Genomic DNA, 576716 nt, shown 5'->3' on the forward strand with positions numbered 1-576716 from the left:
ATAATTATATCACTATGGGCCCACTTTTGCCACCCTTACTCATGCTGAGTAACACCTTACACCATGAGCAATCCCATTGTCTTTAATGGGATTTGTCATAGAGTAAGGCCCAGATCCTCAAAGGTATTGGGAACGAGGCACCTAAATACCACTGGGGAACTGGGCTCAAGCTATTATTCAACAGGGTAATGGCAACAGAACTGGGGCCTATGGTAATAGAGGTTGACTTATAAGAAAGCTTCCAGGTCAGTACATCCTTTACATATGCTGTTCCTATGTAAGGGACTGGAAACTGAGGGTCTCCTAACAGATTTTTTTCCACTGGATCATTCCCTAAAATATACAGAGTTTGTATCACCTAGGAATCATCAGGAGGTTTGAAACCCTTCTCCCCCAATATTGGTGGATTCCTGGATCTGTGGGTGCTCACTGCTGGCTCATGTTAGTCATGTCCAGCTCCTGGACCAGTGTTACTAGGGCCATTCCAGCTGGTTGCTTCCCATAAAACACCCCTTTGGAAAGGGATGTGGGGAGTGGGGGGGTTTCACAACAAGAAGGGAAACAAAAGGGTAACTTTTCAGAGGGTCAGAATTAACATACCTACAAAATGTGAAAGATTAAGGGAGACAGACATCCTTAGCCATAAACTCATACCCCCGTGGAGCACACATGGAGGGGCTTCTACACGGGAAGCAGAATGATGTCCTCAAAATAGTACTTTTATTTCCATGGCTCTTCAGGTTTCTCACTTGGTCCCTAGTTAGAGATACTCTGTTTTAAGGCAAATATATTGCACTGGGGAAAAGAAAGTGGGCCAGGTATCCTCTGTTGTGCTGAATATTAACACAGCTGAGTCCACATAGAGCAAGGTTGGAGGAGGGAAGTGAAAGAAGTGGCCACCTCTCTGTTCTGCCCCAAATCCTGGACAGCCTGGGGCCAAAATGACTCTGGAAATATATTAAAGCAACCTAGAGACCACTGCACCAGGTAAGGATCCAAAGGGGCCCATAACTTTTTGTTCAGAGTTACGAACATTTCAGAGTTACAAGCAACCTCCATTCCCGAGGTGTCCATAACTCTGAGGTTTTGCTGTAACGGTAAAGGAACATAAGAACATAAGAATGGCCCTACTGGGTCAGACCAAAGGTCCATCTAGTCCAGTATCCTGTCTTCCGACAGTGACCAATGCCAGGTGCCCCAGAGGGAATGAGCAGAACAGGTAATCATCAAGTGATCCATCCCTGTTGCTCATTCCCAGCTTCTGGCAGAAAGAGGCTAGGGACACCATCCCTGCCCATCCTGGCTAATAGCCATTGATGGACCTGTCCTCCATGAACGTAATAGTTCTTTTTTAAACCTTGCTATGGTCTTGGCCTTCACAACATCCTATGTCAAGGAGTTCCAAGGGTTGACTGTGTGTTGTATGGAAAAAATAGTTCCTTTTGTTTGTTTTAAACCTGCCACCTATTAATTTCATTTGGTGACCCCCTAGTTCTTATGTTATGAAAAGGAGTAAATAACACTTCCTTATTTACTTTCTCCACACCAGTCATGATTTTATAGACCTCTATCATATCCCCCCGTTAGTCGTCTCTTTTCCAAGCTGAAAAGTCCCAGTCTTATTAATCTCTCCTCATACGGCTGCCGTTCCATGCCCCTAATAATTTTTGTTGCCCTTTTCTGAACCTTTTCCAAGTCGAATGTGTCTTTTTTGAGATGGGGCAACCACATCTGTATGCAGTATTCAAGGAAAGCAAGATTATAGCATTGTACCTCTGCTTGTAACCTCATTTAAAATGTAAAAGCATCAAAACTCCTACAAAACAGATCTTCACATTTTAAAATCTGGATGAGCAAAATACCATGAGTTGTCCCATTGAAGTTAATAGGAATACACCTGCGACTAGCTACAAACAGGTATATGAAAGGTGTTTATAATCTGGCCCTATAAAAAGCAAAATAAGGACCCAGTCCTATAAATGCTAATGCATATCCTTGACATTATCAAGTAGTCTCACTGAAGTCAATTGAACTATTCATAACAGGAAAGTTAAGTATATACATAAGTGTTACAAGAATCGGGACCTAATATGTCCTGGCTTCAGAATATAGACTTTCTTCACATCACAAGATCAGAGTTATATGTATTTTCACAGCTATGTCCAAACAGTTATGGGGATATGAATTATGGCCAAATTACTTGGGCTTTGGCTTGATTTTATTTTTCACCGTTACATTAAATGTATTGCGTTCATTCTGTTAGAAACACTGATGTTTTTGTGAGGGAAAACACCAAGATTTTTTTTTTTAAATAATAGAATTTATTTAAAAATGACTCATAGCATTTATGCAAAGCAATTTCATTTCCTTTGGAGAGAGAGAGAATACAGGAAAATATGATGTGGGGGAGGCTATAGCTTGAAGCCCTTAGCATATAAACAACACAGGAGGGTAATGAAGCACTTGTTCAGAGCTCCTTCTATGTACAAAGTGAGTCCCAACCTTTTCCAAAGCATTGATTGCTTTGCTTTGGCTTTGGGTGACACCTTGGGCCTGACTTTCAGCAGTACTGAGCACTTGCCGTTCCCATTAGCTTCCTTCAGAGTTGCAGGTGCTCAGCACTTCTAAGAATCAAGCTCCAGCAATAAAACTTTGAAAATTGGGTTGTTTTCTGAAAATTGGAGCACAACTCTCCTAGTTACCCAAAGGGCCCTGTGCAAATATCTATGCAGTGGAATGAGGAGCATGCCCACACCCTATTAAGGAGGAAGCTAATGAACCCTCCTGGGCTCAGCCAGCAGTAACCAGAAACAACTTTGGGGCTTGCTCTGCTTGGAGGGAGGAAGCCTTAAAAAGGGAAAGCCTGCCCCAAGAAGGGGCAGCAACTAGGGGGAGACAGCTGTGCCTTGGACAGCTGGTTACAGGATTAGATCAGCAAAGAGGGAGATAATGGTGGACCCTGCTGCCCCTGAGACCGATTGAAGTCAGTACAGAATGAGTGTTACAAAAAGGAGGTGTCTAAGAATGGACTTTCACCCTGACCAGGGCACTAAAAAGCCTACAGACTAGCTGGGCCCCAAAGCCGAGCACTTTATTTTCCTTTCTTTCTTTACTTGATCCTCCCTCTCCTCTGGGAGGGGGAAAGAACCTTGTTTGTTTGGAGAGACTCTGGTATACCTAGAGCTGGAGAAGCCCTCTGTGAGTGTCAGAGAAGGGAAGCAGCTGAGCCCCCACACCACCTTGGTCTGGTGGGGACTCAGAGAACTCCTACCCAACAAAAAGTGGTGAAGAATGTGGGTAGCATATACCTGACACAAGTGTGAAAGAAAAGAAAAACAGTCAAACAAAAAAGTCACAGAGGGAGATGGAGCTCAGTAGTTCTGAGCACAATGGAACCTGAGCAGAGGTGTAAATGGTGAGCTGAGATGCACAATCAGCAAGCGGTTGCTACACAGAACCAAGTCCAAGTGATGCAACAGCTGCTGAGGGAGCTGATGAGCCAGGAGCAGGAGCTCTACCAGGAAATGGTACAAAAGATAGTGCCATCCTATGCTCCCCAGGAGTCCCAGCAGGACAAGCTTCCTCTGAAGTGGGTCCCTCACCAAAACTTGGGAAGCTAACAAAGATGGGACTGGACTATGATTCTAAGTTTTTTTAAATTACCTTTGAGAGGGTAGCACTAGCATTCTTGTGGTCCCATGGGCTTGAGTTTTGGGCTCCATACTTGATGGGTCTGGAACAGGTGGCCTCCTGTAACCTGGACTTGGAGCAGGCTAAGGACTACAAACAAAAATCCACCATTTTGGACTCCTTGGACATTTCTGAGGAAACTCTCCACCAAAGTTTCAGATTCAAAATCTATCTCACAGGGACCAGACCCTGGTTAGTAGGGCACCATTTGAAGGAACACTGTTGGAAGTGGATCCATGTGAAAGAACGGTCTGGCCCAGGTGGCCAAGCTGATTGTGACTGAATGATTTAGAAGGATATTACCACAAAAGGCAGACGGTGGATATTACTGCACTGCCTGGGTATCTTGTCAGATGCATTGTGATTAATCTAGAGCTTTCTAGAGGCTGAAGGGTCACTAGATTCAGGATTCCCCAGGGCCTCAACGCCATGCAGGCCAGATCTGAAAGAGTGGATGACCTCAAACTGGTAACAATCATTCTGAGGGGTCCAGCTCTGTGGTTCCAGGACAATCAGACTAGGTGCTAGATTGTGATAAATGCAGGTGGGATAAGTGGGGCTGTCAGGCTTGGAAACAACGCTGCCAGTGGGACAACCAGGCAGCACAAGCAACCGAATTAGGACCTGCAGAACTGGGTCCGGACATTACTTAAGAGCCAAGTTCATCCCCAGGTAGGAAAGTTGCCATCAATGCCATCCTGGTGATTTGCTACTTCGGATGACAGACAGGACATATGAAGAAAGAATGCACAATGGGAGACGGCAAATACACAGAGGATTGGACTGCAGAAACTCATGACAGGAAAATGGCTCCCACACAACCAAGTTGACGGTGCCAGTGAGAGGCAAAAGGAAGAGAGTTCAAGGACCCGTTTACCCTGGCTGTAGTCAGATAGGGTCCATACCTCCTTAGTAGGAGACAAGGATGCTCCTTAAAGGTCAATTCACCTACAATGCATAAATGGTTATATGAAAACAGACCTCAGGCAACATTTGCAATTGACCATGGAGACACAAACCAACACAATAACTGTAGCTCCGGTTGAAAAATTGGCCTACCCCTTAATCATAGGCCAGGACTGGCTGTTTGTTTTTTTTGACAAGACAGTAACAAACAGGCCCGCCCAGTGAATGGGGTCCAGGCCCACCATTGCAGAATGAACCCCAAAGCCTGGTTTTGGAGACCCTGAGGAGAGAACATCATGAGCAACATGATCATCCTCCCCCACAGGGAAGGAAGAGATAATCAGCCTAGACCTGGAGGCTCTCCTACAGAGTGGGAGTATTGTGCAGAGACAGAGGAGCGCCTTCACTGAGTATTGTGTATGACCAATAGGCCTCTGTAAATGGGAAAGTAATGGAGCCTTGGCAAGTCAAGCAGTATCCATGCTTCATGCTCGAGGAAGGGAACCTGTGCTAAATTGAAAGAGATCCACAAACCAGGGCTGCAAAGACAACTGCTGGTGCAGTGCAAGTATCGCCGGGACAGTGTTGCAGCTCTCACGTGACAACCTTGGACTGGACACCTGGGAAGAGAAGACACTGTCACAGGTACTAGCCTGATTCTATTGGCTGAGCATGCATCTGGAGGTGAGAGAATACTATTCCTCCTACCCACCATGCCAGCTGTCTGGTGACAAAGGGACTCCCAAGGCCCTGTTGGTCCCTCTGCCATGAATTGAGACACCCTTTGAAAGAATGGGGTTAAACATCATCGGGCCCCTGGAAAGACCACATATGGGTACCAGTATATATTACTAATTGTCAACTATGCAATCACGTACCTGGAGACTCTTCCACATCTCTCAGCAAAAGCCACAGCAATAGCATCAGAGCTCCTAAAGCTCTTCTCACATGTGGAATTTTCCAAAGAAATACTACTGGATCAATAGACTTACTTCATTTCCAGGTGATGCACAAGTTATGCACACTTCTGAAGGTCAAGTCCCTGAAAACCTTGGTGTACGTCACACAGCCAGCCAGGCTAGTGGAGTGATTTAATAAAACACTAAAGGGAATGTTTTTTTTTAGTGATGACCACCAGCACTGGGATCAGCTACTCCTTCTGCTCCTGTTTGTCATAGAGGATGTAGGCCTCTATGGGGTTCCCTCCCTTTGAGATTACTTTACGGCTGCCAAATATGGGGAATTTTGGACGTGCTGCAAAAAGCCTGAGAGGAACAAGATGTAGGTGTCTTAAGTGTGACCCAGCACATCTTACAATTAAGGGAATGACTCAGGGACATAGGGGTGTTCACAAGAGAAAACTTAATAAAGGCCTAACATACTTGGGAGCAAAATTATAATCATGGGGCATGACTATGGACCTTTCACCTGGATGAGCATGTCCTTTTACTGAATTCTTTGGATGAGTCAAATTAATGGCTCGGTGGCAGAGTCCATAAGAAGTCGTTAGGAAAGTAGGGCTGGTGGACTACAACATAAAAGTCTAGGCAGAAGGGAAGAAACCAAAATTTACCATGTGAATCTTCTTAAACCTTGGCAGACATGAGAAGCTCTGCTGAACTCCCTTTCCTACGGTGCTTGAATTAGGACCCAAGTACCCACAGGGACTTACCCCTGTACAGAAGAAGCAACTCCTCCAATTGACTGAGGACTTTGCTACTGTATTTTCCCCCTGCCCATGAAAAACACAGTTAACCCAACACCACAAAGCAATCCCCTGGCCCAACAGATAGGGAAAACCTTTGGCCCTTACCCTGGAGGATGTGGGACACAGTCCGAGAAGAAGTCTGAGCAATGATGGAGATGGGGAAGGCGGTAAATAAGGATTCCAGAAGTGAATGGAGGAGCCCATAGTTATGCTTCCCAAACCAGACGGTCTGGTTTTGCATTGATTTCAGGAAATATAATGCCATCTTGAAATTCAGTCCCTATTCAATGCCCAGGGATCGGCAAAGTACCTGATCTGACAAAGGGTTATTGATTTGACAAAGGGTTACTGGAAAATACCTTTACTCCCATCCTTACAAGAGAACTGCTTTCGCAACCCCCTTCAGCATTTCCAATGTCAGACCATGTCATTTGGACTCCATGGAGCTGCAGCAACACCCAAGCAGCTTATGAATAAGATCCTCAGTCCTCATCAGTCTGCTGCTGCATACACAGATAACACCATTTACAGCCCTACTTTGGGAGACCACCTGCAGCACTTAAGAGCACTTCAAGATGCAGGCCTCCCAGCCACAGCCTGTGAAATGTAGACTAGCCATGAAAGAGGTAGCCTGTTTAGGATATTGTGTAGGGGCAGCCTACTGAAACCTGTAACTGATAGGTACAAGCCCTAGCAGCATGCCCGATTCCCCAGAAGAAAAGGCAAGTGAGGCAGTTACTAGGCCTGACAGGGTATTACTGGAAGTTTATCCCTCGTTTTCCCTCCTTTACACCACCTCCACTCCCACTCTCGACACACACACACCTTTACAGACCTCATAAAAGGTAATAACTCAAAGATCTGATGGGATGGGAACTGCAAAGAAGTTTGTAATGACCTGAAAGCAGGACGGCCGGCGACCTATGCTCTTCAGCCTCAACTTTTTCTGCGAATTCATACTACATGCATCCAACGAAGTGGGTATTCACCCACGAAAGCTCATGCTCCAAAACGTCTGTTAGTCTATAAAGTGCCACAGGACTCTTTGCTGCTTTTAGAGATCCAGACTAACATGGCTACCCCTCTGATACTACACAAAGACTCTGCAGACTTTGTTCTTGGCATCTGGCTCTCACAGGACTTTGAGGAGCAAGAACATCTGATTCTACACCTGAGCAGGAAGCTATTCCTTAGAGAAAAGGCCTACTCGATTATTGAAAAGGAGGCACTAGTGGTTAAGTAAGCTGTGGATTCCCTCTGGTGTCACCTGCTGGGCAACCCCTTTTCCCTGATCAAGGATCATGCTCCTCTACTCTGGCTTCATACTATGAAAGACTCAAACCCATGTATTTTGTGGTGGTACTTCATGCTTGACCCCTATAGCTTCAGTGTGCAACACTGGGCAGGAAAGGACCAAGCTAACACTGTTTTTCCCCCTTCCCCAGGAAATCTGAGATGGAGGTGATCCCACCCCAAGACTGTCTTTCCAATTTGAGGGGCTGGGTGTGTGAGGGTGAATGCCCTCATCCTATTAAGGAGGAGGCTAAGGAACTCTCCTGGGCCTAACCAGCACTAACCAGATACAACTGCAGGGCTTGCTCCGCCTGTAGGGAGAGAGCTTTAAAAAAAAGGGAAAGCCTGGCCCAAGGGGTGGTAACCAGTGCCGGCTCCAGGCACGTCTGCGGGAGGTCCACCGGAGCCGCGGGACCGGTGACTGCCAGAGCGCCCCCCGCGGCGTGCCGCCGTGCTTGGGGCGGCGAAATTCCTAGAGTCGCCCCTGGTGGTAACAAGGGGAAGACTGCTGTGCCTCAAACCGCTGGTTACAGGATTAGACCAGCGAAGACCAAGACTGCCTGGGCCAGGAACAGAACTGGTCTTACAGAAAGGGGAGGTATCTAAGGACAGACTCTAACCCTGATCAGGACACTAAAAAGCCTACAGACAAGCTGAGTCCTAAAGGGGTGACTGAGTGGCTGCCCAAAACACTGAGCATTTGTTTTCTTTCTTTCTTTACTTGATCCTCCCTGTCCTCAGGGAGGGGGAAAGTACCTGGCTTGTTTGGAGAGACTCTGGTATACCCTGACCGGGGAAGGACACCATGTGTGCCAGAGAAGGGAAGCAACCCAAACTGTGCTCTGGTTGAGACGTAGATCCTCCCCCTGACAAGTGGTCTCCAAAAGTATTCTATGTCCACTGTTCATATCCTCTTCTCTGCCCACCCCTCATCTTCACTCTTGTTTGCAGTGTCCAGTATAGTTGAGACTAAATCCTTTATACTGGTTTTGTGCTGTTCCTCTCCACCAAATGCAGCTTGCAGTGGGCAGACACAATTCTCAGTGGACCCGTTATAGCCATGTTATACTTCGCACAAGAACTGAAACGTTGGCGTGGAAAAGTTGGTTTTGAATCTACCTGGAACCTCCTCTATTCAGGGACTAACTGATGGCCTGTTGGCCCCCAGTGTAAGTTAAAGCAGCCCTGAAACTGCTCTGTATAGACTCTGCTGCTGAAACAATAACTTAGGATAAGGTCCAAATGAACCATGTTAGCAGCTAGGATTAGCTGGGACTCCAGCACTTTACCCTTGCTCTCTCCTTTCTGGCCATTCCCCACACCTGTGTGCTAAAAGCGATATTGAGTAGAGCCACTAAACTGGTTCTATTCTACCAAGAAAATCCCCTTGTGCTGCAGTATTCCCTAGTGACATGATTCACCTTCTTTACTGCCATAAAGTTCCCACTGTTGGAACAGTATAACAAAGCTGAATGGTAATGGACCATAGGTCCCAATGACATCAATGAGAATTTCACCTGCTCCTACCAGTGCTGAATTGTAACTCACCAGAATACAAAAGGAGTACACACACTTACACCCATTTTCTGATCAATTTACACCGTTTCTGTCCCTGCTCTTAGGCCCTCAAAACCAGAAGTGCAGGAGGTTGACTGGACATCTGATACATTGGGGTTTATATTTTGTATGGTTGATTTACATTTAGTCTCAATAGATTAGCTTTGATGGGACCAAAACTACATTGGTATCAAGAGTTTCACTGGTATAACTTTACTTAAAAAAACAAACACCAAAAAAAAACCCCCAAACAAGGACTCATTAAAATAGGAAGACTTTTGCTAATCTGTCTCTGTTAGTAATAATGATTTTGCACCATATATCTAGATGCTGAATATGACTCGCATTACATTTAGGCCGTAATGTTTCAGAATTTGTTGGTGTGTGTGCTTTTTTTTTTTGCCATTTCAGTATCGTGTTTTAATGTGCATGGAGATGATCTCTATGCAGCTTCTGTTCACAACATCATAATCCCTTTACTATGAGAATTCTCAGTGACAGCACATGGAGGATTTATCTAAATCTGCAACAGGAATTGAAAATATAACTAGCATAACAGCCTCTGTAATCTAAAAATAAGTCAAAAGAACAAGAAGACTGGTCACTTGAAAAAATATGAATTACAATGTAAAATAAATATCACCACCAAAGGGATTAGCGTATCTAAACAGACACTCCAGGAAGCAATGTATTTGCGTGATTTTCACATTTGTGCGGGATAAGGTACCAGACCAAAACATTGACACAATTTAACCACCAGAAAAATGCAATTAATCATGTATACTTTCAGGGCCTTATAGTCTGATTATAGACAGTTTGTTTCATAAGAGTAAAATAAGGCTATAGGCCACGGCCAGGGCATTAACTGAATATTATTGACACTGACCTTGCATCACTGACAGGGAGTCAGAAAACTGTTTTTGCATATCTGTATATCTATATCTATATAAACCATTTTATAATTTAAAATATTGACACTGGTTAAGCATTTTATGTTTCAAACATAGCAGTAGGCTATTTACAAAGTTCTATGCTGTGCCAGAGCAAGCAACCCAACACTGGAATCCCAGCTTTAAAAGAGTGGGTTTTACTGCGCAGCTAATAGACAGTGTGTGGTAGTAGAGGAATGTGTCACAGTAATGCAGAGAGCTGTAATGATGTCAACTTGTTATTTACTTTCCAAAGCTGAATGACTGAGCAAGGCGAAAGGAGAATCAATCAACCACGATGTGACTCTACAGGCGGAAAAAACACAGCACTCTCACCAGTAAGAGGTTGGGGGAAGGGAAGCACATGTAACCAGGGCAATGTTGCATCATTTACTTGCATTGGTTTTTATATTGCTCCCTTCTTTTCTCGATTGAATGTAATATCTCAGTATCAAGCTGTACAAATCCAGAGAAAAATAAGAAGGGCATGTTCAAGGCAAAAGAACAACATTTTTGGGGGTGTTGAATTTCAACTGGTATATAATAAAATCCATTCTGCTGATTCACAATTATGGAGACTGTGTAAGTCCATATTTAATGTGCTCTAATAATGTTATAGAAACATTAGTTTTACATCTCTCATGTTTTATAATAAGATATATAAGAATTTATTTTTGCTGATGTACTCTTTTGATTGCTGAGCTCCCAGCTATTTTCAATTTTGAAAAACACCCATTGTCTTTTGATCAGATTGTTATGTTTCAGATTATTGAGAATTAGGCTCTTGCTGTCTGGCATATTATAGAGGAAAACACTTAAAAATTGGAATAGGTAGAAAAACAGAAGGTGGTTCTGGAGTATTTTTCCAATTGGCTTAACACATGAATGGTTTGATGTTCAATAACTATACATTATTACCAGATCTACTTCCTGGGAGGGTTGTGGAAATGTAAATTAGATTTATTTTAAATTGACTTTTTCAAAACTGATTTTTGTGAATATTTTCAGATTTGAAATCCAAAGACACTTTCAGCAGTCTGAAACTTGCAAAATAATAACAGTATACACTAATACATAATTTAATACAATTAATGTAAACTAAGCTATCTCCAGACCGTAATGGGAATATAGTATATACTCATATCTATGTACACACTATCACAGACAAACTGTATGTGTTTGTATGTGGGGAGGAGGGGAGGGAGAGCAGTGTTCACGCATCTTTGACATTTTTATGCTGAGTCCACAGGGTTAATATTTCGTTTTTCTAGTAGATGGGGGAGGGTTGATTAAAAAAATCCCTGGGATTCAAAATAATGACAAAAATAAGCCTTAAGTGATTAAACAAGTTACCTTAGGTACTTGGAAGAAAAAACAAAGCATTTTTTGGGTAGGCGTGCTTTTGCTGTTTGAAGTTTTCTGGGGGAGTGTGGGGACTGATTTTGGAGGAAGGGAGAGGTATTGAAGAGAGGGTTTGTGTGTGTCTACCTTCCCCTAGTTCAGGTCAATGTGGCTGGTTGGTCCCCCCCCCTCCAGTCCAGGTCACTGACTATCTCTGTGTGTCTTTCTCTCAGTCCTCCTGCTGCTGCTGCTTGTCTCTTGGAAGCCTTAGACACACACTCACACCAAACACATTAACTCTGCTAATGAAGTAGTGAGCAGCAGCACCTCCTGACCGCCATTCCGCACCAAAAACTTTCCATTTTCCTCTTCCCACTCTCTGGGACTTCCTTTTGATTCTGCTGTGTGGAGGAGGAGGAGGAGTGTGTGTGTGGTGGTGGGATTTACAGTCTCCTTTAACGCTTGCTGGGACCTAGGAAAAGAAGAGTTACACCATGTACTGCAAGTGAAAAAGTCTCTGTGTGTGTTTCTTGCAGAAGTTGAGGCTTTTCTCTGCTGCTTCCAGAAGTGAAAGCTGTGCCTTTAATACACGTTGAGTGAGGTGAGTTTGGAGGACTGATTATTCATCATTTGGACCTTTTTGTGTGCGGCTGTGATATGCAGTTTAGTGATTAAAACGGCTTGCCTTTGCCATATTTTTCAGTGCACGGAATCAATTTCCTCATGTTCCCCTCTTCTTATATTTGTTTCTTTTGTATCTGATTCTGCTGGATTTATGACTGTGTTTTTAGGATTTCCCACATTTTTGCTATGTGTGTTTCTCTCAAGTGTGTCATGATTTTGTGTGTGTATGTGTTTTACCCTAAAGTGACTGGAAAGGCTAGAAAGTCTTGCCTCGTTGGAAGGTTTATTATGAATGTTAATTCTGCTGGAGTTTCTAAACCCTGGTTAAGGCAGAGAGTAGTAACACAATGTGGTGGCTTTAGAAATGTTCCTCTGAATGAGGGAAAGGAGACTTGTTTGTTTGGAGATTTGTTTTTTAATTTGTGCAGGGGAAGGGTTAGTGAGTTTGGAGAGGAGTTTTTTTAAATGATAACTTAGCCTTAAGATACTCACATTTCCCCTTAGTATTTCACTAGCAAAATAAAAGGTATTCACACTGTAGAGAGTGTGGAGTTTGCACAACCCAGGGTGGGGGAGGGGAATCCCATTCATCTAGTGTTTGAATCAGCAAGCACAGGAGTTGATCACTCTCTGGTAAATCGAAGTTTAGCTCCAAGTAGGTAAACAAGTTAATTTTTGTTTATGATTTGTAATACTGTCATTAACTGAAAAGCAATCCTTTAACAAAGTGATGGACCAGTGCTGGTGTTATGGGAAAAATATTCAGTGTGACTTGTATTACAAGCAGAGTACTACTGCAGTGTTTGCAAGAAAATAAAATTGCAGACCTGTTGCATATATATTGAGGCAAAAATAATACGTGCTTGATCATTTATCATTAACACATTAGGACAACAGGACACTTCTTCAAAGTTAGTGTGCCCAGCATAGATACTTAGCAGCACAGGCTAGTGGGCATGTTCCTCCCAACTATAATCCTTTTATGATTCTGTTCCCTGTTTTGTGTTGCTGTTTTAATCGCAGCAGTTTATTTTGTTTTAAATGGGTGTGAGGTCAAGCAGTATTGCAGTATGTCATGCTAATGACCCTTGGCCTATTTAATTACATGTTGTTCAATTCTCAAATAGGCTTATTGCACACAAAACCACACCCTAAAAGTTAGATTTATAGTAGATACAATTTTTTCACAAAGTCTGGCCTCTTCATGTTGTCTTAAAAGATTTTTCACTTTCCTGCATGAGGATTTTGTATTATTGGTATGTTTACCCCCTCTATGTACAATTCACATTTAAAGTAGGAGGCAGGGGGAAAAGCAATCTATTTTGTAGGGCCACCTGAAATGAAAAGAAACGGGTTAGCATATTACACAAGAAGGCTTGTAATGTCACATCTTTCTCCTTGACCCATTTATTAGTGAACCTTTAACTGAGACTGCTCACACAGCATGTACAAGATTAACTGCAGTAAACCTTGCTTACCACATAACAGCACATGGTGGATTTAGGCCTCTTGGTTGGCCTAGAACTATATGGACAATGTGTTACCAAACCTGGAGACATCTCACAGTTTTCAAATTAAATAACTCCTTTTTCTGTGATATCAAACAGGATGGGAGCAAGAGCACCATTTCAGATTTCTTAATTTTCTTTTTCCTTTTTTTTTTTTTTGGGTAAATGACAGTTAATAATTGCAACATCACAAATACAGTCATATTCAAATAGGGAACCTTTCCCCTGTAGATCTGGCAGTGGGGGTGGGGTGGACAGAGAAATAGACTCTCACATATTAAAAACGTATTAAACCTTTCTTGGGCTACATGCAGTAATAGTAAAACTGGCAGATATTTAAACAGCTACTGCATCTCAATATAAGTGTTTCAGAGAGCTAAAGAACAAACAGGCCATTTTTTAAGATTAAAAAGTCTGTCTTAGTACTAAAGAGGCTAATAATTATACATGCATATAAACATTGGCAGCTGCATAATAGTCCAAGTGCCTTAGAAGAAGAAATCTCTGGCAGTAAGTTGTCTTCTGTATCTGCCTCCCCCCCCCCAAGTTACTTATGTATCCTACATTTATCATAATGATATTGGGACTTCACCTTCTTGCTCTTCCATTGCATGGATCATAAATCCCTCTGAAGCCTTTTATAAGGCTAGCTTTTTATACCCTTAGTTTTGAGGATGGGAGGGAGAAGAACTTTTCTCTCTTTCAGAGCCCTGAGATGTCCTCTCTGCCAGTTTTTCCTGTTTTCCATTCTCCCACTTATTTATAAATGAGTTTTTCCCCATCTCTGTAGTTACAGGGCCAGAACCAGACCTATCCTTCAAAGGGTCATAATATGGCCTGCCTCTTTGGAAGAGCGGTGGCTCCTTAGGCTGCAGCAATTCTCAAAGGCCAACATCCTTGAAACTGAACAGGACTGGATGAGACATCCTTTGGAGTTAAATAGTATTGTTCTTTAATGGTACAGTTTGGTCAGCAGTGAGGTATGCAGGAATACTCAGCAGTATTCTGAGCTCTGGCCATCTGGAGAGCCAGGCACCAGACTGGGAAAATTGACCCTGCAATTCTGTATGGTAGTGCTTGGTCCCTGGGACAGTGCACTTTTAATATTTTCTGTTATTTCCTACTGTTTTCAAATCAGGTGATAGAATTTACACTGTGGATGATTGTGCATGTATGTATGTATGTATGTTTGGCCCCAAGTGAACACATACTAAGAGTTAGTTTCCACCTTGAAGAGTTTATAGTCAAAATAGACAAGACAGACAAAGGGTGGACAAGAAAACAGAGACACAGAGAGAGGTGAAGTAACTTGCCCAAGGTCATAGAGGTCAGTGGCAGAGTCAGAAGAGAATCCAGCTGGAGCTCCTGACTCTCTGTGCAGTGCTCTATCCATTGTAAAACCATTGTCTCTACATCTCTTTGTGGGTGTGATGTTGAACTGTGGCACTCTGTGATGGTTTTATGATAAATAAGTCCATTCAGTCTGGGGAAGGAGTAGATTTCCCTGCATCTCTGCTGTGCATTTTGCCTGCCTTGAGTTTTCATTATTATTATTTTAATTTGTAGTACTATTTTAATACTAGCTGGTTATACTCCAGCCAACCTTGTAAAATCACAAAGAATTTTTAACTCTCATGAGCAGGCTCATTTTTTTTTCATTACTTCCATCTTGCCTCATGATGAAAATTATTTTGTAAACTGTTTTTCAGGTGCTAAATTAAACTTCAGTCTCCTCCCGCCCGCTTCCCCTCCCCCACCACAACTATTTTTAGTTAGAAGGAAATAGCTGACCTCTTTGCAGCAAGAACACAGAGCCCTTGGGTACCATTTATAGGTTTTTACCAAATGGCCTACTTGGACAAGTTTGTTGAAATTAAACAAAAACACTAGAACTACAGCCCAGCCTAGGAATAACAGCCTCTTCTGAATATACGTAATTTTAACTTGAGTAAATCTGAGAGAAATATCTGAAGGTGAAAATGTGGCTTTGGGGCATTCTTCTCCCCTTCAGTAGATGAGTCAGCATTGTAGGGTATTTGTGGCAATCTGAAAGTTAATATTGTGGGATTTCATTTAAATTTGATTTATGTAATTTATATACAGTGTTAAGAATGCTAGGAGTCCCACTTGCACTGTACTTATGTGGAAGTAAAGAAGGATATCTGTTTTCACAGGAAAGGATAATATTTCCCTTCACCTTCTCTCACATCAAACAGAATGTACCCTAACAGAGATTTCAGAGTTGTACCTATTAAAACATGGTCGTTACACAGCTGTGTGAAACCTGATTTTGCAAACTGTTTGTGTTGGCTCTTATAGTTTCAGGTCTAAACTTATATGTAGGCTTGGAAGGATTAGATTTTTGTTGGTAAATGTAGATTTCACTGTACACACACAGAGATGAAAAAATATTTCCACAGATGATGGCAGAAATTTACAGATAAGTGGTTTTTACTTTTCCTGAGAACTTAGTAGAGTTTACTCAACTTTGTATGTTTTGACATCGTAATGTTGCCAATTTGTGTTTTAATGGCTATGAAACCTCATCTTTTTGAATCTCAGTGCCTACTGTCATTAAATAATTGTCTAACTCCCCAGTGAGTTATGACAACAGTAAAAATTTAAATTTATAAACATCTAAAAAAATTAAAAATAAACTATCTATATACAAAATTATTAGGGCTGTTAAACGATTAAAAACATTTACCATGATTAATCACACGATTTAAAAAAAATCTCATTATTTTACTGTTAATAATAGAATACCATTTATTTAAATGGTTTTGGATGTTTTCTACATTTTCAAATATATTGATTTCAGTTACACACACAATACAAAGTGTACAGTGCTCACTTTATAACTATTTCAATTACAAATATTTGCACTGTAAAAAAGGAACAAAAGAAATAGTATTTCAATTTACCTAATACACATAGTGTAGTGCAATCTCCTTATAATGAAATTTGAACTTACAAATGTAGAATTATGTAAAATTAATAACTGCATTCAAAAATAAAACAATGTAAAACTTTAGAACCTACAAGTCCACTCAGTCCTACTTCAGCCAGTTGTTCAGACAAACAAGTTCGGTTACAATTTGCAGGAGATAATGCTGCCCATGTCTTGTTTTCAATATCACCTGGAAGTGAGAACAGGCATTCGCATGACACTGTTGTAACCGGCATTGCAAGATATTTATGTGCTAGATCTGAAAGCATTCTCCACACCTGGTCCCTCTCGGATTTTGGAAGGAACTTCAGATTCTTAAACCGTGGGTCTACTGCTGTATCTATCCTTAGAAATCTCACATTGGTACCTTCTTTGCATTTTGTCAAATCTGCCGTGAAAGTGTTCTTAAAACGAACGTGCTGGGTCATCATCCAAGACTGCTATAACATGAAATATATGGCAGAATGCAGGTAAAACAGAACAGGAGACATAACAATTCTCCTCCAAGGAGTTCAGTCACACATTTAATTAATGCATTATTTTTTTAATGAGGATCATCAGCGTGGAAGCATTTCCCCTGGAATGGCGGCCGAAGCATGAAGGGACATGTGAATGTTTAGCATATCTGGCACGTAAATACAGTAACTCCTCACTTAACGTTGTAGTTATGTTCCTGAAAAATGCGACTTTATGTGAAACGATGTTAAGCGGATCCAATTTCCCCATAAGAATTAATGTAATTGGGGGGGGGGTTAGGTTCCAGGGCAGCTTCCCCGACTCTGTAAGCACCAGGGGCAGGGGGTTCAACCTTCAGCTCACCCACTCCACTCCTTCCTCTAAGCCCCCACCCTTGACCCACTTCTTCTCCCCCCCACCTCCTCCCCCTTTACTTCGCTTGCTGTGTCCTGGCTCCTCCCCTCTCTTTCCCCTCCCTTCTAAACGCCGCAAGCCAGCTGATTGCCGCCGGCCGGAGAGGGAATGGAGGTGCGCCGTGTCCTCGCTCCTCCCCCCTCCCTTCTGCCCGGGGCAATCAGCTGGCTTGCGGCATTTGGGAGGCAGGGGAAGGAGGGAGAGCCTGTGTGCCAAGTCCTCCCTCCTCCCCCCCTCTCCTGTCCAAAATGCCGCAAGCCAGCTGATTGCCGCCAGCAGGAGGGAGGGGGAGCCTGTACGCCGAGTCCTCACTCCTCCCCTCTCCCTTCTGCCTCCAAAATGCGGCAAATCAGCTGATTGCCATGGGCAGGAGGCGGAGGGAGGAGGGGGAAGGCGCTGACCCGCAGAGTCTGCTGGCGGGCGGGAGGCGCTGGGGGCAGGGGGACTGTAGGGAGGCTGCCAGCTATGGAGAAAGCAGGCAGCCAAACAACGTAAGAGTGGAGCATTGCACAACTTTAAATGAGTATGCTCCCTAATTGATCAGCAACGTAACAACGAAACAACGTTAAGCAGGATGACTTTAAGTGAGGAGTTACTATACCTTGCAACGCCGGCTACAAAAGTGCCATGCACATGCCTGTTCTCGCTTTCAGGCAACACTGTAAATAAGAAGCAGTCAGCAGTATCTCCCGTAAATGTAAACAACTTGTTTGTCTTAGCAATTGGCTGAACAAGAAGTAGGACTGAGTAGACTTGTAGACTCTAAAATTTTACATTGTTTTGTTTTTGAGCGCAGTTATGTAACAAAAAAAATCTATAGTTGTAAGTTACACTTTCACGATAAAGAGATTGCACTACAATACTTGTAGGAGGTGAATTGAAAAATACTGTTTCTTTTGTTTATCATTTTTACAGTGCAAATATTTGTAATAAAAATAATAATATAAAGTGAGCACTGTACACTTTGTATTCTGTGTTGTAATAGAAATCAATATATTTGAAAAGTAGAAAAACATCCAAAATATTTAATAAATTTCAGTTGGTATTCTACTGTTTAACAGTGTGATTAATCACGATTAATTTTTTTAATCACAGTTCATTTTTTTTGAGTTAATCATGTGAGTTAACTGCGATTAATTGACAACCCTAAAAATTATAATCTAATTATGCTATGCCTCCATATATGTAAGACAGCCCAGAGATCATTTTGTCCCTCATATTACTTTTCACTCATGTATCTGCTTTGTCCTTGGTTTCAGTGATGTCATGGCCTTAATAAATATTGCATTGCATTAGTATTTGGTGATCCAGCAAATGAAGGCAAGATAGAGGAATATACGGCTGTGGGTACCTTACTTTCCCACCCCAGTTCCCTTGTTCAGATTAATTATGTTGCTAAAATAACACAGGCTGAGTAAGAGATTTGGTTTTAGGTGCATGATAGACTCAGATTATTTTTATTTTCTGTTGACTTTGCACAGGTCTCAATAGAAGGGTGCATCACAATGTCAGTATTGGAAGTAGAGCAGGTCCAGTAATGTGGTTAAACAATCAATATGTCTGGTTTGTCCTATTTAAATTGAGACTGGGATGTAAGTATTTAGAATTTCTTAATAATGGCTAAGTTGTGTGCAGTTCTTAGGACATAATGCAATCTTATTTCAAACAAGTATGGCATTCATGTAATTTAAAATGTGTGTATCTAGGAAAGTATAATGGAAGAGTAGTTATTTTAATGCCTTTCGAAGGTGCATTGAATAAATATATATTCACTTGGGTGTTGAAGCTAACTACTGTAATGTATTATCTAAAAGTACAAGGTGCACTAGATGTGTTAATTGATAAGACCTATGGCCTGTTTATGAATAGATTAGTAGTACTAATACTTTACAATACTTAGTTGTGTAATTGTCAAAATCCTTAAGCCTCATCAGGTTATGAGTTTTACTATGTTAATATGTGGTTACCTTTTTCATCTTCCATTGGAGAGTAGAATTATGTGGTTGGTTTGTTTTTGTTTTTTGAAGCAGAATTCTTTACTAATAGCCAGAGCAATATTAATCTAAATTAGATTTCATTTTCTGACCTACATTTCTTTCTCTGGCTCCTGGTTTTAGTTGTAATGTACCTTGTATCTTTTCTTCACATCCTACAAGGCTTCAAATATGTTTTGTAACATATAATTTTACACACAGAAATTTCTTCTGTTGGAAAATATGGTAACATTGAACTTTGAATTCTGTCTTTTTAGTGAAGCACGATTTCCCCCACTGGCAGATACATTATTAATTCAATGAAACTCAAGCATTTAAATAACATTTGAAAATACCGTTTAAAGTTTTCTTTAGGAAAACAAACAGGAAGAGGGTTTGTTTTTAATGGGGGATTCTCTTTGTCATACTGCAGAATAACAAATTTTTTTAAAGCTCATTTTTGGAACTCAGCAAACTGCACTGGACGCTTAACTTTGGCTTCTGCTGTATTTTTCAATGCAGTATTATCAACTATTCATTAATCCTAGACCAGAGAAGAGGCACTCTGGAGAGAAGTCTGTGTAGTTCAATAGGAAAAGCCAACCATTTACAACTTAATACTTCAAAAATGAATAGTCATGAGGTATGATAGCACTGATGAAAGGACACTATCATGTTATCATGATTAGCACATGTGCAATTTTTATTACATAAATTTTATGCTTGAAAAAGTGCACTGAGTTTATACTGATTTCAACATATTTCAGTCACCTACAGCAGAATGATTCAAAAAGTCCTGCCAAAAGTACTAACCTTTATAGTGTACAAGTGAAATGTACACACACACAGGTGGTTTTTGTTTTTTGTAACATTAAGTAAAATCATGGACTCGGTGGAAGCCAGTATGAATTAAAGGTTTGATTAAAAACAAATTTCAGCAGTTATAATTTGGTTTACAGGTGTACACCAGTTGGTTTCAATCCAATTCTAGTGGACAGAGCATGCACAGGACCCCTCCCTCCCATCATGATTAACGTTCTTGCTGGCAGTCTCAATAGAGGCCAAGATCTGAATAGGTACAGACGCTGAATTATCCTCTCAATGATGGATGAAGCTCACTGGCAAGGGTAGGGTGGAGAAGCCTAGCTCAGACGGTGCCTATGCTGTATCCACATTGTAGAGATTAGTTTCCAAGGATATCTATCTGGTACCGAACAAAAATCACTTAACCCCTTCTGCCCCCGCCCATGTGCACACATGAAATAGACCAATAAGAAAGCCCTTTGTTGGTTAAACTGCTAGAAACATGGGCCTATTCAATCACACCAAATTCTTTGTGATTTTCACAACTGGTTGACTTTATATGCTTCCAAGTTTGCTCATCTTTCTTTTTCTTCTTCTTTTAGATTAAGGTGTTTTTTAAAAACCTTCTTTTTTTTGTGAATATTTACCAGGCACCGTAACAGAGCTGCATTTTTTTTGTGTTGAATTTCTAATGAAATAACAATTTAAAAAAAAAAAAGGAAAAGTGTTCCAAATAACCTTTATGAGACAGTAGGTAGGGCACTCACTTTCACAATTTGATAATTTATAGTGGACTTTAAATGACTTAATTTGTCTCACAGAAGCGCTAGGAGGATTAGTTAATGTTTGTAAAGCGTTTTTTAAGATTGAAAACAAAAAATGTTAATTGTTACTACCAGTTTATTAAAAACGTAAAATTTTATATGCAAACACACTCCACATCCTCCCTTGTCAAGTTGTAAACTATTTTAGAAAGATGTCAAAAATAAATAGAAATGGTTTTATCTCCTTTATGGGGTTTTGAATAGCTCCTGTTGCTTTATTTTGTTAAACTCCATCAAGATGACATCTTAACTCTTTCCTTGGCTAAGAGACAGCCTTCCTTCTGCTAGGACATGAGAGTTGGCACTCCATCATGATCCAACGGAGGTCGTAAAGGGGAGAATCCAGTTTAGCAGGCTTCATCTCTGCTCCACAGTCTTTTTTCTGCCACTTCCCCAAGGTGTGACTGATACCAAATGAAGGAGAACCCAATATATAACGTGTGAATTTGTGTTCCAATCCTGCAAACCCTTATCAACCAGGTAGTTCTGTTGTATGCAAGTGATCCCATTGTAGTGATGGCCCCAGGCCGCAAAAACTTGTGTGTATTTTTCACGCTGTTGATGTGAATAGTTCCATTGGCTTCATACATGGAAATCTTTGCAGGTTCAAGGCCCATGTGGCCAAGGGTTTGTGGTACAGGCTCTCGGTTGATTATCTAACACTTTTTTCTATTTATTTATTAACTAGCTAAAGACTCCTGATTTCTTGCTTTAATTCTATAAACCCTCTATTCCTAATGTTTCATTTCAGTTTTCAGCTATTGCTTGAAAAACGTATCTCTTCTAGATATGTATATATCACAACCTCTTCTGGTCTCAGGTAGTAGACTTCCCTGGAAATGTATGATTATATATACACTTTATGATTTTCCTTTCTTACTTTGTAAATGAAAAGAAAAACTAAAAGTAGAAATCTTAGCCAGGTCTCCATTTTTGTATATCTGTCCTTTCTTTTCCCATATAGATGTTCTTGCAGGTGTATTTACATACAGTGTATTGCATTATGGAGTCATGGTAAGTAACTAAACTATATGTAAGGCTGTAGAAGTGTCTGTGCCAACCCCACTGTCTCTTCTTCCCCTGTCTCTAACAAAAACAGCTCCTTTTGTCCTGAAAATTCACATCCTTTATCATGAGCTAGAGAAGACTTTTATTTTGACTGTTAGAGGTTAATCAGGCAAGCTGTTTTCTGAGTTATGGGACATAGCAAATTAGGTGGTTTTGCCCCACCCCCCCTTGCATAAGCTCCCTTTCATGAAGGGAGCATGAAGTTCATATATAATCTACATTAACTGTTTTGCAGGCTGTTCTTATTTATTTGAGTGCCAACAATGTACTTTGAGATTTATATAGTAGACAACACAAGATCTGTGCTCCACTGTATTTAAAGTTTATACAAACAGCAAGTTTGCCATTACTGACCTTGTACAGGCTTAATATTTTGCATTAAATGTCAATTGAGAACATTCAGGGATAAAAATCTTCCTTAAGAGAATTAAATTTGTTTAAACAAAAAACTAGAATGCAAAAGTTACTAAAAATATTTTTTGCTAAGATCAGACCATCCACCTTAATTCTTCTGCCACTAACTCATGTCCAACCAATGCCAATAGGCTGAGAAAGAAACTCCTATAGCCACTCAGAATACATCACTACTCTTGCAGTCATTGTCAAGATCCTACCATCACTGTCCTCCTGCACTTTACATGCTGTATGATCTATACACTGTTCTGCGAACCATGACCTAATATAGAAGTAGCTACACTCTCCTAGTGCACCGTCTGGTGCCAGCCATATTGTTTAGGGTTATGAGTATTCTATACTATATATAGGCCACATATCAACCATCCCATTTGCATGCAGTAATATATAAATCCTGCACATCTTGCTTCTGTAGGAAGTAAAAAAACTACATTTTTCTCTCAGATACATTTCACTATAAGTCTGATCAGCCTCAACCTCATCACTTTGTACAAGCTACTATACTAAGTCTCCCTTATTCACCCACCCAATATAATCAACATATAGAATATAATCAACACAGAGCAACTGTAATATTAAACTATGGACCCAATTCTGTAATTGATTCAGCATGGGTGAAACTCCACGGAAATCAGGGAGACTCCACGTGGACACAGAAGTCTGATTCTGCAGTGCCCTTTTCAGGATGTAGCTTTTTCCTAATCACTCTGCCATAGAAGACGCAGTTCTTGGTGATAAATGCTGAGATCTCACCAATTCCACATGCAGGAGAGAAGAAGGTCAGAGAGTCTATGGGCTATATGGAGTTTTCATTTGAAGGATATAATTTACTAACTTTCCTGGAATAGTTACTCAACCAATATCACTGTTTGGTAGGCTGTGTGCAGTGATACAAAGAGAGAGTTAAAGTTGTTTGTCTAATCTTAACAGTGAATTTTCTGACTTTAAAACATTTATTTTGGTAATCTGAATGTTCTTCTGATAGTTGTACTAGATGGATGTATAATTATTTACGTCTGTAACTCTGTCTTAATAAATGTTTTTGTCCATGAATATATGTATAATTGCTTACTTGTTCTCCTATTCTTTGGAATCCCAGGTCAATGGTGTCTTTTTTCCAGTATAACACACTTAACTGTATAAGAATATGTGCTCTGTGACCTAAAACACCTCTTCTATATTGGTACCTTCTTTTATCCTTCTCACTTCTGCTCAAATGTATTGCATATTAGGCTGAAGTCATTGACCCTTTCAGCTTTTTTGGAAGCATTGCACTGACAAAACTTAACCGTTTCTCATTAGAACCAGAACTTAACCTGCAATAATCCGTGGATGCTTTTTGGGTGGTGACCTACTGCATTCATGAGGTCAGCAAAGTGAAAATACAATGGTTGTCTGAAGGCTAACTTGATTTTGATTAGATCTGTTTTTTTAGCTTGTAAACTACTGTCTGTAAACCACATGATGATCCTCCCTTCAAGTCTGTGAGGTTTTTTATTTTTAGTTTAGTTTTGTTTTTTAAGTTCTTCAATGTTCTTTTGCTGCTTTTTCTTTTGGATTTTCTGGCCATCACACAGTTTAACCAGTTGTTCAAGTATTGTTTCATTGCCATGTTCTATTCTTGTATCAACTTCTTGGAATACAGGTTATGTTTTCCTTGCTTTGTAGGCCAATGTAAATAACAGTAACAATAATACCTATTATCTAATTATATCATAAGCTCCTCGAGGACCTTGTCTGCTGTGCGCACACATAGCACTGTGTAAGTCATAAACTCTGGTTTTACGTAGTGCAATTTATACCAAAACTTACATGACATCAGTATTATTAAATTTTGTAGATTTTCACAGAAATACCCTTTCTCTTTCGTGGGATGGTTTTCTGTCTGCATAGTTGAAACAGAGCCTATTAACACAATCCTTCTGACTGACCTGTATCAAGGTGTACAGAAAATAATGTAGAGATGATCATTTGGAATCCTTTATCTTGTGCTTATCAGGAGGACACTCACTTCACCAGCCTACTCAAGTGATCCTCTTTTGCCTCTGTACCAGCCCTAATATCTTGTTAGGTTGAAACCTTCTAAACTGGAGAGAGTCCAGAGGACAGCAAAAAACATGATCAAAGGTTTAGAAAACCTGACCTACGAGGAAAGGTTAAAAAAACTGGCCATGTTGAGTCTTGAGAAAAGAAAACTGAGGGGAGACCTGATAACAGTCTTCAAATATGTTAAGTGCTGTTATACCAAGGACGGTGATCAATTGTTCCCCATGCCCACTGAAGGCAGGATAAGAAATAGTTGGCTTAATCTGCAGCAAGGGAGATTTAGGTTGGATATTATGAAAAATATTCTAATTATAAGGGTAGCTGTGTATTGAAATAAGTTACCAAGAGAAGCTGTGGTACCCCGTTATTAGAGGTTTTTAGCATCAGGTTGGAAAAACACCTGTCAGGGATAGTCTAGATATATATGGTCCTGCCTCTGCTAGGGTGGACTGGGGGGTGGGTGGAGGTTGGGAGGGGGGAAATGGACTAGATGACCTCTCAAGGTCCCTTCCAATCCTACATTTCTATGATTCTGTGCTGTAGCCATCTTATTTCCATAACCCCATGGGCCTGCATCTTGAAATTTTTAGGGTTTTTTGTTTTTTTTTTAAAAAGTTTTTGAAGTCCCCGTTCTTCCCTGCATGTTAAGTGTTACACTATTTAATGTTAATGGGAGTTACCCAGGGGATATGCATATGCGCTATGTATGTGAGAAACAGGCCCCTGGTGTTTATGCATTCCAATCAGCAATGCTCCTGGTCTCTTTGAGGCCCCAAATATTTTCCTTTTGACTATCAATCTTGTAGATTTCGGGCATTTGGGCACCACTCCAATACAAATAAATAATAATCTGGTAATCACTTAGACTAAAATGTAATAAACCATATCTCTTTCTGCCTGTACACATGACAAAAAGGTTAAATTCACATGGAAAATAGAATACCATAGAGTTATTAGCAATGCTCTAGCTAGGTTACCTTTTTCAGGAATTGCCTATAAAAGGAGATAGCCACATTTGATTCTTTTCTTCATACCAGATTATTCCTGAAAGAAAGCCACGTGGCCAAAATATTGTTGCTAACTAGATTTTCTCTTTTCAGCATGATAACCATTTAGTTCAAATAGCTGATGCCAACTCGTTCTTAATGTACTGTTCGTGTACATGTGTACTTTTTTTTTGTTTGCTTTGGGTGTGTTTTTAATCTATTATGCAGTCTTTTCATCAGATTAATATATTTTCAAGCACTTGGACTTAAGAATGCTGATGTCCTATGTAGAATCAAATGAATAAAGCTGTAGTGGCCTATTTATTTTATTCTGCAGCCTGGGAGGAATTTTCTGCATGCAGCACTAAAAGAGCGTGAATTCTTTCAGGGTCTGTATAATGTAATGAACGGAGCTTCTGTATATTATTTATTATAAGCATTTTATACCCACCTGTTTCCTTGTCTGATGTCACTTACTCAGATCTTTTAAAGCTATGGGCTATGTATGCTGTTATTGGTATTAAACTTTCTCAATGAAATAGTAACACCACTTTGTTGCTACAGCAACTTGTTCTGTCACCCTGAAAGGACATACCTCAATTTGCTAGTATTTCTGCTTTCTAGAAGGAATTTGTTGTCCTCCAGAAATATTAACATAAAATTATGCACAAGAATTTGGACAATCCCATTGGGCTCACAGCTGTTCCCTTAATTCTTAAGACTTCTACATGTGATGTGAAATGTAATTCAGGCCTTACTGTTTCTCTAAAGGAAGTTAATTGCTTGGAACTTGCCACGTTGTTATGACTTCCATTTAACCAGCAGTTAGAGGCATTTGACCAAGTTCTCAAAAGTATGTGGTTGTATCAGCCAGACCACCAGCAACTTGGATAAACACATGGTGGTATTTGTCTTCATTTCATCTCTAGGAACAGAGTATTACTCTGTCATGTAGTGACCTGAATCTAAAGACAGAGCTTGGAGTCAAAGGTTATTTTGTGCTGCTGTCAGACAGGATCAGGTTTTTCCCCTTAGCCTAAATGTAATTAAAGGGTAAGGTTACCTGCACCTCATTATTGCTGTTCTTTTATGACAATAGGACAGTTTGTGCATTGACCGGATATGTTGCTAATAATTTGTGTCCCTAGCACGTGTATTTATCATGACCTGAAAGCTTAAAACCTGAAGGCCAAAATTTTCAGGTGTAGGTGTCTAAGTGGCCTGGTTATTTTCAGAAGTGCTGAGCACTCACAACGCCAGTCGAAATGAATGAGTGCTGGGCGCTCAGCCCCTTTCAGAATAACTCTTTGTTAGGAGCCCAATATCAGGCAAATACATTTGAAAACTAGCCAGATAAGTTCAGTTCCGTGTTGCTTTGGCCAGTTAAATAAAGTCAGAAAACAAAAGCAAACCAAAAACAAAAGGGAAAACAAAAGCAACCCCCCCGCCCCATGATAATCAGTGAAAGGTATGGTTACAAAAATTGTAAAATTGGATGCAAAATTTGCTCCTAGCCATGCAAGCTGCTCTCCACATGCTGTCCAATTATGTGTAGGTGAAGAGGACCACTAGTGGATCAGCTTGAAGCAATCAGGCTCTTTGCTGAAAACAAGCAATATGACCGTGTTAATGTGTGCAGTGATTTTGTTTGGTATTGTTTGCTGAAGCTGCAGTAAGGTGTATTACTGTTGTGGTGTTCCTTTGGTTTACTAGTTGTTACAATGATTTTCTTAATGAGGATCTTGAAATGTTTTGCATTTGTTAGTATTTGTATTCTTGTAGTGCCTAGGAACCTTTTTGTAATTAAAAACAAACAAAATAAAATACACATGAAAGTGACTGGATGCAAGAACATATTTTGTGTATGCCAGAATTAAACACATTTGAATGATAAGAATGTGCAGTTCTGAAGTATTAAAGGCAGGGGCGGCTCCAGGCCCCAGCACTCCAAGCGCGTGCTTGGGGCGGCATGCCGCGGGGGGCGCTCTGCCGGTTGCCGGGAGGGCGGCAGGTGGCTCCGGTGGACCTTCCGCAGGCGTCCCTGCGGAGGTCCCGCTGGTCCCGCGCGGCTTCGGTGGAGCCGCAGGACCAGCGACTGGCAGAGCGCCTCCCGCGGCATGCCGCCCTGCTTGGGGCGGCGAAATGTCTAGAGCCGCCCCTGATTAAAGGGTCCGGGAAATTACAAAAAACTTGGGGCATTGCAAGTTGGCTATATAAATTAATGTTCTGTCCAAAAAAACTCAAACAGTACTTTGGTTAGGAATTTCCTGGGCTGTTGTCTTGAAAGAAAACATTGGTTCAGTGAATGCTAGTAAAGAGAATGCTAGTAAAGAGAATTAAATAGAGGAAAAGAGAATGTGATGAATGGTTGCTGTGGGGAGAGGACTTTATTCTGTACCTTCTGTCATATAAGACTTGAGCTTGGGCTCTCTCCTTATTTCTTTATTCCTTTTGTTTATGAAAGTATGTGTATGAGACTGGACTGTTTACATGTATGTCAGAAATCTCAATTCACAGCTTACATTGCTCTAACTTAATTGTACCATGTTTAAAATGTTAAATATTGAAATTTCTTTCTAGCAATAAGAGTCAGCAGACCAAAATGTAACACATTTACATACTAGAGCTAAAAGCCAGGGTTTTGACTTAATTGTATAAAAATAAACATACTAATTCATTAAAATATAATTTATGTTACGGTAGCAGCTAGGTGTCATAGCCATGCATCAGAACTCCAATACGCTAGGTACTGTACGAACACAAAACAAAAAGATGGTCTCTGCTCTAATCAGCTTGCAACCTACAGTAAAGAGAGAGGGCATTTTAGCACCTAAAATTATTATTATTTTTACCCAAACCATTTTAATGTACATTTAATAGCTATGCACTTTTCAGTCCCATGTTTCTTCATGCCATTCCTCCCCCCGGCCCCGAACCACTCCCGCCTCCACACACCCAGACCAACAAGAGTAGAAAGTTACACACTGCAAATTCTGTACAATTGTCCCAACCGCTGTTAGGCAAACTCCTGTTTTATGAGATCTTTCCACCACAAAGTAACCCCAAACTAAACGAATACAGTTCTGTTTCCCCTTATAAGATAGACAGATTTTTGTCAGTCGTTTGTGTTGTTGCTTAAGACAGGGGTTTCACAGCACTCTAACCTGAACACATGGCAATGGCAAGCTTTATTCTCAGCCAGTGTGCTTCCTGTGAAGAGTAATGTTTCGTGAGATGTTAATATTTCCCACATCAGGCTAGTATGAACTAAATTGCAAAGGTTTCTGATACTGAAGATCGTGTACTGTTTTATGTAATATATCTTCAAAGCAGTGAGGGATAATGATAATGCAATGGTGTTTTGTAGGAAATGCCAGCTTTTGGCTATGTTAATTCTTCTCAGAGTGTGTTCTGTCAACTGCAGTCTGACAGAGTACAGAGTTTTGTACCTAAATAGTGTCTTACGTATCTCTAGGCCTTTCCCACTAGCTTGAAGGGCCTGTTACCGTTTTTTACTATGGCCACATACTGGAGTGACCATTTTAAGGATTTAATTGCTATGTGATCTTTTTTTAAAAGAGGAAATTGGTTCTATCAGTGTTAGTAAACTGCTACAAATAATTTGTGGAGTGACACATCTTTATAATACAACTCTGCTCTAAACTAAAATTAAACAGATGACAGATTTGTTAATGTCCACGGAAGGTTATCTCAGGACACAGGTGCTTGCATTTAGAATTGATCATAAATTGTCAGCTTGATGTGGCTAGGAAGCAAAGTGAACTCAGCATGAAAAACATACCTATTAATGAAGTTGAGAACATTGACAGTTGCTCTGATACAGTTACTGTTGTATCTGAGGGAAGGTAAATAGGATGCTGTGTGCTATCGAGAATGGCTGTGCTTAGATCAGGTGTCTGCAACCTTTCAGAAGTGGTGTGCCAAGTCTTCATTTATTCAGTCTGATTTAAGGTTTCTTGTGCCAGTAATACATTTTAATGTTTTTAGAAGGTCTCTTTCTATAAGTCTATAATATATAACTAAACTATTGTTGTATGTAAAGTAAATAAGGTTTTTAAAATGTTTAAGAAGCTTCATTTAAAATTAAATTAAAATGCAGAGCCTCCCGCCTCCCCAGACCGGTGGCCAGGACCCAGGCAGTGTGAGTGCCACTTAAAATCAGCTCGCGTGCCGAACCCCTGGCTTAGATCAAAGGATGGACACATTTCTCTTCACCATTCTAAAATGGCTGATTTTCCACCTTTTAATTTATAAATATTAACCAAAAACAAACCAGCCGCCAAAAACCCAAACAACAAACAAAACCACCACATATTCATTGCATATATCATTCTATGTTTTTAAGTATGAAAGCAGAGCACTGTTAGTTGTACACTGATGAATGCATTTGAGTTAAATATTAGAAAGTCTGTTTGACAAAGCTTCTGTCTTGATTTCCCTCTCCTCCCCCCAAAAAAGTATGTATTTGCTATACTTTATCTGTTTTAGATTATTATAAGAATGTATCTTATTATAGGAATACACCAGATACTTTAGGGCAGCATCCTGTAAACACTTATGGATATTCTTATCTTTATGCACAAGCGTAGTCCAATGGAATTCAATAATATTACCCAGGCACGTGAAGTTAAACGTGTTTTCAGGATTGGGGCTTTAATTGCTAACTATAATCTTTCACAGTTTAGTGGATGGGGCCTTTACATAGGATATAGATATTTTATAATAACATCAACATAATTGTATCTCTCTCAGATACTATTAAATAGGAAAAATCAGTTATTAAAAGCTTTAAATGGGGATAGGGAAAAATTGCTGCTGGACCTTCAGTACCATTGACTTTAGTCGGGAATAAATTGCATGTTTTATCATGACATACGCCTCTTAATCTTTCTAGAAAAGAAGCTTGCGTGAAGGATAAATTTGGCTGTAGTCTGCAATGTCTGTCTGTGTGTGGAGGAGGGGAGCTCACCAAGTGCTCCTTTTGTGTAAATGGGTTATGGAAATACCACATGGGAGAAAGTAGCTTTGTCAGTTGTGCACAAGAAAGACCAGTATAAAATTATACTTAAAGTATGAAATTATTCATCAGTTCATCCCTGTCCCTCCCTCTTTCCTTGAATTCCAATTTCCACTAACATACATTCCACAGCTAATAGCAAGAAACAGGCACTGCAAACACTGCAGTCAGGGTAGCATTTAAGTGTCTTTAGCTCAGACAGTCTGTCTTCAGAATAGAAGCAAAATACCGATGTCTTTAAGGACTGATATTGGGGGCCTACGCACAGGGCATATAAAAAAGACAGTAATACAAATAACATAACTCAAATGAATCTTTAAATAGATCGGCTTGCTTTCATTTTTAGACCCCATCTACGCTACAAAATATACTATTACCAAATTGTTCTTAAAATGCTTCAGATCCTTTGCCACATGTGGCTGGAACATGATGATTTTTTGAAAACTGTTCTCAAAACAGATCTGTCTAGTCTTGACATGTTTTCCAAAACCTTTCAACAGAATTATGCCATGTACGTATGTGTGGCAAAACTGTCTTAAGTGAAACCGTTTAAACACCCCCCCACCAAAAAAACCCCCACAACTATTTGATACACAGCACATTTTGTAGGTTCGATAGGGACTTTATGCCACCCAGCCTTTAAAAATAGATATTTGTGTACATGCACATCTTCTATAATATGGAGCAAGCATATTTTAGGGCAGAAGTGGTATGTCTGCCTGAGTGGTATGTCATGCCTTTGTTTGTATGTGGAGTGTGGAGGAGAAACTTTTGTGAGTATGTTTACTGTGGCCAAATCAGTCAGTCTGGGGATGTTTTGGGAAGCCAGTGAAAAGGTTAATAGCAACAGTAATAGGCATCAAGGCCAAACTTCGGCTTCACCACCACACGGCTGTCGAAATATTGTCAAATTGCTTCCTGTCACTGAGGCAAGAAACCAGGTGTGTGTGTTCTGGGGGAGGGGAAAGAAAAGAGGAGGGGTTGTTAAGCTATTACACTTCCTAAGTGATTTTTAAAGTTTACTGAATGGTTGGGACATCACTTTGTGACCTCCTCTTCTACAGTTCGTAAGCAAAGGTTATCCCTGGTTCACTGCTATTGTTTGATGCAATTAGGTTTTATTGACTAAGACCACCTTAATAGGTTTCATTTATGTACCTTAAGTTTATTGCAATTAAGCTCTCTAAATGCCTAGAAGGCTGCTGCAATAACAAAGGTTCCATTAATCAGGGGTTCCCCCAGAACTTTTCCCCATGGTACACATTGTCTGTCCCTGCGGAGTCATCCTCAGGGCAGCGCCTCACCCACCAAGTCCGGGCCATGCTCAGCCTCCGTCTTGCAGCCTGGCCCATCCAGGTAAAGTGACACTCCTCATCCCTCAGAGGGGATGAGGGTTGCTGGAAGTAGGGTGAGGCTGGGCAGGGCTTTGGTGCAGGAATCCTGACCCCTAAGCAGCAGCGAGGAGGACCTGTTGTTCCCGCAACCCCGCCGTCACAATGGAGGGGCCAAACCTAAGTGGGCAGCGGGGTGGCCAGCACTGCTCCTTCTTGCCACTGCCAGTGGTATGCACCTTGAGTAACATGCACACAGCTGGAGATACCATCACAGTTAGAGGCTGAAAGGAATGTGAACTTTGTAACAATACTTTTTGTGTTTATTAGAAAAAGAAAAAAAGGGTTTAAAGGAATAGCAGCAAACTCAGAGTCACCATGCAGCTAAAAATGTGTTTACAAGTAATAGCTAAGATTACTATAAGAGAGTAGGAATAGACATAGTTCTCTTTGTTCTGTGGATTTCATGGACTCATAGACTTTAAGGTCAGAGGAGACCATCTAGTCTGGCCTCCTGCACATTGCCCACCCTCTCCTGTAATAGACCCCTAACCTCTGGCTGAGTTGCTGAAGTTCTCAAATCATGATTTAAAGACTTCAAGTTACAAAGAATCCACCATTTACTCTAGAACAGTGGTTCTCAAAGCTGGTCCACCACTTGTTCAGGGAAAGCCCCTGGCAGGCCGGGCCGGTTTGTTTACCTGCTGCGTCTGCAGGTTTGGCCGCTTACGGCTCCCACTGGCCGCGGTTCACCGCTCCAGGCCAATGGGAGCCGCAGGAAGCGGTGCGGGCCGAGGGATGTGCTGGTTGCCCTTCCTGCAGCTCCCATTGGCCTGGAGCAGCGAACCGCAGCCAGTGGGAGCTGCGATTGGCTGAACCTGTGGACGCGGCAGGTAAACAAACAGGCTTTGCCCGCCAGCGGCTTTCCCTGAACAAGTGGCAGACCGGCTTTGAGAACCACTGCTCTAGTACAAACCAGCAAGTGACCTTGCCTACATTGCAGAGGATGGCAACCTCCCTCCCGCAGGGTCTCTACCAATCTGACTGGGGGTTGGGGGGAATTCCTTTCCAATTCTAAATATGGCAATCATTTAGATCCTGAGTTTGTGGGCAAAAACCACCAGCTAGACACCTGGGTAAGAATTCTCTGTAGTAACGCAGAGCCCTCCCCCTCTAGTGTCCCATCTTTGGCAGTTGGAGATATTTGCTAATAGCAGACCTGTGTGTACAGTCAGAGTCACTGTTTTCCTTGGTGCCTCCACCTCCCCTCTCCGTTTGACTGTTTCACAGAGCAACAGGGAGGCACTTAATTGTTGTGTGCTCTGGTGCTGCGTCATTGTCATCGTTCTTACTGCTGCCTGTTTGGGGCCTTGTTTCAAAACTTGTGATCATATGCCAGGCTGTCATGAAGATCGGTCTCTCTGAGGTCCACTGATATCTGGTCTATGTATCTAGTCTTTGGTCTCCCCCTGCGGTCATTTTCCATCCACAATCATTGCAAGAGCCATCCTATCGGTAGAGTGCTCTGGTCTCCGCTGCATATGCCCATACCAATGTAGTCTAGCCTCCCTCAGCTTGTCTTCAAGTGGCGCAGCTCACATTTGGCCCCTTGAAACCTGGTTTGGTTTCCTAATATGAAGTATTCAACCATTTGACCATCTCAGCATCTTCAGTTCTGTGGCGGAGAGCATACTGGTTTCCTTTCCTATGGCTGGCCAAGTTTCTGTTCTGTACATTAGGATGGGTTGAATTACAGTTTTATACTCACTATCTTTTAACTTTATTGGCATCTTTGTGTCTCAGAGAACAGGGGTCAGCTGCCACCATTTGCACCACACAGCTTTAGTACGATGCCATCAGCAGCAGCCATTAATCCTAGGTATTTAAATTCTTTCACTCTATTAACCTTTCCATCTATGACGTTTTTTATGGTGAGTCCTCCTCCCTCAGTTATCAGAGCCTTGGTCTTACCAACTTTCACTCCAAATCCAGCCTGCTCAAAACTATGTTGCCACTGTTCCAAGTTGGCTTGCTGGGTCTCACAATCCTCTGCACATATCACTAAGTCATCAGCAAACAGCATGTTCCAAGGTGGCTCCCTTTGTATGTTCTCACTTATCACATCCATGACAATTGCAAACAAGAAGAGGAACAATGCTGGCTCCTGATGCAGGCCAATGTTTACTAGACATTCTTCATTGTAACCTGTCACAGGATGGGATCCCTCTCCCCATGCATTTCATTTTGCTGTAGATGGTCTTCTCTCCTTCATGTCATCCTAGTCAGTTATATAGCTCATCACAGGTCATACAGCAAAAATGTCCATATTTGGAGAGAAATCTGTACTGGGGGTGAGGGAGAAAAATATGGCATCCAGTTGAAATAACCGGTTGGAATTGTGCTGAGTTATAAAGCATGAGTTCATTTTTATTTTTAGCATTCTTTAAAACGTGAACCAAAGGTCATAAATAGGACTGAATGAGACACTATCAGCAACTGTGTTCTCTACAACTTGTCAGTTCCTATCCATTTGATTAGCACCTAGTCATTTTACCTAACCTCTATATAGTTAACTGGCTGAAGGAGCTCATAAATAGTCCAAGATGTACTGTTGAGATCCTAATACTTTACCTTTCAGTGAGGAATTGGATATAAAACACTATATTGTTTCCAGCGTGAAATGTCCCAAACGGTTACAGAAATGGAAACCTGAAGTTCCTAGATATGCTATATGACAGGTCAGATGACAAAGGGTTCTAGTGTGGCCCTTTTTATTTAACAGCTCTTATCTTTGGCTGTTGGTACTTAAGACGATTAAAAGGATGAGAGAAACTAGAAATTGAAGTTTTCTCCATGTGCACCAGACATGCATGGGATAGACAGCTGCAGGGTGACCTTTGCTGAATGGTTTCAATCTTCACCAGTAGAAGCCCGGGTTTCTAGGGTGAGGGCTAATGGTAGGTCAGTCCAGAAACCTCCCTAGGGCAAAGATGCCAATCAATTTTTAGATTGTGCTGGAGTTGGCATGTAAATGTGTTTTGTTCTTTATTGTTTTGGGTGTTTTTATGTGGACTGCAGTCTGGTAGAGACTAGACTCACTGACTTAAGTGCAGATGACTAGTCAGAGAAGGGGAATGAGTTGATTTCCTTCGCAATATGCTTTGAAACTAATTGTGAAATACACATAGATGAGACAGTAACACGCACAATCAGCAAACTGACTGTCTCTTAAGCCTGTCTCCCTTCCCCCTCCTCCACCACACCATTTTAAACGGATTATCATCTGTTCATAAACTCTGAGTGCCATGGATGTTTAAGTGGAACTCTTTACAAAAGAATAGGGAATTTCACTTAAAAAACCCATGGCACAATTATGGCCCCTGATTTTGGAACTGCTTTTTACACAGTAGATGTTTTTGCCTTTATCAAAAGTAGGAAAGAAATCCACGAAGCAGCTTCCCCAATACACACATAACAAATTAAATTTACTTAAAGTTATCTCTCTCAACATAAATGCATCACATTCTTTTTTTTTTATTATTTAGGAAAACAATTAGATTTATGGATGCTCTGCACACAGAAAAATATTGTTTTGCATACAACTTCATCTGATTTCATAAGGCAGTACATTGCAAGGAATAACATATATTTTTTTAAAAAAATTGTCTTCAGCACCCTGAAGTGATCTTCCTTTCTAGAAATTCAGGCCAAACTCAGGTGCAATGTAAAAAACAAAAAAAGCTTTTTTTCTTTTTTTTAAAGCTGATATTAATAGCACTTCAACAATTGTCACTTCCATTTTAGATGCATGAAAGCATTTTTAAATACATGAGAATTAGCTTATATAATAGATGGGGATGTTAATTAGCTTATATAATTCAGGATATGAAACAGCTTAAAGTTGCAAGCTTTAGAAAGCCCTATGTTTGCAATGTGATCTAGTGTACTTGCAATAGTGTATCATTACAGAAAAGTCGTACAACTCCAAATGTTTCAAAAATAATCCATTATAGGCTGAAATGAAATGTCTTCCAAGTTACCTTTATTTACTGTTTCAGATGACTAAAAAAATTAGCACTATCAATCATTAGCACTTCTTACTTCATTTACTTTATGCAAAACTTATATTGGGAATTTTTCCTATATTATTAAAACCGTGTAGAAGGCCATACTTTCATATTGAGGTTTTGGTGACCTATACAAATCATTAAAGGATTTTCTTAGCTCATAGCTCATGATAAAAATACAGACTTATATTGTATTCTTTGATTTTGTTTGTTCCGTTTACATGGCCTCAGAAGCATTAGAAAATACATTTGTACAACCAAAGTGCCTATATCTCATGAGCCTGATGAATATATACAGCCTTTCCAAGTACTAATTGAGGTATGATTCCCATATAATATGGGGCTTTAGCCCCAAAACGTCTGTTAATTATAGTGTAGGTTGCACTGTTGACTGCCTCACAGATCAAGTTGAAAGTGTACCTATTGCCGTGTAATTGTTTTCTGGAATTAAGAAAACAGGAGTTCCTTTTGGATTGGAAATTCTGTGGACCTGTGTCTGCTGCTTTTAGCATTGGGATGAAACAGTAAAGGCACTTTCTAATTTCTATACTTGGCAGTAAATTCAAAGTTTTTACAGACACAAAAAACCTTGTACCTCATGACAATTGCTACTACTTTAGTGATAATACTGCTAATGTAAAGAACAGTTCTGTGATGGCCCAGTTGGAACAGTACACACCGTATCCTAGTGTTAGCCCTTAAACTCACTAATGCAGATCTATACTGGTCAGCGATGGGTTCTGGTTTTTTCACTCTGTTAGCTTGTGCTTAAGACATGGTATATTTATCTGTACTGTTGACTGAGAGTCAGACAGCATGAAGTGGTTTAACTAGAGTTGCATTCTTACTGTAAATCTTTTCCAGTAAGTAGGAGTCTTTTATGAGCAGTGATTATTCCTTTTTTTAGGAGTTGATATAGGGAGAAAACATGACTCTTTAACCAGGACCAGGGGGTAAAGTAGGATGACCCAGACAGCAAGTGTGAAAAATCAGGACGGGGTGTGGGGTAATAGGCGCCTATATAAGACAAAACCCCAAATATCGGGACTGTCCCTATAAAATTGGGACATCTGGTCACCCTAGGGGAAAGATTTGTCAGGAGAGGATACAGTGCTCAATTTAGCAACTAGAGTGGAACAGCTATTTCCTTTCCATTTGCAGTATAAGGAGAAAGGTGGATTGATTTTAAATCAGTGATTTTAAATAGCTGATTTTAATCATGATTTAAATCAGCAAGCAGACAACCTAGATTTAATTAATCAATTTTAAGATTGTTATGTATTTGTAGTTTTTAGTTATTTTCCTAAGAAAGGTTGATTCTCCCTGGTTGATAACTTTTTAAAACATGTTGTTTGGCAACTAGATATTACATTTGGTGCTTGCTTTTGCTAACCAGGAAGATAAATTATATCTATACACATTTAAGCAGTTATCTAAAATGGTGAATGAGGCATTTATGTATCAAATTAATTTTTACTTGTGATTTGTATCAAGCTATTTGCATGGAAATTCAAATTCAGTTAAAAGATACAAAACATATTTATATTTTTTTAATTAAATAAAACAATCTTTAAATATCCTGGATATATAAGTAAAACAAGTTTATCAAGTTAATCAAATATGTTTTTTGCATTTAAAACTAACATATTTTAAAGGAAGTGTTATCTGTAGTTGGTGAATTGAACTGATTGTTTCTGTTCACTAGGTACTTCAGGATTTTAGAACTAGTAGATCTCATCCTCATGTCTCATTTTAATTTATAGAATGGAAGAAGAAAACAAGCTTTTCTGCTTTTTCAAATTCCAGTTGGTTCCTTAACTTTGAATGAAATAGTCATTGAACTGAACTATCTGAATGAACTGAAATGAAGAAAATATTCTCTCTACACTTTCAGAACAGGCTACTGCTGTCAAAAGCTAGTTTAGCAGTTCAGCAAACTCTGATACAGGTTCTCAGCCTGTTCAGTGGTCTGACTTTGTTTAAATCTTCAGCAGAAAACATATACTGCTTAATATTATTTTTTGTGTTTTAATTTAAATGATTTCAATAGATTATAATAACCTTGGTTAAGGTTTAAGATTAGTAATTTAAAATTTAATTTTAAATATCTGACTTTTAAATGTTTATATTTAAAAAAATTGATTTTTATCCATTGATACAGAGCAGTGCCTTATGTAAAATATTTTCCAGGCTTTAAGGCAAGTGGCAAAGATTGCAAGTGAATACAGAAAATGACAAACATGGCACAACTGTTCTTGAGACAAAGATCATAATTAGTTTGGGGAATGGAACAAACCCTTTGGATACAAATGGATGTTGGGGGTCAAAATTGTCCCCTCTGTTGGTGTTCTTCCTTCGATCCCACACCCAGAGTGTAACCGGTGCCTACTTCAAGTATACCTGATAGCTACACTGTGCTCTCAGATTTAATTGTCTGTGTTTGGGAATGCAACTTCCTTAACTGGAAAAGCAATTTCTTTAGGATCCTTTCCCAAGTATACTCTCACTGCAGGTACTTTCCTCTTGCTAGGCATCGTAGAGAAGCACAGTGCTTTCAGTTGATGACGCTGCACACAGGTTTGTCTGAAATCTCATCCATATCCACAGATTAAGTGACTAAAACTCTCAAACTTTCTTTCGCCTGCTTCTCTTCTTCTCTCCCCCTCTTTCTTTCCACTTTCCCTGAAGAATTATTAACAGGTGCTAAGGGCATAAGTGTTGCATGCCACTGAAATCTCAGAGTAGAAATAAAAGATCAAAGAATTAAAAAAAAAAAACAACCCCACCCCCAAATTTGGGGCTACTTGTTGTAAAGGAATAGCATTGACTGTCTCTAGTCTGAGTTTGGAGGTGAAAAAATAACCATAATTGTTACAATCACATCAACCTATTTGTGATTTTTTCCATCTGTTTTCCATGTCCTACCACTAAAGAAAAGACATTAACAGAATGAGGCAGACCCATGAGACTATTTTATGAAATGTTAAGCACAACTGCCAGGGTTGCTGCACTGAGGGAGGGACATAGACACTCCTCTCATCTACGTAAGGCCTGGTCTACACTTGTAAATTAGGTCAGTGTTACTATGTCACTCAGGGGTGTGAAAAATCCAACCCCCTAGACGATGCCGTTAAACCGACCTAACCCACAGTATGTTGACAGGAGAATTCTCCCACTGAGCTCACAACTGCCTCTCGGGGAGGTGGATTACCTGTGCCGAGAGGAGAACCGCTCCCGTCGGCGTAGGAAGTGTCTTCACTGAAGCACTAGAGCTGCGCAGCTGCAGCCTTTTAAGTGTAGACAAGCCCAAAGGTTATTTTCCCCTCTTCCTTCACCTCTCACCATTATTCATCCCATCCCCCTATCTCATGCTCTTTAAGCTGCAGATTTCAAAAAGATAACATTTTTCTTTCTCCCCATATCGAGATCTTGATCTCATCTGTGTTGACATTTTAGCTTTGAGAGGGAAAATGCAGTCTGTAAAGTTTCCATTAGTCTATAAGGTATTTAATAAGCGTTGAAAACATGCACTCGGTTTCTTGGCTGAGCTAAGCAGAGCAAGCCATTCATATGGTTTTGTCCTCACTCAAAGCAGAAAAGGTTCTTTAGAACAAATAGAGAACTTGGCTGTTATAACGTCCCCTTTCCTTCCCCTCCCATTCTCCACCCTTTTCCAGAAAATGAAATGTTTATGAATAAGGGCCAAGTTCCTAATAAGGCAAGTGAAAACATAGCTATAATTTGTAGTTGAGAATACTGTGTGCAGTGTATGTGGCCACACATTCCTTTGGCAAGATGTTATTTGAGCTCCCCTTTAGCATATAATTATTATATCATTGCTTATAAAGAGAATTTTTTGTCAACCACTAAACTGCAGAGTTAACTCCAGATTTTAATGGATCATTTCTGAAGATCTTAGGAGAATCAACCCTTGCAATTTAATTTCTTTTGATTTAGGGTAGCAAGTCTCACTATAGCAGCAGTGTAGGTATAAATAGGTAAAAATATAATACGCAGAATGTGTGTACATGTGTAAGTGCGTATAGTAGGTGTAGAGATATAAATGAAATCTGTCTTGACATGCACGCATGATAACATTTTTCCTGCTTGTTTACAAAATGAAAGAATTTTCTTACCAGAGACAGATTTTCTGTTTAAAGCAGTCTCCCCAATTCTCTTTGAAGTGTTAAATCCTCCTAGGGTTTCATTTTTTGGCACAAGAGGAGTGGCTGTTTAAGCAGCCAACAACATAAGCTTGCACAGGAGCATTCCTGTTTTATTTTTGTTTCTAGGTCTGTTTCCTGTGTTTGGGGGGGGGGGGGGAAGGAGGAATGAGAACACAGCTGCTCCCAAAGTTCAAGATGAAGCTACTTTTTTCACTGTTTTTTTTTTTTTAAAGCTTTGATCCTACTTTCTTACTGGAAGATTTGGTAAATGGACTTTAGTCTAATCTTCTATTGCTCTTTTATGGGCATGTTGCAAAAAATGTCCAGAATATGTGCAACACAAACAAACAAAACCCTCACATGCACAAAATGCCAACATGATCTTTTCTAGAATGAAATGGATATTTGACATAACATCAATCTGGTAGGGTGACTGGTCAATATTTGTTTTTACATCTGATTTTTCTCCTCCTCCTTTGTAGTTTTTGTGTTTGCCAACACACAAGATGAATGAGTTATTCTGAACCCCAAAGTTGAATCCATTTGAAGCTTTATTTCTCTGATAAGTTGTATACAGTAGAGAAGGAAGATCAAATATTCATACTGGATTAGGTGGTTATTGCAGTAGCAATCATTATAGTTAAGATTGAAATACAACAACATATGCACCCTTTCCCTTTTTTCCAGTTACTCATAAACTTTTGGGGCTGAAATTGCCCATGCATACATAATCCATAACCAGAAATGACTTTTTAAATTGTGTGCTGCTTTTTATTTCTTCAGTTTTAAAAAACATTTTTGAAACAAACCCTTATCCCATATGTTCAATCAGGATTTTACTCTCTCACTCTCACACCTGAAGTGGTTTTGATCAAATTTGCCTCATCTTGCAGCTCACAGTCAGATATAAAGAACAAGCAAAGAGGGGAGCAAATGGGTTCAGAAGTTTTGAGTGTTTAAAATATTTTCCTTGCATATATGATAGGATTTTCTATTAGGAATCTTTGCCCTGGTCTACACTATGAGTTTAGGTCGAATTTAGCGGTGTTAGATCGAATTAACCCTGCACCCGTCCACACGACAAAGCCATTTTTGTCGACTTAAAGGGCTCTTAAAATCGATTTCTGTACTCCTCCCCGATGAGGGGATTAGCGCAGTAATCGACCTTGCTGGGTCGAATTTGGGGTAGTATGGATGCAATTTGACGGTATTGGCCTCCGGGAGCTATCTCAGAGTGCTCCATTGTGACCGCTCTGGACAGCACTCTCAACTCAGATGCACTGGCCAAGTAGACAGGAAAAGCCCCGCAAACTTTTGAATTTCATTTCCTGTTTGGCCACCGTGGCAAGCTGATCAGCACAGATGACCATGGAGTCCCAGAATCGCAAAAGAGCTCCAGCATGGACTGAACGGGAGGTACTGGATCTGATCGCTGTATGGGGAGATGAATCTGGGCTATCAGAACTCCATTCTAAAAAACAAAATGATTAAGCGCAGCCAGACACCAGGGCGGTTAGAAGAGCGCAGCTGGGTGCGCTGCACATCAGAGAAACGTTGAAAACCAGTTTCATGACTGGCCAGGCTACAGTGTTAAAGTTCTGTTTGTTTCTGTTTGATGAAAACCAGCCCCCTTGGTTCACTCTACTTCCCTGTAAGGCAACCGCCCTCCCATCCCCACTTTGATTTCTGCTTGCAGAGGCAATAAAGTCATTGTTTCAAATTCATGCATTCTTTATCAATTCATCACACAAATGGGGGGATAACTGCCAAGGTAGCCTGGCAGTTATCAAGGCAGGACTGAACCTCCATTTGATGAAACTTAAAGAAGGAAATGATCTGGAGTCGCTCCCATTTATGTCCAGGCGCCCCTGACTGACCTCACCAAGGCTGGCCAGGAGCACCCATGTCTGCCCAGGTGCCCCCGACCGACCTCACTGAGGCTGGCCAGAGGAACCAGGAGACAGCAGCAGACGGTACAATGCGGCTGCTAACCATCTTTGCTAACTTGCAAAGGCAAGGAGCTGCTGCTGTGCAGCACTGCAGTACCGTGTCTGCCACCAGCACCCAGGAGATGTACAGTGACAGTGAGCTGAGCGGGCTCCATGCTTGGGTATGGCATCTGCATGGTAACCCAGGAAAAAAGGCGAGAAACAATTTTTTGCCGTTGCTTTCATGGAAGGGCGGGGGGCCTGACGATATGTACCCAGAACCACCCACAACAATGTTTTTGCCCCATCAGGCATTGGGAGCTCAACCCAGAATTCCAATGGGCGGCAGAGACTGCGGGAACTGTGGGATAGCTACCCACAGTGCTGCGCGCTGATAGTTGACGCTAACCTTGGTACTGTGGATGCACTCTGCTGACTTAATGGTCTTAAGTGGGGACTCACACAATCGACTGTATCAAATCGATTTCTAAAAAATCGACATATTAAATTGACCTAATTTCGAAGTGTAGACATACCCTTTGCTCATATAGACTTTAAAACATCGGGGCAAGTGGGACAGACATACACAATAGACTTGTTGATCTTCTCTGCTTAGGCATGGGTTTGAAAGTTGGGATGGAGGAAGTGTGCACTATGTAGATTTTTAGGATGTATAAAATAAGAGGCAGAGAGAATGGTGCTGCCCTCTCCAAGAGGCACTTAGCTTAGGAAAATGAGTGCGTAGCTGGAAGCCCGGAACTCCTGGTGTTAATCCTACCTGATAGGATAATGGAGTCCCTTAGCTCTGTTCCTAATTGTGCTACGCTTTGCTAATTTTTATGCATATAAAAACACTTAATGAATTTAATATAGCAGGCCTTACGTTTCTTCTATGAAGTAGATGAATATAGTTATCCAGTTTTACATATAGGGAAACTGATACAGTCTCCTACTGTTAAATATGTAACTTGGGATGCTGTCAAGTCTAATTTTGCCTATAATTTAGGTTTTGCATAAACAAGCATTTACAAAACCAAAGACCAATCAAAATGTTTCCATGGTCTTTCAAAATTCCACTAAATACGGATTCTTTAAACAAGGATTTGCCAACAGTATTTGTAACCCAAATATTGCAGAATTGTGTTTATACATGAGAGCCTAAAAGTGAAATTCACTAAAAACTGATATAAACAGAAGTGAAACTCAGAAGCTTATGATTATCTGTTATGATAAATAGCATGTACAGTGGATTTGACTGTTAAAATCCTTTAATAATCCAAACTCTTGTGTGTTACACAGTAAGAATGTTTTTTTAAATATTATTTTAACCTGACAGTATTTGTCAATAACAACAAATAGTTAATAAGCCCAATTCAGTGCAAGTTATGTCTTATTAAAGAGACCACAGTAGGCTCTTTTGTGAAATGAAGTGGGTAGATACATAGAGATTTGTATGTAGGTTACGTAGAGAACCAGACAGGTGGTGTCCGTAACAGGGCCACCCAGAGGATTCCGGGGGCCTGGGGTCTTCGGCAGCGGGGGGCCCTTCCGTTCCGGGACCCGCCGCCGAAGTGCCCCGAAGACCCGCGGCGGGCCCCCCCGCCTCCGAATTACCGCCGAAACGGGACCCGCCGCCGAAGCGCAGCCCGGTCTTCGGCGGTAATTCGGCAGAGGGGGGCTCCGCCGCGGGTCTTCGGGGCACTTCGGCGGCGGGTCCTGCTCCATCTTCGGCGGTAATTCGCCAGCGGGGGGTCCTTCTGCCCCGGAGCGGAAGGACCCGCCGCCGGCGAAGACCGGGAGCAGAAGAAGCTTCTGCGCCCGGCCCTGCAAGAGTTTTCCGGGCCCCCCGGAGCGAGTGAAGGACCCCGCTCCAGGGGCCCCGAAAAACTCTGGTGGGGGCCCCTGTGGGGCCCGGGGCCTGGGGCAAATTGCCCCTCTTGCCCCCCCCTCTGGGCGGCCCTGGTCCATAAGGATTACAGTAGATAATACAAGGGGGAGCTGAAAAAGCAAGTCAAGGAAAAGAAGTTTGCAGGAGAGTAAAAGCGTATTGGAAGGATGCCCAAGGAGGCATGTAATGCTTCTACTTAGCTCTTAAAAATACATCCTCTTATTTATAATGATGTGAAAATATCACCAGTTCATTACATCTAGATGTATTTGTCATCCTCAACTGGAGATTAGAAAATAGCATTAAACTTGTTTCTCTAATACTGAAGTTTGAGAAAAGTTGTGTTGCCACTGATTTTTTTTTTTTTTTAAAGTTTGACTATCCATACCTTAGCAATTGGCCTTCCATTATTTTGGAGGTTTTTTTTTAAACCCCTCCCCCCAACTTAGTAAGAAGTGAATATTTAGTTTTAATGAACTGTGAGGTAATTTCCACCTTTTTGATGGATGAGATGATTTTCTACCAAGGAAGAGGCCATATCATCATATAAGTAACCTAAGTTCCAGGAGTTACATAAGGCAATGTTCTTTCACCATTGAAATATATATAATTATAGTTAAGGCTAAGTTTTTGTCATGGATATTTTTAGTAAAAGTCAGGGACAGGTCGTGGGCAATGAACAAAATTTCACGGAAGCCCACGTGACCTGTCCCTGACTTTTACCAAAAATATCCCTGACAAAAGAGGTAGGTGGGTTCAGCACTCACTGCTGCTGGGGCTCCCTGATCCCCCACTGCTGTGGTGTGTAGGAGCTCCAAGGCTGACCCCCGTCCATGGGGCTGGGCTGCAGTGGGGTCCCCTCACCCCTGGGGCAGCTGGGAGCTCCCAGGTCCCCCTGCCCACGGGCTGAGCAGCTGCGGGGTCTGCTGGCTACCCAACAGCGTTTGGGCAGCTGCAGGGAGTCCCCCACCCTCTGTGGCGGCTGGGCAGCTGCAGGGTCCCCCCACCAGGATGGGGGCGGAGCTAGCTGGGAGCTCCAGCCCTGGGGCAGAAAATGTCGTGGAAGTCATGGATTTCGTGACCTCTGTGACATAATCGTAGCCTTAATTGTAATATTTTAAAAAGTGATTCCGGCCCCAAATCATCAACAATACTGTAAGTACTACATATTCATCATGCACTGACAATTTTTTAAGTTAATTGCCGTGGGTAAATAATAAAGGTAACAACATATGGATAGATACTTCTCAAAGCTTATGTTTACACTTACACTTACACTTACTGTATAATTAAAAAAATTAAACATGAATTAAAAGGACAAGGTAGAAGAATAAGAAATGTATATATACTATCAATATGTAGATCTGTTTTTATACACACCCACAACTTAGCTAATTATTCCTCATTTGAATTTTCTCAAGGAAGTCAGAATACTTGCCATACCATGTTATACCAATTAATTTTCATGTGTAAACTTGTCAGCAGATGTCCCAAGGATCTCGGGTCTGCTTCCACCCCCATGGTGTGGTGGGGTGTGGTATTTCAAAACTTGGCTACTGTGCACCTGGGAATGGTGAATCAGCTTTAATTAGATCTTTCTTTTGATGCTCAAGCCTTCCAGAGTCCCAGTGAATGCATGAGGGGGCTGAGGCAGAAGTTACACCCCTTAATACTGCCGTATGCGTATGTACATATTCACAGAGTTTTAGTACTTGTAAATGTGGAAGTCAGTATTTATATAAGCACACAGATAACAGAATAGTGTGAGTCCTGTTACCCCCTTGAGAATTCTTAACAATAAGGTGAATAAGTCTAGAGGAACTTATGAGATGTTGACGGTGATTTGAATTACATTTGGCTGATATGTATCTAAAGAACGAGAGAGGTCCAAATTCAGCTTTGGTGCTAGCTGATGCAACCCTACTGGCTACCATATGAGCTGCACCTGTTTAAACTTGAACTAAATTTGATAAGGGGTCAGAATCCTGTTCACTGGTACATGCCTTTGTAGCGAGTTCTAGTTGTAATAAATGATTGAAATAAGGCCCCACCTCTTTTGCTTAGTAGTAGATTTAAAAAAAACAACAACCCCAGAACAACATGAAATCCACCACAATCTGTCTTCCTGAGATCTCTCTCTGATATGAATAAATTAGAAAATTACCCATGTATAGTTAATACATGGCTTTGTGTATGAAAAATGTTTGGGACTGAACTTAACTGCATTTTGTGATAAGTGCTATGCATACTACATCACTATGTACAGTAAATGCTCATTAGTTATTATAGGTGGAACATATAGTGACGCCTATAGTTATGGTTGCACAAGTATTTCCATTCCATGTTCAGTTGCATGTCCTTTTGGAATGAACTTCGGCGGGATTGTTCTCAGTCCTGGAGCAAAGTTTTTTGTGGACACTGAGGAAAAATGATAAATCTATCTTTGAAAATGAAGAGTATGATGTAGTAAGGATTGAGTATAATTTGCACCATTACTTAAAATTAGAAAAACTTAAAAAAAAAAAAACCCAAAAACAATCTAGTGCCCCAGTCATAAGCACCCTGAACTTGAAATAGTTTCTAGGTCATAGTTTTGCCTTTTGCTGGTTTAGTGACAATCCAGTTATAATTTGAAGTTATCTAGAGAGGTTTAAAACCATGCGTTACTCGTGCAGTGATATATTTTTCAATACAATCTACTACTAATGTTGTATCAGTTATGTTAACACCACAGTTGTGTTTGCTAGGAGAGTTTGTAGGAAGTTCTGCCTGGTTTTCTATCATCCGTGAAGGGGTATAGAGAAGGAACCAGGGTTCAGAAAGAATGTTTTCCCCTCCCCTTCTTAGCAGAAGGTGCATAGAAAAAGTGGTGGGGTCTCATGATGCTGTACAATACATGGCATCTGAACTCTTTTACTTGTTCGTCACTGTGTCCCATCAGTTGGGGTTGATGGCTCTTGTTCTTGCTATCAGATTGCATGGCTAATCAGGCAGCTGCTGCAGGCCAGTTGTACTGATGAGGCTGCCTGAAGACTAGCTCTATTGTGGGCCCTGATTCCTGATACTACCTGCATCATGGCTCATACTGTTTTATTGTGTAGCCTATCAGCTCTCGTCTTACCTAGCGTCCACCTTAGTATGTTCGTTTCAGCAGTGTGAAGTAGTTGTTCTCTCTTCCTCAGAGGATGGAGGATGGAGATGGAGGATGGAGATGGATGGCAGGAGATGGATCACTTGATCATTGCCTGATAGGTTCACTCCCTCTGGGGCACCTGGCATTGGCCACTGTCGGTAGACAGGATACTGGGCTAGATGGACCTTTGGTCTGACCCGGTACGGCCGTTCTTATGTTCTCTTTGGCAGCATTCCAACCCGACCTGTATGTCATAGCTGGCCTAATCATGAACTTACCCACTTTACTCTTTAGTTTACTTGGCATATCTTATCACAGAGAATTCCCATCAACTCCCTCCATTTACACCAAGAAGTCTTCATGCAGCTCCCAGCATCTGCATCCACATTCCCATACAGCTCAATATTGGACTGAGGTATTAAAGTCTGTACAACAATTTAAACTCTGTGCCATTAAGTTTTATGGGCTTTTCATTGACCCTCTCAATGAAGCATTACATATATTCCATTTCTTGTCAGCTGATTCATAAGCCATTTTCTTCTAAGGCAGAAGAAACTTCTCCATAGTTCTAGGTCCATTTTCTATTTTGTATTTATCTTCACGGTGTAACATAATGTCATTGGCGAAAAGTATTGTCTATGTAGCCACTCCCCTAATCTCTTGTATCAAGGTGTCCATTACAATTACAAATAGGAATGAGCTTACGGCTGATCATTTGATGAAGACCTGTCCTTACAGTGAATGACTACCTGTATCCATAGCTGCTTTTCGTTACTGTTGTGCTACCCTTGTACATGTCCATCATAGTCTGAACATATGAATCTGGCAATTGCATCACCATAAAAATTCTCTAGGGACTGTGTCATAAACCTTCTTTAAATCCATAAACACGGTACAGTTCCTTGCATTTCTCACTGTACTTCTCCTGCAATATTTGGCCTGGAAACACTGCATCCATTGTTGACTTTGCTGGCATAAAACCAAATTGGTTGTCACTTACTTGGATGCTCCAGTCCTTTCCAAAGTCTTTTCTCGATAATTCTTTTCAGCCATTTCATTGTGTGACTCATTAACTCGATGGGTTGGTAATTAGTGCATTCTTTTAGATCTCCTTTATGCTCTTCCTCCACTCATCAGACATTTTTCCAGTACGGAAAAATAAGTTGAATAACTTTGTCATCACCACTCCCTAATAGCCTAATGGGTGAAATTCCTCAATTGATATACTGTTTGGCACCATTGCTTTCCCTTGTTTCATCATCTTTAGCACTGTCTGAATCTCCAGCATGGTGGTAGGTTTTGCGAGGTTGTTGCTTGCACGTATTTCCTTCAGTAGTTTCTTTGCATCTCTTCATTAAGCAGTTTCTTATAAAACCACTGCCACCTCTTAATTTCATCATCTTCCACCACTACTCTTCCATTTTCATCTGTTACACATTTCACAACTCTGAAATCCTCTGTGCTTCTTTGCCTAGTCTTGGTTAATCTATATAGTCCCTTCCCCCCTTTCTTCTTTAGTAATCCTGAATGTAAGGCTTTAAAAGTCTGAACTTTAGCTTCCACAACTGTTCTTTTCACAGTTTCTCTCTCCCAGCTTGTATTCCTCATAACTTTCTACTTTTCATACTTTCTGCCATTGCTTACACTTTCACTGCCTCCTGCATATCGTTGGAACACCACCACGTCTCCTTCCCATGAAATTCCCCTCCTTTCTTTTGGCCACAGGCAGCATATGAAGTTTCTGTAGTATAGTGGATATTTTCTCTCAAACCACATTGATATCATTGTGTTTGGTTTGTTCACTGTCCAACCTTCATTGGACCTCATCCTTAAATCCCAGACTTCTCTACTCACATCTTTTCTCCTCACACTAGACTTTTCACCCAGGAGTCTATTGCAAGCAATCTGCTGCTCTGCTTTCTACTCTCCCAGGATCACTTTACAGTCCCTCATGTTTCTTTTGGGCAGGAAATAGTTCATCTGGGACTTGTTGGCCTTGCTCTTGTATATAACTAAGTGTTCCTCCATCTCTACAAAGTATGAACTGACAAGAAGCAGGACTGAACTGTGGCTAACTCTAAGATATCTTCATTGACTTAATTTCTGGTTTCCAAAGTGTTGTCCTCCATGACAATTATTGTAGTCCTCACCATGTTCTCCCATTGAGATCTGCTGTGATAATCAAGTACTCAGCTTGTGGTACTTCACACATCACTTGGTCCAGTGCTACATGGAATTCCCTCTCCTTCCTCCTCAGTCATACAATCAGCCTGCAGCGCATATCCTCATAAAACGTTAAATATTTGTTCTCCGCTCAGTGCTATTCTAGCTTTCATCTGCCAGTCACTCTTCATTTAGATGTGCACTACCTTATCTTGTAATATTCCTGCCCCATTCTTTCTTGCTACTGAGCAATGATACATTATCTTATAACCCTTCCTGTTGTTCATGGAATCAGAATTCTACTGCTGTCAAGCAAGGCATTACACAAGATGGGGTTCTTGTAGTTCAACTTAACTTTTTCTAGCGGTGTTTAGAACTTTTATATTCTTAGTTCTAGTTATTTGTGTTACTCTATCTCCTCTTCTTTCTTTTCTGGCCCACTGGTTTTTCTCATCCCACTGTTGTCTTGTCTCTTTATTCTGTAGATTTTTTGATGGAGGGACTGTCATTTATTATATTTTTACAGCACCTAGCACAATGAGATCTCAGTCTGGTAGGCCTCTGGATACTACTGCAGTTTAAATATTTAAAAATAATACTTGTGTTCTCAAAGTGAACTGGTGAAGTCTGTTCAGGTACTGATTTAAGTGAAAAATGCCCCATTTTCTCTATCCTTTGTCTTCATCCAATTGCTACCGTCTTTCAGAACCTTAGATCAGTTTACTGAATCTGACATATTTTTATATATATTTTTTTCAAACTTAGTGAAGCAGACTAGAAAATGTTTATATAAAGCCCTTTTCAGTGCATGGAATAAAACACAGGTAGTGTATTTACTGTGTAGAGTCAGCATAGGGCATCTCAGTTGACACATTCAGATTACTTTTCATTTGCATTGGCCTTGTGATGGGTTCCCCCCAGGGTTCCACCTGGAACTGGGGTACCACTGAGTCCCCTGACCCACCAGCTATGGCTCTCTTTACACTGTGCTGCTGTGACCAGCCTGCATTTTCACCAGCACACATACAGGTAGGGGCACCCAGCTGCAGTTACATGTAGACGCTGTGACCAGCCGCTGCATGGGAAGGCTCCAGCTAAGGAACTTCCCAGCTACTCATGCATGCACCTTCCTCTGGAGTGTAAACCCAAATTATACCATCTTGAACTGTACAGCGTAAGCTCATGAAATTCGTTCCCTCCCTCAGGCTATGGCTACACTTAAACTTCAAAGCGCTGCCGTGGCAGCGCTTTGAAGCGCTAAGTGTAGTCAAAGCGCCAGCGCTGGGAGAAAACTCTCCCAGCGCTGTCCGTACTCCACCTCCCTGTGGGGAATAACGGACAGCGCTGGGAGCGCGGCTCCCAGCGCTGGGGCTTTGACTACACTGGCGCTTTGTAGCGCCGCAATTTGCAGCGCTGCAGAGGGTGTGTTTTCACACCCTGCTGCAGCGCTGCAAATTTGTAAGTGTAGCCAAGCCCTCAGTGTGGAGAAGAAATATACAACAGCTTTCTGCCCCAAGTTATGACTCTTACACACACTCATTTTAGATAAAGCAAAAACAAGTTTATTAACTCGAAAAGATTGATTTTAAGTGATTATAAGAGATAACAAATAGATCAAAGCAGATTACCTGGCAAATAAACAAAACACGCAAACTAAGCTTGATGTACTACATAGATCCGATATGAATAGTAAATCCCCACCCTAAGTGGGGATACAAGCAGGCTGCAGATTCTTAAGGGGAAAGCTGCACTAGCTTACAGCTTGGAATCCCCAGGTGTTCCATTCACAGGTTAAAAGTCCCTTTAGCCTGGGTCCAGCAGTTCCGCCAGTTCAGTCTTTGTTCCTCAGGTGTTTCCAGGAGTCACTATGGGTTGGGAAGTCAGTGAAGAACCACGATGATGTCACTTCCCTGCCTTAAATTGCTTTTTCATATGGCGAGAACCCTTTCTTTCAAAGCTTGGTTCTCACGCCAGTCAGTGGAAAAACACAGATATTCCAAAATGGAGTCCAGCACCAGGTGACCTGGTCACATGTCCCTGTAGTGTCACAGTCGCCATCACTCGGAGGCTGTTTGTAGTGTCCTCAGGAAGGCTCCCAGGCAGAAAAAAAAGATTCTTCTAAAGCAGGGGCGGGCTAAGATCGGGTTTCCGAAATTGTATGGAGTGCTGGTTAGGGAAGCTGTGCCTCCCAAACAGCCGGATGTGGCCCAGTCCCTGCCCCCATCTGACCCCCCCCCTGCTTCTCGCCCCCTGACAGCTCCCCCAGGACTCCTGCCCCATCCAACCATCCCTGTTCTCTGTCCCCTGACAGCCCCTCGCCCCGGACCCCAGCCCTATCCATCCCTCCCTCTCTGTCTTCTGACTGCCCCCAGACCCTTCGCCTTATCCAACCCCTCCTCTCATTCCTGACTGCCCCCCTGGAACCCCTACCCCATCTAACCACCCCTTCTCCCTGACCGCCCCCTGCCGCCCTATCCAACCCCCCCCTCCTTCTTGACTGCCCCCCTGGGACCCCTGCCCACATTCATCCCCCCTGTTCTCCACCCTCTGACTGCCCTGACCCCATCCACACCCCTGCCCCCTGACCACCACTCCGAACTCCCCTGCCCTCTATCCAACCCTCCTGCTCCCTGCACCCTTACTGCGCTGCCTGGAGCACCCGCGGCTGGCGGCGCTACATCCGCGCCACCCAGAGTACCAAGACAGGTGGTCGTGCTGCCAGGTTGGAGGCAGCCATGCCACTGAGCAGCACAGAGCACCAGGTCATGCCAGGCTCTGCAGTTGTGCTACCTGGAAAGAGCTCGCAGCCCCGCCGCCCAGAGCATTGCGCCGGCAGTGCACTGAGCTGAGGCTGCAGGGGAGGGGGCACTGCAGGGGAGGGGCTGGGGGCTAGCCTCCCAGGCTAGGAGCTCAGGGGCCAAGCAGGAGGGGTCCCGTGGACCGGGTGTGGCCTGCGTAGTTTGCCCACCTCTTTTCTAAAGCCTATTGTTTTCTCCTAATGGCCCATTAACCTGAATGGGCCCTTCCCAGCCAACCATCTGGAGAGCCTTTTGTCTAGTGGGCATTCCTCATATGTAATCACATTTGTAATACAGATATATAGTCAATACTCCTAACTTCAGATACAAAAGTGATACATGCATACAAATAGGATAATCATATTCAGTAAATCATAATCTTTTCAATGATATCTCGTATAACCTATCTTACATAAAACACATCAGAATTATGTCATAATCATATCATAATATTACTGTGAAGTATATAGGGTGCAGTGCCACAGGCCTGTATTGGCTTTGTTAGCTATACCTACCTATACCTATTCCTGCTGTAGGAAAATTTCAGACTGAAGTTCTGGCTGAAACGTCCTCTCTCCTATATAAATTCTGATTCTTTTTACTGTGTTCAACTCATCCTTCCACTGTGCTTCTCAAGCTAGAAACTGTAGTCATCCTTGGTCTTGTGGTCTTTTCCCTTGTATGGTTTACCTAAAGCCGTATACTCTATAAATATCCAAGGGTCGAGAATACTGCAGACTGTTGCTTTGATATCTGGAAAGTTGTATGATTTCACCCTCTTCCCAAAAACCCTCTTTGACATTTATTGACTTTCTGGCCATCTCAGAATCCAATTGAAAATTCCAGCTCCTCTAGCTACTTTCTAGGAAGAGCTATTCAGAAATTGAATTTTTTGTTTCACTAGAAATGAAAATGATTCAACATGTTGGAATTTCCGACTGAACAGAAATTTCAATTTGAAATCAGTGTTTCATTTTCATAATGTCAAATTGTTTAATTTCGAGTTAACACTTTGATTCATTTTATTTTGCCTTGTGGTATCTGATATTTTAATATAATGTAAATAGTCAAAATGATGAATTAGAATGATAAAGTTGAAAGAACCTTTTGTCAGCAAAATGAGATGTGAAATTCAGATTTGTTTAGATGAGGAATTGGATGAGGAAAGTCTAAACCAGGGTTTCTCAAACAGGGGTCACTGCATGTGTAGGGAAAGCCCCTGGCGGGCCGGGCCAGTTTGTTTACCTGTCCCATCCGCAGGTCAAGCCGATTGCAGCTCCCACTGGCTGCGGATTGCTGCTCCAGGCCAATGGGAGAAGCTGGAACGAAACTGGAGCCTGTCTGCAGGGTCAACCCTGTGCATCTTGCAGGCATTCTCAAAGGCCGTCAGGAAGCTATCCATATCCTCCCACTTCTTATGCTGCGCCAGGAAGCACTTATCAAAGCTCCTTGCAGTTTTGGGTTCCCCCTCACTCACTGCAGCCAGGGTTTCAGCAGCTCCCATTGGCTCGGAGCAGTGATCTGTGGCCAGTGGGAGCCGCGATCGGCTGGACCTGCGGATGGGGCAGGTAAACAAACCGGCCCGGCCCGCCAGAGGCTTTCCCTACACAAGCGGCGATCCCTATTTGAGAAACCCTGGTTTAGACTTTCCTCATCCAATTTCATTGAAATTGACATGTTCCCCATTAAATGTTTTGATTTCAATTAAACTGCATTTTTTGGTGGAAAATAGTTCTGTCAAAAGATTTTTTTAACCGATCTATTAGGTATTTTGCTAGTAAAATACCTAGAACTCTCATTCAAATGGACATTGAGAAACTACTTTGTTTTATTTTTATTATGTTAAGAACAAAAATCAAATTTTCCTGGCAATGGAAACTACAGTAGATCATTCCTCTCTATCTTTCCCTAAAACCTACCAGTTCATATTCGGAGCTCAGATACTACGGAGGCCCTTGGATACTATGTTGATGAGTGCCACATGTAATGAGCATTATCTATGATACTCTTATACTCGGCATTTCAGAATGTGTTACAGAAAGGCATTGCATAAAAAATAAATTGTAGTATGCACTTAGCTTTCACAGAACTGTGGATGTTATTGCTCTGGGCAATACTTAAAACGTAGGTTCTAATTTTGCTCAGAGTCCCAGGCCCACTATTATCTGTGTACGCAGAACTGAACAATGAACCGTTTTAATTCTGGAGGTGGCTTAATGGATGTCTACATGCAGTTTGGGCATTTGGAATCACTGGCAAAATTGTTCCTGCTTGCTCTCAAATTTGTCCACTTCTGTTACTGATCTGATATGTAACAACTACATTATTTTTATTTAAACATGACATAATATGACAATGAGAGCTTGCTCTAAGTTTGTCAGCTACAGTCTGTTTTGTCCTCTGCAGTCCAAAATAGAGGATGACCTTTGATGTCCACAGCACACCCCACATCATCGTACCAAAATGATATTTATTGCGTCACATCGTGACATGTTTAGGAATTCATTAGATACAGTCATTAGGTACTCTGATCTGTCTGCTTCTGCTAGAAGGTAGCATTACTAAGGCACAGCTTGTATTGAACACTGGCATTATTATTATTATTTAAACATTATGTAACTTGAACAAAACCACAACCAGAGCCTGCTGCTAACAGATTCCTGTAGCTCTCTGAAGTTCAGAACCCCACCTTCCAAAATGGAGGATGACCTTTGGTTTCTGAAGCAAGACCCACAGTAATATCTGCTCCACATAGGATTAAAGGCTTAACAGAATGACAGCACCTTCAGCCGTGCAGTATCTTCCTGGTGTCTGGCTTGTGATTTTTGAATTTCTAGGCTTGGCATTACTGAGAGATGGACTTATATGTGCTTGAGTGTTTTTTAATAAATCTGGGGCTAAATTAATTGTACATGATTTTTTCCCCCATATCTTCTTGACTTAAAACTTGGAAAGCTGCTCTGTTAATTATCAAAGAATCAATTAAACTCTTCTGCACTCGCCAAATTGCATTTCATTCTATATTTTGCCTCTCTTTACGGAGTCTCTGGGGTTAGTATCTGTAAAGTCACTGGGTCAGTGGGTAGGGGTGCTATCTGCTTCCGAATACACACGAGATTAACTCTGGATTCACTTTTCCCTCTTCCTTTATTGGTGCTTTGGGGGAAGGGCTTCTGTCAGGGATGTGTAAGAAAGAGAGGCATTCCTTTGGATGGGCAGGATTCAGTAATCAAATAGTGAGGTCTATCTGGTTTAACACCCAGGATTTGTGGAGTTGCATTTTAGTGTGTGTGAGAGGTGGGGTGTGTGTTTGTTACCGGGTGTACGGTTATATAAATTTTCTCTAGCCTAACAGACCTAATAACTTTTGCTTTGATGGTTCTACCATCTTACAGTCACCTTTGGCAGGTGTTTTGTGACTTTAATGTGACCGACTCTGTTTTATTTTTAACAATGAGGCATTTCCTCCCCCCCCCCCCCCACAATTGAAGTAGGGTTTCAACCTAGCAAACTCTTCAGTAATGTAGATAAACTCTCTCTCTATTATATGAGTTTATTCTTTATAAGAATAGGGTGAAGACTTTAAAAAATGACTAGTAATATTGGTGCTTATGAAATACCGTATAGGAGCCTAGAGAGACAAGATGGGGGAGGTGATACCTTTAATTGGACCAACTTCTGTTGGTGAGAGAGACATGGTTCTGAGCTTACACAGGAGCTTGCCGCTCTGTAAGACCAACAAAAGTTGGTCCAATAAAAGATATTACCTCACTCACCTTGTCTCTCTAATATCCTGTGACCAACACCTTCAACAACACTGTGTATTACAGGAGCGTGACATTTTTCTTGAAAATCAACATGCTTTAAAGTCTCACATTTGACACCCAAAAATCACTAGGGAGTTTTGAAAATTTTGGCTGTTGCATCTAACCAGACTAAATTCCTTTCAACTAGTGGACTTTATAAACGCTGTAGACCATTGGCAAAGCTTATAAAGTCCATTGGGATCCAATGAAGCTGTCAGGAGTGATTTGGTGTCTGTTTCAGAATGTCTATCACCTGGCCCTGTTAGCCGTATGCACTAGACCGCAAGTAGGATTATTCAATAAAACAAACATGAAGTTTCTAGTCCAAGCTGGCTTTATAACATTTTTTGATGGACCAACTTTTCCTAATGAAATATGTTGTCTAATTAACTTTCAGATTTAAAAAGGAAAAAAAAAATCTCTGTGGCTAGAGACTACACATGCAAAATTTCAGGAAGAAAGAAAATATATTTTTAGTGATGGTGAAAATCTGTCTTACAATGGAAAGGAAGTGACGTTCTTAATTACGGACAATAGTACATAGGCTACGTCTACGCTGCTCCACAGTTTGGACTACGGGGGCGCGAGTAGCACTGCACACCAAAGTAACTCCCCCATGTGGATGCTGCAGGGTCAAATGAAAAGGTTCCTAGTTTGCAATAACATAGTTCTCTTCAAACAGGACCACATTAACGCAAACTAGGACCCTTTTATTTTGAGCCTGCAGCATCCATGTGGAGGAGTGACAATGCAGCACTTTGGTGCGCACTATTATTCACACCCGTGTAGTCCACTGCAAGGCAGTGTAGGTAAGCCCTTCGTGTGTGTGGCTAAAGCAGCTTTTATACTGAAAGCCCTTTACAAACATGAACTAATTAGTATAATTTACAATGGTGGAGCTATTACTATTGCCCCAGAATGTATATGTGCATGTGTGTATCTGTGTGAGAGATGCTCGTGTTCATAGTACTAAATAATAATATGGTCAAATTGATTTTGCTTGCAAAATTAGCGAGACCAGTGTTTCATCAGTCATGCTTATGGGAGTTAGTAGCTGTACTTTCTGTGGCCCTTATCCAACAAACTCTAATGCATCCTATTGAACTGAATGAGACCAGTAGTGTGTAAACATGTGCAGGGTCAGGGACTGTGCTGGCAGAGGGTATGTTGTAACTTCCACAAAGCCTCTGGCCCGGTTATCAAGAAATTCACAAATTTGATTCTAGAGTGAGCAGAACCACATAGATGACCTCAAAGAAGTTACAGACTTCACCAATATAACCTACAGAGCTTTTAACGGTACTAAGTCCCACGTTTCAGCCTTCACTGAAGTTATAAACTGTACAGTTTCTTATCTTATGGTATCACAGTTGTTACAATCTAAAGGGGCTTTGATATTTCCCTAAGAATTAAGAGTTAAACAAATTAACAAAAATCTATACTGTTTAGAACACAGGGTGAATCAGTAAAATCCCCAGCTCCTCTGCTTGCTTGACTCTCAGCATTACCCTATGAATCTAGAACAATGGCCCTCTTAGGAGCTAAACTTGACCTCCCAGTTTCAAAGGAGAGATGGAGGGAAAATGCCCCCTTCAACATTTCAATGGAGGAATCTGTTTTTCATCAAAAATAGTACAGTACTTTGTTTTAACCATCTTCTATATCCATATATACTGGTATCTGTATCATTTTACTTAAGTAGACAGGACCAAAATCTCCAACAGCCAGCTCCCGCCCCCTGCTGGAGGCTAGTTGCCCATCTTGGGCTCTGGTTATGTATTGTTGATTTCTCTTTCATTTCCTCCTCCATTTTCCTTGTATGCTTATTATTTGTTTGTGTAACTGTAATGACTAGAAGCTGCAACAGAGTTCTGCACCTATGGAGGCTCTTGCTAAACCTGATGATGTCCGCTAAAGTCATTAATATGACTTCATAATCAGGTTCTTTCCAGAATTTTCAGTATGTAGCTAGGGCAAGGGGTTGTTAGATTTTTAAGTTAAGCAGACCAGAACACCTGGAGAAGTGTTCTCTTGAAGAGTATAGTTAGAGCCCTGTGCACATACAAAATTTGTATCCACATCTGGTCCACAGATATAAAGTGGATATCTGCAGATTTGCAGGACTCTAGATACAAAATTTGTATCCGCAGCTGATCCACGATACATAAAAATGGTCTGTGGATATAAAGTGGATATCTGTGGATTTGCAGGACTCTAGATACAAAATTTGTATTCGCATCCGATCCACGATCTGCAAAAATTGTCCATGGTTATAAAGCGGATATCTGCAGATTTGCAGGGCTCTAAGTATAGTAATTTTTCTAACAATGTTTTTTTGTTTTGTTTTAAATCTCCCTTTCAATTAGAGTGAGATGTCATTAGATCAGGGCAGTGTCCCTTCAACGACACTGGAGCTCTGTGCCTATTTTAATAAGATCAAAGTGTAGACTTACTCTAATGGCTGTCTCAAAGGTTTATTTCCTGCAGTAAAGTTTTCTGCATGATGTAGGTAGAATAGTTTTACAGGTCTGGAGCAGCATATACAAAGCACACATACAAAGCTTTTTTCTTTTGCATTCTGCTGCAATGGCAGTCACTTCTTAGTTAAGGTTGCAACTCAATTTCCATTTCTAGCCTAATTTGGGTTCCTTGTCTAAAATCAAAATGCACTATCAATTTCTTAATTGGTAGGACAGATGTTAGTCCAAGCAACGTTATCTGCAAAATTTTGAAGTAAATCCAAGAAGAGATTCTTGAATTAAGTCACCCTCACATTAGAGATGATAAACGCCATCCCACAGTTCTTCTATTTTTGTCAATGTGTAGTAAAAATAAAAAATATAAACTGAGAAAGGAGTCCCCTAGAAGAGACCTCTTGACCAGGACCGTAATTTAATTGATTAAAGTCTGATTTTAAGAGTGTGTAAATTTTAATGTAGTCATATTGCCAAGGAATGTCAGCTGCTGTGATCTTAGCCTAGCTCAGTGTTTCTCAAACTGGGGTCACCGCTTGTGCAGGGAAAGCCCCTGGTGGGCCAGGCCGATTTGTTTACCTGCCTTGTCTGCAGGTCCAGCTGATCGCAGCTCCCACTGGCTGCGGTTTGCTGCTCCAGGCCAATGGGAGCTGCTGGAAGCGGCGCGGGCCGAGGGACTTACTGGCCGCCACTTCCAGCAGCCCCCATTGGCCTGCAGCGGCGAACTGCGGCCAATGGAAGCCGCGATCGGCCTGACCTGCAGACGGGGCAGGTAAACAAACCGGCCTGGCCCGCCAGGGGCTTTCCCTACACAAACGGTGACCCCCAGTTTGAGAAACACTGGCCTAGCTAGTCAAAGAGTGGTCTGGATGACATTTTCTTTTTAAATAGAAATCAACTTAACCCTTGAACTTCCAGAGATAGAGCTCAAAGGATAATCCGATCATTGGATAGATGTGTCAATGGAATAAATACTTCCCTCCCATCCCCAGTCAAAAAGCTCACAAAAGGGTTCTCCCCTTCTGCAACCCTGGGAGATGCACAGAAGAACTAAAATGCCTCCTCTCTCATAGTCCCTTCCTCATGTCAACTGGAAAGGATCCCTGGCTCTGACTAACCTCAGATCTGTGGAGAGGTGAGCCTAAGATCTGAGGCTGGGGACAACAGGAAGGCTGGGATGATTGGTGGACCATCTCCCATCCCGTTCCATGGATCCACTGAGATCTGCAGGAGGGAAGAACCCCAAGCAAACTGTAAGGAGATCATTGATTCCCCCTCAAAGCCTTAGGTAGCTTGTTGTGGTATCAGTCCCCCAAAAGCCTTTAGGATCATTTAGTCCCCTCTCCTCTTCAGGCCATTGGGAGGCTACTTAGGGGCCATCCTAACCCCTGAAATAATCACTAGGCTTTTTTATCCTCACCAAACCTCCCTATTCTGGCCATAGTGGATTGATTGTAGTTCTCAAACTCCCCTGCTATACCCACTCTCGTGGGTAAAAAGTCTCCTCATAGTAGTGCTTTGTGGTGGTACCCAGGTGATGGGAAGTCTCTCTTCACAATCCCCCCGCATGTGAAGTCTCCCTGCAGGGACTCTCCCACATGCTGCAGTTGTGTTTGCCTCTTCCTATCCTGCACAGAAGAAATATTGATGGGAGAGATGCAACTTGCCCTCACACAGGAAAAGCCCAATTCTTTTTCCATTGAAACCAATGGAAAGACTGGGTTGCATGTCTGGTATCTCCTACCAACTAATAATGAAGTTTCAGGTGCATTAGTCGTATTGTTTTTATCACTTTGTGAGTGTGATGTAAGCCAGTGGTTCTCAAACTAGGGCTGCTGCTTGTTCAGGGAAAGCCCCTGGTGGGTTGGGCTGGTTTGTTTACCTGCTGCGTCCGCAGGTTTGGCCGATTGCAGTTCCGAGTGGCCACAGTTTGCCACTCCAGGCCAATGGGAGCTGCAGGAAGCGGCGTGGGCCGAGGGACTTACTGGCCACTGCTTCCCACAGCCCCCATTGGACTGGAGCGGTGAACCACGGCCACTGGGAGCTGCGATTGGCTGAACCTGAGGACGGGGCAGGTAAACAAACTGGCCCGACCTGCCAGGGGCTTTCTCTAAAGAAGCGGCGGTCCTAGTTTGAGAACCACTGATGTAAGCTATTGTGGCTATTGGAGTATTGGGTTGGATGGATCATCAAGTGCTTCTTGTAAGGAAGTTTTTATATTCCTACAGAATGTATTGTGAATGCTTTAGGGTTTTTGTTTTGTTTTTGTTTTGCTGGAGGGAGTGGGAGGACAATCTCATGCTTTTGCATAAAATTTTTGAGCAGCTGTTATTACTCATCTTATTGTTCTAAGTACATACTTTATAGCAAGTGATGCTATTTTATTTCTTATGAGTTACTTTAAAATTGCTATCCATCAGTGTTTTGTGGTTTCTTTAGTATAAACTAGGTTGAACCCAGTAACTCTGTAAGAAACAGTTGCAAAGTTATTTTCTTTTGTTTTCCCTCTGTTCTATATTTACTTTGACCTTCTATTTACGGACCACTTTAGAAGTTTTCTAGAAACAAAAAACCTTAGAATAGATTTTAACTCCAATGTGTCTCTTCTTTTCATCAAACATATGATTCACAATTCAGGGTTTATGGATCAACCACCTTCCTATTTCTCCTGACTCTAATGCTACAGTCTTCTCTTTTTCATCCCAGAGAAGATTGGAGCAAAACTAAAAGTAGATTTAAAAAAAAAAAAAAGACAAGTCTTTGCCACATGAATATTTAAACATATTTCTAAAGACTTTCATTTGCAGTGTTTCTCTTTTTTTTAATTAAAGTGGAAAAACGTGTATTAGGATAGCTACATTATTTTCAGAAAATCATGATGTAGATTGTCTCCAGAAAAAACACAGTCCTTCAGCTGCGTATGTGATTTAACTTAATCTTACCATGTTATGATTGTGCTGGAAATAATTTCCAGCTTGATGTAGAAGAAACTGGATTGAGAATTGAATTAAAAGATAGCCCTCTGATAAAAAATTCCATGCCAAATTGCTCTGATTGTGGTGAATGTGTTGAGTGTAGGGTTTTTGTTTGTTGTTTCATTCTTTTGGGATTGATTAAGTATTGTAATAAGCAGAGGCCTAATGCTTCAAATTCTCCAGCTGAGATAGTAGGGGAGCAAAGCAAGGAATGAAAGTCAGGTTAGCAGTTCATTAACTCGTATGCAACACATACATTTTCTAGTATACAGAATAATGCTGTGGCTTTTTTTTTCGCTTTCTTAAATATTTTGATAAGTTAAAGTTGATTTTCTAATGATTCCCTCCTATTAATCACTGCTGGGTTTAGTTAGGTAGGTGATACCACATTAATAAGATGAAGCAGTGGAATTACGGAAAGAGAAGGGGAGATATTTTATTTTCGATGATATTAATGAAGTGATATTTTTATCCAGGGAATGAGTCTGTAAAGCTACACCCTGGAATGATTTGATATCAAGGGGAATTTTGCCACTGACTTAATGGGAACAGGATTTGGTCTGTAGTGAGCAAGACAGGAAAGACATGTGCATGTGCACTTGATATTGAGATCGTTTACTACGCTATGTGATGTGCTCGCCTGAGTGTCTAGCTTTTCCTTAGGTTTTATCTGAAATACTACTTCTCTATTTGGTTTATAAATCTACTTTATAAATCTTTGTCTCCTTCATACGCTATATTAATTGCAAAACCTTTTTGAACTCTTTCCCCTGATATCCAACTTTTGCATAATTATTAAGAGCTATAGTTCAGATGATCAGACTTGTATTACTTGGTTCTTGCATCCTGAATTGTGGGTGGTGTCTGATGACCTAATGAGCTAATAATTAGTATTCATGCCAATCAGAGACTACATATATTCTATGCAACTGTTCATATTTTAAATAAAATAAACATTTTGTTGAATATGCACCATATTTATGTAAGGCCTGGTCTAACCTACAAAGTTTTTGCTGCCATAGCTATGTCAGCCGGGGGGGATGTGTGATATTCCCTTCCCCCCTCCCGCTCCTCTCCCCCCTCCACATACTCCTAGCAGACATAGCTATGCTGGCAGGACATGTGTGGACACAATTAAGCTGAAAAAACAGCGCTTTTATCAGCATAGCCAATGTAGTATGGGGAGATGAACTCCTTCTGCTGGCATATGCAGATCTTTATTAGGGAGCTCTATCAGCTTAGCTATGCCAACACAGGCTACGTAGTTTTGACATGGCCTAAGTGGTTGGTAACCTCCCTGCTTCATTGATTTGTTGTACTCCTAAAGTACATTCAGACATAGAGGAGCAGATTTTCCTTTGTGTCCATGAATGGAGACTGGCTGCAACTCCTCTGCTGATGTCCAAGCTGCCCACCCTGCAGATCCTGTGGGAAGGGTTTTGTGAAGGGGAGTGGCTGGAGCAGGATGGGTTCAGACAGTGGATGGTCCCTCGGTGGCCACTGCCAGTTGATACAGCTTAGAGCAGTGTCGGTGCTCTCCTCTAAATTTTTGCCCAGTGCTGGGCAGAGAATTAGGATGCTGTAGCCAGCTCCATGATAGTTTGCCTGCCCTACTCCCTACTCTCTACACATCCAGAGGAGAGCAGATGCAGCAAGGAATCTCACTCAGAAATTCACAGTATTTGTAAACATTAATGAACGAATTCTCACAACACCTCTTTAAGTAGAAGAGTATTATCCTCCTTTCAAGTGTGAAGAAACTGAGACACAGGGAAGTTAAGTTGTTCATCCAGGGTCACAAAGAAAGTTTGTGTTGGCAGCAGATGCTCCATGTGCTGACTGTTTTATTTAAGGTGTTATTTGGACTTAGGTTTTCCAGCGCTCTACAGAATACACTATCATTGTTTTTGTTAGAAAAGTCCTGAAAGGCAATGCAAATATTATCAGTTCTCAAAGATTCAGTTTATCAGAAGGCCACATTTCAACATGTTAAGCTATTTGAAAGTAGTGATAAAGTGGTGACACAAACCAGTAAAATGGAGGACTTTCAAAGCAGAGACACTCTGTCCCTGACTTTTCCTATTGAGCATTGATATGAGTTGTTGCTGAAACCCAAGGTTTATCATCAACCCTAATTCTTCGGGATTTATTTGTCAGATTTATCTCCATCAACTATATCTGTGTGCCATCTCGTTCCTTGGTTTCACATATCTGTTCTTCACTGATTTGTTTCCTATCTGCCTATTCCATCGTTTCATTTTTGGGAAAACTATTTTGTTTGTTCTTATGTTTAAATGGAAGATGTTCCTTTGGATTCAAACCTAGATCCTTTATTACTCTTTAACATCTTTCCTTTGGTAAACTGATTAAGTTTTTTGCAGGTTTGAGGAACATGCATATGGTGGGAATCATACAGATTATTAAATACCCCATGATTAAGAATCTAAAAATGGCCATACAAATGGCAGAGGCTTAGGGACACCTGGAATTTGCGGTTGCATCCCTGGCCATCTTGGCTAATGGCTATTGATGGATCTGTCCTCCATTAATTTATGTAATTTTTTGTTAACCCTGTTATACTTTTGGCCTTCACAACGTCCCCTGGCAATGAGTTCCACAGGCTGATTGTGTGTTGTGTGAAGAAGTACTTCCTTTTTTCTGTTTTAAACCGGCTGCCTATTAATTTTATTGGGTGACTCCTTGTTCTTGTATTATGTAAAGGAGTAATAACACTTCCCTGTTCACTTCACACCATTCATGATTTTACAGATCTTGATCATATCCTCCCCCCCACCCCGTCATCTCTTTTCCAAGCTAAAAAGTCCCAATCTTTTAAATCTCTCCTCATATGGAAGGTGTTCCATACCTCTAATCACTTTTGTTGTCCTTCTCTGTACCTTTTCCATTTCTAATATATCTTTTTTGAGATGGGGTGACCAGAACTGCACACAGTATTTAAGGTGTGGGCATACCATGGATTTATGTAGTGGCATAGCTATATTTATTGTGTTGTAATCTCTCTCTTTCCTAATGGTTCCTAATATTGTTAGTTTTTTTGACTGCTGTTGCACATTAAGCAGATGTTTTCACAATGACTCTATGGTCTCTTTCTTGAGTGGTAACAACTAATTTAGATCCCATCATTTTGTATGTATAGTTGGGATTATGTTTTCCAACATGCATTACTATTTATTTATCAACATTGAATTTAATCTGCCATTTTGTTGCCCAGTCACCCAGTTTTGTGAAATCCCTTCATAACTCTTCACAGTCAGCTATGGACTTAGCTTTCATCAGTAATTTTGTATCATCTTCAAACTTTGCCACTGCACTGTTTACTCCTGTTTTTCATCATTATACATTGAACCGAACTGGTCCCAGGATAGCTCCTTGGCGGACCCCCACTATTTACCACTCTTCATTGTGAAACTGACCATTTATTCCTATTCTTTGTTTCCTAGCTTTTAACCAGTTACTGATCTATGAGAGGACCTTCCCTATTATCCCTTGACTGTTACTTTACTTAAGAGCCTCTGATGAGGGACCTTGTCAATGGCTTTCTTAAAGTCTGAGTACACTGTATGTGCTGGATTACCCTTATCCACATGCTTGTTGACCCCTCAAAGAATTATGATAGATTGGTGATGCACAATTTCTCTTTACAAAAGCTGTGTTGACTCTTCCCCAACAAATCATGTTCACTTGTGTGTCTGATAATTCTGTTCTTTATCATAGTTTCAACCAGTTAGCTTGGTACCGAAGTTAGGCCTACCAACTTGTAGTTGCCGGTTCGTATCTGGATCCTTTTTTAAAAATTGGCATCCAACTAGCTGTCCTCCAGTCATCTGGTACACAAGCTGATTTAAGTGATAGATTATATCTCACAGTTAGTAGTTCTCCGATTTCATATTTGAGTTCCTTCAGAACTCTTGGATAAATACCATGTGGTCCTGGTGACTTATTACTGTTTAATTTATCAATTTGCTCAAAAACCTCCTCTACTGACTCCTCAAATTGGGACAGTTCCTCAGATTTGTCACTTAAAAAGAATGGCTCAGGTGTGAGAAGCTCCTTCACATTCTCCACAGTGAAGGCCACTTTAGAAAATTCATTTAGCTTCTCCTCAGTGGCCTAGTCTTCCTTGAGTGCTCCTCTAACACCTTGATCATCCAGTGGCCCCACTTATTGTTTGGCAGGCTTCCTGCTTCTGATGTGCTTTAAATTTTTTTAAATTTTATTCTACTTCTAGTATCTTACTCTGGCAGAATTATCCTGTTCTGATCTGTGTTGAGTGTGGGAAGCTCTGTCATTGCATCATGGTATGTTGCAGATGTGGGGTGAGGGTTAGCTTCATTTTATGTTTAAAATGTGGATTATATCTGAACTTTTTAATACGAGTCCAACTACCTCTCACTCTTAATTAGGAGAGTATCTGAAAGAAACACTGGGAGGAACTCCCTTAAGTACTTGAGGCGTTCCAACATGGCCATTTGAAAGAGGGTGAGCAGGAGATTCTTCCAGATGAGATAAAATTAAAGCCCTGTTTATGCAAGCAGTGTTTTATTTTTCAATTATCTTTCAATATAGCCACTTAGTGATCTTGATTCTTGTATTATGCAATAGGCTATATCATTCATATTTGTATTTTACACATTTTAACTGTATAAAATACAAATATGTATTTTGATGCTATTGAAAAGCAATCAGCTTGCCAATAACACGTCGTTTTGAAGCGTTAGACTCTTGAAGAGAGATCTGTTTTAATTAATGGATTATTTACAATAAGTAATAGAAATAGTAGAGAGGTGATTTGAATAGGCAAATCGTTTTCCATATTATCTGATCTCTGAAGCCTGGTTTGTACTACATGGTTGGCTAGACTTAAGCTAGCTTATGTCAAGCTACCAGTGGAAATGTCTTCACTTAAATTTGGCTCCCACTGACATAAGTCCCTTTCTACGTTGACTTAATAATACCACCTCCCTGAGCGGCATAGAGTCCCGGTCAATGTAATTAGGTGTAGTGTGAGTGTAGACACTGTGTTGCTTACATCAACTGTTACTGGCTTTCAGAAGCTATCCCACCAAGCTCCACAACTGTATTGTTGAGCCAAATGCTTCTGGTGAGGACTTGCATCGCTGACACAAGGAGCCAGGTGTGCATGCACACAAGCGATTTAATAACTGTGGTGGCTGTATGCCGACATAAATTAAGCTGATATAATTTTGTAGTGTAGAAATGGTCTTGAATGTCTTATTGTTCCATCGACTGTATCTACACCAGGGGTCAGCAACCTTTCAGAAGTGGTGTGCTGAGTCTTCATTTATTCACTCTAATTTAAGGTTTTGCATGCCATACATTTTAACATTTTTAGAAGGTCTCTTTCTATAAATCTATAATATATAACTAAGCTATTGTTGTATGTAAAGTAAATAAGGTTTTTAAAATGTTTAAGAAGCTTCATTTAAAATTAAATTAAAATGCAGAGCCCCCTGGACGGGTGGCCAGGACCCGGGCAGTGTGAGTGCCACTGAAAATGAGCTTGCGTGCCGTCTTCGGCATGTGTGCCATAGGCTGCCTACCCCTGATCTACACTAACATATTCCTTAAAGTGTTTCACTATTGTTACTATTGGTGCAACTCTTCTTAGAGTAAGAAACTTTATGGGAGAAATGGCCATTGTAAATAAGTTATTGACCTGACTACAGATACCACCAAACATGAAACCTGTTCCATCATCTTTGGAAGTAAATCTTTGAGAATAAAGCTTTTATAATAAATAATAATAATAATTGGAGATATACCAATCTCTTAGAGCTGGAAGGGACCTTGAAAGGTCATCGAGTCCAGCCCCCTGCCTTCACTAGCAGGACCAATTTTTGCCCCAGATCCCTATGTGGCCCCCTCAAGGATTGAACTCACAATCCTGGGTTTAGCAGGCCAATGCTCAAACCACTGAGCCATCCCTCCCCCCATATAATGGAAGTATACTACTTCCAGTATAGAATTTGGCTTTGATTATGTAACTGAAACTGGTGCAGTCAGAATACATGAACCTATAGCCTAAGATTAAACAGTGAGGCTATTTCATTGGCAAAATATTTCAGTAATGTCTACTTAGAATTCATAATTCTGAACAAAATTTAGAATATTGAGTTGCAAGAATTATTCCTCAACAAAAAACAGGAAATCAAGAGGACAGACTCTAACAATTTGGAAATTTAGAAACAAACAGGCGTGTGTTTCAGGACTAACAGTAGGCTGGCATAACTAAATGGCGCATGCTGACATTAGTAGATGTAGATTCCAAGGCCAGAAGGGACCACTGTGATCATCCTGTATAACGCAGGGCATAAAATGTCCCCAAAATAATTCGTAGACCATATCTTTTAGGGGAAAAAAAATCCAGTATTGATTTAAAAATTGCCAATAGTGGAGAATCCACTATGACCCTTGGTAAATTGTTCTAGTGGTTAATTACCTCACTGTCAAAAATTCACACCTTATTTTCAGTTTGCAGTTGTATAGCTTCAATTTCTAGCCATTGGATTGTGTTATACCTTTCTCTGCTGGATTGAAGAGCCCATCGTCAAATATCTGTTGCTCATAGAAGTACTTACAGACTATGATCAGGTCACCCATTAGCCTCCTCTTTCTTTAATTATTCTCAAGGATCTTCTCTGAACACTCTCCAATTTATCATCATCCTTCTTGAATTATGGGCCCCAGAACTGGACACAGTATTCCAGCAGCGGTCGCATCACTGCCAAACACAGAGGTAAAATAACCCGTTTACTCCTACTAGAGATTTCCCCTGTTTATGCATCTCAGAATCACATTAACTGTTTTGGACACAGAGTGTGGGCTCATATTCTGCTCCATCTTTATTAGAACGCCACCTCTGCCAGCGACCCCACCCACCCTTTTGCCACAATAATAGATATCTGATGTGGGGAATGGAAGTCAATGTGCATGTCTTGCTCCTCGCTAACACAGCAGTTTTTTGCAGATGCTGGGAGCACTAGATGCTATCCTCTCTTACTCCTTCTGAGTTGTAGTGTCATCCCTGACAAGGCTTCCTCTCTCTCATAGTGGTAGCTGTTCAGCTGCCTGCCCCAGCTGCTACCAGGAGGGAGATCTGAGGGCTAGTCTACACTGGCAATGCTAATGCGCTGCTGCGACAGCACTTTAACGTGGCTTGTGTAGTCACGGTGGAGCGCTGGGAGAGCTCTCTAAAGAACTCACCTCCATGAGGGGTGTAGCTACTGTCTACACTGGTGCTTTCCAGCACTGAAACTTGCTGCGCTCAGGGGGTGTTTTTTCACACCCCTGAGTGAGAAAGTTACAGTGCTGTAAAGTGCCAGTGTAGACACGCCCTAAGATGTTATAGCAGGGCTGGGGGTTGTTCATGGTTTGTGAATGGAGCCTTCTTCCCAAAATAAACAAACAGTGCCATATGGGGGCACTTACTGGCCATGGGCGCCGACTTATATGGGCTCCTGGGGCTTTAGCCCCAGGAATATTTACAGTCAGGGGCTCTGCTCCACCAATAGTTGGAGCTAGGTTTCGCCCCTTTTAAATCCCAGCCGCGGCCGGGAATCAGAGGGCTCTGCACTGCCCGCAGCCGCGGCAAGCCCAGAGCCCTTTAAATCCCAGCCGCGGCCGGGAATCAGAGGGCTCTGCACTGCCCGCAGCCGCGGCAAGCCCAGAGCCCTTTAAATCCCAGCCGCGGCCGGGAATCAGAGGGCTCTGGGCTGCCTGTAAGCGCGGGGAGCCCAGAGCCCTTTAAATCCCAGCCGCGGCCAGGAGTCAGAGGGCTCTGGGCTGCCTGCAAGAGCGGGGAGCCCAGAGCCCTTTAAATCCCAGCCGCCGCCGGGAATCAGAGGGCTCTGGGCTGCCTGCAAGAGCGGGGAGCCCAGAGCCCTTTAAATCCCAGCCGCCGCCGGGAATCAGAGGGCTCTGGGCTGCCTGCAAGAGCGGGAGCCCAGAGCCCTTTAAATCCCAGCCGCTGGGAATCAGAGGGCTCTGGGCAGCCCAGAGCCCTTTAAATCCCAGCCGCGGCTGGGAGTCAGAGGGCTCTGCGCTGCCTGCAAGAGCGGGGAGCCCAGAGCCTTTTAAATCCCAGCCGCGGCTGGGAATCAGAGGGCTCTGCGCTGCCTGCAAGAGCGGGGAGCCCAGAGCCTTTTAAATCCCAGCCGCGGCCGGGAATCAGTGGGCTCTGGGCTGCCTGCAAGCGCGGGGAGCCCAGAGCCCTTTAAATCCCAGCCGCGGCCGGGAGTCAGAGGGCTCTGGGCTCCCCGCTCTTGCAGGGGCAGGGAGCCCAGAGGCCTTTGAATCCCAGCGGGGGAGGGGGCTGGGATTTAAAGGGCTCAGGGCTCCCCGCGGCTGCCAGCAGCCCAGAACCCTTTGAATCCCAGCCCCTGGCCGCTGATTGCCCCCTCCCCAGACCCTTGCCCCAACTGCTCCCCAGGACCCCCACCCCTTATCTAAGCACCACTGGTCCTTATCCCCCGATTACCCCCTCCTGAGACCCCTGCCCCTAACTGCCCCTTGGGATCACAGCCCCTATTTAAGCCTCCCTTCTCCTTGTCCCCAACTGCCCCCTCCTGAGACCCCACCCACCCGCCCCCCCGCACCCCTCTACCTGTCCCCTGATAAACCTTCTGGACTCCCATGCCTATCCAATTGCTGCCTGTCCCCTGACTGCCCCTCCAAACCTCTGCCCCATCCAACCCCCCCTGCTCCTTGTCCCTTGCCCCCCGGAACTCCCTACCCCTTCTCCAACCCCCAAACCGCTTACTGTGCCACTCAGACCAGCGTATCTGCTCTGTGCAGCTCCAGACAGTTGCTGCCATGCTCCCCCATGGAGCCCACAGCCCTCTCCCACCCCCAGCACCTGCCTTCCAGATTTGAACACCTCAAAATTCACGAGTGCTCAAGCTCGGTTTGGGCAGCTTTTACTTCATTTCTCCCAAATCAGTTTCCCCTGCGAGGTGCCAACTGAAGGTGTTGGAGAACAGAGAGATCGGGTGGCCTCCTAATGCCTGGAAAAGAGACAAAGGCCGGAGGAGGGAGTGTTAGTGCCTGTGCGGACTTCTGGGAAGTGCACGGTGTGGAAGGGGATGCTGTGATGCTTTGGAACAACTCCATACAAAGTCAGTCAGGACTCTGGGGGAGCCTCCTCTCTCGGAGCAAACTGTCTCCAGGGCAAGAAGTTTACACCTTCCTGGGTCTGACCTCGGAGCATTCAGCATGCCCTTCCACATCATGCACTTTCCACAGTGAGTCTGCCCAGGCTGGTCCTGGGGCAACCAGAGGTCCCTGCACCCCAACTCTGCAGTCAGATGTGACTCTCAGCCAGACAGTAAAACAGAAGATTTATTAGATGACGGGAACACAGTTTAAACAGAGCTTGTAGGTACAGAAAACAGAACCCCTCTGTCAGGTCCATCTTGGGGGGTGGGGAGCCCAGAACCAAATTCTGGGTCTCTCCCCATTTCCCCAGCCAGCTCCAAACTGACACTCCCTCCTCTGGCCTCTGTGTCTCTTCCGGACAAGGAGGCCACCTGATCTTTGTCCCCAACACCTTCAGTTGGCATCTTGCAGGGGAAACTGAGGCACCCACACAGTATTCAGAGAAAATATTAAGGACATTCCTACTTCATCACAACAGGTGCAACAAAATATAATACTGTATATTGAAGTAGGCAAGTGCTGCTTCTGACTTTCCACTTTTAATTGACCTTTGTAATCTTGTGGCACTGATGCATTGTAGCTTCATTTTATATCGGCTTACAGGGCGGGAGCCAGGGCCGGCTCCAGACCCCAGCGCGCCAAGCAGGCGCATGGGGCGGCATTGTCCTGGCAGGGCGGCATTTGGCTCCGGCGGACCTTCCGCAGTCATGTCTGCAGGAGGTCCACAGGAGCCCCGGGAGGAGCGGACCTGCCGCAGGCATGACTGCGACGGGTGCGCTGGTCCCGTGGCTCGGACAGAGCTCCCACCGGAGCCGCGGGACCACAGGACCGTCTGCAGGCACTTCTGCCCTGGCCGCGGGACCGGGGAAGGGCGGCGCAAGCGGCGCGGCGCGCCACCCTGCTTGGGGCGGTGGAATTTCTAGAGCCGCCCCTGGCGGGAGCGGGGGGCACCACCATTTTGGGCCCCACCAAAAATTATACAAACCTGCCGCCTATGTTACTGGCCATGACCTTCCTACGTTCACTTTGTTTTGTTTTGTTTTTTGTTTCTTTCCTGGCAAACTGTAAATCAGAAAGAGAGAGAGAGAGTTTCAATAAAGGGAAATATTTTTGTTGGTCCCTTGAGTGGGCACTGAAGACAGGTTTCCCCGTCTATTGAGCAAGTTACCAAAAGTCCCTGAAACAAGAACTGGCAAGTATGTTTGCAAGCACTAAATTAGAGCTTTAAAATTATGGGAATTAAATTGGCAGACACACTATGTTACTTGGACGTTATGGATTTTTATGAGGAAAATGTAACTGATATATATGTGTACTGTATATTTAGGGTGCTCTAGATGTGATATTATTAATCCATTCCTATTTATTTGAAAGTTTAGTGACTATTTTTGGTCAAGACTCTCAAATTGTACTAGTTCGTAATAAGTTTCATACTTTATAGATAGTTAACACATGTAGAGGGGGAACTAGTTTTATAGCTCCCTGCTATGCACTGACTCCAGCCCAGCCGTAAATCAGAGCAGCCTAAAGATTACTCTAAATATGCCACTAGTATATTTTCTCTAAATAATCCTATGCTACAGAAAGATCAGTGACAGAGCAGATCTCTGCCCTACCTCCAATACACGCCTCCTTTGTCTGACATGCCCTGTAGAGGAGTGGGGGCCGGGGACAGTTGGTACAGGAGCTAGTCCACCAATTTTACACCATCTGAGAGTCCCTGATTTTATGCCAGCTGCCCCCCACAATCAGGGGAGTTCTCAGCTGGCCAGTTATAGCAAGGACATGCCCCTCTTTTATTGCTTGAGTGGTAACAAAGGGTGACATCACAGTTGAGATTTTGGCATGAAGTATCTGCACTAGAAATACCTGAAATTGCTGCAGGAAATTAATGATGTATATCTGTTCTAGGCTCCTCCAGTACTGAAATAGTATAACAAGTTGATCCAGCAAGAGCTGCTAATGAGGGAGAATCAGTGAAAAAGCCCATGTATGCGTTTTGTGTTCCACTTTCCAAATGTCCCTGAGCTTCTGGCATATACAATTTATTGCCAAAACGATTGATATCTAGAAATGCTCCACTTAAAGTCATGGGACAAAAATAGACTTCTGCATCAAGCCTGGAACAAGGATTAGAGGGAACAAAGGGTCAAATAGATATGAGGGCTTGGGTTTTTTTTTTTCTTTTCTTTTTTTAAGTCCACCAGTCAAGAAAATTGCTTTTATACCGGTTTCATTTCCAGCTGCTCTTTTTAATCTCGTGTCTATAGGAAGACTAAAAATAGCAATGTCACTGTAATATTTCTGTTCCTATGAGAGCACACAAGGCCTGAGTTAGTCCTGATCTGCACACAATTATTCTATCAGTGTAACTATTTCAGTTAGGGACGTGATTTTTTTTTTAATGGTATACTTACATTGGTACAGCACTTAGTGTGAACAGTTGTATTGGTACAGCTGATTCTCGTTCTCACATGACACTAAGTTTTAACAGTATAAGCACATTTTATACTGGTACAACTGCATCCACAAAAGATGGGTTTGCTGCTTTAACTATATTGGTATATGTTTAAAGCAGCACAACCTTTGTGTGCGGACAAGGCCTTAGTGATCAAACTCTCACCTCCTTCCTTGAGATATTGGCTTTACTGATAACAAGCATAGCACTTCAGCCTAATCTTCCTTCCATACAGGACCAACCTCCACCTAGCTCTATAGTTTTAGAGACCCAACGCCCAATAACTAATTAGCTGCAACTGTGGCTGTGTCTACACAGCGCACCTTAAAATGGTGCGACGGTGCCGCTGCAGCCACGCTATTGTAAGTTGCACTGAGTCACACTTCAGCAGCTTTGTGCAGGGGTCTAGCACCTGCTGAGAGAGTGGGTCAACACAAGAGCCCCCTTTCTGTAACCGTGACCTCCGTTACTCCTGGCCACGGCAGGAAAAGATGGAAGCTCATGTTGATGTAGCAGTGTAGTAGATCTACAGTAGAACAGTTTGACTGATGAGGCCTGGATTATATACTGCTTGTAAACTTTGTGCAACTCTGACCATCAAAAAGAATCAGAAATGTTCACTCTCTACCCGCTCAGTGAAATGTTACCCAAAATCTTTTTCTGCATGGAGAAGTCCAAATGCAGTTTCAAAAATAATGTAATTGGAGGGGGATGGTAGTCAGGTGTTTCTCATTCTTTCATTCAAATAAAATGACACAGACTTACCCTGAGCTGGTAAAAAAACCATGAACAAGGGCAGAATGACTGATGGTTAAAAGGCACATGTTCTGAACAGAACTGTTTGACAAATGGTGTAAATATGTTCTGGGGGAAAAAATCAGAGGAAAATGGAGAACAAAACGTTTTTAGGGAGATTTTTATTTTTCAGCTAATGGAATGGAGTCAGAATGGAAACTGTCACTTTGAAATGTTTGTGTTTTCGTTCCGTTTTTAGCCCCTCCTACCCCCCCCCACTTTCTTCCTCTTTTTATCAATGGGGGGGGGGGGAGAAACAGAGGAGGGAGCCAAAAAGTCAAAATCTGAAATTAAATTTTCTATTTGAATCAAAACAAAATGAAACATTTTCAAACTAAACCAAAATATTCTTTTCACTGAAAAACGTCAAAGGAATTTCTCTTGAACAATTTCCTTTCCTTTGGCATGCCATTTTTCATTGGAAATGGTTTTTTTACCAGCTCAGATATTTGAAATGTGTGTGAATCTCCTGCTTGAAGGGATCCAGCCACCTTTTTGGAATATAGTTTTTCGGCCCTGCCTCTCCTCTTCTCTTTTCTTCATCTCATCCTTGGCCTCACAGAGCTTAGCTGAAAAAGAGAAATACAGTCAGAGGGATATAGACTGTTTCCCGCAGATCCAGGGCACTGTGTATGCGGTGGTGTCGCCATGAAAGAATCATCAAGGTTTTTCCTTCCCTAGAGTCCCCTCCTATTGTGGTTACCCAGGGAGGGTATGATCCAGGTCCAGGACAGGCAAGGCCTTCCTGTTGAGAAATGAGCTCAACAAACTGCAAAAATCCATCACAGAACTAGTCAGATCTCTGAGCTTTGGCTCCTTGTGTTCCTTTTTACTATTGTGTGAGCCATTCCGTTTTGAATAGAAGTAACGCATTGTGGAAGAAAACTAGAAGGGTGAAGATGAGACTTACTGACTGTCTGAGCCCCTATCACTCTAGGATCTGACTCAGTGTCCATGACTGATGGTATTTGATTTCTTTCCAGTGTCTATGCAGAGGAGAAGCCATTAATAATCAGTGCATGTGTCATTTCAGAGAGAAGAAAATCTTTTATTTTTTTTAACTCTAAATATTGAGCATTTGAAATTTTTAAGCTTTAAAGGTGGTAGTTTGACATTATGATGGGTTCCTGCCCTGTGATTTGTAGCCATTTCAGGAGGCATGGTGTAGTTGTTTGGTTTGTTTTATTTTATGTTCAGTATCCAGCAAATCTAAATTATCGTTACCATTGTAATTTGCCATGAAGGCAGAGAGGCCCTGATGTAAATAACAAATAGTTCTGGAAAGAAGTTGCGAATTAAGGACTGGCAATTCCAGGTCTGATTTGTTTTGAGTTAGGTGGTTGTGGTACCTAAGATCAGACCATTCCCTGAAGTCTTGTCCAGGTATATTTAATTTAACCACAAACTAAGGGCTTGCCCCTGCAAATACCACAGCATGTAAGTCAGTTGCTCAGGTAAGCAGTTCCACTGACATAGGACTGCCAAAGTGAATAAAGTTACTCTCTTGCTGAAGTGTTTGTGGATTCAGGCTTGAATGCAGTAGCTATATATTAAGAAATCTGTGAAGAGAGACATGAGCTCTCAGCATAAAGACTTCTTAAAATTATGCATTAAACTTTCTTTCTTTTTATATCCAGATTTCCATCTGGAGAAAAATGGCATAGGCACACTATTTGAAGCAATAAAAATTCTTCAGAGTATTCCCTTCCAAAAGCCTTTTAAAAGTCACTCTCATCATACAGAATGAGACACTTCTGGTGTCTAGACAAATGTTGTGAGGCCTCAACTGCTCTGTTTAGTCAAACATGTGCTACAACTACAAGAGTATATTAGATAAAACTTACATAGATTAAAATTTATTTGAAAATAATTGCCTTTGGGACCAATAACACCTTAGATTATTAAAATGAAATTAGATTTTTAAAAAAGCTTTAGTTCTTCCACACTGATGTTTTATGCTTTTTATTTAGACAATGAAAATGGATAGATTTGTTAGTGCATGAGAACTAGAGAGTAAAACTAAACAAATAATGCTTTGTTTGGGTGGAAAACACTTCAGCAAATATTTAGTTCCAAACAGATTGTTCACATTAGGATATATATATATATAAAAGCAGCAAAGAGTCTTGTGGCACCTTATAGACTAACAGACGTTTTGGAGCATGAGCTTTCGTGGGTGAACACCCACTTCGTCGGATGCATGTAGTGGCATATATATTTTAAATCATGGAAGCATTTCAGTTGATCTCTCTACAAATTTTGTGTCTAAATTGACCTGACAGTATCCATTAAAAATATCTGATATTCTATTCAATGTAAGCTTCCCTGCACGGGTCCCACTGCTGTACCTCATCCATTGGCTTGGAAGGATTAGATTTTTATCAATAAATGGTGATTTCACCATACACTCATAAACCAATGAAAAAATATTTCCATGCATAATAATTGAAATGTACAGATAGGCAAAGTAAGAAAAGTAAGAAAAATGTTGCATGAGAACATATTAGAGTTTGAGTTTAAGATATTTGCTTTATATATTTTGATGAGATGTTACAACTTGTGTTTTAAGATTCATAAAGCTTTAACTTTTTGAATATCAATGTTACTTGAAATAATTGTTTTTCTTCCCACCCCCGTAATTTCCTGCAACTGTGAAAAATTTAAATCAGTAAAAAAAAGAAAAATGCTTAAAAATAAACACCTATTTGTTAAAATGTTAAAAAAGAATTGAATTCTTCCAAATCTAGTCATCCATGACCAGCAAGACCTATCTATAAGGGTGAGGTATGCTGTTTTGTTCCAGTCTTTGGCCAGGCTGACTGCCATTTGGTGGTAGTGATGATTCCTGTAATGTGAATACGTCCACTAGGATCCCATCGGTGTTCTAATAAAGATATATTGTATTACCTATATTTTATTATCCACTGCTGTTACTCAGTATCTGAATGGCCATATTTTTATTTTGTACATAGATTTACTGTGTGTGGAAGTTTGGCATGGCCAGTTTTGGGGAAATCTTGAATGTGGTCCAGGGCCGCCCAGAGGATTTAGGGGGGCTGGGGTCTTCCGCCGCCGAATTGCCGCCAAAGAGCCGGCACTTCGGCGGCAGGTCCCGGGGCGGAAGGACCCCCCGCCGCTGGTCTTCAGGGCACTTCGGCGGTGGGTCCTGGAGCGGAAGGACCCCCCCGCTGCCGAATTGCCGCCGAAGCCCCGGAGCGGAAGAAGCTCGGGGGCCTGGGCCCCACGAGAGTTTTCTGGGCCCCCCCGGAGTGAGTGAAGGACCCTGCTCCAGGGCCCCCGAAAAAGCCCCTATGAGAGATCTGGGGCCTGGGGCAAATTGCCCCACTTGCCTCCAACTCTGGGCGGCCCTGTTTTGGTCATGGAATTATGTAAGCTTACACGTTGATGCAAAATCCAAGACAGTAAACCAGAGATCGGCAACCTTTGGCCCACCAGGGTAAGCCCCCTGGTGGGCCAGGCCGGTTTGTTTATCTTCCGCGTCCACAGGTTCGGCCGATCATGGCTCCCACTGGCCGTGGTTCACCACTCCAGGCCAATGGGGGCATCGGGAAGCAGCATGGGCTGAGGGATGTGCTGGCCACTGCTTCCTGCCACCCCCCTTGGCCTGGAGCGGAGAACTGCAGCCAGTGGGAGCTGCGATCTGCCGAACCTGCGGACATGGCAGGTAAACAAATCAGCCCGGTCCGCCTGGGGGCTTACCCTGGTGGGCCACGTGCCAAAGGTTGCCAATCCCTGCAGTAAACTAAAGGGAATGATTGTGGTTTTGCACTTTTTTTGAACATCTAAACAAATTTCAATTTACAGTTAGTTATCTAGGTTTTGCTATATGAGCCAAAAATATCACTGAAACTTGTATCCCCAGCAAAACAGATAAAATCTAGCTGTAATGCTATTCAAACAGCCTTAGTCTAGGTTTCTTTTCTCCTTTTTGTATTTTGTTCTTTGTAACTAGATTGTCAGTTATCACTTACTGAGACAGCCTTATATATCCCCATACACTTTATTTCTTACACATGTGGACACATTGTCTTACTAACAAAATATATTCCATCACAAGATGCCCTTGTGCATTTGTTGGACAGAGTATATCTTTTTCTTTTCTGCTTATGGCTTTAGAAATGTTATAATATATTTGGAGTCCAAAAAAGACCTAAATTTAAAATTTAAAGAGGTGAAGTGAGGGTTAGACAGTGAGGATGGGTAAGGCATGCTCACTACATGTATAGGTTTCAGAGTAGCAGCCATGTTAGTCTGTATCCACAAAAAGAACAGGAGTACTTGTGGCAAATAAATACATAAATCTGTTAGTCTGTAAGGTGCCACAAGTACTCCTGTTCAAATTACGACATGTATAGTTATTGATGTGGAAACTATGCAGGTGTGGTGTCCATTTTTTAAATGATCTCCAGTCCCTCATCCAAAAAAATTAAGTGAATTTAGTGCTGAGAGAGAGAGGATAACTTGGTACCTTTGGAAAACTAATCCAGAGCTCAACTGTAGCAAGGCAGTGGCAATGAAAGTTTCCTCACCCTGTCTCACAATCGTGTATCAGCCCTGAGTTGTGGGTGTAGTTTACTGCAAATACCTTTTAATCTTGTCCTTCTTGATACCACTGCCAACAAAATGTCAATTGTGAAACATCTGCCTGTTCATTTTTGCTCCAAACACTCCACATTTGGTTAGTGTATAGGGCCTGATTTTTAAGTTTGTGAATGGACAAAATGCATGCCTAGCTTGCATGTCTGTTGGCTCGTGTGTACATGCAACTAGGAATTTTAATGCAACCAGCTGGTGGTGCATGTGCTAATAAGCGTGCATTTGCATTCAGGCAAAATATATTCCTAAAGTCTTCTTGAAAATCAGATTACCTCTGCATGAAAGTTTCAGATTTATAGACACAAAATCTAGTTCTATTTTATAATGATACCTGTGTAATCTGCAGTGTAAAAAGCTTTTCTCTCTCACTCCAACCTAGATCACAAGTGCAAAAGTCAATGGAATAATTTTGCCTTGACTGTCAAAGTAATCATTTGTGTAAGTGTTTAGTCTCACCATACTTATTTACAGTTTTACTTCAGATGAGCATTCAAACTGTCCGAGATCTAGTTTGTTTTTGTACAAACACTTGCCAGAAACTAATTTAAATTGTACCTAGAACTTGTCTGCAATTTCAGTTAATGTAATCGTTGACAAGGGAAAATATCAATGAAGGTACAAGGGCCAAACTGTAGCTCTGAGAGGATGATTATGCAGGTATTGGAGAACCATCTTGAGTTCCTGAGTAATGGGTGGAAATATTATGACAACATAAGGCAAAATGCTGCATCAGTGTCTGGACTCTTCTGGAAGTTGGCACTTGCTTCATCTGCATAGAAGGTGTAGTGTGTACTTTTCTCTCAATACTGCTCTAACATTGCTAGCTGAAGGGTAAAGCTAGAGCAGGGGTTCTAAGACTTTTGTACTGGTGACCCTTTTCCCCCACATACTAAGCCTCTGAGTGCAACCCCCCTTATACGTTAAAAACACTCTTTTATATATTTAACACCATTATAAATGCTTGAGGCAAAGCAGGGTTTGGGGTGGAGGCTGACAGCTCATGACCCCCCATGTAATAACCTCGCGACCCCTTGAGGGGTCCCAACCCCCAGTTTGAGAACCCCTGAGCTAGAGCCATGCTCATATCTTGCCCAGACATGCTGCTTCTGTTTTATGCAGCATTGCTAACATGCTGGCTTTTCCCACCTCTGTCTCTAGCAGTGTATGCAGCCGCATCATGTTTGCCTCATGCCTTACTAGTATTCCTCCCACTCGTGGAGGGAGAATCGTAACAGAGCTCGACAGCAGATTTAAAGGATGTGTATACAATAGTTTGTGTAAAAAAAAAAATCATGATTTTTATTTTCTTAGTGGAAGTAGCTGTGTCATGTTTGGCTTTAATGCTTGCATGATTTAAATACGAGTCCCTTCACTAGCTCAGAAGAAAATGATGGCTCCATATATTGCTTAGAAGAAAAAATATTTCTGGATTGTGATATCAGGAATACAAAACAGACATAAAATTTTGAGGGAATTAAGAGCTATGACATATTGAGGGAAATTTAGATTATGTTCAGTTTTAAACCATGGTCCAAATTCTCCCACTGATATAATATGTTTTGTAAACTAGAATATTTTGGCAATAGATGCATAATGTATTTAGAATTGCACTATCCTATGTTACATTTTTCAGTTCCAGAGGAGCCATAAACAAAGCTGTTTTGCTTGACTATCAGTCATCTACTCTATCCATCATGATTATCTTTTGTACTCTGCAAGTTTACAGTCATTCACTGTGAAGTCTGACTTTTGGTGGGACCTATTATTTTAGTTTCAACAAGATGCTTAAAAAAGGAGATATCCAAACAGTCCATGGAAACCCAAATGGTTAGTTTAAAAATGTGATTCTTGAAACAAATTGTACAGGAATGTTAAACAGTGCCTTTGTTACAGACAGATAGTGGAGCAAGAAGCTATATCTGGAAACATTTCTGAGGTGAATATTTCCTGCTCTGACTACCCTGAACAAATATGTGGAAGAGGTGGCCTAAAGCTAGTTCAAGTTTCTATCATTTGAAGGAATATGCATAGGATCAGGAGTCAGAAAATCCCGATTTCTAATCCCACTCTCTCATTATGTGACCTTGATCATGTCACGCTAATCGTAGTTTCAGTTTCTCCATCTGTAAAATGGGGATAGTATTACATCTCCAGCTACCTCACAGGAATGTTGTGTGAATTATTTAATGATGATAAAACACTTTGAATGTGAAAAATGCTATGTAAATGTTCCAATTCCTTTAAACTCTGTTTCAATACAAGAAGTTGCAATGCGATCATTTAGTGATCCAGGTGCAGTGCCACATTCCTTCTGCTCTGAATTGTTTTGCTATTCTATGCAAGATGTCTCCCTCCCTCTATTCCTCAGTTAACAGGAGAAATACATTCTCTTCACATATAACTCAGGAAGGAATTAAGTTAGTATATAGATGTCTTATGGCCCTTTCTGTTCTTCTCCCATCTTCCCCTCCCAGCATCTCTATGAGAAAGTGAACTTTCAGGGACTGCAGTGGATCCACTAAGACCCCAAGTTAAAAGGGGAAAGTGTGGAAAGGAAATGAGATATGAAATTCTTTCAAAGCACTTCAGTGTAGACACTACCTATGCCAATGGGCGAGATTCTCCCGTCCGTGTAGGTAATCCACCTCCCTCAGTGGTGGTATCTAGGTCGATGGAAGAATTCTTCCATCAATTTAGTGCTGTCTACTCTGGGGGTTATGTTGGCTGAACTACGCCACTTAAGGGTGTGGATTTTTCACATTACTGAGCAACATAGCTGGGTCAACCTAACTTTTTAACATAGACCTGGACTTATTCTTGGTATTGAAGTAAGTCATTAGAAGGTAGGCAGGAAGTGGTGTGTGTGGAGCAGTGGAGAATGAAAAAGGGCAGCATTGCCATTAGCTTGTCTGGTCGTTGAAAAACCACAGCAGCTTATATACTTCTTGGTTTGTTTACAGCACATTTTTGACATAGCTGCTTCCTGTTTAAGTGTACAACAGGAAGAAACGTGGTTCCTAAATTAGTAGGTTAAGGTCACAAGGAAAGCAGCTGGTAATGGATGGTGTAAAGCTTTCTAGACTTTATACAGTACAGGGTTTAAAGAGACAACACCTTTCAACCTTAAATTAGTGATCCTGATTAAAAAGAAGTTAAATCCTTAAATTAGTACTTTCTAACATCGGGAACACATTACGTTCATTTTGTTCAATAACATTTTGTTCATTGTCCTTTTATTGGACTAAGGGAGGACTCTGTCTTTTATGTGTGATGTTTGGCAACTACCATTATATGGCCTGGATCCTGATTGGGGCCTCATGGGCATTACAGTAATATAAATAATTATATTTATAATGTCTAGTGGAGAGCGTGAGTTAAGAGACCTGGCTTCTATTCCCAGCTTTGCCAATTAAGTGCTGTTTCATCTGACACAAATTATTTGAAAAAGTCCAATTTTAAAAAGAGGCCAGCGATTTTGGATGGCTTTTGTTTTTTTCCTCAATTCGACATGACTTGAACCTGATTTTTTTTCAGAGATGCACAATACCTAAGACTCTTGCTGAAGTCAATTTGAGATGTAGATACTGAGCACTTTAGAAAATTAGGCAAAGGTGTGTCATGTTTATCACCCAAAATCAGTAGCCTTTTTTGAACTTTTTGGCCAGAGATGTTAATTTGGCTTTAGTTTCCCAACTGTAAAATGGATGTTATTGTTACCTCTTTTGTAATATACACTTCTACCCCGATATAATGCTGCACTTGGGAGCCAAAAAAGGATGAAAAATGCTATATAAGTATTTATTAAATGGTTGGCACGCCCTTTGTGGCAGATCTTTTTCTCCCTTGTTTAACTAACATATCACATAGAGTAAAGCAGAACAAAACTGCACCAGTAATTTGTGTTTCATGTTGTGGATTTTGTTTCCAATATGTAAGGAATCAGATTGTCTTTAATACTTTTGGATGGTTGGAAATGTAATTCTGGGACTGCCCTGCATGAAGTGTTGCTGTGATGAGTGGTTACTGAAACTAGCAGGTGTCTAGTGCTTCCTCTTCTCTCTCACTGCCCCTCCCCCCACTTCCTCCATGAACTGTGAAGTTCATAGATCAAAGAAATGTTAAATGCATTGGCTGCAGGCAAGTATAAATATATAAGTTGTGTTTAAAGGTCTGCTGAGAAATTCTAGGGTTTGTTTGTTTACATGGGAAAGATACCAGTACAAGAGAGAGTGAATTTAAATTGCTCTATTTATACCAATATAACTCCCCACATGGACAGTCTTACTCCATCCAATAGGAGTGCCTGTTAATGCTTTAGCTGAGGGATTGGCAATCTTTGGCACGCGGCACGCCAGGGTAAGCACCCTGGTGAGCCGGGCTGCTTTGTTTACCTGCCGCGTCCGCAGGTTTGGCCGATTGCAGCTCCCACTGGCCGCAGTTCGCTGCTCCAGGCCAATGGGGGCTGCGGGAAGCCGTGGCCAGCACATCTCTCGGCCCGTGCCGCTTCCCACAGCTCCCATTGGTCTGGGACGGCAAACCGCGGCCAGTGGGAGCCGCGATCAGCCGAACCTGCGGACACGGCAGGTAAACAAACCAGCCCGGCCCGCCAAAGGTTGCTGATCCCTGCTTTAGCTTATGTCTCTTTAGAAGAGTTTAAACTAACCTGAAAAAAGCCACTCTTATTCCAGACTGTCAAGTGTCTTCACAACATCAGTAGCTAGGGTTGCCAGTTTTGGCTGGACATATTACTGGAGGTTTCATCACATGACATAAACTTTTATTAAAGATTAATCTTTACTTCCTGGAGACCCCAGGACAATCCTGGAAGGTTGGCAACCCTATCAGTATCCTACAAAATGTGTGATTCTACTAAGTCGTCAGAAACTAGCGAAAAAAATGGAATCATAGTATTAAGATCCTGGGGGCTTACAGCACCAATTTCTGACGTGTGCTGAGCAGCTGGTAATGCTGAGTTCAGTGGTGGTTGCAAGCGCTCAGCACCGCTTAGGACTTGTCTATACAGTGGGGTAATGCACTCAACAGAGGTGTGATTTCTAAAGTACACTCCTGTGGTCTGCATTAGTAAGTCCAGGTGGACCCTTCTGCAGAGCTTCAACATAGTGCTGTTTGAAACTGTACTATGTTAAAGCGCACTAGGAAAACTTTAGTGCCAACAAGCGGGGTCTGCACGGGTTAATTATTGTGCAACACATTAGTGCGCTTTAGAGATCACTCCCCCACAGCATGCGTCACCCCACTGTGTGGGACAAGACCGTAGCATTTTCAGGACTGGGCCTCAAATCCTTACTTGCAGGTTCAGGCCCTTGACTTTGAGGTAGCAGGAGGACACAGAATATTTGGGACATATTTTAATCACTTATACTCTCCACCCGTTACAGCTAAGCTAAATCAGAGAAGAAAGAGACAATACAAGCTTGTGATACTGCCATATATATTTGAGACAAAAAGCTAAACATCATATATTATGGACGCTGTTGAATCATTAAAGCCATCTTTTCTCACTTTTATCTTTCGGATGATTTTGGTCATCCTGATAGGTCTAAACTTCACTTTCTTCTCCTGTGGAGTCATGGAGCTCAAGTGAAAAAGATATTATGTAATTATACGTCACTGCCAGTATTTAACATATAGCTCACCACTAACTAACTGCACAAAGAAATAAGTGATCTGAAGGCACTATGTACATTGGTGATGCTGTATGTACATTGGGGGAGGGTTGCAGTTATATCAAGCATTAAATATATGCGTTGAACTCCTGTCTTGTTCAGATATATGTAAACTTTAATGATTTATAATTGAATATTTAAATATAAAAGTGACTAACCATCAGTGGACTGTTTTCGTTATTTAAGATAGCTTCACTGTTTTGGGGCTGGTTTTACCATTGAAAGAATGTGTAGGTGCAATGGAAGTCCACCTTCAGCATATCTCTTAATGTTGAAGCAGTTGTTTGTACATGTGAGCAAAGTGCAGTGTTACTAAAGGGCAGTTCATTGATGAAGTAGCAGAACATGAAAGATGCGTGCTTACCCTACTGAATCAATTTTATTAGACTGAGGTTGAGAGTTTCAAAGCTAACGAGGGGATTTAGCCACATTTCATAATTCCCACTACTTGCAATGGGAGTTGTATGGCTAAAACCTCTATCTGGCTTTGAAAATCTCTTCTTGAAGTCACTTAGATTTTTGGCTGGCATTTTTCCCCATTGCTCAACATTCTGAATATCATAATACTTTGTATTATATAGTATAGGAGCAAAGGATCGACAAACCCACTCGCTTGGAGTGAGTCGGAATTTGGAGCACAGTTAAAAATTCGACCTTGTGAGGAGAGGGACGCTTATGCTTAAGGATGAATTTCATCCCTGGTGCATAAAGCAAAATTGGTGTGCGGAGTCTATTTAAAAATAATATTTGTTTAAAAATAATTCTTTGTTCCAAATACAGCAGAAAATAATTAAATGCTCCAACAACAAACTCTACATAGCAATAATAAAAGACCTGTTTGCGTATCAAACATTATCTTACAGATTTATAGTCTTGCTGCAATCCTGTCTTCTGCTCCCTCAGCACACAAGTTATATCAGATTAGACTCAGGGAGCCAATTGCAGAGGTGATGTTGGAAGGTCCTGTTAGTTTAAGGGAATCCTAAGAGATTCTAAATTGTTTTAATTTACACCAATTTAGACTCCTCCGTTAGATTCATCTCTGCCTTTGACCTACAGCCTAAAATACACAGGTCTTGGAATTGCACCCTGAAGCTAATTGGAAGCTCATGCAGTGTGTGGAGCACATGTGTAATGTATTCCCTGAAGAAGTACTGATTACACTAGGCAAGAAGGCAAGCTGCGTTCTGCATCAGCTGAAATTTTGGTGGTTAGGTGAGGAAAGTGTGGATAGATGACAATTAAGAGGAAGAAGCAAAAACGTGGGGAACAAATTGACAGGCGTGGTGGAGGAGCAGCGAGGACAGAGGGGGTAATGTGTAAAATGCGAGCCATGGGAAATAGAGGTAGAAAAGCAGATTTGTGGGGGAGGCTGGTATATAGTGTCATGGAAGTAGATTTGTAAGTGCTTAATCAGAAAAGCCTGTAATAACATTGGGTGTTGATACGAGAAAGCTGAGGTTGCTTATTCTATATTAGGGTTTATAAAGACTTACATTTTAAACCTCCTCACCTACCTTTGAAAGACCCCGCCTTGAAAACCTAAGTTTTGGGCCCAGATATAAAGCAACAATGACCTCTTGTAAATTCATCACACTCCTAAAGTATCTTTTTCAAATAGGCAATGTACCCTCTATATACAATGATCTAAGGCAGGGGTTCTCACAACACATTTTTGGTGCTTTGTACATTCTTGTCGTTTTTGTTGTTTTTTTGGTTGCTTACCGGCTAGTAAGTCTGTTGCTGTGAAAAGTGATATTTGTATGTTAATATCACTTTTCACAGCCTCCCAGCTAGCTACTAAATCTGCTGTGAAAAGTGATGTTAACACACATACAAATATCACTTTTCACGGCAGACTTACTTGGCCCTGGCATGTAGGGGGCAAATTAAGCCCTGGACAGGCAGGTGGGTAGGGAGGCACCAGGGCCAGGGGCGATAGGGGGAATGGATGAGGGGGCTGAGGGAGGCAGCAAGGGCCAGGGGCGACGGGAGGAGGGGAGGGGGCCAGAGCCCACTGACACATGGCCAGGGGCCGGGGCTGGAGCCTGCTGCTGTGCAGCTAGGGGACAAAGCCCAAAGTCCTGCCCCAGGGGACGGGCCCAGAGACGGACCCTGGGACCCAGAGATGGAGCCCAAAGCCCCACAGCTGGAGCCTGCCTCCCACCACTCCAGGGCTGAAGCCCGACCGCACCATCCTCGGGAAGGTGGGGAACTCACTGGCTGCCTGCTCCTCCAGTGTTTGTGTCTCCAGAGGGGAGCAGGGCTCAACCACTGCTGGGGGCCCCAGGGGAGGGGCCTCTGCTTTGCGCCCCCGCCCCCACTAACCAGGAGGCTGTAGCCACAAGAAAAGCCCCTGGTGGCTGCATTTGAGAAACACTGATCTAAGGTCAGCTGCATGTAGTGGCGATTGCTCCCAAGCTATTTTTGTGTGCAACTTGAATTAGAGGTGGGCAAAACTTTCATCATGAAGCTCTCATGGGATTTGAGTTTCATTACAAACTTCTCAGTTCTGGTTTGGTTTGTTGAAAGCCAAGCTCTGTTAATGTGAACTCCACTATTGCCAGTCCCAGATGTTTAAAACTTGGATTGGTTTAAAAAATAGTATTAAAAAACCCCAAAAGCAATAAATCATGTTGCTTTTTTGACTGCCTTTTTGGTTCCCTCCCATACACACACTTTTCGGGGGAAAACACTGACGTCTTTCTCTCCTCCCCCTGCCCCCATCACATTGTGTGAGATCATCTCAGGATCAAAATTCAACCATAAATACACACACAATAAATACAGTTCAGGAAGAGACTGGAACATTTCTTTGGTTGGTTTGTGTTTTCTGCCTAAGAACATGTGAAGTTGGACTATCAGCTGCTTCCCTTCTTCCTGGGTCTTGGCCACTGGTCCGGGGGACTCTACGTTTTAATTTAATTTTAAATGAAGCCTCTTAAACATTTTAAAGACCTTATTTACTTTATATACAACAGTAGTTTCGTTATATATTATAGACATATAGAAAGATAGAGAAAAAAAAAAAAAAAATTGTATACTTGGCAAAAAAAAAAGTAAGAGAGTAAATGAAAAAACTTGGCCCACCACACTTTTTTGGTTTGCTGACCCCTGGTTTACACGATAACCAAACTCTTACTGGACTCTGCCCAGCTTGGCTCCCATTTATGACCATTAGGTAATTGAGAAAGCATAGTGGGTATTAGCAGAGGGGGCAATGAGCATGCATGCTGCTTCCATGATGTCCCAGATGAAGGTAGTGGGTCTACCAAATTGGTGAACATTGAGCTCAGTAGACGCTCAGTGGGTTGTATTACATAGAGATCCCGGAATGGCTGACATTTTGTGATGCAATGTAGCGTCAACAGGCCACTCTGCCTTGAATAGTCCCTTACAGCACGTACTATACCAGGGATTGGCAACCTTTGGCACGCCACCCGCCAGTATGCCTACCCTGGCGGGCCGGGCTGATTTGTTTACCTGCCGTGTCTGCAGGTTCGGCCGATCATGGCTCCCACTGGCTGCGGTTCGCTGCTCCAGGCCAATGGGGGCTGCGGAAAGCGGCGTGGGCCGAGGAATGTGCTGGCTGCTGTTTCCCCACAGCCCCCATTGGCCCGGAGCAGTGAACTGCGGCCAGTGGGAGCCGCAATTGGCCGAACCTGCGGACACGGCAGGTAAACAAACTGGCCCGGCCTGCCAGGGTAAGCACCCTGGCAAGCTGTGTGCCAAAGGTTGCCGATCCCTGTACTATACTATGGATGACTAGACTTCAAAGAATTCAATTATTTTTTAACATTTTGACAAATAGGTGTTTTATTTTTAAGCATTTTAATTTTTTATTGATTAAAATTTTTCACAGTTGCAGGAAGTTATGGAGGGCGGGGAGATGAACAATAATTTATTAAGATGATGATAAAAAAGTACAGAGTTTAAGCATAGAAGTTTCTGGTTATCAGGGAATAACATATAGATTAATGGTCCCCCATATCAGCTCCCTGATGTGTAAGTCCATTACAGAAATTCAAGAGACAAGGTGGATGAGGCAATACCTTTTATTGGACCAACTTCTGTTGGTGATAGGTACAAGCTTATGAGCCACACAGAGCTATTCTTCAGGCTTGGGAAAAATAGTCCAAGCATCACAGCTAAATGTAAGGTGGAACAGATTATTTAGTATAAATTATTGTTTGTCTGGTTTAAGATTGGGTGGCATAAGGAATACATAATTTGCAATATCCCTGATTGGGGGTAAAGGGTTGATGGGTCAAAGTACAGACATTGAGATATGAGGGTATGAAGTTCATAAAGTGGCTATGTTTGGATGTGGAGTATAATGAGTGGATATGATGATGAGGATGGATTGACCCTCATTTGGTGAGATTTAATGTTCAGGGAGTTTATGGTTCCAGTTTATATGATCCAACGGAGAAAGTCTCTTAGTTCCTTTCTCGTAGTCGAAGAATGATGTCACTCTATGGATGGCAGGGAGACAAACAATAATTTATACTAAATAATCTTTTCCTCCTTACATTTAGCTGTGATGCTTGGACTATTTTTCCCAAGCCTGAAGAATAGCTCTGTGTGGCTCATAAGCTTGTACCTATCACCAACAGAAGTTGGTCCAATAAAAGATATTACCTCATCCACCTTGTCTCTTGAATTTCTGTAATGGACTTACATGTCAGGGAGCTGATATGGGGGACCATTAGCTTTAAGATCCCTTCCTGCACTGTAAGACAGGCAGTACTGGAAGAAGAGTTCTCTCTCATTCTCTCTGGAGCACTTGTGGCCCGAGGGTGGAAATAAACTCTTTGTGCCCCTTTTCACCATATTATATCAGGGTCAGAATTTGACCAGTCCGTGGACAGTTGTATATTTGTCATGTTTTATTCATTAGGCCTTTATGCAATTAGAATTTATATATAAAATACTGTAACCCTAGTGGTTAAAAAAAAATAAAAAACTAATTTACTCTCCTCTTGTCTTTTGCTGATTGCTGCTTATCCTAAAACTATTCTACAATTAATAATAATAAAAAAAGAAATTTAAAATGTATCCTTTTGATGAAGTTACATTTTATAACTGCTAGTAAAGAATTTTTAGGAACAGTTGTTTTAGGAATGCTTAAATTGGGGCTTATATTGATGTGCACCTGCTTTGTGATACATTCTTTAATAACATGTTTACTTGCTATTTTTTCCATAGGACTCCCGCCTTACTTTGGGCTTGGCTACACTCGAAACGCTAAAGCGCTGCCGCGGCAGCGCTCCCACGGCAGCGCTTTGAAGTGCGAGTGTGGTTGCGGCGCCAGCGCTGGGAGAGAGCTCTCCCAGTGCTGCAGGTACTCCACCTCCCTGTGGGGATTAGCTTACAGCGCTGGGAGCCGCGCTCCCAGTGCTGGGGCAGTGTTTACAGTGGCACTTTACAGCGCTGTAACTTGCTGCGCTCGGGGGGTGTTTTTTCACACCCCTGAGCGAGAAAGTTGCAGCGCTGTAAAGCGCCAGTGTAGCCAAGGCCTTTCAGTGCACAGATTGGTTGCACAGGCAACCATGAATCTGGGACTTCCTAGCTTTCAAGTGCTTGATTTTGTAACTTAAATCACGTTTTTTCTAATGATGGAGGGAGGGAGGGAGGGAGGGAGAGGAGGGTTGATACTGCCGTGCCTTCTGTATATTTCTTCTGGAAAAGCCTAGATGGACAGGATGAAAGAAAATAAGAATGGAGAGAATATAGTTAAAATGTTATTTAATCCCATTAAAATTTTTAGATGTATATTCAACTTGCCACTGTTTTGAATTTTCTTTAATTGCTTTTATCATAGAAATACAAGACATTAATTAATTAATCAGTCCCCCCCCTTCGTTTTCATGTATCATTTTTTCTACCATATTAATGGGAGAAATTCAGACTTAAACTAACTTTGTTCTTTTTTCCCATGTGGCTATCAGTATTTGGCCCCCTGTGCTCTGAATAGAGTTGAAAGTAACATGGTGGTTATTGCTTAATGATAATAATTTCAACTGTTATGTCATGCCATCATAATTGTCAATATTTTTTATTGGGCCGTACCTTAATTAAGTAAATAAAGGCACAAAACCTCTCACGATTTGTAAAAAGGTAATTGAATCTATAGAATTTCCGCTTCAGGCAATAACAATTTTAAGGTAAATTAAATCTGTGGCCAATAAAACCTCGATCATGCCACATTCAATTAATACCCTTTTTAAAAAAAAGGATAAAGGATGCCTGTGTCATCAAACTTGCCTTTCAGTAGCCTGCATTTACACTAGTTTTCACTCAGAAAAAAATCTTTGACATTCTGTTGATTCTACAGACAGAATGATTTGCAGAACTGGTCAAAGTGAGAGCAGTCTCCCTGCACAGAAAAGTCCATTTAGCCTTTCTCTGGTGGAGTAAATTGATGGGAGAGAATCCTGTTATCAGTCCAGATATCTAGCACTTTTAGTTGACGTTTTTGGGTCATGGAGCATTAGGGTAAAGTCATGAACTCTTGAAGAGGACTTGTGTGAACTTGGCATTTCCTTTTTTGTTTTTGTTTTTGTCATTGACAGGTACCCAAGGATAGGAAACTGGCCTGAAGGGAAAATCTGGGGGAGACTGGGTATTTGGCTACATTTGCCCCTGAGTAAGTAAATGTTTAAATAATTACAATACTGTCAGCTTTTTTTAGCTTTTCAGTGCCTGAAAAATAAATATTAACTGTACTGGCTTTAGTCCCTGGAAACTATGCAGATGACTCAAGGTTTCTTGGAATGAAATAGGGCAAGAATATTTGGGCTTGCTTTTTTAAGAGCTTGTATATTACCTTCAATACTTCATAAAAGGCCTTGTTTTTTGTTTCTACCCTCAAAGCCTGTATCAAGTTAAGTGAAGAAAAAGATTATAACTAAAACAAGTTTTGTTGTTGTTGGCCTTTTATTTTTGCTGGTTTAGTTTTCTGAGAATTACTGTCGAGTGCAATGGAACTATCACTGACTTAAAGTTAAGCACACGCTTTGCTGGATTGGGGTCTGGTTGCATGGCACTTTGTAGGCTCAAGGCCTTATAGAGGAAGGTTTGAGCACAGAAGCAGTCAAGCACCAGGGAGCAGACATAGGTAGAAAAGAGCCCATGAGAGAGGACTCTGGATTCACATCCCCACCCCTGAGCAATGACCTAAACTTGCATGTAAACAGCGCTATGTTAATGGGAGAGCTTCTCCCATTGACATAGCTACCGCCCCTCAGGGAGGTGGATTAACTACACCAATGGAAGAAGCTCTCCCATTGGTGTAATAGTGTCTTCACTAAAGCGCTACAGCGATGCAACTGCACCAGTGTATGTGACGATAAGCCCTAAGTTGCAGACCATTGTTGCTCTTTGCCATGTTAATTGAGGGAAAATCTGCTACGGAGTCAATTAAAAGGAATGCAAGGATACTTCCTAGGAAGTGAGAATCCAAGAACCAAATTTATGTTTCCCTCATGGCAGCGCAAAAAATTGCCACTAAAACCTGGGGCCAGCCCCAAGACTTTTCATTTTGCTAGGAAAGGTGGTTCATAATAGATACTCCTTAAAATACAAACGGATCCCTTGTAAACTGGGGTATTTTGAATGATCAGATAAGCAAACTGTAGCATTGACCATTTTTTCCCCCTTTCTTACCCAGTATGTATTCTTAATATGGAGGCAAAGTTCATTGAGTTTTCTGAAATGAATACCAAAATTGTAGCACTTCTCCATGCTGGGAATTTATCATTGCCATAAAAGTTATTTTTAGTTTGGGAAGGTTTATCGTTGTTTATGTAAGGCAAAGATTCTTTATTTCTAACTATGTTATGTTTTGAGAGAAACTGCCTCTTACAAAGTCCATTGCTTTTGGTTCATGTCTGACCTAGACTGATATCAGTGTGTTTGATTCTAAAACATTGCCATGGCTTAATCATATTCCAGTTCTCAATGAATGAAATAATAAGAAGTTGATAAATGTATGATAGCTGAGTAGGCAAGCGTACTTTAGTTTGCAGTATTAACTGTTTATTTCTTTATAGTGCAAGTATAAACTTTTTTGCCTTTTTAATCACTTGTGGTATAAAGAGAGAATTAAACATGCCACCTCTTATAACATAAGTTTCATAAGCTACAACACCATGTAAGATTTTAAACTCATTATAAACCCACATGTACATAGCATAAGAATCTATTCTTATCTTTGCTGTGAAATACAGTAAGACCCCCACTTAGGGTCAGTTTTTGTTTTCTAACTCAAGTAATCTCACATTGTTTGTCACTTGCACCTTTAAAACTGGCTAGTTGTTTTCATGTTTAAGGGCTGGTTCCTGCAAATGGGTATGCCCAGGCACACCCCTGAACCAATGAATATCCAGGATCTACCCTAAAGACCCAGTGTGCAGGTGTAACGTTTTTAATGGCGAGAAATACTGTGTTGTTAAATAGTAGTTGCATATTTTAAAATAAAAATTAGTTTATATCAGATTTAAAACAGAAACGTTAGACCATTCAGAGATGTTTTCTTGTTTCTTTTAACTTTTATAATACACATCAAAAGTTTTCATGTATAAACTCTGTTATCTGTCCATCTCTTTGTACTTGGTCTGTTGCTATTGATAGTGACGACTGACAAGATATTTCCTGGCCTTTTGTATCTTGGACTCTGTATAAATTCAAGCATTCATTTTAAGATTATTTTCTTCCTCTGCACTGTTTACTTTTTGTTGGTCATTTTTAAGGGCAGCAGCAAAGGTGGTCTCTCTGGAGTTATAGTTTAAAAGTTTCAATCGTGTACATGACAAAGGAGCTTGTTGGTGGAAAGGAGGTTGTCATTCTGTGCTTTTCAAAGAGCATGTGGTATTTGTGCTGCATTGGGAACAGAGATAAGTAGGTGTTCTGATTCTTTTTACTGGAACAGTAGTCCAGGAAGGCCATATGTGTCCTTGGTTTGTATGAAGAAGGCAAAAAGTCCACCACAGATTTAGAAGATGAAGGCACTCTAGTTAAGTTACATAGTTTATCCCCTTATTGGTACAGGAGTCTTCCCTACAGTGATTTATCAAGTGCTTTATCCGGCCTACTCATATATTTGCTACTCACTTGTGATCATTGTGAACCCATGCATTTCCTTTTTAAAATTGAAAGTGAGTGCACTGGGGCCAAATTTCCCCTTTTTAGCAAATAAATGAAGGGTGAATTTTTTTGTACATATGCTGTGCCCAGCTGCTCCTGGTGGGAACGTTGTTCTGAATGAAAGCTGTAGTGTTCTGAGCTCTTTTGAAAATCTGGCCCTTGGTTTGCCACAACATAAAAATACATTAGTGCAACTTTGTGTGTGTGGTATTAAATTATACTGTAGTCCCTGAGAAATAATTTAGCAGAATTTATTGTCTGATTTTTTTTAGCTAATAGGCAAGATGAAACCAAGCAAAGCCTGTTGATGCTGTAGCACGTAGCACTTTAGCTGTGTTTAACAGCTAAATTCAGAGGGATTATTACTATTGTGAACTACAGTCAATGGTTTATGACGGTAATTTTTTAAGATACTGTTACTACTGTTCAATGACTATGATGGATAATCTTCCATTATCTGGGGACATAGGGCTCTTTCTTTCTCATGAAGATGAATTAAGTATTTACAATTATATTTATATCAATTTATCTACAGAAATTCTTAATGAAACTGACATTTTATAAGTTATTTCTAGAAGGTTTTCTTCTCTTTTTATATTATGAAGAAACTTGTTTCGTAGGGTGTTTTATGTGGATGGGGGTCAGGTTAAGGGTTGACTCATTTGAAGTTTAATTAACCCAAAACATCATGAAAATGAAACAAATTAGTTTATTTAAACGGTTGCATCTATTGAAATTATTGCTTTTCGGGGAAGTAGTAGAACTGCATAGTTGCTAGGAAGGCTCCTTTTGATCTTCAGCATACAATCCCTTATTTTGATCAAGCCGAAAATGTTAATGAAATTAAATCTCCATTTTATTTCACAGCCTGAAGCAAAGTGTTACAGCCTTTCCTTGGGGTTTGGAAAACAATATATCACTAAATTTGAAAGGCACAAAAGTCCCTTATTAAAATATATAGATATTGCTGCTGTACATTACGAGGCTGTAAATGAGAACTGATCACTCGTAGGGGACTTGCAGGTGGATGTTGGCTTTTAAAGAACAATACATTATATTACAAGTTCCTTTAGGGGATGAATGTTTTTTTTTATTAATGATTCCTGGAGAGCAGGAGGCTACATAATGATGATATAGTTCAATATTTGTCTAGATTGTTTTTTTGAGAGCCTAACTCCTTTTAAATATTGCCATATGAATTCCCACATATTGTTCACCTATCACACAAGAAAAAATGGCTCTGTTTAGAGCAGGTGCAGTTTTCACACTAACATAGAAATGCGAATGCAGTTAATGTGCAGTACCCATGAACAGCAGTACCATTATACTGTTGTCTCTCCAAATGATGGGAGGTTTTGGAGGAAATGAAGGGGGAGATGGTTATGTGGAGGATGCTCTGTGATATGAATGAACATTTCTGACTCTTCTTTAGGTGGATGAAAAAAGACTCATTACAGACCTGACTTGTTTTGTTTTTATTTTGTTAATCTCTGATATTTAGAAAGCATCTTTACTGATCCTTTTTGCAAACCATCTCATGCAATAACTGGCAAAACAGAAGCAATTAGTGGTGAAGTCTCAAAGGGAATCTCAAACTTCACTTTAAGTGCAATGATTAAATCCTTTAAAATGGTAACCAATGCTGCTAAAAACTCCTGTAATTGGTCACTAATGTATTTTGTTGTAGTAGTCAAAAGCTACTAGATTTCAGACACATAATTAGCAATGTACACACGTTTGGTCAGTAAAATTGAAAATCTTAATATAACCATGGCTAGAGCGGGCAGAAAAGGAACACAGAACTGGAAAACTGAAATGGTGTTTTGTTGATAGTACCTAAGTAGAACTGTACGCTTCAATAAAACAAGTGTCCTACTGTGCTGGAATACAAATGGCCTGTCTGTGGCAGGATACAGGGAAGACGTTTGGCAGAGAGGGATTTGAGAGCTTCTGGCATTATGTAATTGAATTGGCCATTTCTTTAAAGATACAGCAAATTGTTTGTTGCAGCGTTCATCATCATAAGGAAGGTCAGACAGCTTGCCAAACATATGATATTCATAATAAAAAATAAAACAGTGACTCACACTTAAACACAAATCATTTATTATATTTGTAAAAGCTGTAGAAATGAATAAGATTTTTTTTTTTGAGTTGAGGCATCAGAAATCTAGTAAGATTGTAATTTGAGAGGTGGAGAGAGTATTAGTCAGTGAAAACAGACTTCAAGGAATTTAGCTAGTGTTCAACATAGGGATTCCCTAACTTGCAGACATTGCAGGTATTTTGCCACTGATGCTGCTTACTGTTGCTTTTAAAATGCTTTACAGAAGGTAATCACAATTTTTTTCTATTTAAAAAAACACAACAAAAAAAAGGGAAAGGGACTTAAAAAAAACAGTTCATTTTTTAACAAAGCATTGCTGCTTCTTGTTAAAATTGGCTATAGTGTGACAGAGCCAAATGCTGCAACAAGCTGCAGCATATTTGAAATCTATGAAATGTTCAATATTAGGACTTTGGGAAAACCCTCTCAAGTCACATCCAGAACAGTGAACATAAATTGTATTGTGACGGGAGCTTTGGGCTACACAGTGGTGCCTCAGAAATGAGGAGCGGTTAGCTTTCAGACCCTAATGCGTTCAGGAGACTAGCATTCTGATTTCTTGCACCACTGATAGGGTTGGAAATTGGATATACAGATCCCAACAAGCCAGGCTATGAAGTCAGGGGAGGGAGCAATGCTTTGAATCCTAAAGCATATCTTGCTCTTTTTATTATTAATTTTGATGAGAAGGTGAAGGAGGGGAGGTAAACTAGAACATAAATGTCTATTGTTAACATTCAAGCCATATAGATTAAATAATTATAGGAGCATTTCTTCATGTTAAAAGCTGTACGAGAGCTGCTATATTAAAATAATAAAATACATACTTTTAATTATTATTTTCAGCAGAATATATAGAAGTGCATATTTGGAGTGGTGGTGGTAAACATTTGCTTAAAATATGCACATCTGATAGAAGCAAGGGATGGAAAATACCCACTAGATTACATACTCCACTCCTCTCTGCAGATTGTTCCTTACAGTACGCTTTCTAGTATTTTGTCCAGGAATGGCGTTCCTCTGTTCCCATTAGGATATTATTCCACAGGGCAGGAGACCTATCTGTCCAGAAAGCCTTTCCAGATATTCAGTCCAGATCTGCCATTTCTTAATTTTATTCTATTACTCGTACTTGCATTTTGATGTATGAAAAATTATTTGTCTTCCTCCCTGGTGAGTGTAACCTCAGATACATGTGAACTGTTATCATGTTCTGTTCTCTCCCCTAGTTGTCACTTAGCCAAACTACACATATTTAGCTCTCGTAATCTTTCCTCATAAGATAGTTCCTCTAGCTCCCATACCAGGTCCTATTTTCCTCTAGCTCCCATTCTGTTGCCAGTCACAGAACTTCCTCCAACTTGCCAATGTTTTTCTGATAATAGGTCCAAAATTCTAGGTCTGATCATACTATAGACATATGTAAATATAAAGGTGACTATTGATGTGTCACATCATCGCCCCATGATGTGATCTCTTTGCATATGCTGCCCAAAAAATGAATTTGCTTTTTTTCTGTTGCCAGATTCCACTGCAAGCTCCAGTATAGTTTGCTGTCCAGAATCTCTTCTATATCTCTGCCAAATTTCTCCCTTCCATTCAGTATGTCGTGAATTATATTTGTTCCAAATGTGTAGTATCTTTCATTTTTTAAAATCAAATCTCATTTTTTATTTTTTGTACATTTTTATCTGTCTAGATCCCTGTGAATTATTTTTCTGTCCTCACTTGTATTTGTGACTTCTTCCAGTTTAGTATAATCTACAGATTTTATTACATGCTCTTACTAACCAGCAAGTGACCTGTGCCCCATGCTGCAGAGGAAGGCAATTCCTCTACCCCATGTCTAACATGGGGGGAAATTCCTTCCCGACCCCAAATATGGTGATCAATTAGACTCTGAGCATGTGGGCGAGACCTACCAGCCAGACACCTGGGAAAGAATTTTCTGTACTAACTCAGAGCCCTCCTCTTCCAGTGTGCCATCTCCGGCCATTGGAGATATTTGTTAATAGGAGAAGGGCCACATGCCATTGTACGCAATCTCATCATACCATCACCTCAATAAACTTACCAAGCTCAGTCTTGAAACTAGGGTTTTTGGACCCACTGCTCCCCTTGGAAGGCTGCTCCAGAACGTCACTCCTCTGTGGTAGCCAACCTAGGCACCTACCCATAACCTCAGCTTCAGACAGCATTTATATTTTCAAACAAGATAGCGTGTATAATATGTTCCATTTTAATAATGTTTAAAGATTTGGTTGTGAAATTATCTTTAAGGTATTTTTAGGGTATCTAGGATTTCTCAAAAGCCTGACCATATTCTGGTCCCCAAACATTGATGACCAGATTTTCAAAGAAGAGTTAGCAGCCTACAGCTGCATTGGTTGACAATAGAAGCAGCTGGGTGTTAAGCTTCTTTGAAAGTCTGGTCCTAGGATTATTACTAGATTATTAGCAAAATATTTTTACAGTAATTAAATATGCTAAATGCTTATATTTCTGTTGTTTATTATTTTTACTGTGGTAGTGCCTGGGGGCTCTAGTCAAGAGCATGACCCCGTAGTGCTGGGCGCTGTACAAACACAGGACTAAAAGATGATCCCTGCCCCAAAGACCTTCCAATCTAAGTATAAGACAAGAGACAACAGATGGGTTACAGACAAATGGATAATACTAGGAAATAATGAGACAGTATTGGCCAGCATTATAGGCAATGATCTCAGCACACCAGCAGTCTAACAGTTGTCAGATTTTTGTAGGCATCATGGAAAAGGAGAGTTTTAAGAAGGATTTTAAAGGAGGATAATGAGCCAGTCTTGTAAATATTTATGGGGAGCTTCTCGCAAGCATAAGGGGCAGCATGAGAGACAGCATGAAGGTGCTTATTAAAAAACTTAAGTGGGTGATTGGAGACCATCTTGATAGTGTTATGCGATAAGTTAGGGGCTAGGCCATAAAGGGCTTTGGCTTTGAAGGCAAGTAGATTATGTTTTATTCGCCAGAGGAGGCGGAGCCAGCAGATGGATGTAAGGAGAGGGGTAACACAAAGAAGGGCTAGGAGAGTGGTATTCTGAATGTATATCAACGAGGGAAGATTGTGTTTGTCAAGGCCAGAGAGAAGGATGTTTCAGTAATCGAGATTTGAGATTGAGAGCTTGGTCGAGAGTTTTAGCTGTGTGGATGGATAAGAAAGGCCATACCTTAGATGTTTATTGAAAAAGAATTGGCAAGGTTTAGACATAACCTGGGATGTGAGGATGTGGAGAAAGGTCGGAGTTGAAGATGACAGCTATTTTACAGGCCTGAATGACAGAATAGTGGTGGTGTCCACAGTGATTGAGAGACGGCTCATGAGGGTGGTGATTAAGTGCTCTGTTTTCGCCATGTTTATCTTGAGTCAACACCTAGAGAGCCATGAGGAGATGTCAGAGACTAGCTGAAATTTTAGTTTGTGCAGAGGGAGATGGGTCTGGAGTAGAGAAGTAAATCTGAGTTATTAGCATAGAAATGGTAGTTAAATTTGTTTTTGAAGATGAGATTACCCAGAGATCAGATATAGGGGGAGAAGAGAAAGGGACCAATGGCAGAGCCCTGTGAAACTCCCACAGAAAGTTGGAAGGCAAATGAGGAGGGTTGTCCAGAAGACACACTGAAGGGACGACCTCCAACTCAAATTACTTCACATCAGTTATGTTGAATTATAAAGATAATAGCAAAGAATAGCAGAACTGCATTTCTCTGTCCTGATATTTTCAGCCACATTATAGTTAAAAGTGGGCTGTCAAGCGATTAAAAAAATTAATTACGATTAATCGCGTGACGAATCACACTGTTAAACAAAAATGGAATACCATTTATTTAAATATTTTTGGATTTTTCTACATTTTCAAATATATTGATTTCAATTACAACACAGAATACAAAGTGTACAGTGCTCACTTTGTTTATTTTTTGATTACAAGTATTTGCACTGCAAAAAAACAAAAGAAATAGTATTTTTCAATTCACCTAATACAAATATTATAGTGGAATCTCTTTATCATGAAATTTGAACTTACAAATGTAGAACTATATACAAAAAAAACTTCATTCAAAAATAAAACAATGTAAAAATTTTAGAGCCTGCAAGTCCACTCAGTCCTACTTCTCATTCAGCCAATCGCTCAGACAAACAAGTCTGTTTACGTTTGCAGAAGATAATGCTGCCCACTTGTTTATGGTGTCACCTGAAACTGAGAACAGGCGCACTCATGACACTGTTGTAGCCAGTGTGGCAAGATATTTACATGCCAGATGCACTAAAGATTCATACGTCCCTTCATGCTTCAACCACCATTCCAGGGGACATGCGTCCATGCTGATGACGGGTTCTGCTCGATAACAATCCAAAGCAGTGCGGACCGATGCATGTTCATTTTCATTATCTGAGTCTGATGCCACCAGCAGAAGGTTGATTTTCTTTTTTGGTGGTTCGGGTTCTTTAGTTTCCACATCCGAGTGTTGCTCTTTTAAGACTTCTAAAAGCATGTTCCATACCTCGTCCCTCTCAGATTTTGGTAGGAACTTCAGATTCTTAAACCTTGGGTCGAGTACTGTAGCTAGCTTTAGAAATCTCACATTGGTACCTTCTTTGCGTTTTGTGAAATCTGCAGTGAAAGTGTTCTTAAAATGAACAACATGTGGTGGGTCATCATCCGAGACTGCTATAACATGAAATATATGGCAGAATGCGAGTAAAACAGAACAGCGGACATACAGTTCTCCCCCAAGGAGTTCAATCACAAATTTCATTAATGCATTATTATTATTATTATTATTTTAACAAGCGTGATTAGCATGGAAGCATGTCCCTTGGAAGGGTAGCTGACGCATGAAAGTTGGGCATTCATGAATGTTTAGCATATCTGGCACATAAATACCTTGCAATGCCGGCTACAATAGTGCCATGCAAATGCCTGTTCTCACTTTCTGGTGATGTTGTAAATAAGAAGAGGGCAGCATTATCTCCTGTACATGTAACAAACTTGTTTGTCTTAGCAATTGGCTGAACAGGAAGTAGGACTGAGTAGACTTGTAGGCTCTGAAGTTTTAAGTTGTTTTGTTTTTAAGTGCAGTTATGCAACCAAAAAAAAAATCTACATTTGTAAGTTGCACTTTCATGACAAAGAAATTGCACTACAGTACTTATATGAGGCAAATTGAAAAATACTGTTTCTTTTGTTTATCATTTTTACAGTGCAAATATTTGTAATAAAAATAATATAGACTTTGATTTCAGTTACTACACAGAATACAATATATAAGAAAATGTAGAAAAGCATCCAAAATATTTAATACATTTCCATTGGTATTCTATTTTTTAATAGTGTGATTAAAACTGATATTAATTTTTTTAATCATGATGAATTTTTTGAGTTAATCGCATGAGTTAACTGTGATAAATTGACAGCCCTAGTTAAAATCCACGAAAGCATCCTTTTTTCCAATCTTCATTACTAATTTTTTTTGTGTTTATGTCATTTGTGCATAATAAAGGTACAATCAAGGTCATGGTGGATAACCACCTGAACATAAGCTCCCAGTGCAAAGCTGTGGCTAAAAGAGCGAATACAATCTTCAGTTTTATAAACAGGGACTATTGAATAAGGTGTGGGGATGCAGTATTGACTGTGTATACAGCACTGGCGATTCTACTGCCAGAATACTGTATCCAGGTCTGGTGTCCATACTTTAACAAGGATGTTTTTAAAAAAAAAAAAATGGAAAGTGTTCAGAATATAGTTCAAGAGGGACTGAGAAACTATTCTGGAAAATCTGTCTTTGAGTGAATGACCAATGAAGCTCAATCTAGTTACCTTATCTAAGAGAAATTTGTGATCAATTCACCTCTCAATCTGTGGTTACCTATGTTAGTATTTCTGATAGTAGAGGGTTATTTAATCTTGAAGGCAAAGATACAACAAGACCTCATGGCTGGAAATTGATGCTAGACAAATTCAGACTGGAAATGAAGGGCAAATTTTTCCATGGAGGTTAATTAACTATTGGAACAATTTATCAAGGGGGTGTGATGGTTTCTCCATCACTTTAAGCCTTTAGATCAAGTTTTGATGTTTTTCTAAAAGTTATACTTTATTCAACCAGAAGCTATGGGCTAAATGCAGGAATCACTGGGTGGAATTCTATGGCCTGTGTTATGCAGGAGGTCAAATTACAATGGTCCCTTCTGGCCTTAAAATATGCAAAGGTCTCTGATTCAGGGTAAATGTATGTGTATAATATATATTCTTGAGCTGGGGCGATGGCTTATTTTGGTAACAGGATATGTGAGAACTACAGTGTTGTAAGTACTATATGTAAGCTGAGAACCAAGTTTGGTAACACGGCAGGGAGCATTGCAGAGCTACCTCCTGGAACGCAGGATTTATCAAGTGCTTCTCTTGAAGCATCCCATGGCAGATATGACATTTGTATATGTCTTGTTAGGTGAGAGTCCCCCTCTTAGTATATGCCCATGTAAATAACTACTTGAATGCTTGGTGCTATTACTTTATAGAGAGAATTTGGAAATACAAACCAGACCAATTACATGTTATTGTTTCCAGATTTACAGAATTGTTCTCTCAGTCTTTATTTACTGTGGAAGTTGTCTGGTAATGTTGCAGGCACTTCTAATACAAAGTTTAATTATTGCTACTGCTTTTGAAAAAAACAAAAAATCCTTTGGCGCTTAAGGGGAGGAGAGAGTGAAAAAAATTGAGGGTTTTTTTAGATGGAGAATCTGTTGAATATGAACCTATGCAAGTTTACAAAAGAGATCAGATGAAATACCTCTCAGATGTTCTACAATGTCTATCTGAGAGGACACACAGCACTTGATTTTTCATGTTTTGATAGCTGCCATTCAGAAATGTGGATGTTGCTTAGCTTTGGAGAATGTTGTTATGTTTTTTAGATGTTATTAATTAGGCAATGTTGACAGAAGTAGTATTTTCTATACCTGTTTTACAGTTAAATGTACAGTGGATTCCACTAAAAAGTAAACATTTGCCGTGGCATGGTATAAATACCTCACAGCAGTATGCATTCTAAATATAGGAATTCATCACATCAATACCACAGGATGTCAATTGTTTTAATGACATCTCTATTTAGTTTCATCTTTTAAAAAAAATATGCCACAGATAAACAGGAAATGCCACATGACTGACTTGATTTGTGTTGCAACTGAGAGCAAATTTGGCTAATCATATAGACGTTGTCAGAAAGGCTTGTCCGCCCATATCATCTTACTATCCCTGGGTATAGACAGAATTGCAGGCCATGTGTATAGTATTTTTGTTGAGTAATCTTCAAAACTGATGATGATTAGTGACCACTCCATGCCTATTAGTGCTTTATGATCAGGTTGGTGTACAATAGACTAGACTTTGACTTTTGCCATATGATCATCCAGTTCCTATTTTGTCCATAAATACTGCATATAAACTTTTTTTTTGTTGGCATAAAAACCTAGGCTATTCTCTTCTATGGTCAAAAGAGAAAAAGAAAAGAATCTATTGGCCTCTCTCATATCTGGGCTCAGAAACATGTCTGACAAACCCATCTCATGGGACAATGTGTGGTCATGTCGATTGTTTGTTTCTTTGCAGCTTAGCATCATGGCCCATTGTGTTTGCCCTGATGTGCACAAACTCAACAGGAAAGAGAAGATGTGCACATTCTGTTTTTGTTTGTTTGAAAGCTGGATGAGAGTCTCCCATTTAGAACTAAATTTGACTAACGGATGTTAAGAACATGTTGGCTTTGTATGATTTAATTAAAAGACTCTTAATTCCTCGGATAGGGAAACATTTCTGGAACCTGATCCCTTGGCGTAGCAACCTGTTGCTTTCTCTGTACTTCCTTCAGTGAAAATTTCAGGATAGCATAGTGCTTTAAAGATTTAATTCTGGAATTAGGCAGCACCACCTCTTATACAAAGATTCGGGGATGAATTTAAAATGATTTATGTATTGGTTAGTGCTAAAATGGCTAGCTGCTCTCCACAATAGGAAGAATTCTCTTTCTTCCCCTTCCTGTGCCCCTCCCCAAGAATATAAAACAATATAAAAATATAGGTGTGGAAAGGCATGAAAATGTGTTTAAAGTATTTTTCTTCTGTCTTGGAACAATGGTTGCTGACAGCAGGAGGCTTGCTTGCTTGCTTAAAATTAGATTCGAATAATCAGTGTAATAGCTGTAGGAAATTGTGCTATGGATGGATGCCAAGAAGTCTACTGACGTCTGCTCCATCCTTTGAGTAAGTATGGGGTGATCTCTGTCTGACCATAGCTGGCTTCCTTAATTGAGGGAGCTTCTGCTCTCTCTGACAGATTGTGGGTGTTGGTTTAAGAGTCCTTAAATCAAGATGTTTTGTACATGAACAAAGGGAATTTAGTGGAGCTCCAAGGAGGAAAACACAGAACAAGTTTTCAAATACACAAGTGGGTACAATCAGTCCAGGCCTCGTGATAGAAGGTAGCTTTACCATCAGTTCCTATTTCATATTAACTTGGCCTAAATCCAAGAACTCTTTTCCCTCTCCTAATATAGGGTACAACAGGGGTTCTTGCTTGCTTGCTTTCTTAGCCAGTCAAAGAGCAATCCCCTTTCCAAAGCTGCTTTGAAGTCAGCATCATTTTGGCTTACTCTTCTTCAGTTTCTGAGCTGTTTTATGATGGCCTGGCATCCACTTGTTTCCTAACTGTAGTTATTACCCCTGCCTTTGCAGTAATCCAATCTGGAGATGACAATTACTTCTCCATGGGGCTTCACCTTAAGATCACTCAGAATGCAGCTTCTCACTTAAGTGGTGTTTCTTACAGGGAGCATGAGACATCTGTGCTCTGTAGTGGCTTCCATTTCATTTCTGGTGCAATCTAAGGTGGTGTTTTTAATCTATGGCCCTAAGCAGTTTGGTTCTTGATTACTTCAGAGACTACTTTGTGTGATACCGTGGTAACTGATAGCCGCTGAGGTGCTCAGGCTACCAGTCCCCTAGTATACATTGGTGGGGGACTGTGGCAGGGCTTTGTCAATGAGATGCCCCTTCCTTTGGAAATAATTTACCTTGTTGGTGTATCAGAGCCAGAATTTGCTGACCTTCAGGTTACACTGCAAAGTTTTGCTGTTCTCTATTCCTGGGTTGGAGGGCAAAGTGGAAGAAAAGGAGTGGTGAACTTTAATTGAAGGATTTTTTTTTAAAAGAAGGATTTTAATTTAAATATTGGTCGGTCTATATAGTGTATTCTTAATGCATGTTGTGTGTGCAACAAGAGGAGACGTTTTAAATAAGTCTAAAAAAATAAACAGCTAATGGTCATTCCACATTGATAACCTGTTCTTGTGTCTACTCCAATTAACTGTGTATTACCAGTTCCCATCTCCTTTGGGATTGGTAAAGTCTGCATAAAGTTTCTGGATTTTTTTTTTTTTTAGTGTTTTATTTTACTGAGGTGGTTCCACACATGGATTGGATATATGAACAATTATCATTTGTTAATTGTTGGCAGATAGGGGACACAGGATCACCCCCAGTGGCTCAGCAAAGACTGGTACAGCAAGCCTGGTATTATCCAATTGGGTGTGGCAAATGTACTGCTTGAATGTGAGGGACCGCCTTAAGTTGGTGGGCCTTAACCTAGTGTAGTTAAAACTGTATAGGAAGGAGTAGCTTCCAGAAGTTTCTGCTGAAATGTATTCACCATAGTATCATTTGGATTGGAAAAGATATATCATGGATCATCTAATCTGTCCCCTTTCTTCATGGCGGGATTGATCTAACCATCCCTAAATCATTCCTGGCAGGCTTTAGGTACCCAAGGTGATGGTGTTTCTAACACCTCCCTTGGTAGCTTGTTCTGTTGGCTAACTGTTCTTACAATGTGTTTCCTAATATATAACCCAAATTTTCTTCTCTGTACTGAGCCCATTATTTCTTGTTCCATCTTTGCTGACTAATGTATCTAATTGGCCCCTGTGGCATATTTGTAGACAGTTGTTTCCCCTTAGTCTTTTCTTTAGCCAAAACATGCTCTGTTCTCTTAAATTTCCCTTTTCCTTACTTCCCAAAGCTTAGTCATTTGTGTTGCTTTTCTTTTAAATTTCTCCCATTTGTTTGAGCTTGCCTCTTTTTGTTTTTGTTTTTAAATTGTGTTATCTAAATTGGAAGATAGTATTTTTAAGACCTAACTCTGTACATCATAATTTGACTCATAGTATATTGCTAGATAGCATATACTCTTAATAATGCTATTCAGCCAATCATCTTCAAACATATTTCATGTCCCGTGGGTGTCTGCCATCTGTTACTTTATGCCATTAGATTTCCACCAGATTTCCTATATTCCCCTCAACATACTGTGCTGAAAAATAACTTCCTCATCTTTCCCTTTATTGATCTCACAATTTAGTCTTAATTACACACCTAATCAGATTATGGTCACTATTTCTATTTCTCACTATATCTCGTTTTCCATTTTAACCAAAACAAATGTAAGAATTGCTCTGGGCTTATGTATCTGGGGCCTGATTCTCCGCTGCCTTGCAAAACCAGTATAAAGTGGTGTTAAAATGCTCCGGAATCAGCATTTTATACTCACTCTTGTGCTCATTTTGCATGGCACTTGTAAGTGACTATACAAAATACAAAGCAATAGAGACTCAGGTGCCCTATTTAAATATTAGGCATAGAATGCATTTTATGATCATGTAGGGGCTGATTCTGTATTACTTATACAGGCAGTGGAAGGATACCAGGCCAGATGAAATGATCATCGTGGTTCCTTGTGGCATTACAATCTATCAGAATCAGGATATTTGTGAATTACCACTCGAAGGAATATTTTCACAAAGATTTCTGATTTCTCTTATATCTAACACTTTGGATAGGTGGTCTATAGACATTTCCCCTTCTTTTTTTGCCAGATCTTAAAATCACTACCTAAACCAACATCTAACAGATTATCAGAGCCCAATTTTGTTGTTATTATCTTAACAGCTCTCTGAATGCCTTTGTTTTTGTTAGTGTGGCAACCTAAGAAGAGTTATAAATATATAAAAGTAAATAAAGTTTTCATCTTCTAAAAGAATCTTTAATTATTATTCCCTGTAACTGCAGAGTGAAAACTAAGCTGATTAACTCCAGGTTTCCATTGCTAATGAACTTGGCCAACAAGTGATACCTGTTCATGTACCATAAGAAATAGACTGTATGATGCTATTATTGTGGAACGTTTGTTTTTCCTTACAAACACATATGTTTATATATGGCAGTTAGATGCAGTCTTAGTTAACTCAGAATATTTGAGTCAGAATTCTGATGATATATTCAGTGGCAGCGTTAATACCCCATGAGGTTCATCGGACTTGAGCCATCTCTTAGAGCTATTTTTTCTGAACCTGCAGATTCTGGAAGACAGCGCTGCATATATTAACTCTTCCAAATGCAAACTGAATATAAACTTCCCAAACATAAGATAATATAATTTTTTTAATGCAAGTTCAGACTCCAGAGCACAGTTCTGCAGTGGGGGTGGATTTTGTGGCAGCTGAATCATGGAATTAATACACCCTATTTTCCATAATATTTAGTTTTCATGATGGTGAAGCTTTTTTCTTGCGAAGCCTCATTGCATTTTACCCTAGCTAAACTGTCCTGGTGAAATCTCAGCAAAGGGCATGTACTTTCAAACACCTAAAAAATGTCACCCTTTTATTACCGTATCTGCTCTGCCCTATTTTTTGTTTCTGTTTTAACCCTTAACAGTGAATTGCAAATAATAGTCTAGAATTAAATATTTTAGAACACTAAGCTGTATTATCAGTACAGGAAGGGGTGTCGGTATTATTTCTTGAACACTACATTCTCTTTCCACCAGGGGCGGGGCAGGAGTTTGCATTGAAATAACGGCATTGAAATAATTGCAAAAGGGAGCACTTGTCTTCTCTGTCTGTTGCATATTCTCAAATGGCTGATCTGCTGTGACATGGATATCACAAAATTGTTAGTGCAAGCATATTTTTACTTTGGCTGCTTCACCACACTGTTGTTGATAGTACAATGTATGTAGATTTATCTCAATTCAATGTATTGTGCTGAATAAAAAATGTTTTGGCTCCAGCAATAATTCAGAGGAAAGACACCCTACAACAGACTACCAGTAATGCTCTCTTCTCAATCTTATTTCCTGATTCCTCACACCTGCTTACAAGACCTCAAGCTCTTGCCAGTATTGCAGGTTCTGACTAGAGCTGTGCTGAACTTTCGCCACAAAATCTGAACCCTCAAAAAAGATGGTGAGTTTCAATTGTTGTGTGAGTCTTTGTTTTGGTGACCTTGGAGAAGCTTGGGCCAAGACCAGGCCCTGCTGCTGTACACAGTTTCCAACAGGCTCAAGTTCCACACTTACCTCTGTGACAGGGTGGGCCCGATGGCTACAGGAGAGTGATAGAAGGCAGATATATTAGCCCCAGATTAAGCAGGTCCCTTTTCCCTGGCTAAGGAAACAATCAGGAACTTGCTGGAACCAATAAGGCAGGCAGGCTAATCAGGGCAGCTGATTTAAAAAGGACCTCACTTCAGTCACTGAGGGGCATGCAAGGAGTGGGAAGTGAGAGGGCATGCTGCTGGAGGACAGAATTTGTACTCTTCCATCTGGCATCAGGAGGAAGGTCCTGTGGTGAGGATAAAGAAGGTGTTGGGAGGAGACCATGGAGAAGTAGCCCAGGGAGTTGTAGCTGTCACACAGCTGTTACAGGAAACACTGTAGATAGCTGTGATCTGTTGACCTGGACTGTGGGTCAAGGTCCCTGGCTTGTTCCCCGCCCCACTAGGTGGATCAGCAGAAACTGCGGGGATTGTTCTCCTTCCTTTTCCCCATGCTGGCCAGTGATGAGGTTAGCTGAGTGAATGGCAGGTTTGAGCCACTAGCAAAAGTGGCCAAACTGAAGGCTGCCGTGAATCTCTGTGCAGGACCCACCAAGGCAGAGGAGGAATTTTGCCACACCTCATAGTGTCTTCTGAAGAGAGGACCTTTGTCTTTCTACCCACCCAAACCACTAACATCTTCAGGAGTACCTTGGCTGGTCTGCTCCATTTTTAGCTCTCTGGAGGTGTGGAGAAGTAGACTGCAGTTCCGTTTATCCAGTCTGGTTTGGTTTGTTTATATGAAGGGGCCTACATTCCCCTTCCTCAAAATTCAGGGTGCTGGTAAAATTCGGGTAACATATTTTGCAGAAGAACCTGGGAATTTCCTGCTAGGTAGCACTACTGCTAGTTGTTGAAACCTTGCTCTGATCCTGAGATATCCTAAAATGCAATAGTGTATTGTGGAAAACCCCACTGAAGTGGGGGCAGGGTAAACATCAATGATTTATTTTTTTTAAATAAAAAAAATCTGATTTTTTATTTAAATCGGATTTTTTTGATAAAATGCTTTTTGAGGGGAAAATATCTAAATATAGTTTTAATTAAGATATATTATAGCTCAAAGATCTCTCATCATGGAATAGGGATTATAAATTCTAATTCTGTAGTATGAGATGATATATTCATGTAATCTTTAAGAAAAGTTTTGTAAATTAGTTCCAATAGTTCATGGATTTAGGGACCCTATTTTATGGGGTTCCACAGGCTTCTGTATAGCTTATTTAAGTTAATCTTTCTGTCTACCCAATGGGACTCAGTGCTGAGCTTAGACAATACCATCAGAGATGCTTAGCTTTGCAGATCTCAAACTGTGGATTTGTGGTAACATGAAGTAACATGCTTGTTAACAGCAAAAATGTTTTTAAATAAATAATATATAGAGGTGAGAAATAACAGACCTCAGCTCTGTTGTCTCTCTGCAAATTTGTGTACACAGAGTCAATCCCTTACCTCTCTCTAAAAGTGCAAAGTTTCAAAATGTTCAATGAATAGAAGATTGTTGGGGCGGAATAGATCTGGACAAGGAGAAGAAGTCTGGAGGTAAATGTGCGAAGCGATATTATATGTTTGCTGTTGAAGAAAAAAATCCAGAATACTTAACATTGTTTTAGTTAAATAAAATAATTTAAATGTTTGTCTGGTGATGTTCTCCTCCTAATACAGCCTGGCAAGAAAATCCTCCAAATATTAATGCTGTTGAATTGGAAATAGTTCACCTCCCAATGACTTCATAAATATCTGCTTCAATTACCTTTGGTAAATGAAATAACCAAACAATCATTCATGTTCTGATATAGCTGTAAAACTAGTCTGAAAAGTTTTCAAAACAAATCACTGTTTAAAAATGTATAGTGTGTACCTTCTAAAAATGAAACCTACATCTATCTCTGAGTTGTGAAGAATATGTATTAAGGTTATAACAACCAACAACAATGCACTTTTATGTAGAAAACCATGATTGAATCAAGTCTTCCTGACTAGTGATTTAAAGCATGATTTAAATCAATTTGATTTAAATCAAATCCACCGTGAGTGGGGGGCATCTCAGTCTGAGCAAGGTTTAAAGGAAAAGAAGTAGCATCCAGCAGGGATTTCCTGGTTCCCTCTGTGGGAAGGGGTTAGGGGGTCAAGCAGACGGTTTGCAATGGCCTAAAAGATGAGTTTGGGGAAAACTGGGTTGCTGGTTGGTCACCAAAGAAGTAGAATGGGGAATTGTGCCCAGGTGGCTGCCCCTTAAACATTGAGCAAGAAGCACTATAGAAAGGCACAATTCCTCTCCCAGAATCAACCTGATGCAAAGGGGAGTTGGGCCATATAAGGGGAGGAGGAGGTGGTGGTGGTGCTTTATTATTACATATGGGTATCCCAAGCAGTTGTTATGCATTCCTGTCATTCTTCCCAGCAAGACCGAAAGCATTTTGTGTTTACATCTTAACTTCGAGTCTGATTTGCGTGCTGTATAGATTGCAGGTGTGGGAGTAAGGACTGTTTTTTTTTTCTCTCCTCTCTTTCTCCTGTCTCTTCTGAATATGATTTAGGGAATGCTGCCTTATCTTTAGTTATATATTTAGTTAGCGGGTTAATCTACCCCAGGGCCATGGTGAACTATCCTGGTATGGTAGGTGTAACTCTCTCTGGCTCTGATCCTGCAAAAGGGAGCCTCATGTGTGAAAGGGTCAGAGCAGATGATACCTTTACAGTATCTTGCACTCAAAGATAATAACACATTTATTTTTATACCTCAAGTAAGTACATCATTTTGCATGAATAACACCTAGTGTAAGCTGCTTAGATCAATAATACCTCATAAACTGTAACAGCCACAACAAAAATCTAAACGGGAAATGGCAATGAAACATGAAGTAAAGGTTGCTAATTTAGCTGCAACAAATAGGCACTGCCAGTAGCCCAATTAAACTCCATAATTTGACAAATAGAACGTGCAGTTTTAAAATTAGTTTCTACAAATTTAATATTGTTTTAATGGACTCTGGTGCAGCACAGAGCGGTAACAGTAAAATGCACTCCCCCCCCCCCCCCAGTGAAATGTTACTGGAATCGTATTTTCCCTATTCTGTTAATACTTCAGTATTCCCTTACCTTTGGCAGGGTAAAGATAAGAACAATTGCAGATAGCCTCTTTCTTCTCAAATGTCAAAAATTGTGACTTGTAAACCTGAAACGTTCTAGTAAAACGGGAATGCTCCTATAGTGTTATATAAAATAACAAAGCATCTGGGGGTGCGTACATATGCCTGGGGGAAATGCATGGTTGCTTATACTGAGTAACTAAAGAAGCTATAGTGGAATACCCCTAAATACAGATGTGCTCAGAATCCCATAACTGCTTTGTTTTGTATTGATCCCCCTTGCCCGCCCCTCCCCCTTCATGCTGCTTTCTTATTCTTCCTTCTTATTCTCCCCTCCCACTTTGGAATGCCTTTGTTACACTTACTATTGCAGGGTGTGTGATTATAACAGCTTTGAAACTGGTGCATGGTAGAGTAGTGGTTCTTTATTGCTCTTCATTGGGTGAGATTCTGAGATGCACCTTCCAGAGCCGTGGTACAGATTTTACAGATTAAGGGAGGTGGGCTATGGTGGCTTTAAGAAGCCACCTTTGTGCCCTTCCCATCTTGGACTGTTTCATGGATCTTGATGTAACAGACAGCTGTGGGGGCCTGTCTAAACTGTAGGATCGTCCCCAGCCTGCCTCATAGTGCAGCGCTGCCTGCAGTGTTGCATGCTGCAGACCCACTCATCCCCCCGTGCCCCAAATCCTGTCTGCAAGAACACTCCCTACACTAGGGCCTGCAGGAGTCCTTGGAAGGCAGCCTTAGGGCTGTCTCCACAGTTTCTGCACTGGAAGAATCCTCCCCTGGAGATATCCAGGCTATTAATGTCCTTTCATGCTGCTCCAGACTTTTTACCCAGTGTAAAGGCTTTTCTGGATCATAGGTGAGGATCCTACCCATAGTCTTACTTGTGAAAATGGCATCACGCCACAAGGATTTCATGTATTAGGATCATGGTGTCAAAATGCACAAGCTATATTGATTTTTGGCAGTTTGTGTTATTGGGGTGAATAAAAAACAAGTGGGTGATTTTATCTGCATTTTTTTTTTTTTGCCACCTTCATGTGATGCAGTAGCTCTGTGGGAAAAAAAAATGGCATTCCCAGCATGGATGACATGATTGATAGAACTGTGGATTTACATATTTTGAATTTTAGTGGAGTGAGGATACTTTGCACTGCCCAGACCTCTACTTCCTGTATTTCCCTCCAAAAGTGTTATGATGCAGGTATATTTGTGTCATAGAGAAGACTTATGCATTTACCCCAATGGGGAAAAAAAGCCATGGTCACAATAGTGAAAACGGTCTTCATTCACTAATTGGAGCAGGCCGCTATGTTTCAATAACTTTTAGAATGGGTGATGGAATTTGTGTGTTTGAAATACAGACACCCCACTTTCTTTTACTCTGACTTTCCATTTTAAAGAGAGAGACAAGGTGGGTGAGGTTATTGGACTAACTTCTATAGGTGGAAGATACAAGTTTTTGAGCTACCGAGAACTCTTCTTCAGGAACAGAAAAATAAGACATACTGGAAATCCTTAACTAGCAGGCTTCATCCTTGGCATAATGCCAGCGTATGGTCATGCAATTGAAGACTGTGAATGCATACACAAAAGGGCACAAAATTAAGGCAAACTTAATTCTTGAATTTCCTAATATTTGAGTGCTTTACAATTTTAATAACATCATTTGGATGTTTGTATCTAATCTCCTAAATGGTCTTTTTATATAAAGAAAAAGGGAAAAAGCAATTTTTATTATGTGCAGCTATACCGCATCCCTACTCACCATGTGCTGTCAGCAGGATGGAAACCCTACACCTTCAGCACTGTATCACAGACCTCTAAAACTTGAACTAAAAGGTTAACCACAATAGCTGGCAGTAGGATTAGACTGTTATCTCCTGTGGACCAGCCACTAAAAAAAAATGCATAACTCTGAAAGACAGAGTTATGTACATGCATTTTGCAAACCCAAGAGCCATGTGCATAGATTTGGCAGATTCTTTCTGAGAGGTAGTGTGGCTATGTGATTGAGGACGGGTGTGTGGGGGTGTGTGAGATTTGCTTAGGGTTTTATTCCCATTTGTGTAATCTCTCAGTGGAGTACGCTGCCTTGCTCATTAATGAGGGGTTGTGTAGGGCCCACAATGATTACTAGTCAACAGAAGAAATGAGATTTGCACTAACTGTCTCCTGGATCCAAACCCAGTGTGTTTTCCTTAGACCAAAGAGGGAAAGTAGCAGGGAGAGGAGGATGAGAAGGGTCCATTTTGAGGAGGAGGAGGAGGATCCATTTTGTCTGTGAACTTTCTGGAGCAGTTTTATGTGCTTTGCACGCTGAAGTAAGAAACCAGGGCAGTAGACGCATGGTGCCGATGGAATGTTGAGGGAATTTAGCAGCCAGCTTCTCATAATCTCCACTAAGCCAAACACTAGTGGGCAATGGCATCTTTTTCAGCAGTTTACAATGTGGTTACATCTGAATAGATTTACTGTGGGGACTGCAAAGGACACCTTCTTGACTTCAGGTCTTCTCATTGCCAAATTTCAAGGTCCTGCTGCAAACTAGGGAGATGTTACAGCTCTTAAAAATGGTCAGTAATTTTTTTTTATAAAGGAAAGTGTTAGGCAATCTAAATAACGGGGTTGCTGCTTCTCACCGTCTAGTTAGAGAACGTGGGTGTATGTAAAAACACACACACACTGCTTAAATGTCCAAAAGCGACAAGTGGTTTTGGATGCCCAATTTGGGCTCTCTTAAAGGAGCCAGAGTGCACCACGCTTTTTGAAAATTAGGCCTCTTTAAGGTGTGTCAAGTTGGGCACTGAAAACCCCTAGGCACTTTTGAAAATGTCACCCACATGTATTCATATATGTATGTGTCTAGAGCACATCTTAATAATTCTCCTTCCTTACCTTTACCCCAGGGTTTTGTCGAGGCTTCTTTAAGTAATGTTTGTAAAGCATTGTGAGAGCCTTTGTTGGACGATTTATACAGTGTTACGTTTTTTTCAAAAGACAGGAAAGTGAGACTAACATAGTGTTAAAAGGAAGCTCAATTGCTAAGGTATTATGGGGATAAACTGTAAAATCAGTAAATCACATAATGCTAGAGTGACATGCATATTGATTTGTTTGTATCCAGGCCTCCCTTTCCTCCCCCCTCCCCCTCCTGGTCCCCATCTGTGGAGTCTGAGTCATATCAGGCAAGAACAAAAATGGATGTGGTTGCTACCTGTTTGTGGTTGATTGGTTGTTTTTCCCCTCCGATTGCTGCAGGCTCGGAAGAGAACAGCGGCTTATCAAGCACTTCAATCTGGTTTGCTGAGTGTAACAGCTTAAGAGAAAATGGCTGCCTTGTTTTCCAGTGCTGTCCTACAGATGACCATGCAAGAGAAAATGAGGATCTGAGCATGAGAAATCTCAGAGTAGTTTCCCGGGCCATTTAGCATTTATAAATACAATATGAAGGATTCTTTTTCTTTCCAGGTAGCTGCATGACCTAGTCCTCTAAGATTTACCATTCAGCACAATTCCAGCCAAGCTGTTTGAAGGATGGCTTGTTGTGAATGTAGGCGGAAGGGAGCAATTCCAAAGATATCATAAATACTCTTTGGAAACCTCTCTTTCATAAATAGATTGAGACTCTGAATTTTGTATTTTAATCTAAAATGCTAGTAGCATAACAAATGAATTCAACCATTATAGTGATTAAATATTTTATAAAAATATATTGTGCCTTCTTATATTGTGCCTTACTTTACTCAGTGTGAAACAAACATGAACAATGTAGCATCACATTCTAACCAGATGTGAGGTGACATAATATAGAACTACATACTACAGGTACAATGAACTCTGTCTAAGTCAAGAAGTTTTACATATTAATGCACATGTGATCTGTAAAAGAGAGCATTCCTAATTCTCTCTGAATAAACAGCTGAGAAACTCTAACTCTGTACAGTCTCACACAATAATGGGATAACACAAAGAAAATAGTTAACAGGTTGCACTATTGCTTTGCCATTCTTTGAACTATCCCCATGAAGGAGGGTCCTTATTCTAGTTTTTTTGCTGGGGAAACTGAGGCACAGAGGGGGGCTATCATTTATGCAGTGTCCCAGAAGAACTTTTTAATCAGAGCAGGAACAGAACCCCTAACTCTTAGTCCTTTAACTTAATCACAAGACCAACCATCCTCTACCATTTTTAAAGTCTTAGGTTAAAAATCAGAGTAGATTTTGTCTTTAGAGTTGCCACTGGCAATATCAATACTGCGACATTGACCTACATAGGTTTCGAAGAGATTATTTCAACATATTGGTGTAAGAGTTCATTTCTTCCCTCATGTGAGCGTTCCTCACCACCTCTTGAATTTAGTCATTCAGGCTTTGACTACACTTACACTTTAAAGCGCTGCCGCGGCAGCGCTTTGAAGCGCTAAGTGTAGTCAAAGTGCCAGCGCTGGGAGAGAGCTCTCCCAGCGCTGTCTGTACTCCACCTCCCTGTGGGGAATAACGTACAGCGCTGGGAGCTGCGCTCCCAGCGCTGGGGCTTTGACCACACTGGCGCTTTGCAGCGCCGCAATTTGCAGCGCTGGAGAGGGTGTGTTTTCACACCCTGCTGCAGCGCTGCAAATTTGTAAGTGTAGCCAAGCCCTCAGTAATCTTTTCTGGGAGCCCGGCCATTATCTTCAAGCATCATCACAGGGTGTGTAATCTGGATGAGTTGAAAATGGAAGGCAGTGTCCCCTATTTTATTTTGTAATGGGAAGCTTTAGAGAGAGAGACTGTGGCCCCCTCTTTTTTGATTACACGTACTGTTGAACGTTACTGCAAGTCGAGCTGTTACAGGAGATGTCTACATTAAAATTCCTGTGACTCCATCTATGCTACTCTGTGGATCAACTGGGAACACACTACACCAGTGGTCCCCAACCTTTTTGTGACCAGTAGCACATTCATGTTTTCAGAAGAGCGTGGTGGGCGCCAACAATTTTTCAAGGCTTATTTTGTATTTGTACATTAAATAATACATTAAATAATACAAAACACCATATTTAATATTACATAATATATGAATCCAGAGAGAAGAGAAGAGAGAAGCTGGAGAAAAGCCACGAGGACAGCCCTGGAGTACTCTGTCCTCAGCAGGTGCGGGGCCCCAGATTCTCTTCTCTGCTGGGCACTAGGTGGGCCTCGCACCTGCCGGGGACCGAGAACACCAGTGCCTGCAGCCCCAGAGTTCTCTGTCCCCGGTAGGCGCGGGGCCGCGGCTTCTCTCTGGCTTAAGCCGCGGCCCCACACCTGCCAGGGACCAAGAACACCAGTGCCCGCAGCCTGCAGCCCCAGAGTTCTCTGTCCCTGGCAGGCACGGGGCCGCAGCTTCTCTCCCCTGCTGGGAACTAGGCAGGCCCCGCACCTGCCGGGAACAGAGAACACCGCGCCTGCAGCCTGAGTTCTCTGTCCCCGGCAGGTCCCCTGCTGGGCACTAGGCGGGCACACATAAATGCCCCGGCGGGTGCCATGGCGGGAACCACTGCACTAGAGCGTGAATATGGCTGCTTCCGTTACCCAGGGATGAAGTGTGCTGCTGTTGCTGCCACTGCCAATCTGGATAGCAGCCTAGGGACTGAGTTTTGAAAACTGCTGTCAGTGGAGCTCAACGGACTTGTACCAGTGTCAGACAGGAGAAACACTCAAACCCTAAATATATTTTGGAGAGGTAGTCAAAAACTCTTTTAAATGGAAAAATGGTTTCTTTTAAAGGAATTAAAATTTCATTTAACTTTTTTTTAGCAAAATGAACACATTTTAATGTCATCTGGAATAAAATATTTTATTTTTGTCTGTTTTTTTTACCTCTTCTCCCCTTTTTCCATTGAAAAAGAGAGTGGGAGGGGAAGTAGGAAAAAAGAGATTTAAAAACAAAACTAAAATTTTCATGTTGAAATCTTTTTGTGGGGAAATAGCTAACATTTTTCAACCAGCTCTAATAATTTGCATTGTGGACACAGGAGCTGGCTACATGGGGCTCACGTTCCTTCTTCCAGTGGAAACCGATGCAATGGCCTCCCTCATACCACTAGATAAGACTGTCACAGAAATCTGTTCAGAGCCCTACTCTTTTAGTTTGGATAGGGCCAAAACCTAGGGCCAGCTTTGGTAATGTGCCAGTAAGCAGGGTTCTTTTCTCATAAGATGGAATCTTAGAAGTTTCCTGAAAACTCACTTTAACACAATTAAAAAAATATAAAACAAATACTTAAAATCTCATTTCTACTCTGAAAAATGGCAGAGTGGGCCATGTGGGTGATTTTTCCTGTGGGTGATTTCCTGATCCAATATATTCAGTTTGCAATTAATCAGTGTTAGAATATGTTGTAACTGACACAGTGTTCAGCATAATTTTGCCATTAGTGTAGACAAAGACAGTTCGGTGTAAAAACAAAGAAGCTATTCCTCATTAACCGTAGGCATTTTTCAACACACCTGTCCTCATCAATACTGACTCAAACTTATGTTTGACATTGTGCCAATTAATATGTTCTCTAATATGATGCGTTTCCTCCAGAAAAATTCTTTTACTCCAGTGGTAAAAAGCGTGAAAGGTAGTAGAAAGACTTTTTGTCAGTAGGGTCACCTGATGTGACTCTAAAGGTTTGTCTACACTGGCAAGTTTTGTCGCCAAAAACTTCCTTTTGGCGACAAAACAGCAAGAGCGTACACACTACGATGGGACTTTTTGTCGCGAAAAACACCCAGTTTTGGCGACACAAAACTTCCACCCCTACGAGAGACTTTTGTCTTTCCCCCTCCCTTTATTGTCGACAGAGAGCCAGTATAGACACTGCTGATTGTTTTGTCGATGGAACTGGCTTCCGCCAGCATCCCGCAATGCCTGCCCTGATTGCTCTGCTCAGTGTTTTGATCTCTACTGCCCTGAAGGCATGCGCCTGTCCCCTTTCAAAGCTCCGGGAAGTATCTGTGTGCTGCTCCGTTTGGGGAACAAACAAAAAGCAAATCATTGGACTGCTCCTGTTCTGCCCTGCACTAGGAACACAGCAGCAGGCAGACTGCTGCTGCAAGGGGAGGGGGACAGACTGCTGTGCTGCTTTGCCGTTCCTCAGCATGGAGAGCTACTCATGATGCTGCTCTCGGCAGCTGAGGGGACTGTGGGAGAACTTGGAGAGAATCCCAAGATGTGCAACGATCAGCTCTTCCTTCCCACAACACTGCACTGTGGGATACATACCCACGGTGCAGTGCTCACCTGTCAGTGATGGTGTCCCCAATGTGGACATGATCTGTGGACAGAGGGAGCAAGTGTGTGAACACCCTTTGGCAATTTTTGTTTTGTTGACTTTTGGGTGTCGACATAAGTTTTGTCAACAAAACTTGGTAGTGTAGACAAGCCCTAAGACAAGTTGTGTAAGCAGGAGCCATGTTTACAAAGTCATTTTTTCAGTAGAACCGAGGAACTCCCCCTTAAACATCCACAAAGCTACTTCATTGTCTTCCTTCAAATCCCTCCTTAAAACTCTCCTCTGCCGTGATGCCTACAATAAACTTAACAGTGGTTAGGCTGCTAGTGCTCTCAGATCATTGCCCCCCATGCTGACTGATATGGTCTTCTTGCTACCTTGCATTTCCCCATCTGTCTATAACCCTCTGCTGTCTCTGGTCTTATATTTAAATTGTAAGATGCTCTTTGGGGCAGAACCGGCTTTTTGTGCTGTGTTTGTACAGTGCCTAGCACAATGGGGTCCCGGTCTGTGACTAGGACTCCTAGGCACAGTGGTTATACCTATAATAATAATTGATTATTGATCACATCTTCATATCTTTTTGTATGTTAAAAACAAATTGATGGGTTGGGTGCCACATGTGTTTTAAGATGAGTAAGACGTCTCCTTGTCAATGCACCAGCTGTCAATTCCATGAAAAAATGAAAGATGAAAAAATTATTAGAACTGTGAAAGAAAAATTCCCATCTCGGTCTCATTTTTATCATATTTACTGAAAAAACACTTTGTGATGTTACCATAATGCACATAGAATCTGTCTAGCCTAAATTAAATCTAAGGTTGATTTAACAATATACATTTATGATATTATTATGCTGATGTGCTATTTAATCAAAAGCATTAAACCATTGAAATGATTTCCTGTCAAGCTGCTTTCTGAGAGATCTTTGGTATTTTTATAACACCGTATAAATGTTAAAGACAGACGGTGAATGTCTTAGGCCCAATTTTGACCTACTGTAAAAATGTTACAGTACAGTAGGCTCTGTATTCAAAATATTGTGCAGTTTTAGTAGTCTAGTTTTCTCATAGTCTGCCTTTCCATTACTAAGAAATTAACCAAAAGCAAATCTCTCACCATCAAAACCAGAAACCAGCCTCTTGGTTTTCTGGGCCAACCACCATGCTGTCTTGTTCCACTGAGAACTCTGTACCAGTAGGTATACCACCCTTCCCCAGAGTGGTGGTGATATCACTGAAAGTGGTGGCCAAACAGTCTGAGGCCTGAAAAAGCCAGTGGAGAATCTTTTTTTAGGTTCAGTTTCATTCAAAATCCAGGAAATAAATGTTTCACTACCAAACTAGTTCAATAAAATCATTCTCAAGGCAAAGATGGTATTACAAACTGTAGACCAGATGCTGCTTTCCTGTACACTCGTGTTCCTCTATTGACAGCAATGGTATTACATTTTCGGGTGTAAATCAGGAGTATTAAAACCACCTAGCAGGTTCCAGAATCCCACACACTTTACATGCTGCGGCTACCTGAATGAGTAAGATGAGCAGGATTTGGCCCAGTATCTTCAAGTTTCTGTCTACTTCCTTTTGATTTTTCATAAAGCTGAACAGTAAACTAGCCATACTATACTACAGTGGTCCTGACTGGGGTATATCAGGCTGGCCAGGATTGGACCCCTGCAGTTGCAGTGTTCTGTGCACATTCTGACCCTTATGGAAAAACCCTGTAGAATATGGTAGGATTTGGTAGCAATTTTTCTTAACCTCATTAATTTAATAGAGAATGACAACCTCTCTGTTTGTTTGTTTTTAATACCTTGTTATAGAATTCTGTATCATGATCCCCCTTGGTGATGACCACTCATTTGAATGTATCACTTGGATATAATTCTCTACTAACTTATACAGGATGTATTTAAAAAAACAAACATTAAAACCTTATGCTTTTTAAATTAGATAGGACTTATTCATCAGGAGAAAGACTGTATCTCATCTCGCTCCTCTCCACACTCCTCTCCTCTCCATACGCACTATTCACCACGACTGCTTGGGAGCTGCAGTTAATGCTGGGATCGGTGGGTTGGGGGGAGACTGAATGGATTGAATGATCCAGACGCACTGTGGTTCATAGCTCCAGCGCAGCCACTAATTTTACCAGTAATGCTCAGGGAGGATATTCTTAAGCGCGGAACAATGTGTGAATGGACATTCTTTTAGATGAAGTTCTTTTGTTACTTATTTATGAAAGGTTCTGGATTGAGAGCCCTGGCAACGGGTTGTAGTCAAGTTTTACCTACCGTTATTTAAAAAAAAAAAAAAGGCTGTTATCTTATAGCTATAGGTACTTTTTGTTGCCATTTCCTTTCCTTAGCCTGGTGGTTCTGTACTGCCTTGTTAATCCAGGGTTCGAAACCGATGGACAATACACTGCCCTTGACTTTTTTGCCCCTGCATGGCTTTCACTTATTGTGCAGTTCGGTTAGCCGTTCTCTTAAAGTGTGTTGTACTCTGAGTGACTAAGTAAAAAGGGTGCGTTTTTACTCAGCAGATCTATTCCGTGTGAGTATCTGCTTAATTTAGTGACTAACACCTACATTTTACTCCTGTTAGCACTGCTGCTGTGGAAGAGTGAGCTGGGTTCTGTTCGTTCTATTTCATCATAAAAAGAATTCTTAACCAAAATTCAGTACTGGGCCAAATTCTGCCCTTAGTTACACCTATGCGACTCTATGAAATATAATGGGATTATACAGGCGTAATTGATTATATAATCTGAAGACGATGGTATTTAACAGATGCAGCTGAGAATAAGAATAAGTCCTGAAACCCCCCCCCAAACAAAAAAACAACCCCCCCCCCCAAAAAAAAACTATAGGTGCTAATGCAGGAGAAAGAAACTGCACACTTGATAGTCAGATTCCAAGTTTAATTGACAGGGTCATCAAATGGGAAGAATATGTTTTTACTTGTAAATTGAACAAATTTGCTTTGGAATCAGTGAGATGCTCCATAATGTCATTATTAGTCACTTTTCAGCATAAGATTCTGCACCTTACTATTTGCAGAGATGAATTTGGACCTCAGGTATACCAGTGAACAGCTGGAATAGCTTCATCTGTGATCAGTGTACTCTCCAGATTTACACTGTTCTAACTGAGTTCAGAACCCAGCCAACACACTGAGGAGAAAATCGTTCACCTGTACACTACTCGCTCACTTACTTGCCCACAAAAGACATAGGCGCATTTTACAAAACAGGAAAATCTTGAATTCATAAATTATGACAGCCGTGACAAATAAACAGTCTTATCCATTACCAATCCCCTGAGTTATCAAGCCGCCTCCTCATTTTATGGATCTTAATGTAAGATTTTAAATTAATTTCCTTTTCACTCATTATTTGTAATTCATAGCATTAATAAAAGCTCACTGCTTTATTCTTCTTTCCTTGGGTATCTCGGTTATTTAACACAGTAAAAATGCTTATATGTCTCCTAGCTGTAGTATTCGTCGTACTGCTTTTCTGGTGTTCTCCTATTCCCTAATCTGGGAATGCTATAGAAGAAATTGTATACCTTTTCTTTATTCAGAGACATGGTGAGTCTGTTGACCTTCAGAGCACACTGGAAGGGCCATCTGTTTTTCCAGGCTTTTGGAGGGTGGGGGATAGAAAGGACAGGGGAGGATCTAAGGCATAATGAGAGATTGGTTTGCCTTGTTGTTGTTTGATTATAGCTTGGTTTTGTTCAGGGATGAGGCTAATTGATGTTTTACTGTATTGTGAAATTTGTAACTGATTTTAGAGTGATGTCAGGACACCCAGAGCTTTTGGATGGGTCTTTTTTAGTGTTAGAAATCAAAATAAATAAAATAGTGTGGCTTCAAACTGCTTGCAAGTCTCTGGCCAGTTGTAAAGTTGAAAGCATGTTTGTTGCTATCGTGTTTAAACAGTGTTGTTTATAATGTAATTGCAGCTAGAACAACTTCAATTCTGTTATGGGAAAGGCCTTCATTATAAATGGGGAACTTGCAGGATATGATACTGGCCCCAAATAAACTTGGATTACTTCAAATCTCAAAAAACCCTGTAATCTGGAAACATGCTTTTTTTTCTTAATTTATTTCCAAGAGTGAATTTGTGATGCTGACCTCCACATACAGCTGCCCAATTGAGTTCATTGATAGTGCCTATATAGGAGACATTCTCTCATTTCTATGGTACTATTGGCTGTCTATCAAGGACAAAAGGATCAAGATATTGATGTGGGTCTGAGAGGCGGGAGGAGGAAGATATCAGTTGACAATGTTCACCTTTCCTTTGTCTTTGTAAACAATTTTTCGTGAAAGATAGTGGTGGCTTTTCATCATTTTGTGATGCATTTAACACTTCATTCCTCCCCATCACACCTCAAAGAAACCATCTGATTTAAAGCACAAAATATAATCACAAGATACTCTGTTTGTATTTTTATAAAATATATTTTCTGCATATTCTTATATTTTGTGCGAATATATGTCATATAGTATGAAGTGTGCCATAGAGCCTAACCTCCCCCTCCCACTCTCCAGATTCTCAGGAGGCATACATCAGCATAACTTCCAGGAGGCTACCTTGATTTATAAGAACTGAGAATCTGGCCTGTCTCCTTTAAAAGGGAAAGGAAAGGGCTGGAGTTCTCTCTGATAATAAAATGGTAGGGTAGTATAGTTGCTTTAAACTGAATACAGAAAATAACTTGGTTATAAGAGAGAACCTCAGTCTCAAATTCAAGATTAATCTTTTCTAAAGTATAGGATATTTTAAAGCACAATTTATGACAGCAAAGTAATAATACTGGGTGCTGTTTTATTTAGTTCAGTAAAATCCATAGGGTTTAGTTAGGGGTTAATTTAGTGTCAGTCACTGGAGAGGATTCCTCTCAGTCTTGTTCATTGCGTTTTAGGAAGGAAATAGTCCAATTATGCAATTTATTTTCTGTAAAAGTATGTGAGGAAAAATGAGCTGGTTTTTTATGGTTAAATTAATAATTTTGATGTTTGAATCCAGGACAGTTGAGTCATGGATCTGGTCCACACAAAAAAGTTAGGTCAACCCAAGTACGTTGCTCCAGGATATGAAAAATCTACATCTCTGAGCAATGTAGTTAAGCCGAACTACCCTCCCAGCATAGACAGGGTTAGGTAGATGGAAGAATTCTTCCATCAATTTAGCTACCGCCTCTTGGGGAAGTGGATTACCTATGCTGAAGGGAGAACCCCTTCCGTCAGTATAGGTATTGTCTACACTGAAGCGCTACAGTGGTGCCGCTGTAGCATTTTAAGTGTAGACAAGCCCTTGGAAAAAACCTGAATTTTAAAGAAAAGAGAGCAAAATAAAGATCCATGGATTTGACAGTTTACTTCACTACCCCTAAGAAATGCAGGGATATTTCCTATTTATCACCAGCATTTCAGACTGACCATTTATATTGATGTGCTATATCAACTTTCTCTCTTTTTTGTCCATTGCTTTATTATAGAGGCAGTGCATTTTGAGAGAGAGGCGAATGAGAGTTGTTGGAGAAATGTGCTGCCTATTTTAAAAGGTCATTTTGTTTTTTTGAAATGTTCTTTTTGTTCAGAACCTACTGTAGATGTTGCATGAAGTTTGGTATTCTACTACTGAGTGGCGGCACTTTTTTCTGAGCGTCAGCCCAAGTTTTGTTGGGGGTTTGTGGGCACTGCAGGATAAGAAGCAGTTAGCAGACTGTTGTTTTTAAACTGGGGTTTCCGATGCTTATGATCAAAAGGCTTTCTCGTGAAGCCTTGCATGGCTTACCCTTACAGAAATTCCCTCAAGGGGTTATAGGTCTTCGAGTTAAACATTTTTCAAGACTATTGCAACTCTTTTTCAGGGAAACGTTCAATGTAAAACATCTGCTTAAAAAAATATTCTTTCTTTGGAGGGTTCTTGCAACTGTGGTAGGTGAAACCTTGGCCTTGGAATTTCCTCCCTTGGTGACAGTGGTTATGTATAGTAAACATGAAATAGCCTGGGTGTTATATCAGCAGACATTTGCAGAGAATGGGAGGGTGCTAGAGTACCAACTTGCAGGTGAAATTCTTGGCAACTTGGAAACAGTGGCAGTATAATAATTCCAGCCTTTATCCCTGTGTGAAATTAAATCAGAGATAATGAAAATACGAACAAGCAAGGATTCAAGCAGCTCTGAGGACAGCATGAAGTACAAAACATTTAATTGGTAGAAGCATCCTGTTTCATGACTATGAAAACCTAAACTATTTAGATTAATAGTGGGTCAGTTCCCTCTGTACACTGAATTAAATTTGGTGACTTTCCTGTCAATTTAGTGTTTACACCTATGTGTGTGTGTATGTGATGTGTGAGCTAGATTCTGTTCTGGCTCACAAATCAACTAAATTATTAACTGAGTTCCAAGTACAGAGCCAAATTTTGCTGTGCCATATCTGTGCATTAGAGAAACAAGGTGGATGAGGTAATACCATTTATTGGACCAACTTCTGTTGGTGAGAGAGAGACTGTGTGTCTGTGCATTGTCAGTGGAGTTTCAACAAGTGTGGTGAGAGTAAAATTTCACCTACAGAATCTTTATTATTAGGGGTGATGCATGATAGGAAAAAAAGCCAGCTGGACTTTCAGATTTGAGTTTGCAGGCTGGTAGCTTGTAAGCTGCCCAAATTTGGTGGAAAGCCTTTGAGACTAAATGTTGATCCCTAATAAAGTCATTGTTTGAAATAGAACCACATTTCAAAGAATGATATGGCTTAACATTTTGATTAATTAAACATGTAAATCTCTTAGGTGGTTTATGTTATATGGAACAGGTAAAAATTTTGGTGTCTGTACCAAAGCACAAATTTTCAGTTCTTTTTTAAATTGTCCCATTTCTGAGACAAAATTGAACAAGAAAAACCCATTTTAGTTTCACATAAAATAACATTTTTGTTTCAGTTAAAAAAAAAAAAAGCCAAAAATTGAGGTTGTTTTTTCCTGTTCATGTATGCTCGATCTCTCTCCCTTTTGCCCTCCCTTTTCCAGTGGGGGCGGGCGGGCGGGCGGCGGGGGGGGGGGGCGCAAAATGAGGAGAAAAGGAAGAAAAGACAAGGAGGAAACCTATAGGACTGAAAACAGTAAAATGCTTGTTGCTGTTCAATACCACATCTGCTACTTTTTCAGTTAAATGACTAGTTGAAATGCCAACAGTGTTTTGTTCTGTTTTTTACCCGTTGCACATGTTTACCTGCTTGTTTGTTAGGATTTTTTTTAAAAGGTGTAGTTAGTTTAATGGTTACCATTAAATGATTTTTTTGTTCTATAATAGTGTTAATATTTAGTGTCCAATAAGTTATTATTTGAATCTGGTATTGGATGTTTGTAAAAAATGAGTCCTGTGACAGGGTAATAAGGATGTGATGACGTCTTTCAAAAGGTGTGAAGGAAAATGATAATAATGAGTTGATACTTATAACATTCAAGTTTCAAATTTAGGCAGTGAAAAGAAAACCTCTTATTAAATGCAAATCTGTATTCCGGTAACACTAGAACAGTGGTGAGGAGGAACGGGGGAGAAGCTAACCTCAGTATGAGCCACTTCTTACAGCTGTTGTTTAGGAAGAAATACATTGTTTTACTCTATATTGAGTCATTGACTCAAATAATGGTGAAAAACTGGGGAAATTTTCTCTTAAGAGGAAAAGAGTATGGGTTAATTCTTGCTCAGTGTACTTTAGTCCAGTTTAACCCAATTGAGGCTTGGTTGACACTTAAAACTTGAGAAACACACCCCTGACTGACATAGCTTTGTTGACAAAAACCCCAGGGATGTCACTGCTATCTTAGAATATCAGGATTGGAAGGGACCTCAGGAGGTCATCTAGTCCAATCCCCTGACAGATTTTTGTCCCAGATCCCTAAATGCCCCCCTCAAGGATTGAACTCACAACCCTGGGTTTAGTGGGCCAACGCTCAAACCACTGAGCTGTCCCTCCCGCATGAACACAACTTATGTTGTTTGGGGAGGTGGGATCTCACACCAGCAGAAAAACCCCTTCTGTCAGCATACTCGGTGCCTTAAATTGGGGCTATGCTGGCATAGCTCTGCCATCATAGGTTCCGTAGTGTAGATTTAGCCTGAGTAAGACGAATGAGATTTATCCATATTTCCAAAAGGAGGAAAAACAACATTGTGAGAATTATGTTCTGACTTCCAGAGAGACATACTGGAACTATGCTGGTTAGGGAAATGGGGAGACTGTCTTTCTGCATCCCCACCCCCTCTGCCTTCCTGCTATTCTGTAAAATGTAAGATCTTGTGTTAATTTCACCAGTGTTCTGTTTAACTAAACTGAGAGCCTCGCTTGTTATGCCTTCCATCATGACTAGTTTCAGCCATCTTGCTTCACATTTGGGTAGTGTGGATGTACCCTAAGAAACAGTTGTCTTTTGTCTCCTGCTGAGGTAGCTTCCGATAGAGCTACTGCCGCTCGTTGAGGTGGTTTTATTATGCCAATGGGAGAGTTTTCGTTGGCATAATAAATGGCTACATGAGCGATCTTACAGTGGCACAGTTGCATTGGTACAGTTGTTCTGCTGTAAGCTCGCTAGTGTAGCCATGACCTTAGTCTTTTTTATAGTGGGTATCTGTCCAAAATGAGATTAAAATACCTGTGGAGATGGGGAACTATCTTAATTCTCTGCCTCCCAGATTAGAGATTCAATACATTTATATAATTTATAAGAGGGTCAATACATTGTATGTAATTTATCCTCCTCATGTAATTGAGAATGGACTGCTACCATATTTTCTATTTTTTATCCAAGCATACCATAAATATATACAAAAAGGGACAGTGCTTTATGTTAGGAGTATACAGTGAAAGTGCAGTCACAAAATGTAAAATAAGCAAGCATAGCAGAGAGTGAAAGAACTTAAATAGATATAGATTATACCGAAGACGCTACTGCAAATGTCAAGTAGAGTTTGACAGCTGGTAGATTGGATACATAATTTAAAAAAATGCCATACACGCACAGGCAGCCTTTTTGCATGAAGAATTGGCATCTTGCAATGTAATGGGGTGAGGGGCATATGGAGGATTAAGGCAGCTGAGGTCCCGTGCATAGTGGAGGCAAACAAGTGGGACTTTGAGACAAAGAAGACTATAGTAATAGCTTTGGCAATGTGTCTTTGTTGATTCATAGCATAGCATTCTATGTTGGTTAAAGAAAGGTCTGTTTACTGTAGCTTGCTCTCCCAGTCAGCAGTACAATAAGTTGGAGCAGTGGTAGATACCAAAAGGAAAAATAGTCTGGGAATGGGGAGAGATGTGCAGAGTAGTCTGTCATGTAAGCGACATCCCACATTGGGGTGGGAAAGAAATTATGTCTTTGTTTCCATACGGAGCTATCTCATTCCCCTTCATTATGCATTGGGTTTATGGGAAGAATTCAGAGAGGATCCCTTTTTAAGAAGTAATTAATGTTCCTATTGAGCATGATTATTATGCCTCCCTATCCAGGCTACAGTTGGAATACTGGTAGGAAACGGAGATTTGAAATGTGTCCCTTTAAATACTGCTTCCAGTCTTTTTTTTTTCTTTTTCTTTTTTTGGCTTCAGTTTAGATTCCAAATGCATTGCCATTGGGCTGTGACCCTCCTGAGGGAGAGATTAGTTCGGTCATGCAAGCTATTTTGGGAGCTGAGCTGTGCATTTATTTATGGAGCTCTGTCTTTAGTCTCATATTATTATTTCCCAGTGCACTTGTGTTAGCGTTGCACCCACCATTTCTAGTTCTTTGGACATGCTTTTAAATAAACACACCGTAGGAGGCTGGCATTTTTTGCCTGGAACAGCAAACCCATTTGATCCTACCGTAAAGGGGTTAGAGGGTTCAGAATCCTTGAGGCAGGTGCGTTGTTAACCCACAAGAATATAATAATGTAGGTGTGATTTTTTTTTTTCTGAGGAAAAGGTCTAAGGTGTGGCCTGAGTAGACCTGAGGAAGGGATCCCAGGAGCAGCCAAGCTTGTGGTGAAAGCTTGAGCTAAGTTGTTGTCTGACTGTTGGTTAGTAAATGTGTGTTTGGACTTTACATAGCATGTGGAAGGTGTTTTATAGGAGATTGGGAAAGGTGCTACCTTGACACACATTTTGGAGCTTGCTGAAAATCTTTTTGACTTGTGAAAAAAATCATTGAACTATAATACAAGTTATATACACAATTGGAAGACAGGGAGCTTGCCATGTGACAGGAAATATGATGGAGGGGGGAAATGCCAGATACAGTTAACGCACTTTATAGCAACACTGAATGTCAACTAAATAACTCATCAGAAAGCACAATATTAAGAATGCGTGAATTCCTTAAATATCAAGTACACCGCTACCTCGATATAACGCCACTCGATATAACACAAATTTGGATATAATGCGGTAAAGCAGTGCTCCGGGGGGGCAGGGCTGCACACTCCGGTGGATCAAAGCAAGTTCAATATAACACGGTTTCACCTATAACCTCTTAGGTCTGTATGCTACTTATAGATCAGGGGAAAGACATATTCATAGAGCAGAGTAAGGATAGTTGCATTGTCCTCTCAGGTACTTTCTGTTCTGAGTACAGGAACTCCTCACTTAACGTTGTAGTTATGTTCCTGAAAAATGCGACTTTAAGTGAAACAATGTTAAGCGAATCCAATTTCCCCATAAGAATTAATGTAAATGAGGGGGTTAGGTTCCAGGGAAATTTTTTTCACCAGACAAAAGACTATACACACAAGCGCGTGCATACACACACACGCAATATAAGTTTTAAACAAACAATTTAATACTGGTACACAGTGATGATGATTGTGAAGCTTGGTTGAGGTGGAGGAGTCAGAGGGTGGGATATTTCCCAGGGAATGCCTTACTGGTAAATGAACTAGCAATTGACTGAGCCCTCAAGGGTTAACTCTCTCAACACTCTACATGGCAGCAGGAAAGGAGGGAGAGCAGACAGAGACACACACCCTGTGTGTGAGATAAAAAATGTGCATTTCTCCTTTTAAGTAGTTGACCCCAGGAATAAGTACACTGCTTTGTTAATAAAATCAGCTTGCTGAGCCCTGAGAGGGCAGCTACTGCCTAGAAGCTCCCTCCCTCCATCGCGTGTCCCCCCTGCTCTATGGAAGATGGGGTAAGCAGGGTGCAGGAGCAGGGGGGAAGGGGGAAACACCTGACATTAGCCCCGGTCTTCCTCTGCACAGCAAGCAGGAGTCTCTGTTAGCAGCTCCAAGGCAGAGGGCAGGAGCAACACATGGCAGTGGGGGGAGGGACAGGGAATTTAGGGGAGTGGGGAGCTGATAGGGGGAGCTGATGGGGGGCTACTGGTCCACCCTGGTTCCAACCACCCATCAGCTAGTTGCAACTGGCTGCTCTTCTTGCAAGCAGCGGACAAAACAGGCGGCTGCCAAACAACGTTAGAAGGGAGCATTACACAACTTTAAACGAGCATGTTCAGCAACGTAACAACGAAACAATGTTAACCGGGACGACTTTAAGTGAGGAGTTCCTGTACTTCATTCTCCAGGGCTGTCCATCTTGTATCTGGTAGCAGCAGTGGTAGATTAGCCACTGGGCCAGTGAGGCCCATGCCCAGGGGCCTCGGCCAATTGCAGGCCCCCTGGAAAAATGGGTGCCCCAACCTGCCGCACCTGCCCGGTGCTCCTGCCAGGGAGTGGGAGAAGCCCCCACACCCTAACCCCATTTCCTGGCAGTAGTGCCGGGCAGGCGGGGCGGGGCAAGCCCCCGCGCTCTGACCCCACTCCCTGGCAGGAGCACAGAGGGGGCAGGGGACTCCAGGCAGAAGGAGTGGGGAGGGGCTCCCACTTGCTGTGACCCAGGACCCCACAAACCTCTAATCTTCTGCTATCAGCACTAATTCCCTCAGTAATAAGGAAGGAAACATAAAAGAGTTCAGGTTTCATTGGTAGCCGTGTTAGTCTGTATAAGCAAAAACAGCGAGGAGTCCTTGTGGAACCTTAGAGACTAACAAATTTATTTGGGCATAAGCTTTCGTGGGCTAGAACCCACTTCATCAGATGCATGGAGTAAAAAATACAGGAGCAGGTTAGACTGACCTAATACTTGGTAAAGCACCCCCGTCCTTTCATGTATTTACACCTGCTCCTGTATTTTTTACTTCATACATCTGATGAAGTGGGTTTTAGCCCACGAAAGCTTATTCCCAAATAAATTTGTTAGTCTCTAAGGTGCCACCAAGGACTCCTTGTTTTTTTTTATAGAAGAATTCACTTCTCATGGTCAAGTTAGAAAAGCTAGGAACTAGTTTCAAATTATTGCAGAAGGTTTTATTCTAACCTTCCCCCTCCCACATCTCTGATTCAAGCCAGATTCAAAGTAATGCGTATTTATTGCTGTCTTGTTGGTGTTCCCTTATTGTGACCACAGGTTAAAGGCTTAGTAAGGCTGCAAGCCAGTATAATTTACCTGAATATCCTGAATGCTCTAAATACTTTCATGCTGAGTGTTTGCCTCAGATACTGGAACATGTGAAGAACTGGAAGTTAGGAAATAATGGAATGAGAAGTGGCTGTTGGTTGCCATTACAATGAAATGAAAGATTTAAGTCTTTGAATTGAACTTGACTTTCACTCTCTCTCTGTCTCCTTGCATGTGAGCATGCACTTTCAGATACATAGGAAAATACAATAAAAAAAAATCAGCCTTGTACGCTGAGATTCCCTTTTACACCTGCTTGACACAGTCTGGTTTGTGCTACAGTTGTCTGAGCATAACTTCCTTTCTATGTGATGCTGGTTAATGGCCATGCTAAGGCTGGGACTGTAGGAACCACTGTGGGTTTTTAAAAATATTTCACTGGAATGAAGTAGAATTTACAGAGTCAGCAACTGAAATCTAAGGAACTGTAGCCATTTAAGTGTAAAATTTAAGGATTGTTCAATAATAATTTAAATGGATTCTGTCAGCTGGCCTTTTCTTTAAATGGCATAGTTTTAGACATCAGTGCATTGAGAATATATAGGTAAGCAGTCAGGTTGTACCTCAGAGATCATTGCATGCTTTGGGTATGTTCTAAGGCAAAAAGTCAAGTGACCGCAATCATATAAATAAAGCAGTGGTCCCCCAGAAATGCAAGGCTCCAAGGCCAGATTTTCAAAGGGGCAGAAGTTTACATATGCAATCATACACTACCTCACATGTAAATTGGATATTTGCACATCCAAATAACCATTTGAACATCTAACTAGTAAATATCTGGCAAAATTTCCAGTTTTCAGATAATTTGGTAATTACCTCTGCAATTTAAGTATGGAATTGTGTAAACATGTTTGTACTATCCTGGGGCTTATGTCGTTTTGAAAACTATATGAATCCACTTGCAGGTTGGGTTGCCAATTTTGACTGGACATCTGCCTGGAGGTTCTATCACATAATGTAATATTTAATTAAAGATTAATCTTTAATTTCTGGAGAATCCAGGACAATCCTGGAGGGTTGGCAACCCTAGTTGCAGGACTTGTGCCCTAGTGCCTTATTAATGTTCTGAAAAGAATAATCAGAAATGAAGGGAAATTGGTACATGTTTAGCTAATGTCATTTAGACAGGCAGAATCACAGACACGCAAACAAAATATTGCATCACAAAACTAACCAAAATATGTTACCAGGAATTGTTTCAGCTGCTGAAGGTGTGCGCATTGATAGCCCTATAAAACATATCCTGGTGTGTCTCTCAGCTGTTGTGATTCACGTCTTTTAATTTAATTTTTTCATTAACATGTTATTAAAATTAGAGTAAACAGAGTGTGGCCTTAAGGAAAACGATTCACAATGAAGAATTTGAAAATGCTGGAACAGAGGGTAAGCATTTTTTCTTTTAAAATGAGAACACAAGTAGCTCGCTTTTCAACACAGGAATATAAATTGTAGAGACATCGTGAATATACGGTAGGAATCATCTGTTTTCTAAAACAAGCTGTGAAAAGCAAATGTATTTTGGTGCGGGGTTTGTTTTTTGCTAATGTGTTTTAGCTTAGCACAAGATAAAAATGGCAGCCACATCAGAGAATCCATCTTTACTCTCCTTATTGTTATGGGCTTGGTGCAATGCCATTCTAACATATAATGAAAATGCCAGAGGCCAGGCTGCTGACATATACCTAGATGTGGGTTTTGTTTCTTTGTGGTTTGCACATGTGTTCATACACTGTGCTCAGTGGTGCTTCTATCTCTTTTTTGCACATTTTTTAAGTTGTGGAATCTAGTGCAGATAGGTTCCAGCAAGAAAGTTTGTTTGTTTGTTTGTTTTTAAAGCTCATACACTATAAAAACTTGGGAACAACTTTGGGTTGCCACCAGCCTCATGTTGCAGGAGAAATGTTCTTCTGTTGTTCAAATATAAAATAAGCCTGCTGTGCCCCCATGCAACTCAGGGTTTTGTGTGAATTTTAGCACTTAAAAAGCTTAGCATTTTACAAAAACTGCCTCTCTCAACCTGCTTATGAGTTAGGCAAGTGATATTCATAGCATTTTACAGATGGGGAAGCATCACATTAGAACAGTTCAGTGTCTTTGGCAAAAGCCATAGAATGAATTGGTGTTAACACTGGGATTAGAATGCAGGAATGTCTTGCTTGTGGGGCAGTTCACTAGATCCGGCCATCTCTCCTACTGCTGAGTGCCTCTGTTCATCCTTTATTTTCAGCCACATTGGCTTCTCTGAGAGAATGTAGTTGAGCTCAGGTAGCTGGCTAGGGGGTTCCTATGGCTTGGTTAAGCAAGGCAGCAAAGTGTTTCATACCTGGAGTAAATGGTGGATATTTCAACTAGCTCATTAAATGGAGAAGCTGATTTTGTGGGACACCGAATGCGCCACTAGGTGTTTTATAGTAACGCATACAATCTTGTGATTAATATGCTGAATCTGTTGTATTACACATGTTTGTGTTTGCATCTTGTATGTATGACTTTCCTGTATTCAAACCTGCTAACACAAACCAGTGTTTCCCATGGGAGTGGGGACCTGTTGGATCACTCACTTAGGGCGTGCAGGTCACTATAGACAGTGCTTAATAATGACATACTGCCTTACCTGGCCCACGTTTCCATGTGTAACAATTTATTCATAGTGGGACAAGAGTCTACAGTTGGATTATTCAGTGTTGACAGGTGACAAGTCATAGCAGAAAGAGTCACAGTGAGCCTTATGGGGAGAGTCAAATGTTAGTGTACTGAATGCCAATTAAAGGCTGTCTGCCACATTTGTTATTGAAGAGGTGAACTTTATTTTGACTTTTTGTTTAGGTTCAGTGACCTATTACCCAATGTAATTGTTTTTCTCATTATACTTAAAGCAGCTAAGTAAATAAGATGTACCAATTGCAAGGCATCTGTGTCCTCACTCAGGTTTGTTAGAATAGGATGAGTTGCTGCTGTAATTCTTTGTTGCTTTCACACATCAGTATTGATTAATAGGTATTTGGTTAGGATGACAAAGATGTAACCACCATCTCTCCCTAAAATGATTAAACATAACAATGCAGGTCAGTCGCTAAATCCCCAAACAGACTGACTGACTTTTTTTTTACAAGAAACTGACACTGGCCCACACCTCTGTGAGCAGATTTGTGGTTTCACAAGCAATGGGTGGGAATGGAAAGGTGCAAGATAAAATCTTTATTTATTCTTTTTTTTTTAAACAAAATAGCTTCAGAACTATATTGTATTTTTTGTTGTTGCCTGTAAGTAATGTCATGTTCATGATATTGCTCTCTAAATGCACAGACCTGGTTTCTTCTATGTATAAATTCGATCTCATGATAGTAATAAGATACTCAAAGCTGTGTATTTTAGGGTGATGATTATTGCCTTTTTTGAATAATTAAAGTTACTCAGCCTTTGGCCTTATGCCTTTGTGGCATGCCATAGGTGGTGAGTAAATTGCCTACAAATGAACTGGCTGTCATGTCTTATTGCTTAATTTGTTCAATGGGGTAAATTAGGATGACCAGATGTCCCAGTTTTATAGGGACAGTCCCGATTTTTGGGTCTTTTTCTTATAAAGGCTCCTATTACCCCCCCACCCCCGCCCCGATTTTTCACACTTGCTGTCTGGTCACCCTAGGGTAAATATACTATCATAGTAATATACACCATGCAGTGAATAAGCATTATACAGGGACAGAATCCCAGCCTTGCAAAGCCATTTCCAATGCTGAGTCATTCACCTCTCTCAGAAAGTAATAAATACCCAAATTAATATCCACTGAAACTATGGTACGCTTTTGCTCTGAAGAACTTTGCAGAATGATTGGCTGTCTCAATGGACTGTTATTACGATACAGATTCCTCTACCGCCGGGTCAGGGGTTTGCATGTGGCCTAAGTTGCTAGTGCATTGAAAGACATTGTCATCTGATGACTGCATGGTTGCATATGTTAATTGTGAGGAATAGGTGTAGGACAGTTGGTGGACAGATGTGCACATCATGAAAAACACCAGTGAAATGGGAACTTACTCGTCACCCTTAATGGTAGTGCCAGCAGACAGTGCATTTTCCCTTGGCACCTGTTGTTATTACAGTATAATTTTTTATGATGATCTATTTTTAATCTGTGATATTTACAAAAAATTATGCTAGTTCCTCTCTTGTAACCAAGATTCCCCCCTCCCCATCCAGAAGTAGTTCAGTACATTCAGTAATGTCATTTTGTATAGCTGAGCGGACCAGCAAAGGCACAGGAAGAAGCAAGTCTTTCTTCATTTAACTTCTCCATAACTTTATACATCCAAAGTATTTATTACAACAATTTTATCTCTAGCTTCAAGTGGCAAAGAAATTACTCAGTCACCCCAGTTTATGTTGATAGAACCTCTTAATAAAATTACCCAGCCATATGACAGAAACCTTAATAGATTATTCTTCTTATAATGTTTTGTATTACATTACAATATATTACACTATGTTATCTGGTGCTGTATTGTAGAATGAATAAAGCTACAGTTTCTGATGGGATAGAATTATATTATTTATGGCCCAAAGGGTGGTAGGATCTTTAATGAGAAAGTACACTAATATATCTTGCTGTGTTCAATAACATTGAAATGTATTTGTAAGTCTTGCATCTCTTGTGATTTCTTTTCATGATAGATTCACTCTTACTAAGACAGGAAATTTGTGTTACCTTTCTTTATTGTCAGAATAGCAAAATATAGTACTTAGCAACTGTTGGTGTCCAGACTTGTACTAATAGAACTTGAACTATGAATGAACAAGATGTTATTAAGAAAGTAGGAGCAGAGGTTAGTAGCTACTTAAATTGAGCGCTAGCACTGATCACACTTCAGAACTCTGAACTCAGCACGCTTTTTGGTTGTTCTCGTTTTATAACATCAACTTGTAAAAGTTTTGATTCTTCTAAAATATAGTACAGGTTAGTAGGACCAGAGGCAGAAAAGCATATGGCAAAATTTTCAGTTTTTGAAGTGTTGTGAATCTAATATTACATCCTGTTTGCACCTTAACCTCTGTTTGTGTACTTAGCCTTTTTGTCTTTGGCACACATATTATGGTCATGTCAACTTGCTTCAAAATAAGTGGACAAAATTGCCAGTTTGCAGTGTATTTGGGGGTTCATTTCCCTCTTCTTTAGGAATAGCAATCAGATGGCTCTGAACTAGTGTATTTTATTTGTAGGATCTTACACGGGTATCTTTAATATCCCATATTTGTAGCCACTATAGACCAAGTAAGTTTATTCACACCTTCAAAATAAAAATAGACAGAAGCCTTGCAAAATATTAAAGCAAAACCAAACCAAACCAATGCATTTTAAGCTGTAAAGGGAAGCTCTAAAAAGAAACTGACAGGTCCAGAGTGTTATAAGACCAGAACACCTAGGAGTATATTTCTAGTATGAGAGGCAATTTCTGACAAGGAACTGAGCACAATTCTGGGTGTCAGGGCATCCTGAGTGTGAGTCTTAGCTCTGCCATTGACTTGCTCTGTGGCTTTGGGTAAGGTCATTACGGGTATGTCTTTACTGCAGAGTTAACCTGTGCTCTTATGTGGGTGTTGTCCTGTAACGTAGTTTCCATTCACACACACAGACCTATTGTTTCGGGTAAAGCCTAAGTGCTGCTTTACCTCTCCACTTTGCAGGCTAATCCACTTGCATCCTGATAGTTCTCCAGCACCTTCTTATAATAATTCCCCCCCTTCCCCCCCCCGTGTCCAGAGTGACAAACAAGTTATCCCACAATTCACTAGGGCTCACTAGCTCAGCTGACTGAAACACTAAGCACTCTGGGATATGACCCCAGAAATCTTAACGTCTTGCACAAGTGAATGCAGCTCCAATGTGGACCCAGTAACTTGAATATGGCTTTGCAGTTTGGCCGCTTGCACCCAAGCTAGGCTAACCTGGGATCACCCAAGTTAACTCATCAGTGAAGACATACCATACGACTCAATATCTCCAGCTACAAACTGTGAATACCACGACTAACTCTGGTTTCACAATAGCATTATTAAAGTGATAGATAAGTACTATGTATTATTGATAAAGCATCCACAATGTTCCCCCATGATATGGATGACTTAGTCAATTTATTTTTTTGACATTAGGTCAAATGCTGGCATGTGAAATGCGTTGGCGTAGAAGAGTGTTGCTTTATTCATTTTTGTTATTTATCATTTTCACTGTTATTTATTTACTGGCTTGCAGTGCTCTGTGAAAAATGGGCTGGAGGGGAAATGGCAGCATGGAAAGGAAATAATTCTTCTTCGAGTAGTGTCTCATGGGTGCTGCATTTCAGGAGCGCGTTCACCTCTTGAGCTCTTGATTGGAGAACTTCAGTTAACAGTGTCCACTCAGCCTACGTATGCACCCTGTGCCTCCTTGTGTGGGATACTGAGGCTGTATAGGGAAGCACAGGCAAACTGCCCTCTGTTTCTTCTCAATTGCCTTGGCCTGAGATGGAGCTCTAGCTTGTCTAGGCTGAGCGTGCCTCAGCTTTTCTAATATTTCATAGTGGTTAAGATAGTTCTTACAGTTAGTTGCTAGTATAGTTATAGCTATAGTTCGTTAGTGAAGTAGTGAGAGGATTGGTTTGCTCCTCTCCCAGACACAGCTCTGATAAGGCCTTGGGTACCTTCTACCAGCAAGGAGGGCAAGCATAGATACTTGGCACTGGTAATGTCAAGTTTAGCCCAGCTGTGGTACCCATCCATTCGGCACCAAGCAAGCAACAGCAGCAGACACCACCGACATCTACTTTGATACGCCCACCATCAGTGGTATCTTTGGTGATTGTAGCCTCGGCTACTGTGTCTGTACCAATCCCCTATTTGATAGCACAAGCATTTAGATATATTAAGGACCTCTCAATAAAAAATTAACTGAAGTCCTTGCTCCTCATGGGAACCGAGCATCTCTCAGTACCAAGACCCCAGTCTCTGGACTACCACAGGCCTCTCCACCATTTTCTGCGGAGGTTCCTCCTCTGGATTAGATGGAGGAGAGAGAAGGAGACTTCCAGTCAGTCTCCTCTATTTTTGTTCAGGGTTCTCCAGCATATCCCTTCAGGAACCCATTCTCTGAAGGGCAAAGGAAAGATGGGGCTCAGTTATTAAGGTTGGTGGAACCAACCCTGCATGCCACCTTGACTTCCCTATGGGCCTCACAATGGTCACACTGGGCTGCCGACCAACAACAATTTACTCTCACAGCATAGGGAGGCCAGAGTTGTACAGCTCTCTCCTTCCCTCCCCAACCAATCTCCCGTCCCCACCCTCACCCCACAGGAGGAGATGTTTGAGGAACAAGAAGCTAAGGTAGATAAGGAGGCCACCCCATAAACACCTATTTCATCCTCATCTCCAGAAAAGGTAGTTATGCCTCCACCACAAGCTATGGCCGATGAGTTTCAGCAATTTCAAGACCTAATAAAGAGGGTAGCGCACATTCTTCAGATTCCTTTCAAAGAGGTCAAGGATTCACAATACAAACTGCTGGATATCTTGCAGTCAGGGTGGCGTTACCCTGTGTGCCAAACACCTGCCACTATTCCATTTGTGTAAATGTGCAGATAAGTATTATGTTCCTCTAAAGAGTCTGACTTTTTGTTCTCCCACCTAACTCCCTGGTGGTGTATCGATAAATGAATGGGGTAGGCAGCATTTCTCTAAGTCAGCGGTTCTCAAACTTTTGTACTGGTGACCCCTTTCACACAGCAAGCCTCTGTGTGCGACACCTCCCTTATAAATTAAAAACACATTTTTACATATTTAACACCATTATAAATGCGGGAGGCAAAGTGGGGTTTGGGGTGGAGACTGACAGCTCACGACCCCCCATGTAATAACCTTATGACCCCCGAGGGGCCCTGAACCCCCAGTGTGAGAACCCCTGCTCTAAGTGAACTGCATATGAAAAGGACCAGAAAGACTGGATCTCTTTGGGAGAAAGGCCTGTTCATCAGTAACCCTACAGTTCAGGATCACAAATTATCCGGCAGTCACTGTCAAATATTATTTTACCGATTATAGCAGATTCACAACTGTTCTTGACCAGTGGCCACAAAAACATAGGGAGGAATTCCAGTCCATCATCTCAGAGGGACAATTGGTGGCCAGAACTGCTCTTCAAGCTTCCTTAGATGCCGGGGACACTGCTGTCAGATCCATCTCAATAGTGGTGGTTATGCACAGGGCACCATGGCTGCACCTGTCAGGGTTTCTGAGAGAAATACAGAACACTGTGGAAAATCTTTCCTTGCGTGGTTGTAAACTGTTCTCAAAAAACAGGGTTGAGTGCTCACATGCTTTAAAGGATCTAGAGGCATTCCCTGGGAATATCTACACTTACAAATAAGAAAATGTTTAGTAGGTCACAGACTGCCCAGAGATTGTGTCCTGCTCAGTTTTCTGGATTTCGTAGAAACACAAAACCCCCAGAAAGAGACACAGATTTCAGAGAAAGAGAGCTGCCCAACTGCCCTCCATGACCACCCAGCCATTCTCAAAGCAACAGTTCTGATGGGGGGTTGAATCTTCCTGCCCCTGTGGATTTACGGCTGCACCCATTAGACCATCTTTGAAGACTGACTTGTCAATTTCCAACATGCTTAGAGGCAGATCACTACAGACAGATGGGTCATAGAGGTCATAACATCAGGCTACACCATACATTTTACTTGTCTCCCTCCCTTCCACTCCCCTTTCCTGTCCCTCTTCAAGGACTCCTCTCATGAGTTTTTTTAGAGACAAGAAGTGAACTCTCTCCTTTGACTAGGAGCAATAGAGCCAGTTCCTCCTCCTCACAAGGGCAAGGAATTTTACTCAAAGTATTTTCTTGTTCCAAAGAGGGACAGAGGGGTGGAGAGCAATCTTAGATCTAAGACTTCTAAACAAGTTTGTAAAGTCTCATAAGTTCAGAATGGTGACTCTGGCAGCTATAATTCCTTCACTAGATAATGGGGATTGGTTCTCAGCCCTCAACCAACAAGATGCCATTTCCATATAACCATACACCTATCACGCAAGACATACATATGCTTCACTATAAGCCAGGATCATTTCCAATACTGAGTGCTTCCCTTCAGCCTTTCCCCAGCTCCAAGGGTGTTCTCAAAAGACCTGACAGTAGTGGGTACTGACCTCTATAAGAAGAAGCAATCCTAGTCTTTATATATCTCAATGACTGGCTACTCAAGGACTGTTCTTACGAAGCAGTGCCATCTTCCACCCAGACGGCCCTTGTTCTGTTCCAGGAGTTGGGTCGACACCTGAATGTAAACCAGTTCACACTAACCCCTGTACAGAGAATACAGTTCATAGAGGCAAATTTGGACTCGTTGACAGCCAGAGGCTACTTTCCCACCCTCTGACCACCCTGACCCCTACCCACCCCCCTGCCCCTGACCACCCCCCCAAACTCCCTTGCCCTCTATCCAACCCCCCCGCCCCCCCGCCTTGCTCACTGCCCCCCTTACTGCTCTGCCTGGTACACCGGTGGGTGGCGGTGCTACAGCCATGCCTCCCAGAGCACCGGGACAGGCAGCCATGCCTCCAGCTGGAGCCAGCCACCCCACCGCGCAGCACAGAGCACCGTGTCAGGCCGTGGCTCTGCAGCTGCACTGCCCGGCAAGAGCTCACAGCCCCGCCACCCAGAGCATTGCACTGGTGGCGCAGTGAGCTGAGGCTGCGGGGATGGGGAGACAGCAAGGGAGGGGCCGGGGGCTAGCCTCCCAGGCCAGGAGCTCAGGGGCTGTGCAGGCTGGATTTGGCCCACAGGCCGTAGTTTGCCCACCTCTGGTCTAGGTTTATTAAGGGCTTGGGGGATCTGTATCCAAATTAGGAACCCTCCCCTGAACTGGGATCTAAACCTGTTACTCAGTTACTTCATGAAACTTTATTCGAACCAGTGGCAAACTGTTCTCTGTTGCATTTATCTGTGAAGGTGGCCTTTTTTTAGTAGCCATCTTATCAGCCCATAGAGTTGGGGAGATGGCAAATTCCCGCATTTATGGAGTTCTTTAAGGACAAGGTCTCTTCATTTCCATACCCTAAATTCTTACCTAAGGTTCTGAGTTCCACCTTAATCAATTCATCCCTCTACCAGTGTTTTGCCTGAAGCCTGCAGGAGTTCTCTGTAGGAGTTCAGTTTACATAGCCTGGATATTAGAAGAGCACAGGCCTGCTACTTAAATAGGACCAAGCAATTTAGGAAGTTATCTAGGCTCTTCTTTTCCTTTGCAAATAGATCCATGGGGTCCTGAGTCTTTACTCAGAGACAATCGAGATTGTATCTGGATGTATTATCGCTTATTATGATCCTGCGGGTGTCCACCCCCCGGGTGGTAGCACAGTAATCCAGCTAATAGGCAACATCTGTGGCATAACTGAAGAATGTACCAGTATCTGAAATGTGTAGGGCTGCTACATGGCTTCAGTACATGTGTTTTCAAATCATTATACCCTGATCCATGTTGTCAGATCTGACACTGCACTTTGTTTGTCTTTGTTTCTGGCCTGTGTTCTGAAGTGCTCTCATGTGGGATTGGGTGATTCACCGAGATATCTGGGAAGTGAGACCGCCTGATACTCCTAATTGATTTTTAGTTAGTGCTCCTGGGATTACAGCTGATATTTGGATGGGGTTACGAAATCTATGGACATTTTGGCCGTTAGAACCACCACAGCTTCAGTGTGTACAGAAACTGAACCCAGGGGAAGTTGTCACTGTTTATGACAATATTTGCTGGGAGGGTAGAGGTCAAGGAACTACCCTGACAGGACACCCACTTTTTCAAGCTAATGATAGCTGTGTGTACATTAATGCCACCACTTTACAAGATATACATATTGATCTTACCACTGCTGCAGGCAATTATATCAATGTTAATGGCAATATCTCCTGTTAATGTTATGAAGACAGCTAATAGAAAAGATTTCCTTATTATTACCCATTTAGATACCAATATTTGTATTTTTCTTTGTCTAGGCCTATCCCATATAAATTTAATTACAAAATCCTTCATTAAAATAAATAAGGTTGGGCCACAAAGCAGTTTTGCCTTGAGGCTGCAGAGGTTTCCTTATCTCACCCTGCTGTGTCTAGGTATTGCAAAACATATGGTTCACCTTTAGGGGGAGTCTCCAGCCACTGAGATACCTTGCGTACCATATGTCCTGCAATAAGTGACGGTGGGATGAAAAGGTGAACTGAGGACAGCCATGCGACCGTCATTCAAATTTGTTGGTGGCTGCAATGTCTGTCTGTATCTTCTCCTCACCTCCTCTCTTTGTAGAAATTAAAGCATTAAAATATGACATTATGGGGGGCATTATAACTGCTTATTCATATTATTATTTATTATTGCTGCTGCTGCTATCTATTCTGCAGTAGTGCCTAGGAACCCTCGCTTTGGACCAGGGCCCCATTGTGCTAGGCATTGTACAAACAGAGCAAAAAGACAGGCCCCGGCCCCAATGAGTTTACAAACAAGACAAGATACAATGCAGGTCTCAGTTAAACTTCCCACTACTGCCCCGGTGATAAATTTTAATTTTTGATTCCTGTGCTCCAAGGCCTCTACCTGGCTTAATAAGAAAACACGGAACATAATCACTCGTAAATGGGTAACTTGCTCGAATAAGTTCAAGAGCTGGAGCAATAAAACAGCATCATCTCACCCTCAACCAAAAAGCCGCATGACAAAAACAAACCAAAGCAGAGACAAAAACAGAGCTCCCAACTGTTCTCTTAGTTGTCACTGACGCTATGGCAATGTCTACACTACAAGATAGGGGTATGATTCCTCTCCCAGCATGCATGGAGATGTGGCTGGCTGAGCTGTGTTGAGTACAAACCTCCCTGAAACCAGTATGTACTAGCCGCTACTGCTGCTCCCCGTGCCACTGCACTGCGATTTATACTTGTGCTAGCTCAATGAAATCTGGGTGCGAGTACTTTGTATGTAAGCTGGGGTATTACACCCCTAGTGTAGACAGAGCCTGTCGGTGTGATTCCCATTCTGACATTAATGACCCGTTGCCACCAGTTTTCTTCATGAAAAATCAGTTCTGACTTGTTTTACTTTCCGAATTTTCGGAGATACGGCATGGCTGCCTCCCTGGAGACACCAAAGCCGTGTTTCAGAGAACCCACAGCTTCTGCTAAAGTGAACAGTAGCTGTGAGTGCCCAGCCCCTGCATAAATCAGGCTTTAAGTGTCAAGTTGAGATCCACAAATGACTGGAGAGTTTTGAAAATTTAGGATTAAGTAACTTGCATAAGGGTGCTGCGGTCTGATAAACCAGAGAATCATAAAAATGTAGGGCTGGAGGGGACCATGAGAAGTCATCAAGTCTAGCCCACCTGTTCTGAAGCAGGGCCAAGTAAACCTAGACCATCCTTGACAGCTGTTTGTTCAACCAGTTCTTAAAAACCTCCAATGATGGGGATTCCACAAGCTCCCTTGGAAGCCTGTTCCAGAGCTTAACTAGCCTTATAGTTAGAAAATTTTTCCTAACACAGAACCTAAATCTCCCTTATTGCAGATTAAGTCAATTACCTTTTGTCCTACCTTCAGTGGACGTGGAGAACAATTGATCACCATCCTCTTTATAAACAGCCCTTAATACATATGAGGACAGTTATCAGGTTCCCCCCTCAGTCTTCTTTTCCCAACACTAAACTTGCCCAGTGTTTTTTAACCTTTCATTATAGGTCAGGTTTTCTAAACCTTTTATCATTGTTGCTGTTCTCTTCTGGACTCTCTCCAATTCGTCCATATCTTTCCTAAAGTGTGGGATCCAGAATTGGACACACCAGTGCCACATAGATCCAGATAATTACCTCCAGTGTCTTACATACAACACTCCTGTTAATACACCCCAACCTGATAATAACCTTGTCTGTACCTGCCTCATATTATTGACTCATATTCAATTTGTGATCCACTCTACCCCCAGATTGTAGTTGTGTGTTTGATTTTTTTCTTCCTAAATGAAGTACTTTGCATTTATCTTTACTGAATTTCATCTTGCTGAATTCATCCTAATTCTCCAATTTGTCACAGTTGTTTTGAAATCTAATCCTGCCTCCAAGGTGCTTGCAACCCCTCCAAGCTTGGTCCTATCCACAAATTTTAGAAGTGTGCTCTCCACTCCATTATGCAAGGAATTAATGAAAATAATAAATAGTACCGGACCAGGACTGGCCCCCTGTGCAACCCCATTAGATATGCCCTTCCAATTTGATAGTGAACCATTGATAACTACTCTGAGTACAGTCTTTCAGCCAGGTGTGCCCCCCATTTAATAGTATTTTAATCTAGACCACATTTCCCCAGTTTGCTTATTAGAATGTCATGCAAGATTGTGTCAAAAGCCATACTAAAATCAAGATACATCATGTCTACTGCTTCTCTCTTATCCACTAGGCCTTAAGGTAGTAAAGTAGGAATTGAGAGACCTAGGTTCTGATACTGATCCTGACAGTCTAGGTAAATTGCTTAATTTCTGAATTTTACTTCTCCATCTGTAAAATAGGCATAATACTTAGTGAACAGAGTTGTGAAGATTAATTAAGGTTGGTGCAGCATAATGAAAAGGTAAATCAATATCAAAGTATTATAATTAGGTGCCATAAAAGTGTTGGAGGAGCAGAGAAAAGCAACATACAAAGGACAACAAGCATTCCTTCCTTTCCTGCTCCTAAACCCATATTACTTATCTCTTTGCTGGAATGCTGCTATTTGTACAGAGAAACAGAATTAGTGATCCATAGGAGATCTCCATGTTTCATCCTGGAGTAGCAACAAGTGAAGTTGATAGTAGCTTAATTCTTCATTTCCACAATTTCTAATGTTTGTTGGGTTTTGTAACTTTAATGTTGAATTTCCTGGCTCTTCATCTTTGGTGTTTTTTTTAAATTAAGCTCTAACATTTTTAATAGAACTTTAATAGGTTTAATAGGTTTTTCCCCTATTGATACATGTTTTACAGTCTTAACTACACCCAATCATAGTGTTTCAAAAGAGAGTTTATAAAACATACCTGGGTTAAATAATTTAAATAACCAGTTACCTCTACTTGGTTTCTCACTGTTCTTTGGATCTGTGTTCCTTAGCCAAAGTAGAGACTGGAGAGTTATTGTAAATTTGAGTTTTGTTAGCCAAAATAACACTCAAAGCAGATAAGAAACTACAGAAAACAGAATAAAGATGGTTAGAGGATAGTATTTACAATGTCAAAATTGAACCCAACCTTGGAAGTTACACAATTACCCAGAGATAATCAGTTCAATTAAGTCCAAAGCTTATTCCAGTCTTGTTATAAAGGCAAACTTTCCCGGTTATCTACTAGTCTAGACAGGTGATTTTGGTATCCACATGAAAGTAAGGATCCTTAAATATAGATCTTTATTTATCTCCAGTCAGGCGTATCTGCCAGTAGAGTTAAGGGCCTGCCCAAGTCAGTTCAACCAAACAGTTGGCCAGAATTTAGAAAAAGTTACTTAATTATCAAAAATGTCAGTTCAGCTCAAAGTTACTGTGCCCAGATGATAATTGCAGCCAAAGTATTTTCATTTATCCATGCACAAGACTATCCCAGATTAAACCCAATATATAACGTGGTAATAATCTTGGAGCTATTCTAATTTCTCTAGAATTTCACCTGTACTGTAAACTCTTATGCCACTTTAAGCAAAGGTTCAATAGTGGTAAAATCTTTAGCTTACAAGCCAGTTCAGAGTTTCTTCCTCTTTGTCTAAGAAGCTGTAAATTCTCTTGACCATAAAATTGGTGTGATTTTGTAGGTTGAACTCTTTGAAACACTCAAGGTTTCTTGCAGCCGACATTTGCTACAGGTAAACACAGATTCCTGTCAAGAATGGTATGAGACTTAGGCCTGGGCTACACTAGCAGGGGGGTTCGAACTAAGATACACAACTTCAGCTACACTATTCACATAGCTGAAGTCGAAGTATCTTAATTTGACTTACCTGGCCGTCCTCACGGCAGCGAGTCGACTGCCACAGCTCCCCCGTCGACTCCGCTTTCTCCTCCTGCCGAGGTGGAGTACAGGCATTAATTAGCAGATCGATTTATCACGTCCAGACGAGACGCGATAAATCGATTCCCAATTCATCGAACACTACCCGCAGATCCAGCGGGTAGTATAGACATACCCTAAGTGTAATGAGTTTCTCCAGCCTCAGTACTCTTGACAGAGTTAGTGATTCAGCATAATTTCTATATCTTGGCAACTAAGACTAATTTTTTAGTGAAATGCAAGTACATACCATACATTTTCGATGTTGTGTGTTTTAACTCAGGTATGTACTTACTGAAAAGCATTTAACTTAACCAAGTTATCACTCCCGTATCTTTATTCCAAATATATAGGCAAAAGCATATAAAATAGAAAAGAAAAAGCTGCAAGTAGGTTAATTCAAAACTTAGCAAGAATTTGTGGTTAAGCCTAGCTAGGTAGCTGCTGTAACAGTTACTCAACCCACATTTGTGTGTGAAACACAGAACAGCATCCGCTGTTTGATGTTTTAAAGATTTAGGCCTCAGTTATCCCAAGAATTCTGACCTATATTGAGGTGGTTTATAACACTCTAATAAGCTGCATATTTTCTGTGTTGTCACTACAATAGGTAGGAATATAACTTTTTCTATAAACATATAGGTTCAATCCCACACTAATGTTGGGAAATTTTCTTCTGTCAATGTAAAAGTTAGGCTTTGAAGTAAACGTTACTGAAAAAGTATTCTGGTTGCATGCATAAGGCAGACCATTTCCGATAAAAGCTTTGAGGTACCACCAGTCTATTCATTTGTGGTTATGAACACCTTTTTCAATTTTGCAATATGTATCTACTTAGCAACTGTACTGTAGCTACTATAAATTTGATGTGTGATCCAGGCAGCAGGCTTCATTGCATAGATAGTTCCTCTTCTTTCCTTACTTTTGTGCTCCATTTATTTCTGGTTTTTAAAGGATTTTGAGTGGAGCTCTAGCAATAAAGCAGCCCTATATTTTGTTGTTGGTTTAAAATAAAGGTGGTGGGGGGAATCTGTTGAGTTAGGAATTATGTACAAATACTCAAAAGATATTTCATTGATCTCAGGAAGAAATTAATTAATTCCATTCAGAAGTAGGACACAGAAACACAATGTATTCAGATTCCTCCTACTGTGTTAGAATGTAGATAGTGTTAGAATGTATTGCCCAAGACAGCATTCCACATCTGTAAGCAGATAACCATGAATTGTTTTGTTCACAAGGATTGTATGTGGAAGCAACTTTGTCATCTTTGAAATTTCAAGCTGTATCTCAAATTGGGTCATGCCATTTAGTCTAAATGAATCTCACTGTCTCTTAAGAAGTGGTTGGGGGAGGGGTTGGAACAAAGGGTTTCACATGAAAGCACCTGAAACTGAGATTTCTGCTACTGTATTCACACAAGGAAATCTCATAGTATTTAATGCCCTAGATTGTACTTTACCACACCAGCTAAATACCTATGAACGTTTTTATTATTGTTTAACAGACGTATTGGAGCATAAGCTTTCGTGGGTGAATACGAACTTTGTCAGACACATGTCACCCACGAAAGCTTATGCTCCAATACACCTGTTAGTCTATAAGGTGCCATGGGACCCTTTGTTGCTTTTTACCGATCCAGACTAACATGGTTACCCCTCTGATACTTTATTATTGTTATTGTTGAGGGAAGAGAGGGAGAAATTCCTTGTCACACCCTGGCATAAAACCAAATCCAGTACTGTCATAATAGTCGCCACTTGTTAGCTGCATTCCAAACTACTGGTAGGCAGTGCACACATTACTTGGAACTTGCTTCTATGACTAGGTATGTTTTTCTGGCCTTTTCATTTTAGATTCACAAACCAGATCACTTGAAACGTACTGCTTCTGAATAATCGTATTTGAATGGCTTTTTCCTTGGTTAAGTATTTAAATATATACCTGTCTATGTGACTATTTTAAAAAATATATATATTGAATCTAAATTGATTCTTTCCCTTTCACATAAAAATGAAACAGTATCTAAGTGTGAGGAGAGGTATAAAACTGAATTTTTTGCTGTATTCCAGTGTTTTTTTGTGGGTGAAGTAGTGCATTTTGCCTATTATTAGCATCCTAGCTCAGCTAGCCATGTCCCTGTTTACCAAGGAATTCAGCTGGCATTGACCCAGATTATGTAAAATTTCTTACTAAGCTTTTGAGTCTATCCCAGTGCTTAGCTTGAAGTGAAGATCCATATCATTTCCTGCTGAGAGAAGCAGAACTCCATACCAGCCACAGGCTTCTCTTGTGGGTCTAGTGCCTTCCCTTTTTCGTATTGACCTAAAGCCATAATTCAAGTATTTAAAACATCCAAAGATCGTTTTCAAACTTTACCCATTTAAAAAAAAATCTTTAATACATAACTGGAGAAGGTGATTAAAAAAAATTGTAGGTTCACATTCACCTGCGTCTTTTAATAACTCCTAAGTGTTGAAATTCAGCTTCAAAATAAACGACATACTCTGAACCAATCGTAGTGTAATAAGCTATTTCTTTTTGTTTCCTTGTATTGCAACATCTCTATTTTTCCATGCCAGGGGCATGGAAAAAATAATAAACAAAACAATGTTAGCACATTAGCTGGATCATGATGATTTCAAGCACAAGTTGGGTTATTGACCTAAAGTGTAATGGGCCTAATAGAAAAGCAATTGTTTAAACAACCCCTCTCTGTGTAGCCCATTCCCTGTTCTATCCCATCTCATTCTCTTTCTCCCACCCCAATTATACAAGATCTAAATACGTTATTCTATAGCAGCTTTGCTTTTAAATCAGGAAAAATAGTTTTAAAATTCTTTTTAAAATGTATTTTAAAAATATTCTTGCTACATTCAGCAGCGCTTATATTTTTCCAAACAAAGGCACTGTTCTTGCAATCTGATCCATGTAGGAAGACACTTGCAACCCACGTAATCTCATTGACTTAAGTATGTGCAGGGCTCCACCAGAAAGGATCTGACTGCAGCATCAAGCCACAGCGAGTACGAAGAAACTACAGTCTATTTTATTCCATTGCACCTATCTGGCCAAGGATTGAAACATCTGGAGATAGTCTGACTGGATTTTCAAACAAACAAAAGTCCCAAACAAAATATCATGATATTTCTCAGAACCAGTAGTTCTTTGGTGGCACACTGTTGTCCTCCTGAAGTGCATTTGTGCTCATGGTCTGAGTATTTTTGGATTTTCACTCCTGTGTATTATACTCAAAATTGCATAACAAAAAATAATATTCAGAAAGTATTGCTTGAGAGCAGTGGTAGAATCCTCTTCAGGAGAGATAATCAAGAGAACCGTATTTTGATCCACTAGAGATTTTTCATTTTGTTAAAATAGCTTAATCACTATTTATATATTTTCGCATTATTTTTAGCATCACATAATTCCATAGTATGTGTGCATTAAGTAAGTGTTTTCTGTATTGCATCTCCAACATCTGTGTATAGCTGGCTAGTTAATCAGATATAATTATTCAGGGCTGCTGAGGAGACTATGGTATTGTGTGTTTTTTCTCCTCCCCCCAAATAATGCAAATTTTCTTTAAAAAATATGCAGTAGCAAGCTGACATTTTGACTTGAGAAATATTAATAGAATAGGACCCACAGTACCAATGATTCAGTCATCTGTCAGCCTGATAAGTTCCAGTGGGGAAATGTAGCCCATAGGGCTTCCAGCTAATTATATTTAAGTTGTTTAGTACGGCTAGGAAACAGCATCCAGGCAGTCGCTGAAAGCTTTGACGCTGTGTGCACCATTCGAGTGTATGTTCAGAAACTCATTACCCTTTTGTGCTTGTGTTGGATGGATTTTAGGAAGCTGACATGAAATAGAGAGCAGGAATCGGTATCTGGAAAGACATTTTATTTGCTTCTGATCCATTTCCTGATTCAGCAGCTGCTAGTCTGTAATGCTTTATACAATAACTACATATGAGGGAAAATGTTACTTAATTTCACCAGGTATTGGCCATACAAATCTGTTTATAATGACATGCAGCAAAACAGAACAAGTTAAGCTCTAGCCACGCCGAAGTTATAAAGGGACTGTCCATACCCAGAATCCCGAGTGGCATCAACTGTCTAAAGTGCCTAACTTCTCTGTGTCTGGTAAGTTTATTGCAACTGTTTCTGTCAAAGCCGGATCTTGCAACAGTTGTCCATCCCCTTGCAATTTCTGGATTCAAATCCTGTCATGAATGCTACGTTACCCTTTAAGACCTTTTGGAAACTACAGCTTGTGCAGAATGCAGCTGCCTGCCTGCTTGGCAGTGCTAGCTACAGGGAGCATATTACATCAGTTATCAGATGACTGTGCTGGCTTCCTCTTTGTTTCCCAGTCAAGACAGAAACTGTATGGAGCTTTATAGATCAGTGTCAATAATGTGAATTGCATCTGGACACAAACTCTCGCCGAATACCGCCCACTGGTTTGTTGCAGCTGAGGTGAGCGCTCTAAAAGTCCCTCTCTACATCCAAACTTCTGGAGGTCAAAAGTAGGCAGTTCTCAGTGGTGGAGCATTCTGAGGTGTGAAATTCACTTCACTTTCTGTGGGTGGCAGTCCCAGGGCTTATCTATGCACAGAAATTGCGTGGATTTAATTAACCCATTTTCCACATTGATTTTGTTAAATCAGTGCAACCTACTTGTGTGTACACTCTCTTAAATTGTTTTAATGGATGGCTGATAAGACACACACGAACCAATTTAAGAGTGTTCACAAAAGGAGATTGCAGCCCTTTACATCAATTTAGAAATGGATTTGATAAAATATATACAATTTGTGTGTGTAGACTGGGACTGAGTCTTCCAATCTTTTTAATGAATGGTGCATGGTTCATCTTTTTCCTCAGGTTTTTACTTGAGGTGGGGTTCAGTGGAGAATGGGGTTTGATATTTCTGAAAGGGGAGCGTCCCTCCCTCCCCCACCAGACTTTTTATGACCATTTTGTTTCCTTTCCTTTTATTTTATTAACTTTTGTACATGTGTCTGTAACTCTTAACAGGCCATTTTATAAGTTAAGAAATAAATCTCATGAATAGGGTTGCCACCTGTCCAGGTTTTGGCTTCTGTGTCCAGGTGCCATTTAGGGCTGCCAGGTGCTTGGTTTTCGACTGGAAAGTCTGGTCAAAAAGGGGACCTGGCAACCCTAAATGGTACCCAAACCAAAAGTACAGTTACTGCAGGGTGGAGAGAGGTGCCGGGTCATTAACCCATAACAACTCCAGCTAAGCCGGGGCTGCCTCCTACCTGCAGGCAAGCTCCTTGAGATGATCCAGGGAGTGACGGTGGTGGGGGTAGAAGAGCAAGGGGCGAGGTCTTGTGGGGAGCCGGGGCAGGGTCTCAGAGTTAACAGCAATTAGAAATGTGGCAATCCTGCTTATGAATGAATACCAAGAAACAGAACTGGTTTTGGGGCTGGATCTTTTAAGCATAGAAATTAACATTTATTTTACTAACCCTGAGACTGTGAATGAAACGAATATTTGTCAGTGTATATATTTATATCTTTCTAATTTAAAAAAAAAAGTTCCCCGCCACTTTCAAGTTATGTGAATATAATCATTGTCCATGGTTTCTTAAATTTTTTTAAATTTCTAATTGTGTATCCTATGTTTATTTATTTTTAATCTTCCTGTTGAACCAATCCTAAATTAATTGCATCAACAACAGGCAACTGCAGTTCAAAATCCTCATGGACTTTCTGTCTCATATTTTGAAATTAGCCTTATTTCCATCTTCCATTTCCTTTCTCATATTCTTCCTCCAATGGAGACCAAACTCACTCTGAGTTTTCATCCTATTTCTATTACTCCAGTTTACAAGGTCATCCAGATCTTCCTGTATGATATCCCGGTCCTTCTCTGTATTGGCAATACCTCCCTGCTTTGTGTCATCCACAAACTTTATTAGCACATTCCCACTTTTTGTGCCAAGGTTAGTAATAAAAAGATTAAATGAGATTGGTCCCCAAACCAATCCCTGAGGAATTCCACTAGTAACCTCCCTCCAGCCTGACAGTTCACTTTTCAGTATGACCCGTTGTAGCCTCCCCTTTAACCAGTTCCTTATCCATCTTTCAATTTTCAAATGGATCCCCATCTTTTCCAATTTAACTAATAATTCCCTATGTGGAACCATTTCAAATGCCTTACTAAAATCGAGGTAAATTAGATCCACTGCATTTCCTTTGTCTAAAAACTCTGTTACCTTCTCAAAGAAGGAGATCAGGATGGTTTGGCATGATCTACCTTTTGTAGAACCATGTTGTATTTTGTCCCAATTACCATTGACCTCAATTTCCTTAACTACTTTCTCCTTCAAATTTTTTTCCAAGACCTTGCATACTACAGATGTCAAACTAACAGGCCTGTAATTACCCGGATCACATTTTTTTCCCTTTCTTAAAAATAGGAACTATGTTAGCAATTCTCCAGTCATATGGTACAACCCCTGAGTTTACAGATTCATTAAAAAATTCTTGCTAATGGGCTTGCAATTTCATGTGTTGCTCTTTAAGAGTTTGGATGGTGAACACCTCTTTTAGCTCCTGTAGAGCTCCTGTGTAAGAGGGGTCAGATTAGGATCCCCACACTGGTTCAAGATATGGCATTGCTGTGATATTGATCCTCTTAATTGTCCAGGTGTCCCTTGCATTTGAGAGAGGCTGTTCCGGTGAAAGGGAGAAAGGCTTCCATTGGCAATGGAATTACAGCTATTGACTTTCTCTGTATTAGCTCTAGCTCAGCAAGGCTCCTTTGACCCCTTAGCTGAACAATGCAGAACAGAATTCTGCCACATCTGTCATATAATTGAAACATGAATAATAATTCTCTCAACTTATAGGTGAAAAGAGAGACTGAATTATTTCTGTGTGATTGGACCTTGATACCAATTCATCACGTCTGGTCCTCAAGAATAAGACTGGCATTTTAAGGGTGTTTTTCCTTTTAACCTGTTTATGAGGGAAAGCTTTTATTCAGTCATGCTGTACGGTAATTATTTGTCTCAAAGTTGATTTCATAGTTTGTTTTTATCTAGCTGATTCATACCTATTTTATGTTGCCCTCTTCACCGGATGTGACTTTGAAGATGTCCCATCAATGCTAAACTGAGTCAAAACACCCTTCCAAACTCAGTTAATGCATGACTCAGGGCTTGTCTACATGGAGATTTAGCAAGCCAGGGTGTAGATGTATAGCATATTAGCATGCTGCACACTAATGGGCGATATGGACCCTGCTACCACACACTAAAAGTTCTATAGTGCACTTTGACCTGCTCTTTCAACGCACGCTACAGAACTTCTAGTGAGCGGTAACAGGGTCCACATGATGTTTTTGTGTGCAGCAAGCTACTGTGGTATACATTCACACCCCAGCTTCCTGAAGTCTCTGTATAGATTAGCACTTAGAGACACAGATGCTATGGTGATGGGGCAGTATAAGAACCTAGACACACACATGACTAGTACATCAAACCATTAAGGAATGGTTGAGCTAGCTGTTCAACTTTTTCAGGTAAATAAATTGAACTGTGAATAATAAAGTGAAAAATAAAATGAAATGGATCACATGATGATTACCTGTTCTGTTCATTCTGTCTGGGGCACCTGGCATTGGCCACTGTTGGAAGACAGGATACTGGGCTAGATGGACCTTTGGTCTGACTCAGTATAGCCGTTCTTATATTCTTACGAACACCATGTAATTTTACTAGGGGTAGATTTTTACTGAGATGTTGAAAACCCAGCTCTTGCCTAGTCTGGGTATAAACATTGCCCCTTTTGTAAGAGTAGTCGTTGCCAAAACCTCCACCCATACTGTGCTGGGCACAAGTTGATTGTTGTCTGTGTCCCAGAAGTGGCTGCATTTTAGTGGTGTTGGTGCGGTTCTATGTAAAATATTAATCCAAAAAAGAAATTAAAAACCCAAATCACTTTCAGCAACTTTGCAGGTGGCAGCACTTTTAGTCTTTTTGATTTATATACTTTTTAGGAATCGCTTCATATATTTTTAAAGCATCTTTCAGACAAGATATCTTGGGTTTTATTTTGCTGGATTGTGACATATTTAATGATGGTATCCTGCAGTTTGCCATATATTTTGGTTTTCATACAAGTACTAAAGGTTACCCCTCAGGGACTGTTTGAAAGTATTAAAGCTGTTTATCACTTTGAAAGGATACAAAACATTCATTTCATGTATTAGATAGACGGCACGTCTTTTCTAGAGGCTGAAAGTTAAATCCCTCCTGTGAGGCTTCTGTGGTTTTGCATACTACTGAAAGTGGCTTGCCTAACTTGTATATAAAAAATAAAATAAAATCCATTGATGGAAGGGGAAAATATGAATTAGACTCCCACTAATATAATGGCTTAAGGAACAGTGCTAGGGAAATGTATTTAAACATTGTGCCAGTAAAACTGGCACCTAGTTTGCCCTGTCTATGCTGGCTGGTCAAGCCAGGTAAGAAAATGGGATTTACAAAAGGACCTAAGTAGGTTAGGCACCTAACTTTTACTGATTTTTCAATGAGAGTAGGCACCTAACTTGCTTAGGAGCTTTTGTAAACCTCATTAGGCACCTGTCTGCATCTTTGGATTCCTAAATACCTTTGTAAACCTGGCCTGTGGTTCCCAAATGAATGTAGGCAAGATTTAAAGGGAGACTCGATTAGGAGCCAGGGTTCAGTAGATAGATGTACTCACCTTTCACTTCTGAATAAATACAGACAGGACCAAATTCAGACTTGGGGTAAGTGGATTTATCTTCATCGACTTCTAGATCAAAGGCCCACCTCACAGTTTGGCCCAAGTAGAGATTTCTGCTCAGTCATGTCCGGGATGTGAGTATCTGATCTGGATGTAGAAGTAAATAGACTTACATATGGCCAGATAATTATGATTTTTGAGTTGTAGAGAACTATGTGCAGTGTTGCCTGTGCTATGCTAGATCTAAGCTGGTAATAACCGGTCCCGCCCCAAAAATCCCTCCCCCAAATGAGTTATCTTTTGTGCCTATGAAGTCCACAGGGAAAAGAACAGAGAAATAAAACCAATGTCTTCACACAAACTTTTACATACAGGGTTTCTAGTCATTGAATATCTGTGTCCTTCTCTCCAGCAAAAGGTTAGAGTCCTTGGATGAAATCCTGGAGTCACTGGACTCAGTGGTAATTTTGTCTTACATTTCAGTAGGACCAAGCTGTCATCCCTTGACTTTTTTCTCCTGTTGTTTTGCATGACACGACAGTGTTGTCTTATAAACGTCAACTAAAGATTGAGAGTGATGGTGGTTGACAGACATGCTCAAGCATATTCTCATGGCTGATTTTCATATTTTTAGGAATGGTGCACCATAGAATTCCAAACCACAAGCATCAGAAATATGATTAGAGAGTATCGGAGGCGTATTAGAACCGCTCTCCTGTGGTGGTGGTGGTGTTTGTTGTTTACATACAGTCAACTTCTTTGGCGTTCTAGCCGCACAAGCTGTAATAATGACACAAAAGAGAATTAAAGCCATCCCTCTGATGTCTGTTTTTAAGCAGAAAAAAAAAATTAAAACTTCAGTCTATTGTTATGTGGCCATATATGGCAGTTAAAGCTAACATCTCAAGCATTTCTTTTTTTAATTTTGTTGTAAAAGGACATGCCAGGATACTTTGGGTGCCAGAAATCAGAGGTTTTTTTAATATATCTCAGTAAGTTAATATGCAAATAGAAAGTATGATTATTTTATTATCTGTATCAGTGTTCCCTAAACAGTGGGTTGCAAGAAGGGTCTTGATGGGCTGTGTGCGCTCTGGAGGCAGTCCCCATCCCTCTCTCCTCTTCTCCTGCCTCCCCCGCAATTTCTCACTTCTGCTGAGCATAAGGAAGCGGCCAAAGCTGGCAAGTGGACAGTCAGCAGCTTGGCAGCGCTTGTAGCCCAGCCACAGGGAGAGAGGAGCTGGCTGGGGCTGCAAGAGTCGGGCAGGGGGCTTGGGCTGAGAAGAGGAAGGGAGATTGGGGCACGGGGCTGGAGGGCTGAGCTGGCTTGGGGGTGGGGTGCAGGGAGCAAGGATTACGGTGGGTCCCCAAAAAGGACAAAATGCAGTTGGTGCGTTGCCTTTATGAAAAGTTTGTGAACCACTGACCCTGTATTACTAGATGGCTGGTGCCAGCTGAGACTAGGCCCTATTGTGCTAGGCACCAGACCAAGACCTAGTAAATGGTCCCTGCCTCAAAGAGTTTACCGTCTAGTTAGAGAAAATTGACAGAGAGAGAGAGAGAGAGAGGAAGTATTAACTGATGTTTCACAGTCAAGCCGCAGAGAGTGTTGGAGAAAGCAAGTGCCTCTGGAACCTAAACATATAGCACCATAGGTGTGTGTATATTATAAACAATATTACAAAACAAACCACTCCACTGCATACACACACTTCCCCTCTGGAGAGAATGAGAGAACAAGCACATTGTTAGTCATGTTACTTAATGTGCTCCTGGAAGGTGCTCAGATACTAAGGTGATGAGTGCAGTATAAGGACCTATATAGAATAGAATGGCGATTAAATGACTTGTCCAAGGTCACACAGCAAGTCTGTGGCAGAGCCAGCAATTGAACCCATGGACCTTGTTACTCAATCCAGTGTCCTAACCCCAAGTCTCTGTCTAGAGGCAGTTCATAGATTCATAGTGTTTAAGGCCAGAAGGGATCATTAGCTCATCTAGTCTGACCTCCTCTATATCATAGGCTATTCAATTTCACCTAATTGAGACCAATAATTTGTGTTTGACTAAAGCATGTCTTTCAGAAAGGCATCCTGTCTTGATCTGAAGACATCAAGAGATGAAGAATCTACCACTTCCCTTAGTAGCTTGTTCAAGTGATTAATCATACTTGCTGTTACAAAGTTGTGCCTAATTTCTAATTTGAATATGTCTGGCTTCTGCTTCCACCCAATGGTTCTTGTTGTGCCTTACTCCACTAGATTGAAGACCTCCTTTTATATCCAGTGTTATCTCCCCATGAAGGTACTTATACACTGTAATCATGTCACCTGTCAGTCTTCTTTTTGATAAGCTAAAGAGATTGAGCTCTTTAAATTTTACACTACAAGGCATTTTCTTCAGGCCTTGAATAACTTTTGTTTTCTGCATCCTCTCCAGTTTTTCAACATCCCTTTTAAAATGTAATCACCAGAACTGACTGTAATATTCCAGTATCAGTCTCATGAATTCTGTATACAGAGGTAAAATCATCTCCCTGTTCGTTGCTTCCCTGTTTTTACGTCTAAGCATCACATTAACCCTTTTTGCCACAGCATGTAAGGGACCAGGGTTTAGGCAGTCTGGCCTAGTGGTTGGAGTCAGAAGGCAAGAGTCAGAGTCAGGCTTGGGATTTGAAACTGGAGATCAGGAGACAAGATAAAGTCTGGAGTCATAGCCGGTCAAAGTCTGTATGGTTGGCCAGACAACTTCCTGGGGCAACCCCCAGAGTTAAATAGGGTGCTTGGCCAATAGAGGGCCACAGGGTACTGCCACTCTATCTCCCTTGGGTGTACTTCCTGCAACACCTATTCTCTACAGTGCTCCCTGGCTGTAGCTCTGCACAACCTCCCGGTGGCACTGTGGGAAGTCAGCTGTCCCGGGTTCTAGTCCACACAGCAAATTTGATAGAGAAAATCTGCTTTTCAGAAAGTAAACTGTGTATAGTAAAATTCTGCTTTCCCCCACTAACACCTACACCACCACCCTCACTATCACCACCTATTTTTATTCCTTTGCTCTGCCTGTGAGGAGATCATCATCCTGTGCTCGAGTAGTTATCAGTACGTAGTTTCCTCCAGTCTGTCAACTAAAATAAATCTGCTGGAGTCCTTACCACCAAGAACACAGGATGCTCCCTCCCCCTGGGCTGTGTGTTTTGCCCCTCCGGTGCTACTAACCTGTTGAATTCTGATCCCTTGATATGGTGCCTGATCCTGCAGTAATGACATCCATGAAAATGTTACCACTGCAGGATCAGTCTCTTGCTTTACTTCCAGAATTCTACTGTGTCTTCTCCATAAAAGATTTCTATAATACATCACTATAATATCCAATTTCAATTCACTGTTAATACTTGACAGTAACTGTTCTGATAACTGCAATGATCCAAATACAAAACCAAAACATTATCTTGTGATTAGCTCTTTGATTTTTTTCATGTATCCATAAATTAGATGCAAGAAAAGGGTTAATGTAACTTGGATACATGAAATATTTATAGAGCTAAAGAGTCTCTGTCCTTCTGCTAATATCCTTGAATTATGAGCTGGCAACATTTGAGTCCCAAATGTAGTCAGTAATAGGGCTGAAGTGTTCCACCAATAACCCCTCTATTCCAACAAAAGCTTGGTGATTCATGTATCAGTATGTGTTGCCAACAATGTTGATCTGTTAGATCAGTCCAGTGTGGACAGACCCCCATTGAAGTCTGCAAGACACTACATGGGCTAGGGAGCCACCTGTATCAAATCTATTGCCTTTAATAAACAACAACAACAATAATTAATACCTAGTTCTATATAGCAAAAGGGAAAAGATGAATGGCCTTTAAATGGTGCTGTTGCTTTGCTAATAGTATTTTTGAGAAAGCTATTGATAAAAGCAGGCAATGATACAGTGCACCAACATTTGTAAGAAACCTTAGTCTGACAAATGTATGAGTATAGTAAGAATGGAGAGCATTAAATATGCAGACACAATATTTAAATAAATCAGAGCTCTAGTAGGAGCCTTTATCTGCTTTACAGGATGTGTTAAAAATCGATGATTCCTGCAAAGGGCTAGAACATGGATCAGTTAATTGTTGTCTAGACCAGTACCATTATAACTTGTCTTTTGTTGCATGCACAAGTATCAGGATATTGAATATGAGCTAAAAATGTTAGTATTTAATATGCTATGAGTTTTTCAGTTAAGTCTGGAAAGTGGGATTATAACAGTATAGTCTTCCAAACATATTTAGGGTACTGCATTCCATATTTACAAAGTCACGGTTTTTGGAGTTGTTTTATAGAAGGGGATCATAACACTCAAAGAGAAGAAATGAAAGAAAAACAACTTAACCTCAAGCTGTCAGCATGGCTAGATGGCATGAAATAGCATAAATCTCTCATTATTCTATAACTATATGGGAGCACACATTCATTAGACAAACTCAATAGTAATGGCTTTGACTTTTAGTTAGTGCTATAGTTTTGTCATGGTGGTCACAGAAACTGAATTTGAAGGAAGTCCATGAAATACCCCAAACTGAGTGAAATGTTTCCAAACTGAGTGATGTTGTGACCTGGTGCATGCAGGTTTGACCCATCTGTCCCTCCCTCTATCCTCCATCCTAACCTCAGTGGTGTTGCTATCGTGTGCATTAGGCTGCAGAACCCAGAGTAGGGAGCTGGTTCCAGCCCCAGAGGACAGGAGACACTGCTGAGGGGATGAGTGCAGTGTGGGCTCACTCTCTAATACTCCGTCCTCCTGCCCCCTTTCCATGACTTGTCTTTTCCCCCACACCTCTGCCGTTAAATGTATTCAACATTTTTGTGACAATCGTAGCCCTGCTTTTGTCAATTCAAGAATAGTTCATCTGTTGTTCATACCAAAGTTAATTGGAACAACATGGAAGGCCTGATTTCCCCATGGCCTTGTCTCTAGTAGAGTCATTTACACTTGTGCAAAATGGGTGTAGTAAAACAGTATACATGTGGGCATAGAATTTGGAATTTGTTATGTTTTACAGTCACCTTGTACTAACGAGAATGAGTATGTGGTACAAGACAGATGGAAAATCAGGACTGGATTCATGAAAGCTAACCTCTAATGATGTTACAAATACCTTATTGTATAAATCAATTGAGGAATTAAATGTTTTAGTTAAAAAACACATTTAATGTGTGGTTTTAGGAGCTATCAAAAGTCTTTGGAGAAGGATATAACTCATTAAGAAATTCAATAAATCATTTCATCCTGATACATTTTATTGTTTTATTAGTAAGAACATAAGACATAAGATGGGCAGAACAGATGAAGCTTGAAATGTAGCTTGGGGTAAAATCAAAAAGTAGGTTAGACACATAGAGGCTGTTCAGGGGTGGGGGGGGGGGGGGAAGACGGGTATGAAATAAGGCTCCACTGGAAAGACACAAAGGAAGGCACAGAAATGTCTGGTATTTGAAGAGTGTAGGAAAAAGGCTCCTGTGGATACAAATATTCTGGCACACCTTTCATGTTTGATTCCATAAAGATTTCCACTCTGACCTTCCCAGAAGACCAAGGAATGGATGCTTTGGTCTACCAAACTCATTTTGTTCCACTTACTTGGCACAAAGTGAACTTAAACCATCTGGAAATTCCTGGTATGGGGGAAGCCCTGTTTGCAGTGGGGCAAAGTGAATTGTGTGCATTCTATTCAGCTACAACTCTGTCAGACTTTAACACGTACAAGTACCCATTGAAATGGCAGAATTTTGAGCACTGATCCAGGTTGTCTTGAGGCTCCTGTTAGCTTCCTGAGTTCCTACAACCTGCCTCACAACCACATGTGCACCGATTGAGCAGTATGAGTCCTTGTGAGTCTCGCTTCTATAGCTCTTTCTATCACAGCTTTATTCCCCCATGGTTCAGATAAGCCTCCCATCTCAAAGGATATTAAAAATGGTTGATAAACTGGAGAAGGCCAAGAGGAAAAACTGACAAGTGCTCCTCTTTTGAGGCCATGTAACCCGGTCTGACTGGGTCTCTCTGCCTGTCATTCCAGACTTATCAACTGTCGGATGTCGTGATCTCAATGGTAACTCAAACCCCCAGAGTCTCGACAGCAGCCTGCGAGGAGCATCATTCACCAGCTCAAAGGTCTCACGACCAGGTAAACCAAAGTAATTCCAAACATGGACTTACCTTGAGAATGCTATTCTCTCATTCTCCCCACTTTCAGATTTTTCTCTGCTGACCTAAGTCCTGGTCACAGCTGGAGCACAGCATTTTTAGAAGGAGTTCTGTTGTTAAGTCTCCACTTGCACCATAATTCAAGGCTAAGACAGTCCCAACTCCCTCAGTCTCATTTGATAAAAGGTCCATAAATATTATCAGTCATTTTTCTGAAATTCCTTTTTATAAACTTCACCACATTATAAAAACTGCCAGGAAAAAGAGCAAAGAAGCAAGCTATCACTGATAAAGTGGATTCTGTGTTAGCTAGCTGCTCCAGAAAATTCTTTACAATAGAAGGAATCTACTCTCAGACATCCTCTGTTAAAGAAAGTGTATTAATTTTCTTACATTTATTTAGAACTGTCTGTCCATTTACATTAGGCTAGAGTCCGTACAAAATTATTTGCAAAATTATTTTTCTCTCTTCATGAGATCTGTCTTAATGGGTCCTGGAGAATTTCCATTTTGCTGGGTATGGTATCAAAATGTTTGCACGATACTTTCCAAGACGTCATACATCTGTCTGCAGGGTTGGGGGTTATGCCAACGAGAGCCTGCAGGGCACATTGTCAATGATCTGGTGCAGAATTCTTGGTTAAATTTTGATTCCTTCTCTATATTGGTGGACTCCTATGGCGGGAACATGTAAATCAAGGCCTTAAAGATACGTTTGGGAAAAAGACCTACGTAACTTCAGTACAGAGGAAGATCAGGACCTTTACATACAGACCTAATCCTCATCCCAAATATGTTGGCCCACCATTGTTACAGAAACGAAGGATTGGGTATCATATGTAGGTGTAGCAATTCATATATTCAGAGAATTCTGCCTAGCTCTCGGACAACTCCATATTAGGGGCCAGCTGGCTCCTTTTCAACAACAGTGTTACTGCCTCATCATCTCTAGCTTCTGGGGAACATTATGATGATGTCTATTTTATAAACTTTCTAATGTTTTCTTCCATACCCCTTTCTTTGCAGATTGTTCATTCTTCTTTCACCATTGTCCACAGATTTTTTTTTCTTCCCCTTTTTATCTCCCTTTTTTCCTTTGGGGAAAAAAGGAGGAAGGGATGGGGAGGGACAAAAGAGAAAAATGCCAATTTTCAATTTAAAAATAAAAAATATTTGCTGGAATTTGTTTCATTGAAAAATTAAATTTCTAAGGAATTTCTAATCAGGATGTCACACTGTACTAAGCCAAATGCTTTACAAAAGTCTAGATATATTATAATCACACAGTTACCTGTATCAACCAAACTTGTAATCTGATCAAATAATTAAATCAGATTTGTTTAACAAGACTTATTTTCATAGAACAATGTTGACAGGCCCTAATTATATTCCTATCCTTTAATTCTTTTATCAGTTGAATCTCATATCGGCTTTTTCCACTATTTTGCCTGGGATTGTTGTTAGCCTCACTAGCCTATAGTTAGCTGGGGCATTCCCTTTTTAACTATTGGCACAACATTAGCAGTCTTCCAGTCTTTTGCAGCGTTCCTGATATTCCAAGCTTTACTAAAAAAATTAACGTCAGTGGGCTAGAGGTCTGCTCAGCCAACCCTTTTAGAACTCTTGGATACAAGTTATCCAAGCCTGCTGATATAAATACGTTTATCCCTATTAGATGTTGTCTAATGTCCTCCTTAGTTACTAATGGACAGGAAAGTTTGATCATCCTCATGTGATACAAGTACATCATTCTGCTTCCTTTCAAATTCAGAACAAAAATATTTATTGATGTGTTTTCTGCATCATCAGTGGCGGATTAGCCCCTTGGCCCATGGGGCTCAGGCCCAGGGTCCCTGGCCAACTGGGGGGTCCCTGGAAAAAAAATCTGCCACCCGGGGTGGAAGCCCAGAGTCCTGGCAACAGTGCCAGGTGTGCGGGGTGGAGGAACCCCCCTCCCCTTCAGTGACCCCTGAACCCATTCCTAGAAGAAGCCGTGGGACGGGGGAAGCCACCTCCCACTGCCCCTGGCCTGACCATGTCTCTGGCAGAAGCCGCGGGACAGAGAATCCCTTCCCCCCAGCAGCCCCGGCCCGACCTTGGCAGAAGCTGTGGGATGGGGGAAGCCCCCCCACAATGGTCCCCAAGCCAAGACCCTGGGTGGAACAGGGGCGAACCCTGGGGAAGGGGCAGAAAGGGGTGCAGCTGTGAGCGAGGCCACAAGCAGAAGGGGCGAAACAGGAAGTGCTCTGGCCCAGGGTCCCAGGAAACCTTAATCCGCCTCTGGCATCATTAACAGTTTTACCATGTGTATTTAGCAATGGGCCTTTTGATCTTTGCTATGATTTCTTTTGTACATAATATACTTAAATTCCTTATTGTCCTTAGCCCTGCCAGTCATGGATTTTTTTCCTGATGTCCTTAGTTTCCCACATCAATTTTCTGTACTTCATAACTTATCATTTATATGAGTTATATCTATTTCCCCCTTTTTCTGGTTATGTGTTATTTTTCTAATTGCTGCCTTTGATCCCCTGAACCAGAATGGGCTTTTAGCCAAAGTTGTTCTCTTTCTTGAGTTTTTGGAATCATTGCTTATTGGCCACCTTATAAAAGCTTTTTAAAGAACCCAATTTGCATTCACATTTTTCTGTCTAGATTTTTCTTCCCAGTGAATTTAACTCATAATTTCTCTCATCTTTGGGAAATTAGCCCAAATGTATTTATTATCCAATGTGTGCCCATAGTGAATGTGATCAGGTCATGATCACTGGTCCCTAGGCAACCACAAACTTCTAGACCAGTGAGTTAATTAGTCTTTATCCATTATAATGAGGTCCAAAATAGAGTTACCTCATGATGAGTGCAATAACTTTTGTATTAGAAAATTGTCATCTATAAAGTTTAGAAACCAATAATGTTTTGTTTTTTTAACTGGTTGCATGAAACCTCCAACATATGTTTCCCCAAATGAAGTCCCCCCACTACACAATTATTTTTTTCACACATTACAGACAGGTGCTTATGGAGTAACTGATTCTGTTCTCTGGTTTGAGTTGGTGGTCTGCAACAGACCCCCACCTATGCCCCTTTGGGACTTTGTTAGGACATTAATCCATATGTGTTCAAGATCCTGTGGTTCTGAGTTATTGATAACTCTACAACAGTTAATGATGTCTTCAATGTAAAATGCTACCCGCTACCTCTTACCCCCTCTGTCCTTCCGAAATAAATTATCCTCACCTCAGTCAAGATGGGGTTAAAGCACAATCAGCCCATCTGAGCCTCTGGAAGCAGGGATTTTCTTTTCTCTTTGGCTTTCTGAAGAGCCTCGATTCTGCCTCTTATGGGCTCTGAGAGCATCCTGACCTTTTCCTCTGAACTAATTCCTGCCCCTCTTATCTCCCCCACAAGGGAGTGAATGCTCTGAGTGTAGCACAAGAGGACTGTTCTCCAAACTCCGAGGGAAGAGTGGTACCCACCCTGTCACCCAGGGCCCCCGGGGAGGTGTAACCTACTACACTGTGACCGTAACATGCCAATCATGTGAATCATCTCGCCAGGTTTCAGTAATGTCAATTATATCAAATTTCTTCTCATCAATGAGAAATTTGAGTTCCTCTTGCTTTTTGCCCAGCATTAGCTAGCATTAGTATATATGAACATTTTCAATTGGTTCGCATCACATTCTTTGCCACGCCAGTTCAGTTTGTTCACCGTAAGCTGTGTTTGAGTTGTACTGAATTTGCCTCCTTTGAAAGCTTTCCTTTTGTTGTTAGTTAAATGCCCTCCTGGCTGCTCCAGCTAGTCTACAACCCAGAAGATTAGTACCCTCCGCCCCCTCACCTGTGGGATGCAGGCTGTCCTGTTCATACAGTCCCCACTTCTAGTGGAATGTGGCCCAATTTTTCATAACACCAAAATTTTCAGCTTCACAGCAGTCAAACAGCCAACATTTTACCTCTAGCATTTTCTGCCTTCTCTCACTTGTGGGACTGGAAGGAAATGAGAACATCACTTGGGCTTTTCTCTTCTTGAAATGTGTGGCTGTTCTTTTACTAACCGGAACTAGCCAAGAGCATAACTTGCATTGATATTTTCCTCTGAACTTTTCCATTTTCTGGTAGCACCAGGACTCTAATCTGCTAAAGGAAATCTGTCTGCCCAATCTATATCGACCTATCTTAAAGGCAAATGAGTCTGTACAGTTTAATGATAGAATGGCTCAAGAAGAAACAGTTCTAGTAAAGCGTCATATAATTTTCTTGAGCCAAAATCTATAAAAAGCCCTTTATGCATTCCAGTGGGTTTAAACAAGTGAATCAGTGCAAGTTTGGTCAGAAAATTCCATGCCAGTGGCTTACCTGAACCAGTAAGAGGGAAATCAGAAGCCACAGGCTTCTGTCTGAGTCAAGCAGACAGTTTCAAGGGACAGAGAAAAATCTCATTGGTGAGTGTTACTGAGCTCATGTCGTGGGGTTCAACCCGCTCACAGTATGAGCTCCTTTCTCTGCCTCTGGAGAGCCTCTCCCATGCACTAGTGAGGACAGACGTTCCATTGCAGAGTTCATCTTCCCACGTTATGTTCCAGTCAGTCAGGTGTGCATCTCCTTAATTATATTGTTTAAAGGCCAGTGCTGATTGTTTCCCTAAATCAGGGATCGGCAATCTTTGGCACGCTGCTTGCCAGGGTCAGCACCCTGGCGGGCCAGGCCAGTTTGTTTACCTGCCGCGTCCGCAGGTTCAGCCGATCGTGGCTCCCACTGGCCGCGGTTCGCCGTACCAGGCCAATGGGGGCTACGGGAAGCGGTGCGGGCCGAGGGATGTGCTGGCTGCGGCTTCCCGCCGCCCCCATTGGCCTGGAGCGGCAAACCGTGGCCAGTGGGAGCTGCGATCAGCTGAACCTGCGGACTCTGCAGGTAAACAAACTGGCTGGGCCCAGCCCGCCAGGGGGCTTATCCCAGCGAGCCACATGCCAAAGGTTGCCGATCCCTGCCCTAAATCATCCGGTGCATAACATGGTGATAAAGATTTGGGCCAAAAAAGACAATGTTCAAGGGATGGCTTGATTACAGTGTAGAAGTATCTCTATGGGGAACAAATATTTAATAGTGGGCTCTTCAATCTAGGAGAGAAAGGTATAATATAATGCAGTGCCTGCAAGTTAAAGCTAGACAAATTCAGACTAGAAATTATGAACAGTGAGAGCAATTAATCCTTGGAAAAATTTACCAAGGCTTGTGGTGAATTCTCCATCGCTGACCATTTTAAAATCATGATTGGATGTTGTTTCTAAAAGCTATGCTCTAGGAATTATTTTGGAGAAGTGCTCTGGCTTGTGTTGTACAGGAGGTTGGACTAGATGATCACAGGGGTCCCCTCTGGTCTTGGAATCTATGAATTTATGACAAATGTCAGCCTCGTAGTTCTTGTATGGCCAAGAGAGCCCTGTTACTAGATTTGGTCCAGCTATCTATTAAAAGAAGGTTCCTTGCACCTCAAATGTCTAACCGTATCAGAGGCTGGTTCTCAGTCTGGATTTCATGATCCTGGCCCTGATGGAGCTGTAGGGTAAGAGTTATAGTTCCAGTTATGTAGGTATCTGACCTGTGATGGGGAGAGAATAAATTTTACACTGCCAATGTAACAGGCAGACACATTAGCGAAGATTTTAAAAAGTGATTAGTGATTTTAGGTGTCCAACTTGAGACATCTTAAAAGGGGCCTGATTTTCAAGTGCTGAGCATCAAACCACTCCTAGTGTCTCAGGTTGGGCTCTGAAAATTAAAGTCCCCCAAATCACTTGTCATTTTTGAAAAATCTTGGCCAATATTTATCATAGATATGGCAGTGGTGCCAAGAGGCTCCCCCAGGTTGAAACCTCATTTTGCTAAGTGCTGTATAAATATATAGGAAATGAGAGTATCTGCTCCAAAGGGCTTGAGGTCTAAAAGTGTAGACATAACAGATGGATGAGCCAAACAAGTAGGCTGGAATGGGACTTGGAGACTTGGGGGAGGGGGTATAACAAAAAAAAGATGATGTGCTTAATTCTTAGCTCGTCAAACAGTACTCACAAATTGTCACCTGTCTAGAGTGTTGTTTAATTTTAATGTATTATTTTGATACTTTAATTTTGATATCTATGTTCTTTTTAGAGATAGTAAGTAATAAAGATTTTTATGCTTATGTCAGTTGATACTATATTTTTGTTATTGTTAATTGCTTAGAAATGACATTCCTTGAATACTGTTAGAATGTTGCAGATGACATTTAATAGCAAAACATCTAACATTATTAACTTATGATAAAATTATGTTCATGCATGGACTTACGTTAAGGTCACCTATATATGTGAATCATAGTTATATAAATATTTTGGTACGTTTTCAGATGGCTTTTCTCTTTGTTTTGAGATTAATGAAGAAAATATTTCACTGGGGTCAGAGTTAAGGTTGTTTGTTCTAATGGAATGTACATGTCTTGTACTTGGTAAAAATGTGATTTATGTTCTATAAGCAGTATAAGAGTTACCATGCAATTAACTATTGTCTTGTTTTTAAATGCTTGAGTTTTGTAAGTTATGTGATATGTTAGTGCACTGCTACTACTCAGGAATCTCATTTTTTTTTAAACAAAGGGTAACTGGAGTATGTGGTTGGCTTATTTGTTTTATTTATTTGGAAAATTAGTAGTACTATCGCATTGGCAACTGGGGAAGCTTCCAAAATCAGAGACAACTTGATTTAGCACTCTGGTCATTCATGTCTATATATACATTATGAAATAGAAATGGTCAAACTACTCATTTGTAATGATATTCATTATGAATGTAGTCCCTTTTTAGTTAATGAACTATTCATAAACTGATTTTGATTTTTGAAAATGTATTTGTCAGCAAGGTTCAACAAATTATTTAAAGCCTATGGGACAGTTCATGAACTATGCACTTTGGCTACTCAGTATTCATTATTCATGATGCATGGAACTTTTGGAGAAAAAAAAACCATTAAAACATTAAAAATAAACACTGTTTAAACTTTCATCATTTTCAAGTATTTCAAGAATATATGCTGTGGCACTCCGTACAATCATTAATACTTCTCATGCAACCCCATGAATCATAACTTAGTGAATGCTGTTTATTCATGAAGTATTAATGGATCAACATTTTTTTTTAGCACCCAACTACCTCTAGCAAAAATATAGTTGGTTAGAATTTGAACATCTTCATTAGAGAAACATTTTTTATTCCTGTGAATTGCACTGAAGAGATGGAAAAGAAAAAAAGAAAAGAAAAAGAAACCCTACTATTCCCATTGTTAACAACTTACAGAATTTTTATCATGAGTCCTGTGATTTATGGTGTTTTTCTTAAAGCCCCAGCTACTGGAATCAGGATATTACCAATCTCTCCAGCTTTAATTAAAAATTAAAAAATTAAAAGTGAGTTGCTGAGAAAAACTTGAAAATATAAAGATCCCAAAGTCTATTATTTTTAAAAGTTCATGATGTTTAAAATGAAGCTCATGATTGTTTGGGGCATGGCTCATGATTTTGAACACTGTGACTTAGCAATGCTGTTCTCTACACTCTATTTGATTTGCAGGGTTCATCAGGAGTCAGAGTTCAACATACCGATCATTTGCGAGTTGTGAAATTTGATGAGAAGAGAGCAGTGGGGCAAAACAAATCCATAAATTGACCTCTAGGGTAGAGTTAATAAAATGATGATCTGGCTCTGCAGTTAAGAAATTAAGGCATAGGGTACTGTAAGCCTGTGCCTAGGATCCCAATACTGGAGTCACAGGATAAATTTTTCATTAAAAAAAAATTGCTTGTTAGCCCTCGTAGGATATGTCTGTACTTCACACTCAACCTGGGTCAGTGGGACCCAAGTTTGTGGACTTGGTGTTTTCCAAGCCTGTTTGAGCATCCACGCTGCATTGCTGGACCCAGGTCTTACAGGTGTGCTAACACGTCCATACTGTACTACACAGACTTTCTGACTTTGGATACCTCCCTACTGCAAAATGATAGGGCTTGAACCTGAGTCACAGCAGGACTCGGGTTCTTACTCACAACCTGTGGCAGGACCTAGGACCTGGATTCTGAGTGCTTGCTGACCCAAGTCAAATTGATTTGTGTGCGTCTGGGAGAGGGGCTTGGGCTCAATCCCAATTCAGAGCCTGGGATTAGTGTTCAGTGTAGAACTTCCTGTGGATACACAAAAAAATCTTAAAAACAGGAGCCTTGGGTAACTAATGCCTGCCTGAATCTGCAGACAGTGTGCATCAGTAGCTCCAAGAGGTGTGAATTGCACCATGTATCTGAACTCTGAAACCTGCTGCCAGGGCCGGCTCTAGACCCCAGCGCGCCAAGCGCGCGCGTGGGGCGGCATTTTCCCGGGAGGGCGGCAGGCGGGTCCGGCGGACCTTCTGCAGTCATGCCTGCGGGAGGTCCACCGGAGCCGCGGGACCAGCTGCAAGAGGTCCCGCGGAGGCACGGGACCGGCGCCCGGCAGCGCGCTGCCCTGCTTGGGGCGGCCGAATTCGTAGAACCGCCCCTGCCTGCTGCTGCCCAAAGGAGGGGTGTGGCCACAGTGTGGGAGTAAGGGACTGGAGAGTATCATGTTGGGTGTGCCTAGGTTCCTAGTTAGCCCTAATTTGATCCTGTTTAATTGTTCAGAACAAGAACTGAATGATTGCTTTTCAAAGTTTTGTTCACTGTGTTTTTGCTTTATATTGATCGTCATCCTGATATCATAGAATCATAGAATATCTGGGTTGGAAGGGACCTCAGGAGGTCATCTAGTCCAACCCGTGCTCAAAGCAGGACCAATCCCCAACTAAATCATCCTAGCCAGGGCTTTCTCAAGCCTGACCTTAAAAACCTCTAAGGAAGGAGATTCCACCACCTCCCTAGGTAACCCATTCCAGTGCTAAGAAGGGTGTGAAAAAGTTTTTTCCTAATATCCAACTTAAACCTCCCCCACTACAACTTGAGACCATCCTTGTTCTGTCATCTGCCACCACTGAGAACAGTCTAGTTCCATCCTCTTTGTCACACCCTTTCATGTAGTTGAAAGCAGCTATCAAATCCCCCCTCATTCTTCTCTTCTGCAGGCTAAACAATCCCAGTTCCCTCAGCCTCTCCTCATAAGTCATGTGCTCCAGCCCCCTAATCATTTTTGTTGCCCTCCGCTGGACTCTCTCCAATTTATCCACATCCTTCTTGTAGTGTGGGGCCCAAAACTGGACACATTTGGACAGCAGTTCCCAAACTGTGGGTCAGGACCCAAAAGTGTGTTATGACCCCATTTTAATGGGGTCTCCAGGGCTGGCGTTAGACTTGCTGGGGCTCAGGGCTGAAGCCAGTCTGAGCCCTACTGCCCAGGGCTGAAGCCCTCAAGCTTTGGTGCCCCCCAGGACAACGGGGCTTGGACTTTGGCTTTACCATCTCTCTTTCTCCCCCCCCCCCCCGCCGCCCCCACCCAGGGTGATGGGGCTCGGGCTTCGGTCCCCCTTCCCAGGGTCATGTAGTAATTTTGGTTGTTTTGGGGGAGGGGGGTAATGAAGTTTGAGAAACCCTGTGTTAGGATATAAAACTGCAGTTACTATAATTCAGCTAAATAAATATACCCCCAAATTGCTGATCTTAAAGCCAACTTCCCCAAACCCCCCATACAGACACACACTGAACTTCTAATCCAGTTCTGTTTAAAAAATAAATGACCTCTTTGAGGTTTCTGCAAGGAGATGTTAGGCTCCCAGAAGATGGCTGAAATAATATGTTTTTCAGATAAAAAATCAAGAAAGCTCCTTTTATTCTCTGTTAGGCCCTGATCCTGAATCAGGGTCTGCTAGCATGGACCCCATACAGTGTTCCATGGATGTCTTAGGACCTGACTACACAGCCTTGCAGTTAGGACTACAAAGTGCTACACTGTAACTCCCCCATGTGGATTTTGTGAGCACAAACAAAAAGATACCTAGTTTGCATTAACGTAGTCCTGTTTAAGAGGATGGCATTAACATGAAGTAGGTATCTTTTAGTTTGCTCACAGTGATCACCGGGGGTGGGGTGGGGGGCGAGAGGAGCAACAGCGCAGCACACGAGTACACATTCATTTCATGCCCCTTATTCTGAACTGTGGGGCCATGTAGACATAGCCTTAGTTAAATGTTTTCCTTCCTAAATGTAAGCTAGAATAGGAAAATGTCATGTAAGTGCATTGCAATGTTTATCTTTTAAATAGAGATTGGGATGGGAATTGAAAGCAAGCACTGACAGTTTGACAATGGCAAAATAAACATTTTGATCAGAGGTTGTTTAAGACCACAGTTGAAATGAGATTTTCCTTTTGACATTTTTAAAGTCTTTTTTAGTTTACAATTAGGACTGGTCTGGGTTCTCCACTTCTGCAGTGGAGCCCCAGGCCCTTTAAATCGTCAACAGAGCCCGGGGCTCCCAGCCACCTCCGTTACCCAGGGGCTCTGGCAGCGGGGCTCTGGCAGCAATTTTAAGGGCCCGGGGCTCCAGTCACTGCCGGGAGCCCTAGGGCCTTTAAATCGCCACCTGGGGAAGCCGGTCCGGCATACCAGACCAGACCGGCTTACTTTCACCTCTGGTCACAGGAACACACTTTCCTATGAATGAATGCTTGTGGGATTATATGTATCTTGGGCTTTCTCAGCTGCCTATTTTCATGGAAGAACATGATGCTAATCATACTGTTACACAGTCCTAGTATGCGTACATACTCTGTGTGAGTGTGCGAATGAATGTACAATACCTATACAGATAGATCACACATTCAGATAGATTATTGTATCTCAAGTAGGGCCTTACCAAATTCACGCCATGAAGAACGCATCATGGACTGCAAAATCTGGTCTTTAGTGTACTTCTACCCTCTACTATACAGATTTCATGGGGGAGACCAGCGTTTCTCAAACTGGGGGACCTGAGGGTGGTCACAAGGTTGTTGTAGGGGGGTTGAGGTATTACTACCCGTACTTCTGTGCTGCTGCCTTCAGAACTGGGTGGCTGGAGAGTGGAGGCTGCTGGCTGAGGTCCCAGGTGTGAAGACAGCAATATAGAAGTAAGGGTGGCAATATCATATCAGGCCATCCTTCCTTCTGTGCTGCTGCTGGTGGCAGGACTGCCTTCAAAGCTGGGCTCCCAGCCAGCACTCACTGCTCTCTGGCTGCCCCCTACAATAACCTTTCAATTCCCCCCTAAAACTCCCTTTTGGGCCAGGACTCCTTCAGTTACAACATCATGACATTTCAGATTTAAATATCTGCAATCATGAAATTTACAATTTAAAAAATCCTCTGACTGTGAAATTGACCAAAATGGACCATGAATTTGATCCCTAATCTTAAGTCTCACTAACACAACTAATTGGCATTGTAAATAATAATAATACTATTTGGTTTGTTTTCAGTTGCGTTGGAGGTAAGGTAAAGACCATAAATCAAATGTCAGATGAAAATCCTCACAGGATAGTTGAAGATAGCAGTTATTGAATACAAGCCAATAAATGATAGCACCAGAATTGGATTTTTATCTCTGAACAAACCTACTACTTTTTTAATTCCTCCCCTGCACTTACATACCCAAAATCTGCTTCTGGATCTTTACAATTCAAGCGTCCAGCTGTTCTTGTAAAAATATGCCATTTTTAAAAAAAGGTTTTACATTTAACAAGCTACTTGCTATCTGCAGGTGAAATCGTACATCTAGCTGTCCAAATTCACTGAACTTCGTAATGAAGTATCTTAGTCTAAGTCGTTTCCTTCATAAAAGTGATTACAGTGACTTGGCCAAGTGGAATAGTACAGGGTAGTACTAAGAAAGCTGGGATAGCTAGTGGTAGGTTGTGGTTTGGACTCGCTAGGCGAAGACAAACTGATTCCCATCACAAGACTGACATTACATTCAGACCTAACTTCTGGAAAGAGAAATACTTCCTCTACCCCATGCGAGAATCTTATATTTTCTTGATATCTGATTAAAAGGCAGAGGATTGAGGTGCTGTATCTGTTATCTAATGAGAAACAACATGGGGATGGAATGCAAATAATGTATCCATTGTAATAAAACAGTTCCTTCTTTCATTTTTTCTTTGTCTCCTTAAATATTAGTGTGGTTAAAGTTTTGTTGTGGTAACTATATTGCGTACAGAGTAAATTAGCAAATGTGCCAAAGCTCTATAAACATCAATTGTATTTACAGTCTACTTAAATCAATTTAAGTAAGCTCAGCTCAACTGGTGCATACACAAATTCAAATTAATTTCCTTTTTATCTAGTCTCCTTGCAGACCTAATAAACAGAGTAATCAATTTTATGAGCCCTCTTTTATAACATGACTGTGCCTCTCTGATCAAGGAAACTTAAAACAATCTTTATTCCCCCCCTCTAACAATCTCATCTGTCTGGATTTATTTAATTATTCAAATCAATCTTTTTTAAAAAATCACTTACTGAACTTTAGAGAGAAGTGTTATCTAATTTGTGTTTCAGTTGAGGGTTCACATGTTTAAAGGAAAATCCTGTTTTCCACTGTAATAATAAAGGCATGTGCAATGTATCCTATGGCTTTACAGAAGAGATGGGGAAAATTGATATCAGTCTGACTTATAGATTTGTTCATAGGCAGGAAGCATAGAAATCCACTCTGAACAGCTTGTACTGTAGTATATATTATTTATAGATGATGGGTGAAATCCTGGCTCCACTGAAGTCAATGGCAAGTCTCCCACTGTCTTCAGTGGGGTGAGGATTCCACTCAGTAGTTTTCTACCCTTCTTGTAGTGTGGTGCTAAGCCCTTTTAGGAAATGGTGGTTATTGTTACAGGTAGTACTAAAAGAATGATGTGCCTTAAGAAGCTCCTGAACAGGTTAACCATACTGGTTACCAAGAGTGTACATATGTGCACACACTCATGCATACACACACACACACACACGTCTCTCTCTCTCAACAAAATTGGAATTGGCTGTCCATTGAAATAATACATTGGCCTTTACATTCAAATATTTGTAGTAGAAAATGGTATTAATTAACTGCCTCTTTTCTAACCTTCAGATAATGTATTAGCATATTTTAATATATCTGTATCAACCTATGTAGTGATCTGGGTTTGCTCATCATTCTAAGCCCCAGCCCCTCTCAACCCCTGCAGGTTTCTTACCCTCTTCCCCCTTGGGTAGGGTTACCCTTGGTGCTTGACCCCGGAGGAGGGAATCTCCATGCTCTTCTGGGGTTCTCTGGTCTTTCAGTTCTCAGCAACACACCTCCAAACTCCAGTCCTCTCTCCTTCCTCACTCCACCCTGTCTGCCTGAAGTAGGGTTTTTTTTATTAGGTTCCTGACAGAGCCTTAATTAGTTACAGGTTCTCCAGTTAACCTGTAGTAACTTTTCCTAGTCTACAGGGAACCACGCCTTAATTAGCCTTGGGCAGGTGTTGGCAACTTTCGGCACGCGGCCCATCAGGGTGATCCGCTGGCAGGACGTGAGACATTTTGCTGACGTGGACTGCAGGCACAGTTCTCTCTCCCCCGCCCCCCTGCAGCTCCTAGTGGCCACGGTTCGCTGTTCCCGGCCAATGGGAGCTGCCAGCTCGCCGCTTCCCACAGCTCCCGTTGGCCGGGAATGGTGAACCGCGACCACTGGGAGCTGTGGGGGGCCATGCCTGTAGATGGTCAATGTCAGCAAAATGTCTTGCGGCCCACCAGGGGGTTACCCTGATGGGCCGCGTACCGAAGGATGCTGACCCTTGGCCTAGGGCTTTTATATCTCCTCTCTACCACTCTCCCACTACTCCCTAGCCCTGCTGTATCACAGTAGTTATTTGTGTCTACATTTGTCAAAGTATGTCATTATTTTTAAAATGTTGTGTGTATGCCATATATGAAATATAACCAACTTGCTATATGCTTATAATGTTATTTTAGTGTTTGTGAGACAGTGTCGCTGTCTACATCAGCCCCATGTCACTGTTGCTACCCCCTGTGTGACTCACCAGTGGTTGTAATGGTGGTAGGGCTCATGCAGACTAGCCTACCAGTGTTTTAATTTCTCTGTCATCTAATCCAGGTTTGAGCAGGTCTGTATAACACAATGACTATTAAAAAGCTGGCACCTCATCTGCACTACAGCTCCTCCTACATTGGTGATAGCAGTAGTGAGACTTTTTAGGAGGGAAACAAGGCTAGTGTAGAAATGGCATCAAACTAAAATACCCTCCTTCCCTTCCCCTCATGTAACTTTATGGTAGGATTTTCAAACATGCTACTTACTACTCTCCTTGAAGTCTGTAGTAAGACTGTAATTTATGTAAGTGGGAGCAGACTTAGTTCAATGATAAGTGTTTTTGAAAATCCCTTTAGTATTTACATGCTACAGTGTGCCCAGAGGAGAGTCGGATTGAGAAATTGGGATTTGCTGAGTGACTAGCTTTCCTTTCTGGAGGAAAGTTCTGTACCAAATTGTTTCATACTCAGTCAAAACCTAACAAAGACCTGACAGCGCTTGGAAACACAGGAGTTGGCACGTAGTTTCACTAAGGAATTCAACATTCTAATTTGCATATATAGTTTCCTCTTAAATAGCTGAACGTGAGCTCACAATGCAACACCGTGGCTAAAAGGGCTAATATAGCTTTGGATGTGTAGATGGGGGGATATTAAGGAGGAGTAGGGATCTTATATTACTTTTGTATTTGGCAGTGGTGTGACCACTACTGGAATACTGTGTCCAGTTCTATTGTTCGCACTTTAATATTCTTCTTGAAAATTGGAGAGGGTTCAGTGAAGATCCACAAGAATGAATAAAGGATTGAAAAATGTGCCTTTATAGTGAGAAACGCAAGGAGTTCGATCTTTTTATCATATCAAAGAGAAGATTTAAAGGGTGACTTGATCACAGTCTATATGTACATACATGAGGAACAGGAATTTGACAATAGAGGGCTCTTCAATTTAGTCGACAAAGATGTAACAAGATCCAGTGGCTGAAAGGTAAAGCTAGATAAATATAGGCTGGAGATAAGGTGCACATTTTAACAGTGAGAATAATTAACCATTGGAACAATTTACTAAGGGTTTGTGGATTTTCTTTCACTGGACATCTTAAAATCAAGATCGGATGATTTTCTAAAATAAATTCTCTACTTCAGCCTTGGCAATTGGACTTGACGCAGGAATTAATTAAGGAACCACGGGAGCCAGACTTGATCATAATGGTCCCTTCTGGCCTTGAAATCTATGATTCCAATAATCTTATGCAATTGTAAATGTTCTTAACATTAGAATTTCTGTGTATAGAAAAATGAAATTTAAAGAAATGGGAAGAACCCTTGTTTGTTGTGTGTTCCTTCAAGTTATGAAACTTCTTCCAAAAGAGAGTTGACATGAATTTGCATTGACATTATAATATACAGGAAAAGTCCAACTTCAGACTAAGCATCATGAAACACTAATCTTCTCAATGGCTCAGAAAAGGGGCTGGTCTCTTTATTATGAATCAACACTGCAATTTTGGATAACACAAAACAGAAACTGTGGCAATTTCACTTGCACCATTCTGCTCCAAGAATAGAAAAATCAGAGATCTCCAGCCATTTGAGACTTAATTATTTCCTTCAACAAATTTGTGAACCTCAAATGTAAATTACTTCTAGTTTGTAAGGGGTTCTTTGAAAAACAAGGAAAGCAAAACCAGAAAGTTATAATGTAGGTATTAGTGGCTTTTGTTTACACTGCTATATTGAAAGTTGCATCGCATTGTTTTGGGAGTTCTTTCTTTTCTGAGTTTAAAATTCAGCCATCGTAATGGCTCTAAGCTAAACTTAGTATCCGAGGTCCTATTCTGTGAAGTCTTTCCTCAGCCTGCTTTTCATAAAACATTGCTTTTGACATTTCTCGGTTATACAAGCATATATCACATAATTTTGTTATTCCTCCATTTTTTCCATTCCCCCCCCATTCTCTTTTTTTAAGGTCAGAAAACTAGAAGTAGTTTTTATTTAAAACCTAGGATTTGGAGCTGATTAGCCTACATATGGTGGTGAAGTAGGAAAAAAAATCAAAATTTCAAACTGGCTACTGGCTATTAGTGCTTCTGCACATGTATATAGCTACTTTCAATTGATTTTTTTTTTTACTCTGCATATCAATATGCCTTTGCTAATTACCTGCTTGGTGATAGGCCCAATTATTTATGAAGGATCTGTTGTTGTCTTAAGTGTGTAATACACATTTTAAAAACTGTCTATAGATATACTGTAATTCAAAGCCCCAAATCTACAAAGGGATCTCCCCAAGCTGATCTCTAGGCTTAAGTGGAATCCCTGTGTGGCTGTGTGTGTGTGTGTGTGTATATGTGTGTGGCTGTGTGTGTGTGTGTGTGTGTGTGTGTGTCTATATACACACACACACATATATATATATATATATTATTCAAAAGAATAATGGAGAAGAAAACTGTTTTTTAAATAAAATAAAGCTAGGGTTTGCTCAAGGTCAAAGTAGCAAAGCAAGGGCAGTCAGAGCTGTCTGTGCTGCACTGATTTGCCAATTGTTCTCTGAGGGAATGAGGAAGAGGATCAGTAGCAGCAATTAGGTCAGTAACGTTGAGTGGAAGGGGAAGAGAGAAGGGTCTGACTGAGCTGCAGTTAAAAGGATGGGAGGCAGAGATGGGGGAAGACAAATTGAATTCAAATCAGTTTTTCAATAAATTAATGTTCTGTTGGCAAGTGCTGCCCAAGTATAAAAAGGAGAAAGACTGTGAGTATCTATCAGAGGAAGATTAAGTGATATTCCCGGGCTTCACCGTGTTTTATTCCCTGTCTTCAGTTGTTACCTTTCCTGATTTTCTGAGAGGTGTGATGATACTTCTGCCAACCCCTTAGTTTCCTCCAAGAACTATGCCCATTTTTCTTTGTTATTTTTTGGTATTAAATCTTTGATTATTGGATAATTTGAGGATGTATTCTATCTTTTTTGAACTCCCTCATACTGCTCCTCCTGTGTCCTCCCGCCCGTGCTCGCAGGGCCGCATTCTGAAAGGGCTTTTAGGGCTGCAGGCCAGGGCCCCGGGGCCTCCTTAGCCCAAGGCCCTGCAGCCCCTAAAGCCCCTGCATTCCGGGTGGCCCTGCCTGCTGGGGGAAGGGGGCAGCTTCCCCACTTGCTCGCTCCCTCCCTCCTTCCCAAAAAGTCCTAAGTGCTGCCAAACAGCTGTTTGGAGGCGGGGGAAGTGCTGGGAGGGGGGGAGAAGAGGAACTTGTGCAATGCTCCCTTGTAAAGTCAGCCAAACGACGTTATAAGGGAGCACTGCACAACTTTAAACGAGTATGTTCCCTAATGGAGCAGCAACGTGACTTCAAAACAACGTTAAGCGGGAGGACGTTAAGTGAGGAGTTATTGTATTTAGTAAGAGTCTGCCTTGCCTTTGCACATTACACTGTGATGAAGTACTCTGCTAGTGTTGTGATAGCTTTGTTGAGGGATTTGTAGAAGACTAGCTTCATTTTTCAATTTGTTGTTCCCAGTGACTCAGAAGTTGGTGTGTTAAGTGTTGTTTAGTATAGACAATGCTAGTAGCTTGAGCATTCTTTGGTTTTTAGTGACGATGTCCACTTCAGTATATTGTGGCTAGTGTGGCTCATGTCTGACACTAGTGTTATGCTGAAGTCAGGCAAGTTTTTGTTTTGTGTTTAGATTTTCAGCCTCTAGGGCTTTGCAGTGAAGGGAGTTTATGCTGCTTTGGTTGAAACGGTACAGAAAGTTGAATGCTCTTTCCTCTATGATGATTAAGAGCAGAATTCCTAATACTCCTATGCAGTTAGCACTGTTTGGGTTCCAGTTAGGGTGATCAGGTGTCCGGTTTTCAACCGGAACAACTGGTCAATAAGGGATCCTGGCGGCTCTGCTGTTGAGTGTCCGGTTGGCGGTGCCGTGCAGTGGGGCTGGGACTGTGGGGGTGGTGCCTGCGGACAGGGCAGCGTGCACAGTCGCCTGGCCGTGCCTCCGAATAGGAGTCGGAGGGGGGACGTGCCGCTGTTCTGGGAGCTGCTTGGGGTAAGCGCCACCCAAAGCCTGCACCCCTGACCCTCTCCCGGGCCCCAACCCCCTGCCCCAGCCCAGAACCCCCTCCTGTACCCCAAACCCCTCATCCCTGGCCCCACTCCAGAGCCCTCATACCCCCCGCCCCAGCCCAGAGCCCGCATCCCCAGTCCAGAGCCCATAACTCCTGCCTTAGCCTGGAGCCCCTCCTGCACTCTGAACTCCTCATTTCTGGCCCCACCCCAGTGTCTGCACCCCCACCCGGAGCCCTCAGCCCCTCCCGCACCCCAACCCCTTGAGCCAGCCGAGTGAAAAATGAGTGAGGGAGGGAGGATGGAGAGAGCAAACAAGGGGAGGGGAATGAAGTGAGCAGGGGCAGGGTCTCGGAGAAGGGGAGAGGCAGGGGTGGGACAAGGGTGTTCGGTTTTGTGCAAGTAGAATGTTGGCAACCCCAGTTCCAGTGCTGATGTAATATTTGCTAACAGTATTTAAGTCCAGGGTTTCTGTTGTGGTTTTGTCCCAATTGCTGAAACTGACTATTACAGGCTCGATCGCAGGCTTTGCTCAGACAATTTCAATGATACTTTTAAGTCGATTTAGAGAGAAAGTGATCAGTGGGTTGTATTCATGAAGTGGTTTCTTAACGTTATAGAAACTCACATAGTTCTTTTTGTTTTTCTTGAGAAGATATCAAAAGTTTGAAATACGTTTTTAAAAATTGGGGGATTTCACTAAATCTTGGCAAGGATCAAAGATCTCTTTTATACGAGGGCCTCACTGTGACAGGAAGATGCTGAGCCACTTAAAACAGTCAGAAGTTTTCCACTCAGTTCTGCATTAGGTCTATACATGAAAGTCAGTATAAAGCTAATCAAATCACCTACACCATTTGATCTGTTTCCATTGGCTTTAAGTTATCTTTGATAAATGAACTGCTCTACAGTAGAGCTGAACTAATGCCACCAATAATTCATGTAGCTATTAGTGTTTTCACTCTGATCTATTTTGTGTGGTCTAAACCTAAACTGACAGGGCCTAAAATGTTAATTTAAAAAGAGCAAAACCAAATTCTGGATACTTTTGTTTATGAAACTTATAGACTATTTCTTAGTCAGCTCTTTGAGTGTCCTATTGACCCCAGGGAGCCATGTAAATTTCACACTGGAATTTACAAATCTGTGGGAGTTGCATGTTGATGACTGTCTCTTCTGTTTCCCTGGGGTGATAGACAATAGATTACTAATCTTTTAGTCATGACTTTAAAGCTACAGTGACATTTTGTTCTCAGTATTCCAATTTAACAGTAATACCAATTGATAGCCTCCATCAAGAAATCATATTTGCTATCTAATCCAACATGATTTCCCAGTATCTGGTATTCAGTCCATTGCAAAAACTTTCTAAAATATTCTTGATGGTAGTTTTTTTTTATCAATTTCTATATGTACTCAGTAAACCTGATTCCAGCCAGTGTAGTCAAATATGAAAGTGGAACTTTAGTGACGAAAACAGACTGTGCTATGGATGGCTTTGATAAAGAACCCTCTCATTTTTGTACAATGTATAATAGACGTAATCATTAGACATAATTTGCTTATTAACTATTTACAAGTGTTCAAATTTAGTTTGTGCCCTGCTGTATAGTTGCCTTTGATCTTGCAACTAAAGAAATTAGACTGTTGAAGGGAAATTGGGGACTTGATTGCAGATTGTTTATGTTGGAGTTCTTATTGCCTGCTCTTTTAATTGACAAACCACTACTTTGGTTTGGCTACATAGAGGGCAAACTTTAGAGGAGGTTAAAGGGACGTGGTCAAGACTTAACAAGATGTGATTGCTCATTATAGATGCTGCAGATGTGAGTGGACTTTGTGGAACCCTATGGTTTGGGAAAGTGACGTGAAGGTGCATCTTTTTCCTAGTTAGTTAAATTAGATTTGAAATTCTTTTAAAAAATGAGTTGTGTGCTTTACTTAATAATAGATTTTATTTTTAAATGCTAGAATTGCATGTTTAACCATTTAAATAAACTATTATTTCATGTCATGTTTAAAGGGGGTTTTATTATGTTAAAAGTAAGTATGAGATTATGGTTTTTAATGTGCTTTGTCCTCTGAAAAGTGACTGTATCAGTGGCATATTCTCTTTCATCAGACATGCTCCCTGTATCTATTCAAAGCCAGTACTGATGATTAGTGACAAGTGACTTGTCACTGCCTTTTTATGACTATTAGCCATGTAGAACCAACACAGCCAAGAGACAGTGAGCTGGATCGTAATCCTCCTTGTTCATCAGGGAGTTGTTTGCTAAATTCCAGTCAGCTACTTCTATGCAGACTTGCTGATGGCAATACTGTTGCGCAGGTATATGCTGAGGGCATAATTTGGCCTAGAGAATCTTTTGACTGGTGATGATGCACAAGAATGAAAGGACCCAGACTGACTCTCAGTTCCTAATTTCTTCTCAGGGTTGGCAGTTGGGGGGGGGGAAAGCACATTTGATACAGAAATCATGAAAAACAATCATATCAGAACTCTGCAAATGCAATTTTTAGAGTCTGTGCTGGAAGAGGTGCAAAAAAGCTGAGCTGCAGTGAGATTCTTGGAGGAAATGTAGCTTTCTGCATCAGAATTCCCCTTCAGGAGTTCATGCTCTGCCACCCTGTATACTGTGCACTCCCTGTCTCAACCGTCCACCTCTTCCAGGGCACTATCAGGGGAGTGGCTGTGCTCATTGATGAGAATATATACTTCCCATTCCAGCCCACCCCCTTGTACATCTGTGCATGGTCTGGCACTGTCGATTCTTGTTTTTGTTCAGATTGTTTGTTACAAAACCATTCTTGCATTAATTTGTAAAGTACAGACCTCTTTCTGAGACAGCAATAGAAAAATCCTGTAACCTGGTTAGGACAAAGAGTTACGGTTGTAGTAGAAGTCAGCCACTCATTGCCACTGATGCCGTAAATATCACTGGACAACTGTAGTTTGGTGAATGACATAATACATGCCTTACTGAGGAGCCATATACTCTCACAGTTTCACTTTTTTTGTTCATCTATAGCCCCCGCTTGTTGTGTCAAAGTGTGTGAACTTTGGCCCCAGTCCTGTAGTTGGATCCGTTCACATGGATCGTAACTTCAATATGGCGCCACGCGAGACCACAGCTAGCCCAGGTGGCACTCATTTCAGGGTCAGGAATTTAAGTTGTAAGCTCTTTGAGATTGTGTTGTATTGAAAACTGTGTTGGGGGTTCTGCGGGGAAGCGAGCAATCTGGGTCTTCAGCAGTGAGTCTGCCAAAGAGTTAGTCAGGAGCAAGGTGGGTTGAGTTGTACCACTTTGCCTTAGGTAGGATTTCCCCCCCCCCCCTCCCACACACACACACACCCATATTTGGCTATTCATAGAATCATAGATGATTAAGGTTGGAAGAGACCTCAGGAGGTCATCTAGTCCAAACACCTGCTCAAAGCAGGACAACTCCAACTAAATCATCCCAGCCAAGGCTTTGTCAAATCGGGCCTTAAAAACCCCTAAGGATGGAGATTCCTCCACTTCCCTGGGTAACCCATTCCAGTGCTTCACCACCCTTGTAGTGAAATAGTTTTTCCTAATATCCAACCTAGACCTTCCCCACTGCAACTGGAGACCATTACTCATTGTTCTGTCATCTGCTACCACTGAGAACAGCCTAGATCCATCCTATTTGGAACCTCCCTTTAGGTAGTTGAAGGCTGCTATCAAATCCCCTCTCACTCTTCTCTTCTGCAGACTAAATAAGCCCAGTTCCCTCAGCCTATCCTCATAAGTCATGTGCTCCAGCCCCCTAAATCATTTTCGTTGCCCTCTGTTGGACTATCTCCAATTTGTCCACATCCTTTCTGTAGTGGACCCAAAACTGGACACAGTACTCCGGATGTGGCCTCACCAGTGCTGAATAGAGGAGAATAATCACTTCCCTCATTCTGCTGGCAATACGCTTACTAATGCAGCCCAATATGTTGTTAGCGTTATTGGCTACAAGGGCACACTGTTGACACATATGCAACTTCTTGTCCGCTGTAATCCCCAGGTCCTTTTCTGCAGAACTGCTGCTTAGCCAGTCGGTCCCCAGCCTGTAGCAGTGCATGGGATTCTTTCTTCCTAAGTGCAGGACTCTGCACTTGTCCTTGTTGAACCTCATCAGATTTCTTTTGGCCCAATCCTCCAATTTGTCTAGGTCACTCTGGACCCTATCCCTACCCTCCAGCGAATCTACCTCTCCCCCAGCTTAGTGTCATCTCTGAACTTCCTGAGGGTGCAATCCATCCCATCATCCAGATCATTAATGAAGATGTTGAACAAAGCCAGCCCCAGGACTGACCCCTGAGGCACTCCGCTCGATACTAGCTGCCAACTAGACATTGAGCTGTTGTGTGTTAGATTTCTGGATTTTGAGAAATATAGTTTCAGCCTTCCAGGAAGAATATCCATGTTTTTTCTAACTGTGTATGCCATGAATGTAACAGGGGTAAAGAGTGGGTCTTTACTTTTTGAGTGGAAGATTAAATTATAGTGTGGCAAGCACCTCCCAGAAAAAAGTACATAGTAATAGTGATGGTGATGAAGAAATGGGAAGGGGGGTGGGGGGAGAGAAAGCAAGGGAAGATGCAGTTCTCTGTAGTTAGTAAATAAAATTTATTCATATTCCTGTATGTTTATTTTTTATTTCTGGGATCTAAAAGGCTAGGAAGGAAAGAGGAGAAACTATAAAGAGAGTTTCAACTGCATACACAAATTAGATTTTCCCTCCATGTTGTAGGTTCATGCCAATTAATGATTTGTGTTGGCAGCAATCTGGAAAGTCAAGGATGCAGCAAAATTCAGTTATCCTTGAATTCAAAATCAGTGCCTTTTTAAAGTACATTTCTTTCATGGAGTTTTTAATTACAAATAGTTGGGCACGTATATTCTCTAATAAAACATTGTATTTATAGAGAACTCTTCCTTTTTAATATTGTTTATAATATTAGCCAAGTAATCATTGCAACACTCCAGCAAGGTTGGTAATCCTGTATATTATTATTATCCACTTTACAGATAGGGAAAATGGAGACCCAAAGGTTAAGTGACTTGCCCAAGGCCACAAGGGATGTCGGTGTGAGAGTCAAAATTAGCATTCAGGGGTTCTTGACCTAGCTCAGACTAATAGATCTCCCCCTTTTCATTATGCCATTTTAAACCACAGTAAACAAATTATTTGATAATTTTGCAAAAATTTAATCTAATTATGTTTCAGTATTAAAAAAAAAGAGATTATTTTCCCTAGCATATTATGGTTTAAAACAATATTAACATGGCCCATCTATTTTCTCTGGCATTTGGGAAGGATTAGAGTTTATACAGGAAAGTGCATACTTTGAAGCATTGTGGGGTAGGAGTTCGTCTTACTTGAAAACTGTTTTGGAAAGGTGTGCAGCTGGGTATTATTCAAGGTCTGCGTTTTTAAGGAATGGCAGGTTACCCAGAGCATGGCACAGATGTCTTTTTATGTTTGTTTTATAAATGAAAATAAACAAATACTAACAACCAACAATTGGGCCATTAGCTGTCCTTGGATTCACTATGTACCAGTCTTTGATTGCTAAGGATTGTCAGATGATGATATTCAGGTTGACAGAGAGAGATGGTAGAACTACAATGAAATTCTGATCACAGTGGCATTATTTTATTTAAAGAAAATAGTGAAAATGAAATTATTTGCGCATGGACCTTTTGAATGTCGTGTGTATAAGTTTTCCTTTTATTCAGAAGATGTGGGTTACAGTTCAATGATATGCAAAAGTATTTATTCAAAGGGATTTTCTGCTTGACACTATTGGTGCTACAATAAAGAGATGCTATGAGGAAATGTTTTCAGTTAAAGCTGAAATTCTTGTAAAACAAACTGTCCTAACTGATCATTCCCCATCTAGTAAAGCTGTGGTGGAAAGTATAAATACTTAAAACTCAGCATAAACCGCAAAGGGCTCAATGTGATTTTGTATAAGCAGACAGATGACCCTGAACATGTAGGGCTGGTCCACTGAGACAATCTTGAATCACAGAAGAGGACCATATCATTTTAGCTATTAAGCTTATTTTCCAATCTAGTCTATTATAGTGCATGATGATTCACTATTATTTCCCCCTGTTTTACCATGGCCAATATATACATTTAAGCAAATAAGCTTATACCAATCTTCTTGGAAATGTGGTGCTTTGAACTGCCACCAATTAGTTAATGGGAGCTGAATTAATTTAGCCTGAGCAGACTGATCTGATAGACAAATAACAGCTTCTTTAGAGTTATTGCCATATAATATGAAAATGCTTGCAAACAATTTAACTCTTAATTAAGGGGCTTGCAAATTTATTTTATTTTGTTTTTTGTGTGTAAAATACACACACGCACACACACACACACACACACACACACACACCACCACCACCCCCCACATCCCACCATGTCAATATAATATTGACATATAATAATATTGTGCACTTCTATAGTAACTTTCATCAGGTGATCTTAAAGCACTTCTGTAAACATGAATGAATTTAGCCTGGCATCACTTGTTATTGTTCCCGTTTTACAGCTGGTGAACTGTGACACACAGAGAGCTACTTTGCCCAGTCCTGTGAGAGGCTATGTCAATTCCCATTGACTGGAACTGACATAACTCCAGATCATAGGCCACAAGTAACTTGCTCAAAGTCACAGAACAGCTCTGTGGCTGAGCCAGAACTAGACGTAAAATCTCATAATTTCCGCTCCTGTGATTTATCTCAACTATTATTATTCTTTCTGTTTGTACTGTGGTAGCACCTAGTAGCCCTGGTCATAGAGCAGGACCCCATTGTGCTAAGCACTGTACAAACATGGAAGGAAAAGATGGCCTCTGCCCCAAAAATCTTATGATGTGCCATTGTTGCAATGGTAGACCTTTATGACTCATTTTAATCGTTGCAATGTACTATAAACTAAAAACAAACAAAATCTTGTGCTATCTGTACCGGAAGTCCTTTGATGAAGAACATTTTTGTTGTGTGCTTTGGCGATTTTCAAATATCTATGACTAGTGTTTATAGTCTTGGTTTATTTTAAGGTTTTCTGATTGGAGTGGTGGGAGGCAGATGCTATCGTGTGACTATACTGGTTACCAGACTTGCTTTTAAAAATGTAGTGAGTTTTGAGCACACAAAGGCACCTTCTAAATAACCACTTGAAATATATACAGACTGTTTGCCACTTTAAAATATAATTTGGGGGGAAAAAACCCTCTTGCCGTATTTATAGTCAGAATGAAGAGGGAACAGGGTTTGTTCCCGTGGTACATGTTGTAAATAACACAATGTTAAAATTGTAGAAATTGTTCTACAAAAGGCAGAAGGCACATTGCATCCATTGTTTTGTTTATGTCATCTGGGTTTACATGTGCTATAACTCAAATCACAGTTGCCATTCACATAAAATACTTCTCAGTTTCTAAATATAAACCTATTTGATACAGATATGCCACCTAGCGTGCCTTCTTTTTACTTATTTTAAGATTCTTGTAGATCTTAGAACTGGACTAGGTTACAATAATAGTTATAACAAGCATCTGGAATAGCGCTTTGCATAGAGACTGGTATATGCTTTCTTTGTTGTGACTCCAACTCCGTAAAGCATCTTCTGTCATATGTCAATATCATTCATTGATGTGCAGTTTGGTTTCAGTTATGGCCTGCAGCTAGACAGTAATACGCTAAGAGCAGTTGTAGCACAAGGGAGACTTTTCAAACCCCTCACCATAGTGAATATTTTTGGGGGGTAAACAACCCACCTCCTCTCTGGTCTCCAAACCTGAGTCCTACCTTAATCTTTTCTGCTCTTTTAGAGTCTCTGTAGTGTGAAAGGACCCTTTCAGATGCTGTGAATTTCGTGGTCTTATCAAAAGCCTTGGTACGCTGTGTGGACCAACACCATTTCTGCTTATTGTATAACAGTTTGTTTAGAGATGTAATGGTGTTAGGCAAGAATCTATGGTAATAATTGCCCATCTCCAGAAAGAAACATAATTGTGGCACATTTTGTGGTTGGACTGCTTAATGGGAGCATCAGCTTTGTCCTGTGATTTATGTACACCCTCTTTATTAATGGCATGGCCATGATATTTCACTCTGAAAAATTCAACATTTTTCCTTGTTTGCTCTAAGACCATGCTCAGACAGCCACACAAGTACCTTTTGGGAGTTCTCAAGGATCTCTTCATCACTAGATCCAGTGACCAAGTAACTCTGAGTACCAGTAATGTCAGTAATTAGAGATAGCTAATATTCTTGAACACTGACTGTTAAGAAATTGAATTCAACCATATTCATCAACATGTGAATCCAGATGACTGTCACTCTTAGTGGCGGTTAAGGATATTGAAGTGGAACCAGTCAGTCGGTGTGATATATAGGCCACAAACTGAATTCTTGCCAGTGACAAATAACATGATACAATGTGAAAGTAAAAAATGATCCTGTGCTGGCTAAAATGTATGACATTACTATGGATTTATGCACACACAACCGTTTCCAGCTCTCCTTTCTCAAAAAGAACAGTTAGTATAGGTCAAGGTTGCCTAATGTGTGGCACGAGAGCAATTACTGCTGTGAAGCTCACATCAGGCACGAACAATATGAAGGCCATTTGGGCATTGTGAAAAATGGAAGTCCTGTCCCAGAGTTGTGGTGTGGGCAGGGACTGATACTCAAATAGAGGGAATGGCAAAATATTGTCAAGGTTGTCAACAACTACAAGACATGGCTAAACATTCTTTGTTGCATTCTTGGAAGTGGCCAAGTATTCCTTGGAAGTGGCCAAGTATTCCCATGGCCATTTATAGGACATATGTTTTTGATTGCAGTTGATGCCCATTCTAAATGGCCTGAAGTATTCTGTTTCAATTCCACTAGTTCAGCACAAATGGCGCCAGTGATTAGACTATTGTTTTCAAGGACAGAAGTTCCTGAAGATAGTAGCAGTGAAACTCCATTCACATCTGCAAAGTTCCAACTGTCTGCCAGAAAAAATGGTATCAAACATGTCACATCAATTCTAACTATCCTGCCATGAATGGATTAATGGAAAGGTTTATCTAGACATGCAAGCAAAAGATCGACTCTGGATAGAGGTAGATTCCAACACAAGATTATTAATTTTCTGTTGGTGTATAGATATGCAGTATATTGTACTACAAATTAGAAGCCAGTGATGTTGTTTATGGGATTGAAACTTCAATCTACAAAGGGACATTCAATAAACCGTGTGATCAATGGCCACACCTGATTGCACAGTTTTTACATAAGAGAAAATGAATTAATAAGAGATTACTTAAATAATTCATGGAAATCTGGATTGATTGTCATAGACTGTTCCTCTATTTTATCAGATAAAAGTGGCATGGAACATGTCATGAGGATGACACGTAAACCAGCTTGTAACCACAAGTTTGGCACAATGTGTTTCCTATACTAGTGACACACTGAAAATACCAAGCCTACAGTACAGCTGCAGACAGTGACTTGTGGTAATACCAGTGAACCTTGTGTCCCTCCTACAAGTGTCTCGACACTACATATCAGGAAGTTGTTCCTGAGACAGCTACACAAGAAAGTACAGACACTGTTCCAGATGCTGTTGTGATGTCTATGAGTCATTATCCAGGCAGAAGTCATAATCTACCTCTCAGACTTCATTTGTAGCATATTGTGAATTTAATGGTAATGCATTTATCACAATTTAAAATATCCTTTTACATTAAAGGAGAGGAATATGTAATGAGTGGGACCGGGCATTATCTTTTTAGTTTGTGAGCCCACTAGTGGCCTTCTGTCTTTTTTTTTTGTACACCTGCCTGTGCAGCAGTGGGTGTAGGTAAGGGCTTGTCTATACTTACAGCGATTGATGCAGCGGAGTCGATTTAGTATGTCTGGTAAAGACAAGCTAAGTCAATGGCAGAAGCTCTCCCGTCACCATCTGTACTCCCCCTCCCTGAGAGGCAGAAGGTAAGTCGGCAGGAGAGCGTCTCCTGTCAATACAACACGATGTAGATATCACTGTAAGTCGACCTAAGTTACGTCTACTTCAGCTAAGTAGGCCTTGCTTATTATGCACATTTGGACCCCACTGTGCCCATGTGGTTCCTTCACATTGTTATGCAAAGAATAAGACATATTCATCTCTCAAACTAATGAGCTCCAAAGTCCTCTAAAAGAAAGGTAGGGCATATCTGTGTGCATATATTCATATCAGGGGACCTTTACTTACCTTTGCTCTGGGTAGAGGCAGTTTTCTTAGTGTTATGTCGTCTTTCAGGCATAAAGACTATGAAAATGTCTTCCTACACAAATAAGTATGATCATTGGAAAGTTGACAAGTTAATAAATTATAGTATTAACTGGCAGAACAACAGCAAATATTCTGCAAGGTATAATATAGCACCTTTCCTCCTGAAAGCTCTTAAATCTCTTTATAAACCACAAGGGAATGAAACCCCTGTCTGGAGCAGAAGGTGACAGCCAACAAGTTTCTAATGTGTACACAGCAGTAATGCTATACAAAATGTGTAGAACCGGTGAAAAGCTAAGATGTAAAATGTTTCTCTACTTGCTTATACAGCACCAGTCCAGGATGTAATATAACAAGGGCCAGGCCATCCTCTGGGCATTCTTAGTTTTACGTTGTTTGACAACAATAGCACCATATTCCCCTTGCATCTCATCTCTTTCTAGAATTACGGTTAAATGAGAAGCCTTCTGTTTGCCTTCCTGGATAGAAGGATTATTTATTAAATCCAGGCTCAAACCCCTTCCATATAGCACAAACTTTTTTTATTGGTGACCCTTTCACATAGCAAGTCTCTGAGTGCAACACCCCTTATAAATTAAAAACACTTTTTTATATATTTAACACCATTATAAACACTGGAGGCAAAGTGGGGTTTGGGGTGGAGGTTGACAGCTCATGACCCCCCATGTCTCGCGACTCCCTGAGGGGTCCCGACCCCCAGTTTGAGAATCCCTGATATAGCAGGAGATGTCTTGTTCAGAAAGCCCTGAGATAAAGGTACTTGTGCTAGCCAGTCAGAAGGTCCAAGACCTTTTATGTCTCTTGTGACTGTAGTACTGTATGTCTGAACCAAGTTTTTAGTATTCCTGTTACGGTGTAATTCAGATGCTATAGAAAATATTCCATTGCACTTTAACCAGGTGATGTCAGGGCATATAGTCCCATTCAAGACATTGACTTTCTGCCTGCAGAGAGTTTAGAAAGTAAATCCACAGTGGTTTGACTGCTAGAGGTTCCATCTCTGACCCAGGTTTGTTCCATCATTTGTAGACTGACTTGCTCTTACTCCACGTAACATTTCTTGTTTCACTCCCCAAGGAAAAAAAAACCAAGAATTCGTAGCTTTAGTAAGCCATTTGCAAGGCATTCAAACAGTTAATCAAATGTCTTCGGTCAAATAATTGACAGGCATTTGCTCTGTTAATTCATTGTATCCAAAAGGTCTGAAAAAGACCATTCCATCCTGGGCTTGAAATGGTTAAATCAGTACAGTATCTCATCTAAGAAATTCAAGAGTCTACTTGAGGGGTTGTAATTTTAGTGTTGGCAATGGCTTCCCTAGGAAAAAGGGTGTGTGTGTTTTTAGTGAGATATTTACAATGTACCTTATATAGCGAGGGGAGCCTAGGGTTTACTTTGACCTGTTAATACATATTAAAATGACATTCTGCCTCATGTAGTTACCATGTGTACCTAATATGTGGTAAGAACACATTTTTTTTTATAGTGAGCACAAGGCCTCAGTAACTGTATTTGTGGACCTACAGTATGATTTCCTCCATCACCAGTGAAATTTCAGATTCCGCTGTGGATATTTTTACCTACATTATTCCCTCCTGTTCCATTCAAAGTTATGTCCCTGAGTTTTCATGTAACTGGAAGGAATGGGCAGACCATTTAAGGCAGGAGAGCATGTGGTTGTACCTTTCTTGGATGGGTGGCTTTTTCCAGCAGGAAGTACAAGTGTAGACAGTTTAGCCGATACTGATACTATTTTATAGGGCTGTCGATTAATCACAGTTAATTCACACGATTAACACAAAAAAATTAATCACAATTTAAAAAATTAATTGCAATTAATTGCAGTTTTAATTGCATTGTTCAACAATAGAATACCAATTGAGATTTATTAAATATTTTTGGATGTTTTTCTTCATTTTCAAATATATTGAATATTCAATTATAACACAGAATACAAAGAGTACACTGCTCACTCTATATTATTATTTTTTATTACAAATATTTGCACAGTAAAAATGATAAAAGAACCAGTATTTTTCAATTCATCTCATACAAGTACTGTAGTGCAATCTCTTTATCTCTCTCTCTATAGCCTGAAAGTCCACTCAGTCCTACTTCTTGTTCAGCCAATTGCTAAGACAAACAAGTTTGTTTACATTTACAGGAGATAATGCCCACTTCTTATTTACAATGTCACCAGAAAGTGAGAACAGACATTTGCATGGGACTTTTGTAGCTGGCATTGCAAGGTATTTACATGCCAGATATTCTAAACATTTGTATGTCCCTTCATGCTTCGGCCACCATTCCAGAGGACATGTTTCCATGCTGATGATGCTCGTTAAAAAAAAAAGAAATCATTAATTAAATTTGTATGAGGTGAATTAAAAAATACCATTTCTTCAGTTTTATTACAGTGCAAATACCTGTAATCAAAAATAAGTATAAAGTGAGCTTTGTACACTTTGTATTCTGGGTTGTAATTGAAATCAATATATTTGAAAATGTAGAAAGCATTGAAAAATATTTTTAAAATGGTATTCTGTTATTGTTTAACAATGCTATTAATTACGCGATTAATTGCAATTGATTTTTTTTAATCACGCGATCAATTTTTTAAAAATCACTTGACTGCCCTACTATTTTACCATAATAATCGGATGGTGACTGAGTCGAAAAGCCTCTTTTCCGGTTTCCTGAGGAGTGGGAGGGGGGAACTTTTACCAGCAGGGAGAATTACAACCAAAAAGGTGAATCTTTCAGAAAGTTCTAAATTTCTTAAAACAGGGACTTATAATGGAAGCAGTTTTGCAACCTTACCTATAGAATATAAATGAGTGTATAATGTTGTTACCCTTTTTGGCCTGAGTAGTTAGTCAAAATTCAGGGTCTTATGGATTGTATCCATTAGGAGAAAATAATGATGGAGAAAAGTATTTCTTTGATTCAACCCTATTTCTTTACAAGACTGTACAAAGTCCTGTTTCCCTGAACACAGTAGGAATTAAATAATAGGAGATAGTTTTTTTGCTTATTGTTCAAAGCTTCTTCATCCAGCACTGTACCCAATAATCTCTCTAGGCTTTTTCTCAGGGCCATGTTCCCAGTGCTTGTTCTGGCTGCCTGCTTGGGTTTCTGCTCCTTCTCTGTCTGTTTCTGTGGTGTTTTTCTACTGCTTCTCTCACACACCGCTCCATCAGTCAATGCCCTAGCCCCAGCATTTGTTATATCAGTCACTAGGGAAATCCCTTGGGCCACATGTACCTGTGTTTTGGGTGGTGCTCCTATTGTTTCAGCTATCTGAAAGGAACTCAGCTGCATTTTAAATTTATCCTGAACAAAAGCTGTTATACCCAATGAGGTTTAATCTGACCCATAATAGTATAATGTTTGCTTTTTTCTTTGTTTCTTGTAATAGTCCCCTCTTGTAAAGCATCATGAGATGCCCACGTGAAGGATGCTATGGACACATGATGTTGTTGGTCAATGTGTTTGTGTCCTCTAGTTCATATAGAATCAAGTGAAGTATAAGAAGCTCCCTCCTGCAGTCTCACCTCCTGAAATACCAGCAACTCAAGTTTAAATAATTTTGGATGAGCACAACATTTAAAGAAAAATATTACCCATTTGCTGTTTCATTCAACCGGTGTCATGCCTCCTGTCTCTTCTTATCCTAGCACACACATACTGTGTTGATAATAGTGGAGTATCTGATACATCATCGAAAAGGAAGGGAAAATAGCCTGGGTTACCTTTTAAAAAAAATTCTGCTGCAGTGAAGTCTTTAAAAAAAAATAGTTATGAGAATTGATGTGAGACTAGAGTGTGAAACTACTACTTGCAAGGTTAGATTAGTCTAGGCTGAGCAACTTTGAGAAGCATGCCTTTTAATAACAATAGACATTCACGTTCTTTGCAAGTTATATAACTTTGGGTTATATAAAAATGCTTTATAGAATTAAATATCATAAGAGGATGGACAGTGTACTGTACTGTGGATTAAATAAAAAAAACTATGTGGGGAATACTTGAAAGCATCCAGTCATCAGGCTTGTGGCAGGGTGTCATCCCAGCGCATGCCCCTCAAGGCACAACATGGCTCTGCGACCAGCCCATCCTCAGTTCCATCCTGGACCTCCCAATAACTCAGTCATAGAGCAGAGTACTTAAAACAAAATTCCAGCTCTTTCCCAATGCTTTCCTCTGGGGGCTTCCAGCTCACTGCTTGTTCTAGGAGGGCTTCAGGTTCCCAGATCCCCTTCAGTTCCCTTTGGGCCATAGAGCTCTCCCAGTCGCAACAAGGCCAGGGGTACCAGTGGAGACTCTTTTCCCATTGGTCTTCTCCTGCGGTTGTCTCTGGATTTGACTCTTTAATCTTGGTTATAGCCCCTCTTCCCTTTGGTTCAAGGGCCTCACAGCCCTCCTTTTGGGGGCTGTGCTGTGATTCAGGCAGGCTGTGGCCCTAAGCCAGCTTCTCCCCAGAGGCCTGTTTAAAATATCCTCACCTTGTTACACCTGGACACGCAGGTGTTTCAGACAAACAGATCTCAAAATAACACCTTCATAACAAAGTCCTTTCCTCTCAGGTGTGTCTGCTGGGGTCCAGTCTTCCTGTTATTCTCACAACTTGGACTCGGGTCAGTGCACCTCAGTCCTTTGCCATAGGCTGGGAGAGTCCAGCAGGTATGCTGTCCCTCTTCTGCTAGTGCCTCTTCTGCTAGAGAGGGGAGCCTTGTCCCACCCTACACTACAAGTCTTCTCGCCCTTAACAAAACAGTAGTCTGGGGAGTTTTCTCACCGACACTAAGTATTACCCTAGGACAACTTCTTCTGTCCCAGCATCGTCTTCTGTCTGCTTTGGAACTCCTGGAACCTTGAAGGGGCTTAGTCATGGAACAGGGGTGATTGGCCCGAGTCCCCACTACCTCTTACAGGGGACAGAATACCCTGTCATAGGACTATTTGACTCACTCGGATTTAGTGACATGTTTGTTAATTTGTTTCTAGTTCCATTTTTAGGCTAATTTGTTCTGCTCCTCCTCCCCAAGTCTTTCTCCCCTCCACCTCCTCTGATTTTTGTGTTCAACAGTATAAACCTCAGTGCTGAGATCAATCAACTAGAGATTATCTAATTCTCAAGGCCTCTGCTCAGAGCACATCAACCACCCAGTGTGCTAATTATCAGGAGGCTCAAAGAAGTTCATTGGTGAAGATATCTGCAGCTGTGCCCTTCAGTGTTCTTAAGCTGCTATAATGGCATGCAAAATCACTCAGGGCTGAATGTCAGGATGAAAACAGGGCTGTTGAGGAAAAGGAACTGTGCTGACACATTGGTGAATGTTTTTGATCCTTTTAAATAGTTTGTGACAGATGGGTTACTAGAAATCTTCTAAAAGGCATGTGTACAAAATACCATTATTGGTAAATTATATTATCGTATACCTTATTGGCATAAGATGAAATTATAAAGATCGTAGCTGGCTTTGCTGATTGAGTATCAGAATGACATTGTATTTGTTACTAACCGTGAAATGATCAAAAAGTTAGCTAAATCTGCTAAATGTTTGCTTTACATTTTAGTCAATCACAGATGCATTGCGTTTCCTTATTTTGGAGGAGAAGGGATTCATTCATTTTTAACTGTATCTGTTAACACGGCATTGAATTTTAATATAAACATGACATACTCTGCTATGATAAAAACAAAAAAGTTATACAGAAATGTCTCAGACGTATTAGTTAATGTTTGTAGAACACTTTGGAGATATAAAGCAATATAAAACTATTAAATGGGGGTCATATTCATTAATTCATAAACCCTTATTTCCCTTGCCTCAGGGGAAAGTCTGTCATTACATACACACACAAAAAGCCAAAAATAGGGCATATGCTGTACTTCCCTTACACTTGGATCGTTATTATTGACAGAGTGAGGTCATGAACACTTCCTTTTTGTTTTAGTAAAAGGGATATATTCTTCCATCAAACTTTCCTTTTCCAAGTTTTACGGTTTGCTTATTCCAGTAAAAAAAAAAATATTATTGATGTAGAATGGAGTGTTTTTTCTTTCAATGAGATATGCTGAAATAATTACTCTGAAAAAGTCTCAACTGCTTTATTCTGGTTACTTGTCAAATGAAATTTGCATGGCTGCATTAACTAAGATGACAGGGTGTCATGACAAACCCAAAAGCTTAAAAAAAATTAAAAAGAAACATTTTTATGAAATGATGCCTTTTTAAAATATCCTTAGCCTAAAAATGAAATTGACATTACAGAACAGTTTTATTTTTACCTCCAGAGTTTCTTAAAATGAAAGATCATTGCTTTCACTCCACAAAACAGGAATATATTGAAACAGGAAATAATAATTGTGAACGAGACCTTTAATAATTACTTTCCAATCTATTTACACTCTCCATTGGATGACCAAGGCCATTCCAAAACATGGACCACCATGTTGGTTGGTTGGTTGGTTATTTATTAAAGCATGATGCTTGCACCAGTTTCCCCTTTACATTCTGGATGTCACAGAAATCTTAATAATGCTGAGCCAGAGCCAACACAAAAGAAGTGCTCTTATTTTCCCCTCCTTCACTGATGTTTCCCAGGACAGTAATGTTGGCATGAAGAGTAACATTGGACCTCTAAGCATGGTGGCAAAAAGTCAGTGGGAGCTACTAGGTGCTCAGCACTTGTGAAAATCAGGCTGCTTGTTTAGGTGTCTATGAATATAGGAGCCTCATTTTTGAAAATCCCAAACTGCACGAATATCTCTACTTGTATGGAACATAATATGTGGCCTTGAATGGCTTAAGTGATAGGATACAGAATGACCCTCTTCTAGGTCACCAGTTCACATTTTGCCCAGTAATGGATGAAAGTTTAAGTGATGTATAAGAAGCTCCTTCGTGCAGTCTCACCTCCTGAAATACCAGCAACTCAAGTTTAAATAATTTTGGATGAGCACAACATTTAAAGAAAAATATTACCCATTTGCTCTTCACTTGATTCTATATGGCTCTTCAGTGGCGTATTTGAAATGACTTAGTTGTCTCAGTCCAGTTCCTAGTGGGAAAACACATTTCTCAGTGTTTAGCTAACTGAAATGGAAGATCATATCTTTTTTTTTTAAATTGGTGTAAAAATTTCTGCATGATAAGTGAGGAAGGCTCCTCTCCACTTTCTACTGCGAATGTGACCCTTTCAAATGATCACACATTTAGCAATCCAAACTTGTTCATCTTTGGATCATCATATGCTAGTGTTCTTTTCTGCTGTTCCAAGCAGCATGCACTATTGCGAAAGGTCCAGAATTCGTGGTGTTTTCAAACTAAATTTCTCAGACAAGAAAAAGTCATTAATATACACACATATATATTGTTCTGTTTTTTTGATGGAGTAACCAAAAAAATTCAGCCAAAAATGAACAACAACAACAACAACAACAAAGATTTGGAAATGCCGCTGCAGTGTATCATGGGAGATGTAGTCTTGCAATGGAGGCTTGTCCATAGAAGAGAAAGGGGGCATAAGGTACCTGAAGTAAAACCCCCATGAGGCATAATAGCTTCATTTCCAAATAAAATTTTCAGTTTTTCTCTGGAAATATTTTGTCTTCATTTATTTGATGAAAAATTGTCCTTTTGGGATGGGTAACTGGACAATGTGTAACTATTCCCCTCTGCTGCTTTCACCACAGAATGTTCCTTTCCAAGACCCCCTTCTGCATTTAATTCACAGTACTGCTTCTCTCTTCTCAATGAAAAGTCTGGCTCAGACCCAGACCTTGCAACTCTGGAGTGGAGCAAGCTCAATGCACACAAGATATTCAGAAAATTTAGCTGCCAGCCTCTTGTAGACCTCTGGTGAGCAAGTGCAAATGGTAATCTTCAAAGGGTTATATAACTCAGCCAAATCTGGGTGAATTTTCACTGCAATGCAAAAGGCACTTTGCCATCAGAGTGAACCCTCTCACAAATGTTACGCGCCTGCTCCAAAGCATGGAGGAGCTAGAGCGTCTCAACAAAACACTTTTATAAACATCAGTAAATCTGTATCTTTTCTCCTGATCTGGTTTTTTGAAATAACCAAACTGTTTTTGCTTAAGCCATCCAGAAACATTTAGTCCAAGGCAGACACCTGGAAGGGAGCATTACAGCCTGAATAGTAAAGTTGGTCATGTTATAAGCAAGTGAAAAAATAGGGTCTTATAATGAAAAGTATGTCAACATTAATGACAGGTGTTGATGCCAACTTCCTCTATAACAAAAATCTTCAGTTTATGTTAGCAATGGGGGAAAAAAAAGAGATGTAAACAATCTATCCCTACTGAGGAATTATAAAATCTATCTATGAGGAGAATGATTCATGCAGATTCATCTGTAAGCAAACAATGGATGAATAATAATGTTTAACATTTATGTATTTTTTTCACTCATATTGAAAAAGAACAACACATACCATTTAGTATTCAACTGCAAATATTCTAGTAGGAGCATGTTCTGAGTAAAAGCTTCTTCTAAGAAATAATTTGCCTCTATTTCTCTTCCCTATTAAAATATTAATCTCTGCCTCGAGAAAATCATTTGCCTCATCGTAGTTCATCAAGAACTGATAAAGGATATGTTTGTGGTTACGGGCTGAGAGTCAGAAGACCTGACGTTCCAGTCTTGGTTCTGCCACACGCTTACTATGTGACCTTGGGCAAATCACTTAACTTTGCTTTAACTTAGTCTCATCATGTGTAAAATGAGGATTTTAATACTTACCTTACCTCATAAGAGGACTGCCAAGCTTAATTAGTACACCTCTACCCTGATATAACGCCACCTGATATAACACGAATTTGGATATAACGTGGTAAAGCAGCACTCCAGGTGGGCGGGGCTGTGCGCTTCGGTGGATCAAATCAAGTTTGATATAACGCGGTTTCACCTATAATGCGGTAAGATTTTTTGGCTCCTGAGGACAGTGTTATATCGAGGTAGAGGTGTAGTTATTGTTAGTAAAGTCCATTAAGACATTTGAATGGAAGGCTAAATACAAAGTATTGTTATTGAAAACATTTCACTCTTTCAAATAAAACTCTACTCTAGTAGTAAACTGGAAGTGCTCGAGTATTCAGAAAGTCATTCTTCAGTTACTATAACCATTTGTTACTGGATATTTGAGATTTCAAACCCATTTATTCCGTTCCTCATCAGGAATGAAATGGAGACCATTTAAAATGTCTGTCAAACAACCAGAGAGAAAAACAGACACATTAAAATAGCCAGTTGTGTGGTAGTTAGGGCATTCAACTGGGATGTGGAAGATGCAGTTTCAGGTCCTGCTGTACCTGACTCAGAAGAGAAACTTAAATATGAGTTTCTCAGACCTCTAGTGAGTGCTCTAGCCAGTGGGCTATTAGGCAGGGCACTCTCTCTTCCCTCCCCGGAATGGAGAAAGTTTTGTTGAAAGCCATTTTTTTCCCACAAAAAATTTCAGTTCAGCTAATTGGCATTTTCTGATGAAAATGTTTTGTTAAAAAATTCCCAACAAACTCTAATTGCAATCCAGATTAGGGAATAAGTAGACTCTTTGCCCATACAATACTATGGTTGTTGAGACTGTAGGCTGGAATTTTCAAAGGAGTTAGGGACCAAATTCAACTGAAATTCAATGAGATTTGGAGTCTCACTCCCATAGATTCCTTTGAAAATCTCATCTGTAACAATGCATGTACCTCTCCTAATCCCTGAATACCGCCTTCTAGCTCTGCCAGAATCAACAAAATTGGTGCAGAAACCAGAGGGGAGGTCAGAGTCTTAAAACCTTGTCGATATGCAGGGAAAGAATAACAATTCTAAGCCTCATTACTTTCCAGACTTTAATAATGTCTCTCAAGCCCAATATTTCTATATTTAGAGCTTCAGTTTTATTCTCAACATCTAGGTTTTTGGTTTTATAGGAAAATATTTTCCTGTTAATTAAGCTAGTTCTTAATGATAACATGTATAGGTATCATAACATAATGAAGTTCTTCCAGAGAAGTATTCAGCTTGAAATTTTTCTCAAAAAACTTGTTATATCTATCTTAGAAATTCTTGGGGAGTCAGAGTCTAATTTAGCTTCTAGGGCAACAAATGTATAGAAAGTAGGATTCAAAGCAACTTTCCATAATGGTGCTCCCTAACCATAGATTTTCCAATTTATATCTGAAGCTGTGATGATGATGCCATCAAACCTCTAGTGTTTTGTCTCTTTCCTCTCCGGGCGCGCACACACACACACACATACATAAAGGCCTAAAAAAGGGTCCAAAGAACATCGTCACTGGCAGAGTTTCCTTCAATAATTGTTAAACCACCACTAAAAGACATCAGATAAAAATAAAACATCAATTTATGCAGCAAAGATTATGAAGAATTAAAATAAAATAGAATTTAAAACTCCTACGTCCCCAGTCCAGCTATCCAAAAAGCCAAGGAATAAAGGAAAGTCATACTGAATGGCACTGCAGCTAAGAAAACAACATAACCCCCTTTAAATCTGTCCCCATATGCCTGCTTATCTTTCACCTACAGGCCAGAGTAAACGGTCTTACCCTTTCCACCCTACACCATCTAATGTACGATTACAGTATGGGCCACAGATCTCTGCTATCCCCACATTGTCTGCACTGATCTGTATACCTCTTGCAGTAAATGAGCCAGACTCAAAACTCCAGTCTGTCCTCCTTGTAGAGGTCACAGACACACATCACCTGACTTTTTACATACAGCCCAGGCTCTCTCTCACTTACCACCCTACTATTAGCCAAAAAGTCTAATCTTACAGAGAACTTCTCCACCCCCCCCACACCCCCCACTAGCCCAATATATGAGTGGAGCATGGATGTGGGTGTTAGTATAGTAAAACTTAAAGGTCATGCTACTGGAATGAATACACTTAAAAGGTCAGACTTAACTTTTGTTTTACATCTGGCGAGGGTCCCAGCTGGAGGGTGGGATACAAAGGTAAAGTTAAGTGTGTTGTTGGAACTCTGAGTGAAATCCTGGCTCCCCTGAAGTCAACAGTAAAACTTTCACTGACTTCAGGGGAGCCAAGATTTCACCCTCTTAACTATAAACTTATTCAGTTTGTGAAACTGAAGCACAGGGTGTTTTTTGTTTTGTTTACCAACTTTAGCACTAGATGGGTAATACAGTCTCAATCTCAGCTCTACTTTAATGCTGGTTTTTGTGAGGGAATTATCTTTTTTTATTTAAATACTTAGAGAAAATCAGAACACGATTAACAAATGGAGAAAAGAAACCAGTTTACTTAACAGTCTGGATTTTCAAAGAACCAAGAACATTTCAAAGGGACAAATATGTATTCAGTGCACACATTCTTCTGTCTGAAGCAAAATCCATATAAAGGGGTACATTGGGCCAAGTTATTGTATGAAAATGTCTAGCTATTTGCATATGGAAAATATAACTTAATTAACAAAATTCAGTATCTGATCAGTAACTACTTAGAAGCTTCTACTGAGACCCCTTTTGGAAGGGAATTATCTGTTTTCCTGACTTGAAGAGAAATAGAAAATAAATTTTATTGTTTCACCAATACAGTCTCCTCAAAAGCAGTTGTTTGGAATATTAGAATGGCAAGGAGGGACTGTCACTCTTGCCTGCCTTGACAAGGACAGATAAACAAGTAGGCTGTGCCTAACTGAGTACGAACCTGTCACTGAATTTTGATCTCACACCAATGTGAGATAAGGAGTGATGCTAGTGAAGTCAAACCAGTAAAACCAGTAGAAGTGTGATCTGATCATCTCCAGTACATGGAATTAATGGTTAGAAATGCTTAACAATAGTAATATATCTTGATAAATGTATTTATGTTTGATGTTATTACATTGATAGCCACCTATTCTGTGCACTGGTTGTCCTTGCGGCAGTTAGAATTAATAATCCCTTAGCATTATCCATTATAACAAATAATAGGGAGCTTTTATCTTTTATGCTTTCTCCCCCTCCAAATGTTTCTAATGTTATATTTGAAGACAGAGCTCTTCATCTATTTATGTTCATACCCAATCTCTCTGAAAATAGTAGGTATCAAATGGTGTCTGCCATATTTAAATAGTTTCCATTATAAACTAGTGCTTTCACACGTTCCACGTTTTTCAAAATATTTACTTTGGGGACTGAAATTTTCCATGTTTGTTGTTTGCCTGAAGGTTTTACTTTTGTTTGTTTTTATACTTTTATTTTTAACTTAGAACACAATCCTTTCAGTTATTTTTGAGCAATGGGAGAATGAAGAAAAACATATTTACCATGGTGTAATAATAATAATAATAAAATTAAAATAATATTATAATAAACAATAAATTAATACTTTAAAAAAACATCCAATCACACTGTGGGTAAATAATGTAAAATACAAAAGGCACTGGAGCAGGGGAACTGGATCCTGGGTCTCCCCAGGAGACTGCTCTAACCAACAGGCTACAGCATCATTCCTGTGTGTATTCTCTCTGGACCCATGATTCTTTTATTATTTATTCACAAGGAAACAGTTTCAACAAGATAAACTGAGGGAGCGCCACATCAGAATAGCCTAGTGGTTAGGTCACTCACCAGAGAGGCGACAGATCCCTGCTCAAATCCTTTTCCCCTGCCCACCCCCTCCCTCAGGTAAAGTGGGGACTTGAACCAAGGATCTCACTCATTGCCAATGAGTATCCTAGTCACTGGGCTCAAAGTTAGAGGGAGGCCCTTCCCTGGCTGTTTTGTATAGGGGCTTGATCTGGTAGGCAAGCTCTGAGAATGTTGTGCTAAAAACCACATGGAACATGCTTCTATTGGAATTTTTGCAGTTGAATCCTAAATGGTATATGTTCTTTTTCAATAGGGATGAAAACATTTACATAAAAGTTAAATATTTACTTATACACTCAGGGTATATTGTCCCTGAACTAAAATAGACAGAAGAACACCTATCTTTCCCTGGTTCATGCATCACTCTGGAGTTTAGGCGTCCAGACACCTCGAGTGAGGCTGCAGTGCACATGTCCAGAGCTAAGTTCCCTCTAAGCCGCGCAGTAGGCTATCAAGGGCCGTGCAGGCGGGGAGAGGCACCCCTCCCCTGGTTCAGCCTGGCAGGGGATCACATGCAGTGGAGAGGAATTAAAAACCCCAAGCCAAGCAGCGGAGCCCCCAGCCCATTGTGCTGCAGCCAACTCGTCTGGTGGGTTTAAAGAGCCACTGCGAGTTAGCAGGAGGTGCCTGAGCCATCGTCCCATGACCCCACTGTGCTCCCTGGGACGGAGTGCCAAGCTCCCCCTGGTCCCCCGCAGCCGCTGCCCCTCATCCCTCTGGGCCCACCCCCGAGCTCGCCCAGCCTTGCGAGCCAGCCAGTGGGCTTGGGGAAGCGAAGGCTGATTCCCCGTGTGGCCCATGGAGCGCGTGTATCCAGGCACAGAGCTCGGCCAGGGGCACAATTCCAGTGGCTGATGTAGCTGAGGGTGGTTTTACCCATCCCGTAGAGGCTGGGTAGTTCGAACCCAGCCACAAGCACCTCCCCCATGGGTGCAGGGGCAGAAGGCAGAGCCTCTCGCCCTGTGCAAAGTTGCCCACTTGGCCAGCAGCCTGTGAAGCTGGAGGTGCCCACGGAGGTGTGGGGAGTCTGTGTCGGGGGGCGCCCCATGGGTGGCCCCTCCCCCCTGAACTTTGCCAGGCTGGAGGGGCCGCATGGAGCGGGGCCGTGTGCGGCTGTGGGCTGGGGCGGTGGTGCTATTTCCCCGGCCCCACACAGAGAGGCACACCCAGCCCAGCCCAGCCGGAGCTGCTACAGCCAGGGAGAGGCACCCCTCTCCCGGCCCTGTGCTGCTGCAGGGAGAGAGGGCCGGGGGGAGTCCTCGCTCCTTACCGCAGCCCTGGGGCAGTCTGCACCCCAAGCCCCTCATCCTTGGCCCCAGCCAGAGCCCTCACCCCCTCCCTGCACCCGAACCCTCTGCCTCAGCCCTGAGCCCCCTCCCACACTCCGAACCCACCCCTGCCACTCATCACCTCCATATTGATGCGCATAACAAATTTCATTCTGCACATGGACATAAAAAATTAGAGGCAACATTGGTCCAGAGGCAGAAGCATAGGAGCTTAGGGAACTTGTAGTGCAAAAATTAGGGTGCTGATCGAGTTCATGTTTTGGCAGCAGTTGAATGGGGATTTTGGGAATCCCAGTGGGGCCTGATTCCAGGATTTAGGTGTCTAAAGTGGCAGTTAGGTGCTTAAATCCTTTTGTGAATCTAGCCCTTTGTGTGCATATAAGGAGTGAAATCCTGGCTTCGCTGAAGTCAAATGGGAGTTTTTCCAGTCAGTGGTGCCAGGATTTCACCCAGTATCTCTGTTCTCAACTCAAATCCAATAGTATAGTCAATTCCTAATGCCTCTAATCCGTACTCCTTATTTTCAGATACTAATTTCAGCTATGAGCCCTAGAGCTACCATCAGCCTTCTTTTATCTTGGTTTCCTACAGCTCCTCATATAGTGTATGCATGTAAACACTAAAGTTATTTTTGTTTATTTAAAAAAAAACCTAATTGAAGTTGCCTCTTTTCAAAGTAGGTCATGAAAGAAATACAACACAATTGCACTAATTAAGAAGGGTGTTTTTTTCTTAGCAAAGTGCCAAGAAGGAAAGATCAATACAGCAAAAACCCTTTTCACTTTAGAGCAGAGGGAGCTGGAAAAGATCCACTTGAGCTCTCAGAACTGCAATGCTGGAGGCTGATATCATTAAGAAAACCAGCTGAGGACTGAAAAATAAACCAAGCAAACTAATAGGTTTTAAGTGTAAAAATGGGGGAGGGGGTGAAGTTATACATCAGTAACATCCTAAATATAGGGATGGGCTTTAATCTTGGTGGTGCACAACTTTGCCTCTTTTGATATAAAACTAGAGCTGGCTGGGCATTTTTCAATGAAACATTTTTCTATTGAAAAATGCCAATTTGCTGAAATGGAAACTTTTTTACAGGAAAGGGTCAGTTGTGATGAATTTCCCGTTTCCAAAAATTTGGAGGGAAAATAAAGGGTCAAAACATCCCATTTTGACATTTTCAAAACGAAAAATTCACTTTTTTCAGTTTGAAACAACATTTTATTTTGAATTTTACATTAATTTATATTTTAAAATATTTTTAAAGTTACAAGTTTATTGGAAATGAAACACCTTGAAATGATCAAACCAAAACATTTCAATTGACTCAAACTAATTTTTTTTTACTTTCAGTTCACAATTTTATTTTTTTTTTATTTTTTTGAGATTTTTGACTTTTCACCCTGATTTGAGACAGGAAAATGTTTCAAAAATCTCACACAAATTTCTGAGAATGGAAAATCCTTTCCTGCCCGGTTCTAATAGGGACCTTGTGCAGTTGCAGAAACTTGTAAAGATATGCAGTGAATGTGTCTTGCACATCAGAGATTAGTCTGCCCCAAAGCATGTCATATTTCAGAGTGCTGTGACTCTACTCCTGCATTCAGATACATATGGATGGATCCTTAGTCCCACAGGGAGTCCCCTTTAGTTGCTGGGACTTTGCATGAGCGTAGTGGTCTGACCCATTCATTCCTACCACCAGGAATGATCTCTTCAAGGCAAAGTGGAGGTTTATTTTCATTAAGTATTTAATTCCCACTCTCATTCCCTCCACTTCCTTTTTCCTTCAAAAAACAGAGTCCAGATTCAGTGACTAATTGCACAAGATACACTTCAACATGTCGATATCAGAGCTGGACCATTCCTCATTTACATCGGGGATTTTCAGGAATAATTGCATTGATTATAGACATAGTTGTTGCTTCCAGTTATGAAAATGTGTGATTGTGGGTAGCAGTGAGAATTTTATGAACGTAAATTCAATCTTGCTATCTGGATTTTTATTCATTTATTTTTGTTCGCCCTCATTTAAAAAACAAAACAAAAAACCAGAAGACTCAGGTAAATATAATTCCTGGTGTTTTTAAAAAGCTAGTCTTAATGTTGGGCTATTTGGGATCCCTGAAAGCCCCAGGCCTTTTGTCTTGGGGGTCTAAGCCCCTGCTGAGCTGCTATAAATGTCACTCAGAGGACCCTGACTGAGCCAGTACATAAGCACATATGCCACAGCAGCACTTATTTAAAGCTCTTCTCTTGTTCTCCAGAAACTCAACTTTGATTTTAAAACAAAAAACAAGAAGTTGCTAGGTGACATGGTTGTGAAGAAAGCCTCAAAAATAGGAACTGAGTGTAACCAATAGAGAGCCTGGAACAATAGCTCTGACAGGTTTGACCTCCTTCGTTCCTATCACTGAGGCGTTAACTTACATGGCCAACTATGATGATTTAATTATCAGTGTAGTTATCTGTTTAATTCCTCACAGAGGGAAAAAAGAAGGGAGCGTCAGAGAACTCCAAATTTTACTGTGAATGACATCTCATCTCACATGGGAGATGCCACCATTTATTCCTTTTTCTCAGTCAAGAAGAAACCAAGTCCAAAAAGCTCAGCAGAGGCTATGGGCATATTTCAGCCTCATAAAGGGAGCCCAATGGAGTTCAGAGAGCATCCATGGTCTATATCAGCGGTCCCAAATGCAGTACCTGCGGGCGCCGTGGTGCCCGCTGGGGCATCTATGTGCACCTGCATACTGGGCAGTGGACAAGCATCCGCCGAAATGCCGCCAAAAAGCAGCAGCATCAAGAGGCGTCGCTGCCGAAATGCCGCCGAAAAGCAGCATCACCAAGAGGCATCGCCACTGAAATGCCGCTGATTTTTGGCGGCATTTTGGCGGTGACACCTCTTGACGTTGCCACTTCTCGGCGGCATTTCGGCGGATGCTTGTCCGCCAGCCACAGTCCTTGGTGGCTCGTCATCCGGCACCCACCGCCAGGAAAAGGTTGGGGACCACTGGTCTATATTATAAACAATTTACCTCATTTTGGCAACTCACCTGAGTGTAGCTTGAAAAGAGTACATCACCATTCTTTTTTTCTTCTCCCAATTTGACCCCTGGTCATCAGCAGACTTGGTCTATTATCAGAAGCTACTTAAAAAGAAAAGGTGGCTTAAATTATATCTGCCTGAATCAGCAGCAGCTTACGAGGCAAGGGGGATATGAAAAAGCGAGACTACCTGCCCTCCAAAGCTTCTGGCATCCCGGGAGTGGAACAGGATAAAGCTTCCAATTCAAGAGAAGAAATCTGGAATGAAAGACAGACAAGGAGCAAAAACGCAGAGTACGAGACAAAAACAATTGCCGTTCTCTCGGTGAGGAAGATGCTGATTCTTAATCACTATTGTGTTTAGACATTCTGGTTACAGAGCCTAGAAATAGATAGTAGGCCTGGTTGAAAATTTTCTGCTGAAACTATTTTTCAACAGAAAATTTGGGGGGGGTTTGACTAATTTTTTCATGGAAAGTGGCTGCTTTCCATAGGAAATGCTGCTTTTCATCAAAAAAACCAAACACCAGAAAACCAAAATATTTTTAGTAGAATATGATGCCTCAGAGTTTTGTTTTATTTTATTTTTATTTTTTTCAGATCCTGTTCTCTTCTGTGGGATTGGCTTCCTGGCCATGTTTCCCATGATGCACTTCCTCCCCTCCTGATAGGAGCATCATGGGTGTTGTTGGCAGTGGTGCATCATGGGAGGTGTAGCTTGACCAGGGAACCTAACCTATAGAGGAGAATGGGAGCAGAATTCACCTGAACTTTGACTTCATAAGGCACTAAGGCAGTGTTTTGAAATCAAAGTATTTTGATGTTTGGCAGAAATTCTTTTGTATTCAGATTTGTGTTGAAAATCTGAAATGTTCCTTGGAAGATTTAGAAAATGAAAAAATATGTTGTATCACTGAAAGTTTTCATGCAGAAAACTGCCATTTCCCACCCAACTCTACTAGGTGACTAGATAAATAGTATAACCTCACTTTAATTAGAGACAGAGGGGTGTGGAGTGAGAAGGAAGAGCCCGTGTTCAGCTTGCATTCAAAGTGCCCGGGAGCTGCCATATTCCCTCAATGAGTCATGCAGGTGCCAGCCCAGCTTGTCTACTGCCTCAGCCTTGCCCTTTGGCTCTCTGATTAGCCACCAGCAGGGAGGGGAAAGGAAATAGGAGGGGGCAGTATTAGTGAGTCTTCCTCACCTGCTGGCTCAACTCTCTTCTGCTTGAGGCAATGTAGGTGAATATCACTGTGGATATTTTGAAAGGGAGGGAGGATTAGCTTCTCCTAGTTCATCCTTCTTAACAGGCTGCTGACTGCTTCTAGATTGCAAATCCCCAAATCGGCTCTTCAGGCAGCCTCTGCTGCCCCCTGGAGCTTCCTGGTCATATCCCTGAGCAAGGGTGCAGCCCTCCAGCATCCCACAAAAGAGTAAAATACAAATTAAGGATTAAAAAACAGAGAGAAAAAGAGAGAAAAGAAAAGGCCGAAACCTGGTATTTTGTTTACCCCAACTCTCACTTTAAAAGAAAAAAAAATGATAACCATCCTTTTAAGTTCTATAATTAAAATAACTGATGGTAGTTACCTTGCATTATCAACAGGCATTTAAGTCCCTGATCTTACAAACATGCACTCATTATTCTTAAACGCTTGGGGTCAACAATATTGTGGGTTAATTTTAAGTATATGACTAGTCCCATTGATTTTATTGGTGCTCCTTATATGCTTAATTTTAAGCCCACGCACGTGTATGTGCGGGATCGGGACTCATTTTTTTCTGCGTATAGTTGAAGCTAATGAGACCCTCCATAACATGTAACTGGTTATGAGAAAAGGTGTTTCAGGTAAAAAAGAGCTTGGATGTGTTTTGACCATCTGCCTGTTGTTGTGTGTTGTGAACTTAATTATGTTACAGCGAACTCAAATGTTATCACTTTAGTTTTAATGTGAAACAGCCCCATAAGCACATTAATGTTGTCTCTGAGCACTACTTAAAAAAAGGAGAGAGAAGGAGTATTAATCTAGACAATATTGATCACCATTAATGAGGGGAGAACATTTGGTTACTACACACACACCCCACTCCACCCCAGCTTTCAAGTGGAGATTTTCTCAGGATTTTAGAGATGGACTGAGTTTTATTGTGCGTGAGGGATTTTTGTTTTGTTTTGTTTCTTTGTTCCTGAATCAGACTTAGAGCTACACAAGAGACAATTATGTTCCTCTCCTCCCGACTGTCTTTTCCATAGTCTGATATCAGGTTTGGAGTATTTTTGTGTGGGGATGGGGAAAGTCAAAAGGCAGGGTTAATGAAATTTAGTATAGTCTTTCATGGCTCAGCTGAATTTCTAATGAGTAGATTACTCTGGGGCAGAGCCAAGATCTCTGGATCATTTCAGATGGATGGAGCCCTGTGCTTGTGTATCTTATTGCTGCATTGGCATCTGCAGGGGGGGGGGGGACTTAAATGCATGAGCGGGGATCATCTGGTTATTTATGGGATGGTAACAATGTGTATAAAGATATGATCTGACACATATGTCAAAGTAATTCCTGTTCACTGACTTCAGGGAAAATGCATTATAAATCCAGCTTCTTAGTGTGTTTGGAATTCTAATACAAAAGGGAGAAAGGTAGCTGCTATGGAGGCTTTCTCTGTAGTTGCCAAACTATTTATTTTGCAGTCAGACTGATTTCCTCTGGCTTTTAATTCATTTAACAAAGGTGTTGTCTGGAAAAAAAAAAGAACCTCTGTATGAGGAAAGATTATGATACTAATAACTCAACCTAATAAGATGCATCCCAGGAGCAGCACTTGTAATTTCTTGAGATATTATTAATAATGCTCACAGCAGCACAATGTACGTCATCACTGAAACTGAATTTTTGTAAGAGGTTTTAACTTTACCATCTTTCCTACCACCAAGGAAATGAAAGTGCTATTTTTAAGATACTAAAAAAAGGGTTGCTGTTTTTTTGGTTTTTTTTTAAATCCAGCGCTGTCACAGTTTCTTACACTATTGTTATCACTGTTGTAGGAATGAACAGCTGTGATAGGAATATATGTTTAAATGTAATCAAATAGATGGAGATAAAAATGGCTTTAACAGGCATCACTAATGTCTTTGGGGGCTTTGATTGTTTTGAGAGTATTATACAAAGGGATGCTTGGTGAATTATTCAGAATTATTCAAATACTATTTACTCTAGTAGACAGCAGTAAAGTTGTATTTAACTGTTTCCTTTTTTAAATAGGCTCTTTATAGGGATTTATAAAAAGTGCTCTCTTAATGTGCATTTTTGCCATTTAATGCAAAGTGCTGTAGTTCACAAAAGTAGATTTATCTGTCTGCTTTGATTTCCATCACCTTAGTATCTGACCTCCTCGCATATAGTGATGAATTTATTCTCTCAACATTGCTGTGGATAGGGAAGTTTTACCCCTACTTCATAGATGAAGAACTTGAGGTACAAGGAGACCAAGTGACTTTCCCAGGGACACACAGGGAGACTGTAGCATAACGGAAATTGAACCTAGATGTCCCGAATCCTAGTCCAGTGCTTTAATCACAAAATCATAGGAGGAGGAGAACATGCTATGTATTTTCTCTTTTGCATGAGATGCAAGCGCCTGTAATATAGAACCCAATTCTTGAGACGAACTTCTGCTAAATTATCCAAGGTATTGGTTGTGGTGGAAATACAGCATCTGAGCCATTGCTGAAATAGAACAGGGAAGGGGAATAAAAGGCATAATGAAGTTCTGAAGAATTCTATTTACATAAATATGCAAAGACATCTGTTACAACCATGAACGACCTGCTGGTTTAGATCATCAGTGGGGGAAACTTGTCGTTGATCAGCACTGCCTACAGTAGCAGGTGCTACTCTAGGCAACAGGAATTACTGAAGAGGTTTTCAGTGAACAAAGACCATCCTGCCTGCCAAGAAGAGACATTTGAGAAATTAAAACAAACAGCAGACTCCTACAAAATTCTTCATTTATAATGTGTAAGCATGCTCTTACTTCCAAACCTTTACATAGTGGTCATGTGTTCGGTGTGGATGTCAGAGCTGTATGGCTCACTTAAAGTACTTAAAGCTGTTATGGTGAATTTTCTGAACCAACTAAACCAGAAGAAAAAAAAATTGTCATCGAGATTTAGAGAGATAACATCAAATACAAAATAACATCTTATTATATAGCATTTGACTTATTTTTTTATCACAAAGTATACCCAAACTAGTCATGCAAAACTGTCTTTCTTTTTAAAGGTTATGGTTATTTTAGTAAATCATCCAAGCTTGACTCTTGTGCTTTATGAACCACCGAATACTTGAGACATTACAACTTTTTATTATGCAGAGATGTGTGCATATACATCGTTCTGCACAAAGTGTTCTGCATTATTCCCTATAAATATACATTTGCTATTTTTTTTTGAGTTGCTTATAATTTTACTGCTATTTTATTTAAGTTCTCTGAGGAACATTGTGCTGTTTTTTTGAGGTTACTGTCTGTTTCTCATGTGGATAAACCACTAGGCAGAAGACCAGATTATAAAGTTTGGGCTGGAAAAGATTAGGTGTGGTGTGGCATACCATGCATTGACTGTAATTGCCAGTAGTGCTGATCAGAGTGTACTCGTACACTGAAGGGGGTATCCAAGAGAACTGTAGGAAAGCTAAAGTGCTTTCAATATTTACAACACTCTCTTTGCATCTCTCGCATACAGGTTGAATCACAACTGTAATAAATGTAAATACTTTCGCCTTTACAATATTAACTGTGTCCCGTTAAATAATGTGCCTCAGTTCTGGTAGCAAATAATATAGTAAATCAAAATAGAACAAAAACTCTCTTGTTTTCTTCCCCCCTTTGAACAGAGCGTGGATCACACTTCTTGTAAACCTCATCAAATTGAGGTGGGGCTAAGATGAGCATAACCAGTGACGAAGTGAATTTCTTGGTGTATCGCTATCTCCAGGAGTCAGGTAAATTACTTGTCTTTCATCGGAACACGGGTCACAGATGGAGAGAGAGAGAGAAGAAAACCAATTTATTGCATTGTGTTGTGTCAACAAAATTGCATTGAGCGTTAGAGAATGGAAAACCCAGCACAAAACCACATGTCTTTGAAACCATTCCCCATGATAATAGGGCAGACATACAAAGGGGCAAAAATAAATATTGTAATTAGGCAAAACAAGAAAATAAATAGCATTATGTTAACAAATGTCTAGTAGAATTATGTCATACTAGCCAAAGTTATTTTTGGCAGCATATGCACAAAGCACAATTACTTAATCCCTTGGGGTTTTTTAGCCACTTAAGAATATATCAGTCAGATACTTGTCAAATGAAGTGAGATTTTCTGCAAATAAGCTTTTCATTGGGCTGCAGATAAGTACATTTCTAAATGATTATTTGTATGTGTAAATACCTGATTTTTGTGTGTAATCAATGTCACTGTGAATCTAATGGTGCAAGTGGAATTCTCTTTGTCTTCCCTTCCCTCTGCTCTTCTGACCGCTCTCTTTCCAAACATAGGAGGGTCTTTTAGAGTAAAACTGTAATCTGTGCTTTTAAAAAATACTTTCAAATTGATGTTTAATTTTAGAGGATCCTTTTTCTTTTTCCCAGCCTGCGTCCACTTCCTAGCTAACAGCAGCCGATAGGAATGCTGCTTTGCTGATGTGTAGGGCAAGTGCCTTGTCCAGGAACTGACACCCACTGTCCCAACAGGGCCTAGAATTGCTCTCTGCACCGGGTTAGAGATAACTACAGCTAGTTGAAAATTTTTGAATTTCAAAATTAAAAAGAACATAAATTTTAGCAAAAGTCCCTGTTTTTTAAACCAGCGCTAGGAAATAACTTTCTGGCTCCATTAGAATAGGCAGATGAGATCAAAATCTCAGCAGCTATTTGGAGTGGAAACTCAAATGTGGATCACTGTTCAGAGAGATCAGGGTGCTCCTGCTAGTTGTCCCAGCGTGTATTCCATTGAAGCTTATTGGAAGTTCTATACATAATAGGCCCTCTGAGAGGCCAGCACCAGCCTTCTTTCTCCCATCTGCATAGCACTCACTGTCTGTTTCCCCTCTAATCATCCGGCTCATTAGAACAGGACATGGCTGCTGTCTGTGATCTGGTGATGGAAAGCAAGGGCTGAGAAAAATAAAATTTGATCTAAAACTTAATTTTGAAAAACAAGCTGATTGGAGTTTCGCTCTAAAAGGCTTTTGAACATCTAAAAAGGATGCATGGAGGATACAGCCATACCTTAAAAAGAACAGGAGCACTTGTGGCACCTTAGAGACTAACAAATTTATTTGACCATAAGCTTTCGTGGGCTACAGCCCACTTCTTTGAATGCATGCAGTCAAATACATTTGTTAGTCTCCAAGGTGCCACAAGTACTCCTGTTCTTTTTGCAGATACAGACTAACCCGGCTGCTACTCTGAAACCAGCCATACCTTAGAATCCTTGAAATTACTTTCTGTTGTATATTTGCATTGTTATATTTTTTTTATGTAAATGATTCCACATCACAGTGTTGTGCAATAGTTTTCCCCTATGGGACAGCAAAAACCAAAGATGGCAGTCTTTGCATTCCTGCCCGCCATCAACACTCACACTGATGCTGTGGAATGATTCAAAAGGAAACTTTATGGACCTCCCGATGAATGGCAAGATCGAAATGATGGTGGAATAAGGCTCTTCTGGATGTTTTTCCTCAACTATTTTCCAGTATTTTTTAGCCGTTTGCAGGGGAAAAACATGTTTCTACTTCACATGCAGCTTTTATTTGACACAGAAAGCTATATTTCCTTAACTTTATTATGCATGAGAGTAAATACAGAGTAACTCCACTGACATCACTGGATTTACTCCATATATAAATTGAGAACAGAAGTTGGCACCAATAATTTAAAGGAAAAACTAACTCAAACCAAACACATTTGAGCCTGGATACTATGTGTGGTCCTAGTAGTAGTATCTGATCCAGTTGTATACAGGTACAATGTTGTACGGTAAAAGGGAACTATAAGTAATCCTGTGCCAGCAGATCTGTTTTTTTAAGAAGCATGTACTATACAATTGGTATTGACTTTCTGAGCAGTGCTGGCTCCAGGTTTTTTGCCGCCTCAAGCAAAACAAAAAACAAAAAAACCAGGAGTGCCGCATCTTGAAAAGTGCCACCCCAAGAACATGCTTGGGACGCTGGTGCCTAGAGCCGGCCCTGTTTCTGAGCCATGCTTATGCTCTTTTCCTTTATGGAGTTTTAAATTTGTATTTTTTGTAACACAAATAAAGACATCTGAGCTTGTAAGATGCTGTGCCACCTTCTAACATAAACAATATAGAAAGACAAGATAGTAAATTAAAAATGTCTAAACAAGATTTTCTAATGATTGTAAATTTGATATCCTGTGGGTTTTTGTAATATAGTTTGAGTTGTCATCTACAGTTGACGGAGTCTGCAAAACCAGGGATTTTCTAGATTTCCATCAATGATATTGTATGTTGGAATGTGAGCTCACAAAACATCAAGAATATAGATCAAATAGCAACATCAGAGTCATTTAAAAAGAAAACAGGTGCTCAATGTTCCTTTTTTCTCCTTTAATGTTCTCTTGTGAGAATTCTAAGCTTTTGCCCTTGAAATTTGCGTGAGTAGGGAGAGATGACAAAAAGGAAACACACACAAGACAAGTAGGCAAAGCCATACAAAGCAGGAATATTCCTAGATCGTTACAAATATTTCACAGCTGTGAGGCAGCAGGTCGCTTGAGGTTAATTCAAACATTGTCATGGCAAAGGTACCTGTGAGTACTGTGCACTTCCTCATGAAAATACTCTAATGACATGATTATGGAGGAAGTTCAAGCCTTTTCCTTTTAAAGTTGAAAAATTCATCAATAAACCTCAAAGGTTACTTTCTCTCGCGTAATACCTTACTAGACCGGAAAGCTTGTACCCAAGAGAATTAAAAGAATTGATTGAAAATCTCGCTTAACCATTATTGTTAATTTTTAACAAATTTTAGATTACTGGGAAGGTTCCAAAGGAATGGAAAAAAGTGAATCTTGTTCCAGTATTTTAAAAGGGTAAATGGGATGATCCAGATAACTATAGATTATTTAGTCTCAAATTGATACTGGTAAACTCATGGAAAGGCTGATAAGGGACATGGAATCATAACTAATGCCAGTCAACATGGTTTTATGGACAACAGGTCTTGTAAAAAAAAATTGATATAATTTTTTATATGATTACAAATCTGGTTGACGACAGTTGACATAATATATTTTGACTTCTGTAAGGCATTTGACTTACTCCCACATGAGATTCTGATAAAAAATTAGCACTATAGAAAATCAGTGTAGCCCATGCTAGATATTTTAAAAACTAATTAACTAATTAAAGTTCAAAAAGTAGTTGTAAATACAGAATATTCATGCAATCGGGATTTTTCTGCTTAAGTTCCATAGGGATCTGTTCTTAGATCAATGTTGTTCAAGATCTTTATCAATGATCTGTAAGAAAAGATAAAATTTGCAGATGACCTGAAAATTGGTGAAGTGATAAATAAGGATGTGGTTAGGTCAGTTTTACACACTGATCTGGATCACTTGGTGAGGTGGGCTCATTTAAACAAAAGGTGTTTTAGTTTTAATACAGACAAATTCAAGGTTATACATCTGAAACAAAGAATGTCAGTGTTCATGCTTCAAAGATGGGGACTGTATTCTGGAATACAGTGACACTGAAAAGAATTTTGGGGGCAAGGGAGATCACTAATGGAACGTGAGCTCCCAGTGTGATGCTGTAGCTAAGAAAGAGAACACAATTATTGGATGTATAAGCAGGGGAAGATCAAATAAGAGTGAGGGGGGGATAGTACCACTGTATATGACATATAGTGGCATTACTAGAATATTATGTTCCGTTCTGATGTCCAGACTTCCAAAAAAAATTTAAAAATTACAAAGGGTTTAAAAGAGCTACAAAAATAATATGAGATCTGGAAAACATTCCTAATAGCGAGAAGTTTAAGATCCAAGCTCAGTCTTGATCCAAGAGAAGGGTGGTCACTGCCTACAAATATTTACATGGGGAAGAGATTTCTGATAATAGACAGCATTTTGATCTAGCACAGGGGTTCTCAAACTGGGGATCGAGACCCCTCAGGGGGTCGGGAGGTTATTATGGGGGGTCGCGAGCTGTCAGCCTCCACCCCAAACCCTACTTTGCCTCCAGAATTTATAATTGTGTTAAATGTATGAAAAACATGTTTTTATATGGGGGGGGGGTCACACTCAGAGGCTTGCTATGTGAAAGGGGTCACCAGTACAAAAGTTTGAGAACCACTGATCTAGCAGAAACAGGCATAATGAAGCTAGAGAAATTCAGACTAGAAATAAGGTACAATTTTTTAATAGTGAGGATAATTAACCATTGGAACAATTTACCTGGGGACGTGGTATATTCTGTATCACTTGAAATCTTTAAATCAAGACTGGATATCTTTCTAAAAGATATGCAATAGCTCAAACAGAAGTTATGGTCTTGGTACAAATATCATTGGGTGAGGGTTATGGCATGTGTTATGCACAGGTTAGACTACATGATCATAATGGGTCCCGTCTGACCATAAGATCTATGAATCTATTTCTCTACCTCACCCCATGGAATTCCAGGTAGGGTGATTAATCCTGAAACTCCTTCTTTTTCCCATAACCCTCCCATTTGTAGTAACCATAGTTACATAGTGGGCCTATCATAGAGCGAGAGATAGAAGAGGCTATTAGACAGACAAAATCAAACAGGGCACCAGGTGAAGATAGAATAACCGCAGAAATGCTAAAAGCCGACCTGAATATGAGTCCCGGGATTCTAAAGGAGCTATTCAACAAGGTGTGGGAAGAAGAGAAGGTACCTGAAGCATGGAAGAAAGGTATCATCGTGAAATTACCAAAGAAGGGTGATTTGTCTTTGTGTGGTAATTGGAGAGGTATAAACTTACTATCAGTGCTCGGGAAGGTTTTCTGCAGAGTTCTGTTGCAGAGAATAAGACAAGTAGTAGAAGAGATCCTGAGGGAATAACAAACAGGATTTAGGAGTGGGAGAGGATGCGTTGATCAGATATTTGTACTACGTACGATAATGGAACAATCTCTTGAATGGAACTCGCCACTGTTCATTAATTATCTCGATTTCGAGAAGGCATTTGATAGTGTCCACCATCCATCTCTCTGGAATATCTTAAAAATATATGGATTCCCTTCGAAAGTGATTAACATCTTCAAAGATATGTATGCCGGCAATAAGTGTTGTGTTCGCCATGAAGGACAGCAGAGCGAGTGGTTCCATGTGAGAATGGGAGTTAGACAAGGGTGCGTTATTTCGCCCATTCTATTTCTTGTGGTCATAGATTGGGTGATGCGGAAAGCCACTGAAGATAGGCCAAGAGGGATCACATGGGTACCCTCTCGTCATATTGAAGACTGTGACTTTGCGGATGACATCGCCCTGATTTCAAGCTCTCAGACGGACCTCCAAGAGAAGACTGATAGAGTAGGTAGAGTAGCAAGGTGCGTAGGACTTAATATCCATGCCGGTAAGAGCAAAATAATGAAAGTAAAAACAGCCAGCTCGACGAAGACAGTGTTATGTGACATAGAATTGGAGGAGGTGAACGACTTCAAATATCTTGGTAGTTACATATCGGCTGATGGCAATATTCAGAAGGAGATATCTACCAGAATCGGTCTTGCAGCAAATGCATTTTATAGACTTCAGAATATTTGGAGGTCAACCATCTTGCAAATGAAAACCAAGGTAGAGATCTACAGGTCGAACGTCCGCTCTGTGTTGCTCTATGCGGCGGAAACATGGAGGACCAACAAGAAGATAGAAAGTCAGCTTCAGGGCTTTGAAGGAAGGTGTCTTAGGCAAATTCTTAACATACATTGGCCGCAGCGTATCACCAATGTTGAAGTGAGCCGATTAACAGGCATCAACAATATAGTGGATGAAGCCAAACAACGAAGATGGAGGTGGCTGGGGCATGTGTTGAGAATGGATGCTGACAGACACCCTCGTATTGCCTTACGATGGACACCACAAGGAAGAAGGAGGAGAGGTAGACCATTGGGGACGTGGCGAAGGACCATTGAAGAGGAAATGAAAGGTATGGGAATGAAGTGGGATGAAATCTGCTGTCTCGCTCAAGAACAAAATGAATGGAGGAGAGTGGTTGGCACCTTATGCTCCACAGGGAGTGAATAATAATAATAAGAAGAATAGTTGCAACAGTCAATCCTTTGGCCTGGTGGATTAGCAAATATATGCAAAATGAGTCCATTCTGTAGATTATTATTGTTTATAATTTATACTTTGTATTATCAAACTGCTGAGGAGCCCGAGGACCATAATATCATTGTGTTAAGTGCAGTACAAACACAGAACGGAAGACCGTCCTTGCCCCAAAGAGCTTATCTTAGTATAAAAAGAAGAGACAACAGATGGACCTAGACAGATGAGGGAATAAAAGGAGACAATATTGGTCAGCATGATTGGCAGTAATATGAGCACACCAGTGGTCTAACCATTATCAGGATTTTGTAGGCATCATGGCAAAGGAGAATTTTGAAGTAAGGTAATGAGTTAGTTATGCAGATATTTATGGGGAGCACCTTCCAAGCATGAGGGGCAGCATGAGAGAAAACACAAAGGGGTGCTTGCTTGAATATTAACAAGTCGGTGATGTAGGCTGGCATTGTTGGCCAATCAGAGGTGGGAGTCGATGTTGTGATAGTGAATGAGAGATGGTAGTGTAGCGGAGCTCTGACTTTGCTCCCGTGGGTCCTGCGCTTCTAGGCGGTTTATGCTAGCCTCAGTGGCTCACTGTGACCCTCCACGTAGCCCTTCTCTCTCTAGGGCCAGGGTTACAGTCTACAGAGCCCTTTTCATCATAGGCCAGCAAGGAGGTTGGTGAAAGAACTCCCACAGTCTCTGTTTAGCCTCCTGTCCTGACAGGGGCCTGACTTCCCCTCCCAGGAGATGTTCCTGTAGTGGTGGGTTGGGGGAAACCCGGGCCCGCCCTCTACTCCGGGTTCCGGCCCAGGGACCCTAATGGTAGCAGTTGTTGGCAGCCAACCTTTCACTGCCAGAGTTGCTACATTTCCCTGGGCCACTTCCCCTCAGATCTCTTGCTTCTCCCTTCTTCACCCTTACCTTAGGGCTCCTTTAACGATGTTTGAGGGTGTCTTCAGTAACCAGCCCTTCAGCCGCACTTCCTCTCCTCTGGCTCCCCTGCCTGACTGGAGTGAGCCCTTTTTATAGTATCAGCAGGGCCTTAATTAGAGTCAGTTGGTCACATTAACTGAATGGCCTCACCTGACTCTTTACAGGTTAATTAGAGTCAGGTGTTCTCATTAGCCTGGAGCAGCCCCTGCTCTGGTCAGTCAGGGAACAGAAAACTGTTAATCCAGTGACCAGTATATCTGCCTTCTGCTATTCTGCTGTACCCAACTGGCCTGGGTCTATCACAGTAGATAAGGTGGGATAGGCCATGTAGGGTCTTGGCAGTGAAGACAAATAGCTTTTGTTTGATTCTATAGAGAAGGGGTAGCCATGGTCAAAGCAATGTTCTAGGAGAATGATCTTTGCAACTGCATTCTGAACAGATATGAGTGGGGCAAGGCCAGAAAAAAGGTTGTTTTAGTAATTGAGATATGAGATTATGAGAACCTGGACAATAACTTTGGCTGTGTGAATGGATATGAAAGGCTGTATCTTAGAGATGCTATGCCATTTATTTCTTCTCTTATAAATCTGAAAAACATATAGGTCTTATTTACCCTACAATTACAGTGTCAACCCTCCAATTCACTAGATCAGTGGTTCCCAAACTTGTTCCGCCACTTGTGCAGGGAAAGCCCCTGGTGGGCCAGGCCAGTATGTTTACCTGCCACGTCTGCAGGTTCAGCCAATCGCGGCTCCCAGTGGCCGCGGTTTGCTGCTTCAGGCCAATGGGAGGTGCTGGAAGTAGTGGCCAGTACATCCCTCGGCCTGGGCTGCTTCCAGAAGCTCCCATTGGCCTGGAGCAGAGAACCGCGGCCACTAGGAGCCGCGATCGGCCGAACCTGCGGACGCAGCAGGTAAACAAACCAGCAGAACAAGTTTGGGAACCATTGCACTAGATAGATGCCTTAAATATCTAACAGGCATTTGATAGTAGGTTTACCAAAAATTAAGAAATAAACTTCTGTGACTTGTAAAATTTCCCAGGAAATCACATTTTGACATTTCATTTCTTATTTGAAAGGAGGGGTTCTAAACATATAGAGCATAAAGTGCTTCTCTAGGGGCTGTCCTATCAATGTTGAATCTGTGAGATGGTTCATCAGTGGCATAATAGTGTTGTTATATGTTACTTATCTTTACCAGAAAACAAATTTATTAATAGGACCCTCAAATATTTGTCTTAAGCTTTTCATGGAATCCCTGGTTTTTTGTAATGTTTAATAGGTACCCCCTGTTTCCCAGAATGGACAGTGTCTGCTTAAGCTCTGTGTCACACAGATTCCAAAAATATTGAGCTACAGCTCTGCTCCCCTACAGGTACCCAGTAGATTTCTAGTGGTTCCACACTCCTCCATTACTTTTTTCCCCAAGTGTAGCACTGTGTGTGTATTATACTCCCCCTAACCAGTAGACAATACTTCTGAGAACTGCACATGAGAATAAAAAGCTCAGGCCAAAATTTTCAGAACTCCAAGCTTCTAAATCCATACTTAGGCACCTGATTTTCAAAGGGTCTGGGCATCACTAGACCTGGTTGAGTTCACTGGGATTTGTGAGTACTCAGGACCTCAGATAATGTGGTCACTTTATGTTTAGGTGCCTAAATACTAATTTAAGGGCTTCACTTTATGTGCCTGTGTGTGAAAATGGTGACCTTGCTTACTGAAGTTACAGAGACTTGCTATTAGTTTCTTCCAGAATGAAAGAGTTACAATACCACACAACCACTTAGAATCCAGAATATAGAGTTCCCACATGCTGCCATGACTGCCCAAAACAGAACAGATGATTATTTACATTCAGAAAGGACATCAGAACAATGCAATGAGAGACATGGGTTGTGATTAAAAGAATTCCAGTGACAAACTGAATGGTGAGGAGAAGTAGAAATTGAAAATCCGGGTGCATTGGTATATCTGAGACTTGCCTTAATTCTGTCTCTCATGTTTAATCTAAATACTCTAAACTGAAACAAGCCTTCAGATATGAGCAACAAATCCATACTTGGCACAAATGCAGCAAAATAAGACTTTTTTTTGGTCCCTACAGCCCAGCCACTTGTCACTTACAATTTCTTAAAACTGTTTCAAAATTAATAATTTTTATTTATTGATTTGTGTTCCTCTTCTGGCTTCTAGTGCTCTTTTCTGATGTTCCTTCACTTCAGTTTGTTCCACAATATGATTTTGCTGCCCTAACATTACCTCCCTATCTATCTCTGGCTTATACTGCTTAAAAAACAAACAAAAATCATAGCAGCTGCCTGGCAGCGACTGTCATAGTTAAGGTTGCATAACAGTTTCCATTCTTAACTCATAGCTTTCTGAAACTTTTCCCTTTCAACCTGAAGTTTTCCATGCTTTGTCTGCCCAAAGGTTGATACCAGACTCTTCAGAGTGCAATCAGTATCTACCACGGCATCCAACTTGATGGTGGGATAGAAACATTCACTGGATGATTTTGCTAAAATGATCAGCAGTTAAATTGTTAGGTGCTGATGTTTGAATATTTACCATTCAACTTCAGAATAGTTATTCGCTCCTCCTCAACAAAGGTGGATGGGGCAGCTTGTGTTTTATAGCTGTTTTAAATTTTCTGTTCAGAAATTCAAGAAAACAGCAATGTGCTGTTGTGTGTTTGGCTCATGTTAGAGAGGTTTTTTTTTTAAGGGCTAGGAATTTCTCTGTTATTTAAAGCTTAGACTGAGGCAAAAGTTATGCAATAAAAGAGGATTTTGCAGAATCATAGAAACTGCAAGGCCCTGTTATTAGTTTAAACTTGTATATGTGGGGGAGAGGCTCCTTCCTGTAAACCTTCTAAGGTGAACTAGAGGGGCACACTTCCCCCTATGGAGTTCCTAAGGTGCATGAGAATATTTTCTTTACAGATCTCATAAAGTTAATGGAACAGGGAGTTCTAATGTTGTCAATTTAAATAGTTCAAGATTATAGTATATCTATGTGCTCCTTACAATTTCTTGAAAGCCAGCAGAACTTCAAAGTCTTGGAGAGGGAAGTACCTTTTTTTTAAAAAAATGATCTTTTAATTGTTTTTTAAACTTTGACATTTTATGCAAAAATTAAATGTTATGGTTGAACAGCTAAGACCTTGAAAGTTAGGAAATACTTAAAGGTAGATTAATACTCTGTCCCCTTTGAGTTTATATCATATGACACAATCTTACATTACATGACCACATATAGTTTCTCAAATAAAAGAACATACATTTTTTCTGTATGCTTAGGTACATATTTATAGCATTTAGAGTGCTGTGAACTGCTGTGTATACCACAGAGTTTGTATTTTTTATGAAAAGTGCATATTTACTCAAAATACTTCAGATGAAGCATAGCATAGAATAATAATAAAAAATATTGGTGTATGTAGGTCAGCTACATTTGTTTCATGGTTACCTGCCTCATCCTTTGCAAATCAGGAAGACTGTGCTGCAAGTTGAACAGGAAATATTGAGTGTATGGGTTTTGACAAAATTATTAAAGTCCACACCTTGAAGAATAATTTATTATATAAGAAGCATAAGTCAGTCAAGGTACTGGACCACTGTGACAACAAAAATAGTGCACTGTTCTCATACTTATGAAGTCTGATGATCATGATTATCTTCAAAGACCTTTTAAAGAGCCTCTCTATAAATATGCTTTTAAACAATGTCACTCAAGTGCTGCTGAATTTACCTGGTGCATGTACAAAGCTCACATCAGCTGCTACATTTCAACATGTACTAGTCACGTATTTTGAAGCCTCCAAGTTACAGCGAAAAGGGCAAGAGAGCTCAGTAGAAAAGAACATATTGTTTTCAGTCACTTAGGCCTTGTCTACACACAAAAGTCATACCATTTTAACTATGCCAGTATAGTTACAGCAGTACAACCTCCCTAGCATGGGCTCAGTTATACCATTATAAATGTGCTTATATAGCTTTATTCCATCTTTTTGTTCTGTGTTGTACAATGCGTAACCTATTTATGGTCCATTGACTAGGTCTCCTTGGCACAGCAGTAATGCAAATAGATAATTATATAATAATTAATAAATAAACCAGTATATCTGTGCCCATACTAGGGATTATGCTGTGTTTATTATTTTGGTAAAACAATACACCTCTAACTGACTGCTATATCAGTACAAAAACTGTGTTTAGACCAGAACTAAACTGCTCTGTGCCTCAGTTTCCCCACCTGTAAACTGAGGGTAATAATACTTGCTCTGCCTCGCATGGGGTGTTGAGGTTTTGTTCATTAATATTTATAAAGCACGCTGAGTCCTCTGGTTGAAGGCACTGCAAAAATGTTGAATAGCTTCTATTTTATTTGATCAAAGCGTGAGATAAGGGTGCAGAACTAGATAAGGGTGGAGAGTGGGCAAGGAGTTAGTTGCTTATTCTGAGTATCTGGACAACAAGAATGAGATGGTGAATCCAACCTTTCAAGTGTTAAAACTAGCCTTCATGGCAATGTGAAGTCAATTTTTAGTTGTGATTTAGCAGCGAGCTCGTCTGTGGGCGAACAGGCTTATTTACACGATGTCTCATTTTCCAGTGGCCCAACCCACTCAGTGAAAAGAGAATTGCTTCTGCAGATGAGCCAAATTTCTGATGAATAGGCGGCTCAATGTAGAGCCAAGATTTGTGAACTTCCAGGGGTTATTTCAGATGCACAGAGCCCTTAGTGTTCTTAGTACAGATGTTATATCTGTAATATTGGAAAACAATGCTTGAGAAATTGAACAAAATCAGCATTAGTTCAAAAAGGCATGTCTCTCAATAACTGACCTGATTATTTAAAGAGAAACTGTCAAGTGGATTTTTATAAATTGGCTAATTAAAACGAAATATTTTCTGTTAGATTATGCTTTATATAGTCTTTTTTTAACTCATCTGAAAACATTGAGAAGCCTTCCCCTCTCCCGCTCCTTTGCTTCTATTATCTTTTTTAAAACTAAGGGAAACTGACTGTATAGTACATTGGGGACCGTGAAACTGGCTGTATTCAAAGTATTGTCAAAAGTACATAGTTAAAAATGAAAGACTTTCAACTTTTTTTTTTCTTTCAAATATAGTAATCTTGGGCATTACTTGTAATAGTAGCAGTGCAAATTTTTCAGACACAAATGTGATTTTTTCAGTTGATGGCCCTTTTAAATGAAGAGTTCTTCATCATTACACTGCCTGATAAATTTTGATGTTCTAGTGTCTCATAGCACATCACATAGCCTTTACAGATGTATTTTCATTCCAATTTATAGCTTATTTATTTAACTAATGGGAAATAAACATTATTTCTCAGTTTAGAACTTCATTACTATCCATAATTCCTCACTCCATAATTCCTTGCCACCGTCTTTATTCACTCTGAAAATATGAAATACATTTAAAAGATCCAGAAGTGCAAGCTCATTTCACTTATGATCAAAATCAAAATCAGGTTTGGATCCAGATTAAAGTCAGGTTTGGATCCAGATGTGAAAGGGTTTGGTCTAAACATGCAATTTTTCTCTAATGCATTTTGCCAACCTCTTGTAGATAAAAAGGAATTTGGCTTTTATGCTGACAGCACCTTTATGTCACATGAAATAATGTGAGAATCATGATCACAGTGTGCACTTTTTTCATAGGCTGACAACATAGGGAGGCAGTATATCAGTAGTCCTGTTATGAAATCCAAACCCCACATTTAACAAAACAAAGGACAATTTTTTTTGTCTATAGATACAGAAGTTTGGTCATTCCTTGTTCTGGTTAAGTTTTCAGAGGAAACTAATCAACTGTATACCCATGGTATTTTGTATGTATTAGGGTGAAAAATAATCAACATTATGTATGTAAACTGTGTTACTTATGTTCCCAAATATTTATTTCATATGCACAAATGCCCATATGAGTAAATACATGTTTTGCAAATTTTGAAAACTTGTCCCACTGCATGTCTTTCACTCTTATCCATTTTGCATCAGGAAGGCATATTAAAATGTAGTGTAAGGAAAGCAATTCAGAATTTAGCAAGTTATGGTAAAGGAAAAGAAATACACTGAGTATCCTGTTCTTCTGCCATTTGCAAAACCCTACTTAGTCAGTATTTCCTTCTGAATCACTTCACAGATTTACAAACTTGGCTGTTTTAAATTCTCTTTGGCCTGTGTCTTGGCATACAGTGTCAGATCTGAGCATGTGTGGTCATTTTTAAGACAGAACAACACAAACGATTGTACTCTTTTTCAGATGTGCTTTTTGACCCATAATTCCAAGCAAGTTTATAGACGTTTTTAAATTAGACTTTGTAAATTATTAGTCTGTAATAAAGATGTATCTATTGTGCTGTATTGAATAAATTATTGACGTGAGACATTTTAGAAGGACTTGCTGAATAAAAAAAGGGTTTACTGAATATCATAGGCGTGGGGGGAATTGCAGTATCAATTTTGGGAAAAAGTTTTAGATCAGGCCTACGCTTGAAAGGTTTTGCCAGCATAGGTATATTATACCAGCAAGGTGGATGCAGCTCAAACTTGCAATAATGCACATTTGCCAGTATATCTTATTCCAGTATATCTTATTCCAGCTATCTTGGCCATCTCTCCCCTACCCCTCCCTTCCCCCAGCAAAACTATACACTATACTGGCAAAAGCACAGTTTTGCTAGTATAACTACATCTATAGTAGGGGCTTTTGCTGGCACAACTTTGTTGGTCACAAGTCACACCTCACCACACCTCTGCTATGCCAGCAAATGTTTGTAGTGTAGATCTGACCTTGCTATCTTGGGAACTGAAAAGTCCATGGTGACCATCTGTAGAAACCACCTCAGTGTTGAAAGCCTTGCTTGTTCATTAGTGAGTGTCAACAGCAATGTCCTTTTCACTGCTGCTTGCAGGTGGTTATTGTAACTGACGGAAGAACACAGCTTAGAGCAAAACCTGCTAAATATGTTCTCCCTTGCCTAAAAATGAGTCTTGAAATGATACACATCCTCTCCTTTGACCTTTGGTTCAGAGGACAGGTCTGGAAGATGATGATATTATTAATGTGGATGATTTCTTTGGAGTGGCCGTCGGAGAAGATTGCAAATCTTGCTGGTTTGCATAAATAGTAACATTAAAATGCCAGATCAGTGTTGACATTTAATTACAGATTGTCAGGCTAATTTATATAGCGTGATTAAAAAATAGAATTATTTCAAGCTTTATTTTTTAAAACAAAACAAAAAAACCTCTTTCCATTTTCCTTGTCCTGCCTCCTCCCTGTATCATATTTCTCAAATAGATTTAAATGGTAAAAGCCAAAGACTGCTCATCAAAAGATCATTTCCAAGTTTTATTAATCTTTTCCAACATATTTTCCTGCTTCACAAAGACAATCCCTGCCCAAAGCATTTTTTGGCACATCATAAAATAATTTGGGGTTGCAGAGTTTCACTCTGAATTCTTGGCAGATGCTGAGCAGGTCAGATATCCAAGGAAAAGGGTGTAACTTTTAATATTTGTGAATAATTGCTTCTACAAAACTTAGTAGGCAACCATGCACACTGTAATTTTGGCAGCTGACATAAACTACAGCGTAGGATCCTTTCTTTATGTTTCCCAGGGACTATGAAAGAACTTGTAATACAGGACCCATTTCCCAGGGTTCTGGAAATCATTTTAATGGTTCAGTAACCCTAATCTTAATACAAATGTGCAGGCCCTATTGTTCAGCTGATTTTCTAAAAATATATTTTGACTGCAGTTCTTATTTTACATTGCTAATGTGTGTCCTTGTTAAGTCCTTTATGTAATCACTAAGGTAAGTCTTCAAAAATAAGCAGGCGCTGCTGAAAAAGAGAGAGGCACTCTAGGACATATTACCCACAATGAAAAAAGCTCAACTTGGAGAGCAACTTGGAGTCTGCTGTGAATAATAAACAAGATGCGGTTTAGGATATGTGCCCACCTTTAAACTGTCTGCATTAAAACAGAACACATGCAGTGGCTTGAGGCAGCAGAATGATATTAACCGTATGTAAATAATCTCTTAGAGATACCAGGGTTCCTCTTGTGATGCCACCAATTTACTCATACTCAGCTCTGAAGGAAAGTATATTCAATGCCTCCATAATTGCACTGTGATAAATAGAGATTTAATCAAAATCAAAACTACAGTTCTGCTTGTAAATGTCATTGATAATACAACATATGACTGGGTCAGGGAAAAAGAGTGAATGACTATCGGCTGGCAGTTCGGTCACTCTTCTGGGGAACATCCGACTTCAAAGACCTGCTCCAGTGGAACAGCTTCACCAGGGCAGATGAAGAGAGATTCACCCCACAATAGTCTGGGAGGGCACTGCCTTGGGAGAGGGAAGACCTGGCCTCAAGTCCCTTCTCCAGAGCAGGAATTCCAACCCTCATCTCTCCCATCCCAAGTGAGTGTCCTAACCACTGGGCATGCCTCCTCCAGCTGTTTTGTGAATCTAGTGCTTTAAAAATATCTGGAAGCAAAATGTCTTGGGTCAAAGGACAGGTTTTGTTTAACCCCCAAATTGACTTTTTCAATTCACTGGCATTTTTGGAATTTCCAGTTCAAACTAAACTGACTTTTTAAAAATAAAAATCGGAACTGCCAACAAACCAAAAAATCACTTACCGGTATTTGGCCAGCTCTGATTACAAGCCCTGGCTTGTACTTTGCAAATAAGTAGTTGATATACCTGCTTTTCACCTCCCTGCCCCAGTAACCCTTCAAAATACTTATTTTCATCCTCATTTGTGTATGCTTCTAATTAGTTATTCTTTCAGTGCCTCCCCCTCACCCCATTTGTGGTAGCAAGACTCTTATTTATTTCTAAGCATCCCACATCACACCATTCTTCCTTTCCTTCCTTCCTCTGAGATGTAACTCCCAAGACCCAGATGTCAAACTGTGGAAGATATTTTTCCAGAAGTTGCATCTGGGCCCTTGGCAGGCTCCTCAAGCGGTTGTGCTGGCAGCTTTGGAGTTACTCAGGGTTTGGGGACATGGTTAAGCTGCAGATGGGACTGTGTGGGATGTCTTGTCCTTCTGAATGCCACTTTCTTTCGATTCACTTGTAATTCTACAGAATGCCTCTACTTGATACATCTAAATCCTTCGTGAGATTTGCACATAGGCCTATTTATGGACATAAAGATGGCTCTTTTACCCCCTCATACCCAGATATTTTTTTTCTGCAGCCTGTGGTACTAGCCAACTTCCTAATACACATTCCACTCTTGCACAATTTTTTACAACAGTTACATTCACAGTCTTGGTGCCAGTGCTTATGCTGCTTTAAAAAAATATTCATGCACTCAGAATCCCCAAATTGCCAGGAACATGCAAACCAGAGTCATTTTAAAACCAGAGTTATTTTAAAACCATTTTGTAACCTTGCTCTTTTTTGTATCCCCTACCTGTCAAATAGCTTTTAAGGGAATAAATATGCTATCTGGGAGAAAAGGAATGAAGAAATGGGATGAGGGTTCAGTGAAAAAGTATGGTCTCAATAAATAAATATTTTTTTAAATCTTGGTTATCTTAACTATGATTAGAGCTGGTTAAACCCAACTAAAAGACCATGGCAAATATTCATTTATATTCCAAGTGGCTGCTCAGTTTGACAGAGTTTGTTCTTCCCCTTTCCCATCCCCATTATTAACAAATGTAACAAATCCAGGTGGTCTGTATAGGATGAACCCAGGACTTCTGGATCTAAAAGCATCAGCCTTTACTGTTTCAGCTAAAGGACTAGGATCACTGTGCAAAAGCAGGAACAGCCACACAAATCTCCATATGAAGAACCACCTTGTTAGTATGAGTTATATAAACATTTGTGAGAATGGGTTTTTATTCCCAAATGTTTGTATGAAGAGCGGTCATTCTCCAAACACCTGGGATTTGGTCTGTCACAAAAATATTCAGTAGAAATGATGCACAGTTTTGTGGTCATAATTCCTTGTTCCCCATGTCATTCAGTCAGGGAGCAGTAACAGTGCTGAGGTGACAAATCACACGTTGTGAATAATTAAAATGAACAGTTTTCAAAAAACCTAGAGGCTAAAACTTGTTTTTATAAGCTATTTGAAAATTGTGGTAAATAAATTTAGCCTGCTCTGGAGGAGCTCACAAACAGAAACAAGAACTAAACTAAGCAAATAATTCAGCCAGTTCTAACCAGGATCCCCACAATGGCCTGTGATGCTTCAGAAGCTACTGCTTCCAAAGAGAAGTTGTCATCCTGTACACCCATCCAAGTGCAGCAGAATGTACAATAGCTGTTGTAAAAGCAGCAAAGAGTCCGACGAAGTGGGTATTCACCCACGAAAGCTCATGCTCCAGTACGTCTGTTAGTCTATAAGGTGCCACAGGACTCTTTGCTGCTTTTACAGATCCAGACTAACACGGCTACCCCTCTGATACTTGACAATAGCTATTGTAGTGTAAGATAGTAAGTCACACAAGACAGCTATTTACAGAGTTAAAGGAGCCAGAAAAAGAAAGGGACTCTTAATATATGTCAGCTACTTGAATTTATGATTGCTAGACCAGCTAGGACAGATAATACTCAAAAACACCTCATTTGTATGTTTATAAGTAAAAATCCTTACCTCACATTTCAGCTGAGACGTAAATCCACTGAAGAGAGGGAATTCTCACTTAGATTGCCATGGCAGCATAACTCTCTCCCACAATTGTGTCTGTGTTTTGGAAAGTTTGCGAGGCGTATTACAGGCAATTTAAGATGACAAGATCTTTTCCCCCAAAAGCTTGCAAGGTGGACAGGTTACAGACGAAGAACAGAATTGTGTTTATTAAAAAGACAGTAGCTAATTGACATACCCGATCCCTTTAATATCACATTCAAAAACTGTTTTAAGAAGTACCATATTCAATGGGAAAATGTATAACCAATTCAGAGTTTATCTCACTTTCTGCGAATGAAGCAAAATGCCTAAAACATGAATTTTGTGCAATTGTCAGACAGATATATTTTTGGTGTGAATTAGGCAATATGCATTGTTTCAAAGTAGCCCTTAAATTAACATTTTTAGGGTTTTTTTTAAATTCTGTTTCCATTGCATTCATTCTAAGTCCATTATCTTGTCCTCCATCAAATCCTTTTTCAAGGCCCAGTTCTTCCATGATTCCTACAAGACATCACCTAACTAATAATGGCTATATTAAGGAACTGCCATGTAGACCTGCTGTGTTTTTTAAAAGGTATATAATGTATGTATAAATTACACATATTTTGATTGTTTACCTTTTCTCCTCTTTCCACAATATGGCAAAAACAAATTAAAAGAGTTGGACAACACTCCCATGGGTCCATTTTCTGGAAGCAAACAATAATAGCAAAATAATGAATTGGAATGTGTCACTCACAGATGACAAGCGAGTTCAACTGGGAGAAGGAGAGGCAGAAAGGAACTAGTGTGTGGCATTATATTCTCCCTCTCCCTCCATTTGATTATTCTTACCTCTTTATGAATAGTCACTACCTCAGAGGGTCCACAATCTCTTGCTCTGAGGCTGTGTAGGAATTAACACAACTTGGTCCCAATTCCTTGTTGGTACAAGATAACAAATTAATAATAATTTATGGAATAATGTGGAATTACTGCAATGATGAAAATTAAATCCAGCACTTGTCTACACAGGGACACTCAGGAAAACTAATCAAATTAATGAAAAGTGTGAATTTTAAGTGGTTTAGTTAAAGTGCATTAAACCCTGTGTGGACACTCTCAGGTCTGGTTTACACTACAGAGTTAGGTTGGTGCAAGGCAGCTTTATGTCGACCTAACTATAGAAGTGTCTACATTTTAATTTTGCTCCTTACGCTATAAATGTCCTGCTGTGCCGACTTCTGAACTCCACCTCCATGAGCGGTGAGGACGTGCACCACTGATACAAGGAGCAAACTATAGTCATGCACATGCGATGTAGTTACTGTGGCAGCTGTATGCTGATGCAAGTTAGGTCAGCTTAATTTTGTAATGTAGACATGGCCTCATTCAGAATTTAAGTGGCCTTAATTTGGTTTAGTTTTATTTCAATTAAGCTAAACCAAATTAAGGCTACTTATGAGTATGTCCACAGGGGTTTAATGCAGTTTAACTAATCCACTTTAAATTCACACCTTTAGTTAATTTGGATTGATTTTCCAGAGTATCACTATGTAGCTAAGCATGCAGATTCAACAACTTTTCTCTCCCAGTTTATTCAGTACTGTGACAGTGTATCTGGTTTCAGTTGATTACAAATTCACATTGTCCCCATCATATCATATCTACCATTTGCAGAGCACATTCTGTCTCTGCTCTCCCCCTCCCCAACTGCCTCAACAGCCTGCATACAGTCATCAGAGGGGGTGGTGTTCCAGTTTCTTGGCATTTAGCTCCTTAATGTGGGTTTCTGAACCTTAGAAGAGGGGCCAAATTGACTCGACGTAACATGACCATTTAAATAGCTAACCTTTGAAACTTGCCTTTGTTTAATGGAGATCTTCTCTGTGTATGTCTGAAATATAGAGAGATACAAGACTACTATGTAATACTGTACACAGACATCAAAGAGATCTGATGACATCTGGTAACCATAAAAGCAAAGCTCAAGTGATTTACGATGTCATTGGAACTGGTAGCTTCATTCAGTTTTCCTGTTGTGAGAGTTATACTTCTAAAGCATACACTGTATAAAATGTCGATTTCCTGTTGATTTTATAAAATGTTTCTGGAGAAGTACAGGAAACTAGGAGAGAATTTTTTTCTTCTTTTTTAAAACATACAGTTTAATTTAAAGACTGTTCTAAAAGGGATTATGACATAAGATATTGTCCATTCAGCCAACCTTTGTTTGATAAACTCCTTGATTTTCACACTACAGTCTTACTTGTTAAAAGGCTAGGAAAGTTGTCTTGATTCTTTAATATGGCTGATGCTCAAAAGATTGAATATTGCTTTTTCAATGATGCCCTAGCTATGACTGTTTTGTTTTGTTGTCTGGCGGTTGCTTTTGTAATGGTATGTTATTTAAACATCTGCAGAGATGCTATACATTTATATAAGCTAGAAGCCAAACATCTGTTTTTAAATCCATGTTTCAAGTCCCTTCCCCTGCCTAATATTTTCAGGATGTAAAATGAAAACCTTGAAGCTGTGTGTATTAATGTGACTTCTGCATGCTGAATAAGTGCATTTTCATGTTCGAGCAGGTGATGATGAGTTAGCAGCCTTCAGTGATGTCATGTCCCTCAGTATTGAGCAAGGTGATTAGCTGCAGGCCCAAACTATAGCCTACAGTCTTCTGGCCCAAGATAGAACCTTCAGCCTGCCAACAGGCAACGGAGAAGGGGATGCAATAACAGGTGTAAAAGGCCTGGTCTACACTGCGGGGGGGGTCGAACTAAGGTACGCAAGTTCAGCTACGCGAATAGCGTAGCTGAACTCGAAGTACCTTAGTTCGAAGTACCTTAGTTCGAAGTACTTACCCGTCCTCATGGTGCGGGATCAAAGTCCGCGGCTCCCCTGTCGACTCTGCCACCGCTGTTCGCAGTGGTGGAGTTCCGGAGTCGACGGGAGCGCGTTCGGAGTTCGATATATCGCGTCTAGATGAGACGCGATATATCGAACTCTGAGAAGTCGATCGCTACCCGCCAACCCGGGCGGGTAGTATGGACGTACCCTAAGTGTAGTTAAAATGAAACCTAGTGTACATCTACACTAGTAGCTTTACATCTGTTGCTGCAGTGTTTGGTGGTTTGGAGTTTTAATGCTGCCAGTCCTTTGATTTAGCCAGAGACCACTTACAAAATCCTTACCTGTCAGGATCACAGAGTAACTTCGGTGTGAACTTTAATGCTTTCTGACCCACAGTTTAGTCACCCGATTACTCTCCATTTATGAGTGCATGAGTAGATTGGCCATGAAATCAATGACACCATTCTAAAAAGAGCAGACATTAAAAAATAATGTTATAATGTGCACAAATTTAAAATAAAGTAGGACCTATTTGGGTAATATTGGATAGTCACACACCATAGATATGGAGATTTCAGTGTTAAGTGACTCTGTTCTGAGACCAGGGCTCTGGACTGATACACTCCAGCACAGGTTAACTGTGTTCACTTTATTATTCTTTATTTACTTATTTTTGCACCAGCCAGAAATGTGCTTTACACAGTTGACAGAACAAATAAGAAAAAGTCCTTGCCCTGCAGAGCTTACAATCTAATCTGATAGGTGGTCAGGCAGCAAATAAACAAAAGAAGGCAGGACAGAGTAGCAAAGGACCAGGGTGATATAAATAAGATCACTCAGTTCTGTGCTTTACTTCACCCATTATTCTTTTTCAGAACTAAGCTTGTAGCCAGAGCTGAACCTCTTCAGCATACACGTTGACACCCAAAAGGGACAGGGAGCATGGGGCAACATGTGGAGACAGTGGCAGATGTCAAGATGAAGGGGAAGGGAAGACAAGTAACAGAATGGGGATGGGGGGAAGGCGAGGAACTTTAAAAAGCAAATATTTCAATTTCAGTGGGGGGGTGTCTGAGGGAGCTGGGGAGATTGTATTTCTGAGTTTCTTTTTGCTACTGATCCAACTAACTGGGATCATAGTTGTTTGGATTGGTTGCCAAAATAATCTTTCAAAGAGAGAGAGAGAGAGAGAGCATCCCTCCTGAAATTCTGGAATAACTCCATAGTCCCCTCCCGCTCCCCACACATAGTTAGACAGAACACTGATATGGGGGGAAATCCCTTAACGGACAAAACTGTAAATTAAACCACTGTTGACAGGGGGAAGAGGTGTAGATATATATAACGGAAGTATTTTCATTTGAGAGCTGCTGTTCTCTTCTCCCACTCGTCTAGTCGGCAGAGAGTGTGAGGGTTTTCCTGTTTGAGACATGGCAATGGTGGTTTCCTCAAGCTTTTAATGTTAGATTAATGCTCTGGAGACAATGCAGTGATAAATGGGTTCCTACAGTTATATCTACATCCTGTTCTCCCTTCCCCCTCCCGCGTGTCCACTCACATGCACAGTCCAGATACTTTTCCAAGTTGTAATGCTTGTTCTTGCACAAAGCAACAGTTCTGACTAGTTTCCCCTAGTGATTAAATTGCAGCTCCTTCTTTCAAAGTTTATCCGCTAAATCCTTTAATTTGAGATGCAGAGTGCTTTATTATCAGCTGTTTCCTAGGAAGATGACAAAAATGAAATGGGGACAAGAAAGGCTTATGGTTAAACAAGGAGTGGTGCCAGTGAATTGGCTTGTCATCTGTGATGTGATACATTCCAATTCATTATTTTTGCTATTACTGTTCACTTCCAGAAAATAGATCCATGAGAGTGGCCTCCGTCTTTTTGTTGTTGTTTCATAGTATAGTGACTAAGCTCTGCGTGTCAGATTATAGTCAGTAATCAGAGCTGTGGGCAGAGAATTGAGTATTTCTTGTCTTCTGCAAGAGAATGGCTCCCCTGTGTGAGCTGCAAGTATGCCTTGGCCAAATGCAACCTGTGCAATGATAAAGATTTAAGTATTTGGCTTTGGAAAAGCTTGATACCAAATTAGCGAGGCAACAGACGATTCAAGTCAAGTTTTTAGTAGCTGCACTTGCCACCAGCATGAGTTGTTTTAATAGGTATATTTTTTACTTGAACACTGATCATGAAGACTTTTCATTTCTGTATAAATAAATTTTGTTTACAAATTAAATGTGGCTGGAGAGGAGGGGAAGAAGAAACAGTAAGATGGCTCTGTTAACCTAACTGACCCAATGCAATCAAACTGTATTTTTCCATTTGTGTTTCAGTGCCTTTCACAGTTTAAAACAGTATGTTTTTAGATTGAAAAGGGTGCCTGTCATGTTGATGAGTTCAGATTTCATATCATGGCTTCCTTTCTTGCTTTCAGGTTTTTCCCATTCGGCCTTTACATTTGGTATCGAAAGCCACATTAGTCAGTCCAACATCAATGGAACACTAGTGCCACCTGCTGCCCTCATCTCTATTCTTCAGAAAGGCCTGCAGTATGTGGAGGCTGAGATCAGCATCAATGAAGTAAGTACACTCATTGCCACAAGCAGGAAGTGCACTTTTGCAATTTACAAACGTGCTAGAAGGTGGCATATGAAATCACACATTTTCGGTTGAACTTAACAGGTCAGATGAACATGAGACAGCTTCTGAGGTGTCTGGAGCTTAGCTTCATTTTAATACATTTCCCCCCACAGAAGCACCTGAAAAGGCTGTCAGATACTTCCCATTTGCAATTATGGCTTGGAGGATGGATTTTTTTGATGGTACTGGTGCCTAAGTAAGGAAGTTAAATACACAGGGAGCTTTATGGTGCATAAGAAAATATATGTCCTTTAAAAAAATGTTTCTGTTTTCAAAACCACAAGCATTCAGTGGGGAAAGTCGGCATTGCATCTTAAAACTTCGATTGTATACTCTGTTAGTAGAGAGGACTACCACAGCAAGTGCTAGGGGCCTGATCCAAAACCCATTGAAGTCAATGGAAAGATTCCCATTGATTTCAATGGGCTTTTGGATCAAGCCCTAGAAAAGACACATGTGGCCAAATGGTGTGACTGAGCAAGGCAAAAGAATCAAAACATTCCTGAGTTCTAATCCTGACTCTGCTGTTGAATCCATCAAGCTGCAAGCTCCCAACAAGGTGGACTGTTCAGAGCAGCAAAGGGACTACACAGGAAAGTCCAGTAGTTCTGCCCTGCCTAACTTAAGAACATGGTGCCACAGCAAAAGGAAATGAGATAAGCCAGGTCTTACTATATTACACAATACACACGTATACTTTTAAGTAAACAAGATCTTGATTCTAGATAAATAATGATTTCCCATGTGCACATTCACTCTCCCACCCCATGCACCTTGAGTAGTCATGGAAAAATACATTATAATATCCAAGCTAATAAATATATTTTAAAAACAGGGATGGGAACATTTTTACCTCTGTCAGGTAATACGTGGGTGGTGGGAATCTTTAACATATATATATATATATATTAATTCATTTGAAAGCTATCATTTCTTTTGACTGTAAAATATTTGTGCCTGAGCAGCAGGGGTGAGAACAAAAGGACAGGGGGAAAGAGGGTGAGGAAGAGCTTGTATTCTATACGGTGCCGGCTCCAGGCACCAGATGAGAAAGCACGTGCCTGGGGCGGCACATTGTAAGGGGCGGCATTCCGGCCAATCTTGGGGCGGCCAGCCCAGCCCTGCAGGGACACGGACCCTGGCCCGGGAGGGAGCAGGAACTAGCGATTCCCGCCACTCATTGTGCTGCCGGGCTCCCCGGGACGCGCCACTCCCCGCCGCCTGCACCGGCCTCCGCCTCCCGCGCTGCTCTGAGCCTGGCCTGGCCGAGACACCTTTAAAAGAGCGGCTGAGCTACCACCTCCTGCAGCCCCTGGAGGGAGGGTTCTGCGGCGGCCCGGCGGGCAGCAGAGGGAGGGAGGGTTCTGCGGCGACCCGGCAGGCAGCGGAGGGGGGGCCCCACTGATCCTGGCGCCGTTTGCACCGTGCCGAGCCCCGCTACAATGCCAGCCCCGCGCGGAGGTCGCAGACCCCAGCCAGTGCTGCCTGTGTCGGCCTCCTCGGAGCCTGCCCGGCTGGGAGAGACACCCCAAGGCCGGAGCGGGGAGCCCCTCTCGCCCGGCTGCGAGCGGGCTGCAGCGCCTGGCTGCCCACGGGCAGGTGCTGCCCTTCACCCCCCTGCGAGCCGCCTTGACCGCCCTCCACGAGCTCTCTGCGGCTGCTTCGGCAGTCCGGCCGCCTTTTTTTTTTTTTTTTCCCTGGGGCGGCAAAAAAGCTGCAGCCGGCCCTGATTCTATAATATAATGGTTGTATCTCACTCATTTTTAGAGGTAAAATGTTATGTTTATTTTACTCTCTCAACAGAACCAGCAATATTTAGCAGTTATCTTTTTTTTTTTTTAATATAAAAGCAATGGTATTTGAGATTAATGCCAAATTACACATTGATGCATTTGTAATAATAAAACCCCTGTAGGGATTTGTTTTGGTTTTCTGCCACTTAACATTTTGCAATTGTTTGCAATAACAGCTGCAAAACATGTTGCAGTTGGATCTAGGTAGGTGGACCCTGGCGCCTATGGACATCACCATTGACAGTTTGGCCTCTGTGCTAATGCAAGAGTCATTCCAAGTGGATCTTATCCCGGATCACAGCCTAAATAGGGAAAATGCTCTAAAAATATGTACACTGTCGCAAGATTTATGGTGCTTTTATACTTTTTTTAAAACACTGATAATCACATTTTTGTATGCTTCACTGTGTTTTAACTTACTCAGACTGAAAACACTGATTATGAATTTACTTGTCCAATTGTGCTATTTAATTTATTTAATAAGTTTATCTCCAATTTCATGTCCCTTAATACAATTGTGCTTTATAATTGCAAATATAATTTTTCCACCTTTATTTTAATGAATTGTTCTTGCACTTCATACTTAAACACTCACACAAAGACACCGAATTCTGAAATGATCAATAGTAGACAAAACTTGGAGGGAATTGGAAGCATTTCTTTGCCAATTATGCTGTTCAAAGAAGGTTGGAGCTAGACCTAAAAGGCCTCAGCATTTACTTTCAAGCCAGCAATGATCACCTATTTTTGCTGGTGGTTGTTTTACAGAGAGGGAGCTTACAATCTAAAAAGGCAACACAAGCAAAAAGTAATAAGAAAGCAAACAATATGCACCTTCTCTAATGTGTGGTGGGAAGAAATGTCTCCTTCCCAAGCCAGCATGCCTCCTCTACCGTTTTGTGCCTGCCAAGGACACCCCTGCACTATGGTGAATCCTCAGCTCCTTGCCTGTTACAGCTTTTAAGTCCCTTGTCTCCATTCTGGCACAAAATTAGGGACAAGGATCTGATTCTAAAATTCTGTGTACAGTAACTGGCCCAAGTTTTATATTCTAACTTCATTTTTTATGCCTGCAATTATGCTAGACGTATATTTCTAAGTATCCAACTACATCAGCAAGTATTTAGTACGTTCTTAGACATCTACAGTAATGACCATTATTGTGCCCACAATATTCTGTGTGCAGAAACAGAGGCCTTGTTAAGACTGTGGTGCTCTTAGCACTGTGGGGTCCTAGCCAATTGGAGCAGGGAGAGAGGGGGGAGGGTGCTTGGGCCAAGAGCAGCTTGTGGAGCCTCCTGGCCCCCCTCACCTAGGACCCGGACCTGCTGGCTGTTTCCAGGGCACGTGCAGCACGGTGCCAGGACAGGAAGGCAGCCTGCCTTAGCCCCCCGCTGCACCACTGACTGGGAGCTGCCCAAGGCAAGCCCATGCCCCAACCCCCTGCGTCAGCCCTGAGCCCCCCCTCGCCAAACCCAGAGCACCCTCCTGCACCACAAACCCCTCATCCCCAGCCCCACCTCAGAGCCCTCACCTCCAGCCCAGAGCCCCCTCCCACGCCTTGAATCCCTCATCCCCAGCCCCACCCCCAGAGCCCTCACCCCCTCCTACACCCCAATTCCCTGCCTCAACCCACAGCCCCCTCCCACACTCCAAATCCCTCTGCCCCAGCCTGAAGCCCCCTCCTACACCTCCATCTCTCATCCCCAGCCCTACCCCGGAGTCCTCACCCTCTCCTGCACCCCTACTCCCAGCCCAGAGCCCCCTCCTGCACCCTGAACCCCTAATTTCTAACTCCATCCCAGAGCCTGCAACCCAGTTAGAGCCCTGCCTGCTCCCGCACCCCAACCCTCTGCCCCAGCCCAGTGAAAGTGAGTGAGGGTGGGGGGAAGCGAGCCACTGAGGGAGGAGGAATGTAGTGAGCGGGGGAGCGGGGGGGGGGGTGCTCAGGGAAAGTGTGGGGCTAGGGTATTTGGTTTTGTGCAACTACAAAATTGGCAGCCCTACTTAGCACAGATCCTCCACAATGAACGTCAATGGGAGCTTTGCTATTGCCTTCAATAAATATAGAATCAAACCCTATGTGCCTTCAGTTAAAAGTTTCATATGCCACGTGTCACAATTCAAAGAAGCTGCACCTGTATTTCCCCTCAGTGGTCCAGCAAGGGCACCCATTCTCAGGCTTCCAGCTCCCCAGCTATTGCCTCTCTTGGCTGGAGACCCAAATCTCACTCCCTTCTGACAGGAATTTCCAGGCTGCACAGTTCCCTGCCTTCACGGTCCCAGCATGGACAGGTTACCCAAGGACACCCTCTTTTTTCTCTTCAGAGTCTGATAGTGATTGTGAGCAGATAGAAGTACTACAAAAGATATAGCTAAGCAAGCCTATTTTATTCTGAAGGTAAAAAGCACTTCAGAGGAAACATTTTAAAAACAGTAAAAGAACCTGCATGCATGCTAATGAGCTTACCAGGAACCTACACCTTCATATGGATTCTGGCAGGATAAGTCCTTCAATCCTCCCACCCTAGGCATTACCTTGGGGTTACAAATTCATAACAGCTTCAGCTCAGAAAAAGCACCCTGTCTTATTGGGCCTCAGTACGCCAAGTCCTTCCAACCTTCCCTAAGGATTGGGGCCTTCAGTGGACCAGAAATCTTGTTCTTTTGCTGGATCAGGAAAAAGGCCCCGAGTCAGTTTAAACTCAGGTTATTTATCCAAAAGTCTCTTCTTTGTCTGTTGGTCTCTGGGAAATCTGGTTTGAACTAGTATGCATGTCTTGCAGAGCGAGGGGGATGACAAAGGCTGAAAATGATAGTTCCAACAAGTTCATACTAGCCAGCCAAATGCTTATCTTTAGATTTCAATTTTTAATTTGTTGTGGTACTGGGAGGTGGGAGAAGGGGTATTATAAAGTGAGAATTGTTTCCCAGCTACTTCATTTTACCCACCTCCCCACCCAATCTCTAACCACTGTATATTGCCATTTTAGAAATCTGCTGCTGCTGGGTCACATCTATTTCCAAGAGTCAAACTGGGATAGCTTGCACCCTTGCTTTCATATTTAAAAAAATTAAATCTCTACCACTTGTGGTCATGAAGATAAACCTTCAAAATGGGAACCAAATGTTTACTGATGTAATGATGTTTATCCCTGAGTCTGCAGGGAGCCCAAAACAATAGCTCAGAGAAGTGTGAACTTTTCCATTAATCTCAGTGGTGCATTATCCCTGAAGTCTAATTATGAAAATATAATTGCCAACATTAACTATTTCACTATTTATCAAAATGCACAGAGAATTTACACACCCTCTCAATTTGACCCTTGTCTGTGTCTCTACATAGCCCTTGATCCTTTTATTTTGGAATATAAAATCAAGGGAAAAAATTCTAGCAAGATTTAGATAATTAAGCTTTGCATAACTCTGTTTTCTTTTATAAATTCAAATACTTATGTGCCTGAATTTACATACCCTCTCAACCATTCACATTCGGTATTTCTACGTAAGAGAGAGAGCTCCGGTGTTCTGACTTTTTGGTCATATCCAAGTCCTGTAACCTCACAGTACTCAAAGACTCATAGACTTAAGGTCAGAAGGGACCATTATGATTGTCTAGTCCAAGGATAGGCAACCTATGGCACGGGTGCCGAAAGCGGCACACAAGCTGATTTTCAGTGGCACTCACACTGCCCAGGTCCTGGCCACCAGCCGGGGGGCTCTGCATTTTAATTTAATTTTAAATTAAGCTTCTTAAGCATTGTAAAAACCTTATTTACTTTACATACAACAATAGTTTAGTTATATATTATAGACTTATAGAAAGAGACCTTCTAAAAACATTAAAATGTATTACTGGCACGCAGAACCTGAAATCAGAGTGAATAAATAAAGACTCGGCACAGCACTTCTGAAAGGTTGCTGACCCCTGGTAGTCTGACCTCCTGCACAATGCAGGCCACAGAATCTCACCCACGCACTCTTGTAACAAACCCCTAACCTATGTTTGAGTTACTGAAGTCCTCAAATCATGGTTTAAAGATGTCAAGGTACAGAGAACCCTCCAGCAAGTGACCCATACCCCACACTGCAGAGGAAGGCGAAAAACCTCCAGGGCCTCTGCCCATCTTCCCTGGAGGAAAATTCCTTCCCGACCCCAAATATGGCGATCAGTTAAACCCTGAACATGTGGGCAAGACTCACCAGCCAGCACCCAGGAAAGAATTCTCTGTAGTAACTCAGATCCCATCCCATCTAACATCCCATCACAGACCATTGGGCATATGGTCTGCTAATAATCAAAGATCAATTAATTGCCAAAATTAGGCTATCCCATCATACCATCCCCTCCATAAACTTATCAAGCTTAGTCTTGAAGCCAGATATGTCTTTTGCCCCCACTACTCCCCTTGGAAGGTTGCTCCAGAACCTCACTCCTCTAATGGTTAGAAACCTTCCTCTAATTTCAAGTCTAAACTTCCTAGTGTCCAGTTTATATCCATTTGTTCTTGTGTCCACATTGGTACTAAGCTTAAATAATTCCTCTCCCTCCCTGATATTTATCCCTCTAATATATTTATAAAGAGCAATCATATCTCCCCTCAGCCTTCTTTTGGTTAGGCTAAACAAGCCAAGCTCTTTGAGTCTCCTTTCATAAGACAGGTTTTCCATTCCTCGGATCATTCTAGTAGCCCTTCTCTGTACCTGTTCCGTATGTCTGGTTTCTCTTTGATGTTCCCCTCTCTACAGACCTTTCTCCACTGGGGAGATACTAAGCCTGAAATTTCCCCCCTGTTTATTTTGTTCCCCAGGATGGTACAGTATTTGATGGCAGGCCCATAGAGTCACTGTCTCTGATCGACGCTGTGATGCCTGATGTAGTACAGACCAGGCAACAGGCGTTCAGAGAGAAACTAGCTCAGCAACAAGCCAGTGCAGCAGCGGCAGCAACGGCAGCAGCAGCAGCCGCAACAGCGACGACGGCAGCAACCACGACAGTTGTTTCCCAGCACAACACACCAAAGAATGGAGAAGCCACTGTGAACGGAGAGGAGAATGGGGCACATGCAATAAGTAAGCAAAGACACGGCGCCCGTTGTCTGGTGTTCAGGTAGACTTTGGTTAGAATAATGCTCTTGCAGCAGCATGATGTTCACCCGGCAGTTGTAATAGGACACAACTGTGACGGCGTCGTTCCAGAAAACTATTAAAGCATGGGCATAATCAGAACGGTTACTATGTAAACCTTACATATCAGAGGTATGTGCTACAGTGCTGGCATAGTCAGTGTTTTGTCGTCTCCCTGTACAAGACTAAACAAGCTTTACCGAACTGCAAACTCAGCAAGGCATCAGAAAATGAAGTGGTGTGCGCCTTCTGCTTTGAGCAGAGTGCCAAAGCTTTGCTCACATTACCAGCTAGCCAGGTGCCTTGAGGCTGCACCTAGTTAAGATCAATGAAACAGAGTGTGGCTTCCCTGGTTAGATTTCCAAAGCTATATAGGGGATTTAGCAGCTTCCATTGGCTAAATCCCTTAGTCGGGTGTAAGTCTCTCAAGCCCCAACTTTAGTATGGAGGTGTGGCCTGAAGAGACTACAGATTCTCTCATGCCACCTCCCTCTTGGTCTGAGAAGAGAGCACATTATTGTATTAGGAATGAGGCAAGCCACAAAAGTCGCATCATATTTCTCTGCAGTCTGCGTTTGGTCTCTGAGCCACAGTTTGTCCATTCTCAGCTTTCTCGCAGCATAACCATTGCAGTGATTTTAAACTGAGGGAGTTTCACTAACATTTGTAGCCTTTATTTGGGGCACCCAGGAAGCAGTCATACAGCATGTCACATGGCTGTTTTGGCTTTCTCTATTTGGGGGAGTGGAAATACTTGGTACTGTGCTCACCAATAAAATTTCACAGAGGGAGTGAGGAGGCCAAGTTAGGGCTGTATCAACCAACAGGGCATGGGTTAGCATGCAGTAAATTTGGGGGCTTAGCTTTGGATAAGCAGCCGGCTAGGCAGACAGTAAAAAGAACAGCAGCAGTTTGGGATTTGGGAGGGGAGAAGGTCCCTGGGGAGATGGCATGTGTTTAGCAACTGCTGCTTTGCCAGCTGCTCATTCTGGGAGAAGAGCTGAGGCCTGAAAGTTAAGGCTATGGGGAGACCCTGCAGAGCAACCTGGGGACAGCTGGCTCTGTGAAACAAGTGCTTGCACCACTTCGGGATGCTGCAAACTTGCTCTCTCCAAGTCATTCACAATATGCCATCTTCAGATCTGAAGGTGTAAGAATACATGGGGGAGAGGCACGCATAACTTTAGGATCCCTGTTTAGTTGAACTGGTCCCTGTCAGTCATCCATGACCTGTTCAAACTACGAAAACAGAAATAAAACTCAGGACTCCTGTGTCCAAGTTCCTGTAATTACAGGCCACCACTAGAAATAAAGATTTTATAATGAGATTCTAGCTGGCAATTTTGTATTAGAGGCTAAATAGTGCTCCTACCGCTGTATTTGTCTCTGTAGTGATAACGGTAACCAAAAAAACAAATTCTGTAAGTGAAATAATGAGAGGGTCGCAATCTTTGTTGCTTAGGTAGGCCAAGCTGTACACCCAGGCAGGGCCCTTGCCCTCAGTATGGCCAGGCCCCTCATCCCATTGGGACACTCAGGAGGACTATGTTCTGCTTTGGCAGTAAATGCGAGGCCACTTGCTTTCCTCCCCAGCGGTTGCTGCTCTTAACTCTGCTGCAGTCTGTGTTTAGACTGAGGCAGACACTGCTTCACTAATAATACTTAAATCATTTTTTCAAGATTTTCTGCACAATCATGAGCACTAGAAACATCATATTTTTAAATGAAAGCTGGGATTCTGGTGTCAGCATATGACTCTCAAAGCTGTGGCCCTAAGCACATAGTTATTTTGTCTATGCCTTAATGTCATTCTGTTCATGGGGTGTGCCTGAACCACACACCTCAGGAGCAGGGTGGAATATGTTCACACTTTGAACAGCTGCACAGTTTCCTAAGAATGGCTTCCCATTTTATCCTCCCAAGTGGGCGGAGTTCAGGAAAATAGTACTGCTTTTTGCTTATTTTTACCCCAGTTTGAACCCTGAATGGGACACTGACAAAATGAACCATCATCATACCGCTGCTGCTTTCCACCAGCAAAATACCCTTTGGCCTAGATGAATATGTGCTGTATTGGCAACCAGGAGAAAATGGGTTTTAGGCTAATTTCTTCTACTAATTGATTTTAGTAGTGCTTTGCCTTTCACAGACCTTAGTAGTTAGAACCTTACGGGTTCCACACACAGCGTAGAGAACCCAGATCTCTAATATGACAGACCAGATCTCAGCCAGTTAGCCATGCTGTCTCTCAGAGAGAGTCTGACAAATATTTGCTCTTGGCTCTGTTTTCTATAAACGGGCTACTCTTCCATATGCAACATCTTTAACCTATTATTTCAGTGTTAGTGGCTGGTGCACAGGGAGTAACAGCTTCTCCTGTTACCAGCGAAAGTAGTTAGTCTATTAGCTCAAGTGGTAGACGGTTGTGCTGCAATGCTGAAAATTTGGGGTTAAAATCCTGCTGATGACACATGATGTCTGTTACAGTTACACATAATATAATTTGGGTTTGGGGGCGTGGCTTGTTTTTTAAAAACAGAAGAAAGCTCTTTCAGATGCAAAGCCAAGCACTCAAAAGTTAGAAAGCCAGATTTAACGTCACCCTTCCAACCTTAATTCAGCCCCCATGTGCATTATGGTACACCCTTCAATTATATGATCTGAAACTGTTTTGTCCACTGGATCCCTGCCTCAATGTACAACATGGACAGTGCTCAGAGAGTGAGGCAGCTAGTCAATATTTCTTTGTATTCTCATTTTTCAGTGTGTGGCCTCAGGCCTTATATACTGTACACCATCCCAGAGAGGGAGTGTACAACATATTACTCTTAAGGGAACAGCATACAGCTTTTTACTATAAATGTGGTAATATACTGTTTTTTTAAATAAATCAGCAAAATTATTTTTAGAACGCCAACTTTAAACAACAGATTGAATAAAATATCAAAATATTTGATGAAAAGCATCAGGATTTCATTAAGCGTGGCAATGTTATCTATGGAGGAAAAGCTATATAAGTTTCAATCACAAATAAAAAGACAGAACACTGTGGTCAATGACACACAATAGAATGTTTGATTTGTAAAATGTTGAGAGCTTCAAGCTACAGGGCAGCCTGCATTATCAAGCCATATTTTATGTGGTCTTTAACAAAAACTCATAGAGCGCTTATGTTCTGATATTTCTTTTTTCTACAGATAATCATTCAAAGCCAATGGAAATTGACGGGGATGTTGAAATACCTCCTAACAAAGCAACAGTCCTTCGGGGCCATGAATCAGAGGTGTTCATCTGTGCCTGGAACCCTGTCAGTGACCTACTAGCGTCTGGGTAAGACAATGACCGAAACCACTTTCCAGATGTATAAAATACCATCTGTTACAATTAGGATTTATTTAGAGATGCAAAAACACGAGAGACCACTGGAGTTTGTTGGACCACTTCTACAGTTTCTCACGCTAGAACGGTATCAATACATTGTTTCAAAGAGTTGTGAGGTGATCCAGTACTTCAAACACTTGCAGAGTTGGTATGTGCTGGGTTTGAGGCCACTCTACATTCATGTATAGCATGTGGCTTGCTTTATAGTAGTACATTTTAAAGATGTCTTTGGAAAATTCTCAGTGGGCTCATGTTCACTTTTATTACACAAGCATGAGCACTCTCACTACTCAGAAAAGGTCTTTGTTCATCCAAGCTTTAAGGGGGGAAAAAAGAACCAAGACCCTCTGAAGTAAGACTCTGTGTAAGACCCATATGCTGATAAGACCCTGGCAGCTGTTGCCAAAATCCTTATTTATCCGCACTCAGTACTCAATAATATATGCCAAACTGAAGAAACCTGCACACTTTTGGAAAATTGGCATAGAGAAGACATTGGAGGCCAATCCTCATGAAAGACTCCTATCCCAGAATATTAGAAAACAGAATTGATGCCTTCTTCCCCTCTGTACTCAGACAGAGGAAATCTGTAATCTGCGGGAAGCAGAATTTCAGGAGGATCAGAACTTCCCCTTTTAAGTCCTTGCAATCATAAAACATGAGAACAAGGAACTAGAAGGGAAAGAAATAAATACCTGCATTAACTTGATTTCAGAAAACTAAATATGAGGCTGGGTGAAACTGAACAAAAAACATATGGCCATGTAGATAGAAACCAGCCATAAGAAGTTGCTAACAGCAAACTGAGTGTTTAAAAACAAAACAAAACAAAATTTATTTTGTGAAAAGTCAGGTGAACGGGAGACTAGATCCAGGTAGAAAAACATTTGTATTAAGAAACTTCTTCAAGGTTCAGAAGGTATGAAGTTTGAGGAATTCACATAAACCAGCTGAAAATGCTTAAAGTTAAAGATCTCAATCTTAACAATACTTAACAGCTTATCTACTTACAGTTTATAGGAATAAGCTATACTGCTCTAAGCACTGGTATGCTGGTATAGCTGTGTCCATTGTGCTTTAACTATGTTGGTTTCTAAATTGATATAGTTATAGAAGTACAAGCACTGTGTGTAGACCAGCCCCTCTTATTTAGATTCTACCAAGTTCTTGGTACTTAGATTGTAAACTCCTTGGGGCCAGGGTTGTCTTTTTGTTATGTTTTTGTACAGCACTTATAACAGGCACTACCACAATACAAATAATGCACTATAGTAATAGTAATAGCAATACAGGAGGGTGCCCATATAAGGTGTTCACAGCACCCTCCCTAGCCTGCCTCCTCCACACATTCACCTTCCAAAACTTCAGTTATCAACATAGGTACTTACTCAATGTCAAAAATATTTGATTGGTATTAAGGAACCACAATATTCCCAGACAAAGCGGAATGGATATTTTCTAGAAACAAGAGTTTCTTTTTTGTTTTGATTTGGTTTGGTTTTACTAAGGCCAATGAAGCAATGAAGTACATAGAATGTTACTTACCTAAAGCTATCAACCTCACAACATTAAATGAACCTGAACTAAAATTCTTCAGCAATATTGCGATAGTACCACAATATTTGCCTAAATGCTGTGGGTAACCATGACTAACATTAGGTTAAACCATGATCTAACAGTGCATGTTTGGAAAGAGGAAACACCAAGGATTAAAGTGCAACTATTAGAATTATTGTAGTAATAATAGTAACTTAGTAAATTATTGTTTTGGTAGATGGCTATCTATCAAACATAAGAAATGCTCTCTTTCTATTTACTGGTAAATTTACCCAGAGTGTCATATATTTGATTTCTGTGGCAATCTTTGGATGTTAATAGAGTTGTACTGATTCATTTAGGAAATCAGTCCAGCGTAAGGATAGTATGGATTAATTCCAAGTATAGACGTTCTATATGTGTTAAGTATAGTTGTAACATAGAAACCTACAGTTGGTATTAAGTATCTTCAAATGGGGAAACATGAGAATAGTTTCCTGGACTTAAGATATCAAAGTTAAACTTCATACATAGGGCTGGCTGCTTTAAATATATAATTTGGTATAGTCAGGATTTTAGACACCCAATAAAAAGATTTAAACTTTCCTAAACTTCTAGTTTTGAAATAATATAGAATGTTGCATACTACAGGAAAAGCATCTCTTGAGTTCCAGGACTTGCAAATTAAGGAAAAATGTGGATAGACAGATGTTTGAGGCTTAAACTCAGAAGACACGACATCCTTTTAAATAAAAGATTCCCATTTCATCCATTTGAAATCACAAGGAATTCAGTTAGAAGATACATGCTAGTAATACAATTGGGATGAAATGAAAAAATAGTGTTTTACTCAATCTGCCCCTCAGACTAGTAAAACCAATTCCTTTTTTTAATAAATTTTGTCATCGATTTTTGAAGCACATAATCATATTCATACATAACTTGCAAATACGATCAAATAATACTGAGACTTGCTTACTAATAGCAATAATAAAGGGCATACAAGTAATTTAGATTCATAATTTAAAAATACAATTTTAGCCTACACACAAGAAATAGTACATCTCTGTTCAGCCAGCATTCAGGTACTATAGCAATGAGTGCAATATTAAAAATCTAGGTGAGATAACTGGTATATACCACATGGAAATAATAATACCAGGCTGGAAAACTAGGTATCCCAATGGTTTGAGTCTGACAATGTGCTATTGCACAAAAAGAATGGATCAGCAATTAGGATACACTGTCCTCACCACAATGGTGCAGTTTGTCATGAATGGATAAGAGCTATGCTATAGGGTACTACTAAATATGAGGCAAGACATTTCCCCAGACTACTGTATAATGGTAGTGCACTTTCACTTTCACAAGTTCATCTTTCCAAAGAAGATCATTCAAGTAATTCAATGTGCCAATAGTGAACTGTTGGGGTCTAAAATAACCCATTTTTTCTGGTATAGCTTGTTTTGTTAATGAGGGGTAATTTTTCTCTCAGTACGTAGTTGAAATTTGCCAGCATAGCTGCATCCACACTAGGAGTGCTTTGCCAGCATAGTATACAAGTAGTCCTATACTAGTAAAGCACTCCTAAGGTAAACTTGGCCAGGGACCGTCTCTTGTTCTGTGTTGTACAGCACCTCCTGGACCATGACTGGGGCTCCTAAACACTATAGCAATACTACTACTAAACTTTTTACAGAGGGTGGGGGCATTTTGCAGAAGACAGTACTAAAAAAAATAGGGCTGTCAAGCGATTAAAAAAATTGTGATTAATCGCACTGTTAAACAATAACGGAATACCATTTTAAAAAATATTTTTGCATGTTTTCTACATTTTCAAATACATTGATTTCAATTACAACACAGAATACAAAGTGTACGCTGCTCACTTTATATTCATTTTTGATTACAAGTATTTGCACTATAAAAAAACTAAAGAAATAGTATTTTTCAATTCACCTAATACAAATACTGTAGTGCAATCTCTTTATCATGAAAGTTGAATGTACAAATGTAGAATTGTGTACAAAAAAACCTGCATTCAAAAATAAAACAATGTACAATTTTAGAGCCTGCAGATCCACTCAGTCCTACTTCTTGTTCAGCCAATTGCTCAGACAAACTCACTTGTTTACATTTGCGGGAGATAATGCTGCCTGCTTCTTGTTTACAGTGTCACCTGAAAGTGAGAACAGGCATTCTCATGGCACTTTTGTAGCCAGCATTGCAAGGTATTTATGTGCTTGATATGCTAAACATTCATATGCCCCTTCATGCTTCCACCACTATTCCAGAGGACATGCTTCTATGCTGATGACACTCATTTAAGGAAAAAAAAAAGCATTAATTAAATTTTGACTGAGAATAGTATGTCTCCTGCTCTGTTTTACCCACATTCTGCCATGTATTTCATATTATAGCAGTCTCAGATGATGACCCAGCTAGGGTGACCAGATGTCCCGATTTTATAGGGACAGTCCTGATTATGGGGGCTTTTTCTTATATAGTTACCTATTACCTGATTTTTTACACTTGCTATCTGGTCACCCTAGACCCAGCACATGTTCGTTTTAAGAACACTTTCACAGCAAATTTCACAAAACGCAAAGAAGGTACCAATGTGAGATTTCTAAGGATAGATAAAGTGCTCGACCCAAGGTTTAAGAATCTGAGAGAGACAAGGTGTGGAGCATGCTTTCAGGAGTCTTAAAAGAGCAACACTGATGCAGAAACTACAGAACCCGAAACACCAAAAAAGCAGTAAAAGAGCCTCCATCCAATGATCGGGGGACCCTGGATAATATTGTAAAAATAAACTAATAAGGAATCTAACCTGTCAATTACCACAAATCAGATTAAATCAGATAACCCAGCTACAATATAACAAAAATGATCCCGAAACTCATATCTGAAGATTAGCTATAACGAAATCTGGGCAAGACAATTAACCAGCCAATTTCTTCATACATCTAGGCCTATTTTAATACAGTCCTGACAGCCATAGAATGGGGATTTTATTTGCCCTATAAGTACAATTCTGGAGAGATCCTCTTCCTTGATTTATAATTGGGGATGGAGAACATGCAATTACAAAAAAAAAGAATAAGACAAGACAATCTTTCAGAACTAAGCTTCCCTAAAGTCTGGCAATACTCCACCCAAGAGAAAAACAGTACAGTACTCCTATTACTCAAGTGTTCAGGACTTGCATGCTGGAATCAACTTCTTTGTCATGCAGATAGAATGCTTCAGAGGAGTAAGAAGATTAAATAGCTTCCCAAATCATGCTTGAACCATGGTCCTCTAATAATCCAGGGTTCACTGAATCATTCAGCAGAAATCAGGATACTTTTCTTGAGCAGAGAATACTTTTCCCAACAACAAAAGGGAAGAAACACAAATACCCCTGCCACACACTAATAGGCCTATTGAGCTACCCTGCAGGGACATATAATAGCTTATATAGTGGGGGAACAGAAAAGAAAAACAAAATTAAAATACCGGAAAATATAATTGCCCAAGCTGAGCCTGAATACTGAATAAATAAAACCACTGAAAGTGAAAATAAGCTCTTCTAGAGTTAGCAAATAGGAAACTGTGTTTGATAGGAACATTGCTAAAAAATTGATTTCAAACATTGGTACAAACTGGGTTATTAAAATTAGGACAATATTAGCTCTGAATCTTACATAATGGAGAAGCCGACAGGACCATTGAGGTAAGTCCCCAATTAGTTTGCATGTTAAGCCATTATCCCACTCTTATTAATAAAAGATTTATGTCCTATAAGCAGTTAAAAAGCACCAGAGCTAAAAATGATTTTTAGCTTTTAAACTTCATTAAGTAATCTAGCCAGTCTTCCTAAACTCGATTCTCTATTTTCAGTGTCTCGGACTTGAGAAGTTACATTAAAAGTTCTTGCCACAGCAATCTCAGTTCTTCCTGGGGGCAAAACTCCTGACCCAAAAATTTTACTAGTCATTAATAGAAACAAAAAATGTAGGAATGACAGCTGGAAATGTTCTGTTCGGTCTATCAGTGCTCCAGTCTTATAGGGCCCAATGGTAGCTGTCCCTAAACTGGCCCTAACATGGCCATGTGATGAATTAAAAGGAGTGAAACATAGATAACCTTTCTATGTAAATCAAATTTTAAACAAAATGTGAATCTATAGAGTAATTGCATTTGTAAACTCTGATCTAGAAATCAGGGACAAAGAATAATGAAAAGAAATAATGATTAATATAGCAATTGACCTTCATCATTCAGATTTCAAACTAGCTAGATCAACATTGGTCACTTGAAACATCATTTGAACTTAATTTGGTACTTCATTTTTTTAAAAAAAAAGGATATAGAAAACATGTTAGTTATCAACTCCAAGAAAGCATTCAGTTAGTTGGGTGGGATTTTCTTTTCAATGTACTTAAAAGCATGGGTTTTGGAGAGAAGAATTTTATCTCAAGAATTCGATCATAAAAGAGACACACTTTTCTTTCCCTGTAGCAATATATCTCCTAAACTTATTTATTAAAAAGATGCCCTAAAAATGAGGTACAGACTGGAAATATATGCAATAAAAATTATTTTACATGTCTGAATTCCTGAAAGTATAAGAAATATTCTAATTCTGTATCAAATTCAACTTTCTGCATATAAAAGAAAGTAACCCAGTGGATAAATACGAGCAATTCTTTGTGCAAACTGTTTGCAAAAAGGACAAGTCCCAATAAACTGGAAAGAGGAATCTCTACCATCTTGTTGTAAATTGATTTCCAACCTCAGAGACTTTCTCCCACTGGAAGATAGTCTCATGTAAATCCAGTGCAAATATGAGGATTAGTATAGAGTCTGACTTCCTCTCCATGCTTTTCTCAAGATAGAGGGTTAAGACTTCAGACTTCAGGAAAATGACCAAATTAGATAAGACTCAATGCATCCAATGGATCTTTTACACCTTACTTTCATCTCTAGCAAATACTAATATGAGTGTCCCTAGCTTGCCGTCCATCTCTCACCAAGGAACAATACATTATTGTGTCAATAGCTATTTTACTGCTGCAATTTATGGAACAGAGCACCAGGTCTGGCCAAGTTGCACTCAGCGCAGCACCTTGCAGGCAATGGAGAGGGGAAAAGTGGAGCTAAACCACCTTTTTGCTCCCCTAATTCTGGGAGTGATTTGGGGCTTGCTTGGTCCATGGCTTAATTTAGAGCAAATGCCAGCGAGGCATTACTGGAACACAGCAGGCTCCTGCCCCATTCTACACCTTGGAATGCCCTTATGGGGGTGGGGGGGAATGAGTGGCATAGAGTCAGCTGTGCTGGTTCTAATGTCACCAGATTTCCCCTGTATGACAAGGGAATTTCCAGATGCTGCTTTAAGTCTGCTTTAAATCCCCTTTCTGCCACTTGGTGCTTAGCCTGGACTTAGCCTGGACTGAGGAGCAGACCCACTCATAGACTCATAGACTTTAAGGTCAAAAGGGACCATTATGATAATCTAGTCTGACCTCCTGCACAATGCAGGTCACATAATTTTTAGTCAGGGTTTCACAAATTGTTACTTGTTTGTTTATAACTTTTGCAAGATTGTGTGACATGTAAGGTGATACAAAGGTTAGCTGCATGTGGGCTGCAAAATATTGAGGGCGAGAGAGTGTCTTGCTTGCAAAATGCTTTGGAAAAAATATTGGTGAACTGAGAAGCCGATTCAAAAAAATCTTTCTTTACTTTTAGTTTAAGAACTTGACTGAGGATTATTCTCATTAAAAACATGAAAGATCACAAATATGTGAATTGGGTGCAGGGTGGGAGAGTTGAAGAGCAGAGAAACTCACCATTTGTTGCTCTTTTCTTTTCTTTTCTTTTTTTTAAGCCTACGATGTTCTCTGAGTGTAACCAGAGATTTCCACCTGCTATGTCAGATCATCTCATTATGAAGTGTTCATCTCAGTGTGTTTGTTTTTGTAGATCTGGAGACTCAACTGCCAGAATATGGAATCTCAATGAAAATAGCAACGGTGGTTCCACTCAGCTAGTTTTGAGGCACTGTATAAGAGAAGGAGGACACGATGTTCCCAGCAATAAGGATGTGACTTCATTGGACTGGAATGTGAGTTAACTTCAAGGGCCATTCACAGTTTTTAACTGAATGAACTTAATTCAGATGCAATCATAGTTACCATGCCTTTATAGTTAAGGTGGTCAGAACTTCTTCTTTACCCTACTAACTTCCTTCTTGTTTTCAGAAACTCATAATAAACTAAACTTTCATCAGTTGGGCTGACATTTTCTAAGGTTGTTGATTTTCCTTAGGCTTAATAATTAGTGTGTTTATATATTTATTTTGGGTATTGTGAGTAAAAATGGCTCAACTGTTTTTAAGGACGAGGGAATAAAAAAGGAAATGTCAGTGGGAGTCCATATCAGCAAAAGATCCCAGCTGGATCCGTTGACTAATCATGACTATTATTACTGTGCCCCGGTGTGAGCTAGGCGCTCTGCAGAAGAAAAGGGTAAGGCCCTTCCCCAAACAGCTTGCCATCTAAATTGGAGACTTGACATAATGAATGAAGATGATGCATAGTAGAGGAAGGTCAGGATTAAGAAAGAAGACAAAGATGAAAGATAAGGAGTGTTCTTGATTCATTTGCTGTGGGCTCTGTGGCGAAGGGGAATTTTCAGGAAGAATTTAAATAAGGAGATGCTGGTGACTTGATAGACCAGCATAAGGAAATAGAGAAATCAATGCATAGGGGGAAGCATGAAAACAGGCACAGAGACAATTATGAGAGAAGTAAGAGAAATGGATAGGAAGGGGCATCCTTCAATGGGCGATCATCTTATTTAATTTCCGGAAATATTGTGATACCAATATTTATCCTGAAGTTTATTCTAGTATTTCTGTAAGCAAGCCTTTCTAATGAAACACTCGATGTGATCCCAGATAGTTATAGTTTTCCAAGGCAAGTCAAAACAAAGGAAACTGGTATCTTATGAGATGCAAATTTGGACAGTATTTGTGCATCTTCCACCTGACCTTTCTTTCCCCTCACTCATGTTCTCTTTTGTAATTGTCACTTATGCATTAGCTAGCGTGCAACTTGAATGTATACCCCAATAAATCTAACCTAGGTTTTGATTTTTTTTTCTGCATCTTTCTATATTTGAGTTAAGTGCACAGCTATTTTTTCTCACTCTTTTTGGAGGATAGGAATGGACAAATCTGTTTATGATTTTTTTATGCTTTTCTTAACTTTTTTTTCTGGATGCTAATCAGGGGTGGCTCCAGGCACCAGCACGCCAAGCACGTGCCTGGGGCAGCAAGCCACGGGGGGGCACTCTGCCGGTCGCCGCGAGGGCGGCAGGCAGGTTGCCTTCGGCGGCATGCCTGCGGAGGGTCCGCTGGTCACGCAGCTTCAGCGGACCTCCGGCAGGCGTGCCGCCGAATCCGCGGGACCGGGGACCTCCCGCAGGCAAGCCGCCGAAGGCAGCCTGCCTGCCGTGCTTGGGGCGGTAAAATACCTAGAGCCGCCCCTGATGTTAATAAAGCGATCTGCCATCATTATTTAATTAAATCCACAATATTCATCATTGTCCAGTGTTAAAGTTTCACACTGGTTAATGTCTAAAAGCCAGTAGTTATTGCATTCTGTTTTCATATGGGTTAGAAACATTATAAAGAAACATGCAAATTAGAAATTATTTGCTAAATGCTCTAAAATCCTTGTTTCTCAACTAAAAGATTCCCATAAAAATCATTATATCTCAGTTTTGTCTCGGTCCTTTTGGCTATGTTAGTCTATCTGATGGAGCAACTCAATATTTAATGGTTCATTTGAAGTTTTCATTCTCTCGTTGTTGTCAGCAGTACTAACCTCTAATTTAGGATGTAACTGAGTAATGATACTTGCTTTCTCTCTTTGTGGGTTGTCAAATTTCCCTTACTTCAGAAAACACTGACTTGAGGAATAGATGAGTGAATCAGGGCTGATTCAGTATAATCTGTAGTAACCTTTCATTTATATTGGCTTTTCCACATCCAACAGAGTGATGGAACGCTATTGGCTACAGGATCATATGATGGTTTTGCAAGAATATGGACAGAAGATGGTGAGCCATTCAACAGTTATTATTTTCCAGTGATTACAAATGATTAATAGTACTGTATTCCATCTCCCAGACAAATCATAACATTAACATTTTTTGTTTTTACATTTCAGGTAACCTTGCAAGCACCTTAGGTCAACATAAAGGTCCCATATTTGCTCTGAAGTGGAACAAAAAGGGGAATTACATTTTAAGTGCTGGTGTTGATAAAGTTAGTATTAAAAATATGTAATTTTGATGTGTGAACATGCAGATGCTGTGAGCTTATATTGTTTGAATTTCAACATCTCCTTCTCCTGCTTTGGGAATTCAGCAAAGTTTGCCTAATTTGTTTTGTTGGGCCTTGATTCCATCAGAGTAAGTGACTGACAACTCTCCTGTGGCTGGATAAATTTGTACCATGTGACATACGTTTTTAACCAATCCTCACTTTGCTGTCTGTCACATTGAATCCCAAGCATTGCTCAGACAAAGGAAGTGAAAATCTCATCCCCCAATTTATGAATATACATTTAGTCTAGCACTTATAAATACCTCAGGAGAAGGAATCTGTTTTAAGTTCTCTTGTGCCCTCTAGTTTATTTCAACAATCAGACAAAGAAATCTGAGTAAAGAATTTATGGTTTTGTTTGCAAATCAAGCAAAATCTGGTGATTTCATTTCAAAATCAGGCACAATGTGACAGCTTCAGCTGAGTGTCCCGTTTGAGTTAGAGATTGGGAACTCAAATTACTACTGAGGGGGGAGCAGAAACCCATTTGAACTGTAACTGGAAATTAACCTCCCACAGATCCCTGTAAATGGAAACTTAGAGTTTTACTCCTTCTAGTGATATAGTAACTTTTATCTCCCAACAGCAGTACTATTCTTCCAGTGGACATACTTTCTCTGTAAGAGCAATAGTTCTTTAGATGGTCACATTGTCAGTGAAATGAGGCAGCCGATGTTTATGTTCTGGAAGTATATTTTTCTAATATATTTACAATTCCCTCAAAAGGTAGTGCTTAGTTCTATGGGGATTTTGCTTAAATTTGCTATGCAATGGATCCATAGGAAGCAAGTTCTATATTCATCCGGCCCACCATGATGACAATACACCCATTTATATTTTTCTGTTAGATTAATTTCTCACATGGTGACTTAGTAATGATATGTACAGTAGCTGTTGGGTTTTCATAATACAACTCAGATTGCATCATGCAGAAGGGGGAGGGGGGAGTCTCATCTAAAAGAGATGCTAATTGAAATAACTGTAGCAAAACACTCAGAAAGATCAGTCTCATAAAGTTGCTCACAGCTATCTTCTGGCTAATACATTTAAGAGGGAACCCACGCTCATTGGGTTCTTTGCTGCCTCTGTAGTAGTGACAGTTCAATATCTACAGTTGTATTATTTTCTCATAACAGGTGTATTGGAACAGATATATATGTATACAGCTTTGCAATAGCTAAGGCTCTCAGCAGTCAATAATGCTATCAGGTTGTCTTCTAGAATTGCTCTGCGGTGAGCTTTCTTTTTTCCTATTACTTTCCAAGAGGAATGGTAACTAATCTTTATTTCTTCCTCTGAACACAGACAACAATAATTTGGGATGCTCACACAGGGGAAGCTAAGCAGCAGTTTCCTTTCCACTCAGGTAATTACCGTTTATATTTTGTTTCAAAATATTTTTTTCCTTAATTTTGGCAGTCTGAAAATATCTCCACTGCAACAAGATATGCATCAAAGTCTAACAAATTCTAACCCAGGGGTAGGCAACCTTGGAACGCGTGCCAAAGGCGGCATGCGAGCTGATTTTCAGTGGTACTCACACTACCCGGGGTCCTGGCCACCGGTCTGGGGGGCTCTGCATTTTAATTTAATTTTAAATGAAACTTCTTAAACATTTAAAAAACTTTACATACAACAATAGTTTAGTTATATATTATAGACTTATAGAAAGAGACCTTCTAAAAACATTAAAATGTATTACTGGCACACAAAACCTTAAATCAGAGTGAATAAATGAAGACTTGGCACACCACTTCTGAAAGGTTGCCGACCCCTGATCTAACCCATACTTTGTGCCTTACTTTTCATGAGCTTCAATGCCCTGGTCTTGTCCTCTGATCGGGAGAAGAAGGGGTTCTGTGAGAACCAATCCTATAGTCTAGAGTGAATTTGCCTCACTGAAATTCTAGTAGAGGAATATTTCCCAGTCATAGCTACCTAATGGGAATTATTCATCTAGCTTCTACATGCTTGAGCTGGATTAGGGTTAACATGGGGACCCTGCCTTTTATGAATTGCCATTTGTTCATTTTTTTTGTTTTTGTGGGGACCTCCAGCATTTCTTCTCCTGCTGCTTCTAAAGTCCCATGCTGCGAACCACTAAATATAGATCTCTCCAGAGTTTCCAAGCACTGGCCAACGGGGATTCTCAAACTACAAAACTCAGATCCAGGGGAGAAATTTGATCACTCTGAAGTCTGATCTGGGATTTTGGTTTGGCCCATGTTTAGAGGTCAGTTGCTAAAGCCAGGTCTGGGTTGAGATTCTGAAATCTGCCACCCCAAAAAATGTGATGGTGTTCAGGTCTGGGGTTTTGGCCCTGTCTCTACTAGACAGTGGCAAAAGGTTCTCCCTCTTCCACAGCAATTGAACATGCTACCAAGCAGTCTTGGGCAACAAGCAAGCTATGACCTAATCTTGGATCCGCAGGTGACCAGTTCTACAGGGTGATACAGTTGATTTCAAAACCTAACATTGGAAAAATGTTTAAAATTAAATATTTTATTAGGCATAGTCATAAAGTGATATATCTTGTTATCAAGCTGGCATTATAATTAGTAACAAAATCCAAATTCTGATTTTAGAAGTGTTATAGTTCCCCTGGGGTTTAACCACAACTAGCTAATGCATTTTTAAACATCACTGTCTTCATCTAAACTAGGTGCTAAGTTTATGTTTAAACACAAATTATTTAGCATGTTTAGTTTGCTAAATAACTAACTTTTAGTCAGCTAACATATTTAAAACATCACTCATTTTCCCATTGAGGACAAACCTATAACCATTATTGGCCTCCAATGCAGGTAGAAATTATTATTCATCAGAAAAAAACAAAGTATTCTGATAGTCCATGTTCCTATCAGATTTTCACTGCTTTTTGCCACTCTTATGAAACTGTGCACTAAGCTGCCTGCATGGTGAAAGCAGTCTCTGTTTGCAAATGTACTCATGCTATTCATTGTGGAATTTTATTTTTTGTTAGGAGTATTCTGTAGACTCACCCGCTGTACTGTAAAGTGATGTACTGATGAAAAACCTACACCCTCTTAGCTCCCTAGAATAGTGTCCTTACTGGATAGGAGTACATTTGAAACAAAGTCATCCTTCAGAAATGATGTGTATCATACACACACCTCATGGTTTCCTTTAATACTAGCTGGTAACTTGATTAGGTCTTCCAATGTAATGTAATAATCTCCATCTGCATTACAAAGAGTTCAGGACATATCTTCCACCGTCTGTGCTATGTTTTTCAGTGGGCTCATGAAGTGTGAATGAATTATGGTTGTGTGGACACTAATATTATTGTTCATTTCAGATTGATTATGTTAATTTTCAAAATGGAATAGAACAATTATGAATACTGGATGTTCCTGGGATCTCCACTATTGCCTGGCCAATAACCCATAGGTCTAATCCAAGGCCCATTTTAGTCACTGAGAGTATTTCCATTGACATCAGTGGGCTTTGGATCAGATCCTTGTGAGAGGCCTGGGTCTGGCCTTGCAGCCCACGTTCCCCAAAGCAAACTGTTCTGTGGCAGGAACTTGTGCCCTGTCTAGGGAAGGTCATAGATCACCTCAGGCCTTGTGTAGACTAGGATTTCAAGGTGTGATGTTACTAATACACACATTTTACAAGACTAGTGTGGACAAGGCATTTTACATATGCTAATCAGGGCCATTTTAAACCTTGGGGGGAGCCGAGACTTTAACTTGACTGCTTAGCATGTGTTAAAATCTGTCCTGCCTTGCCTGCACTAGACTTTTAGAACATGTGAGCGAGCATGTTAGCCAACACATCCTAACAACATTTTTATCCTAATCTAGATGAGTCAGAATCCTATTCTACCTGGGCCTGGAGGCCTCCATGCTCTGAAGTTCCCTGACAGATTGGTGAAGTCTTGTAGGTCCAAACCTAAAACTCCCATAACTTTCACAATGGGCTCGTAGGTATCTTGCATGCATCCAGGATTTGATTAGCCCTTTTATAAATATTTACTACTATTCTTCCCAGACACCAGAGCAGACTTCAACTAGAACACGTTCCCAATGTTCTTTTCATTAAAATTCAGTGAGAGAATCCTGTTTTCAGATGGATTGATGTTTGGACGCACATACAAAGCACCATCCAAGCATAAATTAGTACTGGGTCACTAATGAGAAGAGTTTAGCTAATTGTTTTTTTACAGTATATCACTGGTAGCCTTATAATAGCAAATGTACTTTTATTTTGGGTGCTCATTTATGGAAAATTTTCAGTGAATGCCTGCACCATATTTAAGAAAGATCATTCATAACACAACATATATATTGCAGTATTATAGGAGTAGCTAGGAGTACAAGGAAAAGCTTTGGTCTTGTCATTTTCAGTGTCATGCAAAAAACCCCGAATGCCTTGATAGCATTGTGTAAATAGTAATGCATAGCTAGGTGTGTGATTATTCTGAATACCCATATGGCTTACATGTGCAATGAGGCATGAGGGCAGAAGCCAAATGCCTTGAACTATGAGGAAGTTGTTGCTTTCTAACTGCAATTCTTGAAATGTGTAGTTGTTGCTTTTATTAAATGCTATTGTAACCTTTTTTTTTTTAAGCAGTTGGCTAATAATCACTGTGGTTATTACAGACATCTGTTTTGGTAGTCAAGTTACTCATTTTCATACAGCGTACTTGGTTATTATTTCCAATACATTTTATTTACTTATTTTCTGAGTAAATATATGATTCAATAAAGTAAACCACACCAGTGAATATGAAATTTTACCAATATTATGGTGTCACCCCAGCAACCCGTTTATGATTCAAATGACACTTCCTTTGTAATGCCAAAATTTTAAGTGCACGCAGCTTTCTGAAAATTACTTTTGGACCGCAATTTCTCATTCCTTCTATTAGCCCCAGAAAAAGGGTACTGATGTTGATTAGGATACATCTATGTTGACTTTAAAACAATGAAGCAAAATTGTGCAGCAGAAAAATAATAGTGAAACTGTGAAAACAGAATCCTGGGCTGCTTTGTGATCCCCTCTCTAACCATACTGAGCCCACATCTCTACAGTGATCTCTCTTAAACATGCATGCTTTCCTCACCTTTCTCTGAGACAGAATTCCTCCCCCTCTCACAGAATTCCTCAGTTTCATCATTAATTCTATACATGATGTTTTTCTGTGAAGCATTTCTGCCTTGCCAGTGTAGCAGTATTTCTTTTAATTTAGAGGGTTAAAGAAAGCCCCATGATGGTTCACGAGGCATGTTCTCTCCTGTCAGTTTTTAGATATTACACACATTTACTCTAATATATTAAGCATAATAGATTTTTTGGTTTCCAAAGGAGACATACTTCCATTTTTATACTTAAAAAACATTGCTCAGAACAACTTTGGATAAAAAATTTCAAAGGTCTCGCCACCATTTTAACAATAAACCTACATTATATCCTCACCCCAAATAAATTCAACTTTAACCCCTTTCTAAATCCTGTTAGATTGTCATTATTACTAACACATACGTAATAAGTGTCTTGAGAATGAAAACTAATACCTCTGTTAACAGATCTCATTCCATCCTTTAGAGCAGTGTTTCCCAAACTTGGGATGCCACGTGTGTAGGGAAAGCCGCTGGCGGGCCGGGCCGGTTTGTTTACCTGCCAAGTCTGCAGGTTCGGCTGATCGCGGCTCCCACTGACTGTGGTTTGCTGCTCCAGGCCAATGGGAGCTGCTGGAAGCGGCGTGGGCCGAGGGACATACTGGCTGCCTTCCTGCAGCTCCCATTGGCCTGGAGCAGCGAACCGCGGCCAATGGGAGCTGCGATCGGCCGGACCTGCAGACGGGGCAGGTAAACAAACCGGCCCGGCCCGCCAGGGGCTTTCCCTACACAAGCGGCATCCCAAGTTTGGGAAACACTGCTTTAGAGGGCAGCTAAAATCTGTCTTTGGCAACAAAAGAAAGCAACTGTGGTAGGCCTTGTCTATAGTCAAAGTTTGTACTGGTTTAACTTTAAATTGGTTTAAAAAACAATTTAGTTAAAGCACTGCAAAAACCTTTGTGGACATTTTTAATTTGACTTAAACAATTTATCTTAAGTTGGTTCCTTACCAAATTAAACTACATCTATATATAAAACAAGTTAAAACCAGATTAACAAAAGTGCACACAACTATAGTCTTAAATCTGGTCATCCCCTAAGGAGTCTCACAGGAAGGTAACATATGAAGCTTACATCGTACCCATTGCTGGGTAGCTAATAAACAGAGTCCCTAGAACAATTACTGTATATTTTTTTCATATCCGACATCCACATAGCAATGAACTGTTCCAGATCTAACATAGGCCTATCACTAATTGGTGCCCTTGGTCAGGTTGGTGGCATGGGGAGAATGACTTGGGTAGCTGTTTCTTTGCCATATTCCCTAACATTCTCTCCTTTGTTTGTGCTTCATAGCCCCTGCTCTGGATGTAGACTGGCAGAACAACACTACTTTTGCCTCCTGCAGTACTGACATGTGCATTCACGTATGCAGACTTGGCTGTGATCGCCCAGTCAAAACCTTTCAAGGACACACAGTAAGTTTAAAGAGTTTGAAATTTTAGGAGTCATTACTAGCATGTGGTAGCTGGTGATGTTAAACAGCTTCTGTGTTTATATCCCTTTCCTTCCCCAAAGACGTACTCTGTAAAAATGACTCTCTTTGCAAAGAGACTCACTGTTCTAAATCACAACATGCAGGCAAAACCCTCAACTTACACAGTGAGAGTATTTACATGTAACTGACTCTAACGACTCAGAGATACATCAGTAAAATTTCATCTTCCGCTTTTGTAATCTCTTTAACAACCTGATGTGAATTACAAAGGTGAAGGGAACAATTTACTTTAACCATCGTTCAGTTGTAGAATTAATCGGGTCGAGTAGGATCAGATCCGTTAAGAGATACTTCCCTTATCCTTCTCCCCATTCCCCACCTGCCTATATACTGAAATAAACTCCTCATTTTTTTCTGTTCTTGACTATCTCTCTTTGTGACTATTTAATGGTAGCCACAGGCTAATGTTGCAGACTTTCTTTCACAAGAACACTGCTGAGCTACTCTACCGTATAAAATCACTTAGTAACTCCCCTCAACTGGCCACCTCCCCCTGAGGGAGAATTGGTCAATATGGAGACCTGTTGCTAATCACGATGGCTGGTGTTTTCTGAAAAGACGCTGCTGCCTCCACAATAGGCCTTCATCCATAGGCTGATGTTTTCTATTGAGTGGACTCCATTGTGCACATGGGCCAAATCCTGCCCTCAGATATGTGTGTGAAACTCCTGTTAACTACAGCTGAAATTGTGTGTCTGTATCTGAGGTGGAAATTAGTTAAAAATAGTTTCAGGTAACTATCCCTGCCACCAAGTACTCCACCCAATTACTGTTCTTACAACACATTTTTCTCTTTTACAAGTACTTTTTTCTCCTGTTACTATGTGAAAGGCCCATAGGAAACAGGGGAACTGGCTGACTAGATAGGGGAAAGGGTGGGTCTGACTACACACAAAGTGTTGTCAAATACACAAAGTAAGCTGGAGAAAAACAAAGAAAAAAAAGTCCTCTAATTTCATATAGTTATCGTCACTGCGGGTGTTATTTGTACAAATAGTGGATAACAAAGTTTTCAGACTGAAAGGTGGTTTTGAAGTTGATCCAGTTTTAAAGACCACAAACCAGCTAATGCTCCAAGTTGCATTTTGTTTTAGTATATTAGTGCACACACTGGTATAAACAAAGCACCTCTGGAGAGTTGCACTATTTGAGAATAGTCCGTAGAACTTTGTGTGTGTGTGCATATGTATATACATATGTATTCTTAAGAAAAAGTATTTGTTAGATGAATGGAATGTCAACCTCAGAAATTGTTTTAAATTATCTACAGTATAGACCCGTTTACACGTGACCTGTTTACACATGAATCCGCTTAACGCGTGGTAGCGCCATGCCTCCCAGTGCTAACTATTTAACATGCGAGATTTGTTAACTCGCAGTACAGGAACTTGCAATGTAGCGCTACAGATTTGCTCACTAACTCACTGACAGAAATCGACAGGAAGTGCGGAGCGGAAACGTGCTGTACTGTACGTCTTTACCGATATTGGTAAAGATGTATCATGCACGCTTAGTCATTGTCATGCTAGAGAGATATATAATATATACAGTAGTACTGTAGTTATATAGTAATATATGTATACTGTACTATGTTAGAAAATGTTAACCGTAGGCCTAATATAATGGCAGAGGGCAAGCTTCAGCGTTCCTACATGTAGAAGAAAAGCTAGCTGTAATAGATCGAGTAAATAGTGGAGAAACCCATCCAAAGTTTAAAAAGATATTGGGATTGCCGAATCAACTCTCCGAGGATGGCTAAAAAACGAATCTAAACTGAATGGCTTTGTACAAAATATCGATTCTGCCACGGGGCTTAAGCAAAAACGTGTGCACTATTCAGCAAAACCCACAACAGACAAAGCCATGTGCACGCGGTTTGCTCAGGAAAGGCTGAAAGGAATGCCACTAAGTGGGCCAGTTCTTCAAGCCCAAGCGACAAAATTTGGAAATTTAACAGGGGATGAATCATTCCAAGCCAGCAAGGGGTTTATAAGTTGTTTTAAAAAGCGTCATGGCATTGCACAGGTATCGATTTCTGGAGAAAGCCGATCAGCCGATGAATGGGCCAAGAATGCGTTTCCCGCCGAGTTAAAATCTGTTTTACATAATGAAGACTACCACGAAGAACAATTTATAGTTGTGATGAAACAACTTTATTTGCAAAACTGCTACCTGATAAGACGTTAGCTTTTAATTATGAGACACAGAAAACAGCTGGATTTAAAAGGTAAAAGATCGTGTGACTCTTCTCTTTTGTAGTAATAAGACAGGCAGCCATAAACTTACCCCTCTTCTCATTTGCCGCTTTCATAACCCTCGCTGCTTTAATAACCTCAATAGAGCCAAACTGCCAGTAATATACCCTAACAGCAAAAATGTTTGGATGACGAGACACATTTTCAACAACTGGTTCCACAACAGCTTTGTTCCAGCTGTTCGTAAGCATCTGCAGTTGAAGAAACTCAAAGCCAAAGCACTTTTGCTACTTGTCAATTGTCTAGCCCATTCTCCTGGTATCGAGAGAGGGAAAAATTCGAGTGCTATACCTACCATTCAACACATCAAAAATTCAACCTTTAGACCAGGGCATTATTCAGAATTTTAAAACCAATTATTGATGGGAGCTGATTTTGGCGATTATGTCATGCACGTCTTCAGACATTTCCGAATTCCTGAAACAGTTAAACATGAAGGAAATTTTTTCTTTAGTTAAAAAAGCTTGGGATGGAGTAAAACAAAAGTCCATTGAAAACAGCTGGATGAAGGCTCTCAGTGATGCCTTTTCTGTCAAAGATGGCTCAGACTCAGAAAACTCCAGCAGCGGCACTGATTCAGAGCCAGACTTTGAAGGATTTTTGGAAGAAGACGTCCTACAAACACGCACACAGACAAAAGAGGATAAAGGTAAACTTCTCTTTCAAATGATAAAAGATTTTAGTTTGGATACGTCGCCGGAAGTCATTACCGAGTGGCTGGAGATAGATGAAAATTACCCGACTTCAGAATTTCTGTCTGAGGAAGAAATATTAACAGGCTGTGAGGCTACATCGGCCCACGAAAGTGATGGCGAGAATTCTAATAATCCAGGCCTAAATGACAGTGACGACGACGACGACGAGGATGTCGTTGAAAAGGTCAACATTTCACCCACAGAAGCCCTTAGAAACTGTTGTAAGATTTATGGAGGAGCAAAATGCAGAAAATATTAAACTCATTCATCTGCGGCGAATGACAGACTTCATAAGAAAGAAAAAAAATGCAAGCATAAAAGAGCAGAAAATAACGGCCTTTTTTTCTAAGTGAATCATAGACACTTTTTTCAGCATGATCCTCTTAACCCGCAGTCCATTAACATGTGGTTGTGATGGCTTGACTCCCAACAGCCATGTGTAAATGGATCTGTACTGTAATTGTTGCACCATTAAATGGTCTGGGACTAGGGTTTGTTGAATATTTTGTTGTGTGGGAAGAATCTGATGATTGCCAGTTGTGTCAGGAGCATGGTAGCCAATTGTGTGGATCATTCATTGACACACAAAATTGGTTTCCCTTCCTCATATGTATTTGGATAGTGGGATGTGAAAAGGGATGTGTTCACGTGTAAGGTAATTAAGAATGTAATGTAATTTTCAACAGTTTCACTTGTTGGAGTAATAACACTTGAGTGCCCTCTGCTGGGTGCCAGGCACAATGCAGGCAACTTGGAATGTTCACATAGAAAATCAATCTTTATTTCAGAATGAAGTCAATGCAATTAAATGGGACCCTTCTGGTATGCTACTAGCATCCTGCTCTGATGATATGACATTAAAGGTAATGTAATTTGATGGCTTGCCTCCAGACTGCTTAGTATTTTTCCCCAGTAGAAATTTACTTTATAAGGTTTCCATTCATGTTGTTAAAAAAAAAAAAAATCATTTTGTCTCTGTTTACATTTTTTTCCCCAGCCTGATGCTACCATACTATTAAAACTCTCTGCATGAATGGTGGTTTCATCTTACCATTTTTGAGTGAAATAAGAATGAACAAAGAGAAGCAGACAGAAAACTGAAGCATGCTATTTCAATTAGGATCTACTGTCTGATATGTCACTGTCATGGAATTATAGCTGTCTGAACTGAAGACCATATTTTAGGTCATGCTGTCTCCTTGCCAACACAAGACTGATTCTCACTGTACATTAACAAGTGTTTAACCACCATAATTTACAGTGAATACACTAACAAGGTTTTCACCATTTCACCTGGAAGACTGTTCCAGTCTAAAGCCTCATCCACACTCAATAGTTAAAAAATATAATTGTCAGTAAGGAGTGTGATTGATTTTTTTTTTTTTTTGCTGACGTAGTTATACTGGTAAAATCCCTAGTGCAAGTGAAGTTATACCAGAGTAAAGATGCCTTACCCAGTGTAGCTTATTTTGGTTCCGAAACCAGAATAAACTGTACCAGTATAAGCATCAGTATATTTAAAGGGGCAAAACTTTTAAGTGCAGACAAACTCTAAAAGGATCTCACAATTATAAATTATAGACTGAGAAACTTTAAGACCAGAAGGGACCATCATGATCATCATGTTCAGCCTAAATAATAGTTTGCTCAGTTTCACCCTCAAACTCCTTGGTGCTTTATACACCTCAGATATTTGTTAGATGGTTCTTCTGTTCACCCATACCCCTATAAATTTTAATAAATTACTTATCCATATTTAGTCATTTCTCTTAATGATTTTTTTCTGAAATCAATCCCTCCAGTTCCTTAATCACTTCTGTTGCTCTTCTCTGAATTTCACCCCATTTCTCCATAGCTTTCTGTTACTTAGATTCCCCAAAGCATGTGATATTTCCAGATTGTGCTCTCACATTCCTTATTAGTGATTCTACACTGCTGTATATAGCGACAAAGAATCCTGTGGCACCTTATAGACTAACAGATGTACCGCATCTGACGAAGTGGGAATTCACCCACGAAAGCTTATGCTCCAATACATCTGTTAGTCTATAAAGTGCCGCTTTTTACAGATCCAGACTAACACGGCTACCCATCTGATACTGCTGAATATGTGGCTCACAAACACATTGGCTTGTTCTCCTGCTGCTAATTTGTATCCAGTGAGTTTGAGCATTATTGCTTTTCCAGTATCTCTCTACCACTGAATATCTGTAATTTTGGATTATTTCCCGCCCCCCTAAAGATTAATTGAGGGGTTTTGGTTTGTCGTGCAGCTGCAGAGCAGTTTCAATATAAAACATGTAATTTCCATTCAACTTATTCTGATATTGAAATATTGCATTGCATAATGGTGCATCAATTATTGATTTGATTCCATCAAACATGTTATTAAAGACATCAATAAAACAAATCAGAATACCAGCAGGATGCTTGGAACAATCAAGATTTATTTAAGCCATACTTAAAATGGTTTTGATAAATTCACACTATGATTGAAACATGTGATATAAATTCAGGTTAGATTCCATGGCCAAGGCAACAATTGTCAGCTTCTCTTGATCTAGCGAATAAACACAGTTAAATTTGCAAGGCCTTTGCAATATACACACAATTGTCATATACAAACAGAATAGGAAGGATTGAAAACCAGGAGTTGAAAAAAGATTGCAAAGTTTAGATACCTGGCTGATTTTTTTTCCTGATTCACCTGACATAGATTTGGAGTATGAAGCAAGATACATGTGTACATGACCTTCAGGCTCACAGCAAAGAGATTTATACTATCAAATGGAGTCCTACAGGACCAGGCACCAGCAACCCAAACTCCAACATCATGTTAGCAAGGTAAAAACAAAACCTCCTCCTCTCCTACTGATGGTTTTTACTAGGCTATCGGCAAATAAAACTGAAAATCATTTCTGTTAGCAGATGAGAGGGGATTGACCAAACAGGGAGGAAACATATAACAAACATGGAAAATGAAGCCATATAGTGCTTAATTTTTAAACTACTTTTGTAAAAAAAAAAATGTTACAGTTGCCACTGCACCCAACACTCAGGTATCTGGTTATATAAATGAATGTGTTTAATTGAAGCCCTATAATGTATGGATCTTGCAGTCCATTAAACCACTTGGATGTACTCTAATGAGGGCCATCAAGCAAAACTATATAGATATTGATATTTTTTATAGTTCTGTTAAGTGGTGTAGAACAACTCAGGTGGCTGTTAAACTTTCACCTCAAGAAATCCATTCAAGATTTAACTTCATCCAGTTTTAGACATCTGTTTACTCTTCGTAATGTCAGTAGATGCCTGGACCACTGGATTGATTAGCTAATTGGCACGTAATGACTGTATCTTCTGTATGATATTCTAGTGGCGTTGCCTCTTACATTTATTTATTTATTTTGTTGGTCAAGTAGTTTTGTTTTGTTTGGAAGGAAGGTTGTTGGGTTTGGGTTTTTTTAATACAATACAGGGGATTTCTCCTGTCTTCTCTTCGTCCACAACATTGGATTTAGGTGGATTGTTGTAAGAAACAATGAGTAAATTCTGGGTGGAGGGTGAAAGAAGGTACAAGACCACTATGCTAGAGAATATGAAGCAAAATTCATTTGTTAGATAAGAGACCAAATCCTCTGAGGAAGAAACTTTCCCTGGGGCAGGTTATCCTATACCTGTCCACTACAGAGTTACCGCAACCTTCCTCCAAAGTAGCAGATAATGGCCACTGTCAGAGACAAGATACTGGACTAGATGAACAGCTGGTCTGATCCAGTAAGGCAATTCCTATATTCCTACTGCTACCCACAAAACCCCGCAATGAAGCCAAAGGTTCCAAATACGCACATCCACCATAATAAATTTCTTTCACTTAAGAGAGTTTGATACATCTCAGCCCTTCTATACCTCTCCTGTTTGAAGTATTGGTGCACATTTGTTTGTATGTGAGATGTGTCCTCACGAGTTACAGTATCTTTGCAAACTGCAGATAAACTAGTACCCTGGTCGGCACCCACTTGTGTTTGACTCTTTCCTGTAGTGCTTCATTCGATTCTACTGTTCGGCTGTGGGACGTTGAACGAGGAGTCTGCATTCATACATTAACCAAACATCAAGAACCTGTCTACAGTGTAGCTTTTAGTCCTGATGGGAAATACCTGGCCAGTGGGTCCTTTGACAAATGTGTCCATATATGGAATACTCAGGTACTCGTTTGATTCACACACACTAATGAAAAGTGGTTTAGCTGAAACGTTACTAACAGAAATGATAAATGGAAAATGTATGTATCTGTATGCACTGAATTTGTGAACCTGACCGTGGCATGAAAACCGTTTGAGCTGATGGTGTGAGATGATGAGGTGCCTGTCCTTTCACATTTTTTGCCAAAGGTTCATTGAACATGGAACTGTGCCAAGAAAATCAATTGTCTCAATTTTATGTTAGTGTGTAGATGAAACTGCACTGGGCACATGAGGCATGTCAAGCTGCCAGTGCAGCAGCCTTTAGAAATAATTGTTGCTCCTATTAAGCAGCAAGCTGGGTTCATTTGAGATTCAGATATACACAGGACCAATTTTTTAGAGTACTTCATATTTGTGAAGAGATTATCATCACAAAGTTACATGGATCTGATGTTGAACAGGATAACAGGGCTCTGCAAAAAACTGGGATGTTTGGAGTTACTTCTTTTCAGACTAATGCCCAGAAAGCTTTTTGGGCTCATAGTGACTTCCTAGCAGTGCTTTCTCCAGGAACAAGCTGAATGATTTGAGCTATGCTTGTTTGTACGCAGCATTCTTTTTTTCCCTAAGAAGTAAAAATGTTCAGGATATGAATTTTCAATATTTCTTCCTGTATTAGAAACCGCAGGGACCCTCCTGGCAGTGAAACTGGTGTGGTTCCCACCAGTCAGTGGGGATGGTGGATTTGGGATGGGGCTACAGACAAGTATGTACACACTATGGATCCCAGCTCTTCAGAGGACAACTGGTTGAAATCCTGGTCCTATTGAAGTCAATGGCAAAACTCTCATTGACCTGAAGAGTTCCAGGATTTCACCCCTGGTATTTGTGCCTCACAGTGTAGGAACCAATGCACCTCATAGCAAACCCACAACCATAAGTGCCCACATAAAAATAAAATATCTTAAAAGTCAAATCTTGCAAACTGTTTTTCTTTCTAGAGTGGAACTCTAGTACATAGCTACAGAGGCACTGGAGGAATCTTTGAAGTCTGTTGGAATGCGAGAGGAGACAAAGTGGGAGCAAGTGCATCAGATGGATCGGTAAACATTTGTATTCATTCATTGTAAATATTTTGGGGGAAATCCTGTGCTGAGGCCAACACAAGTTCTGTGCACTGTTGCCTTCTCTGGACAAAGCTCAGAGGTGGGTGGGTGTGTTCCCTTATTTAGGGCCCAGTTCAGTGCTCCATAAAGTAGATGGTGTCTTTCCATTTACTTGAAGGGGCTTTGTTTCAGGCCCCTCAATGCACATTTCCTTGATTGCCACCCTTTATTTGAAATATGTTTATGATTAAAGAAACACAAACACTACTGTTTCTTTCTCCTCCATGACACTTGAAGTGTAAATCCTTCAGATTATCATGTAGAACCATAACAAGTAGAGATGAGAAACAACTTTTACATCTTCCAGCTCATTAGCCGGTGAATGCAAAATTGTCCCCCAGTCAGTATTCAATGATGCATTGTCTCTGTTATTGGTAAATTGCTTTATTACAAAATTAGAACTTGAGCGCACACACATTAAGAATCCAGAATAGCCTTCAGAAATGTTTATAACTCTTGGGTCTTCTCTTTCTACACCTCTAGGTTTGTGTTCTAGATCTGCGGAAGTAAAGGTGAAGTGTTTTAGAAGAAATTTCAAATGGACCAGCAGTGAATGTGTGGGGAGAAGCACTCTTCAAAACTATTCTTAACAGCTCCAGAACTGTACAAACTTGAAAAAAGTTAGTGTGTACAATGAAACCAACTCTCCCTGGCCACAGAAGTCTAGTATTTTGCCCGTAACCCTCATCAAGGAGTAAAAACACAGTCACTTCAAAGGGGGAGAGGATGGTTTTCACCTGGAATATTCAGCCTTGGAAGCATGAAGCCACCAACTAGAGACTGCACTGTTTGGTTTGCATCTGAGAACTTGCTTTGATGGCTGAAAAAAAAAAAGCTGTGCCAAAAATAATAATAAAGAAACAAACTAAGCAAAATGCTGTGATAAACCAAAAGGGAAAAAAAAATCCTCCTCCATGTGGTGTTGTATTTTTTTCCTTCCAATTTGGACACTACAGTTGCTCTCCCAAAGGACATTCAAAGACCAGTTTGTACTGATGAAATGCGCAACTTTGTAATCACAACACTTTCTATTTTCTAGACTACTTTTTTGTTCAGTGGTTTTTCTATCAGCTGGACTATTATGTCCTGGAGTATCCCGGGCTTAGGTTGGAACTGATTTTTTTTCTTTTTCTTTTTCCTTCCCTTCTCCTTCTTGTTTCTCTCTCTCTCTCTCTCTCCTTCCTTCCCCCTCCTGTGTGCCCACAGTAGATGCAGCCAGTTGGACATGACAACAAAAACTTTCGACAGTCTGCTTCTCCTCTTTCTCCGCCCTCCCTCCCGCCCCACCTATTTTTTTTAAATCCTCCATGCTTCAGATCTTAGCATCTCAAGGGCACTTTCAGCAAATTGTGTAATAAGTGCTTTATATAAGAATGCAGTGCTGGGGAAGATTTTTACAGGCGAAAGATGACTTTTAAGAGAAAGAACCCAGTGTATTTTTGGAAAAAAATATTTTTTATGTTAAACATAATTTTAAAAGCCTAAAATAGCCACCAAACGTAGACTGCTTTGTGTAATTCAAGCAAAAGAATGACTCAAGTGGAATCCAAGGTACATTAAAGATGCAGTATCATTTTCCTCTCCTTTGTCTCATAAAGTGCTGTAAGAAAATGTCATTTCATACAACAACTATCAGGATTTAAACAACAATAACCTCTTCCTGCAGCCAGAAGTTTACATGAGCTAATTTTTATTTTTGTGGCTGTATGATTATGTACACTTATCAAAAGAATGCAGAAGTTTGAGGTTATATATACAGAAATCATATCTTTGGGTCCATATACCCAAATAGTTAAATAATAGTAGTTAAAGGAAAGCAATTGTATATGCTCTTTCGTGGCAAAATGGTCCCAAATTCATGTTAAGGCTGCATTCTGTCACTCTCAGTCATGTTCATAGGACTGGAAGGGACCTTGAGAGGTCATCTAGTCCAGTCCCCTGCACTCATGGGAGGACTAAGTATTATCTAGACCATGCTGACTAGTACCTCACTCCACTAGTCATCACATTGGGCTGATCCTCTTCCCATCAAGTCAATGGGACTTTTACCAGATATTTAATAGGATCACTCCTTCCCCTTTGGATTCTCCCTAGGCACTGCAGAAGACAGCTATCAGATTGCCTTCTGGGATGCTTTGCAAATCATGATGACAGAGGGCACAGGGCTGGGGGGCAGAAAAGATGTGCCGTGGGCAGGGTTGCAGCATCCAGTGCTGTGGAGATTCCCAGCAGTGCTGTAGACCATGGAGCAGCTCAAGGAGTTGGCCATAACTTAGATAGACCCTAAGAGCTAAACCGTGCCAGGGCCCTCTCCATCGCATGGAGCAGCCCTAGATCAGAACAGTGCAAAAGTGGCTTAAAGCCACCATAGCACCTCCATAGCAAGTTGAGTGCTGTGCCTCTCAGAGTAGCTGCACAGAATCTTACCTGTTTCTTTCAGTAGGGCTGCCCAACAGGAGTAATTTGTAAGACCCTGACCCATAATGCTTAAAGCGGTGTGAAAATGCCCAAGATACTTAGTATATGGAATTAATATTTTATTTCGTCTGATGTTTTTCTCTCTTTACTATGACACGCTGACAATGTCTTGGCCTTTTCACAGGAACTAACCACTGCTCACACATCGCAAGCCCTGTGATGTATAATTGGAGATCAGAAAGTAATTAAAACAATTAAACTATTAAGATTTTTCAGTCCTGAAGTAGAAACATTTATGAGGAATATTGGTTATTAATTGCTCTTTTTTACCCCCTAAAGAATGGAAGGTGGGAAGAAGGCAAGAGTTCTTTTCCTTGCAGTAATAAATCCATAGAGAATTAGACTTTAGGATGTCCAGATGACATTTTTGAACTGTTTTATAATAGCTGCCTAGGCTGACCTGTTTAAGCTCAAGATAGGGAAAAGAGTACTTGTTAGAAGAAAGAACTGAGCTTTATTACAGAAGTTCAGTGGGGTTTTAGAAAGGACTGCTGATTTAATTGCTCACTAGTGTCATTGTGAGTGTTTATGGTTAGCATTTTAAGCCTGTGCCTATGATGCCCGGGAGCCTTGGGTTGAATTTTCAAGGCTAACAGGAAAGCAGCATCTGTTTTGGGGGGCTGCAGAAGACATGCTCAGAAGTGTGCTTCTTTTGGGTCTGCAGTTTGCGTGACTCTTGAACCGGCCAAATATCAAGATGTGGTGATGTCAAGAGAGGTGATTTTAGTCCAGTTGCTTTTGTTGCCTGGCTTTCTTGCTACACAGACATATCTAAATCTGATGGAGCCTGTTCCAGGAATTTTAACTGGGAGATACTTTGTGCGTGTCAAAAAAGCATGTTTCGTTTTTGAAATGATATGAATTAGCACCATCTTCTCTCTGCTGAGTTACATAAAAGAAAGAAGGCAAGTAAAGCACAGTTTCAGAATTTGGCAAGTATCAAATTCTCACATGCATCCGATGAAGTGGTATTCACCCACAAAAGCTCATGCTCAAATACGTCTGTTAGACTATAAAGTGCCACAGGACTCTTTGCTGCTTTCACATGTGGAAGACACTGTTGTCCCAAAGAAGAATTCTGTATACATATACATGTTGTTAGCCTTCTGCAGACTGGCCCATTAACCTTCCCGGAGGCTTACAGGAATTGTACCTTTACTGGCTGCATGGAACTGGCCTTGAGATAAAATGGCAACCTTTGAATACGTGCCCAAGCTCTGCGTCTTTAATGTAGGTTACTGCATCTTTAATGTAGAAAACACTGGGTCCCTTGTGGGGCATTACAGGGCCTGACAGTTACAGGGTTAAACACGCACTAACCCCATGCTACATCTTAGGAATTTCCTTTTGATTTGTTTTTAAAAAGAAAGAAAAAACAAACCTAGGTAATTTTAGAGCCAAGTGAAGTGCACTTTGTCAAATGTAAGGGTCTGCTTTGGTTTTGGGGTTTACTTTTTCTTTTCTTTTTTTAACTTTTTTGTTTTTAATTGTGGTTCTTTGTCAATTGCAGAAATGTTCTTTCAGCCACTCACTGAAATTTTGAATTCTGGCTTCTGCAGTTTTTATTGTCTGTGTCAGACTTGCAGCCAGACTTGGTTCTCATTTCAGCATTTCCCAGATTCTGTTGAAACAACATCAAGCCCTATTTTGTTTCCCCTCCACCTGCACTCTCTCGGAAATCACCTTGTGTATTGTAGCTCATTTGTTTCAAGGAGAGAATCAACAGATCATATTCAGTGTCTTGAATAAATTGCTATATTTTGATATTAGAGAACTCTGTGCATGTTGTTCCTTTTTCTTTCTTGGCCATTAACTTTTTGCTTCCCACATTCAGGACCTGGGAAGAATGTGTCAGAATGCAGCATATTTATTGTAGAATTTTGCTTTTCCCAAATGGCCCTTCTATTTAAAAAACACTCTGTTTCAAAAGAGGCATAACTAAATATTGAGCAGTCCAGATAGTAAAGAATCAAATTAAGTGAAATACTTCTAAAGCACTTTTATACCAAAATAAGTGTCCATAAAAAGGGGCTAACTAAATAAGAGTCTAAATCAATGTGGTTAAATTGTGTAATTTTCTCACATAAACAAGGCACCACAACCAGTATAGATGTCATAAATGCAGATGGGATATGCCCTTGACTGCAGGTGCCAACTGAGGTTTTCACAGTTCTCTAGAACATTTAGACAGACATCTTACATTAGTTTTAATGTTCACAGTGGTGTTGTAGCCGTGTTGGTCCCAGGATATAAGAGAGACAAGGTGAAAGAGACCAGCTTTTGATCTCCATGGACCTGAAGAATCGCTCAGTGGCTCTCGAAAGCTTGTCTCTTTCACCAACAGAAGTTGGTCCACTAGAATATATTATCTCACTCACCTTGTGTGTCTCCTTAATTTTAAGAGAAGACGGGTATAAATCCCCTAGATTTAAAAAAAATTAACCACAGTACTTAAGGTCATGCAGTAAGCATGTAAATTCTTTTCTGTTAGCTATATCTAGAGGTGGCTAGCAGAGCTATTTGTTAATCTACCTAACCCCACTACGTTAAAAGCAATCTTGGTGCTCCTATGAACTTGGTGCTCAAGCAGAGTGTAGTTGTTCTGATCCTCCGATCAGTTCCTTCTAATGGTTCCCCTAGTGGCTAACCTATGAGGGGTCCTGTATGTTAACCCATCTGGGTTTTCCGAATATGTGGAGTGCCTTAAAATGTACATATCATAGCTAGAGTTCTGGGATAGTAAAAAGCTTTATACCATGCAAGCTGGTATCTGCAGTGCACATAAGATGCCCCTGTATGACATATGAGAACATAATAAGAGATTTGTGTGACAGCCTCACTGCACTGTCTGTTCACTCAAGCAAAAAGTAGGAGATTGTCAGAAGCTTGCCTAACTCATTAACTCCAGCACCAACAACTCTCAACCATCTCTAGCAGCATGCTCTATCATCTGGCCTGTCCTGGGTTACCTAATATTTTCTATCAACACATTGTCTAGTCACTGGAGGAGGCTACACTTAGTGGGCATGGTATGCATCTTGGTCATAGTCCATCATGACTTCCATCTTACCCTAACTATCATGCCCAATGATCTCCTTTCACAAGTTACATTCTTCCTGGGCTCTGGTTTTGATATGGTGTATTTTCATAGAATCATAAATGTAGGGCTGGAAGGGACCTCGAGAACTCATCAAGCCCTGCCATCTGCACTGAGGCAGGACCAAATAAACCTAGAACATCCCTGACCAGGTGTTTGTCCAACCTGTTCTTTAAAACTTCCAATAACAGAGATTCCACAAACTCCCTTGGAAGCCTATTCCAGAGCTTAACTACTCTTACAGTCAGATTTTTTTTGTAATTTTTTTTTTTTTTTAGTTACCCTCTTGATGCCAAGAAGTAAGCATGACCTATTAATCACTTTTCTTTGGTGTCCATTTACCCTTCATCCCATCAGTAGACACTCAAGAAAAGGCAAGCAATGTCCTCAAACATTTTTGTTATATTGTTTTTCGTGCAGTTTGTTTCAACTCACACCAAGAAGTATGCTGTGAGTTAAAACTAGAAATGTATTAATTTGGACTACTAGTGAAAATGAGTTCAGTGGGTCTCACAGAAGTCTCGTTAGCAGCCAGTAGTCTAAATAACAAACACTCCTCCAAAAATTAGGCCTAGCTGTCATTCTTGATTCAAGAGAGGACTGGGAATGTAACATCTGGGCAGGGTGGAAAGTTTGGTCTGAATCTGTAATTTGCAGCGGTATGGAAAGTTTGACCAATACCTGTTCGCACTATAGTTGGTTCTTTAGTCATCACTGTATTATATTAGTACTTTTTTGAGCAACAATTTCAGAGAAATTTTAAGAAATTAATTACTATTAAGCTAAAATGTAATTTGTTTCTGCTTTTCCATTTACTTAGCAAGAAAAATACCATTTACAAATAGCACCTACAACAGCGAGCCCGCATGAAAAAGGTACTTCTGGCAGATGCTCATATCTTTAAAGCGATAGAATAAAAGGTGTAATTTATGATACCTATGGCTATGAATATGTAATAGTGCAGCTGTCTCATTCCATGTAGTGGCCTTCCCAGAGCCACCCATGCTTTCTTCCCAGCCCTGTATATACATCCATTTTCATAGTTCAGTAAACACTAGCAATGAAAGGACAAGAACATCTTCACCCATTAAGGTCTCATGCAATTTCATGGATAAAAACCTAAGCTCTCCAAAAGCATCTTTAAAAGTTTTAAGGCTCCATCCCAGGTTCTTACATGTGCAAATGAGTCACTTGGCAAGGAATTTGTCATCTTTACTGCCACCCCTTGTTCCCAACAGGGATATTTCTTTTTATATAGGTTGTTACCAAAAAGGGAACACCAGACAAGAAAAGAGACCAGCCTTTCATGTGAACAACTAAAATCTCTCCAAAAGATGACAAAAATGTTCACGAAAATGCAAAGAACAAAATCTAAAAACCACAGGAAAACAATAACAATCCATCTAGGTCCTGTTTTCCTGCCATCAGCTCTAACACCTTTCTCCAGAAAGCAGAACACTGAGATAGAAGAACAGGAAGCGGTTTTTACAAACACACACAGCTGTGTTTGAAACCATGGGAAAGAAAGTGGTGGGTGCTACTGCTATCTAGCCAGAGAGAACAAGTGGCTAAAGCCCACGGCAAAAATCTCCTATCAAGAACTGAGACAGAATTCACCATCCCTCTATTCCACTCCTTCAAAGAGGTCTTTAGAGACGAGTGTATAAATGCACAACAAAGGGGAGAAGGCTTAGTTGATGAGCCCTGAAATCCTAGCATCTGGAAAACCAAAGATTCTCTCTCCATCCTGAAAGTGTAGACTAGGGCAATTTCCCCCCTCAAAGATCCCAGGGACAGAAAGATAGAATTCAACCAGAGAAGGGACTTGGAGGCTTCAAGGGCAACCTCTAAAGCCATAATGTCCTGGTACAAAGACCTAATAAGCCTGACTAATTCAAGTCACCACTTTGAAAAAAGATACTCTGAACTACTGCATTTGACATGGACTGATTCATGAACTCCATGAGGCTGGCAGTGAGAGCCCTGATAGAAAATTCAGTGGCCAGGTGTCAGCTCTGTTTGAAATTCTGGACTGTGGATAATTGAACAATGCCTCAGTTCTCAGTTAGATCCTGGTTGGGGAGAAATTCGAGAAAGTGGTGCTCAATAACACAGACAGGCCAAATCATCCAACCTCCATTCCAGCAAAAGTCCAAGGACTACGAATCCTACATACACAAAAGATCCTTTTGTTCCTACCCACAACAAAGGCAGCAGAGATGGGTCTCCTCTTTTTCCACAGTTATGACCTGGACCTGCTACACCAGAGGGCAACACGGAAGAGTTACAGAGCTTAGGTATGGGTCCAATCACCGCTTTCTAAACTGCAACCAGGCCTGCTTCCATCCAAGTGTAGGCCTGTATCAAGAAAGTGAGATATCCCATTTCTCAGATGAGAAATACCAGATTTTCTTGAAGGAAATCTCACACCTGCTAAAGGGAGGGGTAATAGAGCTTGTCCCTCAAGACAAACAATACATAGGGCTTGAGTCCATCTTCAGAGTCAGAAGAAGACCAAGAAGGATCCAGGGTATCTCAGTCCAATAAAGGGTGAGCCAGAGAATGAAGAAAATAAAATTCAGGATGGGAAACTGTCTTCTGCTATCACTACAGTCTCTTCATGAGACCTCACATTGATGGAGCTGACAAAAGATTAGCTGCATATTCCATTCAAGCCCTGTCACCAGCAATTTCTTTGGTTCACCTTTGGAAATTGTCACTATCAGTACAAAAGTTTACCCTTTAGCCTGGTTTGCGCCCTATGATGTTCACAATAGTACTGATGATGACCACAGCCCAGCTGAGAAAACCAGGGGACTCCTGTGTATCCATTCTTACACAGAGCATGGTCCCCTGAGATTTCGTAGGAAATTGCCCATAGGAATTTCTCCACATTTCAGGCACATGGGGATGTGATAAACTTAAAAGAAGAGACCCCCTGATCCCCTTCAGAGGATTGTCTGCCTGCTGTTCTATAAATGAAGAATATCAGCCACTGGTAGCTGATTCCAGAAGAAACCAGAGCCCACAGAAGTATCCCTGGCAAAAAGGGCATCTGCCACCACAGAGGAAATCTTTAAAGCTGCCATCCAGCAACATTTTCTAAAGCAAAACATACTTGACATTCATTCTTATGCAGAAAGAACAGGAGTACTTGTAAATTTGTTAGTCTCTAAGGTGCCACAAGTACGCCTGTTCTTTTTGCAGATACAGACTAACACGGCTGCTACTCTGAAACCTATTCTTATGCAGAAATATCCTTCAGCAGGGATGTATTCAAAGCAGTGCCCCCAAAATAGATTACCACTAATTTGACACAGGGATGAACATTTTGCCTTCTGTCCTACTTAGCTCTCCCACACAACTAATATTTTCTTCCTCCTTGCTATGCCTCATTTGTCATGGGCTAGGGGAGAGGTTCTGATCGAGAATGAACAGTTTATCTGATTTATTTTCTGGGGCTGACATCTCTCTCAGTCCACTCCTTCTGATACAAGTTCTTTGGGTATCTTTACAACAGCCTCTTCAGGGGGCATGTATAAGACTATCACAGTGCTGGTAGAAAGTGTTTTTTGTTGAACAATGGCCTTTGGAAAATGAGAATTTTCATGATTCAGCATCAGCAATGTTATCATCTAGTAAGTCATGTAGCTCACTCGAGCTGTGGATTTCAATGGTGCTAGCATCAGTAGCTAGCAAAACCAAAGAGAAAGGCCTGTGTTTTATTGAGAGGTATGTGGGGAAAAAATTGTTGTTGAAAAATTGGTTGTTAAAAGAAATAATTGGACAAGATGCATCAGTTGTTACTTCTCCTTTGAGCAACTATTTTGATATTTTGATACCAAATTGTCAATAAAAATGGTGAGTACAAAATTGAAATGGCACAAAAATGAAAATGGCATAAAAATGTGCCATTATTTCAATTTTTTTCTCAATATTTTGATTAACATTATCAAAAAGGCTATTACAGTATTTTGTTTATCAAAAATTAGGCTTTGGGTAATATTACATTTTTATAATCTCAATATTTTTTATTAAAAAATTTAATCTGTGAAAAAAATCACAAAACATTTTAAAAAACAACAACAACTTTGAAATGAAATCAACTTTGAAATTTGGAAACTTTAACCATCCCTTGCTAACTCAGTTGAATAAGGTTGATATGGTGAAGAAATGTAAAGTTAATCAAAAATAAATTGTAGTGTGTTCATTCAAGTTTGGCAGTACTCATCTGGCAAGGGAGAAGAAGGGGGAAGCCCATGTTCTTCAGCACCATGGACAAGTCTGAAGTGTCTTGGTTTTTGCACAAAAAGAGGCGTAGTCCAAATATCCTCTGGTGGGAGACAGCTCAGTTGCACAAAGGAAATCATCGGTAAGGCTTAGGTTTTGTCATGTATATTTTTAGTAAAAGGCAGGGACAGGTCACAGGCGTCTGTGACTTTTTCTTTATTGCCTGTGACCTGACTTTTACTAAAAATATCCATGATGAAATGGGAAGGGACTGGGCAGCTGCAGAGTGGCTAGGAGCATTGGGACCCCCACCACCGGTGAAGACTCAGACCTCCAGGATCCCCCTGCCCCCAGTGGTGGAGGGGAGCAGCAGGGTCCCCCTTCCCCCTCTCCAGCAGCGGGGAGCTATGGGAATCCCCCTACTGATACCGTAGTGGGAAGCTGCCTGAGTCCTCTTGTTCCATCCTGTGGTGGAAGGGAGCTGCCGGGGTCCCCCCTTGCTGTGGTGGAGAGGAGCTGCTGGAGTTTGTAACCTGTCCTTTAAATCGGCTTCGGTACCCAATGACTGGAAGTTAGCTAATGTAACGCCAATATTTAAAAAGGGCTCTAGGGGTGATCCCGGCAATTACAGACCGGTAACTCTAACGTCGGTACCGGGCAAATTAGTTGAAACAATAGTAAAGAATAAAATTGTCAGACACATAGATAAACATAAACTCTTGAGCAATAGTCAACATGGTTTCTGTAAAGGGAAATCGTGTCTTACTAATCTATTAGAATTCTCTGAAGGGGTCAACAAACATGTGGACAAGGGAGATCCGGTGGACATAGCGTACTTAGATTTCCAGAAAGCCTTTGACAAGGTCCCTCACCAAAGGCTCTTATGTAAATTAAGCTGTCATGGGATAAAAGGAAAGGTCCTTTCATGGATTGAGAACTGGTTAAAGGACAGGGAACAAAGGGTAGGAATTAATGGTAAATTCTCAGAATGGAGAGGGGTAACTAGTGGTGTTCCCCAAGGGTCAGTCCTCAGACCAATCCTATTCAATTTATTCATAAATGATCTGGAGAAAGGGGTAAACAGTGAGGTGGCCAAGTTTGCAGATGATACTAAACTTCTCAAGATAGTTAAGACCAAAGCAGATTGTGAAGAACTTCAAAAAGATCTCACAAAACTAAGTGATTGGGCAACAAAATGGCAAATGAAATTTAATGTGGATACATGTAAAGTAATGCACATTGGAAAAAATAACCCCAACTATACATACAACATGATGGGGGCTAACTTAGCTACAACGAGTCAGGAAAAAGATCTTGGAGTCATCGTGGATAGTTCTCTGAAGATGTCCACGCAGTGTGCAGAGGCGGTCAAAAAAGCAAATAGGATGTTAGGAATCATTAAAAAGGGGATAGAGAATAAGACTGAGAATATATTATTGCCCTTATATAAATCCATGGTACGCCCACATCTCGAATACTGTGTACAGATGTGGTCTCCTCACCTCAAAAAAGATATTCTAGCACTAGAAAAAGTTCAGAAAAGGGCAACTAAAATGATTAGGGGTTTAGAGAGGGTCCCATACAAGGAAAGATTAAAGAGGCTAGGACTCTTCAGCTTGGAAAAGAGAAGACTAAGGGGGGATATGATAGAGGTATATAAAATCATGAGTGATGTTGAGAAAGTGGATAAGGAAAAGTTATTTACTTATTCCCATAATACAAGAACTAGGGGTCACCGGATGAAATTAATAGGCAGCAGGTTTAAAACAAATAAAAGGAAGTTCTTCTTCACGCAGCGCACAGTCAACTTGTGGAATTCCTTACCTGAGGAGGTTGTGAAGACTAGGACTATAACAATGTTTAAAAGGGGACTGGATAAATTCATGGTGGCTAAGTCCATAAATGGCTATTAGCCAGAATGGGTAAGAATGGTGTCCCTAGCCTCTGTTCGTCAGAGGATGGAGATGGATGGCAGGAGAGAGATCACTTGATCATTGCCTGTTAGATTCACTCCCTCTGGGGCACCTGGCATTGGCCACTGTCGGTAGACAGATACTGGGCTAGATGGACCTTTGGTCTGACCCGGTACGGCCTTTCTTATGTTCTTATGTAGTCCCACTGCCCCCCCCATGGCAGCTGGTTCTTGGGCCGCGCCACCCGGCTGCCCAGTGCACTGAGGCCGGGGGCCATAGTGGGGGTGCTCTGGGCTCCTGAAAGGGAGAAGTCGGAGGGGGAGGGGCAAGGCTTTGGACAGAAGGGGAGGGGCTGGGGACTAGTCTCCCCCAATAGCCGGTTTACCATCTGCCCATGACTACTGGGCTGATTTATTTTGTTGGCTCCTTCATCTTTATAAGGTTCAAAGTCTTAGTGTGAACATTAAAGGACGATTCATACATAAAAGCTGCAGTTCATTTTATAACAACCAGTTAAAAGGACCTTAACCAGAAGGAATGTCTCACATAGCCAGATCTTCAGTTCGTGTAAATTGGAATAGCTTAAGTGATTTCAAGATGAAGATCTGGCCCATGGCGTTTTAACAAAACAAAAAGAAGCAAAGCTATATCCAATAAAAGCATGGCATTTTCCACCAGCAGGAGAGGTACCATACATACAGTACAAATTCAAAATGATCAGACTTTTCCCACTAAAAATACACCCAGCTTGTGCCAGAAACAATTTTTTTTTTACAATCAACCAGTATGCTGAATTAATCAGTCACCCTAAGACAACCTAGGTCATGCTAATCTAGACTTGACAGGAATTTGCATTAAATTTCCTTGAGTACATAATCATAATTACATCCATCAGTCTCCACATAAGTCATTTATTTTTTATTTTTTTGTCAAATGAATCATCTCTTTGGACCATGTGAACCAAATTCAGAGGTGAGTTTAAGTAAATGAAGAGGGAGTATAAGTGAGTATAATTTACATCCAGCCCTTCAATGTGTATGTTACGCCAAGTTAGATTCCATCTAGACTCCCTTGATTTGCTTGCTTGGACTTTCACCACCTTATCATGTAATTTACAGGTTTCTTTGCACATCACCTTAGAATTTGAGTCAAAGGGAGTCTAATTTGTATAATTCACTGTACTGGGATGTGCAGCCCACACCAGCCCTTATAGGGTTATCAAGGGGCAGAGAGGCCAGTTAGTTACCTGGCAAGATGCAGGGCCAAGGTTAGTTAAGAGTGAAGTCCTGCTGCGGAAGGATTGGGACAGCATTATAAAGTCAGGAGGCTGAAAGCAGAAGGGAGTCTGCAGTCACTCCCTGGAGGAGGGCGACCATCGGGGACAAGGAAGAAGTCCAGACAGAGAGTAAGCCTGGAGATCTACTCTGGAGTAAAAAGTCTGGCAAGAGGGTAGGAGTGGTGTAGTAGCCACAGGAAATAGACTAAGCTCCAGTGGTAAACCCAGAAACAGGCAAGACGATAGAGAGGCTGGGTAGGAAGGAGTCCAGGGAAACAGCAACGGGGACTCGGCCTGAGCAGATCACTGCTGGTTGAAGAATCCTTGGACTGGAACCCCGTGTAATGGGCAGGCCCGAGTTCCCCTGCTTCCCCTGCTAGAGCCCCAAGCTGGGGGTGAACACCCTCTGGAGATGGCATTTGGATTGTTTATCCTGTTGGATTTTGTAACCTTGGAAGTGGTGGGGTGGCAGGGATAGCTCAGTGGTTTGAGCATTGGCCTGCTAAACCCAGGGTTGTGAGTTCAGTCCTTGAGGGGGCCATTTAGGGAACTTGGGATAAAAATCTGTCTGGGGATTGGTCCTGCTTTGAGCAGGGGGTTGAACTAGATGACCCCCTGAGGTCCCCTCTAACCCTGATATTTTATGAGTCTATGAAATGGTGACCTGCCCAGAGGGCCAAGTTACAGAAGCAACTTGCAGACCAATGCACAGCAAGGAGGCACCAGATGCAGTGAAAGCTACATTCCCAGACCTAGACGCAAGGAAGCACACTAGTGGTAAGTGGCAACCCTCTTACATTTACATTCTAAAGGGTGAGAAGAGAGAGCTGAACAGAGAAAGCACCTCATAAGCAGGTGCTTCTTCTATACTTTAATTTACATTTTCTAGACTTCCTGGCAATGTGTAAGGAAGAGTGAATGTAAAAGGAGCCTAACTCACACCACCTCAAACATTATCTCTGAATCTGGCCCTCTGTGTCTAGTCCACAGCTCAGGCCATTTAAATGTTTAAAAAAAAGTGCTCTTTCAATCTGAATGCTAGAAAATTGTTAAGAGCAAGTGAGCTCAGCAATCAGACCTGTACTGAGGGTGTTGCTAGGGAGCAGGGGAGGAAGATACGTGCATTATAAAAGAGGGAAAACAATCAGGCAAATCCTTGAGAACATCTTTGTGTCTCCAGAGACCCATCTTATGCCTTTCACAGTTTTCCAGTTATTCAGCATCAGCATCATTATCCTTTAAGTCATGTAGCTCACTTGGGATCTGGATTTCAATTGTGCTAGCATCAGAACCTAGCAAAACAAAAGAGAAAGGACTCTGTTACTTTCAGAAATAGGTGGAAATAATTACTGATTGGGTCATTTAAAAAAATAAGATGGCAAAGCGCTAGTTCTGTTTAACCATATACAGTAGGAGTCTCGGTACATAAGCTTTCAGACCATTGAGCTCTTTGGCCAGAAGGTTTATGTATTCAGACAGACAGTATGTGAGGGCAACAAAAGTTATCTTTATCTACCCTGTGTCTTGTTGCTGTCCGTGTAATTGCATTCCTAGGGAAATGGTTGATTGCATTACCCAGTGAGCTATTGGGGAGCTAAGTTATTAAACTCAGAGTACTTAATGTGATTGTGGGAGAGTCTGTGAGCTTTGGCCAATAATTTCTGGTGCCTTGAGCAAAGATATTTGTTAAAGCAACAAAAATGCGGATCTCCCTGTCACATGGGAGCACATGATTGGGGGGGATGGGGGAATAAAGTTCATGATATTTCCACAGAAACTGTGGTATTTTGTTGAACACTGTAGCCTGAAGGGAGATAGTTGGCTTTTTAAAAGAGAGTTCACCCAAGATCTTCTGTAGTAGGCCGCTGAGCATTGCAGCCAGTTGCTTGTACCTTCCCCTAGCTGAAATTAACGTCCACCTCAGTTCAGATATTGTTATTAGCTCTGGTACTACTTGGGAGCGTGAGAGGTAGGACAAGAACACTTCATCTAGTGCAGGTATGATGGAATTTATTCTTTATGCTTCTTGAACAAAACTTCTCAGATCTAAATGGTTTTTAAATGCTACCTTATTTTTAGAGAGAGAGAAAGAGGTTCTTTACACATTTCCATGGTTTCTCAGGATGCTGCAGAACAGGTATACAGGGGCCTTTGTCCACACCCTGTACATATCAGTGCAAGATTCTGCACCAGCTTCAAATAGGCCAGGGAAGACAAGAAAGGGAGTGAGAAGCTAGAATAGGAGGTTGGTCTGGAGATGGGGGATTGGAGATTGACTGTGTTTGTGGAACCAATGGCTACATGTCCAACTCTAGGGGATGGATAGATGTTATGGTTTCTACTGCCTGGAGCCTGGGATTTAGAATAATGGATCCAGAGCTCCACAGTTTCCCCGCGCCCCCAACTGAGATGAGTCATTACCTTTCCAAACCCACATGCTATAACTGGTTCAGAAAAGAGTTAGATAAGTTCATGGAGGATAAGTCCATCAATGGCTATTACCTAAGATGATAAGGATGCAACCCCATGCTCTGGGTGTCCTAAGCCTCTAACTGGCAGAAACTGGAAGTGAACAATAGGGTATCACTAGATAATTGCCATGTTCTGTTCATTTCCTCTGACATATCTGTCATTGGCCACATCTGGAAGACAGGATACTGAGCTAGATGGACCATTGGTCTGACCCAGCATGGCTGTTCTTATGTTCACACTTCTCCTGTTCAAAGCCCATTAATCCATGCTTTGAGGTGAGGTAAATTTTACCCAAAGGAAATGCTCTCTTTAGGTAAGTATTAAAGGTTCTCCTGCACTCTGAAAATACCATCAGCCCCATTATTCAGCACATGCCGCCTGAGTGGTGCAAAGTAGTTCTGAAGTCAATTAATCCAGCCACTGGAAGATTCCCCCTGTAAAAGTGCTCTGTTTTGTTGCATTTCCTACTACTAGATAACTTAACTGTGGCATTGGAGTTGCAACAATATTCCTACTGCTAAAGTCCTAGCAACAAACGTGTTTTGTGGGGTGTAGAGCATGATAACATTTTCTCTTTGGCTACCAAAAAGGAGGGCAGCAGCATCTTGCAAACTAACTCTCTAGTTCATGTTTAACTAGATCTTCACATTTATAAATGGAAGATGGAGGCTCCTTTCATACACAAAACTTGAAATAAACCTTTCTGTGGCACTTAACAGTATTGTTTGTTGCCTGAATACCATAGAAAAACAAGCTCTTGGGTTGGGTTTATTTTTATTTGACAGTTACCTGCTAATTGACATAATTTCTAAATCAAACCAAGTTTTGTTTTTATCATTGTTTTTACCATTGGCCATGAAAGGCTAAATCATTTCCTTTCTCTCTGGGCCAAATTCATCCTGGCATAATCCATCCTATGTATCTAAGTCTGTTGTGGTTTGAGGTTTTACTCATGCTAACGGAATACCATACTTTAACTTGGGAATGTAAGTAAGAGAGTGATTTCCATTCAGATGAGAGAGAGAGACACAAATGGATGTTAGGAACATTAGCTTTGTTAACAGAATGCAAACCTCCAAGACTTCATAACAATTAAATACTTCCAGTTGGAACCACTAGGAATTCCCCTTAATTCTAATGATTATGTCAGTCAGCTTCTCCCATGTGACAGTCAGCTTCTCCCATGTAAGCAAAGCAACCTTATGTCCTATATCTTTAAATGAATTCAGTGCTCATGAAGTTCCCAAATTAACATCTTGGAGACTGTTCTAATTATCTGCAGCGCAGGTATAGCCAATTTTTCCCCTCTAGTGGGCCTAATCCCTGACCCAAAAGGTTAACTGCACAAGGGTTAGAGCATGGATCAGACTCCATGTCTTTTCAATTCTTGACCTCTGCTGAAACTTTCAGTAAAGATGAAAATGGATTACCTCTGCAGTGGTCATTTTTGTGAAGTTGATACCTGTGATCTGGGAACTAGGCTAAGGCCACAGACTAATTTCACAGAGGTCACCAAAATGCCATTGGAGGACAATTGCCTTAGATTACTACTGACCTGGATTTGGATTCATACCACCCTTTTAGGAGCTGAAGATCTCAATAATCCATTCTCTTGAACGAACCCATTCCTCCACTTCTCTGTCCTATCTGCAAAGTCTTCTTCCTGTTTACCCAAACCAACTGGATACATGTATTCTGAATGCTCCTGTGCAGTGCCTCTTGGCAAAGCTGCATTCTTTTCTCAAACTTTTCCTTAAGAGCAGTGTTAGGATGAGCTCCTTCCTAGCCTAATGGCAAGCTGGAATCTGTGCAGAGACAACTGATACCTCCTGACATTGGGGGAGGCACAATGTAAAGGTTTGTCTCTTCCCAAAACAGCTTGAGTCGCAGCCCTTCCCTGCAGCTCCCAGCTGTTTGCTGATCCCTCTCCCCTGGGCACAACTCCAGGAGCTGCCTCACAGAGTGGGGCACCCGCCTGGCAAACCCTGGCAGAAATTGGCGGGGGGAATGTGCCCCCTTCCCGCCCCACACACACATCGCCTCTGGTTGCAGGAGAGAAGCCATTGATGTACGGTTGGATACTTAATCTACTTTTGCTAAGGAACTGCAAAAGATCAGGTAATGTTAACCATTCTACTACTAAGCATTCCATTTTACAGTGCTTTATGATTCAATGTGATCACACAGTTGTACCCACTCAATATTTTGACTCAACAACCTCACAGACACAATCATGTTTATTTTTATTGTTATTTTAGATGAATAGATTATAAAGATAGGCTTGACTACTGTGATCATCTGGTCTGACCTCTACAACACAGGCCATAGAACTTCCCTGAGTTCATTTCTGTTTGAATTAGACTACATATTTTAGCAAAACATCGGTCTTGATTTAAAAATTGCTCATGATGGAGATCTACCACAACCCTTGATAAATTGCTCCAATGGTTAATTACTTTAAAATAAATACATTTGTGCCTTATTTCCAGTCTGAATTTCTCTAGCTTCAACTTCCAGCCAGTGGATCTTGTTCCACCTTTGTCTGCTGGACTGAAGAACCCACTATCACATTTTTGTTCCCCATGTAGGTATTTATAAGCTATGACCTTATAACCTTCTCTTTGTTGAACTAAATAGATGAAACTCCTTGAGTCTCACTATAAAGCATGTTTTCTGATTCTTTAATCATTCTTGTGGCTCTTCTCTGAACCCTCTCCAATTTCTTAACATCCTTCTTGATTTGTTGACACCAGAACTGAACACAACACTCCAGTAGTGGTCTGCTTAACTCTATTGCTATCTGCACCTAGATACCAGGAATGTCATTTCACCCTAGTGGAAGCCACTGTATCAGGAAGGGAGGACATTAAAATTCACTGTGGAACCTTGAGTGCACACTAGGAGGGCCCACACAGCCAGTTAGTGCCAGCAAGCTAATGTGCTCTACATTCACACCCTGGCTTGCCATGCACTAACTAGTTATGTAGACAAACCTTTAGGGAAAGTCCTCATGCTAAAATATTTGTTTCCTGACTCTAAACACATATCTTCCCAAAAAGGGAATGCATATATATATCTTTTCATGGTTAGCATTCTTGTTTTTTAAACATTTGTCACATTCATTTCAGCCTGCAGCTTTGAGACCTTTATGTAGCCCTTTCTCCTTCCTCTCAACCCAGAGTACTTTCACAAGCAGGTCACTTTCCACACTTAAATGTTGGTCCTATTTCCAGTACCTTCTCCTAAAAGTAATCATACTATTTCATATGGGTAGAGAAGGCAGCTATTGTGGCATAGAAGAGTGACAGGCATCTTTTTCCAGTAGCTCTTGAACACAATACATCTGCATCTTCATCTCTTATTCTAACTCTAGTCTTCTTATGCCTCTTAAACAGGGAGTTAGACTTGGTCTTGCTGAAGGCAGAGTCAAGCCAAAATTGAGCCAAATCACAAACTGGCTACACTCAGATGAAAAAGAAAATACATCCAACAGAGTGTTATGATCACACTGTGATCAGCTGACTCAACTCACTGAGTTTTAGGGCACATCTACACTTGCAAAGTTACAGCACTGGTAATTACAGCGCCGCTCAGAGAGTGCCGAAGGAAAACCACTGTTGTGTGTTCACACTGACAGCTGCCTACGCAATAGCATATTCACACTTGTGGCACTTGCAGCACTATTCAGAGCGGTGCACTCTGGGCAGCTATCCCACAGAGCACCTCTTTCTCTCTTGTCACTACAACTTGTGGGAAGGCAGAAGGGGTTGCGTTAATGCCCCATGATGCATTGCTTTGCATCCCAGAAATCCCTGTGCTTCCGTCTGCATTTGGCACCATCTTTCAATGCCCTGCCTCTTTCGGGCTGCTGGAATGGATCCCGAGCTGTTGACCAGTATGCTGCTTGCACTGACCAACATGTCACGAGTGACAGTGGAGTTATTCCTTAAACTACAAAGTTAAGAGGAGTGTAACGTTGATCTCGCCACGTGTAGTGGTTATGACACGAGGTTGCTTTTGGCATTCACGGAGGTGCTGACAACAGTGGAATGCCGCTTTTGGGCTTGGGAAACAAGCACTGAGTGGCAGGATTACATCGTGATGCATGTCTGGGATGATGAGCAGTGGCTGCAGAACTTTCACATGAGGAAAGCCACATTCATGGGACTGTGTGATGAGCTCGCCCCAGCCCTGCAGTGCAAGGACACGAGAATGAGAGCTGCCCTGCTGTTGGTGAAGCACGTGGCGATTGCACTGTGGAAGCTGGCTACTCCAGACTGCTACCGATCGGTCGCTAAGCAGTTCGGAGTGGGAAAGTCGACCGTTGGAGTCATGTTGATGGAAGTGTGCAGGGCCATTAATCACATCCTGCTCCGAAAGACCATGACTCTGGGCAATATGAGTGACATTGTGGATGGCTTTGCACAAATGGGCTTCCCTAACTGCAGAGGGGTGATCGATGGCACACATATTCCAATTCTGGCACCAGACCATCAAGCCACCAAGTATATTAATTGCAAGGGGTATTTCTTAATGGTTCTCCAAGCACTTGTGGATCACTGTGGGCATTTCACAGATTTTAATGCAGGCTGGTCCAGAAAGGTGCATGACGCACCCATCTTTTGGAACACAGGCCTCTTCAAGAAGCTGCAAGCAGAGACTTTCTTCCCTGACCAGAAGATCACTGTAGGGGAAGTCAAAATGTTCATTGTGATCCTGGGAGACTGCACCTACCTCTTAATGCTGTGGCTCATGAAGCCATACATGGGGCAACTTGACAGCAGCAAGGAGCGATTCAACAACAGGCTAAGCAAGTGCAGAGTGACTGTGGAGTGTGCATTTGGCCATTTAAAAGCCCGCTGGCGATGCCTTTATGGGAAGCTGGACATGGCCGATGACAATATTCCTATGCTTATAGCCACATGCTGTACGCTCCTTAATATTTGTGAAGGGAAGAGTGAAAGCTTCACTCAGGGATGGACCACAGAGGCTCAGCGCCTGGAGGCTGAGTTTGAACAGCCAGAGACCAGGGCTATTAGAGGGGCTCAGCACAGGGCCATAAAGATCAGGGATGCGTTGAGGCAGCAATTTGAAGCTGAAAGCCACTAATATTTGTTGCTATGCTCAGGATTGCAGTGCTTGTAATCCTAGGAGGTGATTGGTGCACATAATGCAAGAAGGGACCTTAACATAATTGTATGTTGCTTTGCAGTGCTCTTTTTGTTTTCACTTAATAGAATAAAGATTGCTTTCAAACAAACACAATTCTTTTATTGCAGGACAACAACCAGAGGAGAGAGTCAAATGAAAAAAATCATCAGCAGGGAGGGGGATGGGGGAAGGGAAGGTCTTAAGAGGAGGAGGGGTCCCAGAATGGCTACAGACTTGTGTATGTCCAGGGATCATGCCCAACTTTCTCCTTTGGGTGGGTGCTGGACTTCAGCAGAGCCAAACTGCAGATGGACGGGTGTTGAGTGCAGTGGGTACTGGGACTCCACACTGCTGGACTGTGAGGAGGGAGGAGTGGAATGTTGTGGGTAGAGAGTGGAGCCAGAAAGTTGATAAGAGTGTGTTGGCGGTGTGGGGATGGGTGCATGGGAAAGAGTTTTGCGACAGAGGCTGCAAAGGAGGACAGGTGTGGAGCTGCTTGGTTTGAAGAGCTAGTATCATCTGGAGCGTGTCCGCTTGGTGCTCCATAACTGTTAAAAGCCGCTTTATGGCTTCTTTCTGGTGTGCCGCATTCTCCTTTCAGTCCCTCTTCTAGCTGTCCCACCACTCCATCAATTCTTTTTTCTGAGCAGCAGAGTGCATCATAACCTCACACATAAAGTCCTCCTTAGTTGTTCTTGGATGCTTTCTAATTCTGCACAGCTGTTCTGCCACTGATAACAAAGAGGGAGCTCTGCTCCCAAGGTCACCTCTGTGAAGTTTAAATGCAACATTTTACAGAAGCAGTATTGTTTGCAACAAAGACAACACTGTTTCAATGCTCTAAAACACAGCCAGTACTCTCACACCTGTCACTAACTGACTGACCCCAGGCAAGCACACATGAGACACAAGACCCCCAAAATGGTGAATAGCCACAGGGGCAGGGTGAATCACTCTTCCCGGACCCTGCTGTACACTGGGCACATGGCTCTTGGGTAGAGCAGCACTGTAGGGAGTCCTAATAATCATTCCTGTCCCCACACTTTCCACAGGAGTTGATCATTATGGAAGATATCTCACTGCTGAGGGTGAGCAGGGAATCAAGGGAGGGTCTTCTCCAAGCCTGCGACTTCCACCCTGATGCTTATGCAGCTATCCTGTGTGAAGCAATGGTCTCCCAACCCGTCAAGGCAAAGTGGGGTGGGAAAGTTACCATTAATGGGGCAAGAAACAAAGCAGCTCTGCTGAAGAACCTGTGGCAGCGGATTGCCCAGTATCTCCATGAGAGTTTCCTGGAGATCTCTGAGGCAGATTCCCATGAAGTGAGGGAGTGTATCAACAGCCTGTTCCACCACTCAAACTAGGCAGGAGGTGGGAGACAAGCCTGCTTTCTGCAACCTCCCTGTCCCCAACAACTTGCTTAAGCAAGAACAACTCACTTCAGCAATTCCCAAAATTAGATCCACTTACCAGGGACCTCCTCTCCTGTTTGTGCTTCACCAAGCTCCAACTGCTGTGACTGCGTAGGCTCCTCCTGGGTAGAAAAGAGTTCCTGACTGCAGGCATCTCTGGCCTCTGAGTCATCCTCTATCTCTGGGTCCCCCTCCCCCTCTTCATCCAAGATTGCCTCCTCCTGGCTCAGTCCACTCTCGACTGGCACGCAAGCCAATGAAATATCCACAGGGTCCTTAGCAGTGGAGGTGGGGTCACCACCGAGTATCACGTCCAGCTCTTTGTAGAACCAGCAGCTCGTGGGCACAGCTCCGGAGCAGCAGTTTGCCTCCCGTGCCTTGTGGTAGGCATTCCGCAGCTCCTTCACTTTGACCCTGCACTGCAATGTATCCCGGTCATGGCCCCTTTCTGTCATGCATCTAGAAATCTGTCCGTAGGTATCATAAATCCAATGGCTGGAGCGCAGCTGTGACTGGACAGCCTCCTCTCCCCAAATGCTGATGAGGTCCAGCAGCTCAGCATTAATCCAAGCGGGGAATCACCTGGTGCATGGAGCAGGCTTGGTCACCTGGAAAGATGCGCTGAGACCACTGCACGCATCACCGAGCAAACAGGAAGGGGACTTTCAAATTTTCAAAGGAATATATGGTGTGGGGCTGACAGTTGGTCACCTGAGGGCAGGGTGGTAGAGTTCAAACCAACCAGAGAGGTGAGAACAGGCATTGTGGGACCCCTCCTGGAGGCCAATCGCAGCGCTATAATCACCATGGTGTCTACACCAGCCCAGAAAGCTCTACGCCTCTCGTCGGGGTGGTTTTTTTAGAGCGCTGCATCTGCACAGTTTCTGTGCACTAAGTGGCTTGGCAGTGTGTACACCTCGGGAGTTACAGCACTCAAAGCTGCTTTACTGCGCACAAACTTGCCTGTGTAGACTGGGCCTTAATGTCTTAGCTGTTGCTTAGCACATAGTAACTTGAAGACACACAGTGACATGCAAATCGAATCAGTTTTGTTTCATTACCAATTGACACATTCATGATGGAGAAGTACAGAATAAATTTTCTATCTTCTCAGAGTACAGAGACCTGGACCAACTTCTAGGACTCCAAACACTGAAGAAGTTCAGATCAGGATCCAGATCTGAGCTTTGTAGCTTGGGTCCATCTCTACCTCCAAATACTAAATGTGTTCATGTTAATTTTCTGCAGTATTAATTAGAAACACATGCTTTTCTTCACTTGAATTACCACACTTTTGTTCTGGCTGCAGTTTCTATTGCATTTTGTTTGACCAAATTTCCACAGGGCTCTCTCTATCTGTGTTTTGGTGATCTCATGCATTCCATCTGGCTTTGAACACTAATGATACTATCAGATGTGTAATGTCCTCTAAGGGGCTTCATTTGAACAACAAAGGAAAAAAGTCTTAACACTTGTTGCTCCCTACTTGTAGTTGATCTTCTGTGTCAATTTACCAAACAGCAAGTCTCCTAGCAATGACAGGTTTAAACACGCCTGGCAGGGGGCATGGATAGGATTTAGGCTAGGAAAACATTCTGCCAGGTGACTGCTGTGGGTCTTGATGATGTTACAGTGTTTTTCTTTGTAGTTAAGAGTCTGATCTTTCTAGGAGTCCTTCCAATCTCTACAGTACCAGCATGCAGGCAGGTGGGGCTAGGGCCGGGGATCAGTTAGTTTCACAGTGGAGATTGTTTGTTTGTTTTTTAATGTAAACTCAGCCAACCAGTGAATTTTCTCATGTCTCAGAGCTCCTGCTGGAGGAGTCTTTTGAAAATGTGACCCACAGACACTCGAATGAGTGCAGCTTTCTTTCTGTATAAACAGAAATGTGTGTGATCCACACCTACAGAGTTTGGGAGTTATATGTTTATACAACTGGCAACATTCTAGTGGAGCAGTAATTGGGAGACAAAATAATCAAATGCATCCAGGGATTTGACAATACTCAACAGCTTCCCCAACAATCATCCTGTACATATATGTGTATACAGACATGCTCTTTAACAGGTGAGTGACCAAACCACGGTCTGGATTCATCCGGACTTTCCCAACATGGGATTACCTTATCCACCCTTTGTCCTAGACATCCCCATGTGTAACTGCTTTATATCTGATCTTGATAAACCCTTCTCCGTCAAGGTCAACTGAATCTTGGAAGATGACGCCCCTCTCCTCACATACATATTATGCTGCCTTCAGGAGTACTTGTAGTGTGTCAGAAGAAGTAGGCACCCTAGACCAAAGCTGCGCTAAGCATTTTAGATCCTAATGCCTCTTCAGTATATATAATCAGGGAGATCAGAGGAAGGATTTAGTTAGAGATGTACAGAACACTTAAACATTTGACAGCTAGGGAAACCTCAAATGTGTAGCTTTGGTGTTCAAGAACTTTACCTGTTCGCATTTCAGCCATGCAATTAGCATGAACAGACTGAATACTAATTACAGACTGAATACTAATTACATGTATGAAACTGGCTGGGCAAAGTGTAGCCCCACCCTACTCCGATGGATAAATTCAGGCTGGTCTGGGAAAATGCATCCCATGGTAGCAGGGCATAAGATACACTGTGTTCCCGGCAGTTTTCATTTTACTGTTATAATTGACACAACCTAAAACCAAATGTCGAGTTTGTGCAGAGAATATATATTGTGTGTTTGTGTTGAACAATCCAGCTTCTTATTGTCATATAGCTTCACCTACCACTATGCACAAATTCTCATATCCTGAGGATTCCATTGCATTAATGGTTTTATTCCAAATTATGTTCTAGCTTTGTTATATGATTTATATATTTTACAATGTTATTTCTTCAAGTGTTCATTTAGCTGGGCTTTGTTATACACTGGTGTGTGCAAAATATGATCATGTACAATTAATCATGGGTATGTCCCTAACCCATGTTATCTGAGCTGAATGTAACTTGCTGGACAATTGTTTTGAATGTATAAGGGCTCAGTAATTCTGCCCATGACCCGATCACCATCTCACATCTACCTTTCAGCTGTGAGTCACGGACACCTCACTGTCCCAGAGAAAAGTGTGGACTGGCCAGTAAACTGTAGATATGACTATTAATTAGAGCCCAGACTGTCCTGCCCCGACATGGTCTAAGGCAGAAGCCACATCTCATGTGTGTTTCACAAAACCCTGACTCAGTCTACTGTCCTACTGTGGATTGGATTCTGTCTCCACTCTCCCTGAGCCACCTTCCCAATACTAATTTGAGACCGATCACTCTAGACATAGGCTAGCAATAAATATTTCCACATTCAACCTAAAAAGACTCCCAGTATGCTCCCAAATTGAGCTTGAGACAATCTCCTACCCGATACAGGCTGGCTGTATGATTTACCATAATAAAAGCCAAGATCATACAACTGTAATTCATCTACAAAATGGGGAAGACAATTGTTTATCGTGTGATAACTAGTAGGGGATCTCCTACCCACTGAGAGTAGATAAGCAGAGTTCAGGTCGGTGTTGAAACATAGCTGTATTTCCTGACTTGCTGTGAGGTAGGTGTTTTACACTACCAGTCCCACATTCTAGCTTCCTGACTCTCAAACATTTGTTGTTAATGTTACCTTTGAATTTCCTTCTAACTACATATTTTAATAGCTACAACAATCTATTGCTTTACATGAATAGTTATGCCTTTCCAAACGTAAGTGTATCTTACTGAAGATTTTCCTCTTCTAAATACATAAATCAAATACCTGCAGAAGGCTAAGGTAAGTTAATGCAACACTTTGCTTGTAACTAACTGATCTGGTGCATGGTAAGGGAAGGAGAGCTATTTTTTTATGGTCTGCATGTGTAATCCACACACCTTCTGGGTGTGGCGCTCTGTCCCATCCAGTGGCACCGAGACCACTTAGAGAGAGTTAAATGAGTTTGCTCTATAGCCTTAGCTAACAGCTAGTTGGCTTTTAGCTCATGCAGTAGAGGCTCATGCACTAAGCTCCAGAGGTCTCCGGTTCAATGCCGATGACCGGGGTCTGTCGGCATTACACATGCAGTAAAATTGAATGCTGACTGGGTACAAATGTGCAGGACACACATTTACCCTTCCATTTTAGAACAAAGGAGGAATAGCTCAAGTACACATGCCACAGGAACTGAGGGAGTGGTAACACTTTCCTCACCATTAAGTTTCTTTTAAAATTAAAAATCACTGTTGCTTTACCCCTAGCATACAGTATACGTGTGTCACAATGCACCAAAATTAACCTAGTCATGGAAGCCAATGTTGTCAGAGCAGCAAGAGGCTTTCATGAAAGGTTTGGGTTTGGTTGTCTTCTGATAATATCCCCCACAGACTGGTAATGTGTTAAAGCACCACTCAGTTTTCAAGCCTGATTTTGAAAAACTTTTGGGGGCAGATTGTGGCCAGCTTTCTGTGGATGAAGGAAGCGGGAGGGCAAGAGAGTAACAGGATCTTGCACAGGTGTAAACCGCATTGTAAGTGGGGAGCAGAGCCATTGTTCTTTGCTCAAGGTCAGCAGTGGCACTAGTCTCCCCAAATGGGGTACAGCCAGGCTGCGGAGTACAAGGGGAAAGGACTGTGAAGTGGTCGTTTCCCCCTTTCAGATGTGCTCGGCAACTTTGATGCGCTGGAGCGGAGGAAGGAATGCTGGGTTAGTTACCTAGACTTCTAGGGCTTCTCACTACAAACTGCCACCTTGCAAATCCATCTTCAGCACATGGCTGTGCCTTTGAAGGCACGATCTGTTTGTTTATGTTAGGGGTTTGTGCTGCTGCCCACGACAGCAGCATCTGAGAGAAGATTAATAACAATTCTCTCTACCTGTAATAGTCTTAAGCATCAGAGGGGTAGCCGTGTTAGTCTGGTTCTGTAAAAGCAGCAAAGAATCCTGTGGCACCTTATAGACTAACAAACGTTTTGGAGCATGAGCTTTCGTGGGTGAATGCCCACTTCGTCGGATGCAAGACGTTGTTGCATCCGACGAAGTGGGTATTCACCCACGAAAGCTCATGCTGCAAAACGTCCGTTAGTCTATAAGGTGCCACAGGACTCTTTGCTGCTGTAATAGTCTTGTTTTCTTTCTGCTCCTAAAAATTACTTGCACCTAAATGAAAACAGGATCTTTATTTTGTAAGGATCCATTTAAATCTGCTCCAGAAATCTTCATCCTCTGCCTGTGACATCACTCTTAGCGTCAGTGGAAATGACCAGTTTTACAAACCAAGGATAAGGGCTTCTGAAGCAGAGGAAATTAATTCTTACAAAATAAAATATCCTGTTACATGCAAATGGCCCTAATAACCAAAAAAAAAAAAGTGTGGGGGTGGGGAAAAAAAAGCTAGACATGATTGTTTTTAAAGAGTGTGATTTTAAAGGTTTTCTACCAAGCAACTGCAGCCCTTTAAAGATCAGTCCCAGCATTTATCAATTTACTGTATCACCTTTTTATTGATTATAGTAAGATCAATTATTTTCTTAGCTCCAGCTGCGCCTGGTTCTCTGACCTTCCTGGAACTCTGAGCAGTATGGCTGTTATCATTCTACTCTTTAATTTAAAAAAAGTTACACAGGGTTTCCATGGGGTTTGACAATCTATTTATGCTTAAACACGGTTGTACCAGAACCAATTATAACACATTTGGACAGCCAGTACAAAATTGTTTGAATTGACTTAAAGATTTGTTCTAACCTATGCCAGGACTAGCATGTTTTTTTAAAACTGGTGATCAGTTTGGGCTGGACAGTATAGGCTTGTCAAACCACACTGTAACCTAGGTTACCCTTGTTTAAACCATGCATAAGCACTGTAGACTGAGCCCTGATTGCTAGTTAACCATCAACCTGTTTTAACAAGTATTTGGGCACAGGTGCTTAGACGCCACAGTGCTGAGCACAGTAGTTGGGGAAGGAAATAAATATTGTTGTTTGAATTCCCTTGAGTTCAGTAAACCAGGATGTAAAATAGAACACTCCTCCGAGAAAGGACTGCAGGTTACATTTCACTATCTTTTGATGGGATTTAGGCACCAAAGTCATTTAGATGACTGAAAATTATACCCTGCATCCCTTAATGGTATAAATACCAGACTTCACTGTACTATAAGACTATATTCCTATTAACTGCAACCGCATTTAGATAAAAGCACACTTAAATATCCCACTAAAATTCAAATGGGCAGGGTAAAAGAAGAGTTATTAAGCAGGGTTCTATATGCAAACAATGCAAATCCATATCTGTGTCAAAGTTGTGTCTTTCCAACATTTGATCATTGTTTTAAGGATGGCAATTTTGCATCCTAGCGATAGAATTCCAGATATAGAGCGGCACCTCAGGAAAGTCAGGCAAGGGGCCAGAGTTAGAAAAACCCAACACAATAGTAATTTGTTTATTAAACAAAAGAATAGTCTGCTGAAGTACAGGTTACAAGAGAGGTTAAAACAAAAATGTACAAAAAGAAATCAATGAGGTTAATTAAGAAACACTGAGCTTCAAAGAGCTGCTGCCAACATAATGGAAAGCAATCAGGCATTCATCAAACAGTATCATCTCCTCCCACACTCCCTACAAGAGGACTGAAGACATAAGTTATCATTTATGCCTCCAGGAAATATATAGGATGTGACAGATGACAAGGTCCCAACCAAGCCCTGGAGCAAATAGTGATGCAGTGGTTAATCAAGGGTCATGGCAATGGGAGAGGTAACATTAAGCTTTATGAACAGGAGTACTTGTGGCACCCTAGAGACTAACAAATTTATTTCAGCATAAGCTTTCGTGGGCTACAGCTCACTTCTTCGGATGCATAGATTGGAATACACAGTCAGAAGATATTTATACATACAGAGATCTTCTGTCTGTGTGTTCCATTCTATGCATCCGAAGAAGTGAGCTGTAGCCCATGAAAGATTATGCTGAAATAAATTTGTTAGTCTCTAAGGTGCCACAAGTACTCCTGTACTTTTTGCGGATACAGACTAACACGGCTGCTACTCTGAAACCTGTCATTAAGCTTTATGCAGATGCAAACTACCAGCCCTGGTAGATAGGAGAGTTTCTGGATAACCTGTCATCACTGATAGTGTTACCTTCAGACAGCATGCTTAAGGCCTCGTCAGTCTGTTGGCTGCTGGCTGCTGTTGTCTTCTTCGAGTCGTGGATGTTGCTTTGGTAGTTCACAGAGGATCCAATGGCAGAAGGGTAGCCATTGTCAGCAACAGCTGATGTGGACATTGATTCCCACGGTATTTCTCTCTTTTGCCACTTCAGGTTCAGTTTCCACCCAGTCCAGCCATAAAAAGTGAGTGTGAAGAGAAAGCCTTGCATTGGATTCAGCACTCCCTGGAAGAGACAAGAAAGGAGAATTGCGATGGGAATTAAAATCAACAGAGTGGTGAATTTCAAGTACAGTGAAACCATTCCTGTGCATTAAGGCTACATCTGCGCTGCAATTAAAAATTCATGACACCAAGTCTCAAAGCCTGGGTCAGCTGATTTGGGCTCGCAGGGCTGCGGGCAATACAACTGCAGTATAGACATTAGGGACCAGGCCGGAGCCTGGGTTCTGAGCCCAAATGTCTACACTGCATTAGACATTTGGGCTCAGAACCCCCGTAGCCCCGTAGCCCAAACCCCACAAGCCCAAGTCAGCTGGCCATGGGTCTTTTATTACAGTGTAGACATACAGACTTTCTTCACAGTAAACAATTACTGCCTTGAGAGATGATGTAAAACTCACCCATCTGCATCCAGATGAAAGTACATGTTATGTGTCTTCTAGCCACAAGCAAATCCAGGGAAGAAACCAGAGCCCTTGTTCTGGTACACAATAACTCTTAGAACAGAAGGGGTCAAATGCTTGTCTGGTTTGACTTCAGCTACTCCATGGAGTTGTATCAGGGATAAATATGGCCCACACTGTGCTTTAACAGGCTCCACTGTGTCTTATGAATTTTATTTTGCATGAGCAATTATCAGACTTCAGTGAAAGCAGAGCCAAACATACTGAGAGCAGCCACTCACAGATAACCAAGTTCTTAAACAGTGATCAATCAGCTTATAACTGCTGCTGACTCATGAACAAGTCCATCTTTGTTGGATTAAAAAACTGGGCAGCTGAGACAGTCTCTCAAAAATCACCTCTGTCCCCAGTTCCTTGGATATTTGTCAAGTAAATGCTTCGGATGTTTCTATTTTTCTCGTGGGAAATCAGCACTTTATTTTCAAAGCCAGCCTACAAACAGTTCAATTCCTAGACTTGACCTCTTGCCCTCCAGGCCAGCAAGAGCTGAGAGCTGTGTCATGTGAGTGTGTTCAGCCCTTGGGAGAGAAGGGGGCACCATGTGAGTGGCATCCCTTAACCCTTTTATACAGGATGAAACCTGGAAATGGAGAGGTAGGGACTTGGGGGTGCCTGATTGCTTGTCAGAGGGTAGCAGGGTGTGCTGGGAATTTGGGAAGAGGAGTAATTTATCCCTTGTAACACTAATGTAGGATAAAATCTGGAAGGAGAGAATTAGGTACGCAGAGCTGGAGGTGTCAGGGTATTGTGCGTGTTCTGGGAGTGGGGGAATGTGTCATGCACAGGAGGTGTACATTCATCCATAATACTTCAGTCCAGATTAGCCAGGCTCATCTGCAAAAATGGAAATGTTAATACTGATGCTCTACTGACTGGCAGATTTAGAAACAATGCTTGTAAAGGAGGCCTGGCTAGTCCTCTGTGGGCAGAGGGCTGTAGCCAAGGTGCACATACAAAAAGGAGACAGTTTTAAGAGAAGAAAAATTGGTGGTAACATGGGTTAAACTTGCAAGAGAAGCAGTGGATTCTCCAGCTCTTGACGTCTTGACATCAAGACTGGATGCCTTTCTGGAAGATATGCTTTGGCCAAACAAATTATTGGGCCCAGTACATGGATAACTGGGTGAAATGTAATGGTTTGTGATATACAGGAGGTCAGACTAGAGGATTGAATGGGCCCTTCTGGCCTCAAATTCTATAAATCTCTATAAGATTCCCAGAAAGTGGGAAGGGGAGGGAATTATTCACAGCTAGAGCTATGCCATAACTCCAACTAAAAGAGTTTTAGTGCCTTTCATGTGTTTAATGTTCACTTAATTAAAACTCTCATCCAAATATACCCTTGACCCTCCTCTAGAAAAATTTTCTGTCATTTCAAAAAGAAAAACAAAGAGTGTGTTTTTACTAAGAGGCTTTGCAGATATTTAAGATCTCCCCAAAGAAGCTACCTGCATCATCAGCTCCAGAAAATCCTCTTTTGACTATTCCAGGAACATTACGCTTATGGGGCGATAGGGAAATTACAGTCCAGTAATGGTCCAAAATACTTTAGTAGTGTTCCTACAGTATTTTGGATCATTGCTCTGAAAGACCAATATATTTTTCTCTCCAGTAATTATTCTCTGTATATACAGATGTTTTCTACATAGCAGCTTTAAAGAGCAAAGAAAATAATCTTAGTTGCAAATACAGGCTGAAATTGTTAGTAAGCACCCAAGTTGTTAGCCTGTATTCAGGAATCACTGGTGGAAACCCTGTAGTCTGTTATTCAGGAAGACACAGTAGATGATCATAACAGTCCTTTCTGGTCTTTAAAATGAATGAATCACCTTGACTTCAGTAGGGATGCACACAGGGTCAGTCAGGGCAAAATTTATCCCCTAGTTCTGCCTACAGAGTTTCATATGAAGAATAGTTCCTGTAACTTTGAAAATGTTCTCCCTTTTTTTTGTATCGAGGGGAGATTATATTTTGAAAGAAATTAACACTCATTACATTAGTGCTGCTGCCTGTCATACAGAAGCTACTTCCAAGACTAATAAAAATCATGGTTGACCTACCATTATAATCCATGTGATCATTGCAGCATTTCTAACATTTTTCAAGGGGCTTCCATTGATATCTGGCTGCATTTCAAGGTAGAACAACAGGCTCTCATTGATGATGTTTGGTAACCAGCTGTTGCAGGGATAAAGAGGAGGAAAAGAAAAAGACAGATTTGTTTGTATATACAGTGGTTTCGTTACCAAAGCATAATTCTGGTGATTGTTGGCAGGGAGAGGGAGAAGTCTGCTTTTTTTTTAAAATGCTAAAACTTGTAGCCAACAATATGAAGGAGCAGCAGGTCTGGGAGAATATTATCAGAAAACAAAATCCTTTTCCTAACCCAGCCTGAGACACAGAAATAGACATAACCAAATGGAATGAAATCCTAGCATTCCAGCCTGCTGCAGGCGGATAAAATGCAGAATTAAATCAAGTTGATTAGAAAATACAAGACTAGAATGTACTGCAGTCTACAATGGGGAATGTCATCATCAGCACCTTCTTATATTTGCAGCCTGTAACGTGGTGTACCAGGCATTTGCTGCTTCTTGCCAGAGGCCTCACTGCCTTGGCAAACCCTGCAGAAGAAGGTGCCTTGCCAGAAGGGAAGGACATTGATTTCAGACATTTATGGATTGCCTAGAGAGGTCTCCCATGATCAGCTGCAGGCAAAACCAGACAGAGTTGGTTCTCCAGCACCTACCAGGACCGGGAGCAGGTAGAGGCCAATCAAGGCCCAGCGGGCCAGATAAAAAGCAGTGGCTGTACCTACTACGGGCCAATTCTGGGTGAAGCCAGGAAAGGGAAAGAAGGCTTTTCCTGCCTTAACCAAGTAACCTGGCCCAGTCAGAGCCCCAACCTTGACAATGTTGGGTCTCTATGAAGGGTTAGTGTTTATACTGTGGGCTTTAAAGCCCAGGTGGCTATTTTGAGTTAAGATTTAATGTATGTTCTGTTAACCCTGGAAGGAGACTGGACTGAAACCTGACCTGGCCAGAGGAGCTGGCCACTGGGCCATGGAGGCAGCTGACCGTTGCAGACCTGGGACAACAAGGGGTGCTAGAGAGGAAGAGTCTCTGCAACACTATGTCCTGACACAAGGGGGCACTCTGGTATTGAGGGCACATTATAATATGGCATATAAATAGAGTTGCAATGTTCATACATACTGTGACAGGGTCAGGCCAGATGGCTACAAGAGAGGTAGGTCAAGGTAGATACATTAGCTCCAGGTTAAGCAGGTCTCTTTTCCCTGGGTAAGATAACAGGGACTATTCCCGAACACTCAGGAACTTTCTAGAACTAATTAAGGCAGGCAGGCTAATTAGGACACATGTAGACAATTGGGAAGTTACTAGAATTAATTAAGGCTAATCAGAACACCTGGTATAAAAAGGCTCTCACTCCAATTAGTGAGATGTGCGTAAGGAGCTGGGAGTAAGAGGATGTGCTGCTGGAGGACTGAGGAGAACAAGAGTTAACAGACATCAGGAGGAAGGTCCTGTGGTGAGGACAAAGAAGGTGTTGGGAGAAGGCCATGAGGAAGTAGCCCAGGGATTTGTAGCTGTCGTACAGCTGTACCAGGAGGCACTCTAGACAGCTGCAGTCCCCAGGGCCCTGGGCTGGAACCCAGGGGAGAGGGTGGGCCCGGGTTCCCCCCAAACCTCCCAACTCCTGATCCAACACAGGAAGATCTCTGAGGCGAGCAAAATTCGCCAATAAGCGCAGGACCCACCAAGGTAGAGGAGTAACTTTATCACAATACACTAAATATATATAGCATTGCTACATCGCTGCACATCATTCCCTAAACAACCACAAACTTCAGAGTTACATTAAAATGGACTTTAAAAATCACATCAAAAGAGGATTGCAGATGACTCTGAAATTGCCATAACATATCAATAGTTCTTACCAATAAGGGCAGCTCATGGTCAGATAGCAAACATCAAGTTAAATGAATCAATAATCTTCAGCGCCAAAGAGAGGGTATGTCAGAAAGCCCAGGTTTTAGCCCTAGTGAACAGACTTTAGTGCAGTTTCTCTGTATTTCTCCTGCATAGTCAAATGGGTCATTCCCATTCTATGTGAAAACCTCATGTTTTTCTCCCTCCACCTTGCTCCCCTCACACTTCTTCCCTGCTCCATTCCCCCCAACCTGTCCACTTTAACAGGCTGCTCCCACACATGACCTAAGGCAAGCCGCATCCCCTCTTTGACACTGTTTCCTTTCCTACCTTATTTCCAGCTTTTCTGTTTAGACAGCAAGTTCTTCATGACAGGGACCATCTGTTGCTATGTGTTTGTATGGTGCCTTGCATGATGGACCCCCAATCTCATCTCAAATGTGCTCGTGTAATATAAATAGCAAATAATAATTTCTTCCTCTGAAAGGATCCTCTGTTTATTCAGCAGTTTGTGCTGAGCAGTCAACACCTGTCACTCCCAGTAGTATTCCAGAATCTTTTGTACTAGCTGCAGCATGCTTTATAAGGAAGCTGCCACTGCAGAAAGGCAAAATTGTGTCCCAAAGAAAACTGCCAAAGGATACCATATTGGAGACGGGGAAAAAGTGGTCTGAAATTCCACAGCCAGACCATATTGAGGCTACTCTTGTGGAGAGTGACCATAGCAATCTTTGTATTTTTCAGACTATTGCTCTAGGCGGCTACCTACCCAGTCAATGCCTACTTATCTTTTTTCCCATTTTTCTTTGAGTCTTTTGTTTTCATGTTGCTCAAACTTTCTCCCCCCCCCCCCCCCGGCTGTATATTCTGGATCTTGTGTCACAACTGCAAGAGGCAGCTTAATGCTTCAGCTACTAAGTAAAATAATTTAGAACATTTTCCTTTCTAGACCATTCATTCCTCCCCTTGAAACTGTCAGGCTGACAAACAAATAGAGCAAACCCGCCAATGCCGTTCACACCCCCCCTTCTTCCACAATTGGGAAGTATTCAGAGTTTTTTTAAAAATACACCTCCTACCATATAATGAACACCAGCATAATTTTGAAAAAGCGGATCTGAATCTCCATCCCCAGGCGTCTTTCATTCTCTGTGTAGATTCCTTGTCTTCCTTTGAGCAATGAGGCAACTGAAAAGTACAGAACTATATAATGAGTACATGGCTATGGGGTTTTTTTATTTACAGGGATCCAGAGAGTGGGAAAGGGAAGAGAAGTTGTAGCTCAGGTTCCTGCTGTGATGGGACTTGATTTTAACCAACAGGGAAGAACTGGTAGCAAACAGAAGGTGGAAGGCAATTTGGGTGAAAGTGATCATGAAGTGATAGATTTCATGATTCCAAGGAAAGGGAGGAGTGAGAGTAGCAGAATAAGGACAATGGACTTTTAAAAAGGCAGACTTTAACAAACTCAGAGAAATGGTAGGTGAGGTTTCATGGGAAGAAAATCTAAGGGAAAAGGAGTTCAGGAGAGCTGGCAGTTTCTCAAAGAGACAATATTAAAGGCACAACTGTCCTGATGCAAAGGAGAGAGAGAGAGAATAGGTACAAACCAATATGGCTCAGTCAGGAGCTCTTTAATAAGCTGAATATAAAAAAAGGAATCCTACCAAAAGTGAAAACATGTACAAATTGCTGAGGAGGAGTACAAAAGAATAGCACAAGCATGTAGGGACAAAATCAGAGAGACTAAGGCACAAAAAGGCAGTAAGAACAAGTTATTTAAATACATTATGCGGGAGAGAAAGATGAAGGAAAGTGTAGGTCCTCTTCTTAGTGGGGAAGGAGTGCTAATAATTGACTATATGAAGAAGGCTGAGGTGTTTAATGCCGGTTCTGCTTTAGTCTTCACTAAAAGGATTAATGGTGACCAGATAGTTGAAACAAAGCAACAAGGGGGAAGGAACAGAAGCCAAAATAGGGAAAGAACAAGTTAAAGAATATTTAGATAAATTACATGTATTCAGGTTGGCAGGGCCTGATCAAAATCTTCCTAGGTACTTAAGGAACGAGCTGAAGTAATCTCGGAAATGTTAGCAATTATCTTAGCGAACTCCTGGAGGACATAGGTAAGGTCCCAGAAGACCAGAAAAAGGCAAAGCACCTATCTTTAAAAGGGGGAGCAAAGAAGACCCGGGAAACTATAGACCAGTCAGTCTAACTTTTATAGCGGGAAACATACTGAAACAAATAATTAAACAATCAATTTGTAAGCACCTAGAGGAAAATAGGGTTATAAGGAATAGGCAGCAGGATTTGTAAAGGCCAAATCATGCCAAACCAACCTAATTTCCTTTTTTGCTGGGTTTACTGGCCAAGTGGATAAGGAGGGAAGCACCAGACATGATAGATCTTGATTTTAGTAAGGCTTTTGATGCAGTCCCATGGGACATTCTCATAAGCAAACTAGTTGAAAGACTAGACTCAAACAATAGCTATCAGTGGTTTGCTGTTAAACTGTCAAACCATTAGGGTGTATCTAGGTGGGTCTTTCTGGGGTCAGACCTTGTTCCAGTTCTACTCAATATTTTCATTAATGACTTGAATAATGAAGTGGAGAATATGCTTATAAAATGTGCAGATGACACCAAGCTGGGAGGGGTTGTGAGCACTTGGAGGACGGGATTAGAATTAAAAATGACCTTTAGAAATGGGAGAATTGGTCTGAATTCAACAAGATGAAATTCAATAAAGACAGTGCAAAGTACTTCACTTAGGAAGAAAATAATCAAATGAACAGCTACAAAATGGGGAATAACTGGCTAGATGGTAACAGGATCTGGGGGTTATAGTGGATCACAAATTGATGGAATCAACAATGGGATGCAGTTGCAAAAAAGGCTAATATTCTGGGGTGTATTAACAGGAGTGTTGTATGTAAGACACTGGAGGTACTTGTTCCACTCTACTTGGCACTAGTGAGGCCCCAGCTATTAGTATTGTGTCCAATTCTGGGCACCGCCCTTTAGAAACGATATGGACAAATTGGAGAAACTCCAGAGGAGACCAATAAAAATGATAAAAGGTTTAAAAATCCTAACCTGTGAGGAAAGGTTAAAAAAAACCTGGGTATGTTTAGTCTTGAAAGTCGGGGGTGGGGGAGGTCTTTATAACAGCTTTCAAGTCTGTTAAGCGCTGTTTTAAAGAGTATGGTGAATAATTGTTCTCCATGTCCAATGAAGGTAGGTGAACAAGGCAATGGGCTTAATCTGCAGCAAGGAAGATTTAGGTTAGATATCAGGGGAAATTTTTCTAACTAAAAGGCCAGTTAAGCTCTGATATAGGCTTACAAGGGGGTTGTGGAATCCCCATCAATGAAGGAGTTAAAAAAACATAAGTTGGGCAAACACCGGCCAGGGATGTTCTAGCTTTACCTGGTCCTGCCTCAGCGCAGGGGGCTGGACTTGATTACTTCAAGGGATCTTCCAGACCTACATTTCTATGATTCTAGATGGTATAGTTTAGAAGATGGAGGGAACTTCATTAAATAGTCGCCTTTATCCATTTAACAATTAAAGAAAACAGTGTAATCCAAGTGGGTGGTGACATCAGAATTTGCCACTGGCTTTCTATCAACCCAATCTAAAATGGAAAGTAACAGGAGGGGTCATAACTGTTTTACCTTTTAAAAACGTAAAATGAAACAAGTGTTTTGATAGTGTGTTTAACTACGCAATTGTTATGCCTTTGTTTTCTGAGTACTTCACCTATAAGTCACTTAGGACTCCCTCTGCAGAGATGGGCAGCTAAGTTGTGTGCAATAGAGACATTCATAGGGGATGCAGGCACACTTTGCGCTGTCTTGTGAAGACTTTTGTCTTGTTTGTTGCTTTTGATAATGTAAAATAGGGAGACTGAAAGGATATGGCTGCTGTAGTCATCAATATTGGTTCACTTTACAGCATGGAAGCTAGGGTGCAGCCTGAAGTAACCCTTATTCACTGACGAGAAGATAAAGAAGTGTAGCATTTATATACCTATAGGACTGCAGGTACCAAGGCAACATCAGAAGAGCCTTCCTTATTGGCCCTCGATAATGTGCTTCATCACCTTGATCAACATGTAGCTGCTCCTGGATGCCCAGGTAGCTGCAGTTGCCAAGTCAGTGCTTGGAAAGGCTGTCTCTCTTTTTATTTGCTTATTATTAGAGAACAGTTTACATCTGTGCTCTGCTCTGACTACCAGCAGATATCTGGGTAAAGTTTAAAGAGTTTTTGACCTTGGCTGTGGGGGAGAGAGAGAGAGAGAGACTCCTTTTCTTCTCATATGGTACCATGGCAGCTATGATCTACTAATGAGCTGAGATCCCCCTCCTCATCTAAATTGACTGTGTTCTTGATGAGGGCTCTTGGCTCTGACACAAACTTCCTACTGTATATGTATATATATCTTCCTACTGTATTTTCCACTCCATGCATCTGATGAAGTGAGTTTTAGCCCATGAAAGCTTATGCCCAAATAAATTTGTTAGTCTCTAAGGTGTGTGATGGAGCAAGGCCGGATGGCTACAGGAAAGTACTGAGGAACAGGTATGTTAGCCCCAGGCTAAGCAAATCTCTAGTACCACGGGAACCAAAATGGCAGTTGCTCCAGGTTAATTAAGGCACCTGGGGACAATTAAGAACTTTCTAGAAGGCACCGGAGAGAGCTACATTGATTGGAGCACCTGCAGCCAATCAGGGCAGGCTAATCAGGGCACCTGGTATAAAAAGGGGCGCTCACCCCAGTCAAGGAGGAGGAGCCAGAGGAAGGAAGGGCGTATGAGGAGCTGGGAGCCAGAGACACAAGGAACTAAGAACTGAGAGGGTGTACTACTGGAGGATTGAGGAAACACCATACAATCAAGCAGTATCAGACACCAGGAGGATCCTATGGTGAGGATAAAAAAGGTGTTTGAAGGAGGCTATGGGGAAGTAGCCCAGGGAGCTGTAGCAGTCAAGCAGCAGTTACAAGTAGTACTATAGAGACTGCTGCAATTCACAGGGCCCTGGGCTGGAACCCGGAGTAGAGGGCGGGCCCGGGTTCCCCCCAAGCCTCGCTACTCCTAATCAGACATAGGAGGAGGTGATCCAGACTGTGGGTTTCATCCAAGGGGAAGACCACTGAGGGGAGGAAATCCGCCAATAAGCGCAGGACCTACTGGAGGAGAGGAGGAACTTTGCCACAGGTGCTACAAGTACTCCTCATTATTTAAACTTCCTACTGTGGTTCACCAGAACCGTGGTATGATGGATATGGCAGAACAGTCTTTTTGTTCTGTGTGTACAGTGCCTGGCACAATGAGGTCTTGGTTCTGGCTGGAGCCTCTAGGATATAAACAATACAAATTATTATTTATTTTATTGTTATTAAAAATCTGTCTGTTTTCTCAGCCTTTTTCTTGGAAGTGGGGAATAAGGAATGAGGGAAGGAAGGGACGATGGGACAGAGATTGCATTTGTAATGGGATTGGGGGGGGTTCAGGAGTTTTTTTATATATTTTAGTATGTGTATATTTTAATGCAAACTTGTGGATTTATATTATGTAATACACTGAGCATTGGGTGGGTGTAATATTAAATACAAAGTCTGGCATTGTTTGGCTCCGAGGTTTTATTTCAGGCTCCTCTCTCGAATGCATGGAAAAATAAGTTAGATGTAGTCATCAGGCCCCTGATGGAGTTGTGTACAAGCTCAATTTCAGGCCTTTGTTCCTAACATCAAAGCCATGAGTAACCAAATTCCAATCATATTTGACCACATGTAAAACTAATATCTGACTCCATGTGCAATTAATGAGACAGCTGCAGGGAAGCCAATGTAGTCTGCATTTCAATACAATATCTCAGTGTCTTAGACCTTGTCTATACTAGAGAATAATCCTGACTTCAACTCTCAGTGGCCAACTATAGCTGCACCAGTTCAAGCCCCTAGCATAGACAGTTCAGACTGCTATAAGTACCAGCGCAGCTTTGCTAAATTTCAAGAAGATGCAATGCAGTTTTGTCCATCTACAATAGTGTTTTGTACCAGCACAGCTACGTTGATGGTGTTGTTGGCCACCAGTGCCCATACCTGGAGCAAATCCCCCATGTAGACAGAGCCTTGCTTTTGGTACCTAGCTGTTATGCTAAAAAATCCTGGTGCATTTCTTTCCCTTGATTAGTTGCATCCTTACATGGCTTTGTTCATAAGGGACTCCCCCACAAAACAGGATATACAGACATGGCTTTTAGATTACTATTACTTTTTTACATCACATATACTAATTAATGTTGGCATTTAGGAACTTACCTCCTGTTACCGTCCTTCTAAAGAGGATTGGATTGGCCACCAAAACTAGCAGAAGTGGGGCATAGGTAGTGATGTAATGAGGAATTGCATGCTGCAGGCCATTTTCACAACTGAGAAGAGACCATTAAAAGATTAATTCTTTTTCACACCTTGTAGTCTTAGCTATTCTACTTACATCACATTTAGCTAAAAATATGGAATGAAATAAACAGATCCAAAAATGTGTTGACACATTGATTCTGGCCGCTCAAGTGAGTCACAAAGTAGACTACTGAAATACAGTCAAGTTTCAATGCTTCCTTCCAGCAATTTGGGTGGAAGGTAAAAAAATGAAGCTAAGACAGGGTGGAAGAAGAAGGGATAATAGGATACAGAACTCCTTTGGCATGATCATCTCCCTCTCTAGAAGCCTGTAGAAGCTTTAATGCCCCCACTTTCCATGGTCATGTCAGGGATGATCTATGGGGCAAGTAAGCACCCATTTTATGTGGCATGTTTCTCTCTGGTACTGGCAGAAACCCAAGCAGATGACTGAAGGGACATATTGGTTATGTCTACACTGCAGCTGGGAGATGTGATTTTTTTCAGCACTGTGAACAGACTTGTGCTAGCCCTGCTTGAGATAGCATGCTAAAAATAGCAATGAGGGTGTGTGCCCCTACTGCAGTCTACACCGCTATTTTTAGCATGCTAGCTCATGTCTGTCTACCTATGCTGAGAATCATGCCTCCCATTGACTCTGAGTTATGTGTATAAATTGTTTTATTTGGTACTTACCAAAGTTAAGTTATTCATAAGAACATAATATAAGAACATACGAATGGCCATACTGGGTCAGACCAAAGGTCCATCCAGCCCAGTAACCTGTCTTCCAACAGCGGCCACTGCCAGGTGCCTCAGAGGGAATGAACAGAGCAGGTAATCATCAAGTGATCCATCCCCTGTTGCCCATTCTCAGCTTCTGGCAAACAGAGGCCGCTCCAGGCCAATGGGGGCGTTGGGAAGCCGCAGCCAGCACATCCCTCAGCCCGCGCCACTTTCTGCAGCCCCCATTGGGCTGGGACAGAGAACCGTGGCCAGTGGGAGCCACGATCGGCCGACCCTGCCTACGCAGCAGGTAAACAAACTGGCCCGGCCCGCCAGGGTGCTTACCCTGGTAAGCCATGTGCCAGAGGTTGCCAGCCCCTGATCTATCTCTTTCTTAATTATTCCCAGCATTCTGGTCACTTTTTTGACTGCTACTGCACATTGAGTGGATGTTTTCAGAGAACTATCCACAATGACTCCAAGATCTCTTTCTTGAGTGGTAACAGCTAAATTTAGACCCTATCATTTTATATTCAGTGATCAAACCATACACAAGTATAAGAACATCTATGGGACTTCACTAGTTGTTGGTTTTTTCAGTGGTTGGGACCCAAAGTAGGAGTAGATGGTCCTGATGCATAATCAGTGATTGAAGGAAAAGTGAATTTTGAGGAGGAATTTAAAAGAAGAAGGGATCACACAGGCAAAGGGAGGCTGTTTCAACATAGGGGTTAGCCTGATACTAAAGTGGAGAGTCATGAGTAGGAGAAGAGTTGGATGGACAGAGCACAGGGCATGAGAGAAATAGGATATGATATTTTTAAGGCCATGCCTACTCTACCGCTTATGACGGCAAAACTTATATTGCTCAGGGGTGTGAAAAAATGCACACACACCCCCAGCGACAAGTTTCCCTGGCATAAATGGTAGTGAGCACAGTGCTATGTTGGCGGGAGAGTTTCTCCCACCAACATAGCTACAGCCATTAGTGATGGGAGAGCTCTCTCCCGTCGGCATAGAGCGGCTACACACGAGATCTTACAACAGTGCAGCTGCATCGGTACAGCTGTGCCACTGTAAGGTCTCCAGTGTAGACATAGCTTAATTCACTCAGGGCCAAATTTGCTCTAACATTCCTTACTGTAAAGCTGGAGTATCTTCATTGACTCCAATATTCAGCATTTACACTCTTGTAATTTCGGTAAAAACTTGACCCTCCAGCTCCAAAACTGACAAAGTCATTCAAGTAATCACAGAGCTAGATTTTTTTTAATGTCTTGCTTACCTAGCAACAGAAGGGTAGTAAAGCATGGCAATTCCCTCCACACACAGCAGGATTGCCAGGCCCCATGTCATCATGTGGTACAACACAATTGTACTGGGAGCACATGAAATGGAAAAGAAGTTGTTAATGTCACTCATCGTGTGCATTTGGAATTGCTTTAGAATTTCACATTGTAACCATTCAAAAGAATTGTACATGTATGCAGGTAGAACAACATCCCACTGGCAGTACAGGAACTAGGAAAAGGTAAAGCAGTTTGGGGAAAATAAGAGCTGGATTAAGTCAATGCAATTGTTCAGGTTGAGATAAGTGGCCCTGCCTCTGTCCCTTCCTGTCAACAGAGCTGTAAGTGACTCTTGCCCACACACAAGCCTCTGGTAGTCCCCCCAGGCTCCCTCCCTTCCTGTGACCCACAGGAGGGCTAGCTCAGTGGTTTGAGTATTAGCCTGCTAAATCCAGGGTTATAAGTTCAATCCTTGAGGGGGCCATTTAGGGATGTGGGGCAAAAATTGGTCCTGCTAGTGAAGGCAGGGGGCTGGACTTGATGACCTTTCAAGGTCCCTTCCAGTTCTAGGAGATTGGTATATCTCCAATTATTACCTTATAGGTGGAGCTTGGGGTGGGGAAAGCTATAAGGAGAAGGAAGAAGGGCTCCCCAAACAGCGTGAACAGTCACATAAACTTCAGCCCTTTCGGGGATTTGGAAATCACAAATTTTAACAGTTATGATCACATTTTGCTTCATCTACATCAACAAGGGCCTGATCCAGACCCCGCTGAAGTCAATGGGAGTTTTTCTATTGACTTCAGTAGGCTGCGAGTCAGGACTTAAAAGTTTTGCGACTGATTTTGGTGGGAGCAGAATCAAGCCCATATTGCCTCAGGCTAGAATGGTGTGACTTACGTATACATGTCTCTGAACACTTGAATCACTGCCCATAGGAAATAATATGAATGTCATTACAGCGCATAGCCTTGTCTGGCACAGGGAATTTAGATAACCTTGTTGGAAATAATTAGAGTAAAAATGTGAAGAATTTTCATAATATATAATAGAAATCACATAGTCTAGCTTGTTACTGCTTAACAGTTCCATAATTCCTGGGCATCAAAGCTTCACTATACATGTAAAATTCAAGTTTGTCCTATACAGGGTAGGGTTAATACTAGTTTAAATCGGGGACTTTTGTACTTGTTCTGGAGATGCACATAATAACATCTGCCAATTGCACTGTGTCTCCAATATCTGATTGCTCAATATTGTCTGGGTATAATATCACATAATTCTGTGCTCAGTACTGGCAAACTGAAGGTCTTTTTGTTCTTCTAACTCCAAAAACTGGCAGCCAATTTAGAAAAATCTTTATATTTTGTCTCTAGTATAACAGCATGGGCATTGTACTCAAAGAGTAGTTATCAATGGTTGGCTGTTAAACTGGGAGGGTGTATCTACTAGGGTTCCTCCTGGGCTCAGTATTGTTCAATATTTTCATTAATGAGTTAAATAATGGAATAGAGAGTATGCTTAAAAAATTTGCAGATGACACAAAGTTGGGAGGGGTTGCAAGCACTTTGGAGGCCTGGTTTAAAATTCAAAATGACCTTGACAAATTGGAGAATTGATCTGAATTCAACTAAATGAAATTCAATAAAGACAAGTGCAAAGTATTTCACTTAGGAAGGAAAAAAATCAAAGGCACCACTACAATATGGGGAATAACTGGCTAGGTTGTGTTTCTTCTGAAAAGGATCTGGGGATTGTAGTGGATCACAAATTGAATACGAGTTGTGAAGGTGATGCAGCTACAAAAAGAGACCAATATGCTGGGGTGTATTAAAAGGAGTGTTGTACGTATAACACAGGAGATAATTGTTCTGCTGTATTCAGCACTGCTGAGGCACCAGCTGGAGTATTGTGTCCAATTCTAGGTACCATAATTTAGAAAGGATGTGGACAAATTGGAAAGAGTCCAAAGGAGAGCAACAAAAATGATAAAAAAATTTTTTAGAAAACCTGACCAATGAGGAAACGTTGAAAAAATCGGGCATGCTTACTCTTGAGAAAAGACGACTGAGGGGTGACCTGATATGTTTTCCAATATGTTTAGGGCTGTTATAAAGAGGATGGTGACCAACTTGTTCTCCATGTCCACTGAAGGCAGAAGCAATGGGCTTAATCTGAAACAAGGGAGATTTAGGTTTGGTATTAGGAAAAACTTTCTAACTATAAGGGTTGTTAAGCTCTGGAAGAGGCTTCCAAAGGACGTCATAATTGGAAGCGTTTGAAAACAAGTTGGACAAACACCTGTCAGGGATAGTCTAGGTTTACTTGGTACTGCCAGAGCAGAAGGGTCTGGACTCGATGACTTCTTGAGGTCACTTTCAGCCCTACATTTCTATGATTCTATTAGTGCCAGAGAGTTTAGATACTCCAGTGATGGGTGCTATAGAAGACATATAATACATAAGGTTATTTTTTTCTTTTCTTGAAGAAAATGTTCTATAAAATGAAAACATCAACAGGACACTAACAACAGCATTGAAAAGAATATAAAACCTCAAATCCTGAAGAAAAAATTGTAGGTGTATTTCAACACTTTTTTTTCAGAATAACATTTTATTGCTACAAGGTTCAATTCATGGTGTAGATTAGGGACTGGGGTGAAATCTTGGCTCCACTAGAATCAATGGAGGTAAGATTTCACCCCAGATTTTCAAAGTTGCAACTGCATGCAAGTTTGTAATCAATAATGGAGCACATTCATGGCCCTTTAAGCACCTAGCATACTAAAACGTGGTTTGCATATGCACATCAGATGTTTGTGCATGCTTCATTTATGTGCCTGAATACATGCATACAAACATGCACACCTAATGTAGAAAGTAAAGCTGTAGGTCTTTAATTAGCTAAAATAAAAATTAGTTAATTTCACTTTGGTACCTTAGCCCTGCTGATCTTCTAACCACCAAGTAGGAATCTACAGCATAGCAAAACAGCCACCAGAAGCCAGCACTGTACAAGAGCTGGATCCACATCTGCAGAAGGAAAAGATTCCATTGTGTCACAGCCACTGACAAAGTCCCTAAGGGTATGTCTACACTACCCGCCAGATTGGCGGCCAGCGATAAATCGATCCCCGAGCGCTCTCCCGTCGACTGCTGTACTCCACCGCCGTGAGAGGCGCAGGCGGAGTCGATGGAGGAGCGGCAGCAGTCGACTCACCGCAGTGAGTAGGTCTAAGTATGTCGACTTCAGCTACGTTATTCACGTAGCTGAAGTTGTGTAACTTAGATCGATCCCCCAGTGTAGACCAGGCCTAAGTGACCAGGACAAAATAAAACTCCCTGTTACTTCTAGCCCTGATGAGACTTCAGTCAAGCATATTTCATGGAATGTGTGTGGTTTTGTAACAGAGCTCCACGAGGGGCCCAATCTTGCTCAGAATCACAGGAATAGTCCCACTGAAGCCAACTGGTCTATTCACATGAATAGGTTGAGCAGCATTTGCCCCCTTTTGATAAGCTTGCTTTACTCCTGCCCAGAAGAGATATTAACCCTGCCTAAGCTTAACTCTGAATTTTACATGTGCATCCAAAAGTAAAACATTTTTGGCTACATTCATAAAGAGATTTATAGTGAAAATGTTTGAAATTACTGTATTTTCACATTAGTGCCTCTCCTGTAGCTGAGGGCTTGTCTCTACTTACAGTTAAATTAGCACTGCTGCTGTTGATGCAGTGGTGTCAATTTAGCTGGTCTGGTGCAGACAAGCTAAGTTGATAGCAGAGTGCTCTCCTGTCAACGTCTGTACTCCACCCCCCTGAGAGGTGGAAGGTACGTCGGCAGGAGAATGTCTCCTGTCAACACAGCGCAATGTAGTCATCACTGTAAGTTGATCTAAGTTACGTCGACTTCAGTTACATAAGTCATGTAACTGAAGTAGTGTAACTTAGGTTGACTGACAGCTTTAGTGTAGACCAGCCCTGAGACATGAGAGAAGGACTTGTATCTCTTAATCATTGTAGCTATATTGTACCTTCATATTCTGGGAAGTGAATGTAAAAGGAAATTATTATGTGTAGTCAACAATCTCTGTTCCCAAGAAAAACAAAAAAAAGAGATGGGTGATAGTGAAATGTTCACGCTTTAATTCTGATGTTTTTTTCCAGTAATGATCCAAAGTGCTGTGCACAGGTTTAAGTCAAGCTACATTCCACTGTATTTGACAGTTGAGAATTCTCATTTTTTTTCTCACGGGTATACATAAATATATCTGACCTTTTCCTCTGTGTTTACAAATTCCAAAATTCTTTCCCCGATGAGCTGGTTCTTTTACAGCATACTTTCTCCCCCTTTTTCATTAGTTTGAAACATTTTTACTATTCAATTTAATGTTCCTCTGAGCCCCTCTTTCATTTTGGCTCCATTTTCATCATAATATCCTTTGCCATGTTCCATAGTAGTATCTCTTTACCAGGCAGAGCCCATCATGCTTGCTATTAAGCCAAACATCAGTGATGGCTACAAGTCTGAAAACAAATCCCTGGTATTCCCTCCTCCACAATCTGAAAATACTCCCTTTCCCCAGAGATGTTGATCCTTGGCCCAATCACTAAAGCCATCAATATACCTTCAGGCTCCAATACATTCATCACTGGAATGCACTTTATTGATAGCATTCAGTGTATAACTTGAGCTTAGTTTTACATTTTTTTCTTTGTAAGATGTCCATTTGAAAAATAATATTTAACAAATTCCATGTAAAAGAATCTGTGGGCTTGATTCACTCAAGATCTACACTGGCTTCTTCTACTTCATTAGGGAAGATGGAGCTAGTCAATGCTGCCTCAAACAGATTTGTGCTTCATCTGTCCAAGATGGGGTATTAGTAGGTGTTTGCTACTGACCACCAAATCACACTTGGGAAGAGACTGACTGGCTTCTTACGCACCTATCTATAATGTGTAGGGGGAAAAAGCTGTGTGATCCTGAGGGAATTCAATCAGAGTGACATATGCTGGAGGTCCATGCTACCAGAACTAAAACATCCTCAGGATTTCTAAATACTACAGATGGCAAAAAGTGTGGCATCCAACATAGAAGAATTCTATTTTAGACCTCATTTTGACAGATACAGAAGAACTGATCACAGAATTAATAAAGATGATCAAGTTATCGTGGCTTGTACCTAAGTTACCATTAATTTTTATGTTCAAGCAGAATAAAGTCTAGACCAATTATATTTATAATAGGTGCTTTAAAAGGATCAATTTCACAAAGCAGAAAACTATTATGATCCAAATAAGCTGGGAGGAAGAATTTAATCAGGAAAAGAATAATAATAATTTGTAACTGTTTAAGAATGCCTTACTAGATGGCCAAAAAACCACAATCCCACAACTAAGGAAGAAGGCCATATTGGTTGAGAAACCGACCTGGTTTAGAAAGGAAGTGAAGGCAGCCATTTTATATAGTAAAACAAAGAGAAGAAAAGGGAAGTTGATAGGAATGAATACAAATAAGAAGTTAGGAATTGTGGAAAACTGATGATGGAATCAAAGGGACTCAAGAAGAAATCTATGGCCAGCAGAGTTGAGCACAAAAAGAAGAATTTTTAAAAATATATTAGGAACACAAAAAATCCTAACAATGGTATTGGTCCATTTCTAGATGTCAATGGTAGAAATATCAATAATAATACAGAGAATGCAGAAGTGTTTAATACATATTTTTTTTCTGTATTTTAGGAACAAAGCAGATGTAGTCATCATCTTATAATACTCTTTCCATTCCACTTGTATCTCAGGAGGATGTTGAACAGCGCTAGTACAATTAGATATTTTTAAATCAGCAGGCCCAGATAACTAGCATCTAAGAGTTTTAAAAGAGTTGCCTGAGTAGCTAAGTGGACTGTAATGTTTATTTTAAATAGGTCTTGAAAGCATGGGGAAGTTTCCATAGACTAGAAGAAAGCCAATGTGCCAATTTTTAGATGAGATGACCTGGGTACTTATAGGTCAGTCAGTCTGACAGCAATCCTGAGCAAGATAATGGGGCAGCTGATACTGAACTCAATTGGTAAAGAATCAAAGGAGGGTAATATAATTAATGCAAATCTATGTCAATTTATGGAAAATAGACCTGTCAAACTAATTTCATCTTCTTTTTTGATGAGATTACAAGTTTAGTTGATAATGGTAATAGTGTTGACGTAATAAACTTAGACTCCTGTAAGGCATTTGTCTTGGTACCACACAACTTTTTGATTAAAGAACTACAACATCAACATGGCACGCATTAAATGGATTAAAAACTAGCTAACTGATAGGTCTCACAATGTATTTGAAAATGGGGAAGCATCGACCACTGTGATCTGTTCTTGACCTTATTCTAATTAATATTTTTATCAATGACCTGGAAGAAAAATATATCATCACTGATAAAGTTTCCAGATGTCACAAAAATTGGGGGAGTGGTAAATGATGACAATGACAGGTCACTGATTCAGAGAAATCTGGATTGTTTGGTAAACTGGGCACAAGCAAACTATGTGTTTTAATACAGCTAATTATAAATGTATTCATCTAGGAACAAAAAAGTAGGCCATACTTACAGGATGGGGGACTCTATCCTGGAAAGCAGTGACTCTGAAAAAGATTTGGTCGAGGGAGGGTGGATAACTAACTGAACATGAACTCCCAGTGTGGTGCCGTGGCTAAAAGGGTTAACATGATCCTTGGATGCATAAACAGGAGAATCTGTATTTGGCACTGGTGTGACCACTGCTGGAATCTGTCCAGTTACAGTGTCCACAATTTAAGAGGAACGTTGATAAATTGGAGAGGGTTCAGAATGAGAACGATTAAAGGATTAGTGCCTTTAGTGCCCTGTTTTATAGTGACAGACTCAAGGAGTTCAATCTATTAAGCTTAACAAAAGAGAACATTAACGGTATATACATGGGAAATATATATTTGAAATGGGCTCTTCAATCTAGCAGAGAAAGGTAAACCGCAATCTAATGGCTGGATTCAGGGGTGCCGGAAGGTGGGGGCAGGAATCCATGGTTCTCCTACTTTCCATCTGTCCACTTTTTGCCATGGGCCCCACCCCTGCCTCCTCTCTTCCCCCTGAGGCCAAGGGTCCAAGGCTCGCAGCCCGTTCTGGCTTCTGGCTTGGCCAGGGGTGGGGACTCGGACAGAAGAGGCAGGGTGAGGGCCCCTGGTCCCCACACCTTTGGAAAGGCTCCACTGCCCCTGGCTGGAATCTGAAGATAGACAAATTCAGATTGGAGATTAGGCATAAATCTTTAACAATGAGAGTAATTAACCATTGGCAAAAGTTACTAAGGGTTGTGTTAAATTCTCAATGCTTGGCAATTTTAAAATCAAGATTGGTGGTGGTTTTTCTAAAAGATTTGCCCTACGGTGGTCTCTTCTGGCCCTGAAATCTATGGGGAAACAAGTCAGCAGGAAGTGGATACATCCTCATTCCACTCATCCCCTGAGTAGTCTCTGCTGGCTGCCAAGTAGAACCGCCAGTCCTGGTGGAAACCTCTGGGAGTGTGGCATTGTAAACACAATCTGTTCTTTCTTGGGGGTGTATCTACTTGGGAGTCAGTTTCCCCTGTTTGTATAGGGGGGTCTCCCAAAGCGATGAATCAAGGCCTATTTGGTTTAAGGCCAGAATGCATGGCATTTTGTTTTTTAAACAAAAACAAGAAAATACATTTTACATGACTATAAGTGGTTTCCTGAATTCTAATAAGAACAAGGTGGGAGAGGGGAGTAGGAAGAGGGTTATTTGTCATTTTGTTTTCTGAAATGTAAACATTCCCTTGCACTGTTGCAGACCCAAATATTGCAGTATTTTGCTAGTGCAAAAGAGCCAGAAAGTGAATCTTTGAACCAACCCTGATGCTGGCCAGTCATATTTCATCATCCATGCTGGGATCAAGACAAAAATAAACAGCATCAATGGTAAAAACTTCGTTTAAAATATTCAGTCAATGTTAACATAGTGAAATTATGATGTTTTCAGAATTGCACTTTACTGCTGCAAAATTTTTATCTTGGCAAGTTTTCTTTATTTTTTTTCTTTTTTGAAAAAAATCCAGCTTGGACTATGATACAAGTTTGTACACAGTGAACGAGGAATAATGTTTTCCCCTTGTTGTTTCTACTTGTACCTGGCAAGACCTCAGAAGTGTGTGATGAGAAATAGAGAGGGATTAGAAAAGGTTGTAGTATGATTGATTTTTGGCTGTATGGCACGTATAGTTTAATGTGGAAATTGTCATTCAGATTTGTAGCAGTTGGTTACAGGTTTCTGTACAACACTGTGATATTATGCCTTTTGAAACCTAATCAGATTTTTGTTTTAGTGTAGAAAAAGATCCTTTAGCAACATTTAGATTGTAATTATAGTATTGTACATGCTTGATCAGAAATTCCTTGGGTACCCAATTTTCCCACTGGCTTTTCATAAGTCTTTGTTCTGTCCTGTTTGTCAGACTCCATATTACTGTAAAAACTGTGAATTGAAATGAGTATTGGTCAGATATAGCATTTATATGCCATTTAAGTTTATACATCACCCCATATGTGAACCCCATTCAGTTAAAGTATGAATGACAGTTAATAAACCCCTGCAACAGTTTTGTCACTTTGAAATTCCTGAGATTTGTAAGCACTCCAGAATTATTTAGGCCAACCATATTTTTCATTTAGCAGAAGGGGTAAACTCCCCACCCGAGATTGCCTGTCTGATTTTCAGCATACAGTATGTAATTACAAAGTACCTCACTCAGAGACCCAGTTACCTTTGTCCCATACAAACCCAGAGCTTGATTTTGTCCTAAGTCATTGTGCATCTGAATCACTTTATTGACTTCACTGGGGCTTGTGGGTGGTTAGCACCTCTGAAAATCAAGCCATTCATTTAGATGCCCAGATATGATTGAAGCACCTAGCTTTAAGCACCCACGTGTGAAAATTTTGGCCTCAGCTTTCAGGAAATAGCTTGCACTCCTCCCACTCTAAGCTGGTGCTGCATAGCAGGGCGTGCCAATACTTGTACCTCGTGAGCAATTAATACATTTCTCGCTTGTTTTTTCGCTTGTACCCTGCAAGACTCGTAGGGCTTTGAAAGAGACAGAAACCCATTATACTTATAGATCTGAATGACAGTTCAATTTTCTTTAGAGCAGGAAGAGTTTGTCCTTCAGGCTTCCTTTATCATCTGACAAAGTGGGTATTCACCCACGAAAGCTCATGCTCCAATACGTCTGTTAGTCTATAAGGTGCAACAGGACTCTTTGCTGCTTTTACAGATCCAGACTAACATGGCTACCCCTCTGATATTTATCAAATTAGTGTCCCTAGCAAGAAAAAGAGTTTTGTACTTACTGCACTTCCCACACAAAAGGCAGAAGGCCACACGTCAGTTCCATTCACCACAGAGATGTTTGCTATGAAGTCTGGGAAGCCTATCCATACTGTTGATCTGAAGATGATACCTAATGGGAACATTCATTAGTGTTCTGAATGTGTTAATATGTTTTGAGTCACATACTTGCACAGTTAGATTTTCAAATGGTAGCCTGGTTTTTACATATGAACAAAGCAAGGACTGCTTGAATTGAGCACAAGGCAGCTCGATTATTTAAGTTTCACCATAATCTATCAGTGAATGCAAGTTTAAAGTTGCTGTGGTCTAAAATGTTCTATTCTATTTTAAAAAAAACCTTCATTTCATTAACACTGACACACATTTCTCTAAAATGAACTAGATAGCATCTCACGGGCTGTCATCAAATGAAAGTAATCTCATAATTAAAGCATTTTCTTTTTACTTCTTTTCACTGTTATATTTGCATATATCAATGTTCTTACATTCATTTTTCTTTAACTCTTTACATTTTAGTATTAAAGGTATTTTATACCCTTAATAGATTCTCATTTTTGAAAACAACTCTTTTCCTCTTTTTCAAATGAATGAAACACTTCTCAGTACTGCTTTAAAAGACATCACAGCTTGCAATCAGTGAAGATGTCTATTCTTATCACAGTGTGATAGCACTGCCCGTGATGCTTTATATACCATTTAACGAGAATTGACCCCTGCCTAGGAAAGATTACAAAGGGTCTCAGACAAAGATGATACAAGACAATTGGTTCTGATTTGTCAATATAATTAAAACAGAAAAACCTCTCTCACATTTTTGGCCTCATCAAATTAAAGGGACACTTGTCTATCCAGATTCTTATATAGGTGCTCTTTACTGTATCATCAGAACAACAATACCTATAGGTGTCTCTCCCTTCATACCAGCCACAGGACTTCAGATTATATTATTATTATTATTTATTATGTTTTATTATTATTGTATTTCTTTATTTATTTCCTCATTTTCTATAAAACGTGAGAGTAAAGATATTATTGCAGCAAAGCCTGGATGAAGAGGAAGTTCTGCATTTAGCTCCGGACATGGTGCAATTAGTGTTCATTTATACTTTGGCAGCACGTTTCATAGTCTGGCAGGTTAGAATTAGACACCACTTTAGTTTTGACACGAGTGTCCATGCATGTTGCCTCATTCTTCCACTTCCTCAGCCTGCTCTCTCCTTGTGACCAGGCAGGGTATTGGATGAGGAAGGTTCTTATAGATTTCAATACCCTATCTATAGCACAATCTAAACCAGCACTCTTGGGTTTGTTGCTCATGCGATTTGCCCAGTGGAGTAGCTGGCATTTTCATAATGCTACAGCCTTTGTTTGGAGTGTTTATGGGTCAGAAGAATGTTTTTAAAAGTTAGTCTTTAGGAACAGTTAAGTTTTGGATCTGTCAGCCATTGAAAAAACTTCCAACATCTGTCTGATGGGATTTTGTTAGTTTTAGGTGCAGAGTTTGAAGACTGCTTCATTTTAAATTTGAACTGTTAAGCCTAACATTCAAAAAAAATCTCTCTTCCATTAAGACCCATTATTTCCTAGCATCCCTTAACCCAAATCCACCAGCAAAACAGAAACAACACACTTCCATCCCAGAGCTCTTTAGGCTGCTAAATGGATCCATCTGGCCACACTGCCTCCAGGCAGAGGGAATCCATTCTAGGGCATGGCACAGCAAGCTGGTCCTTACCTAGGCCACCAAGGATGTCACAAACGGAGATGAGGAGAAGAATGGTGGTGGAGGAGGAAGCTTTTGGCATCTTCCGGGGACTCTGTCCCTGCTTGGGAAGGAGCTGCAGGATGCAGAGCAGCAGACTGACTGAGGCGCTGCCAATGCAAACTCCACAGAAAACCTCAGGCTGGAAAGTCAGCACCAGTTGCGTGGCTGCATCCCGGTTGGGACAGCAGTAGGTCTCTAGCCTGGGAGAAGCCATGGGAGGTCTGGTTGGTGGTAGAAGAGAAGGAGCAGAAAAAATTGCTGTTGCTTCTACAAGGGAGATTTAGCTTTTACTTGATCCTTCCCATTAGCCTTCAGTGGTGAGGATCACGCGACTGATGGATCATGTGCTGCTGCTAGTGCTAAATCCCCTGAAGCTGCCTCTCTCAGCCTCTCCCTTGAAAGGAGATCAGATCAGAACAATACCATTGCAGTGTAATCTGAAACATACCCCTTCCCTGCTCTGAGCCATTGGCAACAGTTCACTCAAATATTTCTGCTTCCACAGTATGTGATGAGGGAGGACTAAGCCCTTCAGAGCACTGAAGATGGTGTAAAATGAATGAGCATAGAGGCCCCAAGGTAGGAGCGTTAGATTTTAACTCTCATTTTAGCCCCAAATTAACCCCATCCCACACATCAGCTTTAATTATTGCAAATTCACTTGAGCTCTGGGTCCAAACCCAAGCACTCCCAGACTTTTTCGGAAGAGGAGGAAGTAGTCTAAATCCACACCCAACTCCTGAGATCCACCTCTCTTGTTAAAATCAGAAATGCTAACTCATAGAATCAGGGAGGTAAAAACAAGTCTAACGCTATTATTCTTATCCCATTTAAACTGTGAACACGGGAAGTTTTAACATACACCTCTACCCCGATATAACGCCACTCGATATAACACGAATTCGGATATAACGTGGTAAAGCAGTGCTCTGGGGGGTGGAGCTGCGCACTCCGGCAGATCAAAGCAAGTTCGATATAACGTGGTTTCACCTATAATGCGGTAAGATTTTTTTGGCTCCTGAGGACAGTGTTATATCGGGGTAGAGGTGTATATGAAACAGTATATATGCTGTGGGCTGATCCAGCAGTGAAAAAATTGTGGGCTATGGATTTCTCATGAGCAGTTTTTTATTTTTGCAAGGATTTGATGTGCCAGCTTCAGAATTTGAGCGGTATTGTTTGGTTTGACTTGCATACATAGATTACATAGTACAATTATGTTCCTTCATTATATGATTATTGATTCATGTTCTTATGCAAATACTCACGTTTATGAATTCAGAATTAGCTTTCCCTGAATATTTGCTTAAAATTCCCTGTGTCAACCTACATTCCTGCTGCTAACACTGTTTGTTAGAACATAGGTAAAATGTAAACACAGAAGCACTACAAACACACCTGAAGTGAAATGGATTTTTAATGGTATGAATAATTGTGGATTTTTTTCTCAGGATGGATGCCTTAATTTTTCATGAAATTGATATCCTTCATCTACATTCAAAAATTCTGATTAACTTTAGTGGGAGTGTTGTGTATGCAAAAAATACAGGATAAACTTGCATGTTTGACACCATGTTAAGGAAAACAATTACCAGTCCTTTGTTGAATGTCAAGGCATAGCAACTTCATGGTTGTTACTATCATGGGCAGCACGTAATGGAGGCTGGGGGAGAGTAAGCCACCCCAAACCTCATGCCGCTGGGTGGGGCAGTGGCTGATTTGGGGCCCACAGAAAAATCTCCCCCTGCCATGGCCCTGGGGCTGGAGGAGCTCTCCAGTGGGCAGGGTCTCAGGGAGAGAAGAGGTGGCATGGGAGTAGCATGGGAGCAGGGCCACAGGGGAAGGGGCAAAATGGGGTGGGGTCATGGGCGAAGGGGCATAACGGGGAAGGGTCTCTTAACTCCAGCCAAGCTCTCAGCCCCCACCCCAAGCTCTCACCATGCCCTGGCCAGGGCCACGGGGAGGCTGAAAGCAGTGAGTATGGGTGTGGTTTCAGCTAGAAGAGGCAGGGCCTCAGACGGAAGAGATGGGGCAGGGCACTAGCCTCCCCAAGAGGAAGCTTCACCCACTGCCCATGGTCACTACTATACATACCATGGCTACTCCGAACTCACATGGTGACAGCATGGTTATAATGCAGAAACATCTACTCCAAAAACAGACACCTTCTAGTTAAGCTAAAGGAGAATCTTCATTATCTGTTGACAGTTTGGGCTCCATGACCCACAGGTTCTGATTCCATCTAGCAGAGGGTAATGGTGCACATTGCTACTACCCTATTCACAGTAGTATGAAATTGTCACATATTTGGTTGGCAATATTTTAAAACCATAAAGTTATAAAACCAAATGAGTGTAACTCAGACACTGATCCATACTTTCATCTCCAACTCCATCTCTAGCAGCCAAATCCTGCAGTTCCCGAGTCAGCCAAAGCTTCCACTAAATTCAGCAAGTTTTGACGGAGCAAAGACTGCTGGATCTTCCCTAAAACTTCTGTGTCTTGTGCAATAGTAAGTGTGGAGGCAAGCTGGAGAAATTAAAATGATAGTTTATTAATCTGCATGAACAGAAGAGCTGGAATGTCTGTTAAACTAGAAACATTTTAAGAGCCGTTCTACAAAATCTTAATCCCAACCAAACTTTCAGAAAGGGTAAAAGACCAGCCCTCCTGCTATTGAAGTAAATGGAAAAACTAAAAGACTCCATTCAGGTGGACTCTCATTTAAACTAAGGCCACTTTACATTATATTAGTAATGTAAAGTGGTCTTAAATGTAGTGTAAATATAATGTACTCCCAGTTTGAGTCTACTTTGCATTGTTTTGGAAGTCTGAGAGCCTGAATGCAAATGAGAATCTGACTTTTTCTTTCTTTCTTCTTTTTTTGTTTTGTTTTGTTTTTTTTGTTTAGGTGGTGCAAGTTCTGGCCCTAAATGACAAGCATCACATTACCAAAATGAATTCTCACTGACTGGTCATACATTACTCCTGGGGGAATTGTGTGCTACTGTGCACATGCAGAATTCATGTCCCCCACAGATTTTTTTGCTTCCCCACGGGGAAAAAAAAGACTTTCTGAAGGGGAAGCAAAGGGAAGCCTCAAAAGCAGTCATGCACCCCTCCCAAGCAGTGCTGGCACATTGATTCAGGCATCCGGAGCAGCCAGCTGAGAGGTAAATCACTGCAGGGAGGAGGTTGCGGGACTGGGGATGTCCCAGCCAGTGGCTCCTATCCTGAGCTGGACTCAGCTTCTCTTCCTCTGCAAGGAACATCCCAGGCTGGGTCAGACCCACCTCTATAAATCCCCAGCTGCAGGGAGCTCCGCATCCCCTTCCCCCATTGCTCCTCAGCCACAGGGGGAGGGGTCACTGCATGAGGAACTGCTCCCTCATCTGCCCAACTCCCATGTATCTGGACCTTCCCATACCCACACTACCCCACCGAGCCTCACCCCCCCCATCTAGAACCCCTACCCAACCAAGCCTCACCCCCTGCATCTGGAACCCCTGCACCCGGATCACACCTGTGCCCCCCCCCCCCCCGGACCAAGCCCAACACCTTCTGCATTCAGATCCCCACCAAGCCCCTCCCCCCTGCACCTAGACCACCCTCCACTGAGCCCCACCCCACTGAGCAAAATATTGCGTGCAGAATTTTTAATATTTTTATGCCCAAATTCCTCATGAGTAGTACATTAAGAGCATAACACTTTTGCCTAACAACTTCTCAGCATCAACGTTCACACTTTAACCATTTTGTGAATATCCTATACAGCACAAAAATGAACAGGGAAAACCAGATGCATAGTTTGATTATATCCACTTCAAAATAGACAAGCATCTTTTCTGTCAGAACAGCAGCAGCAAAAGACAAACAGCAGAAATTATTCGGAGGAAAAGGAAATTTCAAAAGAAAGTCTATGTAATTCTTATGTGTCAATGTACTGACAACTTTCACAGGCGGACATCTACAGTATATTCAAATCTAGCTTAGTCACAAACAAAGTGATTTTCTTGGTTTCTCTGTATCTCATAGAGTAAGTCTTTCTATATGATAAAATGACCTCACAATTCAATATAATTGATACACTTAGGCTCAGGACTGGATAATCATGATTGGTACACCGGAAGAGCTGTATGAAGAATTTTATAGAATATCTCAGTATGCCACGCTGGAGTCTGTAGTATTGATCCCATGCTTCATTGTATGCCTGATCCTACTGTCCCTGTGCACACAAAGCTGCCATTGTGCTTAGTGGAATTATGTATACGTAAAGATAGAAAGAACAGGATCACATCTGAATTATTGATATCACCAGCTTATTAAAGAAAATGTGAAAAATGAGGTCTTTGGCTACTTTCGCAGCCATTTGGTCTTCTTCATTATTACATTTTTCTTCATTTTTTCCATCTGAGACTCTTGGAAATATGGTGATGCTGCTAAAGCAATGGGTAGGTGTGATATTCCCTGGGTACAATCTGGACTGTTGAACAGCTGTGTCCTCTTAATTCTCTAGCCTGGGGTCTCTCTTAAACTGCTTTTCTGTCAGAATATCCACTCCTAACCTGCTCACACAGCCTTCAGCTTGTAAAGTCTCTCCCAGCTAAGTTACATGAGCACTCTGGCCATTCATGAATTGCATACAGGGAGACACCTGCAAATTCCTACTTCCCCTAGCCCTCCCCAGAAATGTGCATCTTGTACTGTCCAGCACGCTACTGAACAATGCAAGCCCATAAAAAGTCCACCACTTCATCAAAGGAAAATGGTAATGCGCCAGCTTTGTTATCCCAAATGGAGTTTCCCCACACTCTAATCCAAACACACTGGTTAGGATAAAACAATAAGATAAGTTTATTTACTACAGAAAGATAGATTTTTAAGAGATGATCAATGATGATGTATAAAAATCAGGATTGGTTAAAAAAGAAAATAAAAGAGTAATACTCAAGCAAATACCTAATTTAACAAGCTAAGTGAACTTAAAAGCAATGGTTTTACCCATCATATGCTGCAGTAAATTTCACAGGCTGCATCTCCTTTCAGCCTGGGACCACTTCCCCCTTAGTTCAGTTCTCTGAGAGTGGTTGATGTCATGAGCAGAGATGAGAGGAGGATGAGAGATGAGTTGGAGGTCACTGTCTATCATTTTTATATCCCTCTCTCTTCTTCAAGGATTACCCCCAGCTAGGGTGTAGTCTCTTGTGCACATGAGGTATGAAACATTCCTGTGATGCAATGTAAATTTCTCATTCACATCTTGCTTCCTGCTAAGGAATAGCCATTTAACTAGGTGATTGTCCAATTGATTATGCTGATACCTGGTTGGGGGCGCTAGTGTGTCTTTGTCTCTGAAGAGCTAGTTTGGGCCTGCCTTTCTAACTCTGGAACATGTTACAGCAATGTTATACAGTAGACACTTATTACTTTCCTGTCTCATATAATGTTGCTACAAATATTTTACCAGAACAACAATAAACAACAGATTATGAGTTTTCAAACGATACTTCACAGGGCATACTTTGTCCAAAATTTATCCTAGTCTTGTAAAAGTGGTGACCATAAGAGTATAGGCTGTCACAGTAGGTGGGTCTTGTACCAAAGTCCAGCTCTCAGAACTCTGGAATGTGAGAGGTTTGAATCTGGAACCACATTTGTGGCTGGCCATTATCTCTACATTAGAGGTTGTGACAATTTGGGGAATCTGTCCATATACAATTGTGAATGCTGGTTGATGTTATGACATTGTTCTTATTAAGTTGTTGTATCATGGAATGCTACTACGTGGGTATAAAATCCACCATTTGCTAAAAGAAGCTGTAGAACATCTCTGCCATGCCAAGGACAAGAGCCAATTGTTATCCTTAATGGTCACCTATTCTGATGGAAATATCTTGGGACAATGGGTAACTGAAGAGGGGAGAAGCTAATTCCTACAATGTCTTGGCAGGGGTTGTCAAGGTTCCTTTCCCACTCTGAATTCTAGGGTACAGATGTAGGGACCTGCATGAGAACCTCTACGCTTAATTACCAGCTTAGAGCTGGTTTTACTGCCACCACCCAAATCCTTTAAGAGTTATTTGGGAAACTCTGTCTACCTTACCCCCCAGACTATCTCCCTCCCAGTAGCTTTAAGAGACTTCTCCACCAAGTTCCTGGTGAACACAGATCCAAACCCCTGGATCTTAAAACAAGGAGAAATTAACCATTCCCCCTTCTTTCCCCCCCTCCCCCACCAATTCCTGGTGAATGCAGCTCCAACCCCCTTGGATCTTAAAACAAGGAAAAATCAATCAGGTTCTTAAAAAGAAGACTTTTAATCAAAGAAAGGTAAAAATCATCTCTGTAAAATCAGGATGGAAAATAACTTTACAGGGTAATCAGATTCACAGAGCACCTAGGAACCCCCTCTAGCCTTATAGTTATGACAGGGATGGAGAATGAAAAATCACCAACAGCAGAACAAAGAAATAAGGTGTTGGTAGTAAGGCATGTAAACTTAGGAACTCATGGGGCACACAAGAAGCTTTGGGAAAGAGAAAGGGGCATGTTTTGTATCAGGATATCCTGTTTAACTGTGGGACCAGCCAAGGTCAGAGAAAGCTAGCTGACCTAGAGAGAGGAGCAAGGCTCCATGCATTTGAAGAGAAGCCATGAGCAGTAGGAGACGAATCCTGGATACCACCTAGGGCTCTGACCAAGACCAAAGTGCTATCCAGAGTGAAGAGGAAACTGAGGCAGGGAAACTTGCTGTGGTGTATTATTTTGTCTAGATCTATCTCTCTCTTAATTGTGTTAAGACTCTTGTGCAAAGTCTGTGTGTTTGTTTGCTTTCACTATCATGTGCTCCTGAAAAGTTAAACGCTAAATCCACAGCATGCGGATGTGGACGGCGTTCTGAGGGAGGATGTGCCTAAGCTTAAGTCTGAGAGGTCAGCACTAATCACAGGGGCTAGACACTTGGAGCGTGGGGATCTCAGCTTTAAGAAGGGAGTACTAGACATAGGATCTGCACCCCAAGGGTGTACCAAGGTATCCCAGCCAGGGACAGTACCTGGGCTGAGATTCAGGAGGCTTAGGGTATGTCTACACAGCAATGTAAGGCTCAAGCCAAACCTCCCTTGCATTCACACACCTAGGGCTAACCTAGGGCTCAGAACCAGGGTCCCAGAACCCTGCAGGACTAAAGGCTCCGAGTCCATGTTGAGCTGTGATCTAAGTTCTGAGCCCTATTACTTTCCTGTGTGCAAGCAGCCATGGCTTGACTTGTGTCCCAGAAGTCCTCCAGATGTATCCCAGAGTTCCCCGCAGCAGAGGAGCAGCGCTGTATGCAGTCACTCTGCTCTCTGGCCCTTGCTTCTGCCCTCCCTGAGGCTGTGTGCGCAGAGGCGCCCAGGCAGTGTGTGCTGTCAGGGCGATGAGTGGGAAACCAACCCCAAAACTTCCTCACAGCCTCTCTCCCACTACCCCCAAGGACACAAGAATGGCCATATGTGGCCAGACCAATGGTCCATCTAGCCAAGTATCCTGATTTCAAACAGTGGCCTGTTTCAGAGGGAGTGAACAGAACAGGGCAAAAGCAAAAAAGAATCCTGTGGCACCTTATAGACTAACAGACGTTTTGTAAATCAGTGGTGTCACGGAGATAGCTGGGAGTGCTGGTGGCATAGGGTCTGAGTAGAGAGTCCACATATCCAGACAGTCCTTCAGTGAGAGTTCCAATGCCCGAGATGATGGGGCGTCCAGGATTTCCAGGTTTGTGGATTTTGGGCAGTAGATAGAATAGCCCTGGTCGGGGCTCTAAGGGTATGTTGATTTGTTCCAGTGTTAGTGTAGGGAGTGTCCTGAGTAGATGGTTCAGTTCCTTAGTGTATTCCTCAGTGGGATCTGAGGGCAGTGGCCTGTAGAATTTGGTGTTGGAGAGTTGTCTGGCGGCCTCCTTTTGGTAGTCAGACCTGTTCATGATGACAACAGCACCTCCTTTATCAGCCTCTTTGATTATAATGTCAGGATGGTTTCTGAGGCTGTGGATGGCATTGCGTTCTGCACGACTTAGGTTATGAGGCAAGCGATGTTGTTTTTCCACAATTTCTGCCTGTGCACGTCGGCGGAAGCATTCGATGTATAGGTCCAGACTGTCATTTCGACCCTCAGGAGGAGTCCATGTGGAGTTCTTCTTTTTGTGCTGTTGGTGGGAGGGTAACTGTGTATCAGTGCGCTGTTCAGTGTTGTCCTGAAAGTATTCTTTGAGTCGGAGACGGCGAAAGTAGGCTTCCAGATCGCCACAGAACTGTATCATGTTGGTGGGGGTGGCAGGGCAAAAAGAGAGTCCCCGAGATAGGACAGACGTTTCTTCTGGGCTGAGTGTGTGGTTGGATAGATTGACGATGTTGCTGGGTGGGTTAGGGGTACCACGGTTGTGGCCCCATGTGGCAGGTAGGAGTTTAGACAGCTTACAGTCCTTTTTCCTTTGTAGAGAGGTGAAGTGAGTGATGTAGATCTCCTGTCTTATTTTAGTGAAGTCCGTTTGTATGGAAGTTTGGTTATTGACGAGAGTCTCCAGGTTGGAGAGCTCTTTTTTGATGTTTTCCTGGGCAGGGCAATTTATAAATAGGGCACTGGATAAACAGGGCAATTTATCCAGTGAACCATCCCCTGTCATCCGGTCCCTGCTTCTAGCAGTTCTTGGTTTAGAGATCCCCAGAGCAAAGGATTGTGTCCCTGCCCATCCTGGCTAATGGCCATTGATGGACCAATGCCCCATGAACTTCTCTAATTCTTCTATAAACCCAGTTATACTTATACAAGGATTTAATTCAATCAAACAATTACTTATAAATGGAGTAAATGACTTCTCCACTGAAGTCTTCCAGCTGGAGGCAGGACACATATGGCACATCTGATTCAAAAAGAAAATGAAGTAACTCACCCGTATATGGATAGGTGCCAGGACACATGCAAAGATGCCTTTACACAGGAGTGGTTAAGTCAAGCTGGGACACAGATCTGCCAGAATTCTGGGCCCCTCATAATCCCAGGGAAATTCTCAGCTGACAAGATCTAGCCAGTTTCTGAGCTCCATGAACCAGTCTAGACGTGCAGAGGAGGGGCCAGAGAATCAGGCTCAGTGATGTTACATCAGAGACTAATTTGGGCTGTTGTGTTTATGAAGATAAGGGTTTAAGAGTTAGGAGCCTAAGGGGAAAAAGGCAGGAAAGGGAAAACAGTAAGTAAACAGAGAGGTGTTTTTGCCTATAACATGTGGTGTGCCAGTAAAAGTGAGGTATTGTTGCCTGGCTTGATCCCGGGTGGTGGAACAATTTTTAGTGGGGGTGCTGAGAGCCATTGAACCAAACTGTAAACCCTGTATGTCAGGGGTTCCCAATGCGGTGCCCGTGGGCGCCATGGTGCCCGCGGGGGCATCTAAATGCGCCCGCATCCTGGCCGGCGGTGGAGCACCGCCGGCCAGGACAAGCTGCTGACAAGCGGCGTCATCGAGAGGCGTTGCCCCTGAATTTCTGCGGCATTTTGGCAGTGATGCCTCTTGATGACGATGCTCGTCGCCGACAAGTGACATAATCAAGAGGCGTCGCTGACGAAATGCCGCCGAAATTGGGCGGCATTTCGGCGGGTGCTCCACCACTGCCACGGTCCTTCGTCTGGCACCCACCAGACAAAAAGGTTGGGGACCACTGCTGTATATAATGGAAACCACGTCAAGCCAGGGGGCGAGGCAGCATCCCCAGCACCCTAGTTCCAGCACCAATGGCTTGATCCTATTCTCACTGAAAACTCCCATTAGATTTCATGATGCTGGATCAGTCCCATAAACATGAAATGCATCTCTTCTTTCTGCACCTTAGCAGTGTCATAACTAGGCATATACTATTGTGGGACCAGAGAGAGATACCGTCGCAAGCAGAGAAGCAAGATACTGCATACATTGCATGGTAAAAAGCAAATTAGTATAAATAGGACATTAGAATAACTTTATAAAGTATAACTGGGACATTGCATGACACTAAAAATCCCAGTTTTGTTTTATGTATTTACAGCTGTTTATTGAAGTGGAGAAACTGTGCTCCAAGAGGTGGATTACACTTTTTGGGGGGCTCTGGGCACCAGCCCTGTTGGCCCAGTCGCTAATCTGCCATTGTGTGCTCCTTGGAAGCACAGTCTCTTCATACATATATTCCAGAAATCACTCATTTTCTTTTGGGACCTGGAAAGGCAACCTTCTGTTCAGTCCACTGTCATCGTTAAGCTGAAATATTGGCTTTCCAGGTCCCAAAGGAGAATAAAGATGCTTCCAAAACATATAGATGTGAGGCGAATGCCCTTGACTATTAATGAGTGCAGCATGGTTTATGTGTGTGTGCAAAGCAAACCATAATTAAAATATCTACTGAAGGGACCCACAATGTCAGGGACTAGTGTAAAAAGAAAATGTGAAGGGAGCACCTTCCTTGCTTGATCTTTTTATACATTATTCATAGCATCTTTGCCAGCACTCAAGGCTGCTCCATAAAGACCATTATTAACTTATAAATATTAAAGCTGGTGTTTTCTTCAGTTGATTCATGCTCTCTCTCTCTCTTTCTCTCTCTCCCTCTCCCCCATCTTGGGCTCATTACCTGAGATAGCATTTCCCAAACTTATAAAAGCTGAGTCTCCCTTCAGAAAAACTAAACCAACTGCACTCCTCCCTGTAAGCCTGCCCTGTGATGTTAAAGGCCTACCCATCTAAATGTATACATCTTCCACATACCCCAGCTAGCTGTTAACCACCAGCCCCCATGAAGTGGTTCACTCACCGTTGGAGCTCTTCCTCATGACTAGGCATAGCATAGCAGCAGCAGCCTCCTGTATGGTGCCCAGCGCCAACAGTCGCTAAGTCGCTGCGGTGGTGTCTCTTCCCACAAATTGGCCTTCTGCCACATCGCACTTTAGTCCGCCCTTTCTAGGATAACACAGAGTTCAACCAAACTATAGTCCAATGACCTTATATCAGGTCTTCCATCTGTCTCTGGGTTTGATTGTCCTGACACCCCTTAGTTCACAGGGCTTCACTCTATCTTCCTTGGTGGCTGGTAGGGGAACCCAGGCCTTCCCTTTTCTCGGGGTTCCAGCCCACTGCAGCTGACAGCCAAGGTTTACTCCCTCAGATGCCTTGCAGCCTCCCTGGACCACTTCCTACCTCTTCTATCCCCAAGAGAGTGACTGCAGACTCTCTCCCTGCAGCCCCTTTCTCTCTGTCTTTTCTTTTGTATTTTTTAATAGTGAAGCAGACTTGAGTGAACATCTATAGCTGCCATCAATTATCATTCCTAAATATTTAACGGTTTATACTCTTTCACTCCACTGTGTCCTTCAAGTAATGTAACACTGACTTTGTAATGCTACCCCATCTTCCTGATAGTTTTACTAAATAACATAATTCAAGACATTTGAATTCCTCAGAAAACTTTCCCTTTACTTTAGCAAAGCCTTTGCATACCCATAAAAGGGGATCAAGTATTTCTTCCACCTTAAAGAGTGCACATAGTCCATCTTTGTGTCTTTTTTTATTCAATAAAGATTTTTGTTTATGCCACCATAGCCACTGAGTAGCCTAAACAAAACCACTTCCTTAGTCCTATCCAGGCCCTGAAGTGTGTCATTATCCTCAACTCTAGGGCACAACTTCAAAAAAGAAAAAAATATTTTTCATTAATCCAAATTTGTTGTTACCCCTCTTTTCAAATTTTTCTTATATTAGGCATTTGAATTCCTGTTCACTCAACAATATTTCTATGTCAATCCTTCCATTTCTTACAGTGTTTTTAGCTGCTTTGTCTGCCATTTCATTCCATTATCCTGATATATGCTGGGATCCAAGCTACTGCTACTTGTATCCCCATCTGTACTAACTGTTATGTCACCTTAAGGCCTGAGACTGAATCTGAAAAATGACCGCTGCTGCTGGCTGTATATCCCAGATCCAATTTAATGTCAGCATTAGTGCTACAAGTTCAGCTGTCATTATTACCACTACAAAAGCAGATGTCTTTTAGATATATTAATTCCTAATTTTGGTATACAATATGCCATCCCTATTCTGCCTGTTTTTCTTTTTGGACCCATCTGTATATATTTGACAAGACTGACTCCACTTTTCATATATATACTGGTATACTTCATTTTTTAATACCTACGGTCTCTTTCCCCCCCTTAAATTTATAAAATAAATCTAATTTCACATGTGGACATGCAACTTTCCATCCATAACTAATTTCCCCATGACTGAAAGTTTTGACTTCATTCAGCTTTTCCTTGTAGTTCAACTCCTACAGCCACACTTTAAGTCAAACGGCATGTGCAGTTCCAATATAGTGTGCTATAGTTGGCCTATCAAATTCCACCAAATCCTCATAAGTTTGGTACTTTCGTCATTGCAGTTGTTATTAACTTTGGCTCAGAAAATTAAGTCCAGTAGTTTCATTCGTAGTGTAACTGGCATTTCACTAGAAGCTACCTGTAGTGTGCAAATAGGTGTTGTAATAAATGTACCACACACAATTCATAGTGCCTGGCCTTGTATTAAATCTGGGGATGTATTCTTGATGATATCAATAGCTTTCTCAAGTTCTTACATACAAAACCATTCATTCAGTATAGTATCTTCATCTTTACTCCTAACTACATCATTGATTACGATTTTCTTCAATGAATTGTCTTTTAATCAGTGGAAAACTTCACTTTGGTTTCTTCATTACTCAGCCCTTGAAAAGTTTCTGCTAAAACTTCTGCTTTCTCATTATCAGAACTTCTAAGAATGTTGTCAGTCCCTATAAGACCTGGGATGTGGCTCTTAATCTGAATTCCATTCATTCTTCTAATTTGCCTGTATATTTCTGATGTTTTGGTATCTTTGTTTATCTGCCCACAGCACTTCCTACAAATTTCTTTCTTTGATTTTTTAAATAATTCTTTGTGCTATTGCCTTACTATTTTTACAGTTTATATATATATAAACAGTAAAATATATATATATATATATATATATATATATATATAGATATAGATATAGATATATATTTGCTTTTTTATAGGCTTTGTTCCTTTATTTAACTGTCACTTTGCACTCCTCATTCCACCATAGTTTTGGGGTACTTGAAAATCCTAGGTATGACTACAGTAGCTACTGAAGCTATCAATCCCTTTGTAACATTAGCATTGAAATTCTCAGTGTCATCAGCCCCTTTCTGCTATAAACTTCCTGGCTTTATAATCACCATCCATCCCTTCCTCAGCTGGGATCTATGATCAATTAAGCCTGGCTTTCCTTCTCTTACAGGTGCTGTCAGGTATGTTAATTAGACTCTTGGGTCCACATTAACCTCTTCAGGGCCGGTGTGGGGCACATACCCCATCACGTTTCCCCTCACAAACATGCACTTTGGGAAGCCCTGGTGTACACCTTCACAATATGATATTACTTCTCCTTACTTAACAATTCTGATTTTAAGGTATCATAACTGGTATCCCCATTAGCACCCACTAAAATGAATGAGATAGTTTGTACCTCAGAGCTATTGTTTCAGGCACTCTGCAAACTTAGGAAGTGCAGCATTTAAGTCGTTTCACATTGTGAATGTATTCTTCACAACTATAACAGCTAGAGAGTCACTTTAAAAATAAATAAATAAAACAGAGACTTTGGAGAACAATTAAGAGGTCTAGCCATGTTCCCCATCACCACCGAACCCCACCATCCCTTTGAGGATTATGTACCACACTTTGCTAGACAGTTACCTAAGAGAAGCAGGATAAATTTGTCTCCTTCATATAAAAATAAGGAACTAGGGTTTTTTTAAAAATTGGAGGTGCATAAATGCATGAAATGTGTGTGCTTTTACACGCCTCAGGTGAATGTGCATGATCTTATGCATCTAAATGATCAGGTGGGCGAAATGTGTAGGAAGTGGGGAAACAAAAATCCATCCCCCAATCTGAGGCCTAGGCTCCTGTTTATGGGCTGGGATGGCAACCATATCCCCTCCATGGCAATTGAAAGGAGTGCTTGGACTGATGGCACTTCATACACACATGCTCAGGGTTTAACTGATCGCCATATTTGGGTTCAGGAAGGAATTTTCCTCCAGAGCAGATTGGCAGAGGCCCTGGAGCTTTTTCGCCTTCCTCTGCAGCATGGGGCACGGGTCACTTGCTGGAAGATTCTCTGCAGCTTGAGGTCTTTAAACCACAATTTGAGGACTTCAATAACTCAGACATAGGTTAGGGGTTTGTTATAGAAGTGGATGGGTGAGATTCTGAGGCCTGCATCGTGAAGGAGGTCAGACTAGATGATCATAATGGTCCCTTCTGACCTTAAAGTCTATGAGTCTATAAAGATTGGTTTTTGTGGCCCTTTTCCCTTAGCTAGCGCCATTATTTTTCCATTGCCATCCTCTGTACCAATTTGTGGACTGCCAATACAGAGATGCCTAATCTCAGCACATATGAGGCAAAGAGGCCATCTCATGCAGCTGCTCAGATATCAAAACCCTGACATGCCATGTGACTCAATTAGTGTGTGGAGGGAATTATGGGGTATGTTTACACAACAAAGAAAAACCTGCAACTGGCCCATGCCAGCTGACTCGGGCTGGGGTTGCACGGCTGTTTCTTTGCTGTGTAGCCTTCTGGGATTGAGCTGGACCATGGGCTCTAGGACCTTGTGAGGTGGGAGAGTCTCAGAGCTCAGGCTCCATCCTGAGTCTGAAAGTCTACCCAGCGATGAAATAGCCCCATGAGCCTGAGTTGACTGGCACGGGCCAACTGCAGGTGCATAGTTTTGTAGAATACCCATGGAGGCCCTTGCCATTGGGGTGGATTTCACCATTTCCACTCTAAAACTGTTGAAACCTAGGCTTTAGGAGTCCATAAATAACAGAGGAAATAATTTTCAGTGTAGTAAGAGTGAATCATAAAACATAATTAATTTCAGGTGACCTGTGCAATGAAGTGTCTGCCATCCTGAAAACCACGGCACTGCTATATCTTAGTCTGGTGCATGCACTTGAAAAAGTTGAGTAGAGTGTTGGAGCTCTGCAAGTAAAAAACACTAGCCCTGCACCTGTGTGTATGCTTGGATTCACTCCCATAAGATACTACATCCTATGACTTTAATTTGGCCACAGCTCTTGTTTTGTGTGACTGTCCTATGTGGGCGGTGAGCAGAAGAGCAGCTCATAATGAGAGAACCATGACTATCTAAAGAATCCATTGAGAGAAGTATTTGCATAGTGCTGATAGGCAAAAAAGGGAAGGTCTGATTTGAGATAACTAGCAAGAAATTGAGTAAATGAGAGCAAAGTCCAACAGGAAATAAGCTTTGCAGGCTGCCTATCAACAGATGCTCCATGAGCATTTTGGCCTCTCCAGTCACAATGGCGGCATCCTATTCTTAAACATTAGCTATTCATTTTTAAATCTACTCCAAAGCACGACCCACCCCCCACCGCATTCCTCTCATCAAGATACATATTTTGTGTCAGCTACAATGGCCACCTTAACTGGGGGGGTAGCATTTAGCCCATAATTGTCAGACTTAAATATAGTGAAGAGAGTCTGTTTGCTTCTAGCCTGGTTTGACAAAGGCTCCTAATACAGGAAGTGCCATAGATACAGATAGCTAGATAGCCAGACATCGTGGGCCAAATTCATGGTGTAAGTTCACTGATGTCATTGGAGTAATAGTAGGGACAAATTTGACCACTGTCAGAGGACAAGCATGCTCCAATGACAGAGACTCCTTCCTTTGTCCGGTTGCCTGCTTTCCTCTGATTCCACAACCACATAAAGAGTCTCTATGCTCAGTGTTTGAAATTCAATCTTTTTTTAATTAGACCCAAATGTTGCCAATCTGGTTCAGGTTCATTTCATTCTTCTGTGTCTATAGGTCTAATAAGTTATACCATCCTCAAGCTCTGAATTGTGACTTGAGCTTCTTTTTGTGTAATTTTAGCAGCAGGAAACAAGAACATCCAGCATTATGTGACCAGACAGCTCTTTGTGCATCACAGCAAATGCCCATGGACTACTGATTGGGAACCACTACTCTAGCCATCCTGCAGATAGCTGTGATAGGGTTTAGAGACCTCACACTAAGGTTAAAGAAGTGATAGAAGAGTGTTGGGCCAAGAAAGCCCCAGCCCTCAGCAGCTGCCGGGAATGCTCCCTATGGCGGATCTGTTTAAAAGGGAGCTCTGGCAGTCAGGCAGGGAAAAAGAGAAAAGGATAGATTGGCTGCAAGAAGGCAGATAGGCAGTAGCTGCTGACAGGGCCGGCTCTAGGTTTTTTGCCGCCCCAAGCAAAAAAAATAAAAATAAAAAAAATAATCGGAGAGCACAATTGCAGAGGCAAAAAAAACAAAAAAACACCCAAAAAAACCCAAACTGAGACCGCAAGTGCCGCCGCTAGAATTGTGCAGACCCTAGAATTGTGCCACCCCAAACATGCTTGGTTTGCTGGTGCCTGGCTGCTGAAGCAGAGCAATTTGCAAGAAGACCGGGACTGTGAGTAAGGCTTGGCCAGGAGACTGGGGGCCTGCCCCTGACATACTCCCCCTTCTCCAAGGGTCCTGGGGGTGTGGAAGCACAGGAGACTATACCCATATAAACTCAATGAGACCTAGATAAGCTGCCCCTCTACAGTAAAATATAGTCAATAAAGTTTGAGCAGAGCCCCACCTTAGAGAATTTTAAACACAGTTCTGCTGTGACAAGTGGTCAGCTACAACAACAATCAATACAGCAGAAAAATTCAAGGTTTAGTAAGTTCAAAAGAACAAAACTTCACAGTCTAACTTACTGAAGTTTCAAGCATCAATTAGGGTTGCCAACTTTCTAATTGCACAAAGCCAAATACCCTAGCCCCATCTCTTCCCTGAGGCCTTGCCCCCCGCTCACTATATTCCCCCTCCCTCGGTGGCTTACTTTCCCCAACCTCACTCACTTTCACTGGGCTCTGGCCACTTCCATTGCAGACACTGGGGTGAGGCCGGGGATGAGGGGTTTGGGGTGCAGAAGGGGGCTTCAGGTCGGGGGTGGAGCAGAGGGGTTCAGGGTATGGGAGGGGGCTCTGGGGTTGGGCAGGGGCTTGGGGTGCAGGAGGGGATGAGAGCTCTGGCTGGGGGTGTGGGCTCTGGGGTGGAGCCAGGGATGAGGGGTTTGGGGTACAGGGGGATCCAGGCTAGGGGGTACAGCAGAGGGGTTCAGGGTGTGGGAGGGGGCTCTGGGCTGGAACAGGAATTTGGGGTGCAGGAAGGGGTGAGGGCTCCGGCTGGGGTGAGGGCTCTGGGGTGGGGCCAGGGATGAGGGGTTTGGGTACAGGAGGTTTATGGAGGGGGTGGTATAATGGGATAGCCTAATTTTGGCAATTAATTGATCTTTGACTATTAGTAGTAAATAGGCCCAATGGTCTGTGATGGGATGTTAGATGGGGTGGGATCTGAGTTATTACAGAGAATTCTTTCCTGGGTATCTGGCTGGTGAGTCTTTCCCACATGCTCAGGGTTTAGCTGATCATTGGGGTCAGGAAGGAATTTTCCTCCAGGGCAGATTGGCAGAGGCCCTGGGGGGTTTTTACTTTCCTCTGTAGCGTGGGGCATGGGTCGCTTGCTGGAAGATTCTCTGCACCTTAAAATCTTTAAACCATGATTTGAGGACTTCAATAGCTCAGACATAGGTTAGGGATTTGATACAGGAGTGGGTGGGTGAGATTCTGTGGCCTGTATTGTGCAGGAGGTCAGACTAGACAATCATAATGGTCCTTTCTGACCTTAAAGTCTATGATTCTATGAGGGTGTGGAAGGGGGCTCTGAGGTGGGGCAGGAGGTTGGGAAGCAGGGGGGGGGGGAGGCCGCTGGCTGGGGTGTGGGCTCTGAGGTGGGGCCATTCAAGGAATGGCAGGAGGCTCTAGGCATAGGGTTAGGGCATGGGTGGGTGTACAGGCTCTAGGCTAGGGGTGCGGGCTATGGAGTGGGGCCAAGGCTGAGGTGTTTGGGGTGCAGAAGGGGGCTCCAGGTTTGGGGGGGGCTCAGTGCTGAGGTAGGTTTTTGGGGCTCGGGTTGGGGCATGGTCTTACCTCTTGCGGCTCCCCATCAGCGGGGCAGCAGGGGGGGCTAAGGCAGGCTTCCTCCTGTCCTGACTCCACGATGGGCCCAGGAAGCAGCCAGTAGGTCCAGCTCCTAGGCGGAGGTGAGGCAGGTGGCCTTGCATGCTGCTCTCACCCGCAGGCACCACCCCCGCAGCTCCCATTGGCTGCGGTTCCTGGCCAATGGGAGTGTGGAGCCAGTGCCCCACCCCCCACCTAGAAGCCGGACCTGCTGGCCGCTTCTCAGTGGTTTGAGCATTGACCTGCTAAATCCAGGGTTGTGAGTTCAATCCTTGAGGGGGCCATTTAGGGATCTGGGGCAAAAATCTGTCTGGGGATTGGCCCTGCTTTGAGCAGGGGGTTGGACTAGATGACCTCCCGAGGTCCCTTCCTACCCTGATATTCTATGATTCTGGGGTGCAGCGCAGAGCCAGGACGGGTAGGGACTAGCCTGCCTTAGCACCGCCAACCGGACTTTTTACAGCCTGGTTGGCGGTTCTGACCAGAGCCACCAGGGTTGCTTTTCGACCGGGTGTTCCAGTTGAAAACCAGACACCTGGTCACCCAAGCATCAATATGGAAAGAAATGGAAGGAATGCTGTGAAAGAAGAGAGTTTAATGCTTCTGAGACTAGAACTATGCAGGTGGGAGCAATTTATGCCACCCATATTCACACTGAGTAGAACTAGGGTGACCAGATAGCAAGTGTGAAAAATTGGGACATGGGGTGGGAGGTAATAGGACCCCATATAAAAAAAAGTCCCAAATATCAGGACTGTCCCTATAAAATCGGGACATCTGGTCACCCTAAGTAGAACTCAAGTAGTCGTTGAGTGGGACTTACTCAGGTAGTCCCCTTGAAATCAATGTACATACTTGTGGAATGAAATATATTCAATATGAATAAGGGTATCAGAATCTGGCCCTTGTTAACTTTGTATTTAGCTCTTCACTAAGGCTAGTGAATGATTACAGCTAGGAGTATAGCTATTATGAATTGGTAGAAACTTTTCGTCGGAAATTCCCTGAAGGCCTTTACAAAAGCATTGACCTATTATTGGAGATTTCACCTCGTTTAGGATAAAACAGAGTTTTATATTAAAAGCATATTTCTGATCAACTGTTCTGCTCTCCCTTGCTAAGGGTTCTTCTTAAGGCTTCTCTTAGGCACCCTCATTTCTTCACACCAGTTGGTTTCCTCTTGACAGATTCATATGGGAGTCTGCTAGTTGGTGATTTTGCTCAGATCTCTTTGTTAGTGATAATATCTCTCCATCCAATGTCCAGAGTCTTTCATAGGCATTTATTTTCCAAGGCATCTAGTTTTCTATCTAACATTTTAGTAGATCTCCAGCTCTCACAGCTGTAGGTTGGCACTGAGATTACATCTGAGTTGAAAATTCTCAATTTTGTTCTGGTGCTGTGTATCTTCGATTTCCATACATTTAGTTTAGTGCATGCTGCGGATACCTTTCCTATCCTGGATGTCACTTCTTTCTAGAGGTCTCCGTTGGCTAGTATGGTGCTGCCCAAGTAAATGAACTGTTCTACTTTCTTGATGTTTTTGTCTTCTAACATATTACTGCTTGACATCTGGTTTTCTAAGGTGTTTGTTTTGGTATAAGTGATTTTGAGCCCTGCTTGGCCTGCTGTCTTTGCCAAGCTGTCTTTGTTTGTAAGCTTTTTGGGGGTGTCACTCAATAGTGTGATATCATCAGCAAAGTCTAGGTCTTATTTTGCAATCTCCCTATGCTAGATCAGTGTTTGTGATGCTAATTATTCAGTCTATGGCAATGCCAAACAGTGGAGATAGAATGCAGCCCTGTTTCATGCCAGTGTCCATAGTGAACCACTCACTTCTCAGGTTGTTCTCCCTTATAGCACTCCTTGCATCACAGTATATAGCCTTGATGATGTTGATGACTTTAACTAGAATTCCGTAACACTAAGGAATATTCCACAATGTATGCTTATGCAGACCGTCAAATGCATTTTGAAAATCAATTAAACTGATACTATGGGGAGCCTGCCACTCTATACATTCTTCTATGATGGCGCTAGTGTGACTATCTGAACTGCACAGGATCTCTTGAGCTGGAAGTCAGCCCATTCTTCCCTAAGCATTGCATCCACTGTCTCTTTTATCTTGTGTAGTATCACACCCAGCACCAGTGGAGATCCCGGTCTATGAGCCACTGCCCGCCCCCCCCAGAGCCAGTGGGAGTCCTGGGCCATGCACCACCACCAGCCCGTCCCCCATCACCAGCAAGGGTCGTAGGCCCAGGGGCGGCTCCAGGCCCCAGCACGCCTGCGGGAGGTCCGCCGAAGCCACGGGACCAGCAGACCTTCCGCAGGAAAGCCGCTGAAGGCAGCCTGCCTGCCGTGCTTGGGGCGGCAAAATGCCTAGAGCCGCCCCTGCCTAGGCCATGCCCCCCAGCACCCAGGGTAACCCCAGAGCGCCCACCTCCCCAAGCACCCGCAGCCCCCATCCCAAGTTTTAGTTAGGGGTATATAGTACAAGTCATGGACAGGTCATGGGCCATGACTTTTTGTTTACTGCCCATTACCTGTCCATGACTTTTACTAAAAATATCTGTAACTAAAATGTAGGCTTAGTCATAATGTGTGTGTGTGGTTTTTTTCCTTTGTTTTTTTTTCATACAACTCAAAATCCACAACTGGGGGAATAGTTGCCCAACTGTAATTTAATTTCCCATTACTTAAAAGTTTTAGTTCTCTCCATTTTTCTTTTTTACATATGTCCTTTACCCATTTTTTTACCTTGATAGTATGAGGAAGTTTGCGGCAATCCATATAATTTTGTCCACTAAGCAACCACCAATGCTCATAAAACTATTGTAAACTTCTATTTTCATTATTCCCTTTTACCTTTGCCCGAAAGGTTAGGTCTAATAGTTTCATCCTGACATTTATAGGTGCTTCTCCAGTGGCAGCAAACACAGCACTGGTGTTGTTATCATTGTACTACATGCCAATCTCAGAGTTTGAGCCTGGAGCAGTTCCAAGAGTTGTCTTTGAGGCTGAACCAAAAGCTTGGCATCCATAGTCTAAAACTGGTCTATCAATGCTCTATACATCATCATCATCATCAATACCTTCTTATCTGCACCCCATTTGTTTCCAAGTACACATAAGTTATTCACCCTATTTTTACACTATTTGTGACCTTTCCAAGTTAATTAATAATCAAACACTACTCCTAAGAACATAAACTTTTGAACTACTTGAATTTTTTCACCATAAAGAAATAAGTCCCAGTCTTTCCTGATCTTCTTCCTGGTTAAAAACATTACCTTAGTTTTTGCAAGTAAGAATTTAAATCCCCAGTCATTTCCCCACTTGGAAATTCTCTAGAGTGCCTCATTTTGCTATTGCATGGCTACTTTGCTTTTTATGCTTAATCCATATAGCACAGTTGTCTGCAAAAAGGAAAATACCTGTTCCTGTCTGCACACTCTCTGGGAGTTCATTTATCATAATGGAAAACAAAGTAGGGCTGATAATACTCCATTGTGGAATTCCATTTATAAACAAGTAGGTTTTTGATAAAGCTGTTCCCACTTTGACTTGTATAGTTCTGCCACATTAAAAAAGTCCCTTATCCACCAAAAAATTCTCCCTTTTATTCCAATTTTGGCTAGCTTATATAGGAACCCTTCCCCCCGTAGCATGTCATGTGCTTTTTCAGCATTCAGGAAGACTGTTATCATAAGATTCTTAGTCTTTCTGGTTTTTTATACCTCCGTTTCTAGTCTTGCCTTATTGTCAACTGTACATCTTCCTTTTGTGAAACCACTTTGTACCACAGTTATATCATATTTTTTCTCCAAGTATTCCACTAGTCTTACACTTTTCATTTTCCCTATACATAATGTGAGGGCAGTAGGACTATAAGCAGCAGGTCTCATTTGTACCTTACCTGATTTCCTAATTGGTATCACCAATGCTTGTTTCCTTTCTATTGGCAGCAGTCCTTTTTCCCATACAGCATTCTATAACTACAGCAGAATCTTAAGATGCCCTTCTGACAAGTGTTAAAGCATTTCATTACTTATATTATCTTTACCTGGAGATGGGTTATTCCTTTTTCTAATGGCTGCAATAAGCTCCAGAATACGACAATTTTTGTTAAACACATCATCAGTATTTTTTCCCGGCCATTTAATAGTTCACACTTTTCCTCAATTAACCTCCTTTTTTGCTCATGACACTGATTGTTTTGATTCATGTCACTACTGACCTTTTGGAATTCTTTTGCTAAAATGCCTGTATTTCCTAAGTTGGAGACCACCATTTCATTGTTTCAATAAGATCAGCTATCTACTTACTTTTACTTCAAATTCCATTCATTCTTTGCTTATACATTTCTGAAAGCTTTGAATCTTTGCTCAATTTTCCACAGACATTTCTCCAACTTTCTTTTTTCGTCTTTATGATAATCTTTGTGCCACTGCCTTACATCTTTTATAATTCATTAACTCTTTACTATTCACTGTGTGTTTTGCTTGCTTGTATGCCTTATTTCTTTCCTTGATTGGTCATTTGCAATCCTCATTCTACCAGGGAACCAGATTTATAAATTGGGGGCAATTTGATGTTTTGTAGATGGCCAGATCAGCTGCTACTGTAATTCTTTTTATTACGTTGTCATTGAATTCTCCTAGGTTTTCACTTGTGCATAGATATTTGTCACATTTAATCTTGAAAAGGCCTCAATCAGCTTTTTCAAAAATTCCAGCTAGGAACTCTTTCTGTGTTTTTGACATTTCCTTTGCCTTGGTATTCAATATTTGTGAGGAAGTGTTCATTCACATTTTGTCATCTTTATGAATTTCCCAGCTGCATTTGCTAACTATATTATTTGTTGCAATTCTCAAATGCAAAAAAGAAAAGGATCCATCCTCCGAATTAAATCCAGTAGGTGTTCCTGTATTCAGTATTTCTAGGTTATGCATATCAATAAATTGTTCTAAGCATTTACCATGTAGGTCAGTTTTCTTACTTCTCCATAGCTCATCGTGACTATTAAAATCTGTGCAAATTATTAATGTTTTTTTAAATTACCTAGTTTTTCCAATTCTAAAATAACTAATTTTGTACATGAATTATAATATTATAAAGCCATATATGTGATTTTGTTCTGCATGGGAATATCAATAGCATTATATTCAAAATTGAGTTTCTGCACATCTATTTTGACATAACTGAGTCCCTCTTCTATAAATATACAGACCACCTACCCTCTTCTGACATACTCTGGAGGGATCAAGAGGCTATCATATCCCGGAAGACTGAACACAAGTTTATTTATTAGCCATATTTCTTGCACACACATTGCATCAGGCTTCCCCCTCCCCCCGCCCTTTCAGTGCTGGCTTTCTTAAATTCCTGTCCATTACTATTACACTATGCACATTCCAGCTAAAGATCATTAAGACCATGTTATTTAAGCAGTATTATTGCCTTCCTTTAAAATCAAATTAATGCAGTCTATCAAGAGAGTGTCTATCTTTAGATATTTCCCTGCTGCTTTTGCTATGATTTTAATCCTTTCAGGTTTTTTTTCTCCATCTTCAAGATGCAGTAAATCCTCAGCCCTGACCAGAGATGAGTTCCCTATACATCTTTTTCCTTACTTCAGACTTTTTCTTTTTCTATTTTCTGCAGTGGGTACCTTTTTGCTAGCCTTCACATATGATACTTTTTGAATGATTTTAACCTGTTGTATTTCCGTAGCTCTTTCTGCTACGGCAGCATTGTGCTTTCCCCTGAAATTGCTGCATTAAGGTTCTGTTCCTTCTACACAGTTCTCACATGAGTGATATCCTCCATATTTTCTACACCTCATTGTTCCTTTACAAATGGCTGCTGCATGTCTAAACCTTTAACAAATATAACACTTCATAGGGGGGAGGAGGAATATATGATTTTAGCCAGAAAGACTGATACCCCATTTTTATCCTATCTGGAATTGTCCCACTTTTAAAGAGCCATGCATACAACCATAGATGGCTGGTTTTTCTCCCTCTCTCCTTCTAAGTAGGCATTTAACAAACAATACTTTATCTTTACCTTTTATCTTCATCTTTATCTTACTCTTTCTAATATAATCCGTATACAATCCTAGCAGCACTCCATATAACCCTTCTGGCTTCTGGCAGGAATGTAGGCAGTTGGCAAGTAACTTCCATTTTCCCTAAGGTAACAGTTTTAAGTTTTTCAGCTTGCTCCCTATTTGTACATTCTACCAATTCTACCTGCATTCTTTTAGCTCTTTGTATGTCACCAACCCTTCACTTTAACCATTCCGCCATTTTCAGAGGGTTAACATCTGTTTTAAAATCTTCTGTCATCAATCTGACAGTTATGAAATGTTGACTTCCAATGTGTTTTTGTTTTTTCATTCCTATGCAGTCTTTCTTCTTTAAATCCTGACCTATCTAGTCTTGTTTTCTTTCTCCTGAGCTGAGACCATTCCTCATTCCCTGCTGCTTCTCCTTCACAGTCCAAGGAAACTTTCTCTCCCATGCTACCTCTTTCATTGTCAGTTTCAATGTTCAGCTTTGTTTCCGATGGGCCTTCTAGCCAGTCTGATCCTGCAGACCAACCTCGCTGTTTTGAGTCAGACACCTGCACTCAGCATGATTCCAGTTCAGCCCACCCCTCGCCAAACTCAAGCCATCCCATATTCTCCCTTTCTCTTCCCACAGCCAGATCAGCCCAGCCACCTCAGCCTAGCCTTTCTCCCAGTCCTAAACAAGCCAGGTTGTCTTTCTTCCCTCTCCAGGTCTGGCATTGGCTGTAGGTATAGCAGGGCACCTAGGCCCACAGGCTCTCTTCATCTTTTCTGCTGGTGTGAGGTTTCTCTGCTCAATCACAATCATCCTTTTGAGTAGTCTGACAATTATTCCATGTTTAACACTATGCAGTATGCATATTCAATAATCTCAGTTAGAGAGAGGCAGTGTGACTTAGCAACAAGACATCCATCATGGGACTCAGAAGACCTGGTTCTATTCCCAGCTTTGCTATTAGTCTGTTGGATGAGCTTGGGCTAGTCACTTCACCTCTCCATGCCTTGATATCCTCATCTATAAAATGGGATAGTGATTCTAACCTCCTTTGTAAAGCACTTTGAGATCTACTAATGAAAAGAATCCTATAAGAACTGGGTATCATTATTAAGTGATGTGCTATCAGCGGACTCCAGAGTCAGCAATAATCTTGGTCTTAGAGGATGAAATCCTAGCCTCACCGAAATCAATGGGAATATTAGAATTGACGTCAATGGGACCATGACATTATCCAGAGGATCTATATGTGGGGAAAGACCATTTGTTCTCCTTACCTTTCTTTTCTCCTGCCTGCCTTCTTCTCTGATTGAATGCACAGGTTTATTACAATAGTGAATGCAAGTAATGACTGCTATAGTTAAGAGGGCAAATATATCTTACTATTTTGCTGTGTGTGTATATATAGTGTTAAGTGGCAATAATATATCACGTCTGGCAATAGCTGCATCCTTTCTCTCATTAGTATGAGAGATTCTGTAAACTTAGTTGCTAAATTACTTTGACATCCTGATGCATCTGTCGCTTTTACCTTAAATCAGTAAGATCTTTTATACTCAGTCAAGCAAAATTTGTAAGAGAAAACTGCCTGGGGAGAAAACAGGATGATTCACTGGGTGTCTTGGTATTATTATGTTACTGTGATGAACGAAGACTCTGTTATCAAGGACTGGTTTGGAGGAGGTCAAATTGAAGATTCTTTCTTGTTAGACTGTAAACTCCAGTAGTGTCCATCTTTTTATCCTAGGTTTGTACAGTGCCAAGCACAATGGAGTCCTGCTCCATGACTAGGGTTCGTAGGCACTATGGTAATGCAAACAAATGGAAGAGGACTGGTAAAAATCTCCAACAAGTTTTGGCACTTCTACCCATAGTGAGCAGGAGATTTTACAGAGCATTACGTGAGATGTGGGACTGAATCAGACTGATATAACAAGAGGCATAGAGGCCAACTCCTGTTCAGCTGAAGCTGTATGCCCTCTTGATTTGGGTTAGCAGATAAAACATAGATGTATGAGGAAATTAAAATATGAATCTCTTGGCGAAGGCAGGAAATTCTTTGCTTTCCAGTATTAAGACTAACGGAGAAGATAGCAGAAAAATGTCATTGAAGCTAGGGTTTTTTTTTATTTCTGAGCTGGTGACCACAGAAAAACAAACAAATTGAGCACCCACAGAAAGGCTCACTAGAACAATAATTGACAGATCTGCATTCTAGAGAGCTCTACTATTAATTGGTATATTTGTTTTCTACTAAAGTCTCCTGTAATTGATCTTTATCTTGCTATATTTATAGTTTCTATGTTACCGTTTCTGTATGCACAGTGCACAGAACAGAGGTTCTTAAACTCTTTCATAGTGGTGACATAGTGGTGACATCCTACTTTTGTTAGTAAATGTCTTTTATCCAGTGACAGGTTTAGAGTTAGTGGGGTTCTGTGCACAGCTTCATTTTTGGGGCTGTCCCCTGGGGACCCCACCAAGAAAAAGATCATTCTCTCTTATCTCCCCTGCCTTCCCCCATTTTTCATTCTTTTTTTCTTCATCCTCCTCCTATATTACAAGTAATAGGAAGTAAATGAAAATAAAGTGAAGTACCATGATTGGGGCAGGGGGTTGGGGTGCAGGAGGGAGTGCAGGAGTCAGCTTTGGGAAGTAGTTTGGGTATTGGGTGTGGGCTCTGGGCTGGGGCAGGGGCAGGGGCTTGTGGTGTGGGAGGGGGTGAGGGGGCAGTGTTTACCTTGGGCAGTGTGGCTCCCAAAGCGACCGGCACACCCCTCTGGCAGTGGCTCCTAGGCTGGGAGGTCAGGGGGTCTTTGAGCACTGCTGCCCGCAGGCACCGCCACCACAGCTCCCATTGGCCATAGTTCCCAGCCAATGGGAGCTGCGGAGTTGGCACTTAGGGTGGGGGCAAAGCACGGAGACCCCGCCCCAAGGAGCTGCAGGGACATGCCGGCTGCTTCCGTGAGCGGCATGATGCGAAGGGAGAGAGGCAGCGTGGGCCAAGGAGTCTCACCTTAGTCCTGCTGTGCTGATGCTGCTGGCACATCACTGCGCGCCCCTTGGAGGTGGGGGGCAGCGGGTCTCTGTGCACTGCCTGAGGCAGGGGCACTTTGCGCAGCTGCCTCCCCTGGCCAGGGGCATGCAGAGATGTGCCAACAGCCAGACGCTCCCGGGAGCAATGTGGGGCCACCAGCCACAGAATGCAGGCAGCCTGCCTGCCTGAGCCCTACTACGCCACCAGCAGGTTGTCAGATGAGATTTGTGCTGTATTTTGGGGGCCCCCAGTCACTGGGGCCCCCCTGCCACCACACTGTTTGTTTCATGGTAAATCCACCTCTGCCTTTATCATAAAAACAGCGAGAATGATTAAATAAATACATAATCAGATGGATTAGTATAGTAGTATCATAAACAAAAGTGATTTAGGTGATTTAGGCACCCGAATCTCAGTTTTAGGCACCACTGCGAACCCCAAACCCTTGCCTGGCTGCTGCCTAACACTGTTGGTGTCAAAGGTCACTCACCACCTAAATTTTTGCTGTAAAAGTTGTCTCAGAGCCTATCTCTGGGCATGTGCACTGTTGTCTCACTCTAGGCATCTGGATGCTGATTTCATGCCGAAGCCCCCGAGCAATCCATAAAGCAAGGGGAAAATAGGCATTCCTCCACCTACCTAGACTGTGGGACTTGATTCGGTAGGCATGCTCAGCGTTCCGATACCTAAGTCCCCTTGTAGATCTAGTCCCAACTCGCTTGTGACACTTGGCAAGTTCCAAACTCTGCATCTGTTTCCTTACAAGGCTCTTTGTTTTTGGTTTTTACCTATTTTTAAAGAATATTTTCCAGATTTTACAAAAGCTGTTAGTTTCCCACTGATTTACACCTTAATTTTCGACCACTTAAGTACACGAAAAATATTGATTATGTTAAGAAAATCAATACATTACATTAGGAAATTGTGTTTATGTTAATAATAAATTAGTCTAAGTGTAAATGCCAGGCTGTCTGCTAAAGTAAGGCAATGTAGCAGAAGCTACTGTATATGCACACACAAACAGACATGTGCAAATAAACTATGGCATTTAACTGCTTTTACTTTCAATAATCTTAGGGTAACACTACACAGCTAAAAAAAACAACAACCCACAGCAGCAAGCCTCAGACCCCAGGTCAACTGACTTGGACTGGTAGGGCTCACATTACAGGGGTAAAAATAGCTGTTTGGGGTTTGGGTTCAGGCTGGAACCCAAACTCTGAGACCCTTCCCCATCACCTCAGAGCTCAGTTGATCCAGGCTCTCAGACTTGCTGCCATGGAATTCTTTTTTTTTATTTTTTTGCTGTGTAGATGTATCCTTACGTTTCTCTATTTGTTGCTTTTTTCCCTGTGCTCCTGTCTCCCAGTATTTACCCAGAAAACTATGAATTTAATTTTATGCACCAATTTTCACCCAAGTTTAATTTTTTTTGAACAAACACCAATATGTTCCAGGGAATTTATTTAACAAAACATGAAAACAGAGTGCTTTGCCTATCCATAAAATGATATTTGGCCACCTTTGTAAAGAATGTTGCGTTCTGCCATATTATTTTCCTCCCTCAAATCTCCTTTGCTGTGATGCCTATAGAAAACTGAGACCACTGCTTAGGGCATTGACCGATATTGTCTCATTGTTTTCCTGTACTGTCCCCATCTGTCTGTAACCAGACATTGCCTCCTCTAATACTTAGCTGGTGAGGTCTTTGGGGCAAGTGCTGTCTTTTTGTGCTGTTTTTGGCCAGTGCCTAGGGGCTGTCCATGTTATGTACTGCATAAGGGGGAATGGGTGGGCTCCATGATGGAGTGTTTGCTTCAGTGTTACAAGGAGGAGGGTCTTGAAAAATCACCAAAAATGTGTTATGTAATTTATGGACAGCCCTCCCCTCCCAGCCCAATGGGGCCCTGCTCCATGATCGGGTCTCCTAGCTGCTGCCCCAATACACATAACTATAGGCTCTGGGGCCCCCTGGAGCAAGTAGCTAAAGCCAGTAGGGAAAGGCAAGTGGGTGCAGCAGGTCTATGGGCATTCAGCCCCTTGCAAAGCGAGGAGTCCGGTGGCACCTCAAAACCTAACATTTATTTGGGCATAAGCTTTTCGTGGGTAAAAAATCCCACTTCTCCAGGTGCAAGTGAAGTGGTTTTTTACCCACAAAAGCTTATGCCCAAATAAATGTGTTCGTCACTAAGGTGCCACCGGACTCCTCCTTGTTTTTGTGGCTCCAGACTAACAGGGCTACCCCCTGACACTGGCAAAGTGGGGGCCAACTCCTGCGTCTACTGGGAGTTGCCCAGGGGAATTTTGTGGCCTGGCTACACCGGGAGCCGGACTGAGCCCCTGTCCTGCTTGTCTCGCCGGCTGCCGCTAGAGGGACTGTGAGGGCGCAGGAGCCTCCCGCCTGCCAGGTAGGGGATGCGCTGCAGGGAGGGCAGCAAATCAGGGTGGACGGAGCCGGGCCCGGAGCGAGACCCAGCAGAAGCGCCGCCCCCAGCCGCTGCTCCAGCCGGCTCAGCCCGCCAGGGGCCGGGGCTGTAGACCCGACCCCGCACACAAAGCAGTTAACCCTTCCCGCCCCGCCCCAGAGCGGGCTCCCCGGCCCCCGCAGGGAGGGGAAGACGCGCGAGGGCCTGAGCAGCTGCCGCCGCCGCGTTAGCGCTGGGCAGGCAGGAGAGAGGAGGAGGGCGGCGGGTGCAGCCGCTGGGGGTTGCTCCCGGTCACGGCTGGTTGCCCGAGGGGGGATGAGACCCCAGGCCGGGGTGGGGAGCAGCCCCCTGTGTGCCGGCGGCTGCCCGTGACCCCTCGCTTCCTGCCCGGGCCAGCCGCTGCGCTGCCCTCCGGCTGTTGCTGCTGCCCGGCCGCTGCCTTTGTCTGGCCCCACCTCGCCGCGCCTGTCAGCCCCTCCACCGGTCCCCGTGCGGGCCCCTGGCCTGGGTCCTCCTCCTCCCGGCGTGTGTGACCCGCCCGCCCCCCTAGGGGGGAGCTGCGAATCCCGCTGGGACTTTGCTCCCTGTTCCGCGGTATTTGCCCCCCTGGGGGGAGCCAAAGGGGGGAGATCGCAGCTGCTTCCTCCCGCTCCAGCGGCGAACAAGCCCACTGCGCTGCCAGGCTGAACGCTGCCCGCCTGGGGGCCGCCAGGTGCCCACAAGTTTGGGCACAGAGCAGGTTTGCAAACCCCCCAGCTCCCCCCCCCCCCCCGCCGCTTGTGGCCTCCCCGCTCGCAACATTCAAGCGGGATCAGGAGGAGGAGGAGGCGGCGGCGAGCAGGGGTGGATCACTCCCACCCCCGTGGGACCACGCTTGAAACTCTTGTTAGGTATGTGGTTCCTAGGTCAGCCGCAGCGCGCTGGATCCGGCTAGGAAGAAGCGGAGACATTTGGGCAGGAACCTGCCTGTAGAGTAGCCGCAGCAGCTCGGCAGCGCCATGGAGAACGTGGAGTTCAGAGGCGGACCGGAGAGATTTCCAGACAAAGATCCCCGGCTGAATGCAGTGTTTGTGGATCAGGGGCAGATGATGATGATGATGGTGGAGCAGAGGGGAGGGGATGGGTACAAATTGGTGGAAGTGTTGCTGACTGGAGGGGCTCCTTGGGGCTTCACCTTAAAAGGAGGAAGAGAGCATGGGGAACCTCTCATCATCACCAAGGTAAGTTACCTTTGCAGGAGAGCGAGGGCTGTTACCTGACACGTTCCCCTCGTTTTTCTTATCTTTCGTTGTATGTAATCTCTCCTTTCCCCCACCTCTCAGGTTAACCATATCTCTATAGTCGTTACACGACCCAAACAATAGGCTGGCATAATGAATGACAGTCATGGGAACACTATACTTGTATCGACCCTTGCTGAAAACGGTCGCAGTCTCTTTAACAAGCTTCTCATATCATGATCAGACTTAGAAGCTTGAAAGTTGCTCAACAATTTTGAGAAAAGTGCATGATAAAAATATGCCCCTTGCCATTTTTTTGTTGCTCTTGGTCCTAATGTGATTTGCAGTGTGCCCGTGAACTTAAGGGGGATCTTTCTCGGCTGGAGTTTTCTAGTTTGTTGCTTCAGTGGAAGACATTTGCCTTTTGCTGGTAGTTCCTGCTTGATCACATCATGGGTTCATAATTTCCTTAACCTTCTAATAGTTCCTTGTCCAAACGGTACAGTTCCCCTTTTCCCAGTAATGTACTGCTCTTTCTTGTCTCATTTCTCCTCTTTAGCACTGGCCTGCACCTGTAATAGAAGAACAACGGTGTGGGGTGGGGGAGGGGGCCAGGGGCTGGTGAGAATGTAAATAAACAAAGCAATAAACTTCCCTATTAGGCTGTTGTGTTCTATTACTTGTTGGAAAAGTAAACCTATGGGCACACGTGCTTTAGCTGTACTTCTCTAGTTTTAGTTTATTGACTACTTATGTAATTTTTATAGTGTAATTGTATCAGAACACTACAGTATTCTTCATTTATTTACATAAATCCTGCTATATCTATTTGACAGGGTTTTGTCTGACATTTTATTGCACAGTTATGTATGTTCAGAGAAACTGTTCTTTTTGTTAAACCCATTTATAAGGCTGTACCTAATAGCTATTTTTTGGCTACAGCATGTCAGCTTTACAACTTTAAAAACGTTGCTGGTTTAAACTTCTAGAAAACAGTTTGTTGCTTTTAATTTTCTTTTTCTCCCCATCAAAAACCTTTCAATTCATTATGAATGACAGTTGAAATATTGAGAAAATGAGTGGAATGAAGGAACATTTTCCCCCGCCATCCATAGTAGAAATTACTTCAGGCTTTTATATTATTGTACTGTATTAAAGTTCTGACACAAGCCAGGAAAATTCAAAGTAAAGGCTAGCACTCATTGCCCTGATGCTGAGTTTTCCATGGGGATTTTGTTAATTTTACAAAATATTTATTTAGCATAGTATTTTAAATCTGATTTAAAACAAAAGTTCTTGTGGAAGAAGTGAGCTGTAGCTCACAAAAGCTCATGCTGAAATAAATTTGTTAGTCTCTAAGGTGCCACATGTACTCCTGTTCTTTTTATGATTAAACATGTTGTATGAGAAAAAGAAAATGCTCTTGGGTAAAAAGTGTTTATGTATGTGTATGCTGAGTTTCACTGTTATATATCATGTATATTTCAGTTTATTAGGCACACATTACTTACTTGACAAGGGTACATTATTATGTGTTTTCTAAGAAGTTGACAATTGTGGCATATGTTTTGATCCAAGAATTCCCTTGTATTTTCTTAAACAAACAACTACATCAAGATCTAACTGATGGTTTAAAAACCATGAAGGCAGTTGTCTTGTTATGCAAGCAAAAAACAAAAACAGACCCTTAGTAAAAAAAAAAAGTCAAAATATATTTTTCTGAAGCTTTGTTATGGGAGAAATACAACTCTTGGTCTGCCAGCTCCAGGGACATTTTGCCGTTGCTTGTTCCTATTTTACAAGTACATAAAGAATGTGAGAGTCAGCAAATCCTTGAACATCCCAGAGCAAGAACTTTTCTATTGTTATTGTCATACTAAGTAGGTTTTTTTCTCTCTGTGTATGGGTTTACAAATTTACATATTCTGGACTTCCCAAATTAGGGCTTATCTAAACAGAAGAGTGAGTGTCTATCATCTGTGTACCTTGCCTCCAACCATGTACCTTTAGTTTTAGGGCCCAAGAACTCAGAAATTTCAGGATCCCAAAGAAGAGGACTTGTTGTTACTATGTTAGAGACTCACTTGTGGAAGCTGAAGTGGTACCTATTCTGAAGATTCTCACATTGTGCGGCAGACAAGGGCATGATTCTGCAAAGATGCACATCCATAACATTGCTGTTGTAATAGGACAGTTCTCATAAGCAAAGATACACATCTGCTTAAGCGTTTGGAGTCTTTGCACGTATGTCCCAAGCCTTGGGTGTTTGAGAACCAAGGATGACCACGGTGTCTGTGGCAGTTGCACCCATATATCTCATGGAAGAATTTTGTGGGCTAAAGGTCTGCTTCCCTGTTTTTCCTTACCATACACAGGACAACTACTACATAAAGGGAAACAGCTGGCTTAAAAATCATCTCTCTGTCTAAAAAGTAGCACCTAAGATTACTATAACTGGACAAGATTAAAAACAGATTTTTTTTTCCTGAAAATCCCATAAAAAGAGTAGGGAGACTCTCAGGCAAGGGTAATTTCTAAAACTAGTCCTGATTTTCTTTTTAAATTGACTAAATTTCAGTTTAACAATCTACCAAGCTATCAGAATGCACTGACGGAAAGGCATGCTAAACCGAAGAAAATCTATGTTTAAATCTCAGTAGGGAGATAAGTATGTGTGCCATAAGCATTGGAATGTTGGGAGCAGGAAGTATTTTACTCATCCAACGTGCAAAGAAAGGTCAAACTAGAGTCACCTTACTAATACCCAATAACAGTACTAATAGTGTATCCCACTTAATTGGGTGCTTAAGCTGGCTCATTTCAATATTTCTTCTTACCCTGCAACTGAAACAGAAAACTTAAGGTTCTACCTACCTACTTCAGGAGCACACTTCTGAGTTCACGCACCACATAGTGTGTGTGTGTGGGGGTGCTGGTAGGTTGTTGGGTTTTTTTTCTTTTTTGATGCAATGATCATGAAGAAAAATGGTACATGATACAGCTTGTTCAGGTCTTGAACATAGTCGGTCTTCTGAAACTCACCCCACCCATATGCAACTGCATTGTTGACTAATACTTACATGTATTCTTTCGGTGTCTTTTGGTTTTACTAGCCTCACTTGACAACAAAATCTTAATCCTGAAAGAAAAAGTAGGTATTTTCAATCTGGTTTTGCAAATCTTTACATTAAAAAGTAATAGCATTATGCTTTGTATTTCTTCCAGAGCTCTGTGCCTGTCTTCTAGAGCATTCCAAAAATTTGCCCCAAAGGCAACTTATTTTTGCCTAATATGGTAACTTTGAAACTTAAGGAAGGGGATTGACTTTTTATAGCAACTTGCAGAATCTCTACTTTACCTGGACCACCACTCTCTCTATTGGTGTGACTTTTAACTATCTCATTTTCTTTTTTAAATGAAGCAAGCAAACACTGAATTTAAGAATGAAAACCTCAATATTGTCATGGGTGAACCTTTAAAAATAATCTTTGTTGACAGCTAGCTAGTTTTAAATATAGTTAACTTTTCTCTTTTAAAATGTCCTTTTGATAATAATCAGAAAACGTACCTGTCATTCCCAGATTTGGATGTGGGGGATGGGTAGAAAATATCAATTTGGAATTCAGTTCAATACTGACAACATATAAAGAATCACAAATCATCCTGGAATTAACATGATCAAGATAACTTTACTGATAATGCATGTGAAACATTTGCAGTGTATGCCTAGAGTTTGATGCATTGTAATGCTGATACTACTTAAAAGAATTGCTTTAACAAGTGCCTGCAGCCATACCTCCTCAAGATATGATCTCTGTAAACTAATCAAGGTTGGGCCTGGCTCATATTTGGATGAGAGACCTCCAAGTGAAACCTGGGTTGTTGCAAGAAGTGTTGCTGATTCTGTAGGTGAAACTCTTCCCTCTGAATCACTGGTGAAGGAAAGCTCCAATTGGAGATGTCACTTTTAGATCAGGAGCAGACTCAGAGTCCTGACTACTTTTTTCCATTAAAAATACCACAATACTTTTCTAATGGGTGTGCGTGCCTGATGTTTTGATTTGTTCTGTGTTTGTACAGTGGGGGTCCTGGTTCATGACTGGGGCTCCTAAGTGCTATGAAAATACAAAGAATAAGTGTAATGGGCAAATTGTAATTTGAATATCTACATTTGATGTAAAATTCCTCTGTTCTAACTAGATAACAGCATTCTCCCATATTTTCTGGCTGAAATGGTTATGTAGAGCTATTTCATTTCAATAGTAGCTGCATTTCAGCAGTGGGAGAAGAGACTACTGTTTTTTATAAAGAATTTTTGAATCCTGTAGCTTTAAAGACATGCTATAAATGTAAATAATTTTTTTTTGTTTAATGATTCAAGTGTATCAGAGTTCTTTTTCAGACTAATGGCTGTCCATTTGTACAGAAATCTGAAGGGAGACTTCTGTTTCCTCGAGTATAAACCAATCATTTCATTTTGTACAAATTAATCATTTGACAGGCTGGCTAAATGGCTCATTGATTGACACTACAGCTAGGTGAAAAGATCAAGAATATATGTGCCAAGGATTTGGCTCGGTTGCTCTTGTTTTTTTGTATGTACGTATAGAATTTTTTAAAGAAATGAATCCTGTCCCCTGACACGCAGGATACTGAAATCTTGTTTTTGTGAGTTTTAGCATACATGTGTCCTCTAGAAAAGAGAGACCAAGACTCTGTTGTCTATTATAATTAAGGCTTTTTGTTGAAACGAACACTTACCAGTAATACTTTTCCAAAATAAAGTGCAGATTTGCTAGTAACTATAAATCTAACTTTATATTAGTGGGTAAAATGCTGTATGTTTTCTGCTGTATGTGCAAAAAAAGGACCACCAAGGTAAATAGCTGATTCACAGGTTGTTAATATTGTGCTCTACCACAGAGCTTAATATGATCTCTAGCTAGTGAACTTTTCATTCTTTTTTGATGGAAATGCACGGGGGAGCAGAGCCTGTATTAGCTTCAGACCACTTCCTCTTAATGATCGTCAGCTATATTGTTCATTACATAACCCCATCTCTAGGAAAAAGCAGTAGACTATAAAAACCAGTAGTTGAATCCATAGAATCACACCTGAAATACTTCATGCCTCACAATTCTCTTCAAACCCTTGATTTAGTCCTTAGAGTGGAGCTGCTCTTTGGGATAGTACTGTACTATCTAAATCAAACCTTCCCTAAAACGCTACATTGTGTGTCCCGCTCTCTGGCTTTAGAGCATTTTTAGGGAATATTTACATATTGGAATGAAGATTCTGAACATGGACAAGTAGTATCCTGTTGTTGGGGGGTGTTGGGGGTTGTTTTTCTAGCTGTTTTTCTCAGTAGGCAGAAGTTTGCCATCTTAAAGGTTGAGAGAGAGACAAGGTGGGTGAGATATCTTTTATTGGACCAATCTCTGTTGGTAAAAGAGACAAGATTTCAAGCTACACAGAGCTTTTATTTACTGTGCTGTTTTTCTTAAGCCTGGCTGAGTGGCTTGCCCCAAAATCTGCCCCTTTGTTGTTCTTCTGATCCCTCCTGAAAACTCTCCTTTGCCATGATGCCTACAAAAAGCTTGACAATGGTTAGGCTGCTGGTTTGCTGAGACCACTGCCTATTATGCTGACCAGTATTGTCTCACTATTTCCTTGTACTCTCCCATCTGTCTGTATTGATCTGTTTCTTGTCTTACACTTATACTGCAAGCTCTTTGGGCAGGGACTGTCTTTGATCTGTCTTTGTACAGTGCCTAGCACAGTGGTTCCCAAACTTTAACAATCTGTGAACCCCTTTCACTGAAATGTCAAGTCTCACGATCCCCTCCTAAAAATGAATATTTCCAGGGATTTTCTCCTTTACCCGAGTATAAATTATAAAAGCAGTGATCTTGGAAATATAAAATTTGTTTTTATGACATGCTTATTACACACTATTTAGTATTATTATTTATCATTACAGTATTTTTATTACATTATGAAAACAGCAACACTCTTCCAAGATCTGACTTTTGTAGCTTGTATCACTTTGAATAAGCCTGTTATAAGACAAGGCTCCTATGTTTCATCAAGGAGTATCAGATGTGAAACAGCAGGAAGGTATTTAAGAAGCCAACTCAGAGTTCCTCCTACACAAGCATTCAGGACTTGAGCAGTCCAGGCAGACAACGCACGTTACAACAAAGCTTAAACTTGTTCTTCATAATAATTTTAAAAACAATCCCAGCTGCCTATTTAATTTTAAAAACAGCAAAAAATATCCACCTCCCTTTCTTATAAGGAGTCTTGAAGTTTATATCTCCTCAGTGTAACAGATATGCTTGCTTTGATCTGCTTAGCTCTTGGAAGTCCAGGAGCTCTAGGCTGCTGGCCCCGTGCTGCCTGGGGTCCCTAGGGACAGCTCTGTCTGCCATTAGGTAATTTTTTCCCGAGAACCCCCTGTAACATTTAGCGAACCCCCAGAGGTTCACGAACCCCAGTTTGGGAACCACTGGCCTAGCACAATGGACTCCTAGATGTTATAATAATGTAAGAAAGGGGATTCCACAGCGTGAAGGCGAAAGCAATGCAAGTGAATATGGTTTTGGTTTGTATTAACTTTTTCCTCTCTGCCCCCCTGTGGCTTGGGTTCAAATAATCTGGAAAAGCTGAGTTGGTTCCCCTGTCCTTCTGTGAGGTCCCCACTGGTACTTCGGGTAAGGAAGGAGCTTAATGCCACATTGGCATTCTCTTTTCTATGAGGGCTTCTACACAGAAGAGTGCAGAATATCTTATGTTAAGTAGAATGAGTGTTACTTTGGTTTGTCTATCCATGGTGTCATTTAAATCGCTCTGCCTTAATTTACATAGTGAAGGCTTTCTTACTTGAACAGTCATGGTAACATTAGAAACTTTTCTACAGGACAGTATCTTGTAATGTATTAAACTGCTGGCAAAAACATAACTAGAAATGTATTATCATTCTTCACGTTGTGCCAACAGGAGGACTGAGATAAGAGAGAATGAATAAAATGGCTTGTGACTCACAGAAATCCATCTTTAAGCTTGGCTGAGAAGAGAGGCTAAAAATTCCCTCTTCTCAGAAGTCACAGGGTTCTGCTTTGACTGATGTGTTCTTTGACTGATGTGCATGTAGTTTTATAAACAGTGTGTGCAATACTGAAACAGTACTTAATATTTTTTTCCTTAGCACCTGTCACTGTTTTAAAATGATACAGTAGAACTCATGTTGTTGTGTGAAGAATCCTATTTGTCACTAGCAAAAATCAATTCTGAACCACTTAAAGGAGGGGAAAGTGATCAGGAACAGTCAGCATGGATTCACCAAGGGCAAGTCATGCCTGACTAACCTAATTGCCTTCTATGATGAGATAACCGGCTCTGTGGATGAGGGGAAAGCAGTGGATGTGCTATTTCTGGACTTTAGCAAAGACTTTGATGCAGTCTCCCACAGTATTCTTGCCAGCAAGTTAAAGAAGTATGGGCTGGATGAATGGACGGTAAGGTGGATAGAAAACTGGCTAGATGGTCGGGCTCAACGGGTAGTGATCAATGGTTCCATGTCTAGTTGGCAGCCGGTATCAAGTGGAGTGCCCCAAGGGTCGGTGCTGGGGCCGGTTGTGTTCAATATCTTCATTAACGATCTGGAGGATGGTGTGGACTGCACCCTTAGCAAGTTTGCAGATTACACTAAACTGGGAGGAGTGGTTGATACGCTGGAGGGTAGGGATAGGATACAGAGGGACCTAGACAAATTAGAGGATTGAGCCAAAAGAAATATGATGAGGTTCAACAAGGACAAGTGAAGAGTCCTGCACTTAGGACGGAAGAATCCCATGCACTGCTACAGACTAGGGACCGAATGGCTGGGCAGCAGTTCTGCAGAAAAGGACCTAGGGATTACGGTGGACGAAAAGCTGAATATGAGTCAACAGTGTGCCCTTGTTGCCAAGAAGGCTAATGGCATTTTGGGTTGTATAAGTAGGGGCATTTCCAGCAGATCGAGGGATGTGATCATTCCCCTCTATTCAGCACTGGTGAGGCCTCATTTGGAGTACTGTGTGTCCAGTTTTGGGTCCCACACTACAAGAAGGATGTGGATAAATTGGAGAGAGTCCAGCGGAGGGCAACAAAAATGATTAGGGGGCTGGAGCACATGACTTATGAGGAGAGGCTGAGGGAACTGAGATTGTTTAGCCTGCAGAAGAGAAGAATGAGGGGGGATTTGATAGCTGCTTTCAGCTACCTGAAAGGGGGTTCCAAAGAGGATGGATCTAGACTGTTCTCAGTGGTAGAAGATGACAGAACAAGGAGTAATGGTCTCAAGTTGCAGAGGGGGAGGTTTAGGTTGGACATTAGGAAAAACTTTTTCACTAGTAGGGTGGTGAAGAACTGGAATGGGTTACCTAGGGAGGTGGTGGAATCTCCTTCCTTAGAGGTTTTTAAGGTCAGGCTTGACAAAGCCCTGGCTGGGATGATTTAGTTGGGTTTGGTCCTGCTTTGAGCAGGGGGTTGGACTAGATGACCTCCTGAGGTCCCTTCCAACCCTGAGATTCTATGATTCTATGAAAAAGGAACACTTGCTGCTGTTGCCTTGCTTTCCTCCTCCCTCTACCCTCAACGCACTCAGTTATGTATAGGTGCCTGGCCTGATTGACCATTGGTTCTTTAAAACAATCAAATAAAAACACAAAGCCAGCCAGAGGAACTAGCCACACAGTTCCCACTTATAGAAATTGTGTGGCTAAATCCCCATGCCAGCTTTGAACGTATCAATTTATTATTTAAGTTCTCTATCAGTGTAATACAAATAGTTTTGCCTTGTGTCTGTTGCCACTATTCTGACACGATTCTCAAATATATCCTGTTACAGTAATGGTACCAATTAGAGACAGAAAAAATTAAAAAAGAAACAGCAACAGCCTTCTGGTAGCTGTAATAAGTTGTCACAGGGTTGCTAAAATATGTTGTTAACTAACTAGCTGAATGTTATGATTGTGCGTTGTTGGGGTTTTTTTGGTAGCGTTTGGTTTTTTTGTTTTTTGTTTTTTACTCAGTATAGCTCAGGGTTTCTCAAACAGGGGTCGCCATTTGTGTAGGGAAAGCCCCTGGCGGGCCGGGCCGGTGCGTATACCTGCCCTGTCCACAGGTCTGGCCGATCGTGGGAGCCGCGATCCGCGGTCAGTGGGAGCCGCGATCGGCCGGGCCTGTGGACGGGGCAGGTATACACACCGGCCCGGCCCACCAGGGGCTTTCCTTACACAAACGGCGACCCCTGTTTGAGAAACCCGGGTATAGCTTGTGTCTTTGCAATGTGTTTGCCACTTTAGCTGCATGTGTTTAAAAAGTGGGTGTGGGAAAGAACAAGTGAATGGGAAGTGAAGTTTAGTCATGAATAGACGAGAAGGATATAACCAGCCTGTTGTCAGTGAGCCAGTATTACCTCACTGCTCCTGAGTTCTCGCAACAAGGTGCTTTTCTTGTGGGCTGTGCTCCTTTCTATGTATTCTTGTCCTTATTTCTTACGGTGTGCTTTGTGTCATCATGCACATGACCCTAGACCTGTGGCTCATTCATTACAGAAACTTGAGACAGGCCCGAGCAGTTCAGCAGAACTCTTACTCAATGTACACCTCATGATTAAGGCTTCAGGTTTGTCATGGAGGTCATGGATTCCGTGACTTTCCGTGATCTCCGTGACTTCTGCAGTGGCTGGTGCGCCTGACTCAGGGGCAGCTCAGGCAGCCCCTGTGCCAGTTGCACTGGCTGGTGCTGGGGCAGTCTTGGGCCACCGCTCCCTGCCCCCCCCCCGCAGAGTTTGGGTGTGGGAGGGGGCAGGGGTTGAGGCATGGGATGGGATGAGGCAAACTGTGGGCAGCGCTTACCTGGGGGTTCCCCGGAAGCAGTGACATCCCCCTCGCTCAGCTCCAAGGCATAGGTGTGGCCAGGCAGCTCTGCATGTTGCCTGTGCCTGCAGGCACCGCCCCCACAATTCACATTGGCTGCGGTTCCCAAAAATATCCGTGACCTAAAAATACCCATGACTAAAATGTAGCCTTATTCATGATATATGCAGTTTCATTAACAGCTTCTTAAAATATAACAGGTAAAAACAACAGTTGAATTGATTTCACTTATTTCATGAATTTGTATAGTACTTGGCAGATGTTAATTTATATCAAAGTGATCTTGTTCTCAGTCTTTTGAGCCAGTTTTTGACTTTGGATTATGGATGAGGTGAGAGTCCATTTGGAATATGTTGGGAAAAATCCTGTCCCTACTGAAACCTGTGAGAATTTTTGCCATTGATTTCAGTGAGGTCAGAATTTTATCCCATTGTTTCTGTAAAAAAAAGTTTGCAGTCTTTTAAAAGTTACATGAAAGCTAATGCATTATGATTGGATCTTGAAAGGATAGTACTACAATTGTGATGGGTTAGTCAGTTCTGTAAGGTTTTCAGAGCTTTAATCAAAAACCAATAAAGTTCAATATAGCGAACAGACTCATAAATATGGAAGGTGATCAGTTTTTTATAATGAGTTATTGAAGGTGGTTTGGCAAAAAATGGAGGAAAGGGAAGTTTTGCAAAATATATACATTTTGAATTTTTAAAAATTTCATCAGTTTTGAAATTCAGAATTTTTTTTACTAAGTCTGTGAATCAGCCTTCTATAGTGGATTAGTGAAAGAAAAGCAAGTGCTTGTAACCCTAGGCTACATAAAATTAACCAAACTTTGTCTTTGAAAGCAAATTTATTTTCTCTCTTCCAACAATGTATTCAACTTTAGGTAAAGTTTTTTAGAAAATTCAAAACTCTAGCTTTATTGTTAATGTGTTCAAAAAAGAATTTAGTGAAAGTTTCTGAATTATATTTTAGCTTTGGTCACCTCAGCCTAACTGGATAATGATATTAGCATTTTGCATGAAAATCATAGTTGTTGACTAAGGATTACAAGTGTTAGCTAGGAGGGAGTTTTCCCATCACAGTTCAATCACACTATCAGTCCACTACATATAGTTTAACCAGTAAAAGCAGCAAAGAGTCCTGTGGCACCTTATAGACTAACAGATGTATTGGAGCATGAGCTTTCGTGCATCTGACGAAGTGGGTATTCACCCACGAATGCTCCAATACGTCACAGGACTCTTTGCTGCTTTTACAGATCCAGACTAACACGGCTACCCCTCTGATAGTTTAACCAGAGAATTCTTGTTTAAAAACCCCAGGTCAGGCCTTCAGAGGTAGAAGAGTAGTTTGTGGAAGGCAAAAATGGGGAAACCCCATTAACAGGTTTCATTTGACTCTGAAGAGTAAGGTACAGTGCAGAATGCCTGACTACCCAAAACTGTATAATCCCACCATTTCTCCAGTAAATGCAAGAAAAGCAATGGGGAATTAAATAGAAGTAGGCACGTGGCCAAAAATAAAACTATAAACGTCTGTATAAGAATGTGTGAAGCTTAAAAGCAAACCCACCATGAACTAGGATGCTTGGCAATGGAAGAGATCTTGAAATAACAAGTATTTCTGAATCTTGATGATGCCTGACAAAAGTCAATGAAAAACTGTAAAACACTGGCTACGTAAATTATATGAAAGGGACATATTGGGTCACAGATATTGTGGCATAGATTTATATTGAAGAGACTCCATGGAAACTCATGCGAAAATACTTTTTATTGGAGAGGAACATATGGGACAATCGATAGGGATACAAATCCCAAGTTCTAAGAACTGGACTGTGCTGTACTGTTATTTCACTACATAATGTTTGTTATTTCCTCTTTGTACTTTCTGCCTCTTCTTACTTCTCCCTAAAATCTCTTTATCTTCACCTCATCCTTTCTAAACTCTCTCTTTAACTTCTCCTGACTACTTATGCATGCCTATCCACTCAAACATAGGGCTTGAATACTTTGACAGATGTATGATAGTCTGAGGACTGAACCTACTAACCAAAGACCACTTTGAAAGCTGGGGGAGGCCCAGGGTTTAAGGGCAATGCCAAGCAAAGCAAAAACCTCTCAATCTCCAGTTCTGTGTTTGTAAAGAATCCAGCACAATAGTGTCCTGATGAACAATGTTGGCTGCAGGTGCTGTGGTAATACAAATAGTTACAGTAGTCAGACTCTCCATTTTCGGCCCTTGCTGCAGCTCATTGCTCCTCCAGCAGCATCATAGAAATTTACCTGATTTTTGTCAGTTTCACTGTTGCCCACAAGATTCCTAACAGCTGCAATTATCACTTACCTACACATTATCAAAACTCTGGTTTAGCAGGAGAGGCAATGGAGCTGCCTGCAGACTCAGGCAGACATCACTACATCAGTTCTGTTTGACTTATGGTTGCAGTGTTAACCTCTTGCAACTATAAGGACTAGAGATCTAATTATTAAATGAAAGTTCTGGTTTGGTGGATATTGGCAACGCATGCTCTAATTCTGCATTGGATTGAAAGTGTACTGCTGCAACCTTAATTCTAAATTAGCATCTTTATGTTGTGTATAAATATCCAAGCCTCGTTGATAATTTTTAAAATAAAATGTTAGCCTTCCTAAAATGTACATGGTTTATAAATTCTCTGCTTCTTTCTTTTTTGGAAAGGCAGGTTCTGACTCATTCCAGATCCTGGTTCTAAATCTTCTGTTCTGCAGCCTGTAGTGCATTCAGTCGGTGATGGATTGCTTGTGATACTGAACTCTGAATGATCTGAGTAAGAAAGTATTCTTTGAACAGGGAATGGCAGAGAAAGATTGGGTTGTTTGTAAATGAAAGTGTAGTACCCACTGCTGTTCTAAAAATTAAAACTGTGGCACCGTTCTCTTCCACTCAAGAGGAAAACCAAATTCTCTTAAGCCTTTGTAATGGGATTTTGAAGGTCACAGATGCTTTTGAACGTACTGTCTTTTGTGTAGATGCTGTTTTATTTATCATATAAAATACTTTATTAGATGTAAATTTGATTTGGCTGGTTTTAAGTTGGAAAATGATGAAGAACCCTCGCATATTTTTCTTTTACTACCAGCTAGATAAACACAAAACATTGCAATGTTCCTCCTGAAGTACACTAATGACTACTACTAGTGCTGGTGCAACTAATGCTTAAAAATGCTTAACATGTTACTAATGCTAATTTTATGACCAGATTCTTTTATTAGCAGTTTAGAGGTACTCATAACTCTTCTGAAGTGATGCATTATAGGGCTTCAGGGTGGTATTTCAGAAACATGGTTTCGTAGTAAAGGAAACAGCAGCACTTCTTGCAAAGTAGCACTACTATACCATTTTTCTCATTATCTTACACGAGTATCATGCAAAAATGAGTTGGGTTTTTTTTGTAGATGTGCCCAACCCAGCAGTATCTTTTGAAACCTGTACACCAGGTCATGATGAGTGTTTGGATCTGAGAATGGGAAACTCTATAGAGTCATGTACAAATTTCTTTGCCCACTTCAGCATAAATGAGAGTTGGGTTCTTCTGAAAATCTGGCTCCAGTTGTGCGTGCTGAGAAAACACTTCTAAAATCGGGACCCAAACTTCTGCTGATGAAATAACTGGATGTTGTAGGATGTCTTTTGTTGTTTGTGGGCCTGAAGGTACATGGGGGACAAATGGCTTGACCCTGCAAAGACCCTGTTCATCACGCTGAACTCCTGTTGACTTCAATAGGAATTGAGGATGCTGGGCACCTTTGAGGAAGTCCATACCATCTTGCAGAGTCGTGCCCTACCAGCACTAACTTTAGAGAGGATGCAAACATCTACAGGCTTTGCTAAGAGTTTCTTAGAGTTGTATTAGTCATGAGATGAAGTGAATAACACCCCTGATGTACAAGTCTGGGTTTCCCATCATATTCAGATGTGAAGCCAGATCTCCTGAAGTGAAACCGCATTGCCCTATTGTGTCCAACATAAATCTTTGATTTTGGATTCTAAGAAAGATTATGGATCCATTGTCTTCTAAAATATTTCACTTTTGCCATCTTTATGATACTGGAGAGATATGGTGGGTGAGGTAATATCTTTTATTGGGCCAACTTCTGTTGGTGAAACAGACAAGTTTCTTAAGGACCTGATGAAGAGCTCTGTGTAAGCTCAAACTTGTCTCTCTAACCAACAGAAGTTGGTCCAATAAAGATATCACCTTCCCACCTTGTCTCTGTTGTATCCTGGGACCAACATGGCTACAACAACCCTGCATACAGTCTTTATGATATGACTCTGTTATGCAGTATATATGTTTAGATGTAGGAGTACTTCAAAGGATTTATGTAATATTTGTATCTAAAATGTCCTTGAATTAGAAGCGAAAAGGACTTGCTGGTCAAGTTTGATGAGGAAGAAACCTCATATGATGTGTTTTCCATGTGGGCATCTCTATACTAGGAAAATATGTAGTCTTTTTAACATGTTAGTTTACACATGAAATGACAGGTAGCAGGAGGAGGAGGAACAGGACCATACTGTCCCGGGGAACAAGAAATACAGGATAGGAGGCTCTCCTGATTCCATGGAAAAGAATGGACTACCTTAAGTTTGCCTGGTTAATTATCACTTTCCTGGCAAATGACCATGTGTTATAGTAACGATCCATTCTTCCCAGCTTTCTGATGCTACTGGAGCACTCTTTCATGTGGAAGTTGGTGTGGTTCAGCTATCATTGATGTGTTCTCAAAACAGTGTAGTGGAGAAACCAGGATTTGACTTAGTCATTAGTACATGGTTTTATGGATCACATGGGTTTATTCATATATGTCATATTCTAATGCATTTCCTTCAGTAAGGGATATTTTCCCATGTTGCCCCTCTTCCTCCTATATTTAGAAAACAGATGTGCAAAATTATGACACAAAGAGCAACTTGCCAGGAGCCTTGAAGGTTGCACCTAATTTGCATGGATAGCTGCATCTTGGGACACTCAATGGCTCATTTGCCTCCTTGGGTTATCCTTTGGGAAGCCTTGGTTTCTTGTAATCAAGTAATACCTTACTGCTTAAAAAGGGGGAAGAAAGTATAGGGAAATGAAGACACAAGGATGAAGGATGTATGGAAATCAATCCGTATAAAGAAATTACTGAGGGAAATGTTGTTTTGTTAAAAAAATCTCAGCTATTCTTTAGCGCTTATTACATTTTTGGTTATTTTTAGAGGGAGCTATTGGCTGAAGAAGGAAGCAGATTTGAGGGTGTGTATTGAATCATAGAAAAGTAGAGCTGGAAGGGATTCTATACTATTATGGAGGATTTCAGATGCAAGTGGGTAGACGAGATCATGGGAAGACTAGTTCTGTAGGCTATGGTAAAGTTATGTGGAAGCTAAAAATGGTATGATTTTTGTTAATGGTTTTGTTTTGATTGGAAAATGTTTAAACCATTGGGGGGAGCAATGAGAGAAACAGCAAGAAGTGAACAGTTACACAGCACAACAGAAGACACTGCAGATGTTCATTGCTTCTGTTGCCATCACCACTATTGTCCATACTCTTTCTAAGAGAAAGGGGGGTTATTTTTTAGAGAATACAATCTAAAATTGGAAAGAGGAATATCTATTTGTATAGTTCCATAGATATTCATGGCACCTTGCAGACCAAAAAATAAGATCACATCCCTCCCTTGTGGGGTCATCTTCTGAATTACACAGACAATAAAATGGCACAGCACAGGAGGGGAATCTTCAAATCACATGGAGGCAGAGGATTGGAATGGTAGAAGACAGAACAAGGAAGGAGAGGTGAAGAAGAAAGTGCTAGGGATTATTTGTGCTTGTTTTTTGTTTGCTTTTTTGGAAAGCATTTATTTTAGGATTGTAGGTAATTAAGCTGTAATATTATGGTGAATGCTAGGATTCTTAAATGAAATTGTTATACAAGTGGGGATGGGAAGTACCTAAATATAGATTATTGATGGAATGCTAACAGAAAAATCTTCAATAGCTGTGCAGCCTTACAGAGTAAACATTAGCAAACCCTTGACATGTTACCAGGGATGGCTCTAGGCATTTTGCCGCCCCAAGCACGGCAGGCAGGCTGCCTAGCCGCGGGACCAGCCGACCCTCCGCAGGCAAGCCACCGAAGGCAGCCTGCCTTCCGCCCTCGCGGTGACCAGCAGAGCACCCCCAGTGGCTTGCCGCTCCAAGTACGCGCTTGGCGTGCTGGTGCCTGGAGCCGCCCCTGCATGTTACAGTTTTTGTATGTGAAATGTAGCTACTAGCATGTAATCTGGTGTGGGGTTTTTTGTTTAAACTGTTTACGAGAGAGAAAACGATATAGAAATTTCTCATCTGTGTCACCTTGCGGATGAAATGCAGGAGTAACTGGTTAGATGTTTTTCCACTGCATCTTGTTTGGGAAAATATTTCAAGGAAAGAATGTGGCTCTTTTGTTGTTGGTTAAACACAGCTTTGAAATTCAAATGTTTCCATCCTCATAAGCTGCTTGATTTTGTATTTTATATAAACAGATCTCAATTGTACAATATTTTCATCAGAGAGATATGCTTTGCATAACTTGAGTTGGAATGGGAGAGGTTGTGACTTTTTTTTTTCCCCAGCAGCTGATTACATTTTGGCCTTTATAATTATAAAAGCAGACAAAATCCTAGACAATTTTAGTTAACTGTAGATGTCTCAAATAGTGCCATCTAGTTTTCTTCTCATATTCCCAATGGTTCTTGACTTTTAATTGATAATTTCCTTACATCTCAGAGCTAAAGTCTTGTAAAAGTCACCCTCTGATGCAGTAGACATTTTTTTAAACACACTCATTCCAATTTCTCATGAGTCTGTTGCTCTAGTGAAATAAAGCCTTCTTTAAAAGCCTGCTTAAATGTAGTTTGGTTTGAAAAACAGAAATGTGTTCATTTCAGAAATCTAAATTAGACCAACTTAACTCAGTTTTCTTATTACTTATAACAAGCAGGAATTGATGGCACTGGTTTCATAGATCCCAAGACCAGAAGGGAATACTGTGATAATCTATTCTGACCGCCTGTATAACTAGGGCCCTACCAAATTCATGCTCCATTTTCATTAATTTCATGGTCATAGGATTTTAAAAATTGTAAATTCCATTATTTCAGCTATTTCAGTCTGAGATTTCAGTTGGAGAGGTCCTGACGCAAAAAGGAGTTATGGGGATGTTGCAGGGTTATTGTAAGTGTGTGTGTGTTGTGGTACTGCTACCCTTGCTTCTGTACTGCTGCTGGTAGTGGGCTGCCTTCAGAGTTGGGCAGCTGGAGAGCAGCAGCCAGCTCTGAAGCAGAGCTGCTGCCAGCAGCAGCGCAGAAGTAAAGATGGTATGGGATGTTATTGCCACCCTTACTTCTTTGCTGCTGCTGGTGGGGTGCTGCCTTCAGAGCTGGGTTCCTGGCCAATAGCCGCCACTCTCCGACCACCCAGCTCTGAAGGAAGCGTAGAAGCAAAGGTGGCAATATTGTGACCCCCCCAAAATAACCTTGAGACCCCCTCTGCAGCTCCCTTTTGGGTCAGGACCCCCAGTTTGAGAAACACTAGTCTCCCCTGTGAAATCTGTATAATAGAGATAAGACCAGATTTCACGGGTGGAGATCAGATTTCACTGTCCATGATGCATTTTTCATGGCTGTGAATTTGATAGAGCCGTATGTATAACATAGGCAATAGAACTTCTCCCAAAATAATTCCTAGAACATAGCTTTTAGAAAAACATCCAGTCTTAATATAACAATTGTGAATGATGGAGAAGCCACCACGACCCTTGATAAATTGTTCGAATGGTTAATTGCTCTCACTTTTAAAAACCGATGCTTTATTTCCAGTCTGAATTTGTCTAGCTTCAACTTCCAGCCATTGGATCATGCTATATTGAAGGGTCCATTATTAAATATTTGTTCCCCATGTACATACTTACAGCCTGTAATCAAGTCACCCTTTAACTGTCTCTCGGTTGAGCTAAATAGATTGAGCTAATTGAGTCTATCCCTATAAGGTACGTTGTCTAATCCTTTGATTGTACTTGTGACTCTTCTCTGAACCCTCTCCAGTTTATCAGCATCCGTGCTTGAAGTTAAAGTTGGGCATCATGCCTCTAATTATGCTTAAATATCTAAGGCCACCTCCTGCTCTTGGTTTATGGTAGGAGTTTATGCTATGGACTCCAGTGGGAACAGGATATGGCTCTTAGGGTGTGTCTATACTGCAATGAGGAGGTACAGCTGCAGCATTTGTAAACATATAAGTCAAAGCTAATTCAAGTAATGATGGCAGTAAAGATAGGGCAGCGGAGGTGGCTGCACAGTCTAGCCCCATCTGTAGAGGGTAGGTACTCGTGTTGCTGCTGTCCATGCTGCCTCAGCTTCACTGCTATCGTTACTTGAGCTAGCTTTGATCAAGCTACATCAGAGCTAGCTCAGATATGTCTACACATGCTGCATTCATGCTTCCCGATTGCAGAGTAGATGTACCCTTAATTCTGATGCATAGTAAGCCTGTTACCACTCCAAGGTGTTCTTCACATTGATAGAATCTGGCACAGTTATAGAAGTCTGTTAATGGTATATCAGAGATTGGCAACCTCTGGCACGCGGCTCGCCAGGGTAAGCACCCTGGTGGGCTGGACCAGTTTGTTTACCTGCTGCATTGGCAGGTTCGGCCAATTGTGGCTCCCACTGTCCGCGGTTTGCCATCCCAGGTCAATGGGGGCAGTGGGAAGCCTCGGCCAGCACATCCCTCGCCCGTGCTGCTTCCCACAGCCCCCATTGGCCTGGGATGGCGAACCGCGGCCAGTCGGAGCCACGATTGGCTGAACCTGCTGATGCGGCAGGTAAACAAACTGGCCCCGCCTACCAGGATGCTTACCCTGGTGAGCCGCGTCCCAGAGGTTGCCGACCCCTGTGGTAAATGATAGATTTTCTAATGCCTGGAAGACATTTCTTCCTGGCTATAGGGTAGCTAACTCTCTAGCATCTGAAGATAGTTAAAAGGGGGGATATTTTCAGAGGCATTAAGTGGAGTTATTCATCCAGCTCCGATTGACTTGGCTTTTCATGGGAGTTGGGCACCTAACTCTTCTTTATATCAGGGGGTAGCCGTGTTAGTCTGTATCCACAAAAACAGCAAGGAGTCCGGTGGCATCTTAAAGACTAACAGATTTATTTGGGCACAAGCTTTTGTGGGTGAAAAAACTCACTTCTTCAGATGCATCTGAAGAAGTGAGATTTTTTACCCACAAAAGTTTATGCCCAAATAACTCTTCTTTGTGCCTTTGAAAAATCTCCCCTAGAATCAGGATCGTTACTATGATACTATTACTGATCCGTCTGTAGGAATCTCATCTTTTCTGCTCAGGCTCATGGGAGAGTGGAAGTACTTTAACACTGAAATCAAAGCCTCTTAAGAGATACAAGGACGAATGAATGTGGGGGAGGAACAATTCTAGTCTCTTAAACTGTAGACTAACAAATTTATTTTAGCATGAGCTTTCGTGAGCTACAGCTCACTTCTTCGGATGCATAGAATGGAACATACATGAACATTCTATGCATCCGAAGAAGTGAGCTGTAGCTCACGAAAGCTCATGCTAAAATAAATTTGTTAGTCTTTAAGGTGCCACAAGTACTCCTGTTCTTTTTGCGGATACAGACTAACACGGCTGCTACTCTGAAACCTGTCATTAAACTGTAGAGAATCCCACCCTCCTTTTTTAAAGTTGTTTCCTAACATCATATTCACAAAAAGTTATACTTAGGAAACACTGAAAATAGTGACACAAAGGCAAGTAGATTTATAGCAGCAAGTGAAGACTATACAGTATCTCACTCAACACCAGGCTAAGAAAAGACCAATTTGAAGAATCCACACTGCAATTAAGGCTGCTATGGTAAATTTAATTTAATTGCCTGACTTCTGTGTGCTTAAAATCTCAAACATAACATTAAATTAATGTAATTTTTTTTTTGTCCATAATATCTTTGCTAAGAAGAAAATGTCTTAGGGTTCTCTCTTCTTTTTAATATTGATGGACGGTTAGAGCAATTTTTATAGCTCTTAGGGCTGTGCAAATACAGTATTAAAATTCTTTTGAATCAGCTGAAATGAGATCACTAGTTGGTGCAGTTGGGCCTTTGGGGCTCATTTGTAATGTGGTGTAATGTAGCGTTGATGTGGTGATGATAAAAATGTTTTATTGTGTTCCCAACTCAGAAGAATCTTTGCTCTGGCACCCTGTAACCAGAGGTGGGGAGAAATCGGGGTGCTCATCAGCTGAACTTAGTTCGTAGAGATTCTGATGCGAGAAGATGCTATCAATGTCTGTACAAGTACCATTCTGTACTACTGTTTGATTTGGTATTGCATCGCCTGTAAAACTAACAGGCCTCTAATGAATTGGACCTGCTTATAGTCACTGTATAAGAATATAAGAACGGCCACACTGGGTTAGACCAAAGATCCATCTAGCCCAGTATCCCGTCTTCTGATGGTGGCCAATGCCAAGTGCTTCAGTGGGAATAAACAGAACAGGCAATCTTCAAGTGATCCATCCCCTGGAGTCAATATGGGTCGATCTGATTGCAGGATCAGGGCCAAATTGGCTTTCAATCTGCAGGCTAGCATCAGTTCTGATATATCGTATTTATCTGGACACTCCCATTGACAGCACTAAACTCAAAGCAGTCTTGTCAAAATTCAAATAATGTCTAGGCATTAACAATGTTATTCTTCTAGATTCATGCAATGTTTCTACAATTACTCCTTATAGGATATTTCACCATGTTCAGAAGGGCAGCCGTGTTAGTCTGTATCCACAAAAACAAAGAGGAGTCCAGTGGCACCTTAAAGACTAACAGATTTATTTGGGCATAAGCTTTTGTGGGTAAAAAACCCACTTCTTCAGATGCAACCATATTGTTACCATAACAGTATATTGTTTGTTGTCTTCCCCACAGTCACCTTTTTTAAAAAAAAGTGAGAAACACTATTTAGTGGGAACCAACATTTCCACTTTAGAGAACTGCTGGTTATTCCAGTTCACAATGAAAATTTACAGTTGGTCATAACCATTGGGTGGGATAACTCTGTGAGTTGCTCTCTTGCTCTGGAAAGCTTATGAGAAATCTAGATTCAAACCCAGTATATTCCCTAGGAAGAGCTAAGTGATTCCTCTTCCTTTTGTTTAAATGAGCAATTGTGAAGCCAGTGTAGGCAAGATCATGGTAGCAGAAAAAAATAATAAAAGAAAAATGTGAGAATAGTTTTACTTATAAGACCACTGATATGATTGGAAGAATTGCAACAATCACAACCCAAACATTGAGACTTTCAGAGATGTCTATCCGTTACAATTAATGAGAATTGGTTGTCCAAATTCCTGAGTGCAGCTTCGAAAATCTTAGCCTGAATTTTATCCCCTCATAAATAATACTGACTTCATCGGTGAAGTTGTCAGTGATGTCTTTCTGTATCCACTTAGGCCATGCTTTCAAACAGTTACTCACCTAAGCTCCACCACTACTGTTATTTTAATGGAGAGTCTAAGATGCCAGCAACAGAGCACTTTCAAACCCTTAAGGGAAAGGAAAAATATATTTTTATTGTGCATCATTTTCATGGTGAATAATATTCATGGAGTACACTTGTAATAAACAGCTTTTGCTTGTCAGAAGTCTCTGTTTTACTTCAACATTTAACTACTGCTATACTTATTGCTTCATGTGCAATGCTATCATAAACTACTTCTCTTAAATACCATTCATTCATAGAGCTTTTATAGCTGTACTTTCTCTGCCTCTGTATCCCTCCATGCAATCTACTGCTTTGGGGCTGAGAGCCATGTGCTTTGTAGCTCCTGCCACCTGGGCCAGCCTTACTGTGCATGTCTGCTTCATTGACTCTTTACAGGTTTTCAACTGAGTTAAAAGGAGATACTTTTTTGCAAACACTTAATTTCTTTCTCCCTTTACTATTATTTATTACTTAAAGTGACATTTTCAATTTAAAAATTGTTCAAATTATAGGTAAAGCAAAGAGGTACACATATAATCTTCTGTAGAGTCTCTCTTTAGAGACTTGCAGTACACTGAAATAAATTTTATTTGTCTATAGGACTGATGCACTTGACTACGTTGATACCAGCATAGTTGTATTTGCTACCCGTTTGTATTTCTTGTTTCATAATACCCAAATTTACTTTGTCATTTATAGTACAAGAGCAAGATTTTGAGTCTGTTGGGTCTTCTTCACTGAGCACTAACAGATAGACTTTGCCTTTATTTCCATGCAAGCTTACAAAACGAGAGATTGTAGTAACTTGTAAAGTAAGATTATTAGGGAAAACAGTAACTAAGAATGGTTGATGTTTTAACTATTAAAGCAACTCCTTTATTTAGGAGCCAGCTCTAGTTCTAGATGGGGGAAGGGTTTAATCACATCTTTTGGAACAGTGTGACCTTCAAGCTGAACTTTGAAAGGATTTCTGAAGCCCTGCTTGTAATACAGTACTAGATTCTTAATCTCTGTCTAGAGATTCTTCTTCAAGCTTTGACATTTAAATGAGGGAGTGTGTGCCTAAAGCTGTTTACAAGTAAAATAAAAATATTGATGTAAAAGCATCACCATGTTTGTGTGTCATGCCATTATGCTTAGGTGTAATACTACCTGTTTTTTTTTTCCCTGTGATTCCTACCAATGTAATTTCTAAGTGCTGGACAAATAATTCAGATTGACTAAGCATTACCCACCATGCACTTCATAGTAATTTCTGTTTATACAGGTTTTAGGAAGCTGGTTTAGCACTGGGTGGGGTTAGCGTTTGTTTTTGGTTTGGTCCTTCTTATCTATTTAACTTGTGTTTTATGTTTTATTTCTTCTCTTACGGTGGGAAGACTCTGACAAATACATCTGAAAATGGTGAGGCTTTGCTTAGTCTTGTCTTTTCCCTTGTTGCTTGTTCCAGAACTGAGTCCCCTTACTCCACATGCAAGATTACTATACTCCAAGAACCTTGCAAAATTCAGACACATCAGAGTACATAGAGAATTGGATTGTAGCCAAAAGCCCTGATCGTGCTTCATGATCTGCTCATACAGAGTAATAAGGCAACTTACGTCAACTTAATTATGTCAGTGTACACACAGCCTTCCTCCCACCGATGTAAGTGCCCTACTACACCGACATAACTCCACCTCCACAAGAGGGGTATGTCGCTGTAGTTAGGGTGACACAGTTTCTGTGTAGACACTGTGTTACTTACATTGGCTCTTGGTTGTCTTGACAAGAAAGCTGGGCAGCTAGAACCCAGTTGCCCATGTTCCTCTGGAGAGCTGGGTGGCTGGATCCTGTCCCCTGCTGGGAGCTGTGGCTGGACCCCATCCGCTCCCCACCAGGAGTCGGACAGCCTTGTCAATGTCACGGCTGCCTGACTCTCTGTGGGGTGAGTGTTTGAGAGAGAAGCCAGGACAGCTGGACCCCACTCCTCGGGGGCAAGAAACCATGGCAGGCTTCCCCCCCTACTCTCTGGGAGGTGAGAAGGCCCAGGTGAGGATGCTCACCACTGGCCCAAGGAGGTTAGTGTGGATATGCATTACTGCGGTGGCTGTAAGTCAACCTAATATAGGTCGACTTACCTTTCTGGTGTAGACATGCCCTCGTTTAAGTCAGAGGGCTCTTGATCTAGGATCAGAGATTTCATTTGAAACTTTCTTGCTTTGTTACTTTAAGCCACACCCTTACTGTAGTCATTTCCCCCCTCTTATTGTGTATGAAGTCATGGGTATATTTTACCTAGAAAAATATCACCACCCTCAAAACAGTGTGGACTGATTATTAGGAAAATACCACAGACCAGCTAATTCTTTGAGCTCTGGGCTCGTTCAGCTGATGTTATGCCTAAATGGCCCTAATTGACGTTAAGATGTGAGATTGTTTTTGTGAGTGTATTGTGCAAAGCAAGTTGCATCATGTTTAAGATGGAAATTGCTTACAGATGGGGCTTTTCCCATCACAGTGTTTACTATAAATATAGTGATATAATGTTAACATCAAAAACTTGAAATAAAATGTAGAAAAAACAGACCAAACAAGAATTGGTGCTTTTGGATTGCAAAGCTTCTGTTGGATGCTGCCAATTCTTTTACAAGTCAAGAAAGTTTCAAATCAGGTATACTACTTTTCCACTAAAGAATCACAAAGGCTCTGATTTGTGCCTAACTAGAAATGCTTATCAATGGATTAGAAAAAGAAAAAAGCCATGGTAGTAAATATATTTTTGGACATTGACTGGCTAGTAACATGGGCTCTGCTGAATCCTGATACAGTGGTAACCAGTAAAAGTCAATGTTTACCAATACTTGCAATGATATTTGGGATACTACAGTTTTCCCTTTTATTTAAATTAGGAGATAACTGTGGTGTCTGTCATTGCTGTGTGGTAATTGTTGGCAGATGGTGACCAGTAAATACGTATGAAAATATTTTTAAGGGTAGATTGAATGGACAAGAGGACCCATTCTGGGATGTAAAGTCTTTGCCTTCTATAATTGGTATTGTGGTTGCCAGTCTTCTCAGATAAGTCAAGGATTAATGGGCATGCAGGGCATCTTCCCCCCTATCCAGGTACTTTTTTCTGAATAGGAGTGAGATATGTTGTGGGGAAAGCGAAATCATATGCTTCTGCTACCCATCTATTCTGAAAATAACTGGAGACGTTGGTCTCTGGGGCTGTCAGTCTTCATTTTACATAAGCACTAAACTCCTCAACAAAAAAAAACAACAAAAAGCTCTTTTAAACTATACAACTATTGTTTGTTCATACATAGCAGATGCAGCCAAACACAGGAGAACATGATAGCAGCTAGTTGAAACAACATTCCTGCATGATCACAGCAAAGTTCTCCCAAATAATAGTATTTGCAAATGTCCAGTTTTCCTGTGATCTTTTGTGCTGTTGTTTTTGTTTTTTAAATACATGTACACATTGGGAAAATAAGTGTAAAATATCAACACAAATGAAAGTCCTTTGGTAAAAGTGATCGGTCATTTCTTTAAGGCTAGGTCACCTCTTGCATTTGCTATGCTTGTTATGTTGCTATGTTATAAGTGCTCTGCTTTTCAGGTTGAGGAAGAGGCAGGAGGCTCCTGAGCATGGGTAAAATTCCTTACTGTTCATTGAGTATCCTAGGTCTCAGCTTAACGCATATTGAGTAGGTAGAAGCACAGCATTATGACTTTTGGTTATCAACAATGACACTCTTTTTTAGGTCTAAACATTTAAGTATTTTTTGGTTGTGAAGCTAGGCATGTAAAGCTAGTTCATGCTATGGGGGGTATACAGTGACTACTGACTAATGGGCAAATTCTCCAGAATAATACATTCTCCATGCTTTAATTTCAGTAGAAATAACTTGCATGAAAATGGTGATCACTTCTGTATGAGATTTGAGTATTGTCTTTGGCAATTTTGAATAGCTTGATATGGTTATTCAGCAAATAACTATATATGGGGCAAATTCTTCTTCTAAATCTGCATGAAAGACTAAGGCTTGGTCTACGCCAGGGGTTCTCAACTTCGTTGCACCGCGACCCCCTTCTGGCAACAAAAATTACTACGTGACCCCAGGAAGGGAGACTGATGCCCGAGCGTGCCTGAGCCCCACCCCCCAGGCGGGGGAGGCTGAGCCCAAGCCCCATCACTCCAGGCGGAGTGGAGCAAAGCCGAAGCCCAAAGGCTTCAGTTCCAGGCAGGGGGCCTGTGATAAATGAAAGGGGGAGAGGGTATGGACACTTGGCCAGTTAGCTATAAAATCCCTTTTAGTAGTTGTTCTCTACTTGCTTTACCTGTAAAGTGTTAAAAAGTCTCCCTGTATAGATAAAAGGAAGGGAGTGGGCACCTGACCAAAAGAGCCAATGGGAAGGCTAGAACTTCTTAAAACTGGAAAAAAAACTTCTCCTTTGTCTGTCTGTCTTGTTCTCGGGGAGAAGCAGCTACAGGGCTGTAGCTATGCTGTAAAAGCTTGGGTCAGGTATGAAAAATCATCAAATCATAGCTAGAAACTACTAATTTGAAACCCCAAATATGTAAGTAGATCAGGAAATCTCCAGGAAGACACGATTAGGTTTATTTCTTTTTATTTCTTTATGACTTGTGGATTCCTCTGTGCTAACCCCAAATGCTTTTGTTTTGCTTGTAACCTTTAAGCTGGACCTCAAGAAAGTTATTTTGATTCTTAATCATTATAAGTAGTTCTTTTTAAAATCTAGCAATAGTCTGAGTTTTCAGATGTATTTTCTTTCTTTTTGGTTTTAATAAAATTTACGTTTTCTAAGAACAGGATTGGGTTTTTGTGTCTTAAGAGGTTTGTGAATATTTTGTTTAATTAGCTGGTGGCAACAGCTGATTTCCTTTGTTTTTCTTTCTCAGCTCTTCCCCTGGAGTGGGGGTGAAAGGGCTTGAGGAAGAAATTCCCAAGTGTGCCTTACTGGCTTCTCAAATGGGTTTTTGCACTTGGGTGGTGGCAGCATCTACTTATCCAAGGTCAGAGAAAAGCTGTAACCTTGGGAGTTTAATACAAGCCTGGAGTGGCCAGTATTAATTTTTAGAATCCTTGCGGGCCTCCACCTTCTGCACTCAAAGTGCCAGAGTGGTAACCTGAGCTCCAATACTCAGAAGCTGAAGCCCTCAGACTTCAGCTTCCGCCCTGGGTGGTGGGGCTTGGGCTTGGGCTTGGGCCCCAGCAAGTCTAAGCCAGCCCTGGCAACCCCAATTTAATTGGGGTCCCGACCCACAATTTGAGAACCGCTGGTCTACGCTACCAGTTTACATTGGTACATTTACATTGCTCAGGAGTATGGAAAATCCACACACCTGAGCGACGTAGTTATGCTGACCTAACTCCTGATGTAGACAGCGCTGTGTTGACGGGAGGGCTTCTCCTGTTGACATAGCTACCACCTCTCGGGGAGGTGGAATGCCTTCGCCAATGGGAGAAGCTCTCTCCCATTGTCTGTCTTCACTTACAGCACTTCACTGCAGCGCTGTAAGAGTAGGCAAGTCCTTAATCTCCAATATTCAGCTCTAATTCCCTGCGTGTAAGGGTATGTCTACACTTCCCATGTTACAGCGCATCTGCAGCAGTGCTGTGACTTGGGCAATGTAGACACGCTTTATTGCCAGGGGGAGAGCTCTCCCGGCGATTAAAATAAATAAATAAATAACCACCCTGAATGAGGGGTGGTAGCGTTATCGATAAAGTGCTGTCTGTACTGGTGCTTTTCAGCGCTAAAACTTTTGTCACTTGGGGGTGTTTTTTCACACCCCTGAATGACTAAAGTTTTAGCGCTGAAAGTGGCAGTGTAGACACAGTCTAAGAGTATAACAGTCTTTTTTTTTTTTTTTTGCTATGACAGAAGAATTTAACCTTTAGTTTGTAGTATTAATGATCTTTGTGTTCTGTGCCTGTAGATGAAAATGAGTTCGGTTTATGTAAATAGTGCAAATGACAGTGTTTGTCTTGAAGAAACTCTAACAACATAAATTTGAATGAAACTCTGTGGATAGAGGAGAAAGGAATGAAATAAAACATAATATCAACAAACAAGGAACTTTCAATGTTTGCCAGAAACCGAGTAAACAAAATAAGTTGTTTTCCTTGGTCTGGTTTAATGTTAGAGGAAGAAACACCTTTGGTGTCTGTAGGCTCAGAACTTAAAGGAAAACTCTCCAATAGTTTAGGGGCAAAACTTAGCTTTGTTTAAAAGTTTAATATTACTATTGGTATATTGATGACATTTTGAATGAAAACTTCATTTTCCCTCGCAGTGTTTGCAAACCAGCTATTACAGCATTGTGTTAGTGCATGAGAACTAGAAAATGTAGTGAAATTTGTCACTCCATTTTCATCCAGTTTTAGAACAGTGCAAACATTAAGTAACAAGCAGTAAATCAAATTCAGTTTACATGTTATGTAAATGGCATCAGAAATGTTTGTTTTAGTACAACATAAGGTACTGACATATATATCTAGTTGTGATCCAGGTTACTTTCAAACAGTTCTCCAGCTCACTCTTCTGCTTGCCCTTGCTAATGCTTGTCCCATCTGGGGCTGTCATTTAGGATATGTCTACACTATGAAATTAGGTCGATTTTATAGAAGTCAATTTGATACAGTAGATAGTGAGCTCCTGGGGACAGGCACTGACTTTGTTTTGTATCTAGCATTCTGCTGAGCACATTGTTGGTCTTTTAAATGATAACATGCAAGTAAGGATACTGTAAAAAGAAAATCTCAGTGTCCCTTGAAATTTGACTTATTTCTCATATCTCTGTGCGCAAAGTCCTATAAATCTTGTAAATTATTAAAAAGAACAGGAGTACTTGTGGCACCTTAGAGACTAACAAATTATGCTCAAATAAATTTGTTAGTCTCCAAAGTGCCACAAGTACTCCTGTTCATTTTGCGGCTACAGACTAACACAGCTGCTACTCTGAAACCTAAATTATTAAACATATTATAGCCATTAAATTTAAAAATACATCCTACTGTAACCAAATGTACCTGTGTGGTGGAAGCAATTAGTAAGGAAAAAGGATTTAGATTCAAGTTTTCACAGGAACTGTGATAGAGCAAAAAAATTAACAATATTTTAATATGAGACACCTATAGTCTTGGCAAAAAAAAGCATCTGTATCAACTTTATTTGTTCAGATTTAGTAGATTACACTTCTTATCTGTTCTGTTTATTTTTATTAATATTCGAATGTGTAGGTGTCCTGGATCACTGCTGAGCTAGAGGCAATTAACCTTTATATAGTCTTGGCATAGTCTTGAGAGTCTCCACTGCTACTGACTTTTTTTTATTTTAACTTTCTGTGCAAGTGAGCTACTAAATGTATTGAGAGGGTGAAACATAATGAGTGTGAACTGTCCCAGTTTCCATGGTAGCAGGGGGAAATGGTAGTGTTTCAGGGAGAGGATTTTTTTCTGTTGGCTATTTTGTATGTTTTTATTCTGCAGTTCTTGGTTGTGATTGGTCAACATCTTTCCCACCCCAGCCCCCCACTCTGACACCGGAACAGCTCAAGGTCAAGAATCTGGCTGTTAAAGGAAACTGTTTTGTTTTGTGGGATTGCATTAAGATTAATGGAGCTTAAACTAACCAATATAGGCAGATCGTTCTGCTGAGATTGTTAAACACATACACGCTTTTTAGCTGATGAGTTTTTCTTGGTTCTTTAGGGATGGAAATCAGTTTTTAGTACTCTTAAATGAATTGGTGGCAGTAATGTATTCCATAGAAATCCTATACATTTACAGCAGTAGTGTAAAGTATCGTGTATTCAGAGCAGAGCAGCAATCAAAATGATTTAAAAAAAAAACCCAAGAAGTCCTTGTGGCACCTTAGAGACTAACAAATGTATTTGGGCATAAGCTTTCGTAGGCTAGAACTCACTTGGGTTCTCGCCTACAAAGTAAGTTCTAGCCCACGAAAGCTTTTGCCCAAATAAATTTGTTAGTCTCTAAGGTGCTACAAGGACTTCTAGTTGTTTTTGCTGATACAGACTAACACAGCTACCATTCTGAAACCTGTCAAAATGATTTAATAACTTAGAAGTTGATTAAGAACAATATTTAAAACATTATGCCATTCCACAAAGTTAATAACACATTCTCACCTTGAATAATGTGTTCTGTTCATGTATCTGAGTGGAGGGGAGGAAGACAGAAGAAGGCAGAAATAAAGGCACAGAGCATGACAATTTAAGTGCATAGAAGCAGATGGAGGGTGTTGTGTGACTCTATACAAGGAGATATTGACAAGATGGAAATTATTCAGTTGAGAGAGAAGATATGATAGCTGTGACAAGATGATACAGAGAAGGCCAATTTGAGCCCCTCTTCTTTGAGTTTATCCATAATGAAGCTGATGTTAATGTTTTGAAGGCAGTTTGGATTTGGTTGGTTGGTTATGCACAAACTGTGCCTGTTCTAGGGCATGTTGATATCCAAGAATGTAAGGGTAAACTGTGAGGACATTACTGCTGAGCCCCTCCAGGTAGAGCGTGGAGAAGTGATTTGAACTGTGTGTTTTTTGTTTTTTGTCTTGTAAATCATTCAGGCAGAGAACTAGACTTCGGATCCCCAGGCTCCAGATAGTCAGATGCTCAGATGGAACTTGACCAAAACTCATCCAGCCGCTCCTCCCCATGGACATAGCTATCTCTACCTCTGCTTCCCCAGTTTCTTGAGGATGAGTCCCAGAGCTCTCACTTACTTTTAAGGGACGTCCTTTATGTTGGTGCCTAATTTCCCACATCCCTTATCAAATCACTGCACTTAGTCCCCTTTTCCAACAATAAAAGTAAAAGAGTCTGCATGCAATTTTCCAATTTTGTGTTGCACAATGTCGATGGTAGAGATGGAAAAAGAATCGGTCTCCTGACTCCCAGTCCAGTACCCGATCTGCTTAACCACAATGCCTCTTCCAGATGTTTTCACAGAAGTAATCATGATTATAATACTGAAACACAACACAGGCATTATTAAAAACTCGATGCCTTACATTTCTTCTGAGGTTGTGAACATCATATAGCTCTTACTATACACTTGAAAATAATAATTGGATCTCTCCCCCTTCTCACTAATATGAGGGAATAAAATGCTTGTACTGAATTTAGTATATGCAGATAGCATTAGTCATACTGATGGTAGAAACTTGCAGCACAGTTTAACTTGGCATCTTGAAGGTCAGTGAAGAAAATCTTTTACCTGAGTGTTGATAATCTTAGTAGATTCAGCCACTTCGAAAAAAATCTGTGCCCCAGAAACATGTCTGACTTTGCCCTGACACTCCTGGCCCAGATTTTTTTCCTTCTTTTTCTAGTCCCGTCAAAGGTCATTATGTTCAGCAGAGTTGTAATTTTCAACAGAAATACATGAGGATAGAAGGAGAGAAGCTCTCTTTGTCTGGCTTTCTGCCCAGTTCTCAGAAAACCTCATTTTCCTCAACCAGTTTGAAATGTTCTGTAGTCACCTCTGGTGGTGGCATGGCTGCAGCTGCTGTCTCCGCTCCAAGAACCACAGCTGTGACATAAATATTCACAGGGCTTGGATAAACCAGATTGTCCAGGGCAAATAGAAATTCTGGCCAGGTCAGTGGGCTCAGTGGTAGAGTGGGGAGCTGCCGACTCCTTCCTTGAAGGGAGGAGGGAAGCATGGAATAGCACAGCCCAAGTTTTGCGTGCTCTTTCTTAGGAGGGGCATGTGGAAGACAGGGAGCAAATTTGTCCAGGCAGTGGCACTTTGCTTTTCAGGAAGGGAAGGTGGACCTGAGTTGCTATTTTTGTTCAGTGAAGGGATTTGAGGGTGGAGCTGGGGCTGAGTGTCCCAGAGCCACTTCCCATTTCATCAAGTGGGAAGGTAGTGTGGATGGCGACAGAGATGGAGGACATACTTGAAAACAGGCAGTGGATTCAAGCATATGTTTGTTTGGTCCAGGGGCTGAGGGAAGTTTAACTGCAATTTTATTGCTCTTATTTTCACATGGGAGGAGGCAGCTATGTTCTATTCCTCTCTTTCTTTGCTGCTCCCTTGCACATGGTTCTCTCTCTCTTAGGGTAGCCTACACAGGAGTCGGCAAGTGTAATTGCAGCACATGTAGACCTACCCGAGCTAGCTCCTGTAACAACTGCAGTGAAGCTGCAGCGGCCTGGGCAGCTGCACAGGTTAGCCGTACCTGTTCAGGGCTCTGGGTACATACCAGAGCAGCCGGCTTCACTGCTGTTGTTCGAACTACCTTCGATCTAGCTAGCTCGGATATGTCACATGCTATAATCACGTCACCCAGTTGCAGTGTAGACATATGCTTAGTTTCCTCCTCCTCTGCTTCCTGGACATGCTGGCAAACCATTTGGTCCTTTCTTCCCTTGAACATATTGCTCAGTTGCCTCCGTTCGTTTCCCTTCTCTCCTGCCAGTGGAGACACCTAGCAGGCTCCTCCATTGGCTGCTTTTTGCAGTGAGGCATGCTGGGCAAGTGTAGTAGAAGTTCAAAATGGAGTGAGCCAGCACCACGTGAGTAGTCAGCTCAACATGTCATACTTGCAAGGGTTCCAGAGATCATTAGTGCTCCATGACCTGTATCTTGGTGCTAAACTTCTTAAAAGTTCCACAGGGCGAAACATGGCAATTGTTTGAATTTTTTATGTATAACATATAAAAATTTTAATCTTTCACAATGATTTTATATTATGATTTTATATACCTGTATTTGTAGATCATTGTATATAGAATTGTCTAATAAGAATAGTATATAGCCCTATGTAGCACTTTTCATCAGTAAATCTCAAAGTGCTTTACAAAGGGAGGTAAGCAAAACAAAATTGGTATGTTGTATCCATAACATGCTTTCCACAAGCTAATTTATAGCTTCCAGGTTTTTGGGGGCTTCTAAAGCATAGTCCCTGGCTTTTGTTTTCTCTTGATTCCGTATACCAGCTGAGAAGTGTGAAGCTATTCTGCAGTGTGACTGATGTACCTCTTCTGTTTAATTAAGCTGATCCGTTCAGATATAATAATCTATCAGAAGCAACCTACTGTTCCCTAGATCAGGCCTGACTGGCAAATGTTTGATTAACTAGGATCAGTACTGTTGATTGCCACTGACCATATTTTGGATCTTGCTGTTGCGGGGGTGGAGTTGGGTGGTTATGCCTTGGCAGAAGATGTTCTGGTTTGGGGGATCAATATATAAATAAATGTGAAGAAAAAGTGACTGAATCACTGCTAAGATGTTATTCTGTCTACTAGTGGTGATTCAGTCACTTGTTCTCTTAACATGTGTTTCCAAATGCTTTGAGGCCTTCGCAAAACATAACAGAGACACATTTATGGCTATATTTTACTGCTGTAGAATCTAGGAATCCTCATCTACTTTTCTTTCTCTACAGAAGAGAAATGATGGACCTGAGGGGGTCTGAGGCAAAGACCAACAGTTGGGGTTGGTCTTGCAGCTGGATTTTTCCACAGAAAGTAAATCAAATCTCTCTGAATTTGTACAGGAATGTTCACCTTACATTCCACAGGCTGAGTCTATTTATCGCAAGGGCTCTGGGATACATTTTTCTCTCTTCCTTTTTAAATGTCTTTGGTGATGGAAAAAGGGAGGGGGATAGGGTGGAAAGAGATTTGGAATTTTGCATCCAGTGGTGCCAGGAATCATCAAGGAATGTTTAAGCAGTGCCTCTTGTGATTGCATTCAGTCTATTGGAAAAGCAGTATGTGCCATCTGGCTTAGATTTTGACTTAATTAAATGCATGCAGCCGTTTTTAACAGTTCAACTGCAATTCAGCCGTCTTGACATTTATAAAGAACTGGAGTTTGGTTATTGTTTGGGAAGCTGCAATATATTCACCTAATTTATTTTGTTTGGTTCCCCTTTGATATGGTCAGTGTAGTTTGCTGATACATTTGAGTGTTTCCTTTTAAATGTTCTTTTAGAGTTGCTGACTTGGGTCCTGGAAGTTGAATTTAATATTCTTCTGTTCTAGATATTAGATTTTTTTAACTGCATTATTATTATTATTATTTTATTTTATTATTTTACAGTAGCAAGGAGTTTTAATTCCAGTCAGTTTATTTATCTAGGAAAAAGGCAGGCTTCTGTTTTGGAAGAGTTTGATTGCCCTATTCAGAGATTTTGTATCAAATAAGATTTCGGCTATACGTGGGGGAAAATGCTTTCTTTGCTACTAGCTAGAGTCCTCTTAGTACAAAAAAGAGCAAAAATAGGAACTTTTTTTTTAATGGGCAATGCAGTCAGAGTGACATGGGTCTGTTCTTTAATTCTCTCATTGCTTCATTTTGCACCATGAGGCTTATGCTGACTCCCCTGCACAAATGAAAGGTGCTGACAAATATCTCTACAAATTCCTAACTAGTAAATTCAAAACATATTTGCGGATTATTTTTTGTCTTCAGCATATTCTTTTACAGCCCTGCTCAGGTGCTAATTTTCATGACTTTGATTTCCTTTGTCACCTCACTTTTTAAAGTTTCTTTTTCAATCCTAAATCAAGGATTACACCTCTGTATTTATTGCATGTTAAGGTGTTACTTTGACTAGGGCTGGTCCAAGCCACCCCCTTCACCTATTTTTCTAGTACTAGGGGTCACCTTGTGACTCTGACAAGGACACAATGGTAAGAATGTACAACACATTGTGACATGCTTTTAAAAAACCACACCAAACTGCTCAGCGTTAGTTCAAAAAACGAACGTGTGCATTTTTCTTTTAGTAGTTTAGAAGTGTGTGTGTTTTGTTCCTTTCTGTTCACACCTGGAGGATTTACCCCAGTAGCATCCATTTCTGTCAATGGGAGGTACGTATTCAAATCCTCCCGAACTGTTGACAAAATAGAGGCAGTTATTTAAGCAGAAATGTGGTTTGGGCATTGACCTGCTAAACCCCGGGTTGTGAGTTCAATCCTTGAGAGGGCTACTTAGGGATCTGGGGCAAAATCAGTACTTGATCCTACTAGTGAAGGTGGGGGGCTGGACTTGATGACCTTTCAGGGTCCCTTCCAGCTCTATGAGATAGGTGTATCTCCATATGTTATGAATATCTGTCCTTATCATAGTCCTAAATTGCAATAGATCATTTAGTTTAGATGCTTTTTAAAAACCTTTCTAGATCCCTTTGTTTACTCAGACCTCTCTAAGGGATCTGTTCAGTACAGTGTCCAGATCCCTCCCTTCCCATTTTTTAACAGCTGAGATGCACACTCAGATCATAAGATTTGATATTTCAGTTGTCAAATTACTTGTGTTTTTTCTTCCTCTAAAGAGCCTTCACGCAGAAGAATTCATGGTGGCTGTGTTATGCAGGCTGTAGTAAATGAGTTTTGTTCAGCAGGTGAGCTTTGAAGTCTCACTTTCTTGTCCCCTTCATTTTTTGTGACTTTAGCACTGGTTACTAGTTCTCTCTCTGAACAAGAGTGGCATGCAGAGAAGCACTGCAAGCTTCCCCATGCTACCCTGCCTGTGTATCTCAGCTGTGACCTGCAGGGTCTCCCTTCTAGGGGTGAGAGAGTACCTTCAGCTTCTGTGCCTATTGGAGTCTTGTCTTCTGTGTTCAGACTGCTAATGAGGATCGCAATTAGTGTCACTTGTGATGGAGTTTTTTGTGATAGAGACACTTGTCCATTGGGAACTGACTGAGATAATCAAACAAGGTCTTCCTTTTACTAGCTAAAGCCTAAATCATATAGCTCTAGTTTACTTGAACCAGCAGCTCTGGCAATTGGGAATGATGGGATTGGAAGTGCTGATTGTCCATCCCTAGGTATAATCCTAAGAGGGTGGGAGGTTTGTGTCTGCCCAGAGCTTGGGACTCTCTGGAATACTTTTCCATATTTAATTTACCTGTGCATGCCTTTCACAGTCTTCATGGCAAAGTTCAAGGCTTTTGTTTGTTTATTTCCTTCTTAGTTTGTTGTAATTGGAGGGTAGGAAGCTGTGATTTTTGTCTTTCTCTGGCACTCGTATATTTAGGCATTTTGCTCTGTGTATCGGGTTATTTCCCTTGAATAGTTCAGTGGCTTTGAGGCACATGCACCTATGCAGTTGAGCACATTGTTATTGTATTGTGTATATAGTACTCTGAAAACCATGCTTCCAGCATTTCATCAAAGCATTTATTCAGTATTTTACTCATTTATTTTGGTTCATCTTCTGTTTTTGTGGATGGTGGGTCCTTCAGACATTAAAATGGACACAGTTTCCCCTACCCCAAGTAGGGGTTCTGGAAACCAAGACCAATGAATAGTCTCATTCTGGAAACCAAGTTGTCCCGTGAGAGTCCCTGGAGCGTTCATCCACGTATCTGTTCTAGATCATTATCTCTTTAACACTGATTGCCTATGCCTCCTCTCCTAAATGGGCACATAAAATGTCACTATAAGCCCCTAGGATGCACCCTGGGCACAGTGCTATCCCACACTAACCTACTGCCAGTGGATAGGTGTTGCATCTGTGTAACTCCCAGCGAAGGCCATCAGACTTTCAAAGTGTCAGGCGGGCACACAGTTTTGGTGGGGATCAGAAAGGTGTGCATAGGGGGTTACACCTGATAGAGAAGGAGAAAGCTGTCCTCTCCTCAGCCAGTTGGATGCTGCTGCCTCCTTCCCTGCCACAGTGTGGTACTTGATCCTGCATACAGGAGATGGTTGGTTGGAGGATATGAGCATGGAGGAAGCTCCATGGGAGGTATAAATGAGCTCAAGTATGTGGTATCCTATGTGATAGGTTCCAGGGGGTGGTCCTTGACACACCTGGCACCAGTGGTAAAAGTAGAAATAATTTCTTGCCAGTACGTTGCACTCATGGGGGGGGGGCGCATGTGACCTCACCATGTGACTCCTCCCTGCCCCCATCCTGGGCCCCTGTGCTTTCCCTGTCCTCTCCCCATGATCAACATCCATCCCACATTACCTTGGGGAGAGGGGCCTCTGTCCTCCTTCAGCTGCGCTGGAGACTTCTGCTGTACAGATCCCAGGCAGGAGGACTCAGGAGATGCAGCTGCATGGAAGGGCTGGGGGCGGGCTCCTCCTCTGTCTTTCCAGTACGCCGTACCATCTATAAATATCTTACTGGTACAGCGTACTGGACTGTATCACCGTACTTGCACCACTGCCTGCCACACTGTCAGCTTCACCAGCACAGCTGGCCAGCGGCAATTTTATGTGCCCTTTCCTGCCTGGGCTTACAAGCCAGATCCAGCATAGGTGTGCCACTGTAAGTCTAGAACAAGAATTTCATTGTAGACTTTTCATCTGGTGTCATGGGTGTGTGACAAAGCAAACTATCAAGAAGGAAAAGATCTCTGGGAATAAAAGGCAATACTTTAATAACAAGCTTTGTTCTTCCCTTGTGCTGTGCCGAAGCTCTAGACCTGAGAGAAGGGTGGTACAGGGCTCTCCTTTCCTTAGTCTGAATAGACCAGGGTAATCTAGTTTCTGGTATTGGAAAAGGTGAGGAAACAAGTGCTGGGAATGCTGCATGCAAAGTAGGCTTGAGCCACTGGGAAGAGAAGAGAAAGTCATAGAAGGCTGTTAGCTATTTTTCTTACAAAATGGCGGAACAAGGTTCTGGCTGGCATTTTCTTGACAGTGTATGACATACTAGGCAAGGGGAGGAGTCTGTGTCCTTTTCTTTTTTCTTAAATGTAGGCTCTTCCAAGACAATGCGTGATAGGGCAGGGTGCTGCCTGTTGGAATGAGAAGGTCCCTGGGGAGTAAAGCCTGTACAGAGCTCCTGTAAGGGAGTGCAGGAACATTTTTGGGTGACTTTACTGTTATAGTGAAGAAACTGGGTGTCTTATTTCACAGAGCACTTTGAGGAACTGGTCTCTGTGGTACCTGTTTTATGAGATAATAAACACCCTGTTAGTAAAAACAAGAAAACCTCTGACCACCTCTACTTCTGGCTGGGATATGCAGGGGCATCCTGATACACTGACCTGCTGATGACAGGATGTTAATGACTGGCTTCCTTTCTTTACTAGCTCAGTGACAGGTGTGGACAGGCAGGAAGGGATGATTTTAAAAAAAATCAATGTGTTTAAAAGCACAAGTGCTTGAGGCCTAAAAAAGCACCAAGAAATGTAAATTGACTAGGTAATCGGTGTGCTGGCCCTTCAGCTTATTCCGTTAATCAACAGTGATGTTGGGGTTTTTTTGTCATTCCTTTCATATGTCTGTCTTCTCCACATGTTGTTTGTCATTATATGTGCAGATTGCAAATACTTTGTGTACAGTGCTTAGGACAGTGGAGCCTGATCCCCCTAGGCTGTACTGTGCCAGAAATAAATAACAAAATATGGGCAGAAGGCATCTCAGTTCTTGGTATCTGCAAGGTACAGCAAAGGTTCTAGACTGACAACATCCAAACAGATAAAATATGGGTCTAGCCCTACTAGGAGCTCTGAGCTAAAACAGGTCACTTGAGTTATATTGCTCAAATGAGAGAACAAGAGTTGGTAATTGCTTTTGTGTGTGTGTGTATGTGTGTGTGTGTGAGAGAGAGAGAAATATGAATTTTAAGTAAAGACAGGGTATGACCTTGCTTTCTCCTTAATCTCCTTTGGAATGTATCAGTAAAAGCAATCTGTAATCAAATTCTCTGCCGCCTTTGCAGTGCTTTTGATCTGAAACAAAGGGAATGAATTATGTGAAAGTGGCTCTAGTACAGCACGAAATACGCTAACTTATTGCATAGATTTGGCATGTATTCAAATAGCTCCCTGTGGGGTTAGTTGTAAATCGTGAGTTAAAGGTGGACTGCTTGATGGATTCTAAGTTATTTTATTTGACCTCTTATTTCTTTGGCTTATGTATTAATTTTACAATAAAGTATCAGAGCCACTTCAGATATTTTTTTCAACCCAATAGATATGGATACATGATAAATATTATGTATCTGGACCTAAGTCAGATTAACATAAAACATAATAATGGCCATACTGGGTCAGACCAAAGGTCCATCTAGCCCAGTATCTTGTCTTCTGTCAGTGGTCAATGCCAGGTGCCCCGGAGGGAATGAACAGAACAGGTAATCACCAAGTGATCCATCCCCTGTCACCCATTCCCAGCTTCTGGCAAACAGAGGCTAGGGACGCCATCCCTGCCCATCCTGGCTAATAGCTATTGGTGGACCTATCTTCCATGAACTTATCTAGTTCTTTTTTGGACCATGTTATAGTCTTGGCCTTCCCAACATCCTCTGGCAAAGAGTTCCACAGGGAGACTGCGTTGTGTGAAAAAATACTTGCTTTTGTTTGTTTTAAACCTGCTGCCTGTTAATTTCATTTGGTGACCCCTAGTTCTTGTGTTATGAGAAGGAGTGAATAACATTTCCTTAGTTACTTTCTACACACCAGTCATGATTTTAGAAATCTCTATCATATCCCCCCCTTAGTCGTCTCTTTTCCAAGCTCAAAAGTCCCAGTCTTATTAATCTCTCTTATGGCAGCCGTTCCATACCTGTAATTATTTTTGTTGCCATTTTCTGAACCTTTTCCAGTTCCAATATATCTTTTTTGAGATGGGGCAACCACATCTGCATGCAGTATTCAAGATGTGGGCGTATCATGGATTTATATAGAGGTAATATGATATTTTCTATCTTCTTATCTATCCCTTTCTTAATGATTCCCAACATTCTGTTTGTTTTTTGGCTGCCGCTGCACACTGAGTGGATGTTTTCAGAGAACTATCCACAGTGACTCCAAGATCTTTTTTGAGTGGTAAAAGAGATGCAGTTTGGAAACTGGACAACATCACAATGTTTGTAAGTCTCATTGGTAATGTCACTATAATCTCTTGTGAGTTATATATTTCTTACCTTCCTTAGTCATTCTGCAAGGTATACACTAAAGGCCATTCCGGTTAAATGAGTTGGTGCTCTGAAGCTGGACAAGAACTGGGTGAATTTTTTTTTGGCCAAAACTCTTTTTGTAGAAGAATGCAGATTGAGCAACCCTGGAATAGCAAATTCATGTGTATTTTGCTGAATTGTTTCAGTTGGGAAAACAAAAATTGATATTTGGCCATTTAAAAAAGTTTTTGATTGTTTTTAATAAAGTTAAGCAAAAACCCGATAAAGTGGTTGTAATCAAAACATTTTGTTTTGAAAATGTCAACATGAAACATTTTGTTAGACCCAAAAAGAAATACTTTTTGATTTGCCAAAAATTTAAAAACATTTTTATTATGGTTTGATCTAAAAATTTTTTTTTCTGATTTTTGTTTTGGAATTGCCAGCTAACTGAAAAATCAGTTATTTGCACAGCTCGAGCCAGAACTCTGGCAAATTATTGTTATAAATAGAGGCTTTAGGTGTAAGTGAACTGCCAGCTTTTTTTTTAATAGAAATGCGCTCTCGCGTTAAATGTAGTGGAAATGATTTTTGTAGCTGTTGCAAGCCAACACAAAAACTCTAATGTAATGCACTTCAGGTGTGATGCCAAAACAAATACTTGCATTATATCAGGCTTTGTGCTATGGCATGAAATTTCCATAGTAGGAGTGTTTGTTTGTTTGTTGGATCTTTTGTTTTATTTACTCCGGTGAAATTTAAAAACAAATTGAGGTTTTTTTGCATTCCAGTTGGAGTTTTTTTGTTACACTAATTTAACCTAAATAACTTTGAAATAATTTCCACGTTGAGACCCTAAAGATTTAAAATATCAAGTGGACATTTAATATTTGAAAGGCAGATAGATGAGTTGCCTTTTCAACTACAGAACTATCCCTACAAACACGGAAAGATATACCATATCTGTTTAGATATTCTGCCATGCTTCCTTCTCCCGAATTACTTTATTGGTTTTGGACATCATCTTCTCTCCTTAGTTCTGTGAGCATGTCAAATAAACCTATGTCAGAGCAATTAGAGTGCACTCCCAAATGTTTTAATGTGTATACAAGAAAATAGAAATATTTCCATTTTAAACCATATGTAAGATAATATACAAACTGGTCTTTTTTATTTTCATTCTGCTGAAACAGACTTGAGGCCTGAGGTTTTTTTTGTATGATTTTGGGATGGGGAAAACGAGTGGTGGTCATGGTGGGGCACTCTTAATTGAGTCTTTGAAATCTGGCAATTTTCAGAGTCTCAGGGATAGAATTACTATTAAAATACTTTTATTATGGTAACACCTAAGGACGAAGAATGGATTCCACTGTTCCAGGGACTGATCAATATACAGTAAGACAATCTCTGTACCTAGGACCTTACATGGTACTATTTTATGACCCATTTGTGGAACAAACTGCATATTTGTAGATCTATAAATATTTCAACACAATTTAGTAATTTATAGATTAGGTTGCTCCTGTGATTAATATAATTTCTATACAAACTAGAGGAAAGGATCATAGCACCTCAAAAATCCCTGTGTATGAAAAAAAATGGAAATAACCAGTTAAGGTAACTTACATCCCATTGTTCTTTCAATTTGTGCATGCTAACAAAAATGATATGTGAAAATTCCTTTTATGCATTTCACAAAGAAACTGTGACCCACACTTCCTACTGTACACTCTTTTAACATCCTCAGCACTGTCTCTTTACATATACAACTGTTACATTTTCAGTGTTAGTCCTGAGGATCTTGAAAGACTATGTATGGTGTCTGACATAAGACTGACCTATTACCTGTAAGACTACGGTCAAGGCCCCCTGAACAATGTGATTATGGCACATTACATGCAGCCATGTAACTTACTAGTTTGACAGCATGTTGATTTTGCGGCACATAAATCCATAAGTTCACTATATTTCAGAGCCCATCATCACACTGCCACCCTTAAAAGGACAGAGTGAGAGGCACTGAGATAGAGGGAAATGTGTTGTGGTTCAGGAAAGCAACAAGGGTAAGAGTGACCTGTGCTAGTGGACTTTCTCTTGGAGGCAAATGGGGCTGAAGAGTAGAGCTAATAGGGGGATTTTAGGCGGCTTCTTAAAGAGTTTTTAAATTGGTGCCTAGATACCATGGTACAATGTTTGGTGCCTTCATCCATGAATTGACATAGAAGCATAAGGGGGATGGAGGGTTGTTTTTGCTTTTTGGGGGGGATTTTTTACCCAATTTTCTCTTCACATCTGAAACATTGTTTTCTTAATGTTGGAATCTAACTGACTAGCTGCTGACTTGTAGGAAAATTGATCTAGGTTTGTAGATTAAAGATGATTTTGATTATTTTTGTGAAATAATGCAGATTGCTTGAATTGGAGATTGAAGTCATTTTGTTTATCCACAATGCTAGGAACTTCTGTGGGGTTTTAAAAGTGAGAGGGTTTATATATATATACTTATACACACGCCATTTTTAAAAAGCACCTAGATAGCGGAAAAATTATAAGGTAAAAATAAACCAATATCTTAAATGTAAGCACATGCTATCTAGGTGCTTTTTAAAAATGGTGTGGGTATAAGTGCTTGTGTGTATGGGCTGATGACGAAATGTTACAGTAGTTCTATCGGTTAAGGAGCTGACCCTCTTTACTTGTATCCTTGCCATGGAAGACACATACTATTTGCTAGATCACTATCTTTTCTGGCTCAGTGTTGCTTACAGTCTGAATCCTCCTAACAAACTAAGCTAGTGTAGTGCTCTTTACTAGATATATAATTGAAAAGCTTCATCCATCAGTTTCTAATCTAGTTAATCATCCTGAAGAAGTAGTTTTCTTTTTCCACTAGAAGAGGAATGAAAGGCTTGAGTGTAAGATAATACCAACACATAGGAATAGTATTACCAATTAATACTTAGTAGTAGAATTAAGCTTGCCTTGTGCTCAGGAACATAACACAGTTCTTTTAAAATCACACAGTTTTTTAAATTAAAATATTCCCCTCCAGGCACGTTTGCTGAAAACTCTTTTCTGTAAGTAGACTTTTTAAAATAGAAAGTAGTTTTCCTTGGGACCTTTTTCCTCATGCAAAGAGATTCAGACTTTTAGTTCCACATATGATTTATTTTTTTAAGTTATGGGAATAATAGATTTGTGTGTTTTTTAAAGTCGGTATTAACCTACGTTTGGTGTCAGGGTACTATCCATAAAAAAGTAATCTGCTTTCTAACCATTTTATATTAAGCCCTTGGAAATCTGATGCTGAAATCTGTTGCTTTGGCACCTTTTCTTTCTCTTCCCAATGTACTCTCAAACACTGGGAAAGTGTTATTCACAAATGCAGTCTTGCTGGCAAAGATCATTGTAAATGTTGCTGGTTAGTTCCATAGCTGAGGTAGATGGTGCATAGCTCTTTTGAAGTCAGTTGACTTCAGTGAATATTGCTGTGCTATACTAGTAGCAGATCTGGTCCTATAATTTTAAAAGAACACAACAAGAAAATATGTGTGTATATTATTGTGTACAGTGGAGTCGCATCTTACGTGGGGGTTATGTTCTAAAGTCAGCGCGTAAGGCAAAATCACATAGTCAAAATTACCCTTGAAAAGCCCTTAAATTGCCCATAAAGTACAGTGTACTGTACATGGTTTTGTGTATACAACCATGTACAGTAATATGTATAATGTATACAGTATTGTACAGTATAATAAAGAGTACATATGCAAAATATAATTTTACAGTACTATATTTTTAATTACAGGGGGTTGTCAGGGCTTGATGTTGATCCAGGAGACGGAGGTGACGGAGAGCTTGGGTGATGGAGAGTGAGTCGTAGACAAAGTGGTTGGCTCTGGTTCAGCTCGAGAAGTTGATTGCATTGGCTCGTCTGCTGCTGGTTGTTTTTCCTTGAAAAACATGGTGATTGGTAACTGTTGCTGTTGTCTCTTGAGCTGCTCAAACATTTCTTGATATGGTCTCAAATAGTCCATAATACTACATGGGATTTTGAGGCTTCGTTCCATAGAGGGATCGTATTCAGAAATTAAATCATTCAAGTGTTTCGCTGCTTGGAACACTTCAGCAAATTTATGAAGATTCCAACTTGCTGGCTCTTCCTTGTCGTTGTCATCATCTTTGTCTTATGTAGGCGATTTTATCAGTTCCGCTAACTCTTCGTTAGTCAATGTTTCTCTATGGCTCTCAATTCTTGACGAATTTCTCTCTCTCGAATCTTGATGGCATGGATGCTAGATTTGTTGCATCCATATTTACGCACCACATTGGAGACTGACATATCGTCTCTCAATAAGTCCAACACAGCCAGTTTTTCCTCCAGCGTTGGAACAGATCGCTGTTCTTCAGTTGAGCACCAGATGAAGTAGTTGGCTTGCGTTTAGGGGCCATGTTGTACGAAAAATACGTATCTTTAAACACTAGAATCACACTCAGTGCGGCGAGATGCTCACACTATGAGAGGCACGCGGGAACTGAGACCGACTGAGGGAACAGCAGATTCACGTCTCCCATCTCACGCTCACTCCGGGGCATACGCTCATTGGGTGGAGTCGCCCGAACTATTTATGGGTATCTTGTTGTTTTTCTTTTTTTGCTGAGCGTGTTTAGTTGAATTCGCGTAAGTTAAATACGCGTATGATACGACTCACCTGTATGTAACATGTACTCCTACAAAAAATTGGGTGATATCAATATGTAAACCCAGCAGAACTCCTAGGGAGGTTGTGGAATCTCCATCATTGGAGATTTTTAAGAGCAGGTTAGACAAACGCCTGTCAGGAATGTTCTAGATAATACTTAGTCTTGCCATGAGTGCGGGGGACTGGACTAGATGACCTCTCAAGGTCACTTCCAGTCCTATGATTCTACGAAAATGTTCCTCTTACAGACCTGTAACTTGCCTAAACTCTGAAATGGAAATCTTAGGTCTTCACAGGAAAATTAACTTGCATTGTAACTTGAGTGTTACCCCTAATGCCAAGTCCTGTTCACACACACGCAAACCCTTAACTTGAGTATGGTTGTTCTTTTAACTAGAGTTGGCTGTTCATTTGGGGTTATAGGCTAAAGCTCAAGTTGGCACAATTTGTCAGCTGCTAACATGGCCACTCTGTTGTGTGGATGATGCCAACTTCACTCGAGTGCCCTTAGTCCTAGTTGCCTTCTCACAATTCTCCCCATATATGAAGAAAGAACAGACAAGATCTCCCACAATTCACTAGGAAAGAATTGATAGAGTGGCTTAGTTTACTATAGCGCAAAGAACCATGGCATATGCCCCCAGAAGTCTTAGTGCCAAACAAATGAATGGAGTGTCAGTATGGACACAGCAGCTTGTGTATTTATTTCAGTTTGGCTGCTCTCACTTAAGATAGGTTAACTTGAGTGTAGATAACTCTGCAGTGTTTAAGATCTGTTAGCTAAAATTTTTGCAATTATACCATTATTTTTTCCTAGCCTCCAATCAGGATTGTAGTAGGGAAAATCTACTTCTTCACATTGCTTGAGGCCTTGATGCTGCATGGAGCTCTGTGTAGTTTTGGGACTCTAGAATATATTCTAGGCCCTCAACAAAAGGGAAACGATATAGCAAAAGTAATCAGTTGAATTTGGTCAAACAACCTTTCTTCTTCACGTTTTTTAAAAAAAAAAGCCCCAAATGTTTATAAAATGCTATATAACTGACTCGCAAATCTTGTGAAAACTAGAATATCCAACTAGCAAAAAGGAGCAAAGCAGACCAAAAGAACCCAGAGTATCGCAAATCTAGAACTCACTCCCTCCGCTCCCCACCCCCCCCAATCAGTCTTCTATAAGGGAAGAGATGTACAATAAAATCACATAGGTGAATATCCTTGTCTTATCGAAGACAATGGCAACACTTCACTGGGGCCAGGATTTCACCCCGTATGTTGAGATGTTTTTTCACATTCAGATGGAGTTGGGAGCCCAGCTCCAGTATGTGCCTGTGGAAGTTGCAGGGGAGATTTTTCTAAACCTCTTTACAGGCTTTATTTACACACTAGCAAACGTCTAACTTAATGATCAGGGTTAAAAACAGAGTTGAACAAAACAGAAATGGTTTGCTATACATTAAAGAATTTCCTTTAAAAAAAAAAGCATAAACTTAACTATTATACAAAATAATTCATTGGTGAGCCACTAGAAAACATATGTTAGTTTTTGGCTAAATGGTCACCTCTTCCAACAACTCTGCTTGGGAGAGTTAACATTATAAAAATACTGTAGCATCAGGGGTGCCTGAAGGAATGAGGCGAGACTACATTGTCTAAAAATCCCACAAATATTCATGCAGCCAGATTCCTAACATAGGCTACACAACATCATCTGCCTTCGCTAGAGTTGGTGGCAGATAGCACCATCCACAAAAAGAACTGTTTCAGTTCTCATTGCCCCAGTCTCGCGCTCTCAATCCACACTCACCTAGGTAGTGGGGGAGGGGAAGCCCAATACAATATTAATCCTACCAAAGATTACCTCTCTACCTTATTTTGCTACTAGTGTTTTCTTTAAATGGCTTCAACTGGTTATTGTCATCCTTCCTCTGGATCAGTCGAGACTCAAGAATTGATTATAATACACTAATCCTGTCAGCAGAGGAAAGGAAACTTGATCTGTACAACTTTTGCTATTGTGCCTTATCATCCCGTCTCTACCCTCTGTACCTGAGCACTGACTGCTTGAAAAGCCCAGCTAATTAATTTGAGATGGGTTTAATAAGCTGAGATCTCTTTTACAGCATAACCCCATCTAATTTAAAAGCAAATGTGTACATGGGTCTAGATATAGCAAGAGACCTTGGAAAAGAGCCCTGCTACTGAAAAACATAAACACAAATCTCTCCCTAGGTCTCCAAGTTTGGCTACACCCAGCAGTGTCAGACAGTTTGGGCCACAGATCTGGAGATACTAAAAATCAGAATAAAACCTATTCAGTTATTTCAAAATTACAAATTCAAAACTTTCATACAATGCAGACAAGACTCAGCTCAATGGAAATTACCTTTATGTATAAATTCATGAGACATTCCATTCTAGTAACAGGGAATAAAAGAGAATCTGAGTCAGAATTTTGAAAAGGTATTTGATTTACTGATACACTGATAGCTGCAGAAAAAGCTCTCTCCATAATGGAAATACTGTGCTGGAAGGACCACATAAACTCATAAAGAATAGTTAGGCTGAAGTGGGCCAGAGCTGTAGATCTTGGTATTGTCTGGGAAACAAATAGCATGAGACCGATATGTGGTGGAATTGCCTAATAAATGTAAAAGACCATATCTTTTTCCGGTATTCTAAAAGGAATGTAGTTCAGCTTATACAGTTATCTACATACCAGTTGAGCCTGAGTCCTAATTGTCAGAAATCCAAAATTCAGAAAGACTTGCATTGCACATTCTGTGTGTGTGTCTGAAGCCCAAAAAAAGCTATTAGACTTGCATTACAAAAATTATGTTGAGAGGAATGCCAACCTTCATCCTCCCTGGGCATTACAACTTGGTGTTTTCAATATGTAGCAAAAATGTTTTCACCGGGTATCATAATGCTCTTAACTTACAACATGTAAAAATGCCTTATTATGGAAAGCTGTTCAGCCTCCATCAATAAAACAGCTTACTTGGGATGTACAAGCTATTTTCTGTTGGAAGAGCAAGAGGAATAGCCACCACTTTTTTGACCAAATATTGACCCTTTTTCATCAACTAGTTTATGAAGACTCTCACTAAAATTCAGAATCTGAACTGTACTGAATCTAGGAAAACTTTAATAACAACAAACAAAAACTACTAACAGTAAATATGCCTGTAATGCAGCACAGCTGTTTTAATATATAGTTCAAATGCAAGGTATTGTATTCTTTTCTTTATGCCATTATGGCACTAGTTAATTTATTTCTTTATTAAATTTAAAGTTTAATACAATAAATCAGACGATATCTTGTGACTTACGAACCTTGTCAGGATCTATTTAGGTTCTAACTAAAAAACAGAATTTTGTACTTAGCATAACTCCTTATGTTTTGCTTGGCACAAACTGCTGTTCAGATTGATTGTGCCTGTACAGACCTTGATGATTTGCAGTCTTTCTTCATTCTGGAATGTTAACTTGTAAAATTGCCTTCTCTTTGAAAGTGATTGTCTCTATCTTCTTCATTTTATTTTTTAAACACACACAGTGACTTTCACATCATTCTATGTTGTCTAGCAATACTTGACACACTTTTTGCTCCCTTCTTCAGAGCTCTACACAAACATTTAACCGCAGCAATGCCCATATGAGGTAGGTAACATGGGCAAGTCATTTATCTATTTCATAATGCTGTTGTGTGAATTGGTAAGATCATATTCAGAGCCCTTTACAAATAATAAAAGTGCTATACAGGTGCTTGCTATTGTATATTATTATCCATGATAGCTTCACTGTTGGCTTTTATAGTTGGAAGCATATGAACCTCTTGTTTTGAAACACGTCTGATTAACTTGGAAGCAACAGCATCTTACATTAGATACTTAGCAGTCAGTTTCCTTGCTCTGTATGCCATATTTGCAGAGACAGTAGCTTCTTCAATAGTAGCTAACATGTTTTTTAAAGTCAGATGAGGGATCATGATATCTCATTCTGTGAAAAGTCTTCCTCCTTTCAAAATTAAATTTATCCTGCAAAGTTCTACTTTTTAGGGAACTATGTTATTTGTTCAGCTCAGTCAGTGCCTCTGCATTTTACAGAACACAAAGGGACATACTGCCTCTGCTCCAAGAAGTCTGTATTCTAAATCACGTAGTTTAAACAACTGCACTGCAGGAAGGCCCAGGAAAAAACTGCAAAATATTTTTTTCAATGATTTCTTTGGCAGAGTATCCAAGTTATTAACTGTATACCTATCTATCTTGGAGCTTTATACTGTCATTCATGAGTGTTGTATCTGAGTGCCTTCTGTGTAAAAGCAATAACAAGGTCTTTAATATTGTTGTTTGTATTGGGATAGCGCCTAGGAGCCCCAGGCATGGAGCAGGACCTCATTGTGCTAGGTGCTGTAGTCACAGAACAAAAAGATGGCCCCTGTCTAACTTCATGAAGTTGCTGGCATTTCTTCCTTTACGGGATCAGAACTCTGCTTGGGGTAGGTTATTTTTTGGGAGGGGAGAGGATGCATGAATGTAAAGGGTGTTTGAATTGTTGGTTTTGTTTGTTCATAGATACAAAGCCAGAAGGGACCATTGTAATCACCTAGTCTAACTTCCTGTATAATACAGGTCCTAGGACACCCTCTGTGATGTTCCTCTCTGGTGTTATCTGGACTGGTGATCTGCTAGGCCACTCCAGTCCTTGACTCTGGGAGCCAGCCTTACGCTGCTCTGCTGTGAGAACCCCTACTCCTGGGCTGTTCATGCACAGCCTCTGTCATGTAAGCTGCTCTCAGCTATCGGCAACTGAATGACCCTTACAAACTTAGACGCTTCTCACCACAGGCTGGGTGGTTGCTCTTCAGCCAGGCTCTCCCTTTTGATCAGCGCTTCAGTCGCTCGGTGGTGGTGTCTGTAGATGCAGGTGGAAGAGAGAGAGAGAGAGAGAGAGCATGACAAATGTCTCTCCCTTTTATCATGTCCATTCTTCCCTCTTGGCTTTGCACCCCATCTTCCCGCCAGAATCAGGTGAGCATTACCTCATCGCAGTTCCAAACTGACCAAAGGAAGGGGGGGTGATTCCCTCGAGAGTCTAACAGAGTCTTTTGTTGCTGCCTAGCCCAGCGTCCTTCGTTCCTGTGAGGTTGGGCTGGGTTTGTCCCATACCTGCCCTGATGAGGTGTGAACTGCCCCTCTGCTCTTGGAGAGTTTTTGCATGGGCTTATTTTAAGCCACGAGGATACATTCAGCCCCATAACTACATATATGACATTATAACCTATAACATTACTGTAATGATTACTATAACATCACTATAACAACCATGCTCAGTGCATCATGAGCCTTCCGAAGACACCCAAGCTGACAAACTTTGCATTGGATACCACACAATCGTTTTACAAAGATGAACACGGGGGTGGAAGGTGTTCCCCCGATATAGAGCGTCACACCCTCCGAGCTGCATACAATAATCTTCAGACGTTCAAGAGCTGCAAAACACACACAAGCTGCCCGCTCAACACCTCCCTACAGGGCTAAGCCCTTAGGCCCCCCTCCCTGCAGTGCAGAAGCCCTTAGGCCCACCTTCCCATTGCAGGGCAGAAGCCCAAAGCCCCACCTGCCCAGTCTGCTAGGTGGAGAATGGGGTGGGGGGTAGTGTGGAAGGCTCTGTGAGCCGCACTTTAACTGTAAAAGAGACACTTGTGGCTCACAAGCCACAGTTTGGCCACACCTGCCCTAGGACTTCTCTGGATTAACTTTTCTTTGCACTAAAGTAAATCTTTTAGAAAAACATCCAATCTTGATTTTAAAATTTCCAGTGATGGAGAATCTACCACCACCCTTGGTAAACTCTTCCAATGGTAATTAACCACATGGTTAAATTCTCTGCTCCCCCAATCTGAAATTTGCCTAACTTCAGCTTCAAGCCATTCAACCTTTTCTATCTTTGTTTGCTAGACTGAAGAGTCCTCCATTATCAAATTTCCCTGCATAGGTTCTTACAGATGGTGATTGTCACCCCTTAACCTGGTAAAAGGGTTTCTCAAAGAGGAAGGCTTTGCAACACCTAAGATGGTAGACTTTGAATTCACTGCCCCTTCTGGGAGATTGCTCCTTAGCTGGATCCCCTTTACAGAAGATACTTTGTCCCCAGCTCTCATGCTTCGGCCTGGGTTTTGTGATCTGTGTCGCTCCAGCGGAGCGCAGCTGTTACTAGGGTTCATAGATACAGTCTATCTTGTTTGACTTCAAAACCAAGAATTCAACAATTTATTTGGAAATATTATATACCCATTTTAGATTTTATGAATGGAAGGTGTAAAATTTTTAAGCATCTATCAATGGTCAAGCTGCACAACTTTCAAATTCCCTGTTTGTTGCACCATTTGAACTTCCAACAATCGGTTCCTTAGTGGCTCTTCCATTGACTCAAATACTAAAGCAGACTTACTGGTTCATTTTTAATGAGATATTTAAACATTTGTAAAAAGCAACTTTTGAGAGGGTACATTTGCGTCATTGAATACAGACTGTTAAGTGCTGCCTCTTGGTGACGTGTAACTATACAAAGGTGGTATTGCTTGTGAACTTCTCCAAGAATATTTTTAGCTTTTTAAAAGGTGACTAACAATGATTTCTTTGTATTAAACATAGTACAGTGTGTTTAACCTAGCTGAACATGAGTTTATAGCATGAAGGCTCTCTGCATGTGGTTCCTCTTTTTCATGTTGTACACTTGTGCTGGAAAAGGAACAGATTAAAGAATTACCATTTTATCACTCACATTAATGGTAGATGTATACATTAAAAAATATATTCTACACACAATATATAACTTTTTCCCAAATTGTGGGTAAATGCTGTTATATGGGCATGAAATTCTCAGCCACAGGGCAGGGATGTTTTACAGTTACTGATGTGTAAATGAAGATTTGTTTTGTTTGTTTCCCCCCCTTTTCTCTACACATTGGTTGTGGATGTCTGATTTGCATAATCGTGGTAGCTCTCTCAATAAATGTAGTATGTGAGAATTGCTGTGCTGTTGCTGACAGCTGCTCTTTACCAGTCAACGTACATGTATTTGCATAATAACATCTGGCCTTGTTTCTTAATAAAATGTGTATTCTCCCCTAATTAGGTAGAGCAGAAATTCTCTGCCATTTTGTAGTAGTGTAGTGTTTTAGTATTTCACAATAAGAGTCAGTTCAGACCTTCCCGGCTAAATAATGCTCTGAGTGCTAACACATTGCACAATGCATATTGTTGACAGTTTTTTTTTTTAAGGGTTACAAATAAAATAGTAGATCATCTTGGAAATTGGCTATTTAAAGTGACAGGAATGGAATAATCTTATTTCAAGGTTTGGGGATTTACATAAGCTACTAAGACAACTTATCACTAACTCTAAACAGAGTTTTTTGGATGCTCCTTTTTGTATACTCTGTGTAAATTTCAGTTATACTTAAAATATATTAAGTGATAATTCAGCCCTGATCCTGCAATAATTAAGAGTCTCATTGAGTTAAATAATTAAATAACCAAATGAGAGCTGATTTAGCTAATTAATTACATGTAGTTTGGATATATTCCATATGTCAACTTTGCAGTGATTTTACTGTGTCAGACAGTCCCCATTACTCATCAGTGCATCCTTCTTGCTTTCAGTATAGTTCAGTAGTGCCCAGGGCCCTGATTCAGCCAAGTACTTAAACATGTTATTTCATCTTGTCAGTTTACTGCATAAAAATAAGCTATTTATTTGTTAGTATTCATTTGGCATTCATCACCATGGTGTCTGGGCATCTTCTGAGACCTACATTGATTACATTAAAGATTTCTAGAAGAAACAACCAATTAACATCCCCCACGCCCCATTCTTCCTTAATGCCTGCAGTTGTACCAGTCCTTCAGAAAACAGAAATGAATCAGTTGGAAAGGCCTTCCCAAAAACATATCTTGCAGTGTTTCAGAAAGTGAAACAATAATTAACTATATGCTGGGTTTCCTTGCATTGTTTTGTTTTTAATGTTTAAGGGCAAATGTAAAAAATAATTCCTGAATTCTACGGATCCAGTGGCAGAGGAACAAAAGAGTGAAGGGGATCAGAGGCAAGGTTAGACTGATTGATCCTTGCAGTGTTTCCAGAGTAGAATATGTTCCTGTGGCTCTGTCTATCTACAAATCTGTCATTGACAAACCATGTTTAACAAGAAAATATAATTAGAAAACTTCCTTGTTTTTTTAAATGAAGAGATATGAGATTGTGTGAGTATATACGCATACATACATACATACAAAAAGAGAGAGAGAGAGAGAGAAAACAATGTAAGAAAATAGTTAAACTGAGTCTTGTGATAGAGTAATAATTGACAATATTTACACCAGTCAACCGGAAGTACTGGTTTTACTGACTTACAGGATTGTCTAAACTAATTCTCCATTTTAAAGCTTGTTTAGAATTTTTAGCATATTATAAAATGGAAAAAATTAAATAAGAAAAGCTTATTTTAACTTGGTTTAAAAAATAAGAACCGATGCAAGAACAAACCTAAACACTTAAATCTGTTGCTGAGATACATAAAATTAGCTGAAAAAAATGGTGTAGGACTGAAAAGTTGAAGTTCAGAAAGTCAAAATTTATTTCAAACAACATTGCCATCTCAACTTTAATTTAATAAATGGGTCTCTCGTATTTTATAACATGCTTGTGGGTGCTATGCAACTGCAAAGACATAAGTTTCACATCCCCATTTATTTTCCACTGTACAGCAGTGTCACGTTTCCCCAACCTCACATCTCCCCCACCCCCCCAAAAAAATCACTAGATATTATAAGTATCAATCTTACTACTGTCATAGTAAAACTGGGTTGTTGGAAGCTGGTAAGAAATGGTTCTCACCATGAAAAAAATGTGAAGTATTTGACAGTTAACCTTTTATTTATAGTTCAAATTATTTTTTAAAAAATCCGGCTATTCAAGTTGGGCATGTTTCTGCAAAATGAAATCATGTGTAAATCTGGCAAAATGGAAGCCTCAAGTCAAAAATGAAAGAGAACTTTCCACTGTGATACTCCATAATGCATAATATTGATTTTTAACCAGCATGAAGGATGAGATTGTGCAGCACCAGTACCACTGGCAAATATTTACTCACATGCATAGTTCCGCTGAAATCAATGAGATTGCTCATGTGAGTACATACTTACCAATGGGATGAAAGATTGCACAGTCGAGCTCAAAGATGATGCAAGTTGACAAATATTAACATCCTTTAACATTAACATTAAAATAGAAGAGAAGAGAGGATGTCTTTTGGGGGAGAGATCCTGACTCCACTAAAGTCCATGACAAAATTCCCATTAACATCAGTGGGACCGTTTCTGATTTACTAAGGCCTGGTCTATACTCCAGAGTTAGGTCCACGTAAGGAAGCCTACGTTGACCTAATTATGTCAGTGTCTGTACTACAGCCTTACTCCTGCCAATGTCAGTATAGTAGGGCACTTGCATCATAACTTCACCTCCATGAGAAGCTTAGGGCTTATGTTGGTGTAGTAAAGGTGAGGCAGTATCTGTGTAGACACAGCATTACTTACATCGGCTGTTGGCTGTCATTCTTGTCAGTTTCACACACATGTTAGGCTGCATGCTGTGAACCACGGGCCTGGATCACAGCTCAGGCTGTCACCCTAGGGTGGGTGGGGGCTCCAGCTAGAGCCGGGCTGCTGCCTGGGCTCCCTGCTCCCTGCTGGGATCCCTACTGCACTCTGGGGCTTCCAGGTGGGAGCAGGGAGCCTGGATGACAGTGAGGAACTGGGTGGCAGCTTTTAGTGGGGAGCGCTGTGCGGATCTGAGATCCTGGACTCTCAGCCCCCAACACTGCCCCTCTTAAGTGAGTGGAGGAAGTGTTCCTAGTGAGCGCGCGCATCACCGACAGACGAAAGGTAGTGTGCACATGAAAACTGCAGTAATTATGTGGTCACCTTGAGTTTGTAGTGTAGACATGCCCTAAGTTAACTATTTCTTTTTCTCTAAAGTGGCTTCCTGTATTATCTGCTAATGATTTCAAATGTTGCTTTTCAGAAAGATAACCTACACCCATAGTAGGCGTAGAAGTACCTTCTGTAACCAAAATTTCTCATTCGTTTCCCATATGAGTTCTGCTGGGAAGTGTTGCGTTCTATGTGTACTTTCAGATTGCTTAAAATAAGTAGAGTTTTGTTTTTAATTAAATGTTTTAATATTATCTAGCACTTCTATTGCACCTTCCATCTGAGGATCTCAGAGTTTTTTACAAACACATTGTGAACAAGTTTAATGAAAAGTTGCACTTTTTCTTTTCAATAAATAGAAAGAACAAACCTCTCCATGGTTGCTTTGAGTTGATTTCAATAATTGGAACGATTTCATTTAGTTATTGGATACTTTAGCAATGACGGTTGGTCTGTGTTGTATATGTTATTGTCCAGGGCAGGCTGGCTAGATGTAACAATGTTTCCATGGGATGGATAGGAAGACCGAGAACCCAGTGATGTGGAAATGTATAGTAACTGTTGAGTATAACTTTGAACCTTGAGATCATTGAAATTATTTTTATATTGGATCTAATTTATTTTCTTTCGGGTTTCTTGAAAAAAAGTTGAAACAATTTGTGTTTTATCTTAGAACCCCGACTCTATTCTTAGCAGCAGCCATAATACCACAAGGTAACATATATGCAGACCTACCCCGTGGTAAAAAGCTTAGTTGATGTTAACTGCTACGAGAAGTAATCACATGTCTGAAATGATCCTCAAACTTGGCAGGTGGAACTATTAAGAAGGTAGATACATTTTAAATTACGTGTTTTAGGATGAAAGTCTTGTAAGAGTCCTCTGAAGCAATTTCTTGCATGGTACAAGTATATAGCTTCCTTTTTATTCAGGAATATTTGAACAGCCCTGGCTGGGATGATTTAGTTGTTGTTGGCCCTGCTTTGAGCAGGGGGTTGAACTAGATGACCTCCTGAGGACTCTTCCAACCCTAATCTTCTATGATTCTATGATTAGTTGAAAGGACAATTTAAAGGTGTCGTGTAAAACAGGCTTGAAATATCCACCAACTCAGGATGAGCAGGAATCTCTCTTGAGCAAATACTACCAGCTTCTGAATCAATATTTAAAGTTTTCAGTTAAAGAAAGAGTTTCTAGTTCTTGTGGTTGTGAATGTAACTTTCCCAATGTGAAGTGAAGATTACGTTTAGACAAGAGTATAAATAATGCAATAATGTCTGCCTAAATTTGCTGATGATTCAGGTGCCTTTTCTGCTGCTCATACTCTTTCCCAAGTAGCAGCAGAGTGTCAGTGTGCAAGAATGGATGATGCCAGGAGAAGCAATTGGATGCTCCCGCAGCCGTGAAATTGAGCGTTCTCAGTTGTTCTGTGGATGCACAGGCAGCCCAGTTGGCATATGGAGGCTGTGAGGGGATGGAACATGCTCAGTGAAGATGGAATCTTTGGAGAATTTAGCTGCCAAACTCTAAGGCCTGGTCTACACTACGAGGGTGGGGGGTTGTCGGACTAAGGTACGCGACTTCAGCTACGCGAATAGCGTAGCTGAAGTCGAACTACCTTAGTTCGAATTTCCTACCTGTCCAGACGCCGCGGGATCGAACTCCGCGGCTCCCCCGTCGACTGCGGTGGAGTTCCGGAGTCGACGGGAGCGCGTTCGGAGTTCAAACGATTGCGTCTAGATTAGACACGATCGTTCGAACGCCGAGAAGTCGAACGCTACGCGTCGACCCGGCGGGTAAGTATGGACCTACCCTAAGATGTCTCTTCTGCACATGTGGAAACTGATATTTTTTTCACAGACTTTATAACTTGGACAGATATTTGATGTAGATCAGAGGTTGGCAACCTGCGGCATGCGTGCCGATTTTTGATGTCACGCGGCGGCGGCCTGAGCCGCTCAACCCGCAGCCACTCTGGGGTTCCCGTTGCTGGCCCATTGCCAGCCGGGGTCCTGCCGCCGGTCCCACTCTGCACCCACTGCCAGCCCGGGTGAAGGAACCCCAGGCTGGCAGCGGGCTGAGACCCCGCAGGAGCCAGCAGCCAAAACCTCAGAGCGGGGGCGGGCTGACCCGCTGGCCCCTTGCCAGCCGGCAGGGGCGGCTCCAGGCACCAGCACAACCAAGCGCGTGCCTGGGGCAGCAAGCCACAGGGGGCGGCCGGGCGGTTGCCGTGAGGGCGGCAGTCAGGCTGCCTTCGGCGGCATGCCTGCAGGAGGTCTGCCGGTCCCATGGCTTTGGCGGCAATTTGGTGGCGGGTACACCGAAGGCGCGGGACCGGCGGACCTCCCGCAGGTGCTTTGCCGAAAGCCGCCTGACTGCCGTGCTTGGGGCGGCAAAATACATAGAGCCGCCTCTGCCAGCCGGGGTCCCACCGCCGGCTCCACTCAGCACCTGCTGCTGGCCTGGCTGAAGGAACCCCACACTGGTAGCGGGCTGAGACCCCGGCTGGCAGGAGATGGCGGCCGGGACCCCAGAGTGGGGGCGGGCTGAGCCACTCAGTTGCTGCTCTAGGGTCCGGCTGCTGGCCCCTTGCCAGCCAGCGTCCCCGCCGCAGCCCCGCTCACCTTGCTTCCGGTTGGAGTTCCAGCGCAGGCCCCCTGCCAGACAGGGTCCAGGCATCCGGCCCTGCTCAGCCCTACCAGCCGCCAGCTCCACTCACCTCAGCTGCCGATCTGGGGTACCAGCCGCTGACCTCCTGCCAGCCGCGGTCTGGATCTCTAGCCTTGCTCAGCCTGCTTTCCGGCTTGGAGTCCCAGCAGGCCACCCTGGGCTCTGCTCCTGGCCTTGGATCAGTGCTCTGCAGCCTCCCCACTGTGGCCCACCGTCCCCAGCCTGGGACAGTGAGGGTTGCACACGAGGCAAGAGGGGGTGCAGCTCAGCACCCCCATCTTAAAATTGCTTATATCAGACCACGCTGCATTTGACCTTGTGCCTGCCTTCTATTGCCTTTTTTTTATCCCACTGAGAGTTGAAGGGAAGATTTCACAAAATGGCAACTCCTAAGAAAGTGAAGCTAGATGTCTGATCATTTCAGCCTGCTTGGACACATGCATTTGGATATATTGAAAAGAAGGACCGTGCTATTTGTGCTTTCTGTTATGAAAGTGTTGCTTTTTGCACATCAAGTATTGGACGACATTTTGAAACAAAGCACGAGAAAACCTTTCTTGACGAAGCAGACAAGACTGAATCGATCAAAAAGGCACTAGTAGTCTGAGAGGCAAAGCAGTGTTTTTAAAAGCTTAAGTGTAAGTAAAAATCAAGCTACAGAAGGAAGTTAAAGATTGCACAGTGCATTGCAAAAAATGGAAAGCCGTTTACAGATGGGGAATATATAAAAAGTTTTTCTCAGCAGTTCGGAGATTTTGTTCAATGATTTGCCAAATAAAGATACAATCTAGAATAAAAGATCTGCCCATCTCTGCCAGAACAGTTGAGAGACGCATAAGTGAAATGGCAGAAAACATTAAGGAAAAGCAGACGACTGCATTGAAAGACACAGCAGTGTTTAGTGTTGCAGTTGATGAGAGCGTGGATATAAACAATGTTCCACGTTTGCTAGTTGTTGCAAGATATTGTGCTTCCGATGAAATACAAGAGGAACTTTGTTGTCTAAAACCCCTGCATGGCACAACAAAAGGGGAAGATGTACTGGAAAGTTTTGTAAACCATTTTGAAGAATGAGGAGTTATCATCAGAAAAATATTGTGTGTGACAATAGATGGTGCTCCTGCCATGGTCGGAAAACAGAAGGGATTTGTAAAGTTACTTGAAGATCAAATTGGCCATCTGACAGTCAAATTTCACTGAATCATCCATCAAGAAAACCTTCATGCTAAACTTTCTAATTCAGAGCTTAATAATGTGATGAATACAATGGTGCAAATTTTGAATTTCATTGTTGCTTGATCTGCTTTGACTCTCAGACAATTTCAAGCACTGCTAGAAGAGATGGACAGTGTTTATAACGACATCCCACTTCACAGCAACATTTGGTGGCTAAGTCGTGGCAAGGTTTTGGTGCGCTTTGTAAACTGTTTTCATGCAATCAAGGCCTTTTTGTCGGAAAAAGAACAAAACTACCCCGAACTGGATGATGACAAATGGCTGTGTAAGCTCATGTTTCTACCTGATATCACCACTCACCTAAACGAACTCAATCTCTGTCTCCAGGGTGCAGGGCAAACAGTTCTGGATCTTTATGAAGCCTGGAAAACATTTGTTGTGAAACTAGCAGTTTTTTCCGGGGATATTCAAACTTCTACTTTCCGCTACTTCCAACTCATAAAAGAGCTATTAACACATTGCACTGTCAATGTCGATGAGATTGGAAAGTACATGCAAGAACTGGAATCAGAATTTTCTGACAGATTTCAAAATTTCCAGCGATTTGGCCCAAGGCTTTCTTTTCTAATTAAACCTGAAAAGTTCAACGAAAGCGATTTGGATTTGTCTGTGTTTCAGTGAATCGGTGCTGAAGATTTCGAAATGCAACTCATTCAGTTAAAAAGCTCAGAATTGTGGGCATCAAAGTTTGTGGATCTGCAGAGCGCACTTGAAGCTACCAAGAGAGATCATGCATGGGGCCTCTATTCTGACCTGCTGGACGTCCCTGCCAGTGAAATTTAACTGAAGAAAATTGTGTTTGCAATGCTTTCAGCATTTGGATCCACATACCTGTGTGAACAGGTATTTTCACACATGAAATATGTGCTCTGTCCCTCTCGGAGCCGGTTAACAACTCAACACTCAGAAGCCTGTGTGCAGCTTAAAGTATCCAAATACATGCCAGACATTGGAAAATTCAGCAAGGAAAAGGAAGAGCAGGAATCACTAAACTGATAAGATCTGCATTTTAATTTAATTTTAAATAAAGCTTCTGAAACTTTTTGAAAACCTTGTTCACTTTACATATAACAGTAGTTTGGTTATATAATATATAGACTTAGAGACCTTCTGAAAAACATTAAAATGTATTACTGGCACGTGCAGCCTTAAATTAGATTGAATACATAAAGACTCGGCACACCACTGCTGAAAGGTTGCCGACCCCTGTAGATTATGTCCATGCTCCAAACCCTGTAGGCACTTGAGCTTCCCAATGAAACAGCTGTAATAATTTTTTAACATGAGCAAAACACATTAAACAAACTGCTATCTGGTACAAACATAAATAGTTATTGGTGGTTACTTTTTAAAAAGTCATTCATATTATAACAGCAACATTGATCTGCACATTGTGTTAGAATAAAATATTAGTTGTACATTTTAACCTTAAAGAGGGGAATTTGGATTGTTTTTCACTAGACTTTTGAAATTCCTCCTTCTGGTTTGAGGAACTGGTTTGAGTTTGAGTTTCAGCCAGGGCTTTGGAGTGGAGCCTGGAGCTGGAGCGTGGAGCAGCTTTGGAGCAATGGAGCTGCAGGTTTTTGCCTGGAGCTGGAGCAGAGCCGGAGCACAGCTCCAAAGCCCTGGTTTCAGCCTTGAAGCTGTTTGTAGAGCTGTGAAAAGTCCCACGGAAAAATGTGATGTTATAATATAAACGGTTGCAGGCCTTTAATCATAACAGGAAAGGCACAATTATAAACATTAGGTAAATATACAGCTCTTTACATTAAAGAGCCATATTGAATGAAAGCTTTTCAAAATATGATTTTTAACGCTAAGAAATTGTTAAGCAAATGCCCAAATGCTTAAAGATGACAAACTATTTGAGAGAAAGGAGGACCCATGACATTACTCCAGGAATAGGAGATGGTCTCTTCCTTCATACTTTCTTTTCCATATTGATTTGTAAAGGCATTGGTGGATACCAGAGCCCGTTTCCATCCAAATTAGAATTTGGGGTATCTGGATTTGAATTGGGATTTTATCTCTGCGTGATCATGATGATGGACATTTTATGAGAGCAGTTTTACACAGATCTTTATCCCCATCCTATGGTTCTCGGTGGGGTGGAAGAGGGAGTGTCTCAAGGAGCTACCACCTCCAGTACATTTTGAGGAGGAAGTTTGCTGGGTCAACTTGTTCAAGACAGTTTATAAGGATATTAGGGAGCAGTTCAGTGGAGGAGGTGGATGGACTGGACACAGGGCATTGTATTAAAATAGAAGTTAGAACTCTGTCTTCACTGCAGTTGCCTGTGACTATTGCTACCAGTCCTACGAGGAGCACTGGGTGATCATCTGGCTATAACACTGGTGTGGCCAACTTGTACATTTATATACCCAAACCACAGGCCCGTCTTACACATTTCTCTTCTCTCGACACTAAATAATCCTCCTTCCATCCTATTGCCATGTAATGAATGCCCAGTCTGAGGAATTGGAGAGGAAGGATGGGCCAGTGGTTAGGGCGCTAGCCTGGGACTTCAGAGACCTATCTTTGATTCCTTGCTCTGCCAGACTTCCTATGTGACCTTGGGCACTCAGTCTCTCTATGCCTGAGATCTCTGTCTGTAAAATGGGGATAAGAGTATTTCCCTACCTCACAGGGGTGTTGTGAGGATATTGAAGACCAAGACAGTTGGATACTAAGTCAGTGCCATACAGGTACCTAAATAGAATTTGTACAATGACGCTAATTTACCACAAACACGTCGTCTTCTGAACAACTTACTGTAATTTACACCACTACTAGTCTCTCCTGCGTTTGACTTGTAGAATTCACTGGTAGATGTACCTACTTACTACCAAATATGGATGTAACCCATACTGCGTATTCATTGCATAACAGTGTGCAGAGTAACCGGATGTGGAATTTGTTATGGTATCGTTGCAGGCCTAATAAATGAATACTAAGCTTTAATTATAAAGGATTTTTTCTCCTCATTCTTCATTGCATTGAGTCAGTGTGTCACTGCTTCATTTTACTTGTCTATCTCCAGCGATTTCGTTTGATGTTTTTTTTTTCTTTGATTAGCTGACCTTTTTACTGTCACTCTGTACTATGAGTATCTAATGGATTTTTACAGATAATCAACATACCAGCCAACACAAAGCTATTTTTTGTTTGGGTGATAAAGCATATTTTTATTCATGGGGTCACTGCTGATAAGAGAGTCCTGGTAAATGGGGCTACTTTCCCTGTGTTTGTCTGTTTCACTCTCCCCTCCCCCAAAGAAAGGAATCTCCAAGGCCAAGAAGCTGATACAATGTTGTTCTAAACGAAACTAGATACTGTGTGACGCTGCACTTCCCCATCCTGTATCCTGCTTGTTTATGCAGGTGTTTCTACGGGAATGTGGGTATTTAAAGTTAGCCAATGACAGCTGATAAAAAACAGCAGTTAAGGGTCACATTCTAAGGACTCTTGCATCTCTGTCAAGCTTCATCAATTTAAATGTCTACATGATCAACTTTTCCCGTTTCCCTTATGTGTTACTAACCTGGGATATAGGTTTGTGAGTATCCTTTGAATATGCAGTACACCTTACTGTGACTATTCCTTTGTGTGGAGTGGGATGAAGGTCTCCAAAGAAGGAGAAACACAAAGTACTTACCATCCTGTAACACACACACACACACACACACACACACACACACACACACACACACACACACACACACACACACACACACACACACACACACACACACACACACACACACACTCACGTTACCCATGTTTAGTTTGTTCCTTCGCCTGATGCTTCCTGAAATTAATTGTAGCCTCTCTTTCCATAGGAACAGACAGTATATCAGAGTTCAGACAGTATTTTTAATGAGAGAACTTTGAGAGAGTTTTCATACCCTCAACCCATACTCAATTCTTCATACTAAAGTTTTTTGGGTGACATTGCAGGAGATGCATTTTTGGAAGATGTCTTTTTTTTTTTAAGTCTGATGCCAGGACAATTTGCTCTTGATTATTTCCATTTGTCTCTTAAGCCTGGACAGCACACGCAGTTTATACTGGTATTACTGTGTCAGTTAGGGTGTGACTGTTTTTAGTTTTTTGGTTTTTTTACTCTATAGTGCTATACCAATACAGCCCTTAGGGTGGATACAATTATACAGGTATAAAGCACCTACCAGTATAGGAATAGCTAAAAACACCTTTTACTGATATAATTGCATCCAAATTAAGAGAGTTTGATGTTAAGTCTTTTTTTAATTTATAGCAAAGTATAGATACCAGTTGCATTACCTGGCCTTCCTCTCTATCTCACTGAAAAACTATTAAATTCCTGTATATGGCTGAAGGTGGAGAAAGGGTTTTTTATAATAGGAGTCTGCATCTCTACCTGTTCTCATCTTGGTTCACCCTGCGTTGTGGATGTTGGCTGATTGTAGACCGACATGGCGTTAAATATTTTGCCATGTTTTTGTTGGCTACTCTTGCCAGATCCAATCTTATAGCCTTCCGCTGACTTTTTTTTTAAGGCTTTCTTGTCCAATATTTACCTTGTTTGAAATTTAAATATGAATATCAAGCCCAATTTTATGTGTGTTGGGTGGGGGGAGGATTTAAAATTTGGATCCAAATACATAACATTTCATCATTTCTAAACTTTCTCCTGGGTTTGCTTGCCCCACTTGTCCTGTTCCTCTTCGAGGAAATCTTCTTCCAAGTCTGACAAACACAAACTCATCTGTGCCTATTGCTGATGCTCAACTAATGACATGAACTGACAATGACAGTAATGCTGCTCACTCTTGTTCATTCCACTAAAATAATCTATCAAAGTAGGGTCGTTGGTGGTGCAAATGAAATATACAGTTTAACTCCCTAAATGTGTGAATGAAACAAATGGAGAGGACCTGCTCTCTGGCGTGGTTTTGGGCAGACGGTCAAAGTGACCTGAGTCAGATTCCTGTCTCTCTTCTAGTGAGAGTGCAAAACAAAAAGAAACACCATGTTCAGTACTTTGTGTAAATGAGAAATGGTTCCAGCCCCCTTTTGTCCTGATGTTCCTAGTATTTATCAGAATGTGTATTGAGAAACATTTTTTTGTGTGAATACATTTTTAGCGTATCTGTGTGTATTTGAGGTATGAGAAAAAATTGCACAATAGTTTTCACAAGGGCATTTGGCAGTACTGAAAGAGTTCTACGTTTGTCTGTGGGGCAGGGTTGTGGTTCCAACAACAGTCTGATAGAGTGGAGAGTACATCTGGTATACAGATAATATGATGGAAGTAATAAAATCAAAATTCACGAAGACAGGGAAATTAGAATGGCAATAGTAGGAGAAAAGGGGTATAATGTTTTTGCAGATAGCTTCTCCTATCAATTTGTTAGTTAGTTTTACTTTGTGTTCAGTTGCTGGTAGAGCCTTTATCTTAGGGAGGTTTACTTTAGAGACGTGTTGGTTGAAAAGCAGTTTCTTAGTGTAATTAAAATGGATTGTATTTTTCCCCCTAGCAAATACTCATACTTGGACCAACAAATACATAATTGAATGGAATTATGTTGTTTATACACACATTCACTGATCTGTGTTCAAACCAGCAGGGGAAATTTATGCATGAATCCTTTTAGCGCAGGAGGATTGTTACTATATAAGATTGTATATGTTTTATTCTTTTTATCTGCAACTAATTTAGAAGCAATATGTGAAGAGACCCACTTTCAGTATTTGTCAGTGGTGCTTCAGCTCAGTCTCGTTTTTCAGTTGTGATTAATGTTGTTTTGGACATGCCCATAAGTCTCTTTGGAAGGCTTATGCTATGTGGAATGTGCAGTTCCCCTGCTGAAATGAAAACTCAGAGGGGGTAACTGAATACTCTCTTCAGTCAGTGTATTTCCAGCTCGAAATAAAAACAAAGAGCTTTGCTGAGAACAATGAAAATTCCTTGAAGCCCTAGGAGACGGGACTTAAAAAGTGACACTGTCAAGGTCGTAAGGCTCAGACCTTCAAATTGCTTATAACCCAGTGGCACAAAGTCTTTCCAGCCCTCAGGGCTGAACCAGTACCTTGCCAGGAGTTTAAGGGCCACAAGTAATTTACATGTAGATATGTTGCTTAAAACTCCAAACCACAACATATTATACATCTTAATTTTTATTCATCCCGGGTTGACCTCCATCCTCAACCCCATGGTCTAGTCATTCACCACTGCTTTTCATTGACATTTCCCCATGCTCTATGCTCCACCATGCTTCAGGTTTCAAAATGCATATCATTTAAAGGTAATCCAGAAATGCAGTGAAACACTTAAAGGACTTGAGAGCACCTTTTGGAAGGGTCAAGATTCACGTGTCCCCAGGTGCTCATCCCCTCTCTTAGCTTTGATTGACTGGTGACTCTCTTCTGTGGCAGCCTATAGCAACTATGTATTTCCATCACTGACTCCTTGATCTCCTAACCTGTTTGCTTGTATGGAAGTGTGATTTCCATTCTAGTCCCTTGCTCTTCACTCCACCATACAGCTGAAGTGAGATTTTAATTTTTTAGTGAACCCATGAGATTCGCATAATACCCTGGCAGTTGTGAGTCATGGATTGTGCATTAATTGTAACTGGATGTGGAAACTTACCTGAATTGTAATGATCAGCATTTTTTAAAAGATACGATTTGAAATCTACTTTACTATTATCAAGTAATTTAAAAAATAACCACTGTTTTAGAAAGGTCTACACATACAAAATATTCAGTGCATCATTTTTTACTTAGACATTTTTGAAGAGAGAAGGTGGGGTGAGGTATTTTATTGGACCAACTTCTGTTGGTGAAAGAGAGAACCTTTCGAGCTACACAGAGCTCTTCTTCAGGTCTAGGAAAAGTATTCAATGTAACAGCTAAATACAAGGTGGATCAGATTGTTTAGCATAAGTAGTTAACACATCTCCTAAGGACCATTCAACAAGACAATCCTCATGTTAACTCTCATCATTCCAAGAAGTATTGCTTTATTTTATCATTTTACTTACAACTGTATTGTTGAAGCATTGCTTTTTTTAAATTTCAGTTTATAAACAGTCTCAAATATCCACTCCTGAATTGTATTGGATCCATATGCCTTCTTTGTTGAATGTATCATGGCAGATACATTCTGAATACGTGTTTTGTTTGTTTGTTTGTTTTGTTTGTTTTTTTACTAATTATGTAGTAAATGACATGGCCTGCTTTTGAATACAGTAGAATGTAAAACATTGTTATTTGTTTATGGTAATAACTATGATGTGCTAGGTGTTTTGCAGCGATTTCAAGAGAGTACAGGCCCTGTGCAGAGGAGCTCACTATCTAAGAACTGGTAGACAAAATTATGGAATGAGGAACAGCTAGTATGGAATTTTTATACAAGTCAGTTAGATTCTCTGTAGGAACACAGCAGAAGGAGGTTTTCAAGAGGGCTTTGAGTGTGGCCAGGTTAGGGGCCCTGCGGATGGACTCGGGACAGTTGTACCATGCATAGGGGACAGTATGAAAGAAGGCTTAGGGATGATTGTGCAAGAAGCAGATGAGGCTGAGGAACACTGGAAGAGCAGAAGCAGTTTGGGTGGGGGAGGCATGACACAAAGCCTGACAAAGATGGATAAGCAGGGAGGGGGAGAATTTTATATAGAGCTTTGAAGGTGATGACAAGTGTTAAATCTGCTGTAATAGTAGATGGTGAACTAAAGGAGGGATGGATTCAAAGAGGGGAATGACATGATCATGCAAGAAATAGGACTTTAGTGGCTGCATTTTGTGTGGACTGAGGGGGAGGCCAGAGATGATGTGGTATTTTGAGTTGGGATATAAAGAGGACCTGAATGAAAGATTTAGCTTTGAGAATGGAAAGAAAATGGCAGATCTAGGAGTTGAGGAAGAAATGACAAGATTTGGGTATGGTATATGAGCAGATGAGAGGGAAGAGTCAAAAATTATCCCTAAATTGTGGATTTGAGTGACCAGAGGGATGGTGGTGTGTGTACATAAAAGAAGTTAAGGAAGCCAAGGCCCTGATTTGCAAAAGAGCTGAGCACCTACAACTACCATTGAAGTTAATGGGAGCTGCCAGTACTCAGCAAGTCAAACTCTTGTTGTGTTTTTTAAGATTAACAACATCTATAGTTAATACTAGGTTTATGTCTTATGTGGTGACGGAAATGGTCAAATACTAACTCTTCTTACTTTATCTGCCTGTCGATTAATCTGAATATTATGAATAGTTTGAGTAAAATGTGACCAGTAACATTTTCTGTAGTCCAGGAAGGGTGCTAGGAAAAGCAGTGCATGCCTTCCATTGATGCACACCATGAATGGCCACCTTACCTGGGTATGTGATACATTCAATCTTTCCTTACTAGTTCTCAGACCTCCCTCTCTCTTCCCAGCCAGAGCTGCTGTGTAATTCTATCAAGCATTGTAAAATCCTTGTTTTCTTAAAGGAAATACCTTCTTCCAACCCTAGAAATGAGTTAAGTTAGACATCGGATTCATTACATTAGTTCATATTTCCCAGACGCAACTAGTTTCACAATATTTTGGTTACCACAGCATGTCAAACATCTTTTGGTGGAATGTGGTGGTGGTGGTATCAGCTAACTCATCTGGAAATCTAGATTTTTAAAGTGTTTGTCTAAGGCTTTTTTGTGCAAGCAATGATTAACTATATTGGCCACGCACTGAACAGAGGTGAGGCTGTCAAACTCAAGATCACAGGTACCCTTGGCTTTCACACCAAGGACACAGCTGTACTAGAGGCATTACAATGGCATGGCTACAGCTATGCTTCAGTAACGCCATAGTGTAGACACTTCCTATGGCAGTGGAAGGGGTTTTTCCATTGATGTAGGCAAGCCACCTCCCTGAGCAGCAATAGCTAGGTCAATGGAAGAATTCTTTCAACTAGATGCACCTACGCTGGGGGTTAGGTCAGTGTAACTCCAGCGCTCAGAGGTGAGACTTTTTCAGGCCTCTGAGTGCTGTAGTTATGTGAAATAAACTTTTCAGGCCCTAGATTTTTAGTGTTGTAGCCTTCTGCTCAGGTAGCCCTTCCTTCCTCTCTTTTCTCCCGCCTGGTCTATGCTTCAAACTTAGATCAACTTACCTATGTCACTACCACTGCTCGGGGAGGTGGATTACTTACCTTGATGATTAAAACCATTCCACTTCTGTAGGAGGTATCTGTGCTATACCGCTGCAGCTGCATAGCTGCTGTAGGAGCCGTAGTGTAGACATGTCCTCCCTCTCCCTCATAATGCTTATTTCTGTTTCATTACTTTAGCTCTAAATATTTTTAACAAGCAAATAATTCTTTTGCATTTTAACCACTTCAATGTGTTACTAATTACCCAGTTATGTAGTACCAATAAACACAATGAATGTTTTTTACTTTTTATCGTTAAAAAGAATGTAGTCATTATTTGTTCTCAATCCTGCGTTTTTGAATTGCTTTGTCTTCAGATTGAAGAAGGGAGCAAAGCTGCAGCTGTTGACAAGTTACTGGCTGGAGACGAAATTGTCAGCATCAATGACGTGGGCCTCTCCGGGTTCAGACAAGAGGCGATCTGTCTGGTGAAGGGATCTCACAAGACTCTAAAGCTTATAGTGAAAAGGTAAGCTCCTGATGGACAGCCAGAGGGCTGGATGCTGCCCGGCTCTGCTTAAAGATTTGTTGTTTTACGTTATTCTTTGCACGAGTCTTATAAGGTGTCATTCACATTTTTATGCACAAAGATTATATGTTGCCTCTTGTTCCGAAGGAGCACAGAATCTTGGTGAGATGAAATGCTGTGCAGGCATCGTATGGGGGAGTGAAGGTCCAAGAGCTTTGGTGTGCTACAAACAGAATTATTTCACAGCTTCAGTCTCTAATTCAGGAAGAAGGGACGGGAGATGGCAGGCTTGCCCTGGCATTGTGGCAATAATGACTCTGTTGGGTGCAATAGCTACATATGTGATTGTGAGGAATTAGTTTTGTGAGGGGCTGGGCGAGGAACAGTTTTTTCATCCCGCAAGAATTTTTGAGATTTAAAAAAATATAGATTTTTCATCCTGAATCGGGATGAAAAGTCAAAATCTGAAAAAATTTCATGAATCAAAAATATGGAAAAATAAATTCACTCAGTTCAATGAAATGTTTCAGTATTATCATTTTACATATGTACTATACAATAGCTTACATTTTGAAACAGCTTTTTATGTTGACCTTTAAAATGGACACAAATGTTTTGAGAATTTCAGAAAAACATTGAAACAAGTTTCAAAACGGGAAATCTGTCAGAACTGATTCTTTCCTGCAAACCGTTTCAGATTTGATGACTCAACCTCTTTTGATGGGGCAAAAAAAATCTTGTCAAAAAATACGTGATGAGCTCTTTAGTCATGTGCATTGCGGATGGTTGTGTTTTAGAAGTGAAAAGTGCATTTGTGTAGAGCCAAAGAGAGTATTGTGCTGACTGGGTGATACAGCACATCAATTTAGATTGGCTTGAATGTTAATGTTGCCTTAAATGGTGAACCTTAGTTTGTGGAGATAGCGTTGATAGGAAATGAACATGAACATGTTACTTTTAGCTTAAAAAGGGCTTTCTTGTGGGGATGGAAGAAATTAGCAGAGCTGCTGAATCTGTCACCCAAACAGATGGTGCAATAACTTACAATTCTATGAATAACAGGTTCAGGGAGTTCTACCAAAATTTGTACAGCACCAGGACTAATAAATAAAAAATTGTCTGGACTATGATATAAATCATATTGGTCTCCATCAACTTGATCCTGCACTGGCTACTCTGCTGGAAAAGATTTCTCATTAGAGCAGTGCTGCTCAAACTATGGTTCGGGACCCCAAAGTGGGTTGCAACCCCATTTTAATGGGGATGCCAGGGCTGGTATTAGACTTGCTGGGGCTGGGGCTGAAGCTGAAGTCTGAGCCCCACCGCTTAGGGCCAGATCCCAAGGGCATCAGCCCTGGGTGGTGGGGCCAGGGCTGGCTCCAGGGACCAGCCCAGCAAGCAGCTGCTTGGGGCGGCCAACGGAGATGGGCGGCACATCCGGCTCTTCGATGACAATTCGGCGGCAGGTCCCTCCCTCCCTTTTTTTTTTTTTTGCTGCTTGGGGCGGCAAAAACCCTGGAGCTGTCCTTGGGTGGGTCTCAGGTTACAGGCTGGCCAGTGGGGCTTTGATTTTGGCCCCCACGTGGGGCAGTGAGGCTTGGGAAGGCTCAGGCTTCAGTCCCTCTTCCTGGGATCGTGTAGTAATTTTTCTTGTCAGAAAGGGGTCACGATGCAATGAAGTTTGAGAACCTCTGCATTACAGTGTATTGCATCAACCATCTGTGCTCTAGATCAGCGGTTCTAAACCAGGGCTCTGAATCCCTGAGCCCTGGTGCTCCCCGTGGGGAAGAAGTTCTGAGCCCATGAGCAGTGTTGGGGACATAAAGGGCGTTGCGCCCTCAGCAAACTGCAGCGCAAGAGCACAGCAGTCCTGGGGGCAGCACTACTCCTCACCCCCCATCTCCTCTTCCCGCCACCTGGCCAGGTTGGAGGCGGGGAGCCGGAGTCAGGCAGTGCGGGGCAGCTGCTGCTCTGACGGGTGCCATGGAGCAGGCAGCGGCAGCGTTCCCTGCTCTCCTGCTGGTGCCCCAGGTTGAAGCTGCTCCTCAGCTCCCAGCCCCCTTTGCTCCCTCAGAGGCAGCTGGTAAGAGCCCTCCGGGTGGGGAGACCCGGCTCCGTGGCGGGCAGACCCCTCCGGGAACAGGGACCGCAGGAGAGTCCTTCCAGCACACAGCCCCTAGTTCCTCTCTCCCTACACCTTTAGCTACCCCCGTGCCTGCACACAGCCCCTAGCCTCCTCGCTCCCTGCACCCACAGCCCCCCTCTTGTGTGCACACAGCCCCAGCTACCCCATCCCTACAATTTGAGCTACCTGTTGTCTGCACACAGCCCCTGGCTACCCCCCTTCCTGCAACCTAAGCTGTTTTCAGACTTTTTTAGCTAAGTCTCCCACCTTTGAGTTATAATTTTTGGTTGCTGGGTGGACTGCTGAGGTGAGTCATTGGGTGGAGGTGGCACTTACTCCCTGGACCCCGCCATGTGGAGGTGGCTCTAGCCTCGCTGCCCCCCACAAAATAGAAGTCAAACTACACTTATGCCCATGGCCCCTGCCAGAGACCCCACCCCCACCCTGCTGGGCCCTGGAGTTTTTATAACATGTCGAGGGGGGTCTCAGAGAGGAAAAGGTTGAGAACCCTGCTTTAGATAGATGGTCTGCTTATTTGGTATCCATAAAATCTTTTCTACTCTGTCTAAAGCTCCCATAAATATTGACACATTAAATATTGTGATTACTAACCTACTATGCAGAATCTATGCGAGTTCTGATCTGTCTGGGAAACTAGTAGGAGGTTTTTTGTTGAAACATCCTAACGTAGGCATAGCTACAGCATTAACATGATGTTGGGGTGAATAGAGACAGGTCACCCCTCTCATAGAGGCAACTCCTGTCTCCTCCTCTGAGGTGTTAGAGGTTTCTTTTTGGAGCCAATAAATCACATATTCACTGGTTAGGGATTTGCACTTGGATGCACAGGAGATGCACATGCCTTACAAGCTATACAGGCCAGTCCCTAGGTACACCCTGCATATGATTGTGTAGCAGACAAGGCTGTTGGATTCTTCAGTCAATCCGTTTCCATCCCTTTTCCTCTCCTTTCCCTTCCCCACTTCCATCACATGCAAGCAACATGGATGGTACTTTATTCATGAGGCTGAATGAAGTAGCAGCCTGGAGTGACTGGGGAGGGGAAAAATATACTCCAGCTCCTGAAGAACTCCCCAGATCACAGCCTGGCTGTTCATTTGGAGCCAGGATTTGTCCCTTACCCCGTTCACATCTGAATCGTTTCAGGGTGTCTGCATTTTCAGGAAGGCAATACCGTGTTCTTTGTTCACATTGTGTGTGTTTGGAAGGTTATTTTCACAGCCATAGAGCTAGAAACACTGCTTTTAAAATGAAAATTGAAAGTATGCAGATATCTATAAATCCTCATTGCATGCTTTCTATCAAAGGGTTCAAAATAGTCAGGGGATGGTGTTTTTTATTGTAAATTAAGGCAAAGTTTTCAGACACGTTCTGCTTTCTCTTATCCTATCCTCATCTCTTTTGGGGGTGGGGGTGGGAATGGCTACACAATCCCCGGACTTGATCAGTGAAAGAAAAAAAAATTCTTTCTTTATCTGCAAATTGTATTTCACTGATTTAGTTGGGTAGACACTGACCCACCAAGAGCATCTTTTTATTGTTGACTGTTTTTGTTTGTTTGCTATGTATCTTTGTCAAGCAATAGTAACCTTTCCTTAGAGTGTCAGTTTCTAATACTCTGTTTTCTCTGAGTGTCAAAATGACTATTTATTTTAAGCAAACAACTGATGTACTATGTGAACTTTCAATTCAGCAACCAAGTGCAGTGTTGGGTCACATTTGTCTCTGTTTAATAATTATATTTGTTCCTAATATCTATGGGAGTTATCTTGGTGGAGAAACTGGAAGGCTAAAATCTGGATTTACATCAGATTTTTTCCTTTGCTTGTTTATTGTGTGTTGTCAAAGGGTAACTCTTTCTGCAAGGATTAGAGTGAATCAAGGCAGAAAATAGCTTTTTAAATTTTTCATATACAAAAACCTTTTTCTAAAATTATATTCCTTTGAAATATAAAATAAGTTCTGTTGATGAAAGTGGGACCAGGCCAGAGAGCATTTGGTCTCTTTGCCATTTCTGAGCAGTTCACGCATTTGAAACTATTCCATCCAAGTCTTATGCTTTCATCCTTCACTTCTTTTCCTTATGCAGTAATTCCCAGCATATCTAATATCTAAGTCCTTTGAGACCTAGCATTTTAAAAGTCCAAATCTTGGCCGAGACTTAGATGGAGCCAAGGTTTGAGTGAAAAAGTTTTGCTGTGATGTTCAACAGCCTTCATTCACAATCCTGATAAATAATTTTAGTTGTCCTCATGCCAGGTGTAGTTATCATTTTGCTACTGTGGGTTAGTAATGTCAATTAGCTATCATAGAATTATCGATTCTGCCACTGGTCTTTAAATAGTCAAATGTCTGAATAGTTTATGCAAAAGAAAGTTGTTGGTATCCAAACAAAACTCTGTTTTGATACAGAATTCTGGCACTAGTCTGCAGGCCATCAACATGCTACCCTTGTTTGTTGATTTCTCTTTTGGAAATGCAGCAGGGTTGAGAGCTAGAAGTATATAAATCAGCTACAAATATTTGCCACTGTTGAGCCAGTCCCGTAGTACAGTAATGTTTGAAAATAGTTTACAAACATTAATGATTGAACAAGTGCAATGTTCTTTTGGTTTTGGTTGAATAAGGACCCTGTAGGATACATGTTGCTTAATCAAGTGGGTTTGTTGAAACAAAAAAATGTTAATTATGTGCTAGTTATTCAGTGTTATTGTGAATCACTTCTTGTGTTGGTGCCTTTTTTGGAGAACTAGAGAAGAAAATAAAGCGCATATTTCTTACAGGAACTGTTTGATTTCTCTTGGTAAACACGTACACAGTAGTTTGTGTATACACACATGATTAAAATAGCTCAGTACCATTGGTACTAAATAAGGGAGTGTGGGTGTATCTGTATATAATAAAATGTGTGCGCGCAATGTTTAAACGTTATTTCTCTAAATACCATTCTGGTTAGGGGTTTATGACACATGCTGTCATTCAGTATGTGTCAGAAAAGTGTTTTTTTTAATGCTCTGAATAATTGTTTTCATTACAAGTGGTGAGATTACTATTATAATAACAATAAATTGTCAAATAACTATAGTTTGTAAATCATATTCTCCCAACTGGACTCTGGTGTTTTTTATCCCCTGTTGGGGGGGGAAACAATAGTGTGACCTCTAAAAAATGCTTAGAAACTTACTTAAGTGGGGCTGAAATGCCACCCTGCAACTACACCCCGTATGTCTCATGTCCTTCAGTATCCATCCTGTATCCCACGTCCCTAGACACACAAACGTATATATTGTGTATACCTGGGTATCCATCCCATCCTTCCCCTCCTCTCTGTTCCCTAGGAACCTGCATCCCCTTTCTCTCCTGACCATGAGCTAAATCCAGGGGTAGGAGGAGAAAGGACATCCCCTCTTGGGATCTCTTTACACGCAGTTCCCACATACTGTCACTCAGGTTAATGAGGGTAAGGATGAGTGTGAAACTTTTCTCTGTTCCTGTGACCACTTTCCCTGCTCACCTCTGATTGGCTCTTGGAACTATCAACGGAGGGCAGAATATCTGAAGCTGGGGAAAAGGAAACAGGGGCTGACACAGGCATCCCTGCCCTGCAGTGACTTCTGGTGACAGGAGGCTGGGACTGCCACGTAATTCAACCAGCTGCCCAGGACTTTGGCCAGAATTGCAGATAACTGAGACTGGCTTTAAAACCCTAGAGTAGTGCTGGCATGTATGAAGGTGACATTTTTTCCCTTGAAAGTATTGTTTGTGTTGATGACTCTTTAAATTGTAAAAACACAAAATATGCTCAGAACATTGATCAAGCTTATTTCTCTAAATCAGAAGACAGAAAGCTGAATGTGCTTTAAAATTTATCTAAGTGCACCCCGACTGTTATGATTTTGTTTTAGATGTATCTTAATTTCCTAAAAGGAAAGAGACCAGAGTCTGAAAAGAACAAAATTACATATAATCTGAATTGTAAATACTCATGAGGAAATTTAGAGTCTTGTTTATTTGCATGTCACTTTGTTTACAGAGCCATCCTTTAATTGTGGCATAGCAGTGACAGAGCATATATGTATTTCCAGAGGGTTTCCCACATTCCACAATATGCTGTACGGTCTGCATCACCTAATATTTTAAGATGAGGCACAAAAGGTGTAGAGAATATGCATAGCTATGATATTTTAAGTCAGTATCATCCAAACAGTTACTCCATGGTATTGTGGAGTATTTGCCTATAAACCAACTTGATTCACGGAGAGGTAAATATTAGTAGAAGCAAGATATAAGGTCATTTTGGCATTAAATTAAACCCATGTTTTCTTGACGCTTGGCTCATTCACATGACAGGCAAAAATAAATCACAACAGTTACTCTCCCCCTTGTTGCCCTGTAAGCATTCATTCCCCTGTACTGGAACACATCTGTAGTGTGGACTGACCAAGAAAAGTTATGCTTATTCTTGGCATTTTCAGCCAGGTTTTTGGAGTAGCTCAAAAAACAGAGTTTATCATCTACCATCCCGTTTTCTCCTTCCACTTTCCCCTTTTCCTAATCCCATTGTTTTCACTTCACAGCCATGCATAGGCTTGCATGCAGTAGTCCTTACTTTAATAGGTGAGCAGGCACTCTCTGGCACACACACAACCACGCACGTTAATTTGTGAAAAAGTGGTTACGGTAGGATGTTTATGTATTATCTTGGAGTGTGAACATTTCCTCTTATGAGGGGGTGGCTACAAGAAGCACTTGGTACAGGTGAACAGTTCTAGGCTCAGATCCTTCAGACTGGCTGAGCTGTGTTTGAAAGAAGGTTAGTGGGAATGGTTGGGCAAAGGGTGAAGCCACCTGTACTTTTCCAGGGATTAGGGCTGGGTATGCCCACACCTCTATTCAGCTGATGGGGATAATGTTGATGGAGGCTTTACCCCAACTTGGAGTCAAGGTAGCTTGCATTGGTTGATAACTAGAGAATTACTGATTTAAAGCAAAGGTGTTTGCAGGTGTGAATGTATTTCACAGCCATGTTAGGGTGTGTCCACTGGATCTCTTGGATGTAGACAGGACAGGAGTCCAGCGCCCTTTCTTTTCATTTGCTTATTTGCTGTTGGTTCCTGGTCCCCCTTTAGCCTATTACATTGCTATGTCCTATAACATTACGTAGAGGCACTGATTTTGTTTATAAATTAACATCTAGAGCAAATATTTTTTTCTTTATTATAATTATAGCATATGTAGACTGACTTCTGAGAAAGCGGGAAGAGAATTGTTGGAATCGTTAAGGGGAGATGTATAAACTATGTATTTGAAAGGAAATCGTCAAGGCTAACAATGTCCATTTTTAAATCACAGAAGTTCATGTTAATTAATTGATTGGAAAAAGGGGGCATTAGAAGAAAAATAACTTCCTTGGGGTGACACATGTATGTTCAAACAACGCACATGTAATGGGCCTCCCCACAATTTGTATCTAGTGAGGATTGTTCCCCCATCTGCCTGACCATTGGACTGCTCATTTTATTTTCTCAAGAACAGAGTAGTGGCATTTCAGTATTCTTCTTGAATATGAAGGATTCTGTTGAGACACTTACCACTATTTTCCCACCTCGACTGTCTGGTTTTTTTTGTTCAGCTGTACTTTTGTTTAAATATGTTTTCTGATTTTACTTTCTCTGCACTGTTGTTGGCCCTCACAAGTTCATTCTGATTGTGGTGTGGCCATTGATGTTCCATGATAGGTCACCACGGCTGCCTCCTGGTTCCGTTCCAGGAATCTGCTCAGCTTTGGGCCTTTGTTTTCAGTGATACATGAATAAAGTCTGCAGGGTGACTGGCTAGCACCACTTCCATGAATAGATCTTGAATTATTATTATTATACCTAGTTTCTGAGAAGGGATAATGATTTGGTACTTTGAACTTTTTGTGTGCTTTTGTTTAAAAACATGGTTTGATTGTGGAAACCCTCTCATATGTCATTGATGTTTTAGCTACTGTAGTTAAAAAGCAGTGGCTTTTTAATTCCAGCTTCCTAGCTTTTGAAGGTCAAAAGGGACCATTATGATCATCTAGTCTGATGTGTATAACACAGGCCATAGCATTTCAGCAGGTGACCTGCATTACGGTGGTGTTTTGTGGGGCGCTTTGGGCAATGCACAGAAACTGCTCTCTGGGAAAGGCCTGAGATCAGAATCGTATACTCCTACTCAACAGGAGTTTTGTGGAAAAGACTCTCTCAGCAATTAATTTAATAGGTAGTGTGGGAGCTGTGAAATTATTCTTTTCCTCCTTATCCAGCTGGTATTCTGCAACAAGTTGATTAAACTGAAACACAGCAGAGTCTTAGAGTTTAAGGCCAAAAGGGGCACCAGATCATCTAGTCTGAGCTCCTGTAGATCACAGGCCACCAACGCCACATAGCACCTGCACATTAAACCCAACAACCTAAATTAGACCCAAAGTAGTACAACCCATGGGAGACTAGACTATTATGTGCCACAAGCGGAAAACAAGAGGGGACCAAGGTGCACCAGTGCTCAAGGCCCCCACAATGGCAGGGATTGAAAATACACCCAGATAATCCTGGTAAATGACCTGCGCCCACATGCTGCAAAGGAAGACAAAAAGCCTACATGGTTGCTGCCAATCTGACCTGGGAGAAAATTCCTCCCTGCCCCCACATATAGCAATCAGATAGAGCCTGAGCATGTGAGCCAGCACCAGCCAGCCAAGCACCTCAGAGAGAGAATGCTCGGCGCCACCTCAGAACTCTGCCCTCCTCATTCCATCTCGAGCCGTGGCCATCCCTAATGCTTCACAGGAAGGAGATTTAAAAAGAAAACAACCAACCAGAAGACCATGGGGCGGGGGGGGGGGGGGAAGAATCCTTTCCTGACCCTTGCAGGTGCCTAGCTGAAACCCTGAAGCATGAGCTTTTAAGAACATAAAACACAAACCAGAATTGACCCCCAGGATTGTTGAGCCCTGTCTCCTACCATCATAAGCAACTCTATCATGCAGTCACATTCATACATTTGTCCTGCTCTCTGCTAAAACTAATTAAGTGGGTTCAGTCTGGCCAAAAGGAAGAGTTCCTATCTGAGGACCTTGAAACCATGTCTAGCACTGAGGAGTGGGCAAAATATAATTGCCTGGGTCAGACCAGGTTGACATCCTTTCTACCCCCCACCCCTCAAAAAAACAAAACAAAACACTTTAATGACTATAAGTGAAAAATATGGGGGGAGAGGGAAGTACCTGAAGCAGCCATGCCCCTCATCTGTCTTTCATCATACTCTACAGGTCTACAAAATTACCAACAATACTTACAATAGCAATGTTCCATGGAGGTCTCCCATCTAAATTATATCCTTGTCTGACCTTGTGTAACTTCTGACAGATAATGAGATCACAGCACCAGACAGTGCAACTGTATATGCTCACTGATGAGTCATCTTTAAACTTCCCCCATTCACATGCCAATCAGTTTAGATTTTCTCTTTGTAATTTAGCTGCAAAGCCATATCAATTTACCTAATGATTGTATACATTTGTGTGTGTGTGTGTGTACAAGCAAAAGGCTAAAAGTCTCCCAAATATTCTGTTATACTGTAGATGTTGAATATGGCTCTTTAGAAAAGGGAGGCAAATTGGTCAAGAGACTAAGGCCAAAATTTTTCACAAATGGATGCACCTAAACCTTTGAAAAATTTTGGCCTTAGTCTCTTGACCAGTTGTGTCCTCTAAGGTCCATATTAGGAGTGGTCAAATATGGTAACTTTTTAAAATTGAATCTGTGGGAAAAGGAATAATTTTTTTCATTAATTCAAGTTTTGCATAAAATGTTGGGTGGTACTTTTTTCTGTTTCCCTGCCTTCCTTTTTCCTCCCGTCAGCCCTCTTTTCTTTTTTCCATTTTGCCATTAAGTGGGGAGGAAATGAAAAAACCATCTCCAACATTTTTTGGGAATAGCTTTGACTGGAAAATTTTTCTTGAAAATTTTCCATTTTCTTTAAAAAAATAAAATAAAATAAAATAAAAAGGCCATGTTTTCAATGAATATTTCTTTTACTAGCTCTAGTTCATATAAAGCATGAAATACATTGACTTAATTTTTCAAAGATTTTGAGCCCTAAAAGCTCCCACTGACTTCAAATGTTCAGTTTCTTTGACAATCAGGCCACTTATTTTGGTGCCTAAAAATAGATCTAGGACCCTAAGTTTGGGACTCCATTTTTGAAAACTTCAGTTGAATTTTGTGAAATTTCAAGCCATTTTGAGTGAATTAAGATATACTTGTTTTTGCAGTTTATGAAGTCACCTGTAATGCTAATATGAACAGAAGGATTTGAAATTGACAATGTTTTTACCCTGAGCAAAGAACACAGAATAACTTTTCTTCAATCAGCATTCCTTTTTGAGTAACTTCTAGCTGCGATGCTGAGCCTAGTAATGAGTACATCAGTCACTTAAGTCAGCCCAGAAGTTCGTCTTATTGTAAATATACCTCTTTCCTCATTTTTCTCAAGTGAAATCACTGATTTTGAAACCTTTATGTAAAACATTTCTTCATAAAACTGGAGGAAGTGACATACTGGACTTGATAGAACTGGAAAAACATATCCACTAACGAGAGAGTAAGTAGCTTTCTTTTCAGGTGTAAGATTATCTGTACATCTGGAGTAATTGCTTCTGTGCATGTTCTATGTTTTTCCACTGGTAATTGATTGGAGTTGTTTTCATGCACTTGCATGTTCATTATATACACTAGTCTGGTACGTGTATGTGCATTCAGGCATGAACCAATACATCTCTTTCATCTTAAAAACTCATTATAGTGAATGACAATTTATGTGAGGTGTTATTCTGAAGATTAAATGACAGAGTATGTTGAAAACATGAATTTATCAAATATTTCCCTGTAGAGCAGACTTCCATGTGGATGGCAGAAACTTCATAATAAGGGAGGCGATATTAATAGTAACAATTTAGAGCTTAGGTATTGCACTTCTAATTTGAAGTGCTTTGCAACCATTGAGCTTTTCAACACCCCTCTGAGCTACACAAATTCCATATCCATTTTCAAGGTGGGTGAACTTAGGCACAGAAAGTTAAGGAATGACTCAGTGACAGAGTTGAGACAAGTACCCTGCAGTTCTGGTTCCCTACAGGTTCATTAAACCTCAGTTAGCCCCTAAATGGCAAATACCTGAATACTGACACTGAAGCACTCTTCCTTCACTGGCTCACCTGTGTAGTGCTGTAGGTAGGCCATTGCTCAAGCTGGTTTGGAAATGCTTTACATCTGCATGGAGACGGCCAGAATTTGGAATCCAGTTGATAACGAAATACCGTTCATTTGGGGCGGCTGTAAACCAACAAACCTGTTGTGCCAGCCACTCCAGCCACTCAACACACCCACTGTCTCTCTCGCACAATTATAAACAGGCAGGCAAACTAATCAAGTTATTCGTCTGACAGGCTGGGAGGGAAAAAAGCGAGGGAGATTTTGTTTTGAAATACTTGGGAGATTCTCCAATATTTTGATCAGGAGAGCTGTCTGAGTGGCTAGATACATAGCTTTTGGTAAAGGCCTAAAAGCAATGTCAGAACTGTATAAATTAAATGCTTCCATGCTGGCTTTTTCAACTAATGAAAGGAATCTTTTTTTGCAGGCATCTTAAAAATCTACATTTTCTTTTAATGTATTGATTTTCAGTCGTTTGACACATTCTCTCCCTCTCCTCCCCCATTTTTTTTAAATATTATAATTAAAAAAATCAGGAAAAATGTTAAAATAACCACCGTTTTACTTTGGTTGTTTTCAGACTAGATGTTTCAGGGTATAATCTTTAGCCACATGGGTTAGGAAGAAATTTTCACTCAAGGGAAATTATTGCATAACTGCCCACATCATGGTTTCTTGTACCCTTTCTCCACAGTGTTTGATATTGACTGCTGGCAGAGACAGAATAGTGGGATTTGAGAGGCCTGGATTCTATTCCTGGCTTAGTCACTAAGACACAGACCTGCTGTGTGTCTTTGGGGAAGTCACTTCATCTCTCTGCCTCCATTTGCTCTCCCATCCTTTGTCTATTTAGAGCGGAAACTCTTTAGAACAGGGTATGTGTCTGTCCTGTGCCTAGTACAGCAGGGTCCTGATCCTTGTTGGGACCTCTAGGCACTACCCTAATACAGAAAATAAATAGCAATACTTTGAAATACCAGATGCTATTATGTGGTTTACTGTTTTTGTACTGTTACATGCCTCAGTATTTTAGGGTTAATATTTAGATTTCGAAGAATGCTGCACCACAGCAGAGTTTGTACCAATGCAGTGGTGGTTCACATAGGTTCTTTTGTTTTGTCTAACTCTATTTTGACACAGAAAAAATCATAAAAAGAGCATTATTTGTTCTTTATTTCTCAAAAAAAGTTTAATGAAGTCTGAGTATATCTGCACTAGCCAGAAAATCCCATGGTGTCAAAATTTGGATCCCGGGGCAACTGGGGAGTGGAGATATCCTTGCTCGGGCTGGAACCAGGGCTCTGAAACATAGTGAGGGGTTAGGCGCCAACCCAAGCGTGAATATCTACACTGCTGTTTTTTAGCTCTGCAGCCCGAGCTGCACAAGCCCAAGTCAGTTGACCAGGGCTCTGAGACTTGAAGCTGCGAGTTTTTCTTTGCCGTGTAGACATACCCTTTTTTCTCTCTCCTCATTATACTGTATCATTACCTTCTTTGGACTTGTAATGCAACATTTGCAACCTTTTATTTTGACACAAGCAACATTAGTTGTGAACAGAGCTGGAGGAAAAGTGGTAAGTAGGTTTTAAGAGATGTGGAGGAGAAATGGAATGTGCAAATATTGAGGGCTTTGCTGCTCCCTCTTCTGTCCCCTCTCCTTTTTCCTTTATTCATTTAGCCACTGAAAAGGGAGGGGAAAAGGAGAAGAGGCGGGAAAACCAAAACATGAAAAACATTTTTTTCACTTTTGTAAAAATAAAAATAATAATTGGAAACTTTCAAACCCCCCAATGTGTTCATTTTAGAAATAGACCCTTCTTTTTTTAAAAAACCTAAAACCACATTTTTTGACTAGCTCTAACAGCGGAGTTAAAACAAACACAAATTTTGTGTGACCTCCTAAGACCTAAAACCATCCCAGACTAGGTAACTTGTAACTTTTATTTGCAACTTATATTGTGACTCCTAGAAATACTGTAGCATTTTATGTAAAGATATATCTGTACAGAAAGCAGAGATTTGCACTGTTGTATGCTAGCACAGATCAAAACTTTCCTTTCACAGCATAGAAAAATGAAACTATTCCTTTTTAATAGATTAATGGAAAATAATTCCAGTCCCACATATGCTGTACTGTTGCGAATGGAGGCTATTTCAATCTCACCTCTATTTTCTACCTAATATGAAAAGTCATTGTTGACTCCAGAAGAAAGTAGCATTGTGGGTTTGGGGGGAAAAAAACAACACAGCAGCTATTCATTTACAATACTATTTTAAAATAGTACTCACTGATGATGTTGTCTCGAGAGCATTTGTTTAAATTTGCATTACTGAACTTCTTGTTTTGAAGATAAAACCTTTGTGTTTCCCACTGTCTGGGGAATGTTTGTGATCCTTGTTTTCACAAGGTCCATAAATGTTGCAGCCATATCATCTTTGGCAGTGATCTCTTAAACTATTCAGGGCGAGGCCAGGTTACTCCTTAGATGTCACGCTCCAATCCAGAAAAATGACGAGTCCGGTGGCACCTTAAAGACTAACAGATTTATTTGGGCATAAGCTTAAGAAGTGGGTAAAAAACCCACTTCTTCAGATGCATGCCCACGAAAAGCTTGTGCCCAAATAAATCTGTTAGTCTTTAAGATGCCACCGGATTCCTCTAATACTTGACTCCAATCCAGGGTATTGCTGGAAATGGTGCTACTAATTCAGTTAGTGGGGATTCTTCTTTGAGATCAGAATACTATTGTTATTATGACATTGTCACTTCTTAGTTTACCCATGTCAATGAGGACTTGTCTATGCTGGAAAAATACATCATGCCAGAAAATGTATTAACCAATATGTTTTAACTAACATCATATTAAACACAACAAAGCTAGCATGAATATGTGTTAAATAACCTCAGCTTAACCTCTGCTAATTTTTGTAATGTATACAAACCCTGAGCATGTGAGTGAGTACAGTTTTGCAACCCTGCCCTCCTGCTTCCTTGGCATGTATCATAAAATAAATAAATAAATAAAATAACAACTGCCAGGCGGCTTCAAGATACACCTGACCAATTTGCACTGACTTATCATTACATAAAAAACACTGATTTACATGATCATTTAATTGGAGCTGTGGTCTTTCATATAAGCTGTAAAACAGAGGCCTGCCATTAAAGATCCTGTAACCCATTTTTTAAGGGAAATATTTATCTTGATGTCCTGGTTAAGTTCCAGTTTAGATATTGCAGTCTGCTTACCTAAAATCCACTTAAAAGGAGGCATTCTGGTCCCTTTTATGGTGCAGTGAACAAGGCAAGTATTCCCTCTGCTGAAGGCACTAGGGTGGGAAGGTATACGCAGCTCTGTGCTGGCTCTCCTGGAAGCCTGTTGTAGGCGGCAGGCCAGGAATAGAGATGTGGACAAGAGGTTTTGGGCCCATAGCATGAGCCGCTATGGCCATTCTAGCTTGTGATGTAAGTCATAGGTAGCATTGGGGAGGCTTCTGTAACTCAGCATATTTCAGGGATGCTGGGTGCCATTTTGGCCCTTATAGCAACCCAGAATCCAGAGGGCAAAGGTGTCTCAAGGCCAGCTTTGCCCACTTTACACCTGGGTTAACACCATCTGTGCTGCTGCTGAATCAAACCTGAAGTTTCAGCTGGATGTGTTAACTTCCTGCTAGTGTATAGTGGTGATGTGTGTGCTATTAAACAGATGCCATGTTCCACCCCAGGCGTAGATGCACTTCAGTGCTGAGTGAAGCAGTTTTAGTATCTATATTAAGGGCTAGATTGTACCGCACCTTACTCGTGTGAATGCTCCCAGTACCTTTTCAGGGAATGGTTGTGTAAGAAAGGATTACTCGCTTTAGCAAAATGTCCCGGACTGGGCCCCAGATTTGTAAAGCACTCTTGGGATACTTCAGGATGAAAAGCACTGTAAACGAGCAAGTAGTAGTAATCTTTAAATACGTAATGTGATGCCCATGTGTTTTTCACTGTGAGAAAAGAATGACATGCGGCATCCTGTACTATAGAGCTTGTGATTGGGGGCACTCGCTTCCTGAGTGCCTCCCCGCAGATGGGTGAGATACTGCACTTTTTCCCACTCCTGGCGCCCTCTGTAGCTTACAACCTTGCTAGGCAGGTCTACGATGGCTCAGCCCTCTGGCCAACTCAACACCTACCCCTTCCAGGGTAGCAAAAAGTCCAACAAAACGGTCTGCCCTCTCCCAGGACTTCAGCCCTGTTTCTGGGCCTGTTACATCCAGCCCTTTCCTTGGGCTTCTAAAGGAGCATTGTCCTCTTCTCAGTGGGGGGAACCCAGGCTCACCCACTACCCCAGGTTCCAAGCCAGGGACCCTATAAACAGCAACCCTGTACAACGTCCTTTGATTGCTGCTACTTCATTCCCTGGGCCTCTTCCCACTTGGTCTCTTTACCTCTGCCCATTCCATTAGGATCAGAAAGGATCAAAAAGCGACGTCACTATGAACGCTTGGCCACCACAAGCCAGTTATCCCTGTGGTAACTTTTCTGACACCTCCTGCTTCAAACACAAAAAGAAGGATCGTGAGGCCCTGCTTTCAGGGAGTGGTAGGGATAGCTCAGTGGTTTGAGCACTGGCCTGCTAAACCCAGGATTGTGAGTTCAATCCTTGAGGGGGGCCATTTAGGGAACTGGGGTAAAAATCTGTCTGGGGAGTGGTCCTGCTTTGAGCAGAGGGTTGGACTAGATGATCTTCTGAGGTTCCTATCAACCCTGATCTTCTATGATTTGGTGATTAGAGTTCTCAGATCCTCTCTCTCCCAGGTCAGGTATATGAAGCCAGTCATTCTCCTATGGCCAGTGAGGAGTCTCCTTTTTCACCTCTCTGGTCCCAGCCAGGAACTCACCCATGGATGCCTTGCAGCTCCTCCTATCTCAGCCTGCTGGGCTCTGATTGCCTGCTTCCACAAGGCTTCTGTAGGCGGGCCTGGATGACCTTCACAGCTCCTTTCTGGGGTAGGGTGTGGTAAGACCATGAGGTCTTCAGCCGGGGGCCATGAAGGGCCTGGGGCATCCCATCATATCACTATTTAAAGTCACTTAGCTACTCAAAAATGGAGAAAATGTATTTATGTATTTTGTTTTTAAAAAGTGCAGATTCCAGAATCAATGTGAGTCATTCAGATGTGTTCATCTGTCTCGCTGAGGCAGATCTCAGATGGAATATGAAAGTTTGATCATAGATTGTGAGTTTGGCAGACGGGAGGATTGATGGCTGAATGCCTCCTTGCAGAAAATAGATAATCTTTTTACAAATTAAGTTACTTTGTTCCCCCTTCTAGCTGGGCTGATATGTAGGGAAAAGTGAATCTTTGCTTCCCTTATAAGAAAACATTTAGGGTGAAATTCTGCCTCACTGAAGTCAATGGCAAAACTTGCATTGACTTGGATGGGGTTAGGATGTCACCTTTAGTTACTTGATAATCCCTTGTCTATATGGTATTGATCACAAAATGGAAGGAACACAAACAAATTTTAGCTATTCTGAATTAATGAATTAAGAATTAATATCCTGGGGCCAATACAGCTACAACTGCACTGCACACAGAAATAGATAAAGTGTGTGTGTGTGCTGTCTTCCTCTCTACCAGAATTTTGAGGTTCTGTGCACATATCTAACAACTACAATTCTAACAGCAGCTTAGGAAGGGACAAGTCACTGTTTCAGGGTAGCTGTTTTAAAACCGCTGTCTTGCTACGAATATTGATATGTTGTGATTGGCTTTTTCAGTTACAGTATTAACAGTAGTAACGGGTATGTAGAAAAATATTTTAGTTTTTTTTCTTTTATTTCCCCCCCCCCCCTTTCCATTTAGTGACTTTGATGGGGGGAATTAAACACAGTGACCAGGGTTTTTTTTTCCTTTTCAAATAGCAAGTTGGTTCTTTTTTTAGAAAACTTTTCAGATGCCACTTCCTTTTTGATAAGACATTTGAAGCTGGAATACAGAAAAACAGGAACTCTTAGACTAGGTTGCTTGGAAAATACTTTCTATTCCATTTGCTGCTTGTAAAGACACACAGTAACTTCTTTAACTGGCTTATTCTTAGAAATTAGCAACACTTTTATTTGAATAATCAATTAGACGGGAAGGTGGCTAAGTATTCAATCCCCTGGGAGCTGAGACAAAAACAAAAAACCCCACAACTGTCTTTATGATGAGTTGGAGCAGTTGTGTGTAGCATTGGCTTTTAGTGGAGTATACTAGAAATTTTGGTTATAAGGACGTTGGGCCAAAATTTCCAAAAATGACAAGTGATTTTTTTTAGATGCCTCAGTTTTTGAAATCTCTTAAAGGGCCCTGATAGTCAAAAAGTGCTGAGCATTCACGCTCTAAAAATTGAAGACCATTTCAGGGGTCTCAAGTTGGGTGCTCAACAGTTGGGGCACTCAGTCACTAGTCACTTCTGAAATTTTTGGTCTAACTAAATGTCTGAGAGCTTCTTTTAAGTAAACAAAGGAGCTTGATAATAGTAGGTGGATTTTATTCAGAAAGACTGCAAGTCCTATTTTCTGCATGATACTAGTAGTCCTTTGCTGCTAGCGCTCCCTGGTGGGCATTATTTTCATTGACCAAGTGAAGATGGCTTTTAAAAGTGGAAGTATAATGTATTTCTACTTACAGACAGAAAGAGATTTGTGTATCAAACATCCAGAGATGTGCATGCATCTGGTTTAAATAAACAGCCCACTACAGAAAGGATGTGCACAAATTGGAGAGTCCAGTGGAGGGCAATGAAAATGATTAAGGGGCTGGAGCACATGACTTATGAGGAGTCTGCAGAAGAGAAGAGTGAGGGGGGATTTGATAGCAGCCTTCAGCTATCTGAAGGGGGGGTTCCAAAGAGGATGGAACTAGGCTGTTCTCAGAGGTGGCAGATGACAGAACAAGGAGTAATGGTCTCAAGTTGCAATGGGGGAGGTCCAGGTTGGATATTAGGAAAAACTATTTTACTAGGAGGGTGGTGAAGCACTGGAATGGGTTACCTAGGGAGGTGGTGGAATCTCCTTCCTTAGAGGTTTTTAAGGCCTGGCTTGACAAAGCCCTGGCTGGAATTATTTAGTTAGGGTTGGTCCTGCTTTGAGCAGGGGGTTGATTTGAAATTTTAATGATTGCCTGTTGGATGCAGTGCAGACCTGGACTTAAAAATCCTGGGTACATTGCCTGACCAACATGTCTGACCCAAGACCAAATATGCAAACTAGCCTCCTGCCTCAGTTTCCTTGTAGGCACAACAGAACAGCTGCAGAAGAATTATTTCATCTTTTCCCTCACTTGTAGTGCACGACACACTTTACTTTGGGGATATTGGTGAGAAAGTGTGGTGGTTAAAGCATTGGCCTGAAATTTGAGTTCCATTTCCAGCAGTGTTACAGACATCCTGTTTGATCTTGAGCTACTCACCTATTGTCTGTCTGTCTGTCTGTCTGTGTCTCTCTCTCTCTCTCTCTCTCTCTAATAATACTTTCCTACCTCACAAGGGAGTCAAATGTTTAAATGCATTAATCTTCGAGAGGTTCTCAGATAGTATGGTGAATGGGATGTCATAGAACTATTCAGTGTATATGACTAATTATTTACTATTTTTCAGCAGAAGTGCAGTGTCTGGTACAGCTGTTTTATGTTATAAGCAAATTAAGATAGGAGCTTAGTTTCCATTTTAAATCTCTGGTCTAGTCAATTATCTTACCCAGGATTTTTAAATACAGGTTAGATCACAGTAATAACTAATCCTTAAAGGGAGGGACTGGGGCGGCCAAATAATATAATGCAATTTTTTTTAAATCATCATTAATTTGGCTACAAAACAAATATTTTTTGCTGATTGCCGCAGGCAGAAGGTCGGGGAAAAAGGGGGAAGGCGCTGATCCGTGGGGTCTGCTGGCGGGCTGCGGGTGGGGGAGCGTAGGGAGGCTGCCAGCTGTGGAGAAAGCAGGCAGCCAAACAATGTAAGAGTGGAGCACTACACAACTTTAAATGAGTATGTCCCCTCATTGATCAGCAATGTAACAACATTAAGCGGGACGACTTTAAGTGTGGAGTTACTGTACTGAGTTGAATTATGGTCTCAGGTGTTTTAAAACTAGTATAAAGAATGGCTTGGATGAAAAGTAATTGCAATCTGATCAGATGGTGAAGCTTCAAACTCATATAATTTATCTTCTAGCAAGTTCACATATTAGAACGCTCTAGCTTCTTTGTCTCCCATATCAATCTGTTATAATCAAACATGTATTTATTAAACAGAAATTCTATTGACAATGCAAAATCTTAAATACCTCTTAGCATGTCTCTCTGCATAAATTTATAGTTGTATCAAATATACATGAACTGTGTCAATGTGTATGAAGCGTGTTTACAGTCACCTTCTGTCCTTGGCCTCCTTTTCCTACTTCCTTTCTTCTTTCCCCTGAAGTTTGGAGACTGTGTAATTGTGTAGTGCTCTTAGTACTTCTGATGTGGTAATGAAGTATGTAGTCTCTCTGGTCCCGTGGAAAGCTGTTCATTCAGTTCACACAGGATGTGGGCCTGTTTGGTGGTGATGAAACCTCTGCGAGTCAGCTGTAAACCTCATGTGGTTATCATGCTCTGCTATGTTATAACACAAAACCAGTAGGTTATTTTCTTTATGTGCTTGTGTTGTTTGTGAATGAACCTAGAGATAGACCGGTCTCAGTCTAAGAATGTTCTAGGCTATAGGATGAAACATTCCCTCCTCCCACTTCTGCCTTGTAAGTTGGTGTGATGGAATACTTCCCTGTATTCACACACTACGCACTATTGTAATAATCTTTGTACAAAGTGTGCCATGCAAAGTATCATTTGAAAATTCATAATTTGCTGGTGATTATTGTCCTGATAAAAATATGTGTGGCAACACTGTAAAATTATAAGATTCCCCTATGATGTTGTTAATACATGTTCCAAACCCTTCAGCCCTGCCCAGGCAGAAGTGAGGTCTGTCCTAAACAAAGGAAGGAATGTGTGCTTGCCTTAATTTTCATGTAATCAGTAAACAGAATCATCAAGCAGGGAAGGAAAGCGAAGGAAGTCCAAACAGGTAGAAAAAACCCATCAGGGAACATCCTTCCACATAGACTTTGTCTCTTGGGTCTCAGCTGGAAAAGTTTTTCAAGAGAGAGTGTGAAACTATAAAAAGGAGGGACAAACTCCAGAAGAGACCCCCCCCCCTCCTTGCCCATTGCATTCACTGCACCTGAAGAGACAGAGGAAGCAGGCGTTGGGCTCTGGGGGAGAGGTCCTGACCTAAAGAGTTTGGTCGATAAGACTGCTGAAAGCGTGTGCTGAGAAATCTTTGCTTTGAATCTAATGTAGTTTAAGTTAGACACCAATAAGCATTTCATTTTTATTTTTCTTGTAACCATTTCACACTCCCAGTTCAGATTTCCCCCACAAAAATGTATGTCCTGTATTTCCCAGCCCTCTTCTGGACAGTTCAAATATGTTAAGTCTGTTATTTAAGGGAATAATATGAACATAACTTGGTTTTGATGAATCAGCATTTTCCAGTGGAAAAACATTTAGTTAGTAGCTCGAGCAACTATAACTATAAAATCTGTAATTGTATCAAATAAGTACATCTCGTTAGAAGTATTTTCTTGGCAAAGTAATATTTAGAATACTTACTGCTTGCAAATTGTTTGCTTTTTCAGTTAACCACGCAATAACACAGTTTGTTATTTAGCAAATGTGTGCCTTAGCATACCCAAGATGGCTGATGAATATGTGCCTGGTTTTGTTATTGATTACTTGCATTCAGGTGAATGATGAATTATAAATCAAGTTTTTAAATGAATGACACAGTTAACCAAGAGTAAGATTATAACTACTTCCAGGTGTATTTGGGGCTATTTTCATGTTTTTTTATCTTTTGATTTAAAATCACATTGTCTACATTAAGCTTAAGCCCTGTCCTCACTACTGGTGCCAAGTTTTTTGTATTGTGCAAGTGTTGTAGCGTGTATGCTTGCTTTGTCCTGAAATTACCAGAATCCAGTGCAACCCTGGTAGGAGCCTTGCCAGCATCTAAGGTGAAATAGTAATCTCCCTGGCCCTGTCTGAAGGGGCAAAGTTCAACACTAGGCTTTAGAATGTCATCCCACTCTGTCTAAAAAATGTTTGTGTCACCAAGGATACAGCTTTACAGGCACTTTGTTTGCATAGTATTCTGTTTATTATTATATACTATGTGTTTTAAAAATTACAATGCAAAATATAACAAACATACATTGCATAGAAAAATCCAAAGAACATTCTGGAGTCCACATTTTCCCAGTAACTAATACATTATGTTTACAGCAAACACACACTTGGAATTCTGCCTTATTAGCAGTGCAGTGTCCTTCATACAGCTGACCTTCCAGTAACATTTTTCTCCCTCATAACTGATCCAGCTTCTTTATATTTATATATATTAGTTTTATATCTAGACTAGCAATTAAGAAAGTCCTGGAAAATGTAAACGTGATCATGTAAAAATAGTTTTTTATTTAGAATTTTGCTGAAAAACATGAAGATATTTTAGTTGTATTATTAACACTGATCCTTCCCTCCTTATGCGTGTGTAACTCCCACTGAGGTGCATTGGAGCTTTGCCTGTGAAACGACTGCAGGACAGCAGTTGCACAAATGAGGAGCACAATAACTCCACCACCACTCTTTCCCGCTCCCTTTTTATCAGAAATTGCACTTACAGTGCAGGCTTCTCTGTCTAATAATATTGCCAAAAAACCACAAAAAACCTGTAAGTACAGTAGATCGCCTGTTTTGTGAGCTGGTTTGGGATTGAGGAGGAGTCTGTAAAATTGAATGTCTCAAAATTACAGTAGATACAGTGCAAAAGTTGCGGTATGGTGCCCTGCATCATATTTTTCTAGTTCTTCAAATCACTGCAAAACTATTTCCAGTGCATTTCAAGGCATCGAAATGTGAAAGGATGTCAGGTTGTTCTTCATCAACATCACTTTCATTATACAGTTTTTTCCACCACCGAGGGGAAAATGGTTCATGTATAACTGGCTGTTCATAAGACTCATGTTCATAAAATCAAGGTCCTACTGTAATCTCTTGTTTTATGATTTTGCATGATATATCTCAGACCAGAAATCTAATGCAAAATTCTTCCAGGCCTCCTCCTGCTTTTGCTGTCAGTTAAAAGGCAAAATGCCATATTGTGTTCAGAGGAGTGCGAGAACGATTAGAGCTAATGTGAAGCTAGCGATGGCCTCTCCAAAGGGGGTAAGGCCATGGCCCAAAAGCCTTCCTCCACCCTGTCAGCAGTGCTGGCTGGAGACAGAGGGAGTGGATACTGAAACTCCCCATGTGCTCCCTAAAAACAATGACACTGAACCAGCACAAGGCTATTCTAGTAAGTAGCACCTTCTGTTTCTAGTTCCCCCCGAAAGGAACTCCAACAGGGACAGTAACCAGATTCTTCACATCAGGAGTAGTGACCATACCTCGCCTGTAGACAAGATCCCTGAAGAGCTTGGATGTGTTAATTTTTTTATTTATTGTATATGTTTTTATGGAAGTATGCTAGTCTCTCCAAAAGTACGGCCAAAAGAAACCTTCTATTATAAGTCATGAGGGAGATTTTCAAAATCAATCTCATTGCCTTTATGTCTCCCCATCCCTACCTATTCCTTTATAGCTTAAGGTCATTTCTTTGTAGCTTCCTGCACATTGCTTCTGCTCTCACTGGCACTGCTGAGGTGATAATATGTGCAGAGTCACCACAAGCCAGCTCCTTTACTGGGACACTGGCTCCAGGAGAATATTTTAAATGTGGAAGAAGGTGTGTAGACGAGCAGACTCACCCCTGCGTCACCTCCTGCTGGTGACTTCTGGGAATTAGCTCGTTCCAGTTCTGGAGCGCCCTCTGCAGGCTGGTGATCCGCCTGTCCTCTGGCTCCCGTGTCCCTCCCTGGACCCGGTGCCATTTTACCTGGGGTGCTGCCCCCTGGCAATAACCCCTTTCTGTCAGGGTCTCCCCTCTCCAGGGAACCCCCACCCTCCATCCCCACCTTGCCTCAGTATATGGCTACTGCCAGTCATTGGGGCAGACTGCAGTATCAGCCTACTCATCACAGGCAAGGTTGGGTTTGGACCTGCTTCCTTGGCCTACCCCTGGGCTGCCCTCTGCAACCCCCAGTACCTAATAGCTCATGCTAGGTTGTAGCCTGGGGCTTTCCAGGCTGGAGCTCCCCAGCTCCTCTGCCTTTCCCCAGCCCTGCTTCACTCAGGTACCCTGTATCCAGCTCCCTGCAGCCAGGCCCATCTCCCTCTATACCTAGAGAGAGACTCCTGAGCTCCTAGCTCCCAGCCTCTTTATACAGGCCAGCTGTGGCCTGATGGGGCGTGGTCCAGCTGCAGCCACTTCCCAATCAGCTCAGCTTAGTAGCTCCCAGCCGCAACCTTCCCCCAGGGCTGTTTTAAGCCCTTCAGGGCAGGAGCAGGGTAAGCACCCTGCTACAAGGTGTGTGGGTAGCAGTGGGTGGGCCTCCGCCCGCCCACTTCCCAGATCCCAATGAGTACAAGGTGTATGGGGAAACATAGGGCTCTTTTGATTCTCAAACCAAAGTGAAACTCTGCAATGACAAACCTGGATGGTCCCAGGGGCTTTTGGAGCCAATCGGCATTGCTGCGTAATTAGGCAGAGGACACACTGTTCAGTGAAACAAGGACGTGAGCACACAACCTTCACAGATCTACCAGCCGAAGGAATCCAGGCTTCCTGATGGCATGATAGAGTTTTATCTCTAGGGGTCATTGGCCCAGTTTAACCTGTTCTTTAGAAAACAGTAAGAGGAAGGAATGTGGCACTTATTTTGTAACAATATGGTGAAAACTCATTGCAAATGTGCACACTCGAGGTAACCTTTCACAGAGTAATTTCAAACGTTTCAGTTTAAATTGGTGATCTAATAATTCTTCTCCCGAACAGCCCACCAGCCTCTCTTCAGACTCCTCTGTCAAGTGCAGCAAGCCTTGTTCATGAGGAATTATTCAGCAGAATCGTGGGTATGACTAATCAAAATCCCTGCTTGCCTCTTAGTGTAGTGCAGTAATAAGACTTCCTTCTGAATCTAATTATATCCACTAAGCTTGCACACAGACACAGATTACCACAGGAGGAGGGCAGTCTTTGTTTAGAAGGCTGCAGGGATTTTATTCTCTTAGGCTACAGTGTGGCACATCTTTGCCGGAGGACAACATTAAATTTTGCATCACCATAATATGGTCACATCCTAATCCATGGAAGTAAGTTGTCAACTCATGTATTTTGACAGTCTGTGGATTTTTAAACAGATTGTTCAAAAATTAAGCATCAGGCTTAAGTACAACACTGCACCCCTCCAGAACTAGCTCTTTGGAATAGTCCATTGACAAGGTAGTCCCAAAGCCAATGGCATTGATTAGCATAGATGTTACTGGAGGCCATGTTAGATCTTTAATCAAAGGCACTGATGTTTGGAAAAGATTGAGGAAGTGCCCTAACAGAGCATATGTTTTCACCTAGGCAACAGTAGACTGGGAGACATGATATCTTGGTTCTGATAGAGGGTATGTACCTGTACTTGTGACACCTGTGCCTGCGGAGAGGCTCGTCTGCCAGTTTGTAAGAGGTTAAGAAGCAGGAATGCTGGATTAATTGTAGAACCTTTTAGTACAGTGACAGGTGGTTGTTATAAATTGTGTGTGACTGTTCTCTTGGATGCGTTTTGTTGTCTTATTGTATATTATTAACGGGCCTATAAAAGAAAAGCGATGTAGGGCTTTTGTTTGTGACCAGGGCTTTTTGGTTCAAATATTGTTTTGTTTGATAATAGAATTGGCCAAATGAAATCAACAGGTGAAGGAAAAATGTAGGATTCAGAAACTGAGGGAGCTGTTTTCTCACAGCTTGCAAATAGGCTTCCCATCTGTCACTCTGATCTGACCTTAGTTTGTTATGTGCCACTGATATAACACTTGCTGTTTGGTAAGGGAGTATGTTGGGTTGGTTTGCAGTGGATAATTTTTGAAGAACTGTGCTGTTAGCTTTCCAGGATCTCAGGTAGGGTTTCAATCCAGTGTGCAAATGCTAATATTCTAATCAGTCCTCATGACAAATTGAGTAGGAGAGTTAGTATGTTTGTAAAATTTAAAGTGTTAAATTCTGGAAATGATTCACTTTGCAGATTTTCTTGATACAGTGTCAAAAGGGAAGAGGTTTCTTTGCTGTTAATTATTCACCGACATATACAGCCTCGGAGAATCGAGAGGTTACACAAGGACTCAAGGGGATTTATAACAAAACATACCACAGGGAACTAGCATGTTGCTGCTGATTGTAATGCTGCCAAATTGGTTTCAACCAGAAATGAAGTTTTTTTTAAAAAGGGGTTTTTTTAAAGGACAAAACTAAAAAAGAGGATTGGTGCCTTTAAAAATATCATTATATGCTCTGGAGAATGGAATTGAAAAAAGTGTGGATATCCTTTTTAATATGTATTTTAAATGCAATTTGGGGGGGCAGAGGTCTTATGTTTGACAGTATAGTGTCTCTTCTAATCACCTTCATCATCATCTCCTCCTCCTTTCCTAGAACATGTGCTGGGGTGGGGTGGGGTGGCAAACAGTAATCCAGATATGAGTCTGTTTTTGTATCTGCTGACTGGTGACCAGGTAAAGCAGACAGCCAGTTAGCGGAATCCTGAATCTAGTAGGGTTAGTGGAGCTTCCATCTGATAGGAGCTGAGATGAGTTTGTCTCAGTTGGAAATTGCTTGTTACATATCCATATGACTTAATCAAGTCCTATGAGTTGCTATTATTCATATAAGTAATATGCAGAATAAGGGCCTGATCCAAACCACATTGAGTCTTTCCACTGACTCCAGTTGGCAGCCCATAAAAGATTATCTTTGTCCTTATAGTCTTATTAATCCACAGCTTTCTGTTTGGGGGAAGTTGTGGTGCTTTTACTTCCCCAGCGTTCAGGACTGCAATTCCTGTACATTTAAATCGCATGTCTTTTTTTTGGTAGCCTAATAAATGGTGTCCATCTCTTACTGGGGTAAGCTCATAATTGTCTGTGCTGGCTTATAGACTGCCTGAATGGGGAACTGGTTAATGCCATGGTCTGCACCATACTTACAGTATATCCAAAGCCTGAAATTCCTACCTGTGTAATAAGATAGTATAGTATACAGTGCAAACAGCTGAGAATAAATTGAGAGGTGGTCAACTGTATTAAATTTTCCAGGTAGAAAAACAGTGCTTTAGTCACATTCTATTATCTTTTATTTTGCATATTGCTTATATAAATCAACACTTCTATTTGTAACCCATAAACGTTACCTGTAGATCTTAAGGAATCTATGTACCTAGTGACTTTTATTGTATAAGACTACTTGCAAATGCTTTTCTTGGTGATTCATAATGTTTGTCATGGAGTGCTTAGAATAAAAAACAGTTAAACTAGTCACTCACTTGGGGAATGCTGTTAAACACTGTTGCTCTTTTTAAAAGCCACTCCTACTGAGCATGTTATTTATCAAACCGTACTAGTCAGAGATGATTTCCTTATTCCATCGGTCACTTTGGCCAACCTAGCACTAGGAAATGACTTAGAGAGATTTGAAGTGAGAGATAAATCAGAAATTACCTGATGTCGTTTTCACAAATATTTCAACTTCAGTTCATTAGGTTTATTTTGCTGGATTGAAAGAATCATAAGACTGATTGTGACTGGTGAATGGGGACATCTACAACACAGATACCAGAGAGGGTACATTGTATTTTGGAGACTACAAATTGTCATTTAAAGTAATTTTGTCTTCATTCTTATCTGGAAGTTTCAGAGTGTTTTGCACTGAAACATCATTGAACCCAATTTTCAAAGTGCTTGATTAAATTCCTAATTAGGAATTCCCATATTTGGGAGCCCATCATTAATCACTTGGTTTCTGAAAATTGGGCCTGTAAAACCTGGACGCAATGGTCAGATTAAGCAAATACTGGCCAGAAAAGAATACCAACACTTCTCTCATGACATTAATTTCTGCAGAATTTATAAAAACAACAAGGAGTCCGGTGACACCATAAAGACGAACAGATTTATTTGAGCATAAGCTTTCGTGGGTAAAAAAACCACACTTCTTCAGATGCTTGAAGTGAAAGTTACAGATGCAGGCATTATATAATAACAAGAGAAGGGAGTACCTCACAAGTGGAGAACCAGTGTTGACAGGGCCAATTTGATCACGGTGGATGTAGTCCACTCCCAATAATAGATGAGGAGGTGTCAGTTCCAGGAGAGGCAAAGCTGCTTTTGTAATGAGCCAGCCACTCCCAGTCCCTATTCAAGCCCAAATTAATGGTGTTAAATTTTAGTTCTGCTGTTTCTCTTTGAAGTCTGTTTCTGAAGTTTTTTTGTTCAAGAATAACACGAAAGCTTATGCCCAAATAAATGTCTTAGTCTTTAAGGTGCCACTGGGCTCCTTGTTGTTTTTGTGGATACAGACTAACATGGCTACCGCCTAATGCAGAATTTGTTTTTCTTTTGTGTTGTTTTTTAAGTTTCCAGCCACTATGGTGTTGTGGATGTTTTAATTTGAACAGGGTTGTGGCCATCTTAAGATCCATGAATGCTGTCAGTGCAACCAATGCAAGGGAACCGGTTAGATCAGTGTTTCTCAAACTGGGGTCGCCGCTTGTGTAAGCCCCTGGCGGGCCGGGCCAGTTCGTTTACCTTCCCCGTCCGCAGGTCCGGCCAATCACGGCTCCCACTGGCTGCGGTTCTCTGCACTAGGCCAATGGGAGCTGCTGGAAGCGTCGTGGGCCGAGGGACTTACTGGCCGCCGCTTCCAGCAGCCCCCATTGTCCCGGAGCAGCGAACCGTGGCCAGTGGGAGCCGCGATCGGCTGGACCTGCGGACGGGGCAGGTAAACAAACCGGCCCGGCCTGCCAGGGGCTTTCCCTACACAAGCAACGATCCCAGTTTGAGAAACACTGGGTTAGAGTACAGTTGTCTCAAACTTGTATGCAATATGGTTGTAATTAGTAATGTGGATGGGATCTTAACTATATTCTCTAGACAGGCTAAAGGAGACTGCTGACTCAGTTGTCTTTGTATTGTAGTTGTCTGTCTGCAGAATTAGTAAGGTTCCAAACATGAGACCTGTGAACTAATCCCATTAATGTTCATGAAATGGTGAGTCTGTATCCGGTGTTAGTTAAATAGGGACATTGTTTCACTATTGAACATTTCAGAAAAGATATCTTGTTATTCTGGGACTCTAAGAAGTTTGGAATTGTGGGTGAAACTTTACTGAACATTACCATTTTTCGTCCTAATTTAAATCCTTGCATCCATTACTTTTTTTTCTTTAGTGAAATGGTGGTCTTGCAATGTGTATATGTAATGAAGCACAGCTGCATACATAGACAGACATTGTTATTGGTAGGAATCGAACCCAGGGCCCTCCAGGTCTTATACCACAGGTCTCCTGCTTTCAAAAATGATTCAAACAGATGCATAAGTATAGAAAATAAATTGTACTGTGCAGTCCCCAAAAGCTGGTTGGGTAGCCTGCATGCATGCACATACAGTAGCTGTACATATCTAATTGAAACTTGCGAGCTAAAATTTGGGGGGATTGCAGGTACCATGGAAGTTACACAATCAAACTTTACTTTCTTATGGCTTTAGCTTTCAACGTGTTATGACGCTTGATGTTCCTTGCCAAAGTTTGATGCCAGCTCTGTAGTGTGCCCAAGGCTTTGGATTCAATGTCAGTGTTTTAAGATGATGTGGATACTATAGTAACACAGATCCATTATGGTTTTTTTTCCTCTGAAGAGAATAGCTTCCCTGCCTGCATATGCAGTTGCATCGATAATGGCCCTGAAGCCATCCTTCAACAGGGACCAGGACTATGCTATAAATACTGCTATATGTGTACATATGGTGCATAAAAAACCGAAGCATTTTGTTTTCCACCATTTAACAATCCCCAAATGACTCACCTTCCATTAGTCTCACCCACACATGATTTTTCTATTCACTCTGTTATTCATCTTAATAAATCAGGCAGAGAAGAAGAAATCTCCCCTTGTAAAAGCAGTTAGAAAAGGAGTGCATACTGTATACTCCTCGAAATCTCATTTCTCCTCATATCACTGATATCCTGCTTCCCTAATTATGTAATTGCATTTCTATGACATAGAAGCTGCAATAGGAAGAGAGTCTGAGACATAAGCCCTTGTATTAGAGGCCTGGTATGGAGCCTGAGGCCTGGGCTAAAGTAGTAGTTAAAGCTTTACTGATATAAAGCAAAGACAAGCTGTGAGCAAGAGGCTGGACCTGCTCACAGAATTTGGCAAGAACAGGGCTGATATTGCAGAAATACACATTCCTAAGAAGTGCTAGGCACAGAGTACTCACACAAACACATCCCAATATTAAGTGGTACCAGAACATCCCAATATCAAGGATGGTACAAAAACATTCCCCAAGGATAACATGGACACACTTAAAAGATAAGGTCAGGATGACAGTACGTAATAAAGACGTTTTGATTGATCCAACATGTACAAGGTGATGGATGATTACTAGCCATGTCAGGGGGCAGTAACTAACTATGTTAGAGGGGCAGTACGTAACTTGTTTGCATTGCGGTGTAAAGATGTATTTCAGAGGGAGTGCATTTGTCTAGCCTAGGGATGTACCGAAAGTCCTGCCATTCACTGAGCTGGCCCATTGTTAGGGGCATACATGTATTTGTGGACCGGTAAAGTCTGTGGGATACTAGTACTGTCCTTTGTTGCAATAAACCTGGCCTGGTGCCCTCGTACTTGATGGATCTTGTGGTCATTGGGCGGTTCACTCGAGGTCTGCTGTGCCGCCTGTCTGCACAGATCTGGGGCAGCACACAGAAAGAACACAGACACGCAGATGAACATCTCATCACACTGGTGACCCACAACCACTCATCTGCTAAGTAAGCAATCTGTCCTCTGTAGGAATCACAATCTAACACGACAGAAAACCACGAGCTACGGCACTCCTTTATCCCCTCCCTGCAAATCCCCACAGAGTTTCATGAAATTTGAACCCACTGGATTGCCAGCAAGGGTGCCCCATATGAATGTGAAAAAGAAAATGGGGAAACATGGACTGGAATATGTAAAGCAATGGCAAAAACTGAAGCTTTAAAAAAAAATGTGCTTAATCTGACCATTGCTTCCAGGCTTTTACAGGCCCAATTTTCAGAAATGGACTGACTAACTTTTGCTGAGAATTTATGGTGGGATATGCAGAAAAGGCAGATCCCTTGTGTGAGGTGCTTAAAAGACTGCAATGGACTTGGACAGAAGAAGTGGCTAGTGCATGGGAAAGCTTGAAAATGGGGTTAATGGAAGCACGTACTTTGACCGCCCCTAACAACAAGTTCCCCTTCATGGTGTATCCTAATGTTAAAAATTTCTGTATTATTAGTATGATCACTCCGGGAAAGACCTGTTGTGTACAATAGCAGGGCATTAACAGCTCCTGAAAGTAAACTGGGAATCTGTGAGCAAACTGCTCTTGCTGCTTACTGGACACTATAGAAAGACCAGGCAATTATCGGAGCAAGTAAAGTAATTGTTAAATCCATCATGCTCTGGGAAATCTACTGAGTGAGGAAAATGTATCCAAAGGTCATGTGAGAGTGAATAAGGCTATACAATAGGTCTTTGCTCTCACGACAGAGACTGTTAAATTGGTCACCTTGAAAGAACCTGAAATATCTGTACAGGGCCTGACCTTAAATGATCAGAAACATATTTGTAAGCCCCAGGAGGAATCTAAAGTGCACCCTGTCTTTAAGGCAACTCCGATCGAACAAGTAATTGGGAAAACAATTTGGTTGGTGGATGGTAGTTCTTATTATAAAGAAGGAAAGCGAGTTACAAGATTCACAGCGGTATGCCTAACTGGAGGCAAATACTTAAATCCTTTCAATACAAGCTAGAGAGGGAAGGAACACAATGCGCAGAAGTGTCAGCAATTGTAGAAGTGTTGGAGAGAATGAAAAACAAACTAAACAAATTATTGGACCTGATTTAGACTATGTTTATAATGGTACCACCATTTATCTTTCATAGTGGGAAAACTATGACATTTACAGGAACTGATGGATCTAAAATTAAACACAAAATCTTTTGGCAACAAATGAAAGAATTGGTGGCACATTTTAATAAGGTCAGAATGGTAAAAATAAGATCACACACAGGAAAAGGTCCATTACAATGGGGAAATGAACAGACAAATAAGCTTGCAAAGGAAGCAGCAATCAATGATACAATATAGAAGGTTGTGCTCGTGACAGTAACCACACGGTTATAAGCAGAACAAAAAAATAAATAAAAACAACCAGGAAGGGTTGCTATTATTACCGAACATGCAGGCAAAAAATAAATTAATACAGCAGTGGATGGCAAAATGCCCCTCAAAGTGGCAGGGCGTTTCATTGAAAAAGGAAGGAAGCTTAATTCTAGCAAAGCCAGACAATGAATGGGTCTTAGTCATACGTCAGCAAATGCAATATCTCCTTCTACGATGGATACCCTTGCCTGCTACACCTTAAAAAAAAATTGCATTTGTAATTGTAAATAGCTTCAGCAAATGGGTGGAAGCATTCCCCACTAGGAAAGAAAGTAATCTGGCAGCAGCAAAAGTATTAATAACAAAAATCTTTCCTAAATGGGGTTTACCACACAGCATTAATTCTAATAGACCAGCTTTCATCAAACAAGTGTAACAAAGTATGGGTACATGGGCCAGTCTTCTCCTACCATTATACATCCCCTCCCACTTTCAAGCTAAAGGGCAAGTAAAAAAACAACAAATCTCTTAACATTAGATTTTTCAAAGTTTGTAATAAGTTGGGACTAATTGGGACATGGTGCTTCTCTGGGTTCTGATGAGAATCCGGAGCTGCTCAAATCGTGTGACAGAATTTAGTCCTTTTGAAGTGCTCTTTGGAAGACCCATTCCCAACTGGGAAAATCTACTGTAACCCCCAGATTGGGACACTGTGAAAACACTGGCAACAACCACCTAAATAAACGGTCCCAAATACTGGTTGGGTACAATCCAAAAAGCAGCTGCAGCACAACAAGCTGTAGAACAGCAAAAAATAAATCAAGCATTTAATAAAAGCAGTAATATGAAGCAATGGCAAGTAAAAAAACAAGTAATGGTTAAAAATAAACCAGCACCTTAAAAAAAAAATTTCCAAAGGGAGATTGGCAAGGATCATGGTCAATCATAAATAAATTGGGACCCTCATTGTATCTAATAGACACAGAGGGTCAGCCTCGGTAAAAACATGCCGTGCAGTTAAATGAATACAAAGTTTAAACTGTATAGTACACATTCTGTGCTTTTTTACAAGTTTTAAGCATTATATGCTGCTTTAAAAAAAGATGAAGCGATTGTTAATTTTTATTTTCACAGGATATAATGCCAACCTGAATATGGGGCTGTTGGGTGCAGTGGTAATAGTCCCAGAGGCAAATGAATCATCAAGTACCAAAAAAATAAATCAAATACTTTTTGTGACCAAAAACCTCAAGCAACTCTACTATACTGGCTGCAGTGAGCCAAACCCATCCTGCCGGAACTGTTTTAAAATTGGAATGTAAAGCAAAAGAAAAGCAACAAGCGGAACACAGCTTTAAAGAATCAGCTGTGGCCATACCAATAGCCTGGGCATGAAGTATCAAAAACAAAACCCAGATACAGTGTATTCCCACAAAACACATGAGTAAAATCAAGCGAAGAATTGAAAAGGAACGGACTTTAACCAGAGAGACACAGGGACTGTATGCTTGTTGTTGGAAGGTGAATAAAAAGGTTAATTGGAAATAACTCATTACCCTTGCTGTATCTCCTAACACTGGTTCTAGTAATACACCTAAAAAAGAGGCATCCATCATTGACCGTCAGGCAAGGTTTATGGTTGATGAAGTATGGTACTAGTATCCCACAGAGTCGACTGAACCATTAATACATGTATGCCTGTAACAGTGGACCAGCTCAGTAAACAGCGGGACTTTCCATTCTTCCCTAGGCTAGACAGAGACATTCCTTCTGAAATACATCTTTATACCCCAGTAAAAACAAGTTACGTACTGCCCCCTAACATGGTTAGTTATCACCTTTAGCTCAGGCCTCATACCAGGCCTCTAATACAAGGGCTTATGTCTCAGGCTCTCTTCCTACTACAGAAACACAGAAAACAATCTGGAGAAAACAGTGAACAGGAGATTGCTGCAAGAGTTCAGCCTAACAGAAAGCTGGAATGGAGAGGTGGGCAGAACAGGCTGGGACTTTGAGCAGGGAAGATCATAATGTACAGCTGAAATTATTTTAATCAGTTTATTCCCAGTGAAGGGCTTCTTTTTTCCTTTGTTTTTTCAGACATTGCTCTTGTGATGTTGCACTCCATATGCGTTTATGAAAATATGCTTATGAATGTGAATATGATGTAACTGAAATATGCTTTATGCAAAAGGTCTCTTGTAAGGTATCATTACAAAGCTTATAATCTACTGAGTGTGTTACATTAATACAAATAGGGTGATCATTCTTGTATCTGAAGCTAGAAATATGAAGTATAACTCTGAGGTCCTATTGTAATTATGCAAAGTGTGGGCCATTAATGGTTGCTGAGAATCTTGATGGCTCCCATTGACTAGGACAATTGGTTGTGAATCGGTTTATTTACCTGCAAGCCTTCCTTTGTATGTGTGGGCCAACCCATGGGTAATCATGATTGAGGTCGCACAGGGACATGTGACCATGTCACCTGATGCTGAAATCCTGCTTAAATCTGGTACTTTTCCATTTAGAAGGAGGGATGGGGACCCAGAGAGACAAAAGATTCCTGCCTTGTGCCAAAGCTATAAAAGGGAGTGGAGCAGAACACAAAGGTGGCCAGCATGAGAGAGCTTCTGCTTTACACCTAAGATGTCTGCTGGAACTAACAAGGACTGTACCAGGGGAAAGAATTGGGCCCAGACTAGGAAGGAGTCTAGTCTGCCAAAGAAGCTTATTGGAACATCTCTGAGGGTGAGAGATTACCTGTATTCAGTTTCTTAATGTATTAGGTTTAGACTTGTGTGTTTTGCTTTGTTTTGCTTTATTTTGCTTTGTGACTTACTTTGTTCTGTCTGTTATTACTTAAAACCACTTAAATCCTACTTTTTATACTTAATAAAATCACTTTTGTTTATTAGTCAACCCAAAATAAGTGATTAATACCTGGGGGGAACAAACAGCTGTGCATATGTCTCTTGTGTGTTATAGAGGATGGACAATTTATGAGTTTACAATGTAAAATGGATTTATTTGGGGTTTGGATCCCATTGGGAGCTGGGTATCTGGATGCTGGAGTCACGTAACCTGCTGAGCTGTTTTCACTTAAAGCCTGCAGCTTTGAGGGCGTGGCCAGGACCCTGGGTCTGTGTTGCAGCAGGCTAGTGTGTCTGGCTCAACAAGGCAGGGTTCTGGAAGTCCTTAGCTGGCAGGGAAAACGGGCTCAGAGGTAGTCTCAGCACATCAGGTGACAGTCCCAAGGGGGTCTCTGTGATTGAACCTGTCACGACTCTCATTTATAGAGACTCTGAGCACTGTTGAAAAGAGTTGTGAGGGCTTATTCTTGTATTTATTTATTTATAGTGTTTGCATTTTTTAAACCAATAAATCTCTTATTTTCAAAGTATTCACGTTGTCTGAAAGCTTGTAAAATCATTCAGTCCTCTGTGCCCCCCACATCCCTCTCCACCCCCACAAACACACAACACGTGACTTAAATCGGTTTGCTGTGTGACATGAAAAACAAAACTGATAAATCACTAAGCTTCCCACCTGCTGAGGAATCTTGTTACAAAATAAATCTATGCTGATGAGGCCATCACTGTGTTGCTATTGAAGGCACATGGGAGAGTACTGCAGGATGGCAAGAGAGAAACGGAAAGCAGCTTAGCACTGTGGATGAAATAGCTAATAACTAATACAGTCAAATGAACAGTTGCTAGAAGATGAAGTCCTTTAACTGTAAGTTCCATTCTCTCTCATTGTGCATGACTTGAAAGAGAAGATGGCCTTAGATCTCAAATATTCTTCACTGATATTGCAGCTCAGTCAATATACCTTTATGTATATTATGTCATCTTAGCACACACCTACTTTCCAATGGACTGCACTGAAATCCCTCTCATAGCACGCTTACAGCCTTGACTTTGTGAGAGAGCAATTGCTTTACTTCAAAGAAAAAAAGCCGGTCTAGTCTGAGAAATGCATATTGTTCATAGAGGCGCTCGTTTTTATGACTGGAAATAGCGTCAGAATAGCCATTTCACTGAATTTAGAGCAGTGGTTCTCAAACTTTTTTTTTTTTTCGTGGACCACTTGAAAATTGCTGAGGGTCTCGGTGGACCACTTAATGTTCTTTCCAAATGTTGTTTGTACTGTTCGCTAAAAAAATCCAACTTAATAATAATTAACACTTTTTTTTGTTTTACAGATAAAAGCACACAACTCATATTTTAATAACAGTAGTCTTACCTTTCTAATGCAGTGGATGTGCCCTCTCTCCCCCGCTGCGGCAGCCCCTGAGCTGGGGCTGGGAAGGAAGGGGGGATCTCTCCCTGGCAGCCACAGCCCTGGAATTGGAGAAAGTCGCCTCTTTCTCTGGCCGCCGCAGCCCTGCAGCTCCCAAATTCCCCCAACCCGTCTTCTCACCCCACTGACCTCTCCCGAATCCACCACCTATCCCCTATTCCCTCCCCCCCACCCCCCAGGCCACCACCTCCCCTTACATGTGCATCTTTTCCAGGGTCCAGGCACCTAATTAATGGAGCCACACCTGTGCAGCTCCCCTAATTAGGTGGATGGCCCTTCATTCTGTCATGTGTGGCCACCCAGGCACGCACCCTAGAGGGAACTATCTGCGGACCACCTGAATAGAGCTCGTCCTTGGACCACAGTTTGAGAACCTCTGACCTAGATGATTTTTTCTGAGTTTTCAAATAGACAGGAAACAGAAAAGCAGATGCACCATGGGGAAAGCATGTTTGTACAGAGCCTAGCACGATGGAGTCCTGGTCTATGACGAGGGCTCCTAGGCACTAATGTAATACAAATAATGTGTTCATACTCAAACATACTATCTTGTGTGTCAGGTAAGCTAGTGTGCACACAACATATACCAAATCACAAACACACAATCACAAAAGCCAGGGTATGAAAAGTTAACAATCTAAAAATACACATCCTCTACTTCTCCACCAATGTATACAGACTGACAGCCACCCCTCCCCCCATAGAGCATAGCACACACATCACACACTTCACTTTGCCCCTATGCGGATGCCAGACATAATAAATGCATAGATTTAGAAGCCAGAAGGGACCATTATGATCATCCAGCCTAACCTCCCATGCTCCTTATCTCCCATCATGATGACCTAGTCTGACCTTCAACTCCCCCCCTCTCCAAACTACATCTCCCTCCCAGGAGAGCTGATATTGCAAGGTGTGTGGTGGATGAGCTAGTGAAGAGGTCTGTGTCTCTAGGTGGAAGAGTAGAATTAGTGTGTGTTGCTAGATGCCTTAACTTTTTGTTGTGTTTTTTATTTTGTGTTAGATGTAGTGTGTGTCCACTATCCTTAGCTGTGTGTGAATTTGTCCAAGTTTGGGTTTTCTTAGTTTTCAAAAAGTCCTGTTGTTTGTGAAAGGTTGCGGGTCTCTAAGGCTTTTTTTGTATTTAAAGCTGCACCATATCTGTGTTCAACAACCCGTTTCATTAAACTGTTGTAAAACCCTGTGTGAACATTGAATTCAAATTAAACCTGACTTATACCAAAGTGATTGAAATTGAGTTCAGAGTCTCCACATAAGGATTTGCTCTGATTTAACTAAATAGACTTAAAATTACATCTCCAGTTATGGGCCTGACACAGGAGTAATTCCTTCTATGAAGAGCAGAATCATCGTGGAAGAGCCCAGGTGCTGGCTAAGGAGGAAGAAGGAGAAGAACAGAGCTTGGGAGAAGGTTCTGGAGCCAGTGACTTGGGGAGGGGACAGGGAAGGAGCAGGGAGAGCTTTTAGAAAGGAGGCAGAAAGTGTGGGGGGGAGATGAAGGGCTGAATGGAGGACTGGTGTAAAGAAGAGCTCTTTAGGTTCCTAAAAAAGAACCACCGTGGCTTAACAACCATGTAAAAGAAGCAGTAAGAGATAAAAAGGCATCTTTTAAAAAGTGGAAGTCAAATCCTAGTGAGGTAAAATGAAAGGAGCATAAACACTGCCAAATTAAGTGTAAAAATGTAATAAGAAAAGCCAAAAAGGAGTTTGAAGAACAGCTAGCCAAAACCTCAAAAGGTAATAACAAAATGTTTTTTAAGTACATCAGAAGCAAGAAGCTTGCTAAACAACCAGTGGGGCTCCTGGACAATCAAGATACAAAAGAAGCACTTAAAGATGATAAAGTAATTGCAGAGAAACTAAATGAATTCTTTGCTTCAGTCTTCATAGCTGAGGATGTTAGAGAGATTCCCAAATCTGAGCTGTCCTTTGTAGATGACAAATCTGAGGAATTGTCACAGATTGAAGTGTCACTAGACAAAATTTTGGAATTAATTGATAAACTTAACAGTAACAAGTCACCCAAGAGTTCTGAAAGAACTCAAATGTGAAATTGCGGAACTATTAACTATGGTTTGTAACCTGTCCTTTAAATAGGCTTCTGTACCTAATGACTGGAAGATAGCTAATGTACTGCCACTATTTAAAAAGGGCTCTAGAGGTGATCCCAGCAATTACAGACCGGTAAGTCTAACGTTGGTACCGGGCAAATTAGTTGAAACAATGGTAAAGAATAAAATTGTCAGACACATAGAAGAACATAAATTGTTAGGCAAAAGTCAACATGGTTTCTGTAACAGGAAATCGTGTCTTACTAATCTATTATCTAATCTTCGTCATGTATCTGACTAAGTGGGTATTCACCCACGAAAGCTCATGCTCCAACACGTCTGTTAGTCTATAATGTGCCACAGGACTCTTTGCTCCTAATCTATTAGAGTTCTTTGAAGGGGTCAACAAACATATGGACAAGGGGGATCCAGTGGACATAGTATACTTAGATTTCCAGAAAGCCTTTGACAGGTCCCTCAGCAAAGGCTCTTACGTAAATTAAGTTGTCATGGGATAGGAGGGAAGATCCTTCATGGATTGAGAACTGGTTAAAAGACAGGGAACAAAGAGCAGGAATAAATGGTAAATTTTCAGAATGGAAGGGGTAACTAGTGGTGTTCCCCAAGGGTCAGTCCTCGGACCAATCCTATTCAACTTATTCATAAATGATCTGGAGGAAAGGGGTAAAAATTGAGGTGGCAAAGTTTGCAGACGATACTAAACTGCTCAAGATAGTTAAGTCCAAAGCGGACTGTGAAGAACTTCAAAAAGATCTCACAAAACTAGTGATTGGGCAACAAAATGGCAAATGAAATTTAATGTGGATAAATGTAAAGTAATGCACATTGGAAAAAAATAACCCCAACTATACATACAATATGATGGGGGCTAATTTAGCTACAACTAATCAGGAAAGAGATCTTGGAGTCATCGTGGATAGTTCTCTCAAGATGTCCACGCAGTGTGCAGCGGCAGTCAAAAAAGCAAACAGGATGTTAAGAATCATTAAAAAAGGGGTAGAGAATAAGATGGAGAATCTCTTATTGCCCTTAAATAAATCCATGGTATACCCACATCTTGAATACTGCGTACAGATGTCTCCTCATCTCAAAGAAGATAAACTGACATTAGAAAAGGTTCAGAGAAGGGCAACTAAAATGATTAGGGGGTTGGAATGGTTACCATATGAGGAAAGATTAAAGAGGTTAGGACTTTTAAGCTTGGAAAAGAGGAGACTAAAGGGGGATATGATAGAGGTATATAAAATCTTGAGTGGTATGGAGAAAGTGAATAAGGAAAAGTTATTTACTTGTTCCCATAATATAAGAACTGGGGCCACCAAATGAAATTAATGGGCAGCAGGTTTAAAACAAATAAAAGGATGTTCTTCTTCACACAGCGCACAGTCAACCTGTGGAACTCCTTGCCTGAGGAGGTTGTGAAGGCTAGGATTGTACCAGGGGTTAAAAGAGAACTGGATAAATTCATAGAGGTTAAGTCCATTAATGGCTATTAGCCACGATGGGTAAGGAATGGTGTCCCTAGTCTCTGTTTGTCAGAGGGTGGTGATGGATGGCATGAGAGAGATCATTTGATCATTACCTGTTAGGTTCACTCCCTCAGGGATACCTCGCATTGGTCACTGTCAGTAGGCAGGATACTGGGCTGGATGGACCTTTGGTCTGACCCAGTATGGCCATTCTTTTGTTGTCTTTGGCTGCTGAGGAAGGGAGGAGCTGTTTGGAAGTGTGGCTGGAGAGAGGAAGGCTCCTATGGCCAGGCTGGGGAAGGTGCCAGAGGCAGGGGAGAGGTGCTGTGGGCTTCTCAGGCCAAGAAAGACGTGGAGATGAATGGAGGGCTGCTGCCAGGGATGAACTGGGGATAGAAAAAGCTGGAGCTGGGAGATTCTTGGAGACAGGAAGGTGTGAATGTTGGAAGCAGAGGTGGAAGCTGCAGGGGAGGGAGGAGATGAGGGCTTCAGGTATCAGAGTAATGCTGCTTCAAGGCTGAGAGCAACACAACTCTGGGTTGTTGCCAGATGACAGGGTAGGTAATGGCAGGGTATTGCAAAGGTGGCACCTCCCGCTGCCTTTTCAGAGCAACAGATTTGATGCCACCACCTGTTTTGTGCAGGTGGGAGGTTGGCGACTTTGCCACTGGAGAAATGCAGCAGCATCTGTACTCTGCATCTGAGGTTGGGACCCCCTCAAGACCAGGCTGGAGAAGGAGGCTAGTGCCTCAGACCCAGGGAGCCAATCCAGTTTTATTTCTGATCCAGTTCTATAGCAGAGACCACTTTGGCACATGCACAGAGTCCCTCCTCACACAACTGACTCATTTTAACCAATAGAATTGCAACATTAACTGCAAAAGATGCATGGTGATTGGTTGGTGTCTCTGCCACAGTGACACTAACAAAGACCTGAACTGTTGAACAGGCCCTGACTATAACTATAAAATTATAGACAACAGTTAACAACTTTGCTTAGAGTCATCAAATATAAATTATTCCAAATGTTTTCAATGACTTTTAATTATTTGGGAAGTTTGAAAGGTCAGTAACAAGCCACGTGTTAGCTAGAGCGGCTCACAAAAATGAGAGACTCAAAATGTGGTTTCTTAATCTTTTAAAGGGCCCATTTAAAATTAATTTAATCTCATAAAATGCCTAGCAAATTTACTTTAAAATGTTCAAGTATTTTTCATACAAAATAGACATTCAGTCCCTGCTTTGATTGATAAACTGAAACCCAACTTTAGTTGTGGAGATGCTAACAAGCCGCTCCATAATAATAATTTGAATGTCTAAAATAACTTCCATCTGAGTGTTTCAGCATGGTTTTCAATTAGTTAATTTAGCATTAAACTATTCCTTTGTTGTCGGAAAGTAGCATAGCTGTCAGAAAAAAGGTAAAGATTTTCACAAACATTTTGCAAAAAAATTGGTCTATATTTTTTGACTATAAATAATAAAAAATTGAAACGTGAAATGTTTTGATAAACTCTGGTAAGAGTAATATTTCCTCTGGAAAGATGAATCCCTACCCCGGATTTTGTTGTTATGGATGCTTGAATAGGGTCTGCTTCAGTTAGTGTACAAAACCATTTCATTTATTCTCTTTCTTCAGATAGTCATAACTTTCCCAAACCTTTTGTCTTTTGGGATGAAATTGTCTCTGTTTGGTCTCTGCTGAAGGCTTGTGGTGGTATTTGGATATTTACTGAAAGTAAGAGGATTAGATATTCTCATGGTGAGTTCTATGGAAAAATGCAAAAGAGAGAGGAAATCCTTTCCGCTGTTCTTGAATTTGGTGAGGTTGAAAAAAGTAGCTTTTCAGTTTTAAAAGGTAAGTTTTTAGCAATCAAGTGTTAGGGCAACATTAAAGTTATGAGATCAAACTCTCAGAACTCAGGAGAATCCCAGAAATTAGAGTTGTTCTGACATTATCTCTGTTTTCTGCTCTACTTTGTCTTGTTAAATATTAACAAATTATTTTTTTCCTATTCATGTGTATGCCATAAAATTATCAGGTTAATGTCAGTTAGCCTTAACTTCAGGAATTTCCTAACTTTTGAGTCTTTTATCTCCCCTTTACCACTGCACTAATGCTAATTTTTTTTGTTTAATTAGAAGTAAGAAAATATTCATAGCTTTTATAGGTGAGTTTTGGTTTTCCTTGCTGTTGCTTTCTCCTGAAACTCCTAGCTGTCTCTTTCCAGCTGCCACAGGTAGCTTCTGTTTGTCTCTAGCGTGAATGTATGCACGCATGCTCCTTGGAGCTCTGGTTTTTTGCCTTTGGCTAATCTATCTGTTACTAGACAAGTGAGTATAGACAACAGGGCTCAGCAGTCTGAGTCCGAGAGTAGTTTTGTTCTAGAGCAGGTAGTGATTTGTTTTCCTCCATAGTTTATGCCACTGTAAAGAAATATGTAGTATAAAATATTTCCAAAAAAATAAAAAGGGAGGGGCAGTGATTCTCATAGGCGTAGTTATGTTTTAATAAATGGATGGGTTTTGTACTATCACTGATAGAGAGAAACCAGGACTGGGAAACAAAAGCCGAGATATGAAGTGGCTGTCACTCACAAGTGATTCTAGTCTGGATTTATGTGTGCCAATCCCTGAATATTTACTTTGGAAAATAGTAGCGTGTAGTTAGCAGTCTAGTTCAATACTAGAAATGTTCCACAGTAAAGTTACTGCTAATTAAGAGCTTTGCCTCATAAAATTGACTTTCTCTCGGCCACCAACCCAGTCTGTTACAGGTGTTTTTCAATTAAAATCCTGTCCATTCTTTAGTTACAAAGCCACAGCAGCATTATTTTCATCCATTCTTTACAGGGGAGGTGATACTAGAATAAGAGTGTTCTGAAAGACCTAAATTCCATTTAACTGAACAGAGAATCAGTATTTTTCCCTCTGGCAGTCAACAGAGACATGAATTTTAATATAGGAGACCAACTAGATCATGTATGTATGCAACCATAATTCATAAAGGTACAGCACAGAAATATTTAGGAATGCTGATATTTAGCTTACCATCATGAAGCTTCTAAGATAATGCCTTGCCATGAACAAGGGCATTTCACCTCTCTCTCTGATCTATAGTTTCAGACTATCTACAGACTCAGGCAGATGAAAGCACCTTGCTTTACCTTTTGGTCTCATTTTTAAGATTGTTTTCACAGCCATAAAGGCTCAAGATTTAAACCTTTTTTTTCTCTTTTTTTTTTGGTAAGCAAAACACTTAAAGCAGTACAACAGCAAGCTGTGCTGCTGCAACTGCGCCACTATAGTGCTTCAATGTAGACATTGCCTATGCTGACAGGAGGGATTCTCCCCGGGGTGTAGGTAATCCACTTCCCCAAGCAGTGGTAGCTAGGTTGACTGAGGAATTCTTCCATTGACCTAGAGCTGTCTACACCAGGGTTAGGTTGGTATAGCTGTGTCTCTTAGTGGTGTGGATTTTTCACACCCTGAGAGACATAGCTCTACCAAAGTATATTCCTAGTATAGATCAGGCCTTAGAGTCTGGAGCACAAGATGGAAGCTTCCTAAAAGAAGTGCCAGTTCACTGAACCACTGCCCAATTCAACCCCTGTCAAAAAGGGAAGGTGCAGTCCCATCCCCCTACCCCCAACAAATTTAAAATCTAAAGCCCTGATATTGCAATGAGTTTCCCCCAGACACTTCTCTGTGCTTGCCCAGAGCCCCTTTAAAGTCCAGAGGGTTCTACCCATACAGGGTAGGTGAGTGGGCATGGAGGGATAGCTCAGTGGTTTGAGCATTGGCCTGCTAAACCCAGGGTTGTGAGCTCAATCCTTGAGGGGGCCACTTAGGGATCTGGGGCAAAAATCAGTACTTGGTCCTGCTAGTGAAGGCAGGGGGGCTGGACTCAATGACCTTTCAAGGTCCCTTCCAGTTCTAGGAGATTGGTATATCTCCAATTATTAAATTAAAACAGAGCTGATAGTAAGAAAAGGCATAAGTTTAATGTCTGTACTGAAAATAATCATTTACAAGATTCCTTTTTGAAGGGGGATTTTAAAGAATGTGTGAGTGGAGGTCAGGAAGGGAGAGGTAGACCTAGATAGGCGTCTGCCTGAAAGAATCAGGGCCGGCTCTAGGCACCAGCAAACCAAGCACGTGCTTGGGGTGGCATGTTTTCAGGGGCGGCATTTTGCTCCCCCCCCCATTTTTTTTTAACTTCAGGCAGCAAAAGCCTAGCGCTGGCCCTGGCAGCAGCAGCAGAGGGGGCACCCTGGGGCCGCTGCGGTTCACGTCGCAGGGGAGAAGCACCCGCATCTTGTGGCTGGCCCGGGCAGGCTCCAAGCGGGGGACACTCGAGCTGTGCGGGGGAGAGAAAGCCCAGGGCTGGGGCGGCGGTGGGGGGAGAGAGAGCGAGCCCAGGGCTGGGGCGGCAGAGGGTGCGTGTCGGGGGGAGAGCCCGGGGGGTGGCAGAGAGTGCAGGGGGGCATTGGTGGGGGGAGTGAGAGCCCAGGGCTGGGGTGGGGGGCAGCCAACATTTTTTTTGCTTGGGGCAGCAAAAAACCTAGAGCCGGCCCTGGAAAGAAGTCATGAAAGTTGGCATGAAAAAAGGACTCACAGGCCTTGTCTACGCTTGCGGCGGCATGTGAGTTACGTGGAGCTATGTGCAGCAGTGAAAGGTAGGCTGTGTCCTCAGTGGGGTATGTAGCTTCATGTGGCAGTGAAAGGCTCTGACAGGGCTGAGACAGCAAGGTACTACACTGCAGAAATAGCAGTGTAAACGTGGGAGGCAATGCTTGGGCATGTAGAGAGCCATGTAGTGTATATATCCTAGGGTTCTGCATATCTTTATTCGTCTAAGTGTTGCTTCACCGTCCACACTGATATTTGTACCTTTACTAGCTAGGCATGCAGTGTCTGTACTTTACGTGCCTCTGCAAGTGTATATCTACTCACAGAAGGGATGCAAATGCTTTCAGTGTGGGCTGAGTGAAGAGAGCATTTAGGGACGCAGAAGGAGACAAGAACAGAGGTTGTATGGGGTTGCACTGTAGAGACTTGAAAGAGAGAACAGAGAGCTTAAATATTATTTGTGATGCTGTAGAAACAATAAAGAGATTGTATAGTCAGAGGTGATCAAAACTGTGCTGAGCAGATTGTAGGAGAGGCACAGTAATGATGGGAAGACCAGACACAGGTGGTTGCAGTAGCTGAGGTACAAAACTGGAAAAAGTTGTTTATGATGGGAATGGAGAGCAGTGGGCATATTTGGGGTATATTGGGGAGGAGAAAGCAGCAGCATATGGAGTGATGGGGTAGGACTGGTTGAAACATCCCTATTAATTTCAGTGAAATGTCACGAAGAAAGTGACATTTTTGTTCCCTTCAAAATGTATTGTGGAAATTTTTTATGAGAAAATTCAAAATGAAACAAAAAAGATCTCGTTCACAATGAAAACTTTCCCTGTGGTTTTAGGAGATTTTTTTTTCTTTTTTCTTGTTTGTTTGTTTACTTCTTTGTTTCAAACCCTTCCCCCTTTTACTGCTTTTTATTAGAAAAGGGTGAGGAGAAGTAAAAAGGGAGAGAAAACGGGGGAGAATTTTCATCTTCCCGCACACATGCACTTTCTTTCCCTTTTAATACTTTTTTTCTCCTTTTTCCACAGGAGAGAGGAGAAGTAGTAGGGGAGGGCTAACAAAACACTGAAAATCAAAAAAACTTTTTTTTTCTTTTGTGACAAAAACAAAAATAAAACAAAAGCTTTGTTTCAAAAATTGAAAAATGATCAGATGAGATATTTTACACAAAAATGTTGGATTTGGTTAAAAAGCCATCTTTTGTTGAAAGCTTTTTGTGTTTTATGAAAAAAAAATTAACCAGTTCTAGTTGTGTGCCTGTGGGACAGGGATGAGGCTGAGGTTGTTGATGCAAATTGAGAGTGGGGAAGTAACAGTTTTGGAGGAAAGTTGGAGGACATCTCTTTGGCTAAGTTCCTTGTCAATAAATACATCTCTTCTTACCAAGAAGCCTTCTTACCAAGGCTAAAAGTCCCATGTCTGCTTCTTAAAATGAACATAGTGGGTTATATTTAGGTACTCTAAACATGTATAGTGGCCCTAATTCAGGAAAGCATTTAAGCACATGATTAAATCTGTCTCTGTTTGGGACACCACTTAAACTTCTTTAAGCACATACTTAATTCCAATTGACTTCAGTACTTAAAACAGGGCTATACTCCACTTTACAATTTGTAGATTTCCTTGAATAGCCTTGGTGGACCCACTAGTGCAGTTACAACCCAGTGGGTGGCCATCAGTTGTTGAAACCAAGGAAAAATCCTGATGTAGACAGGGTTTAAGATAGTCCATCATGCACAGGTAGGACCTTCTGCAGAACTACAACAAAATCCAAGCTCTGACAAGAATTTTAAAAGAGCTGGTTGAAGAGCTTGCTGGACCACTGATGTTGCGTTTCAATAACATCAGAGAAGTTCCAGAAGACTAGAAGAAAGCTAATGTTGTGCTAATATTTAAAAACTGTAAACAGAATGACCTGGGTAATATAGGCCTGTTAGTCTGATATTGATCCTAGGCAAGATAGTGGAGCAACTGATATGGGATTCAATAAAGCGTAACAGGAGGATAATTAATGCCAATCAAATTGGATTTATGGATACTGTCAAACTAACTTGATGTATTTTTTTATGAGCTTACAAGATTGGTTGATAAAGTTAATAATGTTGGTGTAATATACGTAGACTTCTCTAAGATGTTAACTTGATACCACACCACATTGTGATTTAAAAAAAACTAGAAAGATATAAATTAACATAGCACACATTAAGTGGATTAAAAGTTGGCTAACTGATAGGTCTCAAACAGTAACTGTTAATGTGGAATCATGATTGAGCAGGTGTGTTTCTAGTGGGGTCCTGCAGGGATTAGTTACTAGACTAACACTATTTCACATTTTTATCAGTGACCTGTAAGAAAACATAAAATCATCACTGTTAAAGTTTGTAGATGACACACAAGTTGGTGGAGTAGTAAATAATGAAGAGAACAGGTCACTAGTACAGAACAATCTGGATTACTTGGTAAACTGGGCATCAGCAAACAATAGGCATCTGTGAATCTTATTTTAAAATTGAAGTAGCACAGGAACAGAATGCTGCGGAGGGACTCTGCAAGACAGTACTGGATGGAAACTAAGAGCCCACCCTCTGATTTAACTAAGGGTATGTCTACACTACCTGCCGAATCGGTGGGTAGTGATCGATCTATCGGTGATCAATTTTTCGCATCTAGTGTAGATGCAATAAATTGATCCCTGATCGCTCTGCTGTCAACTCCTGTACTCCACCACGGCGAGAGGCGGAAGCGGAGTTGATGGGGGAGCGGCGGCAGTTGACCCTGTGCCGTGAGAACGCTAGGTAAGTCGACCTAAGATACGTCGACTTCAGCTACACTATTCTCGTAGCTGAAGTTGCGTATCTTAGGTCGATTCACCCTCTTTCTCCCCTCCCTCCCGTCCCCCCCCCGGGTGTAGACCAGGCCTAAATTCAGTAGTTTCTAACACTTCAAATATAGAGGCTCTCCTGTTAATACTGAAAGGAACTGACACAGATAACTTCCAGAATTCTCGAATAGTTTCTGACACTCTAAACTCAGTGGTTTTCAAATTTGAGGTTCAAAATTTTCTGCAGAACCTAAGCTTATTTAAAGATATTTCTAGCCATTCTGCTTGCAAAGATAAACCTATTTACCACAGCTATTTTAATTCAGAAACTTACTGAATATATAACAGTGGTGGGCAACCTGCAGCCCATGGACTGCATGCGGCCCATCAGAGTAATCTGATTGCAGGCTGCGAGAGATTTTGCTGATGTTGACCATCCACAGGCACGGCCCCCCGCAGCTCCCAGTGGCCGCGGTTCGTGGTCAACGTCAGCAAAATGTCTCATGGCCTGCAATCAGATTACCCTGATGAGTCACAGGTTGCCTACCACTGATATATAACATTGAAGAATGTGCAGTTCTTTATGGCCTGAAACCAGCGCTAATGGAATCCAATTAAAGTATTTTTCATGTATGTACAATGGCACTGGATCAGGCCTGATATTTTAAATAGCAATGTGTACATGATGCTTACTGATAGATTTATCTAACCATAAACATCTATATTAAATATTATATTAACATTCAAATGTAGTGAATGCCAACACTTGCGTGGCCATATATGGCATAATGAACTTTTATTTTAAACAACAAATAGTTATTTATTATAGATTTTCATGAGGGAAGTGTGGTGAAATGAGGCATATAGAATTCCGAGACATATGGTCATGTGAGGGAAAAGATGATCTTTTTAGGGTGGCAGATGGAATGAGTGACCTGGTATTGAAGTCATGAATGCGGGAGGAAAGGTTAAGAGTCTGCATTAGAAACATATATTGAGCAGGGGCAGTTTGGAATAGGGATGTAAAATATTAAACAGTTAACCGCATTAGGGGTTGTGAGTTCAATCCTTGAGGGGGCCTCTTAGGGATCTGGGGAAAAAATTGGTCCTGCTAGTGAAGGCAGGGGGCTGGACTTGATGACCTTTTGAGGTCCCTTCCAGTTCTAGGAGATTGGTATATCTCCAATTATTATTATATTATTAGGCTTACTGTTAACCCACCTTAACCATTAACCCTCAGCCCCAGGCCAACTGGAGCAGCTCCAGCCCCTCCGCTGGTCAGAGCAGCCCCATCCCCTCTCCCTTTAATCAGTTAACTGGTTAAACAATATAATTTTAATTGTTTAAATGGTTAACTTTTTAATCGATATTTACATTCCTAGTTTGGAAAGGTAAAGAATATCACTGTTGGTTATATTTTGCAGAGGGATAATAGCAGTCAGTCATATTCTCCCTGTATAAAAATTATGTTTTCTCTCTCTGATTGTACATGATATAATTCCATTGTGCTGGCTTTCCTGGGACTGTCACACAGGCAAGGATGTGCTAGAATGGTGAATATTGTGACCCTTTGAAAGAACACACTTTAGAATATGTTACTGGTGTCTAAAAGCCAGTAGAGGGAGGAATTTCACTTCAAAAGCTGCTAGAGATCGCTGCCTTGTAACAAAACTGAAAAGAGGGATTATTTGCCTTGATAAAAAAGAAATTAAGTATCATGAAAAGTGATCTTAATAATATTAATGTCCCCTAATTATTTCCTTGTATGTATTTGTAAATGGTTACAATGACAGCTTTTCTGTATTTTGTGTGTATTTAGTACTTTAAACTTCTCCTCCTATGTCAAGTTTCTCATTCCTTCTTCTAAGGTGATTAAACTGGGTCTCTTGGGTTTTGGGGTGGGGGGTTGTTTTGTTTTTGTTTTTAATTTCAGATTTTCTTTTATAATACTGTATGGTTCCCCCCACACACACTCCATGAGTTCTTGAAAATGTCTGAACCATTTTTCCTTAGACTTTTCTTAGAAAACAAACACACACCAAAACAATTAGTTTATCAACTGGCAAGTGTGACAAATTTCAGCCAAAATTATTAAAGTTTGGCAACATTATAAGCTGCTGAAGAAGACCTTTCATAGTGTAAATGCTTGTGCAGCCGTAGCTAAAGATATCTTTATGCACTCTACTTGTAACTGATACAGGAATTCCATCTCTTTCTAAAATAAAAATAAATACATAAATTAAAACCTGAACAGAGTGTAACTTTGCAGAGAATAGAGATACAAATATTCGCAACTTTCCTTCCCAGCTCCATCCACTTCACTACTTCTGTGTGAAATCTCCTTTCAAGTGGTAGGATTTTTGACTTAAAACCCCATAGTAACTGAGTACTCTGTCAAACATTTTCAGTTCATAAACTTATTCCTGTGCTAGGTCAAAGCTGTGCTGATTGAGTATGGCCAATATGAGTATGTCAGCACTAGCACTGGAGAAAGGAAACAGTTTGACTGGAGATCTGAACAGTAACTAAATGATTAACTTGGAAAACTTGTCTTTCATCGCTTGACTGACATTTTTAGAAACTTGCATAGCCTGTTTCATGTAACTGATTCTGTTTTTAAACTGACAGATTTGCAGCTTCACTTGAGTGTTACATAGTAAGCATGAGTCAGCAGACGGGCATTAGTTCCTTTGTTGGTACACACAAGAAGTAGAATAGGTATTAACATGAATCCTGGTAGTGACCTTTTAGTTTGGCATAATAGATACAGCAATTTCCTACAGTATCCTTAAAATACTTTATTGTATTACATTTATGTGTTATTGTGGGCTGGGATTGTATGTAACTTCTATAGCAAGGCGATATGACGGATGTAAGATCTGGGAATTCAAAAGCCTGTGTTGAAAATGTGCCAGACAAGTATGGACTTTTGGGACAATAAGTGGATTTCTTGGAAAATCCCTAGGCAGAATTTAATGCACATTCCCTAACTCTGGTTATGCAGAAGCCCAGCCTTTTGAAGCTTAGCACTGAGGAGATGGTCATTGTTTGCTGATTACCTGTTACAGAACACAAAGATCAAAGCCCCAAGCAGGATAAAAAACTGGCTGGTCTGCCCAGTCTTGTTTCTGGATCTAAAACAGAGGAAGTGTGGGGAAAAGCTATTTGTGGATTTTGAAGGACTAAAACAGAACCCTAGGTTGGAGTTGGGGTGACCTCTGGTAATAATAGTATGCATGTACGTTCTTTTATTGTTTTAATACGTTTTCTCTGTAATACCTTTACCCTGAGAATAAATGTGCTTGCTTAAAAGGAGTTGTATGGTCATTTATAACTAGGTTTGGAAGGATTAGATTTTTATTGGTGTATGTTGATGTAACCATACAAGCACAAACTAAAGAAAAAATATTTTTATCAGTAATAATAGAAATGTACAGATAGGCAAAGTAAGAAAAATGTTGCTTGAGAACATAGTAGAGTTTGATTTAAGGATATTTACTTCATATATTTTTAACATGTGAGATTGACAAGCTGTGTTTTAATGGTTATAAAGCTTTTAATTTTTTGACTCTCAATGTCTATTGTCATTAATAATTATTGTCTCATCCACCCTCTTGTCTGACCCCCCACACCCATAATTTTGCACAACTGTGAAAATTTAAATAATTAAAAATTGAAAAAAACGCTTAAAAAGAAGTATTGATATTATCAGTTGACAAAAACAATCAAATTCTGCCAAGCCTGTTTATAATTGTGGACAATACAGTGGTCATAGCCCTCAGAGAGAAAGCAAAGCACAGATTCTGGCCTTTCTAGGCAGTCTGGTTTGCTGGGCATGCCACAGTGTAAGGCAGAGAGTTGTGCACCCTTAAAATCCCCAGTCAGGAGGCAGACAGGCATTTGTCTCTGCCCAAGAGTGATGATGGCTGGAAGCCGGAACACTAAAGTGGGTGCCTTTGGTGGACCACAGAGGGGGAACAGAGATGTGGTTGCCCTGAAGTTGTGCCAGCTAGTTCTAAATTTTTTCTTTGTTTGGGACTCAAAATGTGAAAAGATGTCTTGCTGAATTTACAACTTGGTATTCTGTGGAAGTGAGCAAAGGGGCAGAACTTAGTTTGGAATAACTTCTTTCAAAAAAATTTTTGTTTTTGTTTTCCCTATTCCCCTTTTAATTGAATGTCACCTGACTTAATAAAGAATATAGCCAAACTGTATGGCACTAATTTGGATCTGATTGATAATAGTACTTTACACCAGTGTAATTCCATTGATTTCTTTGCATTTACTCTTATTAGCTCTGGTCAGAGCTGACTCAACCTCCTTAATTTTAATGGACACACTAATACAGGGGTCAGCAACCTTTCAGAAGTGGTGTGCCGAGTCTTCATTTATTCACTCTAATTTAAGGTTTCGCATGCCGGTAATAAATTTTAACGTTTTTAGAAGGTCTCTTTCTATAAGCCATAATATATAACTAAACTACTGTTGTATATAAAGTAAATAAGGTTATTAAAATGTTTAAGAAGCTTCATTTAAAATTAAATTAAAATGCAGAGCCCCCCGACCAGTGGCCAAGGACCCAGGCAGTGTGAGTGCCACTGAAAATCAGTTTGCGTGCCGCCTTCGGCACACGTGCCATAGGTTGCCTACCTCTGCACTAATACAACATGTACATCTAGACAAGAACAAATTGAAATGATCTTTAGTCTGAATTCAGACTAATCTGAAATTACAGTTTGGATTCAGTAGCCAGATATTGTGCAGATTTTTATTGGTGATGTTTACAAGTAAACCTGCTGGTCCAGTTTAGCTAATAATTTTGGTTCTTGGTCTAGGGAATATCTGTTTCTACTGGTATCAGATTTTCAGCAGCAGTGTTTTCTTGGGAACTATTTGAACATTAGTTCTGAATTTCTAAGCTCAGAGCGTATGAGATTCAAGATGTCTGCCATGCTAATATGTATGTTCATATTACAACTACTGTGGTGTTGAAAAGGCAGATTCTGCTCTGAAAGTTGAGTGGAAGAGTTTATTTAAGTGCAATTCTGTTTTACACATATGTAATTTGAGACTTCTTTCTAATAAAGTAAAAATGTTCATAGCACACAGGGAAATGCCCCCTCCATCCCCAATGGAACATTTTTCTCTTCCAGCAGTCCTTATAGACAGCAACAGCTTTCTTTTTAAAGTGCTGTTAGGAAGAGACTCAAGGAAATGCTTTTATTAATGCTTCCATTAACTCCAGAGAGGTTTCCTGCATTGTAGATTTCGGTGCTCTCATTCTGTCACTCAGAGTTAATATAGCCATATTGTACTAGCTGGTGTGTTTCCAACAGCTTTAGTTGCCTGCAAAATTTTCCATCTTTTTAATGTGATTTTTAATATCTTCCTTTTTCTTTCTAGTTCTTTTACCTATTTGCACTGAGAGTTTTACAATTAATTTCATATTACGTTTTGTCTTATTTATAGAGACCTTTTTGGAATTTAGGAAGTGGTAAATATAAGACAACTGAACAGTGAAAGATGTAACAATGAAGAAGTGTTGGTATTTGGCTACTTGTAGTATATTGATTCCTAGTTATGCTTTTTGTGAAAGCATACAATAAGCCTGTGCTGATTCTATCTCCAAAAATAACCCATTATAATGCACTTAGTCTGTTTTATTCATATGGTGATTCACTTAATTCCAAGTCCATGGCTAAAAAAATCTTTTGCAAAACACATGTATGCACACCAATAAAAGATGTGAAACAAAAGCCTAAAGTTCTCCTCCACTCAGTTTGCCTCATATCCCAACTCAGTCCAGTCTGTTCCTTTCCTTGCTTGGCTGCTCAGGAAGATGAAAGTGATGGTGGATATTGTAGCACAGAAAATGCCATCTGAAAATGATGTTCATGTGGCCAGGAGCTATCTTACGAAGATCTTGAGAAGTTCCATGAGGTACAGTACTGGTTTTACAAAGTGCATCATTCCCATTCCTTCTCCTTGGCAGAATCTCTCATTCCTTTTGCCAAACCTAGTGGAAACCAGTGTGAAAATCCTCTCCTCCTACTTCCATTTCCTCATACACCAAATGTTACCTGTGATGTGGTAGTCTTCTAGTCTTGTGTTTCACTTGTCATATGTGTTAAAAAGGTAATTTTCTTGTAATATGGAGACTTTAACTTCTTTGTTGCATTGATGGCAGAACTGAAGTACTAAAGGTATGGTGTCATGAATTTACCTAAAAGACAGCTGTAGTTTACTTCTCCAATATCATCAGCACTGAAATAAATTGAGGAAATAAAAAAACTCCTCCTCCTTTCCTCCCTCAACTCCTCCCCCTCCCTCCCAGCATCTCCTGCACACTGGGGAACAGCTGTTTCCCAGTGTGCAGGAGGCGCTGGGAGGGAGGGTGGGGAGTGGGGACAGGATACTCTCGGGGAGGGGGTGGAATCATGTTCGGGGCCACCGGCCCTGCTGATCAACCTCTTCCCCTCCCTCTCAGTGCGTCCTGCTTGCTGGGGAACAGCTGTTCAGTGGCATGCAGGAGGCTCTGGGAGAAAGAGGGAGGAGCAGGGATGGGGCACTCTCGGGGGGTTGGAAAGAGGAGGGACAGGTGGAGCAGGGGCAGGAAGAGGTTGGGTGGGGGGTGGGGCCTTGGGGGAAGGGGTGGAGTGGGTCTGGGGCCTGAGGCTGAGTGGGGGATTTGGGGGTCCATGAAAAATTGTAAATCAAAATGGGGGTCCTCGGGTTGCTAAAGTTTGAGAACTGCTGCTCTAGGAGAATGCCTGATATGTCCTGGGGTGCGCTGCACAAGACTGAGCTTCTGTTCCTGGGATGAAGAACTTGAGTCCCACTCCTGGAGCTTGTGTGCAATGACAGTGTGATAGCTCCACTTAACTTCCTTCATGTTGCTTCTGAGATAGAGTGCAGTGAAACTACTTGGCGTCATGGAAAGAGAATAGACTAGAATGAACTTGCTTCTGTTCATTGCAGCAAGTAAAATGCACCAAAAACATAAACAAAAGCCTACTGAAATGCCTAGGATTTCTGGTAATCTTAGAGGAGCCCCTGTTGTACTCTGTGGCCCCAGGACCTCTCAGTAAAACTACAGCTGCCTTGTGGAAATACTTTATGTACTGTATGTGGAGAATATGCAAAGGCAGTTAACAGGAACCTGGCACAACCTTCCACGTTGCCTGTTCCTACAAATAGTCTCAAAAAAGGGGTTTTTCTGTGCTGCGGGAGAGAGGTCGAGTTAAATATTTAGCTTAGTTTGTTTTAAAATCTAGTGACTATTTTATAATCCAGTTAAAAGAGGGTGAACAAGGGAAGGAAAAGGTGTCTGTCTGTTAAAGGATCGGACTCAGGAGTTCTGGGTTCTGGATGCAGCTCTGTGATCTTGGATAGGTTACTTATGCTTGCTAGGGAACATTGTCCAAAGTCCCATTGACTTTCAGTGAGGCTTAGGCTTCAAAGTGCCTAAGCCATTTTTGAAAAAAAGGTATATTGGCTCCTGAGTCACCTAAAGTACTTTTGAAAATTTTATCCAATAATATTTATCTACTTAAGACTTAATTAATAATAATTTGCACTTCCATTCAAGCACTTTACTACTACTATCATTATTATTATTATTAAATAATTGTCAAGCTATAGTGGGATGAAAGCAGTGAGGTTGAGAATGGTTTCATAGGATGATTCTAGAAGACCAAAATCTAGAGTCTTACTATTTGGATTGGTAAATAGGGGGTCTCTGGAATTACTTAAGTGAAAAGTTTTGGACTAAAGTTATGCCTCTGAACCAATATTTAGGCCCCTGCATGAATTATCTGACTTTCAGAGAGGCAGAACACCCACAGTTCCCATTGATTTCTATGGGAACTGCTGGTTTTTACCACGTTTGTAAGGTAGGTGATTTTACTTAGGTGCTAACTTTAGATACACAGTTTTAACCTTTAATTTATTTTGGATGCTCTGAGCCATTTGAATGCTAGAGCAGAACTGGGTTTGTGTTAGAAGTCAGGCCTCTGTCACCCTTACAAACTGGGATAGAATAAAAATATTTATGGCTTTGTCCTTCCTCCAGCCCTTAATCTCTCTCCTCCCCAGCCCTTCCCAAATACACACCTACACAACAAACTTTACAAAATCAGGAGTTGCCATGTTATAAAATGAGACATAAAGCTCACTGGTCCTTTGAATAGTGAAAGTTCCAAATAAATTCTAGGTTCTTATTTACCTGTAATAAAAATACAACCACAAACCTTGCATAGAATTAATGTTTCATTGTCTGTGTGTCACGTGTTTTGAAGGCAAGTTGGCATCTTTTCAAAACTGACTTGTAGAGTGTTACATAGCACATTGTAATTTAAACTTATTTTGTATCTGTTTTGTCTCTCAAGTTAATTAGATTTGGGGCCCAATGTTTTTCACTGCATGTCACCTTATTAGGAGATCTGTATTAAAAGTATGTGCTCCAACTCTTTCTTTTCAGAAGAAATGATCTAGCCTGCAGGCCCCACTCCTGGCATGCAACCAAATTCACAGAGAATCAGCCTGAGGCAGCCACGTCACAGCTCTCCTCAACCAATGTCTGCACTTCCTGGCACTCCCGGTATCATGCAAGGTGAGTTTCTGTTTAAGCTGCACGTATCAAGCTCCCACGGTAAGAGAACAATAATGTGCCTCATATTGTTCATGATTTTAAACCGTTAATGTGGAATCTTTTGATTTCATTTATATTGTAATCTGTTTTTAATTCCCAATATAGCAACAAGTGGGTGACGAGCTGCTAATATAAATTTAGTTCAGAAATATATTTCATTATGTACATATGTAAATAAAAGACAGCTGAAAGGTATTTTTTTTCTTGCTGAGCATTTCTTTTCAACATCCACTTTTTAGTGTCATAAATCTTTGTAAGGGCATGTGGAAGGGTACACTAAATGCATTAATATCTTCAGTACAATGGAAAAATACCAGAGGTATTGTTAGAAAGCAGCATTCTTTGAAAAGCAATATAAACTCTCTCTTAGGGGAGACAGAGCATTTTTGTTTTAGACATTAAGATATTATTGACTGTTTCAGTAGTGAAATTACTTCCCATAATCTCATCTCCACTACAGTACATGTTTAGTGTTTGTTTATAGCAAGAGAGAGGTCAATTACTGTCTCTTTCTATAGTTAAAATACTTACATTTGTTAGGTCTCATTCAACCCTGTAATAGAAATCCTGGCATCCTTGTTTTGGTTGTGAAACTTCTTTAATTTTTTAGTAGAGCGTGATAGGATCCGATTACAGGCCCTTATTAGTTTCCTCCTTATAAATTATAAACACTCTTTTAGCAACAAACCTCATGAAAATGTTATTTTCCTCTCAATTTAACTCCCATTTGGAGCATGGTTATGCTAGGAATTAGGGAAAATCACTCTGGGACACATTCCTAAGTTACAAAACTGTCTTGAGATTCTGTGCTTTATTGCTGTAGATTCTCCATCACAGCTTTCGTTTCATAATACTTTGTGGTACAATCCGCCCACACCCTTACTTTAGGATTTCGTTTTATGAAGCTGTAACTAATTAGATCTTTTAAAAAGTTCCCTGCTATTTTTAAAAAAATAGTTTGCATTCAGCCCTTAAAGAGTAATACAAATACTAATTTTTATTTTAAAAAAATCCTGCACATTTTGATCCTCCCCCCACATCTTCGCATTGTAACATTTTATTGCTAGAGGGGCTTTTATACGTTCTATTTCTCTACCTCTTGATAATGCTTCCTCTCAGCTTACCTGGCACTGTACTGTGTTTTTAAATAGTACATGGGTGGTATTCCACTTACATTGCTGAACAGAGTAGCAGACCACATGAAGCCAGACAAAAATCCAGAAATTCTTACAGCTTTACTTCTGAGTTGTGATGTTAGCTGTATAGCACTTCAGACCAGAAGTCTTACTACGTATTTTGACAGAGGTGTTACATTGATATGCTTTCAGCTCATCTCTGATGGCTACCTCGATAAAACGTTCTTTTTGTCAGAGTAGAGAATAATTATTTACAGCCTGATCTGAAGGGGTGCTGAGTACCTACAGTTCACAACTGAAGGCAGTGGATTCCAATTAGACCCATGAATTGTAAATTAGGATTAAGAGGGATAGTGTCTCTTCTTCATTTTGATCAATGCCAAGCATGCTGTTCTCACTGAACAAATAAAAACCAGCAGCAGCCCCAATGTCCTGCCATACATTCCTTACCAGTGAAAAAGGTTCTAATGTTCAAGGCACTTTCTGTATGAAACATTGTATTTGCCTAATGTACTACTATCAAGATCTCTCTAATTAATTAGTTAAATATTTTGAACACTTAGAATATGAAAGTCACCATATGAAGCAATAAGTTAGTGTGCCCTATTGTTAAAACTATTTTTTGGGGGGGGGGGAAGTGATATAGTTTATATCTTTGTGTGTTTTACATAAGCTGTTTGCTTCCTTGGTCATCCTGGTTGTATAATTAAACACCATGTCTTAATTTTATGCCTCTGACTGTATTGAGTGAACTGAAAAAAGTTCAAAGACAATTTTTCTTTTGCCGTTGTAGCAACGGCTGTGTAGACCGCAGCACTAGAGAGGGGTGTTCGTTTCCATTTAAACTTCTTGACAGAGAGAGGAATTCTGTCGTATCTAAACAATACAAGAGTGACCATTAAGCTGATATATAATTTCATTATTAGCTTTCACTGTGTGTGTTACAAAAAGTTTGATGGACACTGTAGTGGGGTGGCTGCCCCATTCCCGCAGAACAGGGGTTAAAAACAGCCCTGGGGAGGGCTGTGGCTGGGCTAAAAGGAGTGAGAGCAGCTGAGGGAGTGGTGTGTGATGTGGCCAGCTCAATCAGGGCCCAGCTGGCCTGATAAGAGGGCTGAGGGCCAGGAGCTGAAGGAGTCTCACTCTAGCCCTGGGCTGCCTGAGAGCAAGGTACCCGAGGCAGAGCAGTGCTGGGGAAGGGCAAGAGGAGCTGGGGAGCTCCAGCCTGGTAAACCCCCAGGCTACAGGCCTTGGTGAAGGCCTACAAAGGTACGGAGGCTACAGAGGTGCAGCCTGGGAATAGGCAGAGGCAGCTGGTCCTACCCCCTTGCCAATGATGAGTGGCCGTTACAGACTGCGGTCTGCCCCAGTGCGTGGGGGCTAGATGACGAGTGGCAGTAGCCACTGAGACAAGGTAGATTTAGAGGGTTGGGGGTTCCCCTAGGAGGGGAAATCCAGAGTAAGGGGATACTGCTGGGGGCAGAACCCTGAGGAAAGGGGCACCGGGGTGCGGGAGGGACACGGGGCCTAAGTCAGGTGAGTCACCGGCCAGAAGGAGGTGCTCCGGAGCTGGAGTTGAGCTAATTCTCAAGACGACCAGCAGGAGGTGCCACACGGGTGAGTCTCGACCTTGCTACAGGCACTTTATATAGTAGTTATATAGAAGTGGAACAATGCTGGAATTTCTAGCATTGTGCTGTGCCTGTGTGAGAAATCAGTCTCTTTTGTTCCAGTCCTTTACTAGCAGTGTCTGATAAGTTTCATGCTCTGCCTCTCTAGCTACTGGAAGGAAAAAGGAGCTGCCTTCTTCTCCCCTGCATCCCCTGACATGCATCCGACGAAGTGGGTATTCACCCACGAAAGCTCATGCTCCAAAACATCTGTTAGTCTATAAGGTGCCACAAGACTCTTTGCTGCTTTTACAGATCCAGACTAACACGGCTACCCCTCTGATACCTTCTTCTCCCCTTCCCTCATGCTGCTCAGCTTCCTCAAGGGGTGGGGTGGGGTCTTCTGTTCCTCATCCACAGCTTCATTGTTGTTGAAAAGTAGGGTGGATCTCACTACTGAATACCTCCTCTGCTCTCCTGCCTTGTGAGGAGAGGCAGGGAAGACAATGGTCTCTGCTACTTTATCCTATTCTCCATTTCTTAGGTCATCCTACTCTGTATATAAGTTAAGTGCCTGCCTCTGCTTCTGCTCTTAGCTTTCCTAAGCATTTCTACAAATTGGCATGATTTTTGACAGTTTCTCTGCTGCTCATGGGATTCTGGAGAGCACTGCAGAATCTGGCCGGAGTCTGGTTAATTTCAATCTGCTATATAGGCATGTAGGTATAATTGCTCTCCCCTCTGAACTGCTGTAGTGCCTTTCATCCAAGAATCGCAAAGTGCTTGATAAGCTTCATAATACATAATACATAGAAATGTAGGGCTCAAAGGGACCTTGAAAGGTCATCAAGTCCAACCCAAGATCATCCTTGACAGATGTTTGTCCAACCTGTTCTTAAAAACCTCCAATGATGGGGATTCTACAACCTCGCTTAGAAGCCCATTACAGAGTTTAATTATCCTTATAAGTAGAAAGGTTTTCCCAATACCTAAGCTAAATCTCCCTTACCCATTACTTCTTATCCTACCCTCAGTGGACAGGGAGAACAATTGATCACTGTCCTCTTTATAACAGCCCTTAACATATATGAAGACTGTTATCAGGTCCCCCCTCAGTCTTCTTTCCTCAAAACTAAACATCCCCAGCTTTTTTATCCTTTCCTCATAGGACAGGTTTTCTAAGACTTTTGTCATTTCTGTTGCTCTCCTCTGGACTCTCTCCAATTTGTTCACATCTTTCCTAAAGTGTGGCACCCGGAATTGGACACAGTACATCAGCTGACACCTCAACAGTGCTGAGTTGAGCAGGACACTTACCTCCTGTCTCATACATATGACATTTTTGTTAATACACCCCAGAGTGATATTAGCCTTTTTCATACCTGAATCACATTGTTGATTCATATTCAATATATTATCCGTTGTAACCTCTAGTTCCTTTTCAACAGTATAACTGCCTAGCCGGTTATTCTCTGTTTTGTAGCTGTACATTTGATTTTTTCTTCCTAAGAGTAATACTTTGTGCTTGTCTTTATTGAATTTCATCTTGTTGATTTTGGACCAATTTTCTACCACAGTTGCTATTATTTAATATTTGTATTACAATAGCATCCAACCAGGATTGGAGCTCCACTATACTGGGTCTGGTACAAACATATATGTAGTTCCCTACAATATCAAGAAAAGTAACCAAGTGTGGGAGATATGGATACAATCAAATATATACAGTTTGTTTATATAATGTAAAATTTGCTATTAAAAAGTTAGCATGGCTTAACTGTCAGTTATCCTTAAGTGATCCTCAAAACAGCCATCCTAGATTGGCTTATTTCTTCTCGACATTGTGGCAGAAGGTTGTCTTGGGAAGCAGTTTAAAAGAGGACAGGCCTTGCTGATTAATTCAGAGGGGGCAACCCATGTGGAAGAAGGCACAAAGATTGGCCCAAATGTGTCGATGATGCCAGCCTCATTGACTGAGTGGTAGAGGCGTGGGAAGCAGTGTGATAAATGGCGAGTGGAAAGGTAGGGATGGGCAAAGTTGTGAAGGGCCTTGAATGCAAGGAAAAAAGCTTGAATTTAGTGCGGGGAAGCAGGGAGAGCTAATATCAGGGTGTGACGGGTTGGATCACAGAAACCTCCCTTTGGGACTGCCACCTGATGTACTTTAACTACCTCTGAATCTGTTTTCTCTGCCAGCTTAGATTTCAGTGCCCTGCCTGACGCACTTGCCTGTTACAAACCCAGACCCAGGTCTGAACCATGTCCCCTAAAAGCTGCAGGCTTAACTGAAAACAGCTTAAGAAGTGTTCCTGTCTCCAACACTCAGATGCCCAGCTCCCAATGGGGTTCAAACCCTAAATAAATATGTTTTATCCTGTATAAAGCTTATACAAGGTAAACTCATAAATTGTTCGCCCCCTTTAACACTGATAGAGAGATGCACAGCTGTCTGCTCCCCCTCCCCCCCCCGGTATTAATGCATACTCTGAGTTAATTAATAAGTAAAACGTGATTTTATTAAATACAAAAAGTAGGATTTAAGTGGTTCCAAGTAATAACAGACAGAACAAAGTGAATTACCAAGCAAAATAAAATAAAACACACAAGTCTAAACCTAATACAGTAAGAAAGTGATGACAGATGAAATTTCACCCTCAGATGTTCTAGTAACCTTCTTTTACAGACTAGCCTCCTTCTAGTCTGGGTCCAGCTATCACTCTCACCCCTGTGGTTACTGTCCTTTGTTCCAGTTTCTTTCAGGTATCCTTTGGGGGTGGAAAGACCATCTCTTGAACCAGCTGAAAACAAAATGGAGGGATCTCCCAGGGGTTTAAACAGACTTTCTCTTGTGGGTGCAGACCCCCTCCTCTCTCCTATCCAGAATTCAGCTCCAAGATGGAGTTTTGAAGTCACACGGGCAAGTCACATGTCCATGCATGACTGAGTTCCTTACCAGCCAGGCCACATTCCTGGGAAAGCTCAGATGTGGATTGACATCTCCAAATTCATTGTTAGCTTAAGTGTTTCTTGATTGGGCACTCACTGAGAGTAGTCTTTTCTGAGAAAGCTGACGAACTGCTTCACTGAGGCTACTTAAAATTAAACAAGTACATAGTCAATATTAATAGCTTTGAATACAAAAATGATACATGAATACAAATAGGATGAATATATTCAGTAGATCATAACCTTTACAGAGATATGTTACATGGCATATGTAGCATAGAACATATTCCAGTTATATCATATATGCATTCATAAGCATATTCCCATAAAGCATCATAGGGTACAATGTCACACAGGGGTCAAAGAGGGAGTGATGTGGTCAGAGTAGTGGGCAAGGGGGATGGCCGTAATAGCTGTTTTATATGGACCAGAGGTGGATGTCGGGGAGCAGAGATAACAGTAGCCAGGATGAGAGACATGAGCTTTGGCAAAAATTCTAGCTATGGGCAAAAAGCAATGTTATAAAGGAAGAAGCAGCAAAATTTGGAGGTAGTCTGAATGAGCAAGAGAGAGAGGGCAGTGCTGACGGCCTGAATGACTGGGAGGATGGTGGTTGTGTTACTAGTGATGGAGTGGGAAGAATTTCTGAGGGAGGAAAGGCCAGGTGTTGAATGTTGGCCATGTTAAGTTGAAGTTGATAGCAGAGCTCCTGGGAAGAGATGTTGGAGAACTTTGCTGAGTTGCAGGATGGGATAGAGGGAGTGAAGATGTGTGATAAATTTGTAAGTTATTGGCAAAGTGATGGTAGCTGAAACCTTTTGTGTTGAAAGAGAGAGAGCATATGCAGGGTGAGAGCTGTAATAGAGGGATTTGTGGCAGTGGTTGCAAGCAGCACATTGTGGTTTAGAAGTGAAGGGTTGGGTGGTGTTTGGAGAAGCAGGTGGGATTAAAGGAGGTTTTGTGAAGGAAACAGGCAAAGGTAAGAAAGAGGGAGAAAGGGGCAAGAGTTTAATAGGGAGGGAATGGGGTTGGTGGTGGTATTGGAGATAGAAAGAAAATTGGAAACTTTGGGGTTTGGTGTCAGGAGATGGGGATGAAGGGAGGGAGGTCAGACTTTTCTTTGAATGTCAACATGATCTTACACAAAGGGGTGATTCCAGGAGAAGTAGACTTTCTTACATCTCATTATTCCTGTTGTGCAGGAAGATAAACTTGAGATGCAGCTGCTGAAGTTCAGGCACTGTGTTAATAGTGGAGGAAGGATGAAGCCTTGACTCCACCTGCTCAAACCACTAGGAGACATGTCTCTCTGATAATTGCTGTCTGGGTGGATAGTACCAACCCCCCATTTAAAATCAACTTCATTGTTGTAGTTATATTGACTTACTGCTGATGATATTGTATGTTCTTCTGTTATAGCTCCTCCTCTCATGACCTGTCAAACTCATGGGATCAGTCAAATCTGCATCGCACATCTGAGCGATTCAGTTCCCTGGGAAGTATGGACAGCTGGGACCACACTCTCCAAACATCCCAGTATGGAAGGCTTTCCTCTGCAAAGTCCAACAATAGCATTGATCATGTAGGGAACCAAAGCAAGCGGGATTCCGCCTATGGCTCTTTCTCCACTAGTTCGAGTACCCCTGATCACACTCTGTCCAACATGGATGCTGCTTCAACGGAGAACATGCTGTACAAAGTAGGCCACTGGGACACTGCAAAGCATGGAAATAGCAAGACTGGCCAGTTAGTGAATGATAACAGTGGACTGGAGGAAAAACATGGATACTTGCCACTTCCCATTCAATATGAGACTAGAAAGAGCCCTAGATTGGAGGAACAGCCTGATTCCAAGCTCTCTGGTTCTGGAAGATCAAGTTTTGGACCTATCTGGCATGTTCCTGATAAAAAATCATCCTCCCCTCCACCACCACCTCCACCTCTCCGTAGTGACAGTTTTGCTATTACCAAAGGCCATGAGAAGGCCCATGGTTCAGTGTACTCAGAGGGTGCCAGCACCCAGCACTTTACAGTTCTGAACCAATCTCCACATAGGAGGGACTGGATCTCAGAAACTGCAGAACAACCAAGAAGACCTGTTAGGGCAAGTGACAGGAGCACAGATGGAAAGAGGGTCAATAATTCCAATTACAAATCTGATATTAGTGTGGACTACAATTTGGTCTCTGCTGGTGATAGGTACAACAATAATTCAGGAAATTCTAACAGACTGCAGTCCTCTTTGTCCAGCACTGATGTTCGGTTTGCACAGCCTGCTTACGGTTACCACCACCAGCGCCAATACAGCGATGAAAGCACTTTCTTTCACCATGCAAGGGCTTCGACTTCGCCTAAAGAGCAGCGACATGTTTCCTCTTACAGTGGCAATAAAGAGCTACCTGCCAACCACTTTCACTGCTACAGTCCAAACCAAGCCAGAATGTTCAGTGCTTCTTCTAACAATGATGCAGCTGAACAGAAGGTGGACAACACTGGACAGAGTCGTTATTATTGTGTCACAGCAAAACAGCCTACCCAGGGAAGCTCACGGCCACTACAGCTCAAGGATGAATGTTGGAAACCTGGAATAGGGGCTGATGTTTCCCCTGGACCACATGAAAATCCTGCCGTAGTCACGATGGTCCAAAAACCAAAGTACTATTTACCGCAACAACCTGTCGAGCCTTTGCTAGAAGGGCGCGAGAAGAGTGGTTACTATGTAGTGGACAGTGGAGGGGATGTTAAATCTACTGTAGTGGAAGATCCTAAAAAAACAAGTTTTACTGAAAAACCTGGTCAAAAGAAAAACTTTGGCAGTTTCGAGGAAAATGACAATAGCTACAATCAGCAGGAGTGTACAAAGAGCTGTGTCCCTATCACTGAACACAGAGCGGCCCAAAAAGAAATCAAGTGGCGACCAGAAGACAGTAGTAAGATTTCTGCTCAGAAGACCCCAATTTTGCACTCTTTAGCTCAGGAAGGGAAAAACCAGTCTGACAACTGCCTGGAAACTGGAATGGATAGACAGCCCCCGTTTGATACGCATACAGCTAAGCAGGCACGCAGAAGTGATCGCTTTGCAACAACCCTGAGAAATGAGATCCAAATGAGGCGAGCGAAGCTGCAGAAAAGCAAAAGCACTGCTACCTTAATAGGGTCAAGCGAAACAGAAGAGGACACTGAAAACTGGAAACCAGATTCAGTGGAGAACTTAAACACACCTTCAGAGAGTTCTTTTACCGGCTCCTACACGGATCACCTGAAGGAGGCCCAGGCCAGGGTCCTGAGGGCTACTTCCTTCAAACGGCGGGACTTGGAACCTAGCCCTGCTGATTATCTCCCCAGGTCACCCGAACGGAAGACAAATAATTGCAACTCTTCCTTGTTGGCTTGGGTTTCTGAAGATGTGTCAGGTTTTCTTGAGGCTATGCAGGCTAAACCAAACTCATCAGGGGGTGTCACTCATCATATCTCCCGCATTGGAGCTAGGAAGAGGTTCACAGCAGAACAAAAACTGAAGTCTTACTCTGAACCAGAGAAGATGAATGAAGTGGGGGTGTCAGAAGATGACTGCTATCCTCACCGCCGTCCAAATACATCTGACGAAGCCCTGGGCTCTTTTGCAGATAAGTGGAAATTCTTTGAAGAAACGAGTAAGCCCACATATCGTAAGTCTGCACAGAAACAAACTCCCTACAGTCTGCCTGAGAGGCCTGATAAAAAAGCTCATGGACATGAGGGTGAGGAGTCTTGGTATGATAGACGGGCTCGGGCAACCTCTTTTGGAATTGAAAGTACACGAGCTGCAAAAGATCATGTCCATTACCTTGCTCACAAGTCTGCAGACAAAGTGGTGAAAACTGAACAGCCTCAGAGGTTGGGAACATTTGCAGAATATCAGGCATCCTGGAAAGAGCAGAGGACACCTCTAGAGCCAAGGAGTTCAGGAAAGTACCATTCAGCTGATAACATCCTTGATGCAAGCCATGAGCAGCATGAGAAACCCCAGTACACACATGAGAGATCCAGATCGTCTCCTTCTACTGATATCTACAAACAGGTATGGGGCTTTCATAATCTCCTCTTACCTTAGAATGTGACAGAAGAAAGAAAAATAAATTGTGTATGTAAGTGTTCAAGTATAGTCAAAGAACACATGTAAAGTATTATTGTATTATTACAGGTAGCTCACATAAAAAGGCTTTACAGTAGTGTAGCATTAGTAGTTCAACATGGAATAAAGTACACTGAACTAAACAGTTCAGTCACTTGTATTGTCACTGGCATGAATGAAGAGAAAATAAACTGGTTAGTTTGATTGTGATGTTAGAATATATAGCTGGGACGGATTCTATTTTTATCAGTAAATATATGTAAACGTTGATTTCACCGGATACACACAAACCAACAAAAGGATATTTCCATCAATGACAATAGACATTCAAATAGGCAAAGTAAGAAAAATGCTGCTTGAGAATTTATTAGAGTTTGATTTAAGGATATTTGTTTTGTATATTTTATTTGTTGACAATTTGCGGTTTAATGGTTAAAAACCTTTCACTTTTTGAATCTCAATATCTATTATCATTAAATAATTATTATTTGATCCCGACCATGGCTTGACACCCCAAGAATTTCCTTCAACTGTGAAAATTTAAATAGATAAAAATAGATTAAAATGGTTAAAAATAAACATCAATATTATCTATCAAAATTATTTAAAAAATTGAATTCTGCTGAGCCAAACTGTATCTCATACTTTACATTAGGGATGAGGGGAGGATGATGGCAATAAACTAGGGGTCTCAAACTCAAATGACCACGAGGGCCACATGAGGGCTAGTTCATTGGCCCGCAGGCCACATCACTGACACCCACACCACCCCCGTCACTGCCCCCGGCCCCGCCCCCTGCCCGCCTCTTCCTACCCCTTCCCTGCCCCCAATTCAACCCCTTTCCTGAAGTCCCCACCCCAACTCTGACCCCTTCCTGCCCCCAGAGGGTGCATGAGGGGTGTGGTGGGGGCTCAGGGCAGAGAGTTGAGGTGCAGCAGGGGGTTGAGATGCAGGCAGGGGGCTCAGGGCAGGGAGTTGGGGTGCAGGAGGGGGTTGGGGTGCAGGCAGGGGGCTCAGGGCAGGGAGTTGGGGTGCAGCAGGGGGTCGGGGTGCAGGCAGGGGGCTCAGGGCAGGGTATTTGGGTGCAGAAGAGGTGTGGGATGCAGCAGGGGGATCAGGGCACAGGGTTGAGGTGCAGGCAGGGGGCTCAGGTCAGGGAGTTGGGGGGTGGGGTGCAGCAGGGGGCTCAGGTCAGGGAGTTGGGGGGTGGGGTGCAGGAGGGCTTCGGGCTCCGGGGTGGCAGTGGCGCACACCGGGGCCAGGGCAGGCTGCCGGCCCCACTCCCACTCCGCTCCACTCCGGGAAGTAGCTGGAACCATGTCCCTGCGGCCCCTGGGGGAGGGGAGACTCAGGGCTTCGCACGCTGCTTGCCGTGCCTCCAGGTACCTCCTCCGAAGCTCCCATTGGCTGCAGTTCCCTGTTCCTGGCCAATGGGAGCGGGGTGGGTAGGGGGGTGCCTGGAAGCCCGGGCAACACACGGACGGAGCCCTCTGCTTCTGCCAAAAGTCTACTCAGCTCACAAGCAAAAAGCAAGTTAATTTTTAACTTTGCAGTGTGAGTGAGGGGACAGTTGGCAGGTGAGAGAAACTGAATGACTGACCGTTGTGCTATTGTTATTTTAAAGGCATATTAAAGCTGCTGCAAGATTGCCTCATGTGTAAGGAAGGGATCCTAGTCGGGGGGAGGGTACCGTCAATTTAAACTGAACTGCCTCCTCTGCAAATACAAAATATTGGGCTTGAGTTAAAAACAAAATAGGGTATCACATATTTATAACATTCCTCCCCCTTTTCCCTTCCTCTCATTTCCTGCGCTTCAACTCCCTTTGCCCCGTTTTAAGAAAAAAAAATCCAGGAGTCAAAATTTAAACAGTAGTTTCAGACAAGATAAGAGATCCCTTAGGAAAAAACTCACTTGGTCTATAGTTTGGATTTAATTTAAACAAAAGTCTTCACTAGGACTTTTTGGAGTGACGGAGGGAGGAGTTACCTGTATAAACAATCTTCTGGGCTGTAGCTTACAAGTGACTGTTTTCAAAAGCAGAAATTTTATTCTGAAGAGGCAGGAATAGCTTATTTATTCCTCTTTTATTGCCCATCCAGCAATAAAAATCATCCTGTAATGTTGTGTTTCCCAAACTTGGGACGCCGCTTGTGTAGGGAAAGACCCTGGTGGGCCTGGCCCGCCAGGGTCTTTCCCTACACAAGCGGCGTCCCAAGTTTGGGAAACACTGCTGTAATATATACCATACATGCACTGATTTTTGTCAGTGGCAGCTACTTGGATTGGCACAAAACAAAACAAACCCAACCCCCACTCCCCAGCCCCACCAAAAAAAATCCACCAATGCCAAAACCCACTGTTTTATCACTTGGATAATACAGTGCTGGGTGTATTGTAGATTTATATAATAAAATCTATTGGAGTTAAAGAAAATTAAAGGTATTTTACATACTTCACATGTATAATTTAGTTGGTTTGAGTACCCAGTGCAATTGTATTCCCCATGAGTTCAGAATTTCTAATACAGTGTTAGACTTCGGGTGTGGTTGTTTGAAGGTACTGAGGTAATACAGTTCTGGAAGGTCAATGTTAAGTGTTTTATTGAGAAACAAACACACAGAAAGAAGTTCAGAAGTCCTCAAATGCTTGCCTGTATTAAAATGCTAACAAGGCTAGGGTAAGTTTTTTACTATACTTTGGTTTTGGCAAATAGAAGTTGCTAAGGTTTATAAATATTATTTTTAAGTGTTTCCTTCTAGACAAGTGAGATAAATTAGTAACACGAGCACAGCGAGGTTCATAGTGCCATAGAAGATGTCACATGGCATACTATACAACCCTTGAAGCCAAACCAGCATAAGACATGTTACGTTACTGACTTTATGTATGCTCAAGCAGAGTGAACCCACAAATGAGAGGTTCCATAATAATATATTTTCAGGAGACTGAAACTTGATGACTTGGTGTCTTATTATGTTATAAACCCTTTCCAGGAAGTCACAGTTGAAGTAAGGAGGCAAACCGAGGATTCAGGGGAAGATGGGGAGTGTATTTCCTCCAAAACTAACACTGATGAGCAGAATTGCACTCTAAGGTAGGTATGCTTTTCTTTCTGTCTCCAAGGCTGAAAGTTTTATATGAGGACTATGATAAGCGAATGAGCTGGACGTTTGCCACCCAAAATAAAAGTTGAGGTAAACTCATGTTGAACATCGTACTATGCCTTTTTTCCCCCCCTCACGCACGATATAACAGCTCTTGGAGCTAAGATGTCTTCTGACTGTGGAGTAGACCTTTTAAAAAAATTACCTAGTGTCCAATTTATTGTATTTTCTTCAGTCCCAGCAGAGTCTTATTATGAGGGTGTAGGAAGAGATCCAATCTTAATATTCATCAATTAAATGCTTTTAAAGACAAGGAAGTGTTAGATTTTCCTAAAGGAGTGTGTCAGGGATACACGTGGCAACTACTGTAGGTATAAGAAGTCAGTTTTCTGTAAAGATAAAATTACTGAATGTAAAACAGAGGGCTCTCAAATGAGATTTTCCACTCACCAATTATTAGGAGAAAAACAGCACAATTCTTCCAAGCTGCCTAGCACAGTTGGGACCTAATCCTGATTTGGGACCTCTGGGTGCTATTGTAATAAATAATTGAAACTAAGTACTTAGAATCTTTAAGTGGCAGACTGTCTCAATGGGAGAGAATTTCTTAATATAGCAAATGCACATACAATATGAGTATAGCTATGCATGTCTCATAAGATCAGCAGCTGATGTGTATTATGTATAATATGTGTTCATTATTTTCCACCTTATAAACTATATATTATGAAGATGGATGGTTCTATTGGTTTAAGTGATCTGCTGTGTTGTTTTGATTATGTGTAGCTCTTTGTATTTACTGTGCAGTAGCTTTTAAAATGGTGTGTGTGTGAGAGAGAAGAGAGAGCCTGGACTAGAGATGACTGTGTAGGCAGACAGCATCTCTATATAACTAAGATGTTTTCCATCTAGCATTGTGGAACCCTAGTAACAAAAGCAGCTGAATAATACACCTACGCCAGCATTTTAACAGTGTCTGTGGAACACAATCCTCGCTTTCTAACATAGAATCCATGTAAATCACATGACTGGGCACCAGCTGTAATAACTTTTTTGTTTTAAAGCAGTAAGCTGTTTTCACATGCTGTTGCAGCTCTGTTATTTGACCATTGCACCACATTGTAGGAAAAGGTTTAGTAAAGTGGTCTCTTTCATGGTCTTTCCCTCAGCTCTTTGTCTGATGCCAAGGCCATTTAAACTATGTAGAGGGCATATATGTCTTTAGTGGACAGTTTAATTTTCATGCCATGAATGGTCACTGAATGATAATGAATGGTTATTATGTGGAAACTGTAAAAAACCATTTTTAAAAATGTCACTACTATAGTGAAAGGCCTAAGTGATAAGGGAACTAGTCTCATTCATCATGATCTCGATTAAACCTATGTTCTTTGGAGTTTCTCTAAAGAAATTTGATTTCATATTTTTTCCAAAGCTAGCAATTTGTAAATAATAATTTGTTTAATCTGGCTAATCCGTGTTTAGGCTTAGAACATTAACCAAATAGGCCTATGGAGAAAATATTTGCTTACTGGCGTGTTTAATCTTTTTTTTTTGCTACTTGTATAAAATTACACTGCTTATAAGCCTGATCCTGCATCATCCACATCAAATTTTTGGATCTTTGCCATTGGCTTCATAGCTGCAGGATCAAACCCTAAATCTTTAAATGGCTTAAACCTGTGATGACCTGAGCTTTCTGCCAAAAAGTAATTTCATGAGATCAATGTATGGGGCTGAAATATTCTGTAGGTTGCAGTCTCCAATCTGTAACAGAAAAATTATAGCCAGCTATTTGAGACTCCCTTGATTATTTTGTGAGTAATAGATGATTTGTTGTTTAAAATAAGTGTGTATATTTTGTGATTATTACAGATACTGTGTATATTGTCATGAATGCTGAATTATTTGTGAATCTAATCTCTTGTATTGAATCTTACATGAAAAGTAATGAAGTATTAAAATAACAGATTATACATTTTCCCCCCATACTCTTTAAAGTGAAATTACAGGGCTTGGATGGCTGATTAGTAAATCAGTTTGCTTGTTTTTTCTTTGTCCGTTTTATGTATTGTGCTTTTTCAGCCCAGAATGGAAACAATTTCATTTTGTTTGCTTTGCATGAAGATGTTTATAATACACCAAAAATTAACAACCACTTTATGGATTTGGCTTCATTTTTGATTTAGACTATAATTAATTTATATATTTAGTTAAGTTGCTTAGTACCATCTCTGGAAAAACTAGGAAGTGTCTGAATTCTAGTATCCAGTCCTCTGTTTTATGTTTATGGGAACAGCGAGCAATGGACCACTTCTAGATATAGTTACAACTGCTCATTCAAGTAGCACTACTGCTATGAATTGTAAACATTCAAACTCGCATTCCCACGCACATTGGGTACAATTCCAAGAATTGTCAGAATTCCAAGACCAGTTCTGAACTTCTAGGACTGAAACATATTCAAAATTATACTAGTAGGGTTGCTACCTTTCTAATAGCTGGTAACCGGACCCCAAGGCCTACCCTCTGCTCCTCCCATCCCTCTCAATGCCCCACCCTTGCTCTGCCTTTTCCCCCAAAGCCGCGCCCCCACTTTGCCTTTTCCCGCAAGGCCCAACCAACCCCCCCGACTCTGCCTCGTCCCCCCAAGGCCCCGCATCCATCACTCACTCCTCTTCCCTCCTCCCCCCGTTACTCGCTGGATCATCTCAAGGAACCTGCCTGCAGGTAGGAAGCAGCCCTGGCTGAGCGGGGCTGGCGCGGATTAATGACCCGGTGCCTCCCCACAGTAACTAGACTTCTGGTTCAGGTGCCATTTAGGGTTGCCAAGTTTTCTTTTTGACCAGACTTTGCAGTCAAAAACCAACTGTCCAGGTAAAACTTGGACTGGTGGCAAGTCTAGTTACTACTGACATGCAAAACAAAGATAATGCAATGTGTGCATATTTATTAAAGGATATTGATTTCCTATATAAAATTACCATTGAAATGACTTACCAAAATTCAGCAAGCAATAGATAACGGTACTGTGTGTTTCATAGCTGACTGTATACATTATGCAGAGTCTTATTTTGTCAGAACTGGCCTCCCTTTTTTTTGGTTTGTTGTCTGATGTGAGCAAATACTTGCTACACTTTTAGCATCCCCTTAGAGGTCACTGAACATTTTAAACAGGCGTAGCCCTTGATATTCAAGGGGTGTTACATTAAAAAGGTTGTCTTTTAAAAATTGGACCTAGAGAGAGTGAGAGTATGTTTGTATGTGTGTGTGTGCGCCCGCAGCACAAGTCAGCCTGCATCAAAAGAAAAGCATACATTTAATAGTTTATTATCTGATTAACACAATTATACTGCCTACCAGTGAGAGGTTCATAGAATCATAGACTTTAAGGTCAGAAGGTCATTATCATCTAGTCTGACCTCCTGCACAACGCAGGCTACAGAATCTCACCTATCCACTCCTGTATCAAACCTGTGTCTGAGCCATTGAAGTCGTCAAATCATGGTTTAAAGACTGTAAGGTGCAGAGAAACTTCCAGCAAGTGACCCGTGCCCCACACTGCAGAGGAAGGCAAAAACCGCCCAGGGCCTCTGCCAATCTTCCCTGGAGGAAAATTCCTTCCCGACTCCAAATATGGCGATCAGCTAAACCCTGAGCATGTGGGCAAGACTCACCAGCACCCAGGAAAGAATTCTCTGTAGTAACTCAGATCCCACCCCATCTAACATCCCATCACAGGCCATTGGGCATATTTACTGCTAATAGTCAAAGACCAATCTCATTATACCATCCCCTCCATAAACTTATCAAGCTTAGTCTTGAAACCAGATATGTCTTTTGCCCCCACTACTCCCCTTGGAAGGCTGTTCCAGAACTTCACTTCTCATGGTTAGAAATCTTTGTCAAATTTCAAGTCTAAACTTCCTGGTGGCCAGTTTATATCCATTTGTTCTTGTGTCCACATTGGTACTGGGCTTAAATAATTCCTCTCCCTCCCTGTTATTTATCCCTCTAATATATTTATAGAGAGCAATCATATCTCCCCTCAGCCTTCTTTTGGTTAGGCTAAACAAGCCAAGCTCTTTGAATCTCCTTTCATAAGACAGGTTTTCCATTCCTTGGATCATCCTAGTAGCCCTTCTCTGTACCTGTTCCAGTTTGAATTCATCCTTCTTAATCATGGGAGACCAGAACTGCTCACAGTATTCCAGATGAGGTCTTGCCAGTGCCTTGTATAACGGTACTAACATCTCCTTATCTCTACTTGAAATACCTTGCCTGATGCATCCCAAGACCGCATTAGCTTTTTTCACAGCCATATCGCATTGGCGGCTCATAGTCATCCTGTGATCAACCAATACTCTGAGGTCCTCCTCCTTCTCTGTTACTTCCAACTGATGTGACCCAGACTAGAAGGAGCTAGTCTGTAAAAGAAGCCTACTAGAACATCTGAGGGTGAATATTAATCCCTAAATGCATGACCTTGCACTTTCACTATTAAATTTCATCCTATTACTATTACTCCAGTTTACAAGGTCATCCAGATCTTCCTGTTGCTTTTTTACATTTAAGTGGTGTCAAATATAGTATCAGCACTTCAGGCCTGACCCAGCTCTAATTAAAGTAAATGGACATTGTAGGGATTTGTTCTCTCTCTTCTGAATTATCTGGTATAAACCACCATTGAAGAGAGAATACCAAACTAGCTGATCTATTTGTCTGTTCAGGTATGGCAGTTCATGTGTTCCGAATACACTAAATAAAGAGGAGATTCAGCTGTCCACTCTTACTGTACTGCCTTGCTGTGAGCTATCCCATAGAACAGGGCTGGCCAAACTATGGCTCTTTTACCGTTAAAATGCGGCTCATGGAGCCTGCCCCCCCAAATCCTCCCCCATTCTCCACCTACCGGACCAGGGAAGGGAGGCAACTCAGGACTTCTGCCTTGCAACGGGTGGTTCAGTAGGGGCTTCTGCCCAGTGGGGAGGGAGGGGGGTCTCGGGGCTTCAGCCTTGCGGGGTGCACCTGCCAGGGCTCGGGGCTTCAGCAGGAGCAGGGTTGAAGCCCTGAGCCTCATCAGGCGCCTCCCATGGGGCTGAAGCCTGAGCTCTGCCCCCCGGCAGGTGTGCCCCAGCTCTCAAACTTCTGAAGATTGTCGTATGTGGCTTGGAGGGCTCAGTAAGTTTGGCCACCCCTGCCATGGAATATTTTGGTCTTTCATTATGTGGGCCTTAGCAACATGTATTGTGGTGTATATCAGCCTGCAGTGTGATGGGGAGGAAGGAAGAGACTACTATGCCAGTAAATTTAAGTTATAAGAAACTCTTAAACAGTCATCTATCACAGCCATGATCTCACATGTTGACTGTGAGACAACCAGAGCTGTTACAGCCTATTAACCAATTAAACTGCATTATGCAAACTAAGTAAGGATTGAGTGAGTTGTGTCTGATGTCAAAATCTCCTAATGAAGGGCATTGTGAACTTGAATTGAAACTGAAAGTTTGGGGGCTATAAAAGTCAACAAGAAATTCAGATTGTTTTCCTGTTTCTTTAAGAAACAGAATCTTATAAAAATAAACATGCAGAATAGCTCTCTTAGTTAATCTGTCTGCTATTTCTAAGGTGCCTGTCACTGATGTATCAGAGTGCTGAGGTAAGGGTATCAAATGGCTAGTGCAGGGATATTTGGTATGTGATTTTATTAAGAGCATTTTCCTTTTAAAAATATTGTGATAGTCTTTAAATATATAAAACATAACCCAAAGAAACTGTGTGGAAGGATATAATGCACGTTTTTGGCCACACTATAGGCAACTCATGCTTCACTCTTGTGATCGCCATGATCTCATCAGATCATAGGAGTCTGCGGGATGAAGGAGGTTTAGAGCGTGTGTGTGTATATCATTTAGTTCTGTCTATACACAATCATCTCTATAAGTATGTGTATAGACACATTTTTTTCCAGGTTGGAAAGCTGTTAATGAAGATACTTCTTATTATATGCCTAATTAATTTGCGTAGTAATTTAAATGTGATTGAGAAGGTAAGCCGATTGATATTAATTAGTTTATATCTGAATATTTAAAAATTATCATTGCTGAAATCAGGACATAATTTTCGTGATTGAAATACAAAATGAGACATTAAAAGGCTTTTTAATAAAAACAAAAAACAATTAAGCTTTGAAGACTGAGCTTTTCTCCTTGAAGTCAGACTTTTTGATGATGTAACATATAATACAAACCAAGCCTTCAGTCATCAAGGTTAAAGTTGACAGAGCTTGTATGAACTTGTCAGTCATATAGAAGCAGGCAAAAACAAGCCAGCTGTTGTGAGGCATGGCTTTGAAAATCCTCTGTATTACAGTAAATTAGATACAGAGGTTGAGACAGAATCAGTTCTATATGTCTTTGAAACAGGCTGGGGTATTTGCAAGGATGCAAAAGCTCATGTATGCAGTGAATAGAGGCAAACATCTATAAATTCTGGTAAGTATTAAAGTGCTAGAATAATAAATGTGTGCATTAACTTCAGTTATCGTCTGTTGGTTCTTAACTGATCTTTGCAGTAGTCATTCATACAGTATTTCTTTTGTTCTCCAAGTCTTTAACCACAAGCTGTGTTTGCCCATCCCTGTCTGCAGTAGCTACAGCTACAAATTACAAGTGAGGCAGTGCAGTATATAGAATTGTCTTTTTTTTTAAAGTATGTATGTTTGTTCTAATCCCTGAGGTTTAGGGGGGGAAATTCCAGCTAGATGCTGTGTGTGTGTGTTGTGTGGATGCGCTTGTGCATGGGCTGTTTTTAGCAGCTTTTGTTTTCACAATTGGCATAATGCACACTGGAATTAGAAGGCAGTGCCTTTCAAAAATGTTTATTTTCTGGGCTGAGGTCTGCAGTGCTGTTAGCCTCACTATGTGACTTCCAGCGTCTGCGTTCTTCACTGCTGTATTTTGTAAGATAGGTTTTTGTATTTCTGGTTTCTTGGCAAAATTGTTATTGTGAGCACAGGTTCAGATGAAGACCCTTTCCAAATCAGCAGGTATGAGCTTGGAACTTGGAATTGGATGCTGACCATTGGAAGAAAGCGGTGAGTGAACAGCCAGGTGTGAGTGAAAATATGATAATGAAACGTGGGTGTGCATGCTAATTGATAAAAATAGCTATCTGTGAATCCTTTAGAGATGAGCTCCAAGGGGTTCACATCAGTCCTTGTTTGAGAACCTCAGGTGAACTAGTTATAATTAACTAAGTATGTTGCCTTTTTCTGTCTTCTAATCTATTCTGGTACTGAGTGCTGCCTAGCTGCTGATATTTTAAAAAATGGGCACATTTCAACTTACTATGCCTTGATTTTTAGTTCTAGAATTTATTTCCAGATAACTTTTATTAAAAAGGACAGATTGCAAGTGATTTTGTATCCAGCCTGTTTTCCGTGGCTGAGATTTCCTTGCTGGCAGTGTTAGGTAATGTTTCTTTTGTTCCTGCTATGGTTGCCATTTATATAACACAATGGGTGTTTTTACATTGTTAGGATTTTCTGCTTGAAATTCAGTTCAGTGATTCAGTACAGTACATATTAACTGGCTTACTCCTGTGGGAGGTAGTCATTTTGAATCCATGCATGCCGCTGACTGCATATGAAGAAAGATGTGAAATTGAAAAAGCAAGCAAAAGATTGGCCATAAACATTTATTTTATTATTGATTTAATGTGCATAGTGGTAGGAAGGAGGGAGGGTTTTTTTTCCCTAATAAAGGAAAGGAGAATAGTCTCTCTCCCACTCCCATGATATTACTAGAAATGTAATTATAATCAAATTTGATTTTACTTCAGAAATATGCTTTGTGCTGTTTACAATTGACCATGATTGACTGGCCTGTGTTCTTATATGCCAACATATGTTCAATTGCTTCTTGCAGAATGAGATTGGATCTGTTGGAAAGAAATCTATGTTCTTATTTCTGTATGCAGAGAGGTGACATTTGTTAAAATAAAAATATGAGGTCAGAAACAATTTTCATTCACGTTGGCATGTAAATGGGTCACAGATAAGAGGTTCTAATAAAGCAGGCTGACTAGAAATAATCATTCCCATAGATCATACCAATAAACAGTCATGATTATGTAAGGGTTATGACGCTGGAGTGACATTTTTTGGGTCGCATGAAATACAGAATTGTTGTGGGATCCATTTTGATTGACTGCACAGATAACATTATCTGCCTCTTGGCTCTTTAGTAATACACTAGCTAATGGACATTTTGCCTGGCTGTGGAAAACACAAGATACCTTAGATGGGATATGGGTTATAATGTAACAACAACATGCTGTTGTTATATTTCTGGGAGTATCCTGGTTATTTTGTGTGTCCCCCTATTCTGTGGCTGTGGCCTATTGAGGACAGAGGGTTTTTTCTCTTCAAAATAATAGTTCTCCTTGTGCTCTTCCTTTTTAACATTTGGTTTGCCAGTAGCTTAAGTGAGTCTTTAAGACCACTTGTTTCAGTAGCCTGTGCTGGACGTTGCCTTCCATGACTTCAGGCCAGCATTACTAAGGCAGCAATTAAATGTGCTTTGAACCAAGAACTGCGTCCTCAAATAATCATCATAAGGCAGTCATCATCGTGGTGGTTAAATAAGTTCATTGTCATGGTTTCTTTGCTATATATGATTTTGTTTTTCTCACAAATATTTTAACAGTGTTTTTAGACTCTCATAGAGTTTAGGATCTGACACTTTTGGAATATATTCCAAGTTCCCCAACCAAAAGCAGATTATAATGCATAATATGTATCACTTATATATAATAAAGCACTTTAGTAATAAAATATGTACATGATATATATGTATATTCATTCAAAAAATTACATTAAAAGAATGTTAAGGTTGCAAAGTCAAGCACTGAGAAGTTGGGAAATGCCAGAATTAAGGTTCTCCCATTCTCTCTCACACACACACGCATGCCCCATGTGTATGTCTGCAGTATGAGTAGACTTGGAAGGATTTTATTTAGATTGGCAAATTTCAATAAATGTTAACTTTATCATGTACACACAAACTAACAAAAATATATTTCTATTGATGAAAATAAAAATTCACAGATAGGTGAAGTAAGAAAAATGCTGCTTGAGAACTACAGTTTGATTTAAGAATGTTTACTTTGTCTTTTTTGCCATGGAATATTGGCAATTTGTGTTTTAAGGGTTACAAAGTTTTAACTTTTTGAATCTCAACATCTACTCTCATTAAATAATTATCAAACTCCCCCGTAACTTCCCGTAATCTTGAAAATTTAAATTGATAAAAACTGAAAAAAAGTTTAAAAATAAACATTGATATTGTCTGTCAAAAGTATATAAAAATCTAAATCTGACAAACCTAATTATGGTACGGTCTTGAATTACCTAGCTGAATACTGTTTTTTCCCCTCAGTATCTCTGTCTTGTTTTATGCACAGGAGGGATGTGTTCTGGGGATGAATCAGGGTTGTGTAGTAAAGGAGACTATTGTCTGTAGGACCCTACCTCATTTGTTTCAGACATTAGAAGGTGTGTGCAGGGACTGTAGGAGGATTGAGACTTTGGCAATTGAGTGCCACCCTGGAGAATTGGATTCAATCCCTGTCTCTCCCACAGCATTCCTATGTGATGCTGGGCAAGTCACTTAATCCCATCTTTTCAAAGGTGGCTGTGTCATCCTCATTTTCTGTGTACTCAACTTGACACCCATGGGGTCTAATTTGCAGAAGTGCTGAGCACTCACTGAAGTCCTGCTTTGAGCAGGGGGTTGGACTAGATGACCTCCTGAGGTCCCTTCCAACCCTGATATTCTATGACTCTAAGTCAGTGGGAGCTGTACTGAACAAATAGCGATATAAAAAGCTACGTTTTCACACAAATCAGGCCAGAAGCATCTTAGGTTGGGCACCTAAAATTAGTGTACTCTTCATAGAATATCAGGGTTGGTAGGGACCTCAGGAGGTCATTTAGTCCAACCCCCTGCTCAAAACAGGGCCATTTCCCAACTAAATCATCCCAACCAGGGCTTTGTCAAGCCTGACCTTAAAAATCTCCAAGGGAGGAGATTCCACCACCTCCCTAGGTAACCCATTCCAGTGCTTCACCACTCTCCGAGTGAAAAAGTTTTTCCTACTATCTAACCTAAATCTCCCCCCCTGCAACTTGAGACCATTACTCCTTGTTCTGTCATCTGCTGCCACTGAGAACAGTCTAGATCCATCCTCTTTGGAACCCCCTTTCAGGTAGTTGAAAGCAGCTACCAAATCCCCCCTTATTCTTCTCTTCTGCAGACTAAATAAACCCAGTTCCCTCAGCCTCTCCTCATAAGTCATGCTGGGAGCTGTGCTCCCCCCGCCCCCCATGCAGGGCATGCTGGGAGCTGTTCCCCTCTCCCACTGAACACTGCTGCACACCGCCCCATCAGCTGTCCGTGGTGGGTGACGAGACCTCACTCTGCCATGTGTGAAGTTGGCAAAGTCCTCTAGGTCCCTTCCCAATGCAGGCTTGTTCTCGGTGCTGCAGCCGCTCACTCTGCTCCTGGGAGCCTGGCACCATGTGCGAGGGGCAAGGTGAGGTGGGACACACGGTGCTGCCCGGCTCTGTTCTCCGGGTGCTGAGTGCTGCCGGGCGCTATTCTCTGGGTGCTGGGTGCCACCGGGAGCTGTTCTCCGGTGCTGGGTGCTGCCCGGGCCCTGTTCTCCGGGTGCTGCATGTTGATGTGTCTATGCCTTATTTTGCAATCTGTAAAATTAGGAATAATAATTCCACTTTACCTCACAGGATGTTGTTAAGATAAATAAAATAGTTAATGGCTCTGAAGCACTCAGATGCTGGGTCCTTTGGAAAAAGTAGTAAGTCCTGCTCTGCCCTTGATTCCCTGAGATAGAGCATGCTCAGTGCAGATAAAATCTTTAGAGAATTTAGCTGCCAAATACTAACAAATCTCTGCTGAAAGTGTGTGAACTGAGATAATCAGAGGCTAATAACTCTGCCAAACTTGGGTGTATTTTCATAGGGTCAGTAAAAAGCACAGCCCTGACACCAGGGGAACATCCCTGCCAAATTTCATGTTCCTCTAAAGTGTGGAGGCCCTACAGTTTCTCAGACACACAGCTTTAAGAAATTTTTAACGTAGGCACAACATACCTTTCCCTAATTTCATTTTTGGAACAGCTGAACCCTATTTGCTGAAACATTAATTTAAAAAAAAAAAGCCATCGTGAGGCAGGCACCCAACATAGAATAGTCTGACTTTAAAATCTATGGATCCACCTCCCTTATCTCCTGGTCTCCCCTGTCCTTGGCTCTCCGTCCCAGTATCTCTCTCATCCCAACTCATGGTCTTGTTCACTTCCTCCCCACAGCAGTATCCAGTCTGCCGTCATGTGTTTCCCCTCGCTCCCACTAAGCCACACATGCACACAGATCTAAATTCTGTTCCCTCTGTGTTTGAATTGTGTAGCTTACTCCTCCCCACTTTCTGGGCACTTGCAGGGATCTCACTAAGAGCACAGGAGAGACAGCCTCCCTGCTCTCAGTTTCAGTGCCTGGTCTGGCATGGCCCACAGCACTCCAGAGTTACAACTGCTGGTGTAGCATACTCAGTACAGACAGAATCTTAGAAGAATTTATGTGCCAAACTCCAGCAAGCTCAGTAGGTGTGAACTGCAGTTTTTTTCAAAGGCTTATGATTTGGGTGGATTTTCACAGGGACAGCAAAAGGAACATTCCTGACACACAGCATCTGTCCTGCCCGACAAATTTCAAGTGCCTTCCCAAAAGCATGGGGGATATTAGAGCTTCTCAAATTAAGAGTTGCCAGAATTTTTATAACATGACAAAACTGTGTATTTTTCATTGGCCACCATGTGAGAAATGGCAGAACTATTTTGGCTGAAGTTTTCCAAAAAAATTTCAACATGAGGCAGACACCCAGCATGGAAATTTTCAACCAAAATGGTTAAAGTTTGCCAAAGTTAGAAAGAATTAAAAACACAGTGTTATAATGGGAAGTGTCAGGCAATTCTACACATATCAGTATAAAAAAAAACAGACATGAACAATATCTAATACCTTTTCTGATTTCCAAGACACACATGTGCATACACTTACTCATAATCCACCTTTTCATTCTCCCTAGTTCTTTTCAGATGAATCACAATTGAGGCCTGGCCTACACTACAGAGTTAGGTCGACGTAAGGCAGCTTATGTCGACCTAACTCTGTAAGTGTCTACACTACAGCATTACTCCTGCTGATGTAAGTCCCACATTACACCAACCTAATAACTCCATGTCCACGAGCGGCATAGCACTTAGGATGATCTAGTGAGGGCAGGGCAGTGTCTGTGTAGACATTGCATTACTTACATGGCCTGTCAGCACCGCACTGCCCGGCGCTAGGGTTGCCAACTTCCTAATTGCACAAAACCAAACACTCCTGCCCCGCCCCGCCCCTTCTCCAAGGCCCTGCTCCCCACTCGCTCCATCCACCCTCCCTCCGTCTCTCACTCTCCTCCACGCTCACTCACTTTCACCAGGCTGGGGAGGGGGGTGAGGACTCTGCCGAGGGTGTGGGCTCTGGGATGGAGCTGGGGATGAGTGGTTTGGGGTGAAGCAGGGGGCTGGGGTCAGGGCCGGCTCCAGTGTTTTTGCCGCCCCATGCAGTCGGGGGAGGGGGAGCCACGTTTGTGGCACTTCGGTGGCAGCTCTACTCTCACCACTTCATTCTTCGGCGGCAATTCAGTGTCAGGTCCTTCCCTCCAAGAGGGACTGAGGGACCCACCACCGAAGAGCTGAACAGGCCACCTCTTTCTGTTGGCCGCCCCAAGCACCTGCTTGCTGCGCTGGTGCCTGGAGCTGGCCCGGGTTGGGGTGCAGGAGGGGATTGAGGGCTCCGGCTGGGGGTGCGGGCTGCGGGTGGGGCCATAAATGAGGGGTTCAAGATGCAGGCGAGGGCTCCAGGCTGGGGCAGGGGGTTGCGGTGTGTGGGGTGAGGGTGTGGGCTCCAGGAGGGAGTTTGAGTGCGGGAGGGGACTCTGGGCTGGTGCAGGGGGTTGGGGTGCAGTGTCTTGGCGGCGCTAACTGCGGCTCCCAGGAAGCAGCTGCCAGGTCCTTTCAGCCCCTAGGTGCAGGGAGGCTCCATCTGCGGGCCGCCCCCACACCCGCAGGCACTACCCCTGCAGCTCTGATTGGTCGCGGTTCCCGGCCAATGGGAGCTGCAGAGCCAGTACTCCACGTGCTCCCCCACACCTGAGTGGCAGCTGCTTCTGGGAGCCACGCGGAGCCGAGGCAGATAGAGAATCTGTCTTAGCTCCTGCCCCCCCATGGTGCTGACCGGACTTTTAACAGCCTGGTCAGCAGCGCCGACCAGCACCGCCAGTGCCCCTTTTTGATGTGGCGTTCCGGTCGAAAACCGGTCGCCTGGCAACCCTACCTAGCGCTGAGAGCCCAGGCTGTCAGCCCCACACGAAGCTCCCGACTGGGAGCACGACTGCCCAGCGCTGAGAGCCTGGGCTGTCAGCGCTGGGTAGTGGGGCTCCCAGCTCGAGCTGTCATCCTCTCCCCCTTCCTCCCCAGTGCCCCACTTAAGTCAGTGCAAGCCCTTCTGATGAGGATCTGAACCGTTGGCAGAAGGAGGGTAGTGTGGACATGAAAAAGTGCACTAATTACTGCAGTGGCTATACAGCGACCTAACATAGGTCGACTTAATTGTGTAGTGTAGACAAGGCCTGATTGTGTGAGATTTCACAATTCATTTGGGACCTGATTGAACGAGTTGATGGAAAGACTGTCATTGACTTCAACAGGAGTTCAGTCATGTCTTTGGCCCTCTGATAAATGGTGAAAGTTATGCAGTCTTCCCATTACAATCCCCTATTTTGAGGAATGACAGCTCTGCTATAAAATTTTGCCTCCTGGAGAAAACTGATCTCCTTCTCTTGGTGTTTGTTTGTTGGCTTTTGGTGACACAATGGTCAAACATATTTATTTGAGTATTTTAAACGGTTTGTCTTACAATAAAATAATTCTGTCTTGCTCCTCTGTAGTGAGTGTATTGTGAAAGCAATATGCTTATGCAGAGACAGAGGGGATGCCCTTTGTTGCCTTGGGAACCCTTCTGGCTATGGTGTACAATTATTGATTGGGAAGGATAGAGGGTGCAGTGCAGAGTGGCTGGTACAGGGATGGAAAAGTGGGACACTGCTACAGAGATGTGGAAGCCCCTCTATTGGGGAAGGGGTTGGTATCTGAATTCAGTTGATCATTTGCATTTGAGTAATTTAAAAACAGGCTTCAAGAGCAGTTCTAGTCTGAAAGCGACTGCAAAGCCAGTCTGCTGGAATTCTGTATTGATTTTATCTCAGTGTTCAATTTATAAGTAATAACATGGTCTTTTTAATTGCCAGTCCTGCAAAGTTAGAACCCTGCTTTACTTTCAGTTTCCCGCTCTTTTGGCTCTGCTGCAGCCACTTCACTTCTTTCAGTTACACAAGGGCAACCTCATTGGACAATATTCTGGTCTCAGTTAAGCAGGTCACCCCCACTGATCCAAACAGCCAGGGGAGTGTCGCTGATATAACTGAGAGACGCATTTAACTCACAGTGTGGAATAGAGAGTAGGAGGATTTGGGTAGCCCTGCTCTTAGCACTTTAGTTTTGTTTTGTTTTGATCATTATTATTATTTCATAAGAGTGCTGAGCAGGGGGTACCACTTTTAGGCACCAAAGGAGCTTTTAGAAGCTCTGGAACCCTGGGGAAGGAAGCAGTTAAAAAATACACAGAAGTGATTTACATAATAACTGTAATAGTTCCAAATGTGTATTAAAGTCTTTGGATTAATACCCAGAGAAATGTGTAGTTAGATAATAGCACTTGGGCAGCTAACTCTGCTGCTCTATGGGGCTGTCACTTTCAGGATTCGCTGATGTTTTATGTTCTGGAAAAAGCTATTTGGACACCATTACTGGTGGGAGTGAGGCACTGAGCTAGGAAAGGGATTAAGGATAAGTGGAGGGAATATCATAGAAGAACATTTTAAAAACATGGTTAGCATGAAGAATAACTGTTAGATTTTATAACTCGGTCATCCACTCCATTTTGGGTATCTGCCCAGGGGCTGGAGGTGTAATGTCCAGCTCAGGTAGACGTACCCATGCTTGTAGCTCTTGATCAAGCTAGCATGCTAAAGGTATCCGTGTAGCGGTGGTTGTATGGGCTAGTCTCCCTGAGTACAATCCTGTCTGAAACCCTAGCTGTGTACCCTCCCGCTGCCTGTGCAGTTACAGTTACTCTGTTGTTAGTGCACTCACTGGAGCTCTACTCAAGATGGAAATCACAGCTCCAGTTCCAGCATAGGCAGACTCTTTGATTAGTGAGGTGTTGGCTAGGTTATTCTGCACCCCAGGTCAGCAATGTACATAACTAACCTTAGACGCATGAACAGTCCAAATGAACTCAAGGGGATTACTCCCACGCTTGGGAGGCACTTGATTAAATACTTTGCTGAATCAGGGTCCTGATGAGTATCTGTATAATGGATCTTTGACTAAAACGTGCAAGTCCTGATATTCTGGCATGGAATGAAATACATCAGTTATTTTGAGAATGAATATAGCTGCTGCTGTTAATATTTTGAGCTCAGGGTATTTAATGATGTGTGGAATAATTATAAAACAAAACAGCAGGCGTAGGAGAATCCAGTGGCTGAACTGGTAAAAGCAAACCCCCTAATTTCACTTCAGTTCAGTTGTTAAAATTTACCTAGAGAGGGGGAAAGAAGATGTTTATGAGGGAAAGCACTGTGCCATCTGTATTTTTAGCAATTTCTTGTCAAATCTCAAATTCTTCCTGACCCTCTTCAGATTTAAAATTTTTATTAAAGTTAATGTTTAAAGTTAAATAGACACAAGAGGGAAGGTACTGTACATCTGGGGTCAGGCTTGAGTTATGAGGGATTACAGGTATCAGTTGCAAGGGTGAAGAGATACATACATATCACATAACCGGCATAGACCCAGATTGGGGTGCAAGAGTTTTTAAAGTGTCAGTGGATAAGTGGGCTCAGGTATGCCACCCATGGACTGTATAAGGAGTCCAAGTCAGTATCGGTGTAGTGAATGAGTGCATGGGTGGGGTGCGTCCCTTGGTTCGTCAGGGAAGGAAGTGGGTTATTTCCCTGGTCGGCGGCCTCGATTACTCAGTGTGATATTGACAGTGTCCTATGATGTGTTCCGTATAAATGTCTCTGGACCACCTGATGGTGTCGGACACCATGTACTACACTGACTACTGTTCTGTAGGATCAGCTGTCATATTTAACTGCTACAGAATATGCTAGTTGCCTGTTAATGTTTAGCAGAAAATCACCTGCTAGCTCTGGCAGAAGAAAACGAAAGAATGTGGGGAGTGATCCAGCAGTGAAGAGGTTAGCATAGCTGCAGAATGAGTCTGCTGCATCCTCTGATCCTTTCTCTTCAAAACACTGCTACCCAGTCAAGTCTGATGGGCACACTTATAGTTATTACTGTAAGCCTCTGCTACAATGCGGATCTGTCCTTTTTTAAGACATGGATCAAATTGTGTGCTGTAAGGAGGTTTGTTGAGGGTGGGGGTGGAGGGACTAATTATCAGCATAGATGTTCTTGTACCTTGTGACACATGAGGCAATCCAGTGTTTCCACCACTGCCTGTCTAATGCTGTATTTCTTGTTCCATCACAGTCTCTTCCCATGACAGCAGCATCCATCTTAGTAGTTTTATTGTCATCTGTTGTCCTCCTCTTTTCTGTCTTCCACCAAGTGGCGTCCAGTCAAGGGCTCAGGCATGGCGAGAGCCGTGATCTCCATAATGTTAGAGAAATCTGTAACAGCAAAACCTTTTAATATAAGATTTACTACAACACAAATATGGGGCCATGTTAGCTTCAGGCTAACATATATTGTTTATTACTGAAACAAGTCTTTGATAGGAGGGAGAACGGTGATGAAATTCTGGCCCTAATTACTGCAACGTCTGTCTTTCTAACCTCCCAGTAATTTAATCTGCACCCATTTCATCTACCAAATGCAAAAACCTCTCTTCCTCTCTCATCACTCTAACCATGTCACTCTTCTCTGCACTTCCCTTCATGGCCTCCCTCTCATCTTCCACATTTAACTGCATTTCTCATCTTCACCTTCAGTGCTCTCACTTCCTTTTAACTCTCCAAAACCACCTTCCTAAGTGCCGACTTTGTAGCCTTCTCCAGCTACATGTATTCTTCAGTGCTCCCCTTATGCTTGGGTTCCCTTCCCCCAACTTGAGCTCCAAAAGACTTCCCAATTCATTTGATCCCTCCTTTAAAATACACCTCTTTCCAAAGCCTATTGGTAGTGATTCACCAAAGAAAGCAGAGCATTTGGATGTCTGCTCTGCTGTGAGTTTGGGGAGTCCTCTGGTGAGCTGGATCAAATTGTATTTTCTGCCTCGTGTCTTCGGCAGAGCAAATAGATTGACAGCTCTACCCTAAGCAACAGTGCTGTGGAAGTTGTAAAACAATAGCTTGTTCCTAATTTTTCAGTCTCTATTATACAAGTATCTCAAATTTTCCTTTATCTGGGAAATACCCTCCTGCATCTGAAAAACACCAAGTACCTGAGGCTGCTGTTATACAGGGGCAAAGCTCCTGTATAAGTAACCATAGGATAAGGCCGTATCCTGTGCGGGTATTTCATCATTTGGCTCTCTAGAATATACTTTAGAGTCAGCAATTGTAAAGCTAAGCATAATCAGAACTTCACTGGGTGGGAACAAGGGAAGGTGGTACTATTTTTTAAATTTTTTTTAGTCATTTGTATTGCTGTAGCAACTGTGGGTCCCATTATGCTAGGCACTGTGCAAGCATACATCAAAAAGATGGTTCCTGCCCTAAGAGCGTACAGTCTAAGGGTATGCCTACACTACGTTGTAGAGCTGTAGTGTAGACCAGCGGTTCTCAAACTTTAGCAACCCAAAGAGCCCCATTATGATTTTTAAATTTTTTGCAGACCCCGAGCCCAGCTTCTAATTTTCCCTGTGGGTGCTCAACCCCTACTCAGACCTAAGTCCCGCCCCCATTCCACCCCCTTCTCCCAAGGCCCCACCCTGCCCCACCTCTTCCCACCCCCGCTCCACCCTTGCCCCTCCTCTTCCCTGCCTCTTTCTGCCCCTCCCCCGAGTGCGCCCCGTCCCCGCTCCTCCCCCTCCCTCCCAGCACCTCCTGCATGCTGTTGAACAGCTGTTCTGCGGCATGCAAAAGGCACTGGGAAGGAAGAGTTGATCAGCAGGGCCAGTGACCTTGGCCATCTCCCGGACCCCCTGGAGTACCCTGTCCCCAGGGATCCATGGACCCCAGGTTGAGAACCGCTGGTATAGATGCTTCCTAAATCAATGGAAAGGGTTTTTCCATTGATGTAGGTAATCCACTACTACAAGAACCAGTAGCTAGGTTGATGGAAGAATCTTTCCATTGACATAGCCATGCCTACACTGAGGGTTAGATCAGCTTTACTGCCGAAAGTCCTGAGCAATGTAGCTAGGTCAGCCTAAGTTTTATGTGTGGACCAAGCCTAAAACTGTCTAGATTAGGGCCTTGCCTACCTGGGGGAAAAAAATTTCAGTATAACCTAAAGTAGAAATTTAAATTGCCGTAATTATACCAGTATAACTCCCCACCTGTGGATCCTCTTATTTGGATATCAAAGTGCCTTTTCTTTTTTCAGTTAATCTTACGTTGCTTAAGAAGGTGGTTTAAACTAAACCAAGGAAAGCCACTCTGATACTGGAATGAGATTGTCTACATTGGGATGAGTTAAATCCTATATAATTATGCCTCTATAACTGGTAAAACGTCCCTCTATAGACAAGCCTAGGATAAAAGGTGTATTTTTAAAATGTTAGCTAACACATTGTAACTAAAGCCATATCTAGACTAGGGTTTACAGGTGTGGTGTTACATCAAGTTATCTAGCTTGATCTAATAAACACCTCTACAAATCAAGTCAAGACAAAGAAATTGTAGTTTACAACATGCTAATTGGATTCCTTTCACTCCCTGAGCTAGCTAACTCAACTGAACATCTCACTTGTCAGCCCTAGCCTAGATAAGGTCGAGATGTAAAACAAGAGAAAGTAGGTGGATACTGAAGGAAAGTAAAGGGGAACGGGTTTTGTCATACACCTCAGAGATGCTACATGGGCCATCTCATGCACTACAAAATGATCCATTCCGGTGATTGCTCATGAACGTCTGTAGGAGACTTCTAAAAAAAATGATTTAGGCTCAACCATGCATTTTACACACCTGTGAATTAGACCACTGCTATCTGCTCTAAGTGCGCACAGGTCTCCTGTTTCTGCTTGTTGCTCTGATCAGGAATATATATTTTTACATCATTGGAATTAATCAACTTTTAAAGTGCAATTAAAATGTGCAACATGTGCCCAGAGTTCAACTCGTACCATTCTCAAGACAATCTCCATCTCCAGTGTGGCAAATTTTACATGGTACTCAGGCTCCGTATAACACATGTTTAAAAGTACTCTGAAACCTGGCCTAAGGCATCCAACTAATCCTAAAGTAACCAGAGTAGAAGCAAATCAGTGTTGAACCAAAAGCCTGATTGAACCAAGGGTCGTGGTTGATTTCTCTCTATCGCTGATAAATTTTAAATCAAGCTTGGATGTTTTTCCAAAAGCTATGCTCTAGGAATTCTTTTGGGGAAGTTCTATGGCCTGTGTTATACAGGAGGTCAGACTAGATGATCATAATGGTCCCTTCTGGCCTTGGAATTTATGAATCGATGAACAAAATGCTTGCTCGGGCTTTGAGGGACAATCAAGAAAAGCAAGATCCAGAGATTCTGCTTGAGACTACTGAAAGCAGAGTCCCTAGCACTGAGTGCTGAGATGACTCCACAGATGTCATCTGTTAAGGTGGAATATGGAAAAGGAGTTGTCTTAAATAACAGAGTCCAATGCCATGTAAAGATTTAGACATGGCCAGTTATACCTGAAGGGGATTGCTTCTAGAGGAGTCCACTTCCCTCCTTTCTAGGCCAGGAGGTTATTGCTGTAATATTTTATCTGGTTTATTTTTTTTCAATTTAGAATAAGTAGAAAGCACCCATACCAGGCTATGAGTGCCCTGCCAGTTCTTTAGAATTACAAAGCACAAATTCAGTACCATCGGCTCACCCGTCCTACCAAGCTGCAGCACTTACCAAACACCAGCACCCTCATACTTCAATCTGTATGTTCATCCCCCCTCATTTTTTTTGCAAAAGCCAGATAAAACAAATGGGCCCTGCAAAGTCAGCACAACTTTCCATGGGTGGCAATACATTGCAGAGCCCCAGAACCTTTATGGAGAACATGCTGCAAACAATTACTGTTAAATCAAGGGTTATCTAGAATCAGCAACTCTCCTTCATAACTGTGGCAGTGTATACTGGGGAAAGTAGTCATCTCTCAGGTATGAAGATGATCTGGTATATTAAGTTTTTGATGATGGTGATTGGTAATGGATAAATAAGGTGACAATGGATCATTGGCCCAAATGGAGGCAAATTTATGGATGTTACTTGTACGTATAAAATTTGTTTAAACTGGTAATATTAGAACTGTGTCAGTTCTTTTCTCTTTGAAAATTTACGTAGCTGAAATGTTTGGGATTTTATTTTTGCCAAAGCCATCAAACTGTACAATGATTAAATAGATTTTGTTCTGCACTAAGCAGTAAATCAGCAATGCCTTTACAGTCATGTTATCAAAGGATTAAAAATCTCTCCCATTGTGTCAATGGTAGCTGGAATATTTATTTGAACCTCATTTTATGATAAGGTTGTTTTCTATTTACAAAAGGTGAATTTTCCAGTGGTGTTTATAGTTTCCTTTGCAAGTTTCTGTGGACCTGATCTCTGCAGCTCCATATTTTGTGTGTTTCTTTCTACAGAGCAATTAAAGTTTTAAATCAGCCTCTTTTTAATGGACTTCTCGGTATTTACACTAATGTAACACTTTGCAGGTTCTTGCCACAGGGTTCTTCTGGTGCTTGAAGCTTTCTTTCTTTTCCTCCTTTCTGAACAGTAAGATCAAATCTCTTCAGGGTAACATGATTAGCATGTTTTGCATGAGAACCCACCCACCCTGAATGTAAATTATCCCCCAGGCTGAATGCATCTACCTTTTCCCTATAACCACCCTGTGTGCCACTGTAAAATGTGTGTTTACTTTCATAAAAACTCTGTATGAAGGCACATATGCAATCCCATTAAACTTTACCCCACCAATTGGAAACACCGCATCCCTTAAGTCATCTACACTGTGACATTTTAAATATTTTTTATTTCATTTTATTTTGGAGGATGACAGTACTATTTATCAAAGCATTCATTATGGTACAAACCAAAGGATTGTTAAGAACATCTTATCAGAAATTCTAAAACACAATTTTTTTTGGATGTGTCAACATGTCAACTTAATAGTGTGCTGTGTCCTGTTCACTTTTGCCTGCAAAAACAGTTCTGATTTGCATGTCAGATTTAATATAAACTTTGCAGACTGGCTGCAGCACTGCATGCAGTTCACATCTTTGGACCCTCTTATGTTGTGCTCTTGATTTTCTGTGTACCCCACCATTGCCATTATGTAGTATGTCATGACCTATGTTAATAAAAAGAAATCAGAGAGCTTAAAGGATTTTCTGGCATCACGAGTGAGCAGCAAAAAAAATCAAGCTGTACATCAGTTACCTAGATGAGGAACAATTGTTACTTTTGACAGACATCAGTATTCAGTACCTAGGACCTAATCCTGCAGCCCTTACTCTTGTGAGTATTTCCATAAAAGTCAATGGGACTATTTAAAAGCCCAGACCTGCTCACGTTGAACTCAACAGGGAAACTCTGATTCTCTAAGTCAGCGTTGTGAGATCCGACCAGATGTGAGTAAGGATTATTGGATCTGGCTCTTAAATCCGAGGGCGTGAATCTCATTTACACCAAGGCCATGCCACTCTAGTAGTGAAAAGGGTCCTTAAAGTAGAGTAAATATATACATTTGTTTTTTAAATATAATTCACTCCCACTTCATGGCACCTCAAAATTAACCTGTTCTGTTCATTCCCTCTGAAGCACCTGGCACTGGCCACTGTCAGAGATAGGATACTGGACTAGATGGATCATTGGTCTGAACCAGTATGGCTGTTCTTATGTTCTCTAACCTGCCTAGAATGGCATGAAGTGGCCTTAGGGTAAATGAGAATCACGTCCTGAATCTTTTGGTGTTTTGTCAGTTTTAAGCATCTTCTAGTAAAATGGGATGTTTAAAATGTAAATATTTAAAGAAACCAAGATAGAGAGAGATTTCTCATTTGATTGTAAGAGAGTTACCATTGTACTGATAAGCTAAAATGTCTCCTTCACAATTGCTATGGACTGTTGCCATGTAAATATCAATTTAAAGTGTAGAAATTCAAAATCATTTTAAAATAAGGCACTTCACCTACCTTTACAAACTATTTTCAGAAGTAAATTTGTGCTTTATGCATTACAGACCCATAATATTGGCAAAAAACTTCTAAAATGTCATTTTTGAGTAATGAGTGTGAAAATGGCATCTATGCCTGATCACCTTTTCTTTGTGCAATATTTAGGTTTAAAACATTACCTTAATTCTTAATTGCACTAAAACAAAAATGGATTTTGTTTATCAAGTTTGAGCCCAGAATAGTGTTTACATATGACTGAAAAGCTGGGGTTATAGTGGAAGTGCTCTCAAAACCTTAACAATAGTTGAGTGGACAGCACCAAAACAACATTCACCTGCACGAGGAACTACTCATTTTACTGTTTTGTATTTGCAAAGAAATTTCATGAACTATACTTGTTTTATGGGTGTTTTTTCCCCGATTAGAATCCTTTTATTCGTGTGATTAAAAACTTCATGAGACACTGTCAAGGCTGGTACAGTAGGCCTAAAAATTAGTTTACTTTGGCAGTGCTGGTTGGCACAATCTTTGGAGTAATCTGAACCATTTGGGAAGGACTTACTTTCAAGTCCTTTCATATTAAAAGGCAAGACCTTTCAGATAAGACATTTGTACAAGTAGGTCAACACAGCAACTGTGACAGTGCCCAGTTCAGTGATAAAACTGCATGAGCCAGATTCTCAGTTAGTGATAATTGGTATTTGAGGATCAGTTTGAGGATCTGGCCAAAATTTGCATGCATTTATTTTTAAAGATCTGCAATAAGGGTGAGTTCAAGACTAAAATAGATGGTATATGAAAAGGGTAACAAAAATGGTCATTCATATGGTCAAATTTTCATATGACAAGAGAAAAAATGCTAGGGGCTTGTCTATGTGGCATGGCAAAGTGCACCAGAGGGGTGTGAGTTGTAAAATGCTCTAACATTTGACTGCCCCAGGTAGAGCCTGCTGGTGCAGCCTAAAAGGCACCTAATTCACCTTAAGGTCATAGGAACCTGCTAGAAGGCAGCAGCATGGTCTACATGGGGCAGTTAGAGCACAACGCATCACATCTGTAACCTTTTGTACTCTTTATGTTGAAATGCTCCCAATTAATATTAAGTTGTTAAAGAAAAAGGTGCCACAAAACCCAACTTAGTTTTCTAGGTCAGTTACAGAAAAATTATTTAGTAGAGGACCACTAGGTGATGCTTTGAATGATGCACCCAAAGTCTATTAAAAAGAAAAATGATTAGTTAACAAATAGACAGGCAACTACCAATTATGTAAATACTACTATTATCCTCACACTCAAAGATGAAATGGTCTAGCAAGGGACGATCAGCCTATTGACAATGGCATGAAGGAGAGCCTTATAATCCTGAAGCCTAGCAGTAAGTACCCTTTTAAGGTTAATAGGAGCTCCCTTGCAATTTAGCAACATTTGCTTCTTTTATACTCCATTATAGTTCTAATTAGCATTAAACTACCCTTTACCATAATTATATTTCTGCCACCTTCTTAATAGCTCTTTATGTTACCCATTATTTAAATTAACATCTGCACCAAAGTTCTTCTTATACTGTCAAAATGATAGCATTTTCATAAAACGTTCACAATTTTCAAAAGCAATCATTAAAAAACCTTACTCAAACCAATTATAACCAAAAACATAATGGTAACATAACCTTGGGTTATGTCCTTGCTAACTCTTACTTTCCCATGACACACAGTCTCCAATTTATCTCTGATTAATTTTTTTTACACGTTTTTTAGACTTTAACTAGCAGTGTCCTCACCAGGAGCATTTCCACAGGCTGAAGGGAGACAGTGGGGGGGGGGGGGACTGAGAGCCCTGCTGCCCCTCAGGGCTTCCTGTTCCCAGCCTGGGGCAGGGGGAAAGTTTCCCAGGGCTTCTTGCCTCCACACTCCCAGCAATCTCTAGGAGGAACCTCTCCAATGTGGCAGACTCCCCTCGGGGTCTTGTTCTTCCTCCAAGATAAACAACACAGTTTCACCACCTCCTTAGACTGGGCCTGCAGCACTCCTGCTTCACGCCGTGAGCTCTGTTCAGCTAGTCTATATGAGACGGACGCTTGATGGAGAATTGTACACATTTTAAGGATCAGTGCACGTCTCCAAGCATTTTCAGTGACACACTCACAGCATTGTGAAAACAGTAGGGTTTATTAATCATCTGGAACACAGCAGAGGAAGTTCTTAAATTGGCATAGAGCGAGGTGAGCAAACTACAGCCCATGGGCCGGATCCGGCCCCTCAAGGCTTTGAATACGGCCTGGGGGTCAGAGGGCTCTGTGCATTGCCCTTGCCTCCAGGCACCGCCCCCTGCAGTTCCCATTGGCTGGGAATGGGGAACGCACGTGGAGCCCTCTGTCCCTCCTCCCCCAGAGGCTGCAGAGCTTCCTGGAGTGACGCCGGGCTGGGGACAGGGCAGGCATGCAGGGAGCCTGCCCTGGCCCCGGTGTGTGCTGCTGCCACCCCAGAACCGCTTTAGGTAAGCGGCGCTGGGCCGGAGCCCGAACCCCTCCTGCACCCACCCCCCAACTCCCTGCCCTAAGTCCCTGCCTGCACCTCATACCCTTCCTGCACCCTAACCCCCTGCCCTGAGCCCCCTGCTACAGTCCACACCCCTCCTGCACTCCACACCCCTCCTGAGCCCCTTCCTGCACACTGCACCCCCTCTCACACCCTGCACTCCCTCCCGCACCCCAGCTCCCTGCCTCAGCCCTGCATGCAATTTCCCCACCCAGATGTGGCCCTCGGCCCAAAAAGTTTGCCCACCCCTGGCATAGAGGAATGAAGATTAAAGCATCGTCCATTACAGTTAGCTCAGAGCCCAACCGTAATCCATCTGACTCCCAAGTGTCCTTGCCTTCTTCCTGCAGTCCAGGCTTAACCCTCCTCTGGACCTTTGTTCTCTCACTGAGGAAATGCTGCTTGGCTTCCTACAGAGAGAGGGGGCAATGGTGGTTGTTTGCTAGGTGTCAATGTCTGGGCAATTGGATCTGCCATTGTATTCTCAGGAACTCCACTGATATGGGACTTAAGACCCAGACATCTAGGCACCATTGAGACCCCTAAGTAACAATGCAGCGTAAAGGGAAACTGAGGCACACATAGGTTTCATACAAATATTACAAAAAAATCCCACTTGATGTGACCTTTTTGCTTGAAATCAGGCCTTTTGTTTGTTTCAGATGCTGTCCGGTTTATCAGCCTTAGAAGGAAAGAAACATGAGGCTTTAGGGCATTTTAGTAAAATACAGAAACAAAATTCTAGTACTACACTTATCAGCACTGCAAACCTTAGGTAACTGAGTCATTGTTTTACTTTCCACCATGACCTGCTTGGGAAAACACAGCTTTTGTTGAGCAAAATGTGCAATGGCACCCACGCAGCTTGAATTTTTCTACTTTGTCTCCAGACAACACACTGAGGAACTAGTGATGACTTGATTCAGTTACCAAGTTTTCATGTTGTGACACAACATAATTTCAGTGTAACTTCCAATATGATGTACTTGATGCAAGGGACTAAGCTCCATGTGCTGTATGGAAAAATGGAGGTTTGGTGCCTTTCTCAGAAAATAATTAATCATGGATGATCTTTATATTATCTGTACTAGGTTTTTCAACCCTCTGTTTTAAAGTAAGGTATTTTGGCAGAAGGGGGGTGAAAAACGGTGACATTCTGAAGTTAAAATAGAAATAAGCATATTTTGAGCTGCCTTTTAAAAATGAAATCAAATATGAGTACGCACTATTTTTTTAATGCCTGTGGAAATAACACCTGCAATCAGTAAAGGAAGGTTTCCAGTGTAGAATCATGCTGAGATCAGTAGATTGATAAAGTCGCAATGTAACCGTTGATGTCAGATTTCATTTTGTTTTGTTTCATTGATCAAACATTCCAGGTTTTTATTTATTTATTTATTTTTAAGAAAACTTGTAGTCCCTCTTACACTTGCCCAGTCTCATTTCCAAATACTGATAACAAAACCTCCAGTGGCGCAAATGAAATAATGTACTCTGAAACCTTTTACTTTTCTGTTACAGCTTCTTTTCTCAGCTCACAGTATCTCTCCAGCCTCCCCTAAGCAGAGAACAACCCTGCCTTCTTTCTGGGTCTCTGAGGTACTTTTAGTTACTTTCTTTTCTGATGTGTCTTTCTCTGGTGAGCACAATTCAACTATACTTCCTGTGCTTGGCACCAGCCTTGAGTTGCTTCAACGTGGTGTTACAAAGCAAAGAGAAATACAGACTTGGAGTAAAACAAAAATATCTGTATAAGATGAGACAGGACTCGTTGGCCACAGCAATATTTCATGCTGTAGGGACAAAGACTCTATCTGATTTATTTGTTAAGCCTAATATAGACCTCGATCCAAAATATTGTGCCTTTATTTTCTGTTTCTAAAGGATATCTCTTCCCTCACCTTATCGATACCAGTGCATTTGATGGTTTTGTCAGTGTGCATTAATTTTGCATCAGTAATTTATATCTGCAAATTTAAACCCCAAGATTATGTTAATTTTGCCATATGAATGTGGGCTGTGAATTATGATGTCAAGTATGCCATTTTAAAATAATAGAGAGCGGACTTGTTTGGCAATCTGCATTTAGTTAGACACTGCATTCATTACTTACTTGGAAATTGAAAGAAATGTTAATTGAGTGTTGAAGGCCATACAAGGAAGCCATTCTTTTAATTTACACAAAAGTTAGAAGAAAATACTCTTGCATGCTCAGCTATACCATGTGCATTGTAGTGCCTCAGGTAACTCAAGGCTATGTCACATTGCATGACACAACATAACCTAATTTAGACCGACATTGTGCTTTGACTCATTACATTACATTAGAAATACAATATTATATATATTTTAAAGTAGGTTGTAGCTGTTAGTTAATATTATATGGCAGACATAATCTGTCTCCAAGCTTCCCAGTACTTCTGTAGCAATACACAGGAGGAAATAATAGCACAGTAACTGACTAATGATTTTTCTTCTGTTTCTAGGCAAGCTGATACAGGATTCCCAGAAGATAACCCAGGAGAACAAAGGGCTCAGCTGGACCAAAATTTAGGACCCAAATGGAAGGCATCTGTTAGAGCATTTCAAACAAGAGAACCTATTGTCTTGTCTCAAGAGAGCCGGGGAAGATCCGGGACATTGCCCAGTGATTACAGATACTCCCAGGAAAACGTGAATGAGAAAAGCAAGGATTGCAACTTGCCCCTTCTCACTTATTCTGAGCCGCAGACACTGCAGGAGAGCCACTCCTGTCCGCCACAAGGCAGAGGAGAGGAAAGTCAGTGGACAGAGCTGACGTTGCTGAACAAGAGACGTGGACCTGCCCCTCAGAGGCCTCCCCCACCCAAACGAGATAATAAACACAGGGGCCAGGACAATTCCACCTCACTCAGCATCTCTTCAGAATCACTGCTGGCAGTACCCAGGAAGCCCATTCAGTCCATTTCCCCCAGCTCTGGTGAGGTAATTACAGGTTACGTTCAGAGTCCTGCAGCGTTCAGTGGAAAACTAAAGAGCGCTCATCCTCAGGGGCTCCGGCAAACAGCATCCACAGAGAATGTGTGTCAGCACTTAGAAGAGAAAGCCCATCTTAAATCTGAACCTGTATTGTCTTCAAAGTATCGCTACCTTCAGAAACCTGGAATGGAGACATCAAGGTCCCCTTCACCTCAGTTTGCGCCACAGAAGCTGACTGACAAGCCTCCTGTATCTGTCCAGGATGAGAACCCAGCAAGGTATTGTGCCTTTACAATTATGTGCCTTTTAGAAGCCCCTTCCCCATGTTAGGTTTTGTTAATAATTGGCTGTTACTTTTAGTGAAGAAGTGTGAAGAAACTGCCTTTGGGTCTATTCAGTATTAACCTTTCCAGCATGTCTTGCAAGTGACACACTTCTGTAGGGCAATAGCAACTGCTGCAACAAATATCTAAACCGTATTTGAAATTCCAGTTAATTCCATTGCAATCATTCAACTGGTCTCTCTTGGTTTCTGCTGAAGGACAGTAGATCAATAGAAATTCTGCTCCGTTCTAAAATTTTAACTGGAATTTCCATTACAGAAACTAAATGGGATGAAATGTTTTGCCCAACTATGGCAAAACATGCACGGAGCTAAAACAATTATTGTGCAAGAAAATTGCATTCATTTTGGTGGCACCTATGCCAAAAGCTTACATGTGAGGTACGCTTATCATCTGCAAATTATGAATTTTGTGGGTTTTTAATTTTTTTTCAAATAAAAGTTTTTAATGCAGCTTGGCATTCCTGAGCAGCCTGCTGATGGTGGCTAACAAGTGGTGTCACTTTTTATATCACCTGACTTGGAAGCTAATGTCAGAGAATGTAAACCAGTCTTCTCCCTCCCCCAACACTCCCTCTTTCCCCATTTTAATACACTTTGTGTCTAATGTTGAAGCAAATATAAGCTGGTTCATAGTCTTCTGTATGGCATCCCATGCTGCCAATGTCATAAACAGAGGCAAAGTGGGTGAGGTAATATCTTATTGGACCAATTTCTGTTTCGAGCTTGCTCTTCCCAGCTCTGGGAAATGTACTCAGAGTGTCACAGCTAAATACAAGGTAAATACAATCTTGTATTTACCTGTGACATTCTGAGTACATTTCCCAGAGCTGAAGAAAAGCTCTGTGTAAGCTTGAAAGCTTATCTCTTTCACCAACAGAAGTTGGTCCAATCCTCACCCACCTTCTCTCTCTAATATCCTGGAACCGACATGGCTGCAACACTGCATACAATAATGTCATAAACAGTCATTTTCCTGCTACATAATAAACCCTTCCAGGAGGCTCAGGAATATAAGTTTTCATTAAACACTTAATATGACATTATAATTCATGGTTGAAAAGTGGAGACAAACGATACTGGCTAAATGAGTATTGAGGTTGCTATGCTGAGTGAAAGAGGCATATTTTTCTTTAAAGGTCAGCAATTATATATTTTTTTGCAATATGTTCCCAGTGCATTCTCTGTGTGCATGTCCAATTATTGTCCACAGTAGTGATATAGTTTTATCTGTTCTATTTTCAGTTTTTCTGGATCAAAAATGGCATTTGTAAAACAAAAGCATTTTTGACAGATTGATGTTGCGTGTTTTCTAGATTTTTTGCACCTCATCATTGTCATAACATTTGACTTCACAGCTAGCAAATTACCTTTTCCTTTTCTGAGCACCTTTTGTGGCATAAATCTGTTGTTTTGAATGAAGCCTCTCTAGATGACAGTATCCTTCAGTCATCATTTGTTTTACCTTAGTAAAGAACTTGAGGACTCCAGAAGGTTAAAATTTTGTATGTGTGTGTGGTGTGAGTTTTTTGGGGGGAAGGGGAGGGAGGAGGAGGTGGTTGTTTTTTTTAAGCTCAAGAATTTGGTGAAATACTTGCACTGTAATCCATTAATTATAAATTGCTATAATTTGTTTCTTTAAAGACCTAGTCTTTTCTTTGTTCAATATAAGGAAATTCAGGTACCGAAAACTACATCTCAATGCTGTGATGGTTACATCAGAAAGCAAAATAAGGAAACATATTCAGTGTATTTATAAATGATTTGGAAAAGGGGGTGAACACAGGGCAACATTTGCAGATGATACAAAATTACTCAAGATAGTTAAGGCCAAAGCTGATGGCAAAGAGATATCACTTAACTGGTTGACTGGGCAACAAAATGGCAGATGAAATTCAATACTGATAAATGCCAAATAATCCATATTGGAAAACGTAATCCCAATTATACATAAAAAATTATGGGGTCTAAATTAGCTGTAATCACTCAAGAAAGATATGTAGGAGTCATCATGGATAGTTCTCTGATAACATCTACTCAATGCGCAATGGCAATGAAAAAAGGGAACAATGATAGAAACCATTAGGGAAGGGATAGATGATAAGACATAAAATATCATAATGCCTTTATAAATCCATGGTACACCCACACCTTGAATATAGTATGCAGTTCTGGTTGCCCCATCTCAAAAAAGATATATTGGCATTGGAAAAGGTACAACAAAAATTATTAGGCGCATGGAACAGCTTCCATGTGAGGAGAGATTTAAAAGACTGGGACTATTCAGTTTAGAGAAGAGATGACTAAGGGAGGAGATGATAGAGGTCTGTAAAATCATGAATGATGTAGAGAAAGTGAATAAGGAAGTGTTATTTACCCCTTCACATAACACAAGGACAAGGGGTCATCCAGTGAAATTAATAGACAGCACATTTAAAACAAACATAAGGAAGAACGTCTTCACACAATGCACAGTCAACCTGTGGAACTCACTGCCGGGAGATGTTGTAAAGGCAAAAAGTATAACTGGGTTAAAAAAAGAATTAGATAAGTTAATGGAAGATAGGTCCATCCATGGCTATTAACCAGGTGATGCAACCCCATGCTCTGGGTGTCCCTAAACCTCTGACTGCCAGAAGCTAGGGCTGCCAATTTTGGTTGCACATGTTCCTGGAGGTTTCATCAAATTACATAATCTTTAATTGAGGATTTATCTTTAATTCCTGGACAATCCTGGCAGATTGGCAACCCTACTGGGACTGGACAACAGGGGATGGATTATTTGATAATAGACTGTTCTGTTCATTCTCTCTCAAGCATTTGGCACCAGCCACTGTCAAAAGACAGGATACTGGGCTTGATGGACCATTGGTCTGACCCAGCATGGCTATTCGTATCACAATAAGTGAAATATAGCATATGATCTCCAATTCCTAGGTACAATGGAGAATTACAGTAATGAGTTCCTTCCCGTACTGCATTGTGAATGGATATTGAAGAATACGTGGTAAATTAAGTTTATTTGGCATTGCCTTTTTACACAACTTTAATGTTGATGTGCCTGAGTATATGCACATATATTGGTTGACTTTGTGAAAACAGTGTATGGGGATTTAGCCGTACATCTTCCATTAACACTTTAAAAATCTCCACCGCTGACCTTGAGTATGTATACAATTTTTTGTCCTCAAATTACTCACCTAATGAAACAGTTATTGTAACAAGTGGGAAAATGTGTGTCATATCTCTGTTCTCTATTGTATTTATTTCATAAGTGGAATACATCGAGTAGTTTAGCATACAATTTAACCATGATGCTTAACACTTTCTGATTCCTTGCATGCCAGTTTTCAGGAATGTTAGTATGTGTACTGTAGGCTCCTAGTGTCTGGTACTGTTAATATGCATCTGTCTTTCTGTAGGGAAGATGTCTTGCTGATAATGTAAAGGCATGGCAATTTCTGCAACATCTTAGCTAGAATTATTTTATTGCATGGAGAAATATACTGAACTTATGGTGTGTAAAATATAGTTATAATTGAAAAACGTTCTTAAGAGTTAAGGTTGAAAGTGCATTTTGGAGTATTTCCAGTAAAATTACACTTTTTTTAATCAAATACACTTAAAAAATGCCACAATCATTAGTAAATTTGGAATTTAATAGTTCTCCACTGCCATGTAATTCTCCTTCATTTACCATTGCCCCACCTGACTTACGCTGCCCATCCAACTTTAACTTTGAATCCTTAAATTTCCACACACATGCACACACAAAAATGTCAATTACAAAATAAAGAGCAGGAATATTACATAGTCCAATTTCTATTTAAGAGATACATTTCCAGTAAACTATTGAATAGCTTGCTACCAAAAAAAATCTTGTGTGTATTACCGGTAATATCTAAACAATCTAGTTTAATATGATTAAATACCCAAACTTGTAAGCAATCCTTTTCTGCATACAGCTCCATACCTTTGCAGGCCCCTTTACCTCCGTCTCAAAATTCTCTCCCCTTGCCACATACTTATATAACCACGGCAGATCCAAAAACAGTTTATCACACACAAAACACCTTATCAGTCATTCCACTCTTTTTATTCCTATGTACATTCTTCTAGTCCACCAACACCTAATACTGTGAAAAAACCTTCTTCACTGTTCATGTGGCTTCATGGATTTTTAAGGCAGAAGGGACAAACTAGTCTGACCTCCGGTATATCACAGGCCATAGAATTTCACCCAGTTACCTACCCCAGCATTGACTCCAATAACTTGTATGCCCTGGGATTATGCCTCTTTGGAACTCTTGACTACATATTTAGACTAAGATTGCTCACAAAATGCCATGGGGATTTGAATACTCAATTTCCACTAATCTTAATGAGATTTGGGTGTCCATATCCTTTAGGGAGTGTACAGTCTGTTTTAATGTGTAAAGTCAGTTGTATGCTCTCAACAGCATTTTCTTATAGAACAAAACAAGGCGGCAAAGTTAAGTTTGCATGAGTAGTGGAAGCCATGGGGCAGTAGGGAGCAGGCTGGTTCCTTTACCTGTACATCTTTTAACAAGTATAGAATTTTTGTCAGGAGAGCACAGTTTGGGGTAGGAGGGAGCCTTGGCTGGACTCCATTCAAGCACTTTCAGCCTGAACTCTTCAACTACATTTTTTGTTGTTTGTGAATTTCCCTGTTTTCTTAATGGGCACCAAAAATGTAAATTGGATTAGGACGTAGGGAGAGGAGGTGAGGAAACCCATGCTCCAACAGACGGGTCTCCCACCCAAACCTGGCTCCTCTTCTGCAGATTTCAGCAAGCCCATGGGAGGTGTGCGCACAGTGGGGAGTGATATCAAGGCAGGGTATGAAGGAGTGTGGAGAATAGGGGGAAGTTTTCATCACATGAGTAGCTCTAGTCATTTAACATATTCTAGATATTTGACTTGTATAAGACTCCACCTATTCATCCATCCATGGATGCATGCCTTCCCCAATTCCCTGTACCCACCTTCCGTAATTCCACCTCTCCAACGTCTGCTGCCCTGTGCCCCCACCTCCATGGCCTCTGCCCCTTAGAGTGCCCTAGTATCTCCCTTCTATTCCCCATGCTCCTCCCCAGGTCCTTTGCACTCCAATCGATACCTCCTCAAGGTCTCTGCACCTGTGTTCATGCCTTCCCTTGCGCACACATTCTCTGTGCTTCCCCCAGTCACTTTCCGCCTCATTCCATGCCTTTTGCCCCAGCCCTCTTCCCCTTCAGTCATCTCCTCCATATTCTGCCAATCTGCTTCCCTACTTTTACACCTGAGGGAATCCTGCGCCAAAAAAATTAAAAATTCTGCACACAATATTTTAAAATTCTGCAAATTTTATTTGTCAAAATAACACTACATAATCATGCCAGTTTCAATTATTTTGGTAATTTATTTCAAAATACCTGTCAGCAAGTATGTCTGTAACAATAAAGACACACACAAAAATTCCCCCAGGAGTAGAGAGTTAAAGAAACCCCTATGACAACCCAGTTCCTGTTTCTCTGCACCCCTCCCTTTCCCAGGGCCCAGCGAGGGGGCCAGACACTCACACCCCATTCCCCCCAGAGCCCAGCCTTGCCTCCCCAAAGTCCAACCATGCCCCCCTGAGCCCAGACACTCACACCTCCTTCCACCCAGAGCCCAGGCGTGGGGCCTTACGTGGCTCAGACACTTATACCCTTTACCCCCCAGAGCCCAGCCTCGTCCTCCCCCCGAGCCCAAACACTTATACCCTCTACCCACCCCCCCCCCCCCCAGAGGCCAGGTATCCAGAGGAACAAACAGCCTGATGTTGGGTCCCAGGCTTGCACAGAGTTTCCTGCACTCCGCATCCTTTCTTCAGGACATGCTGGGAACTGCAGCTGCTGAGAACCCTCCAGTTCCCTCCCACTTTCCCCTGGCGTTGTCTTCTATTTGAGAGCCGTGCTCTTACAGGTCCAGCGGCCACTAGTGGCGGCCAATATCTCTGCAGCTCATTTCGGGGGCAGTGGGAGGAAATTCTGCATGCACACCATTTTCTGCAAAATTCTGCATTGCACAGTGGCACAGAATTCTCCCAGGAGTACCACTTTGTGTCCCCCTCATGCCTACTACATGGTCATTCACAAAAGCAGGGAAGATACTTACTGCCAGTCCTTCTGTGTGATCCCCACCCAAGCCATGTCTCTTCTGGTCCTTTGTCCCCTGCTCTATATCTGATTCTTTCTCCTCTGCATTTCTCCCCAGTCTCCTATCCCCCACAACCGTCACGTTCCCCTTCTCACCACACACACTTTCATTTAGGGCACTTCTGACTAAGTGAACTGTGGGAAAGTTTTAAAACACCTTTATTTTCCAAATTCCTTTTCTGAATTTTACTAAACTTCTGGGAAAATATCTATTCTCAAGTATAAGAGGCTGGATGCCAGATTTCCCGGGATCACTTTCTTTTGGGGGGTCATTAGGAAAAAATAAAAACTGGGATTATGATGGGACGCTGGCTTCAACATTTACTGCAGAGCAGCAACAGCCAGTCTGTAATAATTTATGTACCCTTATGCTATGGAAACAATTATGCCATTTTGTTGGCTCAGCTTAGTGTTAGCCACAAGTGTAGTTTATATGAGGATTTGGAATTTCATACAATAGATTAGGAAATATGTAATGGGTCTTATGGGTGTGTATGTGCATGCATCAATTTAAACATGCTGCAGAGGAGATTTTCAAAAGCATCCAGCGTTCGTCTCTCTCTGTTCCCACTGAAGTCAACAGGAATTTTACCGCTGACTTTGGGTAGATCAGAGTTATGGTAATGCTTAGCACTCTAGAAAATCTCACCCTATAGGTTTGATATTGAGCAGTGTGATAACACTATCACTCAACTGATGCTTGCAATTTTAGTGTAGAATTGTTGTCTTTAATTTTTAAGGTGGGTTTAAGGTTCTTCCTTGTGAGGTTTTTTGTTTGTTTGTTTGTTTGTTTGTTTTAAAGAAATAAGGTCCATTTTCAGCAAAGCTCTTAAACATGTTCTTTTTGCATAAGTCCAATTGAAGTCACTGGTTCTTAAACACATGCTTAGGTGATTTACTGAATCAGGAGCTGAGAGAGCTTGGAGTGAAAGACAGAGTTGAGTGTGAACTTTCCAAAATGACTGACAGTCTGAAAAGATCCTTACTGGAGAAGGATTTGAGGTGTGGTTTTTTCCCCCCTTTTCTTAAGACGAATTCTTTTTTAGATCTATCAGAATATTGCATATGCAGTATAGTCAAAATATCACCTACATATGTCATTTCATATTGGGTTGAGTGACTGTGTGTAATATAGTCTGTATATTCATACAGACACAAATATAAATATATAGATTACCACTGCAGAAGAGTACAATATTGACTTATTTTCTGTTCGCCATGAAAGTACAGCTTTATTTTTAATTCTGGGACACAGCCAGACATATAGCCAAGGAGCTATATGTGTATGTCTCTCAGTCACTAATCTAAAAGAAAGCCAGCCTGCAGAAACCAGATATTTTAGCAATGTTCCTTTGCTAGGGCTAAACTTTCCAAACCCACAACATTAACACAATAATTTTAAACTTTCTTCAAACTTGAAACCACCCCATCTGTGTTTTGGTTTTATACTGTACATACAGCACACACACTCCAGTAGTATAAACAGCTGCTGTTTATCTAACATGTTATTTTCTAATTTAAAATCTAAATTACCATTTAAAAAGACATGTTCTTGATTGAATATCTTGTCTTAAGCACAAGATGGCTCAGCGGTATGTATTAGAGGATCCCTGCAATAGGCTGTCACTGACAAAACAATGCAGAATTGAATATAATTAAGGCTTCGATTTAGTCAATGAAGTAATGGAATCCATGACTTCCAGAGACCTCCGTGATTTCAGACAGCAGCAGGGGGGAGCTCTGCTGCTTCCTGCCGCCACCCGGCCACAAGCAGCAATGGGGATCCCTGCCACTCCCGTCCTCCGCAGGCATCGGGGAATCCCTGCTGCTCCCAGCCTCGGTGGGTGGCAGAGAGGGCCTGGCATCAGCGGGGATCCCCGCTGCTCTCATCCACCGCAGGCGGCCCATCCCCACTGCTCCCATCCACCTGTCAAGGACAGGTCATGGGCTTCCGTGAATTTTTCATTGTTGCCCGTGACCTGTCCGTGACTTTTACTAAAAATATCCGTGACAAAAACTAAGACTTAAATATAATTATTCATTTATGAGTAGCTGTTTTTTCTTCCTCTTTCCCTCTTTTAAATATTTTTTTTCGTTTTTTTCTATTTATGCAAAGATAAACTAGGTTCTGATTATGAGATTCTCATATTTTACATGCAAGGTTTTTAAAAAAAAACAACTGCATTTTTCATACTCGTGATTTGAACTGTTTCAAGACAGTTGTAAGTATCATACTTTGTCAGTCCTGTAGCCTGTACAAAAGTCATGTTTTGTGTAGTGTAAGGCTAATGCTGGAGATCTGTATAAGTGAAATAATGGCTTACTTTTAAAATGTATGAGAAAAGGCAGATCTCTAAGTTGAGGCTTTGAGATGTGATATGAGAAGAGATTTCCTTGTATTAATAAATTGGCCTTTGTTAGCATACATACTGACACCTTTTCCCTTTTTGTGGATAAAAATCAGCATAAAAAGATCTTGAATTTATAACAGTTAATTTCCCTTTCTTTTTTTTCAGAATTGAAAGAGTGATTGATAACAACACTACAGTAAAAATGGTTCCCATCAAGATAGTTCATTCTGAGAGCAATGCAGAAAAGGAAAGTCGCCAGAACCTCGTGAGCACCATGGAGCCTCCTGCCTTACCTAGTGGTTTGGAGAAGGACCAGATTAAAACACTCAGTACGTCTGAGCAATCCTACTCGCGTTTCTGTGCTTACACAAGGCGGGGTATAGAACCAGAGCCTGAGAGCAAAACCAGACCTCCTGACTTGCAATCAACTGAAGCACTTGGGAACAACTTGAAGGACAGCGATGCCTCCATCCCTGTAATCAGCTACGTGAAGGCCAAAGAGAAGACCTTTGAAGACTGGAAGTCTGAGGAACTAGCCAGAGAGATTGTGGGAAAGGATAAATCTCTAGCAGATATTTTGGATCCTACTGTAAAAATAAAAACTACGATGGATCTGATGGTGGGAATCTTCCCTAAAGATGAACACCTCTTAGAAGAAGCTCAACAACGCAGAAAGCTCCTACCAAAAGTTCCTTCTCCAAAAATTACAGAGGAAAAGTGAGTAAAGTGTTTCCAAATCCAGTGACCTTTCCCCTGTTGCTGTCCAACATTGTGTTTTTCCCTAAATGTTTAAGGCTCCTTCTTCATACTGTTAATTTTTAGGTTTTCCCATTAAAATGACGTTTTTGGCAGTGTCACTTATTGACCAGATCAATAATCACAGGAGCAAAAATTAGGGTCCTATTACAAAGAACATACATGTATATAAATAAATATTTTACACCATAACTAACTCATAAAGCGCTTAACATATATGTATGTTAAGCTCTTATGAGTTAGTTATGGTGTAAAATATTTATTTATTTATTACATATATGTTAAGCTCTTTATGAGTTAGTTATGGTGTAAAATATTTATTACATTACACCACAACCAAACTGGGAAAAGCTAAACAATCACATAAGGGAGTTTGGGAAGGACTAATTAGAATTCTATCGTGAGACATTTCTCAAAGGCTTTAGAAATTTCACTAAAACCATCCAGTGTGATAGGGTCCAGACAGGGAAAGGAGCAATGTTTTTGTATTTATAATATCAATAAGGCTTACAAAGAAAACTTAAAATGAACATAGATAATATAAACTGGATCAAAGTAACCAGTTATTACCTAGTTGAGAATGAGAACAGAATAGTAAAATATAACAAAAAAGCATTTGAATCATACAGATCTTTGACCTCTGAGTGTTGGTGTAATTTCAGATATAACTTCGTACTGAAGTTTGATGAGAGACCTTATATTGTGTAATGCCCTGAATTTGGTAGCCTGAAGGGTGGTTATAATCAATACACTGTGGAAACTTTTAAAAACAATTTCTAGCTATTCTCACAGGTAATGGCTCTGAGGTCGTTGTAGTGCTTATTAAAGTGGAACTTGCAGAAATTTTGATGTAACAGCCTTCCTGTGTGAGACAAACTTTGTTTAGGTTTCTCTCACATAAATGGTGAAGGCTTCTCTAGACCAAGGTTTTCTTGTTTGTTAGTGGACAGATGCTGACATCACAAAATTTTTCATCACAGTTAATATTTACTGGCATCTTTGTGAGCAATCTCAGCAGAGACACATTCCTAATCTCAGAGGCAGTCTCTCCAGGTTGAAGCCTCAATACTGGATGGGGTTATGGAGAAGCTTGCATGGTCACTGTCCTTGTTATAGTTGGTCCCTGGATCTAGGGAAGCAGTCATTTTCTAGAACTGTCAACAATCATGTACACTCAGGAACACAGGCATTGCCATACTGGATCAAAGCAGTGGTTCTCAACCTGTTTACTATTGTGGGCCACATATGCCGTTCTCTGTGTTGTGTGCCACATCCACACAATATATATACTACCTGTATGGCCCTGCAGATGTCACATGGGCTGGATCTGTGTCCTGACTGGGCCGCAAGCAGCCCGCGGGTTGAGAATCACTGATCTAATCCAATATTTTACCTCCAACAGTGACCAACACCAAGCACTACAGAGGAAGATGCAAAAAAGCCTTAATAAATAATTGTGGGATAATCTGCCCTTGGAGAAAGTTTCTGCCTCACCTCCAATAGTTAGAGGCCACTCTATGCCCAGAAGCATGAAAGTTTATATCCCTTCTAAATGTCTTGGTTTTGTTTTACTATTATAATACTGGGTATTCTTGTTTCTTATGTAAATATCTGATCCTTTTGTGAATCCTGCTAATTCCATTGAATTAATTTGGAGCTGGAGATAGTCATGCTTGCATAACAGTGTGCCAGTCAAGAGATAGGGGTGTTCAGACAGAAAATAAAGAAGAAAAGGATTTTAAATTGATGTTTCTTTCTTGACCAGTTATAAATAATAAGCAGGTCATTAACAGTGTCCTAATTCTTTCATTTTAAAAATGATTACTAAATGCATTTTGAAAATTCAGTACTGCTTCATCAGCTATTGTATTTTTGGTATTGTTGATCATTGCTAATATTTCTGGTTTTATTACTCTGCTTCCGGAGTCCCTTAAAATCCCCATAAAGAAATAGGATAAAGTAATAGGATCTTTAAGGTTCATAACAGAGAAAATGAAATGTGATCTGCTGCATTTTCACCAAAAGATGTGTTTTGAGGATTTTGGAATCACTAACCAGTGAGAGCACAGATGAAGACAAAACCACTGCCTTCATACCAATGCCTGTATAATCAAGAATAGTAAATGATGATTTAATCACTGATACAAAGTGCAATTAAGACAGACTGAAAATAAATGCTTCCAGCTGGAGGTTTTGCTAGTTCCTTTTAATTGCCTAAGTTGATAACTAGCTTTTGTGACTTCCAGTGTGGCATTTTTTCCTCAGACATTTGATCCTGCGTTGTTACCATAGTTATCATCTTTCCATTAAACAGTCCATTTACTTGGCAAAATGATGGGTTTGAAAGATTGTTCTCTCTTTTCAGTGCTCAGGATGTCAGGCAGTTTATTAAAGTTATGACTTTTTACCAGGAAAGAGGAGCAGGGCATGCCTTCTGCCATCTCCTTGACAACCAATTCCACTTACTACAGCACGTCTGCACCAAAAGCAGAATTGCTGATTAAAATGAAGGACATGCAGGAGCAACAGCAGCAGAAGAGCGAAGAGGATTCTGAAGATGAGCTTGATCATGACTTGTCAGAAAAGAAGGTAACACAGTTTTGCACTTTGAAATATTTAATAGGATTTTCAAACCTGGATGTCAAAAATTAGGCTGCTGAATCCACAGTTAAGCATCTAAATAAGAGGCCTGGTTTTAAGCCAGTGAGATTTCCTGGGTGCTCAGCAGTTTTGAAAGATCAAGTCGCTTGTTTTTGTGTCTAGCTATGGACCTAGGAACTTAACTTTAGACAGACAGACATATTTTTAAAATTTCTGTGTGAATGTTTTTGTCTTTCTCTGTAGAACCTTTCCACCTGAGAATATCCGTGTGTAAGAGAAGTGTGCTTTGAGAGAGAGTTGCTGAGCACCCACAAATCCCACTGGAAATAGTGTGCCCTTGGACTTCTCCGGGCTTTTGAAAATTAGGCCATCTGTCTTCTGTCCATTTTTTTTTTTTACTGCTCATAAACTCAAAAGCCTGATAACATTGACTGGAGCTAAATAGGCAGTTTGGTGGGTGCTAAGTTCACACATCACCATTAACCACAGTCCCTTACACACACACAGATCCCTGTGGCACCTTAGTCTTTACCTGCATAGTATTCCAGTCCTGAGAATCTGTGTGAAGTGGTGATTTTGTGGTTGTTGTACAGTGTCAGCTTAGTTAGATTGAGAGCACCAGAGTCTCTTCATTTGTGATTTGGCACAAATAGATTTTAACCTTGCTTCCCTGTCATGAGAAACTGGGGGAAATCATCTGTTGTGCTATTCAGCCATCTGTTTCTGTGTTAATAGTGGTCTAATTTTAACTATATTTACTTAAAACAGCAGTACCAGGGAAGGAGCTGCTTTCAGTCCCAGGATATCTTCTTTAGTGAACGTAAACTGTCATGATCAACCTCCAGTATTCATTTAGGCCTACCCGGGGGGGCGGGGGGAGGTAAGGGGGTTGATCCAGGATACGCAACTTCAGCTACGAGAATAGCGTAGCTGAAATTGACACATCTTAGATTGACTTACTTCGTGTCCTCGTGGCGCGGGATCAACAGCCGCCACTCCCCCATCGACTCCGCTTCTGCCTCTCGCCCTGGTAGAGTTCCAGAGTCGACGGGGAGCGCGTTCGGGGATTGATGTATCGCGTCTAGATGAGATGCGATGCATTGATCCCCAATAGATCGATCCGGCGGGTAGTGTAGACATACCCTTAGTAATCAAAACTGGTAGGAATGACCTTTAATTGAATAAAAGGGAAATTGTTTTTAAAAGCTGTTCAGATGTGTTAAGGATTCCATTGCAGTTTTAAGCAATTTATTAGACTAGAGAAGAGCATTAATTATTCTTGCTTCATTTTATCTGGTCCTTGTAATACCAATCATTGTTTTTGTTTTTTTCATTGATTCAGACAGAAACATTTTCTGGTCATGTTGATTGAGGAAAAAGTGCACAAGTTAGAAATTGAAACATTTTTCTTTGACCCAACCAACAAACTACAATCCACAAGCTTCTCAATCAATATGTTCTTTATTTGTGGTGGTGTCTGTTTATATGAGAAACATATTTCCCTTCATCACTCCCCCCACACCACTAAACACAGATTATACAGGCTGAGAAGTGTGTCCATATATAGTGTTACTAGACACCCTCCCTCTCTCATGTTTGTGATATACACATTCCTGTTTACGCACCCATCTGCTCCTTTGCATGCAGTGGAATGTGAGCTCTCAATCCAGCAGGCTTTCATCTTAGATTTCGTCATGCAGTGTATGCAAATCACAGTAAATGGGTCAAGCCGTCCTCATAAAACTGCCAAGATCTATAACATGGTCCAGTTTCACATAACTGCCAGCTGCTGAAAAAAGGACCTTTGGGGCCTGAAAGCTTGAATATTGTCATGTATTTGTCAGTCTGCTAAAAGACACTGTATGCTTTGAACCTGTTTCTTAATTCATTGAAACTCACCAGTTCTATTATGGGAAATCGTGCTTTTAGTCCAATCTGGGATTCACAGTGGGTTTTCCAGGACCAGTTTACACCTGCCATTCTCTGTTTTGCAATATACTTGCTGTCCTCTTATTTATGTAAAATAATAAAATGATGATGAACACTCGGGATGGGTGTGGGAATTTTATGCAGAGAAATTGCACACATCTATTACAAATAATTAGAGACAATCTCCCTAATAAATGAAATGTTGTGGTCATGTAAAGCAATATATTTATTGAGGAACAATATGATTAGCACAAATATAATAATATAAATGGATTTGAATAGATGTAGGGAGGTAATAAAAGGGACCTTGAAATTATATTGGGTTTGAAAAGTCTACTCATGGCAAGTGGGAGGTTTTCTAGTCTTTTCAGACATGAATCTAGTGTGAAATGAGGCAGAGAACTGAGTGCAAACCCACAAGTGTAAACCCAGTGTAGTGCTGTCTTCCTAAGTCTGCAGAGAGAGTACAATTGCCTCTGCTGCTGCTAATAGCTTTTCTTTGCTAAGATGCTGCTGAGTGAAATTAACAAGGATCGAGTCAGTTTCTCTGCTATTATTTAAAGTAACAAGAATTCTGGAAAATCAGGTCCATGTGATCTGGTCTACACTAGCAAACTTGATAACTACAGTTCACCCCCATTCCATTTCAAAACTGTAATTGATGTCAAGAAGACATTATGGCTCAGTGGATTACTAATGGAATGTGTAGTTTTTAATCTGTTTTGGAGGTCCCATATTCATATTTAGCAAAGGTCAGTGAGTTCAAAGTCCTCTTCCTCGGGTGGTCTGTGTGGAAAGAGGAGTTCATCTCAGTTCAGTTCCCAGTGAGTATGTGTCCACATCAAAACTGATGTGTCTACTGACAGTCTTAGAAAAAAGGCTATGTGCATGTACACTGATCTGCCTTCCTCACATTTAAGGGGATCCTTCCATGACTAGTTTTAGGCATATTAGCAGGGCAATATAGCACAGAGCATGACTATATTTAATCATGCATCTTGTAATAAAGTAGTAGGATTATTAAATTGCATGGCATCCTAGGAAATAGGACTACAGCAGCCTGACCCAGTTAATCCAAATCAAACTTCATTTGCATTTAGGAGGGAACAAAAAATCAAATCGTTCAGATTAATCAGTTAGTAGAGCCTGCATCTGTAAAACTGCTTACTACCTTAATCTTTTGGACACCCAGACAAACAGATAACCCCAATACAGATTAACCTGGCCTGAGAATATTAAATCAAAACAGGATAGAGCCAGCCCAGATAATCCATATGTTTGATTTCAGAAGTAATCTTTGTTAGGTTTTAAGCTACAGTTGGCCTCTGTTAGGGAAACAGGGATGCGTTTCTGTTCAATTGTACGTATTCAATTGGTTGGTTGAATCAGAGTTCCCAACGAGTGTGCCATGAAATCAAGACACTCAAAAGAAAAACAAACATGTAAAGTGGTATTGCAAAGTAATTACCATCTTACACAATGTAGCCTGCATTAGAAATTGACACTAACAGGTGAAAAATGATTAATATTTACAGAAAGATGAGGCGTTCTGTTGTCTTTTACAGGCATACAAGACCCCTGCCCAAAGGAAGAATTTTTTTAGGAAGTCAGCATGGTAACAATAGAGAACACAGTCAGGAGACTGGGGCTCTAGTTCTGCTCTGGCAGTGACTCACTGCATGGCCAGGGGGAAGTCTGTTTCCCTCTCTATCAAATAGAAATAATACTTACCTCACAGGGATGTTAGGGGCTGTGTTTTGGGGGTACTCTGAGCCCTTTTGATGGAAGGTGCTGTAGAAGTCCTACTTATTTTAGCCCCATGTTTTTCACAAATACAAACTAGCATGAAATAAAAGGGGGAAAAAACATAAAAAATTACATAAAATGAAAAACTCACCCCACAGCAGTGGTTCCTGCAGCCGCTGTTCTGCAGAGTTGGTGCCTGGCTTCCCGCTCCAGGCATTACTACCTGGCACATGGAATTGCAGCATCACTCAGGTTTGGCCTGGCCCCACCTCAGATGATGACAGAGTGGCAGCTGGGCCACACTTGAGCAGTGCTGCAACTCTGTGCGCTAGGCCAGGGAGCAGGGAGCTGGGCCGAGCCTGGCAGGAAGTAAAAGAGTCCAACAGCATAGTAGGCCGTGTGTTAGTATTAGCCTAGCATGTGGAAGACGAGCTTTTTATGCCCATATTTTGCTTAGCATCATCAGCCTCCACCCCAAGAATGGTTATCCTTGAGAGTGCTGTAGGGATAGTCTTTGAGGAGGAGAGAGTACTTTTTCTACTCGGTAATCAGCTTTTGAAAATTTGAAGCTGATCTAAGGAGTAGCAGTAGTGAGCTCCAAAGGACGTCCTTCTGCCATGGTGGTGAATTGCCAAAGGGTGGGCACTCAAGCTAAGGGTAACGTAGACCTAGGTCCATCAAAAGTTTGTGTCCTGATATTTTGAATCCAGAACACTACCACAGTCTAGATAAACATCATATGTCTGTAATGTACATACCTCTCAACCTGCCAAGCCCCAGATGTGAGTTGCATTGTGAGACTGGGACACAAAAAAATTCATGCAGTGATGCTGGTATTTAATCCTTAATAATAATTTTGTGATTCATTGCTTCTTGTGTAAACAGCGTTCTACATAAAAGTGAGGGGAGACTAGATTTCTGTGGGATGCAGATCACTTTGGGACTTAAATAAGTGAAAGCATCAACATGTGAGATGTTGAAGAATTCTTGTAACGTGTAGTGTGATGATGAGGACAAAAGAATTGGGGCCAGGAATCAGCTGTGAACGCTTGCACCTCCTTGCTCTCTGGCCAGCTGGCCATATGTCTTAAGTGAAGTGTTCTACTCCATGGACTGACATTTGCTTCGCTTCTGAGCTCCACAATGGGCAGAGGCACAGTTTTGCCCTTCATCTATCACAGAGGAGTGTCTGTAACAGGGTTAGGGAGGAAATGGAGAGACTCCTGGGAGCCCAGTGAGTGACAGAGAACAGATTCCTTTTTTTTTTCCCCTTTCCCTGGTGGAATAAAAACCAAGATAGAGTAACTTTGATTTCTTGCCATGTGAAGTAATTCTCCTGAAGCTTGAAAGCCTTATTTAGCAGTGAATTGTAAGCTAATGTGCATGCGAAAAACTTTATCTGTAGACTTGAATTCTCTAGTTGGACAACAATGCCATAATCACAGTTTCCCTTGCAGTCATAAACGCACAGCCCACTGCTAATCAGAATCAATGGCTGGTGTTTCTTTGGGGGTTTGCCATGTAACAAAGCAAATTAAGGACATGATCCAGCTTCTTCTCAGTCAGTGAGAGTGTTGCTGATGACCTCAGTGAAAGGAAGATTGAGGCCTAAAATCTACGGTAGAGGGGTCCTGTTTTGTTTTGGGCTTTGTAAACTGATATATTCGGGGAGGGGAGGGGAGTCTGATGCTGAAGTTTGGGGTAGTTTACCATTGCTACTGCCACTTTTCATCAGAGAGCCATGTGTGACTTTTTTCCCTGAGCTATTGGAACAGAATGCATGGAGGGAAATCTGTTTCCATCTCTGCTGGGTCAAGTGTCGCTAATAAATTCTTACTCCCCTTTTGTTGTCCACAGCAGAAACTCATTGACAGCATTAGTAGGAAGCTGCAGGTGCTGCGCGAAGCTCGGGAAACACTCCTGGAAGACATCCAAGCGAACAATGCACTAGGAGATGAGGTGGAGGCTATTGTGAAAGAGGTCTGCAAACCTAATGAGTTTGACAAGTTCAGGATGTTCATCGGGGACCTGGACAAAGTGGTCAACCTGCTGCTGTCACTGTCAGGTCGTCTGGCTCGTGTGGAAAATGCCCTGAATAACTTGGATGAAAATGCCTCTCCTGAAGAACGGGTAAGGCAGGTTGCTAAAGGGCAAGAGTATTATTTTGGTATTTAAGGAGCCAGCGTGGTAGGCTTTTTTTATTTGAAAACCAGGTGGGCAAGAGAGTGGAGGGGAGAAAACTGCTGTGCTGATCATTCACATCAGGCTGCTTTCATTAGATCTCGTTAATACTCGTAACCTTGCCTTGCCTTCACTCAGAATACACTCACTACAAGTGGCTTGGCCCTGAAGAATGCATGACACTTTTGTACCCAGGTTTAGGAGAGCAAGTTGTTTAAAAGCACTGACATGCCTTTCCCTCTGAAACACTAAAAGACAAGTGCCTTGATGAAAGATGATGAGCCAAGTAGCCTCCTGTTTCTTTAACAAACGAAAAAATAAGTGGGGGAGAACAAACTAAAAGTAATTGTCTGACTCAGCAATTTGGGATGCTTAAAAATGAACAGATTGTATTTGAGTTCCAGTGCATACACGCTGTCGACAGTTTACTACTATTAAGTTATATTATGGCAGCACCAAGGACCCCAGTCAGTGATCGGGACCCATTACATTAGATACTGTACAGACATGTAACAAAGACGGTGGTCCCTGCTATAGAGAACTGACAGGGTGCAGTAGTGGACAAAAAGTAGAGAAACGGGGTGGGGCTAAATGGGAACACAGTGTTTTTTAAAAAAGAAAAAAAGTTTGACAGAAAAACGGAAGTCATGGCTTCCCATTTACCCGGTCAGTGCCAGATGGTAGTGATTTGTAGGAATCTCAGCAGAAGTAGGTTTTTAGGAAGGATTTTAAGGACCAAGGTATTCATTACTAATCTTTCTGTAACAGCAGAGAAATGGAAACGTATTGATATATAGCATTATCTGGTAGCCACAGTCTCTCCATAGTTAAAACTGAGACTTGCTTCCTTTGCAAGTCTGACTTTAGATTCCTGTTTATTATATTTAAAAAAAAAAAGCTGAAAAAAGCGCCTCTCTTCATCAGACTTTGCATTGCTGGCCCGTGGCCCCAGTGTGCAGTCTTTTGCACAACTTGGACACACTTATTAAAGACCTGGATCTAATAAACCTGGGTTTTTAATCATGTTGTAAAAAATCTTTCCTGAAAAGATCTAGAGCGGTGGATTGGTTTTTGATGCAGGAAAGGCATGTTTGCAAAGGTGTTCGCTGGGAATTTAAGACTATACGAATGGTCCATTGTGCAGTGGTGGACTTTAAAAGGGCATGGTATGGCTGGGAGATACTTAGGCTTTCATTTAAAAACAAAAGTCACTGGCCCTCTGCCTTGCAGAGGTCTTCAAATTGTAAACCACTTTCTAGGGAGGTTTGCCATTGATTCCCGTACTCTTCTGCCCCTCTTTTCCCCCTGCCCCCCCACCAAAACCTAGGAAAAGATATAACCTGCCACCAAATTTTGGCTTGTTACCCCCACAGCCACCAACAGTCAGAGCTCATAACCTGCTCTTGACATCTTCTTGTCTCCATATCCCACCAAAAGAGACTGACACCAGCAAAATTTTCAACCCTTGTTCACACCCCAAAAGTACCTGCTCTTGGCTTCCGTGGCGGCGCCAGCAGAAGCTAACAGTGCTCCTGCCTAAGACAACTCCACTTATCTCCTCCCTCGCCCCTCATTCTTCCAAGGGAAATGAAGTCTCATTGCTGGGGACCTCTCCAAACAGCATTTCTGAGTTCTAGGAAGAATTTGGGGATTGAGTGCATCTTCCCCATGTGCACACACATACTAGTACCTTGTGGGAGAAGAAAATAATTTTCTCCCACCTCCATGTCCTTGTGAAAAAGACCTTGTTACAAAAACAGCATATGAAATTAGGTGTGCAAGGAGGGGAGAAGAGCAGATATGAGGCTGGTGTCACAGGAGCAGAGTTAGGATTTCATGCCTATTTTAACAGCATTTTCAAGCGTTTGTTTCTTGAAGTTGAACTTTAATTCTGAAATGTCTTTTGGTTGCATGCTATCCTTAGTGCATTTTATAAGAATTTTTACTGTCAGGTTACTCTCAGCCTCAAATTAGTCTGAACTTTAATTCCATCCTCATGGATTTTTTTTTCTGTATGCAGATTCTCCTGTTGATGTGTATAATTTCCTTTAGTGTTACTGGGAATTCTGCACATTAATATGTAGTTGTATGTTTTTAGCCTTATTGTAATGTGAATCGTTTTCTAATATTAAGTACAGACATACTGTCAAGAGGAGGACTGGCTTTGAACTTGTTGGTAGAATCAGAATCAGTCACTTGATGGAGAATTTACTTAGGGAACAAAGCTGAAAATCGTGACATGATTACACATTTTTTGCCTAGATGCACGTGTGTAAACAGAATCTCCATCATTGTCTCTTCTTCCATGCACAAAGCTCTCTTCTGCCTGTTGTTTTGTCCCCCTGCTGATGCTCCAGGTCACCACAGAGAAGCAGCTTTGCTTGGGCATTGCAGCTCATCACAATGAAGGGGATGCTATGTCTAGATTCAGTGCACCAGTGTGTCTCAGAATAAAAAGTCAGGCGAGATTTCCACAGAGCTGGTTGTGTGATGCATCAGGGCACCAGCAGGAGAGACACATGGACTAGTGAGAAGAGACTGATCTTTTGGTGGGGGGCTGTGATCATATGCCTTTGCTTCTGATTAGAAAAATGCACATTACAATAAGGTAGAAAACCCTATCAGGTTCATATTGGGTTAGTATGCAGCAAATTCATGGTCCATTCTGGTCAATTTCACAGTCATAGGCTTTTAAAAATTGTAAATTTCACAGTTTCAAATATTTAAATCTGAAATTTCATGGTATTGTAATCATGAGGGTCCCAACCCAAAACAGGGTCGTGGGGATGGGGCTATTATGGGAGGTTGCGGTATTGCCACCCTTACCTTTTTCCTTCTGCCTTCAGAGCTGGGCAGTTGGAGGGCAGACACTGGCCAGGCACCCAGCTCTGAAGACAGCGCCACTGCCACCAGCAGCGCAGAAATAAGGGTAGCAATACCATACCCACGTTATGCCACCCTGACGTCTGCGCTGCTGCTGGAGCCTGCGATGCCTTCAGAGCTGGATTCCCAGCCAACAGCCTCGAAGCTTCCTGCGGTTAGGGGAGGTTCCCGGAGATGGGTCTAACCCAGCCTCAGGAGCAGCCCATGCGGAGGAAGAAGTCCTGGCCCTCTTTATCAGAGGGGTAGCCGTGTTAGTCTGGATCTGTAAAAAGCGACAGAGTCCTGTGGCACCTTATAGACTAACAGATGTATTGGAGCATGAGCTTTCGTGGGTGAATACCCACTTTGTCACCCACGAAAGCTTATGCTCCAATACATCTGTTAGTCCATAAGGTGCCACAGGACTCTTCGTCGCTTTTTACTGGCCCTCCTTAGCCCCTTCAGGACTAGCAGCTGGAACTCAACGCTTGGAAGTTAAAGGGGCCTTGGGTTGGCTGTGTGTGGGTGGGTGGGTGGAGAGGGGTGACCTCAGCAGCCCAGGTGATCACCCCCTTGCCCATCCATAAGGCCAGCCCTTTCCCTCCCCAAAAGTGATGATCCCCCATACCATGCCATCTCACTTCTGTGGTGCTGCTGGTGGTGCTGCTGCTGCCTTCAGAGCTGGGCTCCCAGCCAGCAGCCGCCGCTCTCCACCCACCCAACTCTTGAAATCCAGTCTCCCCTACAATAGCCAGATTTCATGGGGGAGATCAGATTTCACGGTCTGTGACGTGTTTTCACGGCTGCAAATTTAGTAGGGCCCTAAGCATAATGAAAAGCTCTCTGTCAACTCTTCCCAACCCCAAGCAGTTTGTTTTCACAGTTTGATGCTCTGGCAGTCATTTCAGGGACCTAATCTGGGTTTAATTCATTGCTGCTTACACTTGCAAGTAGATCTTGCAAATCATTTCTGGAAATCAGGATGGCATCGATGTTACTTCATGCTAGTGCTTCCCACAGGCAGCTGTATTTGTTATACTTTTTCCTGTAAACCATTAAGCACTAAAGTAGTTGATAAGGACCTTACTTACCAGTGTTTATAAAACATATTCCTAAGTGCTTTACTGTCTCTGCCGGTTTAATTCCCTTCTATTAACTCATTTTATCAGAACTCAATGGCAGTTGGGAGATCAAGTTCACCTTTAAGCAGCAGTTTTATGGCTTATGTACAAAAACATTGAGTTTGCAGGAAATGTGGGTGTGAATGTACCCCCAACTAGCCTGCCACGGACTAACTGTCTGTGTGGACCCTGCTGACTCATTGTGACAGTTTGTTAATGCACTTTGATCTAGTCATCTTTGAAATGGGACTAGATCAAAGCACATTAACAAATTGTTAGCGTGTGTCAGCAGGAGCCACGTGGACAGTTAGTCCACGGCAGGCTAGTGTGGTGTACATGCGCTCCCTAGCTTGCCATGAACTAAACTACATTGTGGATAAATGTAAAATAATGCACATTGGAAAAAATAACCCCAACTATACATACAATATGATGGGGGCTAATTTAGCTACAACGAGTCAGGAAAAAGATCTTGGAGTCATTGTGGATAGTTCTCTGAAGATGTCCACGCAGTGTGCAGAGGCGGTCAAAAAAGCAAACAGTATGTTAGGAATGATTAAAAAGGGGATAGAGAATAAGACTGAGAATATATTATTGCCCTTATATAAATCCATGGTATGCCCACATCTCGAATACTGTGTACAGATGTGGTCTCCTCACCTCAAAAAAGATATTCTAGCACTAGAAAAGGTTCAGAAAAGGGCAACTAAAATGATTAGTGGTTTGGAACAGGTCCCATATGAGGAAAGATTAAAGAGGCTAGGACTCTTCAGCTTGGAAAAGAGGAGACTAAGGGGGGATATGATAGAGGTATATAAAATCATGAGTGATGTTGAGAAAGTGGATAAGGAAAAGTTATTTACTTATTCCCATAATACAAGAACTAGGGGTCACCAAATGAAATTAATAGGCAGCAGATTTAAAACAAATAAAAGGAAGTTCTTCTTTACGCAGCGCACAGTCAACTTGTGGAACTCCTTACCTGAGGAGGTTGTGAAGGCTAGGACTATAACAATGTTTAAAAGGGGACTGGATAAATTCATGGTGGCTAAGGCCATAAATGGCTATTAGCCAGGATGGGTAAAGAATGGTGTCCCTAGCCTCTGTTCGTCAGAGGATGGAGATGGATGGCAGGATGGATGGAGATGGATGGAGAGAGATCACTTGGTCATTGCCTGTTAGGTTCACTCCCTCTGGGGCACCTGGCATTGGCCACTGTCGGTAGACAGATACTGGGCTAGATGGACCTTTGGTCTGACCTGGTACGGCCGTTCTTATGTTCTTATGTAATTGTTTGCATAGACAAGCCCTTAGTCCCAGTCCGCCATACACACACCTCTTCATCCTTGTCCCTGCAGGTAAAATTGACTTCAGGGTTGACCAGAAAACTGTTTGTCTTGAACTGGTATCTGTAATATGTTTCTCTTTCTCTTAAGCGGACATTGATAGAGAAGCAGAAACTGCTGACTCAGCAGCATGAAGATGCGAAGGAACTGAAGGAAAACCTGGACCGACGGGAGCGGATTGTCTTTGACATTTTGGCTAACTATCTAAGTGAAGAGAGCCTAGCAGATTATGAGCACTTTGTAAAGATGAAGTCAGCCCTTATCATTGAGCAGAGAGAGCTAGAGGACAAGATCAAGCTGGGGGAGGAGCAACTCAAGTGTCTGACCGACAGCCTCCAACCTGAAAGGCTCAAATAAGAGGTCAAGGCCTGACCAAAGACTTGAAAACTGGTGGTTGGGCACAGTTTCCAAGTATGCAAGTGAAACCCCTGACTTGTATCTGTGTCTAATAGATGGAGTTAGACAAGAGAAAAATAGCTACTCTAGCAATAATGATCTTTCTTGTTGTTTGGATGATGTATTTAATTTTTAAACCCTCTTTTTAATCCCCGACTCTACAGCTGTTCTTTGTGTCTCCGCCTATCCTATAGAAAGTTCTGCAGGAGACAGAGGATAGATTCTAAGCTTTGAATTCAGTGTATTGTGAAGTTTGTTGCAATAGTGCATGCAAACAATAACGGTTTTCAAAATAAGTTGTGATAGTCTTTATTGTCTTCAGATGCTGCACAAACTGCTGGGAAGCCCAAAAGCAAATGAATAAAGAAGCTCTAATTTTAGGGCTTTTTCTTTTACAGTCACATCAAGTAGGAGAAGTGTGTGTCGTGTCTGATACTATATTCAGGTTGCTCTCACTTTGATCCTGGTACATCAGACGCTTTTTCTTTGTAACATATCTCATAAGAAAAGTTCTCACTTTCTCCTTTCAGAAAATAATTTCAAAACCAATCACAGCTGGCTACAGGCTAAAGCAACTTGAAAATCATTTAAGATCTATGTTACTGAAGTTGAGAACACATGGTTTAGAGAGTATCAGAGGGGTAGCCATGTTAGTCTGGATCTGTAAAAGCAGCAAAGAATCCTGTGGCACCTTATAGACTAACAGATGTTTTGGAGCATGAGCTTTCATAGGTGAATACCCACTTCGTCGGATGCATCCGACGAAGTGGGTATTCACCCACGAAAGCTCATGCTCCAAAACGTCTGTTAGTCTATAAGGTGCCACAGGATTCTTTGATGGTTTAGAGAAACATTGTGGTTGGGTTTTTTGGGGGGGGGGGGGCGGGGTTGACTTCGCATAGAAACAGTTGTGGGCCCGTTTATATTGTAACATTTTTCTTACCAAGTTATTTGATTTAAAAAATGGGACTGAGGATGCCTTGCCAGTTTGGGTCAATTCATTTATCAACTAAACTATTTGGAAAATGTATTTTCTGCTTTGGGTTTCCCCCCAGCACAGCTATCTTGTAGGAAAAAGTCACTAAGTTAACGTGACAAACTGAATTGCTTTTATTTTCCTTCTGTTTGTCAACAGTTCACCTTTTTTATTTAAATGGTTAAGTTATATTCAAGATGACCCATGTAATGCTATTTCTTTCTTCTTTCCCTCACCACCAAATGCAATATAAACACCTAGGCCACGTAAATACTCCTAGGCCACATGAGTTCAATGCAGTATTCAGAGTAACTTTGGTTTGTGACTGTGAACATCTGTATTTTTTTCGCTTCACATGTTGACATATACACTTTAATGATAGGACACTATTTTGTCAGTCCAAGACTACTGGAGGTGATATAGTAACATTGCCATCCAGTAAAACTGATAATTTGCATCATGCTAACCCATCTCTTAACACAATGATGGGACTAACTGATTTGATCTCCTACAAATACTACAGAATTGCTCTGTGTATACATGTATTATCTCTACTTTAAGGTATAGCTTTTAAGGGCAAAGGGAAATCTTAGCTTCATGTAGAGACTATTTAAATTATATAAAGGAAGCCCTTTATCTCCGTGTTTCGATAACAAACAGATTCTGCAACAAGGAGCTACTTTTAAAGCTGACATGGATACCAGTCTATAGTAAACTCTTTGGACAGTACAAGCAATTAAAGGTAAAACAGAATGAGAGAACATCAACTCTTTACACTGTTCCTACAATTTTAATATTGACAAGAGGTTATTTTCTTTGTCTATTATCAAAATCCTCCTCTTTCAGTGCTTCTCTTGGTCACTTTTTCCTGATCAGTGAACTGCTTTCATTGCAGGGACTTGGCACAAAAACTTCTCTAAAACCAAGCCCTTCGCAGATAGCTATAAAAGTTAAAAGGACCATTTTGCCTATTATACGATTATCCTAATTCATGTATCCTGGGCCAGATCTTCAATTGGTGTAAATCCACTCCATCAAAGTCAAATGGAGCTACTGATTTAGACTACCTGGTGATCTGGCCTTAATTTCTTCTTACAGTTTACAAAACTTAGACTTCTAACGAAATCCCACAAATATTTGCTGCTATGTTAATTGATACTAGGACCAGTGAGTTTTCTCTTTGGACCCATTCCTTAACCATAAGAAACCCTAAGCTAAATAATTCCCAAATAAATTATGTTTAGCTTTAGTCAAGTAGTGTGCATTGTTTTACCTGTGACTTTTTAAAATTTTTTACATGTTGTGGTTACTCTGATGTGTATGTGAAATGTGACTGTGAATAATAATATAATTTCATTACGTGTGTACAGTACTTTGATTTAGATCTTTCTTAAAAAGATAGCAATACTGAAAGTGCTATATATATTGTCGTTTTCACAAAGCAGTATATATATTCACCATGTCCCACTTCTTTTTAAATTGTGCTCAAAAGCTCTGTTAGTTGGGACCAGAAGATGGCTGTCTCCCAATGTTATATGTAAATCTGTAAATAGATATATTGTTGCTTAAAAAAAATTCTGGTGCTAATATTTTGCCTTTGGCATCATTAGGTGATGGCTGCTACTTCACCTTATGTCATCTCTCAATTTTAGATCTCTTTGTATAGTGAAAGATTTCTGTCAGGTTTTTCCAGTTGTTTGGATTTTGCAGCCCAGAGTGAAAATGTGTACAGTTTTCTTGTTTGACACTTAACATTTACCTACTGACAAATCGTACTGCTTGACTTTGAGGAAATAAACTGTATATTTCAGTGTACTGAGTTATCATTAATTTTATGCGGTCAAAATATCAAGACGCCTACTCTTTCATTGGATACTTATGTCCACTTTGCTATCTCTCATAGAAGATAAAGCACATAGGGTAGCAGTCTAATGACCTGCTGGTCTAAAATCAGAATCAGTTTTTTTTGTGAAACAAATTATTTTAAATTTAGATTAATTGATCAGTCTCAAGTCCCACGTCTAGAACAGGAGGAGTACATAGTTGTGGCATTTCGTGTAAGGATAGAGATCAGTAGGAAAGGTTAGGAAGAAGTGGGTCTGAATGGTTTTCATCCCTACTCTGACTGATCCTTCTTGCGTATGCTTTTTTTAGGTTTCCGCTTTCCTCTGTCTGTCTTCTACGCTGTACAAATAATAATAATAATAATAAACATTCTGAAGGAAGTGCGGAGAGGAAGATACAAGATTTTTCTTGTATCAACATGGGCAATTGAGTTGAATTGGTTCACTTTAAAATACTGTATCATATACAAATGTCAAAGAGGTTAAATTAATAAATAAATTAACTTGATTTGCAGTTAGTGGACTACAAAAAGTAGGCATTGGTAGCCCTTTCATGAGCTCTGATTACCCTTGTAATCCTCAATGGGAAAATTTATGCAGGATATTGGAACTAAGTAGAGGGAAGTTGTTTTTTTTTGTTGGGAGTTTTTTCCCCTACTGAACACTGCTGTCTTACGGTACAGCCTTCTTTCTTTTCTCTTAGTGTTGGTCTCTTGCTCTTCTTTTCTCCTTTTTGTAAGGCTCAGGCTGGCAGCTACAGAAGAGTTGTCCCAGCAGAAATGTGCTCTCTTTGACACTTCTGCTGCCCACTGAAATTGCCTAGGGTCTTGTTTTAGCTTGGACTTTCTGGTTTAGGTAGTTGAGCACACCAGAGTTCAGAGAAACTTCCTGGTATCCCTGTGTCCCCTTCTGACTAATCAGTAGCTGTTGACTATTTCTTACGTACTTCTGTCATTGTTTCCAGTTTTATACCTGCCTCTGTGCTTCTCATTACCAGCATGGCATGACTGGCAATTCATAGCTGGCAGGGACTCATAATCTGATTCAGTAAACTACTGCCTGTTGTTTTGCAGAGCTCAGTCATTTATTGATAGGGCCTACCAAATACCAAACACTGGTCTCCCCCATGAAAGTGTAGGGTAAAAGCATGCAAAAGACCAGATTTCACAGGGGTCCTATTTATTACTGAAGAAGTGCTTGGAACTGAAGTAACTGAGGGAATCTCAGTCTGAGCTCTTCGTATCGTTGGACAGCACCGATCACACTGTGAGCACTATTATGGTAAGAATAATAATGTATAATATAATATAATAATAATGTAGCTGAAAGTATTATACTATGCTGATGATAGAATTGGCATCGTGCTCAAATTAGCCATCCCTATTCATCTTTCTAGGTCACAATCTATTGTTTAACCAAGCACATGCTCCAACCAGTGCTCCATGAAACATGAAATAGGTTTTAAATGCCCTGTGTGCCCTCTCTAGTGTTTTTATGTTAGGCTATCCCCACTAAGGCTTGACAAAATTTCTAACAGTAAAATATATCCTAGTTGAAGTACATGATCTTAATTATAATATGTGAAAACATCGAGTGAAACAATGAGTCCAATTTAGTGCAAGTACTACATACCTACTATTTTTCCAGACTTTAGTTTAATTAATTATAGGCCGAGTTGGTAACATCACCTGTTGTTGAGGTTGCCTAACTCTTTCCACTAAAGACCCTGTTTTCAGTTGCTTATCACTTTTTGTCAAACTTTAACCATTTGACTGAAATTTTCCATGCCAGATTTTTGACTCCAAATGATTTTTTTATTTTGGAAATTTTCAACCTAAACAGTTCTGCTCTTTCCAAGAACAAGGCTATGAAAAATACTTTTTGTCCATGTTAAAAACACTCTTGAGACCTTTCCTTGAGAAGGTCTAGCACCCCCATGCTTTGGAGCAGGGACTTAAAATGGGCGGGGAGGGGAGGGAAGGGCGCTTTTGGTCAGCCTTCTTGCCATTCTTGTAGAAATCGGCCCAAATTTGGCTGAATTGTAAGGCTTAGAAATATCCCAGTTTTCCCATCCTCAGAAGAGGCTGACTAGAGCTTCACAGCTAAAATCTCCAACTATTTTGTCTTCACTGGACATGTTCCAGCCTGGAGCTGAGTAGGACTTTCCCTGCGATTTCAGTGCTGAGCTGCTGCCAGTGCTGGGCGCCAGAAGTGAGAGCAGGGATGCTGTCTCTCCAGTGCTTTCAGTGCTCCACCTGCTCTCGCCCAGGCAGCCTGGAGGAGGAAGCTGCCTGATTTGAATGAAGAGACAAGAACTGGACCGAGAGGGACAAGGAGTTAATTGAGACAAGGAACCTGTGGGGGAAACACACAACTTGGTCTGGATGTTGTGGAGGGAAAGGAAAGTGGGGCTGGGAGTTGTAGGGGAAGAAGACTGGGACTTGGAGTCATGGATTTTAAGGTTGAAAGGGATCATTAAGTGGATCATCTAGTCTGACCTTAGAGGAGAATGGGACTGGATGGACAGTAGGAGTCTGGAGGATTGGGTGAGGAGGGAGGGAGACTGGAACTGAGAACCAATGGGGATCAAGAGTTTAGGGAATTCCTCCCGTTTACTAAATACGTAAGAGATATTTTCCTATTTTATTAAACACCTGTAGTTCAGTCGTACCTTTAGGCCTCAACCAGGTTACCTACTATAACTGACTTATGTTTATGTTCACTAGCTGCAAGATTGCTATGGGGAATGATTGATTAAGTTAACGCATTTACAAAACTGGTGGAAGTTTTGCACATTCATCCTTGGAAAGGTCAAACTCTAAACTTAAAGGAAGCTGATCTGAATCCTCATGTTCATACAGCACACCAAAAGAGGCACATGAGTAATATTATCTGCCGTCATGAGACCTGAACTAAGATGCTTTTATACGAGCCAGATTCAGGAAGGCTCCTGTGGTGCTATTAAAATATATGTTAGTATATTTTCATGGAGATGCTGTCTCACTTATGTACACTGAAGGAGTTTTGTCTTAGTGGGCCACAAGCTGTTCACAGCAAATTAGCCATAAAAACAGGTAGCCTATATATTACTAGACACCAGCACTTCCTTGATAGCCTTGTATCTCCTGGAGTATTGCAGGACAAAGGACCTTATGTACACTGAGAGAGCTTTACAAATATATAATAACTTTCCTGCACAGAAGGAGTTGTGAGCCAACAACTCCTGATGGGAATCAACAAAAACTGCATTACACAAGACATTGCTTTGCGCTCTATAGCTGCCTTCACTTTAAAGCCTTCTTATCTGGCTTATGCATTAGGTTTAGCGTTGCTTTTTTTTTGTTGTAGTAACACTTAGCATTACAATAGTGCAGATGGAACAAACTGCTGTGGATTACAGGAAAAAGCCATAGACGATAGCTTTATTTAGTTTGGGTGTACAGACAATTTAAAGAAGGTGGTTCATAACCACTCCCAAAGCTACTGTGACAGGAATCCTGGCATTCAGAAAAGGTTCCACAGAGATACAAAGGAAAATTAAATATGCTGGGAGGGGCTAAATGGTACCATGCAAGCACCAAAGGTCAAATTCATAGTCCTTGGTCTTCCTCAGCCAGCAGAGCAGTGATATGGGACCTCAGGGGTGGGGAAAACTGAGAAAGGATCCTCAAGACTCCATGAAGGGGATGCTTTATAGACCTACTGGAGAGAAAATAATTTAACATCTCCCTTGTGCTTCTGAGCTCTATCTCCCCATCTCCATATGTGCACAATACATGAAGAAACTACAGTACCTCATATTTAACTTTTCCTTTGGAAAATCATGATACTTCATTGTGCTTTATGAGTAAGGCAGCCTTGCAAAATTCCGCTCAACTATTTTCCTGCGATGCGTTGTTTTTTGGCAGGGCGGGTGGGGGAGGAAGATAGAGGGAAATAAAACAACCAATTTTCTCATTATAACTGTTGACAAGATAAAAAGGTGAATAGATTTATCTTTATGAGATGGTATATTTTCATAACTTTGCAAAGCTGGAATTGCAAACAGTGGCATTCAGAAGCTATGTGCAGTTTGAGCATACACATAAAGGTGTGTTGATAACCAAAACAGGTGTGGCTGTATTGTTAGTTATCCTTTGAGATATAGGCAGTCATAAAGTGATTTGGATTGCTTAGTAAGCTGTACCCCTTTAAATAAAGTGCTTTAATAGAGCCAAATGCAAACTTATACACCTAGGAACAAAGAATGAAGGCTATACCTACAGAATGGGGGAGTGTACCCTGGAAAAGAAGTTACTTTGAAAATGATTTAGGGGTGAGAGGAGATAAGAAACTCAGCATGAGATCCCAGGGAAATGCTGTAGCAAAAAGGGCTAATGCAGTCCTTGGATGTAAACAGAGGATCAATGAGTAGGGAGGTGATTTTCTCTCTGTATCCAGCATTGGTGAGACCAGTACTGGAACACTGGATCCAGTTCTGGTGTCCACAGTTTTAAAAGGATGTTGAAAATTGTAGAGGGTGCAGAAAAGAGCCACAAAAATGATTTGAGGGCTGGAGAAAATGCCCTACAGTGAAAGACTTAATAAGCTCAGTCTGTTTAGCTTATTAAAAATTAGAAGTGACTTCATTACAGAGTATAAGTACCTGTTTACTAAAGGGCTCTTCAGCAGGGAAGAAGTATAACAAGAGCCAGTGGCTGGAAGCTTGAAGCCAGACATTCACATTTGAAATTAGGAACACATTTTTAATAGCAAGGGTGATTAACCATTGGAACAAACTGCCAAGGGAACTGATGGATTCTCCATCTCTTGGTGCCTTCAAGACTGGAGGTTTTTCTGGAAGGTTTGCTTAGCCAAACACACAAACAGGTTATTGGGCTCAAATAAGTGGGTGAAATGGTCTGTGATATCTAGTTTGAGTTCCTGAATATAATGGTCTCTTCTGGGCTTATTCTATGAGTCTCTTTTTACTACGAATCTATTATGCAAAATACATCTGTGTACCATTTAGTTGGCATTTCAGTCCACAGCAGCCAGGAAATTCACAATTAATGTTTCTGAGGCCATTATGACTCAATTATTACTCATTTCACAGCCACATCACAAGGTGCAATTGTGTGACCTCTTTGGTAAATATTTACCATTGCCAACAGTTTTCTAATTTTACCTCCTGCTCCTGTCATAAAAGGAGTGCTAGAAGGAAAGTTAAAGTGACTTGTGTAGAGCAACAGGTAAGACCAGCATATGGGAAAATAACAGCTGGCACATCTTGATGAAGACACAAGTTTGATTCAAGTCTTGGAATTCAGGACAAGACTAGCTTTCCCAAAACAGCCTTACACAGTTTGAACAGATGTTGGAACTTGAGGAGAGGTGTTCCCCCAACTCTAACTCTCTCAACCTACACAACTGTAATGCAGGATTTGTGTGCAATTTTGTTTCCAAGAAAGCCTTAGGCTAGCTGCTATGTTTAATTATGTTTCTCCCACCTGTTGCTGTAAAAATACCTTTTGCAACACTGACTCTCCTTCAGATGTTCCATTAATGCCATGCTTAGCCATCCAGCAAGTACCACTGTAGGGTAACACAAAACTAATCTCACCTTCCCAGGATCTACAGTGTTACCTTCCAACCACTGAGTCAGCCTTGATGGTCTTTCTAAATTGTGTGTGTCTTGCATTTTAGCATACATAGGGCTAGAGAATTGCTGGCATTTCTCTTCCATTATATTATGATTTCGAATTATTTCAATGATTTTATAGTTCATGAGAATAATTTTTGGATTGCAGATCCTGCATAATCCATTTATATTTACATTTCATCTTTATAATATTTTAAGTTTCTCCATAGAAAAAATATTTCCTATTGAACAGATTTAGACAGGATAGAGATCAGTTGAAATATTGTGATCTGTTGATGTCCACTGGTTTTCCAAACTGATCTGCTAGTGACCAACTGCCATAACCCAGAGGTCACACAGGTTTCTTACTAGGAAGGCACTTTAACATTGTCCTGTGTTCTGACTGTGAGCTTGCTTTGTAAATGGTTTAAAGCTTTTGAAAATAATGGTGTTTTCTATTGATTCCTTTACTCCATTCTCTTTGATAGGAACATATGCTATTCAATTTTCCCACAACTGCTCTTGGCTGAGAATGACAAGCCTTAAGTCAGTGCCCAGAAGATGGAAAAATACAAGAAAAACACATCCAGAATGACTACCGAGATACCACTTGTTGATATCAACTCATATAGTGGGTTCTAAGATAGCTGTAGTAGAAATCCATAAGTCTTCAGGAATGTATGTGTTGAATTTTCTAATGACCTGCTTATTGCTTTCTGGAAATAATAATGGAACTACCAAAAAGGGCTGCTGCTGCTGTTTTGTTTTTTTTTTGGTCTGGATTTCCTCAGTTCCACTCTTTGAAAATAACCAATTTCTTGTTGAGCAAATGATTTGTTAGTTTTTAGTCAGCTGATGTGAAGAAAAGGCTTTCTTTGACTTTTCATTTTTTGGTTTATCATATGGACATATATGCTCGCATTTCCTGTTGCGATCAGACGGAACATGTCCAAACTTTTTTAGGAGTGTTTGGTGCAGACCCCATCTATGCATAATCTCTGTGAGCCAAAGAGCTGATGACTGAGAATAAAGAAAGGAACACTGATCTGGACTCCGTGTTTATGATGCAGCAAATAGCTCAGTCTGCTGACTATTGAAATTCTTTTAGGCTACTCATTGTCTATCATGGAAAGTTTTTTTTCCAGTATGACACCACTTGAATGTGTATATGAAGAAAGAGAATGAGAGAGGGAAAAGCCTGACGCTTTCTATTTACCCCTACATTTCTAGTTAGGCTCCTAAATATAAGTGATTGAACTTTCAGAGCTGCTGAACACCCACAAATCTGACTGAAGTCACCCTGACTTGAACATTTAGTCCATAATGGATGTATAAATATATTCTATGCTACAAAGCCAAAATCTCCATCCTGAGCTCAGCCCCCAGGATAACACACGTGGCCTTGGGGTCTCTGGAGAGCCCTTCTGAGAAATCAGATTATGCGGTAGAAGGCTAATTCCCCACGGAATAGAGCTAGAAACCTTTTTTAATGAAAGCTTGCAATTTGCCTTTTAGTGAAAGGCCAGATTTGTGAAGAAGGAACTTGTGCAAGCTCCCAAGAGCTCCTTGGTAATACCAACCTCCCACGATCCCCAGCCAGGGCTGAGGACAGGAGACACATCTGCTTGGGAAGAAGGCAGCAAACCTCTTGATATCTCTGACACAGTGGCCTAGGGGGTTTGGGAAGTGGCACCAGCAGAGTGATATTCCAAACATAAAATATTCACGTTAGGCAATACATTTTTGAAGGGGAGAGAATCTGGATATAACCTGATTGAGGCCTCCTGAATTCAATTATCTACTATTCACCTAGCCTCCCATTACTAGTACAGCACAGTATGCAATGCCACTAAATGGTATATTATGTACTTACGGCAAGAGGTGTGTGTAGTGTGTGCATTTGTATAAGTGATTTTCACCTATATTCATAGCAAAATATATTCAAAGTAAAAATCTTTTTGGAGTGTGCTAGGTGGCTAGATACTTTGGATATTGGAAGGATGGAATATCAAGAATCATGTGCCTCTTCCAGGTCTTTGGGGCATGTAAAATATCTATAGCAAAATCCAAGGGTTTCTGCGGTCATCTAAAACAAAGCCACTAGCAATGACACAAGCACCAGTGAAAAAGAGGGCCAGACCCTCAGCTGGTACACATGGACAGAGCTTTTCTGCCATCTGTGTAGCTTGGGCCCATTTACACTAGTTGAGAATCTGGCCCAGAGCTTTTGCTATGTATCCATTCTTTCATATTATTGAATCAGCCACTCCACTGCATCCTAATGAGATTTCCATCATCCTGTCCAACTGAGCAATCAGTTTCCTTTAAGAACCACTGCCTTGGCTATAAATGGACTGAATGTGGTTTGACATATGTTAAGTTTCCCATTTGGAACCCAGTGTAACTGGAGATGATTTTAGCCACAGCTGCCTTTCTCCATGGGCTGTGCAAAGACGACCTTGCAGCACTTTGACTGTACTTCAGCATTCCAAAGTATTGGGACTCACTGAGGAAAATGAGCCAGTGATAAACTCACTAGGAGAAAAAGTCAAGCTTTGTTTAGCAACCACTTCCAGTCCTCACCACATCGTGCAAGCATTACATGCATAGGCTTGGAAACAGAGGGATTGCCAGACAGGATCAGACCAGTGATCCATCTAGTCCAGTATCCTGTCTCTAATAGTGGTGAACAGTAGATGTTTCAGAGGATGATACCCCATAACTTCCAGCTGGAGAGTTTTGGTAACCTGCTCACCTGGAAAGTTTCTTCCAATCCCCATTTAGAGGTCAGCATGTGCTCAGAAGTATTAGTTTTTCTCTTCTAAGTGCTCTTGGTTTTTTTTAAATCTATACTATTGTAACAACTCTGGCAGTTGTCCATATAAATACCCAATCCTTTGTTTCAATCTTCCTATGCTCTTGAGCTCAATGACATCTTATGGCAATGAGTTCCACAGCTAAATATGCATTGTGTGAAAAAAAAGTTCCCTTTATCGCACAGTGCATATTTAGCTGTCACAGCCCTTGCTTGGCCACCCAGCAGAGTAAGAGGGTGTAAGTGTCAACTACTGACTCTTGCTGTGATAGCTGGAAGAGGTGCTACTCGCCCACTATTTCCTGCTGCAAACAAACAAGCAGAGTGGTGACATGGCTGCACCTGCACCCCTCAACTCACTGTCCACAACTCACTGGCCAGGTGCACAGGGACCAATGAGCTTCTCCATGGAAGGAGGTGAAGTCACTTCCTCCCTTCCTCCCAGAGGAGCATGGAGGGACTTGTGCCTGAGTCCCGATTTGTTCTCTGGTCTGTTCATGGGGCTGTGCAACTACAAACTGCTGCTTGCTCCCTCAGGGCCAACTGTAAAGTCATTGTCCGGCGCTGTGGCTTGATTTCAGCCGGCTTTTCCCCTTGGCAAATGTAGTGAAAATTCATTTACAGCAAATATTTCCAGTTCCAGGCTATTGAACATATACTGCGACCCACAGAACATACAGGGCCTGATCCCAAGTTCTTTGAAGTCAGTGAAAAGATTCCCATTAACTTCAATGGGCTTTGGATTGGGCTCACAGAGAGGAGAAATTTTATTTCCTGGCTGGGAAGCTAATAACTGTTTAGACAATGAACAAACAATTTGGAGATGCAAGAAGGGTGGGTGGGGAAGAGGAAGGCAGAAAATTTCCCTAGTTTCCAGCCTCTCCTTAATAATTTGCTGGTGTTATCATGTAAATGCACAGTGTGACTATACAAAGCATAATAACATGCTAATGAAACGCTGTAGCCAATTTTCATATCCCAGTTGCTTGGCCATGTTACATTACCCCTTAAGACAGAAATGGCTCAGCCTATGCAATGGGTTACATTATCACACGCATCATAGGCTAAGCTCCACAGAAGTCTAGCTGAAACAGAATGCCATTGTGCTGCTGTAGCAGTTGACAGACATATCGGAATCTCATTTTTATGCAAGTTTTCATCTTTAAAATGTCGTGTTGGTTTTTTGCCAGTGGTAAGCAGCCAAAGAGGGCCGAGACAGATACCTTGTCTAAGTGTGCCATTGATGGAAGCTACAGCTGCGTGGCCAAAAATTCCAGATAACTCAATCAAGGCTAACTCCTGAGTGATGACACACCCTGGCAGCAGCAATGAGGGAAGGGGATCAGAGGAGTGCTCTTAGAGAGTGTCTCAAAGTTTTCTGAGTGTGATCACCTCACCTAACCCAAGGCTCAGAGAAGCCTTCCTATTCCAGAGTGTGGCAGGCCAGAGACAATGGGTTTGCTATTGCATAGGAATGACCATTGTCACCGTTCAGGGCAACTGCACCTGTATTCCCGCTTTGTAGTCTACCAAGAACACCCACTGCAGGCTTCTGACTCTAAACTATCACCTTTCTTCAGTAGAAACCACTTATTTCTTCCTCCTGACTGGAATTTTTCAGCCTGCACAGTTCCCTGCCTATACCGTGATATCCCCAGCAAGCCAGACTGTGCTTTGCTTTCTCTCTAGAGACTATGAACAGCATAATATCCCGTAGTTATTAGTTACCGTACAGCTCTTTATAATTGAGCATATTTATTCTTAAAGTGCAAACATTACAGAGAAAAACAATAACACCCCTCTTCCCCCGCATGTGCATGCTAAAAAGCTTACCAGAAGTCTCCCCAACTCCTACTGTGGGGTCTCATATATGTCAGTCCTTCAAAACTTCCCAACTGGTTTTCCTGATGGTTACAAGTTCATAACTGTCTCAGAAACAGAACAACCATGAATACTTCAGCCTTTCCTTTATATAATTTTGGCCTTTGATCTTGTTCTCATATAACCGGTGATCAGCAGACAATGGCTTATGCCTCAGGCCATCCTTTCAAAAGGCTGGGTATTTACATAATTGGAAGTGGGGAATTTGCATTCACCTCCTCCTAGATATTCCCCAGGAAAATCACTTCACACACTTATTGTTCCAAAAGCCCATTCCCGTCTGGCACATTGTTCAATAGAGTCCTTTGAACCCCCAGGTCTTGCACATCTCCCCCCTTGAGAGGTGACATAGAGTCCCAGTCCTCAATGGTACAATAGACTCTAATGACAATTAAACATAATTCAAAAAGATCTCTGCAATGAAATTGCAGAAAATTGCATAGCTGTCACAACCACCGACCCTTGGGAATCTCCAAGAATCCAGTCCTGTTCTCCTCATGGGGAGAGGCATTGGTGCTTCATTTATAGGCAGGGCATTTAGACCTTACCCACAAATGCATTGTCCCATGTGCCGCACCATTCCTTGCCACAGGAAGGGAAATCCGTTTCCTAGCTGCCACAACCTACTGCCCAATTTGTAGTCCTGTGAATCAATAGATCCGTAATAATGTCCAAGGGCAGTCGCCAGGCTCCAACCATAACAACAAATCCCAGCCCATCCGAAAACATACTTAACCTCGCAACATCCTGATACACGATCATAAAGCCAGCAACCGAACGTGCCTGTGCAACAAAATGGCAAACTCCACAACCCTGCTATCCCCGGCCAAAGAAAGAGTCTCGATCTGGAGCAGCCACAACAGAGAGGGAAAGTTCCAGTACCCACACTCAGGGAGCCCTGCCACATTACCTGCAGATCAAATCCGTGAATCTATCCATCCCTGAGAAGATAACGGGATGTAAGGTGATTCAGGGAGAAGCAGGAAAAGGATTTTCTTTCTCCTAGCAGAGCCCTTTATTGCAAGCAATGGCCAATCAGAGCACTTATTGCATGGGATAGAAATTGTTCTTTGTAAGAGCCTGTAGACCATAACAAAAAATACTGTGGGCTCCAGCCAGGATGAACTGCAAGGAAGGTGAGAAAGCCTACCAGGAAATCAGAGCCATTTTTTTCACTCATGGGAAAAACAGGAAGAAATTAAACACCAAGAAGAAAGAAAAATGGATTTCAAGATAGCAAGTTCGGAGCAGTTCTCCTTATTGAAATGTTAATGTGTTAGCCCTCTTACTCAGATATGGAGTCAAAACAATTCCAGGCAAAAAGAGAATGCAACAGCTCAGATTTGTTTCTCCAAATAGCAAACTAAATAATATATTGCACATCTTGCTTTGGGAGCCATTCCTGCATTCCTCCTCACCACCAAGACATAACTGTGAATTGTAGGTGCACAAGAAATGTGATAGCAAGACTTTAACAGGAGAAGAGAATTATGACACCATCTCTCTATGTTTTCAAATTCTATGAGCTGTGTTCTTCAGGACCCCACACTAGTGGGTCAGAATGGTCCTCCTGGTCTTAAACTCATCCAATCACTGTGACAATATCTCTGAAGAATTACTTTACAGAAAACTGAATTTAAAATGGGTGTTTAAATATTTTGACAAAAGTTTTAGTGCAACTAAAATTATATGGCAAAACGTACATCATATGTTATAATGTGTTAATGATTAACTGCCTCATTATATCTCTGTTGACTTAGTGGGAGTCTGAAAAGAACTGTGAGGTACCTATTCCATAGTTCAAAAAAATCAGACCATTCCACATAGGTGTGTTTTTTCCAGCTCTCTGCACTCTGTGTCCAGAACTCTGTTTCATGCAACTGACTCTTCTGTGGTTCAGGCCGCTCAGAGACCCACGAAAGTAAGATTCTCTTTTTTTTTGTACTACTTATTTTATGAAGGTCTGATAAAGAAAGGATGGAGGGAGATATGAGTATTTCTTTGCTTCTTTAAAGTTTGCTTTCCCAACTGGGAACTGAAGAACTAAGTTTTCAGCCATTAAATCATAGGGATATTGCTAAGGTTATCCTGCCGTTTTTGAAACTTACTTTCTGTTGGAAGATTTGAATCAAGCAAAGGATTTGGTTAGTAAGCTACATCCCAAATGCTGCAATAAAACCGCATGTAGGCAATAAAACTGCACTAAGATAGGATTTGAATGTTAATTGCAAAACACAACCAAATGCTAAAAATATCAACAAATGAAAACGTTTGCTAAAAATGAAAGGAAATGAAGCTGGTAAAATGAGTTCTTGTGTTAATGGGGGAAGGGAAAACTCATTCCATATCACTGTATTAAGTTGATTTTATAGGGATGAGTTTATAATGGATCTTCTCTTCAAAGTGTTCAAAAATTACACTAGATTTCCAATAGCAAAAACCTTTTAACAAGGACGGAGGCTACTAATAGACCTCCTGGGGTCTCTTCCAACCCTAGTCGTCCATGATTCTATAATAGGGAAAACCATACTACACTTTACTGGTTTATTATTCATCATTTGTAGAATTTCATTTATATTGAGTCATGTTTATCACTTGCATGGAGGCAACAGTTCCCGCCTGATCATCCTTTTGAGCATGTAGTCCTCCCTCCCACCTGTGATTGTCCTGAAATCCAGAGGGAAATTCTCTGAGTCTTTGTATCCCTGCAGCAGGTGTGAGCTGTTGAGCAAGGGCGCAGGGCCGTCACACACCCGTCTCCCATGGCAGCACTGCTTCATTATCTTTAGCACAAAGATTGAATGAATTGTTCTCTGTTGTTGTTGAAAGTCACGAGGGGTGGAAGGATGGGGGAAGTGAGGGAGGCACTTGCTGTTATGGTTTGCTGGAGTGGAGGATAAAGAATTCAAAATCCCTTTCCCAAATTTCAAGTCATCTGAACCCTGTGTAAGAAGAGTGGGTGGGGGAAAGTAACACCCCCAATATACTAACTGCTTCCAGGTTGCCAGAAATCCAAACCATCTTCGTCACTTTATTAATGGGTGCCAAAAGTCGGAATGATCTTCTGCCCTGCTACCAAAACTTCCAGTGTCCTTGCTGCCACATAATTTAAGTGTTATATGCTGCGCAAGGGTGTGATTTGAAGTCTCCTCGTTGGGGCTCTGTTTTGCTGAAAAAAATCCATGGCTTTCTGGGATACCCAAGATACAATTGTTCCTTGAATCTGCCTAACCTGAGGAATAAGGGACCTGGAATGGCAGCTGAACGGCAGGAGCGTGTGTGTCCATGTCTGATTTCCTCCTTGCCATAGATGGTAATTGGATGGGGTGAAGTCTGTGGTGCCTTTCTGGGAAAGGCCTGAAACCCTGTAAGTCTGACTTCAGGTTTATGCAGGAAAAGAAGCAGCTTCTGTAGCTGCAGAAGCTTATGGTCAAAACTGGGTTGACTATTGCTTCAAGGAAGGCCAGAGCTGGACTAAAACTAAAATGAAGTGCAGCCCTGTCTTGGAGCACCCCATGTCCCAGGAGCGATGGAGGTCTCTCATTCCTTCCCCTAAGAGGGTCCATGGACCATCCTCGGCCCAATGGGCACTAAATATTTTGTGCTCCTTCCTTCAGAGAGCAACTGAGGGGCTGCATTTCCTCCAGCAACTGGAAGCTGATCTCTTGTAGCCAACTTCTTTCCCCCAGATATTGTGGCTGTCTGGGCTCAGTGCACATGTGTAACGCCAACAGATCTCGGTTGTCTGCAGGTCGGATCAAACCTGGGATCTTAGTGCACAAGCCTCTACTGCAGGAGCTAAAAGCCATATGGCTCTTAGCTAAGTCTGTAGAGCAGACTCATTAATCTCTCTCTAAGGCCTGGTCTACACTACGGGGGGGGGGGGGGTCGAACTAAGGTACGCGACTTCAGCTACGCTATTTGCGTAGCTGAAGTCGAACTACCTTAGTTCGAATTTCCTACCTGTCCAGACGCCGCGGGATCGAACTCCGCGGCTCCCCCATCGACTCCGCCACCGCCGTTTGCGGTGGTGGAGTTCCGGAGTCGACGGGAGCGCGTTCGGAGTTCAAACGATCGCGTCTAGATTAGACGTGATCGTTCGAACTCCGAGAAGTCGAACTCTCCGCGTCGACCCGGCGGGTAAGTATGGACCTACCCCAAGTGGTTTCGGTGCCACTAGATGGGACAGAGCACCACACCCAGGAGGTATGTGGGTTACATCTGCACGGTTCCAGCCATGTGCAGGTTATCTAGGCCCTGCAGTTGGCTGCCTTAGCATAACCGTCCGACTCCTGGCCTCTTCCTGTGTCGCCCAGGTTAGGCAAGCCTTTGCGGTCCTGGGGTTCTTTCCAGAGGCTCCTGAAAGAATACCTGCTCAGTGTTACCAAGCAACCATTTTGCTGTCTCATTTTTTTCCCCAGCTACCGCATCTGGGATGTTGTCTGTGGGAGCTGCTTCAGAGAAGCTTCAAAAAAAGCCAGGGGCTACATAAGATACCCTGGCAGAGCTGGGTGTGAAAATTCTCAACAGCACCTGCCTTTTCTACTCAAGGCAGTATTAACCATGCCACATTGTTCCTGGCCACAACATTTCCTCATTCAAACACAAACAAAACAACCAACCCTAAAATAGAGGGATTTAGAGAGGAGAAAAGAAACCAGTCTTTTCAACCCCCTAAATGTAAATTAGGGGATCAACAAACCAGTGAATATGGAAATCCTGAGTTTTTGCTCATCCTATAACCAACCTAAATCTTTTTCTCAGGTTAAGAAATATTTTCATAAGGAACTTTCTCACCCCCAAACTCCTGAAGCAGGTGCTCTGGCCACACTGACTGCAGAAAGCTTTTAAATGTTAACCAGAAAGAAAAGCAGTAATGGGCAGAGAAGTTATGATGTCCCATCACAGCATAGCCCCAGAGTGGGGTGGAACATAGGTGTGATGGATGTGAAACTGCTCAATAACAATTTGTGACTATTATATGTTCTGTTTGTCTGGCTGTTGTAAGCAGGATGGATGTATGAATACAACAGGTTAATTCAAGCAGGAAGGAGGACAATGGCTTCAGAGAAACACCCATTCACCCACACTGGAGAGACAGTGTCTAAGCCATTCTTTGTGAAGTGCCACCTCTGACACCCTGTTAAGCTCACTGGGCAGTGTGTCAAGGGAGAGAGAGTCTCAGCTGGCAGCCACAGGGGGGATCCAAGCCAGGAAAACTGGAACAGAGAATTTTGGCTGGATTTAAAAGGCTGTCCCTCAAAAGAAGAGACTGTTGGGAAACATTCTGAGACCAAGACCTTCCAGAGAGCAGGGGTCTGGGGTATGTCTTTAGGTACAATGGACATGAGTATAGCTGCTTTATTGTTCTAAAAACCTCTGCTACGCTTTGTCTTGTTCCTTCTGTTAAGATTAAACCACACCTTGTTTTAAGAAGGCTGTTTGGGGTCACTATTCACCACTGGCCACAAGCTCTGTAAGGGAAGAACCACAGATAACCAAACCCAGTTCGGGGTAAGCACAGTTGATCCACAAGGTGCTGTAGTCCAGGACCTGGTCTAAGAGTGGAAGGATCATTCCACCCCAGGGAATCACAGGAACAAAGCCTCATATCTGAGTTGGGTGCATTCAGAGAAGGGGTCAGAGCCTGAGGTAGCCCTGCAGCCACGACAATAGGAACAGAAGGATTTCCATACTGTATATTCCTCAAACTGCCCCTTGCAGAAACTGGAGACGAGTGAGAAGTTCTGTCAGCCACCTCCCAAAGGGCAGGAGAGTCAGGGAATCTTCCCATTGTAAGAAGATAGTAGAAGGAAGCAAGAGCCTGTTATATGGAGAGTGGTGTGCCAGAAAGGGCATACAGGTGGGATAAGGACAACTCACAAATGATTTAGAGAGTTTGAACTAAGCATTTGAACTTCAGGACCCAGAACTTTTTAAGATCCCCCCAATAACAACATTTAATGCACAAATAAAATAACAGTTTATATCAGTCACTGTAAGATCTTTTTGCTCCTCCTTCCTTCATTCACCTGCTGTTGTTCAAACCTGTTTGTCTGTGGGTAGATAGGAGGGGTTTTTTTAAACAGATTGGACAACTCACTTAATGAATGTAGAGTAGGGTGTTAAAGAGTTATTAAAAATAGCTCTCCACTATATGTAGCACTGATCTCAAAATAGAAACAGGTTTGCTGCTATTTATGTTTCACTGAGCTGAGAATGAGTAACACAGCCACAAGAGTTTGTCACTTAGTCCTTTGTGATCTGAAAGAATAAATGAAGTGACAAGAAAGACAACTTTCAATATGTACCTAGTCTCAGAGTGCATTATGGAAGGGTTGCAGTTTTGTTTGTTCTCCATGCTTGTAACTGTAGCACACACATGGCCATGACAGCAAATCTTACCTCTATCAAAGAACAGAGGAGGTTTATTTCTTGAACAATTGCAGTATTATTAAAAGTGTCATTCTTAGGCACAAGTGATACAAGAAACTGTATGAAACTATACAGTGAAATGGCAGTTCATAGGGCAGCCTTCTTTCACTCTCACTCACACAAATTGCAAATTGAAGGGATTTCACCATAAGTCCAGATCTCTCATTCCATCACTTGTAACTGATGGGAGGAAAACCATGGCCCTCTAGGGCATGCTAGAATAGGCAATCGGACAGTAGGATTAACTGGGATTCTTTATTCAGGCAAACTCCTTAAATATATCCTCGCCTATCATCTTGCTGTTGTCTTCTCTTTTTTCCATAGACCATTTTACAAATCTCCATCTAGTGCTTTCAAGTTTACATTTCGTATTTACTCACTCCTGCTCTATTTAGTTAGCGCTCAATGCAACATGCTAATGAAATGATAATGTCCCAGTGAAGCAAAAAATGAAGGACTTAGTAAGAGACAAAACAACAGTAAACTATGAAGTGAGTAGCAGCTTGTCATAACTATAAAGGGAAGGGAACAGCCCTCCTATGTACAATACTATAAAATCCCTCCTGGCCAGACACCAAAATCCTTTTACCTGTAAAGGGTTAAGAAGCTCAGGTAACCTGGCTGACACCTGACCCAAAGGACCAATAAGGGGACAAGATACTTTCAAATCTTGGTGGGGGGAAGGCTTTTGTTTGTGCTCTTTTTTTTTAATTTGTTTTGTTTTTTGGGGGAGGGGGTCGTTCTTGGAACTAAGAGGGACAGGACATCAATCCAGGCTCTCCAAATCTTTCTGAACAAGTCTCTCATATTTCAAACTTGTAAGTAATAGCCAGGCAAGGCGTATTAGGTTTAACTTTGTTTTCTCAACTTGTAAATGTCCCTTTTTGCTGAGAGGATTTTACCTATGTTTGCTGTAACTTTGAACCTACGGCTAGAGGGGGTTCCTCTGGGCTCTATGAATCTGATTACCCTGTAAAGTTATTTTCCATCCTGATTTTACAGAGATGATTTTTACCTTTCTTTCTTTAATTAAAAGCCTTCTTTTTAAGAAGCTGATTGATTTTTCCTTGTTTTAAGATCCAAGGGGATTGGATCTGAACTCACCAGGAATTGCTGGGGGGAAAGGGGAAGGGGGGATGATTAATTCTTCCTTGTTTTAAGATCCAAGGGGTTTGGATCAGTGTTCACTAGGGAATTGGTGGAGGAGTATCTCAAGTCTACCCAGGGAAGGAAAGGTTTTGGGGGGGAAGACAGAGTTTCCCAAATGACTCAAACTACTTGGGTGGTGGCAGCAAAAGCAGATCTAAGCTGGTAATTAAGCTTAGAGGTGTTCATGCAGGTCCCCACATCTGTACCCTAAAGTTCAGAGTGGGGAAGGAACCTTGACACAGCTGCTGGCCTACATAAACTTCATACCTCTTTTCACCACATTCCCTTCTCCTAAAGACTCCTTCTCTAAGGCCTGGTCTACACTGGGGGGGGGGCGGTGTCCAACTAAGGTACGCGACTTCAGCTACGTGAATAGCGTAGCTGAAGTCGAACTACCTTAGTTCGACTGACTTACCCGTCCTGATGCCGCGGGATCAAAGTCCGCGGCTCCCCCGTCAACTCCGCCACCGCCATTCGTGGTGGTGGAGTTCCGGAGTCGACCGGAGTGCGTGGGGAGTTCGAACTATCGCGTCTAAATTAGACACGATAGTTCGACCTCCGAGACGTCGAACTCTACACGTCGACCCGGCGGGTAAGTATGGACCTACCCTAAAACTAATCCTCACAGAAACCATGTCATCATACACTGGTAGCCACTAGCATTTTGTATAATTTTGGAGGTGCCTGGTAGTGACTCCATAGTTAAGGTTGGAACTGGTCGTTCTAGAAGTGGGCACAGGAAGGCCCACTTTGCCCCTCAGCAAGGCAGGATTCAGCAGCAGGGAGGGCCCACGGCAGTTTCCCTAGCAGCTGGGTCAAATCTGTATGTGAGCAACTGGTGCACCCTTCTTCTGCCTTTTCCAGCATGGTGTTGGTGGGGCCCCAGAGAGCTGTGTGTTCTGGAATTAAAAGCTACAGAATCACAGAACATCTCATCCCTCTCTGAGCTATGTTTCTATTGCAGACTCAGGCGAATGTTGCAGTATCGTCTCTTTTTTTTGTATTAAAAATACTTTTAAAAAAATACATAAGCTGGTACCTTAGGCACAGTTCTATAGTGGGTATGCATTAATCTGTCCCTATACTCAGAGGAGTTTTTGTCTTGGTTTTATCAGGGAATTTCATAGTTATTTATGTTGCATTATCATACTACATTTGGATAGTTTTACTACACTAAATCTATTAATTCCAGATATTCATAGCATCACAGAAATCAGAGACTGAAACAGTCCAGTAAGTCATGTTGTTCATCTTAATGTTAGTGTTGGATTGTTTCCTTACAGTATATTTTGCTAGTACTTTATCCAGTCTAGATCCAAATGTGAACTGCAACTGAGCTTCCACTTTTTTCCCTTAGGTGTTTTAGGGGAATATCTGCAGGGGAACCAAAGGTTTTAATTAAAAATGGCATTTCTTAGCTTCTTTCTGAAGGCCACGTTCTTACTGAAAAGTAATAATGAATCCAGTTCTTCCTTGATGAAATAAGATGCATTCCCCGTTGAAGCCTATGAAAATAGTGTCTGGCTGCATCAGGCTGAATTTGGCCCATAATATGTAGCACCATTAGTTTGGGTCCTTGTGGCTGTGGCACACACAAGTAAACACGTTTGCATGCTGTTTATTCACTGGTCTAACCAACTGTTCTGTCAGAATTTTGCTGTGCAATTTTGGAACACGATAGATAAATCCCAAACTGATATTAAGATTAATGCTATAATGGCAGTTCAATGTACTGTACAGCAGTTAAAGCCAACAATACATTCCTTGGCATTGCATACAAGTCAATGCATTTTGTCAGTTTGCTGAGTCACAGACTACCCAGTGAAATCTTAGAGCAAAATGCCCTCTGCAGGTCAATGATATTTTCACTCAATAAACTTTAAAAGTGTTTGATTAATGGAAAAAACCTCATGTTGCTGACCTGGATTTAAAGGCTCCCCAACCTGCAGGGAATGGAGAAAGCAACATTTTTGCTATCTGCAAAATTTTCCTTTCTGAGCATCCTAGAAACATGAAACCACATCTCTGCCACCCTCAAACAATCCAATGGGACCCAATGCATTTCAGGATCTTACTGTAAATCCCCCCTTCTTTTTTAATTTAAATTTCAAATAACATTTTTGCGAGTTTCAATAAAATCAATCTTTAAGAAAGAAAGAAAAGTTACAAATCAACCTTCCTGATTTTTAAAAAATTCCCTCTTGTGTCTCTTCCGTGCTAAGATAAAATGTGGATTGGTTTGATTGGCAGTGAGAATAATAATCAAGGGCAGTGTTTCTCAAACTGGAGTCGCTGCTTGTGTAGGGAAAGCCCCTGGCGGGCCAGTTTGTTTACCTGCCCTGTCCGCAGGTCCGGCCGATCGCGACTCTTACTGGCCGCGGTTCGCTGCTCCAGGCCAATGGGGGCAGCGGGAAGCGGCGTGGGCCGAGGGACTTACTGGCTGATGCTTCCAGTTTGAGAAAAACTGATCAAGGGGTTTAGTCTCATTTAATTCGACAAGAAAACAAACAGGTAAATCCAAGTGCATGAAGATGAGACTATTCTCTAATGAGTTCTGACGTTTTGTGACACCGACTTGGTTGTGAAATTCTCCAGCTCTACCTGGTAGCAGTCAGCTGATGAACAGATTAGTTATTTACCAGTGGTTTATAAATATAGAGTTTTGGGCTATGCTCAAAGGGTGGGAGTTTCAAAAGTGTTCAGCTTTGGCCTATCTTTGTTCCTACGGGCATCAACTCACTTAAATAGAGCGGAGGTAAGTCAACTATGAAAATTTTATATGCAGTGCTCCCAGTGCTAGACAAATATAATAGCTGCACTTCGTAGATGTGAAACTAAGACAGAAAACATGCTACCTATAATTCCCCATGGGGACATAATACCAATGTGGTTATTAGCAGCTATTAATTACTGATGTCTATAAAATAGATGATTAAATAATGTACCAGATTGAAGAGCTTTTATTAATGTAATGCATTTTGAGCAGATAAAAATATAGGTAAGTTTGCCAGAGTAATTCCCTCCTCCCCCCACCCCCCCCAAACAATTGATTAAATATACATTTGCAATATGGAGATTGTCTTCTTCCCACAGGAAATGGACATTCTGGATTCTGTCTGAAATACAGGAGTGCAGTGGAAGCTGATATGATCAGACTGAGGAGTATGCTGTATCTAGCTTGTGCCCCAAAACTGCCTTGTTTTCTCTGGAATTATCTTCATTGCTGAAGTAAGTATACAACATACCAGTATGTCAAGCAAGAATGTTTTTGTCCAGACCTACTATATATTATTGGATAAAGAGACTAACTGTTGGATTTTTCTACCCAAGATTTCCAAAACGATCTTAGACAATTTATACTCTCAGCTACACTATTTGTAAGGAACAGCAGCTAGCTAGATATGGCTTGGATATATTTGTGAAATTCTAAAAAGTTAAATATATAGAAAAGTTATGTGTGTTAACATTCAAAACCCCTCACTGTAGATCTACCTATTGTTGTGAGATAAAAATTTGGCCTACTATATTGTCTTTCTTGAATCAAGCCACCAGTTTATAAACTAAATTTATCTGGACTATTATTAAAAGATGGAAGAGATGGGAGAATGGATAGATCATGGAATTTAAAGATGTATAGCGCCTGTCAGGTCTGTGTAATAAATTAAATTCAAGTCCAATAATAATTAGTGGCAATGAATCATTGCTATAGTTATTTGAAAGCCTATGTGAAACAGTTGCGGGGTCTCAGCCCAGTTCTTAGTCAAAAAAATTTCTGCATGACAAAACCAATCAGCATGATTAGGTTGCATGCTTTTGGTAAGCTCAGCATATGAGCCAAGGACTGAAATATTCCCCTATTATCCCATGGTGACTGGAACTGAGGAAGCTGGGTGGGTTATAATGAGTCACCCTTTGTGAATCTAAGACACTAGAGAATGTTATTCCACTATGTAGGTGTGGAGAACAGAGAAAAGGATAGTGTTCTACTTAGTCCCAAATCTACCCTCAATCCAAGAATAATGCTAAAACATTCTCAGTTTAATCATTATAAATGCTGACATTTAAATCTTCACCATCAGCCTTCATCTTAATGGGGACGAATGGGGAAGTTGATGTTTACAGATCTCTTGTTTTCAGTTTGTCTAATGTTGAACTCTTCAGCTCTAAGTTGAGGTACAATGGTAGAATGAAGAAGCTTGCAGGACCATTGCCTGCATTCTGTGGGTAAACAGAGGATTTCAGACTCCAAGGCTGTAAGATATCCTTGAATCACAATGTGCACCAATGGAGAAAATAACTTTGGGAAATACATGAAGCTTACCTTTTGGTTTAGGAATGTAAAATAAATCCTATAATAAGTGCCAATGTGGGACATTTCCTCTCCATCCCCAGTACAACAAAGTGAATTGAAAGAAAATCTTGATGTTATTCAGTTATAAACACTAATCTTCACAAATTCACCATGGTTAAGGAAAGGAGACTACGATACTTCCTTTGTATGTGTACTCTCTCACATGTACGTACATACATCCATACACTCACAAACAAACAAACTAATATGATCATGTTCATAATGATATATTGTGGTTTTTTTCAGTGCCTCTGCAATTGTCTGTATGGCTAATATGCCCACAACAGAATTTTGACATTTGTTGAAGATCTCCAGATCATGACCTCCCTAGTAAGCACTTCTCACCTCCAACTAGCTGCTTTTGCTTTTGGTACAACAGGCTGGATCTTATGCACGATTTCAATGGGACTTGTGGAATGGAGAGTATGGCACGTGGACAACACCACCATCATCTCCTCTGGCATTGCATGGGTGGGAATATGGAAAGTTTGCTTCATCAGTTATCTCCACGTTTCCTCTGACCTTAAAGAACAGATCTGTCATAAAATGAATGACTATGAGACCTCCATCCCTAATGCAATTTTTGTTGCTCAGGGCCTCCTGCTGATTGCCATGATCGTTGGTGCACTGGGAATGGCTTCCACTATATTTGCTCTGAGAAGTATTTATATGGGAATACTTTACAAAACTCAGATCATCCGTTTTTTTCTAGTGGCTGGATTCTTGTACCTAGCTGCAGGTCTTTGTGTCTTAATTCCAGTGAGCTGGAATTTCTATTCTGTAGTGCACAACCAAACGATCTCCTTTCCCCCTTCTTTCTACATGCCTTCCAGCCCAGTGACTCAGGAAGTTGGTGCTGCTATTCCTGTTGGGATTATATCTGCCATCCTGCTGCTGATGAGTGCGACTTTCTCTTTTTCTTACAGATTTCCTGTCACCCCAAATGCTAGGGTGTAATCCTGATAACAGAGACTTGAACTTTGTGCCAGACAGGTGGAGCATAGTTAAAATATAAATATAATGACCCAGGAACTGCATGTTAAGGCTTTATCTGGATCTTATTCTAACTTACAGTGGCATTCATATTTGGGTATTCAAACCAGATGAATACCAGTAAAGGCCATGGTTAGTGGTTTGTACATAAAACAACTCTCCTATTAATTGCCACACATTATCAAGGACTCACCGATGAGATGATGGGTTGATTCATGCCACAGCTGCCGACTTCAAGCATTTGTTATCATCTGCATATATGGACTTTATTCATGTATTTAAATTTAGAAAAACAAGCTGCTTAATATGTTCAAGGAATTGATGTTGTCCCACTGAATTAGGTCCTTCCACTATTACGCACTTCGTGCAACTATATTTTCTAAATGCGAACTTGTCTTTTTTTGCTCCCAAGATATTTTTGTCCTGCATAGAAGACTTTCAGTAACATATCAAGAATTCTAGTACGTACTGTAGTCAAACTCAACTTGAATATCATTCCAATTGTATTATGAGTCTCCATGTATTGTACTAAAAAGGTCTTACTAGTTTCTCTTCTATCTGTAGGGTGCCCTCTGAAGTTGATTGTATTTGACCCTATATTTATTTGTATGTCCTTACTTTGCTTGCTGCAAGTCTTCATCTGGAGGTATGGTGTGTTATCAGTTCCTCATTTAAACAAAAGATCCAGAAAGTCTGCAAACGTATATGCTTCTTGATCAGAGACTGCACTAATTCAAAAAGGAATGTGAAAGAGGGAAACATCTTTGATCAGTGTCACTACTAGAATATTTCTTATGTTGAAATCTGTTCTTTCTATCATCAGAAATCCATGCATGAAACTTTTGGTGGCAGCAACTGTTTTATATGTTAATTGGATTTTTAAAAATGTCCAAAGCACAGCAATAAACCAGAGAAGCCCACAAAAATCAGGGTTTCGAGGGAACAACTGAACAGTAGTGGTAAGAGGCCTTTTGAGTGAAGTCCCATGAGAGGCCTTGAATTTTCAAATCTCTGTTACAAGAGTCCTAGGAATATAAATGAACATACATGAAGATTCATTGCTTTAATTACAATGTGTTTTCTAAAATACTTATGTAAACATTAACTGTACAAGATGTAGAATGCCAACAAACCAGTTCTGGCTGGCAGTTATTATTTTTGGTAATTAGTTCTGCTGTTGCTTTTCATTCCTTATTTCTGAGGTTAAAAAAAATGAAAATGATGAAAGCAAAGCCAAATTCTTGCAATTCTTCCAATTTTCCACTTCTGGGGAGACATGCAACCATATCCATCTTCTCCCCCTGCCAATCAACTCTACTTCCTCCACCATTCCTTTCAGGATCCTGTTCAAAACTGTCTGATTTGGCCAATTCTGCGTCAGTTTTACCCATGCAAACCCCATTGAAATCATTAGGCTTGCATGGGTATGTGACATTTGGGTCTTCATTGACACACTGTGACTTCCCCTAGTCTATCCCATGAACCTGGCCTCCCTCTTCTACCTCTCTGTTTCCTCTGCTGCTAGAATCAGCTTTCTCGCTGGTGCTAATTTACGGTCTTGCCACTGTTGCTAGAGAGCCATTTCCTCTGCAGTTTATACCATTTCAGTAGAGTATCTCCAAAGCTCATCAACTTTTTCCTCTATTTTTAAAATCTTCTCTGAAATAGTAGCTTCTCTCGCTTGTGTCTAACTTGAAATTTCTTTCATCTTCTGCAATTATTTATTATTTAATACATAACTGTTTGTAACTATAAAACTCTTTTGAATACTGTTTATGAAACCAAAAGAATTAGCTAATTTATTCCAGCCTGCTGCTAGTGAAAGTTGGATCTTCATGATACATTTTGTAATACTTTGTCCAGTATAGTTTTAAATGTTCCAGATAATCAAGATTCTATCAATTCTCCAGATATATTATACAAAATAAAGTTTCCATTTCACTTTCTTGTATTTGTAGCAGAACAAGGTAGGTGTGTGTGTGTGTGTGTGTGTGTGTGTGTGTGTGTGTGTGTTTCACTAAAGTAATAAAATATGAACATTTTCTGGCAAAACATTTTTAACGTTTTAAATTTAACAAAAAGAAGCAGCAACAAAGATGTTGATGAGTTTATTTAGAGATAAAATGTGTGTCATTCCAATTGTATTCCTCGACCACATTCACTGAACCATTGGGTTGGGTTTCTATTCATTCTTCTTGTATTCTTCGTTCTAAAACAAAGACATGTAGAAATTTGCGTATATGTTGGTACTGTTCCATTCAATGCTGAGGTCTGTTTGTTCACTGTGTCCTGAGGTGTTACTTTGAAGCACTGTTTGTATGGGACTTCTGATCACTACACGGTCTGAACTGTAAAGTAACCAGGACTGTGATAAGGTGAGAGAGACAGCCAACCTAACAGAAGTTGTGTTAGGGGTTAGAGCACAGATTTCAAAGACTGTTGGACTAGCTCCTTTGATTACCTGAAAGCTTTGGGTGGCTCCCCTTATCTTTGGGTAATTGGGGTTGTACTGTGGGCCTGTGTATATTCCTGAAACAGTATTTATTTCTTTATACATTTCTACAGCATATAAACACATATATTGTTATTTATTAACCTGTCCCTCAGTGCAGTTCAAACTTAATATCCAACACCAATAGCAAGACTATCCTTAATGTGTATTTATGTACATCAAAACATAGGTCTGTAGTCAAATACCATAGAGTTTTAACACCCTGGACATCTCCCAACACAGAAATGAAATTCTGGCCCCATTGATATCAATGGCAAAACTCCCATTAACTTCAGTGGGATCAAGATTTCAATCTAAATTGTATTGAATGTTTTGCTTATGAAGGTTAAGGTTCTGGCATCCAGGAAAATAGAAGCTCCTGTTTTGTTTTGTTTTTATCCACAAATGTGGTACAGTCCATCAGCTGTAGTGCAGACTTCTTCATGCTACCTTACTAGTGACCTGTGGGTTCCACCTTGTCTGGGAATGCCTCCATACTAGCTCCGTCTACAAACACACCCAGACCTGTTTTATTTTTCTGATCGTGGTTTGGTGTTTTGGATTATCTGTTTGACGCTTTCACTGGCATAACAAATGTCTGTTTAGGGGAAGAAGAACTAGGACTTTTCTTTTAATTGACTAATGAATTACATCAGTCAATCCATATGCATTAAGAAGGAGAATATACCACTTTGCATTTTAGGATACTGATTTGTTTGTAACATCTGCCTCACTTGTCTATTTGTTGCTGGGATATCAATTGATAAAGCAATTGACTTCATTAGGAATAAGATTGTGCCTTAGCAGACTGTAATATACTGGAAGTGTCTCTGTGAAAATTGTTTGGGTCACACAAAAATATTTTTTCAAGAAAAGTAGCTGCAATTTGCCAATGTAAAATTTAAAAGAATTTAATATGCCACTTTTTATACTCCATTGGTTATTGATAGATGTTTATTACTGAATTCCCAGCAGTGGTTATTTAAATAATGGACCAAATTAAAAAGAACATAATAATCCAATATTATGGATTGTGAAAGCATACAAAGTGACTATCTGATCGACTGAATATATCTTTGTACTAATGGAGATTATCTTCTTCCCAGAAAAAAAAGAGGATCATTCCCAGTTACAGCTGAAACAAAGGAGAACAGGAGAGGTTATATTGCAGAACATGCGGTTTCTGACAGGAAAGCAATACACATTTTTGATTCAACAATTTTTCACAAGGGCTATCTTCACTGCTGATTTTGAGTAGTGTACTTCTATTTCTTAAGCACATACCAATGTGAGGAAGAAATGTCTTTGTTCTTATATATGTTATGGGATGCTACTGTGGAGAGAGATCAGAAAATGACTGGTGGATTTCCTTCTTAACATTCCAAAATCATTTTCCAGCTACTTACACACAGATTCATCTTTAGTACAGAATACAACATAAGTGTGTATAGTGTCTTACTTTAAAACTGCAACATAAAACACTTTGCAGAATTTAATTACAGTGGCAAAGTTAATAAGGAAAAAAAGCAGAGGGAATAAAAAGTTAAAGACGTAGGAAAGGGAAAAAAGATGGCTTCGGTGAGATTTGAAAAGACGTGGAGTGTAGCTGTGATGCAGAGACACAAGATGGCTGTTTCAGATGGCAGGGGTTTCATAGCAGAAGGCTCTCACACCAAATTGTATGAAAGGACCAGAGAAAAATCAGAGATGCAAGTTCAGAAACACAGGCCTGGAAGGCAGACTGGAGCAAATAATGGGAAGTTTGTAAAAAGAGGACAACTTAAACTGAATCCTGAAATAAACAGTGGAGTTATTAAAGGATGCATTGCTTTAGGAATATGAAATAAGGAATATGGTTTTAGAAATTAAGGACTTAATTCTGCAACTGTATTGAGCAGGATATATTTATATGATTAGCCACAATGAAGCCTTAGTAAGTGTTGCCAAACCTTGCCCCAAAAGCCTATAATAACTATCCCAGGGCCTTCTCTCTCTTAACGAGGAAAGATAGTACCTTGATACTCCATTCTTCACTTTCCTTTCCTGCTCTTTGATGGCATAAACTCCTTAACAAGCAGTCTTTTGATGAATTTTTTTAAAGTTAAAAGGCTTTTTGAAATGCCACATGCAATTTCCTGAACTTTAGGAGATTAAAATACTTCAAAACAAAGATTTTTTTTGCTAAAATTAAATGCTCAAATTTACCTCGTGCAGAATTTATCTGGAATTCTGTACTAGAATAATGAAGGCACTTGTGGCAAATTGTTCTCTTAAAATAACACACTAATGGACGTGAAAATTGTAGGCTCCAAGTACATTCACATATCCACTAAGGAAAACTAAGCTGGGATTCCTTTTATGAATGTCACTATCAACATGCCAGACACAGCATCAGTTCATAAAGCCATCTTTCTCTAAACCAAAAATATTCCCATTCCCCTACTGAATCAGTTTAGTCCCATCTCCTTATTGGAGAGAGGAAAGATGGTCTGGTAGTCAGAGTGCTAGCTGGATAGAGCTGGGTTCAGTTCCCTGCTCCTCCACAAACTTCCTGAGTGATGTTAGACAAGTCACTTATGGCTATATTTTTTAATGTACTTAGTTGCCTAAACATGCAGATAGGTTCCTAGTTGTATTTGAATGGGAATTATGCATCTAGACACTTTTGTAACTATGACTAGGCTAATAGCTGCATCGTTAGGTGCCTAAACACCTTTAAAAATCTGTGTCTCAGCTCCACATCTGTATAACGGAGTAATAGTACTTCCCTACCGCAGGGAGGTGTGGTGAGGATAAATACGGCAAAGACTGTGTGGTGCACTGAAACTATAGTAATGGAGGCCAACTGTGTTCTTAAGATAGATCCATAGATACTGGAACAAATGGATAGGGAGTGCTACCACACCCACTGGCTTGAAGTCGTTGCCATTATATACAGGGTTTATAGTTTGGTTCAATAGCTCTCAGCACCCCCACTATACAAATTGTTCCAGTGCCCTTGGATAAATCTATAGGAACATTGTTTCTACCCAAAAAGCTATCTTCAGTGATGAAGAATTAATTCATGGATATACAGAATTATGTGGTGCTAAATATTAGTAATGAGCAGGGAATCCGAGTTTTCTGTGATAAAAAACCCACAAAATTCTCTGATAAAAAAACCTAAAAATCCACTTGTAACTGCAATTAAAATGAAATGCTGAAGTTTAGTTTCCCTAGCCACAATATATATTAGGGATCAGATGAGCACAATGATTTACTGATATACAGTAGAACCCCATTTATCCGAGCCTCCATTATCCAGCTCTCTGTATTAACTGAACCACCAACCACCCAGGGCTCTCAGCATGATGATTGGTGGTTCAAGATGACTAATGGAAGCTCAGATAAACAGGATTCTACATATGTTTTTATTTTTTTCACAAAATGTAAAAGCTAAAGATTCTCTGTTTAAAAAAAAAACCATCAAAAAAACCCACCACATTTTTCCATGGCAAATGGATTTCTAGGGTCCCTGGGAATGAGGGTCAGATGCAGAGATGGGAAAGGATTGTGGACAGAAAATGGAGTATTAGGGGAAGCAAGGGCACACAGAGAAGAGAAGAAGGGAAGCGAAGAGGCATGGGCTCCTGGACACTATGATAATACCTATAATCAATAAAAACAACATGGCAGTAGGATGGACAACAATGGCTGGGGCGAATATGAAAGAGCAAAAAAACAAGAGAGAGGCTTTTCAAAGAGGGCAGAAAATATACTGAAGAAAGAGCTGAAGGAAATGAGAGAACACGTTATGGAAAGATCTGAAAAGAAAAATACAAGGGCCTGATCCTGTTCTTCTGGTAACATTCCCACTGATTTCAATGGGAGCAGGAGCAGGCCTGTGGTTACATAGGTGTTGACTCCATGGGTGCTCCGTAACTGGGGAAAAATTAGTGGGTGCTCTGCACCCACTGGCAGCCAAGCTCTCCTCTCTCTCTCTCCCCCGCCCCACCTCCTCCCCCTCCTTTGAGTGCACTGCGTCCTCACTTCTCCGCCTACCTCCCAGCACTCTCCCCCTCCCCCACCCCCAGCTACCACCAAACAGCACGCTCTGGGAGCGGGAACGTGGCACGCTCAGGAGAGGAGGCAGAGAAGTGGTGGAGTTGGGGCAGGGACTTTGGGGAAGGGGTTGGAATGGGGGTGAGGAAGGGGTGGGAAGAGGCAGGGCAGGGGCGGGGCCTCATGGAAGGGGTGGAGTGGGGGCGGGTAGGAGGGAGAGGGGGTCGAGCACCCAGGAGAAAGAGGGGAAGTCAGCGCCTATACCTGGTTACTTGCTTTCCAGTGTCCAGGGAAGAAGCCCGTCCTCCTAAAGCCAAAAGGCGCAGATGTGGGTGGAGCTGAAGCAGAACCAGGCTCCTGCGCTTGGGTCTTGTCTGCTTCCCAGCTGGCTCAGAACCCTGCCCACGAGTTGGCCATGGCACCCAGTGCAGAGCCAGCAGGAGCTCCCGCCAAAAGGCCTGTAGCTCTGCCGAGTACTGGGGCGTTGCATGTACATATGTGCACAGGGCTGGATTAACTCATCAACGGGCCCTAGGCAAACAAACTTCTGGGCCCCTCCCCTAGCCAGCTAAATTAGATGCTCTGGTGATGTGGATGCTTTCATATTAAACCTGCCCAGGCCAGTGCAGCTGCACTTGTGAGGTATTAAGCACCTTCAGCTCCTGCTACATAGATGTAGCTAAGTGAACTCTCTCCTGTCCGGAGGAGGGGGAGCCTTGGTGCAGGAGCACCACGGCTCCACAGCAGCGGCAAGCGGGCACAGTGCTGGCCACTCCATTGCCCAGGTTTGGCCCAGCTGTCCTTTTGTCATGAGAGAGGAGTGGCCAGGCCAAATTTGAGTGAGTGGCATTGTGACCTAACACATGGGCCTCTCCATGAATTTGGGACTTAGGCACGTGCCTGGCTTTGCCTATGCGTTAATCTGGCCCCATATGTGTTAATGTGTGTGGGTATAAAGATACACTATATTATTTTATTTATATTCTGCTTCATTTCAGTGGACCTGCACTTGTCTGCATTTGCCCATGACAGGATCTGGGCACTTCTTGAAAATCTCCAGACCATGACCTCCCTGACCAGATAATTGGCCTTGCTTTAGGTACGTTAGGCTGGATCCTGTGCATCATCTCAATGGGACAAATGCATTGGAGAGTGTGGCATACAAGTGATGCCACCATCATCTCCTCTGGCATCGCTTGGGTAGGAATCTGGAAAGTTTGTTTTAACAGTCACAGAAAAGTTTCCAGAGAACTTTGGATAATGTTCTGTCACAGATTCTGTTTCAATGATGCCTTCATTCCCCAGGAAATTTCTGTTGCCCGGGTGCTTGTGTTGGCTGGTATAGTCCTGGGGGCACTAGGAAAAGCTTTCACTGTCTTTGCTCTGAGGAATATTTATACTGGAATTCTTCTCAAAATTCAGACTATCAGCTTTTTTTCTATCTTGAAAATATTTGTGGGTGTCTGTGTCTTAATTCCAGTGCCCTGGAATTGCTATTCTGTAGCATACAATTGTGCTATCCCATTTCCTCCTTCTTTCTACATGCCTTCCAGCTCAGAAGCACAGGAAGCTGGCGCTGCTATTCCTGTTGGGATCACGTCTGTCATCTTGCTGCTGATGAGTGGGACCTTTTCCCTTTCTTACAAACATCCTGTGATGCCGGATGTTACGGTGCTTTCTGATAACAGACTTGAGCTGCATGAGAGAAAGCTGGAGCATAGCTACAAGATAAACATAGTAGCCCAGTGACTTTGTGTGTTCAAGGAGCACTCTGGATTTGCAGTGACATTAATATGTTGGTATTGGAACATAGGGGCACACCAACAAAGTATGTGATTAGTGATTTTCACATAAAGTTATTCCTAATAATTACAAGACATTGCTACGGACTCAACATTGACGTGAACTGTTGATTCACTCTACAGTTGCTGACTGCT

The 576716-nt window shown here is 41.3% G+C and overlaps 5 protein-coding genes and 2 long non-coding RNA genes across 24 annotated transcripts; 6 read left to right on the forward strand and 1 right to left on the reverse strand.

Moving 5' to 3' along the window:
- Positions 1-10339: 10339 nt before the first annotated feature.
- TBL1X (transducin beta like 1 X-linked) lies at positions 10340-273057 on the forward strand. Of its 11 annotated transcripts, none has more exons than XM_039500173.1 (18): positions 10340-10421; positions 11961-12025; positions 90586-90659; positions 160517-160624; positions 210944-211051; positions 234303-234448; positions 241113-241374; positions 244626-244758; positions 252319-252460; positions 254397-254460; positions 254571-254668; positions 256034-256094; positions 261175-261296; positions 265115-265189; positions 267043-267170; positions 268372-268537; positions 269518-269619; positions 270166-273057. In XM_039500173.1, exons 5-18 carry the CDS (start codon positions 210994-210996, stop codon positions 270190-270192), a joined length of 1584 nt encoding a protein of 527 aa, XP_039356107.1. In that variant the 5' UTR covers positions 10340-10421; positions 11961-12025; positions 90586-90659; positions 160517-160624; positions 210944-210993; the 3' UTR covers positions 270193-273057. The 11 variants fall into 11 exon arrangements, with proteins under 11 accessions (XP_039356107.1, XP_039356110.1, XP_039356111.1 ...); XM_039500176.1 differs by lacking the exon at positions 10340-10421 and adding an exon at positions 10624-10665; XM_039500177.1 differs by lacking the exon at positions 10340-10421 and adding an exon at positions 11607-11624.
- Positions 273058-283888: 10831 nt separating this feature from the next.
- GPR143 (G protein-coupled receptor 143) lies at positions 283889-323323 on the reverse strand. Its single transcript, XM_039511475.1, has 9 exons — positions 323080-323323; positions 321344-321453; positions 314877-314971; positions 311936-312028; positions 309844-309953; positions 304593-304701; positions 301621-301738; positions 298848-299100; positions 283889-283968 (listed from the first exon to the last, which is right to left on the reverse strand). Exons 1-9 carry the CDS (start codon positions 323321-323323, stop codon positions 283889-283891), a joined length of 1212 nt encoding a protein of 403 aa, XP_039367409.1.
- Positions 308385-327393, forward strand: LOC120389162. Its single transcript, XR_005590788.1, has 4 exons — positions 308385-308444; positions 319788-319915; positions 325511-325621; positions 326021-327393. It is a non-coding gene; the product is annotated as an uncharacterized LOC120389162 (long non-coding RNA).
- Positions 327394-353049: 25656 nt separating this feature from the next.
- Positions 353050-542584, forward strand: SHROOM2 (shroom family member 2). Of its 8 annotated transcripts, none has more exons than XM_039520010.1 (11): positions 353050-354022; positions 421471-421622; positions 477237-477368; positions 484519-487159; positions 490211-490311; positions 516915-516992; positions 517880-518629; positions 527411-527962; positions 530413-530590; positions 536135-536407; positions 541878-542584. In XM_039520010.1, the coding sequence occupies exons 1-11, from the start codon at positions 353801-353803 to the stop codon at positions 542142-542144; spliced, it is 5346 nt and encodes a 1781-aa protein (XP_039375944.1). In that variant the 5' UTR covers positions 353050-353800; the 3' UTR covers positions 542145-542584. The 8 variants fall into 8 exon arrangements, 6 of the variants coding, with proteins under 6 accessions (XP_039375944.1, XP_039375946.1, XP_039375945.1 ...); XM_039520012.1 differs by having other exon boundaries at positions 536138-536407; XM_039520011.1 differs by having other exon boundaries at positions 477240-477368.
- Positions 542585-550136: 7552 nt separating this feature from the next.
- On the forward strand, positions 550137-551372 carry LOC120397537. The gene is made up of 2 exons (XR_005593848.1): positions 550137-550234; positions 551112-551372. It is a non-coding gene; the product is annotated as an uncharacterized LOC120397537 (long non-coding RNA).
- Positions 551373-567572: 16200 nt separating this feature from the next.
- On the forward strand, positions 567573-568211 carry LOC120397128 (claudin-34-like). Its single transcript, XM_039522667.1, has one exon. The coding sequence runs from the start codon at positions 567573-567575 to the stop codon at positions 568209-568211; it is 639 nt and encodes a 212-aa protein (XP_039378601.1).
- Positions 568212-574417: 6206 nt separating this feature from the next.
- Positions 574418-576528, forward strand: LOC120406002 (claudin-34-like). Its single transcript, XM_039540146.1, has 2 exons — positions 574418-574528; positions 575860-576528. The coding sequence occupies exons 1-2, from the start codon at positions 574418-574420 to the stop codon at positions 576526-576528; spliced, it is 780 nt and encodes a 259-aa protein (XP_039396080.1).
- The last annotated feature ends 188 nt before the right edge of the window (positions 576529-576716 follow it).

Source organism: Mauremys reevesii, linkage group 1 (assembly GCF_016161935.1).
Source record: "Mauremys reevesii isolate NIE-2019 linkage group 1, ASM1616193v1, whole genome shotgun sequence".
In the NCBI taxonomy this organism is placed as follows: domain Eukaryota; kingdom Metazoa; phylum Chordata; order Testudines; family Geoemydidae; genus Mauremys; species Mauremys reevesii.

Coding starts and splice junctions, on each gene's coding strand:
- TBL1X (XM_039500173.1), top strand. CDS start 210,994: ATGAGCATAACCAGTGACGAAGTGAATTTCTTGGTGTATCGCTATCTC. Junction 261,297..265,114: donor AAACCTTTCAAGGACACACA/GTAAGTTTAAAG, acceptor TCTTTATTTCAG/AATGAAGTCAATGCAATTAA. Junction 269,620..270,165: donor CAAGTGCATCAGATGGATCG/GTAAACATTTGT, acceptor CTACACCTCTAG/GTTTGTGTTCTAGATCTGCG.
- GPR143 (XM_039511475.1), bottom strand. CDS start 323,323: ATGGCTTCTCCCAGGCTAGAGACCTACTGCTGTCCCAACCGGGATGCA. Junction 304,702..309,843: donor TAGAAGGACGGTAACAGGAG/GTAAGTTCCTAA, acceptor TGTACTTTTCAG/TTGCCTCATTGCTCAAAGGA. Junction 299,101..301,620: donor TGATCACATGGATTATAATG/GTAGGTCAACCA, acceptor TGTCTCTTCCAG/GGAGTGCTGAATCCAATGCA.
- SHROOM2 (XM_039520010.1), top strand. CDS start 353,801: ATGGAGAACGTGGAGTTCAGAGGCGGACCGGAGAGATTTCCAGACAAA. Junction 477,369..484,518: donor CACTCCCGGTATCATGCAAG/GTGAGTTTCTGT, acceptor CTTCTGTTATAG/CTCCTCCTCTCATGACCTGT. Junction 490,312..516,914: donor GAGCAGAATTGCACTCTAAG/GTAGGTATGCTT, acceptor TTTCTGTTACAG/CTTCTTTTCTCAGCTCACAG.
- LOC120397128 (XM_039522667.1), top strand. CDS start 567,573: ATGACCTCCCTAGTAAGCACTTCTCACCTCCAACTAGCTGCTTTTGCT.
- LOC120406002 (XM_039540146.1), top strand. CDS start 574,418: ATGGACAACAATGGCTGGGGCGAATATGAAAGAGCAAAAAAACAAGAG. Junction 574,529..575,859: donor TGAAGGAAATGAGAGAACAC/GTTATGGAAAGA, acceptor CTCCCTGACCAG/ATAATTGGCCTTGCTTTAGG.